Below are 576,716 nucleotides of genomic sequence, written 5' to 3' on the forward strand. Positions count from 1 at the left end.
CTGTAAAGTCCCACAAAAGTCCTATATAATATAATAGGTATTAATTTTTAATTTGAAGTATAAGTGAAGATTCAGGTAGGAAAACAGAACATATTTTAGGTAATTCAATGGAGAAACTTAAAGATGGGAAACTAATTAGAAAGGTTTTGTAAATAGTAGGAATGGCAAATAGTGGGGCAACTCAAAGATTGACAACAGTAGGAAACAGCTCCTACTCTGAGGGGATGGGGGAAATACATGGAGGTGGGAGTATGTATTAGCAGGACTCAGGACCTGGGACCACCTGAGGGTGCTGAACACATGGGATAGGCTTGCTGGAGGGGTTCTAAGGTCACTTAAGGGGACACCATCCAAAGTTGAGATAGGGAAAAGTACTCTGGCTTCCTTCCTCTTCCTGTCCTTCAATCTTCCACAAGTGTTTCCCATTGTCCCAACATGTTGGAAGCTGTTGACAAGGTAATCTGGGAAATGTAATTTGTAAGAGTCAGCTCTTTGTGATAGAGTGCAGAAAAGGTTGGGAAATGGCTCTGAGAACAAAGAGTCAACTGACTAGTGAAGAGTATATGAATTACTATATTATACTCTGAGGTCACTAGGATAGAACAGCATTTAAGGCATTGACGCACTTAAGACCAACCTTAGTCTTATCTGTGGGTATAAGACCAACTTTAGTCTTATCTGTAGGCTCTGTGACACCACAAGGAAATGCTACAAAGTGATTTCATCTCTAGGTTGGTAGGTCAGAGAATACTGCCTGACTCAGTGGACAGCACAAGCTTTAGGGTCACTTGGCATTTGAACCCTTTTAAACAATGGAACTTGCTCCTGACTATTAAGCACAGAATACGGCTGATGTTCTCCTCCTGGGCAAGATAGTAAGGAATCAATTATACTAACTTGTAACCCCAGGAAAGCAGACACATTCATACACTACAACAGAAGGCCAGAATTCTGGTGAAGAAGCATGATGTCAAAACCCATTCATCCACAATGGAATCAGTCCAATTACAGCGCTGCAATATCCAGGAAACAAAGGGGTCTGTTTTTCTTCTCACTTTGAAATAGTGCAGATGTGAGCCAAGTCCTGGTCTCCCACATCTACCAAGATTCCTACATGTATTGTTAGTGTATTCTATTTAACATCGATGCTTCATTTGAAACTGAATTGCTTATTAATTGGTTCAGCTGAAATGACAATAAAATAGGACTTGATGGTGGAAGCAGTACTGGGATCAAGTAGATTATTCAAAATTGAGGCTGGGTCATTGTATGTTAGGGTTCTCTAGAGAAACAGAATCAACAGGGAACACTTGCAAATATAAAATTTATGAAAGTGTCTCACGTGACCGTAGAAACGCAGAGTCCAAAATCCACAGGGCAGGCTCCGAAGCCGATGACTACAATGGATGGCCTGGATGAACTCCACAGGAGAAGCTCACCAGCCAAAGCAGGAATGCAACCTGTTTCCTCTGAGTCCTCCTTAAAAGGCTTCCCATGATTGCATTTAGCATCACTAATTGCAGAAGACACTCCCCTTTGGCTGATTACAAATGGAATCAGCTGTGGATGTAGCTAACGTGATCATGACCTAATCCTATGAAATGTCCTCATTGCAACAGACAGGCCAGCGCTTGCCCAATCAGATGAACAGGTACCACAACTTGGCCAAGTTGACACCTTTCCCTAACCATGACAGTCCACCCCTTGTCAACTTGGCACCTATATATATATATCACCTTAGACCATACTTAATTTCCAAATGAAAACAAATAAGCACACATTTTTTCTTTTACCTGACAATACGCAACTGTCCTGCATATAACTGGAAACACATTAAATCTCTTCAAAATCAGGTGCAAATCCTTGGGCAACATTCATTCTTAAACTTGATATCTTACAACTTAAATAGTATAACACAAGCAAAACAGCATTACAGCCCTCGTTTCTGTAACTGATCACGTGGCCGAAGTTCATATTTATCACTACCTTCTTCCACTACCCATTCCATATTCCCTTTCCCCTCAGCAAGCACTTCAGCTGGCCGTGGTTCTTTGCCTGGTGGGGTGACCCAAACCTTCATTCCTGAAGTCTCAGAGCCATTAGTGGTCCTGCCTGGATTGTGTTGTTGCAGTTTTCCATTGATTTTGATCACAGAGCATGGTAGTACTAATAGACGCCCCAGGGGATCTCCTATATTCCAGGAAAACTCTTCTTTACCTCCATTATGTAGTTGCAGTCCTACTTCCTTCTGATAGTCAGGGTCAATTACCCCAGACAATAATGTAATCCCCTTCTTGGTGTGTTGATCCAGAGGCATAAGTAGCCCAAAGTGGCCAGGTGGCAATCTTAACTTCCAGTTCAGTGGTATCACTGTTGTTTCTCCTGGAGAAAGCACACCCCGTTTTGGAACTAAAACCTGTAGACCAGCAGAACTCAGGGTAGCAGGGACAGGAAGCAAAAATTTTCCTAGTGGATCACTAGGAGTAATAGTGAGTGGCACCACACCCATTTCCACCCCTTGGTTCCTGGACCCATGGATCCTGGCTATGGGAGAAACAGCACCATACAGCGGACGCTGATTCAGAGCATACACAGCTTCCTGGAGAACATTACCCCAGCCTTTCAAGTTTTTGCCACCTAGTTGGCACCGTAATTGAGTTTTCAAAAGGCCATTCCACCGTTCTATCAATCCAGCTGCTTCTGGATGATGGGGAACATGGTAAGACCAGAGAATTCCATGAGCATGTGCCCATTCCCGTACTTCATTTGCTGTGAAGTGTGTTCCTTGATCTGAAGCAATGCTATGTGGAATACCATGACAATGGATAAGGCATTCTGTAAGCCCATGGATAGTAGTTTTGGCAGAAGCATTGCGTGCAGGGAAAGCAAACCCATATTCCATTTAGAACAAATCGCTTCCCCTTCCATGAAGGGAGTGGTCCAATGTAATCAACCTGCCACCATGTAGCTGGCTGGTCACCTCGGGGAATGGTGCCATATCGGGGGCTGAGTGTGGGTCTCTGCTGCTTGCAGATTGGGCACTCAGCAGTGGCTGTAGCAAGGTCAGCCTTGGTGAGTAGAAGTCCATGTTTCAACCAACCACCCAAACAAGCTGTTAACACCTTTTCTAACTGCTTTAGCTATAACATTGAATGCAGAATCTCTGCTTAGTGGGCCCATATCAATAAATTCAGCCTGATCCAGCCTTATATTCCTCCCACCATTTTCCCACACTCTTAAAATCCATTGCCACACATATTCCCCTGATTTCTGTCTATATAAATTGGAAAACTCACACAGTTCTTTTGGAGTATAACGTACCTCCTCATGTGTGATACTTTGTACCTCACCTTTAGGGGCCTGTTGGGACTTTAGTCTAGTTATAGGTCTAGAAGAAATGAGGGGTGGTGGGGGTGGGTCACGAAAAGAATTAGAAATATCTTCCAAGCCATTTGCTTCAGGGCTTTCATTTGCAGTTTCATCTGGTGAAACAGGATTAATAACTCTAGGGCTAATCCCTTCAGGAGGAGGTTGGGTGGCCAATTCCTCAAGGCAGGCTGGAGGTGGGGCGGCTATGTTCTCAGGGCAGACTATTACAGGGTTATCTAAAGAAGGCTCAGCATGGTCTAGGGTTTCAACCTCACCCCCAACATCATTATCAATCCATATGTCACCATCCCATTTTTCAGGGTCCCACTCCTTTTCAATCAATGCCCTCACTTTAACGGCAGACACCATGCAAGACTGAGATTTCAGTTTACGTTGTAAAGTTGCTACTCTAACAATAAGATTCTGAGTCTGATTTTCAGAGATCTCAAGTCTACGGCTACAGGAAATAAAATTTTCCTTCAGGATACTCATAGAAACCTCTACATCTTTCAGACGGCACTTAAGCTTCTTGTTTGAAGCCTTAAGCCCATCCCTTTCACCCTTCAATGTAGACAGTGTATCTAACAACAACCAACCAACATCTCTATAACTCTTATTTCTACAAAACTCTGTAAAGGTGTCAAAAACATTATCCCCCCAGAGTCTGGCTTCGTACAAGCGAAGCATTAGGAGAATCGAATGATGATATTTTGACTATCTCCTTTGCCAACTCAGTCCATGGATTGGGAGTGTCATTCTGATTACGGGAATCAGAGTCCTTAGTGTCTCTGAGCCCAGTCAGAGTAGAAAACCATTCATAAAAACCCATTTTTAAGATTCTGTTCCTTAAGAACCACTCCTGGTACCAAGATGTATTAGTTAGGGTTCTCTAGAGAAACAGAATCAACAGGGAACACTTGCAAATATAAAACTTATGAAAGTGTCTCACGTGACCGTAGAAATGCAGAGTCCAAAATCCACAGGGCAGGCTCCGAAGCCGATGACTCCAATGGATGGCCTGGATGAACTCCACAGGAGAGGCTCACCAGCCAAAGCAGGAATGCAACCTGTCTCCTCTGAGTCCTCCTTAAAAGGCTTCCCATGATTGCATTTAGCATCACTAATTGCAGAAGACACTCCCCTTTGGCTGATTACAAATGGAATCAGCTGTGGATGTAGCTAACGTGATCATGACCTAATCCTATGAAATGTCCTCACTGCAACAGACAGGCCAGCGCTTGCCCAATCAGATGAACAGGTACCACAACTTGGCCAAGTTGACACCTGTCCCTAACCATGACAGTCATGAATCAACATTTCAAGCTATGTTGTCTTGAAGGGCAGGAGATCTTTAGTCCCCAAATTCTTACCCCAGTGTAGGGTATTATAATGGAGGTAAGCAGAACACAGAGAATAAGCCAAAAGTATGATTAAAACATGATACAGCAAGATTAAACACATAGAGCTATGGTCACAATTTCTTGGCTCTGCTGCATTATCTTCATGTGACAGATCAAAAATTCAAACCAAAACCAACCAAAGAAACAAACAAAACATGAAAACAGGTTACACACCACAAGCTTCTTTTTCCTAATGGTAGTTGTGGGTTTGCACTGAGTCGGCCACATTTTCTCCCATTGGCTGCCATAGGACAACCAGCCAGGAATTTGCAAAAATCTCATTGGAAGGAGTTTTTCCATTTCTAGGAAACTAAGTGAGAAACGAACTCATTAAGTCAGAGACACTATTTGCAAAGGTTAGAGTTAGAAAGCCTTCAGTTGCAATGCCTGTATTTCTGCTTGACTGTGAACTTGGGCAAGTTACATAACTCAAGACTTTGCTTTCTCTTTCTTAGAGTATAAATTTCATATAATTGCAAAGAAGATTGAAGAATTTTATGCAGTTAAAGTGTTTAGCAAAGTACCTGGCCCATATTAAGTGTGGAGCAAGCACAGTTGCTTCCAAAAAGTTCCATAAACAAAGGAACAAAACAACAAAGTAGACAGGAAAAACCCTTCTCTTCCAGTTTCTTCCTCTTCCCAGGTTGCCTTCTCCCTTCTACTTCTTTCTTTTCCAGGTCCTGGGAGGAGGATCAATTCTCCTCCTCTCTCAGGATTTCCCTGTAAAGTCTTAAATTTCACCTTTTTACAAGTGTTGGGATGAAGCATTCCACCTTCTTTTTGCTACTCTGGGAGAGAGGAGACACTCAACCTACTGATGAGGGGGACATTGCGCATATGTCCTCATGACAAACTTACCCACTAGGGCAGGGCTTACATAGATGCTTTGTCGCTGGTTGGGAGGAATAGACACTGTTGGTCCCTGAACAAATCCCCTTTACTAGCAGGCCCCAGCTGCTGTGACTGTTGACACCCTCCTCTGGAGATCTGCCTTCAGCCAATGGAAGCCACCTAAGTAGGTCATCCCTGGATATAAACCCCCATCCCCACCCCCAGGGAGCAGCCTGCCGCCAATAACTGGCTGATGTAGGGGTACAAATATCTGACCCTCTTACTTTAATTTGGAATAACTCTGTGGTACTGTTCATGCTCCAGAACTTCCCTACAGGATCAGAAGGAGGCTAGAGTTCAGCTGAAACACATCTTTCCTTGGCTTCTTCCCCTGTCCTATCCTGCTTACGTCACTTCTTTTAGAGTTTACTCCCTCAATTAATGGTTTGCCAAAGAATGTCCCTTTTAAATTCTACATCTAGGGAATCTATACTACAACTCTGGATAAATGACCTCATGTAGAAGTACCTGAATAGAAGATCTACTTTGGCTTTAGAACCAAACCATATTCTCTAAGCCAATTAGTAATGAGGCTGATCTTTCTATCCCTGATGCCTGTGCAAATTTTTAAGTGGGTCAGGATGAGGAGAGATCACAGATGTAATTAACAATCACCTTCAGATCCCCCAAACTACAAAGATGGTCACCAAAATGAATATGTTACCAACTATTTTAAAGTTTGTAGGTATTTTTTCATAGAGGAGGGGGAGGTTGTGTTGACATTCTGTAACCACATAGTAGCAAAAAAGGCACAAAACTAAGAAGGGACAAGACAGGTCATAAGAACAGTTCTGTAAACTCAATGGAAGTCCAGTTCTTTTTCTTTTATGTAGTCAGCCTAGACCTTGCATGGAAGTCTCTGGGAAAACACAACACCATTCCTGTATCAGGAATGTATACATTGTATGTATGTTAGGCAACAAAAGACAACCCAAGTCCTACTAAACAACAACTGAGTTGAAGACACTTAGGAATCAAGCTTTGAACACCATCTTCAAGGAGAAATGTATAAGCTTGGCTGGATTCTTAGAGTTGCTTTCCCAGTTATCTTTTGCTACCAACAAACTACCTCATACCTTAGTGACTTAAACCAATTACTATTTTATTATACTGCATTTTTTTAGGGTTAGGAATTCAGGCAGGGCTTAACATCATTCTTCTCTTCTATGCTGCACTGAAGGAGGGTACTTGGTAGGCTGTAGCAGGCAGATGGTTTACTCTCAAGGGAAAAAAACAGCTTTATTCAGATGCTGGTGCCTTGGCAGGATGTGTAGAAGGCTGTGCTCAGCTGGAACTGTCAACCAGAGGTCTTACATGCATCCTTTCCAGTATGGTAGCTCCAAGGTAGTTCAATTTCTCATGTGGTGGCTCAGAGCTCCAAGAGCATGTGTTCTAGAGAACAAGGCAGAAGCTGCATACCCCTTTATAACTTAGACTTGGAAGTCACACAGTGTGACTTCCACCGTACTCTACTGGTCCAAACAGTCATAAACATGCCTGGATGCAAGGTGAGAGGACAGAGAACACACAATTTATGTTTTTAAACTGTCACTATTAAACTTTCAATAGTTCCTGCTTGAAGTTCTGGTCACTACTTAAATAACTGGTTTATTGAAGAAATCGAAGGGAATTGTATGCTTTAGTGGCAATCAAAATAACATTTCTACAAAGTAACAACATACAGAGAAAAAGAGAGACTGTTTGGGCTACTCACAAGGAAGCATTTCTTGATGGTCAGCCTATCCCAGATGTCACAACAGTAAGAGTGTGAGGGACTTCTGTAGCATTTTTTCTTAGATGTCCAAAGTATAAACTTCAGCAATCCATAGCATTCTGTACTCTGTCATCATTCTCTTCACCATTTCAGCTATGGGTTCATTGTCTTACTTTCCCCATAAAACCCAATGCCCTGTGATGGAGAACAAGCTTGTCTTTCTCACCCCCACATCCTCAACAGCAGGCATGACATCTGGCAAAGGGCAGATATACAGTAAGTACATTGCACTGGCTAATTATTTGGAGGAGGTGGTAGAGAGAAGTTGGTACTCACTACTATATAACAATAACTTTATAATGTTCTGTGAAACATTTGAAGTTTTTTCTAGTTAGGTTGACAGTCTACAAAACCTAAATATCTGTGTTAAGATATAACACTTAAAACCTTAACAATTCTCCTGTAAATGAAGCTCGATCACTCAAGTTATTGAAAGACACAGGTACTGTCCACACACACAGCACTTACTAACAACTTCATTTATTATTTAGTTATTTTTTTCATTGTAATCATACAGTAATTCTCTTTTAAACAATACTGTTATACCTGAAACTGGTTACATGATATTCTTTCTTCCTTCTACAGTAGTAAAGTGTGTTTGTTTTTGTTTTTGTCACAATCAGTTTTGTAATAGAACATCTGAATATCAAGAAGTGAGGTTAACTAAAGATAACAAACAGACCAAACTCCATGGAAAACGATTGTACACACAGTTAAAGGTCTAATGCTATTACAGTACATGTACATCCATGTACATTCAAGAGGAAACATCAGAGGTCTCGCGGTGAGACCCAGAGCTAAGAGAGTGTTGGTGGATATAAGTGATTCTCTTAAGATATGCTTGGCAGCTTAGAAACTTGAGGTCTAATACTGGCCCAGGACCATTATCCTTTTAGTCAGGATGGGTTCCTCGGGCAAACTCTGGGAAAGGTCATCAGGGTGTGGTAGATGGTATCATCCTAGGGCAGAAAATCCTCCAGTGAACAGTAAAGAAGCCTGAGAGCACCCCCTGCTATTCACATTGAGTCTCTTTTCTAACCTAAAAGTAAATGGGACTAAGTCATACAGTTGCATGCATTGTGTGTGTGTGTGTGTGTGTGTGTGTGTGTGTGTGTATGTGAGGAGAGCACAAGGGGAAATTGAAGGAGGAACAGAATCATAAGGAAGGAAAGGGATGAAAGAGGAGTGCTCACTGAAAGGAAAATAAGGAGACAAAGATCAAGGGAATGAAAAGGAGATGGAGGGACTTGGGGGAGCAGGAAAGAAGACAGAGGAACAGAGGGAGATGGTGTATCCAAAATTAAAACAGAAAGGAAGGAAAGAGAGGGGTTACCCTAATGTCACTTCTTGTCCTTTCTCGTCCCATCAGCTAGCATCTCCCCTATGGCTGGGACGGGGAGGTATTGGCAACCTCACCATCTTCCCACTCAAAGCCAGGACACTGGGATTTTCTGCCTAGACTTGAATAAAAGGATGGCAAAACAGTAGCAGCAGCAAAGATAGCTCTGTCCTCAGCCCTGTCCAATTGGTATGTAGTTGTCTATAGCATCTTCATCTCTGTAAATGGTGAGGTCAAGAGGAAAAATTTGTCCCTTGAGGCATTCTAACTGTGGCCCCTGCAATGGCCAGGGTCTAGACACCCAAGCTTTCTGTTATCCTTGGTTCTGGGAATGAGAAAGTCTTGGAAGCAGGTGCGTTAGAGAGTATGAAATACATCTTTCAATCTTTCTGTGGAAAGAGGCAGAAAGGGAAGTACTTCAGCTTTGGGCTGAAACCTGTTCCAGGCTTATTGTAGGCTGCATTTACAGTCATCAGGGAAGGCCTGTGTGCTGCACAGCTGGTGGTCCCAAAGGGTGCTCTGGCTCCAGAGGTTTAAGGGTGCACTTTGGATCCTTTACCTTCCACCACAGAGTGGACACCATGGTTGCTGGAGGAAAGGTGATGCTCTTTGCACAGGCTCCCTGTATTGCTCAGAGTTGGGACAGCTGAATGCAATAGGCCACACTGAAAACTGTACTGAAGATTGCAGAGTGGTTAAAGTCCCATGTTCTGGAGTCCAACAGAAAAAAAAAATCACACCATAGCTCTGGCATGCGGTACATGAGGAGTTTGAGGCCAGTTGTGTAACCTCTCTTTGTCTCAGTTCCCTCATCTTTGAGATGGAAGTGAGAATAGCATTTCCCTCAGAGGTTGCTGTGAGAACTCAATGATATGTAAAGTGCCAAGAGCAGTATGTGGCACACAGTAAGCTCTTAATACATGTGAACTGTCATTATTTCTATTTAAAAAAACAAATATAGCTCAATGATTAGCCTTATAGATTCAGTCCCTACTTCCTGATCTTTCTCATGTGTTTCCAAGTGAGGAGCACGGGTCAAAGGCAGTGGTTGAAGGTGTGTATTCAGGACTTTGAGGTGTGTGGGGACAACAAAAGCCATCACTTTTTGAAAGGCTGGGATTCCTGCTAGCTGAGCCTCCCCTTCTACCCATGTCAACATTCCAGACAGTGGGGCAGAAGCCATGTCTCAGCCTGTAACCGTGGTAAGTGATGCCTGCCTACCTAGAATCTCTGCTAATCTCAGTGACTTGGTGGGGGCCAACCATAGTGGACTCCTGCTGATGGTCATCAAGAGAAATGATATGCAAAAGTAGCGACATAATTAAGTCAATTTAGCAGAGGGAAAATGGACAGAAGTTGATTATGATCAGTGATAGCTATAGTTCCCTAAAATACTGACTGAGAGGTTTCAAGCCATCCTGCCTAGATCAGACATCAACCAAGCTTTATTCGCCCAGGACAATAGGCACAGGGACTACCAAGAATCAAAGTACTTGGATGGTTACTGGTGGTCTGGAGAAGTTCAACCAAAGGAGGCACAGGAGTTTTGTTTGCTTGTTTGTTTTTTAAACAATAATCTCCACTTCTGTTCTAGAATGTAGGCTCACAACTAATCTTCCAGGTAGATGGCTCTGAAGGTGCGTTTGACAGGTGGCATTGTGCTGCCTCTCAAAAACATCTTGACCCAGGAGATCTGATGGGTGGCAATTTGTTGCCTCTCAAAGATCATGTTGTTCTGAGAAGAGGGCTGAGATATGCCAGAGGGAGATTTTATTCTAGAGTTGTCTTGAAACACCTAAACACCAGGGAGGCCCATCGGGGCTCTAATGGAGGCTGGGTTCATTTTGAGGTGTGGAGACTGCACTAGGAAGTGGGAGTGAAGCTGTGAAGCCCTGAGGCCTGGCCACAGGCCACTCTCTGCAAGTTTCTTACTGTTTTTCTGTCTTTGAAGGGCTGAGGTGCCCAGGGTAAGATGCTTCCTAAGGGCAGGGCCTAGGGCAGGTCTAATAACTTTCTGGTATTATCTCAGTCCCCAATTGCAATAGATTCAGGAACTCAGTGAGCAAGGGAGGCCTTGAGTGTTTTGATGAACCTCTTGGGAAACCACAAAAAAATGAATTAAACAAATCAACTGTAAAACAAGACCCAAAGTAATCCCCCAAAGTAAAATGACTCCCTGCATGAAGCCATGGGACGGGGAGATGGGTTTGTGATCATGCAGATAGAAAACATCATACTGAAGAAGTTCTGCAGGGAGCAGGGATCACGTTCTCCCTTGTTTAGATGTTGGCCTTTGAAGGTTGTAATGTTCCATTAAAAAATATTAAAAAGCCACAAACCGACCCAGGTGCTCTCCGCCTCTGTCCTGCTTCATGATGGCAGCCACTCCCTGGCATCACAATGTTAAACATCTTTGCTATCCCCATAGTCATTGTAGGGGATGCTCAGTGTCTGCTCCTCACATGTCTTCCTGAGGTCCCGGCTGAGCTCTGGCCAGTCTAGTCCATAGGGCTTGATCTCACTGTAGCGGCAGCCCAGGTACTTCAGTGAACTGCGTCGCAAGCTTATCTTGGGTTCCTGGAGGAGTCCATTACACCAACTGCTGAGATCCCCAAGCTGGGAGAGGATGAGGCCTGCTTTCCTATGGGTCAAATATGGAGGACACTCATGTTAGAAAGAAGAGAAGGCCTGAAAGGGCACTTCATTATTCGCGTGAGACTTTAAACTTCAGGAGGGCAGAGCCCTAGCCCGTTTTGCCTTCTACTCTACCTTCGGCATTTAGAACAGTGGGTTGTCCACAAATACTTGTCAAGTAAATAAAGGAATGTGCAAACTAGGGTGGACATCAAAAGGAAACAGAGAAACAAAATAAAACAAGGAAAAATAAAGAAGAAATGTGACTCAGAAAATCAGAGTTTAGTAGGATTTTATACCCTTTTTAAATTGTAGGAGTTAGCAATTTTGAAAGAGAAATCAAATCAGTTTTCTTTGAAGCCAGTTATTTTTCTTCACTAAATGATGAATAATGTATTTGAATGAATAGTTCCCTTTTCAATGCTATCTCCCGATGTATTAAAGTCAAGGATATATAAAATATTATCAATTATGCCCAAATTGAGGTAATCATAGTGTACTAAGAGTAAGGGCTATATTGCCCTCAGCTCATATTGACACCAGTCTTTCTTTGGGAAAATGCAGATGCTCACTTCGCACACATCCGGTAATTAGCCTCCAGGTAAGCTCATGCTCTATGCCTCCATCTTCCTTGGAAATTAAGGCGGTCATTGCTGTTAAGCCTCAAACAAAACAGTGGGGAAAAAGATGTGATGAAAGACACTTGAGCCTATTGCAGGTTCCCAAGAGAGAAAAAAATCTCAGCAAGTTCACACACAGTGGAAAGGAGTGAACACTGTAGGCCAAGAATGCAGAGCTTGAGAAATTGACCTATAGCTTGGGGAAAATGCACTGTCAGACAACCTTACTAGTGGATTGTTCTTTTCCTGGTGCTCATTCCTGGTGTCATTTCTCAGGCCTCCATGGCTTTGACTCTGGAAATTTAAGATGAGTGAAAGAGAAGGGTCACTCATTCAGCTTTGTTCCTATCATTGCCCAAAGAATTAAGAAACAAGAAACCCATGAAAAAAGGTTCTTCTATTTGAACAAGCTCATGTGGGGCTACAAAATTCTGTTCTGGAAATTCTGATGAACAGTACTCCTTGTAGTATTTATTGACTGCTAAGCTAACTTCTCATCTGAGAAACCATCTCTTTACTAATTTAATTAACAATTCCTTCCAGAAACTGGAAGTTTCTGCATCCCATTTAGAAGGAGCTTTTTTTTATAAGAAGGAGCTTTTAAAAGAACAATAATAACATTCATTTCATTCCTCTTCTGTCTGACAATGAATATCAACAACGGATGATATCACTGCATTCCAAAGATGGCATGCTTACAACAGGACTGAGATGATGCTGAAGGAAGGTGTTGAGCTTCAACAACAAAGTCAAAGGGCTAAAAGTGATGTGAAGTCATCAGAGGGGCAAGTCATATTTTCTCCGACTTCATGGTGGGTCAGAGGAAATCAAACACACACTCTGCAGGTCAACTAAATAGCATCTTATGCAAATGATTTGTCCTCTATCAGGCTCTGCAGTTTGGCCAAGCAGGCATTCCAAAGGTTGTCATCAACAGAGACTTTGGTGACTCTTCCCTTTTATCTCTCCTATCGTGCATCCTTAATTGTGGACAAATTCTTGGAAAGTGGAGGAAGGAAGAGTGAAGGGCAGCATCTAAATCATCAAGTGATGGATAAAAGAACACAACCTAACTATCCTTTCAAAACGGTGAGTTTAGTTGCCCAGTAGTCTTTGCTGCTGCTTTCACTGCTTACTTTATATTTTCAGAATAATTAATTTGGGTCTGCATTTGATCATCTCAGAGCCTGCAGCTTTATTCTTTCTTAATAAAAATGCAACAGATGGCCTTCTCAAAGTATTTCAACCTTCGACTCAATTTGGAGGCCTCAGCGAATTTTAATGGATTTGGATTTAACTGAACTGAGGGGATCTTTCCTGCTTGTTCCTAGGAAGTGTGTAGCCCACAGACCTTTTTATATTCATTCTCACAACTAACTTCAAAGTAGGTCGGTGTACCCCAAGGTAAAGGACTTTTCCTTTCCTGTGGTTCTCCCTGAGAACCATAACACTAAAAAGTAAAACTTTATTTTCCACAGGCTAATGAAAACTACAATTATTTCCTAATACATAGCCTTGTAAGACTAGCATTCCATATAAAAGGGCTTCCTGGGATGTGATGAAGAGTGATGGGAAAGTTGCAGTAGTTGGTCTTCCTTTGCCCTGAGGTCTGCATTACTTCCCCTGCTCACTTTATTCATTAACCCATTTTCCTTGTGACTTTTAAGTTGTATTTTAAAATCAATCCAAATACCCTTGGAAATCATGATGATATGTGCAATGCTAGTGCTATTCAAATTATGACACTTATGTTCCCTAATAAAGAACTGTAGATAGACATTCAATGATGCAAGAAGAAAAGATGGAGGCAGGAGAGGAGGGAAAGAAGACAAGAATATTGGGGGTGGGGGGAGGGTGATATAATTAGATGTGAGGAATAATAAGGTAAGGAGAAATAATAAGATAAGGAGCCGAGAGTACATTTCTTAATATGTGTCTACTTTCTACTTCAAAGTTTGCTTTTTATCAAAACTGAAACAAAGAAATTGTTTCCCTCTGTGTCCTGGTATGTAGCAGTGGCATCTGTTTGTCCAAGGACTATCAACCTTTACGAACATCAGGAAATGATTTCTGGAACATAGAAAGATTTTGTCTGACCTTATATGTGAAATCATCTTATCTCAAGAAGATAACCCTACATTTCCAAATTCCTCCTTCCTTCAAAAGCAAATAGAGGGAAAATGACTTCTAGGAAAGTTGATAATTGAAGGTAATCACAGCCTCACTGTGGCTGATTGCCCCTGGCACTTCAGTCAGAGGTGATGACTGGATGGAATGACTTTTGGGTGATTCCATTCTCCAGCCTTAACAGCTGGAGTGCAAGAATTCTTTAAGTGCCATTTAAGGATTCCACAGTGCTCATTTTCTTTTATTTGCCCAATTCTCACAGTGCTTGCTCTATTTTTTTTTCTTCATGAGCTCATAAATAAGTGGGAACATTAAGGTACAACATTCCATGAGAAAATCCTCTTCATCATGTCTGTGAAAATTCCAATATTTTCAGGGTGTTTTTTTTTTTCTTTCCCAAAGCAGCAATATACAGCTATGACTAGAATAGAGCAAAAGAAAAGTAACCTCTCTACACACTCTTCTCATTCCTCTTTTTCCAAGAATTCTATTAAGTTGGTACAACTTAAAGCAGTGGATATTGAGTATTAGGCCACAGCAGAGTTGGCAACTATGTTATCCTAACTTCGGTGAAGATAGATTTTAAGGTATGATGTCGACTCCCCACATGCTGCCTTTCAAAAGAATATGGAGATTTATCTTGACATATGTCTGTATAATGCATATGACATGTGGAAAGTTCATATGCAATAAATACTTTCAGATAACCTCTTTTACAAAATTCCTAATTTTCTTTATAAGAAAAAGGTTTTTGGCTCTTATAGTTTGTGCATGTGGAATGCTGTGTCAGCTTGATACAGAGTGGGGGAACCAGGTACAGAACAAATGTTATTTCAGAGTTCAGGAAATACTTTCATAATTTGACAACTTAAGCACAGTTTATCCAAAACTAATCTGCATGAACTGAGCTGTCATAAAACACAAGACTTGCTTCTTCCAGCACCTTAGTTCTGCAAATTCATGGATGCAAGATTATAGTATAGGAGGTACCAAAGTTGAAAGAACTGAAGTCTTTAAAAGAGACTATGCAGCTTGTTTATTACCTGGGGCCTAACTCATCCTCGCATCGCCAGGTGAATTCCCCAAAACTCTCATAATGCTGGTTATAGTGGTAGAGGACTCGATGTAAAGTGGGAGAACCCAGATCCAGGAGGGTGTTGTAAGCAGTTTGTTGCTCCTTCCCACTGGTATAGCCATTGAAGAGATTGTAGATCTTGTCTGCAATTTCTGAGGAGAGAAGAAAAGGCAACTAGAAGAATCTCTCTATCTATACAGAGACACATATATGTGTGTGCATGTATATACGTGTATATGTAAATGCATATATGTATATATGATCATATCTATATATCTATATATGATATTACCTTAAGAATATGAGCCCGAAGCCTGGAGAAAGTGGTCAGAGTAATTCACTTTAATTCTGATCCACTGGACTTCAGCTTCTTCTTTTTACTACTAATGCCTTGCATTAGAATACCTCCAAGGTGGGTTGTAATTATAATATTCTGTGACTTTACCCAGGTTTCCTAAAAACGTAGAGCCAGAGGCAAAAGCTCATATATTAATATTTAATTGAAGAGTGTATCCCAGGGAAGCAATATTGAGAATAAAGGGAAATGAGGCAAGAAAGGAGAGAGAGCAAATATAAGGTTGTGCATTAAGGAGCTAGCCACCTTCCTAACAAGCTGGTCGCCACATTTTGCAGAAGAAAGTGTATCAAACTACTGAATCCCCACTGTTCCATGCCGGAAGGAGACTTTATCTGTCAACTTCTAGCACTACTGGTCCAAATATGCCTCCATGAAGCATTGACTCCTCTGCATTTCCGGGTTGCATGTGCTTGGGTCCCGAGAAGGCTCTGCAGATACAGCAGGGAAGTCCTGGGGAGCAGTGGCAGGCATTTGACTTGGGAATAAGATTAAGTGCTTTTGCATTAGGCTTTGGACAGCATGAAGGAATACAGGTTCATCACCCTGGAGTCACAATGGTGTCAGAAGTAAACTGGCCCATGACTATGGGAATGCAAGTGAAGGCAAGAGTCTAGATCTGTGGTGACACAGGATATCCTGCAGTTCCAAATGAGTAGGCTTGGGGTTTAATTTATATTTCTTACCCTTCTGCCTCAAGGCCATACACTGCTAAGTGTGAACTTGGTCATATAGCAAAGGGGCAATGACTTTGCGGAGCCTTGATATTTTTCCTACAGAGCTCAAAGTACTTTATCATTAAACCTATTGAAAAGGAGATGAGTTTACATTTCCCCTTAAACATCTGGGAACTATTATCTAAAGAGAAATTGTTTGTTTCAGATACAATGTTAGTTCTGGGGATGAGGAAACTAAATCCACAGGTTCCCAAACCAGGACTTTGCCTACTTGACATTCTCTTAACTTAAAGCTAAAGGAAGCAATCTGATTCCTTGTCACAAATCCAAGTGAATTCAGGACTTTTGTAATGATAGACCTATCATTGTAGGTGTTCCCTGGATTGAAATGAATAAAATTTCTATCTCAAGCCTGCCCAAATGTTGCAATGATTTCTTTTCTCTTCTATCTTGCCCATTGCCCATGAGGACAGGAGCCTGGTCTTACTTGCTTTTGTGTCCTGAGTAGCTAGCACAGGGTGAGACAATATAGTACATCGAAAACATTAATCAAATGAATGGAACACATCACTCTGGGAGCAATTTGAATCTACTTTGAGGGAGGGTTGCTCAGTGATATCTTTCCTTTTCAGGTTATACCAACCCTTTGGCAACCAAACTCTTGGCGTTACCACCTTAAATTGCATTAAATATTTCAGTTTGCAATGCATTTAGATCTGTTGGTTGATATAAAATTCTCTTTCTTGGATCAAGAGGTAATGAGGACAGTGGTTGAAAAAATAAAGATCTATTATATTCTCAGCGTGGTGGATTGAATTGTGTACCCAGTTCGGATACACTACTGTTCCTGGTCTTGTTACACATTGTGGTGGGTACATATGGACCCATTGTAAACAAAATCTCTTCAAGAGGTTGCTTCAGTTAAGGTGTGGCCCAAGTGAATCAGAGTGGGCTTCGAACTGGATAACTAGAATCCTTTACAGGCAGAGTGAAAGTCAGGTGGAAAGAGAAGCCACAGGGAGCAGCCAGAGGCTAGAAGGTAACAAAACCCAGAAGAGAAAGGAGAAGACACGTCGTCAGGCAGCCAGAAGATACCAACCCAGGAAGAATTAAACCTGCTAGACTCTGAAAATCCCGAGCAAATAAATTCCTGTTGTTAAGCTAACCCATTTATGGTATTTGCTTAGTGGCTGGGAAACTAAAACACCTATTACTTATCAGAGAACTACTGAATGCCAAGAACTTTAAATATGTGAATTCTAACCCCAAACCACTGCAAGATGGGTAGGAATGTCCTTGCTTTACAAGTGAGGAAATTCAGATAAAGGTCAGGTGGCCTGCCCAGGTCACATAGGCAGTGTGGGCAATAGCCAAGATTTAAAACCAGGTCTTTCTGCCATTGCTATTTTGCACCAGTGCTCAGGAGTTGGAGTTGTTTAACCAATTTTATGTTCAGGAGGCAAAGTCTCGGGGGTGGCAAACCTGGGGTAATTGCCCCTAGTAGTAAATGTTGCTTGAGTTGTTTGAACCATAAATACAAGTGGAAGGGAGTCCTAGGAGGCATACAAGGGTCTGTCGTTTCTGGAGTTGAGATAGTAAGATGCAGAGGGACTATTCCAAGGGCGTATTGTGTTCAATGTAAGACAGGGAGTGTTTGATAGGGAGGTTTGGACTTCTTTCTCCGACCCCCCAGGAGGCCAATCCATTCTTAATTCTGGTGATGAGAAATAAAAGCCTAAGCCCCAGACCCATTGTGATGGTCTCTGCTGAGGGACAGTGAGGGCTGAAAAGGTGCTTGCTGACATATTTACCATTCTTATAATACAGCAATAATATCCTGCCAGCGGAGGCTGATGCTTCCTATCAGCAGCAGATATGTGCCTGAGACAGATGGGAGAAGCCCAGGTTCTACTAAAAAATCTGCTAAATCCAAGAAAATCTAACTCCTGGGTGTGCTTAAGAGCCTACATCAGTAAATGGATGCTAAAGTCAGAAAGATCTATGTGTTGGGCTCCTAGAGCATGAAGATTACTGGCTCCTCCTATCTCCATTGACAGAAGTTGGAGATATTATTTCATTAGCCTTGGTCACATCTCAAGAGTTCACCAACTCAAAGAATGGAAAAGAATGTGAGGTATTTTTAGTTATCATTTTACCCAGCCTTCAGCTTCATACAAGTTTGAGTTATTCAAGATAGGTGTCTCTCATCCTTCTCTTCAACATGCATACGAGTAGGTAAAATTCAGGGGAGAGATGACATGGAGTCTGTACGCACAGCCTCATCACAAAAATAAGGAAGACTGTATTAGAGGAGAATCATGATCTCTTAGGCAGCAGAATAAATTAATAGGGCTGGAACTGCCCCTCAGACCCAGGGGCATGGTTACAAATAGGCACCTGGGTTTCAAACAGAATTGGGCTCCTGCACAATAGCTGTTACTTAAATTCTTGGGGTCTTAGCTTTTCTGTTCATTAATGGTTAGTACTTTAAACCTTTCAAAATTTTTGCAAGAATAAAGGTGATATTTTAGCATATGTCTGGCCATAGGAAGCTTACATTTATTTATTCATTCAATACAATTTTTATTGAGTGTTACCATGTATCTGACATTTTCCTAGCCACTTGGGATATATCAGTGACCCAAACTGTCAAAAATGCTCACCTTTACGGTGCAGATAGTCTAGTGGGGGAAGGCACTCGGTTAAACAATAAGCCTAATAAGTAAAATGTATAGTGTGTTAGGAAGTGGAGAAAAATAAAATTGAAGAAGGAAGGTGCTAAGGGGCACTGTTATTTTAAATAAGGGATCATGGTAAATATCTCTGAAAGATAACATTCCAACCAAGACTTGAAGGTGGGGGAGTGAGTGGCAGGGATATTTGGGGAAGAACATGCCACAGAGAGGAAACATGAGCACGAAGCCTCCCAGGCTGGATGGGCCAACATATATGAAAACAGCAAGGAGGCCAGAATGACTGAAATAAGGGAATGAGGGAGAAGGTAGGCTAATAAGAGTTAATTTTTTTTATTATTGTTTATTCTCTACTATATCCTGGTTTTCCCAATGTCCTGAGAGAAAAACTGAAATACAATAGTCCAAGGGACTGAGGAAAGTAGTCTGATTTTCTACAGACTCCAGGGGCAGAATCGAGCTTTCATGCCCCAGTGGCAGCTGCTCTTTTTCCTGTGAGATGAGAATCCTGGGAAGCATCTATATCTTTTGTTTATGGCTTCCTTGTCCAAGATAATAAAAGTCATCTGAACGAAGTTCTGTTTCATTACCTTCATTATTCCTCAGGAGTTACCTGCAATCTCAATCTGTCCCCATGTAGAAGCAACAGACAATAGCATTGCATATGAAAACTTGAGGACAATGGAGCTCACCTGGCCTTATATCTTCGTCATTCTTAGCGGTGCCCAAATTGCAAGGTTCCTTCCCCTAGTCCAAACCCAGTCTGTCTTTTCTTTCACCCTCCCCATGCTTCTTTGTGCCTCCTCCAGACCAGTGGATTGCATACTTGAGTGTGCACCGGAATCAACTAGAGCTAGGCTTGTTAGAACATGATTGCTAGGCTCCACCTGAGTTTCTGATTCCTGAGTAGATAGAACATAATAATTTGCATTTCTAACAAGATCCCAGGAGATGCTGATGCTGATAGCCAGGCCTACCCTGTTTGAAAATCACTGTTCTATATTAACTCATCCTCTTAAAATTTCCCTTATGTGCTCTGGAATCAACATTACTACACAACAAACAACTCTTCCTTTACCTTTGACTTCGGCACACACTGTTCTTACCTCCACATCCCTGTCTTAGCTGAAACTATCTGAAGCCTTCTCTGGTACAGAAGGATGCTTCTCACATGTCCCCAGAGAAGAGGAGTCTTCCAGCTTCCCATGACTACCTGCAAATGACCAATCCTCCATCTTTCTGTAAAAAGTTCTGTACTTTCAAAACTCACTGCTTCTCCTTATTCCTACCTACACACCAACTGATCATTCTGTATCCATCAATAAATTTTGTATCTGGTTCACAGTCATCTCCTTCACCCTGTTTCTTGACAGCATTTTGGGTGACTTTACTGAAAGTCCTCTCTAAGTCTAGAACCTCCAACCACCAAAAGTCAGCCATTAACCCCAAGAACTGCTCCACTTTGAAAACAGTAAATCTTACTAGAACATACTATGAACACAACCTCCTGTACGTCTTGCTGCTCTTATACCTGTTCTCCAAGCTCATGGAAACCCAAGTTCTTAGGCTCCTCCCTTCTTTCCATTCATCAGCCCTGTATTTGCTTCCTTCCCTACCTAACCCTCATGGCCTATTGCTGGTGCCCTCAACTAGCTTGCTTTCTCTTCTTTTTCTCTGCCTTCACCTAGGCTGCACTGCTGGGTTCTACTGGGGGAAAAAAAAATCACAAGCTGTTGCACTAGGTGAACCTGCTCATGTTCCTTCAGCTTTCTGTACATATATCTATATAGCACTTTCCACAATATATACAATAAGACTGACACGATTCTTCTTTCTCTCGTGCTCTGCCTCCATTCATGAACAAATCCTTCTGGTTCTCCTGTCAAAATATATTCTGATTGGAGCATGTCTTATCACCTCTACTGCTATCATGCTGGTTTAAAAAACTGTCTCTCCTCTGTATTGCCATAGTCTTCTAACTACTATCCTCTTCCACTTTCCCCTCTCATTCTGAGTCTATTATCAATACAGCAGTCAGAATGATCCTGTATAATGTGAAGTCCAATCATGCAACTCTTCTGCTCAGTGTCCTCCTGGCCCTCCCACCTAAATCTGAGGCAGAGACCAGTTTCTTACTCTGACACCAGGCTGATGTGGTCTGGCCCCACTACCTCTCAGAGCCCCTGTCCTGTCACTTTCTTTTTCATCCTTCCACACCACCCACCCACACTTTCTTTTCTTCAACCATGCCAAGAAAACGTGTACTGCTGCTCCTCCAAATGGAGTGATCTTCCCCAGATATGTGTGGCTTATCCATTTACTCTCTTTCTAAACTACTCTGGTTAAAATTCTACCATGAAACTGTCTATCCTAGTTTCTTATCTATCTCCATAACATATATCATCATCTGAAGTATTAAGTACTTTAATATTGTTTTATTATCTGTCATACCTACCAAAATATAAGCTCCATGAGACAGGAATTTTTGTACCTAATACCTAGAAGAGGCATTTAGTAAGAGGTTAATATTTGTTGGATGAGTGAAGTTATAAAATCTTATTATAAAATCCTTGAACATATCTTCTGAGATTAACTGGTTATCTGTCTTTAGCACAGGGTTTAATATCAGGGTTCAATAAATGGCTATAGGATTAACAAATGAATGAATGGAAACACATTTGTGTTTAGCATCAGGCAAAGGGGCTGAATTTTAGGAAATTTGTAGATGAGACCTAGCTCTCTGTTAGTAAAGTTTCATAAGGAAACTTTGCTCCAATCTGGAGGCTATTTTGAGAGGGTTGATTTTATCATTGACACTAGATTTCAGTAAAACAATGGCACAAATTTTTACTGTGGCCTTAGAGTCATGAATTGGTAAAATTCCTCACAGAAAGTATCTGATATAGGAAAAATGCTCATATAAGGAATATAGTCTAGCTTCCTGCTAGATAATTGAGAGCTGAAGTCATGTTCCTGGGCCACTTAAAAAGTAATTCCCATTTGTTATTAGATTTAAATGCAAACCTGAGTGAGCTATATTTATGATCACCTTCTGGATTTGAAGGAGGCAAAGCATATGGTTTTATGGTAGAACAGCTAGAATGATATTAATTTTCAAGGATAACCTCAATTAGTATAAATCATTAATCTCCACATTCACCCTTCACAGGACTCCTTTCTGACTAAAGAATAACAGAATATAACATAATATAACAGAATAAGAATAACAGAATATAACAGGGAATGTCATTTTATTCTAAATCAGTCCTAAATTGTCTCTCATGCTCTCCTTTGTCAGGGAGTACAAGCAGGCAGAAACATATCTTGACATAGTTTGTGGGACAATAGTTAACCCAAAGGAACCCTACAGAGATGATAATGCAGTGGTCTTTTCTGGGAAAGTTTCCTTATATTGCCCATTCTCTAATCCAGGGCTGCTTTCTACCCAACCATCCTGTAGGTAGCATCATGCTGCATTCCTCCTACTTGCTAAATGCTTCCCTGATATCCCACCAGCATGCTGCCTATTCAGCAAGTGACTCCAATGTGCGTACTGCCACTTCCAAGGGTGTCAGCAAACTCTCCAAAATAGCAATAGTGAAATACCTTCTCATTGCCTGCTCCTCTACATCTTAGAATAAGAAATCAAAAGATGATGAAATAAAGATGCCACAGATCCTCTCCAGACAGTCTCTCTTATCTGGGAGATTCCAATTTAGACTGCTCTTACCACCAACAGATTGCTGAGACCCTCAAAAGCCAGGCATCACTTACTCCAGGGTGAGGCACATCACTATTACGTACCCCCATTCAGACATATTCTTAATCTTAATCCACATTATTTTTAGTTAGGTTTGGTGAACTGAACCAGGGTGGGCCTTAATCTGGATTACTGGAGGCCTTATAAAAGAGAAAGCCACAGGGAGAACCAAGAAGCAAGAAGTCAGAAGGACCCTGGAAGAGAAAGGAGAGAATATCACCACATGATGGGAAGGCCAAGAACCCATGAATTGCCTGTAGCCAGTACCAGAACTCTAGAGTCTTCAGGAAGAAAGCAAGTCTTATTGAAACTGGATTTTGGACTTGACTTAGCCTCAAAACCATGAGTCAATAAATTCCTCTTAATTCAGACAACCCACTGAATGGTATTTGTGATAGGTGCTCTGGAAAAATAAGATCCTCTCTTATTCTTAAGGGTCTCCATTCTATTGTAATGTCCAATTATATTCTAAGACTCCTGAAAGGAAAAATATTTTTGGTATCTAATTTGAATTCTCTTTTTTCCTGCAGGCTTTTCTTATTCATCTGTATTTAGAGACAAAGAAAAGGTTTTCAGTTTTTTACCCAATAGCCCTCCAAATATCTAAGGGGAAAGTAGTAGGTGGAATGAGACTGGGGTCAAAAACGGTGTGAGTGCTAGCTATGTTAGATCTAGACTTGTGACTCCAGTCAGTGTACTCCCTCTACTCTGTATCTATAAAAGGGGTGATTTCTATTTTTTCAGTGAATACTTACTGGGTTCATATTAGAGGGTCAGCCCTATGCTTGGTTAAAGATAGTGATAATACTTAACATTTACTGAACATTCACTACGTGCCATGCACTGTTATTACAGTATTTTGAGTGAATTAATTTATTTAATTCTCACTAAAACCTTATTAGCTAGGACACCACTATTTCCCCCCATTTTACAGTTAGTAAACTGAAGTATGAGGTTAAGTAACCTGCTCAAGATCAAGCAGTTAGATGGTGGAACAGGAATCTGAACCTTGGCTTTCTGACTCAAGCACTGAAGATCTTTAGCCATTCTGTCACCATGCTGTGTTCCAAATGTTAGGGACACAGTCATAAACAAAAAGAAACCAGAACTCTGTTCTCATGGGGTGCACCTACTGGTGAGGTAGATGGATGGTGAACACGTGATTATAATAACAAACCAAGATAAATTGTCTGATGGAAACAAACATGGAAGCAACAGCCCCTGACCTCTTCTGCCCTGAGGCAGGGACATTTGGTCTGAGATCTTCAGGCTGAGAGGAGTTATTAAGATGAAAGAGTTGGGGGTGGAAGGCATGCAAGGTAACAGGACCAATGTGTGTAAAGGCTTGGTGGTGGAAGTGGAAAGGGCATGTTAGAGGAACGGAGAATGACAATGAAATAGATATGCAGAGATTGATGGGAGGAGTGGGGCAAGAAACGGCTAGAGAAGTGGGCAGGGGCTACTTTAGTTGGGTCCAACTATTCCTAGTCAATATTTTGACCTTTGTCCTAAGGTGAATGGCAAACCATTCAAGAGGTTTAAGAAAGGGCCTTGATTTGATCATATTTCTGAGTCAAAAGTAACGACACTCTTAATATGCCATGTAGACAAAATGAGACAACAAACGTGAAAATCCTTTCAGAAGTTGTACAGTGCTACACAAACATCAGTGATTTTAGTTAAAGCAAGGCTGGGTCCCTCTTCCCCTGGTGATCTCACATCACCATCATGTAACCCATGGAATGAACATTCTGGGATTGTCCCTTGTGGTCAACCTGATACAACTGGAGTCAGGAGACACAGATAAGGCAACTTGAGGGGAACAGCCAATCAGCTTGGCCACCATATGCCTCTTATTGAAACTTGCAAAACATAAATTTGCAGCATGAGTAAATATCTCTGTTAATATGCAAGTGCGACCAGCTCAGTTCTACTAAATATATAGTAGTGGTTGATCAGATCAATTTAATGCTAGATTCCTGTGAAAGCAGTGCACAGGACAGATAAATTCCATTTGTGGAAGTGATCCGAATAAGCTTAGAGCAGGGATGATATCAAGACCAGCCAGGGAGTATCATGAGGAAGAGACACCCAAGAGATGCACTTTTTTTGTGCATTTAGGAAGACAAATTCCTCCTAAATAACAAAGATCAATCATGTTGCGAGGGGGATTTTCACCAGAGGGACAATTCTTTACCAAAAACTGGTCCATAATAACACTAAGATATAGACTTAAGGATTTTGACTTATGCTTTACTAGGAAGTGTCTGATATAACAATGAATTTCAAATCTCTACTCATTCTATACCTTAATTCAAAATAACCTTTCAGGTGTCTAAAAAATAGGTAGAGAGTAAGTGACCCGCTCAGCATCCTATGGGCAGAGGCCGTGGGCACTGCATCCGATGTGTGACCGTGTATGCTTGCAGGGCTTAATTAGCATCTCCTACTGGCTCCTTTACTTATGGCATGTGGATTAATGGGATAAAAGGAGGGTAATGAGAGGGCAGAGATTGAGGAATATTTCTGGAAAGGTGATTCTCCTGCAGTGGGCCTTGGATTCTCCCTCATTCTTGCTGAATTCCAGGCTGTTTCGTTGGACTTCCTCGGTTCCTCCTGCCTCGTGGTGAGTGGTAGTCCCTGGGCCATCCCTTTGCAGACTCTGCCAGCCTCCATTTCTCTTACCTTGGGCTTTGACATCATCCACCACAGGGCAAGGGGTCTTCACAATCACATCACTGGGCTTGGAGCGCCGTCCTGTGTTGTCCACTCCCCACAGGGTGAACCTGGCAGGGGGTGGGAGGGTATTGTTATCAGAGAAGGGCAGTGGAGACTAGGCTCCATGGCCCTGGCTGACAGCAAGCTCTGCCTGGAGAGGCATGCATCCCTGGATGACCTCGCCTCCGCCTGAGTCAGAAAGCAGGCAGCCTGCGGTGTCTCACTGCATCGTGGTGGGTCTTAGGCTGTAATTTGCTGTGAAAGTCAATTGTGTGACAGAGAGCATCATGGTATAGGGTGGAGTTCCCAAAGTATGGCCCCCAGACTAGCACCATCGGTATCATCTGGGTAGTTGAGAGCTGTTAGTATTCTCAGGCCCTGCCCCAGACCTACTGAATCAGAAATTCGAGGGGAGGGAACCAGAAATCTCTGCTTCCAGGTGATTCTGATGCCTGTTAAATTGTAACAGTCAGGGAGCAGAGGGAAGGAGTGTGTGTCTTTGGAAACAGATGATCAGAACTTGGGTCTGAAATTTCCGTTTCCTGCCATGCAGAATTATACTTAACTCCTCTAAGCTTTATTTTCCTTTATCTATGAAACAGGATGATAATCAAACTACCATCGCTCATTAGAAGGAGGAAATCAGATAATTTATAGAAAGACCTAACACAACATCTGGAACCAAATGAAATGCCATAAATTATATTAATTCTGTTCTGATCCTTCCTGCATTCAGTTTATACCTTTATGCAAAGGACTGAGGACAACATTCCTCTTTAAAGTGAGAAGCAAAGCAGCCAAGATTGGGCCCTTTATTTCCTATAGGCAGCTCATCCTGTTTCACTGAGACACTTCCACTGAGGACCAGGAAGCTAACTTGGAATCCAGCCTTATCCCTGAGACTGAAAACTGGCAATTCTAAGACTCTTCCCAGGAAGACTAGGCAAACCTGGCTATCAAATTCTGAACGTAAGATTTCCCCTTTGGTGATGCAGCTGGATTGAGAGGAAAAACAGAACTCCTAAATTCTGCTACTAAGAGAGAAATGTGAAAATAAGCTCTCATGTCTGTGCCCAGGGCCTCGAATAACTAAGTATATTTAAAGAAAATTTGAGTGCTGCCTGTCTTGTCCCTTTCCTTTTTCTATGTTTTCACAGGAGTCTGCATATTTTTTTTCTGGTTGGCAGAGTTTCAGGGAGAGGAAAGGAAATGCCCAAATCAGAGTGGCCAGCAAAACATGGGCTGGGCCCAAGACTGTGTAACTGGTGAAATAGAAAGGAAATGCAAAGGGCCTGATGATTTGGCCAGGAAATTTGTGTTTCTCTCAGATTTGTCCTTTGCCTGCCTCTGCCTTCTCCAAACCCTCTGGGCCTTATGGGACCTTCCATATGCAGGTTCTATCCTGCCAGGAACCCTGCGCAGGTGGCATGGTTACCTGCCCAAGTCCAGGACGTGGTACCCGGGATCTAAGCCTGCTGGATTCTCCTGCTTCACTCCCCCTGGCCCCTTGGGGTGAGTCAGAGAGGGACCACTGGATGCTCGACTTTCCTTCCCATCTGCATGAGGTGGCTCAACCCATTCCACTGGCCCTCTGCCTGTTGCTCTCCTCCTTAGTTCTGATCAACGGTCTTGCCTGGTACTAAGGTCCAGCTTGACCCATGCCCAAAATGTGGGGTCTTGTAAACCTTCTCTCCCTGGCCACCCCTCTCCTCTTAGGTCTTAGTGGGCTCCTGGCCCCACCGAGTATCCCAGTGGCAGCACTGCACAGTCTGGATGCCAGGCAACAACCTACTGGAATTGTCCAATATTTGACCTCACTCACCTGATCAGCCTTTTGGTATTGCTTCTAGAATTGTGAATGAGACCACCAACCCCAAAGGTGATTGGCCCTGCCTGGAACCAGCTCCATTTCTGAGTCTTCTCCCACAGGCCAGCTCTCGGATCAAGTGCCGACTCCTTCACCTTCCCACCTGTTCTTGGCCATTATGACCTCAAGTTTTCAGGGATGAGCTCAGAGGTACCACAGACATAATTCAGACCTGCACCCATGGTCCAGAGTTCCAACACATGGGCAGAGTCACCCCCTCACGCCTGCGTCCCTTCATAGAGCAGGAGAGCTGAGAGAGCAGTGGAGAGAGCTCCAGGATTCACTCTTACAAATCTTTGGTGGAACTGCCCTCTAGGGGCTTGAGTAAGCCCCTTCCTCTCACAGAAGAGTTCCTGACAACAGGGCACTTTAGCAAGGTGCAGGAAATCCATCTCTCTGCCAGAGATCGACTCGCGTTTTATCCAATGCAGCCAGCCCTGACCCAGTCCTTATGGATAGTTTGCATAAAGGTCAGGAGACATGACCCCCTGATGCTCTAGGCCAGCGTGGTCCCTGGGTTGCCAGCCTGAGCCTGGCCTCAGGCCCCGCGCCTCACGGTCGGCTGTCCTTCTTCCAATGCCCCCACTGCAGACTGTGTCCAAATGCTGCCCAGGTCCAGTCTGTCTGGTGACCCAGCTCTTGTAAGCCTGGTCCTGCTCTGTTGTCCAGTGACCTGAGCAAGGCCTCAGAATTCCAGGTTGGGGCCAGGGCCTTGCTATGTGCTGACGTGATACTTCCTGCCAGCCTTTAGTCCAAGCATCATCTACCTAGGACTGCCGGTTGCTTGGTTCCAAATACCTTTGTAACCCACTATTATTTTTAATCCTGGGCCCTAAATTTCTGTTTCCCTGGACCATGATATGGAATGTCCTAAACCCTGATCAGGTATTATACCGGCCGTCAGATTGACGCTCTTTCTCAGTGCCTGGGGCAGGGTTAATTCCACCTACACGGACAATGCCCCACCTCCACCCCCACGGCTCTGCTTTGTCGGTCCTGTCTTGCTATAAATTCCAGCCAAACTCTCATGGATCCTGAGCTAGGATGAAACGATGGAAATATCTGTGCTTAAATTAATTCGCACATTATCCTGATGAGACAATTAGTGTAAAAGTTAGGCACTTAAGCTTCTATTAGTTTTAATAGCAAAGCAAGGTTTTAGAAAAGGAAATGCTTCCCACACATTCTAGGCTGAGACAGAGCTCCAGCTAAGAGCAAGTCCTCAGCGCCAGGCTCTTGACACGGGGCAGCTCCTGGAGGGAGGCTGAAGGACGGCAGGTTTGTTTTTATCTTTAAAGCCCAGGGAGCACTTTACACATATTCATGTGGAAATGCCACATGTCGTCACCTCAGGAAAGTCTCCTCCTCTCTTTGTTAGAATTATGGTTTCTACCATTGAACATCACAGGACAGTGAGAGTGTTGGACTTACTGGACAGAAGAGATAAGCCTTGCTCCATCTGGAGGGCGAAGGCTTAAATGCATTTCCTGCCTCGTCCAGCCGGGCTCCTTCCACAGCGCCTTGGCAGGGATTGTTCAGCCCCTAGTTAGGGAGTCAGTGACGACACTTGTTGGGACTATGTGTGCATATGGACAGACACAGCTTGGCTCTGGCTCCAGGGCTGGGGTCCGTGAGGCCTGAAACCTGATGTGCATGGAGTATTCTTAGGCCTCCTGTCAAGGAACCGCCTATGTCTGAGGCTTTTGTGCTTTCCCTCCAGGCTTGGCAGTTTCTGCAGAACCCTCCAATTTGGCTCCCTATTTCTGAATTATCTAGCTGCTGTCTTGACCCAGGAAGGCAGGGGGTCTCCCATGATCGCTGGTTGTGAAGAGGGACTGCTGGACTAGAAGGCTGGTGAGTCACCTCCCAACTCTGGCCTCAGTTTCCTCATGTGTGAAAGGAGATGTTGGACCAGGCACACACTAAGCACTTTTGATACCTTCCAGCCAAGGGGCTCCTAAACATTTTGGTTTCTAACATAGATCTTTCTCGGAATAATGTTTTATCTCAATTGCATTAAAATACATATAGGATTACAATAGAAGCCAATCATACTGAAATACAATTCTACCTCTGTGGACCCCAGGCTCAGAGCCAGCTTACTGAGGGACTAGATCCTCAGTCCCCTGGAGTGTGGGGCTTGGGCAGGAGGAGAGGGCCGTGGAGCTTGTGTTAGAGCCTGGAGAGTGCAAACCCCTGACTGAATTCCCAGTCCTGTGATTCTGGGGAAGCTACTCAGTCCCGCTTCACCTCAGTTTCCTCCGCTATAAAATGGGGACAATCACACCAATCTCACAGGGCCAGGGGAGCGTGCCAAGTGGTTCCTGCCTAAAATAAACACTCGGTAAGTGAAGGCTTCCTTCTTCTCATTTTGGAGAGGAGAAAACTTGGCTGGAGAATGTTGAAGTGTCTCTTTTGCAGCCATTTGGTGGTTAGAAACAAAATCAGGCTTGGGGCCGATTTCTTAGTCCAGGGCTCCTGGCTTTATAGTAGGGACTGAAGCACGGGCTTCGCTGGAGTCTTCCAAGGAGAGCAGATCTCCACCCGGACCGCGGACTTCGCCCCCTTTGCGTGAGCTGCAGTGCCACCTGGTGGACGAGGCTGTCTTTTCTTCAGCCCCATCCACTCAACAATAATCACCAGTGACAGAAAACATTGGCAAGATGTAGGAGGCTAATACTGGAAGTTCACCAAGAAGATGTGGAGTGGGAGAAGGTATCAGACTCAGACCTCTGATCAAGAAACGTAGCCAAAGCAGACGACACGAGGGTGCCAGGCCTTGTAAAGGCTGGAGCTCCTAACTCAAAACCACCACCAGCCCCGTGCACAAAGGATCTTTGAGATTCTCAAGGAACCCTTGTAACTCCGTGACAGGAATCACTGAGGCCTTATAAATAAATGGATAATTCTCTGTAACCTTTGAACTCATTCAAGTTTCGTGGAGTCTGAGATGGATGACAGCAGATTAGGTGGTTGTTTCTTCTGCCTGCTTCCCTCCCACAGGACCAGGGCCACTTCCTATCTTGCGAGCTGGTGAAATCTGCGGCATCCGTGGTATCACCCCAAAAGCGCAGCGACTCTCCTTGGTCCCAGTGCTACCCTCTGTGCCTATCCATACTTTCTGAATGCTCTAGAATATCACTTGGCTTCATGCATTTTACTTTTATCATGATTGGCCTGCTAGTTTCACTGGCTATTCCTATAATAAAGGGATTCCGCCCAAACTGCTAAGGGCGTCTTGTCATCAATGCCACTCGAACTTAGAGCGCTTTTCATCTTTGAACTACTTAACTGGGGAAATGGAAGTGATTTATTCTGGAAATCTCAACTCTGTTCTTATAACCTCGTCTGTAAACTTTTAAGTGTTTTTCATACTGATGAGGTCGAGAGATCCCAGAAGGCCATCACTCTGACTTCTGTCTTAGCCCCCAGATTTTTCCATCATGACTTAGCTTCTGTCCTTATCTCTTTTTTTTTGGTGCCTTCTATGTCTCTGCCTCGCAAATATTTCCAATTGTTCCCAGAGCACAGAGAGGGATGGAGAAGTGTTCGTCGAGAGTAGAACATGGCTGTTCTAAACGCCATGGATGTTGGAATTTGCTGTATTTTCTCTGAAGAGAAAAACCGACCGCCTCTAACCTCTATGAACTATTCATTTCAATGCCACTGGAGCTAGCCTTAAAAGGCAGCGTTCTTTGTTTTTCTCCTCCTTTCCTCGAAGCAATTTAATAGTCTCCTTTGACTTAAGGCAATTACTGCATTTTCCCAGTCTCGCTTTCTCCCATTCCATTTTACTCACTGCCTGCTTTAGCCTTATGAACTACTTACGACTTACCTTCACGCCTCTTCACCGTGGACTTTGCTGTTTCCTAAGTCTCGTTTGCCTTTTTCCAATAATTTACTTATTGAAATTCTACACACCTCAATTCAAATGGTGTCCTCTCCAGAGAGAAATAATCATCTGTTTATTTTCTCTCCTACCACATGTCCCTTGGTCTTCTATTTAACATCTACTTCATTCTGCTTTTTGTTAAAGTTAATTGTTTATTTATTTCCCCTTGACGCTGCAACTCCTTGATGTGATGAGGCTTTATCATCTTTTTTTACCTACCCCTCTCCAGAGCCAGCACTCAATCAGGTGCTCTGTAATGCTGACCGGAACAAGATTTCAGACTCAAAATCTTTTGCTGAGTTTCTAAAGGAACTCAAGTAGCAAAAAAAAAACCCCAGGAATCAGCTACCAGGTCACACCCACTAGGATGGCTATAATAAAAAAAAAGGGAAAAATCGTTTGTGATTAAGGAGTAATTGTAACCTGCATACATTGCTGGTAGAAATGCTATACTGTTCAGCTGCTGTGGAAAATTATTTGGCAGTTCCTCAAAAAGCTAAACATAGAATTACCATATGACCCAGCAATTCCATTTCCAGGCATATACCCCAAAATACTGAAATCAGGAACTCAAACAGATACTTGTTCCCAAATGTTCATAGCAGCACTATGCACAAAGGTCAAAAGATGGAAACAACCCAAATGTTCATCAACAGATGAATGGATAAACAAATTCTGGCATATACATAAAATGGAATATTAGCCATACAAAGGAATGATATATGCTTTAAATTTTGGTGAACCTTGAAAACATTATGCTGAGTGAAAGAAGCTGGACACAGAAAACCACCTACGATTTGATTCCCTTTATATGAAATATCCAAAATAGATAAATCCGAAAAAACAGAAAGAAGATTGGTGGTAGCTGGAGTCTGAGATGGGACATGGAGAGTAATTGCTTAATGGTTTATTTTGGGGTAATGCAAGTATCTTGGAACTACATAGAGGTGGTGCTTGCACAAAATTGTGAATGTAGTAATTGCTCACTTAAAAATGGTTGCTTCTATATTAGATGAAGTTTGCCTCAATTACAAGTAGAAAAGTGAGAACCAGATAAAAGCCTTGGGACTTTCAAGATAAAGAATAACTAGGCAGGTCGTATGTTACTCACATGTAAATGGTGTCAGGTTCCAGGCATCGAATGATCAGAGAGATGGTGGTGAGTTGCTTGTCTGGTACCTGAGATGGCATCGCACAAGGAGACTTTGCTCCAGAGATAATGTCATCCACAAAGCTCAGCACCGTTTCTGCCCAGAGGGAAAGGACCAGAAAGGGTATGAGAAACTGCAATGACCAAGCAATGATATGATGGAATAAACTCAGTGAGAATTTAACATTAAAATACCTCGGTCCCCAGACTTCTCAAATCCTTAGAAGAGAATGGTAACCAAAAAGAACGATCCTTTCTGATTGTTTCATTATTTAACCATTCAACTTAGAGCCATTTGTCCAGAGTTGAGCAGATGCGCTTCACATCTGTGAGCTCTTTTATGAAATGTTCTCGGCGTGGGTGGTCAAGCTCATACCTTAGCAGTATCTTGTGCACATCACAGAAAGGTCTTCAGAAGAAGCAGTGCCTGTAGGCAGCTGCATATGGCTCCAAGCCCCAAGGATAGTGCACCAAGAACTATTGGCCCTGTATGAGGTTATGGACGCCACCATCCTGTTGATGACCACATCTCCTGCGTAAGTTTTAAGGTTTATTTATGTTGACCTTTCCCTGTGTGTATACAGTGAAATGGGAAGGGACAGAACATTTCTCATGGGTGTTTCAACTCCTTTAAGGGCTCTCTCTTCTAGTCGGACCTGAAAAAAGCAGAGTTTGCTTTAGGACAAGACATGGGGCAAGCACATCTGTTTTCAGAGGCTTTTGCCTAGAGGGGGGTTATTAGCAAAGGAATTTGTTTCTTTTCTGTAATCATGGCAGTGGTTAGCAGAGAATTGTTTCCTAATTGTGGGCTAGGATAACGAGTGTACTGTTGTTTCTTTGTGAGTGTGCCCAGGGGCAATGAAATGGACACCTCTTTTATAAACAAATAGCAAAACAAAATCAAAACAAGACTTTGTCAGATGCTCACCAGGCAAATACTCTTAACTGGACAAGATGGCCGCAGCTTGGAAGAGACAACAACTTCCTCTTCTCCCCAAATGCTCTTGCACTGCCATGAGATACTGGGGTTCTGGGGTAATGCCAAGAGGCAGGGCATTTTTCTTTTGTTTCACTTTTATTACCCTGGGTCAAGACTAGCCCTTGAAGTGGGAGTTGCTCACCTGTCTCCACTTTGGAATGGTCCATCCTGTCAGTGACCTTCTCTTGACGAATGAGGTAATCTACAATCTGCACCCCGATTGGCGGCTCTGAGTGCTCCCACTCCAGGACCACTAGGGTACTGCTGGGCTCGTGAACCGTGGAGAGTCTCAGCCTAAGGGCGGACAAGAAGGAGCATGAACTGCGGATCCAGCCGAGACCCACAGTTGTCTTCTGGCACCAACAGTGGCCACCCCCTTATCTGTTAGATTTTTTTGTTTTTAACATGAGCAGGCACCGGGAATTGAATCCAAGTCTCTGGCATGGCAGGCAGGAACTCTGCCCATGAGCCACTGTGGCCCACCCATCTGTTAGATTTTAAACAACTCTTTCTAACTTTCTTAGCCAACTTTTATCTATTTAAGGACCTGTCCCCTGGACTAGATAGTAGGTTCCTTGAGGATCCTTGAGTTCTATGTCTTATGCATTTTAGTGCCTGATACAGACTAAGAATCAACAGATATTTGTAAGTATATAATAAGGTGAGTCAAAGATGAATGACCATCTGCATTTTTATGGCTAGTGGATATAGGGCTTTTTGCATAGCACTACTCTATATGACTTTAAAATATTGCAAGCTCTGGACTTGCTCTTGAAAAGTACTGAGAATGTGCATGTAATGCTCACAAAAAGACCCACTGAGTTGGTATCTGCCAGGGTCCTGCATGAGCAAGGCCACCTCAGTTCAGAAGAAACCAGGAATTGGAAGCAAGCGAAAAACCTGAGATACATCCATGAAGTCAGAACAAGGGCTGTGCTGCCTGTGAACCCCTGCCTTCCTCTCTTGTTAAAGGCACTACTGTATCTTCTTTCCTTGGGTCCTCTGCTGGCTGGGGCTTGGAACATACTCAGATTGGAGGTAATGCTCACGGGGGGCTCTAATGGGCAAGAGAAAGTTGGCCACATGTCAAGTTCTCCTTAGGGGTGATACCTTAGGCCTGCTTAACCAGTTTCTAATTTCAGTTTCTATCTTTGTTCTTGGGTTTCTATGAATATCCTGGTTCCTCATTCCAGTCTTTCCATGCTTTTCCCAGTTCATATTCTCCTCATTCCATCCAAGTTGTCCATTCGACCACTATCCTGTCTTGCCATCTTGTACCTTTGGGAAGCCCCGCTTTGTAAATCACAACAACTCAATAAACATTACTGACATTCAGGGGTATGGACTCCTAATGGCCCAAGTGGTTTCAATTCACTGCCTTGTTCTGACTTCATGTATGTATCTCAGGTTTCTCACTTGCTTCCAATTCCGTTTCTTCTTAGACAATCGACTTCTGGGTATTTTCCCACTTCCTGCTCATTCCAGCTTCCCTCCCTTATATGTGTCCCTGATATTCATTCTTTTCCTTGGTTCCCCGATTGCACAATTACGACCATCCATAATTGTGCCTGTCCTACTCTCTTCTCTGCTTATAGGTGTCTGCCATAGGTCTTAAGGATCCCTGAGCAAGATACTGTGGATGAATCACCCCAAACCATCTGTACTGCCCAACTTCAATTCAACAAATATTTATGGATCATCCATTACTTGTAAAAATGTGCTCTGTGCTGGGGATGTATGTGTACAAGCCACTCCCAGCCTCTTCTTTTGTGGGGCTCAGTGGTCAGTAAAAGAATGAACAATTATACATGTGATTGCAATAATATGTGATAAGAGCTCCAACACAAAAAGCACTAGAGACTGTGGGAGCAATAGCAAGGAATTCAGCTGCTGGGAAAGTAATACAAAACACATGCTTTTCTGCTACTGGCTTAATATGAAGGCGTACATATTTTGTATATGACATTAAAGATGGAACAGGCCCAAAACGTGTAGATATTGACAAATTCGTTAATTGGAGTCATATGTGGAGGAGTATTTTGAAGCAAAAGCATTAGGAAGCTCGAGTAAGTAATGAAGCTTTTCTGAGAACTCAAATTCTGTGAAAATACGGACAAAGGCCAGCCAGTACCGAGAAACAGCAGTATGTAAAATTTACATAGACTTGTGTAAAATGAGAGTGTACTTGCAAGTAACTAAGGTCTGCTGCTGAAAAAAGTCATTAGAATTGACAAGAAAAGTGAAGTCTTTAATAGATGTTTCCTGTTTATGGAAATTTAGCTCAATTTGATCTTAAGCCCTGACATTTAGTAAATGTGGGATTAGAAATGAAATCTTCCCTAGAATATTAATAGCTGGATCTTGGTATCCACCTGATTTTGGTGGTTTTCAGTGTTATGTTTCAAACATAGTTTTCCTAGCTGGAGAATGAGTCTGGCAATACCATCTTCTCATAATGTCTACTTTTCCTACCAAACAAAAAGACTTTTAGTAATAATGATTACATTCTCTTTTGATTCAAGAAGTCTGAGTTATAGCAGTGAAAAGGAAAAAGCTAATGGCTGTGTATCTAAAAGTACCCACATGGATAAGGGAGAGTGTAGATAAGAGAAAATGTTGGCTCGTAATGACACTCAACTCTTAACCTCTCCTCCCCTTTCTCAGAGGTTTCTTCCTGCTCAGCCCTGGTCCTTGGTGCCCACACGCACTTCCATGTAACAGGACAGCAGGCAATGCTCACCAACACCAGCCTCCCGCTTGCTGGTTTCCCCATCTTGGCTCTGTTTCCTCAGTTCTCCAGTTACCCCAGGTCCTGATCCCTACATCAAGCTCTCTTTGCCTCACCCACCCACGAGACATATGTTTCTGCAGCTTATTGTCCCAGCACTTTTTATTTGACACAATATTTCCTGGGTCATCTGGCTTACTCCCACACCAGGTGCCATATGGGAGGCTGGAGGGATTCCTGCCTTGAGCCCTGGTCCTTCAGGATTCACATCAGCTGACCCAATTCTGTTTATCCCTCAAATGCAGACACCCCTACACCCCTAATGCTCATCCCTAGTCCTCTGCTTTTCCCAGTTGATACACATTCTGGAACATCCTTTCCCTTAGCTCTGCTTACATCTCTCACCTCTTGGCAATTAATTTGAATCTCCTACTGGGGATAATAGTACCTAATTGCTCAGCACAACATCTGGCACATGGTAAGTGTCCAGTAAGTTGTCTTGTAAGTAAGATTTGTTGTTGTTGTACTGTCAAAGCCTAGTTAGGGTCTCAAAAATTTCTAACCTTCTCCACTGCAACTGCAGTTTTGGTCCTCTTCTCTTCTGAGCATGTTGTTTATTTTACATACAATCCTTTCTTTCCCCATTTCCTAACACCATCTGTCATACTTTCTCCACCTTCAAGGAGAAGTTCAAGTGCTACTTCCTCATGAAGTCGTCACCATTCCCCCACTTCAGACTTGACCATTTCCTCTACAGTGCTCACACTTTCTTCAAATGTCTCTATCACCCTTGTCAAACCATTTTTTCTGCTATAATGATTTGTGCAAATGCCCGCCTCCACAAATGGATGGGAAGCTCTTTGAAGGCAGGCGCCATCAGGGTTTTCTTTCTGTTCTCTAGTACCTAACCCATTGCAAATAGCAGATACTCAGTGTTTGCTTGCAGCATGATGCTGAGATATATGTGACAGAGAGGGGCAGAGACAGGGAACCATACACGGGCTGTGGGAGAGGTGCACAGGTGGGAAGTCCGTCAGCTCCAAAAGCAGTGGAGTCGCAACGACACCAGTCCTCGATGACATCTCCAGTCCCTGAGCACCAGAGAGAGCTCATGGTGGCTTCCTGCAAGAGCTACAAGAGAGGGAGAGAAAAGGAGTTAGTATGTCGGGAAGCTCTGCTTCACCCTAAATGCCAACAGGCCATAGTACCACTTCACCATTTTCAAAATTATCAACCCAGGAGATTGTTTCTGGGAAGCCTGGGCCTGTCAAACTTCTGGGGCATTCCTCTCCCTTTAGCATAATGGCTCATCCCTGTGGTAAGGGCTCTCACCTTGGAAGGATGTCATGCTACACATCCATTCTATGTCAAAGGGGATAGCACGGACCTGGCATACATTAGTCACCATTAAATGCCAGCAATTGTCATTGTCTTTGAATAGCAGGGTTGAGTCTACACGGGATCTTGTAAAAACCACATCAGCCTAGCAGAGTTCTTTGCAGGCGGTGGTTTCATAACAATTACTTGACATTGCTATTAAAGGGCAAAAGGATAAATTGAGACGTGTGGGGCATTCTCTGTTGAGAAAAGGATCGTGATAGGGGACTGGCTGCTCAGTGTGGCCCTGCCACTCCTGCCCCATCCAGGTGAGGGAGAAGGTGAGACTGCCCCCAGATGCATGGCGTTTCCAAGCTGGCCAAGGCCAGAGCTTTCTCTCTGGCTCAACATCTCTATACCCCACTCTCATCACCCCACACTATCAGTAAATTACAGAAAGAAACCTAGATATTGTGAAAAATTTTAGAACAAAAATGAGAGAGGGAGGAGGGGGAGAGGAAGGGCAGGGCAGGGCAGAAGGAAGGAAGGAAAGAAGGGAAGAAGGAAGGAAGGAAGGAAGAGAAATGAAGGTGAAAGAAAAAAAGAGATAACCTTATAATGATCCTAATGTCCAGACCCAAAGCGAGTGTCCTATATTCTAGACCTTATCAAAGGCTTAGGTTTGAATCACTGGAATGCAGGTTTTATTGAGCCTATTACCCAGACCAGGAGCCTTTAGGAAGCAGGAACCGAGTCTTAATTGTAACTGTGATTTGCATAGAGTGTTCTAGTTTACATGGCCCCTGTAGATACTAATACTTTAGTTGGAGCTCAGTGATTAAAAAGTTATAATTTACAGTGGAAACAGAAACAAAGGGGTTCTGTGACTTACTCAGGGTCACAAATTAGTGAACAGGGCAGTGATAGAGCCTGAGCACAACGTGCCTAAACTCGAAATCTCAGGCTCTTTCCATCAAACTCTCTTAATGAACGCAGTCTGCTAGAGCCTAGCATGAAGCCTGGTGTGTAGTAGTTCTTCACTTTTTTTTTTTACATGGGCAGGCACCGGGAATCGAACCCGGGTCCTCGGGCATGGCAGGCAAGCACTCTTACCTGCTGAGCCACCGTGGCCCGCCCAGTTCTTCACTTTTTGCTTTGCCTGAGTGAACCAAATTCAAAAGATGCATTTTTAAAAATATGAGGAAAACAGGACTTATTAGGGATATTATCCCAGCAGAATTAAGAGGAAACTGTGTCTGTTGCCTTACAGAGGTGACTGTCAACAATTATTTGCTGAACACCTACGAGGGCCCTTTTCCTGGGCTGAGCATGAAGGCGCAGTGATGAACAAGACACCCAAGGCCCCTGCCCTCATAGAGCTTATAGGCAGACAGTAAACAAATGAACAAACAGAAATGACATAAGTAACCAAATCACAGCATCTACGCTCGGGACTCCAAAGGGAAAGAACAAGATGCTATGAATGCACATGGTGGCAGATGTGGGGAGTCATCTTATAGAAAGCAAGGACTCCATGCCTTCCTCTCCCACCAAGCTATGCTCTATCCTGCAGCTTTGCATGCCCCGGTCTGCAGGATGCTTCCGTGTGTGAGCGCTCAGACCTTGCTGTTCTCAAGCAAATGGCCCAGGAGCTCTCAGGACATCAGCTGCAGCAGTCCTGGGTGCTCATAGTCGCCACACCCGGGCAGGTAAGGGGATGGCTGGGCACTGGACTGAAGCCACAGCAGCTTTAGACCTCCATAGCGACCCAGCCCCTGTCTTCTCTCCCATTCCACTTCCACTGCCACCTCAATCAGATTGATGAGGAAGTTGAAAGCAAAGGAAAAATTTATCTGTTTTATTCTTGTGAAAAAGCTTATTTTCAAATACTGAACAAAATATCTGGGGCAGAGGCAGAGAGGTGAGAGAAACACACACATGCAAAAGCCCCCCCATGGTTCTGAGTATCACCTATAAGACAAACTGTGACACACCAGGTATCCCTTAACAGAAATAAAAGGAAAGCAATTATCACCCACCTGGATAGCACACCTCTCTGGCAGGTAAGCAGCTACCTCCTGTGATGCTTACTGTGCTTGGTCCCCAAGGCTGCCTTCACCTCTTGTCTCACAAGTCTTACATCCTAAGCTTCTTCATTTTATTTTTCACCATCATTGTGGGTATTGGCAGTGGTGTGTGTGTGTGTGTGTGTGTGTGTGTGTATGTGTGTTAACTTTGTTCTTCAAGTCCTCCTGAGGTGACTGAGGATCTAGGAAAATCAGTGATGTCACTGCCTCTGCCACATTTCTCCAGCTCACTTTTGGGGTCCGTTCAATTCCTCCTGGAATCTTTGCAGAGGGAGAAGCGGAGGCAGAGGAGGAGTGGCTGGGAAATGTCATGACTTAGCAACATAACATAAGGCAGAGATCTGCTTGAATGTAGCACTTTGTTCAGAGAGCCAGAGCAACGGGCAGGAAACCAACCTGCTCCAGGCAAAAGCCTCCAGATCTTTGCTTTTGGAATCTGTGTGTTATACACTCCTTCTAGGCTAACTGGAGCTGGTCCCAGGTTGCAGGTTTGTGGATGAGTAAGGGGAGCTGGCTTTATATCCCTTGCCAATTGCCACAACTCCATGACAACAAGGTTGGGACAGAGCTGAGCCTCCTCCCCATGGCTGTCGCCCTGAGGCATTAAGTTCTCTGACCTATGACTTTGGTGATAGGGAATGTCATGCTTCTCTATCTACCTACTGCCTCCGAGCCCCTTTGCTCAAAGAACTACACAAGAGTTAAACCGTGACTCTGAATCCTATCTGAGTAGATGTTGTAGGGGAAAAGATTTGATTTGATAGGCAAATCTAAGTACATGAGGTGTGTGTATCAGCTAAACAAAGACTCTCACTCTCCATATTAGAGAATGGAGTTCAACTGCTGCCTGCCACTCCCTAGAGTTCAGAAAGCGCTCGATGTCTATGCCTCCCAGAGCTGAGTTCCGGCCTCTTACCCTCTGGGTCTGGTTGTTGGTCACCAGTTCATAGATGGGGGCCGCTCTGGTCACCTCCAGGAGCACCAGCTCAGCAGGGGCATCAGGACCGGATGCCACGTGACACAGAGGGCAAGACGAGGGGCACCGGCCCTTGCTTTGGCATTCCATGCGGACCCCAGCCGCCATGCGCTTGGTGCCAGAGTCTGACAAGCTGGTGATGTATTCGGGGAAGGTGAGCACCTTGGGATCTCTTTCTCGCTCCTCCGACTCGTCAGATGGGGAGTTCCCTGCCAGACACACAATGAAAAGAAATGGTAAAGGAGGCAAAAGAGCAAGGACTGGTATGACCTCGTGGCCCTTGAGTGCTGGGGTTCAATATTTGAGAGGTCATAAAATTTCAAAGACGAGGTAAGAATATGATTCTCCTGTCCCATTTAATTTGGGAAACCCACCCTCTCAGTGACCCACAGAGCTAAAATCGTCCTCCCAAATGTGAAACTGGTTTGTTTCCTTTCTGAGACTCTTCAACAACACTGGTTCTCTCAGGACGAGGCTTCTGCAGAATCTTCAATAACACAGACAACACAGTGATTGTTCTATGACTCACCTTATTTATCCATAAGTGAGGATAGAGATTGTACCTACCTCCAACACTGGGTAATGCATAAACGGCAAAATGATTTTAAAGAACAGAGCACAGTGGCTGCTGGCACATGTCAAATCACCATCGTAACAGTTTTAATTCTAATTACAGCTAAGATTATCTAGCCTTTGCCATGAAAGTGAGATCTGTTCAAGACCTCATTAGATCTCACAATGACTCCCTGCGTGGGGTACTATCATTACGCCCCTCTATGGGTGAGGAGAGGGAGGCCAGGAGCCTCAGATCACACAGTTGGTTTATAGGAGAGCTGGGATTTGAACCCAGTTGTGTCTGAATCCAAAGTCCCCACGTCATACAGGAAGAACAGGACTCCTCTACTTCATTTTAATCAGTGACTTGAAGATGAAGAGGAGTATTTTCCAAAAACATCGCACTCTAAAGTGTGAGAGATGGGTAAAGTGGTCAGGGAAGTTTGTGGTCTATTCTTGCTGGCAAATATGAGAGCTATCTGATGGCTTGTTCCCAGGCAAGAAAGCATTGCTTGGTATTTAACTTTGCAGTCCTCACAGTTTTCCATTAACCTGTTCATTCTGAAAGGAGAGGGAAATAGAGGCTGCTGGAAAAAGCACCGGTTCCCTAAGAAATCCTTGACCCCTTTTGGTGTGCCAAATGTGAAACAATTGCAGGGAGATCGCTGGGACTTTTGGAAACAATGGACAGGTACAGTACAGAACATTCATTCTGGTCCCTTCAGACTCATCAAGAATCTGATACTTGATGGACCAGATCTTTGGGGAAACTGGTGGGAAGGATTTGCAAAATGTTTCCAGAAGATGATTTTGAGATACGACTCACTGACTTTAAAAAATAATTCTCTCATGGGGTTCTCCACTATTCTCTCTTGTTTGCTATGTATTTCAGCTCATCTGTTTCCCTGATGAATGTCATCCTTATGCATATGAGGCTTTTTTTTTTTTTTTGACCAAGAAGCCCCACTGACATGGAACTCCTGCGTACTAAGGCAAGGGACTCAGTGATGATAAATGTGGGATAAGATTTACTTCACGTTTGCGTTTTGTTTAATGACAGACTCTGAGTTGAGCTCAAGTACTTCTTAGATTAGAAGTGAGCTGCAAAACTGCACACACCAAAAACAAGAATGATGGCATTAAACAAGAGGCACCAGAGTCCACATCAACTAGCCCCAAAGTCACTCTAACCCACGCACCAATCATTATTGACTTTTATGCTCAATGCGACTTTGTCAACTCCACGGCTGAGTGCATTTGTGAAGTTGCCACCTTCTGGCCCAAGACCCCCCCCCACAACTCAGCTTCCAATCTTTAACGTACTATGTAAGCCAACCACAGGGATAAGTGGGATAAGTGGGGGTGGAGAGAGGTAGTTAGATTCTTGGTATGCTTTTCCTTCATTTATTGGGAAAATGAGTGAAATTCCAAAAAGTGCAGTAAAGATACAGTACTTAAGATAAGATTTAAAAAATGTTGCCATGCATGTTTAGCCCGAGGTCTTGAGGGTCTCTTAGTTGGCTTCCGTGCAGCTTAGCATCAGAGGCATTTCATTATCAACCCACGGGCCTCCTTGTTGAATACTCAACAAAGGTTGGGGAAAATCCTTCCAGGAAATGACCATTAGATGGTGCTATCAAGTCTGAAATGAATCCTAGAAACAGAAAGGGGAAAATGTGTTATATTTTATGACCACCTTAGCATCACAGAATATGGAATAATGTAAAAATTACTCAAAGCTACTTTGAAAATTTGTGGAGTAACATTTTTTCCAATCATGTAACTAAAAATTAGGGAGTAAGACAACTCCATAAAAACTTATCATAAGGAGAAAAATACAGAGCGAGAGACAGAAGATGAGGGCAAGTAAGGGAAAATAAAACTTGCATGGACTAAATGTTCCTTCAAGGAGGAAATGATATGCCACCAAATTTATTTTCTCTGTTTTAACCCCAAATACTCAGGCATGGCGCCCTACCTCCTACGCACATATAACCATATACCCCCCCTGCTCATTCATTAGGGAGGATGCAACTGTCTGACAAAGGTGGCCACTAGAGGGCACTGCAGCCCCAAACACAGCCTGGAGCTCAGGTTTGCTCACCTCCAGGACCTCCAGCTCTCCATCATTATCGCTTGTAATTGCTGTTAAACATCTGAGGGGTGCTCCCCTTGCTGCTGTGTTCTGGCTGTGTCAAAATCAAGATGCAGTTAATACCCTTCACTATCCTTCAGTCCTACACAGGTGGCAAGATCAAGGAGCAAAGAGGGACAGGGAGAAAGATGCAGGAGAAGGTGGTGGGAAGGTTACCAAACTCTTGTTTCAATTCACAACCATACTTTCCTTTTCCTAAAGGTAATCGGGTCCATATAAAAAGGGCCCTGCTGGATGGAGATCAAGACTGACTGCTCCTCTGGTCCCCTTGTCATGCAGGATGGTACTGTCTGGGAAAAAGCACGATTTACACAGAAGTAACAAGCAGCAAGCTCCCAAAAGCCACCTACCTAGCAGAGAATAGGTGTACATGTGTGTGTGTGTGAGAGAGAGAGAAAGATTTGTCAAAGAAGAAATGCAGTTTCTATGCTGAAAGACACAATTGGGAAATACTCTTTAAAATGATGGAGTCTGGTAGTGAAAGCCCAGATAAATCTCCCTTTGCCCAAAGAAAGCACCAATAACCATCAAGTCTCTGACAAGTAAAAGAGAATCTCTGGTTCTAAAAAGCTTTCCAAAAGTCTGATCTTTGATACTTGCTTTTTAACTCTCCCTCCATGTTGGCGTGGGTAGTAGAGAAATTTGTGTGTGGAGAGTTGTGTGAGGAGATCCCACCTAATTTTTTTACACTGCAGTGACTCCCTGCTCCACTGCCCACTCCTATTGCGGTCCTTTATTACTTCTTCCCTCTTTCACCCTCTAGATCCTGGGTAGAATTGTTCCAGCAATTCAAGACTCTGTACTGAGGCTGCATTAAATCCGCCATCAAAGCTTGGGCTCCTTGAAGGACAGAATTATATCTTGTCTCCACTATTATTACATCCCACGGTGCCTAACCTGTAACACACACTAATGCTTTTGGCAATTCATTAAACAAATAATTATTAAATGGCTAAAAATATTCTGTTTCAATGGGTCAGTGTCTTGACAAAAAAAGTAAGCTACAAATAATAATAATAATAAAAGTAAAATTAAAAATTCATTTTTAAAAAAGTAAGCTGCAATTAAGGTCTTAAAAGTTTACAACTGACAAAAGTTCATCTGATCAAGAATACCTCAGCATAGCCCCAGTTCCCCCCACTTTGCTGGGTCAGTTTGCAGAATTCGCAAACTGCTATCGGGGGAAGCTGTGGAGTCCGGCATGACACTTAGGTTTCTTACAAGGAGAAGAACAGCCAGCACAGAATGTTGTTAACAACCCCAAAACTGCAAAGCATTTTGCAAATACAGTTTGCTATAAATATATGGCATTTGTTTTAGGCTAAATCTGTATCCTACAGCACACAGTGAATGAATTTCTCCAGTAGAATATCATGGCATGAGAATATTGGCATCCTCAGTGCTCAAAATCTCACTATGGATGTACCCATGGCCTTAGGCATGAACACATTGACCCCCTAGACTCAGGAGCATATGAGGGTGATCAAAGGGACCAACTCATTTTCACGCAGAATCGGCTCTGCTGATGGGAACTGACAAGTCACGAAGGTAAATTAGTTGATGTGAAGTAAATTGGTACAGTTCCTATAGGATTCTGGGACTGCTTGAGAATCTCTCTCCTGAGTCGCTGCCCAAGGCAATGAGATGCTAATGACATCACAGATAGAACTACAGAGGCAGTTCATCAGGCAGCAAAGAAATCAAATGCAAACTGATCTGATCCCTGCTTTTAGAGCCAGCTCAGTGGGAAAGAGGGCTTGGCATGGGGCCCATCAAGACCCTGCATTCCAGGCTCTCCCCCCACCCCAGTCCGCTCCTGTTCAAGGAAGATGCCCTGGAATTATTTTAATTCACATTTCCGTCCTTACATCCCCAGGTTGACATTAGTCTCTTAAGACGTTTAATCAATGTCTTTGGACAGAGAAGTTAAGATCATTCTGGACTCAAACTGAATTCTTAGACTTGCCATAGTGACATCTCTCTGAGACCTGAACAATACAATACAATGGATTAATAATCAGGGAAAACAGGATAAGGGCATAAACTGACCCTTCTCTCTATATCTGTACATGAGATAATGAGTATCCTGGGTCAGGGATTGTGTCTTTTTCATCTTTGAAACTCCTTTGCCTAGTTTAGGAATGTCTATCCATATCTATCTCTCTATATCTATGTCTATCTATCTATCCATCACCTCTCTATCTGTTCATCTGTTTTGGAGTGAAAGATATTAAGTCATAACCATAGAGTTAAATTCAAAAATGAAAATAAAACCAACGCATTTGTAAACAGATCTCTAGCCTCTTAAAAATCTTCCAACCATCAAGCAGAAAGAACAAAGCATTGTTTTGATGGTAGCTCTCTCTTTGAGAACGATCCATGAGCACTTGAGAAAAAGGTGTATCCTGCTGTTGTGGGGTGTAATGTCCTATAAATGTCTGTTAAATCTAGCTCATTTATTGTAATATTCAAATTCTCTTTTTCTTTATTGATCCTCTGTCTAGATGTTCTGTCCATTGATGAGAGTGGGGAATTGAAGTCTCCAACTATTATGGTAGATGTGTCTACTTCCCTTTTCAGTATTTGCAGTGTATGCCTCACGTATTTTGGGGCATTCTGGTTCGGTGCATAAGTATTTATGATTGTTATGTCTTCTTGTTGAATTGTTCCTTTTATTAGTAGATAGTATTCTTCTTTGTCTCTTTTAACTGTTTTACATTTGAAGTCTAATTTGTTGGATATTAGTATAGCTACTCCTGCTCTTTTCTGGTTGTTATTTGCATGAAATATCTTTTCCCAACCTTTCACTTTCAACCTATGTTTATCTTTGGGTCTAAGATGTGTTTCCTGTAGACAGCATATAGAAGGATCCTGTTTTTTAATCCATTCTGCCAACTATGTCTTTTGATTGGGGAGTTCAGTCCATTAACATTTAGTGTTATTACTGTTTGGGTAGGACTTTCCTCTACCATTTTGCCGTTTGTATTTTATATATCATATCTAATTTTCCTTCTTTTCTACACTCTTCTCCACACCTCTCTCTTCTGTCTTTTCGTGTCTGTCTCTAGTGCTCCCTTTAGTATTTCTTGCAGAGCTGGTCTCTTGGTCACAAATTCTCTCAGTGACTTTTTGTCTGAAAATGTTTTAATTTCTCCTTCATTTTTGAAGGACAATTTTGCTGGATATAGAATTCTTGGTTGGCAGTTTTTCTCTTTTAGTAATTTAAATATATCATCCCACTGTCTTCTTGCCTCCATGGTTTCTGTGAAAAATCTACACATAGTCGTATTGGGTTTTCCTTGTATGTGATGGATTGCTTTTCTCTTGCTGCTTTCAAGATCCTCTCTTTCTCTTTGACCTCTGACATTCTGACTAGTAAGTGTCTTGGAGAACGTCTATTTGGATCTATTCTCTTTGGGGTGCGTTGCACTTCTTGGATCTGTAATTTTAGGTGTTTCATAAGAGTTGGGAAATTTTCAGTGATAATTTCTTCCATTAGTTTTTCTCCTCCTTTTCCCTTCTTTTCTCCTTCCGGGACACCCACAACACGTATATTTGTGTGCTTCATATTATCATTCAATTCCCTGAGCCCCTGCTCATATTTTTCCATTCTTTTCCCTATAGTTTCTGTTTCTTTTTGGATTTCAGATGTTCCATCCTCCAGTTCACTGATTCTAACCTCTGTTTCTTGAAATCTACCATTGTAGGTTTCCATTGTTTTTTTCATCTCTTCTACTGTATCTTTCATTCCCATAAGTTCTGTGATTTGCTTTTTCAGACTTTCCATTTCTTCTTTTTGTTCATTCCTTGCCTTCTTCATGTCCTCCCTCAATTGATTGATTTGGTTTTTGAAGAGGTTTTCTATTTCTGTTTGTATATTCAGAATTAGTTGTTTCAGCTCCTGTATTTCATTTGAACTATTGGTTTGTTCCTTTGACTGGGCCATATCTTCAATTTTCCTGTTGTGCTTTGTTATTTTTTGTTGGCGTCTGGACATTTAATTACCTTAATTAGTTTATTCTGGAGATTGCTTTCACTTATCTTACCTAGGGTTTTCTTGCTAGATGAGTTCGTTGTCTATCTGTACTTTGACCTTCAGTTCAGCTTTTTCTGGGCTTCTAGCTTAAATTTTGTTTAACAGAGGGTAATTTTTCAGCTCTTGTTTTCTTGTTTCTTGTCCTGCTTGTAAGGTGCCTTTTCCCTCCCCACCCTTAGGAGGGTTTACATAGGTATTACAGACTCCAGTCGGGTTTTCCCGGACTAAGCTGGCCTCCTTTCAGGGGGAAGGAGTCACCTGCGTCAGTTTTCCCTGAGGGTGAGACCCAGCAGGTTGGAAGACTTTCCTGTGAAGTCTCTGGGCTCTGTTTTTCTTATTCTGCCCAGTATGTGGTGCTTGTCTGTCTGCGGATCCCACCAGCAAAAGATGTTGTAGCTTCTTTAACTTTGGAAGGCTCTCCCTGCTGGGGGCTTGGTGGAGACAGAGGAAAGGTTGTAGCTGGCTTTAAAGGCTTCAAATTGCCAAGCCCTGGGGTCTGAATTCCTTGAGAGAGGGATTCCACCTGAGTTGCGTTTCACCCCTCCCCTGGGGAAGGCACATGTGGGAGACAGCCCTGAAAGCAGCCTGTTTCTGCGTATACCTGGGGCAGTTGCAGCCTGTGTAATCCCGCAGCTGAATCCAGAGGCAGCCAAGCCTCTGTAGAAACAGCCACAAAAGTCTCTGTTTCGTCCCCTTTCCTCTTTTTCGGTTAGCCCAATAGGCAACCTCCGCCTTGACCAGTTTCGCCTGAGCTGGGGGCCTATTTTTAGTCATCAGAATTTGTTTATTAATGCCACAATTGGTGTTTGGTTGGACTCAGTCCCTGCTACTTTTAGAGTCTCTTTCCTTTCCCTCCGGGAAACCGCCTGTGGGGGAGGGGCGCCACGGCTTGGGGAACTGTGCGCGGCTTGGGGAACTCACTGTTCCGGAGACTCACAGCCAGTCCAGCTGGTCCAGACTGGGGTACGCTGTGTGTCTGGTCACTGTCGTGGCTCCGGGAGCTGTTCTGTACTGTTTCTGGTTATTTAGTAGTTGTTCTGGAGGATGAACTAAAACGCGCACATTACTAAGCCGCCATCTTGGCCCCATCGGTCGATGGTAGCTCTCTCAATATCACTATTCAGGACCTCTCCCATAAGTAACAAAACCTTAATATGCTTGCTTGGAAATTCACTTGGATGTCCGGCAAGAACCCTCAAATGCAACATGTTCTAACCTGCACTTGTCACTTCCCCTGCACTCTTCCTAGCGTTCTGTTCCTCCTCTTGTAGGTCCTAACTCAGGAAATGGCACCGTCAACTTCCTAGTTGCCCCAGCCAGAAATGTGGACTTCATCCTTGGTTCTCTCTCTCTCACTCTCCCAATCAATCATCCAGTTTTCTTTCTGATCTCCCCAAACCATCCACTTGTTCCCACTACCATAGCCCAGGCATGTGGGGTTCAGAATGCATGGGATTGATTTATGACCTCACCATTTGCTAGCTGTGCAATTTAGGGCAGGTTTCTTATCCTCTCTGGACCTTGGGTTTCTCATATATAAAACAGAAATAATGAATAAATGAAATTATTAGGGCCATGTAAAAATCAATTGATAAAATTCATGCAGAGTGCTTAGAACAGTCCCTGGGACATAGTATGCACTCTCTATATTTAATTATTCTCATGTTGCCTGTCTCCTTACTTTCTGCATTCACCACCACCACAAAGGTTGGGCTCCTTGAAGGACAGAATTATATCTTGTCTCCACTATTATATCCCACAGTGTCTAACTCGTAACACACACTAATGCTTTTGGCAGTTCATTAAAAAAATAATTATTAAATGCCTAAAAAATATCTGTTGATTTAATATGTCATTTCTAGCGACTTGTATACAAGTAGTCACTATCTGTGTTTTTTTAGGTACTAACGAGGTAGACTCGGTTTAAATTTATTTCTTGCATTGCTGTCTTGGGTTCTTTTGAGATTTTACAGTTTTCTAACAAGAAATGGGACATCAACCCAGAGTGAGTCCCACTGCTTTCAGGTGCAGATGGGAATTGTTCAGAGACAGAGTCTCATTGCAGAGATTTGAGGAAATACCACAAAAAGAATATTTTGCAAATTTTGTAAAACCCACATACATCTTAAAGGTCTTTAATACGCTTTGGGTATTTACCCTGAGTTTTAAGTAGTTAAGCCTATGAAAGTGATTAGTCGGCTCTGATGCTGTAGGGTAGACTGTGTGCAACTGGGTAAGTATTCCTCAGGGGTTGTCCTGGGGCTAGAAGTCTGGGAAAGTTGTGGCCACTAACATCAAAAAGTGGCAAAAAGGCAGGACTGGGGACCCAGGCCAGCGAAGCCACAGGTACCACTCAGTGGCTGAGATGGAAGGTAACTAGCTGTGGGGGTCTGGCAGCTGTGGGAGAGGAATGATTGCCATCACACCGGCATTAAGCATCACATGCTACCCTTTACCAGCAAACCAGGCTGCAGTTGTGGACAGCAAGAGACAGAGTCTTTCTGGCTCCTAGGGATGAAATGTGAACACCTGTGTTCCTACACTGCCCAGTCTCAGCCTCACACAGAAGGCCTTTCACATCTCCGGCTTCATGTATGTCACCACCCCACAGCTCAGAGTAAGCACATCTTTCTTTGGGGATAAATAATGGAAAACCATTGGTTCACAACTGTCCCAACATGTTCAGAAACTGTTCTACCTCCAAAGACTTTATATTCTCGTCCTTTCCTACAAATGATTTCACATTTTTAAAAAAATGTATCCCTTATTCACTTCAATTCCAGTGCTTTGATATTTCTTCAGGAAGTTTCTGGAAATAGCAGAAGTCCTTTGTTATTATCATGCCCTATAGCCAGACTTTGAAGAGCAGCATCTATCTATTAGGGGAGGTCCAGGGTTTGCATTAAATTAGTAGTCATTAAATAGCCACTGGACACTTCAGCAAAGAGCCATTAAGTGGGATGCTTGAGAAAAGAGGTCTTCTAGGTAATTGAAATTTCTGTTTAATTGTTACTAACTAGAAAATGCTTATTTTTCCTTCAACCCTTGTTGACATTCTCCTTCTCTAAAAAAAAAAAAAAACTTTCCAACTTCCTGCCTGCCTCATGAAGCATTGCCTAGCAAACGGAATTAAACCTTTCCCCAAGGTGCCTCAAGGTGATGATTTTGTACATCAATTATGACTATGCAGATTTGGAAGTTGAAGGAGACAGAAATAAAGTGGCATCTGTACTCGAAACACTTTTTAAAAAAGTCATCAATGACCTAGGGTTGTAATTTCTTAAGACTGTCCCCTCTTAATAGGCAAGTGTTGTCAAACAAACAATTGCCTGGTTGAGGTTCCTGGCTAATTAGTTCACATTAAATTGTGGGTTTAGTGTAGGTGCAGTGCTTTATCTTTGCCAAAAAATTGTGAGTCAGTTTTGACATGGGAACCGTAAATAACAAATTGACTAAGTTCACCCAAGTCTCGCATCAGCAATAGTGATGGGGGGATGACAGGTTGAACCAACGGAATTACAGGATAGCAGCACACACCAAAGGACTAATAAAAACAAAGACAGCCTTTGTCTAGCTGCAACTCCAATTGCACCTCCCCTTTCATAATCTTCAACTTTTTTGTGTGTAGAGAAAAAAAATGAAGATAGCTCAGGGGTGCTACCACGTCATTAAGACCCTACAGCCCCACCTCTATGGAGCCCAGGAGTCTCAAAAGGGACATGAATCAAATCCAAGAATTATCGGGAAGCCTTAAAGCTTTTACTTTAACAATGATCTCTTCTAATCAGCTAGATTGTTAGTACCAATGGGTAAGAAGCTGCCTTATGCTCTGCTGGGTTGTCATGGTGCCCCACGTTTGGTAAACATTGAACAAAAACATATGGATGGAATGGAATTTACCCCTTTCCAGTCTCTGGTTGTCAACTCAACCCAAAGCCTATTTAATAATTACTTTATAGGCAAGGCTGGGGAACCAACGGTGCCTCAGAGAGGTTATCTGAAGGCATTTGGTAAATATACAAATGTGGGGGGTGTGGGAGTCTGGGCGGATAACCTAGGCTCCCTGGCACACCCTAAAATAGGTTTTCTTCCTTACTTGCTTTCTCTCTTTCTCTCCTTCTTCCCTCTCTCTCTCTCTCACCCTTCTTTTCCCATGTATTACTGGATGCCATCCTGCTCCCCTACCTCAGGCAGCAGTACCCGTGTCCTCAGGAGCATCTACTGCACTGTTTCAAACTGTCCTTGTTGTCCGTCCCACTAGCTGGCAGGGTAAGGACGTACTTGTCTGGGCACCCAGAGCCCAGCACCCTGCTCTCTGCAGGTGCTCACTCATAAATTTGCAAGTCTGTTTTCTTATACCTACGTTTCACCTTTAGTTTGTCCATTTAATGTTTATCAGATTCTGTTTTTCATTTGCCTCTTACAGCCCCATTTTTTCTGTCACTAAATGCTTTTCATGTGATGCTGAGCTCATCACCAAGGTTCTGTCCTTGCCAAGCCTCTCCCCTTTGGTGTCCATAGTCTTTCACATTGTGACATTGACCCATGAGCCCTGCCCTGACAGCCTGTGACGATTCATTTACCAGCCACTTAGGGGCTGGCTGGCTGTAGCCTCAGCTCTCCCCTGGGGCGCATAGGGGACGGGAAGAGGGAACAAGTTTCCAGCCCCATCAGCACCCAGTGGCCCAGCATAGCTGTGTGCAGCCTCTTGTCAACGTCAAAATAAACTTGACACAGAGATTCAGAGTCACAGCTTCAGGATGTGCCGAGCAGCGCTCGATTATCCCTGCTGTTCAGCCACAGACAGAGCAGCACAGAAAGAGAGAGGGGGGCAGAAAGGAAGAGGCCAAGAGAGAGAGGTGAAAATGAGGAACACCTGCGGGATTTGCTATTTTCAAATCTCCATTAGCAGAAGGACAATGCGAATGAGTGGGCATGCTCAGCAGGCTCTCAGGAAAAAGCCTCCCATGCACTGGTCTGGAAATTAAGGCTATTTTTTCCCAGTCTTATATATCCCATCTGGGACGCCGAGCTGAGAAGCCAAGCATGCATCCCTGACTGCTTAGGAGCAGGTGCCTCCCCTCTTTCCTGGTCCTCCCCATGAAGGGCCCAGGAAAACTCAGAGAAATAGTCCTGGGACAAGAAGAGGAGGAAGCTGAAACAGGGAGAAGGCTGAGGAGAGGGAGCTGCAGGCACCAGCTTCAGCCTTCCTTAATGTTGAGTGACCCACCAGTGCCTCGCAGGGCATCCAGACCTATGCAGAGTGGAATTAAGGGTATTGCCCTCTATTTACAGTGTAATTATTTCTCAATCGGGGGTATGCCTGAATCCCTTTAGCTTTGCCGGAATCACAACCTGGCAAGGCTCATTTACACCTCCATCTAAGCCTTTGGAGCCCCTTGGCCTGTCTGTTCTCAATCTCCCTTCCCATAGGTGCTCCCTCTGCTCCTGCCTCACCATTTTCTCTTTTCTTTCTAGCTTCAAACCTGGACTAGGGGAGCTTAGGTCAGGGAACCGCTTGGACAGTTCTGAAAGTGGCTAAGGCCCACACATTAATATTACTTCACCTTGTCCTGAAAATCCCAGGTTCACTCTGTGCAGATACAAAGGGTGTGTGTGTGTGTGTGTGTGTGTGTGTGTGTGTGTGCGCGCGCGCGCGCGCGTGTGTGCTCAGGAACTGGTGATGGCAACAAATGTTACATGCAGGTGGAAGCCTCTCGGGGCTCATGTGGCTTCATAGGGGGAGACTCAATGTCTTGCTGAGATCCTGTGAAGACTAGCTTATAAATATCTTTAACTACCAAACAGTCTAGAAAATTTTAATGAAAATATTATTCAATAATAATACAACTCCAACTGGCAAGGGAATGTTGTAATGGTCTCCATTTTCCTCGTAATACTCATCTGGCTTATTTTTTCAAATGAATTTGGATGTTGAATCCTTTTTGCTGCCCTTACCTCTGCCTCACTGAGATTTATGCTACCTTCTGCTCTCTGGTGCCACCAGCTCAAATAGCTCGTGGTTCCTGTGGCCATTGGGATTCAGCACATGTTCCTCACCTCTTGGCCTTCATCTCATGAATTCTGAAATGTGCTGAGTGGACTGGGTTTTCTGCACCTCTCTGACCCATTCCCTCTGTTCTCAGACACTCTGGTCTCTGCCACTACCTTTCCACACCCTAATGAAGCCCTTATTACAATATGTGGCTTCACTTAAGACTACTATTCAAACCGATTTGTACAGGATGCTCAAGAGATTTGAACTGGCATCTATCAAGTGGAAATGGACCCGTGCTTGCAAGATGGAAGAGGCTGGTGATGCAAGGATAGAGGAATGGATCCCAAGGTGATGGAGAGGAATGGTGCCACAGTCAATTCTGGGTGGGTCTGTTCTGGGGCCAAGTGAAGAGAGGCACCAGCAAGAGCAAGGGTCCTCAGGAATCCAGGCCACATGAAGAGTGGTTGAAATAAAGGGGGCGGTGGTGGAGGAAAGGAGACTTGGGGGCAAGTGTAGCGTCTATGTTTCATCTTTGAAGGATGGTCACACAAATTCTGTGTATTTCCAGAGAAAAGAAATAGGATCAGTGAGTAAGAGTGATAGGGAGTTGAGTTTATTGAACAGTAAACATTCTTTGATTGCCTTCTATGTGCTAAGGTACAGTGTTCAGTGTTAAGATGCATAAATAAATAAGGAAAAGAAACCGTCTTATTTTCCAGTGTGTATAGGAGGTTGATAGAAAAACAATGATGTGCTCAGGATGATTTTTGTAATAATTTAGAGCTTATTAAAGCAGAATGGGATGTCTTGGAGACAGTGAGCTCTCAGCTAGTAGAAGTCCTCAATTGGTGGCCAGACAACCACTTGTCAGGGATGTCACAGTGGGGTGAATTCTATAGAGCCTTTTTAACAGCAAAATGTTATGTGTCTATTATTCTGTGATCTGATCCTCTCAGTATGCCCCCAAATCAGTGGAGTGAAGCTGGGAACCTGCATTTTATCAGTCATCCCAAGTGATTCCGACTCAGGCAGTCTTTAAATAATATGTTGAGATTCACTATCCTAGACAAGGACAATTGGTTTTTTATATTTTGTCATTTAAAAAAAATTTACAATCAATCCTCATATTTAAAAGTGGGGTGTAGACTCCTTAGGTCCTTAACATCATTACTGTTTGGTAAAATTAAACAACTCCATTGTTTATGCAACCATTCAAGCACCTACTCAAAGCCCCAGAGCATGAGCAGCCTAATTTGAAAAATGCTGAATCAAACTCTGATGACCAGCCTGAACTATTCTAGAAGTAACCAAAAGCATTTCCCAGCAAGGAGGAGAACACACCAGATCTGAGGAAGATATGGTCACAAGGAGCACCACTATCTCTTAAGAAACAGATTCTGTCACTTGCCGTAGTTACTTTTCTTCTGGAACTTTGCTAAACAAAAGCACTGCACAGTCAGTCCTACCTTAGGGGGTAAAAATGAAAGTTAGAAAAGTTGTCCTCTTGACCAAAGAACAGACTTGCTCAATTGCATAGGTTTCTCTTTTAATAAAGAAAGAACTTCATGGAGACGTGAAAGAAGAAGTCAACACACATGCAGACATCCCCATTGAGGGGGGCAAACACTGGCAACAAAGAGAGGGGCCGATGCAGAAGTCAGATCCGATGCTCTCCTCCAGACAAGGATTGTAAAAGTGTGCACTGCTTAACAGGATATGCTATCAACCCATCTCATTTAAGTGCCATAACAAAACTTTATCATTAGGTCCAAAAACATAGCACTGTGATTTCATATGCTACTTTCCTTCATCTTGGAACAATATTAGATATTACAACACTTAGAAATATTTAAATGACACAGCTGCAAGAACCCTTCCAAAGAAGCAAGAGGCTGTCATTCACATAGGAGGGCCAAGTTGGCAGTTATCACAAGTAGAGATGACCATCTTACCAATCAGTTCATTGGCTCCCCTGCTGCCAAGGTCTCTTTTAACATTGAACTTTCTCTCTAACACATATGTAGTTTGTTTTTTCAGTGAAGAAACTCCTGGGGGAAAGTTAACTGGGGATTGGCAGCTATAGCAGACAGACAGATAAGACAGATCTGGCCCTGCTCAGCCACTGAGTGAGCAGAGGTTCCCTGACACAGTGGCATGTAGAGGATATAGTCTATGATTAGATCAGAGTCTCTGGAACTGGAGTTAGACCACAGGTGAAGACAGAGAAGCCGACATCCAGCTCTGGAAATGAAGGGCAAGGCATGAAAGGGATGCACCAGCCCTTTAAGATTTCAGAGTAACCAGCTGAGGCATAGTCTATAGCACATCACATCCCAGGCTACCGCCTTAGCTGGCAAAGACCTGCCCTTACCCAGAATTCCTGATATCCTGATAACAGGTGAGCAGGGCTGGGTTCAAAGGCAGTTGTGCCATTTACTCAAAAAGAAAAAAAAATCTTTGTTGGGTTGCAATTTCCTTTTCTGTAAGATGGTTTAATAACAGAACTCATCTCGTAGGGTTATTCTGAGCTGATACGTATAATCAAAAGTAGGCACTGGGTTTTCTCGGAACAAACCCAAAAGTCAAATTCCCTGAACTAGCACAGAATTATTTGACAAACATCTTCTTCAGAAGGTACCTACCAAGACACTTGACCCCCAAAAGCCAATTAAACTTCTAGTTAAACATATATGACCTGATAAAAAATAAAAGCTGCTTATACCCAACTCAAATCTGTAAGACTAACAGGTCCTTGCCCTAATCAACAGAACCTAGCCAACTTCCTTCTTTCAGTTTATAAAGCTGCCTGTAAACTCCCTAGGCTGGAAGCTGCTCTCACTTTGGAAAGTAATTGTTTTCCTTGCTGCAGCAAATTTGGTAAACTGAATAAAACACTGTAAATGGCAACTTGACTTCGATTTGTCTTTCAACAAGCATGGTGTTCCCACTGAGATATAGAGGACACCCCTTTGGGACTGTGGGTTCTGACAAATGACCAGATGAGGTACCTACCATACTGCTCGATTGCTGCAACTCTGCCTCCCCTGGATAAGCTCTTTCTATATCTCAACGCTGCAACTTGTACTGAGTTCAATATCAGTTTGTTTAGGACTTTGGCTTAGATACCTATGTTGGTTTGAAGCTGCATGTACCTCATCAACAAAGGCATTTTCTTAAATTTAATCCATTTCCGTGGGTGTGGGCCCACTGTAAGTAGGACCTTTTGATGAGGCTGCTTCAGTTGAGGTATGACCCACCTCATTAAGGACAGTTTTTAATTGTTTTACTGGAGACCTTTATAAATGGAATGAATACAGAAAGAGAGCCACAGAAGCAAGAAGCTGAAATGAATGAAACCTGGAAGAGAAGGGAGAGACCAGCAGATGCCACCATATGCTTGTCCATGTGGCAGAGGAGCCAAGGATCACTGGTAGCCAGTCTTCAAGAAGAAAGCAGTGCCTTCATGATGCCTTGAATTGGACATTTTTCTCAGCCTCAAAACTGTAAGCTAATAAATTCTCATTATTAAGCCAACCCATTTTATGATATCTTCTTTCAGAAGCCTAGGAAATGGGAACAGTACCCTTGATAGCAGTGTTGTGATTTCCATTCTTTGATTTTGCTCCAATCATCAGATCCTCATTTGATTTCATTACACTGTTACACCTATTTCTCCCTTTCATTCTCCCATTTTCTTTCTATCTCTCTCAGAAGCATAGGCCTTGGGAATTGGGAGCACCAATAAGCCAACTACCAACTGGCATCATAGAGTGATCAGTTTGCCAGTCCTCTCACTCCAGTGTCAAGAGACAAATATTGTTGTGAGTCTCATCTTTAAAACTGGAATGAGCCTTCTTTTCTGCCCATAGAGCTGCTTCTGGTTTTGTCTGGACACCTGTCTTATCCTTCTACTTTCTGGGGGATTCTGCTTGTGTCAGAACACTTTCTAAGTGGCTACGTCAATAGGCTCAGGGGCCAAGAAACAAGGTGTACAAGAAAATTCTGTCTGACCGCAGCATAATAGGGTCTTCTTGCTCAGAATCTCCCTCTCCTCTGCCCACTAAAAGTTCTGCTTCGTATATGTATTTGTACTATGGATCTGCTACCTGGGACCAATTTGTCTTTCCAGTGACTGTTTTGGGGAACATTCTATATAAACAAAACTGCCCATTTGAGAGCTACCTTAGAAAAGAAAGGAACTCAGGCCCAAAGGGCATCATGTTTTATTGATATGCAGAGGCCCAAAAACGAAATTCTGAATAAAAAATTACTTCACTAAAATATTCAATGACCAAAGCTAAGAAGCATTTTGGCAGACTTAAGTCACAACCAACTAGACTTGTTTCCCTAGTAAATCTTCCCCCCTTTTGTCCTATAGTTGCCTTTCTATATCCAACTCTCCTTCATTCCCCTTATTCTTCTGATTTCTCAGCTTCTTTACCTTTTTCAATTCCTCCCTTCACTTCTCTTTGTTCAGACCCCCTACGTTTTCTTCGCAATTCTCCTAAAACCCCAAAATGTTAGTTGCCTCTAAAGTTCCATCCTTCCCGTCAGTCAGATACACAAGCAACTACAGAATTTCAACCCCGAACTTGAGCAGAATTTAAAAGCTATCATAAAAGCTTTCCCTAGACTCAAATAAGAACACCAAATATTCATAGAAAATGTTAGAATTATTCTGGGTGCGTATTTCTCTAGAGTGACCTGACCTATATCAGCATGTACACAGGCTGGTTGGAACCCTGGATGCTAAATCCTGGAAGGCAAAAGCTGATTGGCTGACTCAGAAAGGGATCTTTAGTATCCCTCTTTCCATAGTAAATATGGAAAGGCCCCCCAAACCGGGCAAAGCTTCTCTAAGATTTCATATAGGGGCAAAGAAAATCCTAAAAAGGCTCCTCCACAAACATTGATGGAGAAACTTTAGCCCTCATATTGAACAGGTAAACTTGGCTTATTCCATCTGCCAGGCACACGAGTCTGATAAAAATATAAAAATGGGGCAAGGACAGGGAAGCCAGCTCCTTTATATAAACTGGTGAGATTTATATCTCTGTGCCTTGTCTTTATGTGTTTCTAAGTAGGTTATCTGACTTATGGCTGAAAATTTTAAGCTATAAATCCTCTATTTGTTTCTGTCCATATATGATACTTTCTTACCTCTGGATGGTATTACCAAATTAACTTATAAAAAACCTTGCAAGAGTTCTGTTCAAATTAGTTTAAAAGATAAATAAGTGCTTATATAAATTAAATACTCCTAAAACCCCAAGAATTAAAAAACTAAACCTGTAATACTTCTAATATCAAGCTTTAATAAAAACAGCTCACTTCTGAGTTATCGAGTATATAATTTTATTCTACTTGGGTATGTTATTCCTAATTTAAGCAGGTTTACTGATCATATAAGCAGCATTATATCTACTAGATATATTAGGTGATGAAAAATGCATATTATGTTTAAGCAAATTCAGTTATTATTCTGACAAACTTTATTTCAACATTAATTATGTTTCATAATACATCAGCCTAAGGACAGCTTCCAAGAGATTTTTGGTACTTTAAATATGTAAGGAATGCAGGATGCATTTTCAATAAGGAGAAAAAGTAATCTTGTCTTAAAGACGTGTACTACAATGAGAAGGAAAGAGTAGGACAAAACCTGAATGGATTATTAAAAAATTGCAGAAAATTCACAGAAAAAGATTTTATTTGTTGTAGTCAAAGCTGACTTAGATTTGATAAGTTTATAATTACTGTAAGAGTTTTTACATAAAATAATATATTTTGCAAGCAAAAATGTGGTTTTCTCTCTGTTAAAATGACGAAATTATCTTGAGATTATTGGTCTGCTCTGAATAAGGGTTTGTAAAAGGTTTTTCTTAACCATCTGAGTAATCTGCCCAGAAGGCAAAGAATCTGTTTTATATCAAAATAATGTCCCAAACTTTATATTGACCTTATCACCCTTTATTGTTTAAAAGAACAAGTATTCTCACTACCAAAATAACTAGGTGTGTTTATTTTTTTCATCATTGTGCTGGTTTGAAATGATGTATGTACCCTAGAAAAGCCATATTTTGATCCTAATCCCATTTTGTAAAGGCAGCTGTTTCTTCTAATTCCTATTCAATACTGTATGTTTGAAACTGTAATCAGATCATCTCCTTGGAGATGTGATTTAATCAAGAGCGGTTGTTAAACTGGATTAGCTTGAGGTGTGTCTCCATCCATTTGGGTGGGTCTTGATTAGTTTCTGAAGTCCTATAAAAGAGGAAACATTTTGGAGAACGAGAGAGATTCAGAGAGAGCAGAGCAGAATGACATAGCCACGAGAAGCAGAGTCCACCAGCCAGCGACCTTTGTAGATGAAGAAGGAAAATGCTTCCTGGGGAGCTTCATAAAACAGGAAGCCAGGAGAAGAAGCCAGCAGATGATGCCATGTTTGCCATGTGCCTTTCCAGATGAAAGAGGAACCCTGACTATGTTCACCATGTGCCTTCCACTTGAGAAAGAAACCCTGAACTTCATCAGCCTTCTTGAACCAAGGTATCTTTCCCTGGATGCCTTAGATTGAACAGTTCTATAGACTTGCTTTAATTGGGACATTTTCTCAGCCTTAGAATTGTAAACTAGCAACTTATTAAATTCCCCTTTTTAAGAGCCATTCTGTTTCTGGTATATCTCATTCCAGCAGCTAGCAAATTAGACCAATCATGTTAACTCCTCCCTTTATTTTTAAAATATCTTATTGTCACTTTGGTTAAATAGAAAACCAAGTGTTGTTTCACAGCAATCTATGATCATATTTAACAAGGTATTCAAACCTGAAGACTTTTGACATTTTGCCTTCCCCAAATCCTAAATGATGTCCCCGTGATCTCAAACTGTCCTTGGAATTTTCTGGAGAGCCCCTGGAACATTCATAAAGAAATTTTTCTTTCACCTTGTAAAAAGAAAGTTGCCCAAAATTGTTAGGTGTATTTACTATGACATGAGTTGCATAGAAAGTATCAAATCAAAAGGGATTTTCTAAACTTTATTTGGTTAAACTTATATAGATAAAATGTTATTAATATAAATATTTCAGAAATTATATAAAATCCCTAGAGATTTGTCAATAATATTAATCAACAATATAGTATGATTTGTCATAATTTCAGTTAACTTTGAAAAATGTTATATTCTACAAAAACAACCAATTTCTTTGTCAGCTACATTACTTTATTCTAATGCCGCCTCAAAAGTGCTCGCAATAAGCAATAGGTTAGAGATTCATCTTCAACAAAAAAGGGACATTAAACAAGAAAGGAGGCAAGTGTATAAATCATATTCCACCTTTTGTCAATTACAAAACCCTGTAAAAACTATAAAGTTAGGATAGGGTCATTGACCAACACAGCCCTTAAATATCTTCAAATGGACTTTATATAGCTACCTCCTTGTATGGGTTATGAATATGTCCTTGCTATGTTTTTTTTTTTTCCTCGATGAATAAAAACTTTCCTTTGTTGCAAGGCTACTTTTCTTACAGCAGCCAGGGAGCAATTAGACTTTGTTCTCCCCAGCTGGGGAATTACTGCTATTCTCTCAAATGATAGAGGCACCCATTTTACTGAATCTATAATCAAGGAACTTTGCACAATCTTTACCCATCGACCAAAAGCATCACTGCCCCTATCCTCCATCATCAAGGAAAATTTTTTTAAAAGGTATCTTAAAACTTAAATTAGGGTGGGCGACAGTGGCTCAGCAGGCAGGAATGCTTGCCTGCGATGCCACAGGACCCGGGTTCGATTCCCGGTGCCTGCCCATGTAAAAAAAAAAAAAAAACTTAAATTAGCTAAGTGATCTGAATCACAATCTCTACCTTGACTTAGGGTTCTTCCCTTAATCTTCATAGCCACAAGCCCTAGCCCTTTAGAAAACTTCGGGTTATTCCCCTAAGAAATCATAGTGGAAAGACCCATGAGACTCATTATTTTTCCCACTATACCAGACTTCTGTCTATTACGATCTGAAATTGGTTATAAGATAGGACCAGTCGCATATACCCAATTCCACCCCTCGCAGTTCCAGGCTGTCTTTCCTAATCCTACATGACCTTCAAACAGAGGACTTGGTGTACCAGAAGGGAGCTCAATGGAAGACTGCTTTAAAAACTAGAAAAAAAAGGATCTTATCAAGTCTTCCAGACCAATGCTACAATAGCAAAAACTTTTAAAAATTGGCTCCTGGGTCCACATGTCACCACACACAAAATGTGTTCCAAGATTTTGGGAGGTCACTCCCATTGCAACCTCAAACTAAAATTGCCATGAAAATGTTAGAAGCAGATGGTATCTGATGTGGACAAGCCTGGCAGAACAAGCAGATGACCCTTAACCTATCCCCCTCTACTACAAGACCAAATCCTTTTCTTATCCCCTTTTCTTTCTTTTGTGCTTCCTTATCTCTTCCTAATCATTTATTGCCCTCTCAAGATCCTTGGGCCTATTTAAAATGATTCCCTTCTCTCCTTTTTCTTCTTTTCATCTTACTTAATTCTCTTTACAGTAGCTTCACCTTCTAATTCTAACACCTTCCTCAGGTTATCTCAGAGAGTTGCCACTTTCCTAATTTTGTTATACTTGGATAAATAACACAGGACAAGTAGAACAGTCTATACATTGACTTAAAAAATGCTACTTGACTTCCTTGGAAGAACCCCGCAGTGCCAGGGACTTATTTTCAAAAATTGGTTTGGCTTCCAGGGAACCTGGACTCAGAGACATCCTAACAGGAGCACTTTTATCTTTTTAGTCCTAATGCTCATAGTATCTGTCATGGTCAGGTTCATGTGTCAACTTGGCCAAGTGGTGGTACCTGTTTGTCTGGTTGGGCAATTGCTGGCCTGTCTTTTGCTATGAGGACATTTCATAGAATTAAGTCATGATCACGTTTGCTACATCCACAGCTGATTCCATTTGTAATCAGCCAAGGGGAGTGTCTTCTGCAATGAGTGATGCTTAATCTAATCACTGGAAGCCTTTTAAGGAGGATTCAGAAGACACAGGTTCTCTTCCTGCTTCGGCCAGCGAGCCTCTCCTATGGAGTTCGTTCAGACCCTCCATCAGAATCGTCAGCTTCACAGCCTGCCCTACAGATTTTGGACCCTATGTTCCCATGGTTATGTGAGACAATTTTATAAATTTTATATTTATGCATGTTTCCTGTTGATTCTGTTTCTCTAGAGAACCCTAACTAATATAGTATCCCTCATTTGTTGACTAGTCTCTTGACTCTGTTATGCTATTGTGCAGCTATGAAGACAACAAATGACATAACTCAGACTTCAAGAACAATGATATTAAAATTACCCCACAAAGCCTTGGAAAACAGAGCTTCTGAACTATGAATAATACACAAGACACAGGAAGCAACTAGTGGTGAAGAGAGACTAGCAATGTTTTTGGTCAAACCCTCATAACTGAGAGAATGATCAAAACATGGGAATTGATAAATATAATAAAAAATAGCTTTTGGGTTTTCTCAGAATCAATGCAAAAATTTTAATAATTTGACAAACATCCAAGTCACTTGACCACCCCAAAAGCCAATTAAGGCAATTAAGCCTCTAGATAAGTATATCTGGCCAATTAAAAATAAAGTCCACTTACACCTAACCCAACCCCATATGACTAACAGATTCCTGCTCCAATCACCAACACCTAGGCAGCTTCCTTCCTTTCTGTTTTTAAAACGTCTGCAACCTCCCCAACCAAGAAGCTGTTTTCACTTTTGAAAGTAATTATTTCCTTTTCTGTAAGAATTTGGTGTCCTGAATAAAATGCATAAACTGTACCTTGACTCTGACTTGTCTTTTGACAGACGGGTAAATGAGATGGTATTTCTAAAGTCCTCTGATATATTAGCTCTTGATGGTAGATTTGTTCCCCATTATACCCCAGTTATGTAGCACAGTCTTGGCAGTCAGTAGGTACTCAATAAAAAATGGGAAAAATAGCTCTGCTCAAAAAATAGAATGATTACTCCATGGACCAGAGACAGAACGAGTATACCCAGCAGTGATTCAGAACAAAACATCTAGGCTTCAGGTCTGCAGGAAGATAACTCACAAAGGTAGCTGTGAGTACACTTCATGCATAGTAAAAGGGGCAAGAAGTCCCCCACGCTGATGTGGAGCTAGTGCCAGGTCCACAGGGTGAAACTAGAATGGGAGCTTGACTCTACCACGTACCCCTAAAAAAAGATGCCGAGGAAGCTATGAGTCCACCCAGGACTCTGAGCACACTGAGCTGCTGGAATGGCAGGAAAGAGTGGAACCAGGCTGGGCCCAGCTCAACTTGGGCTTCAGTATTAGAGCCACAAAGTCCCCAATATCTCAACAGGATGAGAAATATGGAAAATGGACTTCCATGTAAAATTCTGATGCATGACATCAATCAAAAGTAGTGACTGGTTTGTCTAATGGTGTCCTTTCTGGCATTTTTGTCCTTGCAGCAGTGTTTGTTCAGATGACTTGTTCCTTATGGTTCCAAGGAGTCCCTCCGTGCTGGTGCCTAATCTCTCTGGGAGTTTGGTGGTCTTTTCATTAATACTAGGGAAAAAATGGGTAAGAAATATTTTGACCATGATGAGCTTTAACAACTTCAAATACAATTGTTACAGTGGCGAATAAAGTTAAATTTTGATCCTTGAGGCCAAACTTTCTGGTTACAAAATAAAGCCTCTTGAAATGCACCACTCCTTGGATAGTAGTTGCCTAGGGTGGATGGATGGTATATAAATGGCAATATTTAAGGACCTGCATTCCATATCTTGAAAAATTATTTATAATACTTAGGAATTAGAGAATGCTGGGATTTCTGGATTCTTTTTTATTTTCACAGAAAAGAGAAAAAGCAAATCTGTCCTAGGTATCAGCAAGACGCCATGGGTATCTTTCTCCTGCCTCAGTTTGGAATCAGAAACCCACAGAGAAATACAGAAAATAATCCACTTCAGATATATTAAGTTATGGTTCTGTTTTCAAAGCTTGTAGTAAAGGATTTTTTATTAATTTTCATTCCTATGGCAATGAGCTCACTGGAGGACAATTTAGATATTGTCGTTATTCTAGTCTAGGGTCAAACAAATAAAACCACACAACAGAATGCTTGCTCCAGCTCTCTCTCTCTCTCTCTCTCTCTCTCTCTCTCTCTCTCTCTCTCACACACACACACACTCCTAACAAACTATCCACCAGGAATTTAAATGGGATCAAGAAAGTGGAAAGAACAAGACCTTGATAAAATGATTAAGAAAATTTATCATTAGCATTTCCAAGTCTCTGAGGTACATCTAACTTTTCAGTCTCAGAAACAGTAGGAAATGAATGTTCCCCACAGATATCTGATTTGTGTGTATAGTGGTAAGTACCAGTCTCGAGGTTGTCCCCATTATTTCTTCATTTGAGTATAAATCTTCTTAGAACTTTCTTTGGCTTCTGTCTTCAGCCTCCCAGGATTTTCTTTCCATCAAAAAGTGATTGTCATCAGGCAAAAACAGATGATCCAAACTGGAACTCAATTCAATTTGATAAAGCAAATACAAAGTTATTGAGTGTCTATTTACAAGCACTGTGAGGTCCTCTGAATATACAAAAAAGAATTATGTGTAGTCCTTACACTCACATGATGTATAATCTTGTAAGGGAAATAAGACAAACACATAGACTGTAAGTGTCATATTAAAAAGGATCAAATAAGAAGCAGACCATATCAGGATGATTAGACCAGGAGAGGCTCCATTGAGGAGAGAGTTTTGGGATAGGCCTTAGAGGGTGCAAGTGCCCTTAATAACAGAGCTACCATATATGGCAGAGGCCAGGAAGCTTTTTCTGTAAAGGACCAGAGAGTAAATATTTTAGGCTTTGCAGGCCATACAGATTCTGTCGCAACTATTCAACTACGTCTTCATAGTGTGAGGGGAGTCACAGATAGTATATAAACAAAGGGGAATGACTGTGTTGCCATAAAAGTTTACCAGTGGATGCTAAAGTTTTAATTGCATATAATTTTCACATCATAAAGTATTACTTTCTTTTTTTTTTTTTTCAGTCACTTAAATGGGGAGAAACCTTTCTTAGTTTGCAAACCATACAGAAACAGGCAGCAGGTAAGACTTGCCTGTGGGCCATAGTATGGAGATTCTGTTGATCTCCTACTATAAGTACAATGCTTTATTAAACCTGGTATCACTGAATTCTTATACCTGCTCTGTTGAGTAGAGATTACCATTCACATTTTCTAAACTGAAGCTTAGAGAACTTAGGTCACCCAGATTTCAAAGATTTTGCTTTTAACCAGTAGGCCATACTATCTACCATAAGGATAAGAAACAAATGGGAATGATAGAATGGTTTTCTTTAGCCAGAAGCATTTGCCAATCTAAAAATACTTTTAACAAAGGTTATGAGGTTTGCTATCATGGCTTACTCATAGTAGACTCATTTTAGCTTTTTGTGACCACAATGTTCTTTATTTTCACAAGTCATACAGGGAATGGATGTTACCTTTAATAATCTCTACTTTCCAGACTCTAATCATCTCAAATTTCCCATATTTGAAGAAAAAAAAGCAGCCTCTCACATTTGTTCCAAAGTCTTCCTCCCTTCCTTGCAATTTCTTAAAGATGCTTCACAGTTACTCAGAGACCTTATGTGGAATGTCTTCCTTGCCCCTGTAGGTAGCAGGTATGCTTGGAGATTATAATTATCCAAAGTTGCTAACTTCCCTTTCCTTCCCTTCTCACCATTTTGAGCAAAGATTCTCTCTTACATGGCTTCTTTTACTCTCTCTAATTTAAAGATAATTTTATGTATTGGAGAAGATGGAAGGAAAACAGGAGTTTCCATATTCTTTTTGTCACCTCTTAAGACAATATCAAATGGTGGTCTCAATCCTTCTTTGATCACCTTCTTTCACTGAACATAGCTAAAATGTCCTTAATACTGCCTGCATCAATACTGCCTGTAGAGGTTTCCATAAATGTGGGATTGTATATCAAATTATCACCTTCCAGATATGATACTGACAGGTTCATCAGTCAACATGGGTCTGTTAAAGACAGGTATTGCCCAGAATCATGCTAAGTGCTGTGGAGAACTCTATAGTCAGTGTTAGACTCTGCCCTCAAAGAATTTACAATCTATTTATGATAGCAAAACTAACAAGGATATAATAACAATAATAACAGAACAGCCTCTCTTTATTAAAGATTTTCTAAACCCATGGCTCTCTGCTAAACACTTCACATGTATTCTTTGTATCAACCTTAGTGGCTAATAGTGGAATGGTACCTATTTAAGAGATGATGCAACCGAGCAACAGAGAAGTTAATTACTTTACTCAAGGTCACAGAGTTCATAAGGAGAAGGATTGGAACTTATTATACCCAGGTCTGTATGACTCCAAGATATAGAATCAGTCCTTAATTATACGGTAGAGACTATGAGTCCACCTTGGTTTGCTAAAGCTACCAGAATGCAAACTATGAGGAATGGATTGGCTTTTACAAAGGGAATTTATTAGGTTGCAAATTTGCAGTTCTAAGGCCATGATAATGTCCAAATTAAGGCATCAACAAGAGGATATGTTCATTCAAGAAAGGCCCGTGGTGTCTGGGGTTCCGCAGTCATATGGGAAGGCATACGGTGACATTGGCTGACACTGCCTCCTGGATTGGTTTCTTTCAAAATGGCTCTCTCAGCTCCTACAGGTCATTCTGGCTCCTCCTGGGGTGATTTCTTTCATCATGCATTTGTGGATCTTCTCTTAGCTTCTCTGGGGCAAACTCAGTATTTCATCTCTTAGTTTAGCATATCCAGGGGCATTTTCTGTCTCCAAGCATCCGTGCTTTCAACAAAATATCTCCCTCTTAAAGGCTCTGGTAAGTCGATTAAGTTCCACTTTGAATGGGTGGGGTCACATCTCCATGGAAAAAACCTAATCAGAAGGTCCCACCCAACAAAATGTCTGCCCTCACAAGACTGGATTAAAGAACATAGCCTTTTCTGGGGTACATATCAGTCTCAAACCAGCACAGAGTTTTATGGGAGTTTGGAGGAGGGAGGAAATTAGTGAGATCTAGAGAAGTAACTGAAGGTTTCATAAAGGTTTGTGTTTTGAAGACTGGATAGGAGTTGACCGGGTAGCTAGGGATAATGTGGGCTACCCTGGCAGGGGCAATAAATTCATAGAAACAGAGGTGAAGATGGACACGGAGAACATTAAAGAGTTTAGCCTCTGTGACACGGACGTTTCAATTGGAAAAACAGCAGTAAAGTTACAGTATAGGGTGGAGCTTTTCTGATCAGGTATTTTAGGCTAAAAGCAGCAGTAGGAGCAAGCTTTTGTCAGAAGCTAAATAGAAAATAGCACGGTGGCTGAGGAAGATGAGAGGCAGGGGGATGTGGACTGATTTAGAATGAGTGAATGTTTGAATGAATGGGAGATTGAAGGCAAGATGACAAGCTGGGAGGCTGTAATAACAATGCAGGCTTGGAGGTCTGGGGGTCAGACTGGGATGGCAGTTGTGTATAGAGAGCAAGGGCAAATCAAGGATGTATTTCAGAAGAGAGAAAAGGATGTGATGCCAGATCTGGTTAGAGGAGGTTAAAGAGAAAGTTTCTATTTTATTAGAAGTTATGCAACAACAAAAACTTGGAAATGTCTATGTAAGTTTCATAGACATTTTGTTTTTTGAGTCTACTGAATAATGCTACTCAAACAAATAAACAAAATGACTTTCGTGCTGTAATGTGACAGGAAAGTCTGAGTTAAACAAAGTCAAGCAGTTTCTTGTAAATCTTCCAAAAAACCTTTAAAATTCCAATATATACTACAAATCTCCAAGAAGGAAATATAGTGCAGTATTGTCAAAATTAATTTCAATACACAACTCATTTCTTGCAGAGTATCTTGTACTGTGTTCCTCTCAGTCTACTTTGGGAAACACCCTAATAGTTGCATTATTTTGAGGGCCTACTATGAACCTTAGAACTCTGCGAAATATTCATTATCTTTATTTTGAAGATGAGGATATTAAACATGGAATGCTTTAAGTCATTTTTTAAAGCTTGCTCATCCCTTGAGTCTCTAATGATCAAGTTATCCTCCTCTCTTTCATGTCCTCTTCTTTCCCCATTACAGACATATAAGATCATCAAAATCAGACTTCTCCAGCTGCCTCGAGAACACCTGATGACTGGATTTCTCAGAGTTGCTTTCAACAATTTATGAAGTCCTTTCTTAGGATGTAGGATTTCATGCATCATGGACCTGCTGGTACCAGCTTTCAATCTATTGGCATTTATCTGCCATTATACACAGCTTCTAGTGGAATAAGTCAGATTTTAGATTACTCCTCTCCCTCTGTTCCTTAAAACCTGGCATCTATAAACATGACAATGCTGACAGGAAAGCGCATACTGAACAATCTCCAGCTCCTTCATGCAGACTGGTGTGATGTGGAGAAGACAGGGAGGCACAGAGAAAGTCCTGATAACTCCCACATCCTGGAATTGACATGTACCACACCAGTGCTCTCAGTTGCTACCATCACACACTGTTTCATGTTAAATTTAAATTAAAATCAATTAAAAGATAAAAAGGAAACATATGTTCTGAATGTTAAGAATCAAAGTGTTTATGGAAGCATGACCTCTAGCTACTGTAGGATAGCTTTGGTGTTTCATGAACCTGAGGCTTTTCCCTACCCGTTCTCAATCTTTCACCCACATCCTTAGTTTATATCCATCCAAATGGCTGTCAAAGAAAAATCTATTGTGAACCTACTACAATGGGTAGACTACCTTGTGTCTGAAAACCCAGAGATCAAGAAGAATCACTTTTTACCCTTTTCCCCTATGCTAGGCCAGGCTGTGGGGTCTGGCCTGGGTTCAGGGATGTGTACAATAATTACTTAGATGGGGCTCCAGATGCTTCTACTTGGGGTTACTGCTAAAGCACAGATTATTTGTGAGCTAAGGATACAGGTGTGTGTAGCTTCCCCATCCCCTGCTGTATTCCTGAGGGTGTGCCTGCAGCTTGAGAGCTCCCACAGAATGAGATATTGCTGGGAGAGCTATCCTCAGAAAGGTAAGCTTGCTGTCTTTGGTACCTCCATCTATAGCAGCATCCAGAAGCAGACTACACAATCATACAAGACATAAATCCACCACTCAGCAATCCATGTCACCTTGGTTTAATGCCTGGGCTCTGGATCTTTACATTCTTGTTTCACTATCATTGGAGATGTCACTGTGGGGCCTATAGGTATTCTATTTATGTCTGCCCAGGATATTTCCATGGGTAGGTCTTGCATGGTTTGCTGAATCCTCCCCTTCACATCCAAACACTCGGCTACTTGTTAAATCTCTTAAATCACTATCTAATCCACATCCTACTTGACATTTCTTCCCCTTTAGTCCAGACTCTAAGCATCAGGCCTACTCTCAAATTTTACAGACTGATCAACCTATCTCCAATGTTTTTATCTCTCCATCATCTTACACATTCCAGATCAGATGTATGTTTCTAAAGCAAAATTTGACCATGTGTCTTTTCTCTACTGAAAAAATTCAAAGGACTTTAAGATAAAAATCAGATAATAGGCCATGGCTTGTAGGCCCTTTAAAATCTGGCCTCTGTGTCTCTCTCTAGCCTTATTTCCCCATTCCTCACATGAACGAGGTGGAACTTGATGTCATTTCTGGGATGCCCAGGTTTTTCCATACCTCATCTGTCACATGCCTTAGCCTTTTCCCCAAGTCTGCCTGACTCATACTCACTTGTCCTCTGTCACTCAATCCAGGGAAAACTTCCTCCAACATGGTTTTCCTCAATTCCTGCCCCAGGAGGGATTAGGAGTCCCTCTTTGGAGAACCTGTTTTCATGTCTCTTACAGCCCTTATCACACTTATTGCAATTTCTGGTTTATTGAACACCTGCCAAGATATTTTATGAGCAATCTGAGGACAGAGCCTGGGTCTTATTCATCGAGATATCCCCAATACTTAGCACATGGCCTGGTTATCAAAACATATTTAGCAGTAGTATTTAATAAATGTTTATTGAATTGTGGAATGGAACCCTCTCTCTAGGGATGGGATAGCAAGACAGGAATAGGACATAGTAAGTTTTTAATTTTATAACCTTCTATATTAATATTTCTACTTATAACAAAATTACTAAGACTAGATGATCTCATATCTGATCTGTCATCTTCATGGGAAGAGGTGGCTTTTCTTGGGCAGCATTGTGAGCAGATCCAAAGGTCAAGAAGACACATCTAGGTACTAGAACCAGCCCCTAGAACCCTTCTGATTTTCAGCACATAGAAAAACAAATGTGTAGATCTGTGAGACAAGGATGATGGATGATACATTTTCGAGCCTTGGGTTCCAGTTCTGGTACTGCCACTCTCTGTGTAACCACGGAGGAGCGAATTAACCCTGTGGATCTCAGTTTCCTCCGCTCCAGGCATGCTATGGTTCTACTGCCCCATAGGCTAGGATCTGGGACAACTCGCTCACCCTGTGAATGCCTCAAGGGAAAGAGCTGATTTGCAAGGTGCCTTCCATGGTTTCACAGTTCAAAGAAAAGCCGCTGTGAAAGAGTACAACCCACACAAGATGCTTCATCAAATAGCATCATAATAGTAACATACCGCCTTACTACACAGGGTAAGTGTTTGTGATAAAAACATTAATAATTGTAAATTCCTGCACATATGGTACCATTATAATGATTTCTGAAAACCCTTGCCATTGTAATATTGTATGATTCTCTAAGTGAACTAACAATAGGGGCCAGCTTACTAACCTTACTTTACCCCTCAGCAGGATGAGACACAGATGCTTACTTACTCCCTCCTTGAGACACTCATCTTGCTTGGACTTTTGTCACTACAACTCTACAGGTGATCCTGTTACTTCCTGGCTGCTCCTTCACAGTCTTTTTTCCTGCCCCTACTCTGTTCCCATCTACACTTCCCCAAGCCTAACTTGGGGCTTAATCCTGGGCCCGTTTCTCTTCTCTGTCTTCTTTCCCAAGTGGTCCTGCCCATTGCCAGGGCTTTAGATAACCAGCTGAACTCTACAGTCTTGAGGATTTGCGTTTCCAGCTTTAACCTCTCCTCTGAGCTCCAGATCTGAAACTCCAACAGCCTACTTGAATTTACTTCTCCACCATGGCAACTCAAAATTGACAAGTGTGCCTTGAGCTCTTTATTCCCCACCCCACACTCCAACTTGTTCCTTTTCTTCATCCTCTAATTAGTAAATGATACTTCTGTGAAATCAGTTTTCTAAGTTATGAATCCTGGAATTATCTTTGATTCTACCTCCCCTACTCTTCCCTTCCCTGCATCTACCCTATCACCAAGACTCTCTATCCCCTAAACATCTCTAGATCTGCTCTTTCCTTCCCATCTCCACTGCCTGGATTGCTGCTTTAGGTCCCTAACTGGTGTCCTTGCAGCCACTCCAGCTTCCCTTGAAGTCATTCTCCAGTCAGTATAGGAGGGATCCTAAGATACACATCTGATGGGAGCATTCCCCTCAGAGGCTTCCTACCCATCCTCCTGGCTGGTTCTGCGTGGTTTGGAATGGTTGTTCCCAGGCTTTGCAGACTTCTGCTCTGCCACTTTCCCTGCTCACTCTGTTCTGACCCACTGGCCTCTCTACCTCAGGGCTTTGCACTGGCCATTCCCTCTGCCTAGGATGCTTTTTCTCCAGCTCATCCTCCTGATGCCAGCATAAGTGTTCCTTCCTCCAGTGGGCCTTCTCTGGCCTCCTTCTCTAAAGTAGGCCAATGCCTCTGTGATGTCCTGTCGCAGCACCTTATTCATTACTTTCAAAATCCTTTCAAAATTCAAAATTACTTCACTTTTTCTTTATTTACTTGTTTCCATGCTGTATCCCCCATGTCCACCCCATGAGAACAGGGAGCATGTATCCTGTGCAGTATTGTTTGCCTAGTGCCTGGCAAAAGGTAGACACTCAGTTCATATTCACTGAATGACAGATATTTGAAAGAAATTAAAATAAGGAATGGTTGCTTGAATTATAAGAGAGATTTTCTTTGTCTCATCTTGCTTTTATTTTTATCTGTGACATTAATGACCTCTTCCAACCCAGTGGATCCAGGATACATCATCTTACTCAGATTGCCAGCATTTTAATCACCCTCATGAGAAAGATGCTTGAATATTTTAAAGAAATCACACTGTTTTCTATGTAGGCCTGTAAAAGAATTCAGAGACTAGTGAAGCCTGGGAGGTGGAACTTCCTGAATATCTTCATCCACTTTGCTGTGTTCAGTATTGAATGTGAGCCCACTGTGAGCAGAATCCATGGGAACACCTATGGAGAGTTGCAAAGAAGTGGGGACAGAGTCCCCACTCTCCAAGGGAAGAGGCAAAACAGACCACACAAAAATACATAAAGCCGTAAATGTCCAAAACACATCAATATGTATAGAACCAATTACCACAGCAATTGATTAGGCTTGTAATAAATTGACAGGAGGGAGCCTGGGCAATGGAAGCACATACAAAGAGTGACTTTATAAGCTGCCTTTCTGGAATAAACCTGACTAAGAAAGACCTCAGGGAAACAAAGAAAGGTTGAGAGAGCACCGGCTATTGGTTGACCCTATTAGGCTGTTTACCCCTATTGCTGGCATTCACATTTCAGCTACAAAAAGTATATATTTTAACTGGCAGACTTATTGAGAATTTGAGCTGGAGAAATCCTTTCTTTCCTTTTCCCTTTCTTCTTCTCCATCTCCTGCATCTCCTTCTTCCTCTTCTCTTTCTCCTTCTCCTCCTCCTCCTTTTCTTTTTCCTTTTTCTAGTAACAAAAAACAAAAATATTTTAAGGCTTTTTGAACCTGCTTCGAACTTGCATCTGTTCTTCACAGGGGCTCTCTTGGCATTAAACTCTAATTTAGCAGACTCAGTGCTGTCCCTTGCCAAACTTAAATATGTTGATGGGTTGTCAGTAATTATGGCTTAACCAAGCTGTTTTTTCCTTTCTAATTACTGTGGGCTTCAAGAAGAGTCAAGTGTGACCACTTTCTGGAGCCCCAGAACATGAATTCTCTTCATGTAGATACTGTTTCTGCCCCTACCCGATGTGTGGAGCCACCAGGCACGCAAGAAGTCTGCAAACAACCCTTCACAAAGCTAGCAAGCCACTGTTCTGGGCCTCCCAGAGATGGCCCAAGCTAACCCAGCAAATTGTCTCCCCAAAGTTGCTTCATGGTGTAAGGTATCTTTCATCCAAATCTCTCCATCTATGGCCCCTTGCTTCTTCCTTTCAAATTCCCAGGATCTTCCCAAATCCAGCCACTTTCAGTATAGGCACTTTGATAGTTGACAGAATGTGTAGAAATCCTATGCTCTGAGAAGTTTTCCAAGAAATAGGATGAGCTATTAAGGTAGAGAGCTTGTTCTGAACATTGCAACCGCTTTTGTCACCTAGGGCTCAGTCATGTTGTCCCTTTGGTTCTAACAGGCTAATTGCAAGAAGAGAAGTAAGAGAAGACTGGCAAAGGAAAGCTATGCTCATATCCTCAGCTTCTAGAATTTCCCAGTGGATTGGGAGCCTTCTTTTACTCTCCATTGCATTTCAATGCCTAGCACAGTGCTTGATCCACAATAGACATTTTTGAGTAAACAAACATTTTTGGATGAATACATAAACACCACTACTGTATAAATGAACTTTCATCTTCGTCTTGAGGTGCTGCTAACTGAGACCTACCTATCCTGATTTTGCAGATAAGCAACATATCGGTAGTAAAGCAAAGGTGCATATGGAAATTCTTAAGAGAGAGAAATTGATCTAATTGGAAAATCACCTTCCTTTCATCAGTAACAGAAACAGAAATGACGTATTCTGTGACCTTTGTTTGTTGTACCATTAATCATCTGCATTTCATATTGTAGTTGGCAGTTGGGGCCAGGTTCGAAAATGATGTCAGTACCTTATTTTAAAAATGAATTAATAATACTGATGAGTTCCTTAATGCTAATTTTTATTATGTATTTTTAATTTCCAATTTAATTTGTATCTTCTAATAATTGAACACATTTCCTAAGGGCTCCTCAAACTTCAGAGAGACTCTGTCTCTGACAACAGAAGAATGCAAACTAGGAATGGACAGAAATGGCTGGTGGATCAAGAGATGAATTTGGATGAAAGGTGTTTGTTTATTTGTTGGCTTAGGCCAAAATACTTGAATGTCTTGTGTTTAGGTTTAAACACAGGTTACATATTACACCAACATTTATCCCTTCACTCCCCACAAAGAAACCTTCTTACCTACCTGTTCTAGTTTGCTAGCTGCTGGAATGCAATACACCAGAAATGGAATGGCTTTTTGAAAAGGGGAATTTAGTAAGTTACAAGTTTACAGTTCTAAGGCCATGAAAATGTCTCAATTAAAGCAAGTCTATAGAAATGTCCACTCTAAGGCATCCAGGGAAAGATACATTGATTCGAGGAGGCTGATGAAGTTCAGGGTTTCTCTCGCAAGTGGAAAGGCACATGGTGAACATGGCATCTGCCAGCTTCCTCTCCAGGTTTCCTGTTTCATGAAGCTCCCCGGGAGGCATTTTCCTTCTTCATCTCCAAATGTCACTGGCTGGTAGACTCTCTGCTTTGTGGTTCTATGGTGTTCTGAAGCTTTCTCCAAAATACTTCTTCTTTTATAGGATTCCAGTAAACTAATCAACATCTATGCAGAATGGAGACACGTTTCCATCTAATAAAGTTCAATAACCACAATTGATTGAGTCTCATCATTGGAGATAACCTAATCATGTTTCCAACCTATAGTACTGAATAGGGATTAGAAGAAACCGTTGCTCCCACAAGGGTAATTAGGATTAAAACATGACTTTTCTAGAGTATATAAATCCTTTCAAACTGGCACACTGCCTTATAAAATAAAAGCAGTTATAGGAAGTGTGGAAAGAGAAAGGTTATTGTTGGATCCTACAACATCAATTGGTGGCCAGAAACTCAGAATAACAATTACAAATTCGAGGTGCAAGAATGGATCTATCTATCCCAGCACCTAATCATTCATTCTAGTCCCACCTTGACCTTAAGCACCTGTTTTTCACAATTAGCTGTTCTTTTAATGTCAAATTCCAGGACATTTTCTCTCTCTCTCTCTCTCTCTCTCTCTCTCTCTCTCACACACACACGCACACACACACACACACACACACACACACACGTACAATCCAACCCTGAGGTATGACTGGATGGATGAAATGAAGGGCTGGAGCAAGACTGCGTGCAGGGTGATGAGAGGGTGGACTGATGCCAGGGGCTCATTTGGGGAGATGCTGTCTTGGACGATATGCTATCATTTCCCTTGGAAAGAGAAGAGGAAGAAAAAAAAGCTTGGATTTCACTCATTTATTCATTTGACAAACATTTATTTACTTTTTTGCAGATGTAGTGCATAGTGTTATGCACTGCAAGAGATGGTGTAAGAGTAAGGAAGAGAATTCAGAGATGTATGTGTAGACAGGACACCCACAGTTCAGCAGTTTTTCTGACCCTCATCTCTGAGAAAACAGGATTACTCATTGAAATTGGGAAAACTGATCAGCCTAACAAAACATAAAATGACTAATAAGTTTACTAATATGTTTTCCCTCAACCTCGACACCCCCTTGTGTTTGAGCTTGAGTTGTTAAGAGGAAACACTGTCTACATCTGTATGCAGGCAATGGAACCAGACAGACACAGGCTTTGAATCACAGGTAAAAGGGAAAGCTCATGCAGCTGCACTTTCAAGAGTTTTTTTCCCCCTTTGGAGGATGCACCTGACAGTTCCTTTGCACTTAAAAGGCAGTAACACCCAGGCTGTTTATCAAAAACTTCCTCAGAAATCCTACTCCACAGAGGGCACATTCCTACAGCCCTTCCGCGCCCCACCCCCCACCATCCACACACCAAATCCCTTCCAATTGTGTAAGAGAGGTGGTGCTTCTTCCCTGGTCTTTTTTACAGCAAGGGGTCTACAATTGGTGCTGCAAATGGCTGGCAAAGGATATGATCCTGATACTGATTTTTGGAATGGGGGTTTATTCCCTGTTCCACCAGCCTGGCTAGTAGGAAACTGCAGTTTCTGAAATATATATCAGTGTTTCTGTGAAGAGTGAGTTTCACCAGGGTGAGTTTCACTGATATCATGTTTACATTTTTTATTAGTTGTTATTCTGTTTGAGAATAGTGAACTAAATTGCAAATGTCATTAAAATAATGTTAACAATAATAGTAGCAATTGTAATAATGAGTCGATGCAAAGAATGCTAGACATTGTATTTTATATAGATGTTGTACTTTAATTGCTATTTACACAGCCTTTTGAGACATTTTAAAGACATGGAAACTGAGGCTCACAGACATTAAGTAAGCTTACCAATATCCATAGCCAATAAGGCTTAGATGCAGATCTGTCTGACTCTAAACCTTTGATACAACTATATTAAATTCCTCCCATCTCATTATCAGTTGAGCTAATCTATTTATCCTTAGCTAGCCTGTAATAAATGTTATATTCTGTTTTTAAAAGTGGATAGCATTTGCTGAATTTATAGTGCCACAGAAGATTAGAAATAGAAGAACCTTTAAGTATTATCTAATTAAAATTAGTTATACAAAAGAGAAGATTATTTTTAAAGAGGGTTAAGTAATTTTTCTAAAGTCAGTCAGCAACGGCTCAACTGAGACAAAGAACCCAGGTCTCTTGCTTCCCAGTCCAGAGCCCTTTCCCCTCACCATGAACCCTAGGAAGTAGATGTCCTACTTACTCCTTAAGATATGAGATACTCACCCCAAAAGTTGTGAAACCCAAGCAATGTCAAGTTCAGATTCTTATATTTTGTGTAGAATATCCCTTGCATCACCCTTTATCTCATTATTTTGTCTTGCCAACTCATTTCTTTCAGAGATGAACCTTTATTGTGAAATGAAGTAAATGCCTTAATCAAAATGAATACCCTGTTAGATACACAACTTCACTTTAAATCCTCTGGCTATTTTTATCTCCTGGGTATATACCACAGTGGCCAGTGCCCTTGGACCTTGGTCTACATGTTGAATAGAAGTGGAGGGTCTAAATAAAGTGGTGGCATTTTAGTGTGTTGAATCTACAAACAGAAAAGCTGAACCAAAGGTAGAGTGTCCTGTCTTCATATTCCATCAGAAACTCCAAGCCACTTTGTTCTCCAGAGTCATATTAATTTTCAGTCTGATATTTACCAAGTATCCCCTATAGTCCATACATTATGCTAGCAGCTTTGGGAATTCGAAAAACATGCAAGGCCTTTGTTTTTTTACTATTTTCTCTGTCTGGTTTGTTCTGCCCCACATCTTTGCATGGTCAGCCCCTTGTCTTCCAGGTCTTAGCTCAAAATCACTGCTCATCACCATCATCAAGACCTTCTCTGTCCCATACTCCATCTTCATCAGCTTCCTTTATCCTCCAGTCAACCCTTACTCATCACATCAATTGGTTTGACTTCCTTCATAGCATTTATCCCCATCTGAAAAGGTTGCTTTCATTTTTTGGTCTACTTGCCATTATCTGAGTCTCCTCACTAAGCTATAAGCTCCATGAAAGCAATCATGATATTAGTCACCATGATATGCCCTGCTTAACTATAGAAGGTGCTCAGAAGGTTTTTGTTGAATAAATGGATGAATAAGCCCACCTTCAGAAAGTAACCAATCAAGTCGTGAAGGCTTTGCTTACATATTTGAAGTAGTTAGGAATAATTCATAATACTATATAATTAACTATTAAATTATATGGGTGGACCATCAGTAATTATTGTCAGACCTCAATTATCTGAAAGGTTTTTGGCATCACCACTAGAATTGTTCCATTAACTTAAATGTTATCCAAGTGAAAATGTTAAAGCTCTATAACGATTTGCAGTTTTTAGGGGGAAAAAAGGGGTGGGGGTGTGGCAAACCTGTTCTGAGAATTATTTTAGGCAACCTAGATGAAGTTTGCTTAAGATAATAAGATGAGGGCAGTGTAGTCCACAGTAAAAGGAGAAAAAAAATCATCTTATCACCTTTAATCCTGATTGCTGACCTGTTTCCAATTCTTTTCAATGCCTGGGTAAAGACTGTTTGATTCTGCGCACAAGCTACGTTTGCACACAGCCTAATGCTCAATGGCTTAATTAGAGAAGGGATCTGATCCACAGTGAAAACCCTTCAGGATGGTCTACCTGCTTGCGACATGCCTCCGTGGAGATGACACTAGGGTGCAACCCTGGAAGCTGCTGTGCCAGGACTCCAGCGTTGAAGGTCATACACTGAACAGGTGTACAGGGGTGATAAGGGAACACACTGCTTGTTGGTCTTTGAGAAAAGTATAATACATTGCTATTCGGAAGGTGGTCCTCAGACTAGCAGCACCAGTGTCACCCAGGAGCTCATCAGAAATGCAGACTCTCAGGCCCACCCCAAACCTACTGAATCAGAATCTCCATTTTAATAAGTTATGATACACATGCACATTAAACTTTGAAACGAACTGATCTATAGGAAAAGAAAAACTACTTCAGCAACTGTATCATCATCATGGGTCATGGCCCAAACAAACCACCGCAATCAAAAATCCAGAAAACTCAAGGGCAAAGAGAGTGAATCCACCATGAAGTTGAACTAGGGTTAATATTTTGTGTCTAGTGGGATCTCCTTAGGACAATGGCCTGGCTTTGCTTGGTACTATCCATTTCAGGAGAACAATCATGTCCTGATCTAAGCTTATTCTATCTATTAACCTTCCTACCCTGGTTTCTTTTTTGTGCCAATGGCAGGCAAAACACCTTGAAGCCATTCCCAGGAGGTTCCAGTGGGTAAAGGCATTCTTTTTCATCTTGGTTCTGCCACTTTTTAGTCACATGACTAATATGCAAGTTATTTATCTCCCTGAGCCTTTATTACCTTATCTTTAAAATGAGGAGGATAAGAATTAAACTACATGTATATCTGAGGAATAAATGAAAAAAGCTATGGAACCTTCTTAGCAAAGAGCCTGGCTCAAAGTAAGTGTTCAAAAAGTGGTAGTTGTTTGGTAATATGATTCTTAGTCACTTTCTCTCTCAACCTACAGATTCAGTTTACTCTGGACTCATTGCATCATTGCCCAGAGACTTGAAGACTTAAATTAAATCCCACTCAAATGTTTAGGAAAGCTGAGAGCCTTTGCAGGAAACTGTGCCTATGACACCAACAGGCTCAGCTTTGGCAGCAGCTTCATCAGGCCTGTCTGTCTGGGAATTCCATAGAAACTGCTCTCTTCGCTAAGCCCCCTTTCTTCTCACTGCAAAGCAACATGCAGCAGGCACTCAGCAAACATTTGTTGAATTAATTAATTAATCATTTCAAGAATATAGCTATACACAACACTACCTAATTGTAATGTAATTATGTTAAAACACTGAATGAAGCTGCATCTGAGCTATAGTTTTTTTTCTTATATATTTTCGTATTTTTTATTTTTATTTTTTCTCTATATTATCATTTTATTTCTTTTTCTGTTGTCTTGCTATTTCTTTTTCTAAATCGATGCATATGTACTAAGAAATGATGATCATACATCTATGTGATGATATTAAGAATTACTGATTGCATATGTAGAATGGAATGATTTCTAAATGTTGTGTTAGTTAATTTTTTTAATTAATAAAAAATGTAAAAAAAAAAAAAAGAATATAGCTATATGCCATAATTGCATTGCCACTTGAGTGCTAACTTTGTTGTTGTGAATGTGCCTAGAAAGAGCCTTTAGGGCTGGTTGGCAACCATATGGTTGTAAAATATAAAGCATTCCTAAGAATATGTTATTACTCTTCATTGGATTTCTATAAGTTTGTGTCCTTAAATTATTCAGATTTTTATTCCATGTGCCACAATTATGCAAGTCATCCTATGAACTGCACCAGCTTCAAATTCACAAGACCAGAATTTTGCTGACCAACACTCACAGCCTCAGAAGGCTGATAGCAGATTTATCTTCTGCTTTTGCTTCAGCTACAGTAGAATTCTATGCATTACCCTGGGGAGAGAGATAATTTAGTCTCTTATGGGCTGTATTCACCCAAAAAATGTAAGAGGAAAGTAGGAACCATGATAACCTGTGCAGTGGAAATACAAAGCTACAAGGGTGGTTCTTCTTCCTTTAACTCTAATCTGACTTATAACTGCTCAGAGATAGAGGGTGATTTTAGGGGGAAAAATCCTCAGCTTGGAAGAAGTCATTTCCCTCAGATTTCTCCATGGGAAGGAAGCAATGGGTCAGAAAAAAATGGATTTGGGACTAGAAGATAAGAGTGACAAGAGATTGCTTATCACAATTTCTCAATGCAAATAACCTCATTGATATGTAACAAAATGATGACAACAAAGGTATGATTTAAAGTAGCAATGAAAGTGATACGGGAGAAGGAAGAGAAAAAAGACCTGTGAAAATCTATTCCTGAATGGAAAAGAAAGAAAGAGAGGGAAAGAGAGAGAGAGAGAGAGAGAGAGAGAGAGAGAGAGAGAGAGAGAGAGAGAGAGAGAGATAAAGACAGGTGGAGGATTAAAATTAAACCACTGCAAGTCTTATTTCAAGAAAGATCAATTCTTCTTGGTCACTTCTCTGGAATCTATGATAGCTCTTTGTCAGTTTCTTCTACAGTGAGATGTGCTGATCTGAAATTGTTACGTACCCCAGATAATTGTTCTAATCCTGATTCAATATTGAAGGATGAATCCCTTAGATGAGATTGTTTCCACGGGGATAGAATCCACCCAATTGTGGGTGTGGCCTTCTGATTAGATGGCGCTGTGTCTCTGCCCATTCAAGATGGGTCTTGATTAATTCACTGGAGTCCTTTAAAAAGGGAGATATCTTGGAAAAGCACAGTTGCTTAAAAGCCAACATAGATGCAGATATTTGGAGATGCTTGGGGTTCTGATAGAGAGAGCAGATGCTTAGATGTGGACATCTGGAGATGCAGAGCCCAGCAGATGTCGCCATGTGCCTTCCCGTAAGATACAAAGGAAGCAAGAATCTGGAAAGAGCAAAGGGAAGCTAAGAGATTGAATCCAGAGTTTTGAACTGGAGCAGCTAAGTGAAGGAACACAAAACCTTAGGGAGAAAGCCACTGAAATCAGAACCTGGAAGCAATGGAACCCAGGAACAAGGACCAGCAGATGCCAGTGACATGCCTTCCCATGTGACAGATATCAGCCTTTCTTGAGTCAAGGTATCTTTCTTTGGATGCCTTGGTTTGGATATTTTTATGGCCTTAGAATTGTAAACTTGTAACTTAACAAATTCTCTTTTTAAAAGCCATTCCATTTCTGGTATATTGCATTCTGGCATCATTTAGCAAACCAAACATAAACCTTCTTCCTTTCAATAAGCAGTGGATGCTAATCACATCCCAGGCATGGTTCAGGGATGAGGACTCAAAGATGGAGAAGAATTGGTCATGCTGCTTTTTACTTCTTCCATTTTATAGTTAAGTTCTATCCATAATATAGCTCTCTATAGATGAAATTGAGTGCTTTGCTTTATTCTGCTTAACTTCATGTGTCTTTGCATGAAACAACACAAATCTGTCAGAAAATATTTTTCCATCTTTTAAAAGAGTTTTATTATAAAAGTATCATGATTGTTATGGTAAAAAATAGATACGTTTTCAGCACAAAAATACCCCCATATTCCTAATTTTGGAGAGGATGGATAATTTGTTCTTATATATAAATGAAGTTATTCTGAATTTATATATATACATATACACATTCACATATATATATGGAGAGAAAGAGTAAGAAAGGCTAGACTATATAAAGATCCTACTATACTCTTCTGTAACTTGTTTTGCTCACACTGAAATGTCTATGAATAAGACATCTCTGGATGGTTAAACAATAAGCTGATAGCGATGTCTGCCTCTTGGAAGTGGAACTCGATTTCTGGAGAATAATACTGGAAGGAAGATTTACTTTTCATTTTATTTTGTTTTCTACATTTTGAATTTTATAAATAAATTAAACTTCTTAAATTAAAAAAGGAAGAGAGAAATGGTAACTACTATCAAGTCGATTATTGTGGGAGTCATATAGGGAAAGGATGATACACAGAAACATGAGGAGTACTGTAAAAGGGATACATACAAATAGCTATGAGAGTATAAAATAGATAGTAAATAAATCTCCATAGACAAGGAAGGCTTTGTGAAAGTGATGATATTTGAGCTGGTTCTCGAAGAGTAGATAAGAGTCTTCTAGAACGGGAGTAGAGTGGAGGATCAGGTTAGCAGGCAGAATGAAAATCACATGCTCAAAGTCTCAGACATGAAAAATCTCAATGCCTTCTTCCAAACCAGTGGGAACCTTGGTCCTGGGCCCAAAGATGAGGCAGGGTATCATTTAACAGAAAATTGTAGTTTTTAGAGCTGAAGGAGGCAATTCAAAATAGTAAGCAACCAACAGCCAGAAACATAACCAGGAAGACTAACTTGCTGATTTAAAGGGCTAAGGAGAGAGGGACATTCTTCCAGAAATTAGGAACCACTACAGATGCCAGGGAAAGGAGAAAAACAGGGAGTTCTAAGTGGAGGGCAAGAGAGTGGCCCAAGACAAAATTTCTGAGTCAGAGTAGTTGCAGAGACTCAACAGTGCATCTGTGGCCTTGGAATGGGTATGGAGGAAGTCTCCCAGGCCCTAATGTATCTGGTACCAAATGCAAGGATTTTGGATTGACAACAAACAACTTTGGTCATCAGAGTGGAGGCTGCTTGAGGGTGGGGAACAGTCAGCTGTGCAGATCCTAAAGAGTTCAAGGGGTGTTGTAGGATGAATAATGACCCTGAAAAATGTCCAGGTCCTACTCTCCTGAACTCGGGAATGTTACCTTTTATGGAAAAAGAGATTTGACAGATGTGAGTGAATTAAGTATCTTGGGATGGAAAGATGATCCTGGATTATCTGGGTGAGCCTGATGTAATCACAAAGTTCGTAAGAAGGACACAGGAAGAGTCCGTGTTAGCAATAAGGCCATGTGTTGAAGGAATCAGAGATTGGAGTGATGTATTGGAAAGTGGAAGAAGGGTCTAAAAGCCAAGAAATTCAGGTGGTCACTATAAACTACAAAGCATCTGAACAATATAAAGTATATACTATAAAGGATACTCTCATTTTGTTTTTTGTAGCATTATATATATATACACACACATATCCATATCTATATCTATCTATCTAGCTATCTACCTATATGGTCATATCTAGAATTCAAATATGGCAGTACTCTTTTTCTCTGAGGCATTCATCTAAGACCAGACCATTAATAACATCTCCAAGAGGCTCCAAGAATGTATTAATTGTCTACCTACAAAAGGGAAGGGAAGAGATTGTTCCCTAGAGCATGCAGAACAAACTAGCTCGGTTAGCACCTGACACCTTGACTTTAGCCCATTGAAATTGATTTTGTAATTCTGGCCTCCAGAACTTAAAGAGAATAAATTTGCATTGTGTTAAGCCACGATGTTTGTGTAATTTGTTACAGCAGCACTAGGAATGCAATAAAGGGGGTTATGTTGTGTTCTCCATGCTGAGAAGCCTGCGCTTTATCTAAGAGACAATAAGGAGTTAGCGAAGGGCTTCAAGCTGAAAAGCAAGCCATTCAACTGCATTAAGAAAATATAACAGATAGTGAAGCATAGGATGGACCAGAGGGGCAGGAAACTGAAGAAAAGATCACGAGGCAGCAATTTGAATAGTTCTTATGAGAGCTGATATTGTAAACTAATACAACCTTGAAGAAATGAAAAGGAGGAGACAACTGTTGAAGAAATATTTAGGTAGTAAAAAGGAGTAATGTAATATAAAGTTAGTAAATGGCTGATTATGAAGGATCAAGAAGAACATCAAGACAGATTCTTCACTTTACTTTTTGACCCCTCAGTGTAGTTCCCAAATCTTCTAGTGGGTATAGGGAAGAGAAGAGATATTGATCATCAGAGTGCTTGTAGAACACCTAGAGAGAGATGAGTGCTCTCAAGGGCAAATGAGGTTTGAACCTCAGGGAAAAGGGGAAGATAAGAGGTGTAGGTTATGTAGGTGGATGTAGAAGGGAATCACCCAGCAACACTGAAGAAGAGATCATTAAGGATGAAATCTTGTAAAATGACCAAAATTTAAATGCCTTCTCTGGAGAAATAAGTTAAAAAAAAAAAAGAGAGAGAAATAAAGCTCAAGATTAATGATGGGAATCTGGATAGAATAGTGTCAAGGACACGAAGGGAAAACAGATTTTTCAAGAAGGTGTATCTGGTCAAGAGGGACAAATTCTTCAGCTGAGATGGATGGAATGGTCACAGAAAAGATACCAAGCCATTGATTTCATTCTCCAGGCTAGATCTGAGGAATGAAGGGGTTGAGAGGAATAATTTGAAGAGGGAAATAGAGTAGTTGAGGAAGTAGAGAAATGTATAAACTACCCTTTCAAGAAATTTTGTAATGATGTGTTGAAAGGAAACTGATAAAGTAGGACCACATGTTTATAAAAAGATTAATTCTTACAAGATACAATATTGGGGAAAGGAGAACTCAGTTGTGAATGAGATTGAAAAGATTAAAAAGGAGGAGAATAAAGAATGAATGAGGAATGGGAATAAGTGCAGAGGGGAGAGGTTCGTCTGGAGAAGAGGACACTCACTAGTATTTTCTAAGGCATGAGAATAAAGGCGGATGGAAGAAGATGTAAGTAAGTTTGGAAGGGGAGACGGGGAGTTGGGAAATTTTTTCTTTCTTTGCTCTAAAAAAATTAAGATAGACAGTTTAATCTTAGGCAATGAGAAATGGAAGCATATTTTTCGCAGGCTTTAATCAGACTTATATAGAGACAGGTGTTCCTTAATATTGGTACTGTCAAAACGTAGTAGCAGTATGGCAAATAATTGTCTGTTGAATGGGAGGCTGCCTTGCGAAGATCCAGCCCAAAACACTCATCTCTGAGTTTTATCGGTTAGGAGTAACTAAAACCTTTTATATATGTATAATAGATTCCACATGGGAAGTCCCCACAGTCAGAAGGGCTTTCGCCATCACTGCCACCACTGCTACCACACCCACCGTCACCTCCATCCCCATAGAACCCACCATCACCACCACCCTAACCACTCCCACTATAATCACTACCACCTGCACTACTCTCACTATTACCCCCCCATGGCCACCATTACCATCACTACATCACCTCCATTCCAACCCCTTCATCACCAACATCAGTATCACCACTACCACCATCACCCTTTCCACGCTGCCATTGCCCTCCTTCTCACCGCCACCACTCCAACCTTCCTCATCATTAACACCACCACCATCACTAACAACAACAATCAACATTGATTGAGTGCTCACCATGTGTGCGGCTCTGTGTTAGGCCCTGGGGATTTAAAGTTGAATTCGGACCCTGCCCTTGAGAAGTCTGTGATTTTTGTGGAGAAGAGAAGAGTATATTTACCCAAGTGCTAATCTGAAAAGCTTCTCACATAAAGGAGGCTTGGAATACGTAGACTATCAGCACTGGAAGGGATACAGAGGGCGTTACAGATGAGCTCCAGACAATTCATTGGCTAAACAGTTACCTGGCTGATTCTCAACCCTTAAGTTGTGTGCTCTTCCCATTTCCTTTCACCCTTGCTAAACCTCCTTTTTAATTCAATTTAAGTTTTGTGATCATATGTATAGAACCAAAAAACAAGCAAAAAGCCACCTTTTCGTAGATGGGTTTTAAAGTTACAACAGGTAAGAGTATATAATCAAAGGATTTAAGCCCCAAAGAGTGTCACTTTGTGTCACAGGAAGAATAGTCTTCTCAGCATCCTTGTCCCCACTAGTGTTTGGATCCTATTCTATATCAATTCTCTCACAGTGAGAAGAGCGGAAGAAAATCTTCTTTTAACGTAGGAACTTATAATTCTTAATCAGTGACAGGCCCTCATGCTGGCTTTTAAAATTAAAGGAAATTAGTGACCAGGGAGGAGGAAAATATTTGAGTAATAACCAGACCAAACGATAGGACAGAAAAATGGTACAATTTAGAGGTAAAGCTCAGGAGGGGAGATGGTAGACATGGACAACTGAGAGACATCAAAGATGACACACTAAAATGGTTGTATGTTTTTAAGGTCATTAACAAGTAAGGGGTTGTAGAAATCATATGTCTGAGACTAAATTATCTGTCTGACCATGACAAAACTAATACCTGAGTGGCAAGAGGGGCTCGAGCACAAAGTGCCAAGACCATAGACAAATTTCCTTGTTGGGTTCAACATTTGGCTTCAAGGATACTGTGATGGAAGGGATAGTAGAACAGGGTAGAATCAGGAGCTCGGGTAAGGTCAGGCTCTCATCTTCCAGAAATCCCAAATCATGGCAATTTTTAAACCACTGACAAACAGAAAGAGGAGGACTCAACCCTTTGGTTGAATCCCTAGGCTTTGGCATGGAAACTAAAGGAAGCTTTGATGACTGGAACAGGTCTTATCGATATCTGCTTGCATTTCACTCTTCTCTTGGCAAGCTGGAATCAGAACAGTTTAAAGATCCAGAAATTTGAGAATACTAGAAAACTGCAATCATGTTTTTGAATTTAGAGGAACCAGGGCTTGGGGAAAATACCTGCAGAAGATGCAGCTCAAGCACAAGCCTCTTACTTCTGGAAGATGGTGCAAACTAGCCAGAAGAGAGGTATTATGCCTCTGCTATCCTCTTGAGCAAGACAAAATAAGAACCTGTTTGGGGCTCAGAGTATCGAGAGCATCACAGCCATAAAGGCATGTTTGTTCCTGTTGTAGCACCACTGACAGCAGAGGTCCCTGATCCCAGAAGAACTTCTGATCATTGAATCTGAAAATGACCCATTTCTTGAGTTTTCACAGTGCTGATTTCATTACTTGACCTTTAGCAAATCATATATTCACAACTTGGTCTCATCAGAATGCTATGAGGATAAATACTGGAGAATAAATTAACGAATGGCAATTCTAAACTAGCCTTGGTTGATCAGAACACAAATTTAGCAGCCACTACTCCTACTGTACCAGAAGGTGAAGTCAAAAGGCTTTAAAAATTCTAATTTCTTACACTTCCTTTGACTGAATACTAACTTGCCATGAGGACAGTAGACAAGGATTTATTTGTGAGACTGTTTATATAAATACTTGGGCCAATGGAAATTCCTTCATAACACAAATTCATTGGAAAAATGAGCTTAAACAGAGGACAGGATGGAGTGAGAATGCGTTTACTATATAGTTACTGTAAGGGATTGCTAGTCAATACAGGTTGGGATTTTGTGAGAAAGGAAATATTGGGGGAGATAGAAATGCTCTCCTTCTTGTCTACTCCATAAGAGCAGTCTAATATGTTATCCTAGCTCTCGGTAGTAGAATGAATGATGGTTGGTGTAAACATTTAGATGATACTCTCTAAGATAGAGTATAACCCCTTTCACAGGGGTTAAGCAGTTTTGATCAGATTCTGCATTAAAATTCCCCCAGAAACTCCACTTTGAGATTTGGTTTTAGTACCCAAACATTGACATTTTAAGGATGGGCACAAAATATGGAGGCACTATCTGAATTAGTACTTTGCCTACAGATTCCTTAAGCTCTATGGATAGCACATGGGCAGTTGGAACTATACTGGGAGTAGAACTTGCTGATGAGCTCATTGCTCACCTTTGCTGATGTCTTCATATTCCAGCCAGAGCCGCCGCTGGACTTGCTTGTTTGGATACCAGATAGAGCAGGACTCCTCAAAGCCGTAGATAGCTTCCTGGATGTAATGGTTTCCAAACTGGTCCAGCAAGGCAACAAAATCCCCACGAGACGTAGCCCCATCCAGGGAGTGGAGAGCATTATTGAGGGCTATGGACAAATACCACCCAAGAGTGAGAATGAGAACTCACGATTTAGGTATCTGATTTCCCAGGCAATTCAGTCTCCAATTTAGAAGAGCGTGTATACCTCAAAGTGATATTGGTGAGATGTAAGCACCAGGTGCAAGTTATCATTTAGGTAAACCAAACGTTTTAGTTCCTAAATGAATATCTTTCCAAGTCAGTTGGTTGTACTGTAAACTTCATGCACAACCATGCAGAATATTGCCAAATTTACACTCTCCAACTTTACTCAATGCTTTTCTTTTTTTCAAACCACAGGTCATGACATTAATGCTCAAATAATAACATGTGAAAAAAATGAAAAAGAATAGCGTAGTCTAAAATAGAAATGCAAATATCTGCAGAGAACATTTCACAGCATAAGATGAAGCATTGTTCATGAAACTTCCGTTGTGTATGTGGGTGTGTGTGTATGTACAAGGTCACAGTGGAAAAGGTATTCTAACTCGGTTGTGACCAAAAAAGTTTACAAAATATATAGAAATCAATAATGGAAGGGTCATAGAAGGAGGTATGAAGTCATTAATAAACTGCTTACATTGTATTCAAGAAAAAAAAGGACAGGGAAATGGCAAATGGAGGAAAGAACTTGTCTGTCTCTTTGCCTTCCCCTCCAATCAAATGTCCTTAGCTTTGATTTAAAGAGAATTATACTCATCCAAAAGATAGTGTATGGAAATTTTTCCAATGTAATGCCTGGTATTATATTGGAAAATTAATACCTGGTACCTGGTATCAGCTTTTTAAGCTCGTCCTTCTATACACCTGTGTCCTATCAGGGTAAGGAAGAGCCTGGTTTAAGCATGAGACTCCAAGCTTCTAAGCTACCATTGAGTACAAAGACTCATGTCACCTGTGATACCATCTTGTATCTTTGAAAGGTACATGGCAAAAGAGACATCAGATCATTAATGCCAGATATGCACAGCCCCTGTAGTGGGTGGGAACTTGATATGTGAGCAGAGTCTCTAATGTGATATTTTCCCAGAATGGAGAGCAGCTCAGTTCTTTCCAGGAGTTTTCTGAACCACCAGAGTTTACTTCAGTAAGGTTCCTCTCCCAATCCCTTTTTGCTAAGAACACTTCAGCATTAAAAATAAACTCCAGAGTCTTTTGTGTTCTGTGGAAATGTTCTATATCCTTACTATATTTTCCTTCTTTATGATCAAACCTGTACATTTGTGAGTACACTTCTCACTTTCCTTCATAACTCTGTCTCTATGCCCTAGTCTTTACCTCTCTCCTGTTAGCTTAAGGCTCCATGTCCCTGTTGCTGACTCTAAGACCCCTCTCCCTGTCTTCTCCTCCCATGTCAATTATATGATCTGGCCCCTGGCTCTGTAGCATAAACTTCAGATTTGGTAGAATCTTCAGGCAGTCCTGGAGGTAGGAGTTAAGGGATGTTCTCCTAGTCCATGGGGATGGGGTGAAAGACAGATGTATATCTCTATTAAGGCCCTATCCGTAGAAAATTTATCATTTACAAATGCAAATTGAACTTGCAGAGATGCTAGGAATAACTTAATTCAAGGAATCTATACCACTAAAATTTAAACAATTCTCATATTAGGTGATTCAATATTTTGGAACCATTTGTTCTAAGTTTATACACTTAAAACTCACTTGATTTAAATATGTTTTTTTTTTCTCACTTGCTGTTTATGAACCTTAAGCTATTTTCCTTTTTCCTTCCCTTCTCTACCTTTTCTTCCTTTCCCTCTTCCCCTTCTATCTTTCATTAACAGAACTTCTAAGTTGTGCACTTTGCACTTGGAAAAGTGCACTTGGAACATTTGATTTTGTCATTTATAAAACATCTGCTTTTGCATATGCTCTCCATATACTAGTTGACCAAGGAAAAAGGGTAATGATTGTTTATCTTCAGTGGTTCCATCCTTGCCCTTTCCATCTCTTCTATAGTCCAAGACGAAACTTGCAATTTTATCTATACTTAGAAAATTAACAGATTCCAGCCATTTGCCCTCAAGGGTAACTCAGAGTGAATAGGCTCTAGATCTCAAAGAGTAGCTGCATTATAGGCAGCCTCCGTAACAGTGGGTGGAGGCTTGTTCCCTAGGAAAGGAATTCCAAGCCCCAAGAGCAGGTGAGGGAGACAGCTGGCTGCAGTGCTCACCCTGAGAAACGGTCGCTTGGTTGAGTTTGATGTGGTACATCACAGACCGGACCTTCCAGTGCTGCAGCACAGGGTATCCCGATACCTCACTGAAGTTCACCATCCCTAGGGACAGAGGAGATGCATGTTCAGTGAGCGAGATTGGTTCACAAATGCCAAACCTAAAAACGCATCCGACTCTATTAGATTAGGGATTATAATGGTGAGAAAATGATAAAATAATCTTTGATGGAGAGAATTTCTGGAATCAGAGCAACAACAGCTAAAAGTTATTGAACACTTATTCTGTGCCAGGCCTTTTGCTAAGCACTTTGCCTATATTAAGTCATTCAGTTCTTGTGAGTTATATGTTATTATTTCCAATTTATAAATGAGGGAACTGAGGCTCAGAGAAGGTATTTGCATAAGGGCGCTAAGCCAACTAGAGCTTGGATGGGGTTTCCAGATGAGTCAGAATCCAGGGCCAGTGTTCTTAAACACTCTACTATAATATCCCTTTAATAAATTTATATTCAATTTCTAAGCTTACTGTAACACACATTTTTATTCGATTTAATAGTTTCAGTAATTAACTCAGCTCACATACCTGATAACATTGATTTTTCTGTCCCATTTAACTGATTTGTGTTCACTATTTAAGTTTTAATTGCTCTGTGGCTGATAATGTTTGCTGCTTCTTTACCAGGAGGGCTATGTTAGGGTGGCGAGGTCACGAAGAGTCAGGGACAATCTTGGATTGAGCGCCATCTGTGTACACGCCAAGCACTATGCTGAGCACTTAGCTTATGGTCCCTCCTTTACTGATGGCAAAGCTGAGCTCTGAGAGGCTAAGTTACACAGTAAATGCATCCTTGGAGCCTCTTAGAGACTGTTCTTGCTGCCCAGGAGAGAATATCGTCCCATTTGAATTTTAGACATTACTATATATAAAAAATGCTACAGAGACAAAATGGACAAGATGGTTAGCACACAGCAAATTAAAAAATATATACTTCACTAAGTTTAGAAAAGCAAGTTTAACTTTATTGCTATGCCTAACACTTGTTCAGTATTTAAGTTATAGGAATAAATACATATATATTTATTATGTGTGTATAGAAATGTATATGTAAATATAATAGTGATATATATATATATATATATATATATATATATATATATATATATATATACAGTGACTTTATATATAAATAACATGAAAGATATACAACATATACGATATTGGATTATTCTGCCACTTTGACATTTGCCTCCTTCAGGCTAAATCAAGGAATTGAACACTTCAAGTGGATGGCCAGTGGACAGGATTAATTAGCTGGTTGTCAACTCTGATCAAATTAGCTGAGTAATAACCAAGTTTCCATTTCTGGGTAATCATTTGAGAATCACTATTGGTAAGTCAAAAAGAAAAAAGATCACAAAAGGTGCTAATGAATCAATTGCTTACATTTTATCTCATACAATCAAAGATAAGTTACATGAACCTAAGAAAAGGTTTTCATTATTTTTTATTTAAATTTTTCTTCCTTTAGGGCACTAAGCTTTGCAATGACAGTCATGCCACTATATATTTTGGCTTTTAACCTTTATGCTGATTTATCTCCAAATTCTTACTGTCCAAGGCAATGTCTCGGGCCACAACCTCAAAGATGTGTTTCATTAGTGTCTAAGATATGTATGGCATGTAGAACTTTTCTTAGAGCTATGAATCCTTTAGTTGGGTCAGCTCTTCAGCTTTGCTGCTATTTTAAAAAATCTATTACTGAAAAAAAAAAACAGCAAGCATAATAAACGATGATTTTTTTTCAATTTATTAGAAAATGCTCCCTTTAGTAGGATTGTTTCCTAGTGGGAAAAGAAGCGAGCATGAAAGCAGGAGGCTGGAGTTCTAATGTTGGCTTGCTGTGGCAGGAGACAGTTTTAGCAGGACAACTGCAATGGCCTGCAGCCCTGCTCTCTGGCTGCCTGGCTAGGGGCTCTTGTCCTCAAGACAAGAGGTCTTTTTGGTCTCAGTGGTTTCATCTGTAACCACTCATTACAGATGGAGAGAGGTTTGGGCTAAGGTGACATCTTGCTTCCTTTCTGATTCTATGATTCCAGCTACTTGTGTGAGTTTGGATGAGGCAACTCATTTTATTCATTTTTCTGGTCTGAGAAGGGAGGATAATGGCATTCATCCTACCCACTTCACAGATAGGTTCTGAGCGCAAATTAAAGTTATGGGTATAAAAACACTGCGAGAAAAGATAAAGCACCATGCGCAGGTGGGGTATCTGTAATGTCGCTGTCACCATCGTCATCATCCTTACCTCTTCCTCATCACCCCGTGTAAACTTGACATTTCTTAATTAGTGTTTTTCTCTTGTAACTTCCTAAACTTTAGTTCAGAACAACAAGAAAAATAAAGGAACCAGTAAAAGGGTGGGAGATGACAGTGGTCCACATCTTCCCTGGATGACACAAACAACAGTGCTCCAGGACTTAACTGCTAAACAACAATTGTACTGCACGCATCTACGCTGCACCACAGTTCAGGGAAACAGCTGCATAACTGTGTAAATGGTTGGGCACCATTATTCTGGGCCCACTTACAGGTAATATTTACATTAAACAAAAGGGCTATTTTAAAATAGACGTTTTCTAGCTGAGTCACATGATTCTTTCTCAGTGTGACCTTGACATGCAACAGCTTTAAGTGTTTATGGTATTCTATTATTATTTTGGGACACATTTCTAAATGAATCTGGATCAAAGCATCTTTGACTATGTTTTCTTGAGAAAGAATATTGTTTTTTTTTATGTACATACTATATAGTAACTTCCTGTTTTCAGATAATAGAAGATTGTGAACCATTTCCTGTGTCATATCCTTCCATACCATTTACTGGCTATTGTTTTTTAACTACCTATAATTGAAAAAAAGAATGGCCAAACAGACTTTAAGGAAGGAAGGAAGGAAGGAAGGAAGGAAGGAAGGAAGGAAGGAAGGAAGGAAGGAAGGAAGGAAAGAAGGAAGGAAGGAAGGGAGGGAGGAAGAGAGGGAGAGAAGGAGGAAGCTTTTCCTTGTTATCTTATTTGAAATGTCAAGGAGATGTCTTAGACTCTCAGGGCTACTGTAACAAAGTACCACAAACTGGATGGCTTAAAACAACAGAAATTGATTGTCTTGCAGCTCTGGAGACTAGAAATCCAAAATCAAGGTTTCAGTCATACTTCTTCCTCAGTCTGTACCGAAAAATCTGTCCCTGATTTCTGGTGGTGATTTGCCGGCCATGGTGTTCTTTGCCTCAATTGTCACATGGCATTCTCCCCTTTTGTCTGTCATTTTAATTTATTTAATTCTGATGGTACCAATCCTACTTCCAAATAAGGTCACATTCTATACTGGGATGGGGCTACAACTTCAACATCTTTCCCGGGTAGACAATTCAATCCACAGCCCGTGTCTTATAGCCAAAGTTATATATAAAGCTAAGAATCTGTTCCTTTTCGATTAATTTGAAGAAGTTTCAAAGACCCCAGAGCTCTAAAGCTTCATACAGATTTAATGCTTATGGCACCCAAAAGACCTTATGACTACAGGCAGCAGACACCGCTGTCTCCTTGTATCTGATTCCCTTCTTCTTCTCAACTTATAGCAACACAAAGCCCAGTCAAGCTCAGAGTTCGTAACTGTTAATTTGATAAAGAGGGAAGCCATCAGCAAGTCAGAACACAGATCAGCATTTTTGTAGTATGTTCTACAAAGCAATAATTCTGCAAGAAGGACATAGGTGTTACTTTAAAAAGGATTCTCTAGTTAAATAGAGTTAGGACTTGCTGGATTAAATAAAATGAAATAGATTTCTTTACTGTAGGGCTTCTTGGCAACTATTCCATGCTAAGGTGTCCAGAATCTCTGAGAGGAGGATGCTACATGCAATCTTTCCAAACCATATTTGAAGAGAGAGTTCATTTGTGAGTGGAGCGCTGCTTTTCCCTGCAACAATACAAATGGAAATGATGATATAGAAGATTCTGAAGATGATATTAGCCCTAAAATCCCCTAAGCTTGTAGCTGTATGGGGATTATGACCTGTAATAGTTCATAGCACAGAGTGATATGAGATTTACTGTATGACTTCCAGGAAAGATGCAATTGAAATGTTGCCAGAAGCTAGAGTGTTAATATGGAAGAAATTTTCTCAGACATCTCAATAATGGATTCTTCTAGTTATTCCTAGTTATTCCAGGCTTTAAAACAAACCAATATTTTCTAAACTCCAAGGAAATACATGATCTTGGCCCAACTGGCATCATTTCTAAATCAAAATAGGTTGAAAACAAAGACAGGAGTAAAAAAAAAAAAAAAAAAAAAAAACCAGGTCAAGAAGAGCTCCCTCTATACTTTTAGGAATGCTAGATTTCACTGCTTCAAGACCATGAAAACTTGAAGCACCCCATCTGGATATCTGTCTTATTTTTTGCCTCTAATAAGTCAATTAGGGGGTGGTCTCAGAGCATGGAGGAGAAAGCAGTTTTTGTGGATGAGGATCAAATTTGTATTTTTCCCTTATTTTGAAAGATGTAGATTGACATTTCCCAGATCCACCCATCCACTCTTCCCTCAAAGTTTCAGGTATTGTCCTCCTAGTCTGGTGACTGAGTAAATCTCCTTACTACCACAATAAGCTATAATGGGTAGGAGATGTCCCAGTGGATCTTTAAACAGAGGCTAAGTGACTTATTAGTGATATGGAACCTATCCTACTTGTGTGTGCCCTCACACGCCTCCTTTAGAAGGCATTTTACACAATGCATGGGAAGTGTTTCTCAGCAAATGATGTGGGAACAAGGAACTAGACTCCCTAAGGCTAAAGATGCAGGCTTTAGAGATGTGTCCAGAGGCTGTATTTTTATTTATTCGCTTTGAGGAGTGTGTGTGTTGTGTTGTGTAAGGTGTTTCAAAGGGCAATTGACTTTGAAGAGATTTCTTCTGACCCAGAGCACTTCTAATTGTCTTCTCTCTTGATCCCTCTCTTACTTTAGGGAAAACATTATTTGGTAGTGTGAAGTTCATATTATTTTCTTTCTCCCTTTGTGTGTTATTTATCTAGCAAACAGTTCTAACTAAGTGTCAGGAACTGTTGCAAAAAGTATAAATATTTATTTATTCCTCATATTGATCCTATGAGGAAGACAGCCTCATAGCATCCATTTTTATAGGTTAAAGACCCCTGAGCAGAGAAGTTAAGTAAGGTGCTCAAATAACGCAGCCAATAAAGAAGAGAGCCCAGCTGTCAGGCTCTAGAGTCCATGTCATTAATCTGGACTGACCTATTTCTATATAATGCAGGTCTACACTAAAATTTTAAATATAACTTGATACCTAGAAGAACCTCACCTCAATCCATTCTTTAAAAAAGGAAGGAAAAGGGGAAAGAAGGTATAGAATAGGAAGACCTATGAGGAAGGGAGAAGGATAATGGAGAAATGAGCAAAGCCAGTAACAGAACTGAGCTCAAGTCCAGCCTTCTGAGAGCTCAAGTACTGCATTCTGGTCGGCTGCCTCTCCTGGGCTCGTGGGACACCTCGAAGTCTCTTCTTCAGTCCAGAAGGTGCTAACTGGGCATCTTCAGAGGCCCAGAAAGGAGAATAACTCTATGAGGTTCTTGCCTCTTCCAACCACTATCACACAGTGGTTCCATAATGAGTCTGAAGAAGAATGCTCTGGGCTCAAAACAGCATGGAAAAGCAGACATTATTATCCCCTTCTTTTGATGAGGGACCACAAGACCTAGAGAGACTACATGGTTTAATAGCACAAGAATAGAAAAGAACAGAGCTGAGAGCCAAACCTAGGTTTGTTTGACAGCAAAGCACTTTAATTTTCTGTTCTTCACTGGTCCTTTCCGGGGAACTCAACTGTTCCAATGATGGACATTTTGGTTATAGTAGCAATCAAGCTTCTCTCTCTGCTTGTCTTATGACCTGGTCATTTCCTTTACTCCCACTGGGAACTCTGAATGCTTATATAGCTATTAACTCATTTATTTTCAAAGCATCCCTGTGAGACTAGCAGAAAAAGGTATTATTATGAACATTTTGCAGATGATTATCAATAATATTTGCAATTTTATTGACAAATAATCCTACTAAAGCTCAGTTTTATGACTGAGATTTTATTATGTATGAAAGAAATTACTGGCTTAGAAACAAAACTAAGCAAGATCAAGAGTCTTGCTTTTATGAAACCATAGGGAGCTGCTTAGGTTTTTTTGCTGGTTAAGTAAGGGTGGAGAGGCACACTCACCAGTCAGGAAGTCTGGGTCAGGGGTGGGCTCTGAGATCTCCTCAAGGCACTGATTCTCCAGAGGAACGGTAGCTACCACCAGACCATCAGGCAGTTGCTGGTCTAAACCTCGAGCAAAGTTGTTTTGCCTAAAAACAGGGGCAGACTTTCATTTTCTTAGTGTTCAGGTGAACGCTATTTCTTTGCAGATAATCTATATCTCAACCCACAGTGTAAAAATTATTTCTGAATAAAATCTACGGATATCGGAGGTCAGATTGGGACTGGGGTAGATAAGAAATGAACCTGCTGAAAAGGTCTATCAAAGGATAGAAAATATTCTTCCCTTCCTCTCACCTCAGCTGTTACTTTACAACCCCATCCCCATTAAGATCCGGACACACTCAGGTCCATTCCCAGGTTGCAGGAGAGGATGCAGCCACCACAATATTAGGTATGACACCTCATTTCATGCCTTTAGCAAATAAATTCCCAGGCTAAAAGGGGGAAATACTTGTGAAGTATCCTGTTCATATCAGCAAAAGCATTTGATTTCAAGGGCTGGCTTAGAAATTTCCCATCAGTTGGCTCATGAGATTCCAGGCTTAGGATGCTATCAACTTCTGGCCCATATTATAGCACCCATCATCATCATCATCATTCATCATCATCATCATCACCACCACCTCCCAGAAAGTATTTTCCATGAGTTCTAAGAAAGATGAATTAAATTAGCTCAAGGTAGAATGGAGGGGTTAAGTGGGAATATCCAAGAAATATTCTAAATTAGTATTTGAAATGTTTTGGTCTCTGAACACACTTAACAAAAATGGAAGATCCCCAAGTAGCTTTTGTTCATGTAGGTTATAGTTATCAATATTTACTTTATTACAAATTGAAGCAGAAAATTTAGAGAGTTATTAATTCTTAAAAATGATAAACTAATTAAATGTGAGCATGGCATATTTTATGAAAAACAATTATATTTCCCCCAAAACTTGGTGACATGGGTGACATTATTTCACATTTTTTGCCAATTTTTAAAAATGTCCATCTTAATAGAAGATAGTGGGATTCTCACAATTGCATTCAATTATTGCAATACATTGTTTGGGTTGAAGTATATGAAGAAAATCCATACTATCTGTAGTTGAAAACAGCAAGACCTTGCAGATCCCCTGACAGAATCTCAGGGACCTCAAGAATCCTTGGACCACACTTTGAGAATCATTTTTCTAGACTGACTCACACACTGATTCATCCAGTCTGAGGGAAAATGGAACCTGAGCATTTTGGGGTGGGTTCTATGAAAAATCTTAGAGTGCCTGCCTGGGCAAGATAATAACTCATCTAACACTTCATTGTTCACCCAGAGAAGCATGGTTCTTGGATCCTGGGAGGTAGAATACAGATCAGGAGAACAACATGAGAGAGAACATACCCCATCCTTAGCACATTTACTTTCCTCTAAAATATGAAACCTTATGCTGAGTTTAAAGCTCTTCGGGAAAGAAAATCCACAAAAGGCCTGAATGAACAGTTCTATGCACATGAGAGTCACCTGAATGTTCCTTTCAGCACTTGTCCAGCGGCCACTTCCTTGGAATGGTTGTTGTAACCAAAGAACATCTCCCCAAAGAGAGTCTGATTCATGGGGTGCTCCCTGCCTTCCCCACAGTCACCTCCCTCTGGACAGGTCTCCGCAATGAGCTGGCACGAGCGTCCATCCACACCAAGCTTATAATCTTCAATGCATCTAACATGGTGGAAAGTTCAAGATAAGAAGTTATTCCATCCAAGAACTGTAATCAGGGCAATCCACTGAATCGGGAAGAAATGCCTATGGAGAGAACTGGATGGCCAAAGATAGTGAATATTCCCATTTAATTATAATTCATTCTCTTGAACCTGTGAACTTAGTCTTCTTTCATTATGTGATCACGCTGAATCTCTGACTTTTCCTTAGTAGGTAAGTGCATTCCAAGTTTCCAAAGGCGTGCTCTCCTCTACTAAGCACATGATTCCCCAAATAAGTTCAGGGGAAGAATCACCAGAGATCAGTTTGTAAATGAGCTAAAATTTATCTTTTTTTTGCATGGGCAGGCACCGGGAATAGAACCCGGGTCTCCAGCATGGCAGGTGAGAACTCTGCCTGCTGAGTCACCGTGGCCCATCCTGAGCTAACATTTAAATCCAAGATATTCTAGAGCCTTTCTCAAGAACCAGCTATACGGCAAGGCTCTGCATTTGTTTTGAGGGTAATTAGGCAACAAAAGGAATGACATTGTGCCTAGGAAATTAATAATTTTCTAACCTAGTCTGGTGACAAGTCAACTAAGAAATTAGAAAGATTTATCATCACCTAGCTGTGTTCTGTTTTAATGTATCCAAACTCAACATCACCCCATATTAACTCCCCCTCCATTCGGAGTAGCCATCCTGAACTAAACAGGAGGGAGAACACGTGTGTGCACCTGCATCATTAACAGACACCTACCTCCTTGGTGTCTCCACACCCCCCACTATGCATGTATAGTTACTCTAATGGAAAAGCAATATTAATGTTTGAAAACATGGGTCGATGACTCATAAATCATTAATTGAATTTTATGTGTAGTTCTCTTGAGAAGAGTATACATTTGTTAGCTCAAGAAGGAGCTACTTCTTTGATAAAGCTGTCATTTAAAAAGAATATCGATTTAATTTGGGTCTCTCCTTAGAAACATAAAAGATTTAGAATTTACAGATGTTCATGACATTTAAGTGCATCATTCATTACTCTCTACAGTAATGGTTGCAAGAAGATAATGACCTCTGTTTTATACAGAACAAATAATCATGGTTCTAAAGTGAGGAGACGCAATATTGCAAAGGCAATGGCTCTGCCCTTTACTGGGTGACCTCGGGCCAGTTGATTAACCTCTCTGAGTTTTGATTTCCACATTTATAAAAGGTGGAAGAAAAAAAAAACCAAAAACTGAAACAAGATCAGTACCTGCTTCAATGAGTTGTTAGAAAGACTAAAGGAGAGACTGAATATAAAGAACTGACACAATGCCTTGCAAATAGCAAGAACTCATTACATGTTGTTAATATTAGCCAAGGTGTAAATGAGGCCCAAGATAACGCAATTTTAACTGCCTGTTTTCTCCATTTTCCGTTTACATATCTGTGTGAACAGGTATGTACAAAGCTCTTTAATTATAAGTGCATGTGATTCGGTTTATCTTTATGTAAGAATCTCAAAACAGGGACTTCATTTGACAGGCTCTACACAGTGCCTTAGAGAGTGTGGAACCGACGTGTGTGCCTAATTTTTTATTGAAAAAGGAGAGAAAATCTAATTAGGGGCCCACTACTTAGTCCAGGTAGGAGATGTGGCTCTAAATCCACAGACGGCTCCAGGGCACCAGCCTAGTGCCTGGGACATGACTGTGAAATGACCCCCTCCATGAGCTGCAAGTGTTCCTGGGAAGGATTTTGAGGCTAGTTGGCTCCCTCTAAATCCGCGCTGACCACCAGCTTTCTGTTCCAGGCCCCTCTACCCTCCTGGGCGTTCACAGCCATCTCTCCCACTGTAGACTCCATTGAGGACAGGAAATAGATCTCCTATCCCATCATTTCTCTGTTCTCTGCACAAAGTAAGTGTGCAAATAGATATGTATCAAATAAATGTATCTATGAACTTTGGCTGAATTCACCTCTGTCAATTGACCTGGGCCAACCCTAATGATAACATCATAGAGAATATTAAAATTTAGAGCAAGCTTCCACTTATGGAATGGGAGTTTACAAGAAACTGCATATGGAAATCGCACAATTGCAGAGAATGAAATAAAATGAAATACAATAAAATAACATTACAAGTCTATCAAATAATCTTCTCATGATTATCCAGCACGTGCTGGCTTATAGCAACAATCCAATATAGTTTTATTATTGTAAAGATTGATTTTCATTGTGAGTCAAGAGACTCTGAGACCCCTGAGGGCCAGAAATACATGCCATCAATTTCTGCAGCCCAGGGCTCAGTATGGTGTGTAGCATAAGCTAAAAACCCTTCTTGACAGGCACCAAGAGAGCGAGAAAGAGGAGAGAAGAGAAGGAAGCCTAGGAGGGAGGGCAAGGAAGGAGGGGGGGGAGGGACGGGGAGAGAGGATGGGGGAGGGGGAGGAGGGAAAAGAAAGGAAGGAAGGAGAGACATGTAAGCTATGGTTTTAGAAGAATGGGCCAAATCCTTATTCACTTTATAAATAGAACATGAAAATGTTTTAAAGTACAATTCCAAATGGCGACGTGAATTCAAATTTGGGGAGGACCCTGAATTAAAAAAAAAAAAAATTGGGGAGCATCTGAATTCTAGTCCTGTACTCCCACTTACCAACGCCCCAGCCTCGAGGGAGTCACTTAATCTCAGGGGGCCTTAGTTCTGTCATCTGTAGAATAGGGTAGCATTGCCTGACCTGCTCCCTCACAGAGCTATCCTGAGAACAAAGGAACTGAGGTGGTTGGAAGAGCTGATAACAGTAAAGAGCGCATTAACGGTGCTGAGGAATTACTGTGCCTCTGGAGGAATGGCTGCAAAAATTGCTGGGACTTTGGGGGCAGAATTTAAATATGCTTCCACATCTCCAACCCCCCATCACCGCTACCCCTCCCACCCCCAGCCTCACCAAGGCGTCTTTTGGTCAAGATTCCTAAATATCATAGCGCTTGTTTGGGAAATACGGACGGGGAGGGGGGTGGGCAATGGCTTCGGTAAAATCTTGTGGTTAATTTCACCCTGCAGGTCAATCCCGGAGGCTGAGCTTGCTCCGGTGATAGCTGAGGAGCCTATAGTTTCTAGTCCCACATTTTCCCTGAGGTTCCTCCCAAGTTTTCCTCAGAGCCTCAGGGCTGGCCTGGCATGAGCAACCCATCCAGGTTTCTTGTCCGAGTTTTAGCACCGAGAGCCCCGCACCGGGGAAGGGAAGGCCCCTTGGCGTCACCGGCCGCCCAACTCACCCGCAGAACATGAGGATGTTGTACAGGGCGGGGTCGTCCGGGAAGGGCGCCATCTGCTGGAGACACAGCTGCTCGCAGCCTCCGTTGAAGCCGTCCGAGCAGTCCACGCCGACCTGGCGGTCATAGCAGCCGGAGCTGTCCTTCATGGGGCTGAGTCCGGACGGGCACTGGCACAATCAGAAGATATCCGCACAGGTGGGTGAATCAGGGGACTGGGTTCTCAGGGAACTCAAGTGCAACCACTGGCACCTATTTTTAGCACTCAGCCTTGAAAACCATCAACGTTGGCAATTAATCCACGAATTTCCTACTATGCACTAGATTCCCTTTAAAAACAAGTGACCTTTTTTTGACATCTTGAGTGTTCTGTCTGGTCACAGAGCATGCACATTTGCATTAAAGCCAATTCCTCCAAACAGGGTGGAACAGAGCACTGTAGCATGGCAGAGTGGAGGTGCTCTGACTCCCAATTGGGCCTCAGGCTGGCAGAAGAGAGCAAGTGATGGGCAAGAATGGAAATGCATTAGCAGAGATTCCTTTGGGCTAAGGGAAGGGAGTGCTGCTGTTTGGTCTTAGTATTAATAGGGCTCTTTTCATGTCCAAAGCACTTTGTTAATGTTGGAAACAGTGGTCAGTGTTGGAGGGAATGCATGGGACCAGGATTAGCACCCTGAAGAAGGAAGTTGACTTTTTCTTCACCCTCCTGCATTATAGGTGCCCTTTGGAGGGCCCAGACAAGACTACCTGCTGCTAAATGATCAGCACTGCACTTGGGTTTGGCTTGTATCCCCAGTTCCTTGGGCACTCTTAAGTGAAACGTTTAGCTTTTCTGTGCTACCGTGTTCTCAATAAGCTCCCATGGAATGACAACAAAGGAGATAATCTATAAAGAAATGTCAGATCCTGGAGTAGACAAAGAGGCTTGGTAAGCAATTATAATATCTAACACATAGCCCCTGTTATGTGCTAAGCAGTGATCCAAGTCATTTATTTTAAATCATTCAATCCTCACAATAGCCCTAGGAAGTAAGTAGTATAATTATCCCCATTTTACATATGAAGAAACTGAGGCACACAGAGTTTAACTTTCCTAAAGCCACACAGCTGTTCATGGCAGGAGCATATTTGGAAACTGGCAGGCTGGGTATAGAGTCCATGACTTAGCTGCTCCCCTCATAGCTTATGCCACAGCTAGTATTTCATCTCATAACAACTCTATCTCATCCTCATTTAATAGAAAAGGAAACTATCAATATTGGCAATTAATTTGTGTAATTCTTGCTGCACTGGACTCAGTTTAAAAGCAGATGATCTTCTTAGCCACACTGTTTCCTCTGTCTGTGCATTGGATCCCACACATTTGCATTAGAGCTGATTTCTCCTAACAGGCTGGAAGGAGGCAAACTGCTTACTCAGAATCAAAGAGCTAGGGTGGGGTAGGACTGGGATCTATATGGATCTGACTCCAAAGCCTGGGCTTTTACTGGCTGCACTCTACGCATACTGTCAGCTGTTTAACACACTCCTCCAAAACCGAAAAACAAAACCTCCAAAACTCATTGGAACACGCATTAAACACCTCCCCTCCTGCCCTACCACCTGGCTTTCTCTTTCTCTTTGCTGCCAAGCTCCTTGGCTTAGTAGCCTGGAGCTGCCGCAGGTGTGCCTCTGAAAGCCAGGCTCTTCTCCTTCCCCACATCCCAATCGAAGATCACAGCAGGATGTGTGTGGTTTGCTGACACTAATTCTGCAATTTCCCAAACAAATGGCCCCCTGTGGGTCTGCCAGGCGCCCAACCCGGTCCATCCCCTTTCTCCTCATGAAGCCAGCTGGAGTGCTAGAAGGTGACAGCATTTAGAGAAGTTTCTGAGGGCTGACCCATGCTGTGCAAACCCAGATGTTACAGAGGATGGTAAACAAGCAAATGAGGCAGCTGAGGATTGCACCCCACATTTTGTCAGCCCCCCACCCATCCACTTCCTTGGCCACCCAGCTGCTAAGCCAGATGTGCCACCAGAAGGGAGCTGCTTCACCACCGTGCAGCAGTCCAGCATGGATGAAAGTACTGGAACAGGGAAGTTTGGGGATTTAACAGACTGCACTTGTTGCCATGATTCTTCTTCTTTTTTTTTTTTTTCTTTCCTTCTTAAAAGACTGTGAGAAGCCCTCAGTAGTGACAAAGCCAGCCTTCCTGTTATTCCTGCCTCACGTGGTTTCAAACCTTGTACCAGTTAGCTATCTCAGTTTCTAGTCAGGACTCCTTATTTTCCCAACCATGTGCTATTTTTACAGAATGACTTTTGACAAAGGCTTTACCAAGTATACCAGGAGCAAGCTTTGTTTCCCGAACTCCCAAACCTGGCATGCCCATGTCGCATCTGGACCCAGTGTCTAGATGACCATTGCTGTCTTAAATTGGACCACCTGACATTTATACTTTCTTAGAAGATTTGGAGACAGAGTTAGATACCTTGTCCAGGTATGACTTTTTTCCTTATAAGCAAGGCTAAAAATACTGGTAGCTATCAGGAATTGGTCACTTCTATGCAAGAGCAGTCCATGAACATTAGTTTGAAACCTGACAACGCAGGTAGACTTTATTCTCCCCATTTTAATGATGAGGAAATAGATTCAGAAACATTAAGGGGTTTTCTTAGGTTCACTAAATTGGAAAATACCAGAATCAGACTTTGGACCTAGCTCTATCGGATCCTAAAAGCTTATGAATTCCAGTGTCATATTAAGACACTGATTCAGTGTGACAAAACATGGACTCACTAGAATCCTTAAAAACATAAAGCCCATGTAACAATGAGGTAAAACAACCCTGTAAATTCTGTTATTTGCTTGTTCACTCATTTAAGCAACTCCTGGTGTACATTTTGGGCTCAGTTATGGATTTGTAGATTCAGGCTAATAATCTCTTAATCTCTTTCTCAATCTTCCTTTCTCTCTTTCCCACTAGATGCTCTCTCAAACCTTCTCTCACTCTGTATGTCTCCCTCTCCCTCTCCCTCTGTCTCTTACATAAACACACATACTCATGCACACACATACAAACATATTATGGCTGCATATATATATATATATATATATATATATATATATATATATATATATATATATATATATATATATATATAAAGAAGCACTAAGAACCATCCAGAGTGATGACCTTGAAGGCAAGACAAGATCCTCAATCACTGAAGAAGATGCAATTATCTTTAGTGCACTGCTAACTTACTTGGGCTGTGATTCATAGTACAACATTTTAGAAAAATTTCAAGCAAGAAAAAAAAAGCTGAAGCCAAAAATAAAGTTTTCTTCTTAACCCTTGGGGAACCAGAATATCCATTCCACAAGGAATCCAATCAATCAAGCCACCCATGGTGTAAATTTGTTTCATGTTTTCCTGAACCCTCCATCTGCTATTCTGCCCACATTGTGAGGTCTTTAAAAGTCTATATCTAAATACAAAAAAACTCCAGGTGCCAAACAATGACCCTGTTCCTATAAGTATTTGCAGCCAGAGCCCAGTTAATAGTCAAGAAATCTTGCTTCTGGGAGCTTGCCTTTTTTGTGTTTGTAAAGACTGGACATTCTCTCCTCCTGATATGTGGACAGTCCTTCCTCTTGCTTCTTGAAAGAGAACTATTTGCTCAGAAGAGAGTCCAGAAATCATATATTAACCCCTCTTTGCATAGGTTAGGAGGTCCCAGGGAGTTTATAAACTACAGGCTTAAGAAAAAAACCCTCCATTTTTATGGCAACTGACCTATCCCCTTTAAGAAGGTCTAATAAATGAATTCATATTTCAGTAACCCCTAAAATATACAAGGTTAATCATCTTTCATGAGATGTTTATGGTTTCTTGACTTATTTCTAGTCTAAGGCATAATTTGCTAATGAGAATAAAATGATTTTCCTCATTCAACTCTTTTTCCCCATCTTTCCCCTCCTTTTCCTACCAATGGTTGATTAATTAGTTAATTAAATCTCACTGAGCCTGATAAACACAAACCTGTGTACCAGATTATGAAGTGGATATTCTGTTGGCAGTTGACCAACAGGGCCTTTGGAAAAGAGGGACAACTTCCTGTAGCTGAATTTACCTCACCTTACCTGGATGATTCTTAACAACATGCATTCAAAATCCCTACTAGAAATAAGTTTTCTTTCACTAGATGGCAATCTTATTCCTTTCACAAATAATCATTTCCATAACTTTCTGATGAGCTCTGACACACAGGACCAAGTCATGCAGGACTTCTCCCAATGGAAAGAGTGTGATGGACTTAAATATATTTTCAGGCCATGATAAGTTCCTGCCCTCATTTCTCTGAAAGCCTCTGAGGCATAGACTTCTGCTTATTGTCCCACAGAGAGAAAGAGAGATGTTCGTCTGTAATGGTCTCCACACATCTGCGCTCCAGTAGAGATGAAACAACACATTTCCATGGAAAACCATTGTGGACAGCATGTGGAGGGAAGGGCGGCAGGGTCAGTGGGTAATTCAAAACTCATTAGAGCATAATGCTCTGGCAAGGAAGATCATGTGTTCAATACACGAGAAAGCTGGGCTGCTGATCTCTCCCCCTTCCATGGCCACGGTTTGCTTTCCTAAGTAGATGTAGGCAGCTCACAAAGCAAAGTCATTGCCTTGACTGCTTTCAGGATGAGTATAAGAATGAAGAAGGAGCATTAGAGTTTGGGTTTTCCATTTTCTTAATATGACACTGAAATTCATTTTCAAACTTTCAAGTAAAATTTTGCATTAACTCTCATAGGTACGGTTGAGAAGAAGGAAAGTGCCTTGGTTAAAGGTGGGAGTGGGGAGGTCTGAGGCAGACTACCAAGTCTGCTTCAAACCCCACTGCCAACTCTGACTAGTGGCCCCCCCAAGGATGTCCACAATATATTCCTTGTGAATATGTTCCTTCACATGGCAAAAGGGTCTTTGCAGATGTGATTTAGGACATAAATTGGGGAGATTATTCTGGATAAACCGGAATATCTAGATAAACCCATGTTATCATAAAAGTGCTTTAATATAGAAGAGGGGTGGACAGGAGAGGATGGGAGAGGTGATTCTGGATAAAGGAACAGAGAAATGCAAGGTTTCTTACTCTAAAGTTGGGGTGGGGGGGTTGAGAAGCCAAGAAAAGTGGGCAGCTTCTAGGATAATAGGCATGGAAATGGATTCTCCCTTAGAGCCCCCAGAAAGGAACACAGCCCTGCCGTCTGCCCTGATCTTAGCCTAGTAAGACCCATGTCTTCTTACTGACAAAGCTGTAAGGTAATAAATCTGTTGTTTTAAGCCACTAAATCTGTGGTAATTTGTTGCAGCAGCAGCAGCAAGCTGTTACGGTGACCTTGTGGGACCCCAGGGTTCTGTAGAATGGTTGAGAACCAGTGCTCTTGTGCCTTATGGGCAAGGACAAGAAGTACAACCCAGTCATCAGTGGTTGGTGGCTGGTCTGTGATCTTGGGACATTTCTGAAGTTTCAGCAAGCCCCATTGTTTGAGAGCGGGTTGGTTTGTAATGCTGAGTGTTTATGGCCTGTGCAGGACTATGCCTTTCATGGGTACGTGTTTTCAGTCCTCAGAAACTATATAAACAACAGGGCAATTAACTGGGTAGCAATTAACCCTGTGGAGGTCCATGAGAAACTAAGAAATTAAGCTGCTTTCTTAGAAAGACCAAGGGTTGAGAAGCCCATATGGACCAACCGTGAATCCTACCTGTATGCTTTGAAATCAGTCAGGAAATATGCAGATAGGCACCCTGTCTCTCCTCATCTCTCGGCCCCCTTTCCTGGGTTCCATAAGGGGCAATGTGTTCTGACTTTCTCAACTCTTTTGCCTTTCATAAAAATACGCTTTTCCCGAGGAAGTCTTTTAGTTCAGCTCTTAGAGATTTGAATGTCAGGGTTTCTGCGGAGAAGGGGAAGGCAGCCCACTCTCCCCAAACTGCAGCTGGAATGACTGCTGCCGTCATTCCTCACCTCCATCTGGTTAAGGAGGAGCTGCTCTGCCAACAAACCAAGGTTTGGAGATGGTGCTGATGCTTAGTTAAGTCAGATTTCTCAAGCTGGAAGTGAAGTCCTTTATCTTTCCTCTCAGGCAGGTCCCAAGGACCATGATGTGACAACATCTGTTCTCAGCCCATCAGCGCCCCTGCCTCCATGGCCATGTGCTTCATAACCAATGAATAAATCGTAAATGGAGTGTGCCTGCCAATCAGCCCACGCACTGTCCTTCCTCAAAGAGTCACGTGGGCTAGTGACTTCAAAGTGCTATGTTAATACCAAGCAACTGGTATAATTGGGTATTAGGTGACTTTCAGCAGTGGCTCCAATTCTGAAATGCAGCAGCCTTATTGCAAATGCATATTCATTGATACTATTCCTGTTAGCTTCGTCTCACAGATCACTGTGTTAAAAGTACAAAAATACATCAGCATGGCTATAAGCCAAATAAAAGGGGCAAGACTCACTAAAAGAAGGCATTTGACAGGCACATCCTAAGGGGCCCAGAAAAGGGACAGAGAAGTGGGAAGAAAGTAAGTCTATCTCTGTGATTACCTGAGTATATGTGCAAACTCAAACTTGAAAGGGAGTGGTTTTTAGGACTGGAAAGGGGAGGACATTCACCCATGTGCACAAATAATGTTCCAGTCCTTAGAATGACCCAAAAGTGTAATGAGGAATGAAAAGTTGAAATCTGGATGAGGAAATATGGGCCACATAGTAACCAAAATGTGTCTCATCTGGGAGCTCCATTAGATAGTGAAATTGGCTCCTGAGGGACCCAGTTAGGAAGTCCACTGCTTAAGATATCTTAGGGTGGACCAGCTAATGGGAGGGAAGCACTCTGGAGCATCAACTTCCACCTTGACCATCTTTGGAAGACATGACCTAAAAAGCACTTTCTTTGTATTTTCTTATCATCATCCTTTCTGTTTTTACCCTGCTTTGGTTGGATCTGCCAGGTTCTCCATCTACCTCCCCTGAGTACTTTCTCTTTCCCTTTTCTTTTCTTCATTTTCTCTGACTTCTCAGAGAATTCAAGCACCTGTCAACTACAGACAGGCAAATGTCTGGGAGAGTCCCACCTGGACCTCAGGTACACATCTATCTTTCATGAAGAACAGTTCCCCGAACAGAACAGGTGCTCTGAGATGGGGGAGAGGGGAGTGTGAACTATGACATGTGCTCAGCATCTTCACAGCTTGCCCCACTCTGGTCTCCTTACAGGGGCACAGATGTCTAATCGGGAAACAAGATGGGGCACCATATCCACTCCAGAGCTGGAAGCTCTTGTCCCTTCCTCCAAACATCGTAGAACTATGTGTCCAAATGGAACATCTCTCTCTCTCCTTTATGCTCACTTTATGTGGAGATCGCCTGCCTTCTTCTCTGCCCCTTTCCCTCTCCTGTCTATGAGGACTGTATCTTTTTGTCCTTTAAAGAACAGAGGCCTGGAAACAGACAATACCATTGATGGGTGTGCAAATGACCAAAATAGGGGGGATAAGCAAATGATGGCTTCATCTGTGCCTGTCTCCATTTATATTTAGGGTTCCATATAATATTTGTATTCATAGTGTGGTAGCTATCTTAGTCTGCTACAGTCTGAATAGTCTTCCAGTTAATACTACCATGCATTTTAAAGGTAGCCAAAGTCCACGTAGCTGCAATAAAATGGAAAATCACTTTTGGAGAAGTAGGACCATTGCTATAGTCTCAGTGGGGGCACATTTTTATTTTTACTATTTCTCTCCCATTCCTAGCATTATATAGTTCTTTCATCACTTTAGCCCCGGCAAATTCCTCCTAAAATCTTCTATTGTATTTAGAACCAGCTAACTTTATTAACTAAAGAATTAGTTTTCAAATTGTTTGGAGGTATATCTAACCAACCAGATTGCTTGCCAGAATGGAGTGAAAGAAGCAGGCCTTATAATTCAGGAAATTTTCCTTGGAATGGTATAGTGTCCATAAGTGCTCCATAAGTACTTATTGATTATTAGTGATTAGCTCCTCATCTTCTCTATCAAGAAAAAATTCCTAATTTACACTAGATGAGGTGATAAGTAGGAAAGATAAAGGTCATTAGTGACCTCCCCTTTTATTCATATGCATTTTAACTTATATATCTGCATCATGTCTTACCCTATACTTTCCTTCTTTATCCCCTCCTGAGCCCCAGGAACAAGCTACTGCCAGGCCACCATCCCCAAAAACAGAAACTATAAGCTTGACGGGGTTAAACGTACCACACAACCAGTGGAGTCCAACTTGCGATCTGAGATGCAGCGGAAATTCTTGCTGCAGCCCCCATTATCCTTGCTGCAGTCACGCACTGGCCCAAAGGAATCTAAGAGAACCTCAAGGCTGTCGAAGGAAGATGAGGTCATCAACTCCTCTCTGTGGAGCAAAACAGTGGGAGGCAGAGAGGAGTCAAGAGGAGTCCAGGAGCAACAAGTGGGATTTTATCCTTGGTCAGCAGGATTATGTCTTATCCTTCTTACAAAAATTAAAGCTCAACCATACTCAGAACCTCAAACTGATAAATTATGGCCACTCTTTCCATATCTGGGAAATGTGCCAAGGCTGTAACGTCTGATCAAAGAGGTAGGTCTAAACTTGGGCAAGGAAATTAAGATTTTATTGCTTGACGATCCTTAGGGTATGTGGAAACCACAAACTCTCATTTTACATCTTCTTCCAGTGAACAAGCTTTGAGGTGGGCAATACTGACCATAATAAAGAGTAGATCCTGACACTGCATAAGGGGGATTTGAAGGCTGCTGGCGAGCTTCTCCTTCCAGCTTGATGTGGCTCCTTTCCCAGAACCTAGCACCTTCAGTAGTTTCTCACTCAGCCTCCCAGGGGAAGCACAGACCTTAGCCCCCAGACTCACCTGACCTCCACCGCGTCCTCCATCACTGTCATGTCGGTCTTACACTTTGCAGACGGATTGATGGCCAGTTCAGCTGGTGGGATCACAAAGCTCTTACTGAGGGGTAACCACATGCCCTCCCCAAGGGTGTAGGTAAATCTGTAGAGACACCAAACACCAAGTGGTTACTTTTGAGGATAGCCCCCACCGAAAGATCTAGCATTATGCTACCAGCCACTTCCTGTTCACAACTCCCCATCCTCTTCAGAAATGAGAGCTTATTGTCATTTTATTTATGATAAGACCTGGTCTGAGGAAGCTGAAGAAACAACTCTTGCTCACGTGGCCAGCGAGAGGGAGACCTGAGCATAGCACCCACTAGCCAGTTGTTTGAAGTCGTAAGAAAGCAAGTTCTAATTTTCTGCATTGAAGCTGGTTTTCCTCGGTCTTAAGTCAGATATAAATGAAAGTATTTTGTTTAAAGAAAGATGCTCACTTCCCACCATCCCCACCCTTTGGGCTGTATACTCATAGCTGCATCAACGGTTTCTCTCTGTGCTTGGAGAAATATTGCCAAGTAAAAGGAAGGAAAAAAGCTTCCCTTTTCTTTCTTCTATATGATGAGAACAGAAATGACTGAAGCCAGCAGACTCTAGGGAGTGAAGAGGGAAAGGAACAAAACAGCTCCAGATTCCTTCTCTGTGCTTCTGCTTATTCTCTTACCTAACAGTGTTAATCCTTGGAATATGGAAGGTTTTAAAATTATTATTCTTATAGCAAGGGCTAAAAGAAATAAAAGACACATTCAGCAATTCAAGGGAGCATTTAAGGAAACCATGAGAGATTATTTGTTTATTTATTCATCCATTACATTTTAAAGGCATTCAAATGCTATGTGTTCACAGTCAAAAAATAGTCTATGGTATAAAAGCCAGTGTGGGTGGGATATCACGAGGATAAGGCAGTCTGGCATCCCCTTCCAACTTAATGTGGAGGGAGGAACAATGGAAGGATGCACAATTAAACAGAATCCAGCACTGGCACGATTAGCATGCTGGTCACAGAGCACCTTTCAGAATTCTGCTCCTTTCTCTCCTCTAACCCACATGTTCCTGTCTCCCCTCCCTGGGTTGTTTGAGATGCTAGAAAATCAGATTGATGACTTGATGTCTCATATGAAACAAATAGCTCTGTCCAGAATGCTGGCCCAAGAGCTGACCCACTGACTGGGACTCATGAGTTACAAGGCAGCCAGGCCACACAATTGAAAGATCCTGATGCTAGGAAGGCTGTTAGGTGTCAGCACAACTGCAGGGGATCCCCAGGAAAGAGGCAATTAGTAACTAGGATGTGACCAGGATTTGGGAAATTCCTCCCCCACTCCTACCTTTATTCTTGGCCCCCCTACCTCAATGATCTGTTATGTGAAACTCTGCATTAAGTAGCACTGAAATATCAGAGATGCCTCTTGCTTTGAAGGAGGCACCCAATTCCTCCCACCCATAGGGCATAAGGCTGCAGGTGGGCCTAGGTCTGTGCATGGAGGGGCTGCACCAGTGAGGAAAATCCATTACTGAGAGTCAGAAGAAAAGGCCAACTACTTCATTCTTCTGTGAAGCAGCTGACAAATTAAAGGCATGACAGTGTCATTACATACACAGATACACACACACACACACACACACACACACACACAAACTTCATCTGGCAAGACTAAGGAACCCATTGAGGGCTGGTGATTGCCCCAAGGTTTTGGATGCCTGGGGTTTAACGAGGAATGTGGGTTGATGGAAGCAACCTCCAAGAAATCATAGGAAGTTCACCTTGCGTTTCTCAATGGTTATTCGTGAGATAGTAACATTAGAATATTCAGACTGAGGTTTGCCACTAGTATATATAATATAATATATTTCAGAGAGAACATACACACATTTGCAGGGTTCCAAGGAGGCAGTTTGCTTGGAGATAGAGGTGAGTTTCTGCTTTCTATTTTGATTATAAAAACACAAGTTTTGCAGTGATGCAGTGCATCAAATCTGTGACCTACAGTTTATAATTTTTGTAATTACTGTCAGCTCTTACACATTCTTGACAGTTAATTTTTGGGGGGAAAGAGGGGCCCCATGCCCCTGCATCATGTAGTTTCTCCTTTCTTCCTCTCCACGCAGTAATATATCTAAAAGAAAATTAAGTCACATCTTTCTCAACTTAAAATGTTTACTAATACCGCATGCCTCTGGAAACAATGACATTCCCACCCCTCTCTTCAGCTTATTTTTTTATCAAATTCAGCCCCACTCTTTATACTTCTACAATGCAAACTGATGTGGTTTCTAAGGTCACACTTCTTTTCTCACCTCTTTTCCTTTGCTCACAATGTTCCGTCTTTTGGAATTTTTTTTTTCCTCCTCGACTTTGCCTGACTTCTACTTATTTTAAGACACTGCTGAAGTCCATCCCTTCCAGAAAGTCCTCCAGGACATCCGCCTTCACATCAGGCTGAGTAAGGCGCTCTCCTCTGGGCACTCTGCACACAGCTCCCTTGCTGCTCCTGTGCTGTTGAATTGTACCTGACTTTTTGTGTGTTTGTCACTCCTGATAAGAATGTGCTCTCCTGGATGGCAGGAGACAGCTCTTTGCCATCCTTATATTGCCACTGTCTGACAAAGTTTCTGTCCCAAGGAAGTGACTCAATAAATATTTATCAATAAGGGGATCCTGTTACATTCTTTCACTCTTCCCAGGCTTTTGAGGGACCTGATGTCAATTTTCAAATTTAAAGGTAGAAGCAGTAGTGAAGATTTTCCTTCATTAGAGCATTTAGGCTCAAGGTTTGAATGGAGTCAGTGGTCAAGATAGATCTGAGCTTGATATTGTGTAGAACTTCCTGCATGTACAGCTTCTGGGAAACTTTACTATCCCAAGTTAATAAGACAAAGAGTGTAATCACCTTCAGTGCCTGGTGGGGTCAGAGGGAAAGCCTGTAGCAGAAGCGAAATAAGGTATGGGATTGAGATTGAATGTATTGAAAGCTTGGGTCAGGTGCCTCATCCTCATCATCCTTACAACAGCCCCCTGAGGTTGGTAATTTGCCCCCATCGTACCAAGTAGTCAACCATTATTTTAAGAAGTCTATAAGTGGGACCTCTATAAGAGGGAAAGATGGGTTGACCTGGTTCTCAGGTGTAGATCACAGCAGCTTTCTAGCCTAATCAGGAGCATGGCTCAGAAATTCTAGCTTTCTCTTAGCTGCAAAACCTGCTGACTAACTCCAAAAAGCAAATATAGAGCAAACAAACTGTCAGAGGAAAGCTGTGTCCTGATATCTCATCTGTCTCTCATTCATGCAGATTTGGCAGGAACATCTTGAAAAAAACTCAGAGAAGTTGGGTGAGCTTCTGGGATGCTTTCCCAAGTTGAGCCTTCTCTGGTGACAGCTGGTGTTAACCACCACAGCTGATGGTCTCAGCTGTGTGCTGCACATAGCCCTACTGAGCTACAGTGTGAAATCTGTGGTCAGAGGCAAATGCTCACCAGAGAATTCTGGGTGGAATAAGCCTGTGCTCTCATTGTGGCTTGGCATGAAATAGCATGTGTGAAAACTGATAAATAGCTCAGGGCCTGGCATCACCACTCTTTCTACAGCAGGCCATTCTAGCATGAGGTATTATTCCTAGGGATGCAGGTCCACATTTGGGAGGAAGGTCTTTGAGAGATGAATTTGATCTGGACTAATCCCTGCCCTCCAAGGGTCTAGTGGAATGGTTTGATCCTAAACACAATGGAAAGGACATCTTTAGCACTAGGATCGATTTGGTAAAAAGAAGTTGAGGGTCTTTGTGGGCCCTTTGAGTTTAGGGTGGAAGCTCATTATGTACTTTGGGATTACAGATTGATTACCAAGGTTATGTTGGGCATCAAGGACTTTTCCTAGTCTGGCATCAAGTTGTTAGGAAATACCTGAAATGATCACTCATAAATAGTCTTTGAAGGTCCTACTGTGTTCATATTTGTGTGTTATGTGTTAGCTATTAAATATTTAAAGCTGTTAGTATCCCTTCCTCAGGAAGACAACCAATTCATTGGGGGAAACAAATAGGCAGATTAAAAATAAATATGAAATAGAGTAATTGACAAATAGATGTTATGGTCAAAATATTACAGAAATTTAGAGGGCGGTGGAAATCAAGGTGACTGGAGAAGTTTGGGAAAGCTGTTAAGCAATATTTCTCAACGTTGACTACAGATTAGAATTACCATGTCCCAGCCCCATCTCCAAGAACTTTTGAATCAATTGGTTTATGCTGGGTTCAATGGCTTGATTATTTTCAAAAGCACACTGGGCATTCTCACATAGAGCCAGGGGTGGAGACCATTTCTTCAATGGTAGCATAAGTTGCTTCAAGTCAGGGACTATCTTGGTCATGGCTACAGCACCTGAAACAGTGCCTTGCAATAGTAGGTGTCAATCAATGTTGGGTTTGACCAACACCCTATTTAGATCATGAAAATAGATAGTGTTTATATTAGGGGGAGAATAAGCATTCTTCATAGAGAAAAGGATTTAACTGCACAGTGTGGTGGATATTCAAGTTGGTGTGGGCAGTGGGCCAGTCGGAAGACAGGTTTGACTAAAAACAGAAGGTTCTATAAGAGAAGAGCAGCTTATTAAAAGGGAGTTGGAGGTTGGCTTTCAATTATGGAAAACTTTGAATGTCAGAATTTCAATGTTATTCAATGGTCCAGGGAAATGTTCAATGACTTGAAATTCACAAGGACACTAAATCTTGAGGGAATAGAGTAGCAAGAAAATAGCCACTAGTTTCATTAAGAAACTATATCACCAACCAGATCACAGAATTTTCCAAAGTGCCCATTGGCAGGTGTTCACTCAGATCTCAGAGTATCTTCAATGAAAGTTCCTGGTAGCTGGGATAAGCAGATTCTGTTCCATTGCTTTCAACTTAGAGTCTAGTTATCGTCATGTTAGGACCAAAATGATTAACCACTTATTGATTAGCTCCTGAAATAGTTGAGTGCATGGGTCAAACCACCTAAGTGCCCCCTTCTGTGGTGATTAGGTATCGCGTCGCATTGGCAACCACAAGCCTGAAAAGCATAAATGGTGCTAGTGGGACAGAAACACAGTTCTTGTGCAGGTTTTGGTCTAATTGTGATTTCATTGAGGTCCTTGTTTTTGAAAGTGTTGGTTTCTGATTTTCAGGAAACTACCAGATTCCCCACCTGCCTTATCTTTATCAGCCTTCAAAGGTCCTCACAGACCAGCAGAAGGAAAAAGGGAGAAAAATGTAAGCTAAATAATAAAACATTTTTGGAAAGTTTAAATGCCCAAGTTACAGTCCAAGTTGTAGTTAGCATTCTCCTATAGCACAAATTCTCAAAACCAGCCTGCAGCAAATGCCATTAAGGCGGTCCAGTCTGCTCTGGGAAGAGACACTCAGGAGAGAAAAAGGGAAGGGAAGGCCCTCTGAGGATGGGGTTCTGTAAATCTGCAGTCTAGCTAGGAGCATGCCTTAGGAGAACACTGCTAGGGCCAAGCTGAGTCCATCCCCCAGCCACTAGGGAGGAGCAAGCAAAGGCAGGCACAAAACTTAACACCTAGGCTGGGACTGGATGACAGGGAGAGTCTGGAGGAAAGGAGGTTTGGGAAGGTAGGCAGTGAGAAAGTGAGCTTCAGCAAACTGTGAGGTGCAGTGAGGAGAAGCACGATTTCCATCTCCCTACCCTGCTACCCATGCTGCCATTCTTCTCAATGACGTCATGCAGCTGCTTAATTCATTCTTTGACATCAGAGACTCATGCAGGACTATTTACTTCCTCTGTGAGGGGCTTGCTGATGGAGGGAGATGTATGCATGCCCACACTACCAGGCTGGGCACGGTCTCTAGCACTTGGTAGGTACTTAGCAAATAGATACTAAATGAAGATTAATTGACAAAATGAATGGACGGTAAGATTTAGTTTGGAAACAAGCTTATGCTCCAGCCTGGTGGGAATTAAACAATAGCTCACAGCTTTCACCCAAATCCTTCCTCTGCTATAGGTCTTTCTAATAGGTGCTATTCCCAGCTATGTAGGTAAAAGAAAAGACTGGGAGATTCTAGAAGCATCCAGTTTGATCAGGAAGGTGACAGATAAAAGAAAACAGTAATAATGAGGGAGAGCTGAGAAAAGGGGAGGCAGAGGAGGATTCATTTTGAACAACTTAAGACTTTATGAGGAAGGTGCAAATTAGATATAAAATGTTGAAGCAGAAGCTGACATTAATTGTCCACTCTGTGTGAGTTTCTTTGCCAGGGGCTTTCCTCATATTAGCTCATATATTCCTCAGAACAATCTAGCCAGGCAAGCAACGTAGCCCCATCTACCAAATGCAAAAAGTGGAGGGTTTGAGAGGGTAAGTAGATCACTCAAGTCACAGAGCTAGCAAGAAAGGAAACCAGGAACAGAACAGAATCTGACTGACTTCAAAGTCCTCCACGCTGTCTCTAGACCTGATGTGGGGGCAAGCACTTCTGTGATCTGGATGACAGAAGAACTAAAAGCATTTTCCATTTTATACTTTGCCAATAGGAAAGGAAGTTCACTGGGAAGTGGGACATGGGTTGTGCAGACATATAGAAGAAAATTCCCAGACAGCCACTTACCTGAATATCTTATCAGAAGGCTGCTCTCCCAAAACCAGGTCAAAGCCTCGCTGAAATATTGTGTAAGGCCAAGGCCTAAAAGAAGCAATGTCATTCAATTAAACTCAATTCAACAAACACTCCCTGAACATGCGCTGGACACCAGGCCTCATGCTGGATTCTGGAGACCCAATGGCATGGAAAACTAGGACCTGCTTTCCAGATGCCTCTTCACTTGAGCTCACATAAGATCTTGAATATGGAACCCAACCAAGACCAGGTTCATCATAAGAATCGCTGAAACAATGGCAAAGTGGAATTTGATAGTTCCAATTGGAATTAAAATTATATTAAGGTAGACCTCACCTGTCCATAATTCCTGTTCCTACAGGTATAATTTTAATGGAAACCTGTGTTTTCCTCCATTAAAGAAAAAGAGGCACCATGATTTCTTTGGAAAAATGAAGGGTTTGGAATCAAGCAGTTCTGTGTTCATTCATACTCTATTCTGTCTCTTAACCAACTACCTGACTTCGTCTTGTCAGATTATTTGCCTTGTTGAGCCTAATTTCCTTAATTTGTAAAAGTAGGGTTAATAATAGCTGTCTGAAGACCATCATGAGGATTAAGTAAACCTCTTAGCCAAGGCCACAGCTTGCAGGGTTCCCCCTTCCCTTCTCATGATGATATGAGAAGTCTGGATATTTTTAGGTTCCAAACTTGCAATTTTACTCATTCAAATAGAAACAATTGGGTGGGCCATGGTGGCTCAGCAGGCAGAGTTCTCTCTTGCCATGACAGAGACCCGCGTTCAATTCCTGGTGTCTGCCCATGCAAAAAAAAGATAGAAACAATCGAAATGGTACTTTCAAAAACTCTTAACTGCAAGTCATCTATATATAATCGAAAGCAGCAAAACTCTTTCTTTTGGATGGTGTATGTCTTTTTACTAACCCAAATATCCAACCCACAAGTTATTTTTTTATTCATTTAAGCAAGACTTGGAACCCCAGAGCTTGTGTCAGGTACTGAGATGTAATGGCATGTTAGAGGGAATTAGCTTTACTCTCATGGAACTTACAGTCTCATAACTCATCCTCAATTATTGAGGATTTTACTGTGGACATTTCCTTGGTTTTCAAGGATTACAAAAAGTCAGGAAAATAAATCAATATAATTATTATTTGGGGCTAAATGTAATACTAGGGTCTAGCCCAGTGGTTGTCAGTGGGGGTGGTACCACCCAACAGAAGACTTTTGATGACATTTATGGAGCTGTTCTGAATGACTCAATCACTGGAGGCACTACTGGCATGTAGAAGGCAGGCCTAGGTAGGCTAGGAGAGTACAGTTCTTTGGACAGTTCTGCACATGAAAAGTTTCTCCATGTTTTGCAAGCTTTAGAATATCCTGCTGGATATGTACAAGGTGAAAACTGCTTATCATGATCTGAGTTACATGCTAACTCTACTTACACAAATATGCAAAGTGGCTTTATGTGGTTTTAATATATAATCATTTGCCAGGCATATAACTACCAGACTTACATGCTACATACATGCAACTGTATATAAAAATTTAGAAATTTTCCAAGATTTTTCATAATTTTTGAAAATCATGCATGCTGTCTATTGTCTTTGAATCACCCATATGGCTGCTACATATATCGTATATTATATCAAGCTATTACATTACACATTACATTATAATGACTCGACATTAGGTGCAAATATCTGACAACTTTATTATTTATTCTACTGTAATGCTATCTGAGTATTTACATATTAAAATAGAAATTATATTAATAAAAATTTCTTCTTAATTCTTTAATTATTGCTAAGGCATCTTTGTATTTATTTGTGCAAATTTTGTATGTATATAGAATTCATTATTTATGAATTTCATTTAAAGATAATAAGAGTGGTTTACAAAATATTTATTATAAAAAGAAGTTGCTGATGAGCATGATGATGAATATGCAACTATGTGATGATTATATATGTAGAACGGAATGATCATATATTAAGAATGTTTGTGTTTCTTGCAATACTTTTTTAAAAATTCAAAAATAAATAAAAAATTAAAAAATATATATATATACATGTATAGAGGGAAAAAAGCCAAAAATTTCATCTAAATGTTAGTGGTTTAATTATGAAGCTGGACTCATTGATGACTTTTCTCTTTCTCAGAGTAATTTCTTAAATAATTATATTAAATGATCCTAATTCAAATAACAAAAAAATAAATAAAAGCTCAGGAATGCTCTGCAAGTTGAAAAAAGTTGTTGGGCGGACCATGATGGCTCACTGGCAGAGTTCTTACCTGCCATGCCGGAGACCTAGGTTTGATTCCTGGTGCCTGCTCATGCTGAAAGTGTGGAGACCACCAGGTTAATCCAATCAGCTAACCAGTTAACTACCCCGGGGGAGAGCCCCTTGCCAATTGGGACTCCATAAGGGAGTAACTAGAAATAAATGTGATCATTCTTTATGCTTACTATCTATAAACATTTTAATCCTGGAATTCTATTTAGAACGGCCCTGAGGCAACTAGAATTGACTCCAAAAAGTACCCAATGCTGTACTACAAATAACCCCCACATCAAATAAACAACTTCTCTCCCCCATCCCCTGGGTGTTTTCATGTTTGCTCTGTTCATTGGAGGTAAACCCACAAGGTAGGGTTAGCATCTGATTTTTTATGCTGTGCAGTAAGTCGTAGCTTATGTGCAACTGACAAATATGTATTAATTCAAGAAAAGGTCTATAAATACAAAGAAAAAATGTCCCATTTGATCCTAGACACCTGGAAAGAACAATAAAAAGAGGGACATCAGTTATTTCTCTCTTTTTGGGGAGCAGAACCACATTTTATTTATTATTGTTTAATACTGATAAATAAAAACACATTTGCCTTCAAGCCATCTCTAGTATTCAAAACTGGTACAATGCGTTAATAGAGTTAATTCTTGGCAGGATTCCTAGGTTGTGTGAAACAAACACATGTTGAGGAACAAAATTTTAGGACTGGGATTGACTACAATGTGAACAGTTAACCATGTAATATGACACAAATAAGCCTGTATCCAAGTCATAGTTAATGAATCAGTGTAACTGGAAACATTTATTAAGCACACGTCAACATGTTGCTAGGTAGGGTCAGGTCAAAGACCTCCCCCTGGCCACATCTAGAGGCAGCAGGGCTCAACGGTTAGGGCACAGGCATCTACAGACAGCCTGCCTATTTCAAATTCTAACTTAGCCAGCTACTAATCATGGGGCCTTGGGCAAGTCACTTAACCACTCTGTGTCTCCATTTCCCCATCTTTAAATGAGATTGATGGTAGTAATTGTATCTTCCTGACAAGATGGTTATGAAGAGGAACTATTTAATATAGTTAGAGTGCTCAGAACAGCACCTGGCATTTAGTGACTGGCAAAATCAATAGAAACATTCATTAAACAATACTTATTTATTATTAATATTATTTAATTATTTAATTATTAATTCCCTGGACAAACTATGAATACTATAATAAGGATTGGTTCCCAAGTTTTCTATAGCGGAAGAAGTGCATTATCCTAAGGTGCAAATGCAGCGCCGACGTCCACTTTAACTAAGAACTGTAAATGCATTTGTGTTGACTGGAGAGGAAACAATCAGTATGGGGAGGTTAACTAACTACACAGCATTGACATTAAATGCAAGGAGAGGGGACAGGCACATTGCGAAGAGAGTAGAGAAGTCAGAGAGAATGTTGCAAATTGCACCAGCAAAGGAGTACAAGGGAATTTACTTATTTTCTTCCCACTAGGCAGGGATGGGTCTATCAGGGAGATGGGAATTCTTATTTGATTTATTTAGCAAATATTGATGGAGGCCAATTGTGTGTGAACTGTGATACTAGGCAATGGGAGTGGGGATAGAGAGTTTCTTGCCCTCAAAGGAATCTACAGTCTTTTAAAAGAAACCCATATATGCCCTGACAAACAGAAAAGAGTGAATGAAAGGCAAGAGGAATGGAGCTATAGCACACAAGTGGCAGAGACTCATTCATCCTCAGTGCAGGCAAGTTGGGTGTTGGCAGTGCATGGAATGAAATGGGAAAAGGGAGGGTAGGGTGATGAAGAGCTGGATCTGAAAGGGCTGAAAACACTTTGAAGCTGGGTTACCTGAAACTGCAAGAGGAGGCTCCATATTAGGGCTTTTGGGTACAAGTCCAGGTAAGAAAACTGAACTGGCCTAACCAAAAAGGGCCCATTCTTGAGTTGTATATCCAAGTGAAGATGGAAGTTGCTTTGGGGATGCCTGGAAACAGGATCTAAAGATCCTTTTAATTGTTCCTCTCCTCTCTTCACTCTGTTTCTTACTCTTTGGGCTTCCTTCTCTCAAAATGACTAATACACACAGTTAAGACATGGGCTTTGGCAGCCCCGGCCCAGGTCTCAACAGACTCAGTTTACAGAGGAGATGCTGTTCCTTTTCATTAATGAGGGCGGGGGGAACACATGAAGGAACCGTTGGATTGACCTGTCCTGAATCAGGAGATCAAGCCCGGACCAATCTCTTCAGCCTGAGAAACAGAGGACTCTAAAAAGATTGCCACTCCTATTTGGTTTTCAGGTCTAGAGCTGGGGAGAAGGGTAAGAGTGAACAAAACAATAATTTCCACCTCCACTTCTATCTACTTGTGGAGGTAAGAGTGATGCCTTCAGCAGGATTGGCTGACATTACTAAGCAGATTGTGCCAATATTTATGTTGTACAATGAACCCTAAGCCACCCAAGGAACCCACAGCTAGTGTCAGGCCAGAAGTGGGGCAACAGACTGAACCTCGTCTTTTTCAGGAGCGCTCAGTCTCTTGATTCCTCCTTGGTTGTGTGGCTTCCAATATTTACTCTGCCTCATGCAACCCAGTTGCATCTTCTTAGTTTAGGAAAACTAGGAGAATCAGAAGTCAGAATAGAGCTTTTTTCTTTTCTTTTCTTTTCTTTTTCTTTTGATCTTCATTCTTACAAATCAAGACCCTGAAGTTTGTCTTCCCATGAGGGCAGCTATAGATGGTCTCCATTCTGGCAAATCACTGAGCAGCATGGAAAATGATCTCTTATATCCATTTCCTCAAGCAGGACAATAATCTGTGTCCAGGAGGAGTTCCATTGTAATGTAAATACAGGAATCAGCAGGGCACAAATGCAAATCATTTGTATCTGAGAGCTACTAGTAATTTTTATTTGCATTTTCCTTTTCCCTTCCAGTCTCACAAAACACCCACAGTGATTTCCAAGCTTTCAACTTTTCTCCCAAACTCTCTCTCCTCTTCCTCAAGACCCATCAGCTGTTTCAGAGCTTTCTTCCGTCCCAGTGGTGCACGGCACCAGAAGTCCACTATGGCCTGAACCGGATGCTTAACCTTCATCCAGGTTGCTAGGGCATTTCTTCCAGTATTTAACCTAGACCCACAGAGTGAGCAAAATCCCCCAGATGCTCCCTTCACATGGGTTCTCCCCAGAGCAGGGAGGACCAACTCTGCTGTGGATAAGAGTTCTCTAAATGCTGCTTTTAAGTGTAAGTGCCAGCTTTCCACCTAACTGTAGCGTCTAGAAACAGAGCTCAGAGGCTGTTGGCCAGTGTAACATGTAATGGGCTTTCATAGGAGAGCTTAAGACTTAACATCTTGAGGCAGGAAGGGGGGAAGTTAGATAGATGATAGATAGATAGATAGTTATAAAATATGGTGGGAAGCAAAGAGACAAATATATAGATATAGATATAGATATGCATATATATACATATACATGTATATACATTCTCTTAAATACAGTCCAGTAGAGAGGAATGTTTCAGCTGAGGCAGTGATGAAAGAAGCTTTTTATGATGGGTTTTTAGAAACTAGAATTTTGGAACTTATATGCTTTTCCACCTGCCACTCAAAAGGAGCATTATGTAAGTAAAAATAATTTGTTCATAGTTAAATGAAAGCACATTCTTTTAAGCCTTCCTTGGCCTACAGTAAGCTAAGTTTCTGGATGAAGCGTGATTTCTAGTTATCATCCAGCTATTCACAACACTTTGGGGTCCTAGTATAGGTTCCATAGGTATGTGGAGAGCTTTACCTGCCTATTTTTTTAGCTACTTAAATGCATTTGTAAGGAGGGACAGTGAAACAGAGAGAACAGAAGTTAATTTTAAAAGTGTTTGTGGTGGAAGGTAGCTTGCAAGACATTCAGATGAAACAGTGAATAAAAAATGGCAAAAATGACTTTTTTCAGTTATGCAGTTAGTTGAGCCCTTCCATGCCTCATTTACCCCAATGACAAGATGGGGAGTTTATTATGTGCCACTGTCTTCACAATCACTACCAATTCTGGGAAGAGTAAGAACCAGAATGAATGATGCCCAGATTATCTGCTCAGATTAAATAATAAGGATAATAATGTCGAACATTTCCCTAGGACCTTATAAGGCCTGGGAGTCTTTGCAAGCTTTTTCTCTGCCTGAAATTTCCCCCCTCCTATTGTTTAGGATAACTTAAACTATTCTTAAAGTCTCAGCTTAAAACAAGCCTTCCCTGGACCACCAACTCTAGGTTAGGTCCTCTGGTTCTGTGCCCTCATGGCAACCTGCACTTACCTTTGTAGAATCAATAGCCAGAAACAATATATTAATATGTAAATAATGTTTTGTCTCACCAAATACAGGGAAAGGACTCAGTTGTTTTCACTGCCATATCCTCAGTGTCTGGCAGAGTACCATCACATAGTGGCACTCAATAGATATTTGCTAAAGAACTGAACTACATCGCAGTGAGTTTAAGGGCCAGATTAGGCAATCATTGAACTATAATGCCTTAGGCAAGCTACCTGATTTCTCTCAGCCTCAGTGTCTTCATCTATAAAACGAGGATGAAATAGTATGGAGAGTTGGTAAATGAGCATACATATACTTAGCACAGTGCCTGGCACATAGAACAAACGTGACAAACATTAGCTATTATTCTCTATAATTAATACTCTCATTAGTTGACTAGAAGATTCATTGCTAACATTTTATTTTAACAATAAATCGTGATGATCATATTATATTTTATAAATTCATGTCATCTTTAAACACATAAATCTCGCACACAGAAAAATTAAAATATTTATGTGACTTGACTAGTGATTTAACGTCTATTTGTAGGTAAACAAATTCATTTAGAATTTTTTATAAAGAAAAATTATATATTTGTAAACAACTAGCAAAGTTTATTAATAGTGCAGGCTCTGGAATCAGACTGGTAGGTGTGAAAGTTGTACCTACCATTTATTGACTCTATGACCTTGAATAAATTCATTGATTCATACCTGTAGTTCATTCTACCCTCCTAACTGCAGTCATGCAAACACAACTTCCCACTCCACCCAAGCCATCCCTCCACACCTGAATGCCCAGGTCACTGCTTTTCTGCAACATTTCATAATTTTTGATGACTTTAGTATTTACTGAGATGATCCTTTCAGTAGTCAAGCAAATCACTCCCTTGGCCCTTCCCCTCTAATACCCTGCCCCCACCCACACTCCCATGATCATATCATAAATCACAAATATCAAGCCCACAATGGTCTCAATCTCAAGACCATCTCTGGCCATCATTTTCTATCTCAACAGCTTGCTCCTTCTAATACCACAACAATATTTTTACCATCCTGGCACTTAAAAATCCATTGACCATACCAATATTTCTATGACCCTCACCCACCTCATTCACTCTCTTCCCCTCTACTCAGAATAAATTCTGTGATCTATCTTTGTAATTACTCCCTTTCTTGTAACCTCGACTGCCTCGCCCCTCCACTGCTTCATCATACTTGTCCGAAGCACTCTGACACCAGTAACAATCTCATGGTTCCATTTCTGAATCTGCTTGGATAAATGCAGCTGATGACCAGATGCACTGGTGTCATTTTAAATACCTGACCCCTAACCTCACATGGGCCCTGTATTAGTCAGGGTTCTCTAGAAAAACAGAACCAACAGAAGATATCCATAAATATGAGATCTATTACAGTGTCTCATGCAACCATGGGGATGCAAGAATCCAAAATCCATAGAGCAGGCCCCAAGGCTGGCAACTCTGATGAAAGCCCATGACAAACTCCACAGGAGAGGTTGGCTGGCTGAAAAAGAGAAGAAAATTTTCTCTTCTCCCTTGAAAGTCTTCAACTGATTGGATTAAATCGAGCTGACTATATTCTCTCATTGCAGAAGACACAACCTTAGTTAATCATAGATGTAATCAGCAATAGTTACAATAGTTACAATCAACTGACTGATGAATTAATAAACTAGATTTCTGGTTTATTAACTAGTGTGCTAGTTGGAAACTGTTATGTACCCCCAAAAGCCTTGTTCTTCAAACTCTGATTCTGTTAGGTTGTTTGCATGAAGATATGACATACCCAATTGTGGGTGGGACCTTTTAATTAAATGAGAATTGACTCCACCCATGCAAGGTGGGTCTTGATTAGTTTACTGGAGTCCTTAAAAGACCCAACACAGGGAAACATTTAGGAAAAAGCTTAGATGCAGACATTTGGAAATGCAGAAGCCCTGGGAGATGTCAGGAGCTGAAAGAACTGACAGAAGCTAGACAAAACCAGAAGCCCAGCAGATGTCATCATATGACTTTCCCTGAGATGCTAAGCTAAGAGAGGAAACCCAGAGTTTTACCCTGGAGCAACTGAGTCAGGACCCACAGACACCTAAAGAGAAAGCCACTGGAATTGGAAGCTAAAGGCAACGGAACCAGGAACAAGGACCAGCAGACCCCAGCCATGTGCCTTCCCACTTGAATCAACCTTTCTTTGGAGTCAAGGTATCTTTCTCTGAATGCCTGAGTTTGGACATTTTTAAGGCTTTAGAACTGTAAACATGTAGCTTAATATATCCCCTTTATAAAAAACGGGTCCATTTCTGGTATATGGCATTCTGGCAGCTTTAGCAAACTAAAACAACCTGCCACAAAATGTGCTTGCTGTAATGGTTTGGTCAGTGCTTGCCTGACTAGACAACTGGGCACCATCACCTGGCCAAGATGACACCTGAACCTAACAATCACAGTCTAACCCCTTGTCAACTTGGCAGCTATACACATCACCTTAAACCATACTTAATCTCTAAACAGAACAAAATAACATATATATATTTCACCTAACAATACTCAACTATCCTGCATGCAGCTGGAAACACTCTAAATTTCTCCAGAGTAGGATTCAAGTCCTTAGGAAACATTCACTCTTAAACTTGATATCCTATAACTTAAATTCTATAATATGAACAATACAACTTATGCTATCTTATAAGAAAAATAACAAGATATATGCTTTATGTACAAATACAAACATACTCATAACAAAATGAGGCAGAAATATTCATACCATCAGAATCTTTGTTTCTGTAACTGGTTATATGGCCGTAGTTCATATTTATCACTACCTTCTTCCACTACCTATTCCATGTTCCCTTTACCCTCAGCAAGCACTTCAGCTGGATGTGGTTCTTTGCCTGAAGAGGTGACCCAACCCTCTGTCCCTGAAGTTTCTGGGTCACTGATAGTCCTGCCTGCATGGAGTTGTGGAAGCTTCCCATTGACTTTAATTTTCATAGGGCATGGTAGTACTAAGATGCCCTAGGTGAATTATGTAATTCACCTTGATAGTCAGGATCAATCACACCAGCCAGTACAGTAATCTCTTTTCTTGCCTGTTGATTCCGAGGCATGAGAAACCCAAAGTGGCCAAATGGCAGTCTTAACTTACAGTTCAATGGAATCGTTGTGTCTCCTGGTAGGAGCACTCCTAATTTTGGAACTAAGACCTGTAGACCAGCAGCGCTTAAGTCTACAGGGACAGGAAGCAAAAACTTTTCAAGTGTATCACAAGGGGTGATAGTGTGTGGTGCCACTCCAATTTCCACCCCTTGATTCCTGGACCTGAGAATCCTGGCTAAGGAAAAAGAGCACCATGTAGTGGATGCTGATTCAGAGCATACACAGCCTCTTGGAGAACTATTGTTCCAACTTAGAAGGTATTGCCACCTAGTTGGTGCTGTATTTGGGTCTTCAAAAGGCCATTCCAACATTCGATCAACTCAGCTGCTTCTGGATGATGAGGAACAGGTAAGACAAGATAATTTCTTGAGGCTGTGCCCATTTCTGCACTTCATGTGTTGTGAAATAGGTTCCTTGTTCAGTAACAATGCTGTGCAGAATATCATGATGGTGGATAAGGCATTCTATAAGTCCATGGATGGTAGTCTTGGCAGAAGCATTGTGTGCAGGGAAGGCAAACCCATATCCAGAGTATGTGTCTGTTCCAGTTAGAACAAATTGCTTCCCCTTCCATGATGAAAGTAGTCCAATATAATCAACATGCCACCAGGTAGCAGGCTGATCACCTTAGGGAATAGTGCCATATGGGGACTGAGTGTGGGTCTCTGCTGCTGGCAGATTGGGCACTCAGCAGTGGCTGGAACCAAACATTAATGAGTGGAAGTCCATGTTGCTGAACCCATGCATGACCTCCATCCCTACAACCATGACCACTTTGTTCATGAGCATATCGGGCAATGACAGAAGTGGCTGGGGGAAGAGGATGACTTGTTTCCATAGAATGGGTCATCTTATCCACTCGATTATTAAAAACCACCTCTGCTGAATACACCCTCTGGTGGTATTTAAATAGGATACAAATATCTTCATGCTTTTGCCCACTCAGAAAAATCTATCCACATACCTCCTCCACAGACTTCTCTGTCACCAATTTTCCAATCATGCTCTGTACAAGTCCCTGACCATCCAGCCAAACCATTAAAAATAGTCCATGAGTCACTATACAAATGCACCTCTGGCCAGTGTTCCTTCCAAGCAAAATAAACAACCAGGTGCACTGCTAACAACCAGGTGCACTGCTTGAAGTTCCACCTACTGGGAGGATTTCTCCTCATGACTGTCCTTCAGACATATTCCAGAAAGAGGAGGTAGGGCTGCAGCTGTTCACTTCCAGGTGGTCCCTGTATATCATGAAACCCATCTGTGAACCAGGCCTGAGTTTTCTGTTCCACAGTCAGCTAATTATAAGGAACTCTCCAAGAGGCCATAGCTCTGGGCTCAGAATGAGAGAGTAAGGTGGCAGGAGTGGGGGCCATGGGTACTTGGGACACTTCCTCATGTAACTTACTTCTGCCTTCAGAACCTGCTTGAGCCCTATTTTTTAACTGATGTTGTTCACACCCAACTTTATGACTTGGTGGGTCAGACAACACCCAACTCTCGATAGGCAACTCAGTCTCATGGTAACTTGGTGGCCAATGGTTAAGTGTTTAGTCTCTACTAAGGCCCAATAGCAGGCCAAAAGCTGTTTCTCAAAGGGAGAGTAGCTCTCTGCAGAGGCTTTACTCCAAAATCCTAAGGGCCTGCATTGTCATTCTCCTATAGGGAACTGTTAAAGGAGCCATCAGCATCTCTATTTGCTATTTGCTACTGACACTTTCAGCACCATTGAATCTGTTGGATCAAATGGCTCAAATGGCAGAGCAGCTTGCTCAGCAGCTTGGACCTGTCACAGAACGTCATCTTGTTCCAGTCCCTAGTCAAAGCTAGTAGCTTTTCTGGTCATTTGGCAAATGGCCCAGAGTAGCACACCCAAATGAGAAATATGTTGCCTCCAAATCCAAAGAGGCAAACTAAGCATTGTGTCTCTTTTTATCACAGGAGGGGCCAGATTAAACAGACTGTGGCTCCACCTTAGAAGTGATATCTCAACATGGCCCATACCACTGGACACCTAGAAATTTCACTGAAGTAGAAAACCCCTGTATTTTTCTTGGATTTATCTCCCATCCCTTGACATGCAAATGTTTTACAAATAAGTCTAGAGTAGTTGTTACTTCTTCCTCACTAGATCCAATCAACATGATATCATAAAGTATAATGGACCAGTGTGAGGTCTTGTGGGAGAGAGAAAAAAGTCAAGTTCTCTGAGGACAAGACTATGACATAGGGCTGGAGAGTTGATAAATCCCTGAGGTAGGATAGTGAAGGTATACTGCTGGTCTTGCCAGCTGAAAGCATACCAGGTATCAGGGGATGTATTTATTTACTCAAGCAATGATACCACAGCTGGAACAGCAGCTGCAATTTGAGTCACCACCTGGTTAAGTTTATGACAATCCACTGTCATCCTCCAAAGCCCATCTGTTTTATGCACAGGCCAAATAGGTGACTAGAATGGGGATGTGGTGGGAATCACCACCCCTGCATCCTTCAAGTCTTTAAGTGTGGCATTAATCTCTGTTATCCCCCCAGGAATCTGGTGTTGCTTCTGATTTACTATTTTGCTAGTAGGGGCAGTTCTAAGTGCTTCCACTTGGCCCTTCCTTTCATAATATCTCTCACTCTATGAATCAGGGAAACAACGTGGAGATTCTGCCAATTATTGAGTATGTCAATTCCAATTATGCATTCCAGAACTGGGGAAATAACCACAGAATGGGTTTGAGATCCCACTGGAGCTACTGTGAGATGGACCTGAGCTAAAATTCATCAGTCATCTGGCCTCCATAAGCCCCTACTCTGACTGGTGGACCAGAGTGATATTTTAGGTCTCTTGGAATTGGTGTCACTTTTGAGCCAGTGTCTAGTAATCTGTGAAATATCTACTCATTTCTTTTTCTCCAATGCACACTTACCCTGGTAAAAGTTTGCAGTTCTTGGGAAAGGCTGGAAGGAAGGTCAACAGTGCAAATTCTTGGCAATGTAACAGAGTACTTCCCCAAGGGTACCTGACTTTACCCTTATTCAAAGAGCTCTGGGTCTGCACACTGTCTCACGTTTGGGAATTGATTAGGTGCTGTGACTCTCTATTTTCGTAATTCAGGTTAGACTTCTGTTCATGTGACCTAGAACTCTTCTGCTTATACAGCTCATCTATTATACTTCTAGGTACCCCATGATCTACCAGCCAACTCCATAAGTCTCTGTGAGTCAGATTATTTTGACTGCTGCTTTGAGTCTACTGTTCATTATAGTAGCCACACCTACCTTGTCAATGGCGATTAACTATTACCATATGGCCTCTGCCAACTCAGGATACAACCATACCCGTTGTGCATAAGGATTCCCATTTAGTGACTGCAGTTCCCACCATAATATATGACCGACAGAGAAAGGCAACTACAGAGCTCTTCAGGGACAATGGAGCTAGTTTCACAAATTTATTCCTCAAAGTCCTGGAAAAAGGTGTGCCCTCTGAACATTCCTGAGGTGTGTGAGCAGGTCTGGCATGACAAATCAACTCTAACATTTCAATCTCTCTCTAAGCCTTGGATCCCCTCATCTACATTATACCAGGGCACTTCTGGCATTTTGACCTCAGGTAATGTCAGTTATTCAGCCAACCACCCAAATAAACTGTTAATGCCCTTTCTAACCACTTGAGCTACAAAACTGAACGCAGAATCTCTACTTAGTGGGCCCATATGAATAAATTCAGCCTGATCCATGTTTATATTCCTTTCACCATTATCCCACACCCTCAATATCCATTCCCAAACATATTCTCCTAATTTCTGTGTACATACATTGGAAAACTCATGCAGTTCTTTTGGAGTAGGTTTGCTTACCTCTTCATGGGTCACACTTTATACCTCATATTTCAGGGCCTGTTGGGAGTTTAGTCTAGTTATAGGTCTTGAAGAAACTAAGGGTGGTGGGAGTATGTCAGGGAAAGAATTAGGAGTGTCTTTCACTCCTAAATGCCAATTGCCTCAGGGCATTCCTTTGCAGTTACATCTGGGGAAACAGGATTAATTGCTCTAGACAGAGAAGTGAGTGCTGCTTCCCCAAGAGAGGTGGTTATAGGTTTTGCAGATACTGCAATTTTGAAGTTTATCACTTTTCGTGGAGGTTGGGTCGCAGTCTCCTCAAGGCAGACTGGAAGCTGGGCAGACTGGAAGCTGGGAAGCTATTTCCACAGGACAGGATGGAGGTTGGGAAGCTATCTTCTCAGGCAGGCTGGATGTTAGATGGTTGCTTTCCTAGGGCAGGCTGGAGGTGGGGGACTGTTTCCTTAGGGAAGACCATTACAGGTCTATCTAGCAAAGGCTCAGCAGATTCCAGGGTCTCCATGACCTCATTGCCATCATTATCAACCCATATGTCCCCATCCCAAGTTTCAGGATCCCATTCTTTTCCTATCAAAGTCCTTTGCTAATAGCAAATACCCTGCATGTTTGAGAATTTAGTTTGTATTGTAAGTCTGCTATTCACACAATGAAATTTTGGCTCTGGTTTTCAGAGATCTCAAGTCTGTGACCATAGGAAATAAGATTTTCTTCAGAGCACACATAGAAACTTTCACATCTTTCATACACCATTTGAGTTGTAAATTTGAAGCCTTCAGCTCATCCCTATCTCTCATAACTGTATTCAGCATATCTAAGAACAACCAGCAAACATAATTATATCTCTTAACTCCACAAAACGTTGTTAAGGTATCAGAAACATTGTCACTCAGAGCCTTGCCTCAATAAGAGTATGATTAGGAGAATCAAATGGTGTTATTTAACATATTTCTATTGCCAACTCATGCCATGGACTGTCAGTGCCAAGTTGATTATTGGAAATAGAGTCATTAGTGCCATTGAATATAAACAGCAGAAAACCAACTGAAAAAAAAGTTTTTAAGATTCTGTTTTTCAAGAACCACCCCTAATACAAAGCCATATTAGTCAAGGTTCTCTATAGAAGCAGAACTAACAGGAGATATTTGTAAATATCAGATTTATAAGAGTGTCTCACACAACCATGGGGATGCAAAAGTCTAAAATCCATAGGGCAGGCCACAAGGATGGTAACTCTGATGAAGGTTTTCAATTACTCCACAGGATATGCTGGCTGGCTGAAGAAGAAATAAAAATTCTCTCTTCTCCATTGAAAGTCTTCAATTGATTGGATTAAATCCAACTGACTGGATTCTCTCATTGCAAAAAATATACCCTTAGTTGATCATAGATGAAATCAGCCATGAATGCAGTCAACTGACTGATGATTTAATAAGCCAGACTTCTGGTTTATTAACCAGCCATGAAATATCCTTGCAGTAATGGTTAGACCAGTGTTTGACTGACCAGACAACTGGGCACCATCACTTGGCCAAGTTGACACCTGAACCTAACCATCACAAGCCCTGGACACTGCCCAGTGATCAAACCATATTTTCCTTGTCCACCCTCCAATGCTCTAGATTATGATTTTGTTCCTTCTCATTTCCCCTCAAATATCCAAAATCTCTCCAGGTCCTCACGTTCAGCTAAAAATCTTGCTTCCTAGGAAATTGAGAAAATGTAGGCAATCAGATAAAAAGCTCTCACTACCACATTGACCCACCTTCATGCCCCTGTGCTAGTACTCTTCCAGTAAGCAGGGATGAACAGTCTGTGCCTCTGTCTAGGATGCTCCCATCCCAGCTCACCTTTTGGTATCCTGTAGACAACAGGGAAAAAACTTGTGATAGTTAGGTTCAGGTGTCAACTTGGCTAGGTGATGATGCCCTATATTCTGTTTCTGTGGACAGAAATCATCAGTATATGAAATTTATTTATGGCTGATTACATTTGCTGTCAGCTAAGGGGGGCACCTTCCAAAATGAATGAGGTTTAATGTAATTAGCTGGTGGCTTAAAAGAGAGAGGTTAGAAGAGAGCTCAGCAGCTTAGCATACCTCATCTCCACACTCACAGCTTAGCACAGGCATTTGGAGATGCAAAAAGGAATCACTCTTGTGGGAAAGCCATTAGAACCCAGAAGCCAGGAGCAAAGGCCAGCAGACATCACTGTGTGCCTTCCCATGTAACAGAGAACCTTAGATGAAAGCTTTTCCTCTGAAGAACTATAAAATTTTAACTAAATAAATCCCTTTATTAATAGTTGATCCATCTCTGGTGTGTTGCATTCTGGCAGCTTTAGCAAACTAAAACAGAGCCCTAGACAGGAGTTACAAGTTCAACTTCCTTTATACTACTATGACTTTCAAGCAAACAAGTTTCTTCATATGTAAAATGAAGGGTAAATATGAACTGGGAGATAGAGCATACTCCACTCAAATTTTACATTGTTGAGCAAGGTGTGAAAAACTTAATTTTAGGTCCTTGATATCCTTTGGCTATTTATTTTAATTGGTCCTTTTTGTAGTTATTTCTTATGGTTTTCTTTCTATATTTTGTGTATATGTGCATGTGTGTGTTTTTCATGAATTATCTCCTTTAAAGATAGAGTAGTTAAAAACTGACACAATCCCTGCCTCTTGTCTCAGTTTTCTCACATATAAAATTGGAATAATAATAGTACCTAACTCATTGACCACACAGGACTAAATGATTTAACATATGCAAATAACTTACAATAACCTTGGGATATAGTAAGTGCTGAATAAATTTTAGCTATCATTATTCTTCACACATTAATAAGAATTCTGCCTCTAAATGTTTTCCTGAAGACACGTTTTAAAATGATTTTGAAAATGATAATAATGAACAAAATGCTTTGACTTTTTTTTCCCTGATTCTGGAATTAAAGGCTACAAATTTTGCCAAAAAAAAAAAAAAAGTGGCAGGAAAGACAAGCACACACACACAAACACACATGCATATACACACAAGAACAGAATTCATGCTTAGCCTTTTTGTCAACAGAAAGCATGGCAGGAAACAAGGGAATGGAAAGAACATCAGTGTGGACTCCAATTAGACAGAGTCCATCTGTCTTTAGGTGGTGGATGTTGATCCAGAGACTTGCAGTTTTTTATATTGGGGGATCAAGGGTCATATAAAATAAAGGGAAGGGATCTTGAATGGGTCAGCAAAAACTGATAGTAGTAGTTGCCAATTATTAGGCATTTACCACATGCCAGACAAGCACAGTATTCAGTGCTGTATATGCATCACTTCATTTAATCCTCACTACCACTCAGAGGACTCCACAGTTAACATCAGCATGTTAAAAATATAAACAAGTAGTTAGAAAGCTTAAGTAAGTTGCCCAAGGTCACACAGTCATTAAGGGGAAGAGGAGGGTGTTTTCATGGATTCCTCAGCCAAAGCTTTCTCTGACACTTTACTCTGCTCCCCTGGCCTGTCTCAGAGACAGGATTCTGCAGACAGGATTGCTACCTGGTGTTGGCCTATCTTGCCGCCTTGGGCCTCTAGGTGCAGAGTGATAGATGGGCAGATGTTACCTGTAGTGTCCAGGGAGAATTACCTGCTCCCTCATCTGTGTTTTCATAGGACAATTCTAGCACATGTCATGTGGTATTTGAGTTGCCCATTTATTTGTCATCTTCTTTAAACAATCTCTCATTGACATAGCTATTGAATGTTACTGCATTTCTGCTAAGTGACATCAAGCACAATGGTTCTCAGATTTGGGATGCTTTTATCCCATACCTAGGGTTGGACTAAGCATCAGTAGTTTTTTAAATTTAGTTGGGCAGCTCTAAAGCACAAATAGGCTGAGAATCATTAACCTAATGAGTACCCACTCCCCGTCCCAGCCAATCTTTATCAATGAGTTTGTCATTCTATGAATTATGATTGCCATAATAATGGAAGTTACAACCTAGCCTAAGAATTCACAGGAATACTTTTTTTAATTTCTGAATAATTTTGAGAATTGAGTTCTTTCCCTGTTCCCTTTATTGATGAATTAAGATATCTCAAATCTCATTACAATTGCATAAGGTGTACATCCGTTTTTGTAAAATTGTCCGTCACTTTGATTTTAGTGGATCAACATTTCCATTAAAAGAGTATTATGTGTGACTTTAAAAGAGAGGCAGGACAAATACATAAACTATATTCTATCTGTTAGTTAACATAACTCTGGTGAATGTGTAAAGGTGAAACAGAAAAAAAAACCTCTCTGCTACGGTTTGTCAATATAAGACACTGTCTAATGTTCTCTATTTTTGAAAGTAGCTTCATTTCAAAACTGAAGGCCTTGATTGTAAGCTTTAACTGTTGTTTCTAAATTCTGAAATGCTTTACTCGTTGTGCACCTGATCTTTCTCTGAAATTTTAAGTATCTGTGTAACACCTGAGACTCAGAGTTATTTCTCCAGCTCTGAAAGTCAAGCTTATTCCATACAGCAATTGTTAATGAACTCGAAAAGAACTCAGACTCTGATTAAAGATGTGACTGAAACTGATCTGGTTAAAACTAAAGTAAATCAAAATACAAGGTAAGATATAATATTTTCTGAATTTTAATCCTTTAACTTTTGTGTGAGACCAAAAGAATAATGTTCTTTTTGTCCAAAATTTAAATTTTCGATAGCACACTGTCTAATTTAGCCTGTCTGGTCAGTTTATTTGAACAACATAATTCAGCTTTATTTAAAATGGAACCTAGAATAAAGAATAAAATCTTAAAATTCTGTATAAGTTAATGTTATACCTAGAAGCATTTCAGAGTATTTGGGGCAGAAAATGATTAAGTATTTGCAAGGTACCTTGAGGAAATGGAGAAAAAGTATAACCACTAAACTTTCCCACCTGGGGAATTCCTGATATTTTCTTAATCAAAAGGAGCTCCCAATTTAATAAGCCAAAACCTCAACTTTGGGGCTTGCCCTTATGAAATTTATTTCTGTAATGGCAAAACTGAACCTACTTATAATTAATGTTTAAGAGTCATCCCCTGAGAACCTCTGCTGTTGCCCAAATGTGGTCTCTCTAAGCCAAACTCTGACCTACTCCCCTACATGGGACATGACCTTCAGGAGCATAACTCTGGCCCTGGCATCATGGGGCATGACTCCCAGGGATGAGCCTGGCCCTGGCATCATGGGATTAGTTGTTCAGAAGGTGGAAAAGAAATAGAGTTTCAATGGCTAAGAGATTTCAAATTGAGTCAAGAGGCCATTCAAGAGGTTACTCTTCTGCAAGTTTCAGCCAGATATTACAAATTGCCACAATATGACAAGCCCCAACCAACATGATTCCTGGAAACCCTACGGGATGCTCAGGGCTTTATAAATGTTTTAATTATTAAGTTTGCTTTTCAGAGACTTAAAGCCTCCAGATTGTTCCAATACCAGATAAGCTCTGAAATCCAGAAATAACGGACTCTCCAAGAACAACAATCAGTTTCATCCCTCTGACCCTTCAAGACAATGCTCCTTTTCAACCATGAAGTTAGAATATTTGTTGTCCAGATATTCCTCAAGATTGAGAGATAATTATCAAAAGAGAGGGAAGAGTTGTAACAGAGACATTGGAATTTAAGGAATGATTATAGTTGCCGAATCATTATATAGATAACCCCTTTTCGTTTTCTGGTATATTGGAGTAGATAAAGGGAAATACTTGGTTGTAATTCAGCTGTCTTGATCTCTGATAATAACTGTATAGGCTTTATCTTGCGCCCGTGTGATAGTAAAAAACCTTGTGACTAACCTTCACTTGAACTCTTTTATTCAGTTTATCACCTTTAGAGTTTTGTGACACTAAAGTTTGTTAATGAAGGGTCTTGGGACATCCCAGAACTCACCCACCCTAAGTTCAGAGTTATCTTGATAAATGAAAGTGGATCTAATCAAAAAGCGCTGCCTGACATGTGCAGTAGCTTAGACTTTAACCTATAAGTCACCTATGCCTCATTATAATACTAAAAATCATGCCCATCAATATATTAGGGTCACTATTTTTCTCACACACATTCTGTGACTAAGCATGTAATCAGTTTGCACATGCTCAATAATCAAGCCACCACTAATTGCATCATCTAGGGCCATTTGTGCTCATTATCCTAAAACTTACCCATCTTTTAATGCTATAAAACTATCAGAATCACTGCAGTTCAGGGAGACAGATTTTTGAGCTGAAAGCCTATCTGATCTTCTGCTATGTGCCTAATAATAAACTTTTTCTCTCTTTGAAAAAAAAAGAGTGTTATGCAGAATTGAGATCTGGATACATACATCCATAAGTGCATCCACAGGTACAGATGGCCTCACACAGGCACATACACATGTTCTGTGCACACACTCCAAATGCATACACAAACATACGATCACACCTGCAACATTTCCTTTGATCAGTCAGATGGTTGGAGAGATGCACCATTGTTCTTCTTTTCTCTTCAACTCCTGGCAGTAGCTGCAGATTCTGAAGGCAGCTAGGCAGGGCAGAACTGGCTGGGAGCAAGATGCCTTGCAGACCCCCACTGGGCCTGTGATAAATCACACAAATCATCCCAAAAAGGTCCCACCATGGCTCAGACTTTGTGGGTAGGGAAGTCTCTGGAGGCAGACACACCTCCATGTGAGTCTAAAAGTCTGGATTGTCTGAAACCAACTAAATATTTCACCTTTCTAAGCCTCAGTTTCCCTTTTTGTGAGATGGGGATAATGGTGACTACCTGTTACTTGCACGACTATAACAAGATTAAATGAATGAATAAATGTAGAGTTTTAATATAAAGCCTGAAACACAGTTGTTACTTTTTCAATGTACTTTCCTTTCCCTAATGCTGTCTGGATTCTGAATGGAAAGGTTCAGTTGATTCTTACCCTGGGCTAATGCAAACAGGGTCTGAAGTTCAATCCTCCTGAAAGCTTGTTAGTCTCACTCACTCTTGACTACAAGAACAGCCTGTTTATCATGTGTTCCTGGCTACCTGTCTTTGCCCACAAATGAACAGGACAAAAGCTTGGTAATGGATCTGTACAAATCCATTCCTGTATTAAAAAAAAACAACTCAACACCTAGTCACTTCTCACTGTGGTCCCCCTGTATAAAGCACAGTGTAAACTGGGGCTTCTCCTGCTCAACCTCTATTGTTAGAAACACAGTCATGTGATAAATCCCAGCAAGAGGATAGGAGAGCAGGCAGCACTAACAGGACCGGAGGGTAAAGGACGAAAGGGATGTGTGGAAGGAGAGGCAGCTCCCTACAGTTTTCTGATTTTATATCGGGGGAAGTTGATGATGTAATAAATCAGGGAACAGTAACAATAATATTCATCAAGAAACTGTATTTAGTACACAGCTTTTACCCTATCCCCCAAAGTCTTCTCTTAGCTACTAACTTGTTTCAATTCAACAAGTATTTAGCAAGTTTCACTACTAATTCACTCATTCATTTACTCATCTATTTATTTACTTGAAAAACATTAATTAACCAACTGCCATGTGGAAAACACTTTGTTAAATACTGTCAAGGGACACATAAGTGATTAATACACATTCTCATGCACCTAGGAGTTCATTAATGTAGTTATTCATTCCTCAAGCATTTAGTACATACCTTTTATGAGCCAGGCGTTATAGAAAGTTCTGGGGGATATATAGATGAAAGGCAGGTCCCCTATCCTAGATCATGGTTTTATAGAATAAGAGTGGTGAATAAACAAACCAGATCATTCGGTAGGTTAATTTATATGGTAGAGCATGTAAAAGCCATTATTCACTGTTCATTTACTAGGAATCAATGAGCCAAGCACTTAATGTTTATTATTAATTTATTTTATATAATAAAAATCCTGAGGTATAAGTATTTTATTATTCCCATTTAATAGATGGGAAAACCAAGGATTAGGAATTTTAAATAATGTTAGCCAAAGTCTCACAGAGCCAGGGTTGAAGCCCAGTACCCTCAGACTAAAAAGCCCATGCTATGATACCCCTGTTCTCTCAGCAGCCCCTGCTGCAGGAAAACAAAGAGGAGGTACTGTGCTGCATCTCCTGGTAGGGTTATAAGATAAAGACACACATGTTCACATTCCCAGGCAGAGTGTGACAAGTGTGGTAGGAGAGATTCCAAGTAAACGGGGGTGAGTGGGGGTCAGCGGAAGGAGAGATCACATCATTCTAAGACAGAGGGCAAGAGCATGGAAATGTCTCCTGAAAGAAGAGCTGTTTTAGATAATTCTTGGAGGATGGGATAAATCTGGGCATTTGGTAATGCAAAAGGGAAGGGAAAGGATTTGATGCAGAAGAAATAACATAAACAGAGGCAAGGAGATGGTGAACTTGAGAAGAGGTCAGAAACAGGGAGGAGTGCAGTTCATCCTCTAAGTAGGATCCACAGAGTGGAAGATAAATTCAAGCCAAATAATGATGGTACCTGTGCTGGTTTGAACTTATTACATACCCCAGAAAAGCCATCTTTTAATCCTGAATCCAATGTTGTGGATCCCTATTGTTTAGGGTGCAAACTTTGATCAGATTGTTTCCATGGAGATGTGACACACCCAGCTGTTGGTGTGGCCTTTTGATTAGATGGAGATGTGACCCCACCCATTAAGGGTGGAACTAGAGTCCTTTAAAAGCAGAAACATTTTGGTGAAACCTTAGATGCAGACTCTTAGAGAACAGTTGCTTCAGAGCTGATAGAAACACGGATATTTGGAAATGCTAGGAGTGCCGGCAGAGAGAACAGATGTTTAGACATGGGCAGGGCCTAGCAGATGTTACCATGGCCTTCCCATGAGATGCTAAGCAAACCAGAACCCAGAGTTGTGTCCTGAAAGAACTAAATGAAGGCCCAAAGATGTTTAGAGAGGAAACTGCTGGCATCAGAAGCTGGAAGCAACGAACTGGAAACAAGGACCAGCAGACACCAGCCACATGCCTTCCCAGATTGGCCTTCCTTAAGACAAGGTATCTTTCTCTGGATGCCTTAGTTTGGACATATTTATGGGCTTAGTTTACAACCATAAATTTGTAACTTCATAAATACCCCCTTTTAAAAGCTATTCCATTTCTGGTATATTGTATTCTGGCAGGTTTAACAAACCAAAAAAGTGTGTAAAGTGAATCTACAATTGGGTGGTCAATGGGGAGCCAGTGAAGGGTTTTGAATAGATGACTGTTAGGATTTTGCTTCTCAGAAAGAAGAATAAATAGGATAGATAAACCCAGAGGTCGAGAAAACCAGTAGAACAGCCTTTTGCAATCGTTTGCCAATAAGTAATTGGGGTGGGTGGGGGAGTAATCAGCTTTTGAATTTGGTGGGCAGATGTGAATTTAGTAAGAAGGAACATCCTTAGGCAGAATTTCTAGGCTTCTAATTTTAAGCGGGGGTTAAAGGATGAGAGTTGTTCAAGGCAGCACCAAAGTTTTGAGCTAGAGGGACTAGGAGAATGATTTCACCATTAATGGAAGCCAGCAGTTCCAGAAGATTTGTATACATAGGACTGTGAGGATGGGGAGCAGGACTACAGGGACAAGGAGTAATAAGGTTGGATTGAAAAGGCTGAGTTTTAACCATTATCATCTGACAAGATGCGCAGTAGGTAGCTACATAAGCAGGACCAGCATTTAAAAGAGAGGGAAGTACAGAGATAGAAACTGGGAGTGAAAATAGAAGCCATGGGAGCAAGAAATAGTAATGACAACAACAAGCCTACTGATCACTTATTCTCCCCGTTTAACCGCATTTTATTGGTAAGTTCACTGAAGTTCAAGGTGGCCAAATTGCCAAAAATGGAACAGAAGATAAATGAGGAAGATCATTCATTCACTCATTCGTTGAGCAAATATGTTTTTGGCATCTGGCATGGAACAAGCTCTGTGCTCTGGGGAGGCAGAGGTGAGTGAACACAAACATGGTAGGGTTCTGCTTCAAGGAATTCACAAATTGAGTTCTTTGAGTGTGTGCGGTCAAAGAGAATCTCTTTGAGAAGGTAAGCGTTAAGCCCTGAACTAAGGGGATTTTTTAATATACAAATTGGATTATGTCACTCTGCTGCTTTAAATTCTTACCCCAGCCATCAAGTCTCCTGCATGATCTAGCCCTGCCTGCCTCACCCCTCACCCATCACCTCTCTCCTCTGCTTATTATAGGCATGGGGGCTGACAGTTCCTAGAAGGGGCTGGGCTTTTCCCTCCCCTAGGGCCATGCAGGGTGCCCTATGCCTGAAAATCTTGTTTCCTCCTTCCTGATCTGACTGGTACTGCCTCATCTCTCAGGTCCAGCATAAACACACTGCCTTAGAAAGACCTAGCTCCCAGATTTTAAGTTACCCCATTGTTGTAGTTTATAAGCTGCTGGAATGCAATGTATCAGAAATGGAGCAGCTTTTAAAAAGGGAATTTAATAAGTTACAAGTTACAGTTCTAAGGAATTGAAAATATCCTAATTAAGGCACCAACAAGAGTTACCTTCACTCAAGCAGGGACGATGGGTCTGAAACACCTCTGTCAGCTGGTAAGTCACATGGCTGACATCTGCTGGCCCCTTGCTCCTAGGCTCCACTGCTTTCAGACTCTGTTCCTGTGGGGGTTCCTCACTTTGCTTCTCTGGGGCTGGCTTGAATTTCTTGGCTTCCTTTGGCTCTCTCCAGATTCTGGCTTGCTTAACATCTCATAGTGATGTCTGCTGGGCTCTAAGCATCTCCAAACATTCATGTCTCTGTTCTCTAAAGCAACTGTTCTCCAAGCATCTATATCTGTGTCAGCTCTGCTCTGAAGTTTGCATCAGCTTCCTCTCTGCTTTCTCTGAGGCTTCTGTGATTTCTCCAGAATGTTTCCTGTTTTAAAGGACACTAATAAACTAATCATGACCCACCTGGAATAGGTGGTGTCACTTCTTCATGTAATGAAAAGGTCACACCCACAATTGGGCTTGCTACATCTTTGTGGGTATAATCTAATCAGAAGCTTCTACCCCACAATACTGAATCAGGACTAAAAGAAACAGCTGCCCCCACAAAATTGAATCAAGATTAAAACATGGCTTTTCTGGAGTATCTAATATTTTCAAACTGACACACCCATCCTCCCCTCAACCTTTGTAATTCTTGACTACAGCCTGCTGTCTGTTTACTTCATTGCACTTTTCACAACCTGGAAGTATTTGTGATGTATTTATTTACTTTTTTGTTCTAATGACTCCCTCACTAGTGTATTGACTTGAGAACAGGAACCCTGTGAGTTCTGCTCACCACTGTATTTACAGTACATAACAGCCCAACAGAGTGAGGCCCTTAAAAAATCCTGTTTAATGAAATAATTCTGGTGGTTATAAATGAAAAACAATGATATTAGAAAGAACAATTTTAGAAGTGTATTTGTATATGCACATAGTTTTTGTGTGTGAGAGGGAAAGAGAGAGAATGCATCTTTGTGTTTAAGAGAAAGAAGGGGAGATCCAGCTAGCCTATTTGAGTTTTATAGTTTTAAAGTAATAATTATAAAGCCAGCATCAACGATCTTTATTAAGAAAGAAATTTAGTCCATGAAGGTAATGAAGTAAATAATATGGAGAGATAATACAGTCAAGGGATCATCTGCTATTTGAATGAGGGGTAGAGGATGTTTGAGTATAATAGAAGATGCAAGAAATAGTTGACTAGGAGGCAAAGACCTTGGAGAAAGTAAGAAGAGTTGGAATGAACAATCAAGGTGGAAAATTTAGTGGTGGCACTGGAAGGAACACATTCATTTCAAAGACAGAAGTGAGAGAGGGAAAGACATGGAAAGACTAGAAGTCAGATGGAAAAAAAGTAACAGAGCTGGTGCCACATGGTTTTGAATTTATGAAGCCAGATCTAAGAGTGAGGTGACAGGGCAGAATTGGGTGCTTGAGGAGAATAGAGAGGCTTTTGGCACATGGCAAGAGATGAAAAAGAAGCTTGTGAGGATGTCCTGAGTTCCTGGTTGGAATTACAGAATGGATACTGATTAGCAAGTTTCTGTGGGAAACTGCTAGAGCAGCCTCAGAGCAGCAGTGAAGCAAGTGGAAAGGTTTTCCAAGATCTGGGATGGGCCAGGCAGGAGTTGCCAAAAGATTAAAGGGACAAAGATTGGGGTTGGGCTGTGAAGGTATTTTAGAAATGGGGTTACAAGGGATCTAGGCTGACTGGGGAAGCAATAAAGTCAGAAAAGGGACATTGGACTTGATAGATAATGAAAACTGAGGTCAAAGGTAAGGTCTTTAAGACACATGGAATGGAGCAAGGAGAAGCCTGGGAGGCTGTGGAGAACTTCAGAGATTGGAAGTGTGAAAGTGTGATGCTCTTAGAATAATAGTGATATCAGGAGTGGCCTTGCTGGTAATTACTTAAGAGAGAGAGGAATTTATTTGAAGAGACCAACAAACTGAAACATCTGTTAAAAGGACAATTAACATAGATGTTTCATCATACAATTGGCAAATGATCTTTAAGGTTATACTGTGTGCTAGATACCACAGAAGGCACCAGGAAAATAATGTCAGGTAAGATATAGTCCTTTCCTCTAATAGACTGGATTGTGCATCCCAATATAGACAAGCTCATAACCTTAATCTACATTCCTGTGGGGTGAACCCATTTTAAATAGCTTCTTGAAGATGATTGTGGCCCAATTGAATGAGGGAGGGTATTAATTAATTTTACTGGAGCCCATGTTAAAGAAAAGAAATAGGAAGGCAGAAGTTGTAAAAGGCCAGAGAGAGAAGCAGGAAGTCAGTGGAAATGGGAAAAGCAGACAAAGGAAGAGTTCAGGGACATTGCCACATGATGGGAGATAGGGATCCAAACCTAGGAACTACAAGGATTGCCGGCAGCCAGCATCACATGCTCACAGCTATGGGGAGAAAGAATGGCCTGATGACATCTTGATTTCAAACTTTTTCTAGCCCCAAAACTTTGGGCCAATAAGTTCCTCTTGTTATTACTACTAGTTCATAGTTACTATGGTAGTAGTTCTGGCAAATTAAGACATCTCTTCAAGAACCTAAAGCCTAATGAAGGAGACAGATAAATGAATGTATTGTTATCAATAAAATATATTTGATGGACATTTGGGGTGTGAAGGATCACTAAAGAAGGGCATCTACTTGAGACTGAGAGCCAAAGAATGCCTTGTGGAGGAGTATAAGAAACCCAGTGTTGAAGGATAAATATGAATTTTTGACAAAAATATAGGGAAGTGCAGTTCACAGAGAGATAAAACCCTATTCTTGGTGATAAAGATTTAGCACTGCAGGTGCTAAATTTACATTTACATTTACCTGGAGCCCAGCAGTCAGGGGGAAGCACTGGTGAGGATACCAGAGTTAGAGGGTACAGCAGAAGTCAGATAACGAAGGCGTTGTGTGCTAACATAGGAATTTGAATTTTATCCCAAAAGGTAATCTTGAAAGATAATTGGAATTACTAAGGATTTTAAACCATGGAGGCAAGAAAAGTAGTTAGGAAGCTAAGTAAGTAATCCCCATGAGAAGGGAGCAGTGAGAGAAGAAGGGACAGCTTTAAGGGACACTAAGCAAGTAGAATTGATAGGACTTGGTGAGTGATTAGATGCAAGGGTGAGAGTAACAGAAAAAATCACAGACTTCTAATTTGAGCAACCAGGTTGTGGTGGCTTATATACTATACTGGGGTTTGGGGATACAGAGGAGGAAAAGTGTTTGAATTCAGAGTTCAGTTTTAGATATGCTGAATTCCAACTGTTTGAGTTGTGTAGGGATGGATCTTGAAAGACAAGAAGGTGCCTGTTTGGTTGTGCCAAAGAAGAGGGTCTTGAGAAGTAAAAACTTAGGAAGTGTACTGGAAGCACAGCCCAACAGAAAGATGTAGAGGACTAAGAATGTAGAATTAAATTAATAAATGAACTTTTTCCAACTAACCATGCCCCAAAGTTTTCAGTAATAGTGTAAGCTTGAGGCAGAATCTCTGCAAATTTCCATCTCCAGGGGCAGGCCAATCTGTAGAAAAATCCTGTGAGTTATGTAGAGTTTATAATTGATTCCTGTGGGAAAGAGACTAGGAAGAAGACAGGGACCAAGTTTCCAAAATCATGGCCCTATCAACTGTATCTATTCTGGGAAGTGATGAAGGCCATGCACACAGAGACCAAGGGGTCAGGATGACTACTTCAATGATCCAATTCAAGAGTAGTTTATTGGCAAGCACCTAGTGGAGCAGAGGTTCTTCAGCTTCGACCTGTACTAGAATCCCTGGAAGGCTTATTAAGACACAGATTGCTGGACTCCACCCACAAAGCTCCCGATAGAGCAGGTCTGGGGTGAACCCAAGAATCTGCCTTTCTAACAGGTGCCCAGTGAGGCTGATCCTGTTGCTGGTTGGAAAACCACACTGAGAACCAATGTGCTAGCAGATTTAATCCTCACTGGGCATCAGAACCTCCTTGGGAGCTTACACAACTTACCAATGTCAGGCACCAACCCCAGAGATTCTTATTCTGCAGGGCTAATATGGGGCTTCACCATAGATATGTTTTGAAACATGAGAAGACTCTAATGTGCAGTCTCGGAAGAGAACAATCACTTTACTCTCTGCCAGGCACTATGATAGACTCTGGGAACTGAGGGAAGAGACCTGGCCCAGACCTGAAGGAGTTCATGGACTAGTAAGAGAATTGCATGGACACAAACACCATATTATGCAACGTAAGGGAGGTGAGTAAATGAGGGATGGAAAAGTAGGGTGAGGGCCTAAGGGAAGGAGGGCCTGATACATTGCCTGCAAGTCATAGTGGGGGAAGCGGGGGAAATCCTAACAGCTGATGTTGACTGAGGTGGGATTTGAAACAGGAGAATGCAAGAGAGAAAAGGTTTGGATTTTCCAGGCTGAAAACTGGGGAGGAGAAGTACAGTGATAAATCTGTTGATGAAAGAGGGACCATTCCAGTTCAGGAAGGGGAAGAGCATAAGAACACACAGGAAACTGGTTTGTTTGGATAAAATATGTGGTTCAGTATGGCAGGTGCACCTGGCCTGGGGAGGGCAGGGGCCCGCGCTGAGGCTGGACAGGCTGGCAGGTGCCAGGTCAGGAAAAAGCATACATGCCAGGCTTAGGATCTGCACCATCTAGGGAGTGCTGAGGAGGCCCTGAAAATCTCCCCACATGGTCCTCACTATTCCCACTGGGCTCCTTTCTCTGCCTCACAGTTAGAGTTTCCCATGGAAAGTCACCAAAACTCCCAACATCTTCTTGTTATTTGTCATGTAAAAAACATATGGGAAAAAGCTATTCAGTGACTTGCTCTTGTTAGACCCACAGTAGATTTCAATCCCCTTTACTTATTTATGGACCTATTTCTCTGGAGCGCTTCTTTTTCCTTGGCATATTTGTAAACACCGTTTTTATTCTTCTTAATCCTTTTGGCAGCATTAACTCATTCCACGCTTACTGCCCTTATTTTCCCCAAGAAAGATGTCCATGGTTAAAATTCACGGATTTTTTTTTGTTCTATTCCAAAACATTTTCACATTTGGGATTTGGGGATGTTTCCTTGCATAGGCCATCTTTTTGCTGAAGGCAACTCACTCAGCTCAAAATGTATTTGCTACTATTTGATAGTAGCATTTGCATGTTTGTGCCCATATACTGTGCACACAGGCCTCTTTCTCTCTCTCCAGCCTAGGAAGTATTTGTTCTGACCTTGGACTTGGGCATAGTGGTTGGGCAGCCTCAGGCTTCTGGACTAACAAAAGGTTTCAGTTCCCTGCGGCTGTCGCGCCTGCATCTCCCACCAGCCTCAGATCCACTCATACAAATGGCAGCTGCTGGGCCTGCCACTGCTGGATTGTGCAACTGTATAGCATTCTGGCTGGAGCCTAATCCATTCTGTCAAGGCTACTGCAAGTGGAGACTTCAGGAAATCCAGCGATTGTAACAGCCCAGTCAGAGGCAAGATACAGAGAGAGACAACAGCAGAGGCTGTCTTCTGTGCCTCATTGATAACTGTGAATGCTTTGCAATTTCTAGGGTCTTTTAGCATTCTCCAAGATGGGGTCTTTATTCTCCTTCACCACCACTGGTGCAGCAGCTAGGAACAAAAGGTAATTGTTCAGTACAGACAACAAGGAGACTGGAGTGTTCGAAAAGTGCCATTCTGCAGCATTTGGCTTTTGATTTCCTCTCTCTCCAGTTTAAGTGATGGGGGATGAGAAGTTTTGCTCAGGAGGAAAGAAAATGGAAGGATTTTACCTCCAATAGAACCATCCAGAAATGAAAATCATTGCCTTGTAAGGAAACATGAGGTCGCCATCTTACTGAAAGCTCAGAGGGTGGGCCCTTTTGGAGAAAGTTGATTACAGCCTCCAGTGAAAGACTGGTCTTCATGAGATCATAAAATCACAGGACTTAGAGACTGTGTCCCTCACTGCAAACCAAACCTTCATGTGCCCACTCAAGGACTGTGGGCCCTGCTCTGGCATTTGGAGGCCTTAGAAGGATAGAAAACTCACTGCATCCTAGAGCAGAGCATTCTATTTTTAAGATGGTGTTAAGGACTCAACATTTTCCTTATTTGAGCTAAAATCTGCTTCCCTCTAATTTATACTATTAGTCTTGCATCTACCTTTCTGAGATAAAACAGAGAAAGTCTAACTTTCTTGCTACAGTTATGATGTCCTCCTTTTGTCTTTCCTTCTCTAGGCTAAACATTCCCAAATGCTTTACCTGGACCTGCAAAATTGACTGACTAATCTCTGGTGATTATGATCTGGCCATCTACAGCTTATCACAGACCTAACCTTTGAAATCTATAATCTGTCTGACCATTTGTACGCTGGAGCATGATTTGCTCTAGCTTCCACCCTCACCTCCCACCAACCCGATCCTATTGACTCAGTGCTAGCCAACCTTTGATGGGTCTCAGATAAGAGCCTTCCCTTGTTCTATGAGTGTAGCCCTTGAGGCAAGCACCCATGAGAACACCCATGCTCCCATAACTCTTGCCCACTGCTGTGGATGTTGAAGACCCCCCTTCAGGACTGAGGCCCTATCTCTACAGCTGCTGGGGACAGCGGTTGCTGGTAGACCACAGCTGAGGCTCCGTCCAAGGACTACACTCCTTGCTTTGCCTGTTGTAGGCTTCTTTTTCCGGAGCAGTCCACAACCAATTCCTGCTCAATATGAGGGATAAAGGTCTGATCCCCTTGTCTCAACTGGGACAACTCTGAAGAGTCATCCCAGCTTCAGAGCTCCCCATTGGGCTGGCTGAGACCTCTCCTTCCATACCTGAAGTGGAACTCTTCCATATCAAGGTGTTGCTCTGGAAATTCTCCCCAAAAAACCTCCTGCATTCAAGTCTCTGCCTCAGAGTGTTGCCTGGGAAAGGTGACCTAATATGTGCATCCCGCACACCTCTCACTCCCACACAGGCCTCAAGTCCGGCTTTTAAACAATGGTTTGGTAAGAAAGTAACTTTATGCCTCCCTTTGCCATAAGTCTCACCTCTGCTTCAAATACAGGGACTTTTACCCTCTTAACACCTGCCTGGCCTTGTCCTGTGCACAACAAAACCACTCTCTCACTTTCCACTCCTGTGGGTGGAGTGACCTAGCTAACTCAAACCGTCTTTTCCTGGACAAGGAAAGAGAAGAGAGGAAGACCCAGGGCCCATTCTCCACAGACCTGTGCAGAATCCTGTGTCTGTTCTCACCTCCTCAGTCTCTGTCTCCTTTCCCACCATTCTTGGCCAGCCCGCTGTTCCACTGCTTTGTTAGGCTTCTCTCCCTGCTCCCTCTCCTAGTTTCCCTCCTTCCGATTCTCAAGAGCACAATAGCTTCTAGCTTCTGCTGTGTGTTCTGCTGCTCTTGGCAGGACTGCACTACTCAAACTCATTTGCACTCACAAAAGAAATATGGCAGATGAAACAAGGACTCTGAAATAGATCAAGTGGATTAGAAGGCCCAAATGACAGGGTTCTGTTTTCATCATTGCCCTTTGTAGCTTGTTGCTTGTTGGTGGCTCCCTGGTGCCAGTCCAATGTCAAGGAAGCAGGCTGGTGGTGAGAGCTCCTCCCAAAACACCTGATTCCTCTGCCAAGGCTCCTGTCTCAACTGCTGAAATACCACTACCTGATGGGATACTGACCACTCCATCATCTCCCTCTGGGATACAGCTATTGATCCTTGTTCTCCATTAGCTGGGCTCACTTATGTTCATACTGTAATCTTGAGTCTTACCTTACCTGCTTTCTTGCTACCTACTCTCCAATAAACACACACACACACACACACACACACACACAAACACACACGGTGTTTTTTTCTTTCCATTCAGGCTCTCTTCTGAATGAAAGAGTACTACCATGCCTGAGGAAGACAATGCACTTTCTTGCTGCAAAGGTGGCAACCCAAGTCGAAACCCCAATAAACTCAACAGCCCATCAACAAGGAGAACAGGAGGCTGAGTTTCGAGAGTTGGCAGCTGAGAACCTGCTCCTTGTGCCATCTCTGAAGCTGACTCTCAAATCTGTTCTTTTGTTCCTAGGAGGATTATTCCTTTCTATAAATATCTTCTAACATTTCAATTTTGTAGGTTTATCTTCCACCCATTTTCTCTTCACATTTGTGCTCCCTGTGGGCAAAATAGCCAGGAAGATGACAGAACTGTTGCCAGGTCCAAACAGGAAATAAAATTTAAGACAATGTCACAGCACATTTCATCTCTTCATAAGAGGTAATAAGAAATTGCTATGTAGATGCAGTAGCATGATAAAGAATAATTAACACTGAGTGAGAAAAACACAACCAAAGTCAAAAAATACATAATATGCCATATTTATGTGTGTTGGCATACAGGGGCGGTGTGTGTGTGTGTGTGTGTGTGTGCGCGCACACACGCATGCATGAGGAGGGTATGTGATGCATGCGTGTGTGCATCACATACCCATATTCATTCAACCAGTTCCCATATTCATTCAACCATCACTTCATATCAGCTCTATTTTTCTGTCACTCACATAATCTCATGGTTAAGCATATGAATTCATGAGCCAGATACCTGAATTGAAAACCTGACTCTGCGAACTTTTAGCTGGGCAACCTCGAGTAAATCAGCTTACCTCCCTGTATCTCTGTTTTCTCCTGTGTAAAACAGTAATAACAATTCTTACCTCATAGGAGAATGTTGATAAGGGTATCCACTTCACAGTATTGAGGACAAGATTAAAGGAATTAATGCATGTGAAGTGCTTACAGATAAAACACCTACTAAGTAGCGTTTTGCCTGCAGTTGTAATTATTATCATCATTACCTGTTGCACCTGCCTCCTAAATAGTCTCCTATACTGCTGGTCTCACCATAATCTAATGCAGTTGTTTTCAACAGGGGATGGTTTTGGTTCTCCACCCCCACCATGTCTGGAGACGTTTTTGGTTATCCCACCTAGGAGGGGGGTTGCAATAAGCATCTAGTGGGTAGAGGCCAGAGATGCTGCTCAATATTGGAGAATATACAGCATAGCCCCCACAAGAAAGAGTTATGCAGCCCAAAATGTCAGTAGTGCCAGTAGTGCCACGGTTAAGAATCCCTGATCTAATGCAAGGGTCATCAAACTTTTTCTGTTAAGAGCCAGATGATCTATATTTTCTGCTTTGTAGGCCATGGGGTCTCTGTTGCAACTATTCAACTCTGCCTTCAGCGCATGATACATACACAGTCAGGTATGACTGTATTCCAAAAAAACAGTATTAACAAAATCACGTGGCTGATGGATTTGGCCTGAGGGCTCTAGTTCACAGATCCCTGATCTAGCGCCTTCTGTGTCTTCCTAAAGTTCCACCTGCATCGAGCCCACTCCCCTGCTCTGACCCATGCTCCAAATACACTCCAAATACACTCCAGAGTTTCCCATTTCCTATTAGGTAAAACCTAAACTCCTTTAGGGTAATTTAAAGCCTTCTGGACACTGCTAACATTCCTCTGTGCCATCAGAACCCTCTGCCCCAGGGCCCACTCTTCCTTGAGAGGCCCTGTGTATTTCCTCCTCCTCTTGTTCTCTGCCCAGAGCAACTTGCCTATCAGGCACTTTCTCTAATTCTCAGGACCAATCCCCCCTCCCTCCCTCCTTCTTTCCCTCTATTCTTCCTCCCTACCTCCTTCCTTCCTCCTTTTCTCTTCTTCTTCCCTCTCTTCCAAGAGGTGTGCCTAATGAGACTGGAAGTGGTTAGGAAGATACAATAAATCTTTAAAGATACCACAGTGTCCTAGAGTAATGTTGCAGTTTTGGAAACAGGGAGAAGCACCTGGGTTTTGAGAGTTATTTTTGAGGAGAACAAATAGGATTTGGTGACTAGCAGAAAGCATGCAGATGGACAAGAGGAGACGGTAAGAGTTGGCAGAATCCGGGAGAATGACCCCAGAGTTTCTTGTCTGGAAGACTGGATGGGTGTCGGTGCTTCTGTACAGACCAAGAATATGGGACTGAGAACATGTATCAAATGCTGGTGGGATTTGTACTCATTTATGCACAAGTTAATTTGAGATACTTGTAGTATATCCCTGTGCAATTCAGCCAGAGGTAGTTGGAAATGGAGGCCTGAAACCAAGAAAAGAGATTAGGGCTGGAGATAAAGACTTAAAAACACAAGCATATGAATCATAGTTGAGTCTCTGGGAGAAGGGGAAAGTCCCCAGGGCAAATGTAGATACTAGTAGCAGAAGGGTATCCAGGTGACAGTGGCACCTCCGGGAATAGGTAGAAATTGCAGAGGATGTCATTAATAAAACTTCTCTTTCAGATCCCCACATATTTGGCCTTTATCCAGGACAGTTTTAATGTGGGGAAGGATGAAGGCCAATGTCTCACTTTAGCTTATTTGCAAGTTTATAAACATGAGGAAAAAAAGAAACTCTTATTCATGGTAAAGTTAAAAAGCAATTTAAATGAATTCCTGACTCCTTCAAAATAACTTGGCTCTGGGTCTAAACTGACATTCTATCCTAAGTGCTTTTGACAGAGTCTCCTCTGATGTTACCTCTGCTCATGAAGCTTTGAGGGAACACTTATTCTTTAAAGGAATGTTAAGAGACACAAATCCATTTGTCTCTCTCCACTCTTCATGTGTATTTTAGTTTAAAGCTTTTGGAAATTTTCAAGGCTACAGTAAATAATTATGAGTATGTGTATATTCCTGGCACCCAGGACTAGGTCATGTCTATAAATCCAAGGCGTGTGGAATAACTCATTGATAAAGGAAATTAAGATTCAGCATTAAGATACATCGCCCAGAGCCAAGTAAATGTTTGTGAACATACATGCATTCTTCTGTCCATTCAGAGGAAGCTAAAATGACTTGAGTTGGAGTATAAGGAGAATTGGCTGGGAAAGTCACTCTTTTGTTAAAATTGCAAGAGTGTAAACAATAAGATTAGTATCAGGTCTAAATGCATGAATAGTCTAGAATGATCTTCGTTGACACTTTGCCAATAGAGAGGTCCTAAGCATTTATTAGGCTGAAACCCTGGAGTAAAGGGAGGCATTTCTCCAATTCTAACTTTGCCCTGGCATTCAACGGAATTAGATTTGGGAAAGTAAACTAGGCTTACCACTATTTTATTCACATAAGGTCACAAGTGTGGGTGGAGGAGAACTCTGGCATGAGGCTGCTCATTTTGGCATTTGGGGATTTGTGTTACTTTCTGGTTGACTCCAGGTTTAGACATTCAATTTATTCTTATTTAGCAACTTTTTATCCAGCTGTCAAAGGCATTAGATCTAATCACTGCCACTTTCTTCAGAGAACAGTAGCCGCTGCAAGAAGGTAGTTTTTTCTCCTTTTCTATGGTGGGAAAGGAGCCAATTAAGCTTCATCCTGCAGAGGTAGAACGGCTAATAGACAAAACAGAAATCTAGCAATTCCATTAGACTTTTGCATTTGTATCCCTAGAAAAACGAAGTGGGAAAAAATGATGCCAGCCTTTCTGGGTCTCAGAGGTTCACATTCTTGTTTAAAATAAAGAGTATGTGTGGCCCCCTCCCTCCTATTTATTTCTTCTCCCTTCCTACAGAGCATAGGGAGAGGAGGAGCAACAGAAAATAAAAAAAGTGATTAGCCAGGACCATGATTTTTGCCAGTAATGGACGAATAATGGCTCATTCCAGGAAGACAGAGAAAATAGGCTAAATTAGAAAACGTTTCACAATGCTGGGCCTCAGTATCTAGTTGAGCCAAACTCAATGGAGCACAGCAATTTCCCACCTCCCAACTGTTTCTGCTTGTGCTCAAAGCTCCAATTATATCGGCCTGAATGCTCCTCCTAAGACTACTACTTCCCTTGTCCGCTTTCTCCCTGCCCCCTTCCCCAGCTCTCCTGGCTCCAAAACGGAGTGTTGACTGTCAGTGGATTTGGGCTTCGTCCCCTCCTTCAGCTTTCTTGAGCTGCCTCTCTCTTCTCCAGCTTCCTTTATTAAAAATGCTAATGCTACCATTTTCTGCCTGGATTTCCGACAAGTGCAGTAAAAAGGGGCTGAGGATGGAAGGGAACATGTGAGGAGAGATATCTGAACTAAGGAGCGGCTTTTTATCTGGCTGTCCCTCAACAAATGCTCACATCCAGGAAAGCAGTGAAAGCACAGCAGGGGGCGAAGAAGAGGCTGATTTTTTTTTTTTCTTTTTAAAATTAAAACTCAAAAAGAGAAAATGCTGTCCTTGTAACTTTGGCAGGGACTTTCAGCTTTTGTTCTCTTTGTCAGAGTGGCAAATTTCATCTGCTATTTTAGAAGAAATAGGAAGCGCAATGGGTTGGAAACCTGGAATGTGCCAGGTACTAGAGAAAGACAAGGGGGCAGATGGAGACGTAGGAGCATAACTAGAGAAAAAAGGAAATCAAGAGTGAGTGTGAGGATGAGGGGACAATAAGAAGAGGGGAAAAGGAAACTGCGGAAAGAAAAAGGTGGGACAGGTATAAAATGAACAGGAAGGGAAAATGTGGAAGGCTACCCCCCTCAGGTATTTCCACAGTGCTTTATCCCATCCAATTTGACATAAATCAGGTAATGCAGTGCCCTCTACTGGCCCCCCATCTAATAAATATCAATATCACCTTTTCAGCTTAAATTTTTCTTTCTCCTACTTATCCCATTTCCTGGTTAGATCCCCTAAATAACCTCCCTATCCTGCTCTGATGACATTTATACCATTGGGATATTAATAGATGACAGCCATATCCTATTTAAGTATCCAGAACCCAAATTATACATCATTTGTTTTGTTCTTTTCATTTTTCTCTGTAAGACAATCCCTCTGCCTCCATAATCAGTCTTGGTGTTCTTCCCCAAACATCCTCATTTCTCTGTGCTTCAAGTGATAAAGAAACTCCAATACTTGACCATGAAAACTGATGAGTGGTTTTTCAGGCTGAGTAGAGAAAAATATTCAATGGAGAGGAAATTATGCAAAACTGGTTATCAGGAGACCCAATTCTGGTGCCTAGACTAAATTCTGCTACTAATAGTTATGTGCTTAGGCTCAATTGTGAGTTGGGCTAGATTATTGCTGAAGCCTGTTTTAGTGCTGACAAGCTAAGATCTAATCTTCATTAACTGCAGCCAAGCAATATTGCAGAAGCATGTGGGTTTAAGTATGGCAGGCTTGGGTTTGAATTTTGGCTCCACCACTTACAAGCCACTTAATATATGATACGTTACTAGACCCTCTGAACCTCAGCATCTTGAAAGAAAAACTTGAGAAAATAATGTCCATTTCACTGGGAATGTGGTATGAAGTGAAATACAGGTTCCCAAACTTTCTCAGTTCATGATACGCAGAGTATCTTGCTAATTTTCACAGCTCCAATAGGTCAAAAGAAGTAGCTGATAATTCAATTTGTTAAGTACTGAGGTCTGTATAACTTAATAAATATTTTCACACTAGAAACTTAATAGCCATTTGAAAAACAATGGCCATGAATTCAAGTAGTTCAAGTGACAAATATCACTGTGCTTCCCTTGAAAATTTAAAATATCTCAGAGCCCCTGTGACTTCTCTGTAAGTTCTAAGTCCTTTGATGCATATTTGAAGAACCAAGGAAGTTAAGGGTAAATAAAGTGTTCAGTAAACACAGAAGTAGCTACCCCTAAATGGCAGCTATTTCTGCTATCCGTTGGAACATTTCCTCAGCATCTGAATTGAACCTTAAGAAGTGAACTGAATTTGATCCCATCCAGATGCATTTATTTATCCATCATGTTAAATATAGATCTGGAAGAGATGGAAGTAAATCGAAGAAGTGACCTCCTGGGCTGGGACCTGCTTTCCAGAAAAAGACATATGCCTTGAACATTGTGAAAAAGTTATCAAAGACTACCTTTGAGAGTGAGAATTCTGCTTCCAAACTCTTTAAGTTGGGCCCACGTGGTACTGTCATGAAAAGACTAGATGATGAGTAGAAAGCATCCTCTTCAATTGTCTGGATTTGAATACCAAACTAGTTATCTTCCTTCTTCTCCTTCTTCTCATTCTGTGAAATTTAGGGGCTCTCCTAAAATGATTTCTTTTGCAGACTCCATGATGTATTACTTTGGTGGAGAATACATTAGTGAAGAGAGACTTAGAAGGACAGAAAAAATTTCCCTCATTCTTCCCTTTCAGAAATTGACAGTGGAGTTACCAACCATCTAGCATTGATTATGCCGTTGATTAATGTTTATTAAATACCTACTATATAACTAGGAGGGTTAGGGATTGCAAGTACAAACCCACCCCCTCCCCCAAAATACAGTCTTTATCCTTAGAATACAGTCCGGTGGGAACAGACAAGAATGTCAATGGTTGTACTAAATTGAGCTTTCACTTGGCATATGTAGGTGCAATGAAAGCCCAGAGCTCTTCACTATGGCAGAGATGAGGAGCAGAGCAGAAGCATGAGTGTTCTGTGAAAGTCTCTGGAGTAGCTGTTAGAGGTAAAGGGGGGAAGAAGAATATTTATCCTTAAATTAAGAACGAATTTTTAAATAAAATCTAGTGGTTCCTCCCTCCCTAAAAACCAATTGTCATAAAGTCTAGTTTCAGGGCGTGCAAGGGTAGTTCAGTGGTAGAATTCTCACCTGCCAGGGTTCGATTCCCAGCCCATGCATGTCCCCAAAACAAGCAAACAAGCAAAGAAAGAAAAACAAACAAAAGTTCAGCAAATGGTGCTGCAATAATGGGATACTCACGTGGAAAAAGAATGAAATGTGACTCCGGAAATATAGCATAAAAAATAAAAAAGTCTAGATTCGTCCTCTACATCCATCTTAACAAAATACACTTGAGTGACCTAATCTAGGTCAGTGGGGACCTTTACTAGCTGACCATCTTGTCAAAATTACAAGAAGAATTCATTTGCATTGCTGTGGATGTAGCCATTGTCCCACATGCATTAGTACTCAGGTTATCAGTGGACTCATTTCAGGACTACCTTACCGTCCTCTACAAGCCCTAGCTAAATCATCCCTTCAGGATGCTTCCTTTTGGTAGACTTGTTCATCTCAACTCATTCATTTGTGCATTCGTTCATCCAACAAAATATTTATAGTCACCTTCCAACTTGGCTGCATTCAACCCTTTTGTATCCTATACTATCTGCATTTTATACCTTAATTCTATGCCAAATATGAGTTTTCATCATAGTTCTGATGAAGCTTGCTCACTTTCTCAGTTGAGGATGACTCCCATCAGAGCCTCACCTGGCTGATAACAAGTGTATTTGTGTCTGTCTGTCTGTCTGTCTTTAAGATATCATAGGCTCTATTCATTCTGTTGTTGTTGGGAATTGGGGAGAACATTTTCCACATCTGTTCTCCAAATGCCTGGTTACCCTAGCATTAAACCTAAAGTTCTGGAATACAAATGATTCACAGTTGGGTCAGGGAAAGGAACTTATTTGGGTTGCTTGGTTGTGGGCACAAATGAAGATTCTCATCTGCCAATTGAGTCATCTTGCCTAAGGAAGGCAGTCCTTACAGGAATTTTAATTAGATTCTACATCACAATTTTAGCTTTATTGAAATGACAACCCTCCACCACATACACACAAAACACATAAGGCAGCTATTCAACTTCTGAAGAGATTTTAGAAATATATTATATGAGCCTTTACCATGTGCCTGACATTATTTTATCACTAGGAAATAGAGATGAAAGCTAAAATATTTATTGAGTGTGATTCAGTCATCTATTCATTCAACAACAACAACAAATTTTGAACATTTATTGTGTGCCATGCACCATTCTAGGCACAGAGGGTAGGGTAGTGGATAATCAAGCAAAGTTCCTATCCTCAGGGAGCTTACATTAATTGCAAGGAGAAAGATTAGTGATAAAAATATCCAATGGTAATAGATGTCAGAAGACAATCAAACAATGTAATGAAACAGAGAGTGGTTAGGAAAGTGGTGGGGAGGCTAATTTAGCTGGGTTGGTCAAGAGAGGCCTCTCTGAGAAAATGTCATTTGAGCTGACAGCCAAGCTTGAAAAGAGGTGAAGGACCAACAGTTGTAAAGATCTTCAGGTAGAAATGATGAGGCAAGCAAGAGAAGCAGACAGCTGTCCCTGTGGTTGGAGCACAAATGACGGGATTAAAGAAGCAGGGAAGAGCTACTCATGTAGGACGCTTGAACTTCTTCCAGCTAATTTTTTTGGCACTTGCCATGTGCCAAGCGCTGTTTGCTTTATATATAAATTACTTTCTCTAATTTGACAACTTTGTGAGGTAGACACTATTATTTCATTTTATAAATGAGGAAATCGAGGCACAGAGAGGTTAAGTGATTTGTTTGCACATGGTGGTGCAGCTCTGTGGCAGAGAGAGACCATATCCTGGACAGAGTCCATGCTCTTAAACAGTCTGCTATTTTGCCTCTTTTGTAGCCCATGTATAGGAGGTTGGGTTGTGAGGAATCTGATGGAAGCCCATGGATCAGTTTTCAAAGATTACTCCAACAGCAGTGTAAACAGTGAGTTGAGGAGGTCACCTTCCAAGACGCTTTCTAGTATGCCCCACCTAACCAAAGATGGGGCTAGGCCCCCATAGTGTTTGGAGCACATGTGAGTCCCACTGAACGGAATGTTCTCTTTCCTGTATGTACTAAACTATACTCTCTTTGGGGCTTTTATTCTGATCTCATTTATCATTATACTCCTAGAAAGTTATAGTTAGGAGCAAGGGCTCTAGAGCCAGACACTTGGGCTTAAATCCTGGCTCTACGCCTACTAGCTGTATGAACTTGGCTGTAGGACATAACCTCTCTGCTCCATTCCCAGTTTATAGGGTGAAAGTCGGGCTCTGGCATAACCCCTGTTGTACCCATTGCAGTGGGTGATCAAATGCAGCAGCTCTGAGTTGTGGGCCTGACCTTTCTGGACCCACAGAGGTTCTGTCTCCTTCTACCACTTCCAGATCCAAATGGAGGACAGTGCCATGGGAAGTGGGATATCAATCCCCCAGTGGTTGCTTGGAGGCGTTAAGTAACATTACTCAGAAGTACATGGAAGTCAACAGCCCCACAGAGAACTAGGAGCTTGGTGAAAAACACAGATTGTTTTCCCTCCCCTCTACAATGGACTGTTTCGAGGTACAGAGTTGCACATACCTATCTAGAGTAGCCTATATTACCCAAACAGGCTGTGTTTCTTGAGAAACCATGGCAAGCTTGCTAAAGCACCATTTTGCATTTTCTTTTCCTCTTTCTTTGCCTCAGTTCTGCTTTTTCTTCACTCTTGCTGCCTTGGGATTATACCTCTCCATGAAGCCTTAGTTTATCAGCTTTGTCTAGGTTACTATTTTTAGGGTACTTGAGATACAAAGATCTGTGCTTCAATTGAAAGTGGAAATGGGCAATAATAGTATTTACTTCATAAGATGGTTGTGGAGATTAAATGAGTTAATATTAAGTGCTTTGAACAGCACCTAGCATACAATAAGCCCTACATGATTGTTGGTTATTATTATTCATTAGTTTTTCCAGACACCTAGTATAATTCCTGAGACATGTAGAGTGATCCATAAATGTATTTTAAATGAATGAATGATGTATATGTCTTACCTAATGGTACTTGGAAGATCAATGAGTTAATTCAGAAGAGAACAATATGACAAATATTAAAAATACTCATTTTTCTTTTGTAGATGGGGAGACCTAAGAGGCATGAGATGCACAGGGAAAGTCATGCAAAGGTTTCACAGTATGTGCATGTGAATTCTCACATGCAACCATTCACTTATCCATTCAAAAAACATTTATTCAGTGCTTAATACTGAATGCGACAGGAAATGCCATGTGTTACAAAGATGAATAAGACACAGTTCTGAATTTGAAGAGCTTGAAGACTGGGGTAGTAAGAGCAGAGGCAGATATGTGAACAGATGATTATAATGATCAGATAATTATAATTACGGTGTGAGAATGACAGAGGTGTACGCTGGGGTTACAGAATCGCAGAGGAGGTTCTGTGATGGGGTAGCATTATATGGGTATCTCAGAAAGGGCTACGTGGATGCACACTTAAATGTTAGGTATGGAATAGCCAGAAAGAATAGGAGGATGGTAGGAAAGCCATTTTAGGTACAGAACACCCAATGAACAAATTCACAAACACATGGCATAGCTTGCAGCATGAACGGGCTCTCGCACAGTTTCAGTGCTGTTGGAACAAAAAATTCTGTGCCAGGAGTGACTGAAGATGATGGGGCTGAAGGCGTTGACAGGAGCCAGGTCAGAAAGGGCCTATGGACACCTTAAGGAGCCTCAAATTTATACCGTAGGGCCCCAGGGATCATAGGTAAGTTTTCAGTAGGAAGTGAAGTGGACAGATCTTTTAGATAGATTGCTTTGGTGACTGGAAAGGAAGGATTTGCAGACCAGCCAGGTCCTCCAAGCAACCACTGGGGAACTGATATCCCACTTCCCATGGCACTGTCCTCCATTTGAATCTGGAAGTGGTAGAAGGAGACAGAGCCAGGGACAGGGCACTAGATAAGAAGCCTATTGTGGAGGTACAGGTGAAAGATCAAGTGGACAGCCCTAGAGTGTGGTGGTGCAGATGAGGTTGTGTACATGCCTGAAGGGCCAATCTGTTAAATATTTCAGTGTCAAAGAGGAGATGCTCAAGGCCGAAGTCCACCTGATTCTCAGCAAGGTCCTCCAGAGATCTAGTTTCAAATGGTCCCCTTAAGAATTCCATCATGGAGCTATGCCAACTGGTCTTCCAAAGACAGAGCATGGAACTCAGGTCAGAGTCCTCAGAGTTCAGTTCTGAAATCTAAAATACAAAATCTAAGTCTAAGCAAATGGCTTTGCTAAACTTTATTTAATCCACGATAGTCACTGAGCTTCGAAGTTCTTGGGAAACTGGAAGTTGGAAATTGAAAAGTCTCCTAAGTTAATGGCAAGTAAGGAGGGAATGGCAGGATGAAGATCCAGGTTTGTTTGATCAAGGTCCAGACTCTTTCCTGCCTCTGTCTCTCTGTCTCTTTTTCTCAGACTCAAAATTTGCATTTCACGGAAGATTTCTCAAAGGAATTACCAAGTATATTCTCAGTATGCACATCTTCAGAGCCAGTTTCTTTCCATTCCTTACCCCCATTCCATGGCACCTTAGATCACTAAATGGAACCTTAACCATGCCCTACATTCCATATCCCTGGCCCTAGAAAGTTTAATTGTTAAATTGGTTGAAAACTGAAAGGATGGGGAGAGTTTTTTGATAGTATCACTAGCCTTCTCCCTGGGTGACAGTTCAAAGGAATCTTGGTTCAGGGCCAGAGGAGGGTAAGGCAGACTTAATACACTTGTAGGCTCTCTCTGTCTCTCTTTCACTCTCCTTCTGCAATCCTCTGGTGCGCAGGACACAGCAGGGGTTGCTGGGAAACAGAGTCTTTGATGATGTGCACCCCCTGCTGTGAAGACGAATGACTTCAAAGAGGGTATCCTGCCATGCCAGGGGCTTCTGTGGAAAATCTGACTGCAGTGTAATTAGACAAGAGACTCAAGTTTAGGCTAGTGTGTCCAACATATGCCCTCCTCTGCCCAGTAGAAAGCACAGTTTGGGGAATGGAGAGACAACGCTTTTGAAGAAAAGGAATATGTCTTTTACGATGATACTTTGATGCTAGCAGAGAGAAAGAGCTGAGTTAAAAAACCAAAAAAAAAAAAAAAAGAAAAAAAACCCAAAACTCCAGACTGGCCAGGGACCATGGATCAGTGGTCAAAGTTGATGGATTTTAAAATATAGATGCAAGCCTTCTCCCCTGGAAATCATCTCCCTGACATGTGTTATGATGCCTGATGCTAGGTTGCATGGTTCTTAGTGGAAGGACCATCTCAGGCTGGCATCATCAAGCACTCTCCATGTGCCAGGACCTCTTGATCTCCATATATTGCATCATTTGCTCCTCTCTACAACCCTATGAAGTAAAGTTACAGATATTGTTATTATTGCATAAGAGGAAGTTATATTGCACAGAGACCTTAAGTAATCTGATCAAGGGCATCTAGTTAGCACGTGGGTAGAGCCAAGATTTGGATGTTGATCCCATATTCAAGCTCTCCATCTGTAAAATGGGTTGATTTCACAAGGCTTTTGTGAGGGTTAATTAGGTAACCTATTATGGGTATCCAGCACAGAGATGGTCCTCAGTGGAAGCAAATATGGGAGAGGCATCAAGATGCTCCTTCTTTCCTGCTCCCAACTTAAATACCTTCCCTGTCTGTCCATTTCTTATAATACCTGAAATCCTACCAAAAGTAGTTATTCAATTTTGATTGAGCAGCCACTATGAGCGAAGCAGTTGAGAATAAGGCTCAAAATTAAGTCCTCATTCCAAAAGTCTTACGGTCTAGTAGGGGGTCAAGACAGGTACATAGAGAGAAAAAACACAAGGCATAATGTGGCAATTGCCAGCAGAGAGTCAGAGGCCTGAAGCAGCCCAAAGTGGGAAGAGAGGATTTCAGTTGCAGGATTGGGAAAGGCTTTGAAGATGGGCAGATATTTGAGCAGAACCTTGGAGAATGGATAGAATTAACTAGGAGGAAAGGAACGAACTGGAAAAGAAGGAATAGCCTCAGCAAAAATGGGGAAGGGAGAAAGTAAAAGGTCAGTGTGGTCAAAAGCAAGCCATTCAGTTGGCTTGGGAGAGAATTCTGGGACTGTTTTGTCAGAAGGGGCCTATGCTGAGAGGCACGTGGTGGCTGTACTAGTCTCCATACATCAGATTCCGAGCCTGGACTGCAAGTCAGACTGCTGGGGTCATTCCAGCTCCTTCCATTCTTACTGGATTATTTGGCCCCTTTGCACCACAGCTCCCTCATCTACAAAATGTGAGGAGAAAAATGTGAATACCCATCAAGCATTGACAAATTGCCTGCCACACTGAAAGTGGTCAATAAATATTAGCTATTGGTATTTAAATGAGGTAACATCTGAAGCACCATAAAAGGAGCCCATGGCACACTGATCTCCTTCCCTCACTTTCATAGCCCAGGAAGCACCCCTAAATATTTCTCCAAATATGTTTCATTGATACCTGGAAATATCCCAACAGAAGCAGTTCATTCTCCTGGATCAAACTCCACTTTCTCTCCACAGACCTAGTTCAAAGTGCAAATGTTCCCGGAACCTGGAAGGAAAATCCCATTAAGTGGTTGACAGTGGAAAGAATATGAATTCACCAGCTCAATCCCCCAAAGTTGGAAGATTGAGAGACTGGGCCTTAGGCATTCCTGGAATGGGAAATTCACCCACCTGACCATTATGCCCATGGCCAGCTCAATTGTCTGACTGACATCACTCTGCACTTCAGAGGAGGAAGTATAGAGGGTTGGGGCAAGACACAAATTAAAGCTGCTTTTCCACAGAGCACGCTGCCTTCCTTGTCAGGTGGTACCATGAGCAACAAGTACACAGATGTAGTCAGACTGCTAGACATTCAAATAAAGGTTAGAATCTCTATTATATCACTTATAGGAGTATCTGTTGGGCAAGTTAGCAAACTTCTTCGTGGCTCAGTTTCCTCATTTATAAAAACGGGTAGCCTCACAGAGTTATGACAAGATTAAAATATGCAGAACTCTTAGAAGTGAGCCAGAGGAAACGCTCGGTAAATATTAGCTGTTATTATTATTTTACCTTCACTTATCAAGTATGGGCCCATCGCTAAAACTCCTTATAAGGTAAGACTAAACAACGTAAGGCTGTATGGCTTGGAAGAAAGGATGCCGAAGAGCCAGAAAGAATATGGAGAGTGGAGAGGCAAACTTTCAATAGTTTTGTGCTTTTTAGAGAAAAAGGATTGGCCATTTAAAGATACGAATGTAAAGACCTCTAAGAGCTAGAGGGAATGGATTCAGAAACAAGAGAGGCGGGGGGTGGGGTGCCTAAGCTAAGCTCATAGCTACTTTTGATCACAGCTCTAGGTTGGAATTTCAAGGAGTAGCACAGAAGTCACTTGTTGCATTTTAGCAAGACATTCATTTACAGGTTTAGAAAACTTATAGAGTTCCTATTCTGTGCCACACACTTGAAACGTTCTCCTATACTGACTAGATGGAAATATGTGGGTTCAGTGATTGTACATTTAGATGAATTCTTATGTGGTTGAACAAGTATAACCAACAAGTTTCACTTAAAGAGTCAAGATCCACTTGCAAGAAATTCTCTGACAGGGGCAGGGCTCAATGGTATTCTCACTAATATCATCAGTGACTTGGAGAAGGTCACTGAAGGTATGACAAGAAACAGACATGCAACTTCTAAAGGGTGATTTGATCAGTCCTGTGTAACACAGTCTAAAGGTATAATGACAAACTAAGAAACTGAGGAAGAAAGCTAACGGGATCCTTTAAGAGATCCAGGAATTGCATAATCTAAAGAAAAGTTGAAGGAATTAGGTATATTCAGAGAAGGCTTAGTGGAGAGATCACCCTATACACAGTTATATGATTATCTGAAATAGTAACATGAAGCTGGCTGGTACATGATGATCCTGTTCACTCATGGACATCCATCCCATGTTCTGCATCAGATGAACCCATTTTTTGATCCATACAAAGGTACTATATAAGCTGGTAGGTCTGAGCATAGAGGAAGGAAAATCAGCAAATTCTTCGCTGTTTCAAAAGGACAGAGCTGTCTAACCAGGTGAAAGTTGCAGGAAAACATTTTGGCTCAGCCTAAAGAACTTTCTAAGAATCTGCATTATAACATTAAAATGACCTATCTTTTAAAATACTGTAGCCCCAGTCACTGAAAGTATTCAAATGGTGGCTGGGTGGCCATTTGCTAGGAAGGCTAGAGGAGGGATTCCTGTTTCAGGAAGCAGGTTGGATGATAGGACCTTGATGTCAGCTTCCAACTCTGAGTGTCCAGAATTGTCTGTGATTAGCTTGATATTCTTACTCCAAATTCCTGAAAATAGGGATAAGGTGACTCACCACTCTCATAAGATAGCCTAAAGATCCAGTTAGGTTCAGAAAACAGAGCTCTGGGTAAGTACTCTCCAAACTGCCTCCAAACTTGGTAATACTTGAAAGAAAGCCATTACTATTTTTCTCAGTGTATTAGTTAGGGTTCTCTAGAGAAATAGAATCAACAGGAAATGTCCATAAATATAAAATTTATGTAAGTGTTTCATGTAACCATGGGAATGTAGAGTCCAAAATCCGTAAGGCAGCCTGAGAAGCTGAGAACTCTGATGGAGGGTCTGGATGAACTCCACAGAAGAGACTCGCCGGCCAAAGCAGGAAGAGAGCCTGTCTCTTCTGAATCCTTCTTAAAAGGCTTCCAGTGATTAGATTAAACATCACTCATTGCAGAAAACACTCCCCTTGGCTGATTACAAATGGAATCAGCTGTGCATGCAGCCTACGTGATCATGATATAATTCTATGAAATGTCCTCATCGCAACAGACAGACCAGTACTTGCCCAACCAGACGAACAGGTACCATCACCTGGCCAAGGTGACACATGAACCTGACCATGACACTCAGGTATTGCTTACGAAGACCACAGAAGAATGGACACATTCCTAAATTTGTTCAGCAAGTACTATGCACCAGGCAGTGCATTAGGGTATGATAAGGGAGTGATATAAGACATTATCTCTTCCCTTTTGGAATTTATATTCTAGAAGTGGAATGTTCTAAACTCAACTTGCCAGATGGCAGTAAGGTTATATGACTTGATAAAAGTTCAAGGAACATAAAACAAGGGCATAGCCAATGCAGAACATAATCACTGGGGACACTTTTCACCATCATTTATTGAGCTCTTACCCTGTGCAACATTGTTAATTTAAGGTTTCTTAGCAATCCTTGCAATAATACTATGAAGTAGATACTACTATTGTTATTTTTACTAATGGGGAAACTGAAGCTCAAAAAGGGTACAGAACTAGTGCAAGAACACAGAGCTTTAAGTGCAAAAATGAAATTTGAGCCTAAATTTGTCTGAGTTCACATTTGTGCTCTTTCCAATAGGTTCTTCTGTGTCCCATAAAGATAAAAATGTGAGTAGATCAATACTAACCCTTTTGGGAGTGAGGGATCCACAGCCTCCTAGCTAGTATGAAACAGTGTTACCATGACTATTAAGAGAAGTCTGAAACAATATCAAACTCTATCTGGGAAGAAAAACCTCTACACATGTCCCAGCTTACTATCTTCCTAGGCCAAGTTTTGAGGAAAATGATTCAAATATGAAGGAGATGCCACTCCTGACCCAGTGAACAAGTGCTCTGAACTCTTTGCCAATAACAAGGACTTACTATGGTCTTTCTTATTCTCCTACATTTGTGTCAGAAAAGGGCAAAGGTGATAATGTCAGTGGCACAGGCTCTGCCATGCCTTCAATCAGAAATTATCTATCTTGGGTTTGACCCCATTGGCATGACCTTGCACTAGCCACAGCACGGAGCTACTCAGTAACAGATGTCTGCCCCCTATGAACAGTTATCTTCCTGCACCCCCAACAAGATGAACCTAAGTACTTTTTTTATGTGGACTGGGCAGCAACCAATGGCTTTTATGGTTTCTATGTTTCCAGCTGGGTCTCCTGAGTGACATGCCACTTCCCTGGGCCTCTATCCTCCTGAAGGAAATGATGAGATCAGCCCAAACATTTGTTAATGTTTTAATCTAAGTCTTCACTCATAATCCCTGCCCCGAGTCTGAACTGCAATCCTATCTCCTGTTTCTTTTTGAGACTCTCAGGAAGAGAATCCCTTGAGGGATCTGGCAAGAGAAAGTTCACGGAAACATTTTGGGGACCATGATTCTCTTTTCTTGCCTGTGGGGCTGTCACTATTGCTATACCATTCAATAGATTCATTTGCAACACATGCCACACTAGGGGTCCTTTTGCAGTGTTAGGCACTGTGGGAGAACGACTACAAACCAACCTCAGTGAGGTTCACAATCTTCAGGGAGACCAGTTTGTATAACACATGTCTGCCTACCAATTAAGATATAGCCTCTGGTTTTCAAATCCTGCTATCCCTGTTTATTAACTGTGGTAAATTTGGCCACTTACCAACTAATATGCACCTCAGTTTTCTTACCTGTAATATGGGAACAATAATCATTCTTATCTCATAGTGTTGAAATGAGAATTAAATTTGTAGGTACATGCAAAGTCCCCAGAAGGACGGTGGGTGCATTGCAAGGACAATCCAAATGTCACCTAGCATTTCTATCAGTATTACTACCACTGCTATTATGACCATAGCTGAAGGACATGGAACAGGAAGTGCTGAGTACAGTGTACAAAGTGCTAGTGTTCATTGATATTTGTGTTAATTCAACTCCAGGTAGGTTCTAACGTGGAATATGTCCCCATTTTTGGCCATTGACAATGGCTAGCACTCAGTTCAGTAAAAGCCAGCCTTCCAATGTGGTATAAACAGTTTATGCTGATAACTGTGGTCTGGGAAGCCCCAGGGGAGTCCTCCACCTCTAGAGCTCGTTGGTCTAGTGGGGCATTAGAGCTTCAAGCAGCTATGAGAACTTCTCACAACAGCCTTGAGAACTTCCTTTCACAGTCACGTGCAACGGAAGCCTGGGGACGCTCTGCATCTAGGTGTCTTCCATCTGAAAGCCAATCTCGGAGTTGGCCAATGGTGCTACTCTCAGTGTAGAAACTCTTAGTTAAAAGGTTAATCAACTTGGTGGGAAGGGGACCATGAGGGAAGGAAAAAGTGATTCCAATAGTTGAGCTGCACCATGTTTTAATGAAAGGAGCCTAGATATTGGCATTGGGCGATTCTGTTACCACTCTGTGACTCTGGTCAACTTACTACTGAGTCTCAAATAATCATATGTACATTGCTCATTGTACATACATTGTATATACATATATCATACATGCATATATTAAATATATGAAAAAGCAAGACATCGATATATATGTTTTTAAATTTTTGCTTAGATCAACAATGGCTTGTGGAGTTTATAATGTGCATAGAGGTAAAATACATGACAACAGTAGCATAAAGGGCAAGAAGATAATAAATGGAATTAAACTATTGTAAGGTGTTACATCTTTATTAGGAAACAGTAAAAGTATCATAATAATTTCAGGTAGTCTCGAGTAGGTCAAGGGGCATATTGAAATCTCTAGGGTAACCATAAAAATATAGTGACATAAAACTACAAACAAAATAGAAGATAATAGACTAATAAAACATACTGGATTAATACAAAAGAAGGTAGTGAAGGAGAACTAAAGAAACAGACCATACAGGACAAATGGAAAACAAGTATTAAGATGGTAGGGAAAAAAATGCCAGAGATATTAAATATGATGCTGTTTTGTTAAAAAAAAAAATACTGTGCCTTAAAATACAAAACAAAAGATCGCCATGAGTTCCACTAGGGGTGGCACTTCAGAGGGTCTGGATTTTCTTCTTTTGTAGCCCCTTTTTTCCTAGATTTTCTATCAGTTACATGCTTTCTTTCTATAAAACTTTTTCAAAAATTAGGAAAAAATAATTACGGTATGAGTGCTCAAACAAGGATCTAAAGTACTTGCGTAAGAAGAAAAAAACCTTCAAAATACTTTTATAGAAATTACCTTCACAGAAATTATAGGTGGAATAAACATCACTAATTTCTCTGCTCTTAAAAAATATCATTAGTGGGAGAAAGATCAAAGGAGGTGGTGGAGCTATACACAGAAGATAAGGTTTAACAAATGAGTATGATTGCTAAATCATTATATTGATATTCCTTTTAATCTCTAGTGTCTTGGAGGGGGTAGAAGTACAAACCTAAAATTTAATTGTCACCCATACCCAACTTACCCAACTCTGAAATCTGTTCTACAATGAATTGTTGCAGTGTCCTTTGAAATTTATTGCTTTTTCATATACATGTTATTTTTCCCAAAACAGGAAAAAAAAAGTCTATTGTGATGATGAATGCACAGTTATATGATGATACTGTGAACCATTGATTGTACACTTTACATGTTGCATGGTATGTGAATATAAAATATATATCATTAAAACTGCATTAAAATAAAAATGTAAAAAATATAATTTGTAGGATGATATGGAGATAAGTGACAGCATTCAAAAAACACCAAGCTCTGTTCCCAGTACTGACATTCTTAACAAATGACAGCTATTAATTAGCATTAAATGAGGGACTGCTCAGACTTTTCAGTGACAGTGAAGTTGTATTGCTTGAAACATTGTACTGAATGTGAGGGTCACTGCTTAGTCTTTAGACAGCCCTTTGTTATACACAGAGTTACACAGAAGTTTACAGCGGAGTCTGGCCTGAAAGCTATACCCTGTCTTACTTTCTTCTTTTCTCTGAAAACAGGTTATAATTGGGGATTTTAAGATAGACATTTCCCCATGGTAAAAAAATTTCCAAAATAAGTGTCACAAGAATACTTTTAAAGCTTTTTTTTTCACACTTCCCCCCAACTTTTTTGACTATGAAAGTAATACATGTTCTTCACAGACTTAGGAAAGAGAACAAAAATGTATACAGAACTGAGGAGTGGGGTTGGCAGCAAAACTTCTGGTGCATAGAAAAAGAAATTGGGAGGAAATATGCCAAAATGGTAATGGTAGCTTTCTCTGAGCATGGGGCAATGAATGAAACATTTTTAATTGATTTTAAGGAAAAAAAATATAAATAGCCAGGATCCCCAAAGCCACGAAAACTGACAGCATTCTCAAACATAGTATTTTTAGGCCAAAACCCAAGGAAGCTGAAGGTCCAGTGAGCATTCCTACTGGAATATATCTGTGCATTCAGTGGAATACATAAATTCAGGACACTATCTGTAAAGTATAGGCAAGATATAAAACATTCCTTTTTATAAAATTGAAACAATTTATCTTCCATTCTTGAGCAGATGGGAGGGTAAATTGAGGTTGATTTTTTTTCACCCTGGTGGTCATGTTGGAGGAAATATGAGTGTTTCCACCCCCAGCACTGTTTAAAATAAGTTTCTTGGTGCCGTGACTGGACTCATCAAAGACAACAGTGTGCTAGAGCCTCCTCCCTCCTATGGAGGGTAGGCAGCACTGGAGGTGGACTTCAGATGCTTGCTGCTCATGGGGAAGGAAGGATAGGATGAAGGTGAGTCCCCTCAGTCCAGAGGGGGAGAGGGGATGCTGAAAAACAGATGGTGGACCTCAAAATGTCCACCCTCCAATTTACAACAGATAATTCTGACTGTGCTCATCATATTGCATTATCTTTTAAATATTTACCCAAATGAATTATCTCCAATACCAGCTGTTACAGTAAAGTTTGAGCTCCAGCTATGTGGCCTTGGGCAAGTCACTTCACCGCTCTATCCTTCCATCTCTCAATCAGTAAACTTCAAGGATCCCTCTAAGTTGTACTCAAATCTGTTCTTGCTTCATGGAAAGAAGAGGGTGCACCTGGCAAGGTCAAGCCCTCTGAAAGGGTGTGGAGACATTGAGTCTTGCCTATGAAGAATTCTTAAGTCTGGTTGTACTCAGATTCATTTGGTGGAACTTGACAAATATGCTGATTCTGGGCCCTGTTCCAGACAAATGAAATTAAAATCACTGGGGACAGAAATCAGAAATTAGTATTTTAAATGACCTCCCCAGATGATTCTTTTTTTTTTTTCACATGAGCAGGCACCGGGAATCGAACCCGGGTCCTTCGGCATGGCAGGCGAGCATTCTTGCCTGCTGAACCACCGTGGCCTGCCCAGCCCCCCAGATGATTCTTAAAGGGCTGGTCCAGGGACTGTCATTCAGGAGCCACTAACTAGGGCATAGTTTGCTTTATATCATCCAGTGTAACTAAGGTTACAGCTGCTTCTAGGAAAAGAACAAAGGACATCACCTTAAATGACTACAAGCAGGGTCAGAGTTGGCTCATCTAGTGCTTCTGTGCAAATTAGAAAAGGCGTCAGATCTCAACAGAGAGGTTCTTTGTCCCAGAGGTTGCTTGCCTTAGCAAACATGGGCGAGGCTTCAGCCCTCAGTTGCTTTCTCAGCCAGACATCTTGCTGAAGTACACAGTGTAACACTGTACTCAGCCCACTGAACACATACTTTTGAGAAAATGGGTTAAATGTATCTTCACTTGAGAAAATCCCTGATAATGAAATGCAGATTTTCCCAGAGCCAACTGGGGGTGTGCTCTCATTAAGCCTGTCCAAGAGAACTTGGTAGTTGGAGATCCATTTTCAAGCACTCAATTACTCCTTGCTTGTCCAGGGAAGTGTCATCTCTCCTTCCAGAGGACCATGTTTGGGCTGCAACAGGTTAGAGCAGTCCCTCTAGAGAGAAAAGGGATTGGGAACTTTAGGCTTAATTCCAAGAACCTCCTTCATCAGTTTTGACATTGAATGGGTGGGATAAAGGACAAGCCACATTTCAATTGACTACTGGGGGAAGAGGAGGAAATTGGGGGTAAAGAAAAAGGGAGGGAAGAAAAGAAGAAAGAAAAATAAAGGCCCAGATACAATGCCCTGGAAACTCTTGTCAGGGATAAGTAACAATGATTACAAAGAGTAAGCGACAGAGGCAGGCAGGCACAGAGAAAGAGAGAACAAAAAGTGATGAGAGGATAATCCCATTTGTAGATGGCAAGGCAATGATAGGAGCTGGACCCAGACAATGAGGTCTGGGCTGGAAGGCAAAGGAGGAAGGCGCCTAGAGATAAAGGAGCAGCAGACTCTGGCTGGAAAAATCTCGTCTGAGGCATTGGAGAAAGGTGAATGGGGCATCAGAGATAGAGAAACAAACAGGGGGGTGGGGTAGGAGTAAAATCCAATGGAGGTGTAGAAATGTCATATGTCATGCAGGGCTGTCTGACTCCATCTGAGTCACTTCCTAAGAGACTTTGAGCTGGTTGAAGAATACCAAACATCACCCAAGACCTGGGCTTGGAGTCAGCTACAATGCAACAATCTAGTCACTGCCCTATAGTGGTTTAGCATTTGCATTAAGATTGACAAAAAGCTGAGCAGAGGTTCTTGCTCAGCATTAGGTGGCCAGGATAAGAGAGGATGAGCTTTATGTCTTTTTGAATAACCTGTGGCATTTGGTCTCTACTCAATACTCAACTCAGTGGCAAAGGTATCTTCTCCAATGGGTTCAGGTCATTGTCCTGATACAGAGCCTCTAGGGAAATGTTTGGTATGTACCAAAAGAAAGTTCCCTCCTATTCTGAGCAAGTCCGTGTCAACCACAATGTATACAGTCTTCATTCTTGGCTTGAAAAGGAAACTGAATTCTGGGGCTTAAGACATTTGCTCCATATAAAGATTTAGAATCCCTAAGCAGTCACTCCTGGGAAGTTGAGAAATAGGGACATATTATAGAAATAGAAGGAGAGAACTGTGAGCACCGGGGGAAATGGAAAGGTCCTATGAAGGCAGGGCAGCCAGTATGAGTGTGTGTGTGCACGTGTGCATGCCTATCATGGTAAGTGTGTTGCCTCCTGAGTAGGCAGAGAAAGAAGAACTTCTGATGAGCAGGACCATTCCTAACAGCTTCTAAACCTTGGTGAAACACTTGTTCATTTTCCATAGCAAGTCTCTTCCCACCTCATGATCACACTTCATCATCATCCTTCAGCACTGAAATCTAGTGACATTCTATATTTCTCTAGTGGGGAATCTCCTTGGTATTGCCCTCTGTGTCTGAGAAGCCAGAATAAGAAATCAGAATATTATTTACTGGGAATCTTCAAATGCATGGATTTAATCTAATGGTGGTGTTCTGAAAAATGTATCTAGAGGCCCTTGGGTACGTTTTTAATTTAACAATAACAACAAAAAAACAATATGATAGCCTTTCTTAACACTTTCTTAACAATCTCCAAAGTGGATGAATAAATTTGTTTTTTCTCCTTTAATATTGTCATGTAAATCAATCTCTCTCTTGTTTCCTCCACCATCATTTGTTTCCATTTTTTGATTGAAAATTTTCAATTTGTCCTTGTTGTCCTAGTAAACAAATATCAAATACAGACTCTGTGTCTGTGAAGCCATGGGGATGGAAGGCTGGGGAGTTATTCCATGGATTCATATAGAGTAGACAGAAGACATGGTAAACCCACATGCTGGGTTAGAATCCTTTTACACTTAGAATGTTGTCCGGCAGTGTCACGGGTTGTGTTGTGGCAGGGAATGATTGATTCTGTTGCCAACCCAAAGACCAAGGATGTAACCTCAAACAGCCCATGTTCTTTTAATAACCCATTAGAAATCTGTCATCCATGACTTTGTTTAAATCTTTTTGAAGCTATTTTTACTTTCAGTGAATAGGACCTTCTCGTGTATTGAATTCAATGATTTCACATCTGTACAATCTGCCATCTGGGTCCTGTTACCTGAGTGAGCTTAGTGAACCACACATTCAGGTTGGAACCTGCCTCGTTTCTCCTTGGGCATTTTTGGCAGAACTGGAATCATCAAGATTGTGACGCGTGGATTCATATCCATTGTAGGTGTGGTCCTCAATTCTCTGTTATTCTTTGCTGTTTGGTCTTGAAAGTCTTTATCTATAGGATTTTAAACTTGGAGAATTCAGATAAATCTAGAGAGAACTAAGGGATCTTTTTTTCATGGCTTGTCAATGCTTTTGTTTTCATTTTTTAGGATTCTTTTGATTTCTTATAAAGGGTCCAGGAAAATAACATGCAATGAGGAGATACCCCATCAAATATGCAGACATCACGGAACTTCTCCCTCCTGCTGACAATTCTATGGCTGGATACATGGAACTTTAATGTCCAAAGTTTTAGCAACAAGACCTTCTGAGATCTAATCCTTATCCACCTTAGCTGCTTCCTTTCCTGTCTCTGTAAACAGCATTTGTAAACTATGTTGAGTTATTTATTTGCCATTCCTGGAAAAATTATGTTTCTTATGTCTCCATGCCTTTGCACATGTGGTTCTTTTTTGCTTAGAATGGCCTTTGCCACCTGTCAAAAAGAACAGTTCAAACTCCACCTTCTCTGTGAAGTCCTAATCCAGATTCTTCATATACACATAAGTCATCCTTAAACTACAATCTCACAGACCTTTGCACACCCTTTATGTCTTAGAATACATTACTATAATTTATTATATGCCCATATTCCTATCTAGACTACTTGTTCCTCTGGTATAGGGACTGTATCGTCTCATAAATAGCAAACTAGCAGAGCCTGGCCAACAATAGGTAATGTGGTAAAATTGTGCTTAAAATATGAATGAATGAATAAATGATGGAGTACAGTAGTGAGAAGATACCTATAAATAAACTGGCTTACACACATATATTCACACACACGTGTGCACATGCACATTGTCAAGGTAAGCTGGACAGCAAAGCAGAGTCACATGGAATGAATATTCTGTTTCAGAGAATCACCCATTTGTAGTTTTTTATATTATTGTCTTGATCAATTTTCTTCCTTTTCTGAAAGTCACAAAAGCTTATTGCTACTTTTTTTTCTAGTACTTTTAAGCTAGATTTTCCACAAAGGAATTTGTGTAACTCTTACAGATCTAGGATTTGGTTCCTCTACTTCAAAATAATTTTCAGCTCTTTGAATGCATGCAATGCAGAATGCTAAGTGAAAAACATAAATACCTGCATAATGTGCTTCTTACCTGCATCTTCTGGAACATTAAGTAAAATATTCAGGACAATCAGGGCTACTATTGATTTTTCCATAATATTCCATCATTAGTTGGCAATCTGTCAGGCAGTTTTCAATTCAAGTGACAGTCTTCATGTTTGAACCAATTTTGATTAATTTTGTGAGAATCATTTAAAGAAACATGGCATCAGAATCCTGATTAAAATCAAGATGTATGTCATCTTATACCTTTCGTTTATCTTGTCATTTCATAAGAAAAAACATAGTCATTTGTCTGGCACTTTTTAATATGTATATAAGCTCATGCTGCTTATCACTCTTGATTCCATTATTCTCAAGATAGTCACTTTTTCTCCCCTCCAAACAGTTGTTCCATTATTTTATTAGGGTCCAAAATGAGAACTTGTAGACAGTGATGATCAGAGAATAATGGAAATTAGAGATAGAAATGACAGATTAGGTCTCCTTGTCTATTTCCTGGGGCTAATGTTCCTGTCAGTCTGTAACTCAGTGCTTTAGCCTGTCTTGTTTTAAATGACACCAATGCTGGGGCCTCCACCATTTTCCCTCGAGGCTCTTGTCTACATCCTAAAATTGTCTCTACACACAGCCAGAGGGAATGAAGAAGGCTTGTGCAATTACCAAGTGAAGTCAGGTCCATCCTTGCAGGATCTGTCTACAAGGCATTAGATGTGGGGCTTGAGAGATTAACCAGCAAATCCAATCACTAGAGAGCCAGTCTGGATCATTCCAAGCAAAGAGTGAAATGATATTTTGTAGTTCTTCTTCAGCAGCAAGTTTGAGGGTCAAGACATACAGAGGTGGTTATCCATCACCCTTTACAATATTTTTCTCAATAAGAATCATGGTCAACCGAGAATCTCAGCAAGACCATAGCATAAGCTGAAATTCTGCCTCCCCAGTGACTATGCAAATACTTCAGTGATTAAGAGAGTAAGGGGGATAAGGGATAAGCAGACTTTGAATAGCCAATGGTGCTTTTTATTCACAGCACTATCAACATCTTTTACCTAAGCCTCCTGCCCTTCCCACCAGTCTTTCAAAACACTTTTTCAAAAAAAAAACAAAACCGGACCATTTATGTGTATTTACTCTCATACAAAGCCCTTTCTCTAAATTTCTGGTAAAATCCAAAATTCAGTCCAAACTGAGCAATCCTTCATTTTCACTAACGGCAAAAGTTCACAGCATTTCGACTCCCTAAGGCTTGCTGACCTAGACTCAGATTTCTTTTTCTTAAATTCATTCTGTCCTGCCCTTATACCTCAACTTCAACCCGTTCCAGAACATTTGCCCTCTACTAACATCTATGGGCATCTATCATGCCTTGCCTTAGTCATCAGCTGGCCAAGTTCTCAGAGTTGAGTTCTTCAAGCCCTTCATCATAAATCACACTTGTGGGCTCTTCAATCATTTTTATTGCTCTTCTCCGAACGCTCACCCATTTGTCTCCACATTTATTCCTTTGAGGGGCCCAGAACTACATTCAGTATCCTAGGTTAAGTCCCACCAGAATCATACAGAAGGGGCTGATCATTGATTTCAGGGATGCACTTCCTCCAGAGCTATGCCTGAAATTATGCAAGTTTCTTTTTTTTCCCACCTTGTCAGATGTGAATACAAATCTACTTTGCAGTCCAGTTTATGATACCAAGATGCCTTTTGCTTTGATTTCTTTCTAGTTTGTCCTGTTCCACTGATTGTTATTAATAGTTAGCATGTCCTGAACCTTCTATCCTACTGCCCTCTCCACAACATAGTCAACGCAGAAAGCAAGCTCTCAACATCTAAAACAAAGTAGAAAGTCCTTTTAAAAAGCAATCGAGAAAGCCACTACTTTATCCCAGTTATGTGTGCTTGTGGGAAAGCAAAGATCTTACAGAGAAATAGTAATTGGGGGATCAGGCAAAAATACTATCTTATTCAATGCATGGCCCTCTCTGAGTCTTTGCATTTCACCCGTGCTGACAGTGCTGGTGAAAACAAGTTCCTATTCATGTCAGTCTTGCAAAGCTTGTCAAGCTCTGGAAGAGCTACCCTGGAGTCTGTATGGCTTTGCGTGTCTCCAACAAAATCATCAGCTATGTTCTGCCTGTGGAATCCTCATGGTTGGCAGTGGTGTGAAAAGGAAGAGAGGGACAGCTTGATTTTCAGATCCCAGCTGGAGGCTGTGGGGCTGCGAGTCAGAGGCATCATCTCCTTACTCGTAAATGAAAAAAAAATGATATGGACGTCATTGGAATGGTATAAATATGGAAATGCACAGTGACATTTTTTTTTTTACCCATTTGCTGTTCAGAATATAACCACCCTTCACTTCTATTCCTCTACACACAGTCGTTCCACGTCATTTCTGTGTAAGAGAGAGGTGATATCTTGGGAACCGGCTAGCTTGCCATTCCCTCACTTACCCCTGGTTTGTCCCCCATTCATTCCGAATGCAAAGATGCTTGTGTACTGGGTCCTTCATGTAACCTTCATAGCAGAGGCATTCTCCTTAGGAGCAGGGTAAAGAGGAAAAAAGAGAAGCAGGAATGAATTGGTTAACATGTTTCTACTTAAGAAAATTAATATCAAATAGATTAAGCTCTGCTTCTAAGAGCAACAAAAATGGGACAATTAATCCCATTATTTCATACATTCCCCTCCCCACTGCCACATGAATGAACACATCCACCAAACTCTCCATTTTCAAGTAGGTGATCATTTTCACTGGTAGAGGAATCTAACGTTTGCAAAGCACCCAGCATATGTGCTCGGTAAACATGAACATCAAAACTCCTTTAGGGAGGGGACTCTTTCTTTTTCGTCTTAATTTTCTCAGTGTCCAGTACGCTGCAATGTATGCATCAGAAATCAATAAATGTTTAAAGACTGCCGAAGTTAGTTATATATTTAATATTTCTAGGAATCTGAAAAAATAGGTTTTATTAGCTACTTTATGCTCATGGGGAAAAAACTGAGGTTCAGAGATGTTAAGGGACTTGCCAACAGCTTCAGAGTAGCAGAGTTAAGATTTAAAACTATGTCTGACTCCAAAGTCCTTTCCCCAATACCACGCTATATTGCTAGCTCACAGAACAGCTACTATATTTAGAGGAGGCCCTGGGTTTTAGTTTTTAGGTGAAAATGTCTAATTATCTTGGAACTGGTAAGCAGAAGGGTAATCTACAATTTTATATTTCCCTAGGATAATACTCTGACTTCATTATCATTAGATATTCCATTGATAGACCACAGGATCCTTGAACCCTCTGCAACTGTATGCAAAACCGCATATGTACATAAATGCATTTTTCCAGGGTGGGGTTATATAACATTCATCTCCTTATCTGGGACCCTCAAAAGATTAAGAATTATTGCTCCACTTAATACTGATCTAGAGAAAAATTGTTGTGTTTCCGTATAATAATAAGGAATAATAATTCTTTATACAATGGTATATATCCTCAAACTACTAGACTAGTTCCACTAAAGTACTAGGTTTTACTCTTTCACTGGCTGGTTATGTAATTTATAACTAGTGAAAGAACAGGTGTGACTACCTGAAATTTGTAAATAACAAAGGTATCATGCCCCAAGGAATCAATGGGCATACATTTTTGTTTGTTTGTTTTGTCTCATTTTTCTCAAGGAAGTGACATTTAAAAGGGTATAAAGAAATAGGACAATAGTTTGGGTTCTATATTATCCTTCCAAAGATAAACCCCAGTGAAAATGAAGTGAAGGGATCTCACAATTAAGGGGAAAGGGCTTGGGATAAGGCCTGATCCATAAATTACTGTCCATTGGGACCACACGCTCATTTTCTTCCCCCGACCTAGGTGTGCTAGGGAGTGGAGTGGAAATGAGTGACTTAGTTTGTGAAGGCTCCACAGAGAGTTTTAGATCAGTACTTTGTCTCCTGAATGGAAAATTCAGGCTTCCATATAAGCTGGATTCACAACAAGTTCCAATTTACCGGCTTCAGCGGTTACTGAGCTATATCTGGAAACGGTCAGGGAGCTGAGTCAAATGTAAGAAAACACAGCTTGAAATTATGTAATTGATGATAAGGCTGGTGGGTGAAGGCTGTCTCTCTGACAGAAGAAAAGATAAAGAAGACGAGTACCAGGGAGAGCAAAAAGAAAAAGAAAAGAAAGGAAAGTAGTAGGATATTTATAGGATACCTTATCAGTTCCAGTGAAAATATGGATCTTAGATTACAAGCTACATATGGGGCAGGAACAAGGGCAATTTCCCCCCTGTGTAAATATGCCTGCAATAAATACTTGTGAAATAGAAAACAAATTAATTAAAGAGTTTGTCCTAAAATCACAGATAACCCCCACTCCTACCATCCTCACTACCCATGACTCAGATACCTAAGCCAGATTCATTCCTACTACGGGAAGATACTCTCCTAATGTCCTTGTGAACAACCCACCATGCGTTTGATGTTAAAAAACAGGAAGCAATCTTGGGAGGTTGCCAAGCCCATCACTCTGACTCTTATAATGGCCGTCTAGCCTAGAATAAAGAATTGACAAAACAAGCCATCCTCTTCCACATTTGATATCTAGTTAGCATAAAATATATAAAAATAAATGCAGTAACAACTCAGAGTTCAAGCAGAGCCTTATTTTCCTAATGATGGCAATACCCACCATTTGAATAGCACATTTACCTTTCTCAAATTGCCTTCCTAGTCATTATCTCCTTATGAGGTTTCCATCATTCATTACCAAGTGGGGTCTCATCGTAGACAACAGATTAAGCTGTTCTCCATAGCATGGCACATGCAAACCAAAGTCAGAGAAACACAGACATTCTAAAATATATCAGGATACAATTTGAGGATTTCCGAAACATGCCTCTCGAATGATCTTCTTTTCCACAACCCACCAACTTCCTTCTGTATTCCTTCTCAAATCCAGTTTGCCCATCTACACTGAAAAGAGTTAAGAGTTGATGAGGAAAGTTACTATAGCAACAAACTGCTAAATCTTGACTTTAAGAGGGGCTTCGTGCAAGCACCGGCTCCGACTGTTAACTGTGAATTTTAAAGACCCCACAAGGGTGTTGGATGCCCTCCTAAGCTAGAAGTGTTACAGTCTCTGCATCTGCTGTGACAGATGGAGGGGAACACATGACTTGCCGACTCTGTGGTGCTGTACATAGGATTCCAATAGAGAGACGTGCCACAGGCACAGATAGGTGCCCAGCTGGGTGAGAATGTGCCCTATAGGAGGCAATCAGAGGCAACGACATTGCCAGGCAATAGCAGCACACCCTGAGGTGAGCTAGGCGATCAATGCAGAGCCTGGAGATGGCTATACTTGGACTGCCTGAGGGCAAATGTCTTGAGGTACTCTGCAGGACAGACAAGGCCTTTTGTTATTTTCCTTTCTCCAGATGAAGGACTGAGGCACAAATTTCATCCAATGGTCGAAGAAATACCTCAAAGCCAGGAGTCTTGGACATGACTTGATCACCAAAAGTTCTTCATGAGGTAAATGCAGGTCAAGACCAAAAGTCTTAATGCACCTTTATCCTACTGGAAGATCTTGGCTTTTATCATATGGAATTTTATGTGCTTCGTCTAAAAAGGGAAATCTTTGTAAAACATCTGTACTTAGGGAGTATCTAATTTTCTGGTCTCCCTTCCCTGTGGAGATACTGGGCAAGAGGCAGGCTGAGGGTCAAACAGCACTACACAACTCTGAGAGAAGAAAGTGTGCAAAACATGCCCAAAGTATATCTTGAAGGAAAGTGCTTTAATGCTGCTCCGTCAAATTGGCTTCATAAATCTTCTAGGCAAGGCTAGTGAGAGAAGCAATGGTTCAGAGCAGGCAAAGGACAGGTGGGCTGGATTGACTCTGGAAACCTGGCCCAATCCCTCTCCCAGACTTTACACATTTTTACATGGTTGGGTCTGGTCTATGGAACTACCTGGGACAGAAGACACTTCAGTGAACATCTTGGATGGAGATTAAAACTTGATTTAGCTTGGAAACCACTGCTCCTTGCAGACACATAAAAATTACATATCATGGAATTGAATGATTTCTAAATGTTGTGTTAGTTAATTTTTTTTTAATTAATAAAATTTTTTTTAATTTTTAATTAATAAAAAAAATTACATATCATGAAAATGGCAATGAGGGTCTGAGGCCAGGATTGAAGGGGGATGTGAAATTAAGCAGGGGCGTGAAACCTCCACAGTTGTGCATGTGACAGAACTAAGGCTAGGAACTGAGGGGAGAGAGAAGTCGCTGAGACTTAGAACCAGGTAGTCTGTGTTTCCATCAAAAAGATGAAATTAGAGATAATACAACAAACAAAATCAACTTAGGAACTCCAGGGAAGGCCAAACTCTGGCTGGATCCAGCCAAGGCACTAAGCCATTCAACTTCGGTGCTTTGCTGTTAGCCCAACTTGACCAGAGACAGGTCCTAAGGTTACAAACCTGGGAGGAACTGGGAAAGAACTCATTGTGTGGGCCAGCAAAGGGTTCTGTCAGAGGGCTGGAGTTTGGCTGCAGACATTGAAAAAAACAATTCTCATCCTTGCATCCTGGTTTCCTTCCTGATACATGAGCAGTGGGAAGGCAGCATCACCTAGTAGTCAAGCATGTAGGTTCTGGAGTGAGGAAGCCTGGATTTGAAGTCTGGTTTGGTCTTTAACTTGGCTAATGACCTTGAGCAAAGTAGCTACAACTTTGTGAAATGAGGTTAAAAATGCCATTTATTCCATAGGTGACAATTCAATTACATCATTTAAGTAAAGCATAATGCTTGACACAAAGTGAGCTCTCAATAAACTTTACCAATCAATATTTTTAGTGCAAACCATTTTTCCACACATTTTCCACTGTTTTCCTTCCCACTCCCACCTACAAGGGGTTTTATGAAGTTGTTTGTAGACGACCTTGGGAACCTTGACCCACATCCTCCTGAGTTGCTAAACATTCATGTAATAGACGCAAACTTGCTCTAAGTTGAGGATGGCTAGAACAGCTATTCTCAGAGAAGAATAGATGCTGTAAAGGGCCAAACTGTACTCAGCAAAAGATAGGAAGTGTCTGTCATCCCTCAAAGAATGGGCCTATATTTGAGGAGTGGATTGTGCCCCCAACAAAATGCATATTTAGGCCCTAAGCCCTGGTCCTCTGGGTGTGACTCTGTTTGTAAATAGTTCCTTTGAAGATATTATTAGTTAAGGTATGCCCAAAATGAATGAGGGTGGGCTTTAATCTAATATGCCTTAGAAGCAAAAGAAATTAGACATGGAAAAAGAAGTCATGGGAGCAGCCAGAAGTTAAAAGTCAAGCAGAAAAGAAAGGAGAAGACACCCCCATATGTATTACCATGTAATGGAAAAGCCAAGAGCCAGGGATCACTGGTGCCAGTCCTAGAAGGTCACAGACAGTGGGGAGAAAGCATCGCCTTGATAGTGCCTTGACTTTGAACTTCTCCTAGCCTCAAAACCCATGAGCCAATTAATTTCCTTTGTTTACACCAATCCGTTGTATGATATTTGTCTTAACAATTGTCTTAACAAAACACCTACCATTTCTCAGGTAGATTCAAATTCAAAACAGAGAGACTATGGATTCATGATAATTATAAAAACAGCCAACATTTGCTAGAGCTTACTATATGCCAGGCCTTGGGCTAAGAGCTTTATGTATATTTTAACCATCCTAAATAATCTGTTGGTAGGATGTAAATGTACAGGGATGCTGGAATGGAAAACAGAGCAGCAAGTTTCCTCTGGCTTGAGTTCTTGGTAGGTTCCTGACACATCTTTCGAAGATCTATGTAGCCACCTTCTATAAATTGGGGTGAAGGATTTAAAAAGGGAGTACAGCACTCTTGTGTTTCTCTTTTTTTCTTTTTCTCCTTCCCTGGTGTGTTCACTTTCTTCAGCTACTATAACAAATTAAGACATATTTAGTGACTTCCAGCAACACAAATTTATTTTCTTATAGTTCTGTAGGTCAGGAACATTCTAGATCAACATGCAGTTGATGGGTAAAAACATGCTTAACTGTGGGACACTCTCAGGAAAGATCACTTAGGGCAACTCCAGGCACCAGAGACTGCTCCTATGCAGTGACTGAGTGTCTGTGTTTCTATGTTTATGTGAGTGTGTGTGAAAAAGTATACAAGTGCATTTGCACAGTTCCACACATCCAGATGGGCAGACCCCTCAGCTTGGCTGGGAAAGCACATGTCCCAACACTATGACATTTCCAAGTAAGCTAGCTGAAGGATTGCAAAAATAACATTGACTTGACTTACAGCCAATTCCCACACTCAGCTCTTTGGAGAAAGACTCTAGGATGGAGTGTGGGAGGCGAAAAAGTTTCTTACTGATGAGCGTGTGGGATGACCACATCATCCTATGTGCAGAAAGGAGAACGATGGGAAGGAAGAACTTGCCAATTCAAGCCTTCAAGAAAATAAAAGTCTTTGCAACATCATTCCTCAGCTGCTACCCAAAATGAAGATGCTGTATCTTTTGTTCTGTTGTAAGGTTTCAGTTTTATTTTTAGTCTTCCTCCAAGGCTTTCCAATTGGAAATTCATTAGTTGTCACACATACAAGGAAGCCATTAGCAGGAGAGGGGCTTCACAGTCATTTTCAGCAAGTATTAGAAATAAGACATCTAGAAAGGACTGAAAGTTGATGGGAGAACTTTGCTGTGGATAAGCAGCTTTCTCAGTTCCTGGCACCTGGAGCAATGATGCTTGGTAAATGGTTGTGACTTAAAACAATTTTTAAAATTTAAGTATGTTGGATCTGAAATGTCTGAACACAAAGCAATCCTTTATAATCCCATCACTGCTTTGACTTTTATGAGGGATGAAACACCAAACTCTGCCTTCTGGAGCTATAGGACTGTGGGCAAGTCATGTAACTTCTCTGGAAATTCAGATATCGATCTGAAGTAAGGAGGCTGCTTCAGTGTTTCCAGACGATCCACTCTAAGTGTAAAAAAAATTCAATTCTTTTTTTTATTTTTTGACTTGTAATTAAAAGTGTTTCCTTTTTTTGTAAATACCAGTAGAAGCACCCAAAGCCCTCTGGAGATTATTCCAGAGGTGAGTTTACAACTGAGATTGTCCAAAGTCCTCCTCATCCAAATCAGCTGGAGAACTAGAGGTCTAGAGACTCGCTCAACCGCATGGAGCAGCTCCACCTCTGAGATGAGCTTTTTTTCTTTCTCCTGAGCACACTGGCTTTTGGGTATGGTGCATAGCCCATCTGTTTGGTGTGGTGTTTGCCTGACAGCGTAGGAGGAGCGGCAAGCAAGCACAGTCTTAGACATCAGATGTTTAAAATGCTGTACTTTCTCCTCCGTATGGGGGCTGAGAACCTCTGTGATGGGCCTACGTAAAAACAACTTTCAGACATAAGAAGGTGAACTGTAGATATTGCAGTTAACTACCACTCCCCCAAGAAGATGTAATAAGGGGTTTTAACTGAAGTAGGAGCTGAATCTTTTAGATTCAACCTCTACTAAGATCCCTCCACCCTAGTGTCTGAGGAAGACACGTGTGTGTGCGTGTGTTATGCGTAAGTTCAGATACATGTGCTGCGTGGGGGCGTGTGGAAGACATGCATGGAGCTTGAGGATTTGGCCCCAACTCTAAAACATTTTACAGGTCTTAGATGTCTCCTTATCCTATTCCTTTGCTGTAGGGCAGCATATTATTTCTCTGGGAAGTATCTATCTGTGGTACTTGATCTACTGGAAATAGATCTTTATAAGGACTACTGTGAATGATCTTTATAAATATTACTTCTATACTTCTACTATAATGAAATTACAGTGAAAACTAGAATGAGGGATCCATGCTCATGGTATGTTGCACCTGCCCAAATCTGGACCCTCACTCAGAGAAGACTCAATCTCCTTTGATAGTATGAGAGACTTAAAGACGCTCATACTCTTTGACCCAGTAATCAGTCTTCTAAGAATTCATGTGAAGAAAAGAACTTCAAATATGCCCTGCATTCATATGTAAAGATGTTCATTTTACTACTATTTGCAGAAATTAAAAATTTAATACTTCCTAAAGGTCAAGTAATAGCGGACAGTTTAAATGATCCATGATACAGACATGCAATGAAATATCAAATGGCCATTAACATCTGTTATTGTGGATTGTTTAACAGTTTTAGAAAACTTCTACGAAAGAAGGTTAAGTGAAGAAAGCAGGAAAAATTTTCTAGTGCTAATGTTTCCTAGCCCCTAAAAAATCATGCATAGAAAAAAGATTGCAAGGGAAGACATCAAAATTTTAAGAGATTAGCTCCAAGAGATAGAATTATAGATGAATATAATTTTCTTCTTTTCTTCTTTGAGCTTTTCTGAACTTTCTAAATTTTCTATAATAAACATGCATTAATTTTATACTCATATGAAGTCTAGTCCCAGTAGCTAAATATCCCCTGACTGGATGATAGATAGGATATGGAGACCCATAGGGTCCTTCCAAGGCTCCTGCCAGAAGATGACGCCATATTTTAAGCCAATTGTGCTCAGGAGCCCAACCCCATGTTGGCAGCTTGCATGGCATGGCCAAGGCTCCTGACGGCAGTGGGAAATTGGGGTGGGGCATTGGGAGAGTTGGCCTGAGTTTTGAGGAACCGATCGCAAGAGGTATGACCTCTCTGACAGTTACCCGCTGCCCGGTGCTCCCGCCTACCAGTTTCGGGGTCACACTGGTGTTCACAGGGGTCGAGGAGGCGTCGTGCACAGAGGTCCATGGCCCAGGGCCCACTGGAGTTCTGCTGTGAGAACAGTACCACTTGGGCAGGGTTCAGCCAGTCACTGGCATCCAGCTGGCTTCCCTCCAGCAGGATGAAGCGGCTCCCTGTAGGGGGAGAGAGAGGAAACATGCCCATGTGTGCACACAAGCATACACAAGTCACTGCACAGAGTAAAGCCTATTTTGCAGATTAGTCCCGGTCTGAGCTCAGTACTTCCATAAGTCCTAGCCCTTCATTAGTTCCAGAGCAAGGGATCAGCAGACAGAGGCTCAGTCATCACTTGGGCTGTTGTAAGGCTGGGGACGTGTAGGCAATATCATGCTCAGTCTCCTTATCCTATTCCATCTCTACTAGGAAGTTCCTGGAGATACAGGAGAGAGAGGCCCTGTGATGGCCATGGCACAGCTCCATCAGACCCAGCCTTGGGCACTGGCATTTGTCCAAGCAACAGGGACCTGGGGCCTATCTTCATTTGCCATGAAATAACAGGCCCTCTAGCACTGTGAACAGTCCCCACCTGTTTTCAGCCTTACAGCAATGGCAAGAACAGACATTAACAAGTCAATTAGGTGCTCTGGGCTTAAATAATTCAGGGACTCTCAGAATTTATATTACTCCCTCATTATATAGGGGGCTCCCTGGATGAAAGCAAATTATTGCTTCAGAGTTCTAGGCTTAGAGTGAGCTATTGCAATTAGGAATTTTCCATGCGGGCATACCAAACTGAAGCATGGCTAATCCTTAAACATCTCTACTCCATTTAGCAATTTCTCTATCAAAGGCTAAGTGAATCTTAATGTCTACCTACCTATAGACAGTGTGCTGTGCATTTCTATACCAAGACTGGGATGTATTTAAAAACAAACAAAAAGGGAGCAGGCATAGAGAAGAGATGCTAATCTGTTTAGTTGCTTTTTTTTAAACCTGTTTATTGATTTCAACTGAGGATAATCCTATTTTGTCTTAAGCCTCATTTATTTGGGTTTATGATTGTTTGTTTTATTTTATTTTATTTTATTTTTTTTTTGGTTTGTTTGGTTTTCTTCCTTGCTCTAATAATACATGGCAGAAATCTCTGGCTTCTCTATCCGTTGCCCAACCTGAAAACCATCCTCTTTAGGGGAGGAGGTCACATCCTCAGAGGAAGTGGGCTCACCATCGGCGATCAAGTGCTCGGGGACGTGCAAGGTGATTTTGACAATGAGAGGGCAGCTGACGTGAGAGGTGCACACCAGGCCGATCACACAGCTGGTAATGCTGATCAGCGTCAAGGTGGTCTTATTCACGGGACTTCGGGGAGAACCCACTGTAAACAAGGCAAAACAAGACACATGGTAGTGAAAATCCTGGCTTGGCAAGTCCAACTTGGCCTTTTGCCCTTGACTCTCCTCTCTTCCCAACCCAACAAAGAGGGGAGGCAGGTGGCAAACTGTCTCTAATTGCATGACCTCAGTGACCTAGATCTTCATGGAAAACCATATTATCAGTTAGAATCAGGGGGAACTTGGTGAAGCAGTGACCCTTAGCGTCAGGAACGGTCAGTTGAGGACAGTCCTCTATGATTTTCTTGGGCCAGGTTCACAAAAGAAACCATGAAGGGAAGAACTCTCCATACAAACACACACCTTGCCCATTTGCCTGGTTGAGCTCCAGCCTCTGGCTAAATGGTGGTGGGAATGTTTTGACCACACATTTGGCCTCTCCTTAGTCCTCACCCCTCCACAAAGAGTGTGTTCTCCACAAAGCATCTCCTCCATGCCCATGGCTCAGAATGCTTCTTCAGGATGAACTTCCTGAACTTGAAGAACCTTGCCCTTACTTAATGGGTGTGAGTCATACCAAATGAGTCTTATTCTGCAAGGCCTGGATGAAAAAAATGTTTCTCTGGAGGTACAGAAAATGTTGTTGTACTAGGAATCTCTCCACAGTCCTGCAATCACTGGAGTGAGGTTATAAATGGAAACTTGCTGAGGAAATAACTGCTGGAGAGTAAAAAACCCTCCCAGGTAGGTGAGGACAGAGATAGGGATTGGGTAGGAGAGCTTTTTGTTGGCTGGCTTTTTGCTTTGTTTCAGAAAAGAGGAGAAGATGATAGTTGGCAAGACCTTTTACAGGGAGGCAGGACAGATGTGAGAAAGCAAAGAAGCAAGGCAAATTGCCAGCTGAGGGATGTGGATCTTGTGTAATTTTTTTGAGTTCTGTGTTAATACTTAGTAATGATAATAAAAGGCATCTGATATGGTACATTAAACAGGTGGCTGGCCCTGCACTGTTTTAAAGATATTATATTTCTAATGTCTGCTTCATTACAACAAACCTATAAGCATGTATAATAACTACCCACTTTACAAATAAAGAAAATAAATCTCAAAGAGATCAACCTAAAAGTGACAGTTAACATTTATGAAGTGGTGCAATGTGTCAGGCAACCGTGCTCAGAGTTTTACAGGGCTCAAAGCATTTCATTACCACCACAACCTTATAAGGGCAACTCTTGTAGTGACACAGAGCAGTGGGGAGGTTGTAGGACCCCTCCAGGATCAAAGGGCTACCAAAAAGCACAAGTCTAGTGGAGGCTCCAGCCCACAAGAAACAATGTGTTATTCAGTCCTCAGGCCCAGAGGAGCCTTTGGGAAGACAGGGACACAAGTGGGGAGCAGGTTTCCAGGAGGTGGGTGCGTTGGCAATAGTTGGGAAGGAGGGCCTCACTGATGGGTGTCAGCCTCTGAGTCCTCTGTTCCTTCCTACCTGGAGATAATCTATCCATGTTAGTATCCTTTGATCATGGAATCTATTCTTCACACTCACAAATCTGCATTTCCAGGCCAAACCTGGCCTCAACCACCAAAATGGACACATCCAAAACGAAAGTCACTTGAAATGATTTCAAAATAAAAAGTCAGAAAAAGTAAAAAGTAAGCTCGCCACTTTCCCTCTAAACCTGCTCCCCAATGAATCCCATTGCCCAGCAAAGGGCATGGCTATCCATTTTGTTTCTCAAGTCAAAGACCTTCATCTTGTCTAATTTGTCTCTCATTCACAACATCCTCCCTATCCCTCACACACAGGGAACCACCGATGCTACGAAACTGTTATCACTTTGCTCCCAAATTTCTCTTGCATCCATTCTCTCCAGCCCCACCTACCCTATCATCTCACATCTGGACTACTGTCAGCCCTGTCCCACCCTCCCCCTCCCCCACACTGCCCCAGGGTAATCCTTCACTGATTGGATCAATGTTCTTTAAAAGATTTCAATGGCTCCAACTGAAGTACAAGTTCGAGTCCGTTGGAATCAAGGCCAAGTCCTCTCTGGCTTCTGCTGATCTTCTAGCCTATTCCCTAAGCAACCTGCAAATCTGTACCCTAAGTGTCACTCTAGTAAACTATTTACAGCTCCTTGACTAGACCATCATCAATTACGTCTCTGCAACTTTGCACATATTATTTCCTCCTCCATAGAGTGCCATTTTGTCACCTTGTCAGCCTGGTATAAACTTTCACTTCACATCTCAGCCAAATAACATTTCCCTGTTGTTTCCCCAAAACCTTCGATTGCTGATTGTCACTCACTCATTTCCTGGTGCTCCTCGGGGCCTGGGTGCACGCTGCCCTTACAGCAGTACAGCCCTCTTCACACACCACATCACAGCTTACAGACACTCGCCACTGTTCTCCTGTGGTTGCAGTGACATGCTACTGATCTCCCTGTTTCTCTGGTCCTTTTGCACCTTCAACCCATAATCCAGCATCTCTCCCTGGCTTCAAAACTCCTAGCGGCTCCCTACAATTCACAGAACCAAGTGCAAAATTCAGTAGCCTGATCCTTACATGTGATTATGGTAGCCAGTCCTGTTTTACAGCATTGTCCCTTCCATCCTGTGCCCTCATTCTCTCTCTCTCTCTCTGTGTATATATATATATATATATATCAAATAAAGAAAATAAATTTCAAAATAAAAATTTATTTTTATACACATATACCTATATATATAAAAATTATATTTATATATCTCAGACTACAGTTGCCATATTGAACTACTTTTACTTCATTGAAAATACCCCATTCTTTTGTACCTTTAAGGCTTTTATATGCTATTTCTCTCTACCTGCAATGCCCTTACCTCAGACTTTTCATCTTTCAAGAAATTCTATATATATATATATATAACCCAGTTCTAATTATTATCTCTTTTTTTGCCTCCAATTGCTGTCAGGTAGAATTAACCCTCTGTTCTTTTTAGTACTTGTCTTAATTTATCATATTATTCAATAAATGAATATTCAGATTTCAATTCAAATTATTCATACTTATCACTGTGCCATGTTTTCATGCTTCTACTACCTTTCACAAAGATTGACCTATAGCAGGTGAGTTATTAAATGTCTTTGTTAGTCAGACTGATGTATCCAGTTTAAGTCAACAAATATTTATTAAGCATCTATTAGAGGCAAAATCCTTCATTAGGTAGGTTGGAAAAATAGAGATAAATTAGGCATGCTCCATCCCTAAGAAGTTTACCGCCCAGTTAACAGCAATAAATAGTTGATGCACTAGGAGAGCTTGCTATTTAAAAGGAACTGTTTTATGATTCCTTCCATGTGGCAAATAAACTCTTTCTAATTCATTTCCATTGGTTTTCTCAATAGGATTTTATTGTAACAGAACACACCCTATAGGTCAAGTCTACATTTCATTGGCCTCTGAAGATGGGTGTAGGTTGAATATGCAATATATTAAAGTATGCATTTAGGATCAAGGGAGAGGAAGAGATGCTAGTAGCCATTCAGACATCTGGGATTGCTGGAGCACCAGGCATTAAGCTATTCAGAGCCCCACTGATTTCTTGAGAAAAATACTGGCAAAAACTTTTGCATTGATAGCAGCAGGAACTATTGAAACTGGGGTTGGGAAAAAAAAAGTTGCTTTAGTTTTTTTTCCCAATTTCTGGGAAGAATGCCCTTAGTAAGAAGAGAACTCAACTGGAGGTATGAGGGAGCCAGAAGCCAAAATGTATGTGTCTTTTGAGAGGCACTGGTTGACAATCTGTTGGGTGAAATGCTATTGAGTGTGACACAATACGATGCCACTCAAATATCCTCCATTGTATCTCAAGGGAACTGTCCAATATTCTTTAAGTTCAGGTTCTTTGTTCTTTAAGAAACCTGAGAGCCAGGCTACGGTATGGAGATTTCTAACAACAACAACAATGTGGATTTTATAGTGCTTTGACAGTTTCCAAGAAAGCACATTTTAAGCTCACTTAATCCTTACAGTAATTCCATGCATGAGGTATTAACTCATTTAAAATGTTAGGAAACTGAGACTCAGAAAAGTTGTCTAGTATTATCCAATACTAGACAGCAAATAAATGGTGAAACCCATGGGTGTTTCAACCCAGAACTGTTTCAGAGATGATGCTGATTCCTGCAAAATCACTGGCAGTGGCAGCCATGCTGCAATAGCCACTCCTGAAGCCACTAGACATCAGGGTGGAGTGGCGTGGATCATGACTATCTGCAAGTACAACTCTATGAATGCTGAGGGGGACTCGGCTGTATCTGGGACCCTGTCAGGAGAAAGTGGGCGACTTGGGGGCTAAGAATGTTGTGGTTCTACTGGATCAAAGACCATTACACGTATTTTTTCAGGCCTTAGATCATTCCTCAAAGCCCCCCCATGCCCCGCTTCTTTCCCAATCCTTTTTTAGCTCAATCCCAAGGCTTATGTGGCTGGGCAAGCAATGGGTGCATATAATATCCACTCTTTTCAAATATAACACACTTTTATCAACTGTATTTCCTTTGTCTAAACAGCAAAGCTGTTGACTTCTGAAGCTTCCAGAAGGAAATGAGAGTCTTCTGACCAAGAAATAGCCTTTCAAACAATTTGGAAACTTGTTTGAGAGTGCCATTATCTGGGAGAGATGATTCTCTGAAAGGTTCCACTCTAGTCTCTTCTTTCTTCCTTAGGAGGAAACACCAATTGTAATGCAAGAGTTCTTTCTGCAGAAACTGAGTTTGATACACAAAAGCCTCCAATCTGACCTCTGCAATTCCCCACCTTCCCCTCCCTTCAGGCCCCTTTTCCCACCCTCTGTCCTCTCCTACCTACCTCTACTGCGCCTCCTGCTCCGTGAAGGATCGGTGTAAAAGGTCAGCTGGGGGTCGTTTTCTCCCTCTGTGCCAGAATCCCCTTCAGGGTTCAGGAAGGCGGACCCAGCTGTAATGAGAAGGAGCAGGGCCCAGACAACATCTTCATGACACCAAATTCTCGGGAGAGTTCAACAGAAAAAATCAGTGACCCAAGAGTGGATTGATTGGCAATCCAGGCATCTGGGCCTCCTTTCAGAGATGTAACCAGTCTTGTGGCAGCAACCGTTGGAACTCTGCCCTCCCAGCCCATGCTCCCACTCCCTCTGGCCATCTGAGGCAGCTGCCTGCTGGAGAGGGCCGCCAGAAATGATGGGTGGAAAAGGAAGAGTTGGGAAATTCTCCTCATTACAGGTCAAGGTTCTTGTTGATATGAGACTGAGATTATGTCTTAAGGGGCCTTTTTAAATATATTCCTTGCTGGTTCTAGGACATATATTTAATACCAAAGACCAGAATATATACAAAATGTATAAAGACAGCAACCCTGAACTCCTCTAAATCCACCATTCAAAGAAAAACTTTGTTAATATTTTATATAGACCCTTCCTACATTTTTTTCTGAGCCAGAAACATGGTTTTTTTTTAATCCCCCTTTTAAAAAGTCATTATGCTATACCTCCTGCTTTATAGCCTCATCCCCCCCCACACACTTAAAATGTGGTGGGCAACTTTCCAAATCAACAAATACAGATCTACATTACCATTTTCAGTGGCCACACATTAAAACACTAGACAATAGACAGATGTGCCAGGTAGTGAACCAATTCCCTATTGATGGATATTTATGTTGTTTCAAATTTTTCGCTCTTTTAAACAACATTGTGATAAATGGATTTTTATGCACATCTTTGCACACCTGTCCAATTATTTTCTTAGGGTAAATTCATATTGGTAAAATGACTCAGTAGCTCATCAATATCTTCCTTCAGTAGCACTGAACTCGTCTCCAGAAGGCCTGTACTGGGGCACAGCACCTCCAGCAATGCAGGAGAGTGTAGGTAAAGGATACTAATGGCCCTGCCTCCACAGGTACTTAGGAAGCCACCTGCAAGCCCTAGCCTCAGACTATAGGTCCTTACCTCTTGCTTTGTTGTTGATCCGCTTTCTCTGGCTACTGGAGGTGTGAGAGAGCAGGGTGGCCTGCTGGTGGTTGGAGTCCACAGGACTGGTGGCGATGATGTTATCCTTGTACTTGTTCATCAGTGACAGCTTGGCATTGTCACTTCCTATATAAGGAAAATTCAAGGCAAAAACTTTAAGAGAAAATTCAAAAGAAAGTGACAGCAAGGAAATCTGCATGAACCAGGTAGATGTGGTTTCACAGAAATGCAATAAGGAATCCTTCGAGTGAGAGACTGGTGCTAACCATAGCACTTCTCCTTGGTTTCCAGGGGATTACGACGGTATGGGAGAAAGTGTGAAATAAGGGAGATTACGATGGAACACTTAACTAATTCTGTTTTGATAGGGTCACTTCCTGTGTCCATTTGACTACAGACAGACTACAAATTTTCTCTTTTGATCAGCACACAGTTTTAAAATAATTTGACTGTGAGTACATTCAGGCAATATATGCACTCATCTGACTTCTCTATTCCCTGTTGTCTGCATCCAGCTGTTTCACATATTTACGTTATCCTCCTGGTTTTTGAAGACATTTGAGTTTATAACCTCTGAATATCATATGTTTACTTGGTAGGCTTAGTTCCATGCCAGGCATCATCGGGAGTATGTGAGTGATTGAAGACATACTCCCTATTCTCAAGGAGTTTTCAGACTTTAAATCTTATTAGGAAAAGGACTATTCAAATAAGATCTCTTCTAGATAAATAGAATGGAAACCACTATGTGATTGCACTCTCTCTAAGCCCCACCGAAAACCCATTTAACTTAAGTGACATTCAGTATCAAAAATGTCTCACTCAAAGATAATCAGACAGTTCCTTGAAGGATCACTGCGTTGGGGTTTTATCTACAGGGAATTATTTATTCATAGAGGTTTGAAAGAGAGACAGTGGGCTACTATAGAAGAAAAGTTTGATCCTTTCCTCTCTGCCTCTTTTTTTCTTTTACTCTGATCTTGCCCAGTTGGATTAGCTCCAAGTCTTCCACCAATTACCTTCATAGGTATACAAAACATGTGCGGTCCGCACTATAGTCTATCCCTTCATTTTCCTCGAAGAAATACATCTCTTGTGAAGGCCACAGAGGCATAGACAAGACAACACAACTAAAACACCCCACAACTAGAACGCCCCATGAAGCCTCAGGTGTATGGAAAAGAATAAATACCACCTCCCTCCACAGTTATACTTCACTGAAGGATTAAATTGTCTAAGCCAATATACTATGCAGAAAAGTGCCATACACACATTAATCTTTCTTGCTATCTCCTTATTTTCCAAAGGGTTGCTCATTACATACTAAAATGTCTCAAAACCACTTCTCTGTTGGATATAAAAGTACCTCTGCTTCCAATGGAGGGTGCAAGTGGAGAAGATATCCAATTTACACTTGTCCTTTGGATTTTCTAGGTGAGAACAGTTCCCATCATCTCAGGAAACAGAATATTCTTCTTACCCACGTGGGGACTGGCACATCCCACTAAATATGACACCCAGCCACTAAATATGAAAATAGCAGCTATTCTCTGGCTCCCTGAGGCAAAGAACCAAACACCTCCTTGCCCTTTTCCCATCCCCACCTGGAGTGAGGTCCATCCCTGCCTTCTCGTTGCAGCCCTGCAAGGAATCAAGGGTACGGGTGACTTGGCTGGCGAAGTCCTCCCCTCCGTTCATGCATTCCCTCTGCAGGTGGTGGCGCAGGTCGGTGATGTCATACTCATAGCCATCCAGAATGGGTGTCTCCCTGATGCTCAGGGTGCCACTGGAGTTGTGGCCCTGCACGCGGGCATTGCGCAGACTCTCCCGGCCATGCCCACCAATCAGCACAGAAGGAATGTAGTGGATCTCATTGGCTGCCTCGGCACTGGCACTCTTCTGGGGCTGGGGCACCCGGCGGCGCTTGCACCAGCGCCGGCGAGTGTACAGGATCATCACCAGACACAGGATGGACAGCAGCAGGGCAATCATGCCACCCTGAGGAGAGAAGACAATAGATGGATGTGGGAAGACAGGTAGGCTCGTACCACAGAAAGCCATGGTCCTTTGGCTACCACCATTCATCACTCATTCATTACTTCATTCAGAAAATATTAAGCACTTAAAGCAAACATCATTCAGCAGCAAAGGACATCTACAGTGATCAGTGTTTGAGGTGGGAGAAAAATGGAATTGGGAAACCAGTGCATCATTTTAAGTGATCCAAGGTTGCTCTTGGCTTAGAAAACAATTTGAAGAAGAAAGAAGTTATTGAAAGTCTAAGAGTGTGTGTGTGTGTGTGTGTGTGTGTGTGTGTGTGTGTGTTTGATTTCAGCTGCTGAAATAGGGGAACGGGTTTGTTTAAGGAAGATCTACTACAATATGAAGCTGGTTTCAGGACATTTTTTTATCAGTGGAGTGGCATCTGCTTGCTTCCTGTCTCACACCTTAAAATCAATCACACGTGAATTCCAACTAGGGCTCCACAATTATTCGTGAGTCCTGTAAATTCTAAGTCTGAAGTTTTCATCTGTAAAATGGAGAAAATACCACATAAGCTCCCAGGATAACTAAAAACGAAGTTAGGTAACTATATAAAGTGCCTATACGATGCATCACAGATCCTAGAGGCTGTCCTCAGTCTAACTTTAAATGTCTGGGCATTTAAAGAGGAAATTTACATCCATCTTTTGGGGTCACCACCGCTTTTCAGAAACAGCTTTCCCCCAATCACACAGTCCCACTTTTGCTAAAGCTCAAGGGAAGGATGGGGACCCAGTCAGGTTGGCAGAGGACTTTCCTTCTAAACCTGGTTCTCAAAGGCCACCAACTCTCAGACCATTACTTAAAAATCTATCTGTCAGAGGCAAGGATGCATTGCCTCAGCGAGATGGAACACCTCGCCTTGACATCCACCTGAAGCAGAGTTTGGAGGGAAGGCCTCGCCAGCTCCTTGCTGCACAGATTTCAGTGGGCATAAATCTTCCCTTGTGCAATCTGTATTCTCTCCCTTTATTTTGGTCAATATCCCTCCAAGCCTTTTTCATTAGGCTGGGGTGTGCCAAATGGTTCTGCTCTCAACCTTGAGCTTCAATCAATGCCACCCTCTCATATAGGCCGGAGATGAAAAGCCCCTATTAATTCCCAAGGGACCCACCCATACAAGGCGGTGTCAAGATAATTCCCTTAAACACATTAAAAGGGGCCTTTTTCCAGGCTCATAATAATTATGTCTTGGATTTATAAAGTCCCTTTTCCCATAAATCTTCCCATGTATCCTCCCTTTCCCACCACTGCCATGGGCAAAGGTGTGCAGGATGTTGCTTCTTTCAAACAGGCAGGAGTAGAGACAGACATGAAGCAACAGAGACAGCTGCTGAGTGACAGGTCACGTCAGGTGGTTGCCAGGGATGGGCACTGGTCTCCTGGTTTTCTAATTGTTCTTTTGTCTGGGCAACCCTTCCTCCTGGTGAAATCTTTCATGCAAGTTCAGAAGAGCACAAACATGACGCTACTCAGGGTACAGTGCAGGCAGAAGAAACAAGCCAAGTCTTCTGGGCCCTGCTGACTACTCCCTTCCCCACCCCCTACCTTCCATCCCAGCAGCCCCTCAGCCATGCACAGAACCCCTGGAGTGCCACAAAGCCCTGTGTACAAGACACAGCACCTCAGTAGCCACATAACTGAGCTCAGTACCAATGCTTGGAGAGCTACTCCTTGAGCCCAACCCAATAGTTTTGCAGCTGAGCCTTCATCTCAGAGTCAGACCCACTGTCCTTTTCTTCACCCCAAATTGCAACTGCAACAATAGGTAATTAAGCCACACAGAAGGAATAACTTCCCGACTGAGAGAAGTTGTCAGACACTGAATTAGGCTGGTGAAAGCAAGAGGTGATTTCATTCCCTAAAGAGCCGTAAGAGTAGTATAAACATCAATCTGAGGAAATGGTTTAAACACCATCTTTTCAGTTCACATAGGGTTTTAGGAGCCCCTTTCACTCTTACTCACTAGTTTTCCTTTCAAATGGTCGTAACATGGTTATGATAAGATCTGGTCATAGGTTCCTCTCCATATTAGGCAGTAATAAAGCATTGGCAGCTGTCCTTTATCCAGCTTTTCTTCTATAGTGGGCGTTGGTTCTAAATGCTCTACACTTCTTAATTCAGAGTTGGTACAATTAGTTTCCCACTGCAAATTTGAAAAAGCCAAGGCACAGAGGTCTTAAATAACTTGTCCAAGGTCACACAGCAAACGAGTGGTAGAACTGGGATGGGGACACAGTCGCTCCCATTCAGACTATATTCCTAACCACAGGGCTACAGCTACTCCGAGAGACCTTAGCTCACTAGAAACTAATGCGTCTATCTCACAAATCACAAAGAGACAGAGAGGGAGCGTGTGGGTGATTGTGCTCAAATGCATCCTCATTTCTTGGAGAACGAAGAGAAGATTCAAAGTGCACTTCTGGCAGATCGTGGGCCAAAAGAGACACTCTCACCAACTAAGAACTGTTTACTAAGCACCCATTAAATACCCAAAACCAGGATTAGGTGGTAGCAGAAAGACAGCACTCACATTTCATGTTCTCCCTGTTAAAATAAGATTCTGCACATCACATGTCACTGCGTATCTGGAAGACACCATTAGCTGCATTTCGACAAAGAGAAGTGGCATATCATAGCATTCTCTTTTGAATTAGAGACCCATCGAAAATCTCTAAAAAAAAAATTAGAGACCCACCAAAAATCTCTGCCTCCTCTTTTTCTGATGAAGAAACCAAGGTCCAGATAAACCACAAAGCTCGACAGTACAGGACTGGCACTAGACTCAGGTCCTCCTCACTGCTCCTTTCATGGTGCCATTTAGTTAGTTCATTGTAAATTCCCTTTACCATAGCTGTGTGTATGGCGCAGAAATTCAGAACAGATTTTTAAAAGCATAATTACCCATAGGGGTCTATGACACCAGTTTCTACACCAGTTTATTTAGTTTCAAATCTCGCTTTACCAAAATGTCTTCTCTGTTTAGAGTCAATAACTCCAGTGGCCTCAGTTTTGCAATAACCAGTTACCAGCAGGTCAAACACAGCACAGGCATATGGAAAAGGATTCTCAGGTACTCAAGTTGTGATATGGTTTCTCTGCTTTCATAACCCAAATTGGTGACAGATATCACAATGCTTTGCTATGATTTAACTAATTGCAGATTATTATGTAAATAATATTATACATAACATTACATATTAATATGCAATATGATTTAATAATATTGTGATAATAATAATTTGTAAAATCATTACACACACATGCCTCCAAATTATTTATCTGCCTAATCCAGAGAGCAGGTAGTAGAAATATATCGGCTGTGTATTATACTAGGAAAAGGCAGAAATCTAGTCACCTTGACAATTTTCCTCGTACTCAGGACTTGGAAAGCCAGTACTTACCTTCAATTCCTTTTGTATACTTATGATAAACTTTAGTTCTTTGACATTTTTATTATTTTCAACCCTCTACTTCCATAGAGGATTTTAAGCTCTATGGTTTTTCCTTTCAATTAATCTAAGGGAACAAAGAGGTGGCAGATGGGCAGAGGGAAGCCTAGGCTAAGGGTTGTAGCTGGGAGCTTCCTGGTAACCAAGTTAAAAAGAGAAACACAAGCTGCATGCCTCTTCTTGTCTAAAAAAGAAAATTTGTTGGGGGAATGAACTTGCGCACAATGACAAACACAATGGACAATATCATCCCAGGGAGCATACAGGAGTTCTCACACACGCATGCCTCACTTTTGAGTTCTTCTATCACCCTAGCTGTGTTCAGAGTGTATTTTTTATTTATTTGTGTTAACTTCAATTTTTATGTCAGTTTTTTAAAAAGAAGAAAAACATTTAGGTGGTCTTGATCCAGGCAACAAGTAACAAGTTACAAAGCTTGAACATTAAAACAAAACAAAACACTGGCTACAAGATATGGAGTTGTTTTGCTCTTTGTTCATCTTTTCACGAGTTTTCTGATTATTCTATTGATTTTCCTCAAAACTGTTAACATTTCGTAACTAGAAGAGTGTTTAGGGTATATAAGAACTCCACATCCATTAACATGTTGCGTGCAAAAAAAGTGGCATTTAAAATTATATTTTCTTTAAAAAATCAATAAATCATTTGTACTGGCTTTAATAGAGATCAAACAAATAAAATCAGCTTTTACTTTATTATGAAACTGACATTTTTGGCACTAACCTGAGAGAATAGTATGAGGTTTGTCAGATAATTTGTAGATTTTGGAATTATTATTTAACAATGTTTTATATAACACTGGCAGGGATTGCCAAGGAATGGGAAAATTCTAAGCAGATCTCTCTTCTATGCTCATGCTAGTTCTCCAGGCCCGTAGACAAAACTGTCTCATTATCTGACCTGTGTATTCACCCAGGGTCCTGAGTCATACCTCCCTCCCTGTGCTAACCTCCATTCATCTTTCAAAGTCAGTTCCGTGAAACATTCTTGACCAACTTTTCCTTAATCATATTGCACTGGCCATTGTAAGGCTTCCATAGCATCCTCCACATAACTCTAACCACAAGGACTTTTGTCTTTGATCTGCTTATCTATCTCATTTACCAGACTATAGACTTTATGAGGGGAGAGACAGTGTCTGATGTCTCTTAAGCTTCGTGAGGGTTGAGTATAGAGAGACAGAGAGAGAGAGAGAGGAAAGGAGGGAGAGGAAAAGTATTCATTAACTTTGAATATATTTCTATATGAACATCTATGTGTCTGCAAGCAAAGCTTATACAAGGAAGTTGCATGTGGGAAGCATTCATTCATTTCATTATTCATTCATCCCATGAGTATTTATCGATGCTTAATTTAAGAAGGAATTTTTCTGGTGGTCTCTGTTATGGGGATACTGCAGTGAATGATACAGATAAGGTTTCTAATCTCACAGTTTACATTCTAGTTAGAGGAGAAAATCTGCATATTTTGCTTTGAAAAGTTAAGTGTATGTACAAAAGGAAGACAAAAATAGATCACAGGTGCTAGAAATGGCCGGTCATTATTCTTCTTATAAGAAAAGAAATGAGGATGGATGAAGATATTTTAATCTAAAGGTAATACACTTGGTAACAACCCATAGGACAGTGGAATTTTTCCTTAATCTCACATCAGTGTCACATGATAAGGAAATCCCAGAATAAAAAGACTCTAGATCTATCAAATGCCACCAAAGTTGAGGTAGCCATGTAAGTTTTGTGAACCACTGGCAGAGGAAGGGAGATGTTGGGATTACCTTCCCAGCTACCATCTGTCAAAAGACTGCAGCCAATCAATCAGCTCATATTTCAAAGCTTCATTTCACCCTAGGAGTAACCAGAAGAGTGAATCCGAGATTTAATTAAGTATCCCTCAAGGCGACTGGGCAAACTGAATTCAAATTATATTCCTTAAGGAATTAAATAGTGGTTAAAAAATGAGAATCAAATAGACAAGCTGGGTGGACCTTGTCCCTGGTTTTTCCTCAATAACAATGCCTGAAGGTCAGGGACAAAGACCCTTTTTTATACATGAAAATAGTCACTTGCATTTGCCTTTGGCTTTCAAAAAAGACAGACAAGAGGAAAAACAACAGTGCTGTAAGTCTATATTGCAACCTTGGTCATATTCTAATTTAGATCCAAAACTCATCAGCCCAGGAGAAGGGTAATAGATGAGCTAGATCGGTGAGTTCTCAAGGTCCTTTCCAAGTCCATGATTTTGTGAAGATACTGGAAAATGAGACTTAAGTTCCTAATAACATGAAGATTGTCAATGAAATACCAGGTGTGACTTTGTGCAAGTTGCATAACCTCTTTGAACCAACTGCTCTCTTCCAGCTTGGAGTTTTCCTGACAGTGATACTGAATCTTGTCAAACTGGAAACAGCTGCAAAATGGTGAACTAATTACAGAGAAAATATGAGTTCTTCTTGCCCAATAAATCCATAAATCTCAGACCAAGGAAATGAAAGCAATGACCCTTCAGAGGCAGACCATGGGCCTTCCATTTAGCCAACAGAGCTCCTGATAAGCAGACCAGCCCTCTTCCCTAATATATAACAAGGCCTTTTGAAATCATATAGTGTCATCTAAAATGTAGCAATATATTCTTGACCTTGGGAATCCCTTTACTGCTAAATGGAATCAACCCAAACTAGAAGGAAAAGCCCCTTGGTGGGTTCCTCTAGCAGATTCCCTTTTTCTATAATGGCTGGTGAATAGAAATCCATTATCCCTGCCCATCTCCTTCCCAAATGGAAGATGAAATGAAACACTTTAAGCATGTTAAGTAGTGAGTACAATTTATAAATTACTAGGAACATTACCTCCCCTTGGGGGTTTTTCTGAAGTCTTTAATCGTGTGGAAATGCTTTCCAGTTGCTATGGGCCACCACGTTAATTAAGAGGCCTTCCTATGTCCTCTGGGACTTCTGACGTCAACTGCACATCCCACTGGCAGGGGACAGTTCTACCTTGACTGCTTAGCCTCTCAATGGGGCATGATACTACTGTTGCCTGCTGCCTTAAGGCACTCCAGAATTCTTTCCCCACCAACACACACCCAAGAATCCAAAACTTAGGGAATAAATAAGATGTTCCCCAATATCCTCTCACCTTAAAATGCCATTTGTTGAGTAAAAGAAGGAAATGGACAACCTTCCATAAGGAAGAGACTAAGAGCTTTCCAGGTTAGGCAGGATGATATTTGACAGTCTTTCCAGTCTAAAGGGATTTGAGCATGAAGTTCTTCTAAGGAGTAATCTAAATTTTATAGTTTTTCTATTCTTTTTTTTTTTGCTTTTACCCATGTCTAAAAGTTTCAGTGCTGTTGGGGAAGTTTGATCCCTGTCTTTATTCTTTAATCTGGGAAGTTAGTCTCCAATTTCTTTATGAGCAAGACTTCAGGAGTTTCATCTAATGAGAGCCTGAAGCCCAATGGGGAAAGTGGCTGGAGGCTAGCATGCTGGAGTCAGCCTGGGCTATTTCAAGTTGTCCTCTTTCAGATTCTTTTTATAGAGCTGCTTTTTTTGGTTCTCAAGGTTTTTCTTGCCTTTTCTGGCCCAAAGCAAAAGTGAGGGAGTGCATTTGCTCATAAGGAACATCCGTGAGCTCAGAGCTCTCTGATCGTTAGTAGCTTCAGTTACTTGTCGTTTGCTTTAATGAGATGCTAAGGCCCAGTGGAGTTGGGTGAGGCTGGGTTGCAGAGAAGCAGCTCACTGTGGGCTGAATTTTCTAGGTCCAATACTATCTTAATGGATTCCCTGATTCCAAAGACTGGCCTAGATCTCCACAGAGTAGGGGTACAGTAAAGAATCAGGCCACAAGGGCCGAGTGGACGTCTTCATGTCCCTAGCCATTTTCTGAGAGACGCTGCTGCCTGGTCAGATATTGTGGATGGGACCCCAATCAGCATCCTATATTAAGAGGCTGGCCCTACCTAGAACCCATATATGCGTGTGAGTAGGCATGAGCCTGCACGTTCATTTTCACAAGTGTGTGTAGTATGCATGACAGGCAGGCTAGAAGATGAAAGGTCCCATGTGGAAACTAAGGCACTCCAGGTCACTGTCTCAGCAGCCGATGCACAGAGAGCTGCAGGAGATAGGCTCCCTCTGTGGGTTATATGCACCAGCCCTTCAAAACTTCACAAGCCAAGCATGAAGCCAATATATAAATATCCCAAGCCGATGCCTATACTTGGCCACGTTCCCTTTCCTCCTTTCCTCTTTGTTTCTAGGCAGTAGGTGATCTTGATGAAATAAAATAATAACAATAATCTGCTCCACTAGGACCAAACATTAAGGGAATTATTGAACAAGTAATAGAAGAGGCAGCTGGTGCAGTATATGCTAATGACAGTTAGACTTTAACCCTCTTTCTCTCTAAACATAAAAGAGTTGTTAACCCCCTCTTCCTCCCATCACCTCAAAAGTCAGGCAGCCCAGCTGGAGAGAAGGAGAAGTCTCACGGAACTGATAGCTCCGGGGCAGCAGCTGGGGCTGAGCAAATAAGAAACGATATCAGGAACTAGTCACCAGGGCAGACCTTATGCATGGCACATGTGGGGATTCCAGTGATTTCAGACGAAAACAGCCCATAATAAAGACAATGGGAGGGGAAGCAAGGAGAGAGTCGGGATGTCAAGAATTCTATGAATTTGGTACATATTCATCAGTATCACTATCTGAAATAGTGAAGAGGCAAAAGGTTTGTTTCCTCCCAGCTAAAGCAAAACTGGGATGGATCCGTAAAGGCTGCATGGTTCTGAGATGACTGCTGGTCCCAGTGTGGGTGGGAAGCCCTTCACATGGGGTTCAGATCTTGATGATATTCTTGTCCCACACCACAGAGGTCCAACTCGATCACTGAGTTTGCCACAGTGTGCCAAGAGTTAATCATAGCCAAGGACCCCGCCCTTGCTTTCTTTCACAGGAGAAGCTCCTGCAGCACTCCTTATGCTGAGAAAGGCGAAGACCCTTCACAACTTATGGTTAGTGTAGTGAAGAAACGTTAACACAAACCACTATGAAAGGATCAAGCATCTCTCAAATTCTTACAGCAAACTCTGTGCATGTGCTTCTTTCTTTCTCAGAATCCCTGCCCTATCCTGTTATCCTAAGCATAAATTGCCTTATTTCTATAGTATCAGTACAATGGTGAAGAAATAATGATAATAAATATCATTTGTTAAGTGCTTACTATATGCTGGACACAGCACCTGGAGAATCATGTTCATTATTTAATTTAATTCTACGAATAGAGAATATAAATTACTATTTCCATTTTGAGATGAGGAACTAGAAGACCAGAAAGATTAAATAACTTGCCCAAGTTTATTCAGTGAGTAGGAGCCAAATCAAGACACCATCACCAATCTTAACGATGTTTTTATGTGACCTTGTTGTGTTGGAAGGGGCCCGCGACTGCAGCCTGGGCCCTGATTCCCCAATTTCCCCATCATCTCTAGAGTGAATTCTGAACTGCCTTACTCCTGCTCATAAATCCTGGAGTCATGCAAGCGAGGATCCCCAAATGTTTACAGTCAATACCATTGACACTGAGGGCCCCAGATGCTCCCAATCCTTTTGAGTTAACTTTTATCCCTAGGTTGGCTAAATGCATGATTTAAAGTTATAATTTAATTGTACCAAGGGCGGCCCTAATTTTTATGCTGTTGTTTTGACTTAGGCAGGGAAAACACTATGGAGACATCTGTTCTTGGGTAGATGTTTTGTAAAGTGAAACCACTGTCTTCAGAGTACAGGGTAAAGAGGTTCAACCAGTTCCCTGAGAACAGGCAACACGTAAGCACACAGATTCGGATCTCTTGGCTTTTGTTGTCTGCGAGTCTTTGTTCTGGGATCAGAAATCTAAAAAGGCCATGAGTCAAGATTTGAATCATTTTCCACAATATAAGAACACATGTACAGGGTGGGCAACAGTGGCTCAGTGGCAGAGTTCTCACCTGCCATGCCAGAGACTTGGGTTCACTTCCATGTGTCTGCCCATGTGTAAAAAAAAAAAAAGAACGTATGTGCAGGATGGACTGGGGAGAAAATGTTGTAATTGAACACTGAAGAACTGCATTACAGTCAGGTCACCCAGAAGACTGCTTGCCAATAGAACTGCAGAAGGTAGGAGGAATCTTGCAGGTCATGTTTTCATCAGGAGGACCCAAGGGATGACAGTGACCACTTCCAATGTAAGTCACTCAATGTTGTTCAAGGTTAGCAGCACTCTCACACATTGTTTTCAGATCACAACGCTCCTCCAGTTGCTCCAGTTGACATCTGATTTGGCCCACAATACTCAAAACTCAAATCACAAACCCTCAAATTCTAATCAAAGCCCTGAAGAACAATGGGTAATCATGAACATATCCTTTGTATTAGTCTAGCTGTGACCTGATCTTGGAATCCAGGTAAGATGTGTATTAGAGCTGAAGACTTGTAGCAAAGGGAACTGGGGAGGGAATAAAGGACCAGAAGAGATTGTTGATGCACAGACACCACTGGAGCCTAGGACACCAAGATCCCCTCTAAATCCCTCATTCCCTGCCAGCAAGCTTTGTCTGGCATCAAAGGCCGGAAGGGAAAGGAAGATTGACTTCCAAAAGGATCTTCTCTTGGACCATGCAGTGTCCCTCTCTAAAAAGTATTACAATTCAATTTTTCTCTGGAACTAACCAAGTACAAAATCTGGAGAAGAGGACTGGTTTGTGAAGGCAATCTCTGAGCGAGATACTGAGGTTCTCATTAGGGCAGCTTTCATTAAACTACCAGTTCCAACATCAGCAGCATATTGTCTTCAACTAATTACATTTTGCTGGCAAAGCCACTGTACAAATCTTCTAATCCTCCACATCATTGATTAGAAACAAAAAACAAAACAAACAAAAAAAAACTGCCCTGCCCTGCCTTCTCTCTCCCTTACATGCCACCCATCCATTCTCACATCCTGTCAGCCTTGTTCTTCCAGTGGTCAAGGCTTTTTCTTTTGTATTTGTATTTTGAGAGGGAGGTGATGAAGTAGGGTACAGACCTGTCACCTGTAAACACGGTTTCTTTACTACCTAACCATGGTGCACTTTGTTCCTGGCCAGATGATAGTTACATGCACCAGGACCTTGGGTACGAGCCTAGTGTTTGCCAGCCAAAGACAGGCTAGAGAAAAGGAAAGCTGAAAGCTGAACCCAAGCCCTGCCTCGCTCACACCCCCATGAAGCAGAACAAAAGGCCCGACTCTGCTGTTGTTTGTCAGATTTTGATTTAATGATCAGTCGCTCAATCATGCCCATTAAATCCATAGGTCAGCCTGATCCAGCCAGAGACACTCACCTCGTACAAAGACAGTCAGAAGCTCTTGCTTCCAAGGCAACTGACAAGGCAAACATCATCTGCCCAGCCAAATGCATAATTCTGTAAACGGGGCTGGAGCATGGTTTCTTGACCCCATGAAGGCAATTCAGAACCAACCTGCAACATCACTGCAAATTAATTCAGATCACAGTGTTCAAAGGGTTGGATTTTCCTACTTTTTAATGGTGGTGATTTATTTCTTTCTCTTTTAACATTTGCTTCTACTGTGAGGAAGGGAAGAATGTAAGAAGGGAGAGAAAGAGAGAGAGAGAGAATGCAAAAACAGGGCACTTGGGCTTGTGTGTCTCACGTGTACCTATCTTTGAGCCTTTGCTCTCTCCTTTCCTCATTTTACTTCCACCTAAGCCCTTCCCTGCCTCTTGGGGCCCAGTATAAGTCCCCCCTAATTCCTTGAAACCTACTTTGCTTACTCCAGTCTTCAGACATCTCCTCCTCCACAAACTCCTAAAGCATATATGTGTGTGTGTTTAATTAATCCTTAATTCCTAATCCTGTTGTTTCCCATATCACAGCTTTGACTTTTTTTGAGCAAAATGCTCAAAATTCCTTCTCTAGCCCTGGCTTAGCACAGTGCTCAGTGCCCAGCATACCCTCAGTAAACTCTGCGCTGCTGGATTAATTATAGGGAGGCACGTTCAGCAGGCTTGGGGAAGTTGATAAAGCCCAGACAGCATTACTTTTACACTGTCAGTTCAGACTTAAGGCCTCCATCTGGAAGCCTGTTTTTCATTCCTCTCAGCTGCAACCTTAGCCAGTTCTGAGGGTGCTCCTTTGGCTGCACAGTCTCCTCTCAAGAAGATACCAACTACAGTTGGGGGATATTTTCCTTAATGGGAGGTCTGTGCTACAGACCCATCCAGAGGATATACACTATATTTTCAAAAAGTTTGATGGGCTTATCTGTATCCAACCTCACTTTAGCTTGCATGTTTTGGTACCATTAACAAGCAGTTGTGAGATGGCTGAGGGTTTACTTAAATGGACAAAGAGGTTTGTTTTCCTTTGTCCTAGTAAAATTAACTGACCTATACTTGGATCTAACTGTCCCTGCTCTTCTCAACAGGGCTTTAATGAAAAGTCTTATCACCAGAGAGGTCAAAGAAATCATCATCACATTTTAAAACATCTATTTAGCACCTAAACATCTATTTAGCACCTAATTATAGGAAGAGTTGTACTACAAGCTCCGTATTAAAAAAAAAAAAAAACTCTTCTCTTAGAAACGAAAGCTTTAATTTTTGCTTTTATTAAAATTTGCATTTGAGTATGCGTACATGGACATAAACACACTTGTATACATGTGTAAATGTATATTTATATTTCTGTTCCTGCAGTGACATCCCTGTCAAAGTAGGTAGAGAAATTCTTGTCCACTCCATTCTGTGATTGGGGGAACTAAATTTTGCTTGGTGGGAGGACCAACCACTGGGAGTGCCAACAGTTTTCCAGTTTCTTCTGCCATCACACCATGACAGATGAAGGCTGCAGACTGGGTAGACCCCACTCCATTCTGCCCCTTCTCTCTCATGAAACATACCAGCATGCAACAGATTGAAAGCGACCTTATTACACAGATAACCTCAACTTCACTCTAAGATAGATGAAGAAAAGGGAAAAGGGCCACAAATTTCAAAACTTCATCACTAATATCAAATGCATCTGCTACACCTTACACTTGATGGGCACACAACAAGTATCAAGATGGTAGGGTGGTGAACACAGAGTTGTGAATGCAGCCACTAGGGGCAGGAGAAACAGGAATGTTCACTCTGCCCAGTAAGGCGGGCCGGGGACTGTCCGTGTTTCCAGGTCCTGGGAGGGCCCTTTTCATTGTATAAAACCAAGTGGCGGGTGGGCCATAGTGGCTCGCCTGCCATGCCGGAGACCCAGGTTCGATTCCCGGTGCCTGCCCATGTAAAACAACAAAAACAAAAACAAAACCAAGTGGAACCACCCAGATCCTATACGATGTCCCATACCCCTCAAAACTAATGTTCTCACCTTGCAAATATTTCACAGTGAGTTTCCTCAGTGTCAATGAAAAAGATGAGGAAGACAGCCTGGTGACCCATTCATTTCTGATGTGTGACAGTCTACCCCCAAGGTGCCTGTTCCATGAAGATGGAAGGGAAGAAGAGAGCTGAGACATATGAGGGACCGCAGGCACAACATCTGGGGGGGACCTAAACAGGATGCTCCTATGAAGGTCTTTCAATAGAAAGGAAAGTACGTTGACTGATCACCTGCTCCCTGGCCCAATAGTGCCTCTGACCAGTTATTCGGTCACTCAACCTTTTCGAACTTCAGGTTTCTATTTTGTCAAACTTGCTCAACCTCACTGACAGGGTTCATTCTCAAAGTTCCTTTTGACCAACAAGTAAACATCAGGCCCTGCCCTAGGATACTGAGACAGCAAAAGCTGACACTCAGGGGAGGCATGCTCATGCCCAGACGAGGAGGGTGGTAGAAGCAGGCATCAGTTGTTGTGCAGCACTACCTGACCTAGCCCAGGAGGAAGGAGAGTGAGGGAGGTTCTCCTAGAGGAAGTCAGAGGGTGAAGCTGAGTTTTAAAGAGATTAGGAGGAGGGTATCCCACTGAGAAGTGAGAGAAGGTATTTTAGGCCAAAAGAGCAGCAGTAGTGAAAGCAGAGAAATATTACACAGAAAGGAAGATTCAGGAAATATAACTGAGCTATGAAACAGGAAGGCAGAATAATCTGAGCTACATTTTACTAGGAACACTCTGGTGGCTGAAAGATGGAGGCTTGAGGGGGACAAAAAGTCTGAAGGCAGGCTGAATGGGGGAAAGAAGTCTGGTGAGAGGGGATGGGTGTTACCAACCACGGTAGTAGACAGGGGAAGAAGGGATGAGCCTAGACACCTTTAGAAAAGAGCAGAGCTTCATGCTGGGTGAGGAGGGAGAGGGAGGGAAGGGGACCCAGCCTGGTGACCGTGTCGGTGATTCAGGCACCAATTGAGAAAGAAAAAAAATGAGTGAAGGAGAAGGTAAATGGGTGGATAGATGGTGAGTTCTATTTGGATGTGTGGTGTTTGAAGATGAGTAGGTTGTAAATCAGAATCCTGGAGGAGAGAGGCCAGCACTGTAGATGGATATAGTTGTAAGGACAAAATGAAAAAGAAAAAAGGGTACAAACATGTGACATTCATTCTGTGAATATCAACTGGGGATGTTTTAAGGGTAAAGCAAAGTACTAGTAGCTGTAAGAAACATAAAGATGCATCAAACTCAGTCTGGACACTGCCATTTAGGAGCTTGGTGTCTAGTAGGGGAGAAAAGATGTGTCAAAATACCATCGCATCAGATGGAAATGGATACCAACCTTGAGAGAAGTTCCTAGAATTCTCCTCTGATGATGCAGCTATAAGAAACAAAGATAGGGACGCAGTCTCTGGTTGAAGGGTTGGGGAGGCAGTCCGGTGAGGACATCTGAGCCGGGATCGGAAGAACAGGTAGGGTCTGGACATGTACACATGGAGGGGAGGGGAAGGGAGGGCACGGGGGTATTCCTATGGGGCCGTGCACAGGGACGGTGAGTAGAACAGGGCAGAAAATGGGTCCTGGGTAATAAAAATGGACAGGAAGTTTGATATCTTTCTGTCCCCCAATGATTGAAAGTGCACTCTTTGCACAGAGGATTTTCAAGTGAAAGATCTGTCTTCCTTCCTACTGATCCTTCTCTGCAATCCTAATGACCTCGAATGCTATTAGCTGGGGAAAGCAGTATTTAACACAGATGCTGGTGAAAATTTCCAAAGGCAAAAAACAGCCTTTTGAACATGTTTACAGCGTCACACAGGAAGAGTTACACGGCCCACTTCCCACTCTAACTTTTTCATTAGATCAAATAAGGTGAAAATGAACATGAGAACCAAACTTGATCAAAGAAGCAAAGGAACTCAAGAAAGGCAGTGGCGGAGGGGTCAGAGATGCAGAGAAGGGAAGCAGGGAAGAGGAACAAGGGCTGAATCTCAGTGCCTCGGGCAGGAGTGAGAATACGGGATTGTCTTGTCCGTGGTCCCATCTAGAGGCTGTCCTAAGAACCAGGGAGGCCCACCTGGGAGAGAAGCCAGGGAGGTGCCCCGTAGGTCACAGCACTTTTGTTCCACAAGACTAAGTCCCCATCCTATCAGAAAATTTCCTTCTAAGGCAGATTGTTTTTTCCCCTAAGATATAACTGCTGTCCTGAGAAGTGAGCACACAGGGCAATAGAAGCAATCATTTCTACAAGAAAGAAATATAGAAATGCTGGCTTGGCTGTGCCTGCCAGGAATCACTCTATCTCTGGCTTCGCGGAAGTCATCTCAGGCAGGAGGATAAATGTCCTCTCCTTATGACGCTCTAAGAAGAACATTGCACGACACCCTTTGGAAGTAATTCCGTGGTGCTACAAGGGGGGAGTTTCCTTCACCAACCCCCTAAAGCTGGAGGCTAAAGACCCTTTTTATGGTCTGCTCCTCACATGAGGATCAATCTATCCTGAGGCCAAGCCCAGGAGGCTCCTGGAGCACTTCCTGCAGGCAAAGGCCCACGTCTGGAGCCATCCTGTGTAGAGCAGAGTTGACTGAGCAAGAAGGCCCCTGGGACAGCATTCCAACAAATCCCAGGGCACCTCAGGAGAGGCCCTTCTGGTCAGCGTGAGGGGCTCCCAGTCACCCAATTCCATCCAAATGACCAGCCAGAGGCTCACAGTGGGAAGCAATGGCTTCCTCCCAGGCTATAACTACTTTCCAATCAACCCAACCTATAGGCACACTAGCCTTCCTTTTCCTCCACAGACCATTAGCTCATGTCCAGACACAGAAGGCAAAGAGCAGAGCTACTATGGGGAATGAAATAAGCTTTTCATATATTACTCTTAAGTCGGCATGAACCAGGGATTGCTGGTGTCCCACATGTTCTTTGCTCTCACGTTCTTAGATTGTGAGAGCTGGGAGAAGTTTACGAGGCAGAGTGCACATATTCCATCTTTGTACTGCTGGCACATGGCATGCCAATGGCTAGGAAAGGTTTTGAACATTTTTATCCTAGTATTTATTTTATTAAACATTATTTTCCTAACCTAAATGGAAATAATTAACTATAACATCAATCCATGATTTTATTGACATTTTCATTCAAGACAAGGTTAAATTAAATTTAAGCTGGAAAAGCCAGTCAACTGGCTTTTAAAAAGCCAGTAAAAATACTGAGAAAATACTAATATAGGCTGCACAGTAATATGACCAAAAAAAAAAAAAGAATGCCCAAAGTTTTATGAGCACTAATCTAATTCAAGCCTCTCATTTACAGATGAGAAAATTGAGAGTCTTGTCTGAGGTTTCACAGATTGTTGTGCGGAAAGGACTCTAATCAGAGCCTCCTGTTTCTAATTCAGTGATCTTACCCGGGCATTAGGCTGCTTGTCTGATGTGTCCAGCTATAGTCGCTGGTGAGGGAAGGAAGATATGGCTGGTTCTAGACCCCCATCATTCTGTTGTTCAAGTGATACACAGGGCCCTGTCTGGGACAGGCCTGGAAGTGTGCTGGTGCGTTCCAGTCCCAAGTCACATGGAGTCAGAGGAAGGAGGTTGTGCCTACTTGGGCTGGAGACCGCAGATGCTGGGGTTGCTTGCTCTGATCAACAGAGCCGACAGCAGAGTGGGTCTGTGGAATAACGTAGCCAACAGGGAGCACTAGGACGGTGACTTGGATATATACACTTCATGACATTTCGGGGATAAAAAGAGGATGAAAGAGGGATGCTTTAACATCACTGTGGGGTTGCAGTGCCTTTCTAAGTTGGTTCTGTGTGACAGCTTAACTCACTTCCTAAGTGGTGACATGTTCATTTTTACAAAATCCCAAATGCCTCTGTGTCTTAGTCCCAAAGCCTTCCATCCTCTTCCTCAGATAAGATACATGAAGGGAAGAAAAATAGGTTGAATCTTTGAATACATATCTGGTGTCTGTGCAGATCTCCCATCTGGCCCTGTCTTCTTCATGGTATTGGGGTAGCAGAACCCATCTATCCAGCTATGTTAAGTGGGTATTTTAGTAACTTAGGTTGCTCAGGCAAATACCATGAAATGAGTCGGCTTTAACAGTGGAGATTTATTAGCTTATTGTTTTGAGCCTAAAAGAAGGAATCAAGGCGATGCCTTCTCCCCAGAGACTGTGGTGTTCTCAGGTTGCTCGCAATCCTTGCCTCCTCTATTACATGGCAAGGTACTTGGTGGTGTCTCCTGGTCTCTCTCTTCTGGTTCTCTTGATGTTCAGCTTCTGTCTGTGGCTTTCTTTTTCTTTGTCTGAATTTCATTCCACTTATAAAGGACTCCAGCAATAGGATTAAGACCCATCCTGAACGAGGTGGGCCACTTTCTTAACTGAAGTAATCTCATCAAAGGGTCCTACTTACAATGGGTTCACACCCATAAAAATGGATTAAATTTAAGAACATAGTTTTCAGGGTTATAGACAGCTTCAAATCACCGCAGTGGATATAGGAATCCCAAACTTTGGAATTGAGAGCCAGAGACCAGCTGGTCCCAGATACTACTCGGTGAAGCAGCCACTGCTGTCAGCTACAGTGTAACATACCAATTAACTAAGCACTGGATTCATCCCAAGATAGAAGGCTACTTGACTCATCTCCTTCGCTATTCATAGATGTCAGTAGCAGCAATAGGGGTATCAGGGGGAGGAAACCATAAAAAGCAAGGCAACAGCAAGAAGCACCTGACTTCTTGGATATAACTTGTGCAACCTGAGGCAGGAGACTCTTGTGCAACCTGAGGCAGGGTGGGGAGAGGTAGAGAACATGCTGTTGACAATAGTCCTTCCTTTGGACAAGGGTTTTAATGAATTTCAACAGATACTAGAAAGCATCATAGCTGATTTTGTGAGGCAAAGTCCAACTTGAGTCTCAACACAAGGCAGAGAAACACACTAACTCTTAAAGACCTTATTATCAGTCTCCAAACAAACCAACTTTATCATAACATCATGTCTGTTTAATATTACTTCTGTAGATGTGCCTATATTTATATTAGGCATTTTGCTGTAAGGGGCTGTTTTAACACATCCATACCATTTCATAAAAGTTTTCTGTGTAAGTCAAAGGTGAGACCAAGCAGGAGCCATCAGCCTCAGAGGGAAGAAAAAATAGCACATTTGCCAATAAGTTTCATGTTTATTCTTCTCTTGTCAAGTGTAAGCATAGTTTGTTTTCATCAACCTCTATCTTCATTAAACCCATCTATTCTTCTCAGGAGAGGCTAATGTGCTTGCATTTTTCCTGGATTTGTGAATAACACATGCCTTGAAATTCTAGCAAGAGCAATCTTAAATGGCAACTAATATGCTTAAATGATAGTTATAATCAATCTGTGGGGCTCTGACCAAAACTAGCAAACTATTATCTTTCACCATGCAAACAGTACCCTGGTGCTTCTACTGAGTTGCGAGCCTTTAGTCTCTATTTAAACTCTGTAGAAAAATGAGGAGAATGGACTAGATTGGGGTCAGCAAATATGGCACCCAGGCCAAAAACTGGCCCAACACTTGTTTTTATAAATAAAATATTATTGGAATACAAACACACCCATTCATTTACATATGGTGTATGACCCCTTTAGCACTACAATGGCAAGAGTTGAGTAACTGTAACAGGGTAGTTTGCTGGCTTGCAAAGGCAAACATATTTACTATATGACATTTATAGACCCTGTGGACTAGATAATCTCTTGCCTATGATATGCTAGCATTCTCTTTGTGGATATATGGCTGGTTATATATAATGCTCCCAAGTACAATAGACCCAAGTTTTATTTGGGTCCAACCAGGGCCCATGGATATGGGTTTGAGGTCAAATCTAAAGGCAATCTTCCATCAGCACATTACTGGAGAGATAAACCAGGGAGCTATTTTGCCTCTAAACTCTGAGAGCTACTGACAGATCAGGTGCTCATGTCACCAAAGGGCTAGAGGCATGGTTCAATCTTGAGTATGCATAAGAAACCCAGATCTATAAGAGCACCCCACATCTGTAAAGATATACAGAGGAGAAACACAGGCAGTATGGTCGAGAGGAAAGATTACAGCATCAAGAATCAGAATTTCTCAGTTTTCCACCAATATTAACCATAAACATCATTCACTGTTCTATCTTTTCCCAGCTGTGAATGGGAGTAATAATATCTGTATATGTGAATACCTCAGAAGAAAAGGAATTCCCAAAATGATATCATTTGGTTTGTTTAAAAAATGAATAAATAAATTAGTAAAGTTCTTCCAGGGAAGTTTGGAGCTGGAATTATTATCCTAAACCATTGGATACCTGCTAGGAAACCCTATAAACAAAGAAGCAGAAAAGACCCAGCCATGCCCGGGATGCACATGACCATATATCCAGGCTTTGTAATGGGACTCTTCTGTTGCCTTGATGTCCCTGATTGCCTTGGCCTTTTCCCTGAGCACATCTCTCCCAGGACTCCTGTGAGAGGTTGCTATGATCCCAGCTGCTTTTCTGGCTCCCTGAGGAAGTGGGCCCCTGGGTAACACATTGTGCACAGAATTGTTGCAGGCTGCTTGCATGACACCCCAAGAGTTTACCTAGTCAATATTGACAGGGTACTTTCCACACGCGAGATGCTGTACGAAGAACTATATATGAATCATCTCATTTAATCATCAAAACACGCCTATGAAGCAGAATCTATTATAACTCCCATTTTATGGATTAAGGAATTGAGTTTAGAGAGATTATATAATTTGTTCAAGGTCACTAAACTAGTAAGAGGGTAGAACTAGGATTTAAATCTGGTCTCTCTGATAGCAAAACCCTTGCTACAAACCACCTCAATAAAGTTCAAAGCCATAGAACTTAAAGTCCTCATTGATTTCTTAATGACCAGATGCTGCTAAAAGCCAATTCCAGGCTTATTTGCAATGTTTGGTCATGTTGCTAAATCCACTTCTTCACCTTTGGATGTGGCTAAACACCCCAGTATGACAGAATCTTGCCTAATTCTCTAAGTGCTTTCCTAATCCTCAAGTGAAGAGTTTCTGTTGTGCTAGCTAGAAGAAGCACATTCTACAGTCTTGAAAAATGGAGGTGGGATGGACAGGAGAAGCCAAGCAGCAGAGTACAATCTGCAGTCAGATATTCATGCCTTAAATCCTGGCCCCCACCTCTCAAGACCTGTGTGACCTTAACATTTACTTTCTCTAAGCCTCAGGGTTCTCATCCAAAAAGTGGAGGAATCAAAACCTATGTCATAAGGTTACTCTGAGAATTGATTGATATTATGCATGAAAATGATCCCATTCAGTGCCTGGGACACCGTCAGAGCTTAGTAAGTGATAGTTTCATTTCTATGATTATTATGAGTTTTTAATATTGATTTAAACTCCATGGAGATTATGAGCCTTGCTTTGAAAAGGAATTTCAGAGGTTTTTGAAACTAAGTATTTAAAAGTAAATTGTTGGCTTCTATATCAAGAGAGCTAAATTGCGGAACAGAATATTATATCAAGTTGTTAAAAGACATTAGCATTCTTGTGAAAATTTGGCCTCTTAGCTATTTTCTTTACTGTCTGGAAAGATTGAGGTAACTTAAGGACTCTATGAGCTTCAGGAAAGAGGAGACCAGAATTGCAAAAAGATATAAAGTATGGAAAGTAATGGAAAAAAAAAAAGACAGGCACTCCACCTGGCTCTGAGTTCTGGCTAGGGCCAATCCCAAATCTTAAGTAGTAATAATATGATTAAATGATCCTTGAAAGAATCATGTCTAATTCATTTCTACCTCTTTAATAGCTAAGAAGTATCTGAAGCTCAACAGATATTATTAAATGAAAGACTGAATATCTAAATCAATGATTGATTCTTTCAATTTAATGATAGGTCAATAATGCTTTTGAAATACAGTTTTCTAGCTTCTCAAAACTCCCTGCAGAAGTGTGAAAATAAGTTTATTATCGTTACATGACTTTCACAATTTTAGAGTTAGAAGACCCCAACTGCCCTCTTTCCTTCTCTGCCAATAAACCTGCTGCCAGCTGTCAGGTAGTGTGGCTGAAGCCAAGGTTAGCAGGTGGGTTTAGCTGAGCTGAACAGAAGCTGAGCTTTTGGGGTTAGCTGCCTGGTGTAGCTACAGAAAGATTTATGTTCTACCATGATCTAAATTGAAAGCTGTTGGAAGTTCCAGTGCTCATAGGGTTATTAGTGTCTAAGTAACAATGGGACAAATATCAGATAAGCCTCAACAGAATAATTGATAAAACAACAGGAGCTGGTAAAAGTAACACATAAGAAAAAAAAATACATATATATACTGAATAATTACCATGGACCAGATTTTGAACTGCATGCGTCTCAGAGTACGGAGTCTAAACTTTGCTGACTACCTGGGTTGAATCCTGACTTAACAAACTATTAGTTGTTTAACTCTGGGTAAGTTACTTAGCCTTTATGGCCTTCAATGTTCTCACATGTAAAAAAAATAAATAAAAGATATTAACAAATCCTACCTTAGTGTTGTTATGAGAATGAAAAATAAGCTAATACATATTGACAGCACTTAGAACAGTGTATAGTACACAGTAAGTGCAAAATAAGATTGTGATGATGATGTAAACCATGGTATGATTTGATATTTCTAACATCTCTAAAATTAGGTTTTCGCATGCCCATTGCACAGAACAAATCAGTCATGAGTTCATGGCTTCTGAGCCTGTGCTAAAGAAAGTGGTTCCAAGCTGAGGCTCATAAGCCTGCCCCCCGCAACCACAACTGACAGGAAGCAAGTGAAAATTTCATCAATATGAGATGATGCTACAAAAATGACAAGAGATGACATATGAAAATCTTTGAGCAAACAGATATGGAGTAATTGGCTAAATCCATTTGCTTCTCTTCCTAAGGAGTGAAATAAGACTGGGGGGTGGGAGGCGGGGAAACTGAGAGCAGTAGGAGCAGAAGTGGGAAATATTGTGGAGATGAGAAAAGTCAGAAGGGGTCATAAGTGAGGTGACGTGATGAGTAAATGGCTACTTTCTGTGAAAAACATACTTAACCAACATATATGTATATAGGAAGACTATTAGCTCTGCCATCTTTAATTACAAAGACAAAATATTTAGGTAATACATTTAAATTGTACTATGCACCATTACATTTTTCCCATGTGTTAAGATGAAAAATGTTAGATCATATGGTAAATTAGCAAAAATACAATATGAAAATTTAAATCCACCCAGAGTCTGAATATCTGATGTAAAATCATATTTTGTTCTTCTGTGGAGTAAACAATTTGTCTTATAATGGGCAAATTCTTTTATTTTTGGTTTAAACTCACATCAGTTTTCATTTGAGGATTCCGCTTTCACTTGTTCAAGAGTTTGCAAGAGTATACTTGTGTACTTTTGTAGTTCTAAATGTCAATTATCTTGAAAATTTGAAATAAACCTTCAGCCCAGTTTGAATCAGGCAGAAGGTTAAAATACATCATTTGACCTTCAAAGCAATAATACTACGGTTTCAGGAGGGAAATCCAATTATTCTTCACAAAGAAGAAATACCACCTCTTCAGAAAAAAAATAATTCAAAAAATTTAGGATGTGATGGAAAAATAAGAAAAGGGAAAGGTTTTTCAAAGTTTTAAATTGCCAAGTTCCAGAGACAGAGTATTGGTATTTCACAAGTCCACAATTTTGCTGATGGCATATTTATACTGGGCATAGCATAAGAGGGGACTTAACAGATTCTTATTCATGCAATGTCATAGGATACAAAAAAAAGGTTGCCCTTTGCTTCTTATTCTCTCATTACTCATATTTTACGCTTAAAACAAAACACAGCAAATACAAAATATAAAAATAAACAGTGGTCCCTGCATTGAGGTGATGAGAAAAGTGTAAATACAGAATGAGAGAACTTTAAGGTTTCAGAGAACCATTAATTCCCTTCCGTGCACATTGGAAATATTTAGGATTATCAGATAAGCTTTGAAATACACATCTTTCATAATGAGAGAAAAGGCTAGGCATATTCGTGTTTTGATAATAACCTTAACTTTTTTTTTTCCAAATTATGTTATTTTGATCCAAACTGAAAACCACATCAATATTGATCTTGTAGTTAATGAAAAATAGCCCTCTATTGTTATTTCATAACTAACAGGGTTTTGATAATGATATTTCATTTAAGTGCATTTCGTTGCCAACTCTGTTAGAAGTCAAAGGATTTTGCTGTCTTCTGACTTTTATTGTACTGCCATTCCAGATGCCTCAAATGGCTGTCTATTTTACCTCCGAAGAATAAGTTATGAAAGATAGCAAATAAAGTCTACCAATCTGTGCTTCTCTTAAGAAGAAGCCATCAGAGACTCTAGGAATGGCATCTTCAAACAGGATACCCTCAGGCTTGGTTTCTAAGGAGAGGGCAGATATAAACCTTCAAGCTTTGAAACTTTCTAGAACAGTATCTTAAGGATTGCAGAGGTAGCGTGTGAGAGTGTATGGCATGGAATAGGAATGGAGGAAAGTGGGATGGCAAGGTAGGCTGTAGGAAAAGCCACTGACCAAATTGTTTTTGACAGGAATGGGCAGAATTTTCAAATTTTCATTTCACTCTGGGATCCCTGTTCTCCTGTAGAAGCCTTCCTGAATTTTCCTTGGGAGACGTGGGCCAATCCACATCTCAGATGCCAAACTACAGACGAACATTAAGACTTTCCCATCCTCGCCCTTTGTCGATATTCTTTTGCCCTCTGTCTCCTCCAGCCCAGTTGAAAATAAGATGAAATAAATGAAAATAATTCTGAAGGAATAATCCCTTCCATTTTATTTGGAAAACAGAATGCCACTAGTGCCAGCAGCATGTCAAGGAAAGCCCTCAGGGATTTCTCGTGGTCTCTCTCCAGCCTAGTTTCCACTATCTAATAATCCCTGCTTAGGCAGACAACATAGAATCTCTTTTAAAAATTGCTATAGTAGGAATGTTCATAAGGGTTATAATTTAAGGGCACAGCCTATTTTCTCAAATCCTTTGGCATCCTTGATCAGCATTTTCCTCTCTTCCATATAAGTATATGCACATATACTTACTTCTCAAGGGAACTTATTGGAGCATCTCATCGTGAGGCTAGAAAGTAGAGTCCTCATTAAACTGAAGATAAGATGCAGCAACTAAGACTACGACTTCCTATTGACGAGCTCCAGACTGTGTTCTTCTGCCATCCCCACACTACCCCCTAGTTCCACTAAACACACCCTCTGACACATTACCTGTCTTAATCGCTTTCTTTGGAGTCCTTCCTGTAGATACAATCACACCCCGCTATTAGCCATTTGGGAACTCTATACACTTTTCTTCACTGTTAAAATGCCTTTGGTGTAACAAAGTCTGGCTCTTTGAAATGGTACTGGGCGAAAAACAAACAAACAAAAACCCACCCATGACATTGATGGGATGATGGGTATGGCTGCTGGAAAATCCGCCATTGCTCCCTTCTCTTCAGTCAGACCACATTATAAATGTAAAAAACAACTTGACCTCTCTATCTGTCATCCCTGTCAATGCCAGGACTGATTCAGCTGGAGCTATCTGATCTTACCCCTCCTATGAAACTACCAGCTACATTGAAGAAGAGGAACTTCCCTGACAGAGGAAGTACTGGCCTTTAATTAAGGATGTATAAGTACTGTAACTCCCCTGCTATCTACTTCAATTAATTTGTAAATATGAGGCATAGCAAAATTCTTTTCCTGCCTGCCTGCTGACCTTATCTGGACATTGAGAATTCACTATGAATTGCAGGGACTCTTTTCTCTCATGTAGTTTAAACAAGGTAGTTTTTATAAATGCAGGAAACCTATCAAGTTAGTTATTCATGGGCTTACATTCTGACAACTTTTTTTAACTTTTTTATTGTATAATATAGCATATATACAAAGCAAAGAAATAAAAAAAGCAATAGTTTTCAAAGCCCTCTTCAACAAGTAGTTACAGGACAGATCCCAGAGTTTGTCAAGGGCTACGACACCATCCTCTCAGATTTTTCCTTCTAGCTGCTTCAGAATATAGAAGGCTAGAAGGCATCAATATTTTTTTATCATCATAATTGACTTTTTTCTTTTTTGTATGTGAAAAATAACATATATTTAAAAAGCAATAAATTTCAAAGTGAAAAATAACATATATATTAAAAAAACAATAAATTTCAAAGCACAGCACCACAATTAGTTGTAGAACATGTTTCAGAGTTTGACATGGGTTACAATTCCACAATTTTAGGTTTTTGCTTTTAGCTGCTCTAAGATACTGGAGACTAAAAGCGATATCAATTTAATGATTCAGCAATCATATTCATTTGTTAAATTCTATCTTCTCTGTATAACTCCATCATCACCTTTGATCTTTCTAGCCTCTCTTTAGAGGTATTTGGCCTATGGCCATTCTAACTTTTTCATATTGGAAGAGTCTGTCAAAAACATGGGGTAGGGAGATGGAACTAGTTGATGTTCTGGAGAGGCTGGGCCCTCTAGGCTTTGCGAATTATCTGGTCCATGGACCCATTTGGAAGTTGTAGGTTTCTGGAAAGTTACCCTAGTGCATGGAACCATTGTAGAATCTTATATATTGCCTTAGGTGTTCTTTAAGACTGGCTGGAATGATTTTGGTTGGGGTTTGGAAAGTTATGATAGTTAGCCATGTCTAACTGAAGCTTGCGTAAGAGTGATCTATGGAGTAGCCATGCTGCCAGGGAGATTTTCATCCCTGGATGCATTCTGACAACTTTTATGGGAGAGTTCCCATACCAACTTTTTGGATAATGGAAATGTTTATATATCCAAATGTGCCTATTTCCCCAATCTAATATACAAAACTAAACAAAATGTTGTGATTGTACTGGAGCAACAGATGAACTAAAGCTTAGACTAAGACCAAATCAGTTTTCTACTGAGTTACTTAACAGTGAAATATCTTATACCCTTCCATACATATGGCCCATGAGTAATCTTGTCTTTTGCTCCTATCACGCTACCCTAGAAGCAGATGGTATATTGGTTTGAACCAAGTGAAACAGGTATTTTTTTTTATCTCCACTATAAAATTCACTCACTCATTACACAAGTATTTATTAAGAATTAACTATGTAAATGCATTATTCTAAATGCTAGAAATAAATCAGTGAATGAAACAACACCAAGCAAAAATCCTTGCCTTGTAGCAGTTACTTTCTAGTGAGATTTTAAAATGCAACGTGGGGAATTTTCAGAAGAATCATTCAATTTTCTTGAGGCCTCAAATTTCAGGATGAGGAAAGGAATGCTGATGGGGCAATTTCTGTGGTGGGTACTGGGAGGAAAAGGCATCTTTTGACATTCTTCTTATTGTAAGAGTTGAGAAAGCCAGGAGGCTGACTTTCTCCCAGATGGAGGAAAAGAGAAGAGGACAAGCAACTTGGAGGTTCAGTTATTCAACAAATATTTAGGGCGCAACTACTATAAGATAGTCTGATATACTAGTCAAATAATTACTTTCTAAAACAATATACTTCTACCCTCACCAGATATTGGCTCTGGTTTGCAGAAGTTACTCCATATACAGTCATATAAAAGTTACTCCATGAATGGTGTTAACCTTTTGAATAATGGTTTTGTAAGAATAACTGTAACTTTTATTCACACTACAAGTGAATGCACTTCTGCCACTGAGCGTATTCTACACTTTTATAATGATACCTGCAAAAAAATACTATGGGAAATTTACTTCTTAGCATGATCGATGACCATCATGGAGTCAGATCATTGTAGAGCTGTATCTATGGCAACTAGACTCTCAATATCGTGATAACACAAGCTATCACTGGGGGTTCTGGGGGGTATGGGTGAGCTGCTCTTACCATGACTGAGATGTGGAGAATCCTCAGCTCCTCTTCTGCTGACTCGTGCTGGGGCTCTTCGGTTGGGTCTTGTCCAGGAAGGGTGGGGGCCCCATCTTGGTGATGGATGTGAAAAAGCAAAGTGCCATTTTCCAGCCACTGCTGCCTCCAGCGCACCAGGGGGATATCCTCTGTGTTCCCCGAGATCTCTATAAGATGGACACCGAAAGCACACGTGAGAATTTGGGCAGAATTAAGTCTTCCATCATTCTCTTCTGAGGCACCGGTATTGATCAGATAATTTCAGCGGAAGTCACAAATAGGTCCCAGCTACAGTGAGGTCAGCCTTATTGCTGCTCCAAATCTCAAGGGAGGGAAGAGAGTCTGAGAAGAAGGGAATTACCCTCCACAGGTCTTTCCACCATAAATCTAGTGAGCCCGATTCTCATTCATTGAGAAAAATACCAAGGTGAAAATTTGAATTCTTCCCTTTATTTCTACGATCAGTAACATCCTTTACACAGCACAGTCCGAATACCTGATAACCCCCCCAAGGTAAATGCAGGGGTTGTTTGCCTCTTGTAAATTGGAAAGTGCGGGTTCCCCGGCAATTACTTCTAGGCACACCAGTGACTCTTGGTAATTACTGCGCAGAGAATTGGCATTTATGGAACAGTCTTGGGCAGTGACTGCAGAGCAACTGGGGCTGACAGGTTATTTCTAAAACCATAAGCATTTGCCGCAAAGTCCACTGGAGATGCCTGATAACTTTGCTGTGACAGGGAAAGTAATGATTTTAATTCCCTCTAGTTTTTCTCTTCAGCTTTGCAGAGCATGGGGTGATATATATAAGGCTGGTAGAGAATTAAGCCCTCAGTACCAACCCAGCATCACTTGCTTTTCAAGGCACTGGACTATTTTTAACAAACTAATAACAAAATACCGAAAACCTACTCTGCACTTCTTTTTGTAGTAGATGCTAAGCTAGTGTTGGAGAAATACACTGTGTATATGTCCATCTCTCTTATTTTCCTAGGGCATATCATATCAAAACATTGAAACATCTCACTGTAGAGAAACTGATCACTGTAGAGAAACTGATTAACCCAGCCTTTACCGAACTTTGGTCCCCAAACCATTGTTTGCTTAACAACTGTTTCCATCCTAAGGACTATTCTGTTGAACATATTTCAGCAAGCCATTGCTTTATAATTTTTTTTTAATGGCATGGCTTCTTTTCCCCAAATTTATCATCTTTGACCAAAAAAAGAAAAATTCCATAGACATAAAAAAGATTTAACAAGACACGTTTAGAATAGTATTCTCATCAAGTCCTTGAGCCATAAAGAGGAAAGCAGTTTTAAATATTAATGGAGTTTGTAAATATCTTTCATTATGTGTGGGAGGACACAAATGATGCCCTGCTTTTTTTGTGTGTATGTATATATGTTTGTATTTATGTATTTATTTAATAAACATATATTGGGCCTTTATTATGTGCCAGGCACTGTTCTAATCCAAATGAGGCCCTCAACAACTACTCCAGACCAGCCCAGCTTGAGTGAATGCAGCTGGTGCTATACCAGGCTCATGGTAAATTTTGTGGAAACAGAGGAGGTCAAGAGCCAGTTTTCCTGAGGAGAGGGGAGAAGAGAGGAGGAAAGTGGACTTCTCAGGGGAAGATGATATCAGTGCTGGTTCTGGAAGGGTGAGTGGACTTCCTTTCAGTAGGCAGAGAAGTAAGGAAAGGACATTCAGGTACTGATAGGAGAATAAGATGAGGGCAGAGGAGGATTTGTCAACCACGGGTCACTACCTTATTCCCTAAGGATGTCCATTTCATCCCCTATCTCATACTACCATCCTATAGGCCAGAGGGAAGGGTAAACTTGCAAGGTTGAGGGAGGAAGAGGGAGCAGCAAGGATAAGGTCATCAGAGTTCACCTTCATTCTAAAACCCTCTCCCTAATCACATGGAGGACTCAGGGGCCCTGTTGAGAAGCTGTCCATGATCTGGAAGTGACCAGCACAAGCCTACAGGAAGCTACAGGGGGCAGAGTGTGTAAGAATGGAAGACCCCTGGCACCGGGTCCTGATTTTTCATAGGCACAGCCCCATTTGTTAGGTGAGGCAGGACTTCTTGAGTTCACCTTTCCATACCTCCAAGGATGCACACTTAGACCAGCAGCAGACACACAGTGCTTCACGGCAAGCCCTCCACTCACAAATCCCTCTGGATGGTACTTCTCCTTTCCAATCACTCTTTGTCCCTTCACCACATCAAAGCGTCAGGCAGATTCCTCCTGGGAAACACACTCTTCTCTCTCAACTCCCTTTCCTGTCATAGCAATATAAACCAAACTCCATCTCCTTCTCTCCACAGACATAAAACTCCACAGCAGTAACAGCTCCTAACAGAACATCTAATGGCATAATTAAATCAACCAGAGCAACACATGCCCAGCCTCCAGTCACCAGCCAGCACTCGCTCCGACCCAGTCTGGGGTTTATTCTACATACGTCTGGCTGCCACTCGAGGTCTTTCCACAAGTATTCAGAAGAAAACCAGTACCTCCTACCTCTAAAGCACTTAGCAAACCAGATTTTCATTTCCTAGGAGATCCTTATCAAGTAGGTCATGCTCATTACTGCTTTTTAACTGTGGAAGCAAAGGCAAGTGAATAACTGGACCAAACCCTCCGCAGCCTGACACAGAACAGGGACTAAGACTGATGAACTTCTATCCGATCCCCTCCACTCCAACACACACACCAGACGACGTGACCTGAGAACATGCACAGAGGAAGGAAGCACTGGAGTAGAGAGTCCATCTGATCTTTTGGGAGCTTTTGTGCTGTAGTATTTTCTTTTTTGTTTCCCAAGATCTTAGCATTCCAAGATTAAAAAGAGAGAGAGAGAATTTTCATATCTTAAAATTCACTCCTTTAAAGTGAACAATTCCGTGTCTTTTAGGATATTCACACAGTTGTGCAACCATCACCACCATCTAATTCTTGAATGTTTTCATCATCTCAAAAAGAAACTTTGTACCTACTGGCAGACCAAGACGAGTTTTCCAGGAAGAAGGTGTTCTGCTCCAAGGTCAAAGGAGTAGTGATATCAAGGAAAAGTATAGTGGGGTTTTGTCAGAGTTCTCCCACAGGGAGGTGGGCTGAGAGCACAGAGTTCCTGGCTTTGGCTTCTAGGTCAGCCCCCTGAGCCTCTCTGTGAATTATTCATGCCCATTACTATGGCCCATGAGATCTTCATTCTACCCAGAACAGACTCATAGAGAGCACAAGATGGAGGAAGGAGAATACCATGCCTGCCAAGGGTATCCATCATTGCTTTTAGATTCAAGATAATTACAGAATAATAGCTTCTTCCCTGGCTTTTTTCCCTTTCCTGGCAGGATGAAACATGGAAGAGCTAAAATTCTAAACCAGGAATTTATTCTCTTATGCTATATTTGGCCTAGGCCAACCAATGAAAAAACATGCAAGGCACAGTACATAGTTGTGAATTCCTTTGCCAATGGGACTGAGATCAGAGCTTGGATCATCAATGTAATCACATTGGTCTGGATGTCAGCAGAGTATCTCAAGAAAAGAAAAAGGAAGAAAATGCCCGGAAATTGCTTTACCAATGCAAGCATCTCCTGAGACTCCCAAAGGACCAATTTTGATAAAACAGCTCTCCAGACCAAGGCCTCCTGTGGCCTATAGATGAGGTTTGGGCAGAGACTCTGCCACAATGTACTGAATAAAGCAAGGGCCCATAGGATCTTACACAGTCATCTCAAGATGGCACAGGTGCATGAGCACCATGTCATCATCACTCTGCGGCTGGGATGTTTAGAAAGACAAGACTGCCCTGGCTTTTAGCATGTCTGCTCTTCCTTTCTACATCTCTCAGTATTTCCCCAAATTCTGGACATGCCTGGAAGACACAAAAACCAGGGTGCCATTTATTCTTTTATGCAGCAAATTTATTTGGAGCACACTGTATTTACCACATTCAGCAAGTTGTGCTGCGTGATCCCCGCACTTAAGGAGCTTTCCATCTAGTAGGAAATTGAAGACATGGATAACAACAAGGGTAGAAGTTGGGTAGACAAAAATGAATGGGAAGGAATAAGCAGAAATGTCAGAAACAATTCCAAATGAAGCGAATAATGTGGACAAAAGAACAGAAGGATAATGCATGTTTGCAGAACCTCAGGAGGTCTGGTTAAGCTGTGGGGTGGGGGATATGGAGAGTAAAATTTGAGGACTGAGGCGAAAAGTGCATATTGGTATCCCTCTGAAAGGGTTTAAACGCTAGTATACAAAGTTCAGAACTAATGGAAAGCCACCCATGGTTTTATTAAGCAGGAAATTAACTAAACCATGATTTCTAAAGTTCAGGAAGACCCAGAAAGAGAATAACAGACAGACAAGACTCAAACAGGGTCTCACTGTGATTTGAAATTTTGCAGTGACCAAAAACTGAACTGGGACTCAGGAAGCCTAAGTCATGGTCTGCCTAACCTTGAATGAATTGCCCAGTTTTGAGTTTTCTCATCTGAATAATGAGGATCTGGGTAAATGAACATCAAGATCCTTTTGTAGCTTTGGCATTCCACTATTCTAAGTCCAAAAGGTGATTCACACATGACCACATATTAAAGATGATAATGTCAGAGACTCAAACAACATCAAAATTTCTCTCAAGTCTAAACTGTGTTCCGACCCTCCTCTCCCTTTGAGCACAGGGTGAACAGGTGTGGGATAATCCAATCAGGGCCTGTAAGAGCTAAAGCTAGTCTAGTGAGAAAGAAACACATCCATCCTGGTACAGACAGGTGGTCTCTGAAACTTGAAGCCTCTGCACACAATTAAAAACAGGGATGATGGGCTTTTGGGTGGAGAAATTCATGCCAGAGAATAATGTAGGAATGGGCAAAGGGAGACAGATGGAGAGTAAGATAGAATCATTTTTAGATTAGCCTTAATCATAGTCCTACTGCTAGCTTGTGGCCTCTGAACTTATAGCACTTTCTCTTTGTGGAAATTTTGCTGCAAAAAATTCCTCTTCCAGGTTTTACAACTTGCCCATACCATTTAAGTGCCCTGTTCTTTCCTGGACATCTCCTCATGTTTAGAGTCTGAACTGAGTTGCTAAAACACCACATCATGTCAAGATCTGAATTTTCAAAAAAGACAACCTCACAGAGGACCAGATTTTTTACAATTTCAAGTCAAAGGTGGATGTGAACTGGTGAAATTCTCAAGGATCTTTTCATTCAGCCTAATAAACTAGAGTGGCTTAGAACATTCCTAGCATTCTGGGACTTGTGCTTACTTCCAGTAAGGCTATTTCAAGTTGAATGCAGCTGAGTAGCAAGAGGTTGCTGAGGTCAAGGAAGGGTGGAAGCACTGACATGTCAATTCTTAGCCTCATGTTGAGGGCCCTGTATGAAGCAAACTTATAGTCTTTCAAGGTTGAGTATCACACTCTCTGATGGCCATTATTAACTATTAAAAGACCTTGTTTAGATCAGGGTTTTCAAACTTGCTGTTAGTCTTAGAATACTCTAAAATCGAATGTGGCCTCCACTGGGGTTCCTCAGAATAAAGTTAGAAAAGAACAGTAGCGATTTTAGGACAAATAAAATGAGCTACCATGAAGGGCCTCTGCTATTACAGGGGTTGGGGTATACATGGGTTGTGAGTTGTGCTTTGATTGTTTTTCAATTAGTCTAAGTGTGGCATTATGAATAGTGTTATATTATATATTTCAGAAAGAATTATAAAGCAAAGGGGGCATCTCTAAAACTAGGTTCTAGTCATACCTCTACCCTATGCTATAGCATGCAGTGTGATGAAGATTAAGCTCAGAACTTTAGCAGTGATAAGCTGACTGTCCAAAACTAAGAATAATAAATGGTACTTGTCTATCAGACAGAGACTATCATTAAGGTTACCAAAGATAGCCCTTCGATAGAATTATCTCTTTCTCTTCTGTTCTTTTTACTTTCCTCTTTACCTCCCTCTAATTTCAGAGTTTGAAAGATATTGATGTAGGTCTAGTTTCCCACATGGTTTCATTATGGTCTGCTAACTGGAACTATTAACAGTGGTATTAACTTTCATCACCTTTGTAAGAAAATAACCTGCTTAAGTCAGGGGTTAATAACAATAGGGGATCACTAATTATCCTGCAAATCTTCATCCTGGTATCAAACGTGACCCAAGTCTTTAATGTCTCTAGAACGGCAGCCTCTAAAGACCTCAACTTGTTCTATAAACATAATGACAGCAGCACATTAGTGTCCTGGCCATCTGTGATCAAAGACAAGGGACAGATGAAAAACAGACAAAGGAGAAAGATATAAGAGAGAAAAGACAAAGTCAAGAGAAGTGAGGAAAGGAGACTAGTCAGAGAAGCAATGTCCCTTGGGTGGAGCTGGCTGCTCTGCACTCTGTTCATCATAAGGACCATCTGGCATGGAGTTCTGAAGTCATTCGGTCCCACATCCCAGAGTAAGAGCCACGTGAAGCAAAGCTCCCTGTTGGGGCCTCAATTCAACCAGCACTGATGCCTACAACATGGACAATCTGCCCGAAGTTAATGTCTATTTAGGCCTGGCTAAGTGACCAACAAAAGTGGGAGACAGCATAGTTAGAACCCTCTTTTGTGAAAATGAGCTGATTTTCAGAGTACAATGGGTAATGGAATCTTTATTGTTTTCTATATTCAACTCACTCTCTGCCATGGAGCTACTTCCTATTGTCTCAGTCTCTCTCTCTTCTATCACCAGACAGGCTTGAGCAATAGCCATGGAACTATTTGTTGCAAAAGCTTTATAGCAAAGTAACTTACATTTTCACAAATCTCTCACCCAAGAGAGGCACAGGAGTTCATTATTCTAGGATTTGAAACTTCTTGATTTGCTGAGATTTGGAATAGAAATTTCCACTTGTGGCCAGGTGAGAGATGATTGGATTTCTATTCCCCCTTCTTGGTGGCATTTGTCTTAAATGGAAAAACAACAGAGCCTCAAAGCATTAATGATCCAGTGATGAGAATGGTAGGTTTAAGAGAACTTGACAGAGATCAAGGAGAATGGAGCCACTGTAATCCCTTTAGAGTTCAGTTTCCTCATCTTCAAATGATGGGACTAGCAGTCTATAAAGACTCTTTAATCATGTTATTCAATAGTACAAAAGCAGCATGACACTTGGTTCCAGTTAGACCCCAAATTGGGGGTAGGTTGAGTATATTTATATTATTTCATCCATGCAAACTGGATAAAAGTCTCTGGAAATTTTCCAAATCAGAATTTCCTCTTGGAACTTGGAATGTTCCTAGCTCAGTTGAAATTCATGATAGTGACCCATTGAACCACCAGTCAGCAGCCCCAATGAGAGGGCCTCAACTACATAAATGGATGCTCCTAGATGGTTTCCAAAGAGCTATTAACCTTTGGTTGACTATGCTTATTTGGACAAGGATAGTCTAGATAAAGAAAACATCACCTGATCTCTTTCTGCAGTCCCACCTATATCCCTTTACAGAGCTGTAGTCTAAAAGTCCAAAAATGTTAACCTTTTCCTTTTACAGTTGCCCACTGACCCACTTCTCTTTTTCCAGAAGAGGCTAAGGTGGCTAAAGTAAACCAACACAGGAGGCAAGTGTGATGAGAAAAATAAAATAAGGATGATGGATAGCCCATAGTCTCTGGGGGTGAGTGGGGAGGGGGTGCAGGAAGCAGAGGGTGGCTTTTTAAATTAGGCTTGAAGGACAGCAGTGAAATTTTCTATGGATGCTGCTAGAAGTAGGTCATACCACACTACTCTGTGCTGGCATGAATAGCAATCGAGCAACTACATGAACATTCTATTTACCTAGCCATGGAGATGAAAACATTCCTGTGGGGGAAAAATGCAGCCAAAAGCTTCTGACACAACCAGAGAGATGAGGGAGCATTCAAATGGTTTGTGATTTCATCCAAAATGGTTTTGCTCCTTCCTACCATAGTGTTTCTCTGGATCTTTTCAAATCTCTGCAAAGAGTTTATCCACATGATACTCATTAAAGTCTCATTTGAATGGGATAAAAAGCCCAAAGCTCTTTGAAAAAGGCAGAGTTATCTGAGCCGCAGATGTACTGGTAAGAGGATTTTTAAATATATCTAGTTCTATTCTCTACTGCCACCTGACTGACCTTTGTAAATTGAGATAACGACATGCATTTAACAAAATCTGACATCAAGTAAGATGTGAAATAATATTTAAACTCCATAATGTTAAAATATGTATTTACGGATCATTTCATACATTGCAATGAGAATAAGTCATTTTGAAGCCGAAGGTTTCACTACTGGAATTCTGATTTGAGCTTTGCAAGTCCTTGGGGGCCATTTGCTTGCAATGTGGCATTAGAAGCAAAATGGACATCTAGGTTTTGGAAAGCCAAGGCACTAATTTCAGGGTGACTATAAAGAAACATCCTACTGGATCCAATGAGCACTCCATTCATTCTGAGCCCTCTCTCTTACACTCCTGGCCTTTCATTAACAAACAGGTTAATATTGGCTATAATTCTCTGGTCCTGAACATTTTCAGTAAAGTCCCCTCTATGGTCCTCAGTTTATAAAACTTATGGAAAAATAATGAATAATGACAAAATGTCACCTGCAAATGATCTTATTGCTGATGACCATTTAGTATGGATATTTATATCTCCATTTGACAGATGAGGAAATAGAGTCCCATAAAAGGTGTACCCATTAGTTGATACTAGAAAGGGATAAGGCGAGGGTTGCATGTGATCCTAGGTCTCCTGACTTTAAGACCACTGTTCCTTTCTACTGTCTCAACTCCCATTTTCTCACCTTGCAAGTGTCACTTCCAGGACAATACAAATAAACCGTGTAGCAGTGTCTGTTACATAATGAAAGTGACAGATATTAATATCATCATTAATATTAATACTATTTTCATTGTTGTCATTATTGCTATCACTCACATGAATCCTAAAATTCATCAGTAATCCTTTACTGAATTCAGCAAATGGTAATTTTAAACAACTGCAGCTGTTGAGAGTCTTCTTATGTCCAGGAATCAGCTCAGTTCCAACTGAAGAACATGGGCCAAGTCATATTTGTTCCTTTCTCTAACTGCTCATTCGTAAATTGAACACTTTTTTAGGTAGTTCTGCTGAAACTCACTCACATTATCTTTGCTTTAAGGGCCAGCCATGGATGCTTTCACAGAGGGATGCCTTGCAATCCATGCCCAGTCAAGGCTGGCATACAAGGCCAGCCTCAGTGAGACTGCTGGGAGGCACTGCTAGCAAGATACTCATGGATACAATGGGAAGGTCATCCCAGAAGGAGGTGAGGATGGTGTTTGGGGTCAAAGAGGAGAAAAGGAGCAAAGGAAAATATAATAAAATAATAGTGAGCATATTTTAGTGGTGAATTGAGCCCTTTACTGCAGACTAATCTATATCTAAGTTCCTTCCATTCTCATCTTCACCCTCAGTTCAAGGCGTGTCCACTGCTTTCCCCTAGACCTGTGAGCTCCTGGTGCTGGCCATGAGCAGTGCCTTCTTGCACATGCACACAGCTGAGCAGCCCATGCATGGTCACTTCTCTATGTTCTTCTCTCTAGGTGTTTTCTTCCTACAGAAATGAAGTCCAAGTGATGTCTGCAACCTCTTTTCTCATTTTATGGTTTATCTTCCTAAGATCTCTGCAATTCTCTAATTTTATTTTTTATATTCCTATGATCCTATGGAACTGCCATACTGAAGGCTAGATATAAAATCTACAAATTGGAATTATTTCTCAGAATGGTTAAACCAGCGTTCCACTATCATTCAAACGGTTAAACCAGCGTTCCACTATCATTCAAAGCGAAGAATGATTAGAAAAATACCTTGAGTTACCACAGACTAAATAAGAGAAAAAGTGACAATCTTATTTATCTCTGCTATGTTCTTCAATCTTAGAAAAGGGAGGGGGTGGAAATTTCACAAAGACTCAAGCATTTTAAAAATCCGTTATTGTAATCACTGTGTTACAACTTGCAACAGGCCTTTCTTTTAAGTTCTCCATTGCAGTCATCAGTCCTGTGCAGTAGGGTTTTACAGAATGAGAAAAGGAAGGCCACAGAGGAGAAGTGACAATCTGAAGGGTTAGAGGTAGTGAGATGGAGATAACAAGGTTCAAATCCAGCCTTCTGATTCCCAGTGCAGTGCTTTTTCTACCAGACTGCGCTGTCTGCCAAGATGATGTTTACTTACCCTAAGAAATCATGAGCCACTGTGCTTGCATTTCAGCTTAAAGAATTAAATATATAGCAGAAATACTTCAATAGTAAACACTGTCAGGAGTTTGAAGAGTTTAGGCTTATAGGCTCTGGAATGAAATGAAATTGAGTTATTAACCAATTGACACTAGAATACAAATCACATGGTGATCTGATGTGATTTCACAGTGACAGCCTCCCCTGGAGACACTGCCTTGGACTATTTCTCCAGGCTAATTTTTTAAGTGCTCCTTACAGAGGGGTGGAAATGACCTCGAGATGACCTCTAAATAACCCAACAGATAGTTAGATAGCCTCACAGAAACCTTGATCTAGCCATCTAGACCTTGCTAGGTGGATATTTTAAAAGATAGGAGGTCACTTGATCTCTAAGGTGTGTTGCTGCTGCACAGCTGGGATCACATACATTGACAGGACCAGTCACATCTTTCCTCTTTTCTTTTTTCTTCCTTTCTTTATTCTTTCCTTCTTTATATTTTTACTAGTTTCTTCCTTAACTCTCTGTATGGGGGCCTCTTCTACAGGCCCCCATACAGAACACAAGTTATGGGGTTGGCTGGCAGTGGGGAATGGGAGTCATACATTCCATAGGAAGGAAGTATTTGGAACACCAGGTGAAGACTGTCACATTTTTGCTTTTATCAATGGTGCCCACTCCTCTGCCTATTTCGTTCTTCATCTTCATTGTTCTGGTCACTGCTCTCCAGTGTGTGTCTAAATCTGCTTATATCACACTTTACAGTGATAAGGAATGGTTTCCACCTTTTCTCATCTCTGTTTACAAGAGCTTCAATTCATACAACACAAGACCTACTGTTCATAAGTGCTGGGTGATGTGATGATAAGGCTGAATCTGATGAAAATCAAGTCAGACAACTGATGTTTAATGATTACTATTGTCCTAACTTTTATTGAGCTAATTTGTATTCAACTAACTTTTATGGAGCACTTACCATGTGGTAAGCATTGGACTATGCACATACATGATGATTAAGCTGCTTGATAGTCTCCAAAGCAGGTACTATTATTATCCCAAGATTAGGAGAATGAAGCACAAAGGGGTTAGGTAGCCGGTGGTATGATTTCGGCAATGTGTCTCTAAAAACAGAACATATTCCACCGGTAGCTTTGCTCTTTCCCCTTGCTAACTAGTAAGCAGTAGATCCAGTAAGAGAACATCAACATCCAGGCCAAGACATCACCTCGCATCCTGCCACCACTGACCCAAAAAAGAGGCTGTAGACAGTGTGGGGCTAAGGTAAGGAAGTTCATGTCCTTGGTATTATCTCCCATGGTCAAGAGAATGGGGAGTGGTGACATATGAACTGGGACCTGATAATCTGTCTACACTTTCTCTTCCTTCACCTTAGTCAGGAGTAGGAAGGCAGTGTAGGGGTGCATGGACAAACATCAGTCCCCAAACATATACTGTCTACCAACTCAATACAAAATAATGACATGCTTATGAATTATTTGATATGTGACAGGCCCTATCTAACAGATTTTGAATACATTAATTCATTTCATCTTCACAGCCATACTATGAGGGGCATAGCAATTACAGGTTAAAAGACAGAGGTACACAGAGGGTAAACAACTTGCCTGGTTCACACATTTGGCAGGTGAAAGAGCCCGGATTTGAAATAGGACATCTAGTTACAGGTCTGAACTTTGAAACACTATACTTTCCTGCCCTGCACTTATGGAGCATCCTAATATATACCACCTGTTAAAAAGACTAGATTCTAATCAATCAGCTTGTTCACTGCGTACTCTTTACTGTGTACTCATTACCTCCTTTCTCTTGAATTTCTGCCATAGCCTTGTCACTAATAGCATACTTTAATGGGAGGACATTTCTCCTGGAGTTTAATTTTCATTTTCAGCAACGGTCCACACATATCCCTACTGCAAGGTGAGCCCCCATTCCCAACATGGGTAGTTCCCCTTCTTAGCTAATCCAGGCAGAACTACCTGTGCTAAAGCACAGAAATTAGCAGGTAGAGGTGGTGCTGACATTTCCATTTCCCACCTAGTGACACTGACCCATTAATTAGAGGATATAACTAAGGGAATTCTAATTGAGTTTTGGAAGATGAAAAAAAAAAAAGAGCTGGATTTTCTGCTTCTGCTGTGTGAGAGCACACTCTAAAGAAATAAGCTGCAAATTTCATAAACAAGCCTTTCGATGGTGAATAACAGTGATGGCAGCAGCAATGAGTGGATTAGACCAAGTCAGGAGATAGGTACTTAGAGACCACTGTAGAGAGTCTATACCTCCCCCATGCAATCCTCATACCATGGCTAAAGGCATAGAGCTGGAAGGGAAATGTTTTTCCTAGGGTACACTTATCCTCCCTTACGCTGACCTTAAACTTGAGGTCGATCTTGGCTCCTTCGTGACCAAGTATGTCTCTTCCATTCATAAAATTTTCAGAATCTTTTTTGTTTTGTTTACTCTCTATTTTCTGATTGTACTACTCCTTGAGAAATGATTCCCGTATAAATAATACCTGCTGGATGAAGCAGTACTTCCTTTCATTTATCCTAGATTCACTTTCTGTGAGTTTCAACTAGAGCTTTTAATCTTAGCGGTTGAGTATTTGGTGAACAAGTTCACATATACTTTATGTGATAAATACTGATCACATCTCTCTGTTAGTCTTTGCTTTTGTGTCTTTGCCTCTGGATAAGGGAGACTCACTCATATTCCTTTCACCCTTACTCAGCTGTTGTGTCTAGTGTGTACCAGGCACTTTATTCTGCCTGCATAAAGCCAGGCCCACTTCCTGCTGACCATATGTAGCTGCCTTTCTGCCTAGTTTTCCTGGGTTCATTAAATGAATCCCCTAGAGTAAAGCAATGCAGCACAGCAGAAATAGGAGAGACTCTAATATTGGAAAGCCTAAGTGTGAGACAAGGGTCCTGAATCTAATATCTCTGAGATATTTATGCCTCAGTTTCTCTCTTTCAAAAAATGGAGGAAATACAAATATCTCCTTTAAAGGCTGTTAAAGGGAAAATGCACGTAGAAGTGCTTAGAAACACATAATGCTCTCTTCAGATATGAGTTACAGTTATTATTAGCATTAACATTAAAGTTCAGTGGTGAGAATAATTTATTTTAATCTTTGTAAAATTTCATTATGCTTCTACCCAGGTGCAGCGTAATATTGTGTCTCCCATTCCCTTCACGATGATATTTTGTTCACCTTTTTAGCTGGGACAGCATATTGGGTCGATGCTTTCAGAGAGTGGTTTTAATGGACCCTCAGTTATTTTCCTGAATCATTAATGATATAGCAGAGAGCTTTTTGTTTGAAAACTATAACTAGAGTCTTTATCTGCAAGGCTTAACCTTGACGTTGATCACATGAAAATTTTCCTCCTTCTCGTCTGCCCTCCAAACAGTTTTTTTTTTTTTTTTCTTTTTGAGTTCATGGTCCGGGAATTGAACCCAAGTCTCCCGCATGCGAGGTGAGCATTCTACCACTGAACCACCTGGGCACTCTGTAAACATGAATTCTTAACCTCTCATGGTCGTGTCCCCATCAACATTTTACTATACAGGTAGCATTATCTGCATCCTTTATAAAGGCTGTAAATTGTACTGATTTTCATTTCTCCATGTCCTTGTTTCTCTTTCTTTTTTTGATGCATAACAGGTTCCATTGGTCCAAAGCATATACTAGGTAGTTTTGCTTTCTTTCCTAGCTAATTCTTCAGTTATTTAATGGATGACTGATATCCCATTTTGTGTTAACTGTGGTTTTTCCTAAAAGACCTGGATGTGAACGTGGTGGGGAAAAGCTTCTGACATAAAGATCACTTGTCTTTTTCTGGATAAACCTTCTAATCTTATGCAAGGGAACCTTAAACTGAAATAGATACTCCTCACCCCACCTCCCCCTCCCCCTCAGAAGCAAACCAGAAATCCAACACCACTCTGCCTCTTGGAGTAAGATAAATGGAAAGGGTAGCCAAGCTGGAGGGTCCATCACCTGGGGAAGGATGGGAGAAGGGAAGATGGTTCCCACCTAGAGTTTCTAGGATTGTGTTACAGATGTCAAAATTAAGGTGAAGGGACTTTAAAAAGTAGCTGGTGCTGCCTCTTTAATTAACCTGCCTAGAAGGAAGGCTTGTCATCAGGGTTGAAGAAGCAGTCTGCTCAAGAGATTGATTGGAGTAAAAGTCTTTTCTGTCCAATCTAGATTGCTTCAGTTTTACTGGAATTGAGGCAGGCCATAAACCTATCACTGACTCAAGAAAATTGAAGCAATTAAGTCTGCAGGTGTGCAGAGTTGTCATATTAATGATGGATCTGTGTTAATATAAGGCACGGAAGGCTTCTGCCAGCATGCTCTCAGTTCTGCCGGGGGTCAAACTACCCTGACAGGGTCTGGGGATCTGTGACGCCCACTGGGGAGCCCCAAGTTCACCAAAAGATTCTCTGGAACCTTCACAAAGCCACGTGCTCTCCCTACATCCCAGCACAGGATGCTCTCCCATCGCTGCCCATTCCAGTGAAATGACTTCCTAGAGGCTTCATTTAATTTGGGTGAAGAAAATGCTAGTTAAAGATACCAACTTAGAAATAGAAGGAGTATAATTTGTGGGCCCGGTTTTGGAATCAAACTGACCTGGTTTGCTTTGAACAAGCGATTTAAGTCCCATAAGAATGATCTACTTTATAAAGTTGTTGTGAGGAGAAAATGAAATAACATGTGTAGAGTTCTTAAAGCAGTATCTCGGAGCTGTGGTCACTTTAACACTTTCTCCTTTTCTGACCCTGACAATATTTCAGCTGCTGGGAATTAATTTCTAGTTGTTCCTCTTAGTCTGCCAGATTAGTTCAGGGTGAAGAACAGTACTAAGAGAGTTTACCAAAAGGCAGGTAGGCTAGTACACTGGGTAAGTCAATCCCAGTGCCTCTTGCTGCTCCTACCAGGGGACGTTGTCCCTCCACTCACAGCCCCTTGCAGCTCCCCTTCTTCCCACGTGACCCCTGGGAGTGGGCACCTCACCCACGTGCAGTCTTGGTCTGCAGACTGGGCAGTGACCCATGGCAAGGCTCAGCACAAACAGATGAGCTAGTCAGATTCTCACTCCTAGGGATCTGAAACAGGGAATATGGAACAAATCAGGCATAAATCAGCAAAAGCAGAATTCAGAGAGATACAGAGTAAAAGCACAGATGGGGAGTCTGGGCCGTAAGGGCCATTTCAAGTTGGAGAGATGAGAAAATAGAAAAAAAAACAAAAAACCCATGAGTAAGCGAAAGCTCTGAGGTAGAGGAAAGGCACAGAGCATAGTGGGAAATGCTAAGCGAGGTGACAGGGAGAGGATAAGGAACGGGCAGTGGCAGGATATGAGGCATATTAATGCAGAACAACACAGGATGCCCAAAGCCCTGCTCTGGGGCCCCTCAAACTGTCTTGCACCCAGGTCCCCTGCCTCCTAACAAGCACCCCTGTTACTGAGGTAACTTGACTGAGTCACTGTACCCGACAGCAGAAACTGCCACCCTCCAAAAGTTCCTACAGGCGCAGACAACTAAATGGTCTTGATCACTGCACCCAAGCCGAACTCCTCTGATCCTCTGTCACATCAGACAGATGGGTCATTTTTTTTTTAATTTCCCCAGAACAATAGGTTGCTGTACCATTTGATAAGAGAAGACACTTAAAAAGTGTTCATTTAGACACTGAGAGAATAAAAGCGACCCCTGATTTCTTCGGAACCGTGTCTTTTCAAAGTCTGGGTATGGTCCTGAAGGCTCCGTGTAATTATTTTTCTATCTGCAAAATGGGAGTCCTGGCAGCACAAGCAACCTCAAACCACAATGCGTCGTATCTGTAAGGTCGTGAAACACACAGGCAGATAATGATGCTGGAAAGACAATCCATTCTCTTTTATTATAAAAGAAAAGATTTTCCTTTTCAAACCCACATAACTTAACAGTCAGCAATAATGAGAAAGGAAACAAAAACAGCACTGCACATGACAGCTAAAATCAGAATTTGATAAAATATTCTACTTCTTTCTAAAAGGATACTGTCAACTAAAAAAAAAATCAATTTGAAAAGAAAAAATTCGGTTTGTTTATTAGTTTTGCTCCTAATGCCACCAAATGGACCTCAATCTCAAATGGCTTTTGAAATCAAATTTGCTGTTCTCCATTCTGCGACTTACTCTTTATGCTAATTTGTCTGCACCTGCAGGGACAAAGAAACTGGCAGCATCGAACATGAGATCCAGGAAGAAAACGAAATACAAAGATTCAGGAAATGAAACCAGGACTAAATCATATTAGGTGCATAAAGGTTGGACTTTTTTTAAAACAAAGGAAAGAACAGAGTGAATATCTGAGAGCGTATTTCTGTTGTAAAAAATGACAGGGAGGTGGTGTGTTTCCCAGGTCCCAGAAGAATGGCAGCGTGGGGTCTGAGACAAACACTGGGGGCCAAGTTAGGTCGCTCCCCACCAAGTTAACTTCCCTCAATCATGCGTGTTATTACAAAAATGTCTCAAGAAGTTTCATCCTTCAGGAACTGATCTTAAAGAGATTGGGGTTAATTCCCCCTTCCCACTTAAAATAATCTCTTCTATTTGGATATACAAATGGGGGAAGTTGTAGGTTTCAGAAAAATCATTCAAAAAATACAGAGTTCCCATATACTTCCCTTATTATTAAAACCTTGCATTAGTGTGGTACATTTGATAAAAGAACATTATTATAATTGTACTGTTAATTATAGTCCATAGATTACTTTAGGGTTCACGGTTATGTTTTGTCTGGTAACATATATGCCTAAAGTTTCCCCTTTTAACTACATTTAAATATATGACTGAGTGTGTTAATTACATTCACAGTGCTGTGCTATCATCACCCTCATCATATCATTGAGCTCTATTTGAAAGAAGAGGGACCATGATTTTAAAGAAAAGAGTTGGTCCTCTTTCCCTTTTTCCTCCATTATCTGGGCCCTCAAACATTTTCCTTCTCCTGATTTCCTGCCCCACCATATCATCAGATGAGTTCTAAAGAGTAGCTGGGGATAGGTCTAGTAGCCCAATCAGCATAAAATCTAAGGATACAAGTACTAGGAGCTTAGAGAAGCTGGCCTTGTTTTACAGATGTCCAACCTTCAGCAGCATAAACCACACACAGACCCCCATTTAAAAAATAAAAACTGAGAAGTCATTTTTGCCCAAGGTCACACAGAGAGTTAGTTAGCTCACAAGAAATCCGGAGAGAGAATCCCAGACCAGGGCTCTTTCTGTTATACTCTACTGCCTCTCAGAAAGAAAAATAAGTTGAAATCATAATTTTTATATTTTACAATGCTACCATTTTGAGTATTTTCTCTGTTGCTCTGTCTGGGATATTTCATTTCAGACTGCCCACACTGTACAAAGCATTGTCAAAATTCAAGTTCTGTCAACAGCCAGTAACCGTTGAGGTCCAATGAATTCTGTGAATGTTGTATGTTTAATGCTCAAGTAAAAATGTCAATTCCCACCTTAGAATTATTAGACCTAGGGAAAAATCAATTTGGCATATAAAATGTTCAACAGCCACACTTCTACTGTCCTTTCTTGTCCCCTCGCAAGCATCTCTTCATTCCTCCATTTTCGCCCTATCACCAGATGTAAAAAAATGTAGGAATCACACACCCCAACACAGGCTCTGTTTAAAATTAAACTAAAAGGGAATCAATTTTTTACCCACTGTGTGATTTTCATTAGACCAGCTGTCATTTCTTTCAGCCCAATATAGTTTTTGTCAGAAAAAAAAGGTTATTTTTATGGTTAGTAATTGCATGAAATGCATTTCTGCAGCAAACAACACAAAATCATTTATGAAGTAACTCTTTCTCATTAATTGCAGCAGAAAGTCTGCATACCCCACATTTGTGAAATTGAAGAAATGGAAAACAAGAGGTTAATTGACTTTCTCAAAATCACTCCACGCAACAGGATTAGAGTTAGGGTTCACAGATCCTGCTTCTTCAATCCAATTTGTTATTGGAGTCACAGAGGAATGTCTTTTAGTGAAACTTCTTGAAATTTTATGTCCCTAATTCTGTTCTGTTTCCCTAGGGAGGAAGTGTAGTGAAGGGGAAAGAGAATGTGTTTTAGAATGAGACAGACGTGGTTAGACTCCCAACTCTGACATTTGCTAGTGATAAAATCCTAGGCAAGTTACATAACCTCAGAGCTTCTGTGTATTCATTTGTAAAATGTAGATAATAACTCCAAATTCCAATGGCTGCTATGAACATTAAATGAGACGGTGGGTCAAGCATACAGCAGGCACTCAATACATGTATGCTCCCTCCATTTCTGTTTTTTTTTTCTTGAACAATTAAAATATAATTAAGCCACAAAAAGAGAGATGACAAACTTTCGCGACACTGAAGTCCTTTCCTCATTTATTTCCAATTAGATTGTGAGTTCTAACACTGCAGCTTGTAAATGAGATCAATTTTCTAGAGAAAATGCACTGATGGTACCAGTTTAAATGTCAGGGGCGTCTTATTGGCAACAAAGAGTAGGGGCAACGTGGAGAAGACAAAGAAAGACTAAGGATCTCTTGTGTAACTCGGCCACCAGCAGGCTGTGTGAGCTTTCATTCATTCACTCTTTTATTTAGTTCTCTAAAAAAGCATTTTACTGAGTCCTACTTTGTGCCAAATTCTAAAGGTTACAAATATGAATGCGCCTGCCTACTAGGAGCTTATATTGTAGAATGGGGAGAAGAAAAAAATAAGAATGCAATGAAAGGGCTGTGACAGAGATATAAACAGAGTGGAACTGGTAGATAAGGAAAGAATGGCCAATTCTACCTAAGAAGTGATTATCAAGGAGGCTTAAAAGAAGGGTTGATGCTTGTGCTAAGTTTAGAGATTAATAGAGTTGCACTGGGCAGAGTGTAAGTAGCAAGAAGGAAGACATTTTGGCTACACTCTTGACTAAGAATTACAGCCACAAAATAATTGCAGGACACTTCCTGAGAATATCAAGATGGCACCTGGTTAGGCTTTAGAAAGCTGGAGACCTCACTGGAGGCCAGATTACAGAGGATGCCATGTGAAGTGCTAGAGAGTTTGAACTTTTTCCATGGAAAAGAGAATGAAAAACATCATCGGATTAGTGATTTTAAAAAGGAAGCCCTACAATTTAAAGATTGGAAGAGTGGAGAGCAAAGACAAGACAATCAACTATTAAAGAGTCCAGCTAAGAATGAGGGGGTGCAAGGGTAGTTCCATGGTAGAAGTCTCGCCTGCCATGTGGAAGACCCAGGTTCGATTCCTGGTCCATGCACTTCCCAAAAAACAAACAAACAAGCAAAACAAACAAAAAATTCAACAAATGGTGCTGCAACAATGGGATACTCCCATGGAAAAATAATGAAATGTGACCCCATCATACAGCATACAAAAAAAGAATGGTAAACACTTGTCCTATGTTGGAGAGAGGTAGAGGGAAAAGTTGGGAGAGAAAATGAAGGGGAAGAATTAGAGTGAGTCATTGCTTGGATGTGGGAGTGTGAGATAGGAAAGACTCAATGGATACCCCACAAGATGAGGGTTATCTTTATTGCCATTCACCCACAGAGAAAACACAGGACAGAGGAGTGGGTTTAAGAGATGGGAATGTAGATTTGCATATGCTGAGTTTTAATAGCAAATTGAACATCCAGGTAGATATGTCCAATAGACATTTAAATAGACACATAATAAGTGCATGGGAAAACTCTAAGCTAAAGTCATGCAAAAATTATGGCCAATTGAATACCTAGGAATGAGCGAATTCATCTCAGTGTGAGCAGTGTGTAAAGGATAGGGGTCAAAGGTGTTATCCAGGAGAATATCATCCTTTACAGGAAGCTCTCTGGGCCTCAGTTTCCTCTTCTCTTTAATGAGAGGGATGGGCTCTACAATGTTTCCTTTATACTTTTTTTTTTTTCATTTGGCTCAGCCTTTCACTCACAAACCATTCCCTTTTCTTTCTTCCACCTTTGTTATTTTTGGAAAAGGCTGTTTGATGCTTAAGCTCCTCTGAAGTGGCCCCTTGATCTTTCTGTCATAAGGACATGCATACAAAGAGTTCAGCAGGGATACTTTACAGAAGAAGAAAAGGCAAGTGCAGATCAGGGCAGGTCTCACTGCCGGGACGTGGCCCTTTTCGTACCTTCAAAGAGGCCACAATAGCATGGATTTCCCTCCCACTCCTCAGTTGTTCAGGGAAGGTGTTTCTGATACAAACCAGAAGAACAGCACTGGCACCTTGCGTTAAATGGTCCTACCTTCCCTTCAATACTTTAGTGGCAGGGAGCTCTGCTGCTAAAGATTGTGCCTAAGGTATTGGTACCTCAGAGTATCTCATTACCTGCTAGTAGATTTAAAAATAAATTAGGACCATAACATTTGCATTGGCTATATCTCCATTTATAATTTTGCCCCCTCTTCCTCTTAGCAATGCATGATGTTTTCTATTTTTCTACAGCCCTCCTCCATAAAGCACATGTAGATGTTCTTTGTAGAAAATACACCTAAATTCCCATTAAACTCAAGATAAAGGAGAGGAAATACAATTTATTTTGTGTATATTGCCCATTTCTCATTAGCCTTGACTTCTTATGCCCTCGGGTTATGGGCCAGTGCTTATTTTCATGGCTGCATTACTAGGTTTTATTACATTTGTACCAAGAAGCAAGATAGTCTCGTTTTATATCTGGAGAAATAGGTTTAGTGGCCTGATGACAGCACCGGCCATGGATCAGTGTATCTTCCTTATTATGGGAGTCTAAGGCCATATGTTTTTGGTTGTCTGGGCAGAGTATGTATTGCTCATCACACATAAATTCAACACAAGTGATCTATCACCTTCTTTCTGGCATCACCCACTATCAGGAGATGACGGTTCCATAGGATTTTCTACAATTATTACAGGAAATTTGTAGGTCCAAAAGCACCATCTTTTTTTCTCCATGCCAGATCAGGTCATGGGCCATTGAAAACTAATGCTTTACCTAAAAAATAAAAACACTGACTTTTTAGGTATTGAAAACAATTCCAAGTGTGATGTCAGAAATGGAAGAAATTGCAAACAACCAGGGCTTTTCATAAATAAAACCGTGACCTAAGCATTAAGCTTCTAACTCCTGGAATAAAATATGTTTTGTCCGCTAACAGACCATTATACATCATAAAAGCAATGGGAGAGTCCTTTTCTCTCTCTTTTTTTCTGTAAGAAGATAATGAGATTCAAGGAACTCTTCCCCAAACTCTGAACTGATAACACAGAATGCTAAGTGGTCATCCTCTCTGAGAGAGATGTCCTAGTGTCAGGACATCATGACTACAAATTTCATTGTAAAACTTTAAGATCATAAATTCAGTTATTGAAATGTCAAGAATTCCTAACACCTGGGCCAAACTCCTGCCAAAGCCCTTCTGCATTCCAGGTGTCCAGACAGATGAGGGTCTAGGGGTCCCAGGGTCGGATATTCTATACCTTCAACTCCTTTTCCATACTAGACTTATCTTTACATATATACTAAGTATGCTAAATAAGCTGAACTATTTTTCTGGTTCTCTTTTTTATTGAGTGAATTCTGCCTTGTTTAAAGAAACATAAACCTGTTCCTTTTAGCATTTCTTCTGTGGAGACGAAGAGTAACTGGTCTGGAGATTCTTTATATCTGCAAATATGTGACTGCCTCCCTCTGGAGTGCCATACACCTCTGCTCCAAAACCCACCTCTGCTCCCGTTCCACATCATGAGATGAGTTAACTTCTCATAGTACTAGTTTCATAAATTCCAACACGGAGTGAGTGGTTGGAGATGTTGCAGTTTCCATTAGAGGGGAAAGAAAAAAAGCAAAGGTTGTGGGCCACGGTGGCTCAGCAGGTAAGAGTACTTGCCTGCCATGCCCGAGGACACGGGTTCAATTCCCGGTGCCTGCCCATGTAAAAAAAAAAAAAGCAAAGCTTGCACCAACCAAAGACAAGGGAACCATCTAGTTATGCTTCACCAAAATCCTTACATGTCTCCCACCAAAGACAGAAGTTCACTGAATTCCAAGGGATCATGCAACTTCCCAGTCACCGAGGTGCCAAAAGTACAACCCCCTCCCCAAATAAAAATCCGCACATTGGGTACATCCTGAGCCCAGCTCCTATGTTCATAACTCAGACATATTATTCCAACCCAAATATATCTATAGGAGAGATAATCTCCCTTGATTTCCCTGTCCTTTACTTCAGGGTTTGTCATGGCTTCACTTTTCCTTTATCTATCCTTTCCACCTTAGAGTGAAAACTGTCCTATCTCTGTCCATGGTTCAACCTGTCTACCTCTGCCCTTGATCCCCTCACTCATTTGGCACCTCTGAACATTTCGTTCTATCTTCTTGTCTCTTTCATCTTCGATCTCTCTTTCCACTGTCTATTCTCTTTAGTCTAATACAAAAAGTCATCTTTACCCCCCCACAAAAACTTCTTTTGACCTTAGCTTTAACTTTTCATACTGTCTTTTCTTCCTCTAATTGCCCATCCTTTAACATTTGAGCCCACAATGATCTTTCTAATCATTCTCCTATTCACTTCTTAACCCACTGCAATCTGCCTTCTGCCCCCCATAGATACGGAGTGTGGGCACAGAGCATGGGCGGATGAAACTGTGAACTTCTAACTGGGTTAAGAATATCTTTACACAATACTTGGCCCAAAAGAGAAATTAAATAAATGTGAGTTTCCCTGGTTCTCTCCTCTTTCTTTAATAGCAAAGGCTCGTTCTCCACAACGTTCTTAAAAATACTGAAGAGGCCTCTTAGACACCCATTACTTGCTCACTGGTTCCGAGATGGGTTGGTGTCTCCCATGGGATTTACTGACCTAATCCAGCCCCTTCGTTATACAATGAAATTGCAGAGTCTGGTCATTTGCCTAAACCCCCAGGGTTAGCGGCAAAGGTAAATCATAAAACCAGATTGTTTTACTACTCATGTAATTCACAGTAAAGCTCCTCACGGTGCTTCTTGGGGGAATCTGCAGGACTATTTTGTGTACTTTGTCCCTCAGAAATGGAATTTTTTTTTCAAACACAATAATTCTGATCTGCTTTCTGTATTTTTGAGGCTGTCCAATGTCCTTGTCTTTTATAGGAGCAGAGAGGCCCCTTTCCTTTCACCTGGTCATTTTCTTTCCTTCTCCTTTTACCTCTAGTGGCCCCTCTCCTGGAGTATTGTGGCTCCATTCACCCAACTTTTTTCTCCACCTTTTAACTTGCTTCTCACATCAATTAGTCTTAGATATGAAGCCAAATTTTGGAAAAGGGAAGAAATAGCAATAATCCCAAATCTAATGAAAAACCAAAAGAAACAACAGTTAAATGTTAAACATATATATTTAGTATAAAGAAAATTATTCCCTTAGAGTTAAACTAGCAGACACGGGAACCCATCTAGATACTCAGCAGTACGAGAATGGATGGATGAGTTATGAACAAATGATGGTACACCATGTAACCATAAACCATCAAATGTTTCAAAGAACATTCAATGACATGGCAAATCACTTACAACATATATCAGGTCAAATAAGAAAAAAAATGAATGTGTTAAATATAAGCCCAGTTTTATAAAAAAAATTCATATATAGAGAAAATTGATAGAATATGTAACAAATGGTTACAGTTTATTCCTGAAGAGTGGGATTATGGATAATTTAAAATTTCTTCCTTATATTTTGTGTTTTTTTCTCATTTTCCATGATCAACAAATATTTTTTAATGACAAAATAATAGTTTTTATCTTGAAAACATAGATTGTTAGGTATCTTCTATGGCTAATGAATATGCATACTCTGGATGTATTGTTTGTCAAAGGGCCAAAGCTATTTGCGTAGGCATAGAATATTATAACCAGAGAGAACTAGAAACTCGCATAGAATCTCAAAGTGTATATTTTTTTGTAGCAAATCTCTTTCTTCACAAGAATACTTGCATACTGAAAGGAAAGCTAGAAGATAAAACATGGGACTGTGTAACAGTGAACCCTGCGGTGGACAATGACAGTGATTAATGGTACAAATACAAAAATGTTCTTTCATGAACTAGAACAAATGTAAGTCATTATTACAAGGAGTTAGGAACAGAGTGCAATATGGGGAAAATGCACATATTCCAAACTACAGAAATAGTCACAGAAATATTTTCATACTTTTCATCACTAGTAACAAATGTACCACACCAGTGCTAAAGGTCGATAATAATGGGGGACAGGGCATATGGGATAGTTTGCTTTGGTGTTTTGTTTATTTTTTTTTGAGTATTGAAAATGTTCTAAAACTGATTGTAGCAATGAATGCATAGCTACGTGATGATACTGTGAGCCGTTGGTTGTACTTTGGATGGATTGTATGGTATATGAATATTTCTCAATAAAACTGCTTAAAAATAAACTGCTTACAGAAATGCTGACTATGTCAACACAGACAAAAGAAGAGCTATTTTCATCCCAGCAGCGTCCCATCATTCCTCACCCTCCCATCACCCTGTGAAACATGTCCGTGAAATCCCTAGGACTCTGGGTAACATACCTTGTGCAAGTCTAATTTGGTACAACCTCCTCATTCCACAGATGAAAAATCGGGTGCCAAGAGACTCAGTGATTTGCATTAGGAGTTCAGGTTTCCTGGCCATGCCAAAACAGTAAGCCCCAATTTTCAGACTCTTAAGCCAACTGCACTAGAGACCTGCCTGCATGAGAAAACAATCTTTTAGTGCTGTTCTTGGGATCCAAGACCAGTACCTTAATCTGTGATGCTCATGACCAACAGCTAGTCAACCTCTGTGGCGCACTCTGCAAGCCATCTGCTGAATCCTCCCGGTTCAGCAAGAACCCACACATTATTATTCGGGTGACCATGGCCTCTTTTACAACCTTCACACTTTGTGAATCTCTTCTAATCCCCACCTCCATCCTCAGGCTGCCTGGGTTTACAAGAAATACTAGTAAATCCTTTCCCCTGCTTGCAATGAATCAATGTTCCTGCAGTCTGTAAGTCTTCTACTGCGTTTCACGCAGGGCCAACTTTTGGATGGAAGCATAAAACCTCAAATCTTGCTGAAGCCATTCAGAGAGCCCAAGGTGTTTATGGGAGCTGGGGAGTGTTAATCCCTGCTCCTACTCTGCTAATTACATTTTGCCTCAAAAAAGGGTCCCTGCAGCTGCCGTTAGATGCAGTCTTCATTTTCACCTCCCCGAGTGAAGTTTGGAGTTAAGGTCTCACTGAGAGCGGCTTGCTGACCCGGCAGGAGGTTACATTCATGGGAAGACTGCATTTCAGCTCCGGCTAAGCTGGGCTCTTGGTCCTGGGGTTTACACAGCTGTTTGCGAAGAGCTCCGCGTTAAAGAAGTTGTGTACCTGTAAGGTATTATTATCACCTAATCTTTTTCTATCTTTGACGCCAGTAATACTGATAGGGAACCAACTTCATATGCCTCAGAGTCTCAGTTTAATACAAGCCTAAAGGCTGGGATTTGGAAAATATATCTGAACCCCTCAGATGTGACAAAATTGAACTGGAAATCTACTTTAGCACCTAAGGAGAATGGAAGGTTTCCTACTGCTACACGTGGAGATCCCTGCTTGCCTGCCACTCTGCCACCTCCGAGGAAGCAAAGGGAAAGTTCTTTTGCCAAAGTCGAACATTGACTCTTAAGTGTTCAGCCAAGTTCTGGGTGCTTCTCATTTTCACAGGAAGGGAAACTGAGGCGGTTCCCTCGAGGACGAGAGTCAGGCCAATAAGGCAAGGATGCAGAGGGGTTGGAACAACTGTGACATTCGTCATGAGCCTGATTAGACACTTTGCTGAATGGGACTAGTGTCATTGTCAGTAGCAAACAGAAAGCAGGATGTTTCCAAGGGAAAATCACACTTAACATTTTGGGGAATTTATTAACTAACCAAGAGACAGTATTTTATTTTTCCTGAAAAATCTTACGCTCTTACTGATGTTATACTACTTTAAAAATTAGTTTAAATATTTTATTTGAAAAAGTAACATGCTCATTCTAAAAAGCCAAACTATTGTGAAGTTACTGAAGCAAAATTTCTGCCCCTCTGTCTTCCAATCCCACTCCCAGAAATAGCTAATATTAAAGTTTGAAATATATTTTTATCCGTCTTTCTTCAAGCCAAACTCATGGAAACATATACAAACATATATAGTGCTTTTCCTCTCTCTCTTTCCCTCATTCTCTTTTCTTCTCCTTCCTTCTTCAACAAGAAGGGATACTAAAAATACAAAAATGCTTAAGGCTTAGAGCAGCTCATTTGATATGAATGATTTATCTGGCCCAAAGCCAGAACTAGTGAAATCATTGCACTGTGTTTCTTCTCCTCTCTCCTGGAGCCCTCTCTCCCCTTTACGGGCGTGACAATGGGCAGATGTCTGAGTGACGAGCAAGCAGGAGACGATGATGATTTTCTTGCATTATGTAATCAGCCAGTCCTTCTCCTCAAAAGCAAGCACTAGAAACCGGCAGGCCAGGCTAGGAAGTGACCCAGGAGCCCAAGACCTCACCTCATCATTGTGGAGGCATGGAGCACTCTGGTGTGCTTCCATCAGGTGGCAAGAGGCTTCCTGCTCAGCGATAACTCGCCCTGCACAGTGCACCCCGAAGGCCCCTTGAGAGTTTTGGGATTATTTCTAAATAGGGCTAGATGTGACCCTTCCAATAGCAAGAGCTCCTATGAAAGGGAAATTAAAGCCATTTGTCATCATTTGCCTGTTCCATAGCCGTGATGCAAGGGGAGCGCTGAGACAGAGTATAGGAGAAAGGACTGAGGGTCCACCATAGGGACACCAAACCCTGAAAATGTGCGAGATGAATATGATCAGCAAGTACTCTTCAGTTCTCAGAGTCCAGTTCACAAGGCAAGAGAAACCTTGTCTGATGCTACACGGACAAACACACACACATGCCACACACCTCTCATGCACACACCCACTTCTCACATGCAGGCACATGCATAAAGGGGTGCTTCGTCTTGAACCTCATTCTAGGGCCTCCTCCCTGTAACGTCTCCGACCCTTAGCCTGCTCTCTATCTGTCTCTCACACTTTCTCAGCAGTGTCAGGGACATGAGGCCTCTGGGGTTCTTTCATAACACCACACACCTCACCCAAATTGATTCTTAGAGGAGTTTTGAAATCAGAGACACTAAATTAGAAATTAGAAGTCATTGAAAATGGTCACCTTTTCAAAAGGTGTTAGTGGATGAGAGAAGCTTTTGCTTTGTTTGTTTAATAAAATAGGGCATCGTCTTCACTTCTACACCAAAAGCATTAGTTACCTGTATATTAATTTGGCCCCTCTCACGTGAGCATAAATGGACACACATATAACACACACACACGCAATGCTACTCAATCACCACCACCATCATCACCCATTTAGTTAAAAAAAATCTAAACACAAAGGTCCAAGCAAATTAGAAAGTTATGATTTTCACAGTATACTGACAACTATACTGTATATTTTTGCTGTAAGAGCCAACCATTACCATGTGCTCCTGTCCCAAACTGAAGGGAACTCACAGACACAAAGGTGACCGATTCAACAGCACTTTGCTCATCTACTACACATATATACCACATTTACTATACTTATCTTTTTCTTTTGTCCTTAATTTAAAATATCACGACCATTAATTGAGCATATACTATGTGCTACAAATAATATTGCTTTAAAGACATTTATATCATTTCATCCTCAATATAACTCCATGGTGTTGGTGTGTTCTTTTTATTCTTATTGTATGGTAAGCTTCCTGAGGGCCAACATCCATGAGAAAGTCTTATGATTTTAGTTCCTATAGAATATCTAATGGATAAATAAACCAACAGAGTCACTTAGCAGAAAATTAGCATCCTGAGGAAATTTAAAAACTAGAGCAGACTGAAGAACAGTAAAATGTAAAAATAAAAAGCAAAAAAATAAACAAATAAAACTAGAGTAAATTGGACCAGCCATCTGATCATAAATTCCATTTACATGGTCATCCATCTCATGCCAATACAACCCAATTAACACTCCACCTTTGGATGAAGACTGCACATCCATAGAAAGCTCAATTAAAATGTTCTCTCTAGGGCCACAGTGGCTCAGTGGCAGAGCTCTCGTCTGCCATGCCAGAGACCCGGGTTTGATTCCTGGTGCCTGCCCATGTATTAAAAAAATAATACAAACATGTTTATAAAAAAAAAAAATGCTCTCTCTATTGAGTCAAAACATCTCCTTCTCTGGACTCTCAACTCATCGATCCTTGTTATACACATTTGTCTTTTCTCACATCTATATGAAAGACTTTCAAATATTTGAAGTCAGCTCCCTTGCCTCCCAGATCTTTTTTCTGATCAAATATAAATAGTTCCTCCAACTGTTCTTTGTTCTTTCAACATGCTTTGAGATTCTTTTTCCATTCTGTTCACTGGCCTTTGTTTTCTAGATTGGGTGGGGAGGGGGACTAAACTCAAAAGTTTATAAGGAGTAGGAGCTAACATGCATGTCTGAATCTGGCCCTGCTTAAGATAATGGAGTGATGGGGCTGGTGGTGAAGGGAGAGACCTGCCAGGCCAAAATGCCTTTAAATGAAAACAAAAAAACAGACTTGTGAGAACCAAATAAAACATGTATTTGGATTAGATTTGCTAAACTAGATGGTTACAGAAACACAGAAACTGGAGCTGACCTCAAAAATAATCTGTGTCATTGGCCAAACTCTCATAAAAGTGATCTCGATTCCTTACTGGAATGACTATACGTCTATTAATGTAGCCTAAACGCTGCATTAATCTATTAGGATGTGACATTCTGTTGACTCACGTTGGGCTCCCTGTGAACTAAAGCCTGGGATTATTTTTATAGGGCTGTTAGTTGTTTTTCTTAAATGCAGTTGTAGGAGTCTGTATTTATTCCTACTAAATTTCACCTTGTCAGTCTCAGCCCACCTTGCCAATCAGTCAAGATTCCTCTGAGTCCTGACTTTGTCATCTTTGCCATCTAATGCAATTACTTTCTTTGCTAGTTACTTGTAACCCATAATTATGATAAACATTGTCTTTTTTATTGAGATATAATTCATAAAATGTAAAATTTACCCTTTAAAAAAGTACAGCTAGTTTTTTTAAAAATATATTCACAAAGTTGAACAATCATCACTATTATCTTAATTCTAGAACATCACCCTCAAACTTCATATCCATTCCCTCTTCCTCCCAGCCCCTGGCAACCACTACTCTACTTTCTGCTCCTATGGATTTGCCTATTAAACATTCCATATAAATAGAATCATACACTATGAAGCCTTTTGTGTCTGATTTCTTTCACTTTACACAATGTTTTCAAAATCCATTCCTGTTGTAGCACATATCAGCACCTCATTACTTTTTATGACTAAATAATATTACATTGTATGGATATAACACATTTTGTTTATCCATTCATCAATTAATGGGCATTTGGGTTGATTCTGTATTTTGACTATTATGAATAACACTGCTGTGACTATTCATGTATAAGTTTTTTGTGTGGATATAGGTTTTCCATTCTCTTGGGAATATACCCAAGAGAGGAATTGCTGGGTCATATGATAACTCTATGTTTAAATATTTAAGGAAATGCCCTATTGTTTTCCACTGCAACTGAACCATTCTATATTTCCACCAGCAATATGTGAGAGTTCTGATTTCTCCACATCCTCACCCACATTTGTGATTGTTTGCCTTTTTTATTATAGCCTACATAGTGGGTGTGAAGTGGTATCTCATTACTTTAGTTTGTATTTCCCTAATGCCTAATGATGTTGAGCATCATTCAATGCACTTACAGGCTATTTGTATAACTTCTTTGGATAAATGAGTATTCAAATCTTTTCTCCATTTATTAATTGGATCTGACTTTTTTGTTGAGTTTTAAGATTCTTTGTATATTCTGGATACAAGGCCCTTATCAGATACATGATTTGCAAATAGTTTCTCCTATTCTGTGGACTGCCTTTTTACTTTTCTGATGGCATAGTCTGAAGCATAAAAGTTTTTAACTTTGATTTGAAACTTTAAATGAATCTATTTTTTTTTGTCACTTGTGTTTTTTGGAGTCATATCTAAGGAACTGTTGCTGAATCTAATTTTAGCTTGAATATTTAGGACTTTGATTTATTTTGAGTTAATTTCTGTATATGCTATGAGACACTGGTCTACATAGATTATCTTTCATGTAGATATCCAGTTGCCCCAGCACTATTTTTTGAAAAGACTATTCTTACTCTCATTGAATTGTCTTGGCATGCTTGTCAAAAGTCAATTGTCCATGAACGCAAGAATTTATTTCTGAACTCATGATTTTATACCATTAATTGATACATCTATCCTTTTGTCAGGACCACAGTCTTGATTACTATAGTTTTGTTGGAGAAACATGAATTTGACAACTGCACTCAAATTGTTTATAAGAAACGGTGAACAAAGCAAGACTGAGGAAAAATCCCTGTGCATATCACTAGACTATAAGATCTGTGAAACCTGGGGCTTCATCTGCTTTGCTCACTGGTTCATCTCCAATACCTAGAACAGGGCCTGACATGCAAAGCTCTAAATAAATATTTGTTGACTGACTGAATGAATGAGTGAATGAAAAATATACTAGAATCCGTTTTCAAATTTCAACAATGTATGAAACTACTTCATTATATGAGCATTCTGCCTTCTTCTATTATGTCTGAAAAGCTAGTGTGTAAGATCTTGCCAAATCTTAAGGACACTTGTTTAAACCCTAAGTGTCAGGATACTGTATGAGACACTCCTCACCTTAGAGTTACTAAAAGTTTTTTTCATCAACAGGCAAGACTTCACATGGAGATTTAAGAAGGAAAGAGTAAATGACAGATTCCATTAAAACCATCATTTTCCAACACAGAAAACTGACAAAATTCTAGGCCAACCACACTCAGATCCTTTGGTAGTACAAGAGGGAAAAAAAGAACAGCTGTCTGGCAAGCTAATGGAGTGAAATGTCATGTGTGCCTATATGAAAGAGTAAACCCAGAAGCAATAAACAGAGACAATAAGCAAATAAAGAGCTTGTACACACTTTTGAGACTAGGGCTCCCAAGACTCTTCCTGTTTCAGAATGGGACCTGATTGAGTTGAAGAACGGTGGGTGCAGATCAAAGAAAGGGCAAAGAGGGTCTCAAAGGGCAAAAAAGATGAATCAAAATCAGCAAAGGAAATGAGATATTCCAGCATTTCCCACAGATTAATGGCTGTCATGGTCAAGTCATGTGTCAACTTGGCCAAGTGGTGGTACCTGTTTGTCTGGTTGGGCAAGTGCTGGCCTGTCTGTTGTTATGAGGACATTTCATAGGATTAAATCATGATCACATCAACTGCATCCACAGCTGATTCCATTTGTAATTAGCCAAGGGGAGTGTCTTCTGCAATGAGTGATGCTTAATCTAATCACTGGAAGCCTTTTAAGGAGGATTCAGAAGAGACAGGCTCTCTTTCTGCTTTGGCCGGTGAGCCTCTCCTGTGGAGTTCATCCAGACGCTCCATCAGAATCGTCAGCATCACAGCTTTCCCTTTGGATTTTGGCCTCTACATTTCCACAGTAATGTGAGACACTTTTATAAATTTTATATTTCTGAGTGTTTCCTGCTGATTCTGCTTCTCTGGAGAACCCTAAGTAATACAACTTGTTACTAGGAGTGGTTCTTAAGAAATAGAATCTTAAAAATGGGTTTTTATGTATGGTTTTCTACCCTGACTGGACTCAGAGGCATTAAGGACTCTGATTCCCATAACCAGAATGACAATCCCAATCCATGGAGTGAGTTGGCAAAAGAGATAGTCAAAATATCCCCATTCGATTCTCCTAATTCATTGCTTGTACAAAGCCAGGCTCTGGGGGATAATGTTTTGACACCTTTACGCAGTTTTGTGGAAATAAGAGGTATAGAGATGTTGGCTGGTTGTTGTTAGATACACTGGATGCATTAAGGAGTGAAAAGGGTGGGCTTAAGGCTTCTAATGAGAAGCTTAAGTGCTGTCTGACAGTTGTAGAAGTTTCTATGAGTATCCTGAAGGAAAATCTTGTTTCCTGTAGCCATAAACTTGAGATCTCTGAAAATCAGACTCAGAATCTTATTGTTAGAGTAGCAACTTTACAATGTAAACTGAAATCTTAAAGTTGCATGGTGTCTGCCATTAAAGTGAGGGCATTGATTGGAAAGGAGTGGGACCCTGAAAAATGGGATGGTGATATGTGGACTGATAATGATATCAGGAGTGTCAGCCCCTTTCCCCAGCAACTCCTATCATTGTCCAATGGGCTCATGAAAGTGGTCGTGGTGGTAGGGATGGAGGTTATGCATGGGCTCAGCAACATGGACTTCCACTCACCAAGGCTGACTTGGTTACAGCCACTGTTGAGTGCCCAATCGGCCAGCAGCAGAGACCCACACTCAGCTCCTGATATGGCACCATTACCCAAGGTGACCAGCCAGCTACATGGTGGCAGGTTGATTACAATGGACCACTCCCTTCATGGAAGGGGCAGTGATTTGTTCTAACTGGAAGAGACACATACTCTGGATATGGGTTTGTGTTCCCTGCACACAATGCTTCTGCCAAAACTACCATCCGTGAGCTTACAGAATGCCTTATCCATAGTCATGGTATTCCACACAGCATTGCTTCTGATCAAGGAAAACATTTCACAGCAAATGAAGTGTGGGAATGGGCACATGCTCATGGAATTCTCTGGTCTTACCCTGTTTCCCATCATCCAGAAGCAGCTTGATTGATAGAACAGTGGAATGGCCTTTTGAAAACTCATTTACGGTGCCAACTAAGTGGCAATACCTTGAAGGGCTGGGGTAATGTTCTCCAAAAAGCTGTATAGGCTCTGAATCAACGTCCGCTGTATGGTGCTGTTTCTCCCATAGCCATCCAGCAACCAAGGGGTGGAAATGGGAGTGGTACCACTCACTATCACCCCTAGAGATCCACTAGGAAAATGTTTACTTCCTGTCCCTGCGACCCTGAGCTCTGCTGGCCTACAGATTTTAGTTCCAAAAGGGGGAGCACTCCCACCAGGAGAAACAACAATGATTCCATTGAACTGGAATCTAAGACTGCCACCTGGTCACTTTGGGCTACTTATGCCCCTGGATCAACAAGCCAAGAAGGGGATTACATTATTGGCTGGGGTGATTGACCCTGACTATCAGGGAGAAATAGGACTGCAACCACACAATGGAGGTAAAGAAGAGTGTTCTGGAATATAGGCGATCCCCTAGGGCATCTTTTAATACCACCATGCCCGTGATTAAAATCAATGGAAAACTGCAACAACCCAATCCAGGCAGGACTACCAATGGCTCTGAAACTTCAGGAATGAAGGTGTGGGTCACCCCACCAGGCAAAGAGCCATGGCCAGCTGAAGTGCTTGCTGAGGATAATGGGAACATGGAATGGGTAGTGGAAGAAGGTAATGATAAATACGAACTTCGACCACGTGATCAGTTACAGAAACAAGGACTGTAATGCTGTTTTGTTCACGTTATACTATTTAAGTTGTAAGATATCAAGTTTAAGAATGAATATTACTGAAGGATTTGCACCCTATTCTGGAGAGATTTAATGTGTTTCCAGTTATATGCAGGACAGTTAAGTATTGTTAGGTGAAAGAAAAAAATGTGTTTTATTGTTTCTTTATTTAGAAATTAGGTATGGTTTAAGGTGATATGTATAGCTGCCAAGTTGACAATGGGTGGCCTGTCATGGTCAGCATCATGTGTCAGCTTGGCTAAGTGGTGGTACCTGTTTGTCTGGTTGGGCAAGTGCTGGCCTTTCTGTTGCTATGAGGACATTTCATAGGATTAAATCATGATCACATCAGCTACAGCCACAGCTGATTCCATTTGTAATTAACCAAGGGGAGTGTCTTCTGCAATAAGTGATGCTTAATCTAATCACTGGAAGCTTTTTAAGGAGGATTCAAAAGAGACAGGCTCTCTTCCTGCTTTGGCCGGCAAGCCTCTCCTGTGGAGTTCATCCAGACCCTCCATTGGAATCGTCAGCTTTACAGCCTACCCTGCAGTTTTTGGCCTCTGCATTCCCATGGTTATGTGAGACACTTTTATAAATTTTATATTTGTGAGTGTTTCCTGTTGATTCTGTTTCTCTAAAGAACCCTAACTAATACACGAATATTTCCTGTTGATTGTATTTCTCTAGAGAACTCTAACTAATACAATGGCTCTACATTCTGTTTTTTAAAATTCAGTTTTTTTTCTTAAATGTATATGGCAGTTGACTTTTCAGTTGTGTGCTTGTACACAGGGCTAAGTCTCTGCATTTAACTGAAAGTTTGTGTTTGGGGCTTTATGTGTTGGGTACAGATCTGCATAAAAATACTGATTGTCATGCTGGCTCCCAAGAAATCCTGCCTTTCAGCAATGTTCTGACCTAAAATTCCAGGAACTTTGTGGCAATTCCTGTAACTCAATTCAACCTCATTTACCAGTGCTGCCTCCATCTTAACAAATGATAACCATCATTTAATCATTTGAGATTACTACAAATATTATTTCATTTAATCCTTTTTATTGAAACAGATACCAACTTCTACTGTACAGCTGAGGATAGCAAGGCTCAGAGAAGCTGAGAAAATTGTCCAAGTAATAATCAGAGAAGCCAGAACTCAAATCTAGGTTTGTCTATCAATAAAGTGCATGTACTATCCTGCCTCTCCAAAGGATATAATGTACCATAAGTGTTCAGGGAGTGGTTTTAGGTGAAGATGGGTAGCCTATGTACATGCTTATCTCCTGGCTATAGCACACATGTCCCTCATCTTTCCACTCTTCCTGTTTCCCTAGGACTGTTTCCTAGGGAAACTTGGCCTGTTCAAGTGCACATAATCCCTAACCCATTACCTTTCTTTATCCTTCTTGCTTTCTCAGTATGTACTTGCTTTCTCAATGTGTGCTTTAATTTTTCGCTGCTCTTGAAAATCAACCACAGCAGGAAATTTTACTTGTCTTTGACAGATTCTCTCTCTGGACATCAGATTTAAAGAGAAACTTAGAGGTTATTCAAATGCATGAATCCCAGACAACCAAATCTTGCTTGAATACCTCTAGTATTGCTTGAATACCTCTAGTCCTATAAAACTAATTTGGAACAACATAATTTAGAACAATCCATATAGACGTCTTCTCTACCCTTGAAAATCTCCCATCATTCCCACGCATCGCCATCATTTCCCCCTGTCACCACTGTTAGGAAGATGCTAATGATGGTCTCCAAGAAAGGTCCCATTATTATTCTCCGCCTCCAATAGGCTCAAACTGACACATGCAGTGTCAGATTTTAACCAGTTAAAATCCTAACCCCATATTTGCCAGTTGTATGTTTCTACCCAACTTGCTTAATGAAACTAAGCCTCAATTTCCTCATCTGAAAGTAGATATAATAATAGAACTTAATCAAAAGATTGTCATAAAAACTAAATAAAGCAATATAGGACCTGATGCTTAGCAAGACTACATACTAGCTATTCTTATATATTATTATCTGGTTCCCTAGATCCTCTGCATCAGTCACTTTGCCCTGTCTTGTAGCCTCTTTCTCTATATTGAGGATGCGATTTCTCATTACATGGCATTGAATACTGAAATAGTCAATGTAGGATAAGCGAAAATTGGCCAGGAAAACAGAGGCAAGGAGAAATACTAGGCAGACAGCAGAGAAAGTGAAGGGGGAGACAGAAGGACAAGGTACATAAAAGGGTGATTAAAAAAGATTCATTGTTTATAATCTCTTGTGAGAAACATTTAAATTCCCTTTCTTTGTCTGCCCTAGGCTAAGGAAATGAGTATCACTGGGGAAATCCATGACAGAAATAAAGGTGAGAGTACTCATCCATGACCTATTATAACTGGTGTCTACTAGTTCCAAATCTCTTCAATGATCCATTCTGTGATTTAGGTTCCAAGAGGTCATCAAACAACCCAGATCAGCTTTTCTGTTAATTTTAAATGAGCTTGTAAGTGCACTCCAGGCAGCAAATCAGAACCAGGGTAAAAGCTACTCCAACTCAGGAGGCTCCTGTCTCTTAAAGGACCAGTTGCCCTTTCATGACAGACTCTTTCCATGAATAATGCATATACTACTAAGAGAGAGTATACATTCCCATTAAGCAAGATAATTTCTCAGCACACTGCATGATAGTCTCTTGTTCTACTATAATTAAAAATTAAACATTAAGTATTATGTTGAAGAAATTCCAAAGCTGATTGTTTTGTATTATCTTTTTTCTGCCAAACTGTATTCCACAGGAGCTGCTCCATTTCACATCCCTGCCAACAATGACCAAGTGTTTCTGTTTCTATATATTCTCTCCAATATTTGTGATTTTCCATTTTTTTAATTGTAGCCATTCAAGTGGGTATGAAATGGTATCTCAATGTTCTGATTTGCATTTCTCCAATGTCTAATGAGCATCTTTTCATGTGCTTATTGTCCATTTGCGTATCTTCTTTGGAGAAATGTATATTCAACTGTTTTGCACGGTTTTTATATGGTCATCTGTCTTTTCGTTATTGAGTTGTAGAATTTTTAAAAATATTCTGGATATTAAACCCTTATTGGATATGTGATTTCCAAATAATTTCTTCCATTCCTATAGGTTGTCTTTTTACTTTCATGATGAAGTTTTTGATGCATAAAACTTTTTAACTTTGATGACGTCCCATTTATCTTTTGTTGTAAATACTTTGTTATTTACAGTAACAAATATTAAGCATTTATCATAAACACTTTGTCATACTTTTGTTGTAAAGTCTAAAAATTCATTGCCTAACCCAAAGTCTGGAACATGCTTTTCCATGTTTTCTTCTAGGGGTTTTAGAGGTTGGATTCATATTTTTAAGTCTTTGATTCATTTTCAATTAGTTTTCATAACATGGTTTACATAAAATGATGTAAAAACATCATACATTTGGTAAATTTTGTAAACAGTGCACCATTTTTTGAAGAGATGATTCTTTCCCCATTGAGTGGATTTGGCACCCTTGTCAAAAATCGATTGGCCATAGATTTGATGGTGTATTTCTGAAACCTCAACTCAATTCCATCAGTCTATATGGCTGCCCTTGTGCCAGTTCCATTTGTTTTGATTACTGTAACTTTGTAATAATTTTAAAATCAGGAAGTTCGAGTTCTTCAGCTTCATTCTTTTTTCAAGATGGTTTTGATTAAGGGTTCCTCACTCATTCATATAAATTTGGTTATTGGTTTTTCCATGTAAAGAAGGCTACTGGAATTTTTTTCTTTTTTTGGTGCATGTTCTGGGAATCAAACCTGGGTCTCCCGCATGAAAGGCAGGCAATCTAACCATGGAACCAACCACCCATGCACCCAATTGTTGGAGTTTTGATTGGGATGGCATTGATGCTGTCAAATGCTTTGGGTAGACTGAAATCTGAACAATCTTCCGATCCATGAACAGGAGTGTCTTTCCACTTTTTTAGGTCTTTTTATTTTTTTAGCAATGTTTTGAAGTTTTCCATGCATAAGTCCTTTATATCCTTTGTTAAATTTGTTCCTAGAGATTTGATCCTTTTAGTTTCTATTGCAATTGAATTGTTTCTTGATTTCTTCCTCAGATTGTTCATTGTAAGTGTATAGAAACACTACAGATTTTTGACTGGATCTTGAACCCCCACAACTTTGCTGAATTTGCTCATTACCTCCAGTAGCTTTTGTTTTGGATTTTTCAGGATTTTCTCATATAGGATCATGTCATCTGAAATAGGAAAAGTTTTGCTTCTACTTTTCCAATTTGGATGCTGTTTATTTCTTTTTGTTGCCTAATTGCTCTGGCTAGAACTTCCAGTACAATACTAAATAACAGTGGGCAACCTTGCCTTGTTCCTGAACTTAAAGCAAAAGCTTTCAGTCTCTCTGAAACATTACTGATTGTAATGCTGGCTGAGGGTTTTTCATGTATGCATCCTTTTTAACGCTGAAGATATTTCTTTCTACTCCTGGTTTTCTGAGTGCTTTCACTAAGCAAGAGATGCTGGATTTTGTAAAATGCCTTTTCTCCATCAATTGAGACGATAATGTTCTTTCCTTTGTTCTGTTAATGTGGTGCATTACATTAATTGGTTTTCTTATGTTGAGGAACCCTTACATGATTGAGATAAATCCTAGTTGATCATGGTGTAAAATTTTTTGAATGTGTTGTAGGATTTAGTTTGCTAGTATTTGCTTGAGGATTTTTGCATCTATATGCATAAAGGATATAGGTCTGTAATTTTCTTTTCTTGTGGCACCTTTATCTGGCTGTGGTACTGAGGTGATTTTGACCCCATGGAATGAATTAGGAAGTGTTCTCTCTCTCCAATTTTTTTGGAAGCATTTGTACAGGATTGATACTTTTTCTTACAATGTTCTGTAAAATCTATCGGGAAACCACCTGGTCCTGGCTTTCCTTTGTTGTGAAGTTTTTGATTACTGATTCATCTCTCTACTTGCTATTTGTCTGTTGAAAGATTCTATTTCTTTTTAAATCAATGTGGGCAGTTCATGTGTTTCTAAAGCATGCCTATTTCAACTAAGTTATCTAATTTGTTGGCATAGAATTGTTCAGAGTATCTTCTTATAATCCTTTTTTATTTCCCTTAGGTCAATAATAATGTTAATTCCCTGAATTTTTTATTTTAGCTATTTATGCCATCTCTTTCTATCTCACTTTTTTTCTTTTTCACTCTAGCTAAAGATTTTGTCAATTTTACTGATCTTTTCAAACAACGAGCTTTTGGTTTGGTTGATTCTCTGTAGTTTTCTAAAATTTTTTAATTCTCCATTTTGTTTATCTCCACTCTAATCTTTGCTATTTCTTTCCTTCTGGTTGTTTTTGGTTTAGTTTGCTCTTCTTTTTCCAGATCCTCTAGTTCTGAGGCTAGGTCTTTGATTTGAAATCTTTCTTCTTTTTTAAGATAAATATTTAAACTATAAATTTCCTTCTCTGCACTGCCTTTCTTGCATCCCTTAAATTTTGGCATATTGTGCTTTTTCATTATTTGCATCAAGATATTTTGTAATTTCTCTTGTAGTTTCTATGATTTTGATATATTTTCATTTATCAAGACTTGTGTTGTGACCTCACATCTGGTCTATCATGGAGACTGATTGATGTGCTCTAGAGAATATGCATTCTGCTGCTGTTGGGTGAAGTGTTCTAGATATGTCTAACTGATCTAGTTAGTTTGGAGTATCCTTTCAAGTCTTTTACTTCACCACTAATTTTCTAATAGGATGTTCTACCCATGTTTGAAAAGGGTAGTACTGAACGTAGTGTATTGAAGTTTCCTACTATTAACGGAGAAACACCTATTTCTTCCTTCAAATCTGTTAATATTTGCTTCATTTATTTTGAAGTTCTGTCATTAGATACATATACATTTATAATTGTTATATCTTCTTGTTGAATTGACCCCTTTATCAGTAGAGTGACCTTCTGTATCCTTTGTAATCATTTTTTACTCTAAGTTTTTTTCATTTAAAGTCTACCTTATCTAATTTTAGTTTCACTACCTCAGCTCTCTTTTGATCAATATTATTATTATTATATATTTTCCCACCTTTCACTTTCAACCTACTTGTGTCTTTGCATTTAAGATGTGTGCCAGTTTGAATCTGTTATGTACCCCAGAAAAGCCAAGTTCTTTAATCCTCATTCAATATTGATGGGAGGAAGTTTTTTGATTGTTTCCATGGAGATGTGACCCACCTAATTTGTGGGTGGTAACTTTTAATTATATGGTTTCCGTGGAGATATGCCTCTACCCATTCAAGGTGAGGTTGCTTCCTGGAGTCTTTTAAGAGGGAACCATTTTGGGAAAAGCTTTACAGCCATTAGAGCTGACAGAGCCAACAGAATGGACAGAGCCCTCCTTGGGGAGGCCGTTGAAGAGAAAGCTAGCAGCTCTTACCATGTGCCTTTCTAGCTGAGAGAGAAACCCTGAACATCATTGGCCTTCCTGAACCAAGGTATGTATCCCTGGATGCTTTAGATTGGACATTTTTATAGCCCTTGCTTTAATTTGGACATTTTCATGGCCTTAAAACTATAAACTACCAACTTAATAAATTCCCTTTTTTAAAAACTGTCCCGTTTCTGTATCGCATCCTGGCAACTTGCAAACTATAACAAAGTGAATCTCATAAACAGCATAGAGTTGTATCACTTTTTTTTTTGTCCACTCTGCCAATCTCTGCCTTTTGATGAGAGAGTTTATTCCTTTAATATTTAACCTAAAAATTGATACTGCAGGACCTTTTTCTGACATTTTGTTATTTGAGCTTTGTAAGTCATATATTTTTGTTCTTGAATTCTTCTATTACGCCTTATTTGTTAAATATTTGACTTTTCTATCGTACCATTTTGAGTCCTTTCTCATTTCATTCTGTATATATCTTTGAGATATTTTCTTTGTGATTATCATGTGATGGGGCTTATATTTGACATCCTACATTTATAACAATCAAGTTTGATTTTACACCAACTTGAATTCAATGACATTCATATACACTGTTTCTATACCCCATTGGCCCCCACTTTTTGTTATACTTATTACAAATCATGTATTTTTTATTGAATTTTAAAACTATTATTTCTCTTTTCACTAAATTTCAAAGCCATTAATTTACTTTTTATGCATTTGCTTTTAGAATCTGTAAGAAGGAAAAAGTGAAGTTACATACCAAAAAATATAATACTGGTGTTTATAATTATCTATATTATTCTTTTTACTGAAGGTCTTTATACATTTATGTATCTTCTATCCACTGTCTACTGTCCTTTCCTTTCAGTTTGAAGAACTCCCTTTAACATCACTTTTAGCACGTCTTGTGATGATGAACTCCTTCAGCATAGGTTATCTGGGAATGTCTTAATTTCTCCCTCATTTTTGAAAGATAGTCTCACTGGAAATAAAATTCTTGGTTGCCAATTGTTTTCTTTCAGAACTTTAAATGTTTTGCCCCACTGCCTTCTTGCCGACACAGTTTCTGATAAGAAATTGGAACTTAGTCTTATTGAGATTGCTTTGTCCATAACCCATTGCTTTTCTCTCACTGTTTTCAGAATGCTCTCCTTGTTCTTGGTATTCAAAAGTCTACTGTGTGCTCGGGTATGGTTCTCTTTTAGTTCATCCTATTTGGGATTCATTGGTTCCTGAATGCACATATTCATTTTTTTCATTAAATTTGGAAATTTTCTGCCATTATTTCTTTGATTATTCCTCATGCTCATTTCTCTTTTTCTTTTCTTTCTGGGACCCCCATAATGCATATATTGGTATTATGGTATACCAAAGGTTTCATAGGCTATGTTCACATTTTCGTTCTTCTTTTCTTTCTGCTCCTCAGACTAAATCGTTTCAATTGTTTATCTCAGAGTTCACCGAGTCTTCCTTCTGCCAGCTCCAGCGCGCTGCTAAAGTCTTCTAGGGAATTTTCATTTCATGTGTTGTGGCCTTCAACTCTAGTGTTTCTGTTTGTGCCACAAAGACTGGCACCAACACACAGGTGCCTTAGCATGAGCATAGGAGTTATGCTGCTCCTTCTGGAACAGGGCCAGGGACCCACAATGGGAGCACAGCAGGGCTCCACCCTAAGTCAAGTGAGTTTGGGAAAAGGGCCACAGCAGATTAGCTAGGAGCTTCTCGTCTCTGGCATGGCAGACAGGAATTCTGCCACTGAGCCACCATTGCACAGCCCTCCTATTATTTTTGTTTGTTTTTTGTTTGTGTTTTTGTTTTTGTTGTTTTTATATGGGCAGGCAAATTCTTATTGTTTTTTAAAACTGTCTTCTCAATTATGCATTCATGCAGTTATTGAAACCCTCTAACAGTTTTCTGTAGTTTTAAAGAAGATGGCCCTTTCAGTTTTTGCTAGTTATCCAAAGACTCTGTGGGGGAATAGCACCCTGGAGTGTCTTATGTCTCCATCTTGATCCACCAGAAGCTCTCACATTGGCTTTTTAATATAATCACATTGCAGGGAAAACATTAAGGCAAAAAAAATCTACTTATAATCTTTCATTACAGTCCTAGCTCAAATTATATTATCTATTCAACTTGTTAAAGAAATATTCAGGTCTGAAATGTCCTCAATGAACCTAATTTCCTCCTATTATTGTTTCTCGTTTTAATTTTAAAAAAGAAAATAACATAAAATATCAGATCAGTTGTGTTTTGTAAATACAAGAGACAACCACAGACTTTCAATGACTGTTAGGGTTTCGAATAACCTATTCCTATATCATAAATGCCTGACATATTGCAGGTACTTAATAGGTATTTTCTGAATGAATAGACATTAAATTGAAAATAATAACCAAGAATATATTATGCCTGAAAAACTCAATATTTTGCCAATACAGCTGCTTAATAGATCTTTGCTTCTTCTGCTAACTTTCTCCCATGGTAAATAAAGGAAACGAGCAATACAAGGCAACTATCACTGGGAAATAGGTGTACTCATGATGGTGGCCTTAATCTACTTAGGAAGAACATATGTCTTGTTTATTTAAGAAGGTGAAAAATGTCATTAAGGTGTTAATAACAGGGTGGTATATGGGAATCCTGTATTTCATGCATGAGCATTCCAAAAGCCCACACTTGTCTCATAAAAAAGAAGTCATTGAACACAGAGAAGAGTGGGCATCTGTCTACATAAGATACAAAGATTATAAAAAGAATTAAATAGTTCATTAAAGGGAAAGTTTAGTTATATGCATTCCAGTTGGCATCTAAATTACCTAAAATTCAAATCAGAGAGTTTTGAAACTGTGCAGATTTTCATACATCATACATTCTAATCCCCATTTTTTAAATTGTGGAAACTGAGGGGAAAGAAGTTAAGTGATTGTCCCAGGGATACGAAGCTAGTAATGGCAGACAGAACTTGTTCCCAGGCATCTAATTCCAAGTCCAGCACATGCTCCATTATGCCGCACTCCACTACAGACCTCTTAGTGCTTTATGGGCAGATAATAAAAACTGGTTAATGTAGATGATGACGATAATGAAATTCCACTGTACTGGAAACACTGAAATGAGGTCAGTTAGCCGGCATTTGGTGATGCTTTTGTTAAGGAAGAATGTCTATTATTTTCCATCTCCCTCTACAATTAAAGAAGTCATATACTTTGCTTAAAAAGTAGCCTTAGGCAACTAAATATCATTCATTTTAACTATTATTCATTAAAACAAGTGACAGCCACTGGATATACATGTCTAGAACAGAATAAGCAGGATAAAGATAGCTTAGAAACTGTATACATATAGAATTCTTCCACTGGCACCACAGTCTCTGCTGGCCAATAGTTTTTAGTGGGTTTTACTGTACCATAAAAATGGACAAGCTGAGGATCTGATACCCAGAGAAAGGTTGTTTCCTCCATGGAAAATGCACTCTCTTCAGGGCCCAGAAGGAGAGAAAAATCATTAGTGGAGTACTCCTTCTTACTCCACCCACAATGTAAGCACAAATAATTACTGGGACGAAATTTGGGTACTGGAACTCCATTCGTGAGTGGAATACAGACTATCTGAGGAAGACGATTCTATTTTCAAGTTTAGGTTGATGACTAATGCAAGCTTCATCTTAGGGTCCAAAGTTACACTAATGTGACTTCATCTTTTAAACACTTGAAGCCTAGCTTTGGAGTATTGCTTGGTAGTATTTATGAAAGCCAAATATCTGCACCTCCTATAATGCAGGAATCCCATTCCTAGGTATATACCTAACTAAAATGCATTGATATATGAGTCAAAAGAAATGCACGAGAATGTCTGTGGCAGCCCTATGCAGAATAGACCCGAAGTGGAAACTACCCAAATGAACATGAATGGTAGAGCAGAGAGCTAGACTGTGATGCGTTCACAGGGTGGAGTGCTAGTATGCAGTGACAACGACTAGCTGCTCTCAATAACATTAACACGCTTTCACAAAAACATGATGTTGAATCAAAGAAGCCACATGTAAAATAGTTTGCAAAGTATGATTCTTTTCTATTAAATTCAAAAATAACTACCACCATAGGCCCAAATTAAGCTAGCGGTTGCCCTGAGAGGTTGGCAACTAGAAGAGGCAAAAGGAGAATTCCGGGGAGGAAGGGGTTGGTGTTGTTTTGTTTCTTGATCAGAGTCCTGGTTACACAGGGTTGTTATCTTTGTTAAAATCCATTGACCTATATGCTTAGGATTTGTCAGTTTATCAGGATGTGTGTGTATATATATACATATATACTATTTAAAAAATCTGAAGCTCTAAAATTTTTTCCTATGAAAGCATAATAGGGAGATAGTGATAGATTAGTAGAAGAGATGTCTCATCAACGTAAAGAATGACTATGCCCTGACGCGCCCCCACAATTGCTTGTAAAACTGGTCAGCAGCCTGCAAATGAGGAGTACAAATGAATACATGTCACATTCTTATGCAGGAACCAAGGCACTCACTTCTTTCTGCCCCAAGGCAAGATCGGGTCTCAGTTTTCATATACTAAAAATGGACCTATTAGGATAATGAGTGAATTCCCGTCTGTCTGTTATGTTCAAATTGATTGCTGGCATGCTGCGGTATCTGGCAAGGCCCCACCAATTACAAAGAGAAATCAGACACATTCAGGGAAGATACATCATCCTGGGACAAGGACTAACTGGGCATTTGTCCTTTGTGCTCTGTCTGTAAGGTCTATTGAGGGAACACTGAGGTCTGTCCTCAAGGTGAGTAAAGGAGGAAGGAACAGGAATAAACTTTCAAAATATCTACTATGAGTCAGTACTAAACCTTTATATAATCTTCACAATAGTTTTCAAGGGTAAATGCTATTGGCCTCATTTTGTAGAGAAGGAAACCAACTCTGAGAGAGGATGAAACCTATGCAAATAGTACTGTTATTAAGTGAGAGAAGGATTCAAACTCGGGGCCATCTGACTCATCAAACTCTTTGCAGAACTTCACACGCTATCTGCAGAGGTCAATTGCCAAAATGTCTGGGTTCTTCAGAAATTTCTTTGCAGTATTCCTTTCAACCCCATTTTAATTCTACTCTGATATCAGGAAGTATTCCAAGTGCAAGAAGAAGCGTAACCTTCCCCTTTTCAGAAAAAGTCTTAAATAGCTAAACAAGTGAGAATATTAGATTATAAAAATTTAAAAATCCACTTAACTACACTACACAAGCCACAAACCATAAACTAAACCATGGACTATAGTTAATAATACAATTCTTTAAATGTTCTATCATCAATTGTAAAAAATGTCCCACCACATGTAAGGTGCTGGTGGTGGAGTGGTATTTTGACTCCTGTATTTTGTGCATGACTTGTCTGTAAACCTGCCTCTTCTCTAATAAGAGAAGGAAAAAAGAAAAAAAAACACCATTGTGGGTCAAACCACTTTCTCAGGTCAGTTTAATATTTTATATGTAAGTGAAAGTACGTAAAGTCTTTCTATGGGAAAGCCTCCAGAAAGCGGACTTCAAAAGGTTAGATATCTACCTTCAGTGTGTCTAACTTCTTTTAAATCCAAGAAGAAATCATCCTTAGCACTATATAACTGACACCCAATATACAAAGAGGAAACAAACCAACGGCACCAACCCAAAAGACTAAAAACACAAACCATAATACTGCTTTGAGATATCAGAACTTAGGCTGGAGATAGACCTTCTATGAAATCTATTCACTGACCATAGTGGCTGCTGCAATTTCATGGAATAAAATTCTGATTCCCCAAAAGCAAAAGTATGATAACAACCCCTAATTGCCCTCAAGTATGTTAGAAGAATTAGCTAATGTCTGCAGAAATCTTAGATGATAAAAAGCACCATGTAAGTACCAAGTACTACATGATCAATAGTGCAGGGAACCCTGAGCGATGCAGGTGGGTTTTGGTCTTGCACTAAACTCACATGTTCAAGTTTCCAATAGCGAAAGTTTGAGAGTGACTTTCTGACTCATAATGAGACTAAGACAAACAGATAACATGGAATTATATTCAGGGATTGAGTGGACCGAGACCAGATAAAAAGTTAGTGGAAGTTGCCAGGCACGGGCTGTAGTAAGCCTGGAACTGCATACAAAATTACAGGATGGACATTTGTCCTGTGGACTCATTGCTGGAAGAGGTAGCAGGACTGGGCACTGGGAGAATTGATGGAGACCACAACGGGTCAAGAGGGAGTAGGAACAGAGGCTCTTTGAATTAAATTGCCTTTAAACATGAGACCAGAGAAGATCTGCCGAACTACTCATGACTATGCAAAAATTTCAAAGAATAAGTAAGTAGAACTTAATAGCTGACAATTGATTGGATGACCCTCTTTCTCTAAGGCTTCCATCCAGTTGCAGACACAAGGAAATAAGAATAACCTCCCAGACACAGCCTTAGATCATTGTACATGTTTATCACACAGTCTTCATACCAGTCCTTGAAAAGTGAGTATTATCATTTTTAGAGAAATTAGGGTCAGAGTGACAAAATAATTTACCTAAGAGAGTAAGAGGTAAAACCATCACTAAAATAGAGGTCTGGCTGACACAAGAGCCCTTGTTCTTTAAAACGAGACCGGCTGTTTTATCACAATTATTCACAGCATGTCCTAGCTCTGGGCAGGTCCCTATGGCAACTCAATAAGAGCTGCACATCATGATGCTGCTTTGGAGTTAAAGGGAACAGCCCGGAGGGCAGTGATTCATCCACTGTGGAGGCCTACTGTGGGTTGACCTGGTGCTAGGAATGGATGGTGCAGAAAAACGAGACCCCCCTCGCTAGCCCAAGGAATCCCTATTGGCATCCACCTCAAATAGCATGGTGGCCATTCCAGGAGAGCTCTTGACACTACAAACCTCAGCCATAGTAGACAAGATCCATAAACAACCATAGAGGGATCCCTGGAAAGACATCCTCTGGGAGCCCCTCAGCAAACAGAAGCATATTTTTTAGTCTGAATTTTGACAGTTCTTTATTAATCTCCTGAGAATTATACTTAAAAATGCTGCATGTTCCTTTACTTTTAATTACAGTCCTAAGGAAGTTTTGATTTTAAAAAAATAAATAAATAACAGAATTACTGCAGCAGAAAAAAAAGAGCCCTTAATTTATTCATAATGCCATTAAGGCAAAGTCATGTTTTATTGGGCCATGCGTGTTTACCTTGTACATGCAGAAGTCAATAAGGGGGAGCTTTAGCAATATATAGTATCTATTAATATTCCCCACATACATTCACCAAACAAACAGTATCTCAGCGTCAATAAATGATTTCAATAATTAAAAAGCATAATTTTCCTGTTTTAACTATTTCCTGCTGCAAGACTGCCAGAGACACAAATACTCACAGACACTTTGTGGGGAAAGTAATAGGCTGGAATGAATGTTGGTTCAGGAAATGATTCTTGTCCCAGCCCTGACACTAACTGTAAGTGACCTTCAGGTCTGGATTCTTCTTACTTCCTCTATAAGATAAAAAGATTTAGATGAGATGATGCTTACATCCTCCCCAGCTTTACAATTGTGAAATAGTATTCCACTCTGCCTCACCTTTATCCCTTCTTTATCACTGCTACCTTTCATTATGAATTTTGAAATAAGCTTCTTTTATCACAAATGGATATTTCTCTATGACACCTTCGCCTGGCTCACAGAGTTAATAGTTAAAATGGAAACCCCCCAGTCATGGTGCCAAGCAATAGATCTCTCTCTCTGATCTGCTGTATGCCCTTGAACAGTAAATCACTCAGGAATTCCAGGTCCATCATTTCCCCACTGATGGAGTATTAGGTTACAACACTCACTTACCACAAAAGAGCAGAGAGGATTAAATAATATGCTTGTACGGGATTAGCCAATACTTGATGTTACACTAGATCCTCAGGAATAATTACCTTTTGAGACTCACAGAAATCACCTGATATACCTTCCAGTTTCAAGGGCTAATGGTTCTTTACGAGTGTTTAGTTTCTTTTCATTTCCCAAGGAGAACCATGCCAAAAATTTAGAGCCCTGATACAGCATTGAAAGCATGGATTTCCTTTACCTTGGTAATGTCTTCTTTCTCTCCTTTAAGTCACCAAAGAATTATGACCACCATGTTTTAAGTACCAAGAGATTTTCCTCATATTCCTTTCTATGCAGAAGCTTATTATACCTTAAGCTGAAAGGGAAGTCTTGCAGCTCATGTATTTTAGCATTATGAGAGAGATTTTTCCCTTTCTAACTAACTTGGTCATTCCATTAGAAACTATATTTTCACCAAGTTGAAAAAGACAAATGGCTTCATGAAAGAACTCACATAAGAGCAGGAAATCAATCTTGACTAGCTGATAATATTTCTTGTTAGCGCTGATTGAGAAATTGGTATATTCCAGGCATTTGTTCTCAGTAATTCTCACTTAGCAACTTCTTTATTTCTCAAGATCACCCTATGAGGTTAGTATTTTCACACCCATTTCACGGTACAAAAATCTGTAGGATAGAAAGGTTACTAGGATAATGTCACACCTCTAGGGACTGGTGCCCACCAGATCTCAACTCAGGAAATCTCATTTAGAGTCTGCACTCTTAATTATTATGCTATTCTTCAGAGTTGGAGTGATGATCTGAAAGAATATGCGTAGAAAATTGGTCACACATTAAGCACTTTGTAAATAGCATTTTTTTCTATTAGTTAGATTAAAATAGCTAATTTTCAAATGTTACTTTTCCCAGTTGATTATGACACAAATTCATCCTTTATATTCCTCTTCTCTTCCTTAATTTCCCATATTTTTAACTCCACTCACCACATCCCTGTCTCAGTCTATGAACACAATGTCCCTGCGGCATCCAGAATCGTCCCAGAATTAACTTCCCTTAAAGTCTGTCTTATATCTTTCCTAAGTTATGACTTTCAAAGTTTTCCATAGCTTAGGGTCACCTAAACTTCCTCAGCTTATTGGCTCAGGTAAGCATCAAGCTGAATGCTGTTCAACCAAATTCCAGAAGAAGTGAGGCAGATAACAGGACTTAAAGACACTGTTCCTGGAAGATAATCATGGTAATCTGCTGTCATTGTTTCCACACAACTCCAGGAAGAAGAACAGCCTGAAATCCTATAGGGAAGGCAGACATTTTGAAGCCTAGAGAAGTACACGGTACACCAGAATCCTAGGAACTAGTCACAGAGCCAATAATTACGCAACAGATGGCAGGCTACGCAGCAGAAAGGTTGACCCTCCCATTACCTAACCTAACTAATCTGGGGCAGCTGAGAGTTTATGGAAAGACCATCTGAAAATGGAATAGGGTTTTGCTCTTCAAAGCACGGTCCATGGGCCAGCAATGTGGGCATCTCCTGGGAGTGTGCTGGACATGAAGTGTTTCTGCTGTACTCCAGACCTACTGAATCAGAATCGACATTAGAATGAGTGACCCTAAGCCCATTACAATTTGAGAAGCTCTGGTAGAGGGGTCATAGTTCAGGGGAAGACTGGCAGACTTCAATATCAAATAAATCTGATTTTGAAAGTTCATACAATAAGCACATCCGATCATATGAAAACAAAATAAGGAAAGAGGAAAATAAGGAAAGAGAATAAATGTAGTGAGACCAAATCAGAGATGGCAAGAGATCTACAATGGAAACCCAATAGGAAAATTCCATTTGCCGTTCCATTTATCTTCTCTTCACTTGTCATCACATAGCACCATGCCCAGGGAGGTGCATGGATCTCTTGCCATCTGGTTCTGACTGGTTCCCAAGATGGCAGAAGGATGAAGAGTGAGATTCCCTGAAGGGTGATCTCAAGCTGAATTCCTCAGTGAAGGTCTCAGTTCCAGTCAGAAAGCTCTCTTCAAACAGCCCTCAGAGACTCTGGGTTCCAGGACTGTCCTCTCTCCTCCCCTGCAGGTCTAAGTCTGACCACAACACCACACTATTACTTCCTGCACCTTTTAAAATAATCCTTCAGTCAATTCTTTTAATAATATTTGATTGGAGTGTATGATGTTTTCTGCTGGGCTCCTGTTCTAGCTTGCTAGCTGCCAGAAAGGTAATATACCAGAAATGGAATGGCTTTTAAAAAGGGGAATTTAATAAGTTGCTAGTTTACTGTTCTAAGGTCAAGAAAATGTCCCAATTAAAACAAGTCTATAGAAAGGTCCAACCTAAGGCATCCAGGGAAAGATACCTTGGTTCAAGAAGGCTGATGATATTCAGTATTTCTCTCTCAACTGGAAGGGCACATGGTGAACATGGTGGCATCTGCTGGCTTTCCTTCCAGGCCTCTTGCTTCATGAAGCTCCCCAGGAGGTGTTTTCCTTCTTCATCTCCAAAAGTTGCTGGCTAGTGGACTCTTTGCTTCATGGTTCTGTGGCGTTTTGAAGCTTTCTCCAAAATACTTCTTATTTTATAGGATTCCAGTAAACTAATCAAGACCCACATAGAATGGGTGGGGACACATCTCAATCTAATCAAGCCCAATACCCATAAATGACTGAGTCAAATCTCTGTGGAGATAACCTAATCAACTTTCCAACCTATAGTACTGAATAGGTATTAGAAAAAACTGTTGCTCCCACAAGATTGATTAGGATTAAAACATGGCTTTTCTAGAGTATATAAATCCTTTCAAACCAGCTCAGTCCCTGACTGATGGATTGAGAGAAAACTGTTGGCTCAAAGACAGAAAAGAGAATGGGAAGCAATACCCCATCACAGGGGAAGGAAATAAAAAAAGAAGAAGAAAAAGGAATGATCTATATGGTTCAGGGATTGCAACCAATCTAATCAAAGGCTGACGCTCCATCACACTTACATGACAAACATAGGAACCATGCTATGAATAAATTTAAGAATAAGCTCATCCTTCGCCTGCTATGGAATCCTAATCCTCAAATGGCATTTCCACTGCATTTCAATCCAGATCCTCCATTTATCCAGTGTATAGTCTCTTTTCCATCTCATAGTAAAATCCACGTACATCTCATTTGACCTGCATCCATGAAACAGTCATAGCAGATAAGACACCTGCTGAAGACATCTTTTCTTCCCTTTTCCTTAAAGTAAAAAGTTAATGAGATAAGTCATTGGTTTCCCTACAGGACCCATCCTTTCATAACCACTACCTCATCCAGTTTCTTCCATTCTTTTGCATAAAATGTCCACAAATTAGATTTGCTATGATTTCTTTTTGACTTCATCATATCATAAAATAGTTTAATGTGTACTCCATTGGCTACCTAGAAAACAAAACTTGACTCTGATGGAGTGGAGTGGAGTACGCACACTTTAGGGGGCTCACTTCAACAGGAGATCAGCAAGACCAGATCAGTCAGGTAAAACTGCTTCCCTGCAGCACCCCATCCATCACTTCCACCCATTTGGCAAGCCTATTCACACCTCTTCCAAACCTTCCTCATTCCATCCCACTATCTAGAATGCTATCTCCAGCAACCACTTATTAATTGACTCGACATTATCCAGCACTCAAGACCTGTATCAGGCCCTACTTTTTTTGTAAATTCTTCCTTCGCAGTTCTAAAACAGACATTTCTACTTTCCAACTCCTTTGGAAGTTGGTTATAAGTTAGAACCCAGGGGACTTATGGTAAGCAAAGTACATGTACAAACATTTATGGACATTTAAGGCAGAAAGATTCAAGCATGACTTAGTCTAAGTTATTGGCCTAAGAGTCTGTGTGGATGGAGGTGTGATTTATTGAGGCTGAGAAAGCAGAAGGAAGAGGTTTGGAAGGTAAAGGAGAAATGGTGAATCCAGTCTTGGTCATGTTAACTTGCAGTACCTGTGAGATATACAAATGCTCATGTTCAATATGCAAATATACATAAGGCTCTTGAGATCAGATAAACATCTGGACTGGAGATGTAGGTTTAGCAATTGTAGACTAATAGGCTTCCATTATGGTGACAAGAGTGAATGAGATCCCTGGGAAGAGGAGGCAAAATAAAAGCAAAGATGGCCTATAGCTGAGTCCTGAAGAACTCCGATTTTGTGGACAGGTAGAGGAAGGTGAGCTGGAAAAGGAGACAGACACAGTATCCAGAAAACCAAAAAGAAATTCAACACAGCAAGAGGTTATTTGAGTCCAAAGAATAACTGCACTATATGAAGGAACAGAGAGATCCCTATACATACTCCAGTGTTAGGCTTCATCAATTTGTTAACACTAAGATTGAGAATAGAGATACCTGAAATTCCTTATATTATGAAGCTTGTTTTTACAAATAGAGTATATCAAAAAAAAAAAAAAAGCTGCTTGAAGACTGCTGGAAAGAAGTAGTAAACCTGAGAAACTCATTTGTTCAAGAAATAGTAGAGGGTTATAAATACTAGGAAGATGTCCATAAAATCACTGATCAAGCATTCATGACAAATTGTTAGACGATGTTTGAGATACACCTGATAAAACTTTCAAAGCTATTATAAAGGGGAAAAAATCATGCTTATACTTACACACGCACACATAGTATCCCAAGAGATAGGCAACCTCACTGCATAGGATGTGATAATGCTCAATTAAGGGCTAAGCTCTAGCCCTTAGCGGTATACTATCTATAAAAATAATTGTTGAACACAAAACATGGGACTTCAGTTAGATTTAAGGGAAAGTTGTCTGTGACAAGAAATTGTTAAAAACGGAAATGCTGATTGGAATCAAGAGACCATGGCACATCTTACTCTAACATTGTTCAAAAGCAAAAACCAGTTCTCATCTTTCTGGAATTAAGTCTGTGCATGCCTCAAGATAAAGAAGACAGACTTAAAGATCTCTCATGGGTCCTTCCTTTCATACTATTATATGAGTCTCTTTGCTGTTTTGCTGCTTTTGGTAGAAGAGTTTTCATCTTTCTCTATTTCCCACCTACTAGAATAGATAGCCTAGGCAAGGTTCTCAGCCTCACTGAGTTTTCCACTTCCTTGAAAAGCTCAGCTGCAGGCATCTTTCATCTCTAATTATACTTCTTAATATTTTCCTTTTTCTACTTATCATTCATTTGCCCTCATTATTTCATTATTTGCCCTCTCTATCTTTTCTCTACCATATTTATCTATCCAAAAAACACATTAATATTTAATTCTTCCTCACTGAAGTATGGTATTCGAGGACTCAAACTTTGTGGGTAAACATGAACTATACATGACACGTTTAAAAATTATTAACAGGGATTTTACTAGGTCAGACTTTTATTGCTTTTGGCCAAGGGCCATCACAGACTCATGAGGAAAGATTATATGCGAAGAGACCTTTAAAATAAGTTATAAAGATCAAATGGGAGCCAGGTTGGAACCAGTTACTAAGTATAAAAATAAGTAACATTTTAAAGTTAATTGAATACAACGTGTCATAAGACCCATACATCATGGCACCCTTTGGGTGTTATAACATGCCTCTTATTCTGAAGTGGTCAATGATTAAAAGAGGATCAAAAATTATACATATGTCCGTGACATAAAAACTTTCTTTTTTCATTGATGTTCTATAATAAATATTAGTTCAGTCATCTCTGGGAAATGTTTAGTTATTTCTGTATACAAAGCAGGAGGAAATAGATATGTATGGAGCCCTTAAGCTGTACCAGGCTCTGCCCTTTCAGATAACTACAACTTAGGAGGTAGGGATTTATTGGCTTCTTTTTCTAGAAAAGAAAACAAAGTTTCGAAAACATTAGACAATTTCCCCCGTGTCACACATTAGTAAAAGGCAGGGTCTGACTCTGGACCCAAGATGGTTTCAGCCCAAAGCACACGCAGTTGCACCACGATCCACTTTAGAAGAGAGGAAATGTGAAAGGTCCTCCAGTTCCAGGTTACCTCTAATATGGGTTCAACAGACCAGGAAATAAGCTGGCACCGTCCTTTTAATTATAAAGTAGACATGATTTATAAAAAGATTGCTGTGAAAGCCTGACTGAGTTCAAGAGAAGGGAGATCGATCAAGCAAAGTGAAATTCTAGGTAGTCCTCCTCTAACACTTGAAGACAGTGGTGTCTACAAAACCTAGCCTGCTGGGGGCAAGGCTGGAATATTCTGTTCAAAGGTCCTTTAGCAAGAAGACCTGTAGATAGAAAGGCTTATTTTTGCTTAGCCTCTCTCTTTGTGAGGCACTTGATAGTACTCTAATATGATGTTTACAATGGAAAAACTGAAGCTCAGAAAAGTCAGATTACTTAATCAACATCACTAAGTAATGAAGCTAGGAACTGAATGCAGGTCTGATGAATTCAGGCAATGCTTATTCCATAATAATGCTAATTGGCAGAAGCAGTACTGACCTCTTCTGTGCTGGTTTGAAACTGCTATGTACCCAAGAAAAGCCATGTTCTTTTTAATCCAGTCTGGTGGGGGCAGACCTACTGTAGGGTGGGAACTTTTGATTATGTTGTTTCCATGGAGCTGTGACTCTGCCCATTCGAGGTGGGTCTTAATCAGTTTACTGGAGTCCTTTAAGAGGGATACATTTTGGAAATCAGAACCCAGAGACTTGGAAAGAAAACACCCTGGAGATGCTAAACTAGGAGACAAAATCCAGAGATTGCCCTGGAGAAGCTAAGAGAGGACCCTGGAATCAGAAGCTGAAAGCAATGAAATGGGAGCAAGGGACCAGCAGATGCCAGCTACGTGCCTTCCCAGCTGACAGAGGTGTCCCAGATGCCGGCAGCCTTTCTTCAGAGTCCAGGTACCATCTTGTTGATGCCTCAGTTCGGACATATTCAGGGCCTTGAAACTTCACATTTGTAACCAAAGCCTATCCATTTCTGGTATATTGCATTCCGGCAGCTTTAGCAAACCAAAACAGACTTTAATGTTTATATCAGTCACCTGGGATCCTGTTGCAATGCATATTCTGATTCACCAGGTCTCAGGTCTGGCCTTCCATTCCACAGTTGCAACAAGCTCCCAGGTGATGCTCACTATGCTGGGCTGGTGACCAAACTGAAACACAAGGATTTAAGGTTGTGGTTCCCAAACTTTGCTGTGTACTAGAATGACCTGGAGAGGGGTAGGGTAGGGGTTAAAATCCAGATGCCCAGGCCACACCAACACCAATTAACTTGAATTGCTGGTAGGAGGATCGAGTATTCAATATTTTTAAAGCTCTCATGGTGATTCCAATGCACAGCCAAGTCTGAGAATCAGCAGTCTAAGGCAGTGCTTCTCAAACTTTAATATGCATTTAAAACACCAGGGATCTTGTTAAAATGCAGGTCCTGATTCAGCATGGGGTGGAGTCTGAGATTCTACATTTCTAGCAAGCCCCCAGTGCTGCTGATTCTGCTGTCTGCAGACCAGTCTGAATAGATGTGATCAGGTGTTTACAGATCAAGCCTTACAAGTGCTTGCCTGGACATGGCACTCTTCTGCTAGGTAGCTTCTGGGAAACCCTCCGCTTTCTAAAATATTAAATTATTGCTCTCAATCAATGGGATGGTAATCTTCTCTGACATAGCCATAAGATAGAGAGAGGACCACATAAAAGATTGGTGTGGGGGTTTAGGTATACCATCTGTGAATCTCAGCTCCACAATTTGGACTCCTGCTTGGCAAGGAAAGCATCCTACAGCAGGAGTAAGCAGTCCCCTTTTGTAAGGGGAGAATTTGGATATGCTTCCTATGATTTTATCTCTAAAATCAAACAGTAGTCCTTACCAAGATATTATCCCATCTGACAGACCCATATCCATAGATGCTAGCAGCTCTCAGCCTGGGAAGCAAACCTCCTTCTCCATTTCTGCAACCCTACTTCAAGGCTCGTTTCCATGGTGTGTTCTTCTATTTCACTGAAAACCAACTTCAGAACAAATTGCTCTGGTTACCATTGAGGTCACTGAGGTGGTTGCTTAATCTGCAGAGGGGAAAAAACTTACTACCATGGCTTTTGCAGTGGACAGTGGCTTTTGCACAGGGAATTGTTCACATCAAAGGAAGAGGGAATACGTTGATGGCTCATATACCAGCTGTTTCCAGGACTGCTCTGCTGGTAGCCATCATGCCCCCTCCACGTACCCAGGCTGAAGCTCTGCTTGCCCGGAAGGAGCTCCTAAAGGACGCTGCAGTTGGTCACGAGCAGGTGTGGGTGCCACCAGGGTTGAAAACCAGACTGGGGGCACTGACTCAAAGGCACTTTTCAAGTAAAGATGCAGGTAATGAGGTCTGATCTGGAGGCAATGGCTTCAAATAAAGCTTTCTGCCCTTGATCAATGTTGCCACAGAGCAGATTTTGCTCCCCTCTAAATAGGCATCTCTTTTCCCTTCATCTTGCATCCTTTATGCCTTTGTGTGGGCAATGTTAGCCTGGGAAAGGGGGTCTGGGGGAAATGCATGCGGTGCAGACATCCCCCAAATCTAATAAGATAGTCACGTTACCTTTTATCTCCACATTTCACACAGCTGAGGCAGTCCCAGGGCAACCCAGAATCCTTTTTTTACCCCTTTCTAGAGTCACTCTGGTATCATACCCAACGCTCTCCTCATTACTTTTTTCCCCACATCATCGCTTGCTCCTCCTCCCTCTGCTCTGACCTCTCTCCCCTATGACTGATTGTGATGCTTCCCTTTCATTTTCTCTGTAAGGCAATCTTTGTAGAGCTAACTTTAACTAGCTGTACAATTCTTTCCCAACCCTGAACAAAGCATCCCGTGAAAAGGGAACATGTAAGCACACACAGCACCGACCTGCATGAGGTCAGCAGTCCTCCAACTTTCCAGCCTTCTCTGCACACACTCAGCATCTTCCCAGTGATTGCCAGGACAGTCTCTATCCGAGGAATTCAGGCTCTGAAGGTCAGCACGGGAGTAGTCAACTGCCATAGGACACAATAACTCATAACCACTGCACTTGCTCCAAACCAGGTCACAGACGCCTAAGGCCGTTTCAGCTTCCATGTGGCAGAAAAGAACCCATATTCCCATAGCCCTGCTCCCCTAACCTAGAACTAAAATGATCACATATAATATTAGGGCATTTAAGGTGCAATGATTAAAGTCTTACAGACTATTAAAGCCAGGGCCAACTGGGTGAGGCATATCCAAGTCTCAGGCTGGCTGATCCTCATTGGAAGCATATATAATTATCTGAGGTACGGAGAAAGTTTCCTCAATACTGTCATCCTCTTGAACTTAGATTTGTTCTCCCCTTTGCCTTCCTCTGCTACCATCTTGTTTCCTTTGGATGTGCCAGTGCCTGAACTAGACTTCAGTCCTTATTTTCTGGCTTCTTCCTTCCTGTGCATCTACTTGGTTTAAACAAAGTTCTTTGTTTTCTCCTACAATGTGCTCAATCACTCCCCTCTCAGACCCTCTCAAACTTGCCAGAACTCTCTAGTCCTGGCTTCAGGATTCATCTGCCATCAATCGTTCATGCTGCACTAACATGTTATGCAGACAAGCTCTACCTAATTTTGATAATTAATTAGTGGGTGGGGAGGAGATGGGGAGTCTCCCACTGAAAATTAACAGGAGTTCCATTTAAAAAGACATTAGTCTCTGTATAGCAGAGTGTAAACTTGATTGACTAGAGATAGTAAAATTGGTCACATAAGGAAGTATAGTTAGTACGAAGATAAACTCATAGTGGAACGAGCCACAAAGGATCAATACAAATAAATGATGGCTTGGGAGGAGACAATCTACCCCTATCTATCTGAGTGAGGTAAATATCACTCAAGGCTAATGTGTCGACCCACAGAGCAGAGGGAGTAGAGCACAGCTTTCGGTCAGCGCCCCGGGGTGGGTTCCTCGCATTGCAATTATTAGGTGGGTCTGCCTGGGCAAAAGCCTAACTTTTCCGAGCCCCCTACTCTCTGTACTTCAATCATTATCCCTCTCCTAATGACTCCCACATTTTTTCCTCCAGTGTGCATGTCTCATACTGAGCAATACTCCTTAAGTTTCCCTTTAGGTAAGTGTACACATGAATTTTTGAAGAGCACCTCAAATTCATCCTTTCCTAAGGCGGAGCCATTATTCCCTCTCCTTAGGTGCCCCCATCCCTGAACCCGTGGCAACTCCTCCTGTGGAGTTCCCTGCCTGGGTGAATGGTAGTTTTAGCCATTTGTTTCTTTCCAGACACATGAGGGACATGGTTGAGCCTTAGCCTGCCCTCAGGCCCACACCAATCAGTGGCCAAGGGCCCCAGAGCTCTCCTGAGCCCTCCCAGTCTCAGTTCTTTCTCTCCTCTCTGAGCCTCACTCTCAGCTTCAGGGTCTCATAGGTATTCTCTTGACTTACTGAAGTCCTTTTCTACCTCAACCTCCTGCCTAAAATCCTTCACATTTCCTAACTTTCACATCACCCCCCAGAAATAAATTCCTAAAACCTTGGTAGAATCCCATTCCACAGACATCTACTGAGGATTTCCTCTGTGCCACCCACTGTGTTAAGACCTTGGGATACGTGACTGAACAAAAATAGCAGACAAAAAGCCTCTATTTTATGTTTTAGTGGGAGTAGACAGACAGCAAATAACACAGACACACAAAACAGAAAAAACCAGTCAGCTCCCTTCTCAGACATCTTCAGTGGGTACTCATTTCCCACCTCTCTCCCCCAAAATAAAGTCCAAACTCCTTAGCACACTCAAAATCCCCCACCAACTAGTCCCTCAATTCTAGAGGTCTCGCATTTTATCCTTCTGCACTGCGTTCACCATTTTCCAGGCATACCCTGTGACCTGCCACCACCCAGGCTGTTTTCTCAGCCAGCCTTGGCCTTCTTCTCCGGTTCACCATTAATGAAATATCACTTGCCCTTCCAAGTTCCACACGAATGTTCCTTTCTCCATAAAGCATTTCTGTCCTGCGTTTCTGGACACTCATCGAAATGAATCATTTCTTCTGTGCATATTTATGTATCCTATTGATCATCTCAAATTTACACAATGCGCTATGTGTGAGGCACAGCATCTGGAAATATATATATATATATATACACATATATATACACCAATTGCTTTGTTCTGCTTTGCATCATTTATTTATACATCTCCACCCTCCCTTCCACAAACCCAGTAAATTGCAAGATTCTTGAGATAAGAATTGTTCTTTTCCATACTTATATCCCCACCACAGTGCCTTGATCAGAGCTGTTGAATGAATGAATCGAAGACTCAGTGCATGTTAGGAGTAAGAGTGGCTGTAATAAGGATAATCTGATTATTTAGTGAATCTAGGCAATGAAAATAATCTTTGGATGAAAGTGCTCAACCAGTGGAGATGATTTTTTTTCTTTAAGGATGGCAGGTGTTATTTCTCAATTATCACCAATTAAAATGCACGGAGTGTTCCCGGGATGACTGGCACCGATCCTAGAGGGGCTCTGTGGATCATTACTGAGGTGGACCTTGCTCTCCAGTGCTCTGAAAGAAGTAATTTATCTTTATATTCTTGGTGTCAGCATGCAAATTAGAATATCCTGAGGAGCATATAGAAACCAGCTAGTTAAAGTAAAGAATACTTAGGGAATTTGGACCAGGTATATCCCTTTAGAAAAATATATCCCAATATGGGGAGTCAAATAATGCTGAGGATTTTTTAGGGTGAAAGTATTCTAATCCCTAAACGGAAGTCTTCTTTTCAAATATTTAATTACAAGCTGTCATTACAGCCTTGGCTAAATTCACCCCTGCCCTATACCCGCATTTGGTTCACTGATATTACATTGCCACATATTGTCAGAAATGCATTTGTTCATTAAAACAAGTATGTAAGTGGAAGCCCCCAGAGACTCCAGAGATACGTGGGTCCACAGACTTGAAGCCAACCAAGAGCAGTGAGGCAGCAGCCAGAAACTCCGAGAACCTGGTGGGAAACACCAAAGAGAGGGCAAAATCTTCTGGGAGGCAGGCCTCAGAAATATGCCAAGGGGAAAAGCACACATATCATGATTTATTTGCCCCTTAATAGATGTTCTCACTACCAGGAATTCCCTTCCTCTCTCATTCTCCACCTGAAAACACCTACTCATTCCTGCAGTCGGTTTCTGAATGTAATCTTCCCTGGGATGCATCCCAACTCCCTGCCAACATTCACCCTCCACTGTGCTTGTGAAACACACTGCATGGAAGTGCACTACAGCACGCAGAGCATTGTATGGTAATTTCTTTATTTATCTGACCCTGTTTGCCCCACAAACCCCACCATAGATAGTAGCTTTTCAATGTCAAGGGCAGTGGCTTATGCACCCCTGGGATCCCCAACGTCGACAGAGTGCTAGTACACAGTAGGTGCTAAACAAAGGCACAGAATTAATGCTTAAAGCCAAGGAAGAAAAATAGGAATCATTACTGAAGGCCCAGATTCCTGTATTCTCTATGTGTTTATATTTAATATTAATAATCCAGAAAACAAAACCCTTATTCCATTTTCTGGTTCAGCAACACTTTCTCCAGAGCGAGGCTGTCACAGCTTTGCAGGCTGTAAGTGGGTTGCCATGGCAACAAGGTTCTGGATGGAGGCTCTGACTAAAGAGCCATTCTTAACTCAAAAGAAACTGCAGAAATGCAAAGGATATTTTGGTTCCCCTGCCCGTTCTCCTTCTTTTCTCCCAAACCTCCCAATCTTTTGAGTAAAACATGAAAGCTAAAATCTGCTGAGTTCTTGGAGCCAGTTTCCCTAGAACTCCGCAGACTTCTGGAATGGCTATGTCCATTTTGTTCTGGACTGTGTTTAATGTTTTCTGTGCTTCCTTTACCTTTCCTCTACCTGCCTGTTCTCATTTTGTCATTGCCCCTCTTCCTTCCTCTTTGCCTTTTTCTCAGTATCACACAGAATTGTCCTGTGCATGTCTGTTAACATGCCTGACTCTTCTTGAAGACTTGAACCAGCAGAAATGTCCCCATGGTCCTAAAATAGCAGGGATAGAAATAAGGCAGATTTGGGGAGAAGCTGTTGAAAGAATCACCCCTCACCCTGACCCCTAGTACAGAAGCCAGGTGTCTTTTGTATGTTCCACTAGGGGGTGAGAGTCAAACATATAGTAAGCCCCAGCCTCTTCCTCCTTTGGTCACATGTGACATCAGAAAGCACTGACAATTAAAGTGGGTAATGCAAACCTAGACAATTTGGGAAAGCCAGAAGAGAGGTTCCCTATCTTTCCTGTAGTAATAGTTATAAACATTTTCTGTTAAAAAAAAAAGATTACTTTTATGGAGAATATTTAATCTAATAAAATAGACTGCATAGAGCAAACGAAAGATAAGGAAATATGAACATGTTGGAAATATAAATTATGCAAAAAACTGTAAATGGATTAAACCAGCCCATTCAGGGATCATATACTCTCAAATGAGAATAAAGTCTGAACATAGACTGCTTGCAAGCAACCCACCAAAAAACAAGTGACCCAGACTGGTAAAAAGTATGAGAATATGATGACCATTGCACACTTATGTGATGATACTGGGAGCCATTGATGGTATTCTTTGAATGGATTGTAGGGTATGTGAATTTATCTTAATAAAATTGCCTTTAAAAAAAAGTACAAGAATTGATAAATATAAGTCTAATAAATAAAGCAAAAGAAAAGCTAACAAACCAGCAGTTGAGCCGAAAAGCAATAATTAGGCCAAAGATGTAATTTTATATTGATAAGAAGGTTTACCCCACAATGTATAATCATAAACATTTTTGTACACCAAATAACACAGCAAGATTTAATAAGCAATGTCCATATTTAGACCGTAAAACCGACAATTAATTCCTCAAAGCAGAAGTGCTAAAGGCCACATATTTCCAACAAAAATGCCATCAAACAAAAAAACTATTATTACATGTTTACACAAACTAAGAAAGAAGCCAAAACCAGTAACTTGGAACTTTTTAAAATCCCCCTGCCTCAACTAAGTTAAAAAGGAAATTAAATCCTCAATTATAGGCCAGGTTTTAAAGAACATAAGAAATTAAATATCTAAGAACCCTAATAAAGTTGCAGGAACCTACCAAAATTCCAATAATAGGTGAATTCATGCCCTTTAATGAATTATTAAATCAAGTATGAAAATAAATAGGTTCAAGATGCACTTCATAGAAAAAATGTAAAGAAACAGGTGGAAAATGATGATAATGATGAACACCCATTAATGGTCAAGTACTGAACCAAGTGCCTTACAGATTGCTTAATCCTCATATTACTCCTGTGAGATGAGTATTATTAACTATATTTTACAAATAAATTAAAATTCTGAGACATTAAGTAATTTTCCCAAGTTCACATAGTTACTAAATGACAAGATTGGGGTTAGTCTAGGTTTGCCTGGCTCTAAAGTCTTTGCCCGTAATCACTACCATTATGCATTAAAAAACAGACAGGAGTCCCAATGATAAATACAAACAAAAGTTGGCTCTTTGAAAAAACTAGACGAAGACAAAGACCTGGAAAATTGTATATATATAACGGAGATAAAACAAAAGAACAAAAAATTAAAACTGAGAGTAAAGAGGACATGGCAGATCCATTGGAAATTTAAAAAGATTTCTTCTTTACGTTAACTGATTTGTAAATCTTGATGAAGTAGATTATTTCATAATAAAAAAAAAACCCGCAAAGAAAGCTACCACTATGTTGCTGGTTTTACGGGCTTCACTCTACGCAAAGAGCAGCAGCAATGTGGTGGTCTCAGAGATGGAAAAAGCAGCAGCAGTGGAGCTCCTATATCTGATGTCTTGCTAGAAAGACTTCTAGATGAATGCTCATTTGATTGATATTGAAGAATTGAAATGTCGTGATGCAACAACGACCCTCACCTTAAAACATCCTCAGCTATCCCAGGGAGCTTTACACATTGTGAAGCTTTGATTTACAAAAGAACACGATATGGAGCTCACGCTTGAGGAGCCCGATTATGCTGTGAGCCCCACCATTTCCGAGATCATCTGCCCACCACCTTCATGCACAGGGCTTCTCTTCACCTCAGACATCCCACAGGGGTTTTCTTCATCTGGATTCACAAAGCTAAAAATCCTGACAGAAACTCACTTCCACAATCGAATTGAAAAGTCCTTTCCAGGGTAAGTTCCCACTAGGTATTAAATTCTCCCAGCTTCTGGGTTTCTTTTTCCTTTCCTTAAATAAGTGTATTCTTTTCATAGAAACCCATAGCCACAAGGACTGCAAAAAGAAAGCACTTTCTTCTGTAACGAATTTTAGCATTTCCTAGTTCACTCACACAGGCTCTGTGAAAGACACAGGTCTTTCTAGCAAGACATCAGATATAAGAGCTCCACTGCTGCTGCTTTTTCCATCTCTGATACCACCACATTGCTGCTTCTCTTTGCATCGAGTGAAGCCTGTAAAACCAGCAACATAGTGGTAGCTTTCTTTGCAGGTTTTTTTAATTCTGAAATAATCTACTTCATCAAGATTTACAAATTCGTAAAAAAGAAAGTTGCTATTTGCCTTAGCTTTCCTCTTAGTTGCTGAAATTCTATGGGAGAAACTGAGGCAGCAAGTCCAGCCATTAGAAAGAGGGCTCCCAAATGACTGGACAATATGCTCGGGCTGTACTGTGTGAAAACATTTCCCTGGCATAGAACCCAATCTTCATATGATGTTCAGCAAGGGTCTGCCTCTCCCTTCTGAACTGAGCTCAGCGGATCCAAAACCAACTCTTGCTTGGCCTTCCCATTGTCTGAGAAAGGCAAGGATTGGAAATGGAGACTGCTTATGAACATGGAGTATTTTATTCCCAGAGATAGCAGAAGAGTTGTGATTTTAAAAGTCCACAGGCAAAGTTTTGTTTGTTTCTCTTTTGCTGTCGTTGCCATTTTCTTGATATAAGGAGAAGCCCAGCTAGTGTCAGAACATCCGACTTAACTTTATGCGCCATGTAAAATACATATGAGTTTTATAATGGGGATAAAATCTTTCAGATTTCAGTCATAACTCAGAGATAACATCACCAAACATCATGATAATCCTAGAGAGGATGAAAAGGAGTGCTGATTGCTTTATAGAAAGAAAACTGGATAACCGAATGAGAGATGTAGGGCCCTAAAACAACATATGTGACCTTGAGCAAGTGATAATCAATGTTTCCTAAGCAGGAAACTGACAGGATGGGCCCAAGTGAACATCAAGGCAAGAAAAAAAAAAAAAAGCCTTAGTGTGATGAATATGAACTTTTGAAATCAGGCAGATCTGGGTCTGAAAATCAGTTCTGCTCCTTGCTTGCTGTTTGATGGTGGGCAAACAACTGAACTCTCTGATCCTGGGGTTTCTCATCTATAAAAAGTAGATAATGCATATCTACCTATTTTTCCACTTTATAGGGTTTGAGGTAAAAAGTTGAAGGAAATATTTATTTCTTCTAATATAAAATAAGTGGTTACATAAAAGTTATTGTTCCCCACCCTCTTTTTCTTTTCCTTCCCCAATTCCTTTAGATCTCCACTAGCTCTTACATTATACTGTTCCATGATTTGCTAATCCAAGTGGGCTCTGAAGTTAGGTTAAAAAAAAAAGAGACAGAGCTATGGCGTATACTCTTGGCACCACTTTCAAGAGTCTGGGTCTTGCTGTGAGGACCCAGATTGCCACGGGAGGTAGGTTAAATGTGCCAAGAGTTCAAGCTGAAGTAGCCCTGTCAGAAGAACTAAAATGGTGGCCCTGCTGACACAACAGAACAGCTCAGGGACGTTGTCAACAAGGTTGAAGCAGATGCAAGAAAATGAGAGAACCTTTTGACCCACTTAGCACCAAAACTGGCAACTTCATCTCTTGGCTCCAGCAGAAGGCATAAATGCTGCGGGAAGGAAGTACTACAGCTACTTGGAGCACTTTGGGGTTATTGGGTTAAAAAAGAGATCGATGAGGACCCGAATGTTACCTGCCAAATCCCACTCTCACCATGCCAAAGTGGCTTTAAAATGAATTGCAACAAGGAAGTCGTGAGAGTAAACCTGGGGTTACTGAGGGACTGAGAGAAAGACCAAAGTGATAACGTGGACGGTGGGAGAGCTGGAGCAGGAGAGAGACAGATCAGAAGAGATGGGAGATGGATCAGAAGAGATGGGAGCCGCATCTTGCCTACTCTTTGAGAGGCAGAGCATGATGCCACCCGAAACAAAACCGAAAGAGTGGACCTGTCTTTGCTTCTCATCAACCTGATTAGTTGTAATATCGGGGGACATTAGTGCTGAGCAACCACACTCCCAAATACTTGATTGCCGCAGGAACGTGGGCGGAAGGCAGAGCCTCCACTTGCAAAGTCAAGGGTCCTAGAGAAAGGACTTCTAAGAAGTAAAATGAGGACACCCCATTTTTCTCTTCCCTCTCCCTCCCTTCACCACCTGACAACCCCACTTTCCTCTCAGACCCCTACTGGCAAGGCTAGGGCTACGGGCTCCATCCCGGGAACTCGACACCCATGTCAGGGCTCTGTGTTGTTGCATTTAGCCACTCTACACTCTTTCTGCTGGTTTGTACCTCACAGCGGCCAGCACCTGTCCATACATTACCTAACTCATCAGACTGACTGCATTCCCGGTGATGACAGAAATTATCCTCCTTATTTTAAAGATTGGAAGCAAAAATACCCAGAACCTAAAAGGTATTCTCAGCTGTTTGCAGTAAACTATGGAAAAGGTTTTGGGAGAAGATCTCTTTAGATAGAGAGTGAGAATCAAAGCACTAAACTGCCCTGGCCCTTCGGACCCATCAACCTTCTTTCCTCTAGGGATTAGCAGGGCTGACACCCTTCTCTGAGCTCCAGCCCCATCTTCTAGGCCAGGGAATCTCTCAACATTTTGGGCAATGGCCAGTGCAGCTGCCTCTGTCTCGTTGCTTTTAAAACCATACGTGAGTCACATGCACCAGGACTTGACCACAGCGTCAGTTCCCAGTCAGGAGTGAAGAAACACATTCTTCTGTGAGGCTTCCTAGATGGAGTGAAGGAAACCATTGTAAGCTGAGTGGAATGCATTATCAGTGGTTCCCAGCAAACCCTTACAGTACTGGGGATGGCTTCACTCCAACAGCCAATGGGAAATATGAAAAGTCAAAACAAATTTGTACAAACTCCTTCAAAGTGTTCATTAAAAATGAAGAGAGTGAGTGGCCAATGGTGGCTCAGTGGCAGAGCTCTTGCCAGCTGTGCTGGAGACCCAGGTTCGATTCCCGGTGCCTGCCCATGCAAAAAAAAAAACAAAAAAAAAATGAAGGGAGAAAGAGTACCAAGGATAGTTCAGTGGTAGAAGTCTCGCCTGCCATGTGGGAGACCCAGGTTTGATTCCTGGCCCATGCATGTCCTCAAAAAACAAACAAACAAGAAAACAAAGAAAGAATAAACACAAATTCAACAAATGGTGCTGCAATAACAGGATACTCACATGTAAAAGAATGAAATCTGACCCTGCCATACAGCATACAAAGAAAAGAAAAGAAAAAAAAAAAGGAGGAAATCTACCCAATGATAATAATTGTTGCTCTTTTATTTTCCACGAATGATAATTAATATCCAACAACTGCCCAGGACCTTTTGAGTCTTATTGAATTCTTGCAGCTACTTTGGACCATGTACTCTTTATCAGAACTCCAGAGAGGAAGCAGCGTGCATACTATGTTTCCCATTTTACAGATAATGCAGGCGTCAAAGGCTCCGGAACATAGAACCCTAACTAGAACCCTAACCAGAACCCTAACCCAATGTCCCAAATATAATGATCACCGATTAAGGAAGGTACAGCATCATAGATCCTATCCGGCTACCTTGATTTTCTACCTTAATCCCAATCTAGTGAGCTTCTAGTAGCTCAAAGGTCACTTCCTTCTCTTGGCTCGGAGTAAACCTTCTCAACACACAGCAGGTGTACATTTCACGTTGCATCTTACCCACCCTGACTCTTGTGAGCTGATTACATCTTGGCTGGGGGAGCAGCAAACAACAGGCAGCCAAACCTTTAGGAAGCCTCTAGATGGACTTGTGAGCTAACCCCAGGCAGGAGGCTGAACTCGGTGGCTGAACAGCAAGGAGAAGAGAGGTAAAAGAATTAAACCCCAGAGTCGCAAGGCTGTTTTCATCTTGCCTAGGAGGGAGAGGCTTGTTGTGCAAAAGGTTTGATTTAAGGGCATTTAATTTTGTTCTCTCCGATGGAGATGTTTTCTAGGAAGCCTTTCGGCCACACATCTGGTTATTGCAGGGTTTTGGGAACTGTTCTTCATGGAGGGCTGGACTCTTCTACCAAGTACAGCATGCCACTCTTTCTAAGAAGCACAGCGTCCTTGTGTAACACTTTCCCCTGCCAGGATGAATACACTGGCTTAGAGCAGGTAGCTGGAAGGAACAATAACCGGGGATCCACCACCCGCCAACGGCAGACCTGTTACACTCACTCCCCTGTGCCATCCGTGTTATTATTTTTATCTCATTTCATCCTCACTAGAAGTGTCTGTGAGATAATGAACGTGACACTGATAGAAGTTAAGTAGAATATTCAGGGCTGCCTTTATCAACTCATTCTTACTCAGAAATCTTTTCTCTCTGTCCTACTGCAGATGAAATTCCCCTCTCAAAAATCTCTCCAGGAGACAGAAATTGGAGAAGGCACTTGAGACCCCCTAAGAGGTTTGGGAAGGGAGTGAGTTCAGCCTGATGCTGATTTGAGCCTGAGGAACTTAGTAATGATAGATTTCCCTATTGGATGGATATCGCCTTAAGCATTTTGCTAACAACTACCACAAAAGCTACTGCCCAGAGGAACAGAGGGAAAAGACCGGGACAGTGAATTCTCTTTTTAAAATCAGGTAGGAGATGAAGGTCTTTTATTATCAATTAGGAGGTCTTTAGGATTCACCAGCATGAATAGAGGAGAAGGAGGAGGAGTGGGAGTGAATTAGTACCACTAAAAGGGGCAGTAATTTTTATTACTCTCGGTGAAAATTAAGGACTGCTTTCATTAGCCAAAAGCAATGAGGAAGCATTTTCATATGGGGCTACAGGGGGGTGCATGCTCTCCCGAGTCCTGGTTGAATGGCAGCATATACTCTCTTCTCACTAAGACAATCTGACAGTCAGTAAGTGTTTACCAAGCATCAACTTAGTGCCTGGCATTGTGCTAGACACTGGGGGAATATGAGAGTGTTGTAAAACCTCCCTCCTGCTCTTAAAAGGGCTTAAAATCTAGTTAGAGCAACATAATCTAGGTATCAATCAAATGATTAGCAGCCAATTCAAGACAGCACGAAGCTGAATATTTATGACAATGACAGTAAATGCCACAAGATTTAAAGCAGTGAGAAGCCCTGAGGAATGAAGTGGTTAGAGAAAGTTCTCTGGAGAATGTGGGAATTGGACTCAGTCTTTCTACACATGGATTTGGATAAACAGAGAGAGAAGGAATTCTAAGTAGAGAGATCACCTGACCGAAAGAGCTAGAATTCAGAATGAGTGTGGTGAAAGTAATGCATTTTATTATATTTGTGTTTCAAATGGGTATGCAAAGATCAAGTGGATTGATCATCCATTTAATTTCCCACTGGTTCGTAGTGGAGAATTAAATGCTAACAGACTAATGACAAAGGCAGTGCGGTCCTTAAAGTGAATAGCTCCCCTGTATAGGCATGCCGGATGCTTACCTGGCTGTGGAGACAACTCTAAAGCACCCTCCACAGCACCCCACCCCCACCGCCCACACACAACTTCTCCAAGGAGACAGTCCTTGAAATTACCATGGACATTAATGACAAAAAATAAGAATGTAAAACACTATATTGGCTCAGACCAATGATCCATTCAGATTAGGATTTAGTCATTGAAAATCACACCAAGGATATTACAGGAAGGACATTACTGTCCTTCTTGACCTCAATCTCAAAAGGTTAGAGCTAGTACCCTAAACATCCTTAATTTCCTCATCATAGCTCCATAAAATACACACCTACCTAAATTATTCTTCAACCAATTTGCATTTTCTGTCAGTATCACCTCTGAGAATAATATATTCTGTATTTACTAGCCACTATATTAAGTAATAATAAAAAATATACTCCCTTCCATTTCTCCCAAAATTAACTCTCTCCTTCAAGCTTCAATGGACATCTCTTATTTCTAATATTCCAAGATGTTGTGACTATATCCATCCTCCTTTAATTAGAACTTCTCTTGGCCTTCACCTCTCTAGACGTTTCACCTAGCTTGACAGCATCAATTTCCTCCACCGATTTGATGACTCCTATTGCTTTCGTGGCTCCATTACTTACAGCAGCAAAACCAAACCTGTTGGCAGTGTTTATCTTCATCACGTCATCACCATCATCATCATCGTGCTATCTGATACATCTCATGAGCTTTAGACTCATTTGCCTGGGAGTGAACACCTTCTCCCTTCACGAGGGACACACAGCCAGACTAATTACCTTCACACCTGGGGTCTCAACAACCCCTGCAATTTCCAGATCCGATATAATACCCACCTTGCAGGGTCTGAGATCTGCTTTGCTGAGAGGGCACTGTGGGGGCTGATGATGCAACCCAGTAGTAGGGGGGAGTTATTTTCCTACCACTTTGACCAATTTGAAACAGAAGAAAAAGAAGGAGCCAGGGAGATAAATGACCTCTCCTTCCTCCCTTCTCTGGGCTGCTCCAAGGAATGAGGCAGCCCTGACCAAAGATTTCCCACTTGACAGAGGACATGTTCTGCCAAGTGACCTGCTATGTCTTCCTGCTGCTACCATGAAGTTGTGCCCATTATGGTAATGCAACATCAAACATTCCTTCCCATCCTTCCCTCTCTCACTGCCCTTTCTCCTCACGCTTTTGGTCCTTACCTCGTACTTCTCAAATAAAACTTCAGAACTTGGCATTTAGTCTAGGATTGCGAAGGCAATCATCAAGAAGACCACCCAAACCACTTACATCTGTTAGAATGGCTATTATTGTAAAAACAGAAAATAACAAGTGCTGGAGAGGATGCAGAGAAATTGGAAATCTTATACATAGTCGTGGGATTTTAAATACAGTCACTGTGGAAATCTGTTTGGTGTTAACTCAGAAAGTTGAACGTAGAATTACCAAAAGACTCAGTCATCCTACTTCTAGGCATATACCAAAAAGAAAGCAGAGATCTGAACAGATATTTGTATACCAGTGCTCTGCGCAGCACCATTCACAATAACCCAAAGATGCAAGCACCCAAGTGTCTATCACTAGATAAATGGGTAAACAGAATGTGTATATGTGAATTTTATTCAGCTATAAGAAGGAAAGAAGTGCTATAACATGGATGAACCTTGAAGACATCATGTTTAGTAAATTAAGCCAGTTGCAAAAGGACACGTATTGTACAATCTCATTGTTATGAAATACCCAGAATTAGAAAATTCATAGAGACAGAAAATATATTATAGGTTTCCAGGGGTTAGGAGGAAGGGAGAATGAGAAGTTATTGCCTAATGAGCACAGAGTTTCTGTTTGAGGTAAAAAAAAAAGTCTGGGTAATGGATATTGTTGATATATGGGATACATAATGTAATGCAATTGATTCCATTGAACTGTATACTTGAAAGTGGTTACAATGGTAAAGTTTAAGTTATATGTATGCTTTTACAATGAAAACAAAATAAAAATAAAATAAAATTACCACCAATGGTTTATTGATCATCTAGTGGGTACTAAGCTCTTTAGTAAGTCCTGGTAATACTAGAAGGAAAATGATAATGTTATTGAAGAGTCAAGATATATATGGGAAAAAATAACATTTTCAAGCTAACATAAATTTGTTGTTAAATAAACAGTATAAACAATAAGCACCAAAGACATTCAGAGGGATGAGCAACTACTGGAACTGTCAGGTAACTCTTGTGCAGGTAGGTCATAATCATCTAGGCCAAGAAGAATGAAGTGTTACTTTAAAAAAAAAATGGAAAGTTACCTTCTCACTTCTTCGTCTAATCATGTCTGATATTTCTGAAATTTATTTCTATTGGCTTGACATTCTTGTATGTAGAAGACTTTAATGTCGATTGCACACTAAAGAAATTTCATTATGGCCTCTGTCTTCTATAAAAACGTTAAAATGTTAAATTAAAAATTTTGAAGCAGTGGTTTCTAGAAGACCCATAGTTAATGTTTTTTATTCCGAGAAGTACCCATTTATCCTCTTCTTTGACATATAGACCAGTTCTTCGCCCACATCACAGCACTTTTTCACCATTCCACTCATGCACACCGCTTTCCCCACTAACAAACAGTTTCTACAGACCTGCATCTGCCTGGATCTGAAGCCCAAGCTTCTAACCACAATACTGTCCTTCTACCCTGGCTTAGGGTTCCATATTCAATGGCCACCTCTATAAGGACTTCACCCCTTTCCTGCAATGGGAAGGTAACAGGACCCAGAGGTCCCTTCTGAGTGTCCCAGAGAGTCTGAGACATTTGCGTAGGCAATCTGGAGAATCAGACTGCTCCTACAGGAACCATCGGACACATTCGGGCCAGTGTTTTACAATTTCACTCTCAGGTTCTCTCAAAACTGTTAGATGGATGGCATCCTATTTTGATGATTTATTTAAACAGTTTGTCAGGTCAACAGTAAACTGTACTCATATGATTCAAAACATACATGTTTCCTGTAGGTATAATTTTTCATGTCAACTTATGCACCAACAGAAAATGACCTTTCTTCCAGAGAGATGTAATTTATTTACCACTAGTAACTCACAATATCTTGATGAAGCAATCATAAAGTTCTGATAAAACAAAATTTAAAAATACTGCAAGGTTAAGTTTCAACTGAACAGCAAAAAAAAATGGTTATGGAGTCTTTATCTTCTTAATTATAACCATACATGGAAATTTAAGGGTTACTCACATAAGTTTCTGTCATGAGATGAATTTGAACAAACTGAATACATTTATAAACAAGAGTCATAGCTTGGAAGTACTGTATAAAAGAGAAAACAAAAGGGTATCCGTTTCCCTTTTTCATAATCCTCACTGGAGATTATTTCTTATCTCCATAGGCTATACTCACCTCAAATTTTCTCATTAGGTACCAGGGGGATTATATGCTTTAGAATTATTTCCACCAAATGTGTGTCCATGGGGTGACTTCGCCTTGCCATTAAGTCCAGCTGGAATCAGTCTGTCAACACTGAAGGAGTGGGGGTAGGGAGGCGGTATTCTCTGCCTGCCATTAGCCTTGCTACTGTGAGTTCAAAGAAAGCAAACCTTTTTTTTTTTTTTTCACATTCACAGAGTCACATTGTGAAAGCTATATCATTGTTCAATCATCATCAAGAAACATGGCTACTGGAACACAGCTCTACATTTTCAGGCAGTTCCCTCCAGCCTCTCCACTACATCTTAAACAACAAGATGATATCTACTTACTGCGTAAGAAAAACCTCCAAGATAACCTCTCAACTCTGTTTGGAATCTCTCAGCCATTGACACAGTCTCATTTCACTCTTCCCTCTTTTGGTCGAGAAGGTTCTCTCAATCCCTTGATGTTAATTCTCAGCTCATTCTAGGGTTTTTCTCAGTCCCTTGATGCTGAGTCTCAGCTCATTCCAGGATCTCTGTCCCACGTTGCCAGGAAGGTCCACACCCCTGGGAGTCATGTCCCACACAGAGAGGGGGAGGGTGGTGAGACTGCTCGTCATGTTGGCTGGAGAGAGAGGCCACATCTGAGCAACAAAAGAGGCTCTCCTGGGGGTGACTCTTAGGCCTAAATTTTAAGTAGACTTGACCTATCCTTTGTGGGGTTAAGTTTCATATGAACAAACCCCAAGACTGGGGTCTCAGCCTATAGCCTTGGTTGTCCACACTGCTTGTGAGAATATCAAGAATTCGACTTGGGGAAGCTGAATTTCTCCCCACTCTCACCTTTCCCCGAAGGGGGCTTGCAAATAGAAAGCAAACCATTTATAATGTTTGATTAATTGAATAAAAATTCTAGAAGTCAAAACATCCTCCATACACTGCTTTCAAAAGTCAAACAATTTTCTTTTGCATAAGCCCACAATTTTTAAATATTCATTCCTTCAGTTTGGGCAGCTAACAGTACCACAGCTAACTTCAGAGTTGGTGTGCATGTATTTGTATGTGTTCACACCATATAAGTGACGCTCAAATTAAAATCTAAAAAAAAAAACCAAAAACAAAAAACTGTATAAAAATGATCCTTCTCTTTCTCCTGTGATTTCAATTACATGTTTATGGTCTTTGGTTATTAGAGAGCAGTATAAAAGACAACTCACTTGTGGGGTTACCTGAGAGGAAAAATTGCTTCATTCTATAGAACGGATTGAAGAGAAACTGGGCAAGGGGGTAGAAAAAGCAACCTAGTCCAGTGAAGTCTGAAATCAGCCATTGACCTTGGGACCTAACAATTGCTTTGCTCTGCTCTGAATATGATCTGAGGGTTGGATTTTTCTTGTCAGCCAAGAAAAAGGAATAGGATAAACAGTCAAAAGTGTGACTCTAGTAACAGAAAAAGAACCAACTTTTGATGATCAAAGGAGCAAATAAGCTCCAAGGAAAAATGGTGCCCATTATCAAGCACATTCAGCCTTTAAGAAGACCAGGTCAATGAGCTAAACTAGACCAGTAGGTAAAGATTGGTAAAATTAATCCTATCAGGGAAACAAATTGAAGAATAAGCTTCAAGCAATGTAAAAATTTCCCAGAAAGCATGTGTCAGGAATGAGACTTTGTAATCACTGAATTAACAGAACAAGTTGGTCCGAATCCCAGGTGGGAAATACTCATCCAGGCCATTGGGAGCTAGACATAAATGGAAAGGATGATAATAGCTTCAAAATCATACTACAGGGTGGGCCATGGTGGCTCAGCAGGCAGAGTTCTCACACATCATGCCGGAAACCGAGGTTTGATTCCTGGGGCCTACCCATGCAAAAGGGAAAAAAATCATATTACAAAGTAGTTAAGGACAGAAGAAAATTTTAGGGAGGTGGAACATGCAGAAATAAAACTTGAGAGCAGCTTTTGTTGGCTCTGAGGATCCCAGCAAACAAGGAAGCAGGTTATCGGAAGGAACCCGTGCTGTTACCAGATCTAAGATCACTTTCAACCCAAATCTTCCTCAGACTGGGAGTTTGAATATCTTTGTTTAGTATCATCAGAGAAAGAGTTAAACAGAAAAGAATGGAAAAATAATAGTAAGTGAAGAAAAGGTAAAAAAAATAAAAACCCTGGCCATCTCTTGAGCCCTAATAATGGGGGCTAAAAGCCATGCAACCTTCTCTTTATGCATTCCCTCTATTAATGTTTGCAAGACTCCTGAAAGGGAATGCGGTTATTTACATTTCACAGATGAGGAAACTGAGGCTCACAAAGATTAACTGTGTCCACTGCTCATAGGTGCTGTGAATAGAAGGCTCAAAAGCTATGATAGACAATTTCATTCGTGTTTAAACCTTAAGTTTGTATTGACAAACTGTCTTTTGCAAACTCGTCCATTTTTTAGAATTTATCTGACTTTCACTTTTCCTATCTTTTTTTCCTGTTGAAGTTTCTTAGTTAACATTGCCTTAGTTAGGAGAGGGCCAAGGATAGAACTAGACCTTGTTAATGCTGGTGGGGTGGTCTGTGTTACTCTTGTCACACTGCGGTGGCTTCTAGAATTGGGAGCTGTACCCTCCCACTCCAGCCCTATTGTATGTCAGTGAGGAGACGTTTAAGGAACAACAGAAAGTAAAACTGTCTGTGTTCCCAGGAAGATAATTGTGTGGGAGGGGCGGTGCATGGCGCCCACCTGATGCAGATGCTCTTAAAATTGACCTGTCCCCGTACTTCCACCTTTCTAATGATTTAGGGTCAGGAGAACCTCATGTAACTCCTCTCTGCTTAGAGGCATCCCGTCGCAGGTCACCTGATGTTACCCTGTCACTTGCATTGAGGCTCTTGAGCTCGTGCCTGGTTTCCCGCACTGGCCAGAGTTAGCTATGTTGGGGATATGGCCTTCAGGTAACGCTCTAAAACCTCAAGGTGCAACGCATCGGGGACCGTAGTGTGTTACGATCCATCACACAATGTCAAGGGTAATTCAATCAGGGATTGGTGTCACCTAGAGAGTTAGGCGTGAGCCTGGCCCATTCAAAGTAGTTTAACGGGGAAAGCAAACAAGGTGACTACTAGCTCTTGACATGAAGCATGCTCCCTGAGGCTGGTGGGAGCTGACTTTTGAGGCCCCCGAGCAGAAGAACACGTTGTAGTTCAGTTTTCGTAAAATGATGTTTTTCTACTCTGAGACCCAGTTTCCGCTTATCGGAAATTTTTAATTAAGGTACAAGGCACATTTCACTCTTCAGATCCTATTAAGAACACCTTCCCCTCAGTTCACTAGAAGTTGCTCTTGTCTGTTCTTCCTGATAGATGGAGTTGCTCAAGTGGTCCCTGGATGTCTCCGTAACTCCCAGTCCGCCCCGGGTGCAGGGGAATGAGCCTCGCATGCACCCCTGTGGGAGTATAAATTAGCACAGCCTTTCTGGAAAGCAATTTGGTGATATATTCCAAGAACTTTAAAAATTCTTTTGCCTTTTTGACCAAGTAAGTATTTATACTTCTGGGAATCAATCCTAAGAAAATCATCAGAAATATAGAACGCTTGTTATACCACAGATGTTCTCTGCAGCATTTTGTATAATATTTCCAAAAGTTAGAAATATCTGAAATGTCAGTGTTATTCAGTAGAATATTGAGCATCCATATATTAGAATATCATTGTTTATTTTATCCAACAAGTATTTATTGGGGGATTATGGTGTATCACTAACTCTGCGAGGCACTGAGAATTTAATAGAAAACAGTCCACACACAGTCCCTGTCTTCCCAGAATGTATAAAATTAATGCTCTTAGATTTTTGATATTGCGGGAATTTATTTATATTAAAATATCAAGTGAAAACAAAGATTTCAAATGATACATTCAACATTATTTCAAGTAGGTAAAAACTATGCTTAAAAAGAACACCCATGTGTCAACAGGGTACCTCTAATTGGTAAGGGCAGAGCAGGGTTTTCTTTTTCTTCTTTATGCTTTCATATTCTTTCCAAAACAGACACTGTGAAAATAGATTTCCTATATAATTGAAGGGGATGGAGAAAACATTGCATTTCTAAAATCATGCAAAGGCAAATAAAATCCACCCAACTCCTTTCTGACAGAGTAGGAAATACGATTCTTATCTTGGCTAAGAAGACTTGCTTCTCCAATATACTAGCTTCTGTTGGATGTAATAACCAGCAAGTAGAGATGAGTAGGGAGCAAATGAAGTCACCAGAAAGGAACATCTTTTCCCTCCTCCCCTATCCTATGGCTTCGTTCAGATGGCTTTGTGATTCTGAAGCAGAATCCCTGCTTGCCCCCTCCTGATCCCCACATCTCCAAAACTTGCTCATCAGGAGGAAAGTGTAAGTATACCAGCAGCACAGTCTGGATTCTTCAATAAGATCAGAATCTCAACAGTGTCTGGAAGCAATAATCCAGAATCTTGCCAAGGCCCGAGTTCAAGCTAGGGGACAGCTGGGTCCAGCTGGGAATGAACTCCAAAGGCCCTGATGAAGAGAAGAAAAAAAAAGAGCTAATGAAATTCCTCTCTGCAAGCAGCCCACTGCCCTACCTTGGTATATGTTCTAGCACTTGTCTAGCAAACTGCCGGTGTTTAACAGGTGTAAAGTGCTATGATGCCAACAAAGCTGTTTCGTGATGATCTTGAATTATATATGTTTAATTATGAAGATCCCAGGTACTCTTAGAGGTGTTAATGGATATTCATTCTTAGAGTGAAAGGGAGGCAAAAAAATGAGAGAGATGTTCCAACGCTGGTATTCTTCCTCCTTGTGAGAGCCAGCTAGGATCAGGCTTGGGAAAAGAATGATTGTGGGGATACTTAATAAGGCATGATTGATCACACAATATTCTTTTAAAGGATGCCTTTCGGAATGGCTCTAATATCTCAGAGTCATGCATACACATACCCATCCTGCTGGATCTTGTTTTTATCACACAGATCACCTTGGTTGTCCGACTAAAGTACTGCAAAGATGCCTCTGAATAAGAATCTGAATAAGAAGGTCTATTAAGCGACAATTACGTACTAGGCACTTCACTGTTTTAACCCTTCCTGGTGATCATATGTAAACCAATAACTGATAGTGGTCGCCTAGTTAAAGAAAACAAACAGATGGAATTCTATGTCTGGATACAAAGCCCAGGCTGTCTCTTTCTATGACATTCTGTTACCTCAAAAAAATCATGGTTATTTTTAGAGACTGAGACAATTCCCCTTTACCTAACAAGATACATGGTACAAAATCTATGTACCATGTAAGCATGAACGTGCCATAATCCCAAATTCTTCATTGTTGCCACTCTTTTCTCTCCTCTCTAATTGGGGATGAGTAAAGCAAGAACAGAGATGGTCATAGCATAATGATGGGGCAGGAATCAGGCTATATCCTGTGATTAATATTACTTGCAAATTGAATACCCTCAGAACAAAGATAAAGGCTATTATTCATTATTCATTATACCTATAGTCCAGCTGAGGTAAAGACTTCCCACTTCAACATCTATAATAGTAATTTCCAGGAAAGCACTCTACTTATCCCAAAGGGTGGGAATGGAGGAGTTCATAGGTTAACCCTATAAAGGTCTAATTAATTTTTATTTTTGAGTTGGAGAAAATGAAGCCCAAAAACGTGACTAATTTGCTATAGAATATATGCTTCTAAAAGCTGTGTGAAGGTAAGGGACAGGTCTCATTTGCCCCAGGTCACAAATTAATTCATTCATACACTGATTTTCTCAACTGACTTATCTGAGTACCTATTATATAGAGACGTTAGGGAGACCATTTGGTCTCCCTAACTGTGCTCTCCCCATAGTAGTCACCAGGTGTGGGCTGAAAACATTGACTGATTGCAGACAGCATGACAGAGATGAGGGCACAGATCTCTAGAACCACAAATCCTAATCTGCTCTAACAACTACAAAATTCATCCTTGTGCATATGTCGCTGGCCTCTGGGTGTCCAAGGAGCACTAAAGACCCACAGAGCAGTACTGGGTGGCAGACATAAGAATGCCATTCCATCAACACTAAATGGGTTACATGTTCATTTCACTGAGTGCCTTCTTGCTTCTGAAATGCAGGTGTGGGAAAGCAGTCGCATCTAACTGACCTCTCCACCCCTCGTTATGCACTGCCTCTCCATCTCGCAGGTCTAATCGGCACTTACTGTTCTGATCCTGTTAGAGAACGCCTGTCTCCCACTCGTGGAGCCCTGCCTAATAGACTACCCGAATAAACACACTGAAGTTGAGAATCACAATGGGTCTGGATTTCACCCAGATAACCCGGTGCTATTCCTGATATGTCCAATCCTCATTCACTCACGGGAGTGAATTCAGGTGAATACTAAATCTCTATGTTTCAGCTCTATGTATAATAATATGCCATTATTCAAAAGAATGAAAGAATCCTCCTTAAAGCTTTAAAGGTATACGGCAGGTGATTGTTGTCCTATGTCTGCAAACATTGTCAAAGAAAAGTCCCATGAAAAAAATTGGTCTTTATTGCTTAAAATATTGATCCCCACCCCTGTCCACAAGTTTTAAAAACAGTTTCACTGCATGCTACAAGAGAATGCAAAGAGGAAGTAGTGAAAACTCATACAATAGGGAGAAGAAACTTAAGCAATAACAACCATTCTATGAGAAGAAGTATAATTATCATTTCTGAAGCGTTTTGACAAGTGCCATAGGAATTCCCAGAGGGATGTTCAAAGCTAACTACTTTGGTTAGTTTTAACAATGAACTAAAAAACAAAAAGATGCCAGGGAAGATATTACAGCAAATGCATAATGAGGACGTTTAAATGAATGAAGGCTCAGGTCTCCATCTCTCTTTCCCTCCCCTCTCCTTGCTGCCCTCCAATGCAATATTAATAGAAGTGCCATCCCTAGGATTCTAACAGAACATTTGCTACATGCAGCAGGCAGGTGGATGTGCTTACTGCAAGAGGATGCTGCTTTCACTTTGTTGCCTCATTTCTCAGCAGCAAGGAACGCCAGTTCCCATTAGGCTCTGTGCATCTCATCACATTAGTGGTGGCCCTGAGCCAGCTTGATAGGTGCTGGGATTCAATTGTGACCAAGGTGAACACCCATCTCAAAGAGGTGTGCTCACCAGACAAAGACAGCACCTGCTTATCCTGCAAGTACCCACCACCGGCTCCCTGCAACCTTCTTCCCCTCCCACCCCCCCCAGATTCATTCCCTAGAGGCAGCAGGAAGGGAACCATGAGCATTGGTGACTGTCAGCATCCAAATGACAGAGACACGGAGGAAACAACAGCCCCACAACAGGAGAATTCACAGGGACTATAACAGGCACATAGCCCATTCATTCTTAAAAAGAGAAAGCCAAAGCCCAGCAATGCTAAGAGATGTGCCAAAGATCATGTGTATGGGGGCGGGGGGCAGGGGGGACAGAGGAGAAGAAGGTGGTGATGAGGCTGGGCTTGGGCCTCTGGTCACCATGGTCTTTCCGTGACTGTTCTAGACTCTTCAGTCTAGACTCTTAGTTTCATCACATGGGGTTTGGACTAAATGGCCTTTACAGCACTTTCAAGCTCTAACATTCTAGAATCTTGACACTCAAAGTGTGCCCATAGACCAGCAGCACAGGCATCTTCTAAAGCTTGTTAAAAATGTAAAATCTCTGTCTCACCCTAGACCTAAACTGAAAGAGACTCTGCACTTTACCAATATCCCCAAGTGATTCAGATGCACGTTGAAGTTTTACAAGCATTGTTCTAGAATATATGATCACAGGTTTATAGAGAATCACAAGCTCTAACTTGAGAATTTTAAAATAAAGCAAAACAAGTGTTAATCTAGACGAGCCCTCTTCCTGAAGAAAATGCCCAGCGCTGCCCATGAAGAGAGCCTGGCATTGTGGTCACATGCGGCATCAAATTAACCCCATCCTACTTGTCTGTGCTCACTGTCTCACCCACAATCGCCATCCTTATGCCTCTGAAGTCATTGCTACAGTCCCCTCCTGTGGACTATCCTCCTTTGAACATATCTCAACCATATTGTCTGAGAGTCACTCATTTTATTTCATTTGGGCTAAATGTCCCTTCAGGTGTTTCAAATAGACTGGAGTGTCATAACCATTGCTTTAGGTAGACTTCCCAGTTCAGCTTCCCGGATGTGCTTGTAAGATGGGAACATGACTAAATTCTCTTATGGGCCACGGTGGCTCTATGTACCTACCCGGTGGTTAATTATTCCAATAGTAAAAAGGAATTCTTTCTCTTTCTGGTTGTTAGCCCAATGTAGGGTGTTACTCACACAGAGATGGATATACTTGGCTTCTGCTCTGGGGATTAAACATGGTTACACCGCTGACGTAATGGACCTGACGATCCCTGTTGTGGGGCTGCCGTGTGCATTGCCGGATGTCGAGCAGCATTCCTGGCCTCCATCCATTAGATGCTTCGAGCACCTCTCACCTGGTCCTGGCAACCCAAAATATATAAATGTTGCCAACTGCTCCCTGGGGGGTAACTGCTCCTGTTTGAGAACCATTAGGTAAAGCAGCACACTGGAGAGGACAATCAGGTAAGTATCACGCGGAAGTCTGTGAGGATGTGACCCTGAAGAGCCACAACACAAATGCTGAGCAATTATACTAATGGATGAAACAAACAAGCAGTTGCTAATGACATGTGCAAGTAAAGGGGCTGGTAAAGACAGGAGGAAGATTCAGGGGAGACACACGATTCAGAAAGGAGGAACCAAGTGGAACGGTCTAATTCCAACAAACAGCTTTTATTTTTGAAGAGCATAAGTCTGAGCCACATGCTTTTCCTCAGCAACAGACTAATTAGCAAACACGGAAATAATGTAAGAGACAAAGAAGAGTTCAGGATGTCAGACAAAAAGGGTTGTTACAGTATGAAAGTGTTACTAGGAAGTATTACTTCCCAGAGGCAGGTCTGCTGCAGAAAGATTCATAAAATCTAGAGCTCGGATCGGTGTTAGATTTACCTACTCCAATGCTTTCATTATACACATAACCAAGAGAGGCAAATGCACTTGTCCAAGGTCACGGTTACCTAGAGGCAGAGCTGGAACACAAAACTTCAAGGCCTGTGAAGTTTCTCAGATCCAGCATTCACTGAATTTGACTGCCCAGCACCCAGCGCTGAGGCTAGAAAACAGTGAAGGTCAACGATTGCTGTGCAATCAAATTGAACCTAGGTTGCCTGCCTCTTAGCCTAATATTCGTTCTACCTGTCACTCTGCCTGTTGTGATTTATAATGATTTTTATAGTGTGGAAAGTCTATTGATGAAATACTAACTAAAATAGCATAGTGTATTGGAAAACATAAAACATGCATCTATGAATCTTAGAATAGAAAATGATGAGGATAGGGTTTAGAAGGTTAAGATATCCGCACTCATGGAAGAGAGGAGCTGCCTTCCAGGGGCTAATGGAAAGGAAAGGTGCTCTCCAGAGGCATGCCCCATCACCCACCAGAACAAGTTCCAGAACACTAGCCCCTAGATCACCTCTCCACAGGGAGGCAGGGGCCCAATCCATAGGAAAGAAGACAGACGCTCCAATCACCTTAAAAATGCTAAATTTGCTTAAAAATGCTAAATCTGCTTTGTCTTCAATATTAAAGGGAGCAGATTGGGATTCTAGAATTTCCCCACCCCCCAATATCTCTCTGCTTGCTAATGTTGGAGTTCCCTTATAATGGGGAGAAGTTTCTGATTCCACCATAGACATAAAAGGCTTAAAATATAATTATTGGTTGGGTAACACACCAGCTGAAACTTATTCAACTCAACTACAATCAGTTAATCAAAGAGCATTAATTATATCAGATCCTTCACAGCTTCTGTAGCGGGGCGGAGGGGAAGCCCTTCAGGAATCTCTGATTCCAGAGGCAGGGAAGAAAGAAGGAAAAGTACAGAAAGAGGCTGTGGACTCAGATATATTTAGAACACTTGGTCATTTTGCTGAGCCAACATGGCTCCACCTTCACTGGAAACAGAACAAAAAGCTGTGTCCTGAGGTGGTTTTCTTATGCTAATGCACCCAGACAGCTTTGCTTCACAAGATTTAGGGGAGGTTTTTGTGAGTTTGGTGCACCAAGCTGAGCTTCCTTTCATTAATCAGGCTATCACAGAAGGGCGGGTATTCAGGAGCTACCTAATTGAAGGCAGAAGAGAGGCTGCAGCCTGGGTGGAGTCCAAGAGAAGAGGAGAGAAGATGCATCTCCTCTGTGCCAAACACCGTGCCAGGTTCCCTACATAAATGATTCCCTGAACTCCTGGGAGAAAGTCTTCTCTCTCCTATGGAGATGAGATTCAGTGGCTTTGAATGGAACTTGTTCATTCAATGAATGAATAAGGGTGCATCCTCCCACACCAGAGACTATGCTCCTTGCACTCTACCATACAGAAAAGTAAACAAGGAGAGGACAGTTCTTTGAAAAACTCTTCACCTGGTGACTAACGATAGAGGCAGGTATTTAGTGAACCTCGGCAGATGACGAGTCATGCACTTATTCTGAACAATTTATTAAGAATCTAAGGTGAGCACAGTATAGTGCTGGGCTCTAACAAGGACTAGAAAGACACATAAGAAGTAATACCTCATTTAATGAACTTACCACCTAGCCAAGGAGTAAAAATAAGCATGGAGCCAATAGTTAAGTAATACGAAATAATGGGAGATCTAAATAGCAAGAGTTATGGGACATTGGACCTGAGGACTATCGGTGTGAGATAGGGCAATTAAGGGAGCTTAATCAAAGAGAGGGGTTCCCGCTGCTCTGTGCCAAATGACTAGTGTTTCAGAAGGTAGAGAAAAGGAAAATAAAATTGCAGAAGAAAAAAAAAATGGTATAAACCAAATTAAGACCAATGCACACAGTTCTGAACAGAAAGTTAGGGCTTGGATCAAAGGAGTAGTTTTGGACGTAGTGATGAGGGAGATCTTGAAGGAGCAGAGGCATTGTTGAAATGATTGAGAACCTTAAATGGTCAGGCTGTATTAAAAACCATGAAAAAATCCAGTGAGCTTTTAGGGTTTATCTGACAGTAATCATTCTAATTTTACAAACAGAAAACTGAAGGTGGACACAATCCAATGAGCTTTTCCATCGAGAATAGTCAGAAGGTGTGGCAAGGCCAGCAAAACCTCCACTGGCCTTCCTTGTTTTTCTTCCAGAGACCCCACTGGGAAAATGGGATGAGTCACAGATTCTTGGTCTGTGCTATCTAAACATCCAAAGCACTTTCACTGCTTTCTTTATCAGGATACCTTATCGCCTACAAAATAAAGCATCCCATATATAGCTGAGAGATGTTTGAATTTGGCATATAAAGAGGACAATATACTTATAAATAAGCCAAATTCTACTAAGCACAAAATGAGTAAGAGCGCTGCCATTAGACCAGTGTTTCCAATTGGCCTCAGTCAGGAATACTAACCTTGAGAAATAAGCATAGCCACCTTCAAACATCGAAGGGAAAGAGTGAACGAATATTACCATCGTGGTGATGCCACAGGCAGCCAATTGTAGAAAAAGCATTTTGAGAATGAGAGTGGCACTAGCTAAAAACAGCCGTGTCTGGCAGTCAGCATGGCTGAGCAGATGCCATCATCATTTAACTACCTCTCCTTGCTCAGGTATGCCCCATACATCACAGACCTAGATCTTGCGAGCATGTTCTATCGCATCCCTGGTATCCTCCTACTCTAGCCCTGAGCTTCCTGGTACACAGCAGATAATCTTTAAGTGTTTTCTGGATAGAAAAATGATCAGAAGAATCTTCCAAGACAGTGTGACTCAATTTACCATTTTATGGGCAACAAAGCTGACCTCCACCCAGCATGTCTGTTCACAGATAAAGACAATTTGGGGGGAAACAAACACCTGGACATACTCTGGAATCCACATTCTCAGGGCTTATCCTTCATCCACACATGGATTCACTGGGTTGATATTCACGTATGTTCACTTACTGCAATTTATAGTCATTCCTTACCATCTGTTCCCCACCAGTGTTCCCTCATCTAAATCAAGATTGTTCTTCCCATGTGAAACGAAGATACAGAGAATGCACTATGCCAAGGGTGCATGCTACGGTGAGAAGTGCTATTAAATGCAAAATGTCTGAGACCTCACAGTGCTACGGTTAAGAGTATAGGTTTTGGAGTCAGGTAGAAATGAATTCTGTTCACCTGTTTTCCAGCTGTGTGACCCTGGGAAAACCATGACCTTCTTAAGCCTTTGCTTCTACATTAATAAAACTGTACTGACTTCACAGGAATTTTGTGATGCTGATAACAGGACATGGCACACAGTACGTGCTGGGGGTGGTGGTGGGGGGCCTCCTTTCCCCTGGATACATGCTTCCATGTGGAAGAAGTCTCCATTAGGTAGCACTGCTGGCCTCTCAGCCCTTGCTTTTCTCTGGGAAGAGGAGAAACTGATCTGATTGGTTTTTAAGGAAAACGGAACTGAGCTGGCATGGCAGGCTCAGCCCCTTGTACTCCTTTCTCTGTATATACTTTTAGTGTCTGCATGCCTGAAGAAGATGCAACTTTTGGTCTGCTCTCTACATTCTGTAGGGGCTTAGCTTGCTCAGCTCTATTTCCAAACAGGCCTAACATTTGGAGATGTAAGTTTAGTTAACAAGAGTGTTCAGCAAGCCTTTTGACCATACAAGAGCCATGTGTTCCGGCATCGTTTTAGATGTAATAAAGGTACTGTTTTCATGTGCAACTGCCTGTCTCTTGTCTCTGTCTCTCAATTGGTTCTGAACTTGGGTGGAGAAGAGGGGTGACATTCTCTGGGTCCACTCAACCCCAAGAATAAGTATTTCATAACTGGAACCTCAGGACAAAATAAAAGCATAGCTATCACTTATAGGTTGATGGGTGTTAGTAACAGTGGTAGCAGAACATTATAGACTACAATGGAGTGGAGTGGTTTCCATCTGCAAGTTAGTGAAATAATAAATGACCTGAGTTACTGGACATTCATCATGCATCCAGGGGGCTGTATCTTTTTCTACCAATATTACAACAATGTCAGGGGACTGCAATATCATTTTAGCATGAACCCTGCCTCTGAAGCTTATATAGACGTGCTCTGATGATGACTCCCTTTGGTCACATTTATTCTATAGTTATCATTGTTGTTTGAGGCAATAAAAATAATAATTACACATTGCAAGAAAATTTATAAATTCTAGGTAAGGTGACCAGCATGTGGCTCTATGGTCCAACTGCTGTTGTATTTTTTAAATTAAACTTGTAACATGCCAGCAGTTGTTACATGATAAGCAAACCCAGGAAGTGAAATAAAAGAAGGAACAGCAAATTAAACCATATAAAAGTCAATGCAGAAATCAAGGATTGAGTTAACTACACTTTATGAGTTTGCTATTTAGAAATCAGAAAACTTACTTCACCAGTTATTCCAGAGCATCCCAGAATTTGGAAAAGCATTTTGGAAGGCCAGATGATGGGAAGTGATCTGGAAAGCTTGGCATATATATACTGGAAAGGTATGGGAAAAGATTGTCAAGTAGCAGCTACCAATCTAATGGTCCACTGTTACTCTTCAGGTACAAGATTTCATGTTAAAAAAACAATGGGGGAAAGTGAGAGTATCTGAAAGTAAGTGAGATTGAGTCCACTTTCACTGAGAAGTACTCAGGTTAAAAAAAAAAATCCAAAATTGTAACCTGTACCAAGACGCACTTGCTCTATCTAGAGATCATTATTTAATTTTTCATGTTCTTGATTTACACAAGCACAATGAAATTGGAGGAGTCTTAATTAAACCCTATGTCTCACCAAATTTTCACGCACTAACAAGGAGATCGTGCATAGGAAATCAGAGTTCTTTGAGCCAGGAGAAAGGAGGGAGGAGAGACAAAAAGAAAGGCTGAGCTTCAAGAGCCACAAATTATTTAAAGTGGTTTGGACTCCTGAGGGAGAAGGAAAGGCTGAACTTCAGAAGACAGATGTGGTCAGCAAATTCCCTTCCAGATTTAACAGGGGTCCTTCTAGCCTTCTGAACACTCTTCATGGCCATCTAACCCCCTCAAATAGCTACTCTGCTCTAGAGTTCTTAGTAATCACCTCTGCACAGAACCTGGGAGGACGTAAAACTGCCAGGCGGCAGGGTGATTTACATGGTGACCTGAAGATGAAAGCTATTTCTGCATTCATATTGGGGAAAACCCATTAACGGGATAATTTACATTTCCCTCTCAAATCTCCCTCTAGTGCGAACATTTCCAAGTTGTTGTCAATGTCCAGTCTTAGGAAGAACATTAATTTTCATCATCACCACCATAATCATCAATCTACTTGTAATGTGAGAATCATAGGGAAGTCAAATTTGCTGTGAACATGTGCAGGGACGTTATTCTAGACTTGACCATCATCAACCAACTGGAGAGAGAATGCAAATCACTCCATAGTGGAACCCTGAAGCAGTAAAACCCACCCTGGCAAACCTTTATTCTCAGAGTGTCTACCAAGGCAGTAAAGGGAAGGAGGTAAATTATTAAAATGTCTAAATCATGACAGAGATTCCCAAATGTCAGTCATTCAAATAACACCTTCATAATTTAATTTTTGCCGTGTCCACATGCTGATGAAATTGTGCTAGCTTTCATTTTTTTCTTAAAATTTATTTTAAATAAACTATTTGCTGAACTTGAATCATAGCAATAAAATCAAGGAAATCATGGGTTTTATATACCTATAATTTTTCTAATGCACTTATTTTTATTATGTGTTTGAACACTGCATTTTTAAAAAGATAGTCCATGTGTCACCTAAAAATCTTCTTATACCAATGCTTGTTTCTTAGTTTTGAAAATTTTGCAGTATTAAGGTAAGACGTTAATTAGGAGAAGATGGTGAAGGGTATTATTCCCTACATTATATTTATAATTTTTCTGCAAGGCTGAAATTATTGAAAAATAATAAGTTACCATTCTTTAGATAACCCTGTCCTTGAACAAGTTCTCACAGGTAAAGAAAATGCTTAGTCTCTTTGCCTTTAAGTTTGGCTAGAATTTTATCAAGATTTTATAGAAATGATGGTTATTCCATGTTTCCACAGGCTCTAACTGTTGATGATTTTGTGAAAATTTGGCACAGGATCTCTATGTCAGATGACTGGACTGGATGTAAGTAGTCCCAAAGACTTAGACCAAGGCAGGCCAGGAGAGAGGCTGAGATTGGATTCCAGTGGTTTGGAGCTGTTTTATACTATTATTATTTATTTTGAGCTAGCTTAACCCACTGGATAACAGCCTCGACGGAGTAGAGGCAATCTGTTCTAATCTGAAGGTAACAGAACTTTCAGATGCTTGAATGGTTATTAGTGATCTCTCTTGGACACAAAGAATCCACTCAATATATAATGGGATTGCAGTACCTTCCTACAAAGAAACTTCAATCTAAACATAATTTCCCAATTGGTATGCCATAACATTCTGGTATCCTATAAATGGACTGCAAATCTGCAGTGTCATTCACACACCATTCACGGGGTTATTGGTGGATCTGGGATAGCTATGGTTGCCAAGACCCATCACCTCCAGCCATAAGCAGACATGCCAATTTTCTGCAGGCAGACATACAGATATTATCATTTTTTAGAGTTGTCCTGTCATAAGAAAAAGTTTGGGCAGCACTGAACTAGGTAGCTTCCAAGTTGCCTTAAATCCTTAAATCTCCTACTAATTTAGTAATTGATACCCTGGGTTACGTAGTACAGGAACAAGATTTGAGAAACTCAGTTTATTCACTGGTTTATTTTAACCTGCAAACCTTAGAGAAATCACCTTTCAACTCTGTTCTTCTTAATGGTAAAAGAAGTGAAAATGCCTTGGATTTAGAGTTTCTGTCTTGAAATAGCTCACTTTCAGATGGCTACAGGCAGGAAATTCTAGAAGTTATCTAGAACAGTAACATCCCACTCTCTAATTTCAAGACCTCTGGGAAATTAGCTGAAGTTGCTTTAGACGTCACACTCTCTCATAGGACTTCTCTGTGACCTTTAGAATACAGTAACAATGTGACTTCAGTCTCATGTATGTCCAAAGCTCTGAAGAAAGTAACTAAAGAAAGGTACCTCTGAAAGTTTCTTTAAGCTCCATGATTCTGAGATTCTTAATCAACCACTTTCCCCTCCAGACCCACAGAAATTCCCCACAGGGTAGAAGTGGGGTGGGGGTGGTGTGAGCTAAACAAAGCAAATCTAACTGGGAGAGGTTGTTTTATGCATATAAAGCTCTGCACACCTCAGCAATCACTAGGTACACATTATAGCTCAGTAACGTAAACCAGCAAAGTAGAATGAGGACACAAGAAACCTTCACTCATTCATTTGTTCTTTCCTCCCTGCAGCAGGCACTGAGTATCAGCTATGCACTAGCAGTAGGCTCACAGTCTAGAAGCAGCAGCCATATAAACTGATATGTATGGGAAGTATTGTGTTCTGCATATAAAGCAAGTGCTACAATATTCACATCAAAGACAATTCTCCCTGGGATATCAGTTTAGTTCCTAGTTTAGACGCCGTGCAAGCCAGAGCAGTATTCTCAAGCTTCTTGGCCTCAGAACTCCTTTTCACACTTAAAATTTATTATTGAGAACCCAAAAGAGTTTTTATTGACATGAGCTTTACCTATTAATGTTTACCACATTTGAAATCAGAACGGAGAAATGTTTTCAGTACGTATTAATCCATATGAAATAATAAAAACTCCATTGCATGTAAACATAAACAACATATTTCATAATATAAGTACATTTTCTAAAATGAAATTTAAAAGTAAGAAGAGTAGTATTGTCTTACATTTTTGCAAATCTGTTTTAATGTCTGGCTTAATAGAAGATGGCTGGATTCTCATCTCCGCTTCTGCATTCAATACACTGCAACAAATTATGTTGGTTGAAGTATACGAAGAAAATCCTGCCTCACTGATATGTGGTGGAAAGGGGGAACTATGTTAATAGCTATTTGAGACAATTGTGGATACTCTTCTTTGATACGACACCAAAATTCAAGTATTGATTTATTAAAGGTGAGTGGCAATGAAGAAACCAAAATTATATGTTGAAAATTTTGTACACTCTTCATTAAAATCCAATGTCCAGGGATGTGAGGGTAGTTCAGTGGTAGAATTCTCACCTGCCATGCAGGAGACCCAGGTTCCATTCCTGGCCCGTGCACTTCCCAAAAACAAACAAACAACAAACAAAGAAAGTAAAAGCAAACAAATAAAAACAATTCAACAAATGGTGCTGCAATAACAGGATACTCACATGGAAAAAAAACGAAATGTAACCCCGGTCATACAGCATACGAAAAAAAAAAAATCCAACGTCCATTTTGAAATATGAATGTACTTTTTTTACCCATGATGATTTTGAAGCATCATGCATTGGTCATTTGGAAAATATTGATTGGTTCATGGAATTAAAATACAGTTCTTCCAAATGTTGGCACATTCTATTATACCATTTCAAAATCTCGCATTCATTGATAGCATTACTGAGCTCATCAGATAATTCTTAAAGTATTGGAAAACTGTCAGTTTCACTGTGAGAGATATAAGTCTTTTTAAAATGTCTAATTTTTCTCTTAAAAATTTTAATTTTATTATTGGCAACAAATGCTATCAGTTGTTTTCCAGGCTCATCTTGTTCATTTTCAAGAAAATGGCCAAAACCCCAAATCTGAATGCCATAGTTCTATGATCAGTTTTTCTTTCAAGTAAAAATGATGTCACAGGACAAATCTGGAAAGTTCAGCTTGCAATTCAAACAACTGTGCTTCAGTTTGCATTAGAAGTATTTTAGTTCTTTATTTATCTGCAACTCAGAAAATTAAGATGGCTTGTACATGAGGATCAATATTTGATGAGTTGATAATTTGCACTCCTTCCTCAAGGACATCCTTAAGTGAAATTGGTTTAAAAAACAAATCACTATGGGTATGGTGAAAAGTACAGTGTCTGCTAATACAGTTTGGTGGCACTATATTTCTGCTAATGCACCTGCAGACCTACCCACCGCTGCTTTTGCACCATCCATGCAAAAATTAACTCCATGAAAAAGAAAAATGGCATCTTTCTAGCAAAATGGAAATAGTTTTCCCTTCACAGAACCCCTTAAGAGTCTCAAGGACCCGTGGGGAAGTCTGTGGATTACTTTGAGAATGACAGAAATAGACTTGAAGACTCCTTAGAAGTTAGCCCACTAATGTTCAGTGGAACTAAGCTCACCATGTATTCACTAAATATGTACTCTGCTGAGCAAGCATCACGTTCGAAGCCGGGTGTGGTGAGTTGATTAAGAAACTCTCCGTCTTTCACGGGCTGGGAAAATGGGGACAAAGATCATTTTAAATGGCAGAGAATTATATTACTAAGGGAGTATTATGGAGTGCTATGAGGATACAGGCAAGCAAGAGGCCCTCAGAAGTTTCCTACGTGGAAATAGTACCAGAGATGTACATTGAAGGATGAAAGGAATGAGTAGAACAAAAAAAATTAAAGAGGAAATGAGATTCCAGTATTTCTGAAGTAGGAAGTGGAGGTGAGGTGTTTTTTTTTTTTTTAATAACTTTGAGATTGTCTTATCACCTTACTTCTCCACTTGTGGTCTGGGGGGGGTTGACCTCAGCTGATTAGTTAAAGTTAACCAGTTACTTCATCTCTCCTGACAGAGACTGACTCAGGGATGTGCAGGTTTGCCAATTCAGGCCGAAGAGAAGAAAAAATGGCTTGTTAAGAGGATGCTGAGAGAAAATTGTCTCTTTTCTCAAATGAAACAGCTCTCAGAAGCAATCCTGACTATTGCTTTGTATATTTCACACATGGATGTATAGCCTGAAACTGCAGCAGCTGTCTTACTGCCAGCTCAAGGAAGCAGCCCACAAGCAGAGGGGGGCAAAACGATGAGAATTGCAGAGACATGCAGTTGGAGCCTGATAAAGCCAAGCCTGACTACCACTTTCACTTTCCTGAGCCTAGGAATTCCTGTGATTATTTACATCAGTTCAGGTTGAGTTTCAACTTACTCACAATGGAAACGTTCCAACACAATATGAAGTCAAGTTGAGATGATACTAGAGAGGCAAGAACCATATCATGGAGTACTTTCCATGCCTTTCCAAATATCAGGGATTGAATCATGCCCCTAAGAAGACATGTTCAAGTCTGAATCCCATTTCTGTGGGTATGATCATATTTATATATGTAGAATCTTTGAATATGTTAGTATTAGCTATGGTGTGGCCACATCTAATCGGAGTGAGCTTTAATTCATGTGACAGGAGGCTTTATAAAAAGAGGAAATTTGGATGAAGTCACTAGAAGCCAGAAGTCAGAAAGACCCAGAGAGAAGAAATAACCATGGAAAGGGGGGCCCACCATTATCAGAATGCTACTGACCCTGGGAGAAAGCCTGGCCTGGCCAATGTTTTGATTTTGGACATCTAACCTTCAAAATCATGAGACTGTAAATGCTTTGCTGTTTGAGCCACCCGGCATGGTCTTTATTCTAACAGCCTGAGGTACTAAGACACCCAGGATCCTGGGCGCTCCCCTACAGGCTCTGAGGGCCAATAGAGCTTATAAAACTAAGAAATAACTAGGGCTCTGAAGGTGCCATCAATGAATTTGGGGCTGACTCCTTTTACTTTTATGCCCCAGCCACAAGGACCTTCTTTTAGTTTGATGAGATTCTTGCCTACCTTAAAGAGATTGTGGTATTAATTAGGAAGAGGAGGAGACAATTTCAAGAAGGATCAATAGTGACAAAGTAGAAGGCCATTAAGATGAAGAAAAAAGAGTGATCCTTGAATTTAACATTAGGAGGTCACTGGTGACCTCGGTCTAATGTTGCCAACGGGATTGTAGTTGCTGTTATGAAGAGCAGGAGATTGATCAGGTACTAACTAAGAGAGTACACAAGCAAATGGACTTTTTTTTTTTTTTTACATGGGCAGGCACCAGGAATCGAACCCGGGTCTCTGACATGGCAGGTGAGAACTCTGCCTGCTTGAGCCACTGTGGCCCACCCCATATTGTTTTTTAAGACAGGAGAATACCAGAGTATATTTTTAGGCTGAAGAGAGGGATTTAGGAAAAAGATCATGAAAAAAGAAAGTAAAGATCTAGGAAGAGAGGAAGGATAGGTACAGTGACATCTTAGAGGAGACAGAAGCTTGGTTGCATGAGGACAAGATTGTTTCTTTCTTATTTCTTATTCCAGAGCTTAGTCACAGTTAGAACTTAGCAGCTGCTTAAAAAGTACTGGAAATTGGAGGTGAAAAGTAAGAATGGATACTGAAATAGGTCTTCAAGTTTGCGGTTTGAATATTAGGTAATTTATGCATGATAGCATCCATTTCCTAGATAAATTATTAGGTGAGATCTTATGCTAGTGAAGAAGACATGAGAATTAAGCTGGGACCTTATCTTTTACTAAAGATTTGAAATAGTCACTTAGGGAAAGCAGAGGAAAAGTTGAGCAAGGACAATAAAAAATTAATAAGCAATTTTGAGGACCAAACTGAAATTAGAAACCAGAATCCACACAATCAGGAGAATTTATACATAGATCTCAGCATTCAGTCTGGGGGTGAAAGCAAAAAGCATGTGGATTTGGGGGAATTGACCAAGATCTTGACTTTTGACTGAGAGATTCTATATAGTAATAAGTAATGAACTTGAGGATGCCAATAAAAAAGTAGTTCAGGAAAAGGAAGAGATGCCAGAAGCATTCTAACAGACATGGAGGAAATAAAAGGATCAATGAAATGGTCAACTACAAAGGATCAAATATCAGGCAGAGTGAATAGGAGAACCTGAAAGAGCTGGAAAGAGGAAACTGTGGTATGACCAGTTTCAGAATTGGAGAATTTAAAAGATGAGAGGGTGTGACCCTAGTTATTGGTGACTAAAATGGAGTTTTGAAGGTCAGTAGACTTGTGGGGGTTAATGAACTATAAAATAGGAAGTTGGATGTAGTTTCTATATCAGGAATTGGCATACTATGGCCTGTTGGTCAGTTGCCTATATTTGTAAATAAGCTTTTAATAGAACACAGATGCGCCCATTCACTTATACATTGTCTATGGTCATTATTGTTACAAGGGCAGAGTTGAGTAGTTGCAATACAGACCATATGGCCTGCAAATTACCGGGGCCCTTTAAGAAAAAGCTTGTTGACACTGGTTTACATGGTTAATGAAATGTAAAGGCAGGAGATGGGGTACGGAGAAAATCCGAAGGGCAGTGTGCCAAGCATATTGGGAAGCAGCCTGGAAGTTGATAAATGGATGCAACTAGGAGAGGTGAAAGGTAGTAAAACTGATGATATATAGTTCAAAAAAAAAAGGGCAATGTTTTCTGGCAGCAGAGTGGTCTTATATGAATCTAGAAGAATGGTTCTTAACATTTTTAGAGCCGTGAATCCGTGGCAGAACTGTTATTTTTCCAATACCATCTATTCTCTCTTTATACTAATAAAATCTATGTTGCACACATGGTCACCCAATTAACACTGCATTCCCAGCATTTTTTGCTGTGACTTTGGCCATGTAAAAAAGTCTCACCAATGGCATGGGAGTGGAAAAGATGTGTGCAACTTTTGCCTCAGTTGCTTAAATAAGTGTTGCCTTGACATCTGCCCTTCCCCTTCCTGGGAGCTAAAACACACTTGCTGGTTAATCTGCTTTCACCATGCAGAAGAGGATAACGACACAGAGGATGACAGAGCAACAAGGTGGATATCTGAACAACTGAATGGAGTGGAGCTGCTCTGCCAAAAGGTACCTCTGAACTGTCACTTGAGGAAGAATAAATGTTTCTTCTTTAAATCACTTTTTTGAGGTTCCAGAAGGTTAATCTCGATACCATTAACAGGACTCATTTTAAAAGTCTGTTTTAACCTGCAGAACCTCTTTCCAGGAAATTGCACTTACACATAAAGTTTTACATTCAGTGGACCCTGGAATCCACACATGGTTCCAAGGCTCAGAACACCTGGGACCTAAGGAGCAGTGGAGAAAAAAAGGAATGGCCTCCCTCCCTTGTGCTTGGAGAACATTTTGAGAAAGTGGGCAGAGGGAACTTTCCAATAAAGTAGTCTGGTGCACCATTGCACCCTCTCAGACTATGGCCATGATTGGGGCTAGACTGTAAAGAACATACAGAGACTATCAGGAAGGACAGAAGTGGGAGGTTTGGAAAAGAGAATTAGGTCAAGGTACAGGATGAGATTATAATGGAGAAAAATGAGAAAAAGAGAATTTTTGTTCTCAGAAGTCATCTTTGGGAGAAAAGTAGATGTCCAAGAGAGAACAGAAAATGTGAAGCCAGGACTCAGCACCCCTGCAGCTGACTAGACTTGTATTGCACAATTCCGGGCAATACCATAGGCACAAAGATTTCACTGGGGATAGTGCCTCCTGGAGGTATGTTGTGTGATTAACTCATCGTCAGTATTTCCTTACTACTTAGAATTACAAAAGCCACCTAGAAACTGCACAGGTCAAAAAATTTCACTGAGCACTACTGTGTACTCTACTAGTGTACACTACTAGTGCTCCCTCATGCAAAGATCACCAACCTTTGCAGGGGTAAAATTCAGATGACACTGAAATATTTCTATACTGCACATTCTTTCACCCAAATTGGTCTTTACCCTTTCTACTTTCTGCATCCTTCTGGAACAAAGAGACCTTTAAAAAGTGATTTAAAGGAGAAAAGTTTATCCTCCCTCATTTTGTTACATAGCGAAAATCTACTTTCAAGATGAAACTCAAAATTTCTCCCTAAAACCCAAATCCTCCCTTACTGCCAGGCAAAATTCCACCACTCTTTGAGTCTATACTTAGAACACTTCCTCTGGAAAGAACCCCTTACTACCTTATCTGGCATAGGTGTCCATTGTTGTACTCCCTAAAGTAAGGTATTCTTAATTCAGTCATTATGCTCACCATATTGTATTGCACAGTGACAAAGATAATAGACCCTACAGATAATATCGCTGCTATTTAAATTGTTCTTGATGCAAAATATTCTTACTAAAATGTTGGAAAAGAGAATCCAACAGCATATTAAAGGAATAAATCATCATGACCAAGCGAGAGTTGTTCCAGAAACTCAAAGATGGTCCAACATGAAGAAATCTATTTATATAATCCATCCTTTTTATAACTATAAGAAAAGAATCATATAGATACTGAAAAGGCATTTTAAAATCAGCAACCATCCTTGATAAGGAAAGAAACTACTCAATTCCTCCTTAGCAGATAATTTTTTATCCATATTAATCCAAAAGCCATGCTTAATGACAACAAATCAGTGGTCTTCCTACTAATGTCAGTGACAAGAGAGGGGGCATGCACAGTATCACATTATTATTTGACATTGTACTAGAGGTAGTAGCCAAAGTAACTAGACAAGAGAAATTAATTAGAGGCATGAAATTGGAGAAGTAGATATAAAATTATCACTATTTGCATATAATATGTCTGTATACTTAAAATATTTAAGAGAATCAACTGAAACATTCCTAGAGATAGAAAATCCAGTAGGGTAGTGGTGATTGAAAATTGACACAGATATCAATAGCTTTCATATATACAAACTGTAACAATTTAAAATATATAGTAGAAGAAAACATCCCTTTTACAAAAGCACAAGATAAAATATGTAGGAGTAGATGTAGTAAGAAATCTGTAATAGCTAATCAAAAAAATCTAAAACTTTAAAACCCTACTAAAAGAAGACAAGACAAATTGGACAAAAACAGATATACGAAGTTCTTAAAAAACTCAACATCAGGAAGACCTTATTTCCTTAGTTAATTTAAAAATTTAACAAGTTTTCCAAGAAAATGCCACTGGTTTTATTCGTCTTCTTTTGTTATTGTTTTTAGAACTAGACGAACTGATTCGAAAGTACACATGGAAAAAAGAACTAGGAGAACTCTGAGAAAGAATATCAGTTAAAGGTGACTAGCTCACCTCATATTAAAACATACTACAGAGCCCCAATAATAAAACAATATGGGATAAGCTCATGAATAGGCAGACATAGCAATGGGCAGAAGTGCTGAAACAAATCTAAATATATTAAACAATTTAGTATATAATAAAAGTGGCACCTCAAATCAGAGGAGAAACAATAAGCTGTTTAATAAACATCACTGAGGCATCTGCATTGACATCTGGAGGGCTACAGTTGATATTTCATACAATACATCTGGATAAAGTTGTATCCCATACTGTATACCACAACAGATTCATGATATGTAAAATATTTCAACGTAAAGAATAAAGCCATCAGTATTAGAAGAAAAATTGATAACCCCTTCAAACTCTCATCATCTTAAAGTGAGGAAGATCTCCCCAACCTGAGACTTTAGGAGTTAAAGCCATAAAAGAAATTATTAATAACTTCAATTATATAAAATGTAAAAGCTTCAGGGAAACCAAAACAAAACCCAATTCATCTACAAAGTCAAAAGGTACACAACAGTCAGTGAAAAATTTATTTGCAACACATATTATGGTCAGAGACAATCTTCGTAGTACCTAAAATGCTCTTAGAATTGCCAAACGACATGACACCTAGATATCACTTCTCATGTCATGGGTTGATAAGTATTAGAGTGCTGAATAATGCCAAGTGTTGGTGGGAGAGTGGGGATATAGGAACTTGCAAGCAGTTTCACAGATTTAGCCAAAGTACGTATACATCATCTTCATGCACCAGCAATTCTGTTCCTGTTTATATATCCCAGAGAAATTTTCACAAAAGTCCCTGAGGAACCATACACAAAGATGATAATTGCAGCATTATTTGTAATGCTGGGGTGCTGGAGGCAACCCAGGTGCCCCTCACAGAGGAGAAGACCGGTGGCTGCCAGTCGTGGAACACCCTGCAACAGTCAAAATACGTGGGCTCGACTTGGACTGCCCAATGAACTTTTCTGCAAGGAAATCTCCCATAACTACACTGTTTAACACAGTAGCCACAGGAGGCTGTTCAAATGTAAATAACTAATGGATTTAACAGATGAATATGTATGCTGAATCACTACATTGATATCTCTTTTAGTCTCCAGTATTTTAGAGCAGCTTGAAGTAAAGACCTAAAATTGCAAAATTGTAACCCATGTCAAAGTCTGAAATATGTTCTCAACTAATTGTGGTGCTGTGCTTTGCAATTTATAGCTTTTTTTGTATATGTGTTATTTTTCACAAAAAAGAAGGAAAAAAAGTCGATTTTTGATGATAAGAAAATATTTAAGCCCTCTAGCCTCTTATATTCTGGAGTAGCTAGAAGGAAAAATCTGAGAGGATCGTATGGTAGCCCATGACAAACTCTGGGATCTGTCCTATAACTACTTGTTGAAGAGTGCTTTGAAAACTGTTGCTTTTTTATTTCTTTGCTTTGTATATGTGTCATATTGTATCATAAAAAAAGTTTAAAAAAATGTAAATAAAATTTTTTTTAAATCAGATCCTCAGTTGTCCTAGCTACATTTCCCATGCTCCAGGGTCATATGTGATCAGGGGCTATTGTTCTGGCCACAGATGAATAGCATTGCCACGGTGGCTAAAAGCTGGACAGTGCTGGGCTACAGTCACACATGGTAATATCGGTGGATCTTAAAAGAAAATGCCGAGTGAAAAGAATAAAAATTGGAATGACATTATATCATATCATCAGTTACCTACACATATGTGAACACAAAATGATGATTCACATTTTGCAAGAACACATATAAGAAAAAAAGATCTACATTAGACAAATTAGAACGTTTATCTCTGGAGAAGGACGGGTGGGAATGGAAAAAAGGGATAAGACAAAACAAGCATTCAAAAAAAGCGAATCACTGGGAGGAGGGGACTTTAGTAGACCCATGATATGATGTGTTGTGTATCATTAAGAAATGTGATTAACTTAAACTTCTGCACATTGAGATTTAAAAAAAAAAAAGAAAGCATGCAAAAACTTGTATGCTAATGTTTATTGTAACTTTATTCTTATTTTCTAAAAACTGGAAGCACAAACATGCCCTTCTATAGGTGAGTGCATAAACAAACCATGGTACATCCTTACAACGGAATATCATTCAGCAATAAAATGAAATGAGCTATCAAGCCATGAAAAGAAAAGACATGGATGAATCTAAATGCATAATGCTAAGTGAGAAAAGCCAGTCTGAAGAGGCTATATAATATATGATTTCAATTATACGACATTCTGGAAAAGGTAAAACTATAGTTAAAATAAGAAATGCAAGGGGTTCGGTGGGAGGGAGGAGAGGGTTGAATAGGTGAAGGACGGGATTTGCCAAGGCAGTGAAACTATTCTGTGCAATACTGTAATTGTGGTTATATATCACTATACATTTGTTACAATGCATAGAACTTCACAGTATCAAGAACAAACATTAATGCATTCAATTTATTTTTTTTTAAGGTCAGTTAGCAGGTCATGGGATTCCAGGACATAATGAAAAAACTGACCAAACACTAGTGTATCATACACGTATGAAGCAATCTCAGCAAAGGAAGTGAGGAAAAATGTTCTGATCTAAGCAACTTTGGAAATGAGTGGAGTTCATAAGGGAAAAGGCAAAATAAACTGTACATACGCACTTTGCTCCAAAAGATAAAGTCATTCCCCCTGGGGGGGGGGGGGTATGGGTAACAATGTTGATACTGCCATACTTGTATACTAGAACTGAACAATTAAATAACTGGATAGCAGATGCTGGGAGCCCATTTTCTCACTGGTGGAGTGGGAGTTTACAGATAAGCAAGGGTAGGTGGCTAGGATGATCCATATGGTAATGCATTAGAGCTGAAGATATCAGTATTCACTTCTGTTTAGCTTAATACAGATACAGATGGTTAGATGTAGAAATATTTATAGATATGTGTATACATACAAGCTAGTATGCACACATACATTTCCTTGAGGGGTTAGCTGAGAGGGTCTAGAAGCAACACTCCAAGAACACACCCAATGCTCTGATCTTGGTTTCTAACAGCATTCTCCAATAAAAAAGAACCAGAGCTCTTTGGAGAAACAATTGATTCTAGGATTGGGGCAGGAAATATCTGAGACAATCCTGGACCATCTTGTAGTGACAGAAAGTAAAGAAATGCTCAAAAAAGGCAAAACAAAAACCCACACTGATGGGAGTATATATGACTGAGGGACACAAAGACCACCTTAAAGAACTCCCAGTTGTCCAAGATGGAACACTTTGACCATCAAAATCAATAAAATAGTATTGGATTATAATCAAAGGTATCAAATAAATACCCATGGGTCCACACTGCTATAAATGATTGAATAAATAAATGACTATGGGATGAGAGACAATTCTTCCATGCAGAAGACTTCAAAATAATTTATGTAGATGCTCCACCCTCAAGGAGGTAGAACATAATTCCACACTCCTTAAGTATAGGCTACACACAGTGACTTCTTTCCGAAGGGCAGAGTATGGAAAGGGTGAAGGGGAAGTAACTTTCCAGTGGAAAAACCTGACAAATACTATCTTAGACTGGTAATCAAGGTCAAAATTAACAGTGATAATGCATGGTAACAAAGTATTCTTGAGATGATATGATGAAAATGGCACTTTATCTCTATGCTCTTTCTCCCCTAAATGCATATCCCCAGTCTAATCGTAAGTAAAATATCAGATAAATCCCAAGTGAAGGACATTCTACAAAATGCCTGACCAGTAGGCATCAAATCCGTCAGGGTCATCAAAGCAAGGAAAGTCAAGGCAACCATCACAAACAAGCCGAGCCTCACGAGACATGACAACTACATTTAACACAGAATCCTGGAACAGAAAAAGCCATTCGGTAAAAGCCAAGGAAATCTGAATAAAGTATGAAATACAGTCAATAATAATGTATCCACATTGGCTCTTTAATTGTGACAAATGTACTATACTAATGTAAGGTGTTACAACAGGAGAAATTGTGTGTGGTATGTATGGTAACTCTGTAGTATCTTTACCATTTTTTTCTGTAAATCTAAAGCTGATCTAAAATAAGTTGTGTGCAAAAATGGAAGACTGCCGGAATCTTTGAAGTTCCTTTTGTTTCTCTTTTCCTTCTCATTATCTTTCCTCCTCCCCAGAGGAAACTCCCAACCCTCCCATCCTTTATTTTGTCTTTATTTTTTTTTTTTTGTCTCTTTGCTTTTTGTAAAATTCTTGCCACATCTGTATATATCATTAAATAATACATTGTCATTTTGAATTTTATATAAATGGAATTGTAATCTATGAATTTTTCTGCTGGTTGCTTACTTTCACTTAGCATTATATCTGTGAGATTTACCCAAGTTGGCATATATAACTATAACTCATTTGTTTTCATGACTAAATAATATTCCATTGGATGAATGTACTACATTGTATACTTCTAACCTCCTATTAATGGGCATTGGGATGTTTCCAAGGTTTTGCTGTTAGCAACAATGTTGCTATAAATATTCTTGTGTACACACAGAGATTTCCACACGCAGAAGTGGAAATGCTGAGTCAAAGGGATGCATATTTTCAACTGTACTATATATTGAGAAATTGTCTTATAAAAGTGGTCATGTCAATTTTAGACAACCATCAACAATTTAATCTTTTTCAAATTTGGTTCCTTGGAAACCTAGAGACCATAAAGCTTCTTTGGTTGTTTTCAAAATTTAAAATCGCATGTGCTTAGAAAGTGAAATCACATACAATTATTACTATTTCATATTTGTAACAAAAATGATGATAGACGCCAAATTGTAGTACATTAGAAATTGCCAAAGGCTTTAACTCCCCATGTGAGATTAACTTGCTCAAAATAGAGCTTTTCCTGCCATCTGTGTATGTATATTTGAACTTTGTACATAGCGAAGAAATAAAGACTTGGCATGTCCATACAGAAAGAGTGCCAAGTTCTGTTCTCGTAAACTGGCCCTTAATCTGAGAAGCTACTAGCCGTTTAGATTTAATTACATTCCTAAAGAAAAATTATATGTATGGTTCATAACACAAGACTTCAATTTTGCTTCCAAACATAAATAAAGAAATTAAGCTTCTATTTTATGTTTCTTTCAAAACTTCAATGACTTGAATTCAAGCCATATCAATATATCTAGAAGTACATTTGAAGTGTTGCAAAATTCATCATTCTTGCATTAAAAATTCCTTTGATGTAAAAAATCTGCTTTTCTGTAGAGAAGCAGTAAATAATAACTCCTTCAATACTATAAATTAGTATATTCTGCTAGTATGAGTTATATAAAATTGCTGAAGACCCACCTTAAGATTGCTAGCATTCATCTCGCCTTGGTTGGAGCTGATACTGGATACAAATGTGTTTACTGTTATGCAAGAGCAAATGGAAGGAAAAGAAACAGATTTTAAGGTTTCTTTTCAAATGGGGGAGGCTGGGAGTGACATGTAAAAAGAACTTAGGGATGCGTGAGTATCTGAATTGCTTCCAGGTAGGCCAAAGCATACTCTTAAGAAGAAAATTATGTCCAACATTACATTTTGAAGCCAATTGAAAAGCTCAGAGACAACTGGTCAAGTAGCCCCAGTGGGGAACTCTGACAGTGAATTCTAAACAGATCACCTAATACGAAGGCCACTCGCCTCTGACACAGGGTCTAAACCGGATGGCTCCATTTACAGTGGCGCTTTCCTGTAGACTCCCAGTTTACCTGTCTGTAGGGTCTGTTTCAGAAAGGCACTGGACATGTTTTCCTCATAGCCACATATCCTCCTGGTTCATCATTACTGTAGGAGCCATAACGCAACACGGGAACTCAAAAGCATGGACACCCAAAGCTGGAAACTACCAAGAATTCCTAAATTATGCTTATTTCACCTTGGTAAATATTTCTTGATGAACTTCATCCTCTTATGCATTAAGGCTTATGTGAAAAAACATGCAATTGGCAAAGATATTCATAGGTATTTACATGGAAAGCATAAAGGACTACTACTGCAGATGAGCTGGGTAATGTACTTTCCCTTTTCTAACCATTGCCAGGGTTCCTTTTATCCAACCAGGAAAAAACTGATTTTGAAAAAGTTTAAGGCATGTAAAATAGTAGCTGGAGGACTGTGAGAAGATGGCAGAGTAGGGAATTCCAGGACTTAGCCCTTCCACCAAAACGACTATTTTAAACAGGCAGAAACTGTCTGAAACAACTAGTGTGAGGCTCCAGAGTCTAGAAGAACACTGCATAGCACCAACGGAAGAGTAAAACGGGGAGGCTGGTATCAATTACAATAAAGAATAGTAAATTGCTCTTACCAGCACAGCAGCTATGGGTGTCCATCCTCTACTCTCGTGGCAGGGCATTTAGGGATCCAGCCTTGGTTAGCTTTGCTGGTGACAGAAAATCATCTTCCCCAAGAACAAGAGTTGGCACAGCTGATCACTGATAACAGTTTTAGATGAGCAAATTCAGATCCCTGAGGAACCAGCTGTTGTTTCAACCTGCCCCGGACAGGGCGGTGGTGATGGAGATTGTGAGGCGGTGGGCTTCCTCAGGGTTGCAGGGGACAGACAACTAAAGGCTGCACTTGCCTGGCAGGTTAGAAAAGCTTCTCTTTGGGGAATCATCAGAGAAGCTCTTGCGTCCTTCTTGACCGTCTCCCCAGGATACCCTGGAGGTGGTCTGCGCCCCTTTCGGGGGTCCCTGTCCTGTATTGGCTGGAACAAATGGACTTGGGACAGTCCTCTCCTCTGTGCCTCTTCCCTAAACTTGCCCTCCAGGCAAAACCAGCTTGAGACAATGAAAGGAGGGTAAAAAACTGTAGAGGTGGACAGTCTGGGACTGCTGGCTTCTAAATCGGGAGATAGAGATCTGTCTCGTGGGAAACAGAGAGGACAACAAAACTTCTGGAAACAGGGGAGCTCCAAAACCACAAACAAACAAAAGCCCACAACAAGACAGAAACCCAGAAAGAGAGGGGAAATCCTGCACCCTGCATTTGTCTTGAGCAGATCTTCCTGATAGAAGGGCTAGAGCTAAAAAAAAAAAAATCTCTGTCTATCTTCAGCTGATTACAAAGCAAAGGAACAGACATCTCAAGGAATAAATCCAAGAACTAACATATTAAAATGTACAGTGTGCAACAAAAGAGTACGAGACCCAGAAACAGTAAATTATGGCTGTAATTGTAACTGTAAAAAAAAAAAAAATTTTGTTTTATGGATAAAAATCCAGAAAACACCAGTGAAAAAAGCCTTTAAAAAATAATTTAAAAATGCTCAAGGAGTGGGGCGCAAGGGTAGTTCAGTGGTAGAATTCTCGCCTGCCATGTGGGAGACCTGGGTTTGATTCCTGGCCCATGCACTTCCCCAAAACAAAAACAACAAAACAAACAAACATTCAACAAAAGGTGCTGCAAAAATGGGATACTTGGGTGGTACAATGGTGGCTCATTAGCAGAATTCTCACCTGCCTTGCCAGAGACCTAGGTTTGATTCCTGGTGCCTGCCCATGCAAAAAAAAGAAAAAAAAAGAGATACTCACGTGGAAAAAGAATGAAATGTGACCCCCACCATACAGCACAAGAAAAAAAAGTGCTCAAGGAGATGAAGGAAAACACAGAGAAAGAACTACATGGTATCAGGAAAAGAATGAACAACATGAAAGTCTCAGGAAAGAGACAAAAGTTTTAAAAAGGAACCAAACAGTACTACCGGAGCTGCAAACCACAATAACTGAAATGAAAAATGCCCTGGAGGATTTCAAGAGCAGATCAGGGCTGGAAGAAGAAAGAATCAGTGAACTTGATGACAGCACCCTTGAAATGAGTTAAGCTTTGGGAGTATAAGGAAAAAGAAATATTAAAAGACACCTCTGGTGCATCAATATGCATTCTCATATTCCCAGAAGGAGAAGAAAAAGAACAAGAGGCAGAAGGAATGGCCAGAGAAATAATGGCTGAGAACTTCCTAAGCTTAGCAAAAGAAGTGAATATGCACATCTGAGAAGCCCAGAGAACACCAAGTAGGAAAAACATGGCATCCTGTCATATATTGATCACACTGTCAAATGCAAAGGACAAATAGAGAGTTCTGAAAGCTGCAACAAAAAGCAGTATGTGACATACAAGGAAGTCCCAATGAGGTTGAGTGTTGATTTCTCCTCAGAATCACAAATACCAAGTAGGCAGTGAATTGAAATACCTAAAGTGCTGAACAAAAACAACTGCCAGGCAAGAATTTTATACAGCTGATGAGAGTTTCTTTAAAAAATGAAGGGGAGATTAAGACATTCTCAAATAAACAAAAACTGAGGGAATTCATCACCACTAGATCTGCCTTATAAGCAATGCTTCAGGGGGACTTTCAGCCTGAAAGAAAAGGATTTGGGGCAGTTTCCAAAGCAGCACAAAGAAACAAGGAATGGCAATAAAGGTAACCATTTAGGTAATTATAAACGCCAGGATTATTGTAGTGTATTCCTTAGTATTTAACTCCACTTCTTAGTTCCTCCATGTGCAAAAATGCAAATGCATAGAAAGGAATGATATAAGGGATAAAAGGTATGTGTTTTTTTTCTTTTTGGAGCAATGAAAATGTTCTAAAATTGATTGTGGTGATGAATGCACAACTCTATGATTATACTAAAAGCCATTGATTGTACAATTTGGATGAACTATAAGGTATGTGAATACATCTCAATAAAACTGCTTTAAAAAGTAAGGATAAATCTATGGTTTTGGATATAGAATATACAAAGATATAAATGGTAACATATACAAAAAAATGAGGGGGAAAATGGTTTAGAAAAAGTATATGTGCATGCTATTGAAATTAAGTTGCTATCAAACCAAATATGATTGGTATATATTTAGGATGTTAAATTTGAACCCCATGGTAACCACAAAATAGATGAAAAAATACATCCAGATAGAAATGAGAATGCATTCAATACAGTACAACACCCCAAAATATAAAATAAACATCAAGATGAGTATTAAAGGAACTGAGGGACAAAAGTGATATAAGACCTACGAAATGGCAGAAGAAAGTCCTATATTATCAGTAATGACTCTAAATGTAAGTAGATTAAACTGTTCAGTTAAAAGGCAGAGATTGGAAGAATGGATAAAAAAGCATGACCCAACTTTATGCCATCTGCTATAAACGCACCTTAAATTCCATGACACAAGTAGGTTGATGGTGAAAGGATGAAAAAAATATGCCATGCAAGTAGTAAGCGAAAGAGAGCAGACATGGTTCTAATAACATCAGGTAAAATAGATTTTAAGTCAAAAGCAGTTATGAGGGACAAAGATGGTCATTATATACTGATGAAGGGGGCAATTCAACAGAAAGATGTAATAATTATAAATACATATGTCCTTGATAGCATTGCCTCAAAATATATGAAGCAAATACTGACAATTTGAAGGGAGAAATTGATGGTTCTATGTTAACAGTAGGAGAGTTTAATACACCACTTCCAATAATGGATATAATATCTGGTCAGGAGATCAATATGCCAATTATCAAATGTATATGGCTAGAGCAGGCCACGGTGGCTCGGCAGGCACAGTTCTTGCCTGCCATGCCAGAAACCCAGGTTCGATTCCCAGTGCCTGCCTTTACAAAAAAGAAAAAAAAAACAAAGATATATATATATCTTATATATCTTTATATATATATATACATATATATATATGATGTGTTTTTTTATATATTAACAGTACTGTAATATATATATTGGATCCATATATATAGATGGATGTTTAGAGGACCCTGAATATCTAAAACCATCTTGAAAAAGAAGAATGAAGTTGGAGGATTCACACTTCCAACTTAAGATAGATAAGTTTTCAGAACTTATTACAAAGCCACATTAATCAAAATAGTATGGTAATAGCATAAGGACAGACATTTAGACCATTGGGATCAAATTGAGAGCTCAGAAATCAACCCTCACATTTATGGCCACTTGATTTTTTACAAGATGGCAAAGACCGCTCATTTGGAAAAGAACAGTCTCTTCAAGAAATAATGCTGGGCAAACTGGATCTCCATTTACAATAAAAGGAAAGAGGACCGCTAGCTCCTAATACACACGAAAATCAACTCAAAATGGATCAAAGATCTAAATATAAGAGCTAGAACTATTAAACTCCTAGAAGAGTACACAGGGAAGCATCTTAGGGACCTTATGGCAAGCAACGGTTTCTTAGAATTTATACCCCAAGCACAAGCAATAAAAGAAAAAATAGAGCATTGGGACCTTATCACAATTGTAAACTTTTATTCCTCAAAAAAATCATCACAAAAGTGAAACAACAACCTATATAAAGGGAGAACATATTTGGAACACACAAATCTTATAAAGATTTACTATTCAGTATATCTTTTTAAAATGCATCAACCTAACAACAAAAACAGAAACAACTCAATTAAAAAATGGGCAAAAGACTTGAATAGACACTTCTCCAAAGAAGATACACAAATGGCCAATAAGCATGCAAAAAGATGCTCAACATCATCAGCCACCAGAGAAATGAGAAATCAAAACTACAGTAAGATACCATTTTATACCCATTAGAATGAATGCTATTAAAAAAAACCACACAGAAAATAACAAGTGTTGGAGAAGATGTGGAGTAATAGGAACACTCATTCATTGCTGGTGGCAACGTCAAATGATGCAGCACTGTGGAAGACAGTTTTGAGATTCCTCAGAAAGCTAGGTATAGAACTACCATATGACCTAAAAATCCCGCTATTCATTATATACCCAAAGAATTGACTGCAGGGACTCAAACAGATATTTGCATACCAATGCTCATAGCTGGCACTATTCACAATAGCCAAAAGATGGAAGTAACCCTAATGCCCATCAACCAATGAATGGATAATAAAATGTAGTATATACATACAATGGAATATTATTCAGCTGTAAAAAGAAATGATGTGCCGACATATGCAACAATGTGGATGAAGCTTGAAGACATCATGTTGAATGAAATGAGCCAGACACAAAAGGACAGATACTGTATGATCCTCACTGACTGGAAACAATAAGAAAAAGCAAAATCACAGAGTTAGAATCCAGAATAAAGGTTGCCAGGGAATAGGGTGATGACAGGGAATAGGAAGTGAAGGCTTAAATTGTATGGAGTTCCTATTTGAATGATGGAAATATTTTGGAAAAGGATGATGTTGATGTTAGCACAACATTGTAAATGCAATTAACAGTACTATAATATCTGTCTGAATCTGATTAATAGGAGAAATGTTAAATTGTACATATGGTAATTGAATACATTTTTTTTTAATCTATAGAACAACACTACACAGTGAACACTTAATTAAACCATGGACTTTTATTTATAGAACAATTATAAAAATGTGCTATCAGCAATTGTAATAAATGTTGCACATCAACACAAGTTTTGGTGGTGGGGTGATGTATGAGAATCCTGCATTTTATATGATTGTTCTGTAACCCTACAAATTCTTTAATAAAGAAAAACATGTTTAAATGTATGCGCAAAAAAAAAGCTAGCTAAGAGAAAGCCTCAAATATCATACAGACCTGAGTTCAAGTGATGTATCCATCAATTGCTAGCTATGCAACACTGAATAAATCATTTAACCTCTCTGATTATCATTTTTCTCCCCTGTAGAAATAAATGGACGTCCAGAAGTTGACACCAAATCTGTCTTCAAAGCCTGTTCTTTTAGCCACCACAGTGGATTGCACTGATCACGTTAAACAGCACCTTGAATGTGGGGACTCACTACATCTCTGCAGGCTGACTGATTTATCTTCAGAAGTACCTTCTTCCATCAAAAGCCATGACGGCAAAAGCAAAATTCCAAGGCACAAAAGCAAATGTTGACACACAGAAAGGTTGCACAGCTAGGTCTGAAATAGGGATAGCCCATTCAAGCAACAATGAGACTGATGAAAATGTTCTGTTCACAATATGCAAAAATTGGAAGCCACATTTCAGGCTTTACACCTCACGCCAAAATCAAGCATGCCTCCAGAGCAGAAGTATCTTTGGTTTTGAAAGCAGAGATACAAAACGTTGGTTGAGATATGAACTTCAGTTGATTAATTAGGCAAAATTTTGCATCCTCCTGAGAAATAATAAGGCTTATGTACCTATATATTTTAATTAGAAATTACAGGTTTTTATGTGATAATTACAGAGTTTCAAAACACTACTGAAAGCAGGGTCTGGATTATCTGGCTTAGAGTAACCAGGTAGTACCCTGAGGAAGAAGGTCCGCCATAGAATAATTGGCATGGGTGGTAAGTTTGACGATCCAGAGTTAGCATGCCCTGACTAAAAGCAATCAATTTCAAAACATTTTAAATTTCACTGTAGCAAAAAAATACATTTTGCCATTTATAGCCCTTGAACCACCGGTTTGGAAATCCTACCTCAGAGAGGAGGAACCCCTGGGATTATTCTATGAAGCAAACCTGGCAAAGCTGATGGTCTCTGGGAGCCACATTTCATGGCTTTCTACATTGAATCAGCCCTCCTCCCCTCCACCCCACCTAGCTTAATCTAGCTCTCACACGTACTCCAAGTCCCTATTCTAAGTCAGGTCTGTCTCCATACTGCACTATACACGTGCCATTCGCATATTTATTCCCACCACTGTGACTTCACTCCTCTTTTTTTCTATGACCTCAAATGCCTCCACCCTTCCCAGGCCGAGCCAAATCTGATCTACCTTTAGTTTCACTCATTTGTATTTTTGAATGTGGGCATGTATGTGTTTAAACTCCCAGGGAGCACAGAAGTGGGGCAGACTGAGACCGCCTTGGGAGAGAAAGGAAGGCTCAGAGAGAGGTGACATGTGAACACGGTTAGGAAGGAAGAAAGAATGATCGCCAAGTAGAGAAAGGGAGAAGATCACTCTAGGCAGAGGGACTGGCATGTAGGAAGTCCTGAAAGGGCTCTGAAAGGCCATGGCAGGTTGGGGGATCAGTGAGTGCAGTGTGACTGCTTTAAGGGAGGACCAGAGCTTGGAGAAGTTGGCTGTGGTCAGTAAGGGAAGACCCTCATTTGCCTCATCGAAGTAGCACGACTTGACCCTGGAGGCAAAAGGGAGCCAAAGCTTCTCCACCCCTGCCCAAGGGAGTGACACAATCTGATTTTGGTCCAGGCCCCAGTCAAACCCATGCCTTCCATGGAGTGTCCTTTTATTCTACAAGCAGCTCCCTTCCTCAGCATTCTTATACCCAAGAATGTCCCTATCACTCAGATACTGATCTATAAGATACTCTTATAGAATCTCTGTCTGTTTCTACCGACTAGAGGGTAACTGAGGACAGGAGACTTTTCTTCTTTCAACTTCAGTATCCCAGTAGTGCCTAAGATTGCTGAGCAAACCAATGTTCAATTAATTCCCAAGACTGACTGATTCCAATTTTTCCAGGGAATGGATTAAGCAAACTAGGTTTCAGTTCTAAACCAGAATTACATACAACCCTTACTTTTAATCTTGAGCCACATGATCCAGAACCTTAAACGTTAAGTTCAAAAGCAACTACATTTCAGTCTACCCCCCATAAACTTAGAATTATCTCTCTTTCTGCCCAGCTGTGCCCCACTACCCAAGTTGAGATTCACTCCCAACCTCTCTCAGAATACTGGGCCAGAAGGGATAGGTACTAGCACATCTCTGGTTCTGAACAAACCCTGTTGACCTAGGGGTGGCAGCAGCAGGAATAAACAATGCATTTATTAATAAGTGCATCTGGCTTTGAAGCTAGAGAGAATATCTGTACCAGTGTGTAAATGCCAAGTTGCCGCAGGTTGCCATAGCAACCCTAACAGGGCACTGCAATGGTCAGCTTTGCAGAGGTGAAGAAAACCCATTCTTTAACATCTGGACTTTTGCACATCAGATCCACGTCAGCACTTCAAGGCTTTAGGTCCTATCTTTAGGACTCTACAAAAAAGGAAGTGGGATTTTAAATATCTGCAAGTCCAACCTCCCTTCCTTCATGTACAACACATGTCCTTTTGCACCCATAGTAAACACTCCATCTAGAGCCCAAAACCTATGGTCTAGAGCCCATAATACCCTATGTTCATTCCTATATACTTTGATGAACAACTTGTACTTGCACCTCAACATGACTTCAATTGCTATCCTCTGAATAACTCAGCAATTTACATTTTAATGAGCAGCATTTCTACCATGCTCCCATTCCCAGCCAGCCCCCACTATTATTTATTCTGTTGTTGGAATTTTTAATGCAAAGATAAATAATCCTATCAAGGGTGTAGGTTGGGTGTGATGGGTTCTACTAAGCTGCACTCCAAGAACTGGAAACCAACTTTTCCAAGGAACAGGCAATTTTTGATATTGCCATTCCACTGGAGTTGGGGAGGGGAGTTTACTTGTCCACTTCCTCAAGCTTTCAGTGTGAAGATATAGCAAGACGAAACAGCAAGAGGGAGATGTTAGAGAGCAGCCCATTTCCTCCGCATGGCCAGCAGGTAGCCATGTTCCTACAAAGCGAAGTCCAGTTGGTAGAGCATTAAGTAAATGGAGAAACTTCTTGAACATTTTTCCCCCGGACCTAGAGACTTATTTGTGGTTATCTTTGAATTCTCTTCCAGGCAGATTAAGAATCAGGCACGACATCATTGAAGATATGGGTTGCATGGTGGGCATGCACAGCAAGATGAGCGAGATGTGCACATGGAGAAGTGAGGGAAATTCTGGTAAGTGAGGTAAATCACATGCACCCATAGTGCTTTGCAAAATGCTGAAGCAAGACCACACTATCTTTGCAGCTTGGTGGTGAAAAAGAGGAGTGTATTGATCATAATGTAGGGGTTCTAGTACCTGAAGGGTTCTGTGGTCTAGGAAAATTGAAATGGGGATACTGCGATAGAGAGATGTATTAAAACAAAAGAAAGAGCCTCATACCCAGAGAGGTTATTCTGTATACAGGAATGCCTCTATCTGTCCTAGGTAGTGCTGGGAACAAAGAAGTTGTGAATATTAACTGACTACAGTTGGATGATTTCTTTATCCAAGGGATTTTGAGGTGGCACTGAGATATGGAGGTGGCTGAATGAGGTGGCTATATTTAAGCACGGAGGTAGGACTTCCCAGGATGAACACTAGGGGTAAAGGAAACTTGACTGCCCTGAACAGAGGCCAGAGAGGGTGTAACCTGGTGACAGACCAAAGGTTCCAAATGAGGAAAGACTAGAGTAAGCCAGTGCAACCAGGCCTCCAACTGCCTGGGAAAGTGGTGATGGGATGCCTGTTTTCTGATGCCCTCAAGAAATGCGATATGTAGGTCTGGATGTCCAGGGAGATAAGCAAAGACCTGAGAACATGTGGCCACGGAGGGGATAGAAGGGCTTATGGGAGTTGAGCTGGTAGCAGACAAGACTTGCTCTAAAGATGCGCTCCTGAATCGAAGCTGTGAGATTAAGTCTGGAGAAGGTTTCAGAGAGATTCAGTGCAACCTGTTCCTGTGGGGTAGGGCGGGTGAGGGGAGGCTGGGGGCCCAGCACGCAGGTCAGATTTTGGAAGTGAAGTGCACTGAGGCGCTACCCGGCAAGTGGGTGTGGAGAACCGGCCGGGAGTGGGGCGGGTCCAAGGAGGTAGAAGTGGGGGAAGGGAGGTCGCCGGTGTGTAGGTGTGTAGAGGCAGCCGGAGTGGGGGCGGGGGCGCCGGTCCAGCGTCTCCGGTCGCCTCGACCTCCCCCGGGACTCACCCAGCACAAAGTAGGGCAGCTCCGTATTCTCCAGGTCATCCACCACGACCATTTCTCCCGGGAAGTCGTTGCGCACCGAGAAGAGGAGCTTGGGCTCGGAGGCCGAGGGGCTGTGCATGATGCTCAGGTCGTTCTCGCGCAGGAAGGGCAGCGCCGACACCGTGATGCTTTTGAGCTTGCACTCCAGCTCCTTGGACGGATCCTCGTCGCCCGCCGCCGTGGCCAGCACAGCCACCGGCCCCCAGCAGCAGGCGAGCAGGGCGCAGAGCCCGGCTAAAGCCATCTTGAGCCCGGGCCGCCTTCCTCCCAGCGCTGCGATGGTGGGGGAGGAAGGGAAGCGAGCGGGGAGGGAGAGAGGGAGAGAGCGCGGGAGGCGGGGGAGGTTGGGGAGGGGATGTGAAGCCGGGAGACTCCTGGTCCACGGTCTGAGATGCCGCTGGCTGTGTGCTGGGCTTAAGCTCCGGTGCCAGGAGAGCCCGGGTTCTTTGTTTCGCGGAGCTGGTAATCTGGGGAAGGCAAAAGAAGGGGAAAAAGAAGGAAACGGGAAGCAAGGACGTCGGGAGGAAAGAGGAAGGGAGCTGAGGATTTTAGGGAATCAGGTCAACCCCCAGTTGGCTGGCAGGGTGCTGCCTTTCTCCTCCTTAGCATCCTCCAGCAGCAGGAGCACGCTCTTGGCTACTAATGACTCGAACGGCATTTTTTTTAAATCTGTCTTTGCCACGCAAAATCTCTCTCCCATCATCATTTAGATGGCTTGGGAAGGGCATACACACATGCACACACCTTAAAGGGGCTTCCTCAGAGCAGATGAAGGTGGGAATCTCTCCAGATGCAAATCCTGCCAGTGATTTTGTGGATGCTCAAACTGAACTGTGTATGTAGCTGGCCCATTCTTGTCCATTGTATAGCACTAATTGGATTTGTGTATTGGAGAGGGGAATGCTGAGAGAAATCACATGCATTTATGAATGAACTAATTTTGTGAAGTACTTAAAGGAAATATTTGATATATACATACAGATAGATGGATAGATAGAAATGCCAAAAAACAAACCAAAAAAAGAACAAAACCAACCCACTGCATACACTTAAACAGGAAATCAGAACTTTTGTTTGCAATTTCTCTCTGCCTTTTCACTTTATGTCGGTCATACATGATTATCTACAGTAACTAATAAGAAGATAATTGGAGAAAGGGAAAATTGACAAAGAGAAGTAGAGTTAGCACGAAGAAATGTTGAGCCATTAATTTTAGAGAATGCAGTAAATAGGACTGAACTGGGGAAAATGGAAAAGAATCTAAAGTTCCTAAGTACTCCTAACAAATGGGGGAAGTAATAAAAGAATATTATTGGATACGAACCAAGTCAATCCCAGCCTAATCAAGAGAAAAGAGGTTACATATTTGTCCTACAGCTTAAGTATCCTAAGGACTAACAATGACAATAAAAATCCTATATGAGATCAGTTTCCATTAGTGCTGGATTGTGTTGCCTAAAAAAAAAAAAATGGTGACAGTATGCAATGAACAGTGGTAGAAAAGTGATGTTTGTATGTTCTGTAATCTGATATGTAGCCAAGCTTTCTCATGCATGATAGCCAATAATTCATTTCAAAAGTGTGCTGCTTAATGCTGTTTTAAATACTGAATGCTCTAAAGATGCTACAAATATTTATTTCCCACCCTGTAGGAATTCAATGTACTACTCTTTCAAAGAGGACCCCTATTTTAAAAACAGTTTCATTCTCATTCTACCTAGCATCAATTTATTAGCATAAGTGAATGCCAATTTCACTTTAAAAAAAAAAAAGGACACCTGCCATATGTTTTACCAGGTTACTCTATTTGATGTATGAGAATAGAGAAAACAGGCCATGTTTAAGATAATGCTTAAGGGGTAAGAGGTCTGTTTACAGAATATATAGAGCAAAAATGTCTTATTCCAATTTGAATTTTTAAACCTGAGATATTTGAGAATTAATTCAAAGTTATATTACCTTGTAGCGTTCCAAACTATTGCAAAAAGATATATCAGTCAATGACCTTTCTTAAACTCATCCTCATCTTCATTGCTCCCTAGGAAATACTTAGCTAAAGATCCCATGAAACCCTTTTTCTAGTCTCCTTAGTATTAAAAACAAACAAATAAAAACAGTATTAAACTTAATTAGGCAAGGTTGTGTGTGGGTGTCAGAAAGAAACAGTCCTAGAATACCAGAAATGGTAGAGACCTACAAGATCATCTTTGGTTCAATCTTTTATTTAACAGATGAAACTGAGTTCGATGAAATACAGAGGTAATTCACCGAAGGTCAAGCTGCTAAGAAGAGATGGCACAAGGTTTCTTTGTCCTGTGCTCTTTCCACTGCACAATTATGGTACACCCAGTTGCACTCATGGGTAATCCTCGGACTTTATGGATCACAGTAATTCATTCAGCAAACGTTTGAGTAACTACCATATGCTAGGCATTAGAGTAGGCATGAGGCAGATTCTAGAAGAAAAATATCCCTCAGGCTTTTGAGTAGCATATGATCTATTATCATTTTGAATCCTTCTTTCTCATCTTTCTGACATTTGTTGAGTCATGTTAGAAAACCCAAGTGAATCATTTTGGGGTTGACTTTCTGCTAAGTGCGGTCTTCTTTACCCATCTATGTAACTTTATAAAGAATATCAAGTCTTTATCCCCCTATGTAACTAGTCATTTTTACATGCTTCCATGTTCCCACTTACAAGAAAAGGGAGTCTGGGTTAAATGACTATTTAAAAATGTATGTTGAATTGGAAACAGTTAGAAGATGGTGTTTTAAGCCTTCATAGACATCTTTTGCTATGGAATGATGAACAAGAGAGGCTGTGAAAATAAAAAGACATTTTGACAGGACATTTAATTCCTATCATCATGGCTATAATATTGGACTCCTTTTAGTGAATTAAATATCCCAGATACAGGGCTAGAGGTTTAAGTTCACAGAAACCAGACTTGTCTAAAGTTCTGATGATTGCATTCAAATGGGGTCGGAGAGGTTTGCATGCATTTCATTCCTCTACTTTGTGCAGACGCAGCACTACCTAGTGAAACAACAGACTGGGACTCAAGTCTCAACTCCATAATTTGCTTATTTTGGGGTAATTTTGGAAATGTTATATAATTATTCATATCTCCAGTCTCTCCATCAATAAAATAGGGTCAGTGATCTTTGCTCTTTGCCCACCCCACAGGGTCATTATGTGTGTGTGACATAGGCAATTAGGATTATAAATGTACAAATATTCATACACATCAAGACAGTATAAAATAGTATGTTCTGCTGTCTCCAATCATGACTTTTCTTGTGAGGTCCAACTTCCTGTATTTAAGCACCAGTGGCCTCATTTCTTGATTCTTTTTTTTTGTAGTTGTCTGGGATCAATTTATTTAAGTGTAATCATCAGATAAGCAAATATTTATTACAAGTGGCAGATTTATGATTATCTAGGCAATCTGTACAAAGAGAATTCTTTTGTCTTATTTACTAGAATAAAAGAATAAATCCTATTCCACCTTGACAACAGAAAGCTTGGTTTACCTAGGGGTCACTCAGAAAAGTGATCACAACTTTATGATGTGACAGGATGGATTGTTAAAACAAAAAGCATAGGAAATATGCCATCCAGTAAAGTTAAAAAAACAAACAAACAGAAATTGGTTATTAGATTATAGAGTGCCACATTCATAAATTTAAAAGATTGTGACCCCTTTTTCCCTGATGTATTTTAATTAAAATTTTTTTGTTAGAAAAGTTGTGGGTTTACAGTTCCTTGTCTCTTATAATATCTTCTGAAATCTTTTTCCTGCTACCAATCTATTCTGCACACAGCTACTAGATTGATCTTTCTGAAATTCTCCTTTCATCATGTCATTTTAAGGTTTTCCTTTTCCTACAGGATCAGTTCCAACACCCTAGTTAGGAATTTTAAAAGCTTTTCCAAATATCAAATTAATTATTCTCCTAGATTTATCATTCAGTCCCCACTCCCCAAACCTTTTTAACTAATCCTTAAAGCTTTTTAACTAATCTCAACCAAATTAAAGCCCATTTCTCATTTTCTCTTCTCTCATACCATTCCATCCACCTGAAATGCAGCTCTCTCTGTTTTTCCCACTGTCCCATCTCTCCAGATGAATGTCCAGCCTCATCCACACAGTGAAACCTTCCATCACTTCCTTCTCTCATAGCTGTACTCACTGAGTTCTTAGTTACACACACACACTCTCTCAGGAGACCAAAGACCATTTCCTAATACAGTGGCTTGCATACAATATTCTTATCTGTAAAATAGGAATAATAACATACTTTATATGATACCTGTGAGGAGGAAAGGAGATTATTTAAAGGATCTAACACATTTTAGGCACTTTGCAGGTGTTCAATAAATAGTAGTCTTTGCCATTGTCACCTTATTCAATTATTTCAGAGAGAAAGTAGGCTTCAAAATTTTCTTCCCAAGATTGAAGCAGCCAAAGCAAAATAAATGATTTATATTCATGGCATATACCTAAGAGAAATGACTACCTATATCCTTCAAAGACATATATAAGAATATTCATAGCAGGTTGCTCGTAATAGATGAAAATAGAGACAACATCCATCAATAGCAGAACAGATAAATGTGCTACATTCGTACAAGGGAATAATATACAGTGATAAAAAATAAACATGCACCTACTGGATGAATCTTACAGACATAACGACGAATGAAAGAAAACAGACATGAGTGTGTGCTCTAAGATTTTATATTTATAAAATTCAATAACAGCATTAACCTTCAGATGATGAAAGGCAAAATAGTGGTAATCTCTAGGAGTAGAGGGGGTTTCAACTGAGAAGAGGCAGGAGCAAGCTTCCTAGGGTGCTGGAAAGGAAGTAGGTAGTAGTTATAAGAATGCATATAGAGGCAAAAAAAAAATCCATTCAAGCTGTGCATTTGTAGAATTTTTAATGAACGTCCCTTATGAAAATGTTTTTAAGTGGCTTAGGACTCCATGGAGAAGAAAACAAAAGCAAGTGTTTTTTTTTTTCGAAGATGTTTTTTTGCCTCCCATTTCTACCCACTTTCCCTTTTCCTTTCTCCCTTTCATTGAAATTGGTAATCATTTGTTCTACTACTCCCTTCATTTACTCACTCCTGTCCAATATTTTACAAGGCCTTAACATCCAGAGTCCATCATCTGGGACAGGTTCAGTGGGCCTCTATCTCAAAAGTGATTCTAGGAAGCACATGGGTAAACAACTCAGCTGTTGGACAGTAATAGATTTAGGCTTTCACTGGCTCTGTGGATATTTCATGCTATGCAGAGAGCTGGCAGTGCTGTGGATCACCATTCTCTGATGTGGGTCACATGTGGCTTAGGCAGAAGAGGGTTCGGTATGAAGAGGGATAGTAAAGAAGAAGATGATTCTTCTTTAGAATAGGAGGGAAAAAAGAAGATGATTCCTCTTTAGAATAGGAGGGAAAATAGGGGAAAGTGAAGGTTGGGTAGGGCTGAGGGTGTGTCTGTGAGATAATATTTTTAGTTTCTCCCATTCATTCAGAACATATCAAGCTCCCTAAGCTTTTAAACTAATCTCAATTTGTACTGCTTTGGCATTCATCAAATCTCTGCATTCTTTTATTTATTTATTTATTTTTAGTCCTTTACAAAATAACATGTGATGTGGTTCTCCATTCAAGGAAACTAAATTGAGATACTTCTTTCCTTTTCCATCTATGTACTCTCCATTCCTAGTCCCTCAACACATGATATAGTGTGGGCCCCCCAAGTTCCTATGCCAGCTCAACCCCCCATCTAGCTCCTCTGTTGAATTGAATTTTTATTCATTTGTTACTCTCCCATGCTCTTGCCAAAAATAATTTGTACAGTCTGCCAGCTAGCTGGACATATTTCAGTTTTGCACACTCATTAAGACATCAAAAGTAAATAATTTACTCACTTCAAATCAAAGCTATTATTTTCTTCTCTCCTTCTCCATGCACCCCACCCCACCCCCACCCCTTTCTCTTTCTCTTTCCTCTCTTAGTTTGCAGGCTGAGCAGCAGCACCTGCTTCACAGAAACAAGGCTAGTCCTGTTCTGATTTCTCTAGTCTTCTTTTAAAACCAAACGAGATCCACAGTCCCTCTTCCTGACACTCACTGAAGTAAAAGAAATGGACACACAGAAGGAAAACACCATGGGCAAAACAATTCCCTTCTCGGGGGAAGCGGGACTTTTTTCTTTCTTTCTTTTTTTTTTTTTCGGAAAATCTCTCCCCAGAAACCTGAAGTCCTCCCATTTACCTTTGTCTTCAGTCAGGACTGGGGGACAGACTGTTCCCTGACTTAGCTGCTCAGAGTCTTTAAATCTGCTTTTTCTCCCTAGCCTTCTTTGAGTTTCTGTTATCTTTTACCTCCTCCTGCCTCTCTGGTGTTGCATGTGCGTGCCCGCGCACGCGCGCATGCTGTGCGATAAGTATTTCTCACTTGGGGGCTCATTTCTAATTAAGCAAAAGTAATTCAGGACCAAGAGGCTAAAACGCAAGAAACAACAGAATGAAACCTCAAATTAGAAGGGAAATGGCTCAAACGGGTCCCCATCTCTGGGAGTTCTAGTTAAGCAAGCGAACAAAATGTTCTGGGACAAATGATTATTGTAATCCAGGAAAATTAGAAGAAAATGTAATTAGCTTCCAAGCTATTTTCTGTTCCTCGGCCTTTTCTAACATTCTCGAGCCCCCCAGCCGTGAATGTGTCCGAGACTTGCTTAGCCACACCAAACGCCCCTGCTGCAAAGCTGGGAGGGTTAACAGAGCTGGTACCCCAGCTAAGCGAAGGAGACAGCCGGGGAGGCTCCGAGCCCGCCCCTGCCAAGCCGCGTAGCCAATGGGCACCTGCGGGGAGTGTGGCGGTGTGTCCCATTGGCTGCCAACCTACGTGCATAAGAAAGAAAGAGAGAGGCAGGCAGGGCAGCATTGTTATCTTAAGACACTCATCTGGTGTCTGAGTCTGCAGGTGACACTGCTTAGGTACCGAGCATCGAGTCGAGCCGGAGCAACGTAGCGCCGGGCTGCATGCAGCCCTGAGATGGAAACCGCCGGTCTGAAAGCTGCTCGCGGCTGTTTGGGCAGCGCCTCCCCTTAGCTCAGAGGATCCCGTTAGTACTTACCCAGGGATGTGCACCTGCCTTGCCATCCGAGAGCAGGAGCAGATCTGCAGGCAGCGGGGTGAGCGGGGAAGCCGGAAGAACTGTCTCTGCCCATGTGCAAGGCAGTGATTTCGGGTGAGAGAGAGGGGGGAGGAATGAGGCGCTTTAGAGTTGGAAAGGCTGCAAGATCTCGGGTTTCTCTTCCGTAAAGGGACAGGGGACTCCCCCGGTAGGATAGTGCACTTTTCTTACCTCTCCCACCCTCTGTGCGCCCCGGCCAAAGGCCGAAGCCCTACTCGCAACGTGTTTTGGGTGCCCGGGCTCCTCGCCGCTCAGCGGGCAGGCGGCAGGCAAGAGGTCTAACCCGCGGCGGCAGCAACAGCAAAGCGGGTAGCAGAAGAATTTGAAGAGGCATCCGCTCCCTCTCACACGCTGAGGGGGAGGCATTCGCATTTCCCCAGATGAGAAGGAGCCACGATAAATCATGAAGTAAAAACTTTGGAAAGCTGCCACTGGAGATGTCGCTCAAAAATCTGGAATCTTTTAGGAGTCTCCTCCCAGTCGTTGGAGGTTTGGGGAGCAGCTGATACAGCAAGGAGGGCTGTTGCAAGGATTCAAGGTAACAGCGCAGGGTTTGGGTGCCTTCTCTCTGTCCGCTTTTACTGTCTTTTCGGTGTGTTCATTTGGAAAGGGATTATTTTGTCCTCATCCATCCTTCTTGCCCTGGTGCCTGGCAGTTGCAGACGGGTGGGATGATTCCGCTTCTCTTAGTTTCTGTCTAGTGGAGCTGAGCAGTGGACTTTGGGGTTTAGCTAGAGATCGCGCTGGTATTGCCTCCTGGTGTTACATAGCTGTCTCCAGGCTTGGGCACTCTGCCTGACCTATATTGCCGTTGCCTGATTTAAGTCCTCAAAGTTAGTGCAACTCCCATTAGCTTCAGAAAATCCAATCAGCTGCATAATTGCAGAAGATGACGAGGACATTTGCCTGCTGAACCAGATGCTGGACTCAACTGTAGGCAGCTCACTGTGTTTGGGAAGGACCCCAAAGAGCCAAGGTTGGGAATACATGATGCATCTATTCACATGTTCACAGAGTCCCATGCCATGTCTTGGAGAGGCCTGTCTCTTTCTCCCATGCACACGCAGCCTGGGAAAATATTCTGAAGAGTGAGCCTTGAAGGTAGCAAATAATTTCCCCTGGGTGGTGGCAAAACCTCCATTGAATGAGTTGAGCGTGGCAAGCACTGGAGACGCTATGGGCGGGGGGGGGGGGGGGGGACATTGTTGTATTGAAAGGAGGAGTGTGCTGATATTGTCTACAGACCTTCCTCCCTGCTTCTGTGATCATCTGAGCACATAGTTGAATGCTGCATGCAGGCTGTGTGTGTGTGTGTGTGTGTGTGTGTGTGTGTGTGTGTGTGTGTGTGTGTGTCTGTGCTTGGGCTCACAGCTGTATGCAAGCAGCAGGCTGCCCGCAGCAGAGCCAGGAACGTGAAGCATCCTGCCTGGTCCACGGATGCCTGGAGTGCTCTTTCTTAGTGAGAGCATGAACTTGTGAGCTGCCGTCCTAGCCCAGAGGAGTTTTCTCCTCACCAAAGAGTCCCTCTGCATAGTACATATTTATCCAGGGTATATAGACCTATGCCAAATATTAGCTAATAATCAAGCTAATGCACTGTAAAGTATTGAATAGACCCCTCTGTAAAAAAACTGTGTATGTGCGCTTCCCAGCCCTGGGAGCTGGGTGCCCTGAATAGGAACAAATATTTTCTTAAAAGGATAGCAATTGTGAAAGGCCATGCTTGTAGTTGGGTAATCTGGGCCTTATCCAGAACGGACAAGATATGTCAACCTAGACCAATCGGAGGATAAAAGGTATATTATAAGTCAAGTATTTTTGCCTCTGTCCTTCTCCATACATTGGGCAGGGTGAAGTGACACACTCTCTGACCCTGCTCTCTTCAATACATGCAATATCGGTATTAACCAAGCAGCGAAAGTATTTTATAGAATCCCCTGGGGGGCAGTCTGATGACATCAGGCAACAGCAAAATGATGTTGGAGTTTGTGTGTTTCCTCTCTTGACTTCACATTGCTGTATGTGTGTTATTTGTTAAGGCAGAACCCTTAGCATTCCCTCTCATCCAGATAAGTTGCTTTGCAACACTGGGGGCATGACCAAGCAATGCTGCCATACTGATCTGAAAATCTTATCCACAGCATAGCTGCTGCCTACTCTGGGACAAGTTGCATGCCTTGCTCTTGGAGGAGAGTAAATAGCATGAATACTGTGAAGTGTTTGGGGGAAGGGACACAAATGTCAGAGCATGGTCCTCCTTGCTGGAGGGCAGCTGGCTCCAAAGGGCCATGGAGAAGATAGAAAAATCCTTGACTCTTGCTTCCCCTCCCCGCTCAAAATGGGACTGGGTTTCTCTCCCAGATTGGGGTGGTGTGTGGCTCCAGCATGGGCAAAAGAGAGGAGGCGAGGAGGAAAGTACTGGACAACAAGGAAGGTTCCTACTCTGCAGATACTGGGCTGATCTCTAGGACAGGGAGTACCTTCTTCTTTTGGGGCCTCAAGATCATCCTCTGGGTGTTCCTTTCTGGCCTCCCAACTGGTTGTTTATTGAGCAAGGCCAGAGGGCAAAGAACATCCCTGCGTCATCAACTCCTTCTGATTTCCCTTTCCCAAGGCACAGGCCGACCACTGGGGAGCATTGCATTAAAAAGAACCCCTCAGAGACAGTGCTGTAAAATCTCTTGCCAGCTCACAAACAAGAGGTAATCTGGAGGGAGTTGAGCCATCTGCGTGGGCACTTTCTGTTCCTGGGATGCTTAGTGTGGAGGTTTCCCCGTTAGGGTTTTGTTTTTCCCACTGTGCAGTGTGGTTTTGGCGACTCAGCTCTTTCTCTTAAATAGTAAGATCTTGTATAAATTGTATAATAGCCTCCTTTTCCAACAGGCTGGGAGCATTTTATGAAGTTCATGTAATTAATCCTCATACAGCTTATTGTCTCGTTTATCTTTGATTGCCCTAGGAAGTACAGCTAGGATGATATTAGCCTCCTTCTTGGAAAAGGGATCGCAGAGAACCTTAGAAAGATGAACTGATTCACCCTGGATCTCACAGCAATAAAAAGAAGTTATGGAGTGGAGTCTGGGTCTCATCACTCCTAAACCAAGCCCAGATTCCTCTGACTTCCTTGCCCTAAGGGATGGTTTCATCTTAGTAATTGCGATTTTAGTTCTGTGTTCTGTACTTTACAGAGTGGGAGGTTGCAGTGTCATAGGGCTTCTCCTCTGTCACTGACCTAAGTGCTATAAGAGATAAAAGCCCTTTAAGTTTCTCCTTCCGCCCTCAATGATCTTACAGTCTATTTAGAAAATAAGACATCTGTGAAAAGGCACACAACAATATAAGTTCTAAACAGCAGTTCAATACATGGGAAGGCAGAATGCCGACCTAATTAATCTGTGATTGATTTGTGCAGATGAGAGCTATCAGTATTCAAAGGAGGGAGAATTTGAGTTGAGCTTTGAGAAATAAGGTGGAATTTGTCTGGATAGGGAAAGAATTCCAGCCGATAGGAAGTCTGGGAAATTCAAGGCTAGCATGATTCCTTAAGGTTTAACCTGGGCCACTTCTCCCCTTGGCTCCTGGGCAAACCATACACCTGGTTTAATTATTTTAAATATATATTGTTGCAGAGGAAGTTTCCCTATGGCCTAGACAGAAGGCTCTGAAATGTTGAGCATCTCATCAGGTATGAAAATGACCTGGCCTTCCACCCACCCTCCTGTCTAATCCATATACTTGTAGGAAATTATTACTCAAGGTCAGAGGGCTTGTCAACTTCATATGAAAAATTGGATGAAATATTTGGAGAAAGCAGGCAAATTTCAAGAGAACATGAGAAAACCTTCTCATATCTTTGAATCAGCACCTCCTAAGAAAGAGCCTTGATTTTCCCCCATTCTCTATTCCCCCAGATGTCCCTCTTGGGGTTTACCTGGAGCCAATAAAATGACAAAGGCCTTAGGCATTTAGCACTGAGCAGGAGATCTTCAGTCTTAAGATTCTTGAGCATACCCACATACATAACCTCTTGTCTTCCCTCCTCTTTCCCTTTTAATAAAACATATGCTGTAGCAGTCACAGGGGAGGAGACCACAAAAAGAAGGAGGGGGCGGGGTGCGGTATTGCCTGCAGCTGTACCATGGGGTACTGTGATTGCTCAGCTGAACAGGATGGGGGAGAGGCAGTGTGCCAGCCTGAGCAGCTCCAGCAAAGGGCCAAGGGCTCCAGAGCACCAGCGGGTGGCTGTGATAGTCAGCCACACACATCTGCTCCAGCAGTGGGCCTTCTCACCCAGAGAAGTCAAAGCAAAGTGTAGGTCCTGTGAGAGGACTGGTGATGTCACCACCCTGTTCTTTGATCTTCACTTGGTTTGGGACACCTATTCATTCTGCACATCAATATGGAAGAGGTTCTATTGTGCAGTGAGAGTGAAACGACTTGCCTAAAGTCATACTATAATTGCTCTCAGGTTGAGGGCAAATTTCCCCAAGATCCCAGTCTGTTTGCTTGCTTAGCCCCAGGAGTTCACTCTGGGGACAGGTCCCTAGGGACGCCAACTTTCTCCTGAATATCCTTCTCTGGGCCTTGCTATCACCTTTGTTTCCAGTGATCAATGGCCATGCAGCTGGACCGTGAGACAGAAACTTAGCTCTTTACCATTCTGAAGCATCTGCTGCTGTATCTGGGGGCTGGGGTAGAGATGTAGGCCTGTGGGTGTCTGATCAGTGGTTGTGGATTAAAGCCTTTTCCTTTTTTTTTTTTTTTTTTGGAGTGATGAGAACAACTCATTTATGCTCCAGATTTCGGAAAACTGTAGTGGACGGTCTGTTCCAATTGGGATTCGGTTTGGCCTCTCTTTAAATGGTCACTCTACCATGTAGAGGGAAGTAAAGTTGGGTATCATCATTAAACATAGGCTCTTCAGTAGCTGGTCCCGTCATCCCTTTTACCGGAGCTAACATGGAATACAAATATATCTGTATTGCTGGATTGGGCAAAGCAATATTTATTTCATTCCTCACAGGACTGAGCTCTAACTTGCTTTGCTCAATATGGCATTCAATAGCTACACGTGCCTATTGAGCACTTGAAAGGCATGCATAAGTATAAAATCCACCCTGGATTTTGAAGACAGTATAAAAAATTGATTGCAGGTTGAAATGATAATATTTTGGCTAAACTGAGTTAACAAAAATATATTAGAATTAATTCCACCTATTTCTTTTTACTTTATAATTTTTAATATAGAACACTCAAAAATTATCTATGTGACTTGCGCTGTATTTCTTTACGTTCAATGTTGGATTAGGTGCTGCAGGGTAGAGACAAGTTAACATGGAGAAGGGTCAGAGATAAAAGACAGGAGGAGCCAGAGACATGAGAAGAGAGAATGGGGAGGGAGGGATAAGGGAAGTCTAGAGTGAGTCTCTGGGCATGTATTCCTGAAGTGTAAGGTCACGAGGGCACAAATAGCTCACATAAACCTGTGTTTATTTGAGGGGACACCTTGTTAGCTGTGACTCAGCCCACCCAAAGCATTTGAGAAGCGTTACTCTCTCAGTTCACAGTCAATGAATGAGTGGGTGGAAGGCCTGGTAATTTTATCCTAATGTTTCTGAGTTTCTGTATGACGGTAGAAATAATCAAGTAAATTATCTTTAGGGTCTCACCCACAAGTGTGAGAACAAAAGAGTTGGGATCAGCTGGGGGTGTTTGATTTTCACATTCTCTTCTGTCTTCTCATCTCTGCCATGTTAACATCTTTCTTTGTGAGAGTTTTCCTTTCTTCTCACCAGACAAATTGATAGTGTGGTGGGGAGGAAGAGAAATTACTACTATGTTTTGAAGATTATTTTGTGGATTTATCAGTAAGTAGAATGGGGAGAAAGCATAATGATTAAATTGTATTTAATAATTACAGATTTGAACACTTTAAGTGTTATTATTACGTTTTTATTATTATTTACTTCAATAAGGTTGACCACAACCCAAATTGCTTGCATATGCTGAGCATTCTACAGTTCACAGAATGTTTTCGCAAACTTTATCTATCACTACACCTCTGTGAGGTGGTTATTGTCTCCATTCAATGTTCTCTATGATCTGCCCCCCCCGTCCCATTACCTTTATTACTTGTATTTTCTCATCCTTCTCTTCATATGCACTTCATTCAGTCTTGCCAAATCAAACGGATGTACTTTCTTAAATGCTAACCATGTAAAAGAGGGGTCATTACTTTGCTGAGCTCAGTTTCATCATCTATAAAATAATAAAAAAAGAATAAAGTCCATCTCTCAAGAAGTTATTCTAAGTGTAAATGAAATACATAAGTTGCCAAACATAGTTCCAGGCACATTGTAGAAACTTAACAAATGCCAACACTCTTTCCTACCAAATGTCTTCATTTTGATATCCCTGAGCTTGAAACACCAAAGCTGAAATCATAGTGTGCACCAAATACCATAACTCAAGCCATTCCTTTTTCCGGATCCCCAGCTTTGAATAATGGCACAACCAGACTTCGAGAGGTACAAGCAAGCCACACGGGTTATCCTGGGCTCTATTCTGTCCCTCGCCGACTCCCACATCCAGTCAATTCGCAGGACAATTTCTCAAAGCTATCTTCTTCTTACACCTCCTGCCACTCTCTGATGTCAGGAGATCCCCCCCTTCCTGCCTGGACTTTCCTAATACCTGGTCTCCCTGTTCCTCTTTTGAAGGCTAGCCAGTCCAGTCTCTTCCTTGTAGCCAGATCTTCCCAAAATGGCAAATTTGATTATGTTTCTTCCCTTCTTGTAATCCTCCAAAGACTCCCCACTATGTCAAGATAAAATCCGAATTTCTTAGCATGAGAAGCAGAAAACTATTATGAGTTGTTAACAGTTTCTCCATGTATCTCTCCTTCCTTTCCTTCTCATGCCAGCCACTTGAGACAGCCTCCAGCTCCCTCGGCCCTCAGACAAACTTTAGATGGGCTGTGTGTTTGTTTGGAGAACCTGCCCCTGCCCTTCAGTCACTCTTCCTGAAAAGTTACTGCGTTTCAAGACTTGTAAATATTATCTCTTCTCTGAAGACTTCCCTGGGCTTCTAGGACAGAATTAACTGCCTCCCTTTCTGTGCTTCTAGACATCCTGCTCAAGCTCTGTTTTTGCACTGTACCCACTACGCTGAAATTATTTGTTAAATGACTACCTTCTGTACTAAGAGGCAAGGTTGGGATTGGGGCTCTAACATATATTTCTCAAGAAATATTTACGGAGTATTTATATGTACCACATACTGTTTAGGCCCTGGGGATTTATCATCAAGTAGCACAGATAAAGACCCTGTCACAAGTCGCTGACGTTCTAAAGGGGACAGAAGATGGTGATGGTGTTCAAGTCGCCGACAATAGCTAATGCTTTACTAGTGCTCATGGTTCAGGGACTTTTCTGAGTCCTTTACATATAGTAACTCATTTACTCCACCGAATGATCCTCTGATGTAACTACTTTATTAACCCCATTTTATAGATGATGAATTGGAGGTCCGGAGAGGTTAAACGGCTTACCTGAGGTCACACAGCTAGTAAGTGGGGGAACTGGCATTCTTACCTAGTCAGTTAGATTCTGAGTCCATACTCTTTATTTCCCTGGTATTCAGAACATAAACACGTAAGCACATAAATAAATAAAATATTTTGAGGTGAAGACAATGAGCAAGATAAAATAGGATATTGTATGAGGGGGTAATTGAGGGAGCGGTCAGGGAAGGTATTGTAAAGGTCACATTTATAATGAGGTCAGATCTGTCAATTTAGAAAGGTAGAAATTCCAGGATAGGATTGGACCTGGGGGTCTAAAGAGAAAAAGTGTTTACTATGCGTAGTCAAGGCTTTGTCTGCTTTCATATCCACCACCGATGGTACCAGACTGGGTCCTGAGTGGTCTCAGGAAGTAGCAAGTAGCCTGGCTGTTCCCAAACCTCTCCACTAGTCCCTCCTATTCTTTGGGGGTTAAGGCATATCTCACGACATGTTCAGTTGCTGCTTTTAACGAAGATAGAAGGTGCTTGTGCACATGCACACACACACACACACACACACACACACACACCCATGCTTTGCTGAACCACTTTATTTCACTCCTATCCCATGAACAGCATGCCACTCAGAAATATAGCCACAGGCTGGAGACAACTCAGAGGCATGAGCAAAAGCAGGTAAAAATTACTCTTCAGCAAGATGAGAAGTGAATTATACTAGAGGGAAAAGTGGGAATTTGTCCAGGAGGGTGGGTACTTCTCAGATGCTGACAGTGTTCTATTTCTTGACCTGCATGGTATTTGCTTTACAATTTTTCACATACACATCACACCACATATATCCAGTTGCATACATACATTTTCCTCTCTATGACTATTTCTCATAATAATAGGTTAAAAAGAAAAAGAAATGACTTAGAGTAGATGAAACTTAGGTGGGGCAAGTTCATGCATATGTAAAATATATATCCCAAGCCTACTTCATGATAAAAGTTGTATCAGCCCCATTTTTACTTACATCGTTTAATTTTATTATAACCTTATGAAGAAAGTATCGTTCCTATTTCAGAGACCCACATGGAGGAAGGTGAAGCACAGAGGAGCTGGCATTTAGGCCCAAGGCTTTTGGCCCTGCACCATGCCCTCTACCTACCACCCAGGGAAGTTCTGAGTGGTAGTGAGGTGGGAAGAAAAGGTCTCTGACCCCTGGGTCAGAAAAGCTTGGGCTCCAGTCTAACTTCGGTCACACATTAGCTGTGTGATCTTTAAAAAGTTACATTAACTCTCTGAGCTATACTTGTCCCATCTAGGAAAATGGAGATAACATCTTAACTTGTACACATATTGTTAAGATTAAAGGCATGATTGAAAAGCGTCAGCAGAGTACCTGCCGCATAATGGGCATTCACAAAATCACAGCCGCTGTGTTGCTTTTGCCTCCAAGCATGAAAACCAGCAAAACCTTGGCTACCATGGACAGCAAGGATGCAGTTTAGCTGTGGGCAATGTGAGTCAGGCAGTAGCCTCGGTATATGCTATTGGCTACCAGTTAATCAGACAGCCTGGCAATAGTTCTCATATGCCAGGCACCATGATAAGTGTTTTCCAGGCAATGTCTCGTTGAATCATCTAGCAACTCTTTGAGGTGGGTACTGCTATCCTCAGTTTATAAGTGAAGAAATTAAAGTTCAGAGAGCTTAAATAACTGTCCCCAGGTTACAGCACTCAGAAGGAGCAGAGCTCAGATTTGAACCCAGTCTGTCATTCACCAACAGTCATCCTCCTCTTGCACACTGGGCTTCATGTCATGGTCACTGGCTTAGGTCCTATTGGAGGGAAGGGGCACATTCATGGCCAAGGTAGGGGCAGCTGCTCTCAGATCTGGGCTAAATGGGCCAGGGGTGGGACGGAAGCATTGCTGGACCTTCGGGAGATTTCTGGGGCAAGCCAAGAGGTTTGGGGTCTGCTGGAAAATGCAGCAAAGTTTCCAGTGCAGTGCTTACACGTAGATGTAGCCTGAATCTTCAGGTGCCGCCACATCTCAATACAGGTGTGTTCCATTTTCAAAAGAGCAGGCTTTCAAAATAAATGAGTTGAGTGTCTTTAGGTTTAGCAGAAAGGTTCCCTGAATTACACGACAGATTAGCAGTGATTTTCGAACTTTTTATAAAAGCAGTTGAACCTTTTAATTCAGTAAAACAAAGCCCTACAGATAAAAATGGAGCTCTCTTGCTGGAGCAGGCCAGGGGCCTGGAGCTCCCCCACCTGTCACTTCCCCTTCCTCACCCACAAAGAGCAACTGAGGTACCTCCTTGGAATCTCAAAGTTGAAAACCACACATTACAGAATTCTTTTAAAATGCAAGACTTGTGAGTCATTTAAAATAACAGGTGACATGCTAAAATTCATTTTAAAAGATAAGAGTTTTCACCATTCTGGACACACCCGTGAAGTTCAGTGAGCTTAAGACAGATTGCTGTTTTCTTCCTTCTTCTCAAGGACTGAAAATGTATGAAATTCAATGCGAGAATAAACACCTGCTAGGTGCCACACACTGTCCTAGATACTGTACATACTAAACTACAGGATCTTATTCAATTCTAGCATCTCCTATAAAGTAGGTATATTCTTATTTTGAAGATGACAAAACTTAGACAGAAAGGGGTTAGGTCAATTATCCAAGATGTCGCAGCCAGCAGCAGAGCTGGGATTCAAGCCTGTGTCATAGGATAATGCAGAGAGCCCATATGTTGTCACCAACCCCTGCAGCCTTCTTCAGCCATGGAGTGCTGGTAATACCACTTCGGTTGAATTTATTTTTTCCAACACTCCTCAGTTGTGAGGTTCTATGGAAAACTCTCTGACCTTCGGTGACTTCGTTTTCATGGGCCCCTTAGGTATCCAGAGAAGGAAAGATGCTTCCCTCACAGTGCCTTCCTTTTCTCATGCCAACCTCAAGGAGGCCACCAAAGTGCAGGGGCGACCCCTGGGCCCCCCGCACTCCGGGGATCCTGGTGAATGGGGAAAACCCTGCTCTATCCCCTCACTCCAGGGACCTTGTGCAACATCCTGAGCGCAGCGCTGCGGGGCTGAGAGCAGGGCTTTCGTCCAGAGCAGGCGTCTTAGCGCAGAGAGGGGGATTTCGAAATGTGTAGGATGGGGCTGCAGAGGGAAGTCCTTGGAATCCCCTTCAGGTGTAGAGAGTGCTGAATTACCGGGTAAGGAGAGCGGGGGCGGTTAATCTCTGCCTCCTCCTTACTCCCTGTTCAGCCATTTACCATACTCTACGGACGTTGTCAATCAGAAGCAGGAGCAGGTGGCTGAGCAGTGTTCCGGCGGGTGAGGGGGCCCTCGGAGGCTTTTCGCTGGCGCTGGGTCTCTTTCCGCAATCTTCACTCTCTGGGGAATTGAGTCCTGAGGGATGTCACAGAGCAAGGTCACCCTCCTCCTGAAGCTTCGGGGCACTGGAGGCCCCTAGAGGCCAAAGGCGGCGTTACAAGCCCCCTGTCCGTGCGGGAGCAGGCAAGATTCTACTTGCCTGGAAGTTGCTGAGGAGTGGCTGCTGCTTTTCCTAAAACCGTTGCCTGTAAGCTCAGCCTCGGCGGCGAGCTCCAAAGGCGCAGGAGTTGATATGTGTGTATGTAGAAGGAGGGAAGCACAGCTCATTTGTAGAAGCAACACTGTCAGAAACTAAGCCGCTAGGCAGTCGTTGCCCCTCCCTCCCTGCCCTACCCCTTCTCTCTTTGCTCCCCCTGCTGCCAGCGTCCTACTCAGCGCCTGCAGCACCCCCAACCTGCCCTCCCTGCCAACTCCCCACCACCTCCATCAAAATTATATCTTTCCTTCCGGGCCCTGCACACCTCTCAATAACCTGATCAACTAACTTGTGCTGAAGTATTAATGACTAATAATGATTTAATGTGCTGCCCCTCAATTAACACTCAAGCATTTCAAAAGAGAAATTCACAGATTTTAACCCAAGGAGGAGATTCGTGTTTTTCCCTTTTGAGAGGAATTTTAGGCACCTCAAAGTGAACCATACAGACAGCTGCCTATTCAGTAGAGATGCTGTGTCACTCCTGATTTTAGCAGTGTTTGGAGGCATTACATAGGTTTTTAAGTAGAATTTTCCAAAAAAAAAAAAAAAAAAAGGCCTGCTGTAATCCGCAGCCTTAAAACAATATGTTGTATTGGTCGTGGGAGGGCAAAGGAGTCTCCACATCTCCTATCTCCTTCTCCAAAGCTAATTGGGAATTTATTTCACTAGAGGGGAACCCAAGGTAACTGGGTACATGATAACACAGATATAACCTTAATTAAGTAGAAACCTAGAAATGCAAGAGTTGACATAGTGTGGTTAAAGAGGGAAATTTTAAGTTGTGTATATGTTGCTAGAATAAATATTTAAAAAAACCAGCAACGCAGGACTGTACAACACAGTATGTAATATAGGATGAACTATACCAATTATAAAAATATTCATTCATGGGTGAATGTACCACACTAATGCAAAGCCTTAGTAATAAGGTGGTATATGGGAACTCTGTATTTTATTGATGAGTTTTCTATAAACCTACAATTTTTCTAATTAAAAAAAGAGTTGATGTAGATGTCTACTGATATCTCAATAATATGTCTCTGGAAGTGAATGGATTTTCACTCTCACAGGAGATGACCCAGTAACTGAGAAAAGAAGCTCAGGAATGACTAAATTGGGGTTCAGGTCTTTGGCAGGCTCTGTAATGTATTAGATATGTGACTTTGCCAAATTATTTAACTGTGTAAGCCTCCATTTCCACCTCTGTAAGATGGAAATAATATGATTTACATCACAAGATTTTTTTTTAAATGCAATTTTATGGAGAGATATTCATATACCATATAATCTTCCACAATCAGTGGTTCGCAGTCTCATCATATAGTTGTGCATTCATCACAATCAATAGTTGGACATTTACAAGACTCCATAAACAATAAAAATAAGAGTAAAAATTGAAGTAAAGAAGAACACCCCAAGCACCCCATATACCCTATACCACCTAATATTTATTGATTGATTGATTGTCTTTATTTTCTCACTTATCTGTCTATACCTTGGATAAAGGGAGTGTCAGTCACAAGACTTTTAAAATCACACGCTCACACCATAAAAAACTATATAGTTGTACAGTCATCTTCAAGACTAAAGTCCAACAGTATTAGGCATTTCCCTCTAACGACTCCAATACACAAAGAACTGATAAGGAATATCTATATAATGTATAAGAATAACCTCCAGAATGACCTCGCAACTCTATTTGAAATCTCTCAGCCATTGAAACTTTAATGTGCTTCCTTTCTTTTCCTTTGTTGGTCAGGAAGTCTTTCTCAGTCCCATGATGCCAGGGCCAGACTTATTCCCAGGGGTCATATCTCACATTGTCAGGGAGATTTGCATCTTAGAGGGAAGTTCCCTGTAAGGGAGTTCCACTTAGAGGGAAGGGCATTGAGGTTACGTGTGAATTTGGCTTAGAAAGAGATGCCACATCTGAGCAACAAAAGAGGTTTTCTGGGGGTGACTCTTAGGCATAATTATAAGTAGACTTAGCTTCTCCTTTGCAAGAGTAAGTTTCATAAGGGCAAACAAACCCCAAGATCGAGGACGTGACCTATTAAAATTGGTAGTTCCCAATGCTTGTCAGAATATCGGGTCTTCTCCAGGTGGGAAAGATTAATATTTCCACATTTTCCCCAATCCCTGAAAGTGATTTTGTAAATACTTCTTTTATCTTCTGCCCAGATCATTCTGGGATGTATTGGGGCATGGCAATTAACATGTACAAACCAACAACAACTCACTTCCTATTCAAGGTTCCATGTAATTATGGTGTTTGAATAAACTGACCATACAGGTTAAATTAGATAGTGTGCTACAGAAAATATAAATTTTGCACCAAGTAAACATCTCTTTTTTTTGTCTCAGACAGAAGTTGAAATTTTAAAATACAGTCAGTAGCATCCTTTGCCCTTTAGTCTGATTTGTCTTAGTCCTAAGTAATCAGCTTCATTCATATCTCTAATTGAAGTCTAATCCCTTTTCAGCTCTTTTAACAGTTGCGTATGGGGTAATGCTGACTTTCATAGCTGCAGAACTCTAGCTCTGAGTCTCAGGTGGTCACACAATTACCTGAAGTTCCAGGGAATGACAAGGTTAATCACAAAGAACTCCGCATCTTAGAATTTAGAAATAACAGTTACAACTCTGGAATAGATGTGACTGCTGTAAGAACTTACAGTCGAAATGATTACTCTAAGCCTCCCCCTGATAACCTATGCTTTTGAATTGAATTCTCAGAGTTTGCACATTGTAGTTAGCCCATATTAGTGAGGCATTATAGTACTGTCTTTTCATTCCTGGCTTATTTCACTCAACATACTGTCCTCAAGGTTCATTTTCCTAGTTGCATGACTTACAACTTTATTCCTTGCAACCGCTCAATATTCCATTGTATATATACACCACAGTTTTCCCTTCTGTTTATCAGTCGATGTACCCTTACGCCACCTCCATCCACTGCAAATTGTGAACCTGCCACAATAAACACCAATGTGCAAATGTCCATTTGTTTCCCTGCTCTCAGTTCTTCCAAGTATATACCTAATAATAGGCAGGATCATAAGGTGACCTTATACTTAGCCTCCTGTGGAACCACCACATTGCTCTCCAGAGGGACTGCACCATTCTACTTCCTGGCCAACAGTGAATAGGTATATCTCTCTCTCTACATTTTCACCAGCACTTGTATCTTTCTGTCTATTTTTAAACAGTTTTATTTACATACCATACAATCAATCCTAAGTAAAAAATCAGTGGTTCCTGGCATAATCACATAGTTATGCATTCACCACCACAGTCTATATGAGGACATTTCCATTTCCTTTGTCAAAAAAGAAGAGGAAAAAAATAAAATAATAATAAAATAAAAAGGAGAAACAGCAGCACCAAGAATCCCATATTCCTCCTATATATCTCCTTTTTTATTGACATTTGGCTTTTGTGTATTACATTTGTTACACTTAATGGAAGCATATTGTAATGTTACTGTTAACTATAGACCCTTGTTTGCATTGATTATGTTTTTTTCATACACCATCCCATTTTCAACACCTTGCCCTGTTGACATTCATTTGTTCTCCCTTATGTAAAAATATTCTTATATTTGTATATTTAATCAACATCACTGTCCACTCTGGACTTTGCTAAGTTATACAGTCCGTCTTTGTCTTCTGTCTTTCCTTCTGGAATCATGCATGCCCTAGCATTCCTCTTTCGACCATACTCACACTCAGCTTTGTTCAGTGCACCTACAATATTGTGCTACCATCACATAGTATTGTGCTATCCATTTCTGGATCTTTACAATCAATCCTGTTGAACATTCTGTGCTCCTTCATCATCAAATGCCCAATTTCTACCCTCTTTCTACCTCCTAATAACCTGTGTTTCTCAATTTTAACTCTCAAAGTTAGCTCATTAATATTAGTTCAGATTAGTAAGACCATACAGTATTTGTCCTTTTGTTTCTGGGTAATTTCACTCAACATAATTTCCTCAAGTTTCATCTACCTTTTTACATACATCATGACTTTATTCTGATATGTCATATCTTATTTTTTCTCTTTTTACCCTTCCTGTAGACTTCATTTCTACACTCTTCTCTGGACTTCTCTCCTGTCATTTCCTGTCTGCCTATAGTGCTCCCTTTAGTATTTTGGTTAGAGCAGGTCTCTTGTTTACAAACTCTCTCATTTGCCAGTTGTTTGTTGCCAGTGTCTGTTTGTCTGAAAGTATTTTAAACTCTCTTTCAATTTTGAGGGACAGTTTTGCCAGCTATATAATTCTTGGCTGACAATTTTTTCTCTTTCAGTATCTTAAATATATATTTTGCCTTCTCGCCTCCATGGTTTCTGATGAGAAATCTGCACATAGTCTTATCAACTTTCCCTAGTAGATCACTTTTCTCTTTCTGCCTTATACTCTTTTTGTCTTTGACATTTGACAATCTGTTTAGTAAGTGTCCTGGAGTAGGCCTATTCAGATCTATTCTGTTTGGGGTACACTGTGCTTCATGGACCTGTAATTTAATGTCTTTAATAGGGATGGGAAATTTTCAGTAATTATTTCCTCCATTATTATTTCTTCCCCTTTTCCCTTCTCTTCTCCTTCTGGTATACCCATATCATGTATATTTATGCACTTCATGTTGTCATACAATTCTTTGAGACCCTGCTCATATGTTTTCATTCATTGTCATATTTGCTCTTTTGTGTGTAGGATTTCAGGTGTCCTGTCCTCTAGTTCATTAATCCTCTCTTCTGCCTTTTCAAATCTGCTGTTGTAATTTTCCATTTTTCATCTTTTCTATTGTGCCTTTCATTCCTATAACTTCTGCCGTTTGGTTGTTTAAGCTTTCAAGTTGTTCTTTATAGTTGCCCAGTGTCTTCTTTATATCTTTATCTCTTTTGCCACATTTACTCTCAACTTGTTGGTTTGATTTTCTGAATGATTTAGTGTGCTCATTTGAATTATCTTTAATTAGTTGTTTCAACTCCTGGTATCTCATTTAAAGTGCTAGTTTGTTCCTTTGACTAGGCCATATGTTCATTTTACCTAGTATGACTTGTAACTTTTTGCTGATATCTAGGCATCTTATTTCCTTGATTAGTTTATTCTGGAAGTTATTTTCACTCTTTTACCTAGGGTTTTCTTGTTGGTTTATTTTGTTCTCTATCTGTTCTTTGGTTCAGTTCAATTTATTCTAGACATCTAGGATAGCTTCTGTTTAATTTCCCAGAATTTCTCAGCACTTGTTTTTCTGATTCTCGTCCTGCCTATATAGAAACTTTTTGGAGGAGGGTCTCTCCAGATATGACCAACCCCAATCAGATTTTCCCAGACAAGACAGGCCCAGGTCTCAGGAGGAGGGTGCATTCAGTATCAAGTTTCCCTGAGGATGAGACCCCGCAGGTTGTCTCACTTTCCTGTGGAGGCTTTAGACTCTGTGCTTTTCCTATCCTGCCAGCAGGTGGCATTTGTCAGCCCACACGTCCTTACTGACATAAAATGGTATGGAGCCTTTAATTCTCAGTCTGCCAGGGGCATGGTTGAGACAGAGCCTGAGGTGGAAGGCAGGCTTAGGCTGTTTCTGATTCCCAGCTCCTGGGGTCTTAATTCTCTTAAGGAAGGCCACCAATTGAGCTGTACTCCATCACTCTTTTCTTTGGGAAGATAATTGCTTTTAGAGAATATCTCCTTCACTTGACTTGTTACTTTTTCTCCAAGACCTACCTTAATTTTGTCCTTGTCTGGGTCAGCATGGACAATTGAAAATGCCTGAGGCTTTCTCTAATGAGCTTTAAAAAATACCTTTAAGAAAGAAAAAAAAAAGAGAGAGAGAATACTTTTTTAAAAGAAAAGAGAAAGAGAGATAAAAGAAAAAAATAAAATTCAGCCCTTTTCTGAGTCAGTCTTCCAGCTGCCAAGGTTCACCAGTCAAGAGCTGGAGCTGGTACTTGACTCTTTGTGCCCCTTTTCTTGGGACACAGACCTTTTTCAGTGTTCTGAGCTTGGCTGACTCCAGAAGCCTCCACTTTTATTTCTTATTCATCAGCCCCATCTCCTCTCTGCCAGAACTGACTTCCAGGTTACTTTCTTGCTTTCTCTGGGTTTATCTGTGCTCAGGGCTTGTATTCAACAGTCCAAATTTGTTAATTAAAACTGCAATTGGAGCTTGGTTGAGCTACCTTACCTTGTCCCTAGTAGAGACAGCTTCCTTTTACCACAGAGGAGAGACTCCAAATCAGCCTGCCATGCCAGTGGGGCAGTGGTGCTTGCCTCCACAGTTTGGAAGTTTTGCTTACAGTTCTGTGCAATCTTGGCCCTTCCACCCATTCCAGACTAGTGTTTGATATGTGTCTGATCATGGATGTCCCTCAAACAGTTATTCCAGACCATTCTTGGCTATTTTCTAGCTTCTCTAGAGAGCTAACTAAATTCCCCACAAGATAATTTTCAGTGTGAAATGAAATAATGCAGAATAAGCACTTAGTATAACTCCCAGTGCATCAAGAGTGCTTAATAAATGATGGCTCTGTTTCTTAATCACCTTAATTTTATTTTTATTATATTTTCCCTATCCCAAACTTTCGGTTCAGGGTGGCATATGAATGCTCTGTTTATTACTGAAAAGCAGATGAAGCAATCTTGACTCCTAGGTGTGGTTGGTTTGGTAATGTACTAGATTTCTTTCCAGGTGATAGCACATATAATATTTTTTCCCTCTGCTTGATGTCTTTAAATGCTTCTCACAAATGCAGTGTGTGAAATGGATTTGGCAATGACTTTAAAAAGCATAATGAATTTTGGGAAGAAAAAAAAGCCACAACAAAAGCTGGTTTGTTTCTGTGATGTATGGCTCATGTGATATGACAAAAATCCATTTTTATGCTTAGGAAAATTGGCTAATTTTAAAACAGTTGACATGTTCCATATGCATAAAGAGTAATGATAGATTCTGCACGGGCAAACAATAGAAGAACACAGGGCCAGAGAAAAGTCTGCTAGGACTTCTGTGAGTTAAATTCTTATGGTAGGCTTGTTCCTCTTCGGACAAGAGTGGAACAGTAAATGAACTGACTGTGGCCTCAGGTGCTAGAATCATGTATTTGATCATAAAGATATCAACTACCAAGCTTGGGACATAGATTTCATGTTTGCCTATAATCAATGAGAAGAGACTTAGGATCTACCAATGTAGGGAGCTTTATGTGCAAGAAAATAAAGAGGTTATGAAGATATTATCTGGAGGGAAAACGTGAAAATAGTTGAAAAGATAATGAACTGGTGAGCCACCCTGATTTGGGGTGACCTCGAGCCAGTTGCTAAACTTTATCTGGTCATTTCCCCTGCTGGAAACATGAATGCTTTTTGGATTTAAATGTTATTTATAGTGTGCTTTGAGGTCTTCTGGTTTACTGCTCTGCATAAATCACACTGAAAGTGGTATCTCAGATATTTTCTAGTGGAGATTACACATGAAATCAGAAGCATCTGTGAAAAGCTCAAGAAAGTGACAAATACCCAATTACTGAGATGTCCTTCTTGTAGATCCCTTCAACTTCCAGTCCAGCACAGGTTGACCAGATGCCTAGCCCCTTACAAGCTGATGGTACATAATCTACTTGATTCAAAAGGCATTTGGATTTTTAAATTTTATTTTATTTTGTTTTATTCCTTTCAAAGGCAAGATTTAATTAGTGGCTGCAGGGGAAAAAAAGCTGAATAGCTTAGAGGAGGTTTATGATTCAGGTCTGCAGGACTCAGCAATTTGATACTCTAATCCTGTTATTTCTCACCTTAAACGGAACAGAGTCAGCAGGGTTGGATTTTTTTTCTTCTCATAATTCATCTAGCTATTAGGTTCCCCCTCTTTCACTCCTTACTCTCGCCCTCTGCTTCATTTGACTCCTTTGTCCTGTGTATATCTCCCCCTGCCACCAGCATATCAAAAGCAAAAACTCACCACCAACAGCAATAACGTCATGTTCATTCTATTGAGGACTGAGCCAGTTAGGAGAGAAATTCTTCCTCTCCATATTTTTGATTCCCAGAATAAGCACCCTGTATTCCATGTGAACTTTCTTTCTAATGTCCACCCAAGGCCCTACAGCCACAGTGAGACAAGAGGCTAAGAGGAATCCCTGGTTCCTTTCTTAAATATAGACTGTAAACATCTTGAAGGCAGGATCTAAGTCTTATTTGTCATTATATCTCCAATACCCTGGCACAGGGAAGACTTTACAAGTTTGTTTAAGTTAAAAACATTTCTTTAAAAAAAAACTCACCATCTACTCCTCTTCACCTACTTTTCATTTAAATGTAGGTTTCTGGGAAGTTAACAAGTATCCTCCCTATTAAGAAAAATTTAGTATTCAGGATATCAAACGTATAGAATTGTAAAGTTAGGGAAGTGTTTCCTTTAAGGTGGTAATCCTCAAAATGTAATGTGCACCTGGGGGGTCTTACTGAAATATAGAATCTTTGGTCCCTTTTGCAGAGATTCAGATTCTGTAGGTCTGATTGGAGACTCAGAAAGCTGCATGTTAGCTGGCAGATCATAGAAAAACCACTCTGAGATATGCCATTATAAAGCAATCTGAATGAAATGCTACCCAGGCTGGGAATGGTAGAATATTAGAGTCCCTTAAGTGGATAACAGGTGTCATGTTGGGAAAAAGTTTCTGTGCCTAGAAAAGTTGATGGATAATGGTTACTCCCCCCAACTCTGCCTCCCAAACACACTAGGAAGCTTACAATGCACTTCGCATATTAGAGGCTCTAAACAAAAATGCTGCAGTAAAGAGCATGTTTTAACTTTGTTTACCCAGACATTTCCAATATATCTTGACTTTGAAACTTTTTATTTTGCTAAATATCTATGTTGACTAATTTTGGTATAGAAAACACTGTCATCAGGTAGTGGGCAGCACCTTACGGACAAGGACGGTATTGCAGCCCAGCTCTATTACTCTTATGAAGTTTTCAGAGGAGAGGATGAGCAAAGTCAAGTGTGGAGTCAGGTGATCATTAACCATGAGGGCTATCTTACAGTCTAGAGAAGTGTTTATCCTAATAGCCATCATCTATTTAGTATTTGCTATTTACCAGGCACTATTCTAAATTTTTTTTTCACATGTATTAACTCAATTCTCAGAACAACCCCTAGGCAGGCATTTTTATTATTTCCATTTCACTGGGGAGAAACTAAGATATTGAGAAGTTAATGTTTTTGCTCAAGATCACAGGGTTAGGAAATGGCACAGATTGCCTTGTTAATCGCTCTCTTTCAGACTGCTTCTCCCCAAGTTAGGAGCTCTTGGAAATTACAGCCAGAAAACAATGACAGTCACCAGCAGACAACTTATTCAAGAACCATGCTGTCCCAGTATCTCAGGATAGTCTTCTATACATGAGGATCCATGATTATTGCCCCTTATCCATCAGAGAATTTATTATAATAACTGCCTGAACCTCTGAAAGGTTTTGCTATACTTAAACACAAAATATGTTTAGCAAAACAACCTGACAAGTATGATTCATGGATAACAATTAGACTGAGGATCGTGTATCTACCAAATCCTAAATTGGGTTGAAGTTCTGGCCATCCAGCTGACTCCTTGAAATGGAATGCAGTGGCGTGGCTCTGGTCTCTCTACCCACGCCCCCCTCATTGATCTTGAGGATGGAGTGGTCCCTGAAGAGCAATTTGGGCAAAATAACACAATTCCAGTTCTGGCTGAAGCAAGTTATTTACTACTTTGGCTCTCAGTTTCCTAATCTTAATGCAAAAAGAGGGGAGAGGAGCATAATGATACTTACGTTGTTATAAGGAATAAATTAGTTAACATATATAAAGTCCTTATCCCATTGCTTGGCATGGGAAAGGTGTTCAGCCTCTTATACTACCAGAGCATAAATATGGGACAATGGCAAAGAGGCCATTCCTTGTCAATATCTGCACAGGTGTTAACGTGGAGGTAAGGGAGGTCAGAGTTATGGCCCTGGGGAATGAGAGGGAATTAAGAAAGATACATTTTGGCTTCCAAATTCTGTATCTCTTCCAAAATGCATGTGTGATGAGGGTCACTGGAACTTAGAGAATTAATCCAGGACTCCTAGTTTCTTTAATTTCCTTGTGCGTAAAAAAAAAAAGAAGAAGAAGAGGAATACCAGTTATAGGCATATACCATTGGGGAACTCTGCATCTTCATTAATGAATGTTGGAGAAGTGGATCATGTGACAATGAGGGAGAATTTCCCAACTCTGATTTCCAAAGAACTAACATATTCCAGTCATCATTTTAGACATTCTACAAATGTAAACTGAACCGTAAGCCCTTTGTAAGGTAAGGAAACTGAGATTTAGAGAAGCTTGTTATTGGCCTGATGTCAGACAATTGGGAGAGGCAGAGTCTGAACCAGATCAGAACTGTCTGACCCAAATCCCTGATTCTTTCCTCTCAGCGCCTTTGGGGAAGACTATTGAAAACTGCCTTTTCAATGATGGAAGCTTGGAAATAACTGCTTAATCTCATGTTGAGCGCTTTGGGTAATAAGCCTTCCCAGAACTGTCAAACCCTCTGCTTCCTCCAAGTTAACTGTTCCCTGCCCTAATATTTTGTGCCCACCCCTTAATAGGAAATGTATATGGTGTATTTTAGCTGGCCAACAGAAATCCAGCTAGAGATTTCTGGTCTTAGTCCTTGGACACTCCAAAGTTGTTCCTCTGGACCCCAAACCACTTGGCAGTGAGAAGGCACAGTGGAAAATGCTTCCTTCCCAAACTAAGTTTGTATACTCATCAAAATGTGTTTTTCTCTGACTCATAGAACACCATGCTATTTCCCTTTGGAACAGACCTCACACCCCTTGGGCATAGAGTCAGGAACAGAGCAAGGACAGAGCTTCTAGAGTTTAGCATGAAGAAGGAAAAGAAGAAGAGGACATTTTTACCCACACTAGGTCTCATTAAGATTTCCTGAGCACTCCCGTGTATGCAGTTCCACTCTCTTTTTACAATCAAAGCACAAGTTTTCTATTCCGTTTATCTGCTCAGATAGCAAGGCTAAGATCATGACTGCTGGTAACCAGGTTGACCATGAATTTATAACTGCGGATTGAAGCTGAGTTATAAGTACATAGGAATTCCTGATTCAAGTCTTTCTGCTCTTATATATTTTTGGAAATATTCCTTAATGTACATTTTTTTTTTTTTAAATCATGGATTCTGGAGTGAGAAACTCTTGAGCAGTACTTCCACTTTTTGGCCGTGCAACCTGGAACCAAATTTTCTGAGCCTCAGTTTCCTCATCAATAAAATGGAATATCTACCACCAAGTATCATTGTGAAGAGCAAATAACTTGAGCTTACATAGTGATTAGCCCATACTAGGCACTTAAGAAATAACAATACCATTGTTGCTGTTTGTATCTTTGTTGCTTTTAGGGTCTTGTGAATTCTTTACAGCAGGCTCTTTAACTTATTCAGCCTCACATTCATTCTATCTAGTACAATTCCAAACTCATGTAATGAGAATAACAAATGTTTATTGAGTGCCTCCTAGGTGCCAGCCACTTTGTAGGAGCTGAATGACCGAGAAACAAAGCTGATAAAAAAATAAAACAAATAAATGAAATCACTTCCCTTATGTAGCTTAGATTCTGGTGGGGGGAGACAGACAATAAACAACAAACATAATCAGTAAGTAAATTATATTTCATGTTAGAAGGTACTGCATGCTACAGGGAAAGATATATCAGGGCAAGGGAAATTGGAGCACCATAAGAGGGTTGCAATGTTAAGGGTTAAATGGAATGGTCAAGGTAGGCCTCATTGAGGAGGTGACTTTGAGCAAATGTAGAGGAAGGTGGGGTAGTGAGACATGTGACTATTCGGAGAACTTCCCATAGTGTGAAATGAATATATTTTGTCTAATGACTGGCCCATCACACTCTTTGATACCGATTTAACTTACATTACCTGAACTTCTGAGATATGCAGGTTTTCCTACTTTAGGCACCTTGAGAGTTTGGAGCATGGTTTATACTTTATATTTGTGTTAGTTCACAGAACTCTCAGCACAGTGTTATGTGTGGGCTAAAAACTCAAATAATTGTTTATAGAAAACAAACCCACACCTATCTTTTCTGAGAAATTGCAGTGCATAGGTTTGCAATAAAGCTCACCCCTTTTACCCATACCTTTATAAAATATTCATCTGCCCTAAGTTTTATTAGCTTGATGTTTCCAATGAACCTAACTCAGCACAAAGCACAAATTAATTGTAAGAAAATCTGTAGCTCCAGAGGATTCATGGAGAGGTAAAGATGGCTGTGGCATAGGAGGATGAGAGAGAAATACAGTTGGCGTTTTTAATGAGCTCCAAACTATGACCAAACATTTTAAAGGTGATAATGCAAATTAAGAATAGCAGACATACATTATGTGATATTGTTTGAAAGTGATCAAGTCCAAAAGTCCAAACAAATGACCAAAGACTGCTGTTAGGGAAGCTGTAAAAAAGAATCCTTTGATTTTCTTTTGAAATAGTCAGCAAGATGTCCCTGACTGATGAGACCCGTTTATCAACAAGGTAACCAGGTGCCTACTAACCAAATGACACAGAATATGGTCCAAGACAGCTCTGCCTCTCAACCAGTCCCATGCCACAATGAGTGCTGTAGAGTGGGGGCAGGATGATTTATTTGGTTGCCCCTACTCTCTTACAGAGAAGAACCAGGGCTGATGACAATGTTAAATTACCTTCAGGATGATAAAGTACCTCCAGGCTCTTTGCAGATCCAAAAACTCAGGGGCACCTCTCCATCCTCCTTAATGCAGACCTTCCCTGTCTGGTGCTGAAGAATCTTTTGATCTTTTACCTTAAGAAAGTGTGTCAATATAAATGCCTCTCAACTTGGGACCTACTCAACATTGATCATTATTTTCGACAGAGGGATCCACACTGAGATGTTTTGTCCTCACAGAGACTGATGGGGTAACGCATTGTACGGCTGCCACTCTCCGGAGAGACCCTCACAAAAGCAGGTTGTCTATCTCCTGTCCCCCAAGGCAACCTCATGAATAAGCCATTGTAGCGTTGTCTTGTGCATAAATAATTGAAACTAGGCTTGTGAGGAAAAAGGAGAAGAGAGCATGTGGGGCATTAATCACCACTCTCAGTATCCTCTCAGCCAAGATGTGGGAGGGTCCTTGCAGCTTGGTAATAAATGGTGCATCTGTAGGTTCAACCTGAGCAGAAATTCCATTGCATCTTATTGTTGCCCTTTCTAGAATCCAGTCGATAATGGATAAGGCACTATAAAACTCTAAGCTTCTTCAGAATATGTCCACTTTTTATCTTCTTACAGACTGCCTCCAAACTAGAATTACTAGGGCAAGATTCTCCCACTGGTGAGTATGGGTCCTTAAGCCCCAGATGGGAGAGATCCATCATAGGTGTTTCTTATCTTTCCTTTGTGAGGCTGTAAACACACACTGTTTGAGAGGCCAACTTTATGAAGCAGTTCACTCTTTTCATTTTTGGTTGTGTCTCTCTCCTCACTCACATTTCCTCATTAGACTGGAGTTATGTGGCATTTTAAAAATGTCCTTTCAAGTCTATTTACCCATCTGTCTCCTAGATTAATTCCTATTCCTCAATCTTCTCTTCCACATTTATTTCAAGTTTAGCTCTTTCTGCTTATGTCACACTTCTCTCCAATCTCTTTCCCTTGTTCTTTGTCAGCCAGCAAAAATCTCTCTCTTCTCATCTCCAAGGCAGCCTACATACCATCTGTCGAGGTTGGCAGTCTCCGTCTTCTCTCCTCTCCCTTTTTCCTCTGGTGGGAGTCAGTCAAGAAAAGGATGTGGGTTCTCCTGTGAATCAGCTAGAGGCAAACCGGACCTTTCTGGTTGTTCCTTCTTCACTGAAGGATCATAAGAAGCAAGCTTTGGATCAAAGTAAAATGATACATCATATGGTTTGATTAAGAGCACAGTCTCTGGGGTGAGACTGCCTGGTGGCAATTCTAGGATCAACTAGCTGCACGATCATGGGTAAGTCACTTACCCTCACTAAGCCTCCTCACAGATAAAATGTAAATAATCACAGTGCCTTCCTCATAGTGTTCTGGTGAGAATTAAAGGAGATAATTCAGAGCCTAGCACAGTTGCCTTCCCTGTACATGTTAGTGCTTATTATCACGTCATCTCAAACAAAGAGATTAGAGCCTAATATTTCCCTCAGTAGCCAAGAGAAGTACCCCAACACTGCATATTTCAAAGGGCCCTGGCTGTGTCTCCCCATGAAAGTCTGATGTATCCATTGGCTTCTCAGCTCCAGAGCCTCGTTTACTAATCCTGGACCTCACTGTTGAACGGTCATATCAAAACCTGGGTCCTAACTGAACAAGTAATAATTTGCACATAGAGTCTCTTTGGGGTTAAACTTCAAAGGACAGCCAGATATTCTGTGGGGAGGTTTTCTAATGGAATGCTCTGTTACCCACACCCTTTTCTCTGGGAAATAAATGGCTGAATATATTTCAAACTCAGCTAACTAAAACTCTGGAGAATATAAGGATGAGAATAAACTACAGTAGGCCATGGAAACTTAAGACTTAGAGACTTGGTGGCCCCTTTCTAAATCAGGTTTATTTGATTCATGTTTCTCTCACCTCTAATGTATGCAAAAGAAACCCAGACTGGAAACTGGAAACACCAAAAAATTTGCAGTTCTCCAGCTGCATATGTTCAAGCTAGAAATTTACAGAGTGAATAATCCAGCATTCCTACAAAAATCAGATCTATTTTCTGTTATATAAAATATGTATTTCCTCCTTTATTTTTCAATACATACATTGCTTTAACCATACATTAAAAAGTGAACGATTATAATGAAAAATCCTATTTCTTTCAAATGGGTTTAAAAGTGGCATAGATCAATTAGAAGAATGGAAATAATTGGGAAACAGCTTTAAGTGTGGAATCTGTACATGTTAGTGCCTATTATTGGAACAATTACTGGAATAATTGCTCTGCTGTGAGCAGAGATAATAGGGATCGCCTATGAACCTCATTTGCTCTTACTGTTTCAAATATCTGGTGGAGATTCCTCACCTACTCCCCAAAGTTAAGAGTGTTCTGATTTAAGCCTCTTTTTTCAAGGAAAGACTGACACCAGAGACCTAGTATTTTCTAGTTGATAACTCAGTGTCTATGCATTCATGCCTCTTGGTGTACTGGTGCATGCCTTCTCTGCTATGGATGGATGGGCCTGGTAATTATCAAAGGATTAGTCTGAGAGGGAAATGATTTGCAGGAATGGAGGTGAGATTTAGAGGGACCCACTATGAAAGCCGTCTGGTCCCAAACTCAGTCTAACTCATTGTTTCCTTTTTCTTTACTGCCTCTGTCTGTGTACATGCATTGGTTTGTGGAGAGGAAGGGAGCCCATCCAAGCTCTGTTCTTATTAAGAACATCACTCTTCTCCCTGGTACAACTGAGTTTCAACTTTTATTACCACCGTTGACCAGTGGCCAGACCTTATGTTCAACTTTGGATTATTTACAGTGGTGAATGAGAACACAAATGAATGCAATTCACAGAACACTTAACTTATTTTACCCAAGCCTTCCTACAAATCTCTCGTTGGAGCAACGTACAAGGATAAAATAGAGCAGGTTTTACCCTTCTCAGCCAACATGCAGAAATTAATGAGCAATAAAATTTTCAAAATGTAAGGTAGACAAACAAAGATACTGAATAACTAAAAACAGACTAGATTTAGGGGTATCCAAGATTGAATAGTCCAAGAATAACTAAATTTTGACTGATGGTAAAAGACAGTCCGCAAGAGCTGCAGAGGGAGCCCATTGTGATGGACATAACTACCTCCAAACCACAAATCACTCAGAGAAGGAAACCTGCATGGGCCATGAGGCATAAGTTGCTCATGGAAACAACCTTCAATGTAGACAGGTGGTGCAGTGAGGACTGGGTGCAGGGTTGGTCTCCCTTTCTCCTCCCCACTTTTAGTCTTACTCCAAATGGTTTCTTTCACCTACCCTAGCCTAAAAAGCCAAGAGCATGTGAAAGATTAAGGGAAAGACCCAAATCTTTCCAATAACACTGTCATGTTTCCAAAGCAGTTTTGATCAGCAGTAATAAATACCAGGATTTGAGCAATTATGAAGCCATTTCCCAGGCTGTGAGGGGGAGGGATTAGAGAAACAATTAGACAAAATCATCTGTGTTATCTTATTGAAAGCAAATATCTGCCTTATGTTAATAGCATTTATAGGGTCCACAGAGGTCATCTAATGAAATTATAGGGGACATGGCTAAGAATGCCCAGCAGGTGCCTGTGGTAATTCAATTAGAAGAAACTTCAGGAACCATAAAATTGCATGAAATTTTTAGTTTCCCCCTTGTTGGACAATTTAACAAAATCTTTATTTATCTGTCACTCCTAGCATGGAGAAGGAAATAAAAGCATGCCCCTTCTTGGGCTTGAGCCATGCTACCAAAGGATTCCTCAGGTAGAGTTTACCAGAAAGATCCCTGCTGTGTCCAGCATATGACCTCACCAAAGACAGGGCCTGTACAATAGGCCCTGTTGGGGCATTGACAGGGTCGTATTGTTTTGTGCTTTTCTTTCCCATCACGTGGTGAAAGCTGTTTAAAAAATACTAGCATGTCAGTGCAGAAATGAGACCCAGGCGCTATCTGTTCTAATCACATTGTTTTATTCGGGAGGCAATAAAAGCTCAGGAAAGTAATTTGCTTAGTGAAGTGACTGGCTCAAGGTCACAGAGCTAGTTGTTGGCAGAACTAAAACTGGAACCCAGGCCCCCTTCCTCCCAGACCTTAAGCTTTTGCATGTAGCCATTGCAGTGGAAACAGGATTTAGAAGTAGAATGAGACAGATATGTGAAGAAGATGCTAATGATGCTTATGAGATTTTGGACTGTATATCTTATTGTATTTTTTCACACAGAAAAGAATAGCAGCGGCATTCGTTCTCTCCCACTATTAGTCAATAAGAGAAACCATGGGAGGTTTTTTGTTTTCTATTTTTCCTAATAATATTTCTGAGGTAACTTGTAGGAAAGCAATTTTTCTCTTCTGCCAAACACCCTAAAAATCTTTTTGTATAAAATGACCTGAGCCCTGATTCTTTCAATAAATATGATATTTTACTTTGTCATTGCTTTATCACCCACAATTCAAAGAGTAGACATAGGGGTATTCTTTCCTGAGTAAAATGTTTAATGTAATTCTGAAAACCCAATCAGAACTGAGGACACTCCCCCGTGTGTCCTGGACTCATCTCATGTGGACACCCAAACACCGAATGGATAAGAACCCAAATTAAGTCTTTTTTCAGAAAGGGTACAATGAAAAAAGATGAAATATGCTCATTTGACTGGTCTCAGGAACAGGGATGAGACACATTCTTAATTTGCAGGCAAAACCTGTGTCTAACCATTTAGTGTATCAAATCTCCTGCTATCCTCTTTTGATTTTAATAAGCCTTCATTTCTTTCCTTCTCTCCTGAACAGCTACCCTTGACTAAGAAGATTTAACTCTCTTTCTGTACATATAGGGTACCTCATACATGTTTGCAAATGGATAGAGAAAGTAGGATTATTAAGTGACAAGGCTCTGAGAGTGTTGTATTTCAGGACATGCATGAAATATATATATATCAGGACTTATAACACCAGATAAGAGCTGACCCTCAAATAGTCTCTACTCCCCTTGGAATTCTGGGCAGTTTCTCCAATGATATTTTATTGATTAGAGCATTTGTGCATTTCCTTTATAAAACTTTGCTTTCTGGGCCTCAATGAAATAATTTCCCCTTGTGTGTTCATTTGCTTATTGTTCATCAAACATGAATTAATCACCTACTACATGTCAAACAATATGGCAGGGCCTACTGGCATAAAATTTAAAAAGACACGCTCACTACCCTTGAGGAGTGTCATCAAAACCCAGGGTTTTACTAAATAAACACCACTCTCTTTACTGCCTTCTTTCTTAATCATCAGATTTGGTTCTAAATTACTTTTTATCTAAACATAAATTATTTCCTCAAAGGACAAATATTTGCCAACATTAATTATATTTGCAAGAATGTGCTGCAGGTTTTGGAGGCACTTCCAAAAATATTTTTGGGTTATTGCCACCTCTCTGGAATAAAACAGTGTTCTTAAGGGACTTTGGTAAACAAGCTACTCTTGCGTATCTTTAAATCCTAGCATATTGAGCAAAATATTGCTACTATTTTATAGGCTAACCTTGTGTGTCCACCTACTCAGAAGTGACCCTAGACAATATGAAAAGGGCAAAGATACACCAGGTGCCCTCCATTTCCTCCAGCATCTTTCTCCCTCTTCTTGTTCCTGTTTCCTACCTCAAAGCAACAAGTCCTCCTGATTCTTCTCTTTCCTGGGTCTGAATCCCAGGCCCGTGACTCACTTGGCTTTGTGACTTTAGGTGAGTCATTTAACTATGCTAAACTGAAGTTTGCTCATCCATGAAATTAGGAAATATGAGAGGCTTACTTTGGACAGAGTGGTTAAACCAAGACCAAGGCCTGCAAGGGGTGGGGGACGCTCCCTGAAAAACTCCTGTCAAAGAGCCAAGCTGGCCTAGGAATGTCAAGAAGAAAAGCCAAGGTTATTGGCCAGCAGCTATGGGACAACACGTGCCAACAAGCTACGTAGGGAAGTAAGCTCAGAGCTCAAGTCTTAGACGAGTAGGGAGGATGGCCTGTAAGTAGCATTATAGAAAACAGATGGGCCCAGAGCAAAAAAAGAGAAAAAATAAAAAATAAAAACTGACAGATGGCATTTTGCTGATTTGTTGCTTCTTTTAAACGGCTTTGGTGCACACCCCCTCCTCCCTGGGTGGTTGCCTCAAAGCATTTGTAAAGAATAATGATACCTTCCTCACTGGGTTATTTTAAGATTTTGGTGACACACCGAGTATGAAAGTGCTTTGAAAACTGTAAAGTGCTCTACAAATGCTAATTTCTCTATTTACCCCTTTTCAAAACTTCTCAAAGCTGGCAATTTATATTGAGATAAGAGAAACAAATTCCTGGTCAGAAGTAAATGACTGATAATGTTGAATGTAGTGCACATTTTAATAGATTGCATTCTCTAGTTCAGTTATTTTCATTCCTAGCTTATACATTAGAATCACCTTAAGAGCTTTAAAAAAATGGCAGTGCTGGGGTCCTACCCCAAGGGATTCTTCACTGTTTAGTCTGGGGAGGAGCCCAGATGTCAGCATGATTTAAAAGGTGATTCTAATGTGTGGTCACAGTCAAGGGCCACTGCCATAAGAGCAAAGCTCATATATTAGAATTCAGGTTAAACTTAAGTGATAACCTGACAGCTGTCCTGACTGAGTCTAGCCAGCCCTACAGAGCCACTCGCAGATGCAGGTCGTGCAAGATGCCCTCAGTCAACAAATATTCATTGAGTAGCTGCTCTGTATCTGACATATGCTGGGATTAAAGATGAATGATACATAATCTTCATCTTTAGGCAGTTCAAAGTCTGTGGGAAACACAGACATATGTAAGGTGCAATCAGTTACAACTCTGTGTGCCAAGTTCTGTAATGGTGTGGGGAGACTATGGGTATAAGACTATGAACTCTGCCCATGAATATCAGGAGAGCATTTCAGTAGAAGCGTCATTTAAGCCAAATCATGACAAGCTTGTGAGATTCTTGCCAGGTAGAGAATAATAATGATAGCTAACATTCATTGGACAATTAGCATAACCAGTCTGCTCTGAGCACTTTACCCTCTAACTCATCTAATTCTTCCAGTGACAAGCTTATGCGGTAGGTGCTAATATTAGTCCTGTTTGATAATATGGAAGTGGCTCTTAAAATGGGTGACACCACTGGCAGCATCACCTGGAAACTTCTTAGAAATGCAAATTCTCTGGCCCTATACCAGACATATTGACTCAGAAACTCTAGAGGTGGAAGATTTTAATAAGCTCTACAGTTGATTCTGATACAAACTCTTATTTGAGAATCACTGCAGTAGGGAAACTGAAACACCTATTGGTTAAGGAACTTGCTCAAAATCAGCAGAGCCAAATGGCAGGAGAAGGATTCAGAGGAAGGCTCAAACCCGAGAACCTACTTTTAATCTCTGTGCTGAGAAGAAGGGAAAATTGCTACCACCTCAGGATCAGGGGAAAGCATATGCAGATGGACATCAACAGAAAAGGACCTGGAATGTACCTGATACACAAGGATGAATATTGGATAAGGGGGTATGTGGGGTGGATGAGGGGATAAAGGGGTATGTGGGGTGGATGAGGGGGTGACAAGAGCCAAAAACTACAGAGAATGATTCTGAAGTCCTGTGTATGCAAGGGTCAGAAGTTTTAACTTTTTAAATGATTTCTGAGGAGTCACTCAAGGATTTTAGACAGATTAAGCTTGCATTTTAGAACAATAACTATTAGGGGAGAGAAGGGTGGATTGAACATGGTCATCTAGGATATAGACTGATCAGTTAAGAAGCTGTTGCTTAATTCCATGTTCAAAGCAAAAAAGAAAACACGAACTAAGGTCATACCAATTTGGACCTAATGTCTAAATATAAGATGAATTAAGATTAAGATGACAATGGAAAATGTATATAGAAATAAATGTCTACATATAAATATTGCCTATTAATAAACATATGTATAGATTTATCTGAGTATGAATGGAGAAAGTTGTGTAAAGATATGCATCGAGCTTTTTACTATTCAGAGTAGTGGAACTGGAGAGAGGAGGAGGAAATAATTAATGCTTCCTTAAATCTCTGTATTGTTATATTTGTTGCAATGAACATGTAGTAACTATTTAATTTTTAATAAATCCAGTGAGGCTCTCTCGTGCACACACACTCACACAGACACGGTCCTGGAGCTAAGGTGTGAGACCTTGGCTTGACTTGTAAATAGGACACCTTGCTGTATAGGTAGTGGTGAAAACTGAGGGAGTTCAGTAACCTTGGGAATAAGGGGGAAAAAATCCCCCAATGAAGGCAGGCTGTGACCTATCTCTGTTTAAAGAGTGGGTAAAAGAAAACATGTGAGCATAGAGGACTAGACAGAGAAGGGACGCCAGAGAAGAGTCCATAACCCGCTGGAAATATATTCCTCCATTCATCTCTCTTTGTATCACCCATTCTTGTGTGTGTGTGTGTGTGTGTGTGTGTGTGTGTGTGTTTCAATAGTTTCTTTTTATTGCTAAATAGTACTTCATTGTGTGAATGTGACACAGTTTGTTTATCTATTTACCCACTGAAGTACATTTAGGTTGTTTTCAGATTTTGGCCACTATAAGTAGAGCTGCTAAAATATTCACATACAAACTTCTGTATGAACCTGAGTTTTCGTTTCTCTAGTGTAAGTACCTAGGATTGGACTGTTGAGTCATATAGTAAGTGTATGGTTAACAATGAAAAAACTGCCAAACTGTTTTTCCAGAATAGCTGTACCATTTTGCATCTCTATGAGCAACGCATAAGCTTCAGTTGTTCTACATTCCTAACTTTCAGTTGTTCTGTATTCGTGCAAGAATTTGGTATTGTCAGTATTTTTAAATTTGAGGCATTCTAATAGATGTGTAGTGGTATTTCACGGACGCTTTAATTTTCATTTCTCTGATGGCTAATGATGTTGAACATTTTTTCGTGTGCTTATTTGCTGTCCCTATATGCTTTTTCATAAAATGTTATCACAGTAAAAACAGGGCAGGAAAGAGGTCTAAGAATGTATTTTTTTTTAATTGCACTGAATTCTAGAGGATGAACAAATTTCTCTCTTTCCCGTATTCCCCTCAACCCATCCATTGGTGAATTCTGATGGCTATATATTTGAAAGATTAACAGAATTGGGCCATTTTTTTCTTTATTACCTTAACAGCTATCATACCAGTCCAGCCACCATCATCTTTTACTTGTCCATCGTTCTGACCTCTGAACTGGTCTCTGCTTCCATTTTTAGCTCCTTAGAGTCTATTTCAATACAGCAGCCAGAACGAGCCACTTAAAATATAATATTACAAATTACAATACAAAGTCCCTTCAAAGTCTTACACAATTGGATCATCTGCCCCCTATCTGACTGCATCTCATTCTGTTCCAGTCACTCATTCACTGCTCTCTAGCCACTCCACCCTCTCTTCTATTCCTCTAGCTAGCAAAGCAAGCTTCAGCCTGTACTTGCTCTTCCCTTAGCCTGGCACAGCTTTATCCTCCAGATACCTTCTTGGGTTCTTATCTTGAATGCTTCGAGTCCACTCAAAAGTCACCTTCCTACATAAGTGATCTAGATAAAATAGCACACCCTCTGTGATTCTCTATCTTCTTACCCTGCTTTATTTTCCCCCCTGACAGTTAGTATTTATTTGTTGATATGTTTATTGTCTGTAATGCCCCCAACCAGAATGTAAGCATTATAAAATGAAGAAAGTTCACTAGTGCTTAACATGTTAAAATGCCCAGTGTTCAGTGGAATAGATATAAGAAATAAAAGAATATCTATAGTGCCTTATAATTTATAGAGCAGACTGAATAGAATGTGGATATTCAAGAGCTGTAGAGGTAAAACTTATAATGCTATATCTATGTCCTTAGTTTATTTTCCCCTAGCATGTCCCTCTTTTAATTAGGGTGGGCTTGAATGGGATTCTTCAGACAATTTCAGCATCATCAGTTGTACCATAAAGGATTTTTTCAATAGAAAAGAAGGTGCATTGTTCCTCCAATTTCCCCTCCAGGCCCTCAAATGGGTCCCCATGTCTGTCATTGGAAGTTGGAGATATTGTGCTGTACATCTCAGAATCCTTCATAGTAACTAACATATCACCTTACATATGGTTGGGAACCATTGAAAACCTTTTGCTTGAAGGGTAAAAATTGTTAGATGTGCACCTGGTTGTGGTTTGTGTTCCCCAAAGCCTAGGGTGTGTCTGGAGCTCCCATGTTTGGATTTGAACAGAGGATCAGCCTCAGGAAACTCTAACTAACTTGGATCCACAGGGATGACATCAGATACAGTTCTCTAGCATTAGTCCACTAGTGTGAACTTGTATCCAGCAAACTGTATACCACTTATTATTCATTCATTCAAGAAATATTTTGTGTGTGCCTATTATATGTTAGTACTATACTAGGCACAGGATAAAATTGTGAGCCCAAACATGTAATGTTTCAACCCTCATGGAACTTACAGACTAGTAGGGAAGACAGATTCTAATTAGACAATGATCCAAACAAATGTGTAAAATCATAATTGGCAGGGTCTAGAAGTAAAAGGGACACAGTGTTACAGGAGGATAAAATGAGGAATTTGAGTGTCAGGGAGCTTCAAGAAGGCTTCCTCTAAGAAGTGGTTTTGGAACTGAGAGCTGTGGGTTGACTAAGAAACAACCAGGTGAAAGAGCCCTCAAAACTAAGGGAATATCAGGAGCAGGCCCTAGGGTCAGAGGACACTGGACTGATTTAATGTCCTTAAAGACACTCTTTGTGGCTGGTATTCAGAGCAAGGTAGAATGTATAAGGCTTGAGAGGCCAGATCATTCTTAAGTAAGTTTGATGAATTTTTTATATCTAAAGAGTGTTCAGAAGCTATTGAGTGATTGATGGGTCTTGGGTTAGTGATAAGAGGTGTATTAGCTTTCTAAGCAACAAATTACCAGAAATCTAAGCAACTTAAGTCAACATACATTTATTGCTTCACAGTGTCTGTGGCTCAGTAGTCCATGTGGTTTAGATGGGTCTTGTAGATAGTTAGGTTCAGGTGTCAGCTTGGCCAGGTGATGGTGCCCTGTTGTTCTGTTGTTGTGAACATAAATCATTAGCATATGAATGTCATCTATGCCTGATTACATCTGTGGTCAGCTAATGGGAGTGTCTTCTGCAATGAGTGACATTTAATTTAATTAGCTGGAGGCTTACAAAATAGAAAGGAGCAGCTCAGCTCAGCTCAGCTCAGCTCAGGGCTCAGAGCTGACGTACCCAGACATTTGGAGATGCAGAGACGAAACACCCCAGTGAAAGCTGTTTGAAACCAGAAACTGGGAGAGAAGGCCAGCAAATGATGCCATGTACCTTCCCATGCAACAGAAGAACCAGATAAAAGCTACCTGCCTCTCTTCTGAAGAACTGTAAATTTGTAACTAAACAGATCTGCTTTATAAAAAACAATCCATTTCTGCTGTATTGCATCCTGTCAGCTTTAGCAAAACTAGAACAGGTCCTTTGTTCAGGGTCTCACAAAGCTGCAATCAAGTTGTCAGCCAGGCTGCACTTCCATGCTCATTCAGCTTTTTGGAAAAATTCATTTCCTTGTGGCCCTAGAACTGAGGGTATTAGTTTCTTACTGGCTGTTGACTGGAGGCCAACCTCAGGACCTAGAAGCCATCTGTAATGCCCTGTCATATGGCCCTCTGTAAAAGCAGTTAACACTATAGGTGTTTGCCTCTTCAAGGCCAGCTGAAAATCTCTGTCTCTCCAGTCTGCCAGAATGGAATTTTAAATAATGTAACATAATCACAGGAATGACATCACTTACCATATTCTGTTGGCTTAAAGCAAGTTACAGTTTCTACCTGCACTCAAGGAGAAGGGAATATACAAGATCTGACTCACTGAGGTTCACTCTAGGGTGTATCCACAAGAGGATAAGTAACATGGTCAGATCTGTTGCACTATTTAGAGTGCACTCAAAGTCCAGGTGAGAGACGATGATAGTTTAGATTAAGTGACAGCAAAGACACTTAGGAAAATTTTAACCTATATTTAAAAGGTAAAATTGGTAGAACTTGGTGACTGACTATACTTAAGGAGAAAGGAAGAGGGAGGTATCAAAAGTGATTACTAAGTTCCTAATGAATAACTAGTTCAGTAGCTCTCAATACTGTCAACTCATTAAAATCCACTGGGAGGTTGAATTATATAATCTGGGGGGGGGGGGGAGGGTGGTGGGGAAACATGTTCTTAACCTTAAATCCACAGTCTTGTGGGTGTGAGCTTATCATAAATAGGACCTTTTGTAGGTGTTATTATTTCATTAAGATGTTCCAGCTGAATTATTATGGGTCTTAATCCTAATACTGGAGGCCTTACAAGGAGAAGACCACAGTAAGAAGTGGAAGACAGCAGGAACCTGGAAGACAAAGAAAAGGACATACCATGTGACAGGAAAGCCAAGAAAATCAAGGATTACCAGCAAGCCAGAGTGCTAGCAGGAGGAAGCAAGACTTCTAGCCTCCAAAATCATGAGAAAATAAATTCCCATTGTATAAACCAACCCAATTGCATGGCATTTGTCATAGTATCCTGATAACCAAGACATGAAGCTTGTAAAAATACTGATGCCAGGAGTCTGGTTGACTAAGATGGCAGCATAAGGGTGGCATTGCCCCATGGAATCTTTGAAACTAGCAAAAACTGGCAAAACCATCTTCCTCAAACTCCAAAAATCAGTTAAATTGTGGCAATAACTGGGTGAGTACCAAATCAAGAAAACACAAACTTAAAAGGTAGGAAAAGCTAGTGGTGCCCTTGTTGGTACCTCCCCTACCTTCTCCCCAGTGCTGTAGGGAGCTCCCATTGTGGGTTCCTCATTCTGTTCCAGGAGAGGCAAAGTAAGTCTTGGGTGCAAACTGTGGTGACTTAGTGCCAGTCTATCAGGTAACAACCTGAAAGACTGAAACAGGAAACTGGTCTCTTAACAGTTCTCCCAGAACTTGAACTGCAGACAGAAGCAGCTTGTAGACAGCTAAAATAGTCTCCTGACATTCAGTGAAATCTGTTTATATCACTAGTTATATACAACCTTCAGAAACAGAGAGTTCAGGGACTAAATTCTAGTTAATATTTTAAAATATTAAAATGTTCAGTATGCAATAAAACATTACAAGACAAACAAAGAGACAAGAAATAATGGTTGATACAAAGGAACAAGATAGAAATCCAGAAATCAACAATGAAGAAGACAAGCCTTTGGACACACTGGACAAAAACCTTTAAGATATGATCATCAATATGCTCATGGAAATAAAAGAAAAAATAGAGAAAGAACAAAAGTATATCAAGAAAATGAAGAATGAACAATGTAAGAATCTCAATAAAGAAGCAGAAAAATTTTAAAGGAACCAAATAGAAATACTGGACTGAAGATCACAATCACTGAAATAAAATATTCCCTAAGGGGTTTCAACAGAAGATTGGAGCTGGCAGAAGAAAGAATCAATGAAATCAAAGAAAGACCAATGCAATGATTCAGTCTGTGAAACAGAAAGAAAATAATGAAAAAGTGAACTGAGTCTAAGAGACCTCTGGACACCACCAAGTGTACCAATACACACATTATGGTAGTCCCAGAAGGAGAAAAAAGGGAGAAAAGGTCAGGAGGAATAATGAAATATATAAAGTATATAGTGATAAGGGTAAAGTCAACAAGACATAGCAATAATAAATATATATGCACCAGAACCCCAAGCTATATAAAGCAAATATTGACACATTTGAAAGGAGAAATAGATGGTTCTATATCAGTAGGAGACTTCAATGCACCACTTTAAATAATATATAGACCTAATAGACAGAAGATCAATGAGGAAATAGAAGACTTGAATGATACTATAAAACAAGTAAATTCATCAAATATATATATTAGAATACTTCACCCAACTGCAGCAAAGCACACTTTCTTCTCTAGAGCTCATATATCATTCTCCAAAACAGACCATATTTTAGGTCCCCAAACAAGTCCAAATAAATCCAAAAATATTGAAATCATTCCATGTATTTTCTCTGACTACAGTGGAATGAAACTAGACATCAATAAGAGAGGAAGAACTTGAAAATTCACAAATATGTGGAAATTAAACAAGACACTCTTAAACAACTAATGAGTCAAAGAAAAAAGTACAAGTGAAATTAGGACCTATCTTGATACAAATGAAAATTCAACATACCAATACTTATATGATGCAGCAAAGGCAGTTTTGAGAGGAAAATTTATAGCTCTAAATATTTACATTAATGAAGCAGAATGGTCTCAAATCAGAGACCTACCTCTATAACTAGAAGATCTGGAAAAAAGAAGAGCAAACTAAACACAAAGTAAGAAGAAGGAAGAAAATAGCAAAGAATAGAGTAGATATAAATGAAATAGAGAAGAACATAAAGGAGAATCAATGAAACTAAAAGACAGTTCTCAAAAGAACAATAAAATTTACATAAAACGTTTAGCTAGATTGACAAAGAAAAAAAGAGAGAATACAATAACTAGAATCAGAAATGAATGGGGGGGTATGTTGCTTTTGATTCCACAGAAATAAAAATAATTACAAGAGAATTCTCTGAACAACTGCATGCCAACAAATTAGATGACCTAGATGAAATGGGCAAATATTTAGAAACATACAAACTAACGACACCAACTCAAGAAGAAATAAAATATTTCAAAATATCAATAACAAGTATAGAAATTGCATCAGTAATCAAATCCCTTCAAACAAAGAAAACCCCTGGACCAGATGGCTACAATGGTGAATTTTACCAAGCATTACAAAAAAGAAATAACATTCCAGTTTAAACTCTTCAAAAATTGAAGCGGGAGGAATATTACCTAACTACTTTTATGAGGCCAACATCACCCTAATACCAAAGCCAGATAAAGATTCCACAAGAAAATAAAATTACCTACCAATATACCCTTTGAATGAAGATACAGAATCCTCACCAAAATACTAACACACTGCATCCAATAGCACGTTAAAGGAATTATACGTTATGATCAAGTGGGATTTATCCCAGTTATGCAAGAGTAGTTCAACATAACAAAATCAATAATATAAAACACCACAATAATAGAATGAAGATGAAAACATATGATCAAATGATGTGTTTGATGTATACAAATGATGTATACAAGGCATTTGACAAAATCCAGGACTCCTTCTCCATAAAAGCACTCAGAAAATTAGGAATAGAAAAAAGCTTTCTTAACATAATAAAGGGCATTTTTTTAAACCCCCCAGCTAATTTCACACCCCATGGTGAAAGACTGAAAGCTTTTCCTCTATGATCAAGAAGAAGACAAGGATTCCTGATGTCACAATTATTATTCCCCATTGTACTGGATGTTATAGATCAAGCAATTAAGCAAGAAAATGAATAAAAGTTATCAAAAGAAAAAGAAAGAAGTAAATCTTTCCTTATTTGCATATGATATGATCCTATATATAGAAAATCCTGGAAAATACGCAACAAAGCTACTAGATCAAATAAATGAATTCAGCAAAGTATTGAGGTACAAGATAAGCTGGCAAAAATCAGCAGTGTTTTGATCCACTAGTAATGAACATTTTGAAGAGGAAATCAAGAAAATATTTCTGACAATAGCAACTAAAATAATCAAGTATTTAGAAGTACATTCAACCAAGGATGTAAAGGACTTGATTATGGAAAACTATGAAACATTGTTGAAATCAATCAAAGAAGACCTAAATAAATGGAAGGACTTACTATGTTCATGAATTGAAAGACACATCATTTCTACCCAAAGCAATGTTCAGATTCAATGAAATTCCCAATCGAAATTTCAACAACTTTCTTGACAGAAGTGGAACCCAAACCATCGAATTTATAAGGAAGTGTAATGGGCAAACCAAATTTTGGTTTGGTTATTCAGATGGTCCTGAATAACCAAACCATCTTGAAAAAGACAAAAAATTGGAAGACTTCCTGACTTAATAATTTATGACAAAGTTACAGTAATCAAAACAGAATTATACTGGCATAAGCACAGACTTCTAGACCAATTTGAATTAAATTGAAAGTTCAGAAATGAATGGTCACATGTATGTCAGTTGGTTTTTGACAAGGGTGCCAAGTCTACTCAATGAGGAAAAAATTCAGAAACCACATTGCCAATAAGAGTTTAATTTCCAAATTTTATAAAGAAATCCTATAACTCAACACCAAAAAGACAAACAACCCAGTTTAAAAATGGGCAAAAATATTTGAATATACAGCTCTCCCCCAAAATTATAGAAATTGCCAATAAGCACATGAAAAGATGATTATCATCATTCACTGTTAGGGAAATGCAAATCAAAACCATAAGATACCATTTCACACCCAGTAGAATGACTAGTATTAAAAAACAAAAAGTAACAAATGTTGGAGTGAATGTGGAGATACAGGAACACTTGTTCATTTTTGGTGGGGATATAAAATTGTGCAGGTCTTGTGGAAAAGAGTTTGGCAATTCCTCAGAAAGTTAATTATAGAATTCTATCCCATGGCAATCCCGCTATAAGGTAAGGGACTCTAGCATACATTTTGTACTCCAGTGTTCTTAGTGGCATTATTCAAAATTGCCAAAAGATGGAAGCAACCCAAGTTTCCATCAACAAATGAATGAATAAACAAAATGTGGTATGTACATACAATGGACTATTATTCAGCCATAAAAATGAAGTTTTGATTCATGTGAAAATGTGGATGAACCTCAAAAATATTTTGTTGAGTGAAATAAGCCAACCACAAAATAACAAGTATTGTATGATCACATTGATATGAAATAATTAGAATAAGCAAATTTATAGAGCCTGAAACTAGAATGTAGGTCACCAGGGGCCAAGGAGGAGGTAGGAGATGGGGAGTTAATGCTTAATTGGTACAGAGTTTCAGTTTGCTGTGATGGAAAAATTGTGATAATGGATGGTGGTGATGGTAGCACATCGTGAATATTATTAATTCTACTGAATCTTCTTTATTATATGGCTAAAAGGGAAAATTTTAGGTTGTATATATGTTATTAGAATAAAATTTTTATAAACAATAAGACTGTATAGCACAAACAGTGAACTCTAATGTAAACTATGGACTACAGTTAGCAGTATAATTATACTAATATGGCTTTATCAATTGTAACAAAGTTTTCATACTAATGTAAAGTGTTAATAATAGAGAAAACTGTGGGGCAGGTTAAATGGGAAGCCTGTATTTTCTGCGTGTTTTTTTGTAAATTTACAATTTCTCCAATTGAATATATGTTTATATAAAAGAAGTAATCAGGGGCAGTGCAACTGTGACTCAGTGGCAGAATTCTCTCCTACCATGCTGGAGACCCATGTTTGATTCCTAGTGGCTGCCCATGCAAAAAAAAAAAAAAAAAAAGTAAGCAGTGTCAAAGAAACACACATTATATAAGAGAAAAAAGAAAAACTGATGTCAGAGCCTGACCCCATTATTTTTAAACCGGAATCTTTGGACAACGGTACTGTTTTGGTTTGTTAATGCTGCTGGAAATGCAGTATACCAGAAATGGGTTGGCTTTTATAAAGGGAGTTTATTAAGTTACAAGTTTACATTTCTAAGGCAACCAGAGAAAGAAACCTTAACTCATGTGAGACCAATGTCGGTCACATGAGAAGGCACATGGCTAGTGTCTACTGGTCCTTGTTCCAGTTTGATTGCTTTCAGCTTCTGATGCCAGTAGTTTACTCTCCCAGCATTTGTGGGCCTTCACTCAGCTCCTTTGGGACACAACTCTGGATTCTGGCTTGCTTGGCATCTCATGGAAAGGCACATGGCAACATCCTCTGGGTTCTGCATCTCCAAACATCCATGACTAGGCATCTGCTCTCCCTGTTGGCACTCCAAGCATCCTCACATGTCTGCGTCTCTATCGGCTCTGAAGCAATGTCTAGCTTCTGTTGCCTCTTTCAGCTCCTGGTGTCTCCTGTGGCTTCTAAATTTCCAAATGTGTGTATCTGCATTTGCACTTGAAGGTTCTCCAAAATGTTTCCCATTTAAAAGGACTCTAGTAAACTAATCAAGACCCACATTGAATGGGTGGAGTCATATTTCCATTTAACCAAAACATCACACCCACAATTGGGTGTGTCACATCTCCACTGAAGTAATCTAATCAAAAGGTCACACCCACAACTGAGTGGGTCTCCATGGAAACAATCACATTAAAAAAAATCTAAATGATAGGTTTGGCCTCACAAGATTGAATCAAGAGTAAAACATGACTTTTCTGGGGTACATAATAGTTTCAAACCAGCACAGGGATCTAGGCTTTAGTATCTTTCATAGGCTTTCCAGATTATTTCAGTGTACACCCACCCAGATGAGAATCAAGGGAATATATGGATTACTTTGCCTTCAGTTTGGTAAGAAACTGTTTAAGATCATAAGGCTGGTTTTGGTATGTGGAATTTAAATAATTATTGAGATATCTAATTAAAAGATCAAGTAGTGCATAAATCACATGCTCAGGAAGGGGCATGGGCTAGATGTGTTAATTTCATATTGTCTGTGGGAAACTAGCTAGTGAAACTACGGCAGTAGATGCATTGACCTAGGGCTAGAGTGTACAGTGAAAAGATAAAAGCCTAAAGCTAAGCTTTGAGAAACTCCTACATTTAAATCTCTGGATCAAGGAATAGGAGTCTACAAAGAGTAATAAAGCACAAGAAGAAAAAATACAGTGTGGGGTCAAGGAAACCAACAGAAGAGGGTATTTTAAGAAAGAGGCAGTGGTCAATGATGTCACATAAGCTTGTTGAAGTGGGTTAGAGAACACCCAAATGCCTGATGCTATCCCCAATAAAGGATGTTATAAACCTCTAACTACTTCTGATTGAACCCCCAAACTATCATCTACAAACTGTCTGTTTTCTTTTCCTCATTACAAAGGTAATAAATGTAAAATGTCGGAGATTTAGGGAAATCAGATTAGCCAAAATGAAGGAAATTTTAATTACCTATAAACCTACCAGCCAGTGAGAACCACAATTGGAATTTTGGTATATTTATCCTTGGAGTCCTTTTCTAAGAATATATGCATTATTTGTAATGGAATAATAACTTTCATACTGTTTTATAGCCTGAATTTTTCACTTAATATATCCTAAACAATTTTCCATATCATTAAATATTCTTGCATAGTATACTTTTAAATGATTGCTTTATACTGAATTGTATGGATATGCCATAATTTTCTCAAGCAATCCATTGTTCAGCATTTAGGTTGTTTCCAATTTTCCACTTTTATGAAGCTCATGTTATAAAATGTAATGAGCATTTTCTTCATCTTTAAAAGTGGGATCCAATTGAGGATTAAGATACAGGTAGAGATCAAATTAACAGCCTCAATTCTGAAAAAGGTAAGTAGAGTATATGACCCAGATCTGGTGCTTAATCAGGCTTAGACAATACAAGCCTCCCTTTCCTACTCCTCCAAACACACTGCCATGCAACAGAGGCAGAACCTGCTGTGTTAAGCTTATTGTAAACAGATGAGCAGGCAGAATGCACAACCACTGCAGGCAGGCAGTTGCTAAGGGAAAGAAGCCCAGGATTGACAGGTTTGGGGTAAATTCTGTTCTGTCTTCCAAAGTCACAGTTCAAACAATTATTGGTAGAGAGTGAAGCTAGGGGTATTTCTCTAGAGTGAAGTCTTTCCCTTATGAGGTGGCCAACCTTCAAAGTGGCCTTCATCACTGAAGTCACACCCACATGTAGACCCCTCCCACTTTATATCCTGTTTGATCTTTATGACCAATATATACAGCCAATGATGGTGTGTGTAACCTAAAAGGTAGGTCACAAAGGTCATTACAGTTTGTGCTTTACTCTTTTTTTGGTATCACTCACTCCAGGGGAAGCCAGTCTCCATGTTGTGAAGATACTCTAGCTGCCTGATGAAAATGTCCAAAATAGGAACTGAAATCTCCTGCCAATGGCTAACATTAACCCATTGGACAATGAGCCACCTTAAAAGTGAGCCCTCCATCTTATACTTTCTGATTTTAAATTGTACTACAAAGTTACAGTAATCAAAACAGTGAGATACTGGCAAAATGATGAATAAATAGACCAATGGAGCAGAATTGAAAGTCCAGAAATAAACCCACACATCTATAGTCAATTGATTTTCAACAAGAGTGCTAAGTATATGCAAGGGAGAAAGAATAGGCCCTTCAATAAATAACACAGGGAAAACTGGACATCCACAAGCAAAAGAATGAATTTAGACCCCTTCCTCACACCATATACAACAACGAACTCAAACTGTAGCAAGGATCTAAATATGAGTTAAACTTAAAAAAAAAAAAACTTAGAAGATAACATAAGAGCAAATATTCATGACCTGGGATTTGGCAATGGATTCTTTATTATGACACCAGAAGCATGAGCAAGAAAAGAAACAATAAACTTGACTGTATCAGAATTAAAAACTTTGTGCATCAGAGGAAATAATCAAGAACATGAAAATATAACCTATATTATGGGAAAAAATAGTAGCAAGCTGTATATCAGATAAGGACTTAATATCCAGACTACGTAAAGAACTTTTCCATGCAACAACAAAAAAGACAAACAACCCAATTAAAAATAGGCAGACAACTTGATCAGATATTAGTCTAAATAAAATATGGCCAATTAACATATGAAAAGATATTCAACACCATTATCCATTAGGTAAAGGGAAATCAAAACCATGATGAGATACCAATTCACTCCCACAAGGATGGGATTTATTATTATTAAAAATAATAATAATAATGGAAAATAATAGGTGTTCGAGAGGATGTGGAGGAACTGAAACTTCAGTGCATTATTAGTGGGAATGTAAAATAGTGCAACTGCTGTGGAAATCATTGCAGCAATTCATCAAAAGGCTAAATATAGAATTATCATATAACCTGGCAATTCCATTTCTAAATATACACCCCCAAAGTCATAAACAGAATCTCAAACACATACTGTACACCAGTGTTTATAGCAGCATAATTCACAATAGCCGAAAGGTAGTAACAACCCATGTTCATCAACAAATGGATGGATAAACAAAATGTGGTACACAATGGAATATTATTTGGCCACAAGAAAGAATGAAAGTAGGAGAAATGCTGCCACATGGAAGAACTTTGAAAACATGCTCACTTGAAAGAAGCAAGGAACATAAGAACAAAAATTGTATGACATCACTTATAGAAATAACAAAGTCACAGTTAAAGAAAGTAGATTAGATCTTACCAGAGTGTGGTGGAGAAAGTGTTCAGAATAAAGAGAAAAATAAATTGCCCCATCCAGTCCTAGTCAGCCCCAGGTACCATCTTGATTGCAATCCCATAAGAGATCCAGAGCCAGCACCACCTAGCTAAGTTGTTTTCTAACTTCTGACCCACAAAAAAAGTTGATATATCAAAATTTATTGTTGTTTTAAGTCACTACATTTTGGGCAATTTGTTATGCAGTAACAGATAATTCATACAATATACAAATGGAGGGCCAGAAGAAATGGAGGTTCCCCTTCCCAAGTGCCAAACAACAGATTTCTTTATAGCTGTATCATTGTGTACATCTTCAAATAATTGTCCAGATGTAGGTTTCTGGTGTCGAAGGAAACGGGGTTAAGGACAGAACAATGATAGGCATTCTGGAGGTTGGTAGGAAGACTGATGGATCCTAGGATATGTGCTGACATTTGGAGGATCATTTTTGCAAATTTATGAGAAAGATATGTGTTTATGGATCCTCAGTGTAGTTACACTGACAAATTAGACTTTATTTGGTGTGTCAGGTAGAAATATGCTTGATAGATAGAAATTCAAAGACTCCTAGAAAGAAGAAAAAAGGATAAATGCAGAGGCCATGGAAGAGACATGTAGAGAGAAGAGAGAGTAGGCAAGGATAAAAGAAACAAAGCACACCAAAGCAATAGATAATACAAATGGTGGCAGAGGGTTAGAGGAAGACATAATGACCACAGGAGAGAAAGATTTCAGCTAATGATCTCCCTTAGAAATCTGTTCCTGTTTATAGGCAGGAAGCTATAAAGTTCCAACAGTAGCAGCATCAGGCTTTTCAAAGCACTATTTTTAGAATGCTCCTGATAAAGCCCCAGGAGTTCCTAGATCTGAATTAAAAACCCCAGTCCCTACTTCCCCCTTTTCTAAATAAAGAGTTATTGATTTACTAATGGCCTTTGTATCCTGCTGAAAACAACCCCTGTAGAAGAGGAAAGATGTTACCTAGAGCCCTAATGGCTAACAGCTTGGCAAAACCAAGATCCCAAGTAAGCAGGTAAAGAGACGACTAGCTTTGAGAAAACTCAGTGCCTAAGGCAGAGGGCGGGGATCCTGCAAGGTAGAAAAGAGGCATTGAAGAGGAAAAGTGGGGCTGCTGAAAATAATGTGCCTTTGGGTCGAGACATGTAAAGCGTGAACAGAAGAAAGTCCTGTGTAGGTAGCAAGGTCCTTCAAGTGTTTGTCATAACCACAGATTCATCCTAGGAATGCCAGGAGGCAATGATCTGCAATCCTGGCTCTGTTGTTAACTGTCTATATACACCTAAACTTTGTATATAGTTGAAGGAGTTGTATATTCTTGAAGGAGTGAGAAAATGAAACCAACCAAATGAAAACAGTAAATGACACAGAGAAAGACATATGGTTACCACATGTGTTAGTTTGCCAGGTACAGTATGTACACAGTACTTTTCCTCTATGAAACAAGGGGTCTTACTGTTCTACAAGTCTAGAATTCCAGGCGTCAGTTGCTGATGTGCTGTTGTCCTCCACAAAAGGCATGTTTAAGTCTTAATCTGCATTCCTGTGACTGTGAACTCCTTGTAAACGAGACCTTTGAAGATATTAAGTTGTGGGCTCATTTGTAAATAGGATCTTCGAATCATATTTAGATAAGGCCAAATTGAAGCAGGTGGCTCTTCATCCATTTGGCTGAAGTGATTATAAAGAGAGGAAATCTAGATAGAGGTACAGACTACTGAGCAGAAGCAGAAGCCGAAGCCAGAAGGAGAAACCAGTCAGCAACACAAGCCCGGGAGCCTTAAGAAATGCTTCAAACTAGCACCAGAACATTACAGTCTCTGGGAGAAAGCGTAACCTGTTGGGACCTCGATTTTGGACTACTAGTCTCTAATACCCTGTAACAACAAATTCCCATTGTGTAAGACAACCCTTTCTGTGGTATTTGTCATAGCAGCCCTGGCAAACTAACACATGTGGTAACCATATGTCTTTCTCTGTGTCATTTACTGTTTTCATTTGGTTGGTTTCATTTTCTCACTCCTTGAAGAAGGGAGGTTCACAGCGTTGAGAGTTAGAACAGGTTCACATTGAGAGGTGGGAAGAGGAGCCAAAGTGGGGGAAGGGGCTCAATAATGGATCGGGAGGCAGGAATAGCAAGAGACAGCAGGAATACAGAAGCAAGGGGAAAAGGAAATCCAAGCAGGAGTGGCCAGCAGTGTGGAATGCTGCTGAGAAATCAAGGGTAATGAGGGAGAAGTAGACTGCGGAGAGTCTAACTAGGTCGTCACGAGCTGGGGCCCTGGATCCAGACAGCCCCCTCTGGCCAGAGAGTGCTGGCACCTTGGAAAATCACTTCATCTTTTTAATCTCCAATTTCCTCATCTATAAAAAGAAAATAACAGTAGAACACATTGCTATTTATGGTCCTGAAAATCAATTGTGTCAGTGTATGTAAAGCAACGAGAACATTGTCTGGCACTAAATTATTGCCCAATAAGTGTTAGCCATGGGTGCTAAAACATCCATCTGGTTTGGAGATTGGAAAGTTGCTGTGGATTTTGAGCATAATGGGTTTGATGGCGTTCGTGGAATCCCAATTGCTAGGGGATGGATGGAGGTCACTCCATCAGTAGGTTAAAGAACAAGAATGAGACACAGTTCTGAGAAGGATTGTTTTGTGACTCTGAGATAAGTCCAATACACATGAATGGGGAAATAAATATTTTAGGTTGCACTTAGCCCCACGTGATGGCAATTATGGCCCACAAATTGCTGATAACTGCCCTTCAGAAAGAAATGTCTCCCCAAGTGCTGAATCTATAGGCAGTATTCATTATTCTCTGACCCCTCCACTACATTTTGTATTTACATCATAGCCTCAAATGTCTTAACCCTGGTAAAGCATCTAAGGAACTCTACCCTTGGAGTATGCCTTAGTTTGCCAGAGCTGCTACCACAAATACCACACATGGGTTGGTTGAAACAGCAAGCATTTATTAGCTCATGGTTTTGAATCTGGAAAAGGTCCCAAATCAAGATATTAGCAAGGCTTGCTTTCTCCTCAAAGACTGTAGTTCTGGTGAAGGTTGCTGGCAATCTTGGGGTGCCTTGACTTTAATCTCTTGCCTTTTGTCAAATGATGATATCCTCTATCTTTTTTTTCCCTCTGATTTCTACTTTCCCTTTTAAACCTTCCAGTAATCCAGATTAAGAAACATATTCATTCAGTTGGACCACACCTTAATTAAAAATAACCACGTCAAGAGGTCTGTTTCCAATAGACTCATACTCCTACGGACATGGACCAAGATTAGGAACATGTCTAAATTGGCGTACACAGGCCATCACAGGGGTTGTTGATGGTACCCAAAAATGCTCTACATGGCTAGACAAATTAACCTCCATTATTTACCTTGTCTTTTGAGTCTATTCTTATGCAGTCTTTCTACCCTTTTACAACTATGCTGCGTTAGAAAGAAGGAGTCTGAATTGTCACTTTGCAGGTTAAGAGAGAACCATGGCAAGTAGCAAGGACCTGTGTGTGACTGTGTAGCTGGTGTTCTGTTTGACTCCACACGATGAAATTTGCTTAGACTGCAATGTGAATGGTGCCTCCTGGTATTGTGCAAGTACAGTCTGCACTACAGGGGAGTAGGATATCACACACACACACACACACACACACAAGAACAGAGAGCATCTTTAATTGAAACTTCAGGGGCCAAGAAGCACAGAAAGTGTATGAATAATTGCTCCCTAGACCTTCCACGCCAATTGAGTTGTCAGGAGGGTAGGTTCAGCCTTTGGGCAACTCATTAGGACAGAGAGTGAGGACAGATGGGGTAAGACAGAAAGCCCTATCCTGCTGAATCAACAGTGCCAGTTCCAGAATCTCCCTGGGCCATCCCCACGGGCTCCCTAGCCAAGGACTGACTAAGCACAAGACTGTAGAGTTGGCAGGGAGTCAAGGATGGCGGGGCCAGGCGATAGCTGAAGGAGTGACATTTGTGAATGAGTGTGATGAATTGTTTCTGTTTGTTTAGACTAAACCCAGCTCTGCCTCACACAAGTGGAGCAACCAAGTGTGAGCAGCTGAGACAGTCGGAAATGAAAGGATTGCCTGATCAGCTATTCAGACTGGCGACTGATGGTATCTAGTTAGAAAAGCTAAGTCTCACTCAGAATCATGTGGATGATGAGAAAAATGGAGACAGAAGAGTGCAACTAATACCTTATATCCAATTTTATTTTTTACTTGGAAAAAGCATCATTTTCTGATTACAAAAATAATGCAGTGTTTTGTATTTAGAAATACACAAAATCCCAACAAGGAGATGTATCCATAGTTGCAGTACTTGCCAATAATTATTAATATAAATTTGTTTGCAATACTTTTCTCCCAGGAGAGTGCAATACTTTGCAGATATTTTCTTTCTTTCTTTTTTTTTAATGTGGTATCTTTTTTTAAAAAAGCATTTTAAAATGATATAGTATAACATACATGCAAAGCAAAGAAATAAAAAAGCAATAGTTTTCAAAGCACTCTTCAACAAGTAGTTACAGGACAGATCCTAGTGTTTGTCATGGGCTACCATATGATCCTCTCATAATTTTTCATGTAGCTGCTCTAGAATATAGGAAGCTAGAGGGCTTAAATACTTTTTTATCATCACAATCGACTTTATTTCCTTCTTTTTTTGTGAAAAATAACATATATACAAAAAAGCTATAAATTTCAAAACACAGCAGGACAATTAGTTGTAGAACATATTTCAGAGTTTGACATGGGTTACAATTCCAAAAATTTAGGTTTTTACTTCTAACTGCTCTAAAATACTGGGAACTAAAAGAGATATCAATTTGATTCAACATTCATATTCATTTGTTAAATCCTTTCTTCTCTACATAACTCCACCATCACCTTTGATCTTTCCATTCCTCTCTTTAAGGGTGTTTGGACTATGGCAATTCTAAATTTTTCATATTGGAAGGGTCTGTTAGTAATATGTGGTAGGGAGATGGAGCTATATGATGTTCTGGAGAGGCTGGGCTAGGTTTCAGGACTTATCTGGACCAGGGACCCATCTGCAGGTAGTAGGTTTCTGGAAAGTTACTCTAGCGCATGGAACCCTTATGGAATCTTATATATTGCCCCCGGTGTTCTTTAGGATTGGCTGGAATGGTCCTGTTTAGGGGCTGACAGGTTATGACAGGTAGCAAGGTCTACCCGAAGCTTGTGTAAGAGCAACCTCCAGAGTAGCTTCTCAACTCCATTTGAACCCTCTCTGCCACTGATACTTTATTAGTTATACTTTTTTTCTTTGCAGATATTTTCTCGCTCATTCTGCAGTGTGGGTGTGTGAGGGTTGGTTGGGAAAAGGTAGTATGTGCTTTTATTACTATTATGGAGGAGAAATCAAAATAGTGCATTTATTGTCTTGTTCAAAGTCAGAAGAAACTGTGATGGCAATGTCCTTTAGTCTTCTGGTGTCTGGTTCTAGCCTGTAATAATAATAAAAATAGCCTGAACCATTAACATTTGCCTAGGGCTTTTCAGTCTTAAAGAACATACCCTTGAGGTAGTATTGTGCTGTGTGCTTTCTGTGTTTATTCAGCTAACATCTCATTCAGAGGCAGCCAAGATATGAGGGACCTTAAACCAGTAGGTGGAATGGAAAGTTCAGGAGCCAGGACCTCCAGCCCCTTCACTTGTATAGAATCATGCTTTACTTAAAACCTTTATGCTTAAGCAATAAGATGGAAAGATAATACTGCCCCTCATCAAATTACAGTGCATATATATGTATGGAAATTGGGTAACCAAGGTAAGTGCACAGAAATATATAGGAACAGATGAATTCTAGATCTCTCCCAGCCTAAATTGTCCACATGTAGCTATTCAACACTTAATATATAGCTTGTATATGCCTGAGAAAAACTAAACTTTCTATTCTATTTCATTTAATTAATTTTAATTTTAAAAAAACATTCAATTCAGTTACTGGAAAAAGTTTAAGTATACTTGGAATAACTTAGGTATGTGAATCTAATTTTTCAACTGCAAGTTATATAAAATCTGATTACAAATCAAGTATTTCTGATGAAAAATCAGCATCTGAATTGAGATATGATATAAATGTAAAATTCATAGCAAATTTCAAAGACATAGTGTGAAAAATTGTAAAATACCTCAGTAATAATTTTCTTAATTGTATGTTAAGATGACAGTATTTGGATATAAGGGTTAAATAATAAATATTAAAGTTATTTTCACCTATTTTTTACCTTAATGGACTACCAGTAAATTTTAAATTATGTATGTATATTTGTATTATATAGTCAACTCTCATTATTCTTGGACTCCATATTTTGCAAATTCACCTACTCACTAAAACTTTTTTGCAACTCCAAATCAATATTTGAGGCTCATTTGTGGTCATTTTCATGGACAGAGCTGCAAAAAATTTGCCACCCACTTGCATGTTTCCATATGAGGTCAGCTTTCAAACTCCAAACAAGCGTCCTTGTCCTGATATCTTTAGTGCCACATCTTTTTGCATTTTTGTGCATTTTGTTGGTGATTTCACTCTTTAAAATAGTTCAAGCATATTGTGGAAGCACTATTTTGTGTCCCTAAGCATAAAGGACTGCAATATGCCTTATGGAAAAACATGTGCTAGATAAAGTTCATCCAGGCCTGAGTTATATATAACCCTCTTCCCCTTGAGGTCAATTTTAATTAATCAACAACATATAGTAAATAAGATGTCTTTACACAGAAACATACATAAAACATGCTTGTTTGATCAATTGATGAAAATGTTGTGTCCAGAAACTCCTAACCCTGTGTTTCCCTTGGGAGCAATGGGTCATTATTTGCTAATTTACCAATAATGAGAATCGACTGTCTTTCTCATGGGCAGCACTGGAGCTACCCCCTACAATGTAGGAAACCTCCTGTCCTATCTACCAAGCTGTAAACAGCCAGGGTCTTTCTGCCTTATGGTGATATCTTAGACAACCCCTCATTCATTTGAATAGACAAGCCTTTTAGAATTCTAGATTGACAAACAGCACAGGCCTTGGCAATTAGAACTAGGGCCCCAATACTGGTTCTGCCAGCTATGTACCCATGTATTAATGTCTCTTTTTTCTCCTTTGAACTTTGTAGTAATTTCAATTTCATAGAAAAGTTACAAAAGAGCCCTCAGAGGCAACTTTCAAGTCCTGCAACTGTCCCAATACTGTCCTTTATAGCAAAGAATCCAATCCAGGATTGCACATGCATATAGTTGTCATTTTCTTTACCGTCCTTCAGTCTGGAACAGTTAGTTCCTCAGTCCTTCTTTCACCTTCATGACCTTCATATTTCTGAAGATTACACACTCTGTATTTTGTAAGATTTCCCTCAATTGAGGTTTGTTTGCTGTTCCCTCATACTGAGATTCAAGTTATGAACTTTGGGTAGGAATATTATAGAAGCCATGCTCTGATCTTCTCAATGGATCATATCAGGTGGCACACGATTTTGATTTGTCTTATTACTAGTGATGTCAGCTTTGCTCACTCAACTAAGAAGGTGGCTGTCATTTCTGTCCTCTTGTAAAGTCATTTTTTCTTTGTATAATTGATAAGTATTTTGAAGGGAAGTACTTTGAGACCGTGTAAATATCCTATTCTTTATGTAATTAATAAGTATTTTAAGGGAAGTTCTCTGAATTATTTCATCCTTCATCCAATTCTCACCTCCTGGTTTAGCATTGACTTATGTTTCTTGCTTTAGTGAATTATTACTATGATGGTTCTTAGACGATGACTTTATAACTCCACCATTTTCTGCATTTATTAGTTGACATTCTATTGCAAGAAAAAGCATTCTCTCTTCTAAATCTATATGTATATAATCAGTTTGGTCTCATGAATTCCTATTTTATTCACTAGCATATAATTCATTTTTATCATTATTTATTTTGATGCTCAACTTGTCCAAGAATTCACCAGGTAGTCCTTTCAAGCTAACTCTTGTACTTTGACACACTTCCATCAATGTTTGGTCTTTTTTTTTTTATCTGGTGATGTTCAGGAGTTGGCTTATGCTGGCTTGAATGAGCCAATTATTAAATATCCAGGAAATATATGGGTGAGTTAACATCATATTGACGGCTTAGAGTCAGACATGGTGAGAGTTGTTACAGCAGGAAAATAAGCAAATGCTCCAATCAGTGCTTCCACTCCAAGAGAATCACTTGTTAAACACTTACCAGCACATGGCTGTTTCTGCCACAAAAAGATGTTCCAGACATCTTATATTTTTCCTGCCAGAATCCCATAATCACCATTTCTCCAAGGAGCCCTGATTTATTTTAGTAGAATTTAGCACTTAGAACCAAGATCTTAAAGCCGGTGAGGTCAACTGAGCACAACTAGGGTGTACAGAACTAGGAAACAGGTACATGTGCATATACATATTCATATACACCCATAAATATAAACATACAATAGGAACAGGGACATATATGTATGTGTATGTATGTCATGTATATGCATAAACTTTAATTTTAAATAACTTTTCATTTGGAATTATTTTAGATTTAGAGAAAAGTTACAAAGAGTACAAAGTTCCTGTATATCCTTCACCCAGCTTCCCCTAACGTTACTATCCTACAAAATACTATGGTATGTTTGTTGAAACTAAGAAATTATCATTGGTATGATAACATTGACTAAATTCCTTACTTTATTTGGATTTCACCAGTTTTTCCACTCATGCCCTTTTTCTGTTCCAGAATCTAACTAGAATATTGTATTGCATTTAGCATATGTGCATGCATACACACACTTACTTCTAGCTAGCTAAATCTTTTACACATCTGTCACCTATCTACCTATTTCTAACTATCATCTATCTGTCCATCTATCTGTCTGTCCGTCTATCTATCTGTCTGTCTGTCTGTCTATCTATCTATCTATCTATCTATCTATCTATCTATCTATCTATCTATCTATCTATCTATCTATCTATCTATCTATCTATCTATCTATCTACCTATCCTAGAAACCGGGAGCTCATACCTCTAGTTTCAAAGCTACATCACAGAGGTTATTCTAGTTTTCATCCTTTCCATATTTATAACTCCCTTCTTTGACCATTATCCTGAATATATTTACTTGTTGTCTAAGTCCTCCTGATTATGTAACTAATCTCCTGACTCCATTGGGCTATTGCCCCATTCAACTGCCTACTTCATGCAGAACCTGAATTTTAGTAGGCTGCTGTCCTCACACATGCCTGCTTATTGGCTTTTTGACCGAATTAGGAAAGAAGGAAGAAAATGAATTGTACAAGTTTCTTAGTCTCTCAGAAGCTCATTTTCCTTATATTATTTCCTCATAGATTAATAATACCTATCTTGTTGGAAGCAAAGAACTTAGCACACGGCCAGCAGGATAAGTAGGACTCGTTACTGCTTTTGTTGTTACTGTTATCTAGGACTTATTAAGCATGAACCAGAGGGAGGGGCTGTGGTGATGAACAATGTGTTGTCCTTGCCACCACGACATATGTTGGGAAACTAGAGACACAGGTACAATCTTCCTAAAAACCTGGCCTTCCATTCTTCACAGACACCTTATAAGTCTGCATTCATTAGAATTTGTTGGTGCAAGTCAGGTTTTCTCAACCTCAGGATAACTGACGTTTGGGGTCAGAGAATTCTTTGTTGTGGGTGCTGTCCTGTGCTTTGTAGGATGCTTATCAGCGCCCCAAGCCTCTACTCGCTGGATGCCAGCAGCATTCCACCACCCAGTAGTTACAACCAAAAATGCCACCAGACATTGCCAGATGTCCCCTGGGGGGTAATATCACACACACACACACATGCCCTTTGAGAAATATTAAAGTGTTTTAGCTCTGTCTTAAGAAAATTCTCTGTTATTCACTAGGTTTGAGGAATGGAAATTTAACTTAATTTTTAAAACTTGTAATAGAATTGCTTCATATTGTTTTTCCAAAGATTTGGAATGAAAACTACTTTTCAGACACTTCAAAATTGAGTTGAAAATCAATTTAGTCCTAATTTCAATTCAGAAGTCACTGATTTCATGCCTCAGTTATCACTGAGCTGTGGATGTGCACAAGCCCAGGTCAGCAGAGAGCCTGCCTAATAGGACATTTAATAGAGCGTGCCATAAGAGGGGTATAACAAGTATACACACACACCTTTCTTCAAAAGAAATCCAAATATTATTTTCCAGCCTTTCCTCCCCCCTCTCCAGGAATTTTACATTCCAGCTAAATGGAAAGCTCTTTCTCCAATAAACATTAGTTGGGAGAATGAGTAGATATTTATTAACTTTCCTATAAGGAAGGAAGTGGGAAAATCATTACAACATTTTACAAAGGGCTTAATTTGTCAAAATTGTTTTAGTAAGTCTGTAGCACACTGAGCCAGAATTAAGTCAGGCTTTTTTAGAATTACTCTTATTTTTCTACAAGGGGCTCTTAAATTTTTGCACAACGACCCCCAGACAAGGCCCAAATCACTGGAATCTAAGTCTACAGCCCCATTTTTTTCTTTTTCTTTTTCTTTTTTTGCATGAGCAGGCACCGGGAATTGAACCTGGGTCTCCACCATGGCAGGCGAGAACTCTGCCATTGAGCCACTGTGGCCTGCCCCATAGACCCCCTTTTCACTGAAGAAAGAACTTGGTGTTCAAGAATTGATGAGGAACACTACAAAACAAAAAAATTGACAACATTGCAGTTGTATAAGTTCAAAATTGTCAACACAACAATTAACCCCTCAGAACAATAATGAAGAGGCCCCCAAGTCAAAGCATTCTTTTTTTACCACCACCTAACGGGGTGTCAGTGATTGGGGCAAGAGAGGGGGTTTGCATCAATGCCCAGGATGGCATGGCCACAAGCTTCCTCAGCTGAATACTAACTGAGAATCCTCAGCAAACTCTTCCAAGGTGCTGATTATAGTGTATGAACACCAACTTCTGGTAACTTGCCAATATTAATTTAATAGGTTGTTAATATATAGGCCCTAGTTGTCTGCAGAAGTGTATTTAAGGAAAGGAGAGTCATTTGGCTCAACAACTGAAGAGAAGATTTGCAGTGATGGATTGACTTGCTCCCCATTAGAAGGTCTTTGCAAACTACCAGTGGGCTTCAGACCATACTTTTAGAAATGGTGTCTTGAGATCAGTAATCCTAAAAGGCTGACTGTGATTTCCTCATCTACCTGGTATACCTCCAAGCTGGCTTCTGCCACTGTACCATACTTTCCTTATGCAGCAATTTTACTGACTGCAGCCCCTTTGTCTCATTGTCCCACTCTCCCCTAAGTAACCACCACATCGAGTCAAAAGCCTGTGGAAAAAAAGAAGTCGCTCTCATCATGAAAAACATTTAGGGATGGGTTTCTTGGGCCATGCTACAAAAAGGGATAATGATTCTTTCTCAGTGTACTTATTGACATTCTTTGAGCAGCATATAGTTTATTTTAGCTAGAGTTTTTGATGTAGCATCTATATTTAATTCCACAAGCTGTCAGGCAACTCATATATTTACAAACACAGTCCCGGAAACAATGTGTTTGCTGGTCACAGCTGCATCTGTAATATCTCAGGAGCTCTGCACTGTTTGGCACAGCTCAGGGCATTATCATTTTACATTCCAGACTGTGCCAAGGCCCAAACAGGGCAAAGCTCAGGCTAGAAGTTCAGGTTCAGTGACAGGCTTGGAAGGACACCAAAAGCAAGAGTAACACTGAGGGTTGCAGGTCAGAATGGAGAGTCACTTGTCAGTATCACCTCAGTTCTGCAATATGCACAGTGATGAGGATTTCCTGTGTGATTGACTTCGGGTTTATTTTGGCTTCCTAGGCCTGAGAAAAGCACTTGAAACACCCTATGTGTACATAAAGTCTCTGGTGGGAAGCGAGCTGGGGTTTAAGCAATGAAAGCCATGCTGGCCGGGCACAGGCAAGGACAGAGGAGGGTCCCTCCCTGGGAATGGAATCAGCTAGTGGCAAGGGGCATGGAGTGGGGATAGTGGCTGTACATACCCACGGGCCGGGTCCAAAAGGCACGATGTAGGCAATTTTGGTAACGGAAGTCCAACCTGTTGGCTAGAATGCATCAAGAGGAACTCTAGGTATGTGTGTAATTCAGAGTCAAGCAAAGAGGCCTTTGATTCTTGGAGATCTGTCTCCATGGAGCAGGAAGTGGGGGTGCTGAGAGCAAGGCCCTCACACATTAGATAGGTCCTCTGAGATTGGCCAGAAATGAAGGAGCTGGAGAACCAAACAGAAAGGAAGGAGATGGGGAACTTGGTCCCAGGCTCAGATGGGTTTGGTGAGATGAGGGAAGAGGCCTTTTAGTCAAAGGCATGAAGGAAACCAGCAGTTGTGGGTCTGAGTCGTAAGGAACATTCCCTAACTTATAGGGAGGTAGAATATGAGGCTGTGCTGACAGACCATCTAAACAGGAGTCACACAGCTTTTCGAAAAGCAGGAGGCCAAAATGTCCTTATCCAAGGAAGGAAAATGATTTTAGATAAATACTGCTTTTGCACTCTACGGCTGTAAGCTTTTCCACAATCCAGGGTATAAGTACTCTCCCTTATAGAATAACCTCTTGTGTGACTGCAGCTCCCTTAGAGTAAAGCCTGTGGGTCTCAGGTTTTTAGTTCACTTAGGCAATATTGAGCACTTACTGGTATAAGCGATATTGGCTTCTGTTTCTGAGTTTTCCCCTCTGTAAAATGGGCCTAATGACACCTCCATTCTCACAGGATTGTGTGAAAATTCAGTGAGTTAATGCATGTGAATTATGTAGAGATGATTGATGATGACTCATGGGTCCCAGCTGTTGAAAATTCCAATTTACTACTGACACATGTGAAATAAATAAAGCCAGAAGGTGCTCCAGATTTAGCATTGAGAGACTCAAGTTCAAGTCCTGGTACTGGCCCCTGTCAGTGGTGTGATCTGGAGAAAGTCACTGCACTTCCATGGCCCTCAATTTTCCCATCTACTGTACAATAAGAAGGGGATTTGATCAATGGTTCTCAGTTAGAGAGTTATATCAAAACTTCTTTGACTTTCTTCGCCATACACTGAAATATATGAATAGATCTCACCCCAGTGTATCAGTTATTTCTCTCTTTCTCTCCATCCCTCCTGTCTTCCCCATATACCCACTCTCTGCACCAATGGGTCAGGTCATCTAGGATCTCGTCTACACCTGCAGTTCCATAACACAATCAGGTGAAAATTAATCAGAGACTAGAGGCTGTAGGAAGGCAAGGTAATCAAGCAATAACACAGAGTGTAGCTTAGAAAGGCTTCTGGCAGAAAATAAGCCTACAAGGCATGAGACAGATGCCTCACACAGCGAGGAAAGGCAGGCATGAGGATACTGGCAGGGTCCACCAAGTCATGAGGGGTCAAGATTTGAGGCCATAGGATTAAGGCAAATGGGCCCTGGACAGGACCTGACTCTGGAGGAGCCAGCAAAGGGGACCAGTGAGGTTACTTGGAACGGCCTGTAGGGTCTTCCAAAGATTAACAAGGACATATCCTTTTAGCAAGAAGCTACCTTCTCAGGTCTCAGTTTTCTCATCTGTAAAAGCAAAAAACAAAAGCAAAAGCATTGGATTAGGTGGTTCCCATGGCTTTCAGTGGCCATGCGGGAACATTGGAAAGAATCTTAGAGAACACTCTCACATACCACTCACCATGGGCCAGGCTTTTAGGGGCTTTAAAATACGTACTCATTTATTCCCTACAACACCATGAGGTAACACTATTATTAAAATCCCTTTTAAAGTTGAGGAACCTGAGACAGAAGTTGGGGAGCCAATATTAAGAAGCCAGGCACTTTGGCTTCATATCTAACTGGAAACCACTCCACAATGGAGCAATTTATGGGGGTTTTCAGTTCCTGGAAAGGGAAGTGAGATTTGTTCTCAGTGTCACAAGGGGCTGCTGGAGTTTCTTAAGCAAGGAGTATGATGGAAATGGCTTAGAGCAAGATTAATCTGCGTGGGGATCAGGTTTTAAGGCTTTGAAATGTGCGTCTTCTCATTTAGAGCATCTGTTTGATGGACAGTGCCTTCTTTCTCTTTTCTGTGGACTCTGTGACCTCCAGGGAGACTCTGGGGCAGAGGGGCCCCATCTGGGCTGAGCATTCTGACCCTGGCTTTGTCATGCAAGGCCCTGGGCAATCTTGTCAGTTAGCTTGTCTCTCCCAGGGAAGTGCCAAGGACAACTGGCAGGCAAATGTGAATCCTCAGAAACTGACAGATGAATCCATCCTTGGTAAGTGAAGGGCTGGTTATCACACAGCAGAAACCTATAAAATTGGGGCCCTGAGGGGATGGCGCCTACAAGGCCTAATGTCACTAAAGCTAGGTATGTGCGTGGGTGTGTGAAATTTTTAAAACTTTTACAGGATCTTCAAGTCCTACATTTTGTTCCTACTCAGTGAGAGTAAAGATTGGGTCTGTCTTATTCTCCACATTTACCCCTGTTCTAGTTTGCTAGCTGCTGGAATGCAATATACCAGAAATGGAATGGCTTTTAACAAGGGGAATTTAATGAGTTGCCAGTTTACAGTTCTAAGGCCGAGAAAATGTCCAATTAAAACAAGTCTATAGAAATATCCAAGGGCATCCAGGGAAAGATACCTCGATTCAAGAAGGCTGATGAAGTTCAGGGTTTCTCTCTCAGCTGGAAGGGCACATGGTGAACACAGCATCATCTGCTAGCTTTCTCTCCTGGCTTCCGGTTTCATGAAGCTCCCCGGGAGGTGTCTTCCTTCTTTATCTCCAAAGGTCGCTGGCTGGTGGACTCTCTGCTTTGTAGTGTTGCTCTCTCTGAATCCCTCTGAATCTCCAAAATATTCCCTCTTTTATAGGACTCCAATAAACCAATCAAGACCCACTCAAATGGGTGGAGACATGTCATCCCCTAATCCAGTTAAACAACCATTCTTGACTAAATCACACCACCTAGGGAGATGATCTCATTACAGTTTCAAATCTACAGTATTGAATAGGGATTATTCTACCTTATGAAATGGGACTTATATTAAAACATGGCTTTTCTTAGGGGGCACACTTCCTTTCAAACCAGCACAACTCCCATTGTCTAGTACTGTCTTTGAGCAAGGAAATTCCTTGGTAGATGATTGACTGATGGACAGAGGCAAGAGAGGAGAAGGAGATCTGAGTATACAGGTCTTGGAGTCAGAATATGGGAATTTAACTTTTTCTCCTTCCTTGTGGGGAGACCTCAGCAAGTCCCTTCACCGCCCCCAGCCTCCTCTTTTAAAAGCCTCAAATGAAAGTAAGAACATTTAGTAAACACTAATTGCTATTAGCTTTTACCTTTGCATAAATAATCATTAATATTGTTAAACGGATGTTATACAGTGAGGGTGTCCATAAGCCTCACCTGTTTTAAGTCATTTCTAGCCCAGAACCAGGGAAATGTATGAAATGTACCTTGTCAGTTCCATGCCAGTCCTGGTGGTAAAACCTGGGGACTCAAGGCTGGATTCAAATGGGGTATGATGGATGCTGCTGAAGTTCTAGGAGGTGAAGTCAGGAGCACCATATTGAGATGAAAAAGCCGTGCTCACTCTTGGAGGTTGGCAGATCATATCTACAGGAAGAGAGAAGAAAAGGCATTGACTTGTGGTGATAGCACCCATACTCCATTTTGCCCTTAAGGAATCTGAACCCCAGAATGTACTATCATTTTACCCATCTAACCTCGCCTTCTAGTAAAAGCAGGTTTTGTATCAGGATGTGGATGACAAGAACGAAATAACACTTTCTGTGAGTTTTTGCCACCTACACCCTCAGACTTATTTGTGAAAACATCTTCTCAATAGAGTTGGCCAATTACCCACTCAAATGGCTTGAAAACTTATTTAATGTCACTGCCTAATCACTTTATTAAATGTCACTGCTCCAGCAGGCAAGGATTTCTACTTTATACCCCATTTCTCTTATGCTTCACTGCCTTTCTGAAACATAGAGCTTCTTTCCGAAGATGAAGATCTTAATGCTTCTCCCCCTTGTATTTGTGCCCCTTATAGTCACATAGAATTATGGAATTTCAGCACTGGGTGGGACCATAGGAATCATCTTATGTTTTAAATCATTTTACCGATGACGAATGCGAGGGTCTCAGAGAGAAGTGATTTGCCCAAGGGCACTACATTGAACCTGGCAAAGCCAACATTTCCTTGTAGTGATGCCACGTAAGTGGTGCAGTGAGGTATAAATAGTATAAAATCCAAAGTATGCAAACCTGGATCTGCCACTAAAATGTGCAACATGTGTGATTCACTGGTCCATTCATAGCCTCAGTGTTCTCATCTGTTAAAAGAGGAACATGGAAACCAGGAGAGGAAAATTGCATCAAATTTTACTATCCATGCTTCATAAACAATATCCATTACACAAATATTATAGGTATATTGATATTTATTAATAGCAATTAGCAACATTAATGACTTCGTTAATAATAATGTGGTCATACCTATTAACTGGCCTATAGCCATAGCCTAGTCATATCCTAAACTCTTTCAACCTATAATCCCTCCTCTACAATTATTTTCAGTGAGGAAACCTATGTTTCATGTGCCACAATCTGATGCATGAGGAGCAGATACCTAATTGCACTGTCCTCTGACACACCCAGAATAAATGGAGGTTGAGAACATCAGGAGGGCAAAATAAATACTCTAGTTAGAGTGGTGGGGTTACAATTCTAATAAGCACTAATAACTAATAACTGCTTGGGATCTAGTCTGAACCTGGTTTTCTCTACTGATAAAGCTGTGACCCATTTAATTCATGACTTAAAGAACAAGTTTGAGCTAATGTGGTCAGCAAAGAAATGACTTGTTTTACTTGTGCTTTTGTTCCAAAGCTACTTTACTGTTTGTTTTGTCTTGAGTGTGATCTAAGTAAATACAATTATTTGGATTTTGCAACTAAATTTATAATATTTCATCAAGGAGCTAGCTAGCCACTATTTTAACACACTGCCATGTCACGTGAAGGTTTACCTAAATAGTCAGCTTTAGAACAAGAAGTCTGAATGGAAACATCATGGGAGAAGGTGTTTATTGTTTTATCCTGCTGATATTAATGGTACCACCAGAAACTGTGCTTGGCAGGTTGCTGTTACCAAATTTCTAGTGACGGTATTTGTGGAGCAAAAGCAGGAAATGGCCAGAAGCTGTTCCCCTTTAAAAGCTGTCAATGCAGCGATTATTTTCTTTTTTTGCAAAGATGAAGGAACGCATACTAGGGATTTTTTTTTTTTTAAGAAAGTTTTTGAAGCCTGCTTAAAACTTCTCTTTCTTAAGAGAGATTTTTTCTTTTTGTCAAAATGTCTTCAGATTCTGAGGAAAACCAATGAAGCGGAAACTATATTATTCCAGGGCCAGGTTTTTCAGAGGAGACGTCAGCACTGAATTCAGGCATTCTTGCTGTGCTCAGCAGACTTGGCCCAGCAATCAAAATCATTTGATTCTAAAGCTGATACTCCTAAACCAGGGAGGTTCTAGCACATTGCAAGCTCTGAAAAAGCATAATTACAAACAAAGAGTGACAAGAAGCCCACATTGACTTAATACAGCTCGCTTCTCACACGCATGCTCTCACCTCTCCTTATAAAACCTGTGATCAGTAGGTTGTTGTTTTCACCTTCTTATTACAACACCGGGCACCAGGGCACCATAGGTTAAAGGCTGGGCTACAGCCCACAATAGCCACTCGAAATGCATAGAATCGAGTCATTAGATATTTTTGAGGACCCACTCTGTGTGAGGGTTAGGATGACAAAACCAAAGACAGATATAGTCTGTCTGCAAGAGATTCATAGCCAAGGAAGGGAGGGTGTGGTGCAACTCGGTGGAGTTGGGAAATAATTAGCACCACTCCGCTCAAGAAACTGCCATGCAAACAGCTTGTCTTCTTCAGGAATGCAAAGTACCCTCACCAGGACAGACCTGAGCAGAGCGGGAGAGAGATGGAGGTGTCTTCTGTGTGTCGGTGTTAGTTTCCCATTGTGTACCAAATTGTCATGAATTCAGTGGCTTTAAACAACACAAATGTAATAGTGTATCCATGGGGCAGGAGTACTGACACCGGTTAACTCGGTCCTCGGCTATTCACATTCACAGAGTTGGTATCCTCGTCCAAGCTCACTTTGGTTGTTGGCAGAATTCATTTCCTTGTGGTTATACGACTGAATTTCTGGTTTTCCTGCCAGCTGTCCACTAGGGATCGCTGCCAGCTCCTGCAGGTCCTTGGCACATGGACCCCATAGTTCCATGGCATGGTTGCTTTCATTTGTCCATGCCATAAAGAACCCATCTCTCTGACACCTCACTCTCTTTTACAGGCTCACCTGATTAGACCAGGACCACCCAGGATTATCTCCCTTTTGAGTAAATCAAAGTCAGCTGATGCATAACCTAGTTATGGAAGTGATATCTCATCAAATTCACAAGGCACGCCTACCGACAGGAGGAGGGGACTCTACAGGACAGCAGGGGATGGGAATCTCAGGGACTGTTTTAGAATCCTGCCTGCCACGTAGTCCTTCCACCCATGTCAGCGTATTTGCATCTTACTGTATTTCCCACCTTGGCTTTCTATATCAAGTAGCCTCTGTCTCCAAATTGAACATTCTCCCCTGCCTTCCATCAGTCAACCTTGAAAAAAAAAGGTCAATATTTTGTCAGAGGAATTCATCATTCATTGTAGAGTTTCAACTAAGGTAATGAGCCCTCACTTTTGTATTGTCAATGCTTAGCATAGTGTTTTGCACTTAGGAGTCCTCAAGTTATGTTTCATAAATAAATTAATACATGAAAGATTGAATTAGAAACACTTGGGCACCCTCATTAATTATATTCATATAAAAAATGGTCCACACCCCATTGAGCAAGACTGAAACCTCTCTTCAGGCTTAAGTCACTTTTTCCTCCCTGATTTAAAAGTAATGCATGCTCATTATAAAACACTAGTGAATTTATTTCTTTCCATGATTTTATTTTTTATACTGAACTTTTTAATCCACTTGGAACTAATTTCCCAATATTATTTATAAAATATTCCATTTCTTCCTCAATTAGTCTGCCATGCCTTTTTTCATATACTAAGTTCTTATGTATAATAAGGTCCATTTCTGAGCCATCTATTCTATTTCATTGATCTGTCTGTCCATTTGTGTGCCAGTACCACCTACTTTAATTACTGGAATTTTATAATAAGTTGTACGATCTGGTAGAGCAGGTGCTGCCTCATATTCTTCTTTCAGCCCCTCTCTCAACCAGTTCATTAAATAAGGGTCTATCTTGCTGTCTACATAAGCACTCTAGGAAGTAACAGCATCCTGGAGCCGCATCTAGGTTCAGATTCTAGATTTGCCTCTAGCTTAATGCCGTTGAGTCTCAATAAGCTTATATCACAACTCACTGGGAGAATCAATTGGGGCACTTTCTAATAATCACCTAGTACCTAGTAGGTGGTCAATACTTAAGCATGCATGGAGGAGTGACTTTGAAGATCTAGGAATTCACATTTCTGTCCCTCCATCCTTAGGAGCAGGAACTGTTACTCTTTTGAAAGTATCCTTTACAAATGCTGAGGCACCCATCTCTCAGACTCTGGTCAGCTCTTAGATGGGGGGGATCCAGGATAATTACTTAGTTCAGCCTCTGTGCAGGCCCTTCAAAGTTTTCATTGATTCACCAAAATTTGTTGGTTTTGTTTATCTAAAGCCGTCCCAGAATATCCTGGGACACTCTGAAAAAAGGCATGGGTCAAACTTTCCCTCCCAGGGCTGAATACACTTTGCCTGACCTTGCAGAAGTCTGTCTCCAAGGAACACATTTCTGGGCTTTGGCAGCCAGAGAAACTTCTCAAGCCACAAACTGCAGATGCTAAGAGGTCAGTCCAGCACACACTGAAGGCATGTGCATAAGAGGAGACTGGCGACACTCCAATGGCATGTGCTATAAAAGACAGAAGAAATGAATGCAATTCTAAGAATCCCTGTAGAGTTGAATCGGTCCCTTGCATCTGCCCAGATGTTTATAAAGACGGCAGTTATCCTTAGGCAAAGTGCAGTCATTGGAAATCCAAGACTGGTGAAGGCCAGCATCACACTTCTTCCTTGGGACCTTAACTCCAACTCAGTAGTGAGACACAGCCCTGCGTTGTGGAACTTTTCTGCTCTGCCATGAGTATGCGTGCATTCTGCTCTCTGATGATGGTGATAAGGCATTTTGCTTTCTTACCCTGACTCCATCTGTATGGCCTTCAATAAACGAATAGAACAGATAGTCAAAGCTGGAAAAGGACTTAAATGCTATCTAATCAAGCCCCTATTCTCTATGAAAAGAAACTGAACCCAGAGGAGGGAAGTGATTTGCCCAAATTCATCCAGCTTCATAGCAGCACTGGAACACACTACTTCTCTGTTTCACAATTCTCCATCTGAAAAATGGGGCTGCTACTTGCTTTGCATAAAGCTTCTAGAGACAGCATTCGGTCTTTGAGGCTACTTCTAAACGTATTGACATTCTTGAAAAAGAAAAACATAAGCAGGTGGTGGTGAGTGACTCACATAGGAAACGTGAAAGCCATATAAATAAGTGTTATCAAATCAGACCATCTAAGGTCAAATTCTGGTTTCAGCACTTAATAGCTGTGTGAACTTAGGCAACTTTCTTGTTCTCTAAGCCTCCATTTTCTCATTCGTAAAATGATGTGAACAGTGTCTCCTCATAGGATGTTTTAAGTTAATCATAATTACTAAAATAATATAAATAATATATTTTATTTAATAAAAATTAAATAATATATTTCAGAAATAATATGCATGAAGCGCTTTGCTCAACTAAGCCGGGTTGGTGTTACCGGGATAAAGGATTTCTAGACTGAGGCCTGGCCCAACTTTGTTTGACGCTCCCAGGTCCATGGGGCAGGACAAGGGTGCCCACACTGACATCTGTTTGTTGTCCTTTTCTAGTTCTGGACGCCCTGGAGGAGCAGCACAGAGCGGGAGACTGTGGCGAGAGAATGAAGAAACCAACTGCCCAGGAGAAGCATGAGGTGGCAGTGTGGCACTCAGTTTAGAGGGCTTCGGCCAGCGGCGGTCCTATGGACCACCCTGCTGGCACTGGGCCTCCCCGGTTGGGTGTTGGCTGTCTCGGCCACCGCTGCAGCTGTGGTCCCGGAGCAGCATGCCCCCTCGGCCGGCCGGCCTCCCCTGGACTGGCTGCTCACAGACCGGGGCCCTTTCCACCGCGCCCAGGAGTATGCTGACTTCATGGAGCGGTACCGCCAGGGGTTCACAACCAGGTACAGGATCTACAGGTGAGTGGGAACCTCCACGACTGAGCCAGGGGCTTCCCTCAGAACCCAACCCGGGCAGGTCCTGCCAGAGTGCAGGCCCCAGCTGCTCAGCCAGCTGGAATGCCCTCAGACTGAATTAGAGGTGAAAGCTGGGGGAGCACCAAGCAGGGTAAATAAGTGTACCCTGTTGGTTTTTTCAAAAAGAAAGAAGAAAACACATACAAGCTGGAAAACCTGCTGATGCCTCCTGGGGAGCTGAGCAAAAGGGTTTCTATTTATAGGTTGTGCTGCTTATAAATTGAGGACAAATCAGGCAGCATGGAGTCAGCATGGGGCCCGTGCTGCTACAGGAGGTCAGAGTCAAATGCTGGGGCTGGGTTTTAACTAATGGGTTAGACATTTTTATGAGTTGTAATTACTTAGACATGCAAATGAAGGAAGGGCAGCTCCAGCTCCTGCCTTCAAAGTCTGGGAGCCCTGCAGGGTCAGGAAGGAAAGCTGTCCTAACTTCAGCTTGCCTTGTGCATGCAAATGGGCTCTATCTTCCTGTCCCCTTATGCCTATCCCCAGGAGCATGGTCATTGAAAGTCAAACATGAGACCTACCTGGTCCACCTGACCTGAGATAAGCCAGGTACATATTCCTGGCTGCTGGACCAGCACTGCAAAGGCAGAAGGATCCTCTAAGTCCTGACCTTGGGTGACCCAGCAAGCTCAGGGTTCCCACAGGTGCATCCTGATTTGAAACTTCCCTTTGATCCCTCTTCCCACTTGCTCCCCTATCTCTCCTTACCTTGTCAGCCATCCTAAGACAAAGCTAGGAGCTCTGTTAAATTCCTCTTTTTTCTCTTTTTGAAGGCATTTATTTTCTAACTGAAAATTAGTATTTCTAATACAGAAAAACAAAAGCAAAGGCAAAAAGTTAAAAAATAAGAAAACATGAAAAAGCACAAAGAAACAAAAAACACAAAATTATTATTTCTTCAGCATCTAGAGGCTACTGTTGTTAATATGTTGGCGTATGCATTTCCAGTCATATGAGAATACTAGTGTTTTGGGAACTCTAACTGAAATAAGCACTTTACATTGCCATATGTATATTTAATACTTCCAACAACTGTATGTTGGAAGAACAATTATCCTCTCATTTTTACAAATGGGGAAATTGAGGCCCAGAGAAATTAAGCAACTTGCCATGGGGCACACAACTAGTAAATGATGATGCCAGGCTTAGCTCCCAAGTGGTCAGACTCCAGAGTCTAGGTTTTTTACAATACATTTAAAGACATTTTTTTCTTTTTCCAAGAGTTTTTTAAACTTAAGCAGTAACTATGTGATCTATTTAGGTTAGCATGGGGTCTCAGAGAGAAAGTTTTAGGAGCACTCAGCACTGAAAGATTCCCAAATTGTAAGAGAGCAGCCATTCATAGAGGCTTTTTGCCTAGTTCGGTTTTCCCACCTGGATACAATTTGAAGGCCTGTACCTCACAGGTACAGAGGTACATAGAAATCAAATCCTGCTCCTCAGGAATAGCCTGCCCAGCTCTTTTTTCTGTCCATGTCTCCCTTCAATGTGCTTAGACTCAATTTGGTCCTATAAGGGATTAAATGCACATTCTCTGTTTTGGTGACTCTGGTCCTTGCCATTCTCCAAAGATTGCAATGGAAATTCACGTTAGGTCACAGACAAAGAGGGGCCAACTCAGGCTGGGAGTGGTGATTTACCTGCTGAAGTGAAATCATACGAGCTGACATGCCCCAATAAACTTTGTGTATGTGCGTTGTGCTATATCTTTCAAATTGTACTCTAGTAATATATAGACCTTAAAAAAAACCACATTCACCTACACAGTTCAGTGCTATTGATTAGGCTCATAATAATGTGCTACCATCACCACCATTTATTTCTAAATCTTTATGTTTGGCCTAAATAGAAAATCTGTACAAATTGAGCATCAAGTCCCCATTTTCAAACCCCAACCTATCTCCTAGTAACCTATATTCTAGATTCTAACTCCAGTTTGCTTATAGTAAATTAGGTCATAACAGTGAAATCACACGATATTTTCCCTTTTCTGTCTGGCTTATTTCACCCAACATAATGTCCTCAAGGTTCATCCATGATGTTGCATGCATCCGGACTTCATTTCTTTTATAGCTGAATACTATTCCATTATATGCATATACCTCATTTCGTTTATTCATTCATTGGCTGATGAACACTTGGGTAGCTTCCATTTTGGAAGCTTCCATTTTCACAGTGGCAATTGTGAAAATGCCACTGTGAACATTGGTGTGCGAATAACAGTTTAAGGCCCTGCTTTCAGTTCTTCTGGGTATAGGCCTAGTAATGGGATTGCCAGATTATAAGGTAATTCTATACTCAGTTTCCTGAGGAACTGCCAAACCGTCTTCCAAAGTGGCTGCACCATTTTACATTCCAAACAGCAATGAATGAGTGTTCCTCTTTCTCCATATCCTCTTCAACACTTGCTCTTTTTCATTTTTTCAGAGGTAGCCATTCTAGTGAGTGTGAAGTGGTATCTCATTGTTGTTACATTTGCATTTCCCTAATAGTGACGTTGAGGATCTTTTCATATGCTTTTTAGCCATTTGTATTTTCTCTTTGTAGGGGTATCTATTCAAGTGCTTTGCCCATTTTTAAACTGGGTTGTTTGTCTTTTATTGTTGAGTTGTAGGATTTCATTATATATTTTGGATATTAAAACCTTATTGGATATATGGTTCCCAAATGTTTTCTCCTGTTGAGTAGGTTATCTTTTCACTTTTCGACAGTCTTTTGTTGCACAAATTTTTTAATTTTGAGGAAGTCTCATTTGTCTATTTTTACCTTCATTACTTGTGCTTCGGGTATGCAGTCTAGGAAATTTTTGCCTACCACTTATCTTGATGACGCTTCCCTACATTTTCTTCTAGGAGTTTTATGGTCCTAGTTCTTATATTTGGGTATTTAATCCATTTTGAGTTAATTTTTGTATGTGGTGTGAGATTGGGAAATTCTTTCATTCTTCGGCACACGTATATCCAGTTCTCCCAGCACCATTTGTGGAAGAAACTATATTTTCCCAGTTGAGTGGGCTTGGCAGCCTTATCAAATATCAACTGGACATAGATGTAAGGGTATATTTCTGTTTCCTAGTATGGCTTCTACTTTTACTGCAGTTTTATTGAGATTTATTCACACACCACATAGACCATCTGAAGTGCCTAATCACAGTATCATCACTTAGTTGTGCATACAACCTACGATTTTAGAACATCTTCACTACTTCATAAAAGAAATAAAAATAAAAAAAGGAAACCCTAATTCTCCCATATCACTTATCCCTCCCTATTATTGACCCATAGTATTAGTGCAATACATTTGTTACTGCTGGTAAAAGAATATTTTATACTATTACTGTTAGCTATAGTTGATAGTTTGCAACAGGTACATTTTTTCCATATTCTCCTCTATTAACTCCTTGTAAGAGTGTCATACACTTGTTCTATTTAATGAAAGAACTTTTTAATCACAGACATTGTCCATCATAACATTCACTGTGTTATACATTCCCATGTTTTAACTTCCACCTTTCCTTTTGGTAACATACATGACTCTAAACTTCCCCTTTCCACCACACTCACACACCAGTCAGCACTGTTCATTATTCTCACAATAACATACTACCATCACCTCTGTCCATTTCCAAATGTTTAAGTTCCACCTCGTTAAACAGTCTGCACATATTAAGTAACCACTCTCCATTCTTCAGCCTCATTCTGTATCCTCGTAACCTGTATTCTATATTTTATGTCCATGAGTTTACATATTATAATTCGTTTATTTCAATGAGATCATTCAATATGTATCCTTTTGTGTCTGACTTATTTCACTTAACATATGTCTTCAAAGCTCATTTATGTTATTACATGTTTCCCAACAAATTTTTTAAAAGGTAAGTTCAGGAAGATTCTTTTCTTTATCAAAGAATATCTTCCCCTCTCTGTCCAAAAAAAAAAAAAATCAGAAAACCCATCTTAGAATGTGTTTAAGCAGTGAATCCTTCTAGTCCAGGTAAAAGAAGATTTAATTTACATAAGACTTTTTGATTCAACCCAAATTTCTATCAGAGGCACTGTTTTATTAAAATAAAAAAGATTTAAAAAATGTATTGGAACTGAAATGTAAGACTGGGAATTCCAACACCACTATCCCCTTCAAAGAGCTATAGGAACTAGAGGAAATAAACCATCTGTTTCCTTCTTTCCTCAGTAGATTGTTCTTTTCACCAAGCTCGGCCCCAAATCTGGATAGCCTGGCAGCCACTTAATGCCTGGACAGCAGCTCAGTGTCTGCAATCACTTCTGAACCATCAACCGTTCTATCAGTTGGTAATGGTTTCTTGATCATTTAATGTGACAAGCTCTTACACTGTGCCGTTCGGTTTCTCCAGGGTCAGGTATTGCACGTGAACCTGTACTTGGGGAAACAGTAACCAGTCATTCTGACAGGAATGTACCATTCTGATTTATAGCCCTTTGGTGGGGCAAAGAGAAAATGCTCACTCGCTGCTGCTCCAGGAGCATTCTGGGAGTTTGCAAAATGGTAGCTCCGTGGATATTTGTTCTATAGCTGTATATTACTCCAATGGGAAGCCACTTGTATGTCTTCCCCTTTTGTATCTCGTTGCAGTCCCCTCTGTCTGGCACATCCACGCCTTTGTTTATTCTGACTAAGCCAGTTACAGAAAACTGGTAAAACAGACATTGAGAGTCACGACAAAATTTCTCATCTTTTACCCAGAAGGGCAGAGGGAGGAAAAGCTTATGAAGAATATCAGAAATGTTTTGTGGGTAATTGTTGGTGTCTCTAACAGAATTAGTCTTTCGTTTGATTCTTTAAGAAAGCTTTTGGTACCTAGAAATCAAATGGCATAAAAATACACCTTCCACATAATAAAGGGGATGGGCTGTAGTTGGAGGAAGAATAGGATTTCCAATGGGGAGTAACATTTGGTGAAGGGTTATGTGATCTCTAAACGTGTTTTCCCAAACATTGTTGTTTTCTCAGTAATACATTTATACTCCTGCTTAGCAGAGAGGCTCTGGAGTCAGATAACCTGGCTTCTAATTCTGGACCTGTAGCCTACCAGCTTTATAATGTTGGGGAAATTAGTTAATTTATTTGTCCCCCAACTTCTTATCTAGAAAAGGGAACAATAATAGGGCCCCATCTAATGCATTGATGTGAAAATTAAATGAGTTAATTGATATAAATCACTCAGAACAATGCTTAACAAATATTACCTATTATGAGATAATCCTCAATGAATATTAGCCAATGCAATAATGGTACTGAAATAAGATCCATGAGTACTATCTTTATTATAATGTTGGCTGAAGGTGTAGCAGTCAGTAACCTATATTAGAAGATAAAAAAAATGTTCTCTCGGTTTTCATTTTAAAGCAGATTAATTCCTATCCCTCAATCCAGCCCTGTGCTTTAGGAACTCTTGCTCCTAAAGTCAAAGATTGCCATCTGAGGCAAGTCGTCAAAAGATTGGTGACCGCTGGCTCTTCAGTCCCAGGGATGAAACAAACAGTCTCAGTGTGGAGTTGTTAAGAGAAGAAAGACAATATGAGCTTTGTATGGCCCTCTTACAATATATCTCACTCAATTTTTGACATCCCTTCAAATTACATTGACTAACCTCTCGGTATGTCATGTAACCCTGTCAGACCAAGATCTGAGCTATTAGCCTACTTCTCAATGGGCCAGGTGGTAAGAACTATGAGGGCAGAGTTATTGGCGCTAGTCCCATCTGTAGCCTCCACATCCTTCCTCCCTCACTCCACTCCATAGCACCCACTACAAGAAACACATAAGTGACCAGACTCTGTCAGCAACCCTATGTGGTAGATGGAGCCTATTAAGGTCTAAAGCATTGAGATAAACGTATTCAAGGTCACAGAAGTAGCCAGTCACAGCCAGAAATAGCACTAAGGGCTCCTGACTTGGCATCTCCTGCTCATTACTCTAGATCATGCCACTTCCCTCTGACTAGTAAGTGCAACTTCATCATAACACGAACCTAATCAGGCACCTAAATTGAGCTGGTGCAAATGTAAATATGGTTTCTCGAAACACTAGTGGTAATGCTCCATTCTCTCTTTGCTGCAAATCAAAGTAATGAGCAGTCTGGTTTTTTCTTTTTAATATTATTTCTTTTAGTATTAAGGTTTTAATGGAGAAAGAGAATCATGGGATTGGAAAAAATCCAAGCACTTTGATGAAACACTTAACACTTGGAAAGAATAAATGAAAACTAAGAAAGAAAGTTAGAAATCACACAGAACAATGGATATAGTGTGGTGGTTGGAAGGAAAGCAAGGCTGCCAAAATATTAACCTGGGTCATTATTATCTTCATTCCTGTCTACCTCTTTTTAAAAAGAGTCTTGGAATATGTTAGAAGTCTTTGGGGACGAACAAAACATGGAAATCAAACATTATTTTATTGACCAATGGGACATCGTATTCTGATCACATTACAGAAAATGTTTGCAGATTTAGAGAACCAAAGTAGAAGAAAGCTGAAAAGCAAGAGGGTGGAGCTATACACATAAGCAGGCCGGGTTGAGGTAGGAATATGTTCTAGTCAGCTACATCTGGAAACATCCAGGAGGACAGGAAGGGATAGAATCAGCTTGAAGTGGAGAAAGCAGTATTTATAAGGGAAAAGAATGCTTGAGTGGCCATCAGAGCAGTAATTCTCAGAAAAGAAACTATGTTTAGAATTCATTAGGATGAAGAACAATATTTGATAATAGCTTAAATGTGAGGCAAGTGGGAAATAGGAAGAACCAGATATTTGATCCCTGCTACTTAATATGGTCTGGGGACAAGTAGCATCAGCATCACTTGGGAAATTGTTAAAAATGCAGAATCTCAGGCCCCCACCCCAGACCTACAGAACCAGAATCTGCATTTTGATAAGATTCTCGGTTAAACAGTACGCACGGGAAGGCTTGAGAAGCACTGTGTTTTATGACACCAAGTGTTTTAGAGAAAAAAATAAAGAGAACAAGAATAACCAGGGCAGAGAAGGAGAGAGGGTTAATGGTAAGTTGCATTTGAGGTGATGAGAAGACCTACAGGAGATGTTACAATGAAATAGAAAAGTGGTGAGGGCAGTTAAATCTGGGAGTTATTGATACCAGGACATATGGACTCATAAGAATAGATGCAGCAGCTAGGGGAAAAGTTTAAAATAGAAAAGGCTGGAGGCCTAGAACCAGCTCTATCTAATGGGGGATAGAGAGGTAAGGAAGCAGAAAGCAGCTGTGGAAGCAATCACAGGAGGAGCTCCAGAGCTGATTTATTATCCAGATCACGTCTTGCCTACTAACAAATGCTGATTTGGATAAACAGCGAACCCTGGGAGAGGCACTATCTCCAATTAAGAGATCACAATCCGCATAAATAAACGGCAACCAAAGGTAATCTCAGTCTGTATAGGTAAATCCCAGTGATTTCCTAGATGTTCATTATAGCTACAGAGGTGAAAAATGTTGCATTATCGCTCAGCTGCAGAAGACCACGAGGGAAACTGTAGTTCTGCGGTAGTAGGGACAGGCAAGGAAGGACTCTTTGGGAAAACAGCCATCACCCAAGTAAACTGGCTGACCTCTGGATTCTCACGGACTGTATTTTAACACAAGGGAGTTTGTTGGGATAAAAGGAAAGCAAGGAATCGTACATAAACTGGAATTGTGATTAGGTTTAATCACAGATTAGGAAAAATTCCTAAGCAATGTGGCTATGATGAGCCTGCAGTATTTAGATTATACTGCACAGATAAGTCAAGGAAAGCCAGAATAAAGAAGTACTGTTTAGGCAAGACTTTGCTGGATGAGCAGAAAGTCACGAGGTGGAGAGCTTGGGAAATGGTGCTATAGACACAGGAATAGACTAACCAAAGGACTGGGAGTGCCAGAAGAGGTTTGAGAACAAAGAAGCCTGCCTCATGTTTCTAATGCAAGTATCAAGACATGCATCATTGTGCCACTCCTTGTTCTCTCTTCCGACCGTGCTATTTCTGCCATAGCCTGTCCCTCCAAAATGCCAAAAAAAAAAAAGACTCTTAGAAGCTGGTTTCTTCCAAAGTGCAATTTCAAAAAATTCTATCAAGGAGGAAGGGGTATATTATTTTCCTATATTAGGTGTGGTAAGTAAAACATGAAGCAAAAGAATTGCCTGTACAGAGAAAGTAGGAAAAATGGAAAGTGAACATTTACTTGATGAGAAAGGAGTAACTGATGCTTTAAGATTGTGCAAAACTACTGGTTTGGCTAAAAATCTAGCATTATTTATGCTTATAAAATTGAACTAATGGTGGGCGGGGTGGTGGTGGCTCAGTAGCAGAGTTCTCACTTGCCGTGCTGGAGACCTGGGTTCGATTTCTGGTGCCTGCCCATGCAAAACAATTTTTAAAATAAAATAAAATAATTGAACTAATGGTAGGTTTGCCGCACCTTGGCCCTCAGCAACTCCACTGTGTGAAGCATTATTCTGGGCACTATAGCAGGATATAAAAGATAAGGAAAACAGGATCCCTCTGATTCCTGGGAGATAAGTAATCTAGTTTGAATGGCAGCATACACACAAGATAAGACTTTGGGATAGTGCATCTCAAGTGCTGGGGAGAAGACATTTAATAAATTCTCAGTAGTTGATGGAATGATTTGGCCTATGAATACTGGGTCAGAATGAATTCTCAGGATTCCAGTCCAAGATTCCCCCAGGACACAATGACTTCTGCCCCCAATTTTCCCATGTCTTTTGGGCCTATACTTAGATTCGCCATCCTGGCTTGAGATAAGATTGCAACATGATCTGTGAAAACAAAATGTGAAAATGAAAATATACAAGAACTGAAGGGAGAAGCCAGGAAGGGGCTTGCCAAAGGGAGACGACAAGATCAGTTCTGTTTTCAGACGAGATTTAGTAGAGAGATCTTGAGTCAGTCAGGCAGAGAAAAAGAGGATATGTTTTGCTTCAAGAAATAATTACTTTTATTCATGAATGAATTGCTACTTAGAGATGTGTATAGGTAGAAAAGAGTGAGGTGGGCTTCATTTAGAAACTGTAATGACACAGGTGCAGACAGCTGGGGACATTGGCTAGTCATGTAGTCCTCTTTTTTTCCTTTTCAAGAGAAGAGCTTTATCTGGGTCAGGGATTCTCATTAAAAAAAAAAAAATTCAGCTTCTGCTACATTTCTCCCACCTCAGGGCTTCCCACATCTCCCACACATACAAAAAAACTTCTGAACAGCGAGTGGCACATGGCAGGGCATCTATTCATACAGCACACATGTATTGAATATTTATGTGCTGGCTGCTCCTCAGTTGCGGGGGACACAGCCACAGATGAGACATGGCCCAGTCTTCAGGGAGCTTTGCCCTCAAAGAAGATCCATGTGAGCAAGTGGTTAGAAGTGAGTGAGGTCTATGAAGAGGTGAAGAGTGCTGGTCCCATGTCAAATCACCCTTCTTCCTCTCCAGGACTAGAAACGGGAAAGTCTGCACTCAGGGAATGGAAGACAAGTAGATTTATTACCATAAAGATGAGTTGGAGATATTGGATTGAACCTGTGTCTGAAATGGGAATTCCATTTCCTTTGATCCCACCCACCCCCAACTCAAATTAGAGATAACTGGATCCTGCTTAGACCACCTGGCTGACTTCCCTAATCCTAAGGGAAGCAACTGGGGAATAGATCCCTAGAGACTATGAGTGGGGTGCGCAGGTGACCTCAGAATGGCTCTGCCAAGTGAGTGAACTAGGAGGAGGAGGAAACAGCCTGAGGAATGTGTCCATTTGGGACACATATGTCCAAGAGACAGCAAGAACCAAGAAAGAGCCTTTTGGAAGCAGCGATCATAATTCATTGACTCTATTTGGTATTGAAATATGGAAGAGTACAACAGGCTCTCACCAACTTCCCCAGTTCTCTCATGGGAAGAAAGAGTAGGAATAAGGGGTGAAGGAAATAGATGGTTCTAATAGGGCAAAGGAGTTGGCTAAAATTTCTATTCAAGTTAGAGAAAGAAAGTAAAGGATCCCCTTATACTATGAAATGTTAATAACATTAATAACATTAACTCAGCGAACATTTGCTGAGTGCTTATCATATGCCCAATATTTTACTAAAGCTTTATAGACCCATATTTACAGATGAAGACATTGAGTTTTAGTGGGATTTAAGTCACACAACCCATAGAACAGAGAACCTGACCATCAAATGGTTACTATGGAATCATATAAAGCACCTGAGCCTGGGTGAGAAATCGTGCCTCCAATTGTAGCTACATGGGCTTTTTGCCCTCCCACTCTTCCATTTAGCATCCCGGCAGACCTGTGGGGTACAGAAGATGGGCCTCAGGGTTGGAGGGAGGTTCATCCACTCAAGGAACCTGCATTCCTCTGTATTGCCTGAGCTCACCATCTTCACACAGGGGTCCTTGAGTGGCAAGAAGGCTCCCAATGAATTTGAACATCACTGACAAATCCTCCTGAAACATTTCACCCACAGTAAATTCTGTCTGTGTTGACTTTGCACTACTGTTGTGTTTCCACAAAGATGTTGCTAGTGTAAATTGAATTTCTGTAAATGAATCCTATATTGAGAGGACGCAATGCCATTTCAGAGATGCAGTACCTTATCTTTTTTTTTTTCCTGGTAATGGCTTATAAAAATTCAGCGCTAAGTAAATCCCTAGCCCCTTACTTTAGGATCAGGTACTGTTGACCTATAAACACAGATATCCCCTTGGAAATTTCTTTTATTCCAAGGAATATTTTCACAAAGCCAGAAGAAACCTTTGGTGTTGCAAATCACCTCTGCTTATCGGACTACTTTGTAAATGTGAATTTTCTTACAGGGACAATAGTGGTATATGCTCAGAGACCCTCCCACTTACTCTTTGCATCCACAGCACTCTGTTGAAAGCTTTACAGGCTGGGACTCCCAAGTCAGCCTTAGGGCTAACACATGGGGTACATTTTAGAGAAGGTGCAGGAGTCAGGCAGAACTCCCACTGTGGGGTGGCCCCTCTGCACTTGTTTAATGGCCCTTGGTTCTGCCACCCTGCCTACTCTCTAGTGTGCTCAAAATGTGCCTCTTTGCCCTTTCCCCTACAAAGAACAAACAAGCTCTCAAAGTCAGCATGAGTTTACCGGTCACAGGATCCCCTGATGGGAGAAAAATGAGGTAGCCTGAACCAGCATAGCATCAAGCCCTTTGTTAGGAACCCTGGTGCCTGGGGGCATTCACGTTTTCCTTGTGTGCCAGGAGAGCCAGTGTCTCACCTGGGAACATGCTGGTGACGGAGAAGGGACAGGAAGGAAGACTCTTTGGGGAGTGAGTTCTCCTGAATCCACAGAGGCATGTAAACACCTAATGATCCCTTGACATGGACTCCATAGATGGTTTACTAGTAACAGAGGTAAACTTTAGCACATTAAGCCAGCCTCTTACTCCGCTGGTTCTGTGTATGTTCTAAGTTGTGCAGCTAATAAAGCAGGCATGGAGAAGAAGGGAAGCTGTACAAGTCCTTGAGCATTTTCCTGTTTATCTAGAAACTCATGCTCAAGTGGGACTCAACAGAAGAAATGTGACTTCAACGCTGGTAACATTGTTTGGTATTCTGCATGAACTAAGCATGGCTGGGTGTTTTTTCATGCCTGCATATCACAGCCTTTCAGGCCTGAAAGAAAAAACCAACAAACAAAAAACAGACAAACTGGGATCCACAGAGTGAGGTGTGTTGGCCTGAGACAAGAGGCCAAGGCTGCAAAGACAGCGTCTGAAGTCTATTGACCTGGGATGGTTTATCAGAACCAATGATAAATTGGTTTATCTATGAATTCAGAGGAAACTTGAAAATGCTCCATTTCCCATGCAACATGGACAAACACTCTGCTAATCATGTCAGAGGTGTCCAGCCAGCGTTGCGGTGGGCAGTTCTGGTCATAAGGTATTCACAGAAGCCAGTCTCCATTAAATAGCCCCAAATGCCATAAAGATCGTTCGGAAATGGAAGCATACTTTTTATCCCCACAACTTTCACTTATTGATCCTGCCTCTGCTTTATTTTATTTTTCTAGAGTAAGTCTGAAGGCCTCTTCTTCACAACAAGCCTCTAGACATGTGAAGTTGGTTGTTAGCACTCTATAACTTCCCTCCAGAGGTTCTTTACTTCCTTCCCCCTCCTCTCACATTCTCTCTCAAGCTGTCTTTGGTTTTTTATCCCTAACCCTCTCTGTGGTGGTTTGAAGCTGTATGTACCCTAGAAAAACATATTCATAAATTTACTATTGTAAGTAAGATCTTTCCAGGGTGCTACTTCAGTTAAGCTGTGACCCATCTCAATCAGGACGGGTCTTAATTTTTAATTGGAGTCCTTTATAAGAGAATAAAATTCAGGTAGAGAAAAAGAAAGCTACAGAAGCAAGAGGCTAAAATCAGCAAAACCTGGAAGAGAAGAGAGAGCCCAGCAGATACCTCTGTTTGACTTGTCATGTGAGAGAGAAGCCCTGGATCACTGGTAGTCATTCTTCAGGAAGAAAGCATTGCTTTGGTGGCACCTTCATTTAGACATTTTCCTGGCCCTGGAACTGTGTGAATAAATTCCCATTGTTTAACCCAACCCATTTCATGATGTTTGCTTTGAGCCACCTAGGAAATGAAAACAGACTCCTTTTCCATATTTCCTCATAAATAAAATATAAGAAATTTATTTTGACATAAAGCTTTTTCTTGAACCAATTCTGGTTCCTAGGGAGCTTGTTCACTTTTGAAAGTACTCAAGAATTTTGTCATGGATCAATATCAGTTCATCGATTCAGACTTCCTGAGACCAGGCACTTCCCTCTCTCCAGACGTCCTTAACTTCTCACATTTTTATGCAGATCTCAGCGATTACCAGTAGTGGTTTTAGATCATAGGCACACCTCAGGCATTGGTATGATTGTGCTCTGGACCTGAAGCACCAATGCTTCAAGAAAAGTTGGAAATGGATATTGGACTCGTGTTGAGAGAACTGATGTTTTTAAATTCGAGTTTAACATAGGAAAAATCCTTTATACTCAGCTTCTCAAACAATTGCATCAACTTCTTTTTTGGTTTGATTTTGCAGACATAGATTTAGTTTCATGTATAAATTAATGTCCTACTACTTATTATATCTCCTGTTTTCTTTATAGTGTTTCTTGGTCTCACTAGCCGTCATGCTGTGGTAACTCTCTCCTTTTCCCCATTCACATCCGAATCGTGTGGCTTCCAATTCAGAAGCATCATGTAAAGCCAGATTCTTATTTTCTTCTCTATCATTCTGTACCACTTTGACTTTTCTCTTCTCCAAATCAAACTGCCTGAAGACTTTTGTTGGCCCTTCTTCGCCCAAAGAATAAAACCCCAATCAATTTTCTTAGCATAAAGTCTGTTCAAAATCCATCCACTCTCCCTTTCAATAAATATTCAATGAATACTGACCCTGTGTCACTGATTGTGTTCCACCATTTCTTTCTGCTTGTCCATCATTCCAGTTCCATAGAACATCTACAGCTTCACCCAGGCATAGAAGGCTCCTGTAGATCCCATGCCTTTTCATATCCTAGTCTCCCTTCCTGCAAAGTTCTTTCCATTTCCTCTGCCTGATGACCTCCTATTTACCTTTCAAACCCATTCAAATATCACCTCCCTATGAAGTCTTCTCTGACTCCTTTAAGAGGCTTAAGAATTACTTCTATTTTAGATTCCCTATCACTCTGTTCTTATTTTTGCTATAGAAATTGTTGTGCAATATATATTTGTTTGTAGGTTCGTCTCTCTTTACTCTCCACTTGAGAACAAGCTCCTTCAGGCAATGAGCTCATTTTTGTATCTCCAGTTCCCAGCAACATGTCTGGCATGTATGGGGCATAGCAAAAAATTAAACCATTCTCTGAGAGTAGGGTTTTCTGGAGATGAATTAGCTGAAGCACAAAGCAATATTACATTGTGGATGATATTCCAGTCCCTAGAAACAGAGTACCTGGATTTAAATTTCAGTTCTGCTGTTTCTAACTGTGTGTCCATGTGCTAGTTATTTTGTATCTCTGAGTCTCATTTTTCTCATCCGTAAAATGGGTAGAAAATAGTACTTTCTTTTAGGATTATTGTATTGAAAATTAATTCCAGATTTTGTTTACTTCAAAATAAAAGGCAAATCCTTTTAGTGAGGGGTTTCCCAAGAGTAAATAAAGAAAGCGATGGAGTGGGGTATCTGAAGATTAGAAAGGGGAAACCAGGGAAGAGATTAATTGGGAAGAGGAAAGAAAGAAGAGGCAGTGTTACTCCATCGAACTCTTTCTACTATAATCTTCATACATTAATCATATTTATCACTTAAAATATACATACTGTTCTCCTTAATTGTAGCCTGAGTTAATCTATCCATTGATTTTACAGTTATAGATGGTTCACAATAAATCCATAACAGTGACAGGTGCTTTCCCTGTAGAACAAGATCCCACAGCCCCAAAGCCAAGTCCCCAGCACCAACACTGTTACTCATTTAGGTCCAGACAGCCAGAACAGAGACCCCATAGAGGACCGTTACTGAGCCAAGATAAAATGGCAGCATGGCTGTTTGACCCATACATGGATAATAAAAGTGGGTAATTGAAAGGGACTCCTATCCAGAGAGCCAACAAAATCAAGAGTCAAGATTACTTTGCCAGACCTAAAATATTTACTGTCTGTCCTTTAAAAAAAAAAAAAGGTTAGCCAAGCCCAGGTCTAGCAGACCATAGAGAGGCCCCAAAAGGGGTTACAAACTCTCCCGGGTCACCTATTTCCTGTTAGCCAAGCTGATAGGGTCCCACAGCTGCTGGGGTAGATGGCTGGCCAGCTGAAGACTCAATTATCCCATGTGCTTCTAAAGACAAATCTTTTTAACTTCCAGGTTGTGCTACTATATCATGATCTGAGACTTTCATTATAGGTCATCTTTGTCACTAATCCAAACTAGTTGATCCATCAACAAAATAAATTCTCCATCTTGGGATATTAAAATTATGCATAATTACATATAAATGTATAACTATTAGTTTATCAGCAAAAAAGAAAAAGTGAAAACATTTATTTAAACACTGAAAACACAAATCCATATAAGAAATGATATTTTTGGATATTTATTTTAACACAAATTTATATACGAATTAACACAAAATTTAACACAAATTAAAGACTTTGATGATAAGTAATGTGCAGATTGCTATTCTTTCTCTTTTACTGATTTTTCTATCCTTAGGATTAAAGATATGACTGTAAGTCTTAGATCCAGAAACCAATAAATTTTTTTGTTTTGACTCAAAGTTAAAAATGTAGCATCACATAAATAAATAGTTGACAACAGTAATAAAAACTTCATTGCCTTGTTGTGGAGTTCTGAGTAACTTGTCTTTGTATTTATCCAAAATTGAGTTACAGACATTGATTTAAATATTGATTGCAATCCTAAATCTGAAATAATTTTGCTAGCTTTTCTTTTTTTAAAGTTAGTGAGATTACTGTTTTGGTGATTTGTAAGAAGACTAATTATTCACAAATTTCCTAAACGCAGGTCTACTTCTGGTGGATAACACTCACTGAACATTCAGAAAATCCTTTCAGGTATTCAAAAATAATGCTTGTGATGCTTTTCATATTTAAGTCTGATGAGTTTGAGAATTCAGAAAATGAAGGGAACATGCCATAATCATTCTCTTCGTGTGTGCTTCAACCATATTTTTAACTTTTTCTTGAATATATTGATTTTATTATACACATTGAAGAAAGTAGTCATAGTGCCTTGTAGACTTAAATTTAATTTATTTACAAGTGAAAATATATCTGATAAATAGGCCAGTTTTGCAACCTATTCCTCATCATGAGAATACTGGGCCAAGTCTGAATGCTTTTTATTTTTAAAAAATTTCCATTTCATGTCCTGATTCCAATTGTTTTATTACGATTTTCCCTCTTGATATCCAGCATACTTCAGCATGAAGTGGTAAATTCACATGCTCAGACCCCATCTCTTTGCGCAAAATTGCTCCTATTCTGGGCTGAGGACTCAGGCCTTTGTCCTTCTGGGTTGAGGTGGGGACACCTCCCTCGGCACAGAATCCGAGTGGTGGGATGACATCGAGGCACCTTACAGCTGTCAGCATGTGAGTGGAACTGCCCAGCCATCCTACCCTACCATTAAGTGGGCCTCAACCACAAGCTGTGCCTCAACACCTTCTTCAACACTAAGGATATGCAAGAGCTCACCAAGCACTCTGTGGGGTGCTGCATGGACACACCTAGGAAGCAGGTGGTGGCGTGACAGTTCCCTCAGGGGTACCAGTTCCCCTCCATGGAGCAGCTAGCCACCAAGCTTCCCAGCATGGTGCAGCCTTTTGGGGTCAAGCATGTGATTGGCATTGGAGTGGGAGCTGGAGCCTGTATCTCGACCAAATTTGCACTCATCTTCCCTGACTTGGTGGAGGGGCTGGTACTGACAAACACTGACTCCAAAGGCAATGACTGGACCATCTGGGCTGTCACACGGCTCCCCAGCCTGATCAGCACTTTACCAGACACAGTGTTATCTCACCTCCTTTGCCAGGAGGAACTGGTGAACAAAATGGAGCTCGTCCAGAACCACCAGCAACAGACTGGGAATGTAGCGAACCAGGCCAACCTGCAGCTCTTCTGGAATATGTACAACAGCTACAAAGGCCTGGACATTAAGTGGCCTGGGATAATGCCTGATGCCAAGATGCTCTGCTGCCCCACAATGCTAGCAGTTGGGGGTAATGGACCTACTGAGGATGGAGTGGTCGAGTGCAATTCCAAACTGGACCCAACCATTATGACCTTCAAATACTTCCTACAAGGCATGGGATACATGCCTCCAATTAGCATGACCCAGCTGGCCTGCTCAGGTACCACATCTCTCGCCAGTGCAGCCTGGTAGATGGCAGCCACCTGCAGACCCGCATCCACTGAAAGAGCAGTGAGGGCCTGGACCAGATCAACCACACCATGGTCCTGCTGAAGCCTCCGGCCCTTTGAAGATGCCCACCCACCCACTCACCCTTGTCCACTTGCCTCCTTGGTCATTTTCCCTTTAGTTTATGAGTATAAGGGAGGAAATTAGGTTACCTTTCCTCAAAAAAAAAGAAAAGGACCCACCATAGATGCTGCAACAGAGCAGTCTCCAGATGATTTGAGGGGCTTGCTTTCCCTCCTTAGACCCCAAATCACTCAACTTGTTAACTTGGCTGAATTACACTCTCTCATCAAACACCCTGTGGCTCAAACACAGACAGATGGGTGGGGGTACAGGAAGGAAGGGAATGAGCCAAGGAAAAAAATTACAGTCCTTCTCTGTCTAGTATCCAGGATAAAATCCTAGATATGGGAGGAGCATGAGTAGGAAAAACCTTGGGCAGACAGTTTTGAGGATGGTGGGGTTTCTAGGAGATGCTGGGTGCTGAGACCACAGAAGTATGAGGCCCAATTTAGACACTGCCATGAGAGCCAGGAGAAGCAGTGGAGAGCACTGGTTGGTGAGGAGCTATGGAGCTCTGAAGGAGCCTCCTCCAACCCCCTTCACCAAGTACACCTGTTTTTGTTTGAAGTATGTGATAATCATCTCAACAATAGCCACAAGGGGTGCTCCTAACAGGAAACCCTTTACTTGGTGCTCTCTGTATTTGGCTAGTGCTGCAGGACCAGGTGGGCAGGGGCTGAAGGGGATTTCTCTGCTCAAGAAAGTCAAAACATGAAGGAACCTGAGAGCAAGAACCCCTTAGACTGGCCCTTCCAACTGGAACTCTCTGTCACCTGCTGATCCTGCCCTTTCCTGAAACAAGGCCATGAAGTCTTGGGCATTCCTGAAGCAGAAGTTGGCCTAGTCTCCCTGGTTACCTGACTGGGGGCTGAGGGAAAAAGCTGGGATAACACATGGCTGACTGCCTTTGGTAGACAACCAGTGGCCAGAGGCAGTGGTGGCTGAGAATTGCCATAGACTCCTTTTATGCCCCAGGTTCTGCAGAGGACAACCCAGTCAGCAGGGGATGGTCCATAGTGTTTCTAGGGAGAGTCTGGTCACCTTATGACAACCCTTCACATAGGAATCATTGAGGAAGAAGAGTTGGTCTGGAAAGAACTTATCCAAGGGAGCAAGCCTTCTGCAGACCCACATCTTCTCCATCTCAGACTGCTGAATGGGCTAGGGCTGGGGCTTGGGCTCACTGGGTCCTGGGGACAGAAAGTGAAGTTTCTTGAAGTGGACAAGGACCAGGAAGAAGAGTAAGGAAGAGACCCCAGACACCCCAACCCCTTCCTGCCACCTGAAGCCAGGACTGTTCCATGTGTTTCCCATCTACCCACCTTGCCAGGTAGAATCTCCCAGACCACCAGACCAGAAACCAGGAGCCTAAACCAATTGCCAAGCTCGAAGTAATTAAAAAAAAAAAAAAAAAAAAAAAAAGAGGGAAGACATCAATGAAAACTAAGGGCTGTGGAGAAGGGAGGTTTTGTGGGGGTGGGGCGGGGGGGTTCTGAGGCTGAGAGGATACCTACATCCATGTCCCTTGTACATGTCATTCACCCCCTCAACTCCACCGCTTTATAACCTTAAGCCATTACTAGACCACTCTAGAGCCTGGTGGAGTGCTCATTTGTTCCCAGTTCTATTCATTCTTGTGCTTCCTTTGAATATTGAATGTGACAGAAAAACTGGTAGAATTAATCCCATTTACTGTAGATAGTGCTGTAAACCTTGTATTTGTTTCCTGCATTCTTTCAGATGAGATATCGATACATTATGTTTGCAATTTTCCATCAGAGGTAGTCTCTGCTTTTTTTGGTCAAGGTGAACTTTTAATGGACTTCATTTGCCTTTCTGTAGAGAGTGAAAAGCCTAATTTTGTGTATTCTGGTGGCTGATGTCATGAGACTTTGAGATAAGAAAATGTAAAACAAATAAAAATCCTTGTCAATGTAGAGAGTTAACTGTGCTGAAAAACTAATAAAGAAACTAAGAAGAAGAAGAAAAACTTATAGCATTAGAGTAGGCTAATTGCTGGAACAAATAGTCCCCAAACTTCCATGACTTATATGCTGAAAGTTTATACTCATTTCATGCCACACTTCCATGCAATTTATTGGGATGGTGAGAAGGATATTGCTTCATGAAATCATTCAGAACCAAGATCACTTCTACCTAGTCAACATGCCATTTATTAGGGCCTCAGAGTCTTCCACTTGATCTCGGCAGACAAGGAAAGAAAGAACAGAGGAGTTCATGGGAAGTTAATAGTCTGGGCCTGGGTTCACAGTCCATTGGCCAGAGCACAGTCATATGACTATACTTAAATGCAGAAGAAGCTGGGAAATGTTGCCTATCTGTGAGCCCAGGAAACAGTTTAGAGGGCAACTTTCCGGTCTCTGCCATAGCATTAGAATTTAAGGAAGCATTGAAATATAGAGTCCTAAATTTAAGTCCAAAATGTCAACTTCACAAATATGGGTACAGGAGGCCTGACTTTGCTGTGTGATCATATAGAAAAAAAAATCTGGAACTGGAAGGGAAGGGAATGTAGAGTCTTGGTTGACCATATGATAACTGTTAGCCAAAAGTATTTTTGTCTGTAAAAAACTGAATACAGTATTCAGGTACATCAATAAAATATGGTGTAGTAGAATGAGTACAGTCTCCCTTCATCTCTTATTTAGTTTTGTGCCCTTGGCTAAGATATGTAAAGCATCTGAGCTTCACCTAACTCAGCTGTGGTATATATCTCCTACTTGTGGTATGTATTGCTAGACTAATGCCACACATATGCTCATAACAAAACAAATGGTTTAAAAACATTAATCATTTATCTTCACTCAATCTCTGTGTTGGCTGGTTAGCTATACTTCAGGCTGCAGTTCTCGGGGAGAGGGCAGTCAATGCAGAAAAGCGGGGGGTGGGGAGTCTTTACTCCAACTGTGTTTATCCTGTGACCAAGGTCAGAAGGGCAGTAGCGACAGCTACCTGGGGGAAGCATTTCTCCTAGTGAGGGCAGAGATGCAAGAAGATGCAAGAAACACATGCAGTGCTTCTTGAGGCCTTGGCCCAGAGTTGGCCCACTGTCACCTATGCTGACATTCCATTGTCTAAAGCAAAGTCATGTGGCTAAGCCCAGTATCAATGGGGGATGGCAAATGGCTATAGCCATATCAGTGAGTGATACTGCAAAGTCTTATGTCAAAGGGCATTCTAATACAGGTGAGAATGATGATTCAATCTACCACATTTACATTTGTAAGACTGCGGCATTGATTAACAAAAATGTATACAAAGCACCCAGCTTCCTGCCTGGCAGCAGGGGGCCTCAGCAAATAGAAATTACAATGGTGGTCATAAGGATGATGAGGAGGATATATTCAGATTAGTGTACTCTGGGTGGCTCAGGGTACATCTACTGGATTATGTTCAATCTCAGTTTCCATCTTCAAAAAGAAACATATTGGCACACTAGATTGCAAGCAGAGATGGGTAACAGAAGGGCTATGGATCTGGAAACCCGGTATAAGGAACTAAAAATATTTACCTCAGAAAAGAGTATCCCATATAAAAATTAAATGCCTCCATGTGCCAGCGTTGCTCTCCCATTGAAAAAGGAATAAACTTGTAGGACAATGGAAGGAACTACCAGTCTGTGGGAATTGTCTTGGAGTCAAGTAAAAAACGGGAAGCCCATGCAGGCATTTGAAGTGGAGAAGCATGGCATGGGCTGTGATGTCAGCTTGCTGAGTGAACACAAGCTTTATGGGAGGTGAACAGAGCAGTTTATTCCATTGTTGAACAGATGATCTGTGAGGGAGCAGGTGGGAAGGGCAGGGCAGGAGTGGGGCCTCTGTGCCTGGTAAAACACAGGCCTTAGCTTCCTCTTCAGTTCCTTCTGGTCTCATGGATTCAGTGGTCCTTCACTCCAATGTGTCTGTTGTAATTCATGTTGAGTCTACAAACACACCACTCGCAGGGCTCTCTCTGAGCTCCAGAACCCCTCCAGGGCAGCGTGTGATCCCTTCCTCTTTCTTCAGGCTTGAATCTCCCCTCCCCATTTCTCCCAATCAGCCTTAATTAAACTGTGTGAAAGCTGCAGCTTGATTTCAATTAGAGCAAAATTGGTAAGATTAGAATGAAATTGGCCAATCATTGTTTACGGGGCCGTTGTTTGAGAACACAGCAGGCTGCTAAATTACCTCCATGCCAGGCTTCTTGTGTTCTTCCAGACAGCGAGAAGGACAAGGATACTGGGACATGGGGGACGACTGGCCTCCATTCTGCTTTGTGCCTTCTAGAATTACAGAGGTCGAGATATTCTTTTAACCAAAGGATTCCTGGATTGAAGCCTTTCTGCCCGTGGATTTCTCCCAGCCCCGGTGGTAAACAAGACAAAGGAATTATCTGGGAAATCTGACAGAAGTGTTCAGTGTGACCTTGAATTAGAGCATGGAACATGGAAAAAGACAGAAAGTCATCCATGGCATGATCTAGGTTCAATCAACTGAGATTTGGGCAAGTCACTGCTCATGGTTTTTGTGTCTCTTCATTTATAAACCTCTAAAATGCTAGTAGTTGAGTAATGTTATTTCCTTTCCTGTTCTCCCAAGGTCTTTGCATGGATAAAATAGTTCAACATGTGTGAAAATTTAAAAAAAAAAAAAAAAAGCCCTAAAGGAAAGCACTACACCAATATAAGAGATTAAGGTTTTTTATTATCATTTCTTTTTATAGCCCAGATTAATCATGTCTTATTCATTATAGCAGTAAAGGCTCTATCAGCCAAGTACATTACAGTAATCTGTTGTTGAGATAGAAATCTCCTGATGATGTGATCTGTCTAGAAATATTGCCTTCTGTATGGGAGCCAAAGCATGATATATCTCAAAGCCCCTAAAATATCCTGCTAGAGAACATGAAACCACCTTACTGAGTCACTGAGATAAGTAACTTGCATCCTTCAATGTATATGTTGGCTTTGGTTATTCTCTTTCACTGAGTTTTTGAAGCTGAAGACTGTGAGCCCTATGAAAAGAGAAAAAATGTCAATGTCTTAGCTTGGTGCATTGAGTTCTGTGATGGGAGCTGTAGCCCTGAATGTAACACGTATTGGTAGAAGGCCAAAGAAAGAGACACTTCTTTCTTATGTCTGTAACTCTTTAGGAAAATCGGCAGCACAATACTCAGTGGTGTTATTGAGACTCCTAATGTCAAATTGGCAAGTCCCTAGCTAGTCAGGGAAAGGCACATTTCCCAGAGAAAGGTGAGCTCTGACAGCAAATATGCTTGCATTTATCCAGCACCTGTTGGTGTGTGAGACATTTTCTCATGGGTCGTTGGTTGACAGGTTAGGCAGACAGAGTAAACTCACAGAAAAAATGAGAAGAAAGCTATTCCTGTCCCTGGCTTAGCGCCAATCCATCTTTTTTGCTCTGAAGTTCTTAAACATTTTATTTAGTAACATGTCCTGTGCCTTCTTTCATTTTTTAAGAAAAACCATACATGGTTTTCTTGCTCAAAACAACTGTTTGGAGAATGATAGATCAACCTTTTTGAGCACAGCTGTCTCTTTTAGCACTAAAAGTTAGGGTTCCCCCCAAAGGTGAGATTATTGGAAATAAATCATGACAGTTCATACTTTTTTGCCATTGTTTACAAAGTGGTGCTTGGAGCTGGGCATCAATAGCGGCCTTAGGCTTCTCTCCACTCTCAGGGAGTCCCAGATCCTATGTAGAGAAACACTATCTAAGTGAGCCCGTGATGATTGGTTAGCTCTGCAGGAAACAGCATCGATTCCTTCCCCTATAAGCCCAGACTGGAATCTAACTCAGGAGGAACAAATAGTTCCAAGCACTCGGGCCACACCAACACTGAAATCGGGTGGTGCAAGTCTGCAGGAGTGCCTGGGTGTGAGTGTGGAGATAGCGCGGCATGTTCAGGATACAGGAAATATGACTTTGCAAATGACAGCCATCTCAGTGGCCTTGGAATTGGGCCAGAACATGTTTCCTACCTGGCAATGGAAAGACGTAAGGTCCATTAGAAATTTGGGAGCAGAATAATCAGGTGATGAGCACAAGATCTCAGCACAATCATCCACACAGATTTCAGTTTCATTGAGGTATAGTTTTGTTTCCGTTTTAAATTACAGATTTAAAAGAAAATAGTCTCCCTTAGCTTCATAGGGAGGGAGGCTCCATAAGTAATAACTCTCCCTGGGGCCAAATCAAAGTTCTCAGTTTACAAGCCCAAAAAGTGGTGTGTTAATGAGCAGCTGCTAGAACAGTACCTGGGATCACAGTGCTGCAGGGTGGCTGGTGACATTAGAATCAGTAGCTATGACTTGGAGGCATCACTTTTTATTTACATCTTTTGAATTAGGAATACCCCGTTAGCCATTTAATATTCTTGTCTGAGAACATTTTGCTTCAAACCCAGAGCTGGCCTGGTCCCAAAGCCCTGATGTAGCTCCTGTAGCCTGAGGCTTGGCATGACTGTGGTCCAGCTCTTCTATTCCAGGGCCTCTTTGGATTCTGGAAAAATCCCTAACCTCATGTACAGCCGGAAGCATCACTTATTGGCAATCTGGACCCTTAGTGTTAAGCATTTTGGAGCAAAGGTGACTACAATCACTTAAGAATGTGTGTGTGTGTGAGTGTGTGTGTGAGTGTGTGTGTGTAATATTGAGTTATACCTAAAATATTCTGAGTGTCAAGCTGCTATAAAGCACAGTGGCTTATACCTCCAGCCTACACTATTTCTTTCCTAGACTTTGTTTCGGTTGTTATTAATGGTTTTATGGTTATGGGAACACTTTGACAGAAATATAATATATATAGTTCACTCTAGGATAATCTGAGATATTCTCTGAAAATTGGCCTAGATTCCCGTTAATTACAGCAGTTAGCTGGAGCATCCTTTTGAATGCTGTATGAATACCTTTTGCAGGCAAAGTCCACACTGAAGAGCTCTGTTCACCCTTTGGCTTACCTCCTGAGCCCTTAATGGTTTCTGATGTTCTAAAAGCACTTTCCATGGGGCTATACTTCTGTTAAAGAGGTTTGCTTTTTCACACTGTTTACTGTGCAACAAACACAGTGGGAGAAAATTTTAGGACAAATGGCTAAATTGAAATAGAGATTTTCTTGACGTCTTAATTGAAACAAAGATGATGGCTTAATTGAAGCAGTGTGTGTTAGTTAATGTAATAGATGGAAAACATCCCTTTCCTAGAAAAAGAGGCTTCATTATTTTGTAACTGGGAAAAAAAACTACTAAAAAAATGAGAAATGAACATTTATTCTTTGAATAACTCAGGCTGCCTTCCATTACTGACTTCCGAGGTTTCCCGATGTTGGAAAGAACCAGGTTAATAAGTTCTGTAAGCACAATGTTTTACAACTTTTTGGCTCAAATTCCATTCAAAGATGCTTCCACATTATTTTTTTTTCAATGAAGAGCCCCAAACGGCAGAGAAAAAACAGTAGAATAGAAGAGAAAACCAGTGGGAAACTTCAGAGGCTGAATAGCTCTGCAGCCAAGGCCTAATGCTATGTTGACACCCATTATAGTGTATGGAAGTGGGTTTTGCATTTGTGTGTGTGTGTGTGTGTGTGTGTGTGTGCAACTCACAAATACAGTCCTTAACCATAGTCACTGTTCTTTCTCCAATGAAATTCATTCTCTCTCTCTCCCTTTCCTTCTCCCCACCTCCTCACTCTCTCTCCCTTTAACACATGCATATAAACACACATGCACATACACTCCACACACACACACACACAATTCCACTCACAAAATCGTGATTGCCCCTTTGGGTTTCCCTGGCAGAGGTGGCGTAGCATGATAATAAAGAGCATGGGTCCTGGAACTGGATAGTCTGTGTTTAAATCCTGACCCTGCCACCTGCTGTCTGTTAACCTACTGAGCAAATTCATTTATTTGTGCCTCAGTTTCCTCATTCATAAAACAAGGCTAATTATATTTCCCCTCTTATAGGGTTGTTTTGGATATTACATTAGTCAATGCTTATAAGGTGCTTGGAATGCCTAGCACATTCCTCATTAAATGTTAGCCATTATTTTTTATTATTTGCTCATAAAAAGCTTCCTATGACAGTATCATTCACTTTTCTAGGTCATTTGTTATTCTGCACTATGATTTCCTGAGTGACCATGGGAACTGGAATCAAGCATTTGTCCCTGATTCTTCCCGTGAGTCCCTGTATTTGGACTTAATTTTCTCTGAATCTCAATTTCTCCTCCTGCAAATGGATGTATTGAAACTGCTTTAATCCAGAAAGGTTTTGCCGTGTTATACATGTTGTACTGTGTTTCAGAAATATTTCATGTAGATAACTGAGGAATAAAATTGAGTAAAAATATTTTTGTTAAAAGAGAGTAAACATTTTTGGTATACATATACAATGGAGTATTATCTGGCAGTAAGAAGGGATGGTGTCCTGATACATGCTACAACATGGACGAACTTGAAAACATTGTGCCACGTCAATAAAGCCAGTCACAAAAGACCAAATATTATATGATTCCATTTATATGAAATAACCAGAATAGGCAAATCTATAAAGACAGAATGAAGACTAGTGGTTGCTTAGGATGGGGGGGTTGCAGGTGGATAGAGAGAAAAGGGGATGATAGCTGAAGTGTACGTGGTTTCTTTTGGAGTGATGAAAACATTCTAAAATTGACTGTGAATATACTTAAAATTTTATTTTACACTTTAAATGTGTGAATTGTATGCTATGTGGATTGTATTTCAATAAAGCAGTTATAAAAATAAGAGTATGCATTTTTAAAAAATTAGAATGCAATAAAACACACGTACGCTAAACTATACATAGAAAAAATAATGTGGTAGAAACAACAATGTAGTATTGATCAGGGCTTTAATCTCAGCTCTGCCACTTATTAACTGTGTGATTTCATGCAAGACCTCTCTGAGCCTTAGTTGTTGCTACTGTCACCATCACTGAAGTTGCTGTTAGTAGCAGGTGGGGAGAAGGGGGATCAGGACGCTAGCTTCTTGTTCTGGGTTTGCTACCAGATGGTTTCATTGCTTTGGGCAAACCATGTACTCTCTTTGTTTCATGGTTTTCTCATAGCATGAGAGGACTGGAACAGAGCTTTCCAGCTGGTGTGCATACCTGCCCCTGGGTGTCCTGGAAATGGGTTACAGGTATGTCTATACATTGATCATCTCAGCCCTCGGGGCAATTGGACAAAGCCTGGGGTAGCAAGACTTCCTTCCCTGGTTTTCTCTGATCCAAGTAGACTTTATCGTAATGTCTCATATAAATCGAATTTTCAATGGATCTGATAATGTGTAAAAGATCAACTATTTCAAGCCATTCTCACAGCCTGGCTTTCCCTCTTGGTAGCTGTGTGACATCAGTTAAATTACTTAGCTTTCTGACTTTAATTTCCTCATTTAAGTAAGATATACTCAAAACTATTGATGTGAATAAAATATAGGATTCTTCAAGTCTGATGTTGGATACAGGAAGATGAAGACTAGGTAAAAGTGCAAAATTCCAAGATAGTTGTTTCTTTGGGGGATCTTTAACAAAAATAGTTGTCAGACCCAGTGCAGTGGAACAGAGCTATTGATCATTAACATTTAGGCATAAAGCATACCAGGGTCTGAATGAGATTTCCTTAGCCATTGGACTTCGGAGTATGATTAAAGAAAATGAGACAGTAATTGGAAGTTGTCCATATCCAATGAAGACCATGTTAAGTAGACCCAGACTCAGTTTACCAAAACAAAAGAACATACCAGCAGTGCCTTGATTTATATTTTTAAAAAAATGTACAAAATGATGTCTATGAGTTACATTTTTGTAAAATAAATCTAATTTTCCCATTGCTATGGTATACACATTCAGAATTGCATTATTTTCATTTTAGATCAGTCACTAACTCGTTGTAGCTTTTATGTATTCGCATCCAATCACATTTTTATCAAGTTGTCGATAATTTGCAATACAACTAAAGGATTAGGAGAGCTGTGACATAAAGTAAGTGACTTGGAGAATCATTCATTCAACCATTCAGCACAAATTTGTCGAACATTACTTCGTGCCAGGCATTGTTCAATTGTTGGAGATACAGATTTGAATAAGATAAAAAAAAAAAGTCTCACTGCACTCACAGAGTTTGCATTCTAGTGGAGAAGAAAGATAATACGTTACATATACGTAATGTCAGTATTGATAAGTGCAAAAGAGCAGAGCGTGGGGGCAGAGAATGAAAGAGGGTACTCTGCTGGATAGGCTTGGTGTGACCCTTAATTTAATGTGTCATTTTGGCTCGGTTATGGTGTCCAGTTGTTTGGGCAAATGCCTGCCTAAATGTTGCTATGAAAGTATTTTGTAGAGGGGATTAGCATCTACAATCAGTTGACTTTAAGCAAAGGAGATTGCCCTCCATTATGTGGTTGGGCCTCATTTAATTAGTAGGAGGCCTTAAGCAAAAGACTGAGGATTCCATAGAGAAAAAGAAATTCTGCCTCAAAACTACAACATTAATTCTCCCTCAGAAATCCCAGACTTCCCCTTCTCCTATGGATTTTGAACTCAAGACAGCGGCATCGCCCTTCCTGGAATTTCTAACCTGCCAGCGTGTCCTATGGATCCCAGACTTGCCAGCCCCTGACAATTCCATGAGTTAATCCTATTAGTCTTGTTTCTTTGAAGCTCACTGACTGATACAGATGAGAAAGGAAAGCTTCTCTGAGGAGGTAATATTTGGGCAGTCCTGAATGAAGTGAGAGAGCAAGGCATGTGACGCCCAATTTTTATTTATTGGATTTAATTAAGTTGGGGCTCACCTCTATGACAAGCTGTCCTTTCCTTACAGTAAAGGGCTTTAGCCACTGTAAGAAATTATGAAAATTAGCAGAATACCTTTTTTTTTAACCTAGCAATCTAAATGATGGGAAAAATATTTTTATTGGCTAATGAAGTTTAGTTGTTAGCCTACCCCAAAGCAGGGATGCTGGGTTCGATGACCCTAACTTTCTTTTTGTTGATCATATTTTATAATTCTCATCAACATAATTATCGATTAGTCCATGAGGGGAAACTAGTTCCCAACCAGATAACTAAAGATGAGACCCAGTAGCTGTTATTTATTTTACAGTGGGATTTGGGTTAGAATACCCTGTACTTTAATTAAAGTTTAGCACAGAGGAAATAACTGATAATGTATTGTAATGAACTTACCTGCTTAGATAAATAAAATCACACATCAGGAATTTTTATTTTGTTGGAACCATGAATTATTCTTCAACTCGCTTACTTTTTACCCTAGTAATGTTTGGTATGTGCCCTCCTCTCTATCTTAGTCTCTAGAGTTAAATGGGGAGATTCCATTTGCTCAAATTGAGCATTTTTTTTTGGTTTTGTTTTTGGTTGCGGCAGCGGGTAGGGGCATGGTCCCCTGGGAATTGAACCCAGGTCTCCCGCATGGAAGGCAAACATTCTACCACTAAACCACCTGTGTACCCAAGCGTGGGTTTTTATTTATTTTTAATTATTTATTTTTTCTGCACCCCCATCATTTGTACATGCATTTCGGGGGAAGGTCAGATCAAGGTTTAGCACCATCATGATGAGCAGAGTCAGGATAGGGGAGGAGGTTGTGAAGACTATATTTTATTGTGTCCTAAAGCAGTGGAACTGGTCTTTACCATGATAATTTGAGAGAAAGTCTAAAGCTCCCCTTTTCACCTTGGTATGATTCTTTAAATTTCATCCCAGGACAACTATTCCCCCTGGGAAATCTGACCTCTTCAAAATATAGACATTTGAGGAACAATTTAAGGAACATCAAACTCCTAGACAAAACAGGAAAGGAACTCTGTCATTCTTTAGAATGGGGCATCTCAAATTTGGGTCCCTTTAGTCCCTTTCAGGGGGTCAATGTTGACTTTTGTACTGGGGTTGCAAAAGCAGTCGTAGAATCGTCATTTGAGTAAGGACAGTCACACCAAAACTGCACTAGTCATATATTTTTCATCATTATATACTTGCACTTAAAAATGTATCTGTGTGTGTGCTAATTTCACTTAAGGATGTCCTTGAAGCAGTAAATTTTATTAATTTTATTGAATCTTGACCCTGAAGTACAAATGTTTTAATATTCTATATGTCAAAATGGAAAGTACGCATAAAGCACTCCCGCTGAATACTGAAGTACCATGGTTGTCTCAGGGAAAAAAACCTTCGTGATTGAGTTGAGAGTTGAACCAGTCACTTTGTTCGATGGAACGTATTTTCCTGAAACAACAACCAGCAGAAAAACTGTGGTTCTTTTAGACTTGAATATTTGACAAAATACTAAAAAAAATTAACAAAGTAAACCAGGGTCTTCAATGATAATAGCTGACAATATTTGTTAATAAGATAAAATTTAAGTTTTCAAATGAAAATTCAAATTTTAGAAAACTCGTATTCATCATTGTGATAGCTTTCCAATATTAAGAGATTTTTCTGATGAGACTGGTAACTGTATTAACAAATACAATATTTTGATATCACATAATGAAAGTGCCAAATTGTGGAAGATCTGCATAACTTGGCTATCTGATATTTTCCAGATTCCCAACAAATGATGTTACACAAGCATGCATGGGTAAAATGATCCATTCAAAGTGACGTATAGACCAATGGATTTTAATGTAACCTAATAAGAAGAGTTCATTGGTATGGTTTCAGAATCCATACTGCAACTAATCTTTAAAAAACTACCATTTTTTGAGTTTTAGTGTGGTCCTAAAGAATAATATCCACAATTTTCTGAAATTCTGTTTCCAACTAGATACCTGTGTCAGGCCAGATTTTTTCATATACTTCAACCGAAACAACATATCACAACAGATTGAATGCAGAAGCAAATAGGAGAATGCAGCTCTTCACTACAAAACCACATATTAAAGAGGTTTGCAAAAATACAAAGCAATCCATTCTCACTAAATTTGTTTTGTTTCAGAGTATAGAGTTGTTGTCACAAAAAATTGCTATTTTTTGTTACATGTAATAGTTTTATTTTTATCTTAAAATAATAAAAAATGTCTCAGCTTTAATTTATAAAGTGGTAAACATCAGTACATAAAAACCATGTAAACAAATATAGGGGCCTCAATACCTTTTTAGATTATAAAGGGGTTCTGAGACCAAAACGTTTCAGAACTGTTGTTCTAGGCCAATCTTCTGACTACAGATAGGTAAGCTGAAACTATGATAGGTGACATGACTCAACCACTGAGTTGCAAGGTGATTAGACCACATCTCTGCAAACCACTGTCCCAATATTTGTTTTTTAACTACCCTACACTGCTAACCATGACTACCTTCACGTGAATAAGCTGAGCAGCTGCTCTCCAATGAGAAAACTGGGTGGGTGCACGCTCTAATGGAAGTCACCTACGATGCCTTCTCACATCATGAGAATGAGAAGCCAGGTGAGGGACCAAGGACACTGGGTGCCTCTCTCTGGGGTGATATCGGCTGAGAGGAGATGAAGTGGGGAGAACCTTACCTGTTTCAGATTGTATGCTTATTGTTCTCAACTACAATGAGCTTTTCCTTATCCCTTGGCTTTTCATCCAGGGAGTTTGCCCGTTGGAAAGTGAACAGTTTGGCTCTGGAAAGGAAGGACTTTTTCAGTTTGCCGTTGCCTCTCGCCCCAGAGTTCATCCGGAACATCCGCCTCCTCGGAAGAAGACCCAACCTGCAACAGGTTACCGAAAATCTGATTAAAAAGTACGGCACTCATTTCTTACTTTCTGCCACCCTTGGAGGTAAGCAACAACATGATCCCAAACTCATTGATTTCTAGGTCATTTAAAAATAGCTTTGAGACCCAATGAATGCAGTTCCAAAGTCTTCCTAGTCTTTTCAAGTCTATTATGGCCCAAGAAATGTATTTTATTCTAGTGTGCATTTGATCACAGTGCACTCTCTTAATTTCCATATTTGCTCCAGATCACGGTGTTTGCTTATAAGCATCTCCTGAGGATGGCGTGGAGGATAGGGCGGTTGGGTGACAGACATACTCAACTAAACACTGCCAGTAGGGGGCGCTCCCAGATTTCTTTTGACTCAGCCTCCTCGCCCCAAGTCTCATCCTGGTGTCTTGCTGTGGCCAAGACCTGTAGGTAAACAAGTAGATGTCCTCTGAGTCCCTGACCTCAGCTACTTTTCCATAAGGATTGGTACCAGACCAAACCAATTCCACCGTGTTCAGTCAAGACAGAGACTGGGGAAGCGGTATGATGGTCCAACAGGTGGCCAGAACCTAGGACAGAAGGAAGAGCTCTGAAGAGACAGAGTCCTCTTTGCCCCTGGGAAGAAGAGAGCAGGATTTCTAATAAGATTCAGCTCACCCTTTGATGGGCAAGTAGAGGCTCTCCAAGGGTTCAGGGCAGGCACTGGCATGTAGTAGGTGCTGAGGGTTTGATGCAGAACGGTTGGTTGAGCTTCAAGGCTTTTGCCTTTTCTAAGGGAGCAGAAATATCCATGGAAATCTCTCATAAACAACTTGAGAGAAAGTATTTTATCTCCCTCATGGAGGAGAATTGCCTGAAAGAGATCAATAGAGGATGTTAAATGCATGAGCTGGGAGTGGGGGCGGAGGTAAGGGTGGGTAAGCTTTGGGAGAGTTAAAGAACTAAAGAAAAGAAGGTGGGCCTCTCAGGCAATGACACCTATTCCCTCACCTGTCATAGACTCCTGAGATTGCTCTAAACATGGGAAGGGATGGGGAAAGGTCAATCGCAGGCTCAGTGGTCTCCCTCCTAACAGTGGCTACCCTGGCCAAAGGCTTTGTGTCTTTGCTAAGGAGCAGAGCAACCCACCAATGAACCCTGTGGTTTTCTATAGGAGAAGAGTCCCTTACCATTTTTGTGGACAAGAGGAAACTCAGCCGAAAGACAGAGACAGTGGGAGGTGCCCCTGTAGCTGGGGTTGGTGGGAACAGCTCTGCCGTGTCCCTGGAGACCCTGCACCAGCTGGCAGCCTCTTACTTCATCGACAGAGAGAGCACACTACGGAGGCTGCATCATATCCAGATTGCCACAGGGGCCATCAAGGTAACCGTCTGAGGGGTCCTGGTGGTGGTGGGAGAAGGGAGGGTTGGGCAGGGTGAAGCCAAGAGGGAGGCCAGAGTCTTAACAGCTTCAGGTCAGCCATCAGATCATCATCAGTAAGTGCTAAGGCCCTGAGGCCGAAACCAGAGAAGACTGGTACAACTGCAGTGAGATGAACAAGACACTCATACAAGATGAGGTAGAGAAGTAGGCAGGACTCTCTCTCTAAGCCAGCATGGCAAGAGAACTCATTGCCCTCCGCCCCCACCCTGCGTGGGACATGACTCCCAGGTGTGTAAATCTCCCTGGCAACGTGAAACAGAAATCCCAGGATGAGCTGGGACCCAGCATCAAGGGATTGAGAAAACCTTCTTTACCAAAAGGGAGAAGGGAGAAATAAGACAAAATAAAATGTCAGTGGCCAAGAGATTTCAAACAGAGCTGAGAGGTTATCCTGGAGGTTATTTTTATGCGTTCTATAGATATTCTTTTTAGTTTATGGTGTATTGGAGTGACTAAAGGGAGGTACCAGAAACTGTAGAGCTATGTTCCAGTAGGCTTATTTCTTGAAGAGGATTGTGTAATGATACAGTTCTTACAAGGTGACTGTGAGATTGGAAAACCTTGTGTCTGATGCTCCTTTCACCTAGAGTATGGACAGATGAGTAAAAAATGGATAAAAAACAAATAATAGAGAGAACAGAGGTTAAAATGAATTGGGTAGATGGAAATACTAGTGGCCAATGAGAGGGAGTGTAAAGGGTATGGTGTGTATGAGTTTTTTCTTTTTTTCTTTTTCTGGAGTGATGCATATGTTCAAAAAAATGATCATGGTGATGAATACACAACTATGGGATGATATTGTGAGTCATTAATTGTATACCATGACTGGAATGTTTGTATGTTAAGTTTTAACAATAAAAATATTTTAAAAAAAGAAATAGGCAGGAGCCATATGACATGGCAGTGATAAGGAATTGCAATATAAGTCAGAGTGCAATGGAAAGCCACTGGAGAGTTTCAAGCAGGGAAGTGACTTAATCTCATGTATGTTTGAAACAGATCAATAGTTATCGTGATTATAATAACCTCTATCTTCACGTCTTACATCTACAAAATTTCTGAAAAAGTTCACATTGTTTTAGGGAAGAGAAGACTAGTGAAAGAAACGTGGGCACACTGAGTTTTTGTTTAGATATAAAGTTAGGGTGCTGAGTTGAGGTCAACCGTGTCTTATATGCTGTTCTTACCCCACCTGAAATTCACAAGGTAATTTCCCACATTTATTAATTCATTCAGTGAATATTTATTAAACACCTATTCTATGTCAGGTGCTGTTCTGGATTCTTGGAATACAAGAGTGAAGAAAGCAGATGAAGTCCCTGACTTTATGAAGCTTGAATTCTAGTGCAGAGTCAGAGTTAAGTAACTGTATAATATCAGGTGGTGATAAACGGTATGAAAAAATAAGGCCAGGTAAGGGCATAGAGAGTGATGGAGAAACACTACCTTAGGGAAGCCTGTTTGAAAGAAGGTATTTAAGCAGAGACCAGAATGAAGGGGAGAAATGAACCACATGGAGATCTCCAATGAGAGTCTGCCGGGCTGAAGGAACAGCTTGTGCAATTGCCCTAAAGTGGGAATGTGCTTGGTGTGTTCCAGGAACACCAAGGAAGCCAGCATAGCTGGTGTTCTAGTTTGCTAGCTGCCAGAATGCAATATACCACGAATGGAATGGCTTTTAAAAGGGGAATTTAATGAGGTGCTAGTTCTCAGGCTGAGAAAATGTCCCAATTAAAACAAGTCTACAGAAATGTCCAATCAAAGGCATCCAGGGAAAGATACCTTGGTTCAAGAAGGCCGATAAAGTTCAGGGTTTCTCTCTCAAGTGAGAAGGCACATGGCAAACATAGTCAGGGCTTCTCTCTCAGCTGGAAGGGCACATGGCAAGCACAGTGTTATCTGCTAGCTTTCTCTCCTGGCTTACTGTTTCATGAAGCTCCCCAGGAGGCATTTTCCTTTTTCATTTCCAAAGGTCACTGGCTGATGGACTCCCTGCTTCATGGTGCTGCAATATTCTCTGCTCTCTCCAAATCTCTTTCATTCTCCAAAATATTTTTTCCTTTATAGGATTCCAGTAAACTAATCAAGACCCACCCGAATGGGTGGAGACACATCTCCACCTAATCCAGCTTAACAACCATTCTTGATTGAGTCACATCTCCAAGGAGATGATCTAATTACAGTTTCAAACATACAGTACTGAATAGGGATTAGAAGATATGGCTGTCTTTACAAAATGGGATTAGGATTAAAACATGGCTTTTCTAGGATGCATACATCCTTTCAAACCAGCACAGCTGGAGTGCAGTGAAAAGGGAGATGAAGTGGAGATGAGGCTGCAGAGGTTGGAGGGACTGGATTGTGAAGGGCTTATCTGGTTAGGGAGGATGGAGGAAAAGAGACTCCTGGAGACCAATACAGTAGCTATTGCAGTGATCAATATGTGAAACAATGGAGGCTTGGATGAGGAGAGTGGTGTGGATATAGTGGAGATTGGCAGATTCAGAATATGTTTTCTCAGAGACTACAAAATTGGTTAATACATTGGGAAATAAATAATTCAAGAACAACTGCAAGATTTTTGACTCAAGCAACAAGATGAACAGTTATCCCATTTAATAAGAAAGAAAACATTGAGAGGGGTTTAGATTTGAAAGAAATAGACCAAGCATTTGTTTTTCAGACATCTTGAATCTGGCATTCCTATTAGACATCTGTGTAAAGTTCTCTAATAGGCAATTAGGTATAAATAAAACACAATGAGGTTTTCCAGAGGAAGGTCATGATGGGAGATATAAACTTGTCATACAAATAAATACACATATGCAGATGGGACAGATGAAATCATTTAAGGAGCGAGCATAGCTAGGAAAAGGAGCACTAGGGATGAGTTGTGAAGCACTCAATATTCAGAAGTTGGGAGATAGAAGAGGATTCAACAAAGAAGGCTGAGACAGAGCAAAGAGGTATGAAGAAAATCAGACCAAAGGGAGTCACGAAAGCCATTTAAAGGGAGTGTTTCACACAAGAAAAGGAGCAACGGTGTTAAAATTCTGGTCACTAAGGTCACTAAGATGAAGATTCAGAATTGGCCTTTGATTTGACAAAGAAGGAGATAGCCTGTGACCTAAATAAAAGTAATTTCAATGGTGTGGAGGGTACAAAAGCTTAAAAGAAGAAGATTTGAGAGAGGAAGCAAAGTGAGCAGAAAGGAGTAGAGACAACTCTTTAAGGATTTTGTTGTCAAGGCAAACACACACAAAAAAAGGATGATAGATGGAGAGTGATGTGAGGTCAAAAGAGTATGTGTTTTTGTTTTTACAGTGAGAGATATTCTGGGATATTTGTATGTTTGAAATGATTTGGCAGAAAGGAAGAAACTGATGATACAGGAGTTATAGGAAATAATTGCAGGAACAAAACTCCTGCATTGGTGGGAGGCGTTGATTTTACATAGGAACATGAACACTTCACCATTTATAACAGGAGGTAACATGGAATATAGAAGAACAAATGCAAGTAGGGTGGGAGATGTGGTGGTAAGAAGTTGAGGACATTTTCTTCAAATTGATTCTCTTTCCTTGCAGAGTTCATGGTTATAAGTAAAGAAGAAGAGAATGTTGAGGAGGGAAAAGAAGGTATGAAATGGTCTTTTCAGAGAGTAGGAACATCAATTGACCAGACACATGTAGTGGATTGCTGGGCAGTACTGAGACCACACTTGAACTTTGTGGTCATAATTATAACATAAGACCAGTCAAAACAGTTGTGGGTTTTATCAGGTACATGCAGCAGTTCATGCACCAGCAGGCATGCAAAATAGATGGAGAGTCACATTTCACCAGGATTTGTATGTGCACGCACGTGTGTAGGTACATACAGGATTACAGATAAAAGAGGCAAGGGAGTTGAGAATATATACAAGAGAGGAATTATAGTGATAGAACAAGGAATCTATGTTGGGCAAGGAGGGAAATGAGGCCATTAAGGTATAACAGAAAGTAAAAAGTTGATAAAGTAAAAAATTGGAAGTCTAAGTAGGTTTGATGATTTGTTAGATGGAAGGCACTGGAGGAAGTTCCAGAGTATGATGCTTAACCCTGAGATTGTATAGAGAGAGTGCAGTGAACAATAATATCAGAGCTGGGGCATAGCTGTGGGCATGGGTGGCTAAAATAGTAGTGAAGCATGAGGAGGTGATGTGAGAAGAAACTGAAGGGCTAGGGTAGTGAAGAATTAGGAATAATACAAGCCTGATGGTAGCAGGAAAGACAGTAAGCCTAAATATTAAAAATCCTCTGTGAGTGAGGCAGAGTAGCAAGGAAAATAGATTGCCATGAGGAAGGCGAATGGCTGATGGAGTTCTCATGGCGTATGCTTCCAAGGAGCCAGAGGTGGTCAGGGAGGAGATAGGAACAGTGGTCAGGATATTACAATGAGGAGCATGGAGGACCCACCTCACTTCCACTCCCAGGAGTGTGAGGGAAAGTAGATAGACACTTGTATAGAAGACTTCAGGGGAAGCCATTGTCATCCTCAGGGTTAGCTGGGTTGTGAGCTGGGTTGTGAGCTGGGTTGTGCGCTGGGTTGTGCTCAGAGCCAACAGGCAGAACAGATTGTTGAAAAGAAGTTGCATTTATAGGGCATTTTGCTGAGGATGGATTGTGGGATCCAGAGATATAACAATGGAAATCAGTTGAAGAGGTGGGATGAGATTAGGGGAACCTGAGAGCCCAAACTCTGCCACTACTGCTGGTGTGGATTTGAACAAGGTGACTTCTCTGAACCTCAATTGACTCATCCCCAAACTGCTAAATAATTAGAAGTTAGAAAAATTTCTGCCTTGGGGATTAAATAAGAGGATATATATATATAGCATCAGCCATAGCATAACCAGAGCTTGCAAAGAGGTCATTCTTATTCATCTTGATACATTTACCAGACCACTGGAGACCTATCCCTAGTGTCTTCTTATTCTTAACTCTCAACAGTCTTTGCCTACCCTTTACTACTTCCCCATTCTCCACACTCCACCCTTTAACCTCCATCTGTGTCTTGTAGTCCAGTCATACCTAACTACCAGTCTTTAGTTAAATATACCATGCTCATGTTTCTGCTGTTTGCTTTGCTTTCAGTGCTAGTCTCTGCACCTGAGTGGATCTTCCTCACCCTTCTTTGCTCAGCTCATAAAAAGTAGATCTTTTGTAAAGCCTTTCTTGACTGCCCAGGTGGTTACATAAACCCCTATTAGGGGTTATCATTTTGAACATAATTGCTAGCTATTGTGATGATCACATCTGAGATTATTTAGTCCTTCTAAGAGAGAGAGGTCTTCATCTTTAATTCCCTGTACCCAGTACAGAGCTTGCTACATTATGGGCAGTGAGTAGGAGTTTGTTGAATGAATGAATAAATTAATTAATCACTGGACATGGAATTTTCCACATGGGTTAGGTACTTCTGCTCAGTGTTTGTGTAAGCACACAGAGCAAGGCCCAACAGGCCAGATTTGCCCTGCGCCACATCTTTGCTAGCTGACATTTGTTGGTGCTGTAGCACCTGTCTCCTGCTTCCCTCTACTGAACATACCTTGGCAGTAGCTGAGCCAGCTTTCGGTACAGTCATGGCTCTGGATGGGGTGGGGGTGAGAGGGACCCTGCCACCTGCTTCTGCCTTAGTGAATGAACAATCCTTGAACATATCTGTCTATTTTTTCTCTAAGCAGATATGCACTTACTGTTTACTCTCTCTTAGCACAAACAGGGAGAAAGAAGTTCCTTACCCACTCTTGTTTATCCAACACATTCTTCTGTGACCCCACCAAACAGCCCTTCTGCTATGAGTTGTGTTATCAGCATAACCTCCAATACAGAATCTGTTTATCTGCCTATCTCTCCCTCTCTACAGCCAGCACAACAGTAGATCTAAGAACAGTAGAGACTGTGCAATATGTCCCTTCACAGGACCTGACCTGAGTAAAATGCTTGTTGGGTAAAGAAAGCCTGCATGATTTAGTAGGCAACAAGCTTCTCAAATAGGAAGACTTGGGATTGGTTCTCAGCTTTGACGTTTGCTAGTTCTATGACCTTGAGAACTCATAAACTCCATTTCTCAAATCTGTGGCATGGAATTACCACTCACTTGGGTTATCTGTACCAAGGCTTACATTCAGCTGAATAAGTCTATCAGCTATTAAAATATCAAAACACTTCCAAGCCAGCTGGTAAATAGTCCTCAAGCCTACACACTGAGTGCCACCCTAACCACCTTCGCCCTTACCCTGGAATCCCTAGGTCTTCTCTTGCCAGCAGCCAAATTGCTAACGCACCTCAGAAGGCCTCTTGAACCCTGCTTCGGCGGCGTTACACTGACACCTCTTCTGACTAGTCAGCACATTCCTGTTCTACCAGCCATTAAATATTGAGAATATCATCCTGACGCTACCACAGGGCTATAGTCAGAGCAAATGATATAGTCCACATGAAAACACTTTGTGGACTATAAAGGGCTTTCTAATGATATACCATGTCCTCCGTTCCCTGGAAGGGATCAGAACCATGAAAGAGGGAAGGGGACTGTAGCTCATTCTCTATTTAACTGAAGATAGAGGAAGGACTTGGTGGGGAGGGCTTAAGATGCTTATGAGCTGATTGAAGAGAGGCCACCCCAAAGTTCGGGTGAGCCCCGGGATGGCAAAAAAAGAAGAGTTTCTCACAAAGCATCCTTAAAAATGAGTTATCTGAATTCTTCACTGCGGCAGTCTGGGATTCAATTTGCAGCTCTCCCAGCTCAGCCCTATCGCTCACAATTCGAAGCCCGTTTTCCTCAGCTCTTAGCTTTGCAGGTGTCCCCTTCGGTAGGAAGAGAGCAGCCAGGGAAGTGGAGGACCGGGGGAGGTGAGGAGGTTCCTTGGAATGAAGGTATTTGTGGAAAATTGGATGTGCTAATGAACCTGAGATCCATCAGGGCTTTATGAAGGCAGGACGGTCTCTGTCAACAGGCCAATTAGCACATAATTATTTTCCCTTTCTGAAAGCTTATCTGAGGAGTTCTTTGAAGCATGCCTGAGTGAACTGCACTTTCTGTTACCTCTATGGGCCCCCTTTATAATCTGCCGAAGCTTTCTGCCTCTTCTATAGAGAAAGTCACAGGGTTCTCTTAACCAAGCCTTCAGAGACTCTGGATTTTCACCATATGGAGTCTTAGGTCATCAGCCTTACTCACATGAGCACACAGGCAATATCTGCAAGGAGCTCTCTTGAGCTCCTTTTCTACTTCCCACTTTCTTATTTCTTCAAGGAGGACAGAGATGGTCTCAGAGCAGAAGAGCAGTGGAAAGGGCTATGGCCTGGGGATGTCGGAAACATGAGTGTGCCATCCTCATCATAGATATTTGGCTCCAGATCCTTCCCCCTAACAGGAGATGAATATGAGGATCCTGGGTTTTCCTCTTCCTCATTCCCATTCTTAAGTCACAACCAACAGTGGTGCTACTCACATCCTTCACTTACCTAACTGAACATCCTCCTATGGAACTGACTTTTGGAAACAGCAAAACAAAGGTCAGAAAATAGCATCAAAGACAGTCCTAGCAGGCTGAAAAAGATGGTTGGGTGTATATGTGTGTGTGTGTGTGTGAATGGATCGGGAATTGGTTTTAAGTAGAAATAGGGTGGAGATTAGAGAGAAGAAAGGAAAGCTGCTGTCGTGGCTCCTCCATGGGGCTTGCTCAGCTCCCTCCTTGTATGGACCTGGTGCTGGTGAACGATAGCTCAGGGGTGGATGGATGGAAAAGCCAGTGCAGAACTCAGTAACAGAGTGGTGGCCCCTTTACCTACAGGTGACTACAGGCTATTCTCCCAAACACAGCAACCCACCCTGCCCCCTGGCCCTTCTGCCCACTCAATTCCAAGAAAAGCAGGCCTTCCCAGAGTAGCGGAGCTAGTCCTCAGCCATGGCTTTTCCTATAGGAATTTTTATACTACATAGAAAAGGAGATTTTACCTTGCAATAAAAGCTGGCCCTGCCTTTCCATTCCCGTCTGACAATTAGTTGATCACCTACTCACTCTGTAAAGAGACATTATTCACACCTAGGCCCCACCTATGGAGGGACAGACCCATGTGCAACAGACACCATGCTGGGATCACAGAAACCTGTTTCCACTTGTCTGTGAGCTCCTTACTGGCAGGAGCTGTGTAGGTTTCATCTGTGAGTTCTGGATGCTCCTTGAGTATTTGTTAGATGAGTGAATGAGTGAAAAGAGAAATGAAATAAGTTGGAGTGAATCTCAGTCCTGCAGATGACTAGCTCTGTGACCTTGAATAAGTCCTTTCACCTCTCTGGGCCTCAGTTTCTTAATCCTTATACATGGATGATGATACTGATATCAAGTCAATTCAATTTATTATATTAGCATTCTAAGGACAGGGCAAATTCCTAAAATGTGTTGGGTAGACTGGTCTGTTTCATCTAAATGAGTGTTAATTCACAATATGTTCTGCAGTCCTTGGACCTGCTTTCACAGGAGGCAAAAGGGTTATTGAACTGGAGTCTGGCAACTCTAAAGTAAAAATCCTGCTTCTGTTCCTCAACAGCTCTTGATTTCCAGCATGTAACTCTGAACCCTGGTTTTCTGCCTTGGAGTGTGATTGCAGTGAGATTTGTCCCTAAGAGTTGTGGTGAAGGTCAAGTGGGTGACCTCAGGAAGAGAGCCTAGTAGACTATAGAGAAGCTGTTGCTCCCGTTTTGGTCTTGGTCCTGCTCTTCGTTCAGGTGGATTCTTGCTCCTCATATCTCATGCATATTGCCACACTTCTGCCTTCATCTGGAATTGCCTCTCTCTCTCTCTCTCTCTCTCAACTCCCTCTCCTTCCCCTGCTACCCTGACTCATCCTTCAAGACCAATATATGGCTCACCTCCTCCAGAAAGCCTTCTCAGACTGCTCTAAGCTATAAGGGTCTCTCTCCTGTCTCTCACCCCTCTGTAATTTAAGTCAATCCCACACCATCTCTCATTTGATTGCTCTGTTCCATGTGTCATTTTGAAGGCTAAGTATACCAATCTCTCTTTGAGGATGTCACTTACAGTTTGGTGTTCACTGTTAGAATACCCCAGAACCCTCAAACACCCCCTCTCCCACTCCCATGATGTCACCAGCCCTTAATATAGGTCTCTCCACACTGGAGTTGCAGACTGCATTTCTGAAATAACCCTTTGACACAACATCCACCCTCAGACAACTGAATCCCTGTATTGAATTCCCTTGCTCAGTGCCCACCAAAACTCCAGCAGTTAGAACCCTGCCCAAACTATAGCAATGTTTAAATTTTAAACCCCAGCAATGAAGAGTTGCTAGCTCCCCAACTTTCCAGCGCCCACCAAAACCACGTGTCACTTATCCCCCAGCCCAGTCCCTCAGATATAAAAGAACCTCTAACTGCTCTCCCTGGCAGGCTGAAATCTGACCCCACCATGTTGGTGCCTGAATAAATTCCTTCACCTGTGGTCAGTTTGCCTCCGAGCCTTATGTGAACCTAACATTCACAATGGTATCTAGCAGAGATTGTGCTGCCTTTTCTTCTCCTTAGAGTACTTTCTCCTCCCTTTCCCACCTGCCCACTCCCTGCCTGTCCTTAAGAAACAACTCAGATGGTGTCTTCTCTGCTAATTCCCTGCTTTTCCCTTTGTTTAGAGGTGTAGTGCACGTGTTCATTATGACATATTGTTTCTGCCTGGAGATGGGTGTGTATCAGTCAGTTGTGTATGTGCCCACTTCTCTCACATATTGTAACCCCCGGAGAACATAATCTATAGTTTGTATGTCTTTGTGCCCAGACCCAAAACCTGCAAAAAGTCATTCACACACTTTCTCCATCACTGTGTACCCACCATGCTCCAGGCACTGAGCATATTACTGTCAAAAGAGATAGGGAACTTAGTGGGTGGGGGGTGGGGTGGGGGGAAGGGAGGACAGATATTAATCAGATGCAAACACAAAAAGGATGTGAAAGGAGGTAAAATTGCAGCTTGTTTGCTTGCTGCAAAGCCCGGGGTCCTGGAGCCAGGAGAAAAGGTCGGAGGAGTCAGGACAGGCTGCTTGAAAAACTTGGAGAAAAGCACTCTGAATGTTTGATGAATTGTATGGAACTGAACAGTGGCTGCTCAATAAGTACTTGTTGATTGGTTGATTGATTGTTGGCAAAGTCTTTGGAGATCCTGAGAAGACAGGGCCTCAGGTTCCCATCATTCTTATTACATAATTATTTCAGTGCATTTAAAGCTCCCATTTTTCATCTTCTACTTTAAACATCGGAGAAAAACTGATGGGCCAACTTTATAATATTTTAAAATGACTCTATGGTGTTTTGGAATATTACATGGCTATAAGAGTTTATGTATATTTAATATACTTATTAAAATATGCAGTAAGCCCATGGCTGATTTTCTCTAAGGACATCTCAGTGCCGAGGTGGGACTTAAATGTTTAATACTAATAATAATACTCATAACCCCTATTTCTCTAGTGCTTTTCATCTTCGGGATCCTTAAGGCCTGTGGGCACCACATCCAGCAGATGCAGCTGGGCTCAGCACAAGCCCACAGGGCCTTTTCATCTAGCCTCCTGTCTTCCTCTGGGGAGGGAAAGAAGGGGTGATGCCAGCTTAAAGGTCTCGCTCCTCCTCTACGTCCTCTGCCTACATTTATTGAATTTCCTCTTCCCAGACAGAAATTCACTTTGGCTCGCTCTGATAGGCAGCCACTCATGGACAAATGCTGCTGCCAGCTAGACAACCCAGAAACATTCTGTTTCAGAAGATAGAAGCAAAGTGACTTTCTGATCCTGGGGTAGGGAAAGGCACATGCCGTTCCTTTGGCTTAGTCAGGGACAGGAAGCAAAAGTCTAAGACTGGACGGCTTGAGAAAGGAAAGTCCAAGGGAAGGTCTCCACCTGTTCTATAAATCCACACTCTCCTTTCCCTTCTCTAGGTCACAGAGACAAGGACTGGTCCTCTGGGTTGTAGCAACTATGATAATCTGGACTCGGTCAGCTCGGTTCTGGTGCAGAGTCCAGAGAACAAAGTTCAACTACTAGGTAAGCAGTAGCTTGATGTTTTCAACACTTTTCACACCTGGTGAAATGCTTGAATCATTAACTGGCAAGAAATAATCCTTTCTGTCCCACTTGGCCAAATCCTTCTTAAGACAAGAATGACCCCAACTTCTGAGACCTGTGTTTAACAACTTTCCATCACTTTTTCCAGAAAATTTCTGATATGGTTTTCCCTATACCCAAGGCCCCTTACTCATCTCATTTGATGTCCAAATCCTCCCACCTAATATTCCTTCCAGAGACCTCTATCACTATCCTATAAGGAACAACACACCCATCCTTATAAGTCTTGACCTACTTTGACAGTTGTAAGTTTGTGATCTTCCATGGGAGAGTCAAAGCCAGAAGAGTGCCAGAGGAATAGGAGCCTTGACAGGAGGCAAAACAAAGCAAAATGGGAAAGGACAATGAAAGGGAAATACACTAGGTCTGGAGGCTGAGAGATAAGGGAAGGCGCTCAGCAACCACTCTCTGTTGCCTCTGGGCATCCTGGGGACCAGGGCTATGCAAATTGATTCAGATGGCTCTGTTTGGCAGTGGGAAAAGTTCATTTTTTAAAGGCCTAACTGAATTGGACTCTGTTTAAGATATTATTGTCTCGGCATTAGCAAATCAATAGCCCTCAACCAGAATCTCTGATTACAAATTCCAGGCAGTCTGAGCCAGATGGGACACACCAATGAGTCAAGGAATATACAATAAAGAGGAGTAAAAGATTCCTCTCATTTAGAACTACCTAATGTGATTAGCATCCCTCTTCTCCTATGTCCCTGGATGAGCTGAGTCTGTGTCTGGAAATTAGGGATGAGTGAAGTTCAAAATGTCTGGTGGTTCATTTGAAATAGTTTATGCCATTTAATTTTATAGCCCATCACTCATGCAGACATTGCTCCGGGCACTTATTTTTTAGCAATGGAAAATGTTATGGTGAAGAAGAAGGAGGTAATGGGGAGGGAGGGTGAGAAGAAAGGACTTGGAGACAGGTGCGTGTTGAACGCAAGCACATGGACAGGGTATACAGGGAAGGCTGCTCAAGTGCCACTGTGGAGGCATGATGTCAAGAAAGAAAAACATAGGAGTGGTTTCAGCACAGGAAGTAGACCTCAAACGAGAAGTACAGCAAACGTCTCCCGCTGTTAGCAATTTCAAGTTTTTTTCTGCAGTCTGTTGAGACTTTAAGTTTGGGCTCTCTGATTTAATGCCAAGGACAGGGTCAAGAAATATAGAAATGAAGAGCTGGTGGGCATTTGAGGAAAGGGGAGTGCATTCTTTCAAGAAGTCCTCATATCCCTCACTTGACTGGCACAATTTCTCACAGCTGGAAAGGCCCTACTTGGGGGAAGCCTCCCTCAAGTGCAACCTTAAATGTGGCCCAGCAGCATTTAAAGTTCTGTCCTGGGTTCATTCCTTGGTGACCGTCTAAAAGCCACCTTCTCTGTGGCTTGATCAGCACAGGGGTAAACTGATAGGTACCTCAAATGGGGGGAAAAACTAAGACTTGAGCAGTTTAGTGGAGTTTATCCAAGATCACAAGAAACTAATTGGAAAAGTAGAACTGGGTATCATTGATATCTAACCAGGTCTGGCTGCCTTTGGGTTGTCTACGACCATCCTACTTTCAGTCTCCTAAAGAGTTAAATCTTATGATGATGGGGCAGCCGGTCCCAGTTACGGACTGTGACCTGTGGGGAAAAGGACAGGGTCTGATGCCGAGCACCGAGATTTCACTGCTCCTGTCACCTTGGGCAGATGACTTACACTTTTTGGGCTGTGCTGTCCTCACCTGCAAGAGCCTCAGTGTGATCATATATGGAAAGTACTTGGCATAGTGCCTGCCTATTCTACGCCCACCAGCACGTATCTCTCCCACCTAATCAGGCCCACGTCCTCCGTCTTTGGAGGGTCAGCATTCAGTAACATCCTAAAGTGCTGACTGCTAATCCCAGTTAAGTTAGAAACAGGATGACTACTGAAAGCAGAGCAAAAAGCTCATCGAGTCTTGATTCCTCCCCCATGAGGGCTCTAAGCTGTTCTTTTATCTGAAACATCTTCCCGTTTCCATCCTAGAAATGCTGATTATGTAGCCAATAAACCTGTACTTATGATATGCTGGCTCTCAATTTGGCTGATGTGAGGGGTTCAGCTAAGCCTTGGGCTTTGATGTTCTTCATCTGCATTTCTGGATCCTCCCCCATCTGTCATTGGGGCAGCAGTAACCATCTCTCCCAACCAGCTCAGCAGGATCAGGCCCTGGGGTGACCATTCTTGTGCCCAGGATGCACAAGTCAGCAGAAACCCAGCTGGGTCTCCTGTGGCCTTGGGTGTGGGAAACTGAGTCCCCACTGCTTCTGCCTGATGATTCTCTGGCACATCCTTTCCCCAGGCCTGCAGGTGCTGCTGCCCGAGTACTTGCGGGAGCGCTTTGTGGCTGCAGCACTCAGCTACATCACGTGCAGCTCTGAGGGCGAGCTTGTCTGCAAGGAGAATGACTGCTGGTGCCAGTGTGGCCCTGCCTTCCCAGAATGCAACTGTCCAGACACGGACATCCAGGCCATGGAAGAGAGCCTACTGCAGATCCAGGACTCCTGGGCAACTCACAACCGGCAGTTTGAGGAGTCAGGTGAGCAACCAGCAGGCTCTGTCAATGTGAGGTGGCTGTGTGGGTCAGGGCAAAAACATGGGAAATTTGTCTTGAATTCTGGTTCTGCCACTTACCGCCTATGTGACCTCAAGCAGGTCATGTTACAAGCCCCAGTCTCAATTTTATTTTGTTTATTTTTCATATGTAAAGGAGCATAACACCTACATAAGACATATGTTTTATGGTCTTTAAGCTCAGTTTCTGAATACTTGAGGACAAAGGCCTTGTCTGTCTTATTTGCTACTGATTCTACCATGCCTAGAACAAGCCTGCAATTGTACGCATAATGAATATTTGTTGAATGAATGAAACCTACAGTACAGAATAGTTCTAGGTACACAGCAGGCAATAAGTATGTGCTAGATGTTGGTTGTTGCTGTTGGTTGAGACTCGGACACAGAAGATTTAGCTTGGCATGCTTGTCTATAACTCATAGTCTTTATGACCCTGGACTAGTCATGTAGCTTATCAATGCCTTCATTTCCCTATGTTTAAAAGAGGGATCATGATATTAATAGATGGATGGAAGAATCATATGAGATAATACTTGTGAAATTAAAGCATAAAAGACTCTTCATGGTTCATATGTTGAAATTCTAAATGAATGATCATTATGTGGCTATTTCTCAAACATAATGTTGGAGAAAGAGCAAGATGAAGACAGTTATGTTTTCTATATTACTATTTATATGATATTTAAAGCATGATAACTAATAGTCAATATATTTCATGATTAATATATTTATAGTAAACAGAAATTACATCATAATAATAAAGAAAATATCAAGAATGCAGTTGCTTCTGAGTAGAGACAGAGAGGAAGTCTGGGACCTATTAGTATATGTGGTTTGCCTTATATCGTTAAAAAATCTGAAGCCAATATGGTCAAAGAGGTGACAGAAAAATAGAAAGTCATCCTATTTTTCTCTATACCCTTCTACATACTTAAATGATTCCTTAAAATAACTATATACTAGTTATTAGTGCCATTATTAGATGTGATCATCAGAGTTCTCTAGAGAAACAGAATCAACAGGAGATATCTGTAAATATGAGATTTATAAAGGTGTCTCATGCAACCATGGAAATGGAAGAGTCCAAAATCTGTAGGGCAGGCTTTGAAGCTGGCAACTCCGATGAAGAGTCTGGATGAACTTCAGAAGAGAGGTTCGCTGGCTGAAGGAGCAGTGAAAGAGCCTCTCTTCTTCTTAAAAGCTTTCAATTGATTAGATTATCTCATTGTGGGAGATGTGCCTTTAGATGATCGCAGATATAATCAGCCACAGATGCAATCAACTGACTGATGGTTTAATACACCAGCCTTCCAGTTTATCAACCAGCCACAAACTATCTTTGTAGTAATGATCAGGTCAGTGCTTGCCTGACCAGACAACTGAGCATAATCACTTGGCCAAGTTGACACCAGAACTTAACCATCACAGTCTAGCCCTTGTAACCTTGGCAGCTATACACATCACCTTGAAACACACTTAATTTCCAAATAATCACAATAACAGACATATGTTTCACCTATTAATACTCAACTGTCCTGCATACAACTGAAAACGCAAGGCATCTCTCCAGAATAGGGTATGAGTCCCTAAGTAACATTCACTCTTAAACTTCATGTCCTATGACATAAATACTATAACATAAACAATACAACTTATGTGATATGATAATAGGAAAACAAGATATTTGCTTATGTACAAATGAAAACATACTCATAGCAGAACAAGGAGAAAATATTCATACAATCACAGTCCCTGTTTCTGTAATGAGTCATGTGGTCATAGTTCATATTTATCATTATCTTCTTCCACTACCCATTTCATGTTCCCTTTACTCTCAGCAAGCACTTCAGCTAACTGTGCTTCTTTGCCAGGTCAGGGGACACAGACCTACATTCCTGAAGTTTCTGGGCCATTAGTAGTCCTGCTGGAATTGGGTTCTTGCATTTTTCCATTGACTTTAATCACAGGGCTTGGTAGTACTAAAAGGTACCCTAGGGGATCTCCTGATTCCAGGAAAACTCTTCTTTACCTCCAGTGTGTAGTTGCAGTCCCATTTCCCCTTGATAGTCAGGATCAATCACCCCAAACAGAACAGTAATCCCCTTTCATGCCTGTTGGTTCAGTGGCATGAAGCCTGAAATGGCAGTTTTAACTTCCAGTTCAATAGAATCATTGTTGTGTCTCCTGGAAGGAGCACTCCTCCTTTTGGAGCTAAGACCTGTAGACCAGAAGAGCTTAAGGTTTCAGGGACAGGAAGCAAAAATTTTCCTAGTGGATCACTAGAGGTGATAGTGAGGGTCATTCTCATTTCTGCCCCTTGATTCCTGGACCTCTGAATCCTGGCTATGGGAGAAACAGCACCATAGAGTGGATGCTGATTCAGAGCATAAGCCTCCTGGAGAACATTGCCCAAGCCTTGCAGGGTCTTGCACCCTAGTTGGCACCATAATTGGGTCTTCAAAAGGCTATTCCACAGTCTTATCAAACAAACTGTCTCTGGATGATGGGGAGCATGTTAAGATCAGGGAATTTCATGAGGATGTGCCCATATCCTCCCTTCATTTGCTGTGAAGTGGATTCCTTGATCAGAAGAAATGTTGCGTGGAATACCATGATAGTAGATAAGGCATTCTGTAAATCCACGGATGGTAGTTTTTGCAGAAACATTGCATGCAAGGAAGGCAAACCTGTGTCCAGAGTATGTGTCTATTTCAGTTAGAACAAATTGCTGCCCCTTCCATAATGGAAGTGGTTCAATGTAATCAACCTGCCACCAGGTAGCAGGCTGATCACCTCAGGGAATGGTACTATATTAGAGACTGAGCGTGGGTCTATGCTGTTGGCAGATTGGGCACTCAACAGTGGCCAGAGCCAAGCTAGCCTTTGTGAGTGGAAGTCCATGTTGCTGAGTCCAGGCATAACTTCCATCCCTACCCCCATGCCCACTTTATTCATGAGCTCATTGGGTAATGGTAAGAGTGGCTTGGAAAAAAGGATGACTTGTATCCACAGATTGGGCCATCTTATACACTTGATTATTAAAATCTTCCTTGGCTGACATCACCCTCTGGTGAGCATTCACATGGGACACAAATATCTTCATGTTCTTTGCTCACTTGGTAAGGTCTATCCACACACCTCTTCTCCAGACCTCTTTGTCACTAATTTTCCAATCATGCCCCTTCCAAGTCCCTGACCATCCAGCCAAACCATTAACAACAGCCCCATGTGTCAGTATATAGATGCAAATCTGGCTAGTTCTCCTTCCAAGCAAAATGAACAGCCAGGTGCACTGATTGATGTTCTGCCCACTGGGTGGATTTTCCCTCACCACTGTCCTTTAAGGACATCCCAGAAAGGGGTCGTAGTGCTGCAGCTGTCCATTCCTGGGTAGTGTGTATCATGCAGAACCATTTGTTAACCAGGCCTGAGTTTTCTCTTCCTTAATCAACTGACACTAAGGAACTCCCCAAGAGGCTATAGCTCTGGTCTTGGAAAGAGAGGGTAATGTGGCAGAGGAGGGGACCATGGGCATTTGGGCCACTTCCTCATGTAACTTACTGTGTATTCAGGACCTGCTTGAACCCTTTCTCTAATGTACCATTTCCATGTTATGACTGGCATGCCCAACTTTATGACTTGGTGGGCCAGACAACACCCAGCTCACGATAAGCAACTCAGGTCTCATGGTAACTTAATGACCCATGGTTAAGCATTCAGTTTCTACTAAGGCTCAATAGCAGGCCAAAAGCTATTTCTCAAAAGGAAAGTAGTTATCTGCAGTGGATAGTAAATACCTGTGTTGTGATTCTCCTATAGGGACCTGCCAAAGGCTCCAAACAGCCTTTGCGACTGACAACTCCAGCTCTATTGGATCTGCTGGATCATATTGCCCAAGTGGCAGAACAGCTTGCACAGCAGCATGGACTTGTCTCAGAGCCTCCTCTTATTCTGGTCCCCACTCAAAACTAGCAGCTTTTCTGGTCATTTGGTAAACTGGCAAGAGTAGCACACCCAAATGAGAAATATGTTGTCTCCCAAATACAAAGGGTCCAACTAGGTGTTGTGCCTCTTTTCTGGTTGTAGGAGAGGCCAGATGCAACAGCTTATCCTTTACCTTAGAAGAGATATCTTGACATGCCCCATACCACTGGACATCTAGAAACTTTGCTGAGGTGGAAGACCCCTGTATTTTTGATAGATTTGTCTCCTATCCCCTGACATGCAAATGCCTTTCCAATAAGTCTAGAGTAGTTGCTACTTCTTGCTCTCTAGGGCCAGTCAGCATGATATCATCAATATAATGGACCGATGTGAAGTCTGTGGGAGGGAAAATAGACCAACGTCTCTGTACACAAGAATGTGATGTAGGGCTGGAGAGTAATACACCCCTGAGGCAGGACAATGAAAGTATACTGCTGGCCTTGCCAGCAGAATGCAGTTTCTGGTGATCCTTACTAACAGCTATTGAGAAAAAAGATTTGCTAGATCAATAGCTGCATACCAGGTACCAGGGAATGTTTTGATTTGCTCAAACCATGATACCACATCTGGAACAGCAGTTTCCACTGCAGTCATCTGGTTAAGTTTACAATAACCTACTATCATCCTCTGAGTCCCATCTGTTTTCTGCACAAGTCAAATAGGAGAATTGAATGGGTATATGGTGTGAATCACCACCCCTGCATCCTTCAAGTCCTTAAGAGTGACACTAATCTCTGTAATCCCTCCAAGAATATGAAATTGCTTCTGATTCACTATTTTGCTAGGTAGGAGCAGTTCTAGTGGCTAACACTTAGCCTTTCCTACCACAATGGCCCTCACTCCACAAGTCAGCGAACAAATGCGGGGATTCTGCCTGTTGCTGAATATGTTGATTCCAATTATGCATTCTAGAACTTGGGGAATGACCACAGATTGGGTCCAGGGATTCACTGGACCCAATGTGAGACAGACCTGAGCTAAAACTCCATCGATCCCCTGACCTCCATAAACCCCGACACTGACAGGTAGACCAGAGTGACATTTGGGGTCTCCTGGAACTAGTGTCACTTCTGAGTCAGTGTCCATGAAATATCTGATAATTTCATTTTCCCCAGTGCACAGTCACTCTTGTAACAGGCTCCTTGGAGAAGGTCTCCGTGGGGAAGGCTGGGAGGAAGGTCAACAGTGCAAATTTTGAATAGTATGAAAGGGTCCTTCCCCAAGCGTACCCAGTCATCCCCCCTCATTCTAGGGGCTCTGGGTCTGTAAATGGTCTTAAGTCTGGGAATTGATTAAGGGGCCATGACTCTCTCTTTTTGTAATTCAAGTTAGACTTCTGTTCACTTGACCTAGAATTCCACTGCTTATACAACTCTAACAAGAATTTAGTAGATGGCCCTTCTATTTTACTTCTAGGGTAACCCATGATCTACTAGCCAATGCCACAAGTCTCTACAAGTCAGATTATTTTGACTGCTACTTTGAGTCTGCTGTCCATTATAGTGGCCATGCCCACCTTGCCTATGGTGGCTGTCACCACATGGCTTCTGCCAACTCAGGATCTGATCATCCCCATTGTGTTCAAAGATTGCAGCTCAGTGAGAGCAGAGCCTCAGTAATATCTGACCTGCAGAGAAGGTTGACTACAGGGCTCTTCAGGGATTATGGGGGTAGTCTCGTGAATTCATTTCTCAAGGTCATCATGAAAGATGTGTCCTCTGGACATTCCTGGGGTATGTGAGCAGATCTTCCATGATAAATCCACACTACCATTCCAATTTCTCTGAACCTCTGATTCCCCTCATCTACATTATACCAGGGCAGTTCTGGCATTTGAACCTCCTTTGGATCCACATTTCAGCCAACCATCCAAACAAACTATTAATGCCCTTTCTAACCCCTCGAGCTACAACATCAAATACAGAATCTCTGCTTAGTCAGCCCATATCAATAAATTCAGCTTGATCCAACTTTATATTCCTTCCACCATTATCCCACACCCTTAATATCTGTTCTCACACATATTCCCCTGATTTCTGTCTATATAGATTGGAAAACGCATGCAGTTCTTTTGGAGTATAGCATACCTCCTCATGGGTCACACTTTGTACCTCACCTTTCCAGCCTTATTGGCTCTTTAGTCTAGTAATAGGTCTTCAAGAAAACAGGGGCAGTAGGGGTAAGTCATGAAAAGAAATGGAAGTGTCTTTAAAGACAATTACCTCAGGAAATTCCGTTGCAGTTTCATCTGGTAAAACAGGATTAGTTGCTCTAGTCAGAGCAGTGAGGGCTGTTTCCACAGAGAGGTGGTTATAGGGTTAATAGGCACTGAAGGGTTAATCTCCTTAGGTGGAGGGTGGATGGCAGACTCCTCTGGGGAGACTGGAGGCTAGGAAGCTGTTTCCTCAAGGCAGGCTGGAGGTTGGGAATCTCTTTCCACAGAGCATGCCATTACTGGTCTATATAGCAAAGGCTTGGCAGATTCCAGGGAGCCAGTCTCCCCACCGCCATCATTATCAAGCCATATATCACCATCCCATGTTTCAGGATCCTATTCTTTTCCAATCAAAGCCGTTACTTTAAAAGCAGACACCTGCAAGATTGAGATGTTAGTTTATGCTGTAAATTTGCTACTTGAGCAATAAGGCTCTGTGTCTGGTCTTCAGAGATCTCAAGTCTGCAGCCACAGGAAATAAAATTTTCTTTCAGGGCACACATGGAAACTTTTACATTGTTCGTATGGCACCTAACGTACAAATTTGAAGCCTTCAGCTCATTCCTTTCCCACATCACTGTTATCAGCATGTCTAACAATAATCAGCCAACATCATTATACCTCTTAATTCCAAAAAACTCCATAAAGGTGTCAAAAACATTATTACCCAGGGGGTGCATGGGTAGTTCACTGGTAGAATTCTCGCCTGTCATTCAGAAGACCTGAGTTCAATTCCCGGTCTATGCACTTCCCCAAACCAAACAAGCCAGCCAGCAAGCAAACAAACACAAAACCAAACAAACAAACAAAAAATTCAAGAAATGGTGCTGCAATAAAGGGATACTCACATGGAAAAAGATGACATTTTTTTTCAGTTGTATGAACCCTGCCATATAACATACAAAAAACAAAACAAAACAAAAAAACTTTCACCCAGAGCCTTGCCTTGTATAAGCATACAATTAATGGATTGAATGGTGATATTTTTAGTATCTCTTTTTCCAACTCACCCCATGGACTCTTGGTGCCATCTTGATTATTGGAAACGGTCATTAGTGCCTCTGAGTCTGATAGTCAGAGTAGAAAACCAATGGTAAAAACACATTTTTAAGATTCTGTTTCTCAAAATCAGTCCTAGTACCAAGCTGTGTTAACCAGAGTTCTCTAGAGAAACAGAACTAGCAAGAGAGCTATAAATGTGACATTTATAAAGGTGTCTCATGCAACTGTGGGAATAGAAGAGTCTAAAATCGTAAGGCATGCTATGAAGCTAGCAGCTCCATTGAAGGATCTGGATGGACTTCACAGGAGAGGCTTGCTGGCTAAAGAAGCAGTGAAAAAGTCTCTCTTCTTCTTTAAAAGAAAAACAAAACCTCCAACTGATTGGATTATCTCATTGTGGGAGATGTGCCTTAGTTGAACGCAGATGTAATCAGCCACAGATGCAATCAACCAACTGATAACTTAATATGCCAGTATTCTGGTTTATCAATCAGCCATGAAATAACCTTGCAGATGCCTGACCAGACATCTATGTTTAATCCCTTGGCCAAGTTGACACCAGAATCTAACCATCACAGTAGGTATGTTTCTCTAATCTTCTGGAGGAATGAGAAAGCAGGTAATGAGAAACCAGTGTTTCCATCTGAGACAGTATTTCCATTTCAAGTCCTAGACAAGGCAGTTGGTAGCCAAAGAGAATATCTATCCCATTCCCACCACCTTACTCCAGCTGCTTTGGGTTAATAGTGATGGGTTGTATTTGATGATTCTGAAGTACATGGAAAAGGGCTTCAGATTTCCATCACTATGAGTTACTGCTAATGAGTAAACAAGGGCTGTCTAAACCTCCACCAGGAAAAATGTGGTGATTGCAGGTATTCCTGGTACCAAGAGCAGAGCAGAGGACAGAGGTCTGAGAATGAGTTCAGAAAAAAAATATCATACCCAGAAATCTCTGAGAACAGCTCATATATGCAGTAGGAACTAAGAAATGGGAATCCAATTGCTTCTGGATTAACTACAGGAAGGAATAGGTGTCTGGCTAAGAGTTGAAGGTGGAAAGAGAAGAAGAGTACCTTAGAGAGTCAGAAAGATGGATATGGACGGAATAGGTTAGCCTCAGGGGACAGTAAGGTTTCTAAGAAAGATTTCTGACCTGGGTGCTCTGTCTTCTCTCTGTGTCCACATTTGTCCCTCTGTGTGCATTTTCACCTTCATGTGAGCCTCACATCTTCCATAAAAGTGTCATGGTATTCTTTTTTTTACAAATTATTCACAAGTATTTATCATGTAATTTGCATCAAAGAAAATTCAATATATTAAAACACTAGACCTTTTTTTAAAAATTAATTAACAGAAAAAAAGAAATTAACCCAACATTTAGAAATCATACCATTCTACATATGTCATGGTATTCTTGAAGAAGTTTGGCCTGACATGGTATTGTGGATGACTTATAATCAAATAGAAACAGGAAAAGAAATATATCTCAATGTCATTGCTGAAAGCAGGACCTCTGGCCCTGCTGATAGTGACAGAGATTTATTTTGAAATTCAGAAGCATATGAAGGGCAGGAAGAATAGGAAAGAATCCTGGAGTCATACTTTTTAGTATGTGAATTGTATATCAATAAAGCCATTAAAAGAAAAAGAAGGATCTAAAAGAGGGTGCATGCATGTGACACCTCCTCCCTTGTGCTGTGACTCTGGAGGTTGAGCTGAGCATGGACATGGCCCAGTTGCCTCTCCCAGGTTCTGAATAGCTTCTCCTTACTTTGTTCATGCCCACAGAGGAGTTCCAGACCCTGCTGAAGCGGCTGCCTGAGGACCGGTTCCTTAACTCCACAGCCATCTCCCAGTTCTGGGCCATGGACACTAACCTCCAGCACCGTTACCAGCAGCTGGGAGCCAGCTTGAAAGTGCTGCTCAAGAAGACCCATCGGATCGTCCGCCGGCTCTTCAATCTCTGCAAGCGCTGCCATCGGCAGCCTCGCTTCCGCCTGCCTAAGGAGAGGTGAGCACCCAACAGACATCAGTCCAGAGCCCAGTACCAACCCCATGGCTGCTGAGGACAGGGAGGGCCCTCTGTCCAATGTGGAAGAGCTGGGAATGGTAACTCACACATGGCCTTCATGATTGTCCTGGCATCTCTGCCTACTTGTATGTCATTCTCAGTTGTGAGTTGTGTCTGGTGGGAGAAGAAGTGAGAGAGAGAGAGGGAGAAACTATGTTTACTTTTATATAAATTAGCATAGATTCAAATATTATTCCAATAATACTATAATTCTTACTCTCTCATTTGCACTTTAATAATTTTTTTTAGGAAAGAAAAGGGTGGAGTTAAAGCTCATATACCAATTGTATATAATGAGAAATACACATGGATGATTTCAAACAAGCTATCGTCCTCTGCTCTTGGTTACAGGAGGAAAGTGGAGACCCAGTGCCTTTGGGAACAGAGTGGGGCTGCTTTTTCATAGGCATTCATTAATTTATTCACTCATTCATTTATTTATTCAATAAGTTCTTATCAAAGTACCTACTACATAGCCTAATATGAAACTGTAGGGGATATAAGTTCATTGGGAAGATTTAACAAACATACAGAAACATAAAAATATAGAAAATTATAACTATGTGGCAGCCACTTATATGGTATATTACATCATGGGACATGAATCAAAAAGGTAAAGGCCAGAGTGGAAAGCCAACTTAGAAGAGGCAGTCTTGGCCACACTGTGAGGGAAGAGGTAGAAATGGCCTGATATATCTAAGGTGGGGCATTCTAAGCAGGGGATGCTGCCCTCATTGCAACTAGCTGAGGCATAGACTAAGAAGAGAAGCATGAGAGGCGAGGACAAGTTGACAAAGGTTTTTGTGAGGATTTCTTTTTTTTTTTTAACGAGTATTTGTTAAATGCCTACCATGTACCAGAAACAATCCTAATTTCTGAAAACATGTTGGTGGATAGTGTAGTGTCCTGCTCTCATGCTCTTTACAGGAGAGGAGTCCATAACCAAATAAATAGTAAGTAAAAACAATAGTTTCAGATGCTGATAATTGCTTTGAAATAAATATAAACAGGGTGACGTTGGAGAAAGTAACTGGGGTGGCTCTTTTGAAAGGGGAGTCTGTGAAGGCTTCTTCATGGAGGTTACATAAGAGCTGAAATCTAAATTTTGAAAGAGAAATTTCTTGCTCTTGAAAGAAGACTGATAGAAGCAGTGGGAAGAGAAAGGGCAGAAACCGTGAAGTGAGAATGAAGTTGGCATCAAGTCAGGAGTTTGTGGAGCCAGTTGTTGGAAGACGTTGATTGGAAGGCTGATGACTTGGATTTGATTCAATATGTGGAGATCCTTTGTAGGCTTTTATTTTTCTCTGCAGGAGAATACGGGAATGAGGTAGTACTGGGGAGAGATAAAACTGGGTACCTCTAGGACAGTTTAAAGTCAAATATTTATGGTGTTGATCCATCAGACCCAGAGCTCCAGGCTTCACTCCTCATTCCAAGTTAGAGTGGCAGGGTTTCCACTATCCAGAGAGCCACTAAGGAGCTTGGGACATTTATACATCTCCTCACCTTCCCTGCCCATTAGTCAATTTCCTGCTGCCTTCAGGGAGGATGGCAATGTGTGGATACCTTTGACTCTTGCTTCATTTTTCTCTCTCTTCCCCAAGGCCCGTGTCCTACTGGTGGAACCGCATCCAGTCGCTCCTCTATTGTGGAGAAAGCACCTTCCCTGGCACCTTCCTAGAACAGAGCCACAGCTGCACTTGCCCCTATGACCAATCTTCCTGCCAGGGCCCTCTCCCATGTGCCTTGGGTGAAGGGTCTGCATGTGCCCACTGTGCTCTGGACAACAGCACACGGTGCGGGAGCTGTAACCCTGGCTATGTGCTGGCCCAGGGTCTGTGCCGGCCAGAGGTGGCCGAGTCCTTGGAGAATTTCTTGGGGCTGGAGACAGATCTGCAGGACCTGGAGCTGAAGTACCTGCTGCAGAAGCGAGACAGCCGCATCGAGGTACACTCCATATTTATCAGCAATGACATGCGTCTGGGAAGCTGGTTTGACCCTTCCTGGAGGAAGCGCATGCTGCTCACTCTGAAGAGCAACAAGTATAAGCCAGGGCTGGTACACGTGATGCTGGCCTTATCTCTGCAGATCTGCCTCACCAAGAACAGCACCCTAGAGCCTGTCATGGCCATCTATGTCAACCCCTTTGGGGGCAGCCATTCTGAGAGCTGGTTCATGCCCGTGAATGAGGGTGACTTCCCTGACTGGGAAAGGACTAACGTGGACACAGCTGCCCAGTGCCAAAACTGGACTATCACCTTGGGGAACAGGTGGAAGACTTTCTTTGAAACGGTCCATGTTTACCTACGGAGCCGAATCAAGTCCCTGGATGATAGCTCCAATGAGACAATCTACTATGAGCCCTTGGAGATGACTGATCCCTCCAAGAATCTTGGCTACATGAAAATCAATACCTTGCAGGTCTTTGGCTACAGCCTGCCCTTTGACCCAGATGCTATCCGGGACTTAATTCTCCAACTGGACTATCCATATACTCAAGGTTCCCAGGACTCTGCCCTCTTGCAGCTCATTGAGCTTAGGGACCGGGTGAACCAGCTTTCTCCACCTGGTAAAGTCCGTCTTGACCTGTTTTCCTGCTTGCTCCGACATCGGCTCAAGCTGGCCAACAATGAGGTGGGCAGGATCCAATCCTCCCTGAGGGCTTTCAACTCCAAGCTGCCAAATCCCGTGGAGTATGAGACAGGCAAACTCTGTAGCTAATGGAGGGCTCACTCCAGTGCTGGGCAGGGAGGGAAATCCACGGATCCCAGGTGCAAAGACAATCCAAGTCCTAACCTTAGTGCCAATGGGGTGCTCCCATGAGACTCTCAGCACCCAGCAGATGGAACCTTGAGGCTTGGACTGAAGTAGGTGGGAGATCGAAGGAACCAGTGTGTGCACATACACACACACACACTCCCACAGGGAATCTACAACTCAGCAGCCTGGATCTATAAGTCGGTGCTTTCTACAATGAATGCAGTTGAAGGAGAGGAACCAAGGGAAAGATTAAGTAAAAGAACCAGCCAAACCGTGAAACAAACAAACAAATCCTTAAAAGTGATTCTTATCAATCAAGAAAGCAGAAGGGGACAAAAATGGGAGGGTGGGAGCTCTTCCTTGTCCTCTGTGGAGTCACTTTTGTATTCTTTTTAACCAGATTTCTTAAAATGTTGTTGTTTCGTGTTTCCCCACCTTGGTTCTTCCTTTTTTTATGCTGCCTCCTCTGCGTGCTCCCGAACACTGACTGCTCCTCAGATTCACTACCTTAGGAATCATCAGAAATGGAACCAACATAGGAATGATAAGGGCAGGCAGGCAGGCAGGCAGGCAGGCAGGCTTGCCCCCTCTTCTCCCACTCTCAGCACCCTAGCTTCCTCAGCCTCCCCAGTTTCAGAGCCTGGCCTTGCACTGCAATCCCCTTGGGGTCTGCCCAGAGCACCTTTTTGAACAGCACCCGTTCCATGCAAGAAAGCAGCAGTCAAGTTAGTGAGAGACAATGGATAGGGAAAAGTTCTTTTTTTTAAACAAAAAAAATTATTTTGTGATTGTTTTCCTTGTCAATCTTCTCCAGCCATGTGAACATCTGAGTAAAATTTACCATTTATATATATATATATCTTTTTTTTTCTTTTTTTGCATGGGCATCACTGGGAATTGAACCCAGGTCTCCGGCATGGCAGGCAAGAACTCTGCCACTGAGCTATCATTGCACCACCCTAATATATTTTTTAAAAAGGCCTTTTTTAGAAAAAAAGAAAGAGAAAAGAGAAAAAAAGAGTATAGTTCTTGGACTGTCTGAAAATTTTTTTAATGGCTATGCATGTGGCATATGGGTGTCCATGGATGGAGGATATTGCTGTAGGGGAGACTGGTTGATTAGTATATACACAAGTGAATGCATGTGTTGATGGGGGTACCTGTGTGTGTCACAGAAAGAAGAGAGGAAGAGAGATTAAATGACCAGTAAAACAGAACTCCCAGGGAGTTATCTCACTGCCCCCTCTTTTCTTCCCAGGTGTGAGGTCTAACACATCCTAATCCCAGGATTTCCCACTGTACAAAGAGTAGTCTAAAAATTCTTGCTCACAAGGGAGAACTGCAGGACAAAAACCTGCTAAAGGGGGGTCCTCATTGCCTACACTGCTGCTAGCATCACTGCTGCTGAAGAATTTCCCAGAACATGCTCCAAGTGCAATGTGTAGGCATGACAACCCCTATTTTACTCACACAAAAGTCACCACATAAATACTAAGCATCTCATTCTCTACCTGTGGTACATCTTAGCTGGTATAAAAGTAACTGGGAAACAATGAGAGGATGGTCATGTCTACCTGCCCAAGATTCTTTTAGCTTTATTGTGGCATAGAAAAGAATCTGGTATAATGTTTAATCATTGAACTACCTTTCATGCTATAAGAACCTGAAATCCTTGGAAGAGAAGCAATCTAGGGCATTTCTTTCTCCACAACTTCCCTGCAGGCTTCTAGGATAGAAACACAGTGTAATGGGATGGCCTAGAAGCAAACGCAGTTACTGGCTGCTGTCTATTTCCACTTAAGTTTCTGCCTCACTTTGGGGAGTTTGTACCAAGCTCTTCACCTGCAGGAAATGGAACCGGCAGTTGTCATCTGCTTCAACGGAAGTGTTGAGAAGTCCCAGAGAAGGGTGCTTTTGGAGGAAAGGGGGCTGAGGATGGTGGGAAGGCTTTGATAGCTTCCAGGGATGACATTTGTAAAGGTGTGTCTGTCTACATGTAGGAGTGGGTGGACAGAGTCTTTTACCCACAAGTCAAAGGCATACTTCCTAGGTAGCAAACTGCCAACTACTTTACACAGCAACTTTCAAGTGTGGAAGAAAGCCGTTGAGGTTGTATTTTGCATGAAGTCAGCAGTGTGGGGCCTCAGTCACATGAACACAATTTGCCTAATGGGAATTGAATCAGTACACATAGGCTTGTGTCCCCACCAGGTCAGTCCCACAGTTATACTGAGGGAGAAGAAACTCAGGCATCAGTCTCTGAATCATAGACCAGAATAGGGGGAAAGCATATCTATGGAATGTTTAGGAAAGAGGTGCATCTCCTTATTTCAGAATCCCTGTCTTGGGATGACTTCAGGCAGATGATAGCGTGATATATTATAGTTTTAGATATATATTCATCTAGTTACAAGCAATTCCCTCTTCAAGGGATTTGATTACTGAAGGTTTAAACCATGAAGCTGAGTCTACGGCCTCCATACTAAACATTGGTATATATTTGAGTGTCCTTCTGTAAGCAGATGCAAGTACCATATTGATAGAAGGCCTGAAAATATGATTAATTACAATAGTAGAAATGCCCACTTTGGCCTATCCATCTGATAACTGTGATGGACACTTGAATCCATCATCTTGGAACAGTGATGGGGTGTCTGGTATAGAACAGCTTGGGGCAAATCAGCAGAGCCAAGATTTTGCTTCGAGAAGGCAGGTGGAAGAGGGGAGATGGAGCAGAGGGTAGGCAGGATTCCTTATGGTGCCTTTAATGGCTTGAACCATGAATTCAGCATGGAGTTCTCAGAAAGCTAGGATGAGAAATGGCATGTCAAGAAAAAGTCTTACCCAGTTGAAACTGTCACCTTAAAAGTCTATAATAATCAGAATATGTGAACCACCTATTCTTAGACACAGTCGCAAATAATTCTCATCAATTAGTACTGGTCGTCAATGTTAGGGAACTTATTGTGGAATTAAGAGACAGGTCACAATTCTGTTACATGCATTAGATAATAACAATCAGAAATTCAAGCCTTAATTGTGACCTCCAAGAACTAATGCATTAAATGTTAATCAGCCTAGCTTGATACTAATGTCTCTAATACTAAATAATATATTTAATAACTGCTGCTAATAATATAATGCTATGCTATGCAAGCATACTCATGCATCAACAGCCAAAAGCATAAATGACTGCTTCAAATACTGGGCATCAAAATAGTTCATATATAGTTCTTGGCTTCTTTTCAAAACTATGAAAATACTGGTCATGATGGGCAGAGCTGCCTTGAATAGTTGAAATATGTTGCCTACATGATGTCCTGCCCCAAAATACCATATCCAAAGTCTACAATTTCACCACATAGGTCTATTTAACTTGGATTTCCAGGTAGTCTTTTGCCATTTTAATCTGTTTGAAAATTAAAGTGCCCTTAAGAAGAAATAGGTTTTGTATATTAACCCATTGGCAAAAGAGAGCATTAGATTTTTGGAGTTGGAAGGTGTTTAGAGGTCACTGGGTTTAATCTACTCACTTCTGACGTGAGGCAAAAGAGGATAAATAACTTCAGATGTTAAATAACTTGTCAAAGTTTGTATATGCTAGCAGAGCTAGGAATGGCAATCTCATCTGGTTCCTTCTCCACTTCTCTTTGCCCATGGATATGGTCCTAGGGGAAGGGAACCCAGTTTAGGACTTGGGAGTGAGGGGCAGGGGGCAGGTGGAAGAGAGAAGACAATTTTCCCAGAAGGGGAAGAATGCCACTAAGAGTGAGGCCATCTTCACAAATTTTCCCTGTGATTGGTTCTAGCAAAAATATTCAGCTACTCAGACAGGTGAAAGGAAACACCTGAGCTTTAAGCATAGGGTACTTACCCATACACCTTGGCTGGTTGTAGAGGTATAAACATGCTGGTTTTCCTAATGACCCTATCAGCTCAAACATTTTGTCTCCAATTTCTTGATGTTTTCTATAAACCACCAATTTAGAGAATTCAAATATCTTTAGAAATCTGATACCTTCTGCAAAGCATTTTCCTCAAGAAGGCCAGAGGGCACCGGGTAGCTCCAGCACACAAAAACCTTGGGTTGCACAGTAACTGCGGTATAACCTTGATCTAAGGCCATGACTGAGAAGAGCAGTGCAAGAGTCCTTGTGTCTTCCAGCCTAGAGCAAGAGAATATTGTCTAAAGAGTCATCCAAGAGAAAACTAAGGCCTGAAACTCCTGGCCTGATTTCCTCCTCTCAAAAGAAGATACACTGGGTATGTCCAGAAGGAAGGGTAGGTTGGAAAATTTTGCGATGTAGGTAGTCTTTTGGCTCTAGACACCACCTTTCTTCCTGCAGACTTGGCTCTTGTCCTAGTTCTGCCAACAAACAACTCAGCAACTCTGGACAAGTCATATGCTTCTTGAGGCCTCAATTTTCTCCCCTGTGAAAGAGGGCATTGGATTTCCCAAGCAAACATTGGGAGTATTTCTAGCTGATCTTTTTCATGACATTAAAAATGAGGTGGGGCAAGAAACAGCATAGGCCATGAAGGCAGACAGATCTGGATTTGCCTATTGGAACTGCCACTTATGATTTAAGTGACCTTAATTCTTGATTTGTCTCCTAAATCTGTAGCCCAACTGATTCATCCCTGCCTCCCTAAGATTTCTCTTCCTCTCCTCTTTCTGAACATTCACCTCCCTGCATACTTTTGCTCCTTACTCTCCACCTTTCAGAATATATGTATTCCTTCAATTCCTTAAAAAACAATCCTATTGATTCTCTCCCTTCTTTCCTTCCTTCCTTCCTTTATAAAGTGCTAGTCACTGGGCTAGATGCAGGATATTCAAAACTATATGAAACATGTATCCCCTACCATAAAGAATTATACAATATAATGGGGGGAGTGCATAAATATATCAGAGTGGTACATTCTCTAGTAGAGATGCGCAAAGCATTGACAGAGCAGAGAAAAAGCAACTCTCTGGAAGAAACACTGATGACATTTGCTATGAACCTTCTAATAACTGTGGGGGCAATACCACAGGTCTTCAGTTGTTTTGTATCTCAGTGGGGTAAAGACCTAACATACAACACGTGCGTCCCTCCTCAGTGACCAGAGCATAACAACGGCAGCAGCAGAGTTCCACTGAAGGTGGACCCTATGTCTGGTAGGTGCCCTGACTTCTGGTTCCTAGGTGTCACATCAACGCCTTGTTAGTCAGTCCAAGGGACTGCCATAGTAGATCGCTCCAGAAGATGAGAAGACTTCACATTTGGAGAACACAGTGCTACTGAGACCAAATGTGTTGGCACGGATGTGGAGCACAAAATTTATCGGCAGATTTAGATTCAGCAGGTCTGGTTGGGGTTGAACTCTACAGTTCTAATAAACCCCCATGCAAGGCTGATGCTGCTAGCCGTGGACCACACTTAGAAGATAACAATATGTCTGTTATCTTCCTACAGTGCTCAGGATTCTAAATCAGGAGTCTTCCAGGGAGTACAGAGGCCAAAGAAACTAAAGGGTCGATCACAGCTTCCTCTGGGGACTTCACTTATGAAAACCTCGGCCAATTAGGAGCCAGATGGCTGACCCACATATATCAAGCAAGTAGGAAATACAGAAGGAGAGAAAAAAGAAAAAGAGAAATGACACTTTACTAAATCAAAATTCTGAGGACTCTGAGCTAGCTTACCGATGAATGTGTGTTTACAGATAAGCAGCCCTATGGACCAGCAGCATCACGCTGGCTGTGTAAAGGTCTTTTCCCCAAAGCCTATCAGAGTAAATCAGAAGTGGGACAAGGAGTACCTGTCACTCTGCAGAAACACACATACATCAGGCAAGGTGATTAAATCCACACCAGCAACATGCAAGCATCCAGAGTTCCTAGATGTTTGACTGCTGAGGTGCCACATACCACTAGGCACCTACCTACTAAACGAAATGAATTATTTTTGTTTCCTGTACTGTCCTTCTCTCTGCCAACTTGTGCTGATCACCACCCTTGCATTATCAATAAAAACAACCCCCCAAATTTATGTCAGGTCATTCTTCCAAGGATCTCAGAACTCAGAAGCATTAATCAATCAAAAATATTTATTGACCCTTTCAGCCAGCAGCTTTGGGGAATAAAGCAAACATGTATTTAGTATGTAGGCTCCCTTAATTCAAAAGGTTTGTAGATGACTTTGAAAATAAAATTTACTGGGAGCCTTTACATCTAAGTGAAAGTAGAAGCCACATATAGTATGCTTTATGGAGTCAGGCTACCTTCGTTGAAATCTCAGCTTTGCCCCATAAATGTTGGAAAGTGGGATATAGCATTTAATCTCTTTCAGTGTCAAGTTTGTGTATCACTGAAAGAGGGATAGTAACAGTTTTTAATCTCATAATGCTGCGATGATCAAATAAGATAAAGCATATACAAAGAGCAGGACAAGACACACAGCAAATGCTCAATAAGTGTGGGCATTTTTATTGCATTAAATAGTACCTATATTTGGGGAAATGTAAAATACAGTAAAGACAGGAGAGGAGAGGAGAGAAGGGAAATGGAGAGAAGAAGGCGGAAGGGAGGGGTAAGAAGGAGGGAGAAGAGAAATCCATGTTACTTGCAGACGTAAATTTCTTCCTGGAAACAGAGGAATTTATCATCTGGGCTCTTACATAAGGGTCATTGGATAATATAATGGGAAAGGTCTTCAATTACAATTTTGTGGAAGACACAGATAAGCCATTCAAATGGATATTTCTTATATAGATCCTCTATAAAAGCAGAGACTATAAAATTACAACATAACTCATCTTCAAAATGTCTGTGGCTGGCTGGGTCATGTGGTCCAAATACATTGTTTCTGATGTTATAACTTGCCAGAGTGATAAAGCTTGGAGTACCTAAGAGAATGGCTAGTTAACATGCCCATTAGACTGTCTCTTTCAAATAGCCCATCTTAAGTACACTTTTAGCAAGTACCGGTGTGCAGGCAATTCCTGGCTGAATTCTTTGATGGGGAAATACCAAGCAGGCGATCCATCTAGGCTTTTGTACACACACTTCAGTGAGGCAGAGTTTTTATTCTGTTTATAATAGAAGTATAAAATGTGGATAGGCCAAAATGTGGGGGAGAATATTGTAAACAGTGGAAGCAGTAGCATATGGTTAGGCACACAGACACAATGAGGAGTCAGTCCAACGTTCACAGTGCATGCCCAGGTCTTCTCGGCCACAGTCCTCTATTTTTTCTTCTCCTTCTTCTTTTTAAAATAATAGCTTAATTGAGATATAATCCACATAATATAATGTTCACACTTTTAAAATATACAGTTCAAAAGGCTTCAGTATATTCACAAAGCTGCTCACCAAACATCACTAATTGCAGAAGATTTTCATAACCCAAAATAGAAAACACATACCCATTAATAATCACTCCCCATCTACCTTCCCCAGCCCCTGAAAATCACTGATCTACTTTCTGTCTCTCGATTTGCCTATTCTGAACATTTCATATAAATGGAATCCTACAGTGTATGGCTTTTAGTGTCTTGTTTCTCTCACTTAGCATAATATTTTCAAGGTTCATCCATATTGTAGTATGTATCAGTACGTCATTCCTTTATATGTCTGAATACTATTTCATTTCATGGATATACCACTTTTTTAAAATCCAGTCATCATTTTGTGGACATTTGGGTTGTTTCCATTTTTGGGTTATTGAATATGCTTCCATAAACACTCATATATACATGTTTTTGCAATGAAATGTTTTCATTTTTCTTGGGTATTTGATGAGGAGTGGAGTTGCTGGGTCCTACGGTAATTCTATGTATAACTTTTTGAGGAACTGCCAGTTTCCCAAAGGAGTTGCACCATTTGCATTCCCATCAGTAATGTATGAGGGTTTTAATTTCTCCACATCCATGCCAACACATTTTATTATTCATCTTTTTTATTATAGCCATTCTAATGTTTGTGACGTAGTACCTCTTTGTGAGTTTGATTCTCATTTTCCTAATGACCAGGGATGTTTTCCATTCAAACATCTTTTTACATACTTACCGACCATTTCTTCTTTGGAGAAGTTGCTGTTCAAATCCTTTGCCTATTTTTAAATTGGGTTATTTGTCTTTTTATAACAGTTGTAATGGTTCTTTATATATTCTGCATACAAGTTCCTTAGCAAATATAGGACATTGAGTTCCTTACAGAACTCATTCTGTGGGTTATCTTTTCACTGTCCTGACTGTGTCATTTGAGCTACAAAAGTTTTTAATTTTGAAGTCCATTTTTATCTATTTTTTCTTTTGTCTCTTGTGCTATTGATGTCATGTCTAAGAAGCTATTGCCTAATCAAAAGTCAAGAAGATTTATGGCTCTGTTTTCTTCTAAGAATTTTATATTTTTTGTCCTTACATCTAAGGCCTTGATCCACTTTGAGTTAATTTTTCTATATGGTGTGAGATAGAGGTCCAACTTTCTTTTGCATGCAAATACCTAGCTGTTCTGACACCATTTGTTGAAAGATTTTTCTTTCTCCATTGAATTGTCTTGGCATTCATAAAAAATCAATTGACCATAAATGTATGGGTTTATTTTTGGACTCTTGTTTCTATCCCACTGATCTAAATGTCTATTCTTATGCCAGTACTACACTATATTGATAACTGCAAATTTTGAAATGAGAAGTCTGAGACCTCCAACTTTGTTCTTTTTCAAGATTGTTTTAGTTATTCTGGGCTCTTCTCAGTTCCATATGAATTTTAGAATCAGCTTGTTAATTTCCACAAGAAATAGCAGCTAAGACTTTGTTAAGGATGTTGTTAAATCTATAGAACAATTTGAGATAATGTCTTCCAACCCATGTACATGAGATGTCTTTCTATTTATTTAGATCTTTCATTTCTTTCAAAAATGTTTTATAGTTTTCAATGTACAAGTCTTGTATTTCTTATCTTAAATGCATTCCTAACTTTTTTGATATAGTAAATGGAGTTGTTTTCTTCATTTCATTTTGGATTGTTCATTGTTTGTTATAGAAAACAATTGGTTTTTATATATTGATTTTGTGTCCTGCAACCTTACTGAACTTATTAGTTCTAATAGCTTTTTAGTGAACTTGTTTATTAGTTCTAATAGCTTTTTAGGATTTTTATATATAGGATCTTGCCATCTTTGAATAGAGATAATTTTCATTGGCTCTTCTTCAGCCAGTGCATTCTGACTCTAGCAGTCAGAATAAGGGCAGAAGGACTTCTTTCTTATGCTCTTATGAGGAATGTCTGAGAAAATTGTTTTACCAAAAAGTCAGATTGGCATATAGAAAATTACATTACTCCAAGCACTATCTGTGGGCACATAGGAGGCAAATGAAAACTAATATGATGAAAAGGTGAGGATAATCAATAATCCAGGGTGTTCAAAATTTTAGCACATAGCTGCCTCCATGGAGTATTCAGCAGATTTGAATCTGCTTTAATGAATGGGAATCCATGCTGTTGGGCCAATGTATAGCCTCCATATTTGCCACTATGGCTACTTAGTTCATGTGTTCCTTGTGTCAGCACCAGGGTGGCCATTGACAGAGACTGGCTTTCATTAACTGGCCAAGTCATTTGTCTGGTTATTTAGTCCCTCTTTCATAGTAGATGCTTTCTTGTGGGCTTTAACATACAATTAAAAAAAAAACTTTCATACTTCTTGACCATTTCCATGCATCTATCCACAAGCCTCTTTCTCAGATCTCCTTGTATCTGATCTTCCAATCTTTCTCCTTTCAGGCTGTTGACCAGCCAACCAGGTCATTTACCATTGCCCATGAGTTCATATATATTTTCACCTTGATCACTTCCCTTTTCACATAAAATTGATAACCATATGAACCTGACCGAAAGTTAGGCCTACTGGGAGGCTGTTCCCCAACCCTTATTCATCAGAGCCACTCCATAAATAAAGCATGGCCTTTTTCATTCTCTGTTAGCTGGCCATACATGTATCCTCATTAAGCAACAGATGTGAACTAAGGGAAAGAGGCTAATGTAAGATTGGCAATGATACAGTGCTCTGGGCCCCTTGCTTGTATAACTTACCAATGCTCTCAAGTCCTACTTGTGTCCCATCTTAGATGTATCATGTCCATTTTCAAATGGATTGCTGCAGGACTGGCTCTGCCTAATAACTGATGGCTTTGACTGAACTCAACTCACAATGGATAGCTCTGGTCACATGGTCACTTGGTGTCTTGTCTCCTCATCAGAAGCTCTGTACTCACCAGGCCCAATAGCACATTAAGAACTGCTTTATGATAAAGTATAGGTATCTGCTGAAGATAGCATAGCCATTTTCCAGAACTCCAGAAATCTATTTTTTGATGCTTCTGCTGGTGCTTGCCATAGACTCCATGTGGTGTCTTTTCCTACTACAGATGCAAAACTACATAAGGTCTTCTAGGTCATATGGCTCAGGTGACAAGGACACTTGTACCACTCACCACTTGTTGTATTCTCTTGAGTTATTTTCTGCTCTGGACCCTACTAAAGAGTCATAGTTGTTTGTGTTATCCAACAAATGGGTCAAAGTAGTATTCCCCGGAACAGAATATGCTGCCTTCCAAACCTGAGGAGCTCTACTAAGATTTTCTCTACTTTCTTAGTAATGGGAGCTGTAAGATGTAATATGTTGTCATTTACCGTGGAAGGGAAGTACTGACATGCCCCAGGACTTTGTGATCTGAAACTTCAAAGGGTTTAATATCTACCCTCTAGAGTGTATGTGCTTTGCCAAGTTGTCTAAAATATTTGCCATTTTTTGCTCATCTGGTCTGACTAGCATGATGTTGTCAATATAATGGACCTTGAGATGTTCTGTGGAATATCAGATACTCCATCACCCTTTTGACAATATTATGACAGAGGGTGAAAGTGATAATACAACCTGGGGCAAGACCATAAATGTATACTCTTGTCCATTTCACGTCAATGTGAACTGTTCCTAATCCTCCTTTCTGATGGAATGGAAAATAATGAATTCATCAGATCAATGGTCACTAAGAATGTGCTGGAGGCTGTGTTAATCTGTTAGTAAAATAACATTCAACACAACAGCTGCAATTGGGGCCAATATTTGATTAAGTTTGCAGTTGCCCACTGTAGCCATCAAGGAAACAGAACTGACAGGAGATATCTGTAAATATGAGATTTTATAAAAATGTCTTACAAACTGTGAGGATGCATGAGTCCAAATTCCACAGGACAGGCCATGAGCTGGCAATTCCAAGAAGGTCTTCAATGAATTCCCCAGGAGAGGTTGGATGGCTGAAGTGGAGAGAGATTCTTTTGACCTCTCCTATAAAGCCCTCAACTGATTAGATTAAACATCGGTCATTGCAGAAGGCACCTAGAATTTCGGGATTCCATTTGTTACCTGATCCAATACAACTCTACTCTAACAGGTATCCATTGTGGCATATTTGGTCCCTGGGCATCAGTGTAGAGTCAGACATTGGACACTGTATCCAGCTATCATTAAAAAGTCTGGGTATTACTTTTTCCCCAAATGCACTATTTGAGTGTTTTGTTTTGCTAAAACTGCCCGAATACAATACACGGGAAATGGGTTGCTTTTACAATGGGGATTTACTAATTTGCAATTTACAGTTCTAAAGTCATGAAATGTTCAAATTAAGGAACCAATACGGGTTTACTTTCTCTGAGGAAAGGCTACTGGCATCTGGGACACCTCAGTCACATGGGAAATCACATGGCCAGTATCTGCTGATCCATCTCTCTCAGCTTCTGTGGTTCCTCTCTCTCAGCTCCTCCAGGGGCTTTTTCTCTCCAACCTGTCTCTGCTTTTCCTGCCTTTTATCCTCTCATACAGGACTCCAGCAAAAGGATTAAAACCCACCTTGAATGGGGTAGATCACATCTCAATTAAAATAACCTAACTAAAAGTCCCATCCACAATAGGTCTGTATCCACAGGAATGGATTAAGAGAACATGGCCTTTTCTGGGATATATAACAGTTTCAAGCCTGCACATTGAATAAATGGCTACAGTCCTTTGGGGGAAGGACTAGAGGAATTTCAGCTGAATGCAATTTTTATGGAGTTGCTAGATTCCTCTTTATAGAGAACTAGTCTCTTTTTCTGGCTCTAGTGGCCTGAGTCTGAGAAGTAGCGCAGATCAGGAAATTTGAAAAAAGACAGAAATTTTAATTTGGAAGGCTTCTCTTTGCCTTCTTCTCATCCGTCCTTGATAACTTTATTGGCTGCCCATCTAACTTGCCTCTATAAACACCAAGTTCTATTAACATCTCCATAGCTCTCTGAAGCTCAGCTCTCACCCCCACTCCAAGTAGCTGCTTGAATTTTGCCATACATTGTGATAATTGCAGCTACCTTGCTTCATTGCAATCACTGCAACTATTTTACTTCTAAGGGTTGAGTGCCTCTATCTGGGTCTTTATTGTTTGGGGATCTAATCAGGCTTATTACTATTTAAAACCCCAGTTCTGTATTAGCCTCTTTTACCATCAGCCTTGGCCTATATAGGACAGAAATTACTGTGCTGATACCACCCTTACCAAAGCATTTCTTACTGTTTTGACAATTGTAATAGCCTTCAGGCCTTCCCATAGAACATAATAAGTTGGTAAGTTTTCCAGCCTTATGTAACGTAAGCCCTCTAGTCTTCCCACTTCTTAAGAACTTTTAATCCATTCTTCTACCATCCACCATGCTGTTCTGGCATTTCTACCTCACATAGTTCGGACCTTTGCTTCCTCCACTTTCCAAGAGTCAACCTAACAACATATTGCATCCTCTCCTGAGTCCTTGCCAGAGTGTCAAATCATATGAAAAGGAGATTCCTCCCATATTAATAAACTTTTGCTTATTCAATATTGTATTCCACCCCTCTTTAGCCAGCACCTTTAGATTCAGTTCCATGCATGTGCTACCAGTTCCTGCCGGTAGATATCAACTGTATCCTTCAGATCCTCTCTCTCTGGTAGTAGGTTCAATATATTTGTGGTCTGGTTGTACTGAGATTTGACCCTTTTTATTGGTTTGGCTGCCAAGTGAGAAAGTGGGAGTAGATCTTGAAGAGAGCAAGCCTGTCTTGTAAGGTGCATGCCTTACTTGAGAACCCTACATCCTCCTCAAACAAAAGGAAGACCACTACTTTTAACAAAGGATAAGAACACTTCTGAAGGCCCAGCAAATCAAAGTTATTAACCATATCGATCCAGATAACCCCATGTCAAATTTCTGGGTCCCATTCTTTCTTTATAAGGGTCCTGACATTGACATAGGAAACTTGCTGAAACTGAGAATTCAAGATCATCTGAAGCTTCAGTGCTCTAATGATTAAGTCCTAAGTCCAGTCTTTAGCTCTGTTGGCATATTAGTTGCAAGAGATTGGAATTTTCTTAATTTCTACTAAGGTGTCCCTCTGGCTTTCATAGTTGGCTTTGAAATGGCAATTTAAAATCTCAGCCTGTCATTATTTATCTTTCACAAATCAATGATGCTCAGCAACAACGAGCAAATTCCATAGTCCTTATAATTACCATTTTCCTTAATCCTGTCAAGTGCATGAGATACTTTACCAACACATGTATCATCTTCTATGGATTTCCCATATCATTTTATCACTGGTGAAAGTTTTAAGAGTTGTGCACCATCACAGGGGCTAGCTCTACTCAGTCTAATACCAGTAATGGGGTTTGCATTGCAGGACAACCAATGATTGACCCAGCTCCAAAATCACATTTTGAAGACTGCTTCCTAAGAGCACTTCTAGATTTAAAGTTACATGCAGAAGGTTTATTGGGGAGAGATCTTGGAGTACACATCTGTTAGGAAGTGAACAAGATAGGATTAGACAGGGAGAGAAGCTGAACTGCAATGTGGTTGCTACTGAGTATCACCACAAACCATCCACTAAGCTTGGCTGGCAAGGGGGTGGGTTTGGGAAAGTGAGTGACAACCTGGTCCAATTAGCAATGGGAAGACTAACCTGATTTAGTCCTGTGCTCCATTAGCACTCCGGCTGTGGGAACTTCTGCTGACTCTGCAAACTGATAACATGGGCCTGTAATATAAGAAAGAAAAATTTAGTTTGACATTAAAACTTCTTGGCCATGACATTTTCCTAATTAATAATCACCTTGCAAATCCAGGGCATTACCCTCTAATTAATATTGCCCCTCTCATGCAGTCTACTGGCTCTCAAACCTCCAGGGTCAAGTCAGAGCACAGAACAGCATATCTTAGTCTCATAGAGAGAGAGAAAAAGAGACTGTGGCAGATTTACTAGTTGCTCCATAATCTTTTTCCCTAATTTCTCCTTGATACATGGTTTATATTTGCCAGCCTCCCTTGAAGTTTGGTACAGCCGTGTACCTGAGCTCTGGACAAAGGAATTGGGGAGAGGTAATGTAGCCCCTCCTAGACCTAGTCTGTGGACACTCCCACATGCAATTCCTCCCTACAAAGAAAGAAAATCCTCTTTCTTGTAGGAGGGGTCCTACAAGCTGAAGGGGAAGGGCTCTGAAGACATAAGGAAGGTTAGAGCATGAGGTGATAGGTAGCTGGGTCCTCAGATCTCTGCTTGGACTAGAGTTGTCCAGGAGAGTTGCTCCTCCACAGCAGACTTCTATAAAAATAAGCATTTGTTGTGTTATCTCAGTGGAATTCTGAGATTGTTTGTTACAGTAGTTGGCCTACCCTAACTAGTACAGAAACAGCAAATTAATGTGAGTCAGAGGGACCCAAAGGAACCTGAATTGTGCTTCTCACCAGCTCTAAATATGAATTACTTGGTACCTTTTTAGATTCTTAGCACCCACCCAATGACTTCACTTGTCCAGAATAATCATTTGAGAATAAACAAATGATTCATCTGAAAGTCACCTCGGTAGTGATAAGAAATAATCAGGTGATCAAAAGGAACTTGATGCAGCAAAGATTTTTAACCTCTGTGTTATTCTTTGGACACTACATGGACTTCTCATGGGGCAGAAGATGAGCTAACTTTTCCTCACCCTCTCTCGCCCCCCAATCTCCTCAAAGGGCCAACTCTGTCTGCTCCCCAAGGGAGCCTGGACACATCAACCTAAGGCAAGGAATGTGGGCTCTGGGGAAACATTCTTACACTTAACCAAACCAGCCTGACACTCTATGGTGTTCATGCTCCACCAGGTAAACTGTTCAATTCTCAATCATTTGAAGCCACCGCCAACTGCTAGATACTGATAGAGTGCTTGCTGCCCGGAATGTCAACAATTCTGCTTCTCTTCTCTGCTTTTCGTGGACCGACTTCACAGGACCCACTCAGGCTTCCTCTTAGAGCTAGAGCTCACTTCTCTTCCCCCGAGTGGTATCGAGAGCAACCCCTGGGAAAGAGCAGTGGTGCAACCATGCAGTGACTTCTTTCCGCACTCACAGCCTGGGCCCGGTGCTGTGCCACACAGTACTTTAAACTCGTCCAAGGGGGATGTCAGTTCTTGTTCTTGGGACAAACAAACAGCCTGGGTGGTGGAGAAAATGTTTTATGAATGTGAGCTCAAAGAATCATTGCATCACCCAGGAAGGTAAATACTATAACCCTGATTTCAAAAATGAAGACACTGGGCGGGCCATGGTGGCCCAGCAGGCAGAGTTCTCACCTACCATGCCGGATACCTGGGTTTGATTCCTGGTGCCTGCGCATGCAAAGAAAGAAAAAAACAAACAAACAAACAAAAACAAAGAAACTAAGAAAAGCTAAGTCACTCGAAAATCTGTCCCATTCCCAATACCCTGAGTTAGAACTTTATCATCTTTCCCCTGAACCCTTATAAACAACCTTACTTTATTTCTTTAGCCATTAGAGCCCATCCTCAGGATCTGTACTCTCAAACATAGTAGCCATAAGCCACGTGGCTACTGAGCATTTAAAATGTGGCTAGACAGAATTGAGATGTGCTGTAAGTGCAAATTGTATGTGGGATTTTGAAGACAGTACCAAAAAATTTTTAAATATCTTATTAGTATTTTAATATTGGTTACCTATGCAAATGCTTATAATGATTAAATGTTGGAGAGTTTAGGTTAAATGAAATGTTACTAAAGTTAATTTTTCTTTTTGCTTTTACATGCTTAATGTGGCAACCAGAAAATTGAAAGTTAAACATGTTGCTTGCATTTGTGGCTCACATTATCTATCAATTGGATAACGCAGTGTCCAGGGACTGACAGAGTAATCTATCTGAATCACAAAGTGAGCATGTCACCTTCCTGCTTCCCAAAGCCAACAGGACACATTCCAAGATCCTTAGCAGGGCTGAGAAGACTCTCACTTCTTACATACTCTGCTTTGAATTTTATGCTTCAAGTAAATATATCACAATTCATGCTTTCTTTCTTTTTCATCTTTGCACATCTAACCTCTGCTTTTGGATATGCTTCCTTCTACCTGAAATGCCTTTCTCTTGAGTCACCTGGAGAACACTTTCTTGTTCATCCCTTTAGACTTGATAACTCCCTTCCAGAAGCCATCCCTAGTCCTTTCTCTTAACCCGTGGCTGGGACACAAGGCAAGTAGGATCCAGAATTGAAGGAGGCACATACAAACTTATGCATAAGTAATACCTCCTTAAATTTCGTGTTCTAGATGCCACTCTTGCCTCACCCTAGTCCTGGCCCTGTATACTTTGTTGGCTGTTCTTCTCCATCCCATAATGCCTCAGGTATAGGTCTATGACTGCACTTCAGCAATGTCTTAACATTATCTAGTATGTGATTATTTGGGGAGCAGTGATGATGTCTTATTAATAATTAAATTGCCAGCAGCTTGCTTTCTACAAAAAAAAAAAAATTGATTATAACACTCTTGAAATCAAACTTTGTCCTGAGTCGTCACTCTAAGAATCCATTCTTTCACCCAATCTCTATTGAGTGTCTCCTCTGTGTATCAGGCACTATGCTATGTGCTGAGAATTCAACCATAAATAAGACATAGTCCCTATACTCACAAAGATCACAGAACCTTGTTATATGCCCTCCACTTTCCTACTTAAAACAGAAATGTCCCAATTATTTGAAACATTGACTACCTGTGCAGCCATCTGGAAAGTACAGATTCCCAGATCCCCCTGCAGTTTTCGATTCTGTAGGTCTGAAATGGGGCCAGATGTTCTGTGATTAAACTTAGAGAAACATTGAAACATTTCTCTACTTCATTCATCCATGCACTTATTTATGTGTTCGTTTGACTATAATTGAGTGCCTACTCTGTGAAACTATTTGTACTAGGGAATGTCAAGGAAGCAAAGATAAATCAGGGAAGAATAATGTCTTTTAGGGTCTGATCGCTTATGAAATGTCTCCATGTACATTTTGTTTGCTCCGGGGGTTAAGGATTATTATCTCCCTTTTAGAGATAAGACTGATTTCCCCAAGATCACACATGAGCAAGGGAATAGAATCAAGGTCAGCCAGTAGGTGGTGGGGTCTGAAATCAAGCCCGGCTTTGTCTTCCCACTTGATATGAGAATTTGCCCTGAAAAGGGCTATCTTGGGATGCAAAGGAATTTTATAGAAAGGAATTCGGGGCCAGCAGAAGGAAAGGAGAGGAAGAGAAGGGAAAGGGATCATGGAAGCCAGTGTAGAGAGAGGAGAGGAGACAAGGGCCAGCTAGATTTGGAGTGGGTGCTGGCCAGCCTGAAGGCTATTATCTGGATGTGACAGAGGCTGAAGTTAGGATCCCCCTGTCCCTGTACATGCTGGAAATCTCTGAACACCCTCCCCCCTCTTCCTCTTCCTCCGCACCTGTCTCCCCTCTCTAGCCCTCAGGAACCACACCTATCCCAACCAAGGAGGGATGTCCAGAAAAGGCCTGACTTGACAACACAGCAGCCTTTGTACCCTGTGGCACCCATTTTCCCCAGGACGGCTAGTAGAACAGAGGGCACCACCAAAACCCCCATGTCCCTCCCCAGGGCTTGCTGATTAACCCAGGCTGATGCCCCTCACAGGTGCGTGCCTAGATGGGGTGGGGCTCACTGTGTCATGTGGCAGCTGGCAACCCTCCTCCCCCCAGGTCCGCCCTCACCTCTCCCAGAGCTGCCCGGACTCTGGAGCACGGGATGTCAGTTAAGCAGACCTGACAGCTGACAGCTTTCTGGAACAGCCGGCGCACCGTTAGCTTTCCTTCTCATTTTTCCCCTTCTTCTTTTCCTCTGTTGTTGTTGCAAGACAGAAAGCCTGACTGGAATTTAAAACAAGGCTCTGGGATAAAAATATATGCTTGCCCTGTTCTCTCAGCTTCCCTCTCAGACTGGCAGCTGTCCACTTTCTCAGGGCTGAGAATAGAACACCTGCAAATTGTTAGAGGAGGGGCCTAGAGGAGGAAGGTGGGTGGACAGGCTCACCGATGCCTGAGTAGCCTTCTGTCTGGGTGTGATCTTGTCTTCAGTCAGGGCACAGAAGGGGCAAGAAAATCCTCCAGGGAGGTCACTGTAATCCTTCCTCCAGACCCAGAGGCCCCCTCAGCTCCTCTGAAGAGGTGGCAGGTCCAATCTCCTATGCCTGCCACTAATCCATCCCACTCTTGTTATCTGTTTGTTCCCCTATCACTCCCTGCTTAAGGCAGATAGATAAATAGACGGATAGATAAGGAGAGACCTAAACAGCTTAGATAAACTATCCTATTTCCATCTCCTGGTGCAATCTATCAATCCACCCTCTGTCTATTGTATTTGTGCTCTCTCTCAATCTGCCACTTCAGCCTCCATTAACCATTCATCTGTCTTCTTTTACCCTAGACTTTCCCTTCCACTCCCCATTTTCAGTGTCAAAATAAATCCAAAGCTGAGACACAATGAGGCATGTCCTTCCACCCCAGTTATCCCAGAAGGGTGGCCCTGACGGCTGACACGGGCAGCTTCCCATGACTCTCCTCGGGAAATATGCAAATACTGTTTTGAACATGCAGAGAAGAACACCAAGTGGCAGATCCCCTGGGTCAGCCCCATGTTCACAGTTTGCAAATAGAGCAAAGAAGCTTAATGTAGATGCTCTTGGGGTAAGTGGCCTGGTGAGCCAGGGCAGGGGAAGAAGAACCAAACAAGCTATTTGAATCAATAGAGTGATCTAAAATATTTGCGTATATATGAAAATCATTTTATCACTTTTCAAGTGATTTGGACTAAATGATAGCGTGAGGGAATGGGGGAAGGGCAAGGAAAAGATGGGCATTTATAAAACCCATAATCAGTAGGCTGTATTGACTTTTAAACAGTTAATTTCTTTAACTTTTCTGAACTTCATAAAATTCACTGCTGACAGCATGAGGGAGTCTTTTGAATTCCTACACTCACAATAAAAAGGGGAAACTTCATGATGTTAATTGTATGTAAATAAAAATCAGCAATTTAAAAGAGAGTGGGGGGGGCACCAGCTTCATCAAATCAAGAGTCTTTTCTGTATAACAGGCACGAAAAAAAAACAGCATAGAGCATCTTGTTTTCCCTTGGGATGACCAGACATCTAATTTTGTTTAGCCAGAAAATACAGGAAATCTCAGGCATCCCTGAGATTGTCCTTGTGAAGGCCACCACAATCCTATTCCAAAATCTAGCCCAGGATTTGAGTCACACAGCTGTTGCCTCCTGCTAATTTATTGATAAGTGTGAGCAAAAGAAGCAGTACCCATCTCTAGAAACCCATAAACAGAACACAATAAGATATGTTAAAATTGTGTTTAAAATGAAAAAAACAAGTTCTGTGATCAGTCTGGTTTCCTGCACATAAATACCCACTGTCCTTAGAATGTGCTTTGCCAGAGATGGGCAGCACCATCGCTGGCCCTGTGGACATTCGAGACGGGTGATCAGAAGAAAAGGACAGCAGAGTTCTTGGGTGCTGTACCCCATGACAGGTTTCACAATGATGGGGAACCTGCTTCCGTTTGACTTTGGAGATGGGCAGGTGACAAATGAACTGGGCATTACTGAAATACACAGAAAAGGCAGAAGTTGGACTGAAGGAAGAATGATTTCACCCTCCAGAACTAGAGAGACACTGAAAAAAGACACAAGGCTGCAGTGCAGTCAAGAGAAATAAAGCCTGGCTCATGTTCTACTTGGTCACCACTTAGTGGACATTGGCTGGCTTAGTTTTGGAAACAGGATATTTATTTACAAACCTACACTGGTGAAAGATCAGAAGATGTCAGTAAGTAATTATGAGGCTTGCAGAAGAAAAGACCCATTCCTCAAGTCAAAAAGATGAGTATTTGAGAGTTAGTATTTTGAAATGGAAGAACACTGCTCTCAAATACATTACTTTAGAAAAAAAATTCTGAATGAACATTAAGACATGAAAGGGTTTGACTTTCATTTAGTTTCTGTAAATAGGGAACTGGGGATGATATTATATTACATTTCTGAAGGTCCAGGGTAGGGTCTCTTAAAAGCCCTTTATTCCATGACCCAGGATTCGAAGCCATTCACAGGATTTTGCCATTTGTTTCAGTATTTGTTAAAGCTGCCAGAATGCAACATACCAGAAATGGAACAGCTTTTAAAAAGGGAATTTATTAAGTTTCAAGTTTGTAGTTTTAAGGCCATGAAAATGTCTAATTATGGCACCAAAAAAGAGATTACCTTCACTCAAGCAAGGCTGATGCCATCTGGAACACCTCTGTCAGCTGGGAAAGCATGTGACTGATGTCTGCTGGGGTCTTCGGGTTCTGGACACCTCTCTCAGCTGGGAAGATAAGTGGCAACTTCTGCTAGCTTTCCCTCTTCATTTTATAAGGCTTCCTCTGGGAGTGCTTTCCTTCTGTATCTCCAAAGGACTCTGGTTGCGTTGGCTCTTAAGCTTTTTCCAAATGGTTCCCTACTACAGGAGTCCAGTAAGCAACCCCACCTTGAATGGGTGAAGAAATATCTCCATGGAAACCACCTAATTAAAAGGTCCCACCCACAATTGGGTGGGTCATATCTCCATGCAAACAGCTTAATCAAAAGATCCTACCCAGCAGTATTGAATCAGGATTAAAGAACATGGCTTTTCTGGGGTATACAACAGTTTCAAACCAACACACCACTAAAGAGAAGAAAACCTTCCTCTTTATGTTAGAGATAATCCTTGAAAGAGGAAAGCAAACAATAAAACAGAAAGGAGAACTTTCCTATATCTCTACTTTCTCAAAGCAAACAAGGAGAAATAGCAGTCTTTATATCCCATGGTTTGTGATGACAAAGTACCTCTTGAGAAGGAATCCCATGGAATAAATTAGTCCAGACTCTGGCACATGATGACTCACAATAAATGTTTGTATGAATGGATAAATAAATGAAAGAATGAACAAATGAGTGAGCCAAGATGTGCTGAGTTGTGGCTGGCTCACATGACGACTTGGCATCTCTGGTGAAGGAGGTACAGCATCTGTGGCGAAGGAGGTTGCAAAAGTAAAATCTTTTGTGCAATACCTTGGGAGTGGTTTTGCATGAAGGTAGTGGGAATGGGTGGAGCAGAGTGTGGACCTACTGCATCACATCATGTGAGGAACTTGTTAAAAATAGAGATTCCCAGGCTCCACCTCAGATCCACTGACTCAGAAGCCCCAGGTGGGGGCCTGCAACCTGCATTTCAATGAGATCCCAGCTGATTCGCAGGTAGGCCAGCCTTCACTAGTCACCAGATCAGCATCTGGGAACTCCTGTTCTAAGTTGGTATCTCAAGGGAACTTCTAGCCCAAGGATTCTGTTTCTGTGGCAGTGACATTAAGGTGAAGAAGAATGTCTGGGCAAGGAGTGGTCACTCATTCCACAAATATTTATTGAGCATCTAAAGACTGAACACTAAGTATTGGAAATATAACAGTGGTTAGGAAATGCATTAGTTAGGGTTCTCTAGAGAAACAGAATCAACAGGGAACACTTGCAAATATAAAATTTATGAAAGTGTCTCACGTGACCATAGGAACGCAGAATCCAAAATTCACAGGGCAGGCTGTGAAGCCGATGACTCTGATGGATGGCCTGGATGAACTCCACAGGAGAGGCTCACCAGCCAAAGCAGGAATGGAACCTGTCTCCTCTGAGTCCTCCTTAAAAGGCTTCCCATGATTGGATTTAGCATCACTCATTGCAGAAGACACTCCCCTTTGGCTGATTACAAATGGAATCAGCTGTGGATGTAGCTGACATGATCATGACCTAATCCTATGAAATGTCCTCATTGCAACGGACAGGCCAGTGCTTGCCCAATCAGATGAGCAGGTACCACAACTTGGCCAAGTTGACACCTGTCCCTAACCATGACAGGAAAGCACAGGCTTGTTGCTCTGAGTTCTTGCTGGGCAAGATCACCTTGACTTCCAGACAAGATCAGTGGAAATGTATCCCCACCATCACCAAAACATCCTCTAGAAAAAGGGTTTTTGATAATTTTCTCATTGTGGTTTTCACAGAATAAAAGTAATTCCTTAAAGTGTGTATGCAGGGGGACCAGATAGCCAGCCCAGTTTTTTTAAACTCCTAATACAACACTATTTTCTAGAGGTATTTACCTGTGGAGTTTAACTTAGTTGTTCTTGTGAAATTGCTGATACTTTTTCATATTTTATCTGTCTGATGATACTATCTTTGAGACAAGGAAGGTGCCATCTTCCTTAGTAAAATAAAACCCAGATCTATGGAAGGAAAGGTAGCTGGACTGATCAGTTTTGACTTTTTCCCAAGATTCAGATTCCCTTGGTGAAACTTCCCAAAATGTATTCCTCAGAGCACTCATCCAGCAAAATGTCCCTGCAATGACAGTTGTATCATCAAATGGGTTTGAGCAACACTCTACAACTCCAGCCTTATAGCTCACTGTGCTGGCAACATACTAAAGGCCTTGAGAAGTCTTGCTAGGAATAAACCTGTTTACGTTGTTTAACCCAGCATTTCCCAAACTTATTTGACTATGATGCTCTTTTTCCCCACAAGGCTTACTAATAGGCACAGAACTCATGTTATATGCAACCCACTTTGGAAAATGCTGCCTAAGGGAAATCTTTTGTTAATTAGTAGGGCCACCACAGCTGGTCTGGGGACAGAGCTGCTCCTATTTAATTTTGTGACCCAAACTTGAGCCAGGACACTGCCCTGCCAACTCTGTGGTACAGCTGAGACCAGGTTGTGTGTGGGGATGGGAGGAGGTAGAGGGGACGTTGCATGGTGGAAAGTATTTCAATAAGATTTCCTTGAAGGCTGAGGATAAAAAAGAGGAAAGCCAAAATGGATATCAATATGCAAAATAACATAAAACTAGATAAGCCTGCTACCAAAGGACTTTTCTCAGAGGCCAATTTAGCATACATTACAGGGATAATGCTTTACCTAGTTCCTGGTTACTGTTACATGGCCAAAAACATCTATAACCCCCAACACCTTCGGGGATATGCAAATACCTCTAGGCTTCTCTCTAGAGAGCACAACTCCACCTAATGCATAGAGTCCTTGTCCTAGATGGTTCTTCTGAAATGGCCAATACCTGGACAATACCCAGGCCTCAATAGGATAACCGTGCCTGCCTACAATGGGGTCATTCTGGCATTAATGCAAGAGATAAACATAGTAGAAGGGGCAAGAAAAAAAACTTCTTCCCCTCACTGAGTTCCAGACGGCACCCTCATTCTCACTTGCCACTGTGTACTATCAAGAATCAAGTCAAAAAACAAGCCTCAGTGTCCGTGCAGTTATCCCTACATGGACGGGAAATGTGTCACACTGGCTTCCCAAGAGTTGCATAGAGAATCACATTAGTGAGGGAAACATTTTATGACATCCTTGATTTCCAGCCTTCGGTCCTATTATCTATTTGTTGTTATGATTATTACCACTATTTTACATAATGATTAATGATTAAAATATTATCGTATTTTAAATGAAAAAAATTAAATATTTTCTCAAAAGCCTCCATATCCATGAGAAATCAGACATGGATTTCACACAAATGGTTGGCTATAAACCAGCACTTGTTTTGCCTTTATTGCCATTCTCCTTATGTAAGCCATTAAAACTTTAATGCTTGAGCAAGGAGGCTCAGTTTAATTTTTAAATAAGAAGTTTCTATGGCTTCAAGACATTTGTAAATTCCAGCTGGAAGGTTTTCAGCCTTTTCACAGAGGGCAAAGGACTCAGTGTCTTGGCCAATGAGCAAGGATGTGACAATGATGTTTCAACAGTCCCTGCAAGGGTCAGCCTGGCTGTGAATTCATAAGTAACACACACACACACACGCATACACATACTCACAGAAACAGAGAAAGATAACTGCAAGATGGAAAGGACATCTAGAGAAGAAGGAAACTACAAAGGACCTGTGACACACAAACACACACACACACACACACACACACACACACATACGTGGCTCCTGGCTGAAGAGGCCAGGTTTCCGAGTAATTACTTAAAGCTAGACAGCCCATGCTCCTCACTGAGTTGATTCCTCTTGACAAGGAAGGGAAAGGGGCCAGGGAGGGAAGCAGACGTATTGTCTCCCCCACATTGGTGAATATTATATGAATGCTCCTCTATGATAGGGAGGACGGTGATGTGAACTCTAGTGATAGTCATAACGTGTCAAAGCCAGCCTCCCTGTAATAGACTCTAAAAGCATTCATGAAAGCCTTAGTGAGGGGCACTGAGAGAGGTGTGCATCTCTTCTGGGGACCAGAATGGATTCCTTTTTTTCAAAGAGTGACTCCGGGCTCATACCAGTCCACTTTCCCCTGGAAGTTGAAGAATTGCCTTATTAATAAGCTGAGCAGGTGAACCAGAGGGAAGCATCTTTAGAGAAGTTTCTATAGTTTCCATTCAAAGATGGAAGAGGAAGCAGCTTCTTTCTGACAGGGCAAGGGATGGCAAACACCCCACAGGCAGCCTGAAGAAGGAAGGAGAACACATTTGGGGGTTGGCAGAGTGGTTGGAAAAGGGAAAGTGAACTCTGAAGACCAAGCAACAGGCTGCCCCTCCCCTCTGGCTGGGAACTCAGCAGTTTCATGGATGCTCCTCAGAACTATGACAGCTGGAAGCAGGTGAACTGGTGGAGATAAAAGAACACAACCCCACCTGTGCAAGCACAAAAACAATCTCTGCTAACCTTTATAGGAAGCATTTATTCTCTTTCCACCATTGTCTCTGCCTTCCCGAAGCCCTGGACAGAGCCAAAATCATAAATATCAATGTGCCTATTAAAAATGTAAGGTTGCCAGCCCGACTGTGCCATAGCCCACTGGTCTGCAGTGGGACAGTGATTGAGGGGAAGCAACTGAAATCTAATGGCCTCCCTTGGGGATCACCTGCCTCTGCACATTGTTCCCTGCAATCATCACTGACCCAAAATGGGACCATCTGACCGGGACTAGGCTGTGCAGGCCACAGACGAGTCAGCACCATATGGAACAGGCTTTCGAATTGCCCATTGCAATGCATAAAAACAATTGGTGATTCTAAATCCATTTTCCCGGCAATCGAGTTTAACTATTGCTGGGCTTACTGTAATCAGATTCTGCTGCTGTATTTATTAAATATAAGTTGCCAAACATATGGCTCAAGGGATGGGTAATAGGATATGGAGTCAGGCTTAACGAGGTATCATTTTCAGATACGTGAGGCCAGCAGTAACAACAAACCTAAGGCTGCACAGAGCCACCAAAGAACGGGTTTTCTCAGTCATGGAAATGGGTCTCCTTAAAGACATATAGTTGGTTAGGAATTATGACTAAAGAGGCCAAGATTGTGGGTCAATCCCTGTGCCAGAGAGCTTTATCTCCTTTTTATTCAACCAGCATTTTAGTGAATACCTAATATGTACTATGTCCTATGCTAAGACTTAAGGGCACCAAGCACAGTAAATTATGGGAAATATTCTGGCCTAGAAGCCACTCAGTCTAATGTGGAAGAATAGGAAAATATATAATTTAACTCTAGTGTGGTTTGTGCTATGAGATAAATGGACAAAGGTTTATATGTTTGGGAGCCAAGAAGAGGGAGTAATTAAAATAATGATCCTCAATATTTGTCCAGAGTTTTACTGCTTATAATATCTAAGCCTGACACAAAACTTAGAAGTAAAGCCTTTTTTTTTTCCATAAGCATAGGAATTGAAGACAGAGATGGAAGGTAAATCGTCTGAGGTTATTCAGCCAACAAATAGCAGGCCTGGGAAGACACAGTTGAGCCAGGCAAATCTATACACAGGCATGAGGTACTAGTCATACACCTAGAGATTTTGATGGATCCAGCACACACCACATCCCATACCTCGGAGCTCAGACCCCTCACTTATGACCTATTGCAGCATCTCCACAGACCAAGGAAATCTATCCATTATTATCTGGATTTTGATCCTCATTATTTATTGTTCATAATCAGTAGAAATGCACCTAGCAGTATAATTGTAAAAGGTGACAGATTAAGCACACATGTACCTCTGTGCCCTCCTGAAATTCCTCAAATATGACAATAAAGGAACAAAAAAGGATCCATACATTTATAATGATAAAGAAAAAAATGAAAGAGGAGAATAATCACAAAATTTTAGAACAATGGCACAGATGAACAAGTGCTAATAAATTGTGCAAGTCACAGAATTCAGAAACCAAAGCCTGTCATGGTTTAATTCCCAAAACAAGCAGGTTTGCAACTGAGAATCCCAGAGAAGCCTGTGAAATGCAGGCTAACATTCCTCTGGAAGTGGGAGTGCAGGCAGGGCTGAAACCAGGAATATTTGTTAAATATCTATATCAGAAGCAGATAGGTCTCCAGCTCGCTCTGTCATTCCAAACAAGGAAGCAACTGTTAGCTCCAATACTGGTGGAACACCAGGCATGGAGTCTCAGAAGATGGACCTGAGGCCCAGCAGGGGCAGACAACATATGCTAAAAACAATGGGCATATGTAAAATCCTCACAGTCAATCGAGGGTCCAGGCTTCTTTACCTAGCTCAGCTCTAAGAACTCTGGTTGCAGGTTTATTTGCACAGGCAAAAGACCAAGCAGCCCAAGACCTACAATACTTGGGGTCTCCAGTGAAATGTCCAGCAGATCACCCAGGGCAAATCCCACCTGTCAACAAGCCAGAGCCATTCACACATAGCATCCAATCAGCATTTTACTTCCTCAATGTTAAAACATCATGAAATGTTTCAGGAAAGCCTCTAATGTGAAGGACAGAGACCAAATAAAACAACTAAAGGAAACAAAAATGGAGAAGAAGAGGAGGTGGATTGAAGGGACAAAGAGAGAAGCAGAAAAAGGTTTTTCAAGAAAAACCCCTATAACTAATATATTCAGAAAGATGAATACTGCATGCATAATGGCAATTGAAACATACCGAGCATTTGAAATGTGCTATACACTGGTGTGTGTGTTTTAATAGTAATTTATTGAAGCCACACAATAACCCTGGGTGAAGTGGATGGTGTTGTTATACCCATTCTATAGTTGAGAAAACTGAGCCATGGGGGTGCTTAAGTATTTTGCCAAAATTCTCACAGCTGGTTTTGCAGCTGAGCTGCAGTTTGAACCCAGGCAATCTAGTTCCTCAGTCACTAATATCAACTGCCATGCAAACTATGTTTTTCTAAAGTAAATAAAAGGCCATAAAAAGGGAAATTCAGAGAATTACTACAACTGCAAAAAGGAAACATTCATTATTGGAAAATAAAGTTGAGGTGATATTCCTGAAAGTAAAGCCCCAGAGAGAGAATACAAGAAAATATATAAAAACAAAAAGCACCCTCTCTTAGCCAAAAGGCCAAGAAGTTGGTTCTTTGAGAAAATCAGTAAAGTTGATAGACTCCTAGCCAGACTAATGAAGGAAAAAAAGACAGGACACAAATAAATAAAATCAGAATGAGAGGGGAGTCATTAGCACAGATCATGAAGAAATCTAACAAATTATGAGAGAAAATCATGAACAACTATATACCAACAAGCTTGACAACTTAGAGGAAATGGACAAATTCCCAAAAACCATGAATTACCTATACCGACTCCAGAAGAAATAGAAGACCTTAACAATTACAGGCAAAGAGATTCAATCATTAAATATCTTCCCACAAGAAAAGCCCAGGACCAGATGGCTTCACAGCAGAATTTTATCAAATATTCCAGAAAGAACTATCACCAATCCTGCTCAAACTCTTCCAAAGAATTGAGGGAAAAGGAACATTATCAAACTAATTTTATGAAGCTGACATCACTCTAATACAAAAATTGGATAAAGATGATACAAGAAAAGAAAACTACAGACCATTTTCCTTAATGCACATAAATGAGAAAATTCTTAACAAAATACTAGCGAATTGAATCCAACACCACATTAAAAGAATTATACAACATGACTGTGTGGTTTGAATCTGTGGTGGACTCCAGAAAAGCCATGTCCTTTAATCCGCATTCAGTATTGCTGGGTGGGAGCTTTTCGATTGTTCCCATGGAGATGTGACCCGCCCAATTGTGGGTGATAACTTTTGGTCAGATAGCTTCCATGGAGTTGTGACTCCACCCATCAAACCTTTAAAAGAGGGAATATTTTGGAGAGAGTCCCTTTTAGTAGAGCCACAAGAAAGCCAGCTGGCATGTTCGCCATGACATTGAGCATCATCAGCTCTCTTGAACCAAGGTATCTTTCCCTGGATGCCTTAGATTGGACATTTCTATAGACTTGTTTTAATTGGGACATTTTCTCAGCCTGAGAACTAGCAACTCATTAAATTCCCCTTTTAAAAGCCATTCCATTCCTGGTATATTTCATTCTGGCAGCTAGCAAACTAGAACAATGACCAAGTAGGATTCATACCAGGAATGCAAGGATTCTTCAACATGAATGTGCTGGTTTGAAAGGAAGTATGCCCCCTAAGAAAGCCATGTTTTAATATAAATCCCATTTCATAAAGGTAGAATAATCTCTATTCAATACTGTATGTTTGAAACTGTGATTGGATCATCTCCCTGGTTGATGTGATTTAGTCAAGAATGGTTGTTAAACTGGATTAAGGGATGACATAGCTCCACCCATTTGGTTGGGTCTTGATTAGTTTCTGCAGTCCTATAAAAGAGAAAATATTTTGGAGAATGAGAGACTGAGAGAGAGCAGAGAATGCTGCAGTACCACAGAGCAGAGAGTCCACCAGCCAGCGACGTTTGGCGGTGTAGAAGGAAAATGCCTCCCGGGAGCTCATGAAACCAGAAGCCAGGAGAGAAAAGTAGCAGATGATGCTGTAATTGCCATGTGCCCTTCCAGCTGAGAGAGAAGCCCTGACTGTGCTTGCCATGTGCCTTCTCACTTGAGAGAGAGAAACCCCGAACTTCATCGGCCTTCTTGAAACAAGGTATCTTTCCCTGGATGCCTTAGATTGGACATTTCTATAAATTTGTTTTAATTGGAGCATTTTCTCAGCCTTAGAACTGTATACCAGCAACTCATTAAATTCCCCCTTTTAAAAGCCATTCCGTTTCTGGTATATTGCATTCCGGCAGCTAGCAAACTAGAACAATGAGAAAATCAATCAATGTAATATAGGCCATTAACAAATCGAAAGGGATAAATCACATGATCATATAGATTGATGCAGAAAAAGCATTCAGCAAAATTCAACATCCTTTCCTGATAAAAACACTTCAAAAGTTAGGAATCCAAGGAAACTTTCTCAATATGATAAAGGGCATATATGAAAAACCCATAGCCAGCATCATACTTAATGGTGAGAAATTGAAAGCATTCCCCTTAAGACCAAGAATGAGACAAATCACCACTATTATTCCACATTGTTTTAGAAGTCCTAGCTGGAGCGATTAGACAGGAGAAAAAAGTAAAAGCCATCCAAGTAAGAATGGAAGTAAAACTCTCATTATTTGCAGATAACATGATCCTATACTTAGAAAACCCTGAGAAATCTACAGCAAAGCTACGCTACTGGAGCTAATAAACAAATTCAGCAAAATGATGAGATACAAGATTAATGTACAAAAATAAGCAATGTTTCTATAAATAAGCAATGGCCTATCTGAAGTGACAACAAAGGAAAAAATCCATTCAAAATAGCAACCAGAAGAATCAGGTATCTAGGACTAAGTCAAGGACATATACACAGAAAATTACCAAAAAAAAAAATTCTAAAAGAAATTAAAAGTGACCTAAATAGATGGGAAGACATTGTATGCTCATGGATAGAAAGGTTGACTATTGTCAAGATGTCAATTCTACCCAAATTGATCTACAGATTCAGTTCAATACCAATCAAAATCCCAACAGTCTACTTTGAAGACCTGGAAAAGCTGGTTATCAAGTTTATATGGAAGGGAAAGAGACCACGAATGCTTAAGATATCCTAAGAAAGAAGAGTGAAATGAGAGGACTATCACTTCCTGACTTTAAAGTTTATTATAAAGACACAGTAGTGAAAGTAGCATGCTACTGGCACAAAGACAGAAGGACGGACCAATGGAATAGAATTGAGAGTGCATAGATGGATCACCAAATATGGACATTTGATCTTCAATAAGGCCCCCAAATCCACTGAACTGGGAAAGAATAGTCTTTTCAATAAATGGGCATGGGAGTACTGGGTTTCAATAGCCAAAAGAATGCAAGAGGACCCCTACCTTACACACTATACAAAAATAATTAAAGACCTAAATGTAAGAGCCAGTACCATAAAACTTTTAGAAGAAAATATAGGGAAACCTCTTCAAGATCTAGTAATAGGAGGCAACTTCTTAAACTTTACATCTAAAGCACAAGCAGTGAAAGAAAAAATAAACAAATAGGAACTCCTTAAGATTAAGAGCTTCTGTGCCTCAAAGGACCGTTAAAAAGTGAAGAGGCAGCCAACTCAATGGGAGAAAATATTTGGAAACCACGTATTAGATAAAGTCTTGATATCCTGTGTACATAAAGAAATTATACAGCTCAACAACCAAAGAACAAACAATCCAATACAAAAGGGGAAGAGGAAATGAATAGACACTTTTCTGAAGAGCAAATACAAATAGCTAAAAAGCACATGAAGAGCTGTTTATCTTCATTGGCTATAAGGGAGATGCATATCAAGACAACAATGAGATATCACCTCACATCTGTAAGAATGGCTGCTGTTAAACAAACAGGAAACTATAAATGTTGGAGAGGTTGTGGAGAAATTAGAACACTAATTCACTGCTGTTGGGAATCTATAATGGCTTAGCCACTGTGGAAGTCAGTTTGGCGTCTCCTGAGAAAACTAAATATTGAATTGCCCTATGACCCAGCAATACTGATACTCTGTATATACCCCAAATAGTTGAGGGCAGTGACACAAATCCACTTTTGTACACCGATGTTCATAGCTGCATTATCCACAATTGCCAAGAGATAGAAACAATCCAAGTGCCCATCAACAGCTGAGTGGATAAACAAAATGTCGTATATACATACAATGGAATATTATGCAGTGTTTAGGCAAAATGATGTTCCAAAACATATGACAACATGGATGAACCTTGAGGACATAATGCTGAGTGAAATAAGTCAGATACAAAAAGGCAGATACTGTATGATTTCATTATTATGACTCTTATGGAGTCTCCAGTATTTTGGAGCAACTAGAAGAAAAAATCTGACAGAGGGAGTGGTAGGCCATGACAAATTCTCGGACCTGTTCTGTAGCTGCTTGTTGAAGTATGCTTTGAAAATTATTGCTTTTTTCTTTCTTTGCTTTGTATATATATATGTCATATTTTACAACAAAAAAAGGCAATATATGTATAGATAGCTACAATAATGTTAGATAAAATGAATTCCTAAAATTAAAAATTTGAAAATGTTTAATAACATAGGTCATGACTACGGCAAAGCTGATATTTTTAATAACTTTCTACTTGATATTTTGAAAACGTACACAGTTTTGACAGTTAATCAAATGATATGTAAGATAGTGTTTAATATTTAGATACTAAGAAACTCTGAGATCTTTATCTGTAGATTTTTTCCTTTCTTGCTTTAATTTAAAATTGGTTTAGGAAACATACTGTACAAACAAGCTTTACAATGATTATTTAGGTATTTTATTTAAATATGCCTATGGATAAGCTAACTAAGATATCCATTTTAGGTGGTTAAGAGTTTCATGTGTTAATTGTAAAAACATTGGTATCTTTATATTTTCCTAAAATCAGGAAAATGTTTAGTAACATAGGGCATTCCTAAAGCAATGTTGATATTTGTAATAACTTTCTATTTGATATTTTGAGAACATTTGCAGTTTTGACAGCAGATCAAATGGTATTTAAGTTAGTATTTAAAATTTAGAATTTAAGAAACTCTATCTGAATTTGTAGATTTTTTTCTTTGTTGCCTTAATTTTAAACTGGCTTATGAAACTTACTGTGCAAACACAGTTTTACAATGATTATTTAGATACTTTATTTAAATATGCTTATGGTTAAGCTAACTAAGATATCTATTTTTGGTGGTTCTAAATGTATTGTTTATTTTGGTAAATAAAAATTTTTTTTTTAAATCTTACCCCTCCACAAATATCTAGAGGATCAACCTAGCAAACTCATCCAAAAAAAAAAAAAAAAAAGAATAAGTGCTTCAGAAAAAGAGAAGGCTATATGTTGGGGAGGAAATTATGAGCAAAGCAATTTGAAAAAAAAATCCTGACAACCGAAAAATGAACGGACCTGCAGTAAGTCCAGTAATATGGATGATGAAGGACGAGCAGGCAGAGCATTATGAAATTTTAGGATGCTAAGAGAAGGAGAAAAGCCTACATGCTTTCCAGAAAGAAGAAAAACAGATCAAAAAAAAAAAAAAAAACCAAAAACAGGGAACCTGAACAACTTGAATTTCTCAACTGCCACATGGAAAACTCGAAAACAAAGGAGAAACGACTTCAAGATTTGGAATGAAAATGAAAACTACTTCTTTCTCAATCTATTCGTGATGGATTATTTTTCAAACCCAAATGAATTTTTTCAGATGCAGAAGTTCTCAAACATCTCAAATTCATGTGCCCTTTTTGGGAAGCTACAGAAAGATTCAAGAGAGTCACTTAAAAAGGAGGAGAAATGGGATTCAGGAAATCAAAAGATCCAACACCCCAACACAGACGAGAGTGTGGGCAGCTCCCAAGGTTGTGAGCTCCAGAAATCCCAGGAGGACAGCCAAAGAGCCACCAGTAAATGGCAGCAAGGGGGTAAGGACAAGGAAATATTCCCAGGAAAAAACTGAAGCCAATAGGTTACTCAATGTGTTTTTAAGCTGTTAAGAGGAGATCTATTTTGGGGATCAACTACACATCATTGTAAAATTGAGTAAAATGAAATTTTAGGCAAATTATCAACTTCAGCAGGAAAACGGTACAGTGACAACAAGATTACCATAATGCTCTATATGGCTCAGCCAGGTAAGCATGTTAGTTACACCCTCATGGCAATGTAAACAATACATATTGAACTAATGAAAAAACTTGTGAAAATCTATAATGAGAAAAGGGGGAAGGGAAGTGTGTGTATGCAGGTGTGTGTGTGTGTGTATCACAGAGCCAAATCTTCATATTTCACAGTAGGAAAATTGATAGATTATGTCCAAAATTGAAAAAATAGCAGTGTAAGCATGTTATTCAAATTATTGAGGTAACTACACCAAAAGAATGATTAAAATAATTGAAAGTAATTTTGCTTCTGCTGAGTAAGAACTTGGGATGCGTGCGGTATGGTACTGAGGATTTTATTGTAAATACCTTAGAATTATTTGACATTCTGGAACTATAAACACCTTGTCAAAAATTAAAAAGTTCAAAAAAGAACTGTAATTATCTCACTGAAGGCAGAAGCCAATGGACACTAAAGGATCATTTTTGACTGGACGAATACAGTTCATTATGAGTGGGAGCTATTCTCAACCACATACTTCAGAAGGGTACCCAGTCTACTTGTGCTGAAATTCAACCTCACTGGGCTGGAGCTTATGGGGCCTGTGTGTGCTCATTTCTGCCAGGCACAAATGCCAAGAAATCCACAGCTAATGAGTCCTATGGGGCACAACAGGAAGTACTGGGATAAGCAGGATTTTACTACGTGTGAACCAGACCGAGCTCAGCTTGTTTTCCCAAAGGATGATGGGCTCTTTTCACTCTAAGGATTTTTCTTCCTTATGTGCACGCTGTTTCCCAGCAACAGCACTATTTAGGGCAGGAGGAGAGAAGGATTTGGGTGAAATAGGGAAAAGGTAAGTTTTCTCACTGGCCTGAACCCAACGATGTTGAATGACTTTGTTCTTCACCCTGTTAATCAGTAAGTCAAACAGCAAAAATTGAATTTCTATAATGTAAGCATCCACTATGGATAGATTAAAAAAAAAAAAAAAGAAGCAGCAGCCAGTGTGGCTTACATTCTAATAGATCAGACAGAGAGTGACCAGTGGGTCGGGCATATATCTGCATGCATCCAACCACAATGGGCCAAGGCATTTGCCTAGCTTAAATCCTGAATGGACAGAATTTCTCCTTGTAAATTCAACTCACCATGACTGTAACCAAAATCAAAACAGAGCTCTGCTCACCTATCCCTGCCACAATATTTGATGGGTGCTGCTATTTTTGAACATTCAAAGGGAGAACGTATTGGTGAGAATTATGCTGGATCGCTCCCATCAAAACTCACAGTCCTTCCATTCCACTGGGGTATCTTTTTTTCTTCCTTTCTGCCCTCTCTAGTGCAAACACACACTTAGGCACTCATCTAAATAAGTGTTGGGGAGGAACCTCTTTCTCTGGCTTCAAATTTTCAAAGGAAAGGAACATCATCAGCAACTCTCCTTCCCCAGGAGGAGAGGAATGACTTCACTGGCAAAGGAATTAAGTGGCTGTAGTTCAGCTCTTCATTTCTTTCCCTTTTGGGGTTGGCAGCCTGTTCATTGGGATGGCTCACACCCTGCTTCTCTCTGGAGCCAATTTTTGGATTCAGGCTCCACTGAGAAGGATGATATCCTTCAACTAGATCTGGGAGGGCAAATTGAACTCTGAGGTACATTGGTATCAAGCCTATTTGCCCAGATATTGATGTCATGGCCTCTACTCTAGTGTTCATCACCAGTGTCGTTGGTACTTGTTTCCCTCTTCCATCTCAACAGTATCCTGTGGCTCTCACAAGGCTGTATGCTATTATTTCCTGGAACATGCCAACCTTTCTCACCCTCTGAGGCCTTAGAGCCTGCTATCACCTCAGCCTTCGTTGGTTTGAATCATCTTTTCATGCTTCTCTGTATGATTGGCTACACACTTTTCAGCTTGCAGTTTAAACATTACCTCCTCAGGGAGACTTCCCAGACTACTCTACCTGGTGTAGACCTATATCTGCTCATTATTCTCAGTCATAGCACCCTGCTTCTTGTCCTTATGGAACTAACTCATAGTATATAATCTTATCTATTTATTGGTTTGCTTGTCTATTGTATTACATCCCCACACCCCCCTTCTTGAGCAAGCATGTTATCTTATTCTTTACCAGGTCTGCAGTACTCCCCGTAAAATCTGGCACATAGTAACTCCTTGATAAATATTTGTTAAATCAATTAATAAAGTTAATATTTTCTACCAAAGGAGCTTAGTTTAGCATGCTAACTCTGCTGCTAATACTGGTGAATAGCTCAACAAATAAACACTCCCTTAGAAATGTTTTCTCTCTGTTTCATTAATTCACCAGCTGGCTCCTGGTCAACAGCACGCTGATAGAACTGGGGCTTTCCTCACCCACCTAGCATGGATACTTGGTTCTCACCTGGGATATTTTGCCTTATTTGTTGCTCCTCCCTCATTGCATTTAGCTTCTGCACAACCCAATCACCATTTTAGTTATTATGTGCCATTTCATTCCATTCAAACCTATCTTCTGAGTATTTTTCCTCATTTCACTCTTTTCTTCCTGTTTCTACTCTATGTCCAATTTTTCTTTTGTGACACTGAGCATATCTGTCCCAAGGGAATGTGTACTGCTGCTCTAAACTCCTCTTCCAATCTGGAGACCATGTTTTCCTTGGTATTTCTCCTGCATGGCTTCATAGCACTTCTTTGCATTAAAAACTTAAAGACTATATACCCTTAGAGCTTTTAAAAAGTCACAAACATGGCATTTATATTTTATCAGAAATAACCCCTATCCACAGTCTAGGGGCTCCCTGGAATTTTTAACCACAGCTCTAGGAAGATGTTTATCTCTCAAAGGGCTTGTGAGTGAAACTCTGCAGCTGAAAGGCACTAACGAGGCCAAAGGGCTCCCTCTGGAGCCAGAAGTCTCCATGACCATTTGCTTCAGTTCTTACCAGGACAAGGACAAGGGACAAAGCAAATCATGGGAGATGTTGTTCTCATGAGATTTGGGGTTCAGACAACTAAACTTGACCTATAACTATTTTAGGTAGTTCAAAGCTATTCTTGGACTTTCTGGAACTAATGTTAGATGCAATATTTTGGAGGTTTTACGCATCACGACCCATGGTCTTAAGGGCCAGATCGAATCAGATTGTATAAACGTGCATAAATCTTAGAAGCATGTATGCACGTGCACATACACGGGCATGCACATAAAGCTGTAAATGACTTTTAAAATAGAAAATTAGGTATTCAATCTCAAGTGTTATTCCATATTAGAATAAACAATTTGGGAAATTTTCTTTGATACTTCCTTCCTAGGAAGAATTGCCTTAAGGATAGATTGCCTTCACAGATTTTGGGAAATTCTTATCCTTCTTCTCCTGGGTTGATTTGAATCTGGGCTGCCTTGAACCAGGGGCTTAAATGGGCGTTAGTATAAAATATCCTCATTTGACACACAAATGGACCCATATGGGATACCTACTGATGCCATGGTAGCCTAAGAAAGCCCTAAACTGCTGGCTGAGTTCATGCTCTACATCTGGATAAAATACACAGCAAGAGAAATACATTCTATTATCTTTTCTTTTTCTATATTGCCTTAATTTTCTTCTCTTCATCTACTATCTTGTGAACTGAGCATAGTGCTATAATGTCCAGTATTAATATACATTTATATAAATAAAAGAGAAAGAGAAGATCATTTGAGAGGGACAACACTATAACAAATGCTTAGGTCCAATAAAATGTTCCTGTCATGATAGTTTGATCTGACAAAAGCATTTTAAGTCCCCCATTTATCCAGACTTGCTAAAAATCCTAGTGACAAATGTTACTGAATAAGTTTCTGTAGTAAGAGATGCAGGCTGTGGAAAGCAATTCTTGAAAGGAGAAGGTATGTCTGATGATATACCTAAGCTAAAGCTGTTGCTAAGGGCAACCTAACTGAGTCACTGATTGCAAATAAAGCATCGATCAGGAAGATGTAAACTTGTGAAGGACTACTCAAGAAGAAAATATGGACGGCAACAAAAACGGTTGTTAATGCTGGGGTTGTGGTTTTGAGACTCCGTTATGTGATTTTTCTCACTCTGTTGTTGGCCTAGACCTTGGAAGAGAAGACACAGTGGCATCTAAGACTCAGTGATTTAAAACACAACTGAAACCTGTCCCTCTAAATCAAAAGGGAGTGGATCTCTGTTAATAAGCAGCTAGAAACATGATCAGGACAAAGGAATCTGTCCTTCCGCAACCACTAAGCTCAGTGTAATTCCCCAATAATGAGATTCTAAGTACTTCTAGCCTAAAATAGAACTGGTTTAATTCACATACTCCAGGTCTTCTTAGAGCCACCCTAGACCTCTTCAACTGAAATCCTGTAAAAGTGAGAATCTTAAAAGGAATATCATCCCCAAGTAGAGGAAGAAAATATCTCAGCACCTTGACCCAATAAATATCCTTGACTTTGGTCCATCTTGATCCTTCCTTTTTCACTATGAGAAGGGAGGGGGTGGAGAGAGTCGAGGTAGAAGGAGGCAGAGAGGGCATTATGTTGTTCCCAAGTCTAGCACATAGCTCTGAAGCCCAAACAAAGTGAGTAGATAAATAGTAAATGAGATGAAAGAAAAAAATTATTAGAGCTCTGAAAGCCAAAGAAAGCCCCCGGAGGGGTTGCTGTGGCAAAAAGCCTCCAAATTTATGTACCATCAAAAGGAGCAACACGAAGATGGGATTCAGAGTTCCTAACAAAGGAAGGAGGTAATTTTAATCAAGGTCTGAGGATAAGATGAAAATTAAATTACCATAATTTATGAGAAAAGTTCTATAAGAGCTTGTTCTTTCTGATTATGTGCATCATCAATAAATTAGAAGTTGATAGTATACAGTTTCTATGTTAAAAAAAAAACAAGGAATATATGTTTATTTCTATCTAAGACAAAACTGCCAGGTTGCAAATAGTTTTGCTTTGCAAACTTCTTGGCACAAGGTTGATATACCAAATATAAGTTGAATTAATAACGTACTGAATGAAAGAGTCATATGTCAGATTTTTAACAGCATGGCCACCTAGGGGCAGTATTCCTAACTGTAAGCAAAAATGTCAAATGTAAAGAAATTTAGAGATTATGAAGAATTGATACGTTCTACTGGGAAAGGGTTTGCTCGCTGGTTTGTTTGTTTTGTTTTTGCTTGGTTGTCTTACCAAAGAAGAAACTAAGAATAGGTTGGATAAATGCTTTTATTACTATTTGAGATGATTTAGGAGGGCCAAAGAAATTCCATCTCAGAAGTCCTGTTCCCTGTGCATGGAATTTAACTTGTCCATTTGAGATTTTTTTTTTCCCTCGGATTTAGGACTTTGAAACAGTAGAACTCTTTGTATGTTTATAATGTCCCTTGATTCATCAGTTACAAGAGAACTAATGACAATACCCTAAACTCTCTAAACAGTTTAAGGAAATATTCATTCTCCAATGGTAGGCGACCAGTGCATAGTTTCTTGGACTTTCTGAGCCATATCCGCACTGACAATGATGCACTCAGCACTAGCCAAAAAGAGAGCACAGGGGTTTGACACAGGCTTCTCTTTTTTACTGTAATGAATGCTATTTTCATTTGCTTTAGAGAGCAGTCCCCAGGAAGACTGCTGACAAGACATAGGTTCACTGGTCTCTGTTCCCCTACCTCCCCAACCCCGACAGGTTCAAAAGTGTTGCGCAGGTGACAAATTAGACTTGGCTTCCCATTAATTGGTAGGAAGGAACTTTCCCTTCTGCTGTTCTGATTGTCACTGGATCCTTTTTACACTGAGGTTTTATGAAATTATCATGATTATATTTACCATTTAGCAATTTATCATCACTGTTGCTAATGCAGAAAATGATGAAAGGTTTATATCAATTGGAAGGCTTTCTGAAAGAATCTCTTAAAATAACTAGAAACCTAAAAAAAAAACTCTTGGTGGGGTCATTACTGAAGAGGTCTTCAACTGATATAAATTCTGAGCTCTGGGTTTGAATAAAGAATTTACTCTATGATTGTCTTTTGACTTAATGACTTTGGTAAAATCATAAAAATAATATTGATGTTGATAATGGTAATGGTGTGCTATTTATCAAACTCCTGCAATGCACAAGCAGCACACAGTGTTCTACCCACATTTGGTCATTTAATCTAGAGATAATAATTATTTGAGTCCAGGAGAGGTAAGTAGGGAAATTGGTTAAACTTCACACAGCCAGTAAGAGGTGAAGACATTATTCAACCCCAGTTTACTCAAAAGGGCTACAACAAACCATAGGGAGGGGAGTGTAGAGCACTGGGCATCCAGCAAAGAGAGACAAAGATTGATGTGATGAGACCTGGGACAGGATGTAAACCCAAGAAGGACAATTAAAGGAAGAACAGAAGAGGAAAATGTGTCTTTCTAAAGGCTGGTGGCCCTTTCCATGGAATTCATGGAAGTGTTTGGATAGAGACCAGCCCTGGATGTGTTGTGGGACAAAAACATGAAAGTGAAATAGAGGGACACATGCAAGCATTGGACACTGAAGACTTTGTGATGTGTCACCTTGCCTGAACTGAACTACATTCCCCAGAATTCCTTTTCTAGCATGTTTCTGGACTACAGGGGAGATTCTCTCAGGAGAATTGGAAGGCAGAGTGAGAGAGCAGACATTTGTAGCATACGGTTATACCATCCCAATTATACAATCAAGCATTAGTCTAGCTGCTGCTGAAGGGATTTTGCAGATGCACTTTAGGTCCAAAATCATTTGATTTTGAGTTAATTAAAAGGGAGGTGATTCTGAGTGGGCCTGACTTAATTAGATGGAAGCTCTTTAAAGAGAGACTAAGCCCTCCCTGAATATAAGAAACTCTATAAACAGCATGGGAGAAGAAAAACAATAAAATATTTTTACATTCTAGGACCTCCATACTCAACTCAATTGTGATCTGTTGACCCACTCCATTGGCATAAACAACAGCTAGGTCTGCAATTGTTCTCCATTCCCTCTAGCTCTTTCCTTTCTGACTATCTGCCCTGAGGACTTTGGGCTTGCTGAGGCAGCCCCTACAATTGCATAAGCCAATACCATATATGGAATATAAAAATGGAAAATGTATACTTAACTTATTTATAGTCTCCTGATCTACTGGTTCTGCTCCTCTGTTTGAACTCTAACACAAACACTGAGGGAGAATGAAACCATGATACATTCGGAAACCAGCTCACTCTACCATCTACATAGGTTTATGAAAAGTATTGTCTTTCCAAAAGAGGAGAGGACACTGGTATAGCATTCTAGATATAGGAATCGTCAGGAAAAATTCATATAAATCCATGTCCAGTAGTGAGGAAGAAGGGATTCTTTTAATGGAACAACATATCTAATGAACAAAATGAAGAAAAATATTTCCAAAATTCAGGAAATTGAAGGATGGATCATTTCTATGAGGTTAGTTGGTTTTTAGCAGAAAGAAACATTTTTCTGCTATTCAGATAGCCACTGGGTAGCTCAGCACTTTTTTTTTTTTTTTTTTTTTGGCTTGGGCAAGCACTGGGAATTGAGCCCGGGTCTCCGGCATGGCAGGCGAGAACTCTGCCACTGTGCCACTATTGCCCGCCCTCAGCACATTTTTCTACACAACCCTCCTGCTTTTGTCTCCAGTGGATCATGTAAGAATGTTGTAGTTTCAAGCTGTCATGTACCTCCATAAAAGGCCATGCTGTTTTAATTCATTCCTGGGAGGACAGACCTATTATTATAGGTGAGAACTTGATTAGGTTATTTCAATTGAGATATGACCCACCTCATTCCAAGTGGATTTTAACCCTCTTACTGGAGTCCTTTATAAGAGGATAAAAGACAGAAAGAGAGACAGAAGCTACAAGAGAGAAACACCCAGAGAAGCTTAGAGAAAAATTCACAGATGGAGAAGCCAGGAGTTGAAGAGAAGACAAGGACCAGCAGACGTCACCTTGTGCCTTGCTATCTGACAGAGGAACCCACGCTCCCTGGCAACCAATTTCTAAAGAAGGTATTGTTCTTTTGATGACTTAATTGGAACATTTTCAAGGCCTTAGAATGGTGAATTTGTAAGCTAATAACCCCCTACTGCTAAAAGCCAGTCCATTTCTAGTATATTGCATTCTGTCAGCTTTGGCAAACCAAAACACATGTCTTTGTTTTGCCTTCACCAGATTCTATGTCAATCCTGGCCCCTTCACTGTTGTGCAAAAGAAATCTAATCATACACAACACCTCACAGTTTGTTGGTAGATTTTACTGAAGAATCTTAAGAAAAGCAGAGCTTTCATCGCATACCCCACAACAAACTACTTCAGGTCTTCTCCCCAGGTATAGCCCTCTTATACCGCCACTATGGTCCTCCAGCCTTCCACAACCACATCAGTCTTTTGTTCCTCTATTGTCTCAAATAATTCTGTCTTCAAACCTGAGCACTGCACCGGGTTCTTGTTGTTTAATGTAACGTAAATTTGCCGTCTCACCCCTCCAAACCCAAAGAAGTTCTGATAAAATACACTTTTCTCCAGCTTGCTTCAAGAAAAACACAACTGTTACAGGAGTCTGTTCCCCTTAATACACGGGCACACCCATCCAAAAGTATTCCCCCAAGTGGACAACTTCGGCATAGCAGCTTGTTAGTCGTTGGCAGAGGGTGGGCGGATTCTGGCAGGGGACAAGAGTAAAGGGAGGGGGACACTTCAAATCACCAAAGACAAGTGGTTATTTATTCCCAGGCAGACTAAATTCCTCAATAAAGAGGAAATGCAGCAAACCTGTTGTCAGTATAGTTACCGCTCCTAATCATCAGCCTGTGGGGACAGAGTTGGCCTCATGGAATATAGTGCAGCTCTCCCGGAAGGAATTCTCTCTGATGCTTATGAAAACGGCTAATTTAGCACAGCATCAAATTAATAATGGAATATAACTTTGCCATAGCACTACAGACCTCACGTGTCAGCTGAACTCTGGGGACATGCCCTCCCTGTGCCCTTCCGTCATCTCATTAAATAAACACCTCTTTCTGGGAATCACCAGGAATTGTTACCGGGGAAGTCTTTTATTTGGGTGTCTGAAAATGTTTCAGTGGTTCAGTTTGGAGAGGTAGACTCATATAACAGGGAGAGTTTGGGGACAATGTCTGTGAAAGTGCTTTGCATTTGAAATAACACATGAATGTACAAAGAGAACTATTTCCATTCGATTGATGTCCTTGAGCAAATCACTTCCCCCTTCTAGAATTCAGTTTCCTTATTTGTAAAATTGTGGAATCCATCTAGATGGCTTCTAAGATCCCGTTTGGGTCAATAATGACCATCCTGATAATGACGGTCTGGAATGTAGTACACTCTTCTAACAACTTTACTTGTAGTCACACATTTATCGTTCCCAGGTCTCCTACGGGAGTATTATCATTCTCGTTGCTCCCAGTTTTCTTTTGTTTTGAGAGCCAGAAGAGTGTGATGTCATAGAAGCTAATAGAAAAATGGTTCCAAAAGGAGCAAAGGATCAATGAGCTGCGCCGAATGCTGCTGGGAAGTCGGACAAGTTGAGAACAGAAACAACATATATACTGAATTTGGCGTGAGCAATTTCAATAAAGGTTTAGAGATGTGGGCCCGATTTGAATGGTTTGAAAACTAAACAGCAGGTGAGAAGGGGTGACAGCATGTGTAGACCACCTCTTTAATGAATTTGGCCAGCAAGGGTGACAGAGAAGGGTTGCAGATGCAATGGGAGAAGGAAGAGATGGGAGGTCACTGGGGGATTTAGTATTTTATTTAATAAAAGGCATAATATAGCATATTTTTATATTGATAACAATCCAATAGAAAGAGAAGTATTCGTAATGTAGAAGAAAAACTGAAAGGCTGAAGTGTTTAAAAAGACAAGAAGAAATGGGATACCAAGCAAAATTGTAGGGATTGGACTTTGGAAAGAGAATTGACTCTTCTACCATCTCTTCTGTAAGAAAGAAAGAGATGCAGGTTATTTATAGATTTAGCAATGGGAGTTCTCCAATGTCTATAATTTTTCTCAATGATGTATTAGTTAAGAACTGCTGAGAACTGGGTAAGGAAGAGGGGGAAGATGATGAGTGTGCTGAGGACAGATTAGACAGTCAAAATAGTCATCTTATAGAGTGGAAATATAAACTTAGTGTAACAAGGATAACAATTTTTGATATATATTAATGTGTTTCTTCCTCTTTTGTAGAATCTTTATTATGAATGGTCAATGTTAAAAATGTGAAGCACATGGAAGCTGTTGCTTGTGAAGTCATTTGCATATTCTAGCTGCAGAGATCATCTGAACATTTAGTTCATTGCTATATATGAGTTCAGATTTTCCTCCTGTAAATATTACCCCTATTTTTCAAATAAGAAAACTGAGGCACAATGAAACATGAAGCTAAGTAGCTTGTCCAAAGTCACTCACATAAGAAATAGAACAGGGATTTGAACTCAGGCAATTTATCTCTAGTATACCCAGCCATTCTGTTATATTGCCATTGTGAATGTATTTTAATTATGTGCTCTATTTAAAAAACTTGATATTGCCAGCACAACATCAGTCAGCCTGGCCAGTATTCAGCTGTGGATTTCTTTAATAATGGTGGCAAATTTTTCAAAATCCACTAATGTTCTTGTGCAGGCATCTTATGCTCAACATGGGGCAGCTGGCCCAGGGGTATCAGCACAAACCTAGGTAAAGAAACAGCAAAACTAATTGGCCTGCCCAGGATTGAACTCTTGACCTCAGGTGCACCATTATTTGGAAATGCTTCACTTCCCAAGTATTTGGCAGGCATTTTTCAGGGCTGTAAGTAGAGAAGTTAAGGCTTTAAAATCACCTGCAAGGTCTTCTGGGTTGACTGCTTTTAAGAAGAATCTTGCCACACCTTCACATTGGTAGCCCTTCAAGGGGGAAACCAAAATTCAGACGTCGGCCTTTTGTTTAGGCATATAGATATGGCTCAGAGCATCATCTCGCTTTAGAGTAGTTCTGATTTCTGTACTTCTCAGGAAAATTCCAGACCAAAAATCCCCCCCTTCCTTTCTGCTAACCCCCAAAACCCACTGACCCTTCTAGAATAACCACTAACATTAGCTTCTCCTTCACTCCTTGAGTGTCTGATTATAAGCTGCTTTGTGACTGTTCCATGTGTAGCTGAGTCTTATTTCCATGAATAGGCACCTTGGAGAAAATGAAATCTCCTACTTTAGCTTCTCCACAGTAGCTAGCTCAGAGATACACTGAGCACACAGCTCTACTATTACTAGAAAAACACTTGCGGAATTGGACTAAAAGAGGGAATTACACACAGGACCCATCTCCTGATAAAAGGTCTTTAGAATCCAGGGTCTTTATAGAAATGAGACTCTTGACCACTGATTATGTGTCGGTCTCATGCTTGGCCTGTCCACCATTGATATTTCTTTAGATTGTGAACATCAACAGAAGCTTCCGAAGAACAAATGTCATCTTAGAAGGACATTATATGGTGCTGTTGCCAACTATTGATATTTCAATTCCAATTAAGGGGGTAGAAAAACTAAATGGAAAGTTAGATCCTGGTGAGAGTCACCCTCAGGAGTGGGCAAAGATCAGGTCTAAAGAGAGAGAGAGAGGCAGCTCAAGAACATATAAAGTGAGCAAGTCTGGGTAAGGAAAGAAGGAATGCCAAAAAAGGAAGTGCGAGAGCCAATGGCCGATTCACTACTTCAAAACATTGCAACATTAAGCCAGTCTTAGGGGGGGCCTCCTGGATATATTTCTGTGAGGACTGTGAGCATTTTTATGTACATTTGTATATTGTACATTCCTCAAATGGAGACACCACAAAATAACACCTTGTCAGTTTAGAATATGAGGGAACCAAGGATTGTCCTTGTGTTGCACTGCTCTGATTTGGCATTGAAATGGAATAATGATGATTTTGATTGATGTCTTATTTTGAACAAACTGCTTTTGAACTATTCAGCTTTTTCTTTAGAGGCATTATAATCATGGCTCTCAAAGAGGACTTACTAGGCTGTTTGAGCATCTTCCCTTCATTAGGCTTCCTGTGGTTGGCTTTGGAATGTCTGAACTATTCAACCAAGAACGTGTGCTCAGAGTCTCTCCTAAATATGTATGTGCTCATGTCAGGGTAGGGCAGAAGAGAGTAGATTTGATTGTTTCCATCAGAGTACATGTGAGGTCGACGGTGAACAAATGTAGGCAGCTCTGAGCCAAATGTACATCGCTGGCCAAGGCATCTGCAAACCACATTTGTTTTTTGGCTGTGAAGGAGAAGGGCTTGGCTATCTCTATCGTGCTTCCTTTACTGCCCTGATTCCCTGGGCCAGAGGAAGGTGTTGCCATTGATTTCTTTCCCAGTCGTAGCTTGTTGTTTTTCTTTGTGTGTTTAATGCATTGACAGCCAAGAGCCTTCAGTAAGGAAATGATCCTTTAGGAACAAAAAAATCTCTTTTGTATGTGACATTTAGGACATCAGACAGAATGGTCTTCTAGATAAAGTTGGCTGGTGATGGGAAAAGTGGCGTCTACGGGTTATAAAGCACCATGTTTGTACATATTTCCTGCCGACAGGTACTTACTCTGTGTGCCAGTCCCATGTGTTAATGTTAACACTTCCATCTCCACTCAGTGTCCAGTTCTTTCTGCTGAATGACTCTATCATGTGGAAGGTCTTTCAGTAGAGCTAGAAAGGAGGAGTGCACTGGCCTCAATACCTTCTCCAATGATTTTATTTATTAGTTGCTGTCATGGTCAGGGACATGTGTCAACTTGGCCAAGTTGTGGTACCTGTTTATCTGGTTGGGCAAGTGCTGACCTGTCTGTTGCAATGAGGACATTTCATAGAATTAGATCATGATCACATCAGCTGCATGCACAGCTGATTTCATTTGTAATCAGCAAAGGCGAGTGTCTTCTACAATGAGTGATCTTAATCTAATCACAGGAAGCCTTTTAAGGAGGACTCAGAGGAGACAGGTTCCATTCCTGCTTCGTCTGGTGAGCCTCTCCTGTGGAGTTCGTCCAGACCCTCCATTGGAATCGTCAGCTTCACAGCCTGCCCTGCGGATTTTGGACTCCACGTTCCCGCAGTCACATGAGACACTTTTATAAATTTTATATTTGTGAGTGTGCCCTGTTGATTCTGTTTCTCTAGAGAACCCTAACTAATACAGTTGCTATTTCTATGTTTATTTTTTTCCCACAGCTCAAAGCAAGAAGATAGAACAAAAGTAAAGAAACACCAACCATTTTTTTTTACTGGATTCACATATTAGAATTTGACTGGATTTTGAATCTAGCCTTATTGTATAGGTTTAAAAAATATTTTTTTAACTTTTTAAATTGTATATTATAACATGCATACAAAGCAAAGAAATGAAAAAGCAGAAGTTTTCAAAGCATTCTTCAACAAGTAGTTACAGAACAGATCCCGGAGTTCGTCATGGGCTACCATACCATCCTCCCAGATTTTTCTTTCTAGCTGCTCCAGAATATAGGAGACTAGAAGGAATAAATATTATTTTTATCATCACAATAGACATGTTTTTCTTTTTTATGAAAAATAACATGTATGCAAAAAAGCAATAAATTTTAAGGCATATCACAACAGTTAGCTGTAGAACAGATTTCAGAGTTTGGTGTGGGTTACAGTTTCACAATTTTAGGTTTTCACTTCTAGTTGTTCTGAGATACTGGAGACTAAAAGAAATATCAATTTAATGATTCAGCAATCATATTTATTTGTTAAGCCCCACCTTCTCTGTATAACTCCAACATCACCCCTGATCTTTTTATCCCATTCTTTAGGGGTATTTAGGTTATGGCCATTCTAACTTTTTCATATTGGAAGGGTCTATCATTAATATGGAGTAAGGAGATGGAACCAGCTGATGTTCTGGAGAGGCTGGGCCCTCTTGGTTTCAGGACTTATCTGGTCCAGGGACCCATCTCAAAGTTGGTAGGTTTCTGGAAAGTTACTCTGCATGGAACCTTTGTAGAATCTTATATATTGCCCTAGGTGTTCTTTATGATTGACTGGAATGATTTTGGTTGGGGTTTCGCAAGTTATGATAGGTGGCAATGTCTAACTAAAGCGTGCACAAGAGTGAATACCAGAGTAGCCTCTTGACTCTATTTGAATTCTCCCAGTCACTAATACTTTATTAGTTATAATTCTTTTCCCCCTTTTGGTCAGGATGGCATTGTTGATCCCATGGTGCCAGGGCTGGACTTATCCCTGGGAGTCATCTCCCATGTTGCCAGAGAGACTTTCACCCCTGCATGCCATGTCTAAGTGGGAGGGCAATAATTTCATTTTCAGAGAATGAGGCCACATATAAGCAACCAAAGAGGTACTCCAGATATAATTCTTAGGCATACCTATAGGTAGTTTTACCTTCTCAGCTACCTATATAAGCTTCACAAGAATAAGCCTCAAGATCAAGGGCGTGGCCTTTTGATTTGGGTGTCCCTAAAGTTTGATTCAGTATCAGGGGATTTCCTGATGGTAAAGTTTAATAGTTTCGCATTTTTTTCCCCATCCCTCAAGGGACTTTGCTAATACTTTTTAATATATTCTAGGATATGTCCAGGCATTACATTAAGCTATACAAGATTAAAGGCCCTCGTTCTTTTTCTGGGCTCCCTGTGTTTCAGTTGTTCAAATGAGCTATCCAGACAGGTTGAGTTAGATTATGTGCTACAGAAAATTTAGGTTCCAGACAAAATAAACCACTCTTTCTGTGGTCTCACAGAGTAGGTGCAGTTTTAAAATATAGATAATGTCTCCCTTACTCCTGTGTTCTGAATTACTTTAATCCTGACCTGATTAGCTTCATTCTTATCTCTAAATACCAGTTATAGATATATTAAAAAACCTCTTAGAATCCAGAAATAATAATTACCACTCCAGACTAAATGTGTCTGCTATAAGAGCTTACAATCTAGGCCCCTGTTTTCTTATAAGCATTTTCTAAAGGAGACCATACAATGATTAGTCTTTCATTTCTGGTTTATTTTGCCTCACCAGGTTTAACAAACATTTTAAAATATAATTTTCCTATAGAGCCAACAGAGTCCCAAGCCCCTTCTGGTACCAAAGGAGTATCATAGAATAAGTGACAAATATTAGCCAAGTGATAGGAAAGGAGCATTTTATCAAAGCAACTTGACTATATGTAGAGAACTTTGCTCCTTTCTGTTAATCTAGTCATATTCCTAAGCTATTTTTTCCTAGGGCTTTTCTATGACACTTTATATCATGAAAAACTACACATACGAATTTTTTTCTTAAGCCCTAACTGTAATTACCCTTCAGGAATGTAGGAAAAGAAATCATATTCTTTTTCTTTTCTTTCCTTTTTTTTTTTTTTGCATATGTATTTGTTTTGGGGGAAGGAAGAGGGGTAAAGGTGGAAGGAGGAGATTTTCCCCCCTTTCACTGACAATGTCTTTCTTAAATGGAAAAAAAAAACCCAGCAAACTACAGAAAGCAAAGGAAAAAACACTTGAGTTTGCCTGTTCAATCTTTATTCCAAGATAATGGGCAGCTCTGAATCTCATTTTTGAGCCATAGGTAAAAGAAGTCAGAATAACTTTTGCTGATTTACATAAGTAGTGTGTCTTTATGATCCATGATTTTTTAAAATTATTTTTTTCATTTTTTATATGATTCATAACTTTGGATTAGTTGTTTTAACAAAATGTAGGGCAACAAGAAGAAATTGAAAATGTATGTTTCCATTCTTAAGTGACATTAGTGGGAATCATTAATAATATTTATGCAAAATATGGCACACTGGAAAAAAGTGCATCTCTGTGCTGCTGTCTTCAGGGTCTGTACCTCAGAACTGCCTCAATCTAAAAATACTTCATAACTCTGATGCTAAAAGGACAGAGTGTTCAGCCGGAGGGAAAGGAAGATTCTGAAAAAATATTTGAGTTGCTTTCAATCATAAGGACTATTACACAAGGAATAGTGATCACATGGTCCCTGTTTCTAATGATGAAAAGAAAAAAGTTGAATAAAGAAACTTTAGACACAATGAAGAACTTCCTAATGGGGAGGATTGTTTAAAACGAGAAGGAATGAGAAGTGTCTTCTAGTCTCATTTCTAAAACAGTCAAATTAGAAGCTATCAATGGATTAAGGTGTGTTTGGAGGAGTTTCCACCTCAGCATAATGAGGCACTAGCTCTTCCAACCCTATTTTAGTGCCCTAGGGCTGCTGTAACAAATGCTACAAGCTGGGTGGCTTAAAGAAAATTTACTGACTACAGTTCTAGAGGCTAGAAATCTGAAATCAAAGTGTCTGTAGGGCCATGCTCCCTCTGACACCCGTAGGGAAAACACTTCCTTGCCTCTTCTAACTTCTAGAGTTTACCTGTAGCCCATGGTGTGCCTCGGCTTGTTGCTGCATCACTCCACTCCCTGCCTCTGTGTTCACGTGGCGTTCTTTCCCCTATGTCTATGTGTGTCTCTTCACCCCTTCTTTTAAGAACACCAGTTATAATGAATTAAAGGCCCAACCTGCTCCAGTATGACCTCATCTCAACTAATTCCATCTGCAAAGACCATATTTCCAAATAAAGCCTGAACTATTGGGGGTTAGAACTTGAACTTGTCTTTTGGGAAGACACGACTCAACCCATATCAAATACATGAAGTCTACTGAGTGTCAAAAAAATAGTACAAGTATTTACATGCTTCGGTGTCAGAAAAAAATCACCTGGGAAGTCTGTTCAAAGTAGAGATCCCAGGAACCATCTCCAGAAATTATAATATAGTGGATTTGGGATGATTTGTGGAAATCTGTACTGATTTTGAAGCATGTAAAAACTTGAGAATCATAAGTGCACTGATAAAGCCCCTGCCTCAGGTGCCAGTGACATAGATTCTTCTAGTTTCTCACTAAATCATTAAATGACCTTGTGCAAGCTGTGACTTCCTTACCTGAAAAATCCACGTAAAACCCCTGGCCTACTTCATGTGGTCTCTCTAGCTTATGAGATAGGAACTATAGAAGGTTTGGTAGGGTAGAAAAGCACTTTAGAAATCTGATGGCACATTTGTTTTTATAAAACTTCATATCCCTCATTAACCACTTCCCCAGATTAATAAGAGAAGGTCTTTTGTTCTCCCAGACAATTTTGCACACAGAATTTCAAGTCCACAGTTACTAATGAGGAGCCTGCCCTGTGTGCTGACCTGGAGAACTCGGTTCTGCCACTTTCCACCTCTGTGATGTTGGGCAAATTATTCAAATCATCTGAGTTTCTCTATCCTCATTTATGAAAATGGGGATGCTTTTACCTGCCTCCCTAGCTGTTGTAAGGATTCACTCTCTAAAGTCCCTGGTAACTTACAAGAGGCTGGTTCTTCTCACCCACAAATCCTTCCCCACCCATTACCAGTTCCTTCTCCTACAATTGAAAATGAGCATCTTGTATCAGAGGCTGAAATTTCTATCAGATTTGGCAAAAATCAGACTAGTGGAAGATGTCCAAGATTGAACAGAAATAAGCCTTCTACTTTCTCAGAATGCTCCATAGAAGTCTCATCAAAAAACCCACAGCAGTATCTGTCTCTGGGTGTGTGGTGAGGGACATAGGATTCCCTCAGGGCTGCTGCAAAGTCAGTTTTATTGAGAATTCAAGACCCTTTAGCCAACAGAACATACAGGATTTCTAGAGGCTTGTGTAATGATGTTATAAAATCAAGCAAAGGTATATTCAGAGGGTTCTTTTCTGGTCTCAGTTTTGGGATGTGTTTTGTACCTATCTTGTTAAGAAGGAACTCAAGGGAGTAAATGGCTTATGGAAGCTACAGGGTCAGATTGAAGAAATAACATCTATGTTTTGGGTGGGACCCTAAGAAATAAAGATATGAAGCATTTCATCCTATAAAAATCTCTGACATCAATAGAAAGAAGATAGACCTTTGAGAATATGGACTTTATTTTATTCTTGGGGAGACCTAGTCGTTTCAAATATATTGTCAGATCTGTAGCCTGCTGTAGGCATGACTCCAGCTCTCAAGGAGCATATAATACCCAACTGGAAATTGCAAGCTATTCTCTTTTATTACAGATAAGCTCACCATGTTGGAGAAAATATTCTGGAATTCTCAGCCAGAGAATGTCCCTAGAAGAGGAGGTGGCATGGCCATCTGAGAATCATCTGGATTTGTGGGCAGTTGCTTTGAAGTCACCCTCATACCCCATGTGCTTAGTGGTAGAAGAGACCACATTCAGTCCATGGCAGAAGTGTGGCAAGTAATCAGAGGCCAGGGATGCGGCAAGTAATCAGACAGAAACCCAAACTCCCCCAGTGTTGCATTGAGCCTTTCATAAATGTCACCATCTAGCCTCTCCAGCCATCTTCTCTTTTTGCCTCTCTCCCTACAGCTTATTGCAGCCCTCACTCATCAAATGCTGGCAGTCCTGACTGCTCCCAAGTTGGCCCTACACAGCCCTACATCTTCTCACCTGGTCATCACTTACTTCCCTTTCAAATCTAACCTGTCACCTCACTTTCTCCCAGAAACCCTCCCTAACCACCCCACTCCCCAACCCACCTCCAATCTAGATGAGGAATCTCTCCTCTGTGCTCTAGCATCACACTTAACTCACTGACATGTTTGCTTGTATACGTGTCCTTCTCCTCCATTTAACTGGGACCTCCTCAAGGCAGAGTTTATGCCCTGTCGTCTCTATTCCTGGTACCAGCACTTGTCCAAAAGTGCTCAATACATGTTAGCTGACTGACTGATTGAACGAATAAACAAATGAATGAATCTTCTTTAAGCAACTTCTCTAAAATCAGGATTTCACTCTTCCCTACCCCTGTCTTCTCACCATCCTACATTTGGGGGTGGGGGGTGGAACCATTGTAACGTCACAACTTCCTAAAACCAAGAAATATTTGGGGTGAAGGAAATTGCTGACAGACAACCCTTTGAATTGATCTGAGGTAAGTATTCTAATCCAGTCTGCCACCCGCAGACACAGAGGCACTGCGGGAGCGACTGACTTGCCATCTTCCTGTGAAGGCTTTGAGATCTGCAGAGAACTTGGTCTCTGCTGTAGGAAACCTTTAGTGCGGAGTGTGGGCGAAGATGGAAAGGGCAGAAGGACAGGATTCTCCTTGGGCTGGGTGCAAAGCCTGACTTACAGGTTCCAGTATTCAAAGAGGGTAATGTTCTAAAAGTCAATTTTTTTTTTTTTGTAATTTAACATCTGTTTATAATTTAGAAAATAGAAAATTTGAAGTGGGGAGAAAATTCCTGGGGAAGAAGATGCCTACAGGAGGAAAAAGTGGAGAAAATTAAAAAAGGGGAATTAAAGGAGCTTATTTGAAGTTTAAAGGAGTGGCATTTTGTTGTGTGTGTTTTTTTAAAAGACAACGGAGAAAAATGGCTTAGATCTAGGAATCATACTTCAGCCTCAGTCCCACCACCACTAAGTAAGCAGGTGAGAAAACACTGGTCTCCCCAACATCAAACCCCACCCTCCAACTTGTTATAGTACTTGTAATAATCCAATTCGTAATGTCTATTTATGGTGCAATCAGCATTATGCCAAGCCTTATGGGCACTATAGAAAATGTAGACCACTCAGCTGAGTCCCCAAGTGGTTTATAATCTCACAGTGAAGGCAACGTTCGTTTGCGTACAAACAAGCATGGAAACAAAGGAGCACAGTACACAACGGTGAGCTTTACAACGCGTTTGGAGATGGTGATTTTCAAACTTTGCTGCATACCCAATATGAATTAAATTAGAATCTCTTGGAGTGGGACCCAGCCAAAGTATATTCTGTTTTCTCAGATAATTTCAATGTACAGCCAAGTTTGAGAAATAATGCTAAAGGGTACTTAGTTCTAAACTATAAAACTACGAGCTCTGTGTTTGTTAGCTCTGTGAAACATTGATTAGCTTATAAATATCTATGGGGGCAGCCTATTCCTGAGATTCTTGTAAGCCCCATGAGGGACTTTATATCCTCCATGCTTAGCACAATTTCTGGCACATACAAGGTACCCAATAAATATATGCTTACTTGAATGAATAATTTAGGGCAGTCATTCAACAAGTTTGCAAATGTAGTTATTAATAATGTAGTATTTGCTAAAGATAGGCTAGTGATAATATCAATAATAATGGTTGTAGTAATTCACTTTCTAATGTATACATCAGAGAAGGCCTCAGTGTTCTACATGTCGGCTGTCCATAAATGTTTGTTCAATTGATAAGTGCCTTGCGTGGACTGGGAGAATCATGAACAAAAGCTCTTTAGTTCATCTTGGGAAATTGCCAACTTCATCGCTCTGGTTTCTGTCCATCTGTCCATGTACCACTGAGATGCCCAATCATATGTTTGAGATTCAGAAAAATTAAAGGATAAGGGGGGAAGGAGGGGGAGGTAAGAAGGAGACTGGAAAAGAAGGAAGGGGAAGTGTGTGGCAAGAACTACAGGCAAGGGATACAGGAATGGTTGGGAGGGCACAGAGTGACTAAAGAGGCACAGAAACACTGGATGGAGCCAAAGGTTCAAGGTGCTGAGCTGACAATAAACATTTTGTTTTATGATGATTTTGAGGTCACAAGAGATATGGGTAGAGGACAGAGAGGGTTGGACTTGTAAAAAGGAGCTGATAAACCACAAGAATTCAGAGAACAGGGAATATATATAGTCCACCAAGAGCATGTCAGGTTTTACTTTCCTGACACTTTAAAAGTCTGAAGGTTGTTAAATTGCTTCCCATTCCAGAAAAAAATACCCAGGCATGCAGCTCCCTCTGGGACTCGCATTAACCCTCATACTTCACTGCCAGAAACTTGAGCTCGTTCCACTCGTATGTCTGCCGTCCTAGCCAGCACGATCAAACTTTATGAGGCTTATTACAAGCAAATTACATGAGAAACGGCAAAGCATTGGAGGGAGGGGGTAGCGGCAGGGGACCTCAGTGCACTACTGAGAAAGGGGAGTGGGGTAGGGATGCTGGGCACCACCCAGACTTGGAAGGTGTCAGAGCCCATCACTGAGCAGCTGGCAGCTCTGCCCCTGGGGCCCAATTTTCCCAGTGACGACTTGAGTGTTCACACCTGCACTGGCTGGGATTGCAGCCCTCCTTCCACAGAGTTAATGGGGCAGGCAGAACCCAGGAATGATTTTGGCCACAGCAATGATTTCTCTCCTCCTTGGCCCCACCTTCTCTACTAGCAGAGCAGGTTTCCTTCCAGCTCCAGGTCGGCTTCTCTTTCCAGGTCCCCCTGCTGCTGACGTATGCAGACACCCCCAGCAAAGCAGCTCCAAGACACAAAAGTAACCCAGCACTTTTTCCCCTCAGCTAAGCAGCTGGGTCCCACCTCCTTCCTCAGCAGTTCCCTCCTCCCTTCCAAATGTACAGACCCAGAACTAGTAAAGATGACTTCTTTTTTCTCCACAAAACAAATTAGACAATTCTCCTTAATTTTTTCTAGTTTTCCCTGGTGCTTTCTGCTCGGAACGTATGGGGGTTGGAATAACTGGGACTACACTAGGAGCTGGAATTCCTATGGCTCTATTAGCTCCCAAAGGGAGAAGCAAAATAATACATGCAGAGAATTTTGCTTAAATTCTTCCCCATAGTGACGGCCACTGGGAGCATCTCCTTAGCCAGAGCTCCTCTCTCTTCAGTGCTACGCACATGTGTGTGCAAAAGTACTCAGGCACACACACACACACACACACACACACACACACACACACAAGTGAATGCATGCTCACTTGGAATCTTGCTGAAACAGAACCAAATTAGAATGCCCAAAGAGATCTTCCGCATTTTGGACAATTTAGGCGATGGATGCAGGATGAATTCAACCTGGGCAGAGGTTTGGACAGATGCCTTAGACCAATCTGAATGCAGGAAGCCAAAGAAGGAGAGGAAAGATGCTGTGTGAATGCTATACGCATTTTCTCTCCTCAGCACAGCCTGAGGTGATTTCATGCCGCTGCCACCCAATGGGAACTCCTCAAGCCCTCCTACTAATGTTGGAAAAACATTCACTAAACAGGTTGTCCAAACAATTCCCTTGTACATTCAGACATGATGAACTGCAGGGGGCAAGCAGGGCCTCAGGACTGTCCACTTCAATATCATCACTCGTGACAGGGCACAGAGTGGCATGCTGCTCCTCAGTGGTCTATTAAAAAGTCTACTGGGGGAACCCACGCTTAGGGGCAGGTTACAAAAGCAGGTGGGAAGCAATTAATGCCTTCCTCATTGCCCGGTCCTCCTATTTTCCTCTCCCTCCCAACACCCTTACAACACACGCACACAAACAAAGCTCCATCTCTTGCCTTCCCCACAAGCTCTTTCTCTGACACCCACCCACCTTCTTGCAGACCCTCCCTTACATCTGAGTGACTCACTCAGATTGCAACTTGCATGAGAAACGCATGTTCACACGTGTACCACACACTCATGCTCCCTCACAGGTCACAGCTACATCCCCAGCCTCTTTCTTCTTTCCATACACATTTTTTCCCAAAGGTATGTATTTGTCCTTTCATCTCTCTGCACTTGAACTGCCCCCATCTTCCTTTCTCATGCAGACTTTCAGAAAAACATCTCTTTTTCTCCACCTTCCTGTGACCCCATCTTCCACCACTGCTCCTATCTCTCTCCACCTCTCAGCGACCAAATCAGCAATTCCTCCCTCCTCCTGGCACTCACAGGAAGCATCTACGTGAGGCAGTCTTATAATTATTTTATTGCTCTGTCTCTCTTTCAATGTATTCCTTTCCTTCCAACAGAACTATATTCCCTTGAGTTATAAACCTGACTTTGGATTATGTAATAAGTTCCTTGGGGAATACATGAGGATTCAGCCAGTCGTGTAGAAGTAAAGAAAACTACCACCACCAACAAAAGGGTGGCTAGTTTACACAGGTACCTAATTAAAGAAAGCTCTAGTTGATAGAAAGTAGTTGGAATAAAGACAATTCTAGGCTGGTTAATGTTAACTTCTTATCCAACAGCCACTTTGCAAGTGTTAACAGGATAAAAAAATGCCATTGGGGATAATGTGCATTAGTGCATACCCAATAAATGCTTCATAGAGTGTGGTGAATATGTCAAATTAGTAGTATCTGCTGTAGCGATGCAAAGCATATGCATGAGTGCAATGAATTAGCCAAGGACTGTCTAAACTATACGATACGAAATACTATTAGGAAATTGAATAACTATGATTAATATTCATCCCATATTCAAATATGGCTGTGCTATGCTTATAGTTTCTTTGTAAGATATGGAAATCATTGTAGCACATTTCACACATAACTTTTTTTCTGTGTTATTTCAAAGAGTTGGATGTAGTCCCCATGTGATTGCTCAAGTGAAAAATCTCATGTACGTTGAATCAGCTGGCAGGCTGGCTTTCAAAAAGAGCAGCATGAGATGTGTGAGGAGTTGTGCAGCAGCTTGAGGGGCAAAACAGAGCTGGAGAGATTACAGAGGCCTTGCTAGCCTGCCTTAGTAGCCATGACCCTAGATTTACCAGAAAAGATAGACAATAACAAATAGTTGCTAAGTGCTTCCTTTTGGGGAAGTTTCCACTCCTAAATTGAATTTACAGGCCAGTGTTTAAGACACTATCTAGAGCAGGGGTCAGCAGATAGTAAATCTGCCAGTAAAGGGGCAGATAGTAAATATTTCTGACTTTGTGAGCTATGTGGACTCTGTTGCAAATTGTTCAACAGTGCCACAGTTGTAGTGTGAAGGCAACCGTAGGTGGTCACACACAGAACCGCAGTCCAATAAAATTTTATTTAAGAACACTGACATTTGAATTTTTTTCTAGTTTGCTTTGCTGCTGAAAGCAGTTACCATAAAATGTGTTGGCTTTGACTATGGGAATTTATTAGCTTACAAGCTTATAGTTTTGAAGTCGTGACAATGTCCAAATCTAGGCATCATCAAGATGATGTTTTCCTCCTGAAAACCGGCTGCTGGTCATCCTGGACTCCTCCGTCATGTGACAAGGCATGTGGAGGCATCTGCTAGTCTCTCTTTTCTCTTCTGGGTTTCATTGCTTTCAGTCTCTGGCATTCTCTTTCTTTGTCTGAAATTCATTCTCTTATAAAGGACTCCCCATTAGGAGGTTTATGACCCAATCTGAATGAGGTGAGTCACATCTTAAATTAAGAGCCTGCTCACCCAAAGATTCTCTACACCCACAGAAATGGATGAGCTTTAAGAACAGATTTTTCTGGAGTATGTACCACTTCAAATCACAAATTTTGTGTAATTTTTCTGTGGCACAAATATTACCTTCTTTTTCAGTCATTTAGGCATGTAAAAATGGTCAGAGTTTATGACCATAAACAAACAGGAGATGGGCCGATTTGGCCCACAGACTATAATTTGCTGACCCCTGGTTTAGAGCCTTATACTGCAGCCATTTACTGACTCTGTGGCTTCTTCCTAGCCCCTCTCCATCTCCTTCCCTCTCCTTCCTTTCTCCACTTTCCAGCTTCTATCTGGTACTAACCATGGTAGTTCCCAAGGGCTAAATGATATTCTGGACACATTCTCTCTGTGTTTACGGTGTCCATGTTTTGTTGTTCTTGTCGTTGTTTTTCGAATGGGGATTTCTGTTACTTCCTCTAGAATGTTCCATGAAGAAATGGCTTTCTGGACACTTTTATCAAAGAAGCTGCTGCTTCTTGCTTACACAGGACAGGAGTTCTTTGTTCCTGTTGGGAAACAGCAATCCTGACCACAAAGGCGTGGGAAGGGAACAAAAGGCTTCAGGTATGGGTGCCTCAGAACTGGTCTTTCTCTTTATATTTTCCTAATACAACCAGAGCCAACCCTTTAAGGAGTATCTGGGGGGGGGGGGGGCGGGTGACAGGATGAGTTATTTTTGAGCCCCCTAAATAGGGTCTTAAAAAGAATGGATACTGACAACATCCCGTCATCCCTTTTTCCAATGCCAGTTCCATGCTAGGGGAACCTACAGAGCTCGCTTCCACTTTCCACTCTGTACTTGCAAGCTGGAGACAAAGGGGAGGCATTCAGGGGCTGGCTGAATTTCTCATGCCACACCACAGAGTTGGAGTTGCAAGTGGACCTCCAAGGGTATTGAATAGGAACATTGCACATGGCACACTTTTCCTCAAGCCAGCCCTGACTACTACAGGCTATAAACATTTACCAGGGTGCAATGATAGGTGAGGGCCAAGCAAAATGTTATGTCATCCCCAGTTTAAGGAGAGGGACATTGAAGTTCAAACTCAGGAAGTAATATGATCACAATGGGAACATGAGATCCTGCTGCAGCAGGAAATCAAAAAGAATTTTCTCTATTACCAGACTTTTGTCTCTATTACAGGAGTCTGCTGTGAGTGCGTGCCCGTTTTATTTGTCCTTGGTGGGCATTCTTGGTTTTCTAGAACCATAATATTTGCAAAAATGCTACTGCACTGGCTCAATTAATGTCATACCCTAAGCATCGCCCACTTCCACCCCGAAGTTTTAAAATAAGCAAAATTACAGAGCTACAGACAAGTACACATGGTGAATAAAAATGTAAAGTCTTAATCTTTGCTCTGATGCTGTCTTGTGTGACCAGTGTCCCCTGCTGAACGATACAAGCCTGCAGAGAAACCTGTTGGTAAGGGGAGATTTCTGAGAAGCTGTGAAAGTTTGAACAACTCCTTAGCATTTTAAATCTGCACAGTCTGATAACACTGCAAACCCACACTCTCCCTCCCACTAGTTATTTTTAACCACATCAGCTAAACAACAGCAGTATAGCCATGGGGATGGGCAGCCACAGGGGTGGTACAAATCACCCAGCATCCCTTCCCCCTGCAAGCAGACAGGTAGAAGTAGAGAAAGCATCCTTCCTTTGCACGGAGCACTCAGCTCTCTGGAGCCTAGAATCCATAACAGTATTAAACAATTGCTCCAGTCTATTAGAACCTTTGGGACAACAGTAATGCTGTGCTATTCTGCATCTCAATTGCAAAAGTTAGGAGGGATGCGCTTAAAGTTCACTTTATATGGGCAAAAATGCAGGAATCAATGTAAAAAACTAAAATTGATATGTGGAAAGGGCCAGCCAATGTCTAGTTACCATGAACCAGAGAAAAGCAAGGTCATGTGAAGAGTAGCTGGGACTGCCAAAACACGTGCAAGAGGACTCTAGTCAGAGTTCGTCATAATATCCCTATTAAGTATGGACTATGTATGAAGCAAAGGTTCTTACATGTTTCATGAATCAAGACATCAAAAGCCAACTGCTGACCTTGTATGCTTTCTTTTAGAAATAGCCAGTGCATATGGTTGGTCCAGAGTATTTGGATATACTCAAATCAGCCCTTATAAAACAGGCCTCACAAGGTCATCAGAGCAGAATTGTGGCTAATCAACTTTTAAAAAATTTTTTTTGTTAGAGAAGTTGTAGGTTTATAGGAAAAATAAAAAAACAGAGTTCCCAGATACTGTCCTATTATTAACACCTTCATTAGGGTGGTACGTTTTTACAATTTTATCAATTGTAACAAATAGCATATTGACTGTAGTCCATTGTTTCCAAAAGCATTCACTATGTTGTATAGTCCTGTATATTTTTTTAAAATTTATTTTAATAGCATATATACAACCTAAAATTTCCCCTTTTAACCAAATTCAAATATGTAACTCAGTACTGGCCTAAAATACCTGAAAGAAATGGTTTTAACATTTAACTTCCAAAGAAGAATCCTTCAAAACTCCTCTTGGTGACTACTTAAATTGATTCCAGCACCTCAGAGCCAGTAATGAAGAAAATGCTGGTATGTGATACTTTGCAGCCACTCATCAAGCACCCTGACACCAGGAGGAAAGTTTTACTGATTACCGCAGCTATACTCACTGTTTTGGTTTGCTAAATCTACAGAATCCAATGTGCCAGAAATAGGCTGGCTGTTAACAATGGGGATTTATTAACTTACAATTTACAGTTCTTAGGAGGTAAAAATATCCCAATTAAGGCATCAGCAGGATGATACCTGCTCTGACGAAAGGTCGCAGGCATCTAGGACACCTCTGTCACGTGGGAAAGCACATGGCCCACATCTGCTGGTCTTTCACTGCCAGGTTCAACTTCTGATTCCAGTGGTTTTATCTCTGCGTATCAGTGGGGCCTCTCCCAGCATCTCCAGAGCTGTTCTCCCTCTGTGAGCTCTCTCTACGGGTGTTTCTCTCCTTCTTCCTCTCATAAAGGTCTCCAGTAAAGGATCAGGACCACCTTGGATTGGACGGCTCACATCACAATTGAAATAACTTAATCAAAAGATCACACCCACCATAGGTCTACACCTGCAGGAATGGATTAAAAGAACACAGTCTTTTCCGGAATATGTAACAGCTTCAAACCAGGACACTCACTCTCAGAGCTCTACAATATGGGCCAGAGAGGCAAAACTTGAAAAAAAAAAAAAAAACAAAGACTTGATCCCTCCCATCAATTAGCCTATAATCTTAAGAGGGAAACTGGCATATAAATAAACAATTACATGCAATTGATTATACCTGTAAAAGAAACATAACAGAAATAGTTATTATTTGTGACAAGTTCATTATGTATACTACTTACATGTAAAAAAAGAAAAAAAAAAAAAGAGTGGGAGTCTGGGGTAAGTGCCTTAATGTTTCTGGGAAGGTCAGAGAAGGCTTCTCAGAAGACAAACCACTTACACTTTCCAGAAGGGCATGCCAGGCTGAGAATGTCCAAGGTAGAAGAGAGAGCATGCCCAAAGGTATGGAGGCATGAGAAAGCACGGATATGCAAGCACCTACTAGCAAATAAGAGGCTTCTTTAGGAACTCAGGAAGAGCGAGAAGCTCCTCTTGACTGCACCTCCCACTAAGGAGATGCTTGAAGTCTATTAACCTTGATTGTTTCTCTCCATCGGGAGGCCTTGATGTCCCAGTCCATCGTGCTCTGAACAGCATGAAACCTCTCCTCATCTCCCTGTGGTTGCATGTTCTACATCTTTAGCACGCTAATGACCCAATCTGATGGGAGTGACAGATTGCACTCTAATTTTCCAGCCAGTAGCCGGAGATAGACCTAGCAGTGCTACTAAAAGATTGGCCTCCACTTATAACCTTGACTACAACAAGGGATTAACACCTCCCAGGTCCAAGGGACCAAGCGTGTTTCATTGCTGCTATGTCTAACCCTCACTCCCACACTAGAAAAGCTGCTGACTAGAAAAGCAGCATTTTGAGACCCAACCAGGTGCAGTGGGAAGAACATAGAATTCGAAAAGAAGAGGAACAGAGTTCTATGTGGGTCTACCATTAATTAGCTCTGTTACTTCTGCCAATTCTCTTAACATCGCTGAATCTCAGTTTCTACATCTTTAGAATGGATGGATTAGAATAGATGATCTCAAAGTCCTTCCTAGCTCTAAGATTTTCTGAGTTTTCCCTACTCATAGGTGAGGTTGTCACCATCATCACAGTCCAGCCAGGCTTCTGGTCAAGGAAAATTATTCTAGAACAGAGGTTGGCAAACTACAACCCATGAGCCAAATCTGACCTGCAGCCTGGTTTTGTACAGTCCCAAAGCTAAGGTTTTTTTGTTTTTTTGATTTTTACATTTTTTAAGGGTTGTGAATAACACTAAAAATATATGACAGAGACTGCGCGTGGCCTAAAAAGTCTAATATATTTATTAGCTGGCCCTTTACAGAAAAAGTTTGATGACCCCTATTCTAGAACACCCAGAAACTGTCCAGACCGGAGGACTTACATTCAATACTCTAAAGTAAAACAGTGTTTCTTACACTGTGCTTCAGCTGTTGGGCAGATTAAATATGGCTGCAAGATTTTTGACATTATTCCCATGAAGAGTGGGTCTCGGTCCCTTCCCCTTGGCTCAGCTGGGCTCTGTGAACTGCTTTGTCCAATAGACACCACAGAAGTGGTGCTGCGCCAATTCATGAACCCAACCCTTGAGAAATTGGCAGCATCCTCTTCCTGGCTCTGAGAACACACTGTCTGGGAACCTTGAATTGTCTCTCCAGGAAGGCATCAGAGGTGTGAGTGAAGCCATCGTGGACCCTCCTGTACAGCCCACATGCTAGCTGAATATTACAAAGACACTGCTGTCGACACAATGTGGAATAAGAGAATTGCCCAAATTTGAGCATTTTGAATGCTCAAAATCCTGGCCTGTGACATCGTAAGATAATAGTAAAATGATTATTTCGAGCCTCTATGTTTCAAGGTTGTTTGCTACTCAAATATAGATAATTAGAACAGAGTAAGAGTGTAGGATGCTTATGAAATGTACATCAGCCCCCAACTCTTGTCTTGGTGGGGCATTGTATCTGTATTTTAATAAGCTTTTAGTTCATTCATACTATTAAAGAAGTTTGGTAAAGAATCTTTGTCCCAGCTCTGGAACATGATTCTCCAGGATGTGTTTGAGATTGTGACAAGACCACCCAGATTCTCCTGTGGTAGGTACCTTCACAGGGACTCTAAGGAAGACCAGGTCTGCTTACAGCCTAGTCCCTAACTCTCTAATGTTATTCGCCTCCAAAATATTGAGCTCGTCCTCAAAGCACTATGAGGACACTGTGAGCACTAGACTGATTTTAAGATTCATGAAGGCAAGTGCTTGGACTTATCACCATTGTACCCCTAGCACCTGCAACTAGCATAGGGTCAAGCACAGAGAGTCATTACTCACTCCATTTCATGGTATTTATCTGGAGCTGCCTAGGAAACCAAAACAGCCAGTAATAGAGAATCTCTCTGGCATCAAATGTCTCTCATGCTTCAAACTCTCCAGGAAGAGCCCAATTCATTTTAAAGACTCACCTGATTAGGTAAGGTTCATCCAAAATACCTTTGTTTTTCTTAAGGCTGACTGATTTGAAATCTTATTACATCTACAAAATCCATCCCAGCAGAACCTAGATTAGTGTTTGCTTGAATATCTGGGATAAAGTGTATGCAAACCAGGGGCTGAGAATCTTGGGAACCATCCTAGAATTCTGATGAATAGAGGCTGTGTCACATTTTTGTCCTCTTGCAATGACTTTCTCTTTCTCTACACTTAGAGGCCACAGTGCAGAGGGGTCCATTCTGGAAATGTAAACCAAATGCTTATTCAGTGGGTTCTTGATCTGAGAGTAGGGTTTGGAGAGGAGGGTTTGCTAGCCCATAAACAATGAGTGCATGTTAATGTGATGTACAAAGGTAGGGAGGCTGTGATACTGGTACCCATGCTAGTACCCCCAACTCTCTCCTCTGAATTAAGTCTCCCTGGAGAGTCTTCACCCCAGAGGGTGTGAGCTATGCAGGGTCTGGGTTCGCCTTTCCCCACAGGCCTATGTATGCTGAAGAATCTGCTGCTTTAGCAGGAGCTGCTGAATACTGAATAATGAATTATCGTTCTTTTTTCATATCTTTTCAGAAATGTGCTGTTACTTTTCTCCTTATTAAGGTTCAAAAATGAAAATAAATAAATAAGATTCTTCTTTCATTTGAAAGAGAAAAGCACAATCTTACCTAACAACCCCGTTTCAATCCTAGAGACAATAGTAACAATTTTTTAATTAATTCAATTTCTGACTTCAGAGCAATTTCATTTCTTCCTTGACTGGACAATAATGTCTCTAATGAAGTGGAACATCATTAGATAACACCAGATAGAAACGATTGGTTAGATCAAAGATGTCCTTGCCCTCTTGGCAGGGGGTGGGGAGGCGGGGTGGGGGGGGCTCTTACTCCCTGCTGATTAGGGAGGGGGCATGGAGAGGGATCCCGGAAATGGGTGTTCAACTCAAGAATAGAGCCATTCCTCTGTCAGAGCCCAGGGTATACTGCCAAGTCCTCATAGGGTCACCACGGAGAACTTCTCTGCACAGCGCAAGTTGCAGGAGTTCTGTACAGACGTGGGATTTATTCTCCTGGGAAAAAATTGCATATGGGGACAGTGAGAGAGGAGGTCAGTGGATCAGGGCAGGAAGCCATGAGTGAGGAAGAGAGCAATACCACCCACACAGACATTTGAATGAAGAGGGCTAGAATTCTTATCTGGCAGAACAACCAGAAACAGCCTGGAGTTTGCTTCATGAAAACTGACCTAGTGACCCGAGATCAGTTCTTAAGTTAACCCATTCCAGAATGCTCCAAGGAAGAAAAAGGCAGAAAAGCACCAATGAGGAAACAGCACAGCATGGTCAAGGAACTGCAAAATCTAGTTTTAAGTATACATCAAAAGGTATGAGAGGCAAGGTCAGAATATTAGAGCTGTGTGCCAGCTGAGGATTGGGGATTTTATTATTTAGGAGCCTGGGAGTTATTTATTTATTATTTTCATATTGCAGGAAATCATTAATGTGATCAAAAACAGTAAATTGTGGCAGAATACAGGAGATGAGAAAGCAAAAGATAGAGAGAGATGAGTTTGGAGAGTACTGCAACACACCAGGCAGTGGCAATGCACAGGGAGGAATGGGGAGGGATTCAACAGACACTTAGAAAACAGAAACAACTCTACCAGGTGACAAGGGTTGGTGGGGGAACAAAGAAGAAAGTGGGAGCAGGGAGGAATCTGAGCATCTGGCTTGACGAACTGGGTAAATAGTAGCATCAATAACAGAGAGAATAAAGAAAGAAGGGCAGGGGAGCAGTTGGAATCTAATTTGAAATGAGCACTCACTGGTGAGGAAACCATATGAGTCTTCCTCAGAATCTGTGAATGCCTTGGCTATGCCCTGTCCCCAAGCTGAGCTACCAAGGATAATATTTCATGCCTTAACCGTCTTTTCCTGCCTCTCAATCCCTCTCCCTCTGTGGGTACCAAACTTTTCCTTCTGTCCTGATTTTCAAGCTATGTTTTTTCCTGCTGATCTGTTTACCTTTCTATAAAACTAGTATTATCTTCACGTTTTGTTCCCTTGAAACTGAATGTAAGCTCAGCCAAGGTACCAGGATGCCCCTAGCTGTTTTATTTTTTACTTGAACTGCACATAACTAAGGAGTCAAAAGCAAGAAAAATTTTCTATAGTTTTTATACATTTTTTGAAAGCTTTCTTAGCTTGATACCTACTAAAGAAGTTCAGGAACACCAAATAATTAAAAAATAATAATAAAAGCAATGGTTTCTTCTGCTCATAAGATGCCTTGTCCCTCTTCATACTTTGCTTATTCGGTTAATAACCATCAGAATCCAATCTTCCAGGTGAACTGGTAGCCAGCGCTGGTTTAAAAAAAACTGTTGGGCAGGGGTTGGGGAAGGAGACAAGAGATGGCACCACTCTCCAGCTTCAATCAGAAAGTACAAGGAACAATGACACCTAGACAGCAGGGGAGTGGACAAGGGTAGCTTCTGAATGGGTGGCCGGGCAGGCTCAGCTCTGACAGCACCGGGGCACAGGACTCTTTCCTAAGTCACAGGAGGCTCCAACTGAGAGAGAGACTGTCTTCTCAGATGGTCTATTACTGTAGGCTTACAATTTTAAAAATTAACCAGACCCCTTATGAGAGGGACCAGATTGAAGACAATATGCTGCTTTGTTTTCCTAGGCCTCTCCCATGCAAATAATGCTGTAAAACTGCTTTGCAGAACTAAATCATGAATCATGCCAGAGAGAGCAGTATAGTCCAGGATGAAGGCCAGGCAATTGTCAATAAAAGGATGCTACTGAAAAGTCACGGAAAGGGCACTCATCGCAGGGGCTGAAAGGTAGACGTTCCCGTGGCTGGAGGGGTAGTGTACATGCACAAAGGTGAGGGAAAGCTGAGGACTGGGGGAATTGAGAAAACTATGGGAGGGGGATCTGATTAAGAGAAACAATAAGTGGGGGTTAGAACTTCATCCTCTGAATTGTGAGCTCTCCCTATGGTAGGCCTGGAACATGGCAAAGATGCATGTATCTGGATGGGCACATGGAGAGTTCATGGACACAAGTCAGTCTTTCCTCTTGGCACCTGGTCGTCAGCATTATAAAGATGAACAGTGCCCTCAGCCATCTGACTCAGGGATCACAAAAACCAAACCCTGGAGGGGCCAGGCAGGTAATGTGATTAACCCAATCAGGTATAGGAAAAACCATTTGTGTACATCTGCCTCCAAGTGTCACACTGTTGGTAGAAACATGAATACAAACAAGCATTTCTCTAGCATCAGGAAATCTGTAGTGCAAATGGATGAGAAAGGACTGCTGATACTCAGCCTCAGTGCTGGAAACCAATAGGGTGTATTGAGAAATATGGCTAATTACAGAGTGTGTGCCCTGGCTAATGGTAGGGCCACTATGACCCAAGATTAGCACAGGAGACTGAGTGCCCAGTAGTTGCCACAGCTGATTTTCAAGAGAAGCAACAGCAATTTTTATTTGATATCTATCATTTTTTAAATATTCAGATATTTTAAAAATTATAAATAATACTTATAGGCAGACTGCATTCAGCCATATAGCTGCCAATTTAAAATCTCTGGTCTGGTGCAATATTCTCATTTCACAATGAAGAAACTGAGGCAAGAATACACCTAGAACCTCCATCTTCCTGAGTCTAGACTCCTGCCATATCCCAGTATTCCAGGTTCTTTCTTGGGGTGCCTCAGGCCTCCTTCCCCACTCTCAGAATCATGGTAGAACCGCCATTGCATTACCCCACTCAAGGATCATAATGCACTCTTCCTATTTCTGCACACCAAAAGATACCAAACAAAAACCCTTACCGTTCCTTCAAGACTTGTGACAGGTCCAGTGGTGGCATCCGAAAAGATATGTCCAAATCCTAATGCCCAGAATCTGTGGATATTTCCTTAATTGGAAACAGGGTCTTTGATTAAGTTAAGGATGCTGATATGAGGAGATCATCCTGAACTGTCTGGTGGGTCCTATGCCCAAGGACAACTGTCCTTATGAGAATGATGCAGAGGGAGATTACACACACACAGAAGAGAAGGAGGCAGCGTGACCGTGGAAGCAAAGAATGGAACAATGCAGCCACAAGTCAAAGAACGCCATAGCCAAAAGCAGTCAAAAGAGGCAAAAATGGATTTCCCCTAGAGCTTGTGAAGGTAGTATGCCCTGCCAACACTTGCCAACACTTCAGAGGACTTATGTCCTCCTGAACAGTTAGAGAATGAATGTGTATTATATTAAGTCACCTGATTTGGAGTAAATTGTTACAGCAGCTGCAGGAACGAATACAGGGGTCCTTCCTTCTAGAATATAGAGAGTTCCTCTGAGATAAATACTACTAATAATCATGACTACCAACTGTAGACTTTCCTCTATAGAAGGTCCATATGTTTCCTCAAATTCTCCTCACCACTCATTACAATAGGTGTTATCTCTCCCCTCCCATCTCACCCCATCACACATACAAAGAAACTGAGAAATTCAGAAGACACACAGCTTCTAACCAAGATGTGAACCTCACCACATGACCCATATGGAACCCCCTTGTTCATGTGAGGGAATGGTGAATTTCCACAGCTCTTGGGAATGGCTCTGATGGCAGATGTTGCTATCACTGTAGCAGACCAGTGAAGACTTTTGTTGGGGGGGGGGCGGGTAATGGCCAAGGTTTTAGATTTAAATTTGTAGGTTCAATTATTCTGATATTAACAAAGAGTTGTGTCCAGTGCACAGCTGTGTGCCCAAGACACATGGTTCAGGCAGAGCTATGCAAATACACACCACTTTGTGATCAGGAATTATTGGATTGCATCCTAAGGCGAATCTTGCTCATGCATTGATAACTTCATTTTTTTAACATTCTGGGAATAAGCACCATATGAGTTGGTAAAATCAGTAAAATATGAGTTCATATTAATAGAGCAGAAAGGCAATTCACAGGTTGGCCAAAAGTAAGACTGGCTTTACTAAGGAACAGGGATAAAAAAAAAACGAGAGGGGGATCATTACCACATACTCTGAGGAAATAAAAAATATCATAAATAGTATTACAAAAAATTATATGCCAACAAACTAGACAACTTAGATGAAATGGGAAAATTCCTAGAAACACACAAATAAGCTACACTAACTCAGGAAGAAACAGAAGACCTCAACAAACCAATCACATATAAAAAGATTCAATCTGTCATTAAAAATCTTCTCAGAAAGAGAAGCCCAAGGGCCAGACGGCTTCACAGGGGAATTTTATCAGACATTCAAAAAAAAAACTAAAACCAATTCTGCTCAAACTATTCTAAAAAACTGAGGAAAAAGGAACACTACCTAGCTCATTTTATGAAGTTAACATCACTCTAATACCAAAACTAGGTAAAGATACTATAAGAAAGGAAAACTACAGGCAAATCTCCCTAGTGAATATAGATGCAAAAATTCTCAACAAAATACTAGTAAATAGAATCCAACAGCACATTAAAAGAATTATACACCATGAGTTTTATAGCAGGAATGCAAGAGTGGTTCAATACAGGAAAATCAATTAATGTAATGCAGCATATTAACAAATCAAAAGGAAAAAAATCACATTATCATCTTGATTGATGTTGGAAAAGCATTTGAGAAAATTCAACATCCTTTTATGATAAAAACACTTCAAAAGGTAGGAATCAAAGGTAACTTGCTCGATATAATAAAGGGCATATATGAATAAGCCATAGCCAGCCATTGTTCTCAATGGTGAAAGAATGAAACCCTTCCCCTAAGATCAAGAACAAGACAAAGATGCCCACTGTCACCACTATTATTCAACAGTGAACTAGAAGTTCTAGCTAGAGCACTCAGGCAGGAAAAAGAAATAAAAGGCATCCAAATCAGAAGGGAAGTAAAATTTTTGTTATTTGTAGATGACATGATACTCCTGAGTAATCTATGACAAAGTTTCTTGAGCTAATAAATTCAGCAAAGTGGTGGGATATAACATTAATGTGCAAAAATCAGTAATGTTTCCATACACTAGCAGTAGCCTAACTGAGGAGTCAATTAAGGAAAAAAACCCATTCAAAATATAACTAAAAGAATCAAGTATTGGGTGGGCCATGGTGGATCAGCAGGCAGAGTTCTCACCTGCCATGCCATAGATCCAGGTTCAATTTCTAGTGCCTGCCCATGCAAAAAAAAAAGAGAATCAGGTATTGAAGAATAAATTTAACTAGGATGTAAATGATCTGTGCACAGAAACCAACACAATATTGCTAAAAAATATATATCTTAATAAGTGGAAATACATTCCCAACTCATGGATGAGAAGAACTCATTCTAATCTAGTTAGGATGTCAGTTCTACTCAAATTGATCTACAGATTCCAGACAGTACAATAAAAATTCCAACAGCCTTTTTTTGAGGACTTGGAAAAGCTCGTTACCAAATTCATTTGGAAGGGAAAGAGAACTTGAATAGCTAAAAACATCTTTAAAAAGAAGACCAAAGTAGGAGAATTAACACTTCTTGATTTCAAAGCTTATTACAAAGCCACCATAGTTGAAATGCATGGTACTGGCACAAAGATAGAAGTATTGAAGAAGTAAGAAGTTTTGACTAATGGATTCAAATCAAGAGCATGAAAATAGACCAGCAAATCTGATCTTCAACAAGGCTCCAAAATCCACTGAACTGGAATAAAATAATCTTTTCAATAAATGGAGAAGGGAGGACTGGATATCAGTAGCCAAAAGAATGAAAGAGCACCTTACCTTACACCTTATACAAAAATTAATTCAAAGTGGATAAAAGATTTAAATATAAAGAACCAGTACTATACAACTCCTAGAAGAAAATAAAGGGGAACATCTTCAAGACCCAGTAATAGAAAGTAGCTTCTTAAACTTTACACCCAAAGCACAAGCAGTGAAAAAAAAAACAGATAAACTGGGAACTCCTGAAAACAAATGCTTTTGTGCTTTTTGACTTCTTCAAAAAGGTGAAGAGGCAGCCAACTCAATGGGAGAAAATATTTGGAAATTACACATTGGATAAAGGTTTGATAACCTGTATACATAAAGAAATCATACAACTCAACAACAAATGAACAAACAACCCAATTATAAAATGGGCTAAAAATATGAATAGATATTTTTCTGAAGAGCAAATACAGATTGTTAAAAAGCACATGAAAAGATGCTCATTTTCATTAGCTATAAGGGAAATGCAGATCAATATTACAATGAGTGCTCACTTTGACAGCACATATACTAAAATTAGAATGATGCAGAGAAGACTAGCATGGCCCCTGCACAAGTATGACATGTAAGTTTGTGAAGAATTCCATATTTTTATATATAAAGGTGTAATTAAGACAGATGACTGTTAAGCTAATCAGGTTTGCCGTTAGTTGTGCATTAGCAGTACAAAAGCTAATATATGCTATATGGTCTTGCAACAATTTTAAAGCCTCTGAATAATTGATTTTAAAAATGCATGACACTTTTGTTTTTAATAGGCTTTTAAAATTATAATTCTAGGTTTAGCATGTATATCTTTGTACAGTTGACTTTTTGACAAAGCAAGGCCAAAAATAACTTTCTGACTTTTTTTTCTTCTGCTTAAATGGAAAGGGCATTTGACATATATAAGGAGGCTAACCAATATTTTCAAAAGAATTTTATCATTGTGCAACTGATAACAATAACTATCTCTTAATTATGATGACAGTTCCTAATTGGTGTATGTACGATTACTCTAGCAACTATTGCAATACAACACAGTTGATTGATTCCCCCCCAACACTACATCACCTACATAATTTACAATTCTATTAACTGTGAAGTTGATAAAGTACAACAGACAAAAAATTAAGATTAAGAAAAAAAACAAAAAATTATTCAGTGGCCATCTTGCATGCTTATCTCTCCTACGAAAAAGCTAAATATTCTAGCAGTTGTGTAACGAAAAGTCACATCTTACTGTTGATATATGTATGCTCTGGTACACAGATGTCATTTGGTTGTCACAGTACTACAATGAAATACACATATAAAAATTTAAATTAAAAAAGACTACAGTGAGATATCACCTCGCACCTATAACAATGGTTGCTATTAAACACAGGAAACTATAAATGTTGGAGAGGATGTGGAGAAATTGGGACACTATGCACTGCTCATGGGAATGTATAATAGTACAGCTGCTATGGAAGACAGTGTGGAGGTTCCTTAGAAAATTATAATATCGAGTTGCCCTATGACCTGACAATACTACTACCTGGTATATACCCAGAAGAGCTGAAAGCAGTGACATAGACATTTGCATTGCAATGTTCATAGCAGCATTATTCACAATCGCCAAAAGATGGAAACAATCCAAGTGCCCATCAACAGATGAGTGGATAAACAAAATGGGGTATATACTATGATGGAATATTAGGCAGCAGTAAGACTAAATGACATCCTGAAGCACGCGACAAGATGGATGAGCCTTGAGGACATAATGCTGAGTGAAATAAACCAGACACAAAAGGATAGATACTGTACAATTTTGCTTTTATGACCTTGGTAAAGGTAAACTCAGAGGCTTAAAAAATATAAAATATAGGGGACTTAGAGATACATAGAAGGTCGACATGGAGGAGTTCTTATCTAATGAGGTTTAACTTAAATGTAAGGGAGTGGATAGTAGTGAAGGCAGCTCATTAATGGGCCTATAAGTAATATTGCCATATTGAAGGTAAACATGATTGAAAAGGGATGTCTAGAGCCCTGTATCCCACTGCTTAACACTACAAATATCAATAAGTTCTTGAACAAACCACTTCAAAGTTATGAATCTTGTACAAATCTGAAAGGTTTGAATCTTATTACAAAACCCTGTGATATCAGGGTTTAGGGGGAAACTATTATTGCATACTGTGGGCTATGCTTAGCAGGAAGACATTAAAAATATCACAGCAACACCAGGGGTAAGAATGAGGGAAAGACAAGAGTTAAGGGGAGGTCTGGATTTTCTATTTGGTGAAGGTGTGTTTATTAGTGATTTTTCTCTTGGGAGCAATGAAAATTGTCTAAAATTGAGAATTTTGATGATTATACTACTAAGTCAGGATAATGTGAGACTTTGGACATTATATATGATGCCCAATAGATGGATGTGCCTGAAGGATGCACTGACTAAGAGGTAGAATGGTGAACTCTGGTGTATACATATGATCGAATATTGTGCTGCTACAAAAAGGAATGAAATCATGAGGCATGCAACATTGTGAATGAAACTGTCGGTCATTACGTGGTGCAGTATAAGCCAGATACTAAAAAGCAAATATTGTATGGTCTCATTTAGAAAATACTTGTAAGAAAATCAGGACTTAGATCTTATAGCAGTTACATTTAGCCTGGAACTGTAATTGCTATTTCTAGATTTTTGAGAGGCTTTGCTACATATGTATATCTGGTATTCCTCTTGAACTTTGAGTACCTGTGTGTCAGTAAGGCTCAGAGTAGAAGTTCTACCACATACACTGCCACATACAACAACTGCTAAAGAAATTGAAAAAGAGATCATGCTTCAGTTAGAGATAAGAAAGAAGGTGATCAGTTTAGGACTAAGGTAAATCATTAGAGGGATAAGGAGGACATTATCTGAATTTTAGAACTTCACCTACCATATGAGACCAAAGGAAGAGAAGTTTATTTTGTCCAAAACCTAACTTTTCTGTAGCACATAATCTAACTCAGTCTGGATAAATCATTTAAGCAACCCAAACATGTGAGCCCAGAGTGGGAATGAGGATTTATAATTTGGTATAACTTAATGTAACGCCTGGACACATCCCAGAGTACGTTGAGTAGATAATTTAAAAATATTGGCAAAGTGCCTTGAGGGATGGAAGAAATATATGGACCTATTAAACTTTACCACCAGGGAGACCCCTGATACAGTCTCAAACATTAGGGACTCTCAAGTTAATAAGCCAAGACTTTAATCTTGAGGCTTGTTCTTATGAAGTTTATTTATGAGTGGAGAAGTTAAGCTTATCTGTATTTATGCCTAAGAGTTACTTTCAGAGGACCACTTTTGTTGCTCAGATATGGCCTCTCTCTCTCTCTCTCTCTCTTTAAGCCCAACTGCAAGTGAAATCATTACCCTCCCCCTTAATAGGACATGACATCCAGGGGTGAAAGTCTCCTGGCAACATGGAATATGGTTCCCAGGGATGAGCCTGGCTGGCTTTATGGGATCAACAATGCCTTCCTAACCAAAAGAATTATAACAAATAATGTATCAATGGCTAAGAGAGTTCAACAGAGTTGAGAAACTACTCTAGAGGCTACTTTTATGCAAGCTTCAGCTAGAAATTGCTACTTTATCATGGTTTGCCAAACCCTAATCAAAACCAGTCCTGCCAACCTTAAAGAACACTTAGAGCTTTCTCTGAGATTCTAAAAAGTTCCATGCACTATAATTTCTTTCCAGAAAACTTCAATCTCCAGTTGGTTCCTAGACCTGGTAAGTCCTGAAACACAGAGGGGCCAGCCTCTCCAGAACATCAGCTAGTTCCATCCTCCTATTCCATATTATCAATAGCCTTATCCAACATGAAACATTTGGAATAGTCACAGCCCAAATACCCCTAAAATTTGGGAGAAAGATCAAGAGAGAATGTGTAGTTATAATAAAGAAGATAGGTTTTAACAGATGAGTATGACTACTGAATCATTATATAAATATTTCTTTTAGTCTCTAGAGTCTTGTGGCAACTAAAAGGAAAATCCTAAAATTGTGGAACTGTAACATATACCAAACTCTCAAATCTATTGTACAACTAATTGTTGCGGTATGCTTTGAACGTTGTTGCTTTTTTGTATATATGTTATTTTTCACAATGAAAAAATAAAAATTAAAAAAGAAGTTATAGGTTTACAGAAAAAATATGCAGAAATACAAATTTGCCATATCCACCCTTTCACACACTGGGTTCTCCCTTCATTAACACTTACCATTAATGTGGTACCTTTGATACAATCGATGAATCAATATTATTATAATTGTACTACTAACTATAATCAATAGTTTACATTAGGGTTGATTGCTTTGTGCAATCTTATGCTGTGTTCTTTTATATTTTTTATTCTAGTAACATTTGTAACCTAAAATTTCCCCTTTTCACCATATTTGAATATATAATTTAATGGTGTTAATGATATTCACAATGTTGTGCTACCATCACCACCACCCATTACCAAAGTTTATCCATCACCCCAATCAGAAACTGCATACAAATTAAGCATTAACTCCCCATGTTCTACACCCACCTTAGCCCCCAGTAACCTGTTTTCTAGATTACAACTCTATGAATTTGCTTATTATAATTGTTTCACACCATTGATATCATACAATGTTTGTCCTTTTGTGTCTGGTTTATTTCACTCAACATGATCTCTTCAATGTTGTAGCAGGATTGGAAATTCACTCCTTTTTAAAGGCCGAATAATATTTCATTGCATATATACCACATTTTATTTATTTATTCATCTCTTGATAGACAAATGGATTGTTTGCATCTGTTGGAAACTGTAAATAATGCCGCCATGAATATTGGTGTGCAGATATCAGTTCGAATCCCAACTTTCAATTATCTGGGGTGTATACCTAGAAAAGGAATTGTTGGGTCATATTCTAACTCTAAAGTTAACTTTCTGAGGAACTGCCAAATTGTTTTCCACAATGACTGTACCATTTTATGTTAAGACCACTAATGAATGAAGGCTCTTAATATCTCCATGTCCTCTACAACCTTATTATTTTCCATTCTTTTAAAATATTTTTATTGATAAAACTTAACATACAGACATATAAACATTCTTAACATCCAAACATTCCATACATTATTTTCCATTTTTTTAACAGCAATCATTCTAGTGGGTATAAAACGGTATTTCATGGTTTTGGTTTTCATTTCCCTAATGGTTAATGATATTTGCATGTTTTCATATGCTTATTGGCTGTTTGTATATTGTTATTGGCAAAATGTCTATTTAAGTTCTTTGACCCTTTTATAATTGGGTTATTGTCTTTTTGTGTAGAACTTCCTTTATATATTCTGGATCTTAAATGCTAATCACATACGTGGTTCCCATATACTTTCTCGCATTCTGTAGCTTATCCTTTTACATTGATGATGAAGTCCTTTGATGCACAAACATTTTCAATTTTAATGATATCCCATTTCTCTATTTTTCCTTAGTTGTAAAGTCTAAAATACCTTTCCTTAACACAAGATCCTGAAAATGCTTCCCTATATATTCTTCTAGGAGTTTTATACTTTGGCTCTTACATAGGTCTTTAATGCATTTTTTTTAGTTAACTTTTTAAATATGGTGTAAGTTAGGAATCTGTGGCTATTTGAAGCTATATGTGCCCCAGAAAAACATGTTCTTAAATTTAAACCTTTCCTGTGGGTATCAACCCAGTGCAAACTGAGCTTTTTTTTTTTTTGTCCTTTAGTTAAGCTAAGTGTGGTCCAGTCCAGTCCAGATGGGTCTTACTCCTATTACTGGAGTCCTTTATAAGCAGAATGATTTCAAATATGAGAAAGAGAAAATCAAAGGAAGAAAGGAGCTGAAATCAATGAAGCTTGGAAGAGAAGGGAGAAATAAGGAGATGCCACCACGTGCCTTGCCATGTGACAGAGGAGCCAGGGATTGCCAGCAGCCAGCTCCAGTACACCACAATCTTCAGGGAGAAAGCATTGCCTTGATGAGATCTTGATTTAGGCTTTCTTTTAGCCTCAAAATGGTAGGCTAATAAATTCCCAGTATTTAAAACAATTAAAAAAGTTCATTCTTTTACTTAATGATAGCCAGTTTTCCCAGCATTATTTGTTGAAGAGATTACTCTTTCCCAATTGAGTGAATTGGCACCCTTATCATAAATAAGCTGGCCAAGATTGTGGGAAGATGGCAGAGCAGGAAGCTTGAAAAGTCAGTTTCTCTACCAGAAAACTACTGAACAGGCAGGAACTGTCTGAATCAAAAATTTAAAACCAGAATCTAGTTGAACACTGTGCAGCATCTAGAGAAGAGCTGGAAGAAGAGGCTTTTAAATCATGGCAAATAGCAGTGAATTGCACTCAGCATATGGTGGCTATCATTGCTCATTTCTCAACTTCCTGCCAGGTACCAGTGAGGTACTCAACTCTGGACCCTGGCACAGCCTCCTGCTGCCAAATGGAATATAAAAAATTAGTTCCCCCAAATCCGTGAGTATGTGGTCCAACTGCTGATCACTGCTTTTCACTAGCTACTTCAGATCATTGGCAGCTTGGCTTGAGAGTGGCAATTTTTCCAATCTTCCCTGGGCAAAAGTAGCAGAGGAGACTTAAAGACAGTATACTTCCTCAAAACTATGGAAAAAGAGTTAAAGGGATGCTTTTACTGGACTAGTGCCCAAACAAGAAAATGCACCTTCAAAGAGTCACATGAGATGTTCTGGGCACCATTTCTGGATACACCATCATCCCCCTACCCTGGGTAGTTTGGAGTCAGCCAATGTTCCCTTTGTGGGTCCTGGCATAGTTTGGGAAGACTGAATTTGCAAACTCCTGTCTGCTGAGCCTCCCATTTCCAGAATTTGCCCTCCAGGCAAAAACAATTTGAAATAGTAGATTCAGTATAAGAAACAATTGAGCCAGGTGGCCTGCTTCAAAGACTTAGCTGCTTCAAGTCCTGGGATAGAACACCCAGAAAAGCAAGAAGTTCTGTTTCCTGGGGACTACAGGGTGCATTCAAATTCTTGTAAACGGGGTATCTTAAGGCCACTGGCAGGCACTAGCCCAGGACAAGACACAGCTGGAAAAGTCAAGGAGGACAGTACACTTTGTATTCACCTTGAGTAGACCTTCCTAATAGGAGTTGTGAACACTGAAAGAGAACACCAAGCCATGCAAAGCCAATTTTGAAAGACTGTGAAATGTGTTTTGGCATTGATTTGTTTGTTATTTTAGCTTCTGGCACTTAAGAAAATCTGTCATATCACTAGCTAGATACAAACTAAAAAAGACAGACAGCTAGGGACTAAATCCCAGACTTAGTATTTTTAAATATTAAAATGTACAGTATGCAAAAAAGATTATAAGACAAAGAAACAGGAAATGATTGCCAATCCAAAAGAAGAGGATAAAAATCCATAAAACATCAATGTAGATCAGACTGTGAACATATAGACAAAGACTTAAAGCATGATGTTCAACATACTTAAGGAGATGAAAGAAAATGCAGGAAAGAATTAAAGGTATCAAAACAATGAGTGAACAATAAGCAAATTTCAATAAAGAGATAGAAATTTTAAAAGACCCAAACAGAATTATTGAAAGACCACAGCAACTGAAATAAAATTCCCAGGAGGGTTTCAACAACCAATTGGAGATGGCAGAAGAAAGAATCTATGAACTCAAAGATAAAACATTAAAATTAAGCTGAGGAACAAAAAGAAAAAGGAATTAGAAAAAGTGAAAACAGCCTATGAGACCTGTGGGACATCATCAAGCATACCAATTCACAACAATATGGGAGTCAGAAAAGGAGAAGGAGAGAAAGGAAAAGAAGGAATATTCAAAGAAATAAGACACAAAGCTTCCCAAACATGGTAAAAGATGTGAATATTCACATCTTCACCACAGGCTGGTCAAACTGCTGAATGCAAAAGATAAGGAGAGATTTCTGAAGGTGTAAGAGAAAAGCAACATGGTGCATACAAGGGAGTCCCAATAAGATTAAGTACCAATTTCTCATCAGAAACCATGGAGGCAAGGTGATGGTGGATTTAAATACTTAAAATGCTGAGAGTAAACAATTACCAACCAGGAATTTTATATCAGGTGAGACCTTCTTTCCAAAATGAGGGATAGATTAAGGCAGACCCAGATGTTTTTTTTAAAGCCAAAGGAATTCATTGCCACTAGACCTTCCCTACAACCAAGCTGAAAGGAATTCTTCAAACTGAAAGAAAAGGACACTAGACAGTGGGTAAAAATGATATAAAGAAACAAAACTTTTGGTAAAGGTAACCATTTGATTAATTATAAATACAAGTATTATTGTTTTGAATGTTTTGGTATATAATTTCACATCATACTTCTTAAAAGTCCTAAAATGCAAATGCATAAAAAGTAATGATAGGCTTCTCACCCCTCACCTCTTTCTTTGTGAGAGTGCCTGCATACTCCCTGTCTGCATGTGTACTCAATATATTTTCTGCCTGCTTACTCTGTGTTGTCTCTTGAATTCTTTCTCACAATGCAGCCAAGAACCTAGACCCAAATCTGGCAACATGTTTTGGCAAGCCAACCACAAGACACTTCTCTCCAACTGTCTGGAATCATAAGTCATGGCTATTGTCCAGGAGGCTTGGCTACATGATTTTGCTTTTTCTTCTCACTTGGCTCATTGTTATCCTTTCCTATGTCCTCATGCAACTCTATGTCTAGGAATCTGGGGACACAGATACAGTTTCCCCAGGATATAATCTCAGTCTACACTGAGTTCTCTGGTTCCCTCCTCAGAAGTGGCAGGAGCCCATCTCCATGCCATACTAATCCAAGGAGACTCAGAGCAGCAGGTGAGGCTGCCCTTGAAACCTGACAGAGGACTTTTCCCCACATCATGCAGGAGTCTAACAGAAGCCAAATCAAGTCCCTCCATAACTCTCTCTCTCTCTCTCTCTCTCTCTCTCTCTCTCTATCTTTCGCTCCTTGATTCTCCAAGACTCCCCCACAGTCTCTCCTGTTGAGTCATTTTTTCACCTTTTCAACAGAGGTTCTCTCCCCTGCTTCCACGAGAGTCTCCTTTCTCCCCTATCTGGCTTTCAGTGCCTTCTGAGACATTTCATCTTTCGTAACACAGGATTCTTGTACACAACAAGGTGTTCTCATTAACATTCTAGAGAGCCACCTCTAGTGTAATCTCATGGGAATTAGTATTTTACAATGGGAGTGTCTCCCCTCCAGGCCATAATTTTTAGCCCCTGTTGAGACCCATTGCGGCTGAATATAATGCTTCCCTTCTTCTAGAGCATGCTTGCTCGTTAGCCCTTGGGAAACATGAAACTAGAGGACACAAATATTCCTGGGAGCATTGACGTTAGACTTCCCTCAGGTGAGGTGAGTGCCCCCACCCCAGGAGTGTAGGTCTAGAAATCTACTGAGGATGAACATCCCGGGTACATCTGGTGACATGTCCCAGGATGCCCAGCAACTTCACTCCGTGTTCCCAAGACACTGAGCCAGTAGAGAGAAGAATTTGTAGAGAGCATTGTCCTAGAATTCCTCCAGACATCTCAGGAAACTCCAGGAAGCATGGGTCCAGACATCTCTCAGGAAAGGTGTACAAGGGATGCCCAGTGACTTTACTTCTCATGTTCCCAAGAAATTGGACCAGCAGAGAGGGAAATTCTCAGCTCTGATGCATGTTGGGACATCAAGCTGTCACATTGGCACTAGTGAGGCTCCTCTATTTCCTTTTCCAGAGCAAATGAGAAAGGCCAAAAGTTAATATAAGCTAAAATATGGGGAAACATAACCCTCCAGTAGGACTCTCAATTACAAAACCACTCTTCAGTCTATAAAAGCCATGGAAAGTGGTCAGAAGTTCCTATGCCCAGATGTTTATAGCGCCCTATCAAGGCAAAGACCTGAAAGAGACTTGTTGCTTGTGTTATGCCCATGTCTCAATTTCCATTAGAGGGAAAATCTTCTTGATGATCCCTTTTTAAAACTTGTTTTCTAAAAGGTATGAAATATGTATTACAAGTCAGTTAACTGCAATAAAGTAAGGGAGATCAGTCAAGACCTTACTCAGGAGAAAGAAGAAAACCCAGCCCTGTTCCAGGAAAGGTTAGTAGAAGGCCTAAAAATGTATTCTAACATAAACCTGATAGGATTCTCAGTGAGGAGGGAGAAGAGGAGACTAAAACTTGAATAAAGGAGCTTTATTGTGAGACTATGCACAGGCTGGCTGACGCTTAAGTTCACAACTGCCCTGAGCAGGGGAAGGCGCACAGCTTATGTAGGATGGTTAGTGGGGTTAGGGAGGTGGTGGGTTTTCATTGTCTAGCCTGGAAGCCAGAAATTGGCAGGCTAAGCAGGGAGTCATCACAAGCCTGTATCTGCCAGGGCTGTTACTGCCAGAGGGCAGATGTTGAATAAAGGGAGCTAGGGCAGGAATGCAGTTGCCAGAGGGCGTATGTACTGACAATCACGGGGCTGCACTGTGAGCTGGGGCAGGCTTGGTTTTGTAAGGGGCCTCCTAGAAGTTATGAGTGGGGGAAGTTTCTTGGAATGTTTGCTAATGGTCAGTTACTTCATGGGGTGGGGGGTGGGGTACCTAACAAAACCCAGATTCCTGGGAAGTCAGATTTTCTGAGCACCCATTTCATCAGCCAGTCTGCCCCTGATATTTAGAAAAAGCTGCAAAAGCTCTCCACAGGCCCACAAACTCCCACTAATAATCTGTTAGAAACTATCTTTTCAGTGTTTAACAATCGAGGCAAAGTTGACAAGAAGGAGAAAGCAATGAGAGGTAAGCGAAAAAACAAAGAACAGGATCAGCTTATTGCAGTTGCTATTAAAAGTGCCCTGTCCCTTCAAGGTCATCCAAATCAGTTCTCCAAGCCTCCAGGGCCTTACTTCAACTGCAGGTCAAAGGGCCACTGACAAAGAGAGTGCCAGAATTCTCTAGATTCCACCTCAGAATCCACCGGGGCCTTGTCTCACGTGCCACTTACATGGGTATTTAGTGCAGAAACTGCATCATCTTCTGAAGGACTGGCTCAGTAAAGAAGATTGAGGATGCTCAAGGCCACTTATGGCTCCATGACTTCAAGTATGTCCATCAACCTAGAGGAGTTTCAGGTGACACTCAACATGTCAGCTAAGATTATTGATTTCATAATTAAATATTAGAACCACTTACTCTCTCCTGAACTTCTACCCTAGACCTACCTCCATTCAGACTTACCTGGTTGTAGGAGTTGACAGTAAAGACAAAATTAGGACCTTCACTATTCCTCTTTTTCATAGGCTTGAGGACATTCTGGTGTCCCATCAATTTCTCATTGTCCCCGAATGACCAATCCCCCTTGTAGGAAGGGATCTTCTTCACTCCCTGGGAGCCACCTGAAGATTAGTAAACCCAGCTAGTGTTTATCCACTGTTTGCCCCAAGGTCCCTACTTGATTAAGGCCTCTTGGTATCCCAAAAGGGATCCATAAGCAAATAAGCCTTTCCATATGGAATGAAGTCCTCCCAGGGCCAGTCTGCTGAGTAGCCCCTGTCTGCATTCAAGTTCTCAGTCCTAGATCTTAAAGAGTCATGTTTTGCATTCCTCGTCATCCAGACCCTCAAAGCCTAATGTCTTTAAATGGCAGGGACTCAAGGATAGATTCCCACCTAGATCACTTAGACAGTGTTGCCCCAAAGGTTTCAAAATAGTACCCATATCTTTAAGAATGCCTTAGCTACAGACCTGACTGACCTCTAACTGCCTCAGAGCAGTCTTTTAATATATTGATTTTATGAACTAACATACTTCTAGTATGAAAGCGAATTTTATTCACTAACTGTAAGCCCTACATGGATAGGAAAAATTGTATGTTTATGAAATTGCATCTTATCTGTCGTCATCACTGACTACAAGCCCTAGATGGATATAAAAAGTTGTGGATAGTTTAATAAAGTGAATCTTGTTTTTGCCGTTGCTGACTACAAACCCTGGATAGATAAAGTAAGCTGTGAAATGTTTGAGAAAATGAATTTTGTTAAAATAATATAAATTGTTGGTCTGCTCTTTAGGAAAAGTTTTTTTTTTTTTTTTAAGTCTCTTAACCGTGTGAGTACTCTGTCTAGAAGACAAAGATTGTATGTTGATCTTCTCATCCTTTATTTCAAAAGAAATTGCCTAAAAATTTGACAATGTTCTCACTGTCCATGTTACATCCTGATACTGATCTGTCTGATGCTAGATGTTTTTACTCATGGTATTAGTAATTCTTAGAAAAATTAAAAGATCATAAAGACAACCAAATTTACTTGTCAGTTATACCACTTTACTCTACATCTTTCAAAATTTAGTTTTTCTGTAGTAGTGTATTTAAACAAACAGATTCAGCTTTATTTGACATGGAATCTAGGGAAAAAATACCATCTTAATCAGAAAATGAAGATACTTGCCCCTAAAGAGACTAGGTAAAAGCATAAAACTAATAAACTTTCCCACCTTGAGAATTCTTGCTATTCTCTTAAGCAATGGGGGCTCTCAATTTAATAAGCCAAACCCTTGATCTTAAGGCTTGCCCTTACAAAACTTATCTCTGTAACGGCAAAGCTAAGCCATTACTTAGGTAGGAGTCATCCCCAGAAAACCTTTTTGTTGCTCAGATGTAGTCTCTCTTTAACCCAAACTCTACAAATAAACTCATTACCTCCCCACCCCTACCCCCATACATGGCACATGACTTCCAGGCATGTAAGTCTCCTTAGCAGGGTGACTCTCAAAGATGAAGCTTGGCCCTTTAATCAAAGGATTAGTTAACCAAAATAGAGAAATAAAATTTTAGTGGCTAAAAAATCTCAAATAGAGTTGAAAAGTCATTCTGAAATTTATTCTTATGCAAATGTCAGCCAGACATTGCAAACTGCCACAATATGTCCCAACCAACAGTATTCCTAAAAACTCTAAAAAAAATACCCTGAGCTCTGTCTTGCTTCTGTTTCTGTTCAAACTATGTAAACAATTTCTCACCCAGTTTGTATCTTCTAGATTAGATGCCTTTCAAACAAACTCCTCCTCACCAGAGGTGATGCTCTGATTCCTCAAGCTCAACTAACCACCTTCAATAGCATGGCCAGAAACTTCTAGGCTCCCACAGGTAGGGCCTGTGACCCACTGACAGCTTGAAGCAGCTACAGAAGAAGGACCATTGGCCCAAATTCCCTTAAGATTAAGGGAACTAGACATTTCTGAGGGGAAAATTGATGCAAGGCAAGAATTTGGGTGGTGGCTGGCTGATGAGCAAATGGCAAATTCCAAAAAAGTGGTCAGGCTACAAGGAGGAAGATATCTCTGAGAAGAACAGCAGTAAACAGCATCTGGGGCCAAATAACCCCACCTGAGCGAGTCATATATGGTCAAGCATCCATATATGACTCTTGCCCATTACCTCTTTCTTTGTGAGAGTGCCTATAGTTTCCCTATCTGCATGTGTACTCAGCAAATTTTCTGCCTGCTTAAAAAGAAAGTAATGATAAATCTATGGTTTTGGATGTATTAATGCATTCTTCTCAAGTGCTCATGGAACATTTTCCAGGATAGATTATATGCTGGGGCACACAAAAAGTCTTAATACATTTTTTTTTTAACATGACAGGCGCCAGGAATTGAACCTGGGTCTCCAGCATGGCAGGTGAGAACTCGGCCTGCTGATCCACCGTGGCCCACCCTCTTAATACATTTTAAAAGATCAAAATTTATACAAAGCACTTTCTCTGATCATAATAAAATGAAACTGCGCATAAGTAACAGCCAGTTATTATATACAGAGGTTAAACAACATGCTCTTAAATAGCCATGTTTAACCAGTGGATCAAAGAAGAAATTGCAAGAGAAATCAGAAAGATTGCAAGACAAATGAAAATGAGGACACAACATATCAAAACTTATAAGGCATAGTGAAGAAAGTGCTGAGAGAAAAATTTAGGGCTCTAAGTGTTTTCGTTAGGAAAGAAGAAAGAACTAAAACCCAAAACCTAACTGAACACCTAAAGAAACTAAAGAAAGAACAGCAAACTAATCCCAAAGTAAGCAAAGAAAAAGAAATAACAAAGGTTAGAGACGAAATAAATGAAATGTAGAACAAAAATTCAATAGAGAATGAATGTGCTGGTTTGAAATAACGTATGTACCCTAGAAAAGCCATGTTTTAATCCTAATCCCATTTTGTAAAGGCAGCTGTTTCTTCTAATCCCTATTCAGCACTGTATGTTTGAAACTTTAATTAGATTATCTCCCTGGAGATGTGACTCTATCAAGAGTGGTTGTTAAACTGGATTTGTGGGGATGTGTCCCCACCCATTCCAGATGGGTCTTGATTAGTTTACTGGAATGTTACAAAAGAAGAAACATTTCGGAGAAAGGAAGAGATTCTGAGAGAGCAGAATGATATAGCCACAAGAAGCAGAGAGTCTATGAGCCAGTGACCTTTAGAGATGAAGAAGGAAGATGTCTCCCAGGATGCTTCATGAACTAGGAAGCCAGGAAAGAAAGCTATAAGATGATGCTATGTTTGCCATGTGCCTTTCTAGATGAGAGAGAAAACCTGACCGTGCTCACCATGTGCACTTCCAGATAAGAGAGAAATTCTGACCATGTTCACCATGTGGCTTTCCACTTGAGAAAAAAACCCTGAACTTCATCAGTCTTCTTGAATCAAGGTATCTTTCCCTGGATGCCTTAGATTGGACATTTCTGTAGACTTGTTTTAATTGGGACATTTTCTCGGCCCTAGAATTGCAAACTAGCAACTTACTAAATTCCCCTTTTTAAAAGCCATTCCATTTCTGGTATATTGCATTCTGGCAGCTAGCAAACTAGAACAATGAATAAAAACAAAACTTGGTTCTTTGAGAAGATCAATAAATCAATAGGCCCTTGACTAGACTGACAAAGAAAAAGAGAGAAGCTGCAAAGAAATAAAATCAGAAGTGAGAGGAGGGTCATTACACAGACTATGAAGAAATAAAAAAGATCATACTGTGTACAACTGTATGCAAGCAAACTAGACAACTTAGATGAAGTGGACAATTTGCTAGAAGCATACAAACAACCTATACTGACTCAAGAAGAAATAGAAGACCTCAACAAACCAATCACAAGTGAAAACATTGGATCAGTCATCAAATTTCCCAACAAAGAAAAGCCCAGGACTAGATGGCTTTGCAGGCAAATTCTATCAAGCATTCCAAGAAGAATAAATACCAATTCTACTCAATTTTTTCTAGAAAATTGAAGAAAGAACCCTACCTAATGAAGCCAACATCACCCTAATACCAAAGCCTCATAGAGATACTACAAGAAAAGAAAATGTTCTCTAATGAATACAAATCTTCAACAAAATACTTGCAATTCAAGTCCAACAGCACATTAAAAGAATTATATATCATGACTAAATAGATTTTATTCCAGGTGTGCAAGGGTGGTTCAACCCAAAAAAATCAATTAATGTAATACACCACATTAACAAATTGAAAGGAGTAAACCACATGATCATCTTGATTGATGCAGAAAATGCATTTGACAAAAATTCAACATCTTTTCTTGATAAAAATACTTCAAAAAGTAGGAATAGAAGGAAACTTCTTCAACATGACAAAAGCATAAATGAAAAACCCACACCTAACATCATATTAATAGTAAGAGAGCGAAAGCTTTTCCTCTAAAATTGGGGACAAGACAAGGATATCCACTGTCAATACTGTTATTCAAAAGCAATTAGACAAGAAAAAGAAATAAAAGGCATCCAAATCTGAAAGGAAGAAATAAAACTTTCACTATTTGCAGAAGGCAGGATCTTATATTTAGAAAATCCTGAAAAACTATGACAAAGTTACTAGAGCTAATAAATGAGTTTAGCAAAGTGATAGGATACAAGGTCAATACTCAAAAATCAGTAGTCTCTATACACTAGTGATGAGCTATCCAAGCAGATAATTCTATTTACAATAACAGCTAAATGAATCAAATATCTAGGAATAAACTTAACTAAGGATGTTAAGGACCTGTACACAGAAAACCACAAAACATTGTTAAAAGAAATCAAAGAAGACCTAAATAAATGGAAAGATATTCCATGTGCATGGATTGGAAGGCTAATTGTCATTAAGATGTCAATTCTATCCAAATTTATTTACAAATTTAATGGAATCCCAATCAAAATTCAAAAAGCCCACTTTGCAGAAATGGAAAAGTTAGCAAATTTATTTGAAAGGGTAAGGGGCCACAAATAGCCAAAACATCTCAAAAAAGAAGAATTATGTGGGAAGACACACTTCCTGACTTTAAAGCATATTAAAAAGCTACAGTGGTCAAAATAGCATGGTATTGGCATAAAAATAGACTTATTGATCAACGTAATTGAATTGAGAGTTCAAAAACATTCCTTCATTTCAATTGATTTTTATTTTGCATGAGCAGGCAATAGGAATTGAACCCAGGATTCTGGCTCAATTGATTTTTGACAAGTCTCCATTCATTCAACTGGGACAGAACAGTTTCTTCAAACAATGACACTGGGGAAATGGATATCCATATTGAAAAGAATAAAAGAAGACACCTATCTCACATCTTATATAAAAATTAACTCAAAATGGATCAAAGCCTAAATATAAAAGCCAGTCCCATAAAACTCCTAGAAGGAAATGTCAGGAAACATCTTAAGATCTAATGATAGGTGGTAGTTTCTTAGACCTTATACCCAAAGTGTAAATGTGACTAGCTATTAGGGAAATACAAATCAAAACCATGAGATCTCATTTTACACCTGCTAGAATGGCCACTATTATACAAACAGGAAGCTACAAGTGTTGGAGAGAATGTGGAGAAATAGGAACTGCCGGTGGCAATGTAAAATGGAATGGTCTATGTGAAAGATGGTTTGGCAGTTCCTCAAAAAGCTAAGTATAGACTTGCTTTACCGCCCAGAAATCCTGCTACTTTGTATTTACAGAAGGTCTGAAAGCTGGGATGTGAACAGACCCATGCACACCAGTGTTCATTGCGGCATTATTCACAACTGTCAAAAGATAGAAATACCCAAGTGTTCATTAACTAATAAATGGCTAAACAAATGTGGTATATACATAGGATGGAATTTATTCAGAGGTAAATGAAGTACCGAAACCTGTGACAACATGGATGAACCATAAGAATATTATGTTGAGTGAAATAAGTCGCACACAAAAGGACAAATATGGTATGATCTCATTGATAGGACCTAATTATAGAATGTGAACTCAGAGACATAACGTCTAGAATATAGATTACCGGGAGATAGAATGAGGCTCGAGAATGGGGAGCCATTGCTTAATATGTGCACATTGTTTAACTAGGTTGAACTTAAACATTTGGATATGTTAAGGTGATGGTAGCACGTCACCATAGAGGTGATTGTAGCACGTTACTAACAGTACTGAATTGTGTGTGAATGTGGTTGAAAGGGGAAGTTTAGAACAATGTATGCCACTGAAAGAAAAGCTAGAGGTTAAAACATGGGAATGAATAACACAGGGAATCTTGTGGTGGATGATGACTGTGATTAACAGTACAAATATTTAAAAGTTCTTTCATGAACTGGAACATACATACAACACTAATACAAGGACTAAATATAGAGATGTATATGGGGAAAATGCTCCTATTGCAAACTATGGACTATAGTTTACAGTAATATTTCAATACTCTTTCATCAATATAACAAATGAACCACACCAACACTAGGTGTCAATAATAAGGGGGAGATAAAAAGCATGGAGTCTTTTAGGTTTTATTTTTTATTTTTATTATTGGGGGTGGGGAGTAATGACAGTGCTCTGAAATTGATTGTGGTGCTATGTGTGGTATGTTGATTTATAGTATCATGCAAGTCTTCTATTTCCTTATTGATCTTCTACCTGGATGTTCTGCCAATTATTGAAAGTGGTATATAGAAGTCTCCTACTTTTAATGTACAACTGTCTAGTTCTCCTTCAAATCTGCCAATATTTGTTTCATGTGTTTTCGGGCTCTACCATCATATGTTTATATATATATTGATAATTATTATGTTTTTTTGTTGAATTTACCCCTTTATCAGTATATGACTTTGTCCCTTTTAGGAGTTTTCTTTTTTACTTAAATTCTATTTTTATATTAGTATAGCTATTTTTTTCTATCCTTTCATTTTCAACCTGCTTATGTCTTTGAATATATGGTCGTCTCTTGTGAACGGTATATAGTTCAGTTATGCTTTTTGTCCATTCTTCCAATCTCTGCCTTTTAACTGGACAATTTAATCTCTTTTCCATTTAAAGTAAGTACTTGCAGTGGTGGACTTTCTTCTGTCATTTTGATCTTTGGTCTTTGCATGTCTTATACTTTTTTGACACTTAAATCTTCCATTAAGGCCTACTTTCATATTTATTTGAACTTTTGTTTAACCTATGAGTCCCCTTCTCATTTTCCTCTCTATAGATTTTTCATATTTTTTTTTGTGTGTGTGGTCTCCTTGGGGCTTAAATTTAGCGTTCTATATCTATAACAATCATGCTTGATTTAATGCCAATTTAACTTAAATAGCATACACAAACACTGTTCCTATATTCTTCCTTCCCCCCATTTTTTTTGATGTACTTTTTACAAATTATGTCTTTATGCAGTGTATGTCCCAAGTCATAGATTTATCATTACTCTTTATGTACTTGCATTTTAGAACCTATAAGAAATAAAAAGCAGAGTTACATACTAAAAAACTACAATACAACTACCCATATGGTCCCCTTTGTTATTTAGAACTTCAATGCAAATATTCTGTAAGAGGATATCATGAAAGTCATCCAATTGTCAGCTTCATTTCTTTTTTTAAGAGTTAAAGAATTAGAATTTCACACCAGAAAAAGCACCCTTTCAAATTATTCTTTAAAATAGCTTGTTGAGAGCATACATAAATTCACTCCACGTATGTTATTCTATCAATTGACTTAGAGATGTGAAGGCAGACTTGTTGGTGAAAAAAATCTATAAAGGCTGCCCTCATTCATCCACCAGATATTTATGGAACATTGTCTCCAGAGTCAATACAAAGTACAATAATTGCCCTATAAGATATTGGTAAAATGCTATGGGATTATAAAAGGAAAACACCATAAAGTAAATTAATTAAAAAGTTAGATGTGAATTCAGAAGGGGAAAAATTTCCTTTCTATTAGATGTAGGATTGGGTGTTGTGCCACTTTGAATCTGCTGTATACCCCAGAACAGCCAGGTTCTTTCCTCTTTATTCAATATTGCTAAGTGGGACCTTTTTGATTGTTTCTATGGGGATGTGACCCACCTAACTGCGGGTGGTAACTTTTGATTAGATGGTTTTTATGGAGATGTATCTCTACACATTGAAGGTGAAGTCGCTTACTGGAGTCCTTTAAGAGGGAACCATTTTGGGAAAAGTTACAGAGCTCAAGCAGCCAGAGACCTTTGGAGATAAAGAAGGAAAACTTCCCCTGGGGAACTTTATGAAACAAGAAGCTGGAAGAGAAAGCTAGCAGGCAATGCCATATGGCCACCCAGCTGAGAGAGAAATCCTGAATTTCATGAGCCTTTCCTGCTTCTTATTGGTGCCTTAATTTGGACATTTTCATGGCCTTAGAACTGTAAACTTGTAACTTAATAAACTCCCCTTTTTAAAAGCCATTCTGTTTCTGGTATTTTGTATTTCAGCAGCTTTCAAACTAGAACAGGGGTAGAAAAATGCTGGGGAGGAAAGCACAGTTCTAAGGAGGTAGGCTTTGAGTGGGATCTTAAAGGATAGGTCAGATTCAGATTTGGGGAGCAAGGGTCTTCTGGAAAAAAATGTGGAAACTGGAAAATCTTAGGTGCCTGTGATAGCCACAAATGAGTTTGTTCTGATGCAACAAAGGGTATATAAATGTGAGTATTTCATTAATATTAGAAAAGTAGGTAGCAGAGGCCTACAATTAAAATCTAACCCTTGTGAATTTTCTTTATTAAATAATGGGATTCCTTAATGTTCTTAGTTGGAGAGAGTCAGATCAGAATTTAAGTGTGTAGTCTGTGTTGGTGGGGATTAAGGCCATTTCAATAATCTAGGTAAGAGGGAAATGAATGATCAGCCAGAGGAAGGAAGTGGGATGGGATGAGAAGGGAAAAAAGGATGAGAGAGTTAGCTGAAGGACAATCAACTGATTGGCTGCAGTGGGCGAAGGGAGAGAGATCAAGATGACTCTACATTTTAAATCTAAGGCCTAAGAGAATCTTCTGGTAATGACCTGCATAAGGAACATGGAACAAAGGGCAGCCTTTTCTGGAGGAAATGATACGCTTAGTTTGGGGTGCATGGAGATGTCCATCATGCAATAGAACAGTGAAAAACTTGGCTGTCTTTTTCCCCAGCACCTGGGGAAACAACCCCTGAGCCTTTGGAACTTCCTATGACAGGAGTGCTTTTGTTCTTCACAATGGGCTCAGTACCGTGCCTGATGGTTTCCAAGCAGGAACAGCTACAGCTGCAGCCTTATGATGGAGGCTGGACACAACAGAAAGACCAGCCAAATGATTAAAGGGTTGGGGCTCGGAGTTACCTCATGTCAGCCCACTTCCCCAACCTCTGGGAAAGGCGAGGGCACTGCAGATTGAATTTAACTCTGTGGGCATTGATTCCATCAGTTACGCCAATGTAATTAGACCCCAAATTAACTTGGGACATTGAAAGCTCGGGAGAGCCTCCATGATTGATGAGATATATCTCTGTGCCAGGAGGTGATACATTCTAACTCTAGAGGAAAGGACACAAAAATTGCATCTGAGATTCTCCCAGAACTCCCCCTATATGTCTCTTTTTTTCTCTTCTGGGTTTACATCTTTCTCCTACAGCAAAACTATAACTGTAAATTTACCCTTTCAGTGAATACTTGGAGTGGTATTGATCCAAGGGGATAGTGGTTACCCTAGAATTTGTAGCCAATTGGTCAGAAGAGTGGGTGGCCTAGTCATCAAATTTACAACTGGTACCTAAAGGGGAATTTTGTAGAGGATTGTAATTGACCTGTGGAGTCTGGCCTAAGTCCTGGTGGTTAGAGTCAGAAGTGAATCTATGAAGGTAGTTTAGTCTTTGCAGTTGCTGACTGGATTTTGATAGTTGCTCACTGGATTTTAATACATATGCAAAGGTAAAAAACATCTCGAGTTTAGAAGAAAGTTTTGCCCTAGAGATTGAAAGGTGCCAAGTTCCAAATAAGGGAATAGTGGTCACCACTGAGAACAGGTATAATTATTAAGGGAGAACATGAAGAGAAAGAAAGGGAGACAAGAATGGGTTCTTGAGGGAAACACCTAATTTCATGAGGAAGTAGTAAAATAACATCCAGAGAAAGGGCAATCTGAGTGGTAAGGAACACTGAGGTCCTAAAACAAGGAAGTTGGACCACTTTATAGGCCAACGTCTTAGAGAAGGCTGTGTTGGGCCAATGCTGTTTTCCTGCTTGGGATGCCTGCCCCTTCTTCCCCCTCTCCCCATCTAGCTGATTCCAATTCATCTACAAAGCTCAATTTAAATGTCACATCCTCTCTGAGACCACACTAAGCACAGCCTAAGAAGTGTCAGTCTGTTTCCCTTTACATTATAAAAACTCTCACTCAATATTATCATTGCTCTAGCCATGTGCTCAATGGTGGGCATTCTTTGAATGCTTGGTTGAAGGATGCCAGAGCTGATATTGAAGGTATAAGAGAAAGGGCTAGGCTTGGCCCCAGGAAAGATCCTTTTTCTTCTAAGACAGAAGGAAAGGAACAACTTCTCAGCACAGTATCTAGTACCTACAGGCTATTCAAGAGCTTCAAAAACATGTGAGTCATAAAAATTTGTTTAAAAAGTTTCCAAAATAGGGTTCCAGGAAGATGGCTGTATAGGTATTCAGCCCTTCTCCAAGGAAAAATTAGAGAAGGGACAGGTGGGTGACTGAGAGCTATTCAGGAGTGCAGCTGACCTGGGAGAGCCTTCTGCACAACACAGGTGACCCTGGTTGCAGAGGCTGAGGAATCGAAGGGCAAACTGGCCCAACATGGACGCATGGAGCCCACAGGAGTGCACAGATGGGGAGACGGGGACAGGGAAGTAAGCCAAGCCATGTTCCTTAAATGCGCTATCCTCATCAGTGCAGCCCTGTGACCCGTGACTCACCCCACATCCCACGTACCTGAACCCCATCACCCACCCCTATTTCCCATGCCCCAAGCACCCCTGCCCCACTAACCACCAGTGTACATAACCACTGCACACCCCCACCCCAACTGCAGCCCAACCACCTTTCCTGTATCCCTCCCGAGCACAAACTCCCCCTCTCTGCTCCCTGCAAGCTGTCACCAGCATATAAAGGTTGCGGGCGCATACCTTCACACCCAGGCTACATCTATGTCCCCTTCCCCCACTCCTATCACCCACCCAGTGTCACAGTCTCACCCTGCACCCCCCTCCAGCTCTGTGCATCAGTTTATGGCACTCCTATACCCACACATGTGTATGACTCTCAGTCATGCATCCCAGCTCTGAAAAAGCACTGACCTGCTCAGCCAGATCACATCCACCCCCAGCCCATGAAGGCATAATGCTGACCCTCTGCCATAGCTCTGCTCATGAGCACAAAGGGCCCTGGGCCCTAAACCAGTGCACACCAGGATTATGGCACCGCCCCCCCCCCCCCAGACATGTGCACCCACACAGCTAGATTCTCCTTGGCTGCTGGGAACCCACATTCACAAGCACCTGTGTAACATCCCCAACTTGTACCTATACCTGCACTGCAATGCATCACCACATTGTTATGCCCTGCTCTGTACCTTGTATCCTGCTACACATCCATCCCACAAACACGAGGCTTTAGACTATTGAAGGAAATCAACTCCCAAAGTAAATCAATCAAGGTATTTGCATACGATGGAAACAACAGAAAATCACTAAGCATAATACAATACTGACAGACATAGCCCAGCCTAATGATTAAATTAAAGCACCAGAGGAGATACAGACATTGGAACAACTAAACAAAGATGTTCATATAACTATACCTAATAAAATAAGTGGGATGGATAATGACCTAAAGGAGATCAAGAAGACAGTAGAAGAGCATATCATAGAGATTAAAGACTCAGTTGACCAAATTAAAAACAAACTAGAGATGCATACACAAGGGCAGATTTGAAGAGACAGAAGAAAGAATAAGCAATATAGAGAGATAATTGATTCCAAACACTCAAAGCAAATGGCAAAAAAGATGGAAAAATTTGAATTGGATCTTAGGGAAATGATACACAAATAAGAGAATCACTGGTATTCCAGAGGAGATGAGAGGAGTAAAGGGCTAGGAAGAGTAGTTGAGGATATAATGGGGGAAAGTTCCCAACCCTTATAAAGGACATAAATATACAAATCAAAGAAGCCAAATGAACTCCAAATGAATACATTCAAATAGGCCTTCACCAACACACATACTACTTAGTCTGTCAAATGTTGAAAAGAAGTAGAAAATTCTGAAAGTGGCAAGAGAAAATAATCTACTACATACAAGGGAAACCACATAAGACTGAGTTCAGACTACTCAACTGGTACCATGGAAGTGAGAAGGCAGTGGTTTGATATATTTAAGATCCTGAAAGAAAGAGAAAGACTTCCAGTCAAGAATTCTGTACCCAGCCAAATTATCTTTCAAATCTGAGGGAGAGATTAAAATTTTTACAGACAAACAAATCCTAAAAGAATTTGTCAACAAGAGATTGGCCCTACAAGAAATACTAAAGGGAGCTCTGCCAGTTGAAAAAAAAGGCAGGAGAGGGAGGTCTGGAGGAAGGCACAGAATTGAAGAGTACCAGTAAAGGCAACTTAAAGGATAAAAAGAGAATGAGGGAAAAGAATACATATTTCTGACAAATAAAATTAAAAAGATAAGATGGTGGATTCAAGAAATGCCTTTTCAGTAACAACTTTGAATGTTAGGGACTAAACTTACCAATTAAAAGATACAGATAGGCAGGATGGATTATGAAATATAATTCAGATATAGGATCCTTACAAGAGACTCATCTTAGACACAAGGATACAAATAGATTGAAAGTGAAAGGATAGAAAAAAATTTTCCGCGCAAGTTGTAACCAAAAGAAAGTAGGAGTAGCTTGTTCTAGTTTGTTAGCTGCTGGAATGCAACATACCAGAAATGGAATGGCTTTTAAAATGGGGATTAAATAAATTGCAAGTTTACAGTTCTAAGGCCCAGAAAATGTCCCAATTAAAACAAGGCTATAGAAATGTCCAATCTAAAGCATCCAGGGAAAGATACTTGGTTCAAGAAAGCCAATGAAGTTCAGGGTTTTTATCTCAAGTAGGAAGGCACATGGCAAACACAGCCAGGGTTTCTCTCTCATCTGTAAAGGCATGTGGCAAACATGGTGTCATCTGCTAGCTTTCTCTTCTGGCTTCCTGTTTCATGAAGCTCCCTGGGAGATGTTTTCCTTCTTCATTTCCAAAGGTTGCTGGCTAGTGGACTCTCTGCTTCTCATAGCTATGCCATTATCTGCTCTCAGAATCTCCTGGCTTTCTCTTGTCATTCTCTTTTATAGGATTCCAGTAAACTAATCAAGACCCACCTGAATAGGTGGAGACACATCTCCATCTAATCCAGCTTAACAACCACTCTTCATTGAGTCACATCTCCAGGGAGATGATCTAATTACAGTTTCAACATACAGTACTGAATAGGGATTAGAAGAAATGGCTGCCTTTACAAAATGGGGTTAAGATTAGAATATAGCTTTTCTAGGGTACATACATCCTTTCAAACCAGCACATTCCACCCTATGGACCCTAAAAAAACATGTTTTCCCCATATACAAAATACATTCATCCCATAACAATATCAGAGAATCTTAAACCATCTCAGTAACATGACAAATACAATACAAGATTAAAACCAGGACAAAATCTCAAAGTTAGTTACCGGCAGAGTCTGTCCTAAAGCAGAGTTCTCCTCTGGCTCAGAACCTGTAAAAACTCAAAGCAAGTTATTTGCTGCCAACATTCAAAAGAGGAACACTCTTAGGATACATATACACATTTCCATAGTGAGGAAGGAACACAGGGGTCACTGGACCCATACAGTTTTGAACACAAACAGGGAAAAGTCCATTGGATTGCAAAGTCTGAGAGTCATTTATCTTTGGGGCTTTAGAAAGTGGCAGTCTAACCCTTTCCAAGGGCCTACACAGAGGCCTGCCTTTCTCAGAATGCAACCTTGGGGGACACTGGGGAGACCAGCTTTTTCTCAGCTCCATCCTCCCCAAGCATCGGGGCTGCACCTGGGCTCTCTGCCATCTTTGGAGCACACACTCAACCCCTCCATGTGGTGGCAGACTGGCTCTCCTTAAACCCCAAAGAATGTGCTTCACCCTCTCCAAACCCTGAGGCGGCTCGACTCTTCTACTGCAATGAGGTGGAAGGCCCATCTTCTGCCTTTGGGGCATACTTACCCTCTCCACAGGCATAGTGGGTCCACTCTCCTGGCCTAAGGCTTCTTAACTTCAGACTCCAGCCTCCATGGTTTTGCCTCTGAAGTTATTTTCCCCCCAGTGTGTCCCTTCTCTGTCCCTCTCAGTCCCCACTGGCAGTGGTTCTCTTTATATAGATCCCACAACAATCTCCTTGGATTTCTATGTAGTAGCCTCACATCCTGCCCATCAGACATAAAGAGTTTCCATAAATCTTTCCTGAATAACTCCAGGTCTGATCCTGGCTTTCTCTGAATGGCTGGCTGGTTCCACATTTGGTTAAATCCTCACACAGGGCACTATTCTCTGCCATCTCCCTTTCTGGAGGCCTAGAGTTTTCCAGAACATCAATTTCTGGTTTCTTTGAACCAAATAGTTCAGTTCTCAGCTTATGTCTTTCTGTCACATTTCACTATAAGCTGCGAGGAGAAACCAGGCTGTACCTTCCATATTTAATTTGGAAATCTCTTCTGCTATATATCCAAGCTCATGGCTTTTAAAATCTGCCTTCCTGCCGAAGCCACTAGTCAAGTTTGCCAGATTACCTGCCATTTTAAAACAAGGATCACCTTCCTTCCAGTCTGCAATAACACACGTCTCATTTCTGTTCTAGAGCCTGGTCAGACGTATCTTTAGAGTCCATATTTTGAACAAAGCCTCTTCAAACCATTCTAGGTCTTCTTTATCAAGCTGCTCACAACTCTGCCAAAATCTTCCCCTTATCCATTTAAAAAGACATTCCAGCATGTTTGGTATTGGTACCCCACTCCCAGTACCAAATCTGTTCTAATTTGCTAGCTGCTGCAATGCAATATACCAGAAATGGAATGTCTTTTAAAAAGGGGAATTTAATAAGTTATAAGTTTACAGTTCTAAGGCCAAGGAAATATCCCAATTAAATCAGTTCTATAGAAATGTCTGATCTAAGGCATCCAGGGAAAGATACCTTGGTTCAAGAAGGCCAGTGAAGTTCACGGTTCTCTCTCAAGTGAGAAGGCACATGGTAAACATGGCATCATTTGTTAGCTTTCTTTCCTGACTTCTGATGAGCTCCCTGGGAGGCATTTTCCTTCTTCATCTCCAAAGGTCACTGGCTGGTGGACTCTCTGCTTCTCATAGCTATGAGAAGATTCTGCTCTCTCAGAATCTCCTGGCTTTCTCTCTTGTTGCTCTCTTTTATAGGATTCCAGTAAACTAATAAAGACTCACCCAAATGGGTGGAGACACATATCCACCTCATCCAGTTTAATAACCACTCTTAATTGAGTCACATCTCCAGGGAGATGATCTAATTACAGTTCCAAAGATACAGTGCTGAATAGGGATTAGAAGAAATGACTGCCTTTACAAAACGGGATTAAGATTAAAACATGGCTTTTCTAGGGTACATAAATCTTTTCAAACTGGCAAATAGCTATACTAATGTTGGACAAAATAGATTTTAAATGTAAAGACATCATAAGAACCAAAGAAGGAAGCTATATATTAATTAAATGGACAATTCACCAAGAAGATATAACAATCATAAATGTACACGCTGCCAATAAAGAAGCTTCAAAGTACATGAGACAGACATTGGAAAAACTGAAGGGACTGATAGACATTTCAACAATAATAGTAGGAGACTTCAATACACCACTCTTCTCTATAGATAGAAAAACTAGACAGAAGATCAACAAGGAAATAGAGAAGTTAAACAATTTGATAAATGAATTAGACCTAATAGACATATATAGGTCGTTGCACCCCAAAACACAAGGATATGCATTCTTCTCTAGTGTTCATGGAACATCCTCCAGGATAGACCACATCCTGGGGCACAAAACTGACCCTTATAAATTTAAAAACAGTGAAATTATTCAAAGCACCTTCTCTGATAAAAATGGAATGAATCTGGGTCTCAATAACCACCAAAGAACAAGAACATTCATAAATATATGGAGATTAAATAACACATTCTTAAACAACCAGTGTGTCAAAGAAGACATTGCTACAGAAATCAGTAGCTATCTGGAGACAAATGAAAATGAAAATACAACTTATCAGAACTTATGGGATGCAGCAAAAGCTGTGCTGAGAGGGAAATTTATTGCCTTAAATGGCTATATTAAAAAACAAGAAAGAGCAAAAATCAAGGACTTGACTACTCACCTGGAAGAACTTGAGAAAGAATAGCAACCTAACCTCAAAGTAAATAGAAGAAGAGATATAACAAAGATTAAAGCAGAGTTAAATGAATAGGAGAATAAAAGAACAATAGATAGAATCAATAAAACCAAAAGTTAGTTTTTTGAGAAAATCAAAAAAATTGATGGACCACTAACAAGACTAACAAAGAAAAAAAGAGAGAGGCTGCAAATAAAATCAGAAATGAGAAGAAGTGCATTACCACAGAGCATGAAGAAATAAAATAAACCATAAGAAAACACTATGAACAACTATATACCAACAAACTAGACAACTTAGATGAAATAGAAAAATTCCTGGAAACACAGAAACTGTGTTTCCAAGCTACACTGACTCAGAAAGAAATAGAAGATCTCAACAAACCAATCACAAGCAAAGAGATGTAATCAGTCATAAAAAATCTTCCTACAAAGAAAAAGTCCAGGGCCAGATGGCTTCACAGCAGAATTTCATTAAACATTCCAAAAAGAACTAACACCAATCCTGCTCAAACTTTTCCAAAAGGTTGAGGAAAAAGGAACTCTACCTAACTCATTTTATGACGCTAATATCATTTTAATACCAAAACCAGGTAAAGATGCTATAAGAAAGGAAAACTGCAGGCCAATCTCCCTAATAAACACAGATGCAACAATTCTCAACAAAATATTAGCAAATCAAATCCAACAACACATTAAAAGAATTATACACCATGGCCAAATGAGGTTTATATCAGGAATGCAAGGATGGCTTAGCACAAGAAAAGCTATTAATGTAAAACAGCACATTAACAAATTGAAAGGGAAAAATCACATGATCATCTTGACTGATGCTGTAAAATCACTTGACAAAATTCAACATTCTTTTCTGATAAAACACTCCAGAAGATAAGAACCAAAGGTAACTACTTCAATATGATAAAGGGAATTATATGAAAAACCGATAGCCAGCATCATTTTCAATGAAGAGAGACTGAAAGCTTCTCCCCTAAGATCAAGAACAAGACAAGGATGTCCACTGTCACCACTACTATTCTATGTTGTGATAGAAGTTCTAGCTAGAGCAATCAGGCAGGACAAAGAAATAAAAGGCATCCAAACTGGAAAGAAAGAAATAAAACTTTCATTATTTGCAGATGACATGATACTATACTTGGAAGATCTGAGAATTCTACAGCAAAGTTATTTAAGCTAATAAATTCAGAAAGGTGGTGGGATATAAAATTAATGTGCAAAAATCAGTAATGCTTCTATACACAAGCAATGACCTAACTGAGTCAGTTAAGGAAAAAAATCCATTCAAAATAGCAACTAAAAGAATCAAGTGCTTAGGAATGGACTTAACTAGGTACATAAAGACTTGTATACAGAAAAGTACATGACATTGTTAAAAGAAATCAAAGAAGGTCTAAATAGGTGGAAAGACATTCCTTGTTCATGGATAGGAAAGTTAAATATAGCTAAGATGTCAATTCCACCCAAATTGATCTACAGATTCAACACAGTATCAATCAAAATTCCAACAACCTACTTTGAAGATTTGGAAAAGCTAGTTAACAAATACATCTGGAAGGGAAAGAGACACTGACTAGCTAAAAGCATCCTAAAAAAAGAAGAACGAACTGAAAGGATTAACACTTCCTGACTTTAAAGCCTACTGTAAAGCACAGTGGTCAAAACAGCATGGTACTGCCACAAAAATAGAAGCATTGATCAATGGAATTGAACTGAGAGAAATAGACCACAAAATCTATGGTAAACTGATTTTTGACAAGGCTCCCAAATCCTCTGAACTGGGACAAAAGAGTCTTTTCAATAAATGGGCATGAAAGAACTGGATATCAATAGCCAAAAGAATGAAAGAGGACCCTATATTGTACCCTATACAAAAATTAACTCGAAATCGATCAAACACCTAAATATAAGAACTAGCACCATAAAGCTTCTAGAAGAAAATGTAAGGAAAGATCTTCAAGACCTGGTATTAGGAGGTAGCTTCCTAAACTTTACACCGAAAGAACATGCCACAAAAGAAAAATTAGATAAATGGAAACTCCTCAAAATCAAATCATTCTGCACCTCAAAAGACTTTGTCAAAAAGGTGAAGAGGCAGGAAATTAAATGGAAGAAAATGTTTGGAAATCACACATCAGAAAAGGTTTGATATCCTATATACACAAAGAAATCATGCAACCCAATAACAAAAGAACAAATAACCCAATTATAAAATGGGCTAAAGACATGAATAGGTATGTTTCTGAAGAGCAAATACAGATGGCTCAATAGCACATGAAGATATGTCCATTTTTATTTGGCTATTATGGAAATGTAGATCAAGACTACAATTAGATACCACCTCACACCTAAAATAATGACTCCTATTAAACAAACAGGAAACTAAATGTTAGAGAGGATGTAGAGAAATTGGGACACTTTATGCACCGCTGGTGGGAATGTTTTTGGTGCAGCACTATAGAAGACTGTTTGATGATTCCTTAAGAAACTAAATTAATCGAGTTGCCCTATTTCTTAGCAATAGCACTACTTGGTATATACCCAGAAGAGCTGAAGGCAATGACACAAACACATTTGCACATCGATGCTCATAGCAACATTATTCACAATTGCCAAAGAATGGAAACAAACCAAATGCCCATCAACAGATGAGTGGATTAACAAAATGTGGTATATACATACGATGAAATATTATGCAGCAGTAAGATGAAATGATGCCCTGAAGCACATGACAAGATGGATGAGCCTTGAGGACATAATGCTGAGTGAAATAAGCCAAATAAAAAAAGATAGATACTGTATGATACCACTTTTATGACCATAGTAAAGATAAAGTCAGAGGTTTATACTACAGAATATAGGGGACTTAGAGATATACAGAAGCTAGAGATGGGTGAACAGTTAGTTAATGAGGTTGAACTTAAATGTAAGGGAATAGATAGAAGTGAAAGCAGTTCTCTAGTGGGTCTATAAGTAATATTACCATATTGAAGATGAACAAGATTGAAAGGGATTGTATAGACCTACATGTCCCACTGATTAACACTGGAAATATAAATTAGTTCTTGCAAGAACTACTTCAAAGGTACGATTCGTGTACAAAGAGTGTTTAAGTTCAGGGTACAGGGGGAAAACTGCTATTGTATGCTACGGGCTTTGTTTAATAGGAAAACATCAGCACTACCACAGCAACAGCAGAGGTAAATAATGGGGGAATGACAAGATTTAAGAGGAGGTTTAGATTTCCTATTTGGTAAGGGTGTGTTTATTGGTTTTCTTTCTCTTGGAAACAGTGAAATTATCTAAAATTAGAATGTTGATGAACTGTGGACTTTGGGCACTATATATGAACCCTGATGAATGTAGGTGGCTGAAGGATGCACTGACTGAGAAGTGGATTGGTGAATGATGGTGTATACAATGAACAGATGTTGTGCTGCTACAAAAAAGGAATGAAGTCATGAGGCAAGCAATCATGTGAATGAGCATGTGGGACATTTGTTGAGGCAAAATAAGCCAGAAACAAAAGAACAAGAATGTTATAGTCTTCTTTAGGAAACAAGAAAGCAGTGCCTCTATGGTAAGCATTTATAGCAGACACATTTAGTCCAGAGTGGTAATTATTATTTCTGAATTTCAAGAGGATGTTTTATATTTAGAGATAAGAATGAAGCTAATCAGGTTGGGGTTAAAGTAATTCAGAACAGAGGGGTAAGGAAGACATTGTTTATATTTTAGAACCACACATACTCTTTGAGACCAAAGGAAGAAAGGTTTATTTGGCACGGAACCAAAATTTTCTATAGCACATAGTCTAACTCAACCTATCTGTATATCTCATTTGAACAACTGAATCACAGGGAACCCAGAATAAGAAAGAATTCCCTTAATCCTGTATAGCCTAATGTAATGCCTGGATACATCTTAGAGTGTATTAAGCAAATAATAAAAAAAAGTATTGGCAAAGTCCTTTGAGGGATGGGAGAGAAAATATGGAGTTATTGAACTTTACCATCAGGGAATCCCATGATACTGTGTCAAACTTTAGGGATACCCAAATCAATAGGCCATGCCCTTGATCTTGAGGTTTACTCTTGTGAAGCTTATGTAGGTAGTGGAGAAGCTTAGCCTACCTATAGGCATGCCTAAGAGTTACTTCTGGAGGTTCTCTTTTGTTGCTCAGATGGGGCCTCAGTCTCTCTAAGCCCAACTCTGCAAGTGAAATCATTGCCATCCCCCCTATGTGGGACATGACATCCAGAGGTGAAAGTCTCCCTGGTGATGTGGTAGATGACTCCCAGGGAAGAATCTGGCCCTGGTACCATGGGATCAACAATTCCATCCTGAACAAAAGAGGGGAAAGAAGTGTAACTAATAAAGTACCAGTGGCAGGGAGAGTTCAAATAGAGTCAAGAGGCTGCTCTGGAGGTCACTCTTACACATGCTTCAGTTAGATATTGCTACCTATCTTAACTTGCCAACCCCCAACCAGGACCATTCCAGCCAATCCCAAAGAACACCTAGGGCAGTATATAAGATTACACAAGAGTTCCATGCACTAGAGTCACTCTCCAGAAATCCACAACCTCCAGATGGGTCCCTGGTCCAGATAAGTTCTCAAACCTAATCCAGCCTCTCCAGAACATCATATAATTCCATCTCCCTACCCCATATTAGTAAATGACTCTTCCAATATGAAAAATTTAGAATTTCTATAGCCCAAACACCGCTAAAGAGAGGGATAGAAAGATCAAAGTGATGGTGGAGTTATACAAAGAAGATAGGATTTAAAAAATCCTATTTGATTGCTGAATCATCAAATTGATATCTCATTTAGTCTCCAGTATCTTAGAGCAGACAGAAGTAAAACTGTAAAATAATGGAATTGTAACCATGTCAAACTCTGAAATATGTCCTACAACCAATTGTGGTGCTGTGTTTTGAAATTTATTGCTTTTCTGTATATACGTTATTTTTCACAAAAAAGAAAGAAAAAAGTTGATTGTGAAAAAAAGAAAGAAAAAGCAGTGCTGAAAGTGAGTCAATCTGAAAGTTGGGGGCATTGCTTTGTTTTGGTGAAGACACTACTGAGTGGAAATTTTTTTAAAGTGAGAGAGCCATATCTTATCTATTTTTTATTTATTATTTTTGTTTCATTTTGTTTTTCATTCAAAGGTGAGCAATTACTTTATCCTATTCCTATATATATTTAATTACTTTTAGTTATCATGTAATTTAAATGCAAAGAGGAGTCAATGTCTCTTTGCACACATTGTTATTTAAATTTAGCACTTTGTTTTCGGAGTTCTGCTTCTACTCATAGGCAATCATTTGGGAATATGTTCACAAAATAAAGAAGAAATGTCAAGAAATGTAGATATGATTCCCCAGTCTGTGACTACTTCAAGAGGTATAACAGTGGTATAACAGTCTTTGTATTCTTAGAACCTAGCAGAGCGTTTTGCATATCGTAGACATTTTTAGAAGACACTGTTTAATGAACAAAATAAAATACTTTAAATGAGAAAGAAAAAATAGACTTCAAAATATGAAACAAAAATTGAAAAAGCAAAATAATAAATGTTTAAATGTCCAGAAAAGTTAATGTAGCAAATAGTTAATTATAATGTAAGTCAAATATTTTATAACCATGAATAAATTTAATTCATGTGGGATACGGGTACCTTAAATATATGTGTAATATCCACACATGTTTGGTATGTTTTGTGGTTTCAATTGGATTAATATGTTTCAATTGGATTAAATACACTGAAACAGTTCATAAGCTATTGAATCCCATACCATTTCTTACTCATAAAGTTTTAATATAAAATCTACATTTGAGAAGAAATAGAATGTATTGAATGGAATCAACATCAGAACCTCTAAACCTTGTGTAACCATGCATTCCCAACCCACCTTTCTCCATTACTGAGAAAGATTCCTAGTAGGACACTCCAGTACAATATACACTTTATTATGAAGGTGAACCATATGCAATGCCTTTTTCTTTTGGTCATACAAAAATGTGGTGATACACCCAACAGCAAGTGTGCCCAGGACCTTGGCAGACCTTCAACCACACTGAGAGGTGAAGACTACTCAAGAAGTTTTGAGATGGAAAAGAGAAAAGTAACAATGTATACAAGCCCTTTATGCTGGCCACTTTATGTTCCACACATCACTGAAATAAATGTATGAAGTTTTGGTGAAGACCAAGAAACCAATTCCATAAAAGTATTCTTTTTCCACGAGCCTTGTTATTATTGTCAGTGCATCCTTGCTCCAGATGCAGCAACGACACAGGAGGAAGGCATCCCTTGTCTGTCAACCACATGCTTGACCTTGAAGGACAGAGAGCAGTCATTATTGTCCTGGCAATCTAGTGATTCCAGTCCAAATTCCCAAAAGAAGCATCTAATTCTTCTAAAACATGTAAATTGTTAATATACAGACGCAGCCAAACAAGCTCTCATTATCCCATGAAGAATAATTATGGTTTCAGAAACAAGTTACGTCTTGCTATACCAGTAAATGTTCATGGACTGGCAATGTCCAGGCCATAGCAAATCTATATACTCATTTTTGCTGTCTTTATAAAATACCTTAACAAAGTAATATCAATGTGGTTGCTGCAAAGATGCAATGCCCAGGTGACGCTCTAAGAGGATTTTACGGAGTGAAACCATCAGACGAAGATAAGCAGTGCCTTTTCCCTTAAAAAAAAAAACTTTAAGGGAATTTTTTAAATTAGTTTCAAATGTTGAAATAATATTAAAAATGGGACTACATGCACAAAATAAAATCTCCTTTATAAAAATGATAGCCCCAAATCCTAGTTCAGATGCAATTTACAATACATCAAAGTTGTTCGTGAGCATCTGAACAATGGTAGGATATTCTTGTTAAAACTACAATAGTCTGTAGAGAAAATTAACTTTCTGAAGCATCCTGTAGGTGTAAAAACTATGTTTTTTATTTAAAATTCAATTTTATAAAATATTGCTGGGTTTTAAAATAATGTATATTTAAATAAAGTGTATGTAATATATTAAATGTATATAAATTTTAATGGTATACATTTTGTAATATAAGTACGGTATGTAACTTTATACTAAACACCCTGCATCATAACAATTTCTCTATTGTGCATCTTTCTCTCTAGTGATTTAAAATGAAAAAACTCACTGGTCTTTTATTAACATGTCTGTAAGAAGAGAAAGGCAGAGGCAACTACAATTTCTTGACAATCAGTTGCTGTCACATTATTTTCAAATTTTCATCATGAAATCGCATTTATGAAAAGAAGAAGCCAAAGGAGAGTGGGGATAAATATTACAAGAAACTCAAGTAAAAAGGCAAAGATAAAGTCAGAACACAATGATTATTTTTGAGGGGCAAACGTGGGCTAGTTTTAATTTCTGAATAATCTAGCATTATCTCAACCTCTTGTGTGTTGTCCTGGATATAAAGATGTAACCTGGAATATCTCCCTTCCCAGAAACCACACCAAAGAATCAAGAATATATGTCAGTCTCTTCAAGTCACCATGGAGTTGGCAACGAGACAGCAATCATAAAGAATGGTAGGGAAAGTCAGGTTGGCAGTCTGTAATTGCCCCATTTGCACTTTAATGGTTCTCTCTGCTGACTTCCATTTTGTAGAACTTCTATTAACGATCAACAGGGTATGTATAAGCTACTTACTGTTCTTTTCAAACTTATTAAACTACTTAAAGCTACTTATATATTTGAGAAGAATTCCATTTACAGAGATCAAGCTATTACATTAGTTCAGAGAATATTCATTTTAAAGATTGCATGTTAATGAGACCAGGTAAAATTTGGTCATTTGAACAACTGACCAGACAAGCAAATACTGGGATTCTATGTACAAAAGGAAGTTCTTAACTGTGTCACTGATTTGCATAATTGAAGTAATTCCCTGAATGCTTGCTTCACTCTGATTATAAAGCCTGCTGACTCTGGAGAAGTGTCCACCTGTCAATCAGAATGATGAAGCACCTTAACCCTTCCTCTGCTTTAGTTGGTCTCCTCAATTCTCTGTTGTGTTGTGAGAAGGGTGGGCCCCATATAGTAGGTCATTGATAATTTTTTTTGTTGTGTTTCTTGTAGGAAAAGTAGTCATTACTTTCCACAATCTCCAATTCTTGAATATGGTCATTCAGCTCAGAGAAAGGGTATGGGGGACTGTCAAAAGAGTGGGCAACATGGGGATGAGGTGAATAGGATTCTGATCTAAGCCTTGAAACTAACCAGTTCTATAATACTGATCAATCATATCACCCTTTCAGCCCTCAGAATATCAACAAGAGGAGCCAGAACAAGGGCCAGAGGAAAGGGGTCAGAAAGAGGGTAGACCAGATGAGTTCCTAGTGCTTAAAGTTGGCTAAGCACATCAGAGTAAGTTTGGGAAACAATGCTTCAGTTATTAGATTGAATCATATGAAATGGCCTTTTTTTGTATGACCGAAAGAAAAAGGCATTTCATATGGTTCAACTTAATAATAAAGTGTATTTTTTTGCTGGAGTGTCCTACTAGGAATCTTCCTCAGTAATGGAGTTGGGTTGGGAATGCGTGGTTACACAAGGTTTAGAGGTTCTGATGTTGATTCCATGCAATACATTCTATTTCTTCTCAAATGTAGATTTTATATAAAACCTTTATGAGTAAAAAACGGTATAGGATTCAATAGCTTATGAACTGTTTCAGTGTATTTAATCCAATTGAAAAAACTTGTCATTGCTTGGCACTATCTTATTTATTCCTCCTTGGGTGGTTCATTTATTTTCTACCTTTCTGTGTCCTTTCTGTGTCGGCTACTTAGTTAAGATTCAAGCCTCACCCCTCTTCTCTATCTCAGAGATATCATCCATTTTTATGCATATGACTTTCACATTTATATCTCCTACCTGGTCCTTTGTCCTAAACTCTGCTCCCACCATTCAAGTACCTGCTGAACAACTGAAAGCTAATCTTCCAGCATCATCTTAAACTAAACAACTTTATAGCTGAATGCAATATTTCTCCCCTTCTCCCCTCATCCCTCATGGCTCCTCCTTCTGACTTTTCTACTTCAGTTGATAGCATGACCAAGTTCAATACATTCAGTCATCTTGGACTCCTCTTTCTCCCTTGTCTTCCATATTTCATTATCAGTCATCAAAATCTTATTATTATTCCTTCAAAATTTCTCTCCATCAGTGGTGTCAAACACAGAATGGATGCTAGTAATTGGCTAATTTGCTCACCACTACTTCACTAGCCCAAGGAACCCTCAGCTAGTTTCCCTGATGTTCCATGTCATTTGTGCCCTAGTGATAAGAAATATTAAAGAAATTCAAGAATGTCTGGTAAAAACAAAAAAAAGGTGCTCTAAGGCTGTTTGGCCTGGGGTAGCTGGGTCAAGGAGCTGAGAGAGAGAAGGTCTTTTGTACAGTGTACTTGGGGGGGTGGGGCAAGACTTTAAATTTACAACACAAAAATAAATGGGAAACTCCAAGAAATTCCAAGGAAGTATATGAAATACTACAGAGGAAGATGGATTTGGCTCTGAGATCCCAAATTTTTGCAATTTCAGTCCTCAGGACAAAGAAAATGATACATTGCAATTGTCAAAAAAAAAAAGGAAAAACTACTCCATTTTCTCCTCTGTTTCTGTTTCCTTGAGCAGAGGTGGAAGCACAAATTGCTAATTTCAGAATGGGCTATTAAGGAAAGTCATGTAAAATTTTGAATAAACACAATTAATTAGATGATTGGTAACATAATGCAAATGTGACCACAGACACAGTAGGGAAAGAGTGGTCGCTATGGAGATGTTCAACACCCTTAGGTTTCAGTAAATTGCTGTAGAGTTCCTGTAATAATCAATGCATGCAAATTATAAGGAGGGATTGAGTCAGTGGACACAGGGCTAGGTAGGCTGAGGTGGGTGCAGCCGTTAGGGAGAGGAGCCAGGTGGAAGATGTCAATACTATGTGTGTCCAGCCTGTGGTTGCAGTCTCCAGCTCCTGGCATGCCACTCCCAAGGGATGACAAAGCCCAAAAGTTCAGAGAAGAGAAATTCATACCAGACATACTTGGGTTTGTGCTTTTTCCCCTGCCCATTATAATGTGACCTAACTTTGAGGCTTCAATTTCTTTAACTCTATAAAATGGAAATGAATGATAATGTCTACCTCATAGGGTGTGAAGGTTTAATGAAATAATGTGTGAAAAACCCTTCGCTTTAGTAAACTACAGCTCTAGTAAACTATGAGGCCTCACTAACTCATAATTTTTATTAATGTTACCATTCCTTTTTCATGTAAATGTATACCAAGAAATAGTGTGGGCAGCACTATTATTGCTTAAGGTAAATATGTGCACTTCTTAACACAGAGTTGTGGACACATCAGTGGAGCATAGATAGATATTGGTGAATGTTGTATTGTGAGTTGCGATCGTTTTAGTAGATGGGTCCAGGACTCTGTGCTTAAGTGCAATATAATTTGATATGTTTGAACCACCTAAGACACATTTTGGCAATCATCACTCATTTTGACCTGTTATGTTGCTGGTTGCTCTGAGGATGCAGGATTCTTGCCAGTTCTAAGCCTTGGGGTGACAGAGCCATGACTAGTGCCAGGCAGAAGCAATTCTCTCACCATCCACTGTAAGGCTCTCACAGAGCCTCTCACAGAGAACAGGTAAGAGAAGAGGGTGTGTGCCTCAACACAATCCATTTGAACTGCTGAAAAAGCAATTCAATGGGCTCTCTATCAAGATGTGTGTTATCCAGAAGAGAGAGAGAGAGGTCCTCTCCTGTGTTTCCTTCTAGTGGAATGAAAGGACTAGGGAATTCTTTTTTCAGGGACAGCATTGTAACACCAAAATGTTGATCAGCCAATACCAGGAGTAGAGGTGTTAGAGGGGAGAGCATAACATTAAAGTATTTCATCAGGATAAGCCTTATAAGAGATTTAAAATTACTTTTTACAAATTATAAATGCATTTGGATTATTACTATTATTTATTTCAGAGATCAATAATACATTAAAGTTAAACAAGCAGTTAATGGGCTACGTTGTGATTTATCCTTGTACCGGCATGAAATTTTAGCATGGGTAAAGGCAGCCCCTTAAATAGGCTGCAAGGCAAGATGGCTTCAGTTTCTTTTGTATTTGTGGTTACTGTTGTTGCATTAGTGGCCAATGACCTACCCTAATTATCCAAGACATCTGGATAGATGAGGCATCTGAGTTCCTCATTTTCACTAACTAGCCCCACTACAGAAACCTTCGAATTTTCTGGAAAGCTTTTTTTTCTTGGTAAACAAACAAAACAAAACTAATTTCTTCTGTCTTCAGTGACTGCTATTGATCTTCCAGTCCAGATTAGAAGAATGAGGAAAATGTTGAACAATTCCTCGTGGTGGAAAGAGTCCTTCCCTGCTGCTTTCCCAACACTAGAGGAATCAGACAGCCTGTAAGTAAATCAAATCAACACACACCTCCTATTCCTTTGTTCTTTTCTATGCAACTAGGTAAATTAGAATTAAGTTCCCTGAGGGTAGGAATAAAGTCTATTTTCAAACTGTGTTCAAGATCTAGCACCTTGATTAATCAATGTTAAATAGTAACAGTGCATTTTAATTGGCCTACTTTCAGAGCATCAGATTAAATTATTCTGCTAATTAATTGGTTGATCCCATATTTCACTTATATTGTCAGGTTATTATTTTTCCCTTTAGGGATCAAGACACCACTGACAGTTCAAATAATTCTTCATTAATTACCCAGTCTTAGATTTAGCATAATCTGATTATCATTATTTTGCTATCATATTTATTGAGAACCAACATATATTAGGAGCAGCTAAGAACAGAGAATTGGATTAGGCTCCTTTCACTTACATGTTCACTGCTCACAATCCAGCAGAAGGTGTAGTTGGCTTGGCAGACGAAAGCCTTCAATTAGGTTTAATTGGTCAGACATTAAACTAGTTTCATGTAAGTGATCAATATACACTTTATAACACTGGATCTAGTTTCTTTTTCACTAGCCAAACGTTCCTTGTTAATTTATTCATTCTGTCTTCCCTAGATACCTGTGATATAGAACCAAACCAATCGCTACATTTTAAGAGGATACTAGGGAAACTGGTAGTTTTCAAGAGAAACGGAAGCAAAAGAGAGAAAGGTCTGAAAATTAGTACAAGTTGAGCGGCTAAAGGAACTGTGAGAGTTTAGCCTCTAAGGCAAAAGATGTGATCTTAAAACTATATGCAACATAAAAACCTTGCATAGAGAGAAAAAGGGTCAATTTCACATAACAGAACAAAGTCCAGTGGGTGGCTGTTAAAAGGCAGGGCTATTTTGCACAAGATAAGAAAAAAAATTGGACAAACTGTTAAAATTATATATACATTGGAGACTTTTACAATATAGACAGCCTTTGTCACTACAAGAGGTGTTAAAGAGGCCAGGTTATTATTGTTGTTTTTAATCCAACATACAACGACGAAAACCTACCTTTTCATCGTTGACAGACACTTGTAGATGTGCAAGTGAACAGAACAGGAACGGTACCAGCTCCCAAGGAGTTTAGTTTTCAGTGTGTGTTTGGATGTGTGTTTGTGGGAGGGCATAGATAGTAAGGGAGGGTGGCACAGTAACAAAAAATAAATCATCAAATTACACCTCAGGTAATGACAGGTACCATGCGGGGATGTCTGGTAGGTGAGGTCAGAGAGGTAGTAGGGGCCTAACTTGCCAGGCATTTATGGGGCAGGGTGGGGAGTTAAGACTTTAATCTAAATGCAGTGAGAGTCTTTGGAGGGTTTTAAGCAGAGAAATAGCCTGATGTTATTTGCATTTTTAAAAGATCACTCTGTCAGCTGTGTGGAGAATGGATTAGAAAAGGAAAGGAAAGGATGCTCAAAGTCCAGGTAGGGGATCATTGGAATGAGACAGGTGGGAGACTAGGGTAGACAGATTTGTAGAATGTTCCGGAAGTGGAGTTGCTGCTAGGAAAGACATGAGGGGTAAGGGAATGGGTGGAGGTTAGTGACATTCAAGAGATGCTGAAACAGGAATTCCTACTTTGAATAGGAAGTTGGAGATAATAATGTCTGATGGCCCTTCAACCTTAAAGTTCTGTGATTTTGCGGTAAGCTTTGGGTGTGGCAAATATATCCTCCATCTGCGATTTTTATTAAAACATGCCAGAAGCACTGTGTGAACACCAGTATTGATTACGGGACTGAAACAGAATACAGTGTCTACGAGGTTAGATATGTTCTATTGCTTTCTCACTACTGTATCCTTGGTGCCTGGCAAATAATCATAACCTAATAAAATATGTGTCGAATGAATGAATAAATAAAAGGATGAATAATCTCTAAATACACTTTTTTTTTAAAACCTGGAATGGACATTCAAACTAATTCATCCCCACTAAATCCACCTGCTCCTGTTTCAGAGTCATACTTAGTGACAACACAAAGAACAATCACCTCTGTATGTAGGTGATGAAGCTTAGAAGTCGAAATGGGTCAGAATGTTCCTCTCTCTCAGATGCATACGTCTTGAAGTAGTCTGTT

The 576,716-nt window shown here is 40.7% G+C and overlaps 2 protein-coding genes, 2 long non-coding RNA genes, 1 other non-coding gene and 1 pseudogene across 12 annotated transcripts; 4 read left to right on the top strand and 2 right to left on the bottom strand.

The window, feature by feature from the left end:
* Positions 1-7,898: 7,898 nt before the first annotated feature.
* Positions 7,899-333,538, bottom strand: ASTN1 (astrotactin 1). Of its 6 annotated transcripts, none has more exons than XM_077157089.1 (23): positions 333,206-333,538; positions 220,908-221,095; positions 193,688-194,081; positions 192,063-192,209; positions 190,943-191,050; positions 185,984-186,133; positions 184,764-184,931; positions 176,476-176,557; positions 117,208-117,282; positions 110,561-110,698; positions 109,914-110,064; positions 101,636-101,802; positions 98,193-98,387; positions 96,653-96,780; positions 90,361-90,465; positions 88,003-88,191; positions 40,369-40,637; positions 37,046-37,179; positions 33,463-33,614; positions 32,303-32,438; positions 25,400-25,500; positions 15,198-15,381; positions 7,899-11,414 (listed from the first exon to the last, which is right to left on the bottom strand). In XM_077157089.1, the coding sequence occupies exons 1-23, from the start codon at positions 333,486-333,488 to the stop codon at positions 11,177-11,179; spliced, it is 3,882 nt and encodes a 1,293-aa protein (XP_077013204.1). In that variant the 5' UTR covers positions 333,489-333,538; the 3' UTR covers positions 7,899-11,176. The 6 variants fall into 6 exon arrangements, with proteins under 6 accessions (XP_077013204.1, XP_077013203.1, XP_077013202.1 ...); XM_077157088.1 differs by having other exon boundaries at positions 176,476-176,560; XM_077157087.1 differs by having other exon boundaries at positions 176,476-176,560; positions 184,740-184,931.
* On the top strand, positions 27,449-43,694 carry LOC143680672 (uncharacterized). Of its 2 annotated transcripts, none has more exons than XR_013174113.1 (3): positions 27,449-27,769; positions 29,020-29,153; positions 43,340-43,694. It is a non-coding gene; the product is annotated as an uncharacterized LOC143680672 (long non-coding RNA). The 2 variants fall into 2 exon arrangements; XR_013174112.1 differs by lacking the exon at positions 43,340-43,694 and adding an exon at positions 34,916-35,211.
* Positions 333,539-340,216: 6,678 nt separating the features above from the next.
* On the top strand, positions 340,217-465,642 carry BRINP2 (BMP/retinoic acid inducible neural specific 2). The gene is made up of 8 exons (XM_077157093.1): positions 340,217-340,992; positions 406,775-407,121; positions 437,871-438,061; positions 439,143-439,351; positions 450,402-450,507; positions 452,909-453,145; positions 462,173-462,395; positions 464,060-465,642. The coding sequence occupies exons 2-8, from the start codon at positions 406,853-406,855 to the stop codon at positions 465,174-465,176; spliced, it is 2,352 nt and encodes a 783-aa protein (XP_077013208.1). The 5' UTR covers positions 340,217-340,992; positions 406,775-406,852; the 3' UTR covers positions 465,177-465,642.
* On the top strand, positions 423,551-424,153 carry LOC143678866 (protein NDRG4 pseudogene; annotated as a pseudogene).
* Positions 436,424-483,516, bottom strand: LOC143680675 (uncharacterized). 2 transcript variants are annotated; one of them, XR_013174114.1, is made up of 6 exons: positions 483,304-483,516; positions 479,227-479,301; positions 438,647-438,759; positions 438,317-438,412; positions 437,800-437,991; positions 436,424-436,538 (listed from the first exon to the last, which is right to left on the bottom strand). It is a non-coding gene; the product is annotated as an uncharacterized LOC143680675 (long non-coding RNA). The 2 variants fall into 2 exon arrangements; XR_013174115.1 differs by lacking the exons at positions 438,317-438,412; positions 438,647-438,759.
* Positions 483,517-535,818: 52,302 nt separating this feature from the next.
* On the top strand, positions 535,819-535,925 carry LOC143681822 (U6 spliceosomal RNA). The gene has a single exon (XR_013174879.1). It is a non-coding gene; the product is annotated as a U6 spliceosomal RNA (small nuclear RNA).
* Positions 535,926-576,716: the final 40,791 nt, after the last annotated feature.

This window comes from Tamandua tetradactyla, chromosome 4 (assembly GCF_023851605.1).
Source record: "Tamandua tetradactyla isolate mTamTet1 chromosome 4, mTamTet1.pri, whole genome shotgun sequence".
NCBI lineage: Eukaryota > Metazoa > Chordata > Mammalia > Pilosa > Myrmecophagidae > Tamandua > Tamandua tetradactyla.

Coding starts and splice junctions, on each gene's coding strand:
- ASTN1 (XM_077157087.1), bottom strand. CDS start 333,488: ATGGCTTTAGCCGGGCTCTGCGCCCTGCTCGCCTGCTGCTGGGGGCCG. Junction 192,210..193,687: donor AGGGATGGACCTCACTCCAG/GTGGGGATGGGA, acceptor TTCCTTATATAG/GAAGTGACAATGCCAAGCTG. Junction 176,561..184,739: donor GCGGGAGCACCGGGCAGCGG/GTAACTGTCAGA, acceptor CCTGCTCCTAAG/GAGAATGCCTCTGCTATGAA.
- BRINP2 (XM_077157093.1), top strand. CDS start 406,853: ATGAGGTGGCAGTGTGGCACTCAGTTTAGAGGGCTTCGGCCAGCGGCG. Junction 438,062..439,142: donor ACTTTCTGCCACCCTTGGAG/GTAAGCAACAAC, acceptor GGTTTTCTATAG/GAGAAGAGTCCCTTACCATT. Junction 462,396..464,059: donor TTCCGCCTGCCTAAGGAGAG/GTGAGCACCCAA, acceptor CTCTTCCCCAAG/GCCCGTGTCCTACTGGTGGA.